At 41.6% G+C, this 576,716-nt stretch overlaps 2 protein-coding genes across 2 annotated transcripts; one reads left to right on the top strand and one right to left on the bottom strand.

Annotated features, from left to right (window-relative positions):
- The first annotated feature begins 125,925 nt into the window (after positions 1–125,925).
- On the top strand, positions 125,926–423,880 carry SPON1 (spondin 1). The gene is made up of 16 exons (XM_050759412.1): positions 125,926–126,771; positions 146,333–146,439; positions 211,591–211,724; positions 245,532–245,605; positions 250,083–250,205; positions 304,482–304,630; positions 399,496–399,560; positions 410,305–410,506; positions 411,440–411,580; positions 412,407–412,482; positions 413,500–413,682; positions 415,068–415,238; positions 415,318–415,485; positions 416,365–416,529; positions 418,510–418,773; positions 421,321–423,880. Exons 1-16 carry the CDS (start codon positions 126,153–126,155, stop codon positions 421,482–421,484), a joined length of 2,805 nt encoding a protein of 934 aa, XP_050615369.1. The 5' UTR covers positions 125,926–126,152; the 3' UTR covers positions 421,485–423,880.
- Positions 423,881–434,027: 10,147 nt separating this feature from the next.
- On the bottom strand, positions 434,028–513,281 carry RRAS2 (RAS related 2). Its single transcript, XM_050759422.1, has 6 exons — positions 512,863–513,281; positions 450,523–450,610; positions 449,514–449,616; positions 449,223–449,331; positions 437,711–437,829; positions 434,028–435,531 (listed from the first exon to the last, which is right to left on the bottom strand). The coding sequence occupies exons 1-6, from the start codon at positions 512,968–512,970 to the stop codon at positions 435,444–435,446; spliced, it is 615 nt and encodes a 204-aa protein (XP_050615379.1). The 5' UTR covers positions 512,971–513,281; the 3' UTR covers positions 434,028–435,443.
- Positions 513,282–576,716: the final 63,435 nt, after the last annotated feature.

Below are 576,716 nucleotides of genomic sequence, written 5' to 3'. Positions count from 1 at the left end.
CATGGGGCTGGTGTGAGCACCAGCTAGCTAACCAGCCAGCCATTCGCTCAACAAATCCTTACCGAGCATCCACTCTAATATTCAAGTCCTCAGGCACTGTTCTTGGCACTTGGGATGCAGCAGTGGAAAAGATAAGCACGGATCCCTGCTGTTGTGGAACATGCATGGTGCAGGGGATGGTGGTAGACAGTAAGTATAATTAATAAGTAAATTATATAGAAGATGAGAAATGCTATGAAGAAATGGAAATATTAATATGATAGGATAAGAGGAACTTGAGATGCAGGATGAAGGGCAGGATGGAGCTGTGCAGGTCCCAATGTTAAATCGGACGGTGCAGGTACACCTTTGTTGACAATGTGAGATTTAGGCCAAGACTTGAAGTTAAATTAATGACCAGGTAGGAAAGGTCCTGGTACGTTTGAGGATAAACAAGGCAGTGCATCTAGAACAGAGTTAGGAGAGGGTGTGGGAGTGGTGAGGGTCGCGTTTTCAGAGGATCACCTTTCCCTGTTAGTAAGCAAAGGAAACTAGCTAGGAGGCAGTAATAGAGGTGAGAGATGGTGGTGACCCATGGATGACAGGAAGCTGTGATAAGTGGAGGGATTCTAGACATATTCTGAAGGCAGAGCTAGCACGATTTCCCTTTGGATTGGATATGGAGTGTCAGCATGTTTGTGGGAAAGAATCAGGGTCTCCAAATGGCTATGTTTAGTTTGAGATGTCTATAGACACCAAAGTAGAAATGTCAAGAGGCAATTGTATACATGACTCTGGAGGCTGAGAGATGTTCTAGGATAAAGATATAAATTTAGGAGTCACCAAAGACTCACTAAAATACATAGCAAGTTAATTTATTGATTTATTGAGATAGTCATTTCTATTTTATTTATTCTCCACCCTCCATGACAAAAAAGGAAGCCAGGTCTTTTTTTTTTTTTTTTTTTTTCCTTTTGCCTCAGGGAGAGTTGGCAGTGGAAAGTATCCATCACTTGATGGCAAATCCTTTTTATTGCTTTTGTCTTCTAAAGCCTGAGGTTCCTGGAAAGGACTAACCCCCAGGGAGGCGTGTGTAATAGTCAGGTGGTTTGCATTAAACTCATCCTCCTTGTTATAGTTCAGGTAACCCAGGGCTTTCTCAGTCAGCATATAACCTTCCCATAACCTCAGAGATTGGGTCGGGGCGGCTCAATTTGTTAGAAGCTCAAGACATTTGCTGGGAATTTTGATATATCTGTGCATTCTCACTTCATGGACAATGTGGTATATGTTTGTTGGACCTGAAACTAATACAACCATTTCACCCCAGTGAGGGAAGTATGCTTGAAGACTAAGCTGACATGAAATGGGGGCATAACAGAAAATGATAGCAGAAATGGGACTTATTAATCATCTATCGCTAAATATGTTATCCCAACGCTAAGTGGTTTAAAACAACAGACAGGTCTTATTTCCCACAGTCTCTTTGGATGAGGAACTTGGGTGTGGTTCTGACTCATGCTTTCTCAGAGGTTCAGGCCAGATGTCCAATGGGGCTGCAGTTATCTGGAAGGCTTGCCTGCAGCTGGAGGGTCTTGTGTGAAGGTGGCATATTCAGAGATGGCAGGTCTGTGATGGGTATCGATGGGAGGCCTGGAGTCTTCTCCGTAGGGCTGCCTTAGTCCTTGTGACAAGGCATGGTAACTTGCATCCCCCAGAGTAAATGATCTGAAACAGAGGAAGAAAGAAACTTCAATGCCTTTTATGTTCTAGTCTCCAAAGCCACAGACTGTAACTTCTTCACATTCTGTTCGTTAGAAGGAAGCCGCTAAGTCCCTCCCACAATCAAGGGGAGAGAGGAGGAAATTAGGCTCTGTTTTCTAAAACCATCATTCAAGAGGTTAGAGCTCTTATATAACCATGTCTGAAACCTTTCCTGCCAGGAGGAGAGCCAATAACTTCCTTTTATTTTTAAAGTCAATTTGAGTTTTTTGTTTGTTTTACTACCTATAGTAGAAAGCATTCTAATTGCTACGGACAGGTATAAGTTGAAGTAGCTGATCTGAGGCAGGAAAAAAGTCTCTAAAGCTGGGAAGGTGATGATTTCTTGGAAAATGATAAGCTCTGAAAGAGGAAGGAGGAAATGGCAACGCCTAGGGAGACGAGACCTTCTACAGTGGGGCCCCCAGCCTCCCCAAAGATCTGCGGCCCAACCCCAGCGCTGTATTAACCAAGCCTTTTATTATTTATATTCTGATGCTCTGACATCTGGGGCCTTGCTGACTCTGGAGGGACCGTACCTCCCATGCTTAGTCAATTTCTAGAGATACTAAACATCTTATTCACGAGAGAGCTTTTCAAATACAAGCCAATCAGTCCAGAGCCCAGACTCCAACACTTTGAGTCTTATTACTCAAAAAAATTATACAGATATTTTTTATAAGCTTTAATCATGATTTCACTTCATTGGTTATTTCTATTTTACCTTTCTGCCAACCTACTGATTTCTCTAAAACCTGAATTTATACCATGTCTACCTAGTAGATTTATCTAGTAGATAAAAGGCTTTCATTTTGCACTTCCTTTGTTGGGCTTCACCCTCCGGGCCACTCTCCCTCCTCTTGCCGGAATCACCCCAGGGCAGGTGCCAAACAACTAGGGATAGCCCCTATGCCCCAGAGCCCACGTTATTCGAATTAGCCAATCCTAAGTCTGCTTATCCTGCCTTACCCATTCCTCCCTGCAGAAATAACAATAGAGGCTCTTGCCCAGAATTTCCCTTCTCCCTCAGTCTCCCCACCATCCTCGGTGCACCCCAGGTGGCCCTGTGGCATGGTGTGCCCCCTCCTCTTAGAAACAGTATGTCATAAACTGTATTTTCAATGGTAATCATCTCCTCATCTGTAGGCCTTCTTATACCTCAAATTTTCTATTAATAAACTATAAGTCAGGCACACAATCCATGGAACTTCCCACTTTCAAGGAACCGTGCAGATAACCACAAGTGGCATATAAGCTATGACCAGTATTGTTCCTTCCAGAATGTTCTGAACTATGTAAGACCCTAGAGTAAGGGAAAGAGGGGCTGGCTAGTGGAGAAAGAGTCAGATTTAGAATAAATTTAACAAAAAAAAAATAACATGATGCTTCTTTTTCTGAGTGTGGTGATTACAAACTACTACCATCTACATGTAAGTTTTGGTTTTTGAGGAATCTGTGATAATCCAAATAAGCAGTTATTCCTATTTGCTGCTTTAAATTTTTGAAGTAATTTGCAAAGATTTATTTTTAATCATCTCTAGCCCCTACCATCTCCCTCTTTGACCTCGTGATACATTTAAACATTGGGATGTGTGAAAGCATTTGCTGACAATTTATTTTACACAGATGGTACATGCCTCACCTCATCTACAAAATTTGCCAAGCATGTTGAGTCTTACTACTTAAAAAAAAAAATCACGCAACTATTTTTGTAAATTTAATCATGAATTCACTTAACTGGTTATTCCATTTTCACCTTTCTGGCAACCTGGTTTCTCTAAAATCTGAATTTAACACCATGTCTATCTCATAGGTGAAAAGTTTTCATTTACTCTTTTGGATCTATTTCTTTCTTTGTGGGTAGAAAGGTGATCCTCCTTCACAGAAGCATCTTTCAGTAACCTTTGGTTAAGACTGACATTCCCAGAAAAGCTCTCTCCTTTGCAGTTATTCTTAGACCTTTCTTGTAATGTTTTTCCCAGCCCCCTTTGCTATCTGGGTCTTTATCTTCAAGCTGCCCCATCATCATTCTCAATAAATGATTATACATCTTTCATCTCAGATGAGATAAGAGCTGATTTATATGAGGGAGTTCCCTTATTCACCCTCAGGTTCCAAATTCTCTTTATCTCTGTGTTAAATTCTTTCATTTTCCTTTAGATTTCAGAGGAAGAGGTTGTAGGAAGTCACTCTTCTTTTAAGCTAAGCTGTTCCTTTTGTCCCCTTGCGGGAAAAGGATTCCTATATTCATCACCATGCATGCATTCATTCATCTTGTCAATCATTCCCCCAACAATTAATTAGTGAGCACCTCCTGTTTTGGGGAATCAGAGATGTTTAAGACACTGCCCTTGCTTTTAAGAACGTTGGAATAAGGCTAACTAACGAGCAAACCAACAATTGTAAAAGTCTGTACAAAAGCACCTAAATAGCACAGAGGAGGTGATGACTTACTATGGCATAGGGTGGTGCTTCGGTTGTCTGTTCCTAGGTAACAAGCCACCCCAAAACTTCATGGCTTAAAACAACAATAATTCATGATTTCCTAGGATTCTGTAACCTCAGCTTGGCTTAGCTGGGAGACTCTCCTACTTTATGTGTTGCCTGCTGAAGCAGAAAGTCCAAGATAGCTTCTTTAGTTGCACAGCTGTTGATTTTTCTGTTGATTTCACTGGAAGAGCTGGACACTGGCCAGGCAGCTCTCGCCCTCCATGTGGTATCTCCACCCGGCTTGCTTGACCTTCCTCATAGTACAGCTCTCTTGGGGTTGTCAGACTTCTTTTGGCAGATGGCTTCTAAGAGCTGCTAGTTCTCCTAAGGCCTGTGCTTGAAATCCCAGAGTATCACTTTAACCACATCCTATTGTCAAAGCAGGTCATAAGTCCAGACTAGATTCAGGAGAGGAGACATAGATTTCACTTCTTGATGAGTGGAGTGTCATGGGTGTATGTGGAGGGAATTCATGGCAGACATCTTTGGAGACTACCACAGGAGGGAAGGTTAGGGAAAACATCATAGAGAAGTGACTGAATTGGCCAAGGAAAAACTGTCCAAGCGTGAACTCACCATAATGTACTGAATGTTTGTTTTCCCCTGACATTCATATATTGAAATCCTAACCTGCACTGTGATGGTATTAGGACATGCGGCTTTGGGAAGTAATTGGGTTGTGAGGGTACAGCCTTCATGCATGGGATTAGTACCTCTATGAAAGGGACCCCAGAAAGCTCTCTCACCCTTTTCCCACATGTGAAGACACAGAAGAGGTTAGCAGTCAGCAACCCGGAAGAACCTCACCAGAACCTGACCATGCTGGCCTCTCCATTCCCCAGAAGTGTGAGAAATAAGTTGCTACTGTTTATAAGCCACCAAGTCTATGGCACTTTGTTATAGTGGCTCAAACTAAAACACTCACTTAATCTTTTGGTTATGAATAAGGACTTTCCTTCCCCATCAACTTTTACCACTCCTCACCCCTGCTGCCCAGAGAACCAAACATGGCTCACTTCTGGCATAAAGATAGGACATGGAGAGTAGCTATTTGAGATGTGTTCAAGAGTCTATTGTCCATACTATGCCCTCTTTGGGTGAGCCTGATCCACGATTGGCCTCTCCACATTCCTGGAATCTCTTTGTTTCCCTGTGTGGCACACCCCAGTCAATGACAAACGTTTCAATAACCTGGAGCAGAGGCCTTGTTTTCCCATCCTGCCAGATCCCTGCACTTTTCCAGAGTGCTTACAGCTCTGCCTGAGTGACCCTCCACCTGGGAGCTGCCTGCCCCATTATCACCATCTGAAACAATCCCTTCTAAGTCAGAGAGCCAAGTATCTGGGAATGCACTGTAGCTCCAGAATCCAGATGCCACCTTATCTAGTCTAAAGACAAATGGAATAGCACAGTTAGCTGCCCTTCATAAAACAGAGGTTAACTCAGAAATTAACAGCATAGGCTATGAACCCCGCAGGACGCCTTCCTCTCAGGGGTCTCAGCTGGGCAGGACATTGCTGTTGTTCTTGGAATAGGCTGTTCAGAGAAGAGACAGGACCAAGTAGACTCTCTATAGCTAGGGAGTCCAAATGCTTTAAAAAGGTATTTTTCCCCCCTAAATGTATTTTGAGAACTAAAACTTTCTGAACATTTTTGATATCAAGGCAAAGAGAAAAAAGGAAAAATATCACATTTTTTTTAACTTTTATTTTAGATTCAGGGGTACACATGCAGTTTTGTTATATAGGTAAACTTGTGTCATGGGGGTTTGTTGTACACATTGTTTTATCACCCAAGTACTAAGCCTAGTACCCAATAGTTATTTTTTTTTTTTGCTCTTCTGCCTCCTCCCATCCTCTACCCTCAAGTAGGCCCAAGTGTCTGTTGTTCCCTTCTTTGTGTTCATGAGTTCTCATCATTTAGCTCCCACTTATAAATGAGAACATGCAGTATTTGGTTTTTCTTAAGGATAACGGCCTCCAGCTCCATCCATGTTCCTGCAAAGGACGTTATATCATTATTTTTCATGGCTGCATAGTATTCTATGGTATAAATGTATTACATATTCTTTTTTTTTTTTTTTTTTTTTTTTTTTTTTTTTTGAGACGGAGTCTCGATCTGTCGCCCAGGCTGGAGTGCAGTGGCGCGATCTCGGCTCACTGCAAGCTCCGCCTCCCGGGCCGACGCCATTCTCCTGCCTCAGCCTCCCGAGTAGCTGGGACCACAGGCGCCCGCCTCCGCGCCCGGCTAATTTTTTGTATTTTTAGTAGAGACGGGGTTTCACCGTTTTAGCCAGGATGGTCTCAATCTCCTGACCTTGTGATCCACCCGCCTCAGCCTCCCAAAGTGCTGGGATTACAGACGTGAGCCACTGCGCCCGGCCGTATTACATATTCTTTAACCAGTCTACCACTGATAGGCATTTAGGCTGATTCCATGTCTTTGCTATTGTGAATAGTGCTGCAATGAACAAGGAATCACCACAAATCAAGAGGTCAGAATTCCTATCACATCCATTTTACAAAGCACAGGTAGATGAAGACACTGGCTCATGTTACACAGCCAAAAATAACAGAGATCTGAATGCAGGACTCCTTGCCCTAGGTAACTCCCCTTCGCTGATTATATCCTGCCAGCTGGGTAACATGTCAGGAACTGTGGGCCTTTCCACTGCTCTGCCCCAGAGTGTTTTCTCAGGCCTGGCCAGCCTCTACCCTCTCCTTTTCCTTTTCCTGACACAAACTCAGTGACTTACCCACTTTTCTTTCCTATGAAGATTCCATCACCCCCTCCAGCCCTGGTCTTCTCCCTGCTAGTCTTGGATGCATTATGGGCCACAGTTTTCCTAATTCCCTTCTTTCCCTCTGCTCTCAAACAAGAACTCACACGTTTTGTGTTTTAAGGATTTCACTGCAGGTGTCTCTAGGGACCAGGAGAGGGGAAGAGGACAGAAGCAAAAGCCCTGCAGGTCTTTATCATCCTGGTCTCGGGTCTAGAGTCTCTGGCCACCTCATAGATAGCTGAGGAAAGCCCTGGTAACCATCAAACATCCATTTTTATTTTAGAAGGTGGAGCTACTATACCTGCCCTCTGTCCCCACTGTCCTCAGCTTAGGGATGAACATGAGGATGCTTCTCTCCCTGAGAAAGTCTGCTCCCTGCCCAAAGACTCCAGCTGAGGGAAGCCCTTGTGATTTTTGGTCTCACCTCGGCAGTTTGCCTCTCTGAAGTCTTCCGAGAGGGAATCACTGAGTTTCCTGGCTTCTGCCGTTCCCACCTTGTCCTCTGGGGACACTGTCTTATGACTTGGCCCCAATCCTTTCAGACCACCAGGACCCTGGCTAAGGGAATGGGCCGCTGTCCCCGACTGATCAGGTTGCTGGCCTCAGAAGGCGTAACAGGACACTGCAACTTGAAGTAGGTCCCATCAGCCAGAGCACTTACCAACAGACACACATCTCCCCAAGATTTAAAGCATTCAATTTCTGACTGCCTAAGAAAAATTCCATAAGGGAATTTGAGTTATGAACCAAGAGGGAGACAGCTGTGGATTTATTTTCCCTTTTTCTTTCTATTTTTTTTTTCCCCAGTGGAGAGCTGATACAATTAGGTTAGAATAGAATAGTCATTGTCTCAGCAGGTGATTCTTAGGGGAAGGCAGAGATGGTGTGGCTTGAAAATCATTTGGCATCAGCCACAGCCATAGAGTAGGAGGGAGAGTCAGCATTCTCAGCAGGCTGTGAAAGCCAGTTATTCATTACCACCGACACTTGACAGTACACTGAACACCCAACATTATATTTATGCTACATAAAATAACGTGATACAATTTGTATGACCCAATTTAAACCAGTAGAGGGTATCGGTTTAATAAAGACAAAGACAATAGAATTATCTATAGAGCTACATAACAAAAAGCTAGTAAAAAGGGAACTGCACTCATTTGACAGGAAATAGATTGTATTGTCATAAAATTTGTAAAATGGAGAGAAAGTGCCTCATTCTGGATTTGTGTGAGTTAAGTTGACAGGTGCTGAGACCCGCAAAAGGAAAAAAGCAAGAACCACACGGCAGTGTTTTCTGAATTCCCAGGCCAAGCACAAGTTTCATTCCCTTATTTATCCCTCTGACAACAAAACAGACAATCTGCTGTGAAAAACTTAAACATTTTAACAACTATGCAACAAACAAGCCAGTTTTCTCGGGATGTATAAGATTTTTCAAAGTAGAATTTCACTCCATGTTGATACTTTGCTTTACCTTCTAGATATCCATGGCAACTGACTGGAAATGGCTAATATAAATATAGAAATATCGGCTCTAGCTGCTCCCTGGACTGGTGAGAGCAGTGGGCTCAGAGCTGAGTGTGACTTCACTAAGAAAGGAAAATGTGCATGATATATGGTGGATTTCAATTTTGTGCCACCCACCAGGTGTTTATTCTCCTAAGGGTCCACCTCCACCTCAGAACTGGGTTTGGGGGGGCACAGAAAAGTCTGATCTTGTCTCTGTCCTCCACAAGCTCACAGTCCTTAGGGGATGCAAATTACTCTGATGTGTTGGCATTTCTTTTAAGGGTTTGGGGTGGAAGGTAAATCCTAATGAGCTTTGTTCATTCTGCCTATAGAATTTTCTCACCCATGCTCCTAGTACCAAGGTCATGGTGGTGTCAGCCCCTTAAATCTTTTTCCTCTGTTCATCAGTCAACTCCCTTGAACCACTCACCTTCCCTTCCATCTGGAGCCCAGCCCTGGCTCAGTCTAACCACTGGCTTCCATTACCACTCCTTGGGGTACAGAGATGGACCTGGGTACATCAAGTATCTAACCCTTGTCAGACTGTTGTCAAACCCTGGACTGTTTAGTCTCTAGAGTGGTGTGCTAGTTAATTTATGTGTTATTTTGGCTAGACCATAGTACCCAGATGTTTGGTCAATATAACCAAATATTGACTAACAAAAATACCTTCTATGCAGGTATTTTTAGAGGACGTTAACACTGTATCAGCAGACTTTGAATAAAGCAGATTGTGCTCCATGATGTGGGTAGGCCTCATTCAATGAATTAAAAGCCTTCATAGAAAAAGACTGACCTCCCCTATAAGAAGAGGGAATTCTGCCAGAAGACAGCCTTTGGACTCAAACTGCAGCTCTTCCCTATGTCTCCAGCTGCTGGACTACCCTGAAGATTTTGGACTTGCCAAGCCTCCATGACTGTATGAGCCAATTCCTTAAAAAGAATCTTTCTCTCGCTCTTTAGTTTGGTTTCTCTGAAAAACCCATCTAAGACAAGTGGCATTCAGTCTCTGCACCTCAGAGCTCCAGGGCTTCTCTGAGGAGCTTCGGGGAGTCCTGCAGGGAGGGAGGAGAAAGGAGGAGACAGGAGGCTAAGCAGGCTGGGTCAGGCCTTTTCCCTGCTACAGAGTAGCTCCACTTCCATCTGTTTTATATATTAATGCTACATAAACACTATCAAATCCATCTAAGTCTCAGGAAGGATGGCGGCTGAGAAGTGATCATTCAATTTGACCACTGGATGATCTCTAGTGACCTTTGCTTGGTTTCAGAAAAAGGCTGGGGGCAGAATCAGCTTGAATGTGGTGAGAGAGGTGAGGAAGTGAAGGTGGTTAATATAAACTTATTTTTTTCTAGAATGGAGGTAAGGAAGTAGCTTGGGGGGTGGGGAGGGGATACAGTTTAGAAAGTGTTTCCTTTGAGAATTCATAAGTTTGAGGGAAGAGAGGAAGCTGCCCACAAGTTGAGAAGGAGTCACTGAAAGTACATGTGGGAAGGGCAGTTGGTGGCACAGCATCTCTGGGAAATGGACAGGGAGGGAACCAAGAGCCCCACCTGGCTGTATGAACTCAGACAAGTTACTTGCCCTCTGGAACCTCCATGCCTTCGTTTGTAAACTGGCGATCACAGTGCCCATTTCATTGGCTTGTAAAGATTAAATGAAATGCAGTGTGTAAAAGCAGATAACGTAGGGCCTGGTATACAAAGGGGCAGTCAAGCTTTCCTTCTTTCTCAGCTTCCTGATACCACTGCGCACTGTCTCCTGGCTTCCACATCTCTGTTTGTACCTGTGATTGGAATCAGGAAGATCAGGGTTTAAGCCAGCGCTGTCCCACATAGTGACTGACTGTAGGCAGGTTATCTAATCTACCCAATCCTCAGTAATGGTGTGTGAAGAATGGGATTATATTTCTACTTTAGGGTTCTTTGTAAAGGTTAAATGAGATAGTATATATAAAGCACCCACTGAACTGCCTAACTTACAGAAGATGCAGGCAAGGAAAAAATAGTTTAAGTGACTCAACAGAGGTCAAAGGCTTTATGAGCTGATGTGAGTCAGGCAGCACCTGAATCAAAGCACAATTGTAGTTTTATGGGGTGAAGAGAAGAGAGAGGCCCATGTCCTTGTGGTTTGGCTTAGGTAGCCGTTTCTTCACTTCACTGCAGTGAACTTGAGCTTGGAACTGTGCCTCTTGTTCAGGATCACCGGTGCAACCCCAGAACAATTCTTTTAAGAGCCTTTTTCTTTCTTTTTAACTTTGCAGCTTTTCTGCTAGTTACGTTACAGAGGAGGAGAAGGCAACAAAAAGAAAAAAGAGAGAGAAGGGGGAAAAAGGAGAGGGGAGACAAGGGGTAATGCAAAAATACGTGGGGGCCTCAATCATGTCTGTTTTAATTATCTTACAAAATTGAGTAAATGTGCTGAATGAATTAACAAATGCATATCTGGCCTAGGAGCTATCTTAGTACACTTAACTGAGATGCAGAGTTGTTCAAATAACTCTGGGTAAGAGTCCATGCTTGTTTTTTAAAATAAGACACTAAAAATATACATAACCCAGGTTTCCCCAATCTCTCTACCTTACAGTCACACTTTCTTTAAATTCCCAATCAAAATGGTTTAAGATTCCCTCCTTGCTGATTGCAGAAATTCTGGCCTATCATGGGGGTTTTCTTCAGAAACATTTTTGAGATTTCCCCAAGATGATTTTTGTTAGCCAGAAATGGGTCCTGACTATTGTGTCATCTTACTCCAAAAGGCTGCCCTCTGACTTCTGGATCATCATTTGCCATCTTCTAACCCTTCTCCAGGTTATCTCTCTTCTCTGTCAGCATAGGTCCTTTTCTAAGATCAAGTTATCAATTTCAACAAAACTTAATGAAAGGTTTAGTGGTAACCTTTAGCTTCAACATATAGAAAGTCAGTCTTAAATGAGGACCTGGGCATCTCAACCTCTAGCACCATAAGACCTGGCTCCTGCAGAGGCCTGCCCCCACCCTTGGCTTCCTGTTGCTGCCCATTACATGCCCATCTGGCTACCTTCCCACACAAACAAGAATTCCCACAGGCATCCCCTCTGTCCAAATTCAGGCCTCCAACATCCTTTGAGGCCCACCAGGAGAGGGAGTAGGAAAGCCTTTACCTGCCTCACCTCCATTTCCTCCCTGTCCTCATCACCACCCCCACCCCTCACTGGGACAGCTATTGCCCAGATAAACAATAGCTTGCCTCCTCCATGTGTCCACATTCAAACACAGCAGAAGAGGCTTTATCTTTGCCGAACCAAACTGCTGCCTTGAAGTGTTTCCCTCTCCCAAAGTAAAAATTAGTCTTGCTTCAAAGATGATGTATTAGTTTCCTACAACTTCTGTAACAAATGGTCACAAACTTGGTGACAAACTTGGATAACCAAAGCTTATCACTTAACAATTCTAGAGGTCACACGTCTTAAATGCACCTCACTGGAGTGCAATTAAGGTGTTCCTTTTGGAGGCTTGAAGAGGGAATTTGTTTCCTTGCCTTTTGCAGCTTCTAAAGGCCTCCTGCATTCCTTGGTCTCCTTGTGTCTTCAAAACCAGCAGCGGCCAGTTGAGGTTCTCTCACTTCTGACTCTGACTTTCCTGCCTTCCTCTTTCTCTTGTAAAGACTCTTGTGATGATATTGGACCCACTTGAAAAATTCAGGATGCTCTCCCCATCTCAAGATTTTGAGAATGTCTGCAAAGTTGCTTTCGCTATGTAAGGTAGCATAGTCACAGATTTGGGGGATTAGGACTTGGACCTCCTGTGTTTGTGGGGGAAATTATTCTGCCTACCACAGATGAGTTCTCCTTTACCACTTGAGAAATAGGAAAAACATTTTGAACTTTAAAATAACTTTTTTTAAAAGAGTGGTTTGGGCTGGGCACGGTGGCACACGCCTGTAATCCCAGCAGTCTGGGAGGCCAAGGTGGGCGGATCACCTGAGGTCAGGAGTTCAAGACCAGCCTGGTCAACATGGCAAAACCCCATCTCTACTAAAAAATAAAAACTCAGCTGGGTATGGTGGCAGGCACCTGTAATCCCAGCTACTCGGGAGGGTAAGGCAGTGAGAATTGCTTGAACCCAGGAGGCGGAGGTCATAGTGAGTCGAGATCATGCCACTGCACTTCAGCCTGGGTGACAGAGTGAGACTCAGTCTCAAAAGAAAAAAAAAGAAAAAAGAGTGATTTGTTCTGAGCACATGTATAAATAATTTGTAATAAGATGGAGATATTTTTGTTGCTGTAATTCTTCATGGAAAGAGACCTGTATTTCTTTGGAAGAAATAAGGCAATATGGGATGTGGAGGAACGAGAGGGGTGGGATGGGAGATAGGGAACTGAATCCCTTATGACATTTTAACATAACAAAAGATGGTCACTAGAGTGTGTTCTGCAGATAGTGAAGCCTATGGAGGACCCTTTGTTTACAGAAGAGGGTAATAGTCAATATGTAAGCTTGAGAGTGGGAACAGGGGTTGAGTTACTTAACAGGGGAGATAGAAAATTGAGATTCTCAAAGGAAAATTTAAGATGAAAGGATGCAAGAACTGAGTACTGCTAGGAAAGGGGGAGGGAAAGAAATAATATAACCAAACTAAACCAGACAAAAAAATTAAACTTATGGCCAGAATGGGCAATGGGCATGTGAGATGTGGGGACACCCTCATTCATTTTTGGGGGTCTTCATTCAAGTTCACCTTGCTCACTAATGTCATAGGGGAGAATGAGGTAGGAGGAGATGAAAAAATGCAGAGTTCTACCCTGGGGCAGTACATGGTAAAAGCAGTGGTACTTGTAGGGTTCAGGGCAAGAGACAAACTGCATTTGGGTTGCAATTGACATAGGAGTTAACTGTGGTTCCTCCCATTATACATAGCAACAAACTCCTTGTCTGGTCTGTGTGAGTGGTCTTGCATCATCTGGCTGCTGCCATCTCTCTGGCGCCCTTCTAAGCACTCTTTCCCCTCACTACATCCACCCACTGTCTCCTCTAAAGTCCCTGAAGGGCCCAACATGGTCCTAATTTTCACTTGTTTATTTGTTTTTACATCCCTCTCTACAACTAATCTGTAAACTCAACAAACTCGTGCATACTTTTTTAAATCAAAACATAGTCAGCTCCTAACCTTGAACCTGGAACATAGAAAAGTGCATGGGATTTTGTTGAATGAATAAGTCATCGTCTTTGGCTTATTCTCCTTAATTTCATTTTTTCAGCTTATCTCTAAGTCCCGGTTGGTTTTTCCTCTCTCATTTCAGATGTCTCTTCCTGTCCATATCACTTTCTTCTGCCTAAAATGGGTGCAGAAGATAATGAGACAGATTAGACTGCGGTGAACAGACAGGCACACAGGGTGGAGCGGGCCTTGGTGACAAGCCCCAAATCAAGTGAGAGGAAGCATGAGGAGCCAGATTGGAAGATGGAGTCCAGTGCCCAGAGCTCATGGTCCAGGCAGGCAGTGTGGCCATGTGCTGCTGTACAAGAGGGAACCAGAGCATTTTCTGACAGGTGTTGGGATCAATGAGATAATGGAAGGATAATGGAAGGAAGCGGGGGACTGGAGGTTTAGGACTGAAACCAGAGCATGACTGTCTGTGTGTGGATATATGTATGCTGGTTTGGGGGCATCCTGCCTAACCTCCCAGAGCCTTCCTTTATACATCAGTCAACTGGGAATGACAATATCTGTTTGGTAGGGTTGCTGGGATGATTAACTGTCATGTTGCGTGCCAATGTCTGGCACATAGTTGGCACTCAAAACTATTGGTGTCCCATTCTTCAAACTTAGCTGACATCTCTTTCAGGCACCCCTCAACCATATGTGATCTTGGCTCTCCTAAACACCCACATATACTTGTTGGTACCTCTCTCTAATGGCATTTGCATTTTCTGCATTTTATTAAGAGTGTCATTTCCCTTGTTCTATCTCCCCATTTAGATTTTAAGCTCTTGAAGGCAAAGCCTAAATTGTCTTTATCTTAGCAGCCTCCACAGAAGGTGCGACAGAACTGGCACAGTGACTTGCAGCTGTGCTCAAAGTATTTAATAAGCATTTGTTGGATGTAATTGAAATGTCGAAAACAATCTGATCCCATTGTCATTCTGAGAAATATCAGTCTTAAGAGCCTGGCTATCATGCATTATTCATGACAAAGTCACCCTCAACACTCTTGTTTCCTGGTCTACCATTAGAGGAGGAGGCAGGTCAGTGGTGTGGGCTGGACACATTAACATTTCAGAAGATCTGATCTCTCTCCCCATTAGCTCACCCCAGGCCCAGTGAGGTTAGCTTGGCATTGCCAGTCGCAGAACCAGAGTCCTTGCAGTTCTCTCTCACAGAGGCTGTGATGGGAATATTGGTCTTTTAATACAATGCCAGCTTCAAATATATAATTTTTCACATTTTTAGTTGTTTTAAAAAAGTAAAACTCCAACACTCAGTGCAGTCCCAGAGGAGAGAAATTGTTTAGTGAAAGAAGGCATACCTTTGGCATTAAAACAAATGTTTGGGGAAAGGAGGTACAGAAAATCTGGATATGACAGTAGTTGGATTATCCATGAGATGGCACACACAGAGCCTTCCTTTATTTTTATTTCCTAACTTGGTGAGAAGTTTGAGGTTTTATGCTGTCATAGAGTGGGTGGGCCTCTGATATTTATGTGGTTGATTTCATGTACTTTGACAGTTGCATCCCAATTCTGACAGTTGAAAAACCATCTCCCACCTGTCAGCACACTGGGATGTTGATGTTGTGTTGGTGTGTTCTGGGAGCATCCTGAAGCTACACTTAGAGAACCAAGGATTTTCAGTCATCTTAGAATTTAAAACATACTTAGTTAGAATCAATTCACTCACAAAATTACATGTTTCTGGAAGGACTGAACAATCAACTAGAGATAATTTTGAGTTGAGTTGTAGGAAAACCCACAGTCTCTTTGCTCACACATTATTTTTGCTACGTTTCCAGCAGACCCTCGCCAATCAAGGCACCTTATCTTTGCAGATGCCACTCCTTCTCCTTGGGATGTTTCCCATCCCATGTGCTTATGGGGGATAAGGTCATCCTTAGCTAAGATCAAATGTCATATTCCCCAATCCCAGCCAGAGTGAATTGCTCCCTCTTTTCATTCTCGCGTAATTGTATACACCTCTCTCTGGTGCTGCTTTTTATATTGCTGCAATTATTTGTTTAAATGCCTGTCTCCTTTTGTAGATTGTGAATCCTTTAGTGACAGAGATTATTTTCTTTCCTGAGACCATTTTCCTGCTTCTCTTTGTATCCCATGACCTGCATGAAAATGAAAACAAAACTCGCAGGCCAGTCTCAAGGAATTGACAGTTATGAAAACGAACAGAACAGTTTAAAATCCTGCTCTACAATGATTAGAATCATAGAACACTATAAAAAAGTAAAATGGGTACTGTAGAAGATTATAATGGTGAAACACAAGACACATACAATCAAAATACACATAATATTTGAAAACAAGGTGTACCTAAGAGATGGCAGGAATGCTTCCTGCCCCCACCATTTCCTGCTGAACTTAATGTAAATAAGAAGCAAGCTTCTATAGTGTTAAATCACTTCTTATCCTTCTACTCCTGTATTACTTATTCTCTGTTCTCTTAGCAACCACTCTTTTCCACACTTAGGTTATTTTTATTTATCTTCAAAATAGGTAGTTGAAACAGTGGTTATATTTCATGCAGCATAGCTTCACTGCTCATTATTTATGTATTTCTGTAGCCAAAATTTCTCCTTTTAACATTCTTTGTCATTCTAGATAATGCCCTCCAATGACTTGAATAAAATAACTATTTGGGTTGTAAGGTTTCTGAAGAATTTCACACCTTATTACCTTCATGAAAAAAAATAGTAGCTTGAATGGATACAGCCATTTCCTATCACTCTTTTTCTTTAAAAATTCTGAAAATAAAATTCATTGTCTTCTGACACTATAAGTTAAAGTAGAGAAAGGTGAAACTATCTGATGTGGGCCCATTGGAATTTTTTCTAGATAATACATCTTGAAGAGATTAATACATGGCTAGAGGGGTGGGAGATAGATCTCTGAAATGTGTATGTCCCCAATCCTATTCACCATCTTCCTGGTTCCCACGTCCCTCTCACCACAGGTAATAATTATTACTCTATATAGCTAGTAGATACAACCATTGGAAGAAGTTTCTTATGCGTCAACAAGTAAACATTAATATATATTACTATTCCCCATCCTTATAAAACAGGAGAGGAAAAAGTGAAGATAATTATTTTAATTTGGTTGGAATGAAAGCAGAATACAGAAGGAATAAAAGAAGTAGATTAGCTCTCTGATTAAGCTAATGATTAATGAGAAAGCACAAAGGAAGAAAATCCAAAAAGGTCCTAACTCCTTATCGGCCATAAAAGGAACTCTAGGTTATGCTAGAATAGACAAATATAAATTGATGGTTACAGGACATGGGCTATTTATGCAAGTTCTGAAGTTAATGATGAGTAATGTGAAAACTGAGTATTTACCTTTTAAATCATACTAGAATAAAAAAGGAAACTAATGTTGCTCATATATCAAAAAGCTATAATAGAAAAGGGGCCTCAAGGAGAAATAATGTTTAAAAGCATAAACTAGGATGACACATCTAGTATTGCAATGATCATCATGCTATCAACATTGAAATAGTGGTTTGATAAAGTTTATTGGCCCTTTGGAAGGTGATGAAGATAAAGAAAATAATCTTTTTAAGGACTGGGTGATGAGCAAAAGCATTTAAGATGTGAAGGTAAGTGAAAAGCTGATACGTTCATTGGGATCAATGTTCAAAATTAGCTGGGCATGGCGGTGTGTGACTGCAGTCCCAGGTCTTTGGGAGGCTGAGGTTGGAGAATCACTTGAGCCTGGGAGGTCGAGGCTACAGCTGTAAAACATGTCTGTGGACAGGTGAGGGGTCATGTGGCAGGGTGAGGTGGTGAGATGACAGGATTTTTGTTACTATTTTTCTTAATTAAAATGTTCCAAAGTTTTGTTTTTGTGTTGCCTTTCTTTTATTACATTAAAAATGATAGTATCAATGATTATGGTCAATGAAATCATCCTAAAATATGTTTTTAGAGGTTTAAAAACCTCATTCAAGTGCCCTCCTTTCCAATCCTCCTGAGATGATTAACATTGACAACCTGCCATGTATGTTGCCACAATTTCCTTTATGCTCAAACACACAAATACATTTAGGACGTTTTTTAGCAGGTGTTTGTGTTTGTTTTCATAGAAATGGAACTGTACTATAATGGTAACTCTACTTTTCTCATATAACAGTATATCATGGGCAATAAAGATAGCTCTATTTCCATATCTTCACAGTTGTGTAATAGTTTACAGTATGGAGCCATCACAATTAAGTCAAGAACATTTCTTCTTGCTGGACATTGAAGTTCTTCCCAGGTTTTTGGTTTTATAAACAATGATACCATAAATATCCTGGTACATATATCCTCATGTATAACAGCTTTCATTTCTACTAGATTTCCCAGGGTGAGATTTCTGGACAGTGGTTTGTAATGCCTACTGAAAAAGAACTTGGGTGAAAGAGTGAGATTTTTATAAATTCATGCATATTTACTTTTTGCCCAAAGTTTAAGTTGACTTCTAGGCCCCATGCTGGTACATTCTGGATGAATTCTGGGTTTGGAAGAAGGGGGACTCATACATTTTGAGGAAATAAGAAGGATAATAGGAGTCAGTGAAGAAGTGAAGATGTAAGAGTACCACACAATGAATTCTTCTGTGTCTACTTTTAGGAAAAAAAATTCATTTCTCCTGATAAACTACATTTCCTCTTATTTATGAGAATTATATCAGCATCCCTAGAAACCCTTGTCCCTTGCTCTCCTCTTTGCCTTGACTGCCAGGGGCTTCCGAGCTGTGTTCAAGTAAAAAACTGATCTTTACCTGGATGGTTTGGTACAGTTCTTCCTCCGGGGGTCTAGCTTGTGAAGCAGGGATGCATTAGGCATGGGGTCTGTGTTGGAAGATCTAGACAACTTAGACAGCCCGGGTGGCTGAAGGTACCAAAGCTTCTCTTACTGTGGTCAAGACAATTTGGGATATTTTATAAATGGAAAAGACCCATCAAAAATGCTATGAGAGCAGAAGTATAGAGTAAGGGAGGGAGGGAATGTGTGTATAGGGGAATGTGTGTTTGTTTTTGCCTATTTTACCAGTAGTCACATAACAGCAAAATCCAGCGACACCTTCAGAATCATTCAGTGATAGTTGGACAGTCTTAATGTAGAAAATTACATAGATAAGAGCCTGGTTCCTCTCAAGATAAGACTGTTTATCACACAACATCAGAGTTTTAGAAATTGTGGGCCACACGTTTTTAGTGGATTGTGAAATTGAATTAGAGCATTTTGACCACAGTTTACAAAAATAAAATGGGGCAGAAAACACCAGAATGCATTCCATGTCATAAATGTAGATTTGGTTTTTTCATTTGTTTCTTTTGTTTTGGTTTTTAGAGATGGGGTCTCCCTCTGTTGTCTAGGCTAGAGTACAGTGGCACAAATACAGCTCACTGTAGCCTCGACCTCCCAGGCTCAAGTGATTCTCCAACCTCAGCCTCCCAAAGACCTGGGACTGCAGTCACACACCGCCATGCCCAGCTAATTTTGAAAAAACATTTTTTGTAGAGACGGGATCTCCCTACGCTGCCCAGGCTGGTCTTGAAGTCCTGGGCTCAAGTGATCCTCCCACCTGGGCCTTCCAAAGTAGTTTTGTTGTTGTTGTTGTTGTTTTTTAATGACACCTTTTTTTTTTTCTGTGTGTGTGTGTGTGTGTGTGTGTGTGTGTGTGTGTGTGTGTGTATGTGTATGTGTGTGTGTGTGTGTGTATGTGTGTGTGTGTATGTGTGTGTGTGTGTGTGTGTGTGTGTGTGTGTGTGTGTGTGTGTGTGTGTGTGTGTGTGTGTGTGTGTGTGTGTGTGTGTGTGTATGTGTGTGTGTGTGTGTGTCCTGGGCTGTGATCAGGAACGTGTTCTTATTGTGGGCTCTGGGGGGAAAAAAGAACACCATGACTCTAGAGCCAGTGGGGAGTGTGAACACAGGGATAGACTGGCACCCTGTAGAGACCAAAACCGGGTGAGACCACAAGATAGGCAAAAACTAGGTATTGCTGAGGAGAGAGCACTTTATGAAGCTAAAGCCGATGGTAGGGCCACTGATTCTGAGTGAAGTGGAGCTGTGCGAGCATGCAGACAATAGGGACCAGTTTAAACAAGTGTTCAGCCTTGGCATGGCTGAACATAGTTTGTTAGAGTCAATAAATGTTTAAATTGGTATACCATGTCAGTAGCAATTTGTATTAAATCTCTCTCCTTGATCTTGGATCAATTTCCTCCAGCTTAATAAACCAGAGGGATAATCTGAGAGACAAACTGAAGGTCAAAATCAAAGCAGTGATGCCGAACAGAAGAGCCGGAGGTGTGATGAGTACAATGTGAACACGAAGGAAAATAGTGAGTTCAGAAACCTGGAGATTCAGAAGCAGGTCAGGCGCTGGGGCTCAGGGCAAAGACCCTGTACACTGTGAAGGTGTTGGAGACCTACCTGTTTTGAGGTGGTCTTTGAGGTGGCACTGCGGCTCAGTGTGAGTGCATACCTGAGAGATTAAAGTGTCCACGAAAGGCCAAATACCTTTCCCTTCATGACATGACTTCACTCTGTGAGTTTATTTTAGGGCAATTAATGTCTTTGAATCTTTCATTAAAAGCCACTTCAAATCCTTTTCCTAAACCAGTAGTGTACAAGTGATAAGTAAATGGAGATTGGTAAGACTGTAGCTCGTTTTATTTCATGTCATATCCTCTTGTTTATGCTACCCTTTGGTGAGTTTATAGGCTGTGGGTTTTTTCCCCCCTATTAATAGAAGCTTGGAGGGCATCCAACACTAAAAGTGATCCTATACTTGGTATACACAGATACTTTAAACTGCAACAATAGTTTCTCTTCCATCTTCATCTTCTATATCCTTTAAATTTTCCTTGCAGGCATAATAATTATCTGACCTCTGAAAACTGTTAGCTACAGAACCAGAGTTATGAGAGTATAGATTTTTTTTCTCTCCATTTTCAACACCTTGGCTGTGCTTGGCATGCTGCAAATACCATATCGTCATCCAGACTAAAATTGTAATTCTGGGTGTGTACAATGTCACTGCGGTTAAATTGCTGATATAGAAGAATTCTGTTCAGGTTATTGTCAGTGATAGAGAGCAAAGCATGTGGTTGTTTGAACATTCATCTTTTTCTCTTTGTTTTCAGGAACATTATAAGAATGAAAAGATCTTCATTGGGATAGTAGCATATTCTATTTAACCTAACACTGTTTAATAAATAGAAACACATTTAAGGGAAGATATAACATAGAACAAGATTTCTTGTTTTTTTAATATAGAGATTTTTTTTTTAGAGCAGTTTAGGTTCACAACAAAACTTAGCAGTAGAATGTTTAAAAAAAAACCATAAATCTTTACTACAATTATTAAGTTTTGTCACGATGGCAATTGCCCTTGGCTAGTACTTAACCACACTTTTGTTTTTATTTCTTTTTCTTTTCTTTTTTTTTTTGAGACAGAGTCTCTCTCTGTCACCCAGGCTGGAGTGCAGTGGCGCAATCTTGGCTCACTGCAACTTCTGCCTCCCAGGTTCAAGCGATTCTCCTGCCTCAGCCTCCTGAGTAGCTGGGATTACAGGCATGTGCCACCATGCCCAGCCTTTTTATTTCATTATTTCATTATTTATTTATTTATTTATTTATTTATTTACTATTTGCAGAGAAAACTGGCCTGTAAAGCTCTGCCCATTGACCCGTCCAGTCTCTAATGATCTGACTCCCACTTCTAGCTCCAGTTTGCATCACGATCACTGGTCTTAAGCAGACTTGGCTCTAATTCTAAAACTCCAATGTTTCCCGCTATACCACATTGCTAACTTCTTAAAGGACTCAGGCTCTCGATTGCCTTAAGAACCTATAGAAAACTGCCTTAAAACCTATAGAAAAAAATCAAAAGAAGATAAATTTTAAAATCTAGATTAAAAAAAAAAAAAAACAAGATCTCAGGTGCTACTTTTCCTTCTTAGTAAACATTCAAATGTCTACTTTGATAAAAAAACATACAAAAATATTTAAGAAAAAAAGAACCTGTATGCCCCTCCAGCCATCCATGTCCCTGCCCCCTTTCCTCCCCAGAAAAGCAAACATAATTTTTTCTACAGGAAGGTTTGGTTTGTATTTGTGGGTAGCAGAAGTGAATTCTGAGGATAACATGGTTTACATGCGGGCTGGGATTTCCACTCACCCCTTCTTTGGCTGGCTTGAAAAATTAAACAGGCGTGTCCTGTGTAAAACCAGATGTGCATGACTCCTCATTGCTTTGAACAGTTCCAGATCCTTAGTAATTTGAGTTTATCTCAAAAATTACTGAACTGCACGGCAAGAAATTAAACTAAAAATTATGTTCATCCATCACCTTTTATGAACCATGAAAAACTACATGGAGAATAAATCTTTGCAAGCAAGACAGTTTTGTTATAAGTGGTTCTTCTGCACTTCAAATGCATTAATATTCAAAACCATAACCTGTCGCGTGCTCAGCTTTGCATGAGAAGGGGAACAAATCAATCCCCTCCTTCTGTTTACTGTGTTGATTAAGACTGTTCTTGTTTTTGCCTGGGATACAGGAGGTGTTGTTGCCTTTCCCTTAAAGGAGCAGGTGCTCAGGAAGCCCAAAACAGAAAGAGGGAATCGGCATTTTTTATGAGACTGCTGTGGACCATGCTGAATTCTCCCAGCATACCAATACATTTATTAATATTATTCCTACATTGCTGTGGAGAATAATACAGCTCAGAGAGCCTATGAAACTCTGACGAGCTGACACGGCTAGTAAGTATGAGCCAGGGTGAATCCCACTCAGTCTAACTCCAAACACTTCTTGGATTCCTCCATGGCACCCCTCACAAAGCAATCAAAGGAAGTAAGAAAATGCATGCCTCAAGCAACAAGAGCCCTTCAAGTGTCTGCAGAGAGGAGAATGGAGCATTCTGCCCATCTCCAGTTCTTAAGAGCTCCTTCACTCTGCTCACAATTTACCGAGAAGTCACAGCGTGCTGTTCACTCTCTGTGTGTGATGGCTTTAGTTGTGAGTGGGAAGCTGTCATGAGTGACTCATGTCATGTGCCCCCACACAGCCCTCACGAGGGTATGGAATGCTCCCACCTCAACGTGTTCTGAAGCAATTCATTCCTGTCTGCATGGTGTAGTTGTTCCCTAGACATCTGGCAGTAGGTCCCCCCTCCTAACCTCCAAATAATTACCAAAGTCAGAATCAATGTCTTTTAAGCAGAAACCCACTCCCTCTACTCTTTGCAGAAAGGCAAATTGCAGCCTCCTTGGCTGATAACTGATGTCAGGAACTGTGGCCTTGTGAGCTCTTTCCTGCTCTCTGCTTGGACCCGTGGCATTGGTGGGTGCTTATAGGAAAAAAGCCAGAGAGTGCTTCCTCCTCCCAGCTGTCTCCCTCCCAGCTGTCATGGTTGTTTAAGCAGCAGCCTCAGTTGGTACTCACATCTTTCATGGCAGAGAAAAATCTTGAGTTTTTCTGAAATCAAGATGTGCTTTTTGTAAACAACCAAAATTGAAACTGTTTTCCTGGCCCATCACAGAGGGGCTGGGATGTCTGGACACCTACTGCTCCAGCAGTCCCCATCTTGTGACACCCTGTGAAGATTGAAGAAAGTGTAGTATGGTGAACAACATTCTTATCTCCATCCACAGCCTGACACCCACTGCTGGGCTTATCCTCCTCTGTGATCTCCCTCAAATCCCCTGTGTCCTCAGCCCCTTGTGTGTTCACTGTACCCACCCTGCCAATCAGTTTTCTAGACACTGCCCATCAGCAGCTAAGCCTTGCAGGAGAAAAAATTCACATAACCAGGCTAAATGGTGCCATAACTGTCATAGTCAAGCTTTAGCAGGGCTCTTGACATTGCTGGGCAGTGCTCTGAGTCATCTCCAAGTGATCTTCCATCACATCTACATCCCTCAGGGACTGGCCTGAAGCTCTTTCACTGCCCCTGGGATTACAACTCACTCCCATTCTCTCAACTTCCAATTCTTGCAGAAAACTTCTAGGGTAATGATTCTGAGTCCCTCAAAGATAAGAGCCACACTTTTTTCATATTTGTGGCAATAATGAGCTGGACAAATGATCGAAATGAACAAACAGAATAAAACTCTTTGAGTTCCCCCAAATTTAGTCCTCTTCCCCATGAATCTGAATCAAGAGGAAGGGAAAGAGCCTAATTTAAATTAAGCACTAAATCATTTTTTAAGCACTTTCTCATATATTATCTCATGTAATCCTCACCCAAGCCTGTGAGGTAGGTAATGTTATTTCCATTTTATGCATACAGAACAGTAATTGGTCCAGATTTGTCTAATTCCGAAGCTCATGCACTTTTCCCTGCATTTGCTATCTGACTTCCCACCTGCTTTTCCATCTTTATCTCTTCTAATTCTCTAATAGCCAAGGGAGTTTATTAATAGTTGGCATTCAAGGAAGCAGAGTGTGAGCTGGCTTCTGCAGATAGTAAGAGGGAGAGGTCCCCCAAACTGTAGTATTCACTGGTAATACTTGGCAAAGAAGGCAGAAAGGGGCTGAGACTGTATATTAGTTTGAATATGATTGATTGATTTTTATTGCAAGCAACAAATCCTCAACTTAAAATAGAGGAAAAAGGGAGAATTGAATCAGGTACCTAGAAAATCCTAGGCACATTTGTTGAGTGTTTAGATATCAGGCTCCAACAATGCATCAGCCTGGTGTCACTCTCTGTCTGGGCTTTGCTCTCTGCTGTGCTGGCTTTATCATAAAATAGGGTGCCTCTACATGGCAGCCAAGTGGCCCACTGTTCTCTCTAGGCTCACCCTGTCCTCTCTAGGCTCATCCTGTCCTCCTGACATTTGCTATACTGTGGCCCCTTCTGCCACCCTCCAGTCTCCTGTCTGACCGAGCTCCTTCAGAGTAAAGTCTGCACCTTCATCTATATCCCCAGGGCCTGGCCTGCTTGGTGATGACTTACTAAATAGATGAATGAATACAACCTGCTGTTCCTCCTCTAATCTAAAGTAGCCAAGTTCACTGTGAGGGTTGGGGGAGAGTCAGAGCACATCTGGGACAAAGTTTTTCTTTGTACATCTTCCCACTTAGTTTTTAATTCTAGCCCTGTTTGCCTCTGTTCTCCAGTGATTTTTTTTAACAGATCTTTTCCTTCCTTAATGTCCAATCAAGACTTAGAGGGTGGGGGGAGGAGGAAAACAGGGAATGACTGCTAATGGGTACAGGGTTTCTAGTAGAGGGGAAGAAAATGTTCTAAAATTAGATTGTGGTAATGACTGCACGACTCTATGGATACACTAAAAAGCATTGGCTTTTACACTCTAAGTGGGTAAATTGTGTGGTATGTGAATTATATTTCAAAGAAGTGGTTTGCACAAAGATTTAAAGAAAAAAATCCAAAAAAGGATATCCTTACAACATAGAGTAAACAAGAAAGTCCACTGTATATTGCTTTTCCCTATATTTACAGCTACTATACAATAATAACAGAATAGCTACATAGTTTTCATATGTTGCTGGAACTATGATGAATAGAAAAAGCAGGGGTCTGGGTGCAGTGGCTCTTGCCTGTTATCTCAACACTTTAAGAGGCTATGGCTGGAGTATCACTTGAGGTCAAGAGTTTGAGATTAGCCTGGTCAACATAGCAATACCCTGTCTCTACAACAAAACAAAACAAAACACATTTTAAATTAGCTTGGCATGGTGGCTAGGTCCTCAATCCCAGTTACTTGGGACATTGAGGTGGGAGGATTGCTTGAGGCCAGGAGTTTGAGACCAGCCTGGGGAACATGGACAGACTTCGTCTCTAAAAAAATTTTTTTTTAATTAGCTTGGTGTGGTGGCATGCACCTGCAATACCAGCTATTTGGGAAGCTGAGGTGGGAGGACTGCTTGAGCCTAGGAGGTTGAGGCTGCAGTGAGCTATGATTGCACCACTGCACTCCAGCCTGAGTGACAGAGAAAGACCCTGTCTCTGAAAAAGAAAAAAAAAAAGGAAAGGATTTACGTGTGTCTGTTTCTACATGGCAATATCTTCAGTGCCTAGAACAATGCCTGACACCCAGTAGGTATGGTAATTGCAGGAAATGGGTACAAATCCCTTGTAGTTCCTCCCATCAAAGGGTCAAATCTGTTTCTCCTCCCCTTGAATCTGAGCTTGGCCACATGATTTGGCCAAAGCAACATTAGCAAACGTGATGCAAGTAAGGCTTTGAAAGCTGTGAGCACTGAAGCTTACCCTCACGTGCAGCTGGAAACCCTCCCATGACCATGTGAGGAATCCCAGATTGGCCTACTGGAGGATGAGAGACCCAGTGGAGCACAGATAAGGCGTCCCAGTGAAGGTCCCCTAGAACAGCCAAGCTGCCAACTGCTGGACGTGTGAATGAGCCCATGCTAGACCACACGGTCTCAGCCGTGCCACCAGCTGACCACAGAGATTCCATCCCTCACACTCCCCCAAAACCCTTAACAGACCAGAAGAATTGCCCAGTTGACTCACTGAATCATGAGCCAATACACTGATGGTTGCCTCAAACTACTAATTTTGGGGTAGTTTGTTGCAGAGTAATGGGTAACTGAAACAGTAGGCAGTTCATACATATAGAATGAGCAGACACAAAGGTATCTGCAGATTGGCTGAGGAGGAAAGCATGCCATGGAGGCTGGAAGTGTAAAGGATGATTCCAGCTGAGGGCACAATGAGAGGTAGAAGGCAGTCAGGAGAGACACATGGGCAGCAAGCAGAGAAGCAAAACTCACTCTCCTCCCTGTTAGGGAATCTTGTCTCTTCTACAACGTTTACCTGACTCTTTAAACACACTGTCCTCTTACCCTATTCCCCTGGTACTTGGCCACACAAGCCAGCTGCAGACAGTAATGTTCCCCAGACCTCTCCTAGCTGCTTTGGCTCTCAAACTTCAGATTTTGACCCTTTGGCCCTCAAAGTCCATAATTATACTTTGCTCTTAGCTATTTCTGGTCCTTTTGGTTATGCAAACATCGGGGACTCTCCTCCTTAGCTTTTTGGCCTCAATAGTCTATTCTAAGCTTTGTTTGCTTCTTGGTTTCTGGATTCCCAGCAGTTTAAGGCTGCTTCTAGAGGAAATCCTCTGGCCAGGGATAAAGACTTTAGTCATCTTGTTTGGAACTCATGATTCCCAAGGCCTCCTGCCATCCTGGGCAGAGTGTGATGGGGGAGGCTCTCCTACCTCTGCCACTGGAGAGTGCAGAGCACTGGTGCAAACCCAAACCATGGGGCTCTCTGACAACTACTATAGACTGTATCGTCCCCAGATTCACATGTTGAAATCCTAATTCCAAATGTAAGGGTATCTGGGGGTGCGATCTTTGGGAAGCAATTAGATGATTAGGGGAAAGCTCTCATGAATGAGATTAGTGCCCTTTTCAAAGAGGCCCCAAAGAGATTTCCTGCCTTTTCCACCATGTGACGTTACAGTGAAATAACAGTCATCTGTGAACCAAAAAACAGCCCTCACAGGACACCAAATCTGCCAGCACTTTGATGTTGAACTTCCCAGCCTCCAATACTGTAAGAAATAAACTTCTGGTGTTTATAAGACACCCGATCTATGGCATTTTGTTATAGCAGCCCAAAGGAACTAAGACAACAATTCTTCCCATTCCACTGGAGAAAAGAGCATGCAGCTGTTGCCCTGTACTCCCTGGTGACATAAAGTAAGCACCCACTCCTGCCACTGCTTTTCCTGAGAGACCTGGAGAGGTAGGGTTAAGTGGTGGGACTGGAGAGAACACCTGACTGCCCTGGAATACAATGTGGTAAGGTGCCATAGGCATTTCTGGAGAAACCTCAGGACTACCCATCTACAAGAAAAGGACAGGAGGCAAACAGAGATGTCTGCCCCATATCTGCCCCCTTAACTTACCTGACTCTTTAAACACACTGCTCTTTTAAGGCTGACCCACCATGTGTCAAGCTACAGCTCACAAATAAAGTCCACTTGTCCTAAGTAATTGTGCTGGACCACAATGAACCTTTTCAACCCTGTGTTCTCGCATTCACTCTCCTGATCTGAGCATCCTGCCTCTGTGCTGCGGCTTCTGGCTGCTGCTTGACTTAGTTTAGATGAACCATTTGGACGCCTTCTTTGGCTTGTAGGACTCATCTTTCCACTCAGTGTTTGAATCCATTCTTTCTTAGAATCTTGATGTCCTCACCAAATCTCATGGGGCCAGAGGGTGACCAACTCATCCTGATTTCCCCAGTTTTAAAACTGAAAGTCCTGAGTCTCAGGAGACCGCCTCAGTCCTGTACAAACGAGGATGGTTGGTCACTCTGGGTAGGAGTTCCCCAGAAAGCCTAGATGGCCAAGTTAATCCCCTCTCCCCGACATGCAGCTGGGGAAGCCCCATCCATTGATGCAGCATCTCGTCTATCAGATGAGGGATAACAGTATGTGCCACATAGAGTGGTTGTGAGAATTAAATGAGACAGAACATGCAAAGCACTTACTGGCATGTCATTAAGTTACCAGTAAACATGTCTTATTGTCATCATTGTTGTTGCTGTTATTTTATTATTTCAAATCATCCTAGAAGAGGTGAATTTGTATAACACTGTCTAAGAGTCTATGGTATTGTAGATTCAGTGAAAACTAATGTTACACTAGATAAAATGAGTAAGATCAATAACTCTGGGCCCATTGAGATGCCTACTCTCTATAGCAATAACTATACTAATATCATTTGATGTGAATTAGACACTGTTCATTTAACTTCAGGGTCTCTGGGGGTTCACACACAAGCAGGGCTCCAAAAGCCTCTACCCTGAGGTAGCATGGGCAAACATCTCCCTTTCTTTTCTCCGCCTCCCCACTAACTTCCATGCCTCGTTCAGGTTGCCCTTGTCAGATTCAGATTCATTCATTATTTCTAAAAACAGGTCCATCCCATATTTAAAATATTCCCAGGAGTACTGGGAATAAGATATTCCCGGGAAAGGAGGTTGATGCCAGCTGGACCCTATTACGTGAGATAAACTATTGAATGCCAACTGACTCAGAATCTCTAAGAGTGGACCCCAGAAATCCACACTTTTAATGCATTCCCCAGGTGACTCTTAGGCACACTAAGGTGCAAGAACCCCCACAGTAGACCTGGGCTCCTGGTAGAAGGTATTTGTGCCTTGTTCACTGCAATACCACCATCCCCTAGGATGGGACATGTGCTCAGTAGGCACATCCTGAATGGGTGTTTATTTATCAGTTCGTCCTTTTGTTTCCGATGCTAAAGATTTGGTGTGCCCAGAAAGTATTTCTCCAGAATGAGACAACAACACATGTTCTAGTCACTGAGGCATTTGTTTACACCAGTTTTTCACCCTGGTGGTAATGATCAGGACTGAAAACACTTTGAAAATTAACAAATTTCATGAGGAAAGGAGCAAATTAAGTCTGTGCCGGCAAGAGGCTTCGATTAGATGGAAACAGCACTATAAAAACAATCGCCTGGTCTGCCAAGCAAGGTACACTCGCTCCTCTCAAATTAATGCCATCTGGTTACCCACTTCGAGACAAAGGCCCCTCCCCAGGAACACCACGCACCGGAATGAGGACAAGTAATCTAATTCTCCACGACACCTCCATCTCCATTTTAATATGGAAAATCTCGATGAAATGGATTCTGTAAGAACAGATTTTCATTATTGAAAAGCCATGTCAGAATAAATTAGCATGAAGAAGAAGCAGGAAAATACTGGATTGGATTATTCAGAACAATTTGATTATCCACCTATTGGCAAAGTTGTTTCATATGCATTTAGTAGGCGTTGAAGACACTGAGTATTGTTCTTTCTACTAGTGAAAAGGTTGAATTATCTGCCTGGATTTCTGAATTGATAATTTGCATGTTTCCCTGCTATTTGCATGTCATTTGGTTATTTTGCATCTTGGGTCAGTAATGATAGTAGCAGAGCAGTGGCTGGAAAAGAGACCTACTATTTGTAGGTTTGGCTGAGGCATTGTATTATATGAGGTCTCATAACTGAGCTTATACCTAGCAGGAATCTACCTGGAAAACATTGTCAGACGAGAGGGAAGAGCAAACCAGATGCAGACTGCCAGATTCGCAGGTTGTGGGGCAATACTCGAGCTGCCCTTTTTGTGGCTGAGCCAAGGAGGCGGCCCCAGGGACCTGTGCTGCTGGGGTCCTTGGGAGATAGCCGGGGGTATGAAAGATGGCTCACAGCTGATGCCAGTGTGGCCGGGGGCTCACAGACAAGCAGGGCTCCAAAAGCCTCCACCCTCAGGCAGCATGGGCAAACGTCTCCCTTCCTTTCTCCCTCCGCCTCACTAACTTCTGTGCCTTCCTCAGGTTGACCCTGTCAGATGCAGATTCATCCGCTATTTCCAAAATGCCTGCTCTGTTTCAGGCTCTGCATTAGTCTCCTTTCTGATCATTCTCCACAGATAATCAGGTATTAGAAAACACACATACAAAGCAGGAACAGCTGTCAAGCATCTCCTCTTGGCTCTATGACCTTGTGTTTCTGTGCCTACCTTCCTAGCTAGATTGTGAGACCCTGGAGGGTGTGGACTATGTCTGTTTATCCGGCAGCGATCACAGTGTTTGTCACTTGGCACACACATAATAAATGTCCAGTGAACAAGTAAACAAATCATTACTCTGTAGCATTGGTCTGATCTCATTTTATAGAGGGAGAAATTGAAATAGCATTTAAATGATGTGCCTTGGTTCACACAGGTAGTATGTGGGTCGCAGAGCCTGGCCCCACATTTGTTTGTTCTTGGCTGAACACTATGATGGGTGGGATTGAAGACCAAGTCTTCCTTCCTTCCCCTTCTGTACTGTAAGTCTATGGATCTCATACCTCTCTATAGGGGATAGTGCTCAGGGAAATATCTGACTTCTTCCTTTACCAAGGAAACTTAAATTTGGCCCCTTCCTGTGCTGATAAGTGGCATTTCTTAAATGACAACTAGGGCTGGGTCTCATCTTTGCCCAGTAACTCTTCTCTTCTGATGTTTTTTTCTGGTCTAGAGGCCTCGCAGAGCTCTGACTGAACATGGGTCAAGCACATTGCCACCACTGGGCTACTATCGCCAGCACTGTGTTGCTCCTCCTGGTGGGCTCTGCAGCACCAAGCACCTAGGCCTCCAGGATCTACAGTGTGCTGCCCAGGCCTCTGTCCTGGCCCAAAAGGAGCAGAGCTCCAAGGGTCTCTGCCACAGACTTCCTGTCTGCCCAAGACTGTGTCCAGGAAATCATGACTGATGTGTAAAGTGGGAAACAGGGGTTGGGTGGAACATAGTGCTAGAGAAGCTAATGGGACCACATCGTCAAGAATCTTATGTATCGTGTTATTCATACTACCTCTGAAGGCAACTAGCTCATTGGCTATCACCTTCAAATGTCCTAATTCACTGTATTAGGCCATTCTTTCATTGCCATAAAGGAATAACTGAGACTGGGTCATTTATAAATAAAAGAGGTTTAATTAGCTCACAGTTCTCCAGGCTGTACAGGAAGCATGGTGCCAGCATCTGCTCAGCTTCTGGGGAGGCCTCAGGGAGCTTTTACTTCTAATAGAAGGCAAAGTGGGAGCAGGCATGTTACACGGCCAGAGCAGAAGCAAGGAAGGGGGTGGGGATGCTACACACTTAACCAGATCTTGCGAGAACTCACTATCACAAGGACAACACCAAGCCTCGCGGGATCTGCCCACATGATCCAGTCACTCCCACCAGGCCCCACCTCCAACATTGGGGATTACAGTTCAACATGAGATTTGGTAGGGACACAGATGCAAACCATATCACTCACCCTCTGCAGGATGGAGGTAAATTTTCTCTCCAATCTGGATCATGCTACATAATTACTAATCAATAGCAGAAACTTTTCTTCCCCAGAGCTTACACAAAGGACTGAAATTCTTCTCAGTACAGTCTTCCAGGCAGCCACTACCAATGGGCTGGATTGGCATATGAGATGAAATCTATTTGCCATCCTGATTCTAGGCATGCCCTCCATTTGGATAAGTGGAGGAAAATCTTGTCATCCCGGTAATCTCAATAGATTTTTCTTCCTCACTTCCCCCTTCTGCTCCAGGGATCCATAAACAAATAATGCTCCAAGGGATAGTCATGAACTCCCTCTCCCATTCCTCAGTCTTACCCCAAAGAGTGAACCTCCCCACTCATTCCCTAGAGCAACAGCATCTGTGGCTTTTGCAGAGTCCCTATGCAATGGGTCAGAGATTGTTTTTCTGCTAAAACTAATACATACAATATATTATTAGTGAAACTCAGACTTTCATTAATCAGGGGTCTAGTTTTGCTCCGTCCATCAATACCACATGGTGGTACCCATTTTCTAAACTTGCATCAAGGCAGCATAACTCGATGGGCATTATGCAGCCATTAACCAGAAAAGCCTGCCATTAGATGAAAGCTTCTGATTCTGCCCAAAAGTTCTGTCTGGGCTCCCATGTAATTTAAGCTTTCTTTGTCAGGCCAGGCCTCTTGGCTTGGAGCTTCTCCCAGGGCGGCGCAGAGCCGAGCAGCTGAATGACTGACAGCTCTGAAAGGCAATGTGGGGGTCCCCATCGCTGCCCTCTCTCTAGGGCACCGGGCTGCTGGACTAGGATTCTGTTACAACTCATAGCAAATGCAGACTGTTGTCACCCATGAGCAGAGACTGATGTGTGGGGAATTTCAAAGTGGAGTTTATTCAGCCCCAATTAAATCCTATTTTACAAATTCCATCCTACTCCTCAACACAACGCTCATTAATTTTTGTCACACTAAGCGGACTAGGTGGCAGTGCTGGGCCGGACTGGTTGGGCTCAGGCTCTCGAGGAAGACTGTCAGAGCAGAGTTCTGTGGTTTCTTAGAAATGGCAAAAGGATTTATGTGGTATAACTAAGTACCAGAAAGACAAGGTTATTTCTAAGCAGGTATCAGAAAATAAAACGATGGGCATGAAATGGGAAAAATAATCTTTGAAGAGAAGCATTTGAGCAACCCAGGGCTCACAAATCAAAAGAGAAAAGGTTTCTTTTTCTTTGTCTTCGCTTCTTTAAATAAGGCCAATTCTATCCAGTCAGGGATATCCAGTGAGCATTACGGGTTTTATAATGGCTTGTGATTGAAGCAATTTTTAAAAGAGTGTCACAGATAAAGCTTCCTGGGCTGTCTTTTAGCTAGTGAATGGGTCACCAGAGGATTAGCCTATCATTCAATCAACAGAGGTCCAGAAACTGGAAATCATCAGAATTTCATAGCATTAGGATTTCCTCCCTCCATCCCCAGTCACCTTTTTATCTTCTTAGATACCTGGACAGTCCAAATTAGGGGACATAAAACCAAATTCTCTCTCTTTATTCCTAACTTGGAGTTGGCCTCAAGTCCGCCCACTGCTGCCACCTTGCTTTTCACCTGTTAAGTGTGGCTATGCATCACCAAAATGGTCAGGGCCCTTTGCACCCCCATTAAGGCCTAGGGCTGCTTTCAATCCAAGAAGCCAGCTCCTTCTCTTCTTCCTTGGGCCTTGCTTGACTTCCTCAGCTCTCCAGAGCCAAAGGGACCTCCCATGCACTAGGCATCCCCAGAGCCAAGTCTGGCCATGGGCACTGCACCCTAAGGATGAGGGAGAGGATGAGCACAATGGGAGTTGGGGAGAGACCATTATCGTCTCCTCTTTGCACCTGAGGTTTGTCTATCTCACATCTCTGGGAGTCACAGAGGAAGAACTCAGAGGATAAAAGATGAAGGTTGACCATCTGCTCTCTCGCTCCCTCCCTTCTTTCCTTTTTCTTTCCTTCCTTTTGGCTTACTTTAAAAAGCCTAATTAGGTAAGAGTAAAATAAATGAAAGAGCCAGGGCTTCCACCTTACTTCAGAACAACCTTGCTTTGATGAGTCATTCAGTTCTCGTAGATTCACTATTGGCAGAAGGACACTTTAATTATGAAGAAAGGAAATACAGAAAACCTGCCTTTTCTGCAATGTTTCCTTTGGAACCAACAAAATCCTGTGTAGAACTCTGGGAGAGGCAAACGAGAACAGAGTGTAGCAGCCTTTCATCCTTACGCAGATTTAAAAGACGAGGGGATGAAAAGCGCATCTATTAGAGGAAAGCTGAACACCTGTCTTCTTCACTTTTATTTTTTGTGCTCAAACAGGAAATCTGGGGCTCCATGTGGCAGATCTCCCCAGTGACCCTCCAGCGCAGGTGTTTCAACACAGGAAGTCTAAGCAGGACTGAGCCAGCAAGACTGAGTCTGAGGGCAAGGCCTAGGATGCCTGGACGCCAGGAGCTGGCCCAGGTTGAGGCAGGCAGGGACAATCATGCGAGGGTCAATGACAGAAATAAATTATCCAAGGGAAGAACTCAAGTCAGGGAGCTGTCAGAAGGGGAAGGTAGGTGTTGGCATTGGTAGACCTACAGAGTGAGGTTACACAGTGAAATGCCTGCCAAGGTTTAGCTGATAACTGAAATGAGGGTGGAGGGTTGGGTGTAAAACAATAGGGAGTGGTGGGAACTGTGTCAAACTGGAAGTCAAGTGCCCCTGTCTAACAGAGACCAACCCTCCTGGAATCCAGTAGGTTGTGGCTATGAAGGAATGCAAGCCCGGGATTAACCAGATCTTCCCATTTTTAAAGAAAAGCCTAAAATCTGGATTTCTATTTGAAACATGCCAGTTCTAAAATGATGAGGAAGTCAACAAAATACAGGTGGGGGTGCTGACATGACACAAATCTGCATCATGACCTGTGTAAAATTTAACAGAGGAGAGAGGCAGGCACAAGGCTGAAGGAGAGCAGAAGGGATTCCAGGAAGCGGTGAGGTTGGAAGGGACAGAAGCAACTCTATGGAAGGCAGACAGGGCATGACCACACCAAGTCTTTCTTTTCTTTTCTTTTCTTTTTTTTTTTTTTAAGTTTGGTCAGGGTCTCACTTTGTTACCCAGGTTGGAGTGCAGTGGTGTGATCAACTCACTGTAACCTGAAACTCCTGGGTTCAAACCATCCTCTCACCTCAGCCTCTTAAGTAGCTGGGACTACAGGTATGCACCACCACACCCGACTAAGTTTTTTTATTTTTTTGTGAAGATGAGGTCCCACTATGGTGCCCAGGCTGGTCTCAATCTCCAGGCCTCGAGCAATTCTTCCACTTCAACCTCCCAAAGCACTGGGGGCATTACAGGCATGAGCCACCACGCCCGGCCCACATCAAGTCTCTTGACACAACCTTGCTGTGCTATCACCGAGCTACACGCCTTCAGCTTCCTCTCTACTTTATTCTTTGAAGACTAAACTTTGGAAAATTGCAGAGAAAGAAGTAGACTGATTCTGAAACTAGGAAACATGGCTGGTGTCATGAAAATAGGTGTGGATCTGCATGGATAAGGGAACATGACAGAGATAGGAATGACAAAGAATGGGGTTTTGGACCCAAACTGGAAAAAGCCCATTTCCTGGATTCTCAGACACCTCCCATTACACAATACCACTAACTTAGAAATGGCTTTCAGGGAAAACAAACATGCATTAAAGAACAGTTTTTAGTTATTACTCATCTTTGTATAATTATATACTACTTTCTTTTCTTAATAATTTCAAGTCTTGAGCCTAAGCTTTTTCAGACAATGAATTCGAATGTTTTCTGAATGTTTTTGGTGAATAGCAACTATGCTTACCATCATATGATATACTGATTTTCACAAATAGTGCCTTTGACTTCTTTATTACCTTTAGGATATTGGCAATGTAATTTATGAGTTGTATTAAATAAAACCCTTGTCTGCATTTCCTATTTGGCAACTGTAATTCCCCTCGCTAGAACTGTAGAACTGTAATTCTACTCAATTACTAGAAATTAAACTGGTACTGTTGAATAGAGAGACTTAAACCAGCTGCACAAAAAAAGCATTTTTCTTTTACAATTTTTAAAAAGCATTTTTTAAAAAAACTGTGTAGCCAAAATATAGTTTAAAATAAGCACCATCAAGGTATGAGAAGTATCTGAAAAACCCTTTCCTGGGTGGGTATGTGGGATACCACCAAGAGATGCTTAACACATGCATTTTTCTTTATTCAACACAAAGCAGGATATTAAAAATCTAATTTCTACAAGCCGCTCTACTGTACCCTTTATTCCAGAGCAGAAAGGAATTACAGTGCACCTGCTGTGTGCCAGGCATTGGGTGGCATCTTCTAACCACCAATTTTATTTACTCTTCACAATGATTCTGAAAGCTATTATTATACTTATTCTGTAGTTGGGGAAATGGAGGGTCAAGAAGTTATATAATTTGTTTGAAGTCACAGAGAGTTCAAACATGGATTTCACTGATTCTGAAGTCCATGAGGTCCAAAAAAGTCTCCAGTTGTGCTTATCTTCCTCTGCAATCAAATGAAGAATGGGCACCTGGGAACTCTCACAATTAGAACCATGTCATTTACCACCTTTCTATATTCCTTGGCCCCATCTACTCTTAGCCGTTTTAGTCAGTTCATCCCATCCAGTGCCCTGACACAGGAATCCAATGCTTCTTCCCTACACAGTTTTTTTTTGGTATAAATTTAAAGGGTACAAGTGCAATTTTGTCACATAGATATATTGGGCAGTGGTGAAGTCTTGGCTTTTAGTGTATCCATCACCCAAATAATGTACATCATACCCATTAAGTAATTTCTCATTGAGATTCTCCTGCCTCCAATCCCAACCCTACCCAAGCCTCCTGGAGGCTATTATCTTAAGTGAAAAAACCTACACCCTTTTGTGGCCTTAGGTGCATAGTTTCTGTCCTTTAAAGCAGGGCTCCCTAGCACCCAGTTGCAGACTGGTACTGGTCCACGGCCTATTAGGAACTGGGCCACACAGCAGGGGGTGAGCCTTGGACGAGTGAGCATCACCGCCTGAACTCTGTCTCCTGACAGATCAGCAGCAGCATTAGATTCTCATAGTAGCTCGAACTCTATTGTGAGCTGCACATGTGAAGGACCTAGGTTGCATGCTCCTTGTGAGAGTCTAATGTCCAATGATCTGAGGTGGAACAGTTTCATCCCCAATCCATTCACCCATGTCCCCCATGTCCATGGAAAAATTATCTTCCATGAAACTGGAATTTGGTGTCAAAAAGGTTGGGCACCACTGCTTCAAAGTCCTTGAAACCTTTTCTGATTTTACCCTTCCCCCAGTCATTTGTTATTTCTTTCTTCTTTACAATCATATATATTATTGATCCTTTCTTATGAAGCTTATATTCTATCTTACATTATGTAATTGTCTTATTTTCTTTCCATAGCTTAGTGGGAGACTGTGAGACCAGCATCTAAGGTTTTGTACAGAGTACCAGCAGCATGACAGTTCTCCTCAGACATTGCAGCATTCAAGTCGCCTGAGCCTCATCCTTCCATAGAGGTTGTGGCTTGTAAATCGGTGTACTCAAAGTCCTCTGATACTCCAGTCAATAGACAGAAGATCTATGGGCCATTCAAAACATTTTTTAAAAGAAATCTTTTGGCGTAACAAAAAATAATACAAGTCATATTTTATATATATGCTGTTACTTATATTTTATAATACCTGGCTGGTGCTTAGCCTTACCTCTCTGAAAATCTTGGTTCTAGAAGTACATGAAAGGAAAGAGAGAGGATCTTTTAAAAATTTTCTTTTATTATTATTGTTATTATTTTTAAGAGACAGGGTCTTACTCTGTCACCCAGGCTGAAGTGCAGTGGTGTGATTATAGCTCACTGCAACCTCAAACTACTGGGCTCAAGTGATCCTCCTGCCTCAACCTTCCAAAGCACTGGGATTACAGGAGTGAGCCACAATGCCCAAGAGGATCTTTTCTACCTAAATTTATGCTAGTCAACAGTATAAGCAGTAATAAACTTTAAACCAAATAGAATGCAAAAAAACAAACAAACAAACAAAAACAAAACTCCAGAGCTTAGATAAAGAAATTCTTATCTAAGTGGGTTGGCTTAGCTAGAACGAATTCTGCCTAAAATCCCAACGCTTGCCACATTTCCACCTTAAGTACTGTAGCCTGTGCCCTCAGGGTAACAGATAATCAAAGCTGTGTTTTCACTGTTCACTTTCTCTCCTCTGTGTGTATTGACTCATCTTTTACCACTTCCACAACCCCACTACTCATCCCTGATGCTTTAATATATCAAAGCCAAGTTTATAATCAAAGAATCATACAACTACCATTGACATCATGACCCACGTTAGTATCTGTTTTCTAGGAAGTGTTGAGATCAAAGGAGTAGATATGTTTGGTCACCTCCCAGCTCAGGAAAATCTCCAAATTCACGGAAACGCTGTGGTAGAAGAGCCTGTTTAAGTTAATTTAATGCCTACATGACCAGACTTATTTTGACAGAATACCACCCTCTTCCACACCCACCCAGCTTTTGTTGCTTTTTTTCTAGTTAAGGGACACTAGCCTTCTTTGGAACACAATTTGGAAAATGTGACCGTCCCCTATCTGGTACATAGCTCTATCTCTTCTACATTCTTGGTTTTCTAAGAAAAGTTACCCAGGATCACTTACCTTACGGTACTCCCCTAAAATTTTTCTATTTTAGGAAATACAGTGTTATAACAAAAACAGTCAGAACATGAACTGTGATGATCTTTGCCAAATACAGAGTAATCTCATTAAACCTCAGAGGCAGTGCCTCAGTAGGGCCTGAGAATGTGGCACTGTAAAATTTTCACTTAACATTAAAACACCCAGAAACTATCTGGGGCAAGAGCAGGTGTCTTTTTGTTTTGTGCAATAGCTTATATGGAAACCTACGTATACGTGGACCATTGTTTGCGATATTTAAATAAATTTATTTTGGGGGGCACTACCTTTTAATTTACTCTCTTTCATAAGCTACATTTGGTCTTCTGGAAATGCTGTAAAACATTGAAAATAATTTACATCCAGGAAAAATGTCTTGTGTGAAGAGCCTGGAGTGACTTCTCGTATCAAAATATATCAAGTTGTTTTTTCTTAAAGGCTCAAAGGAATCTGACCATGTGTATTAGTCCATTTTCATACCAAAATGGTCAGGGCCCTTTGCACCCCCTATGAAGAAATACCCAGGACTAGGTAATGTATAAAAAAAAAAAAAAGAGGTTTAATGGACTCACAGTTCCACATGGCTGGGGAGGCCTCACAATCATGGCAGAAGGTGAAGGAGGAACAAAGTCACATCTTACGTGGCGGCAGGCAAGAAAGCATGTACAGAGGAACTGTCTTTTATAAAACCATCAGATCTTGTGAGACTTATTCACTATCATGGTAACAGCATGGGAAAAACTTGCCCCCGGGATTCAATTACCTCCCACCAGGTCCCTCCCACAACACTTGGTGATTATGGGAGCTACAATTCAAGATGAAATTTGGGTGGGGACACAGCCAAACCATATCACCATGGCTCTATTCAGAGCCTACAGAGGAGGTCTGAACTTTAAATATTCATTTATGCAGTCCGTTATTCAGTTGGTAAATCTTTATGGGACACCTACTTTGTGCCAGACTCTGTTCCAGATGCTGGAGATAACATGGCAAAGAAAGAAGAAGACCTATGACCTCTGCTGGAAAGAAACAGGGCATACCCAAGTGAGAGCATGTCAGAGCGCAATAAATACTATGAAGGAAAGAAAAAGGGCAAAGAGAAAGAGGGTAACTTGTGGAGGCAGAAGAAGGGCCTCTCTGGAGAGGTGACATTTGAATGAATTGAAGGAGCCAGCCATGGGGGAGAAAAAGATCACAGACAGAAGGAGAAGCTGATGACAAAGCCCTGAGGTGGGAGCAAGCTTGGGATTTTCCAGGTTTAGAAAGAATGCTGTGTGCTTCTATGTGGCATGGGGGACAAGAGCCTGGGGACAGAGTTAGGAGGTCAGGGACCAGACCATGTGGGGTCTTGAAGGCCAGAGTAAGGAGCTGCAATTTATTCCAGGGACAATGGGAAGCCACTGGAGAGTTGCATCAGGGGAGTGATATTGTCTGATTTGTATATTACCAGTCTACACCAGCACTGAAAAGACGTTTTGCAGCATTTTAATTTTGAGCCTTGATACTACCTATTCCCACCCACATCCCTATCAACCTTGGTGGAACCTCCAAGCTCAAGTGCCTGCATCCCAATCCTCTTATGGGCCCTTGTCTCCCCATATTCCATTCTTTTTTTTCAAAATGTTTCCACCCTGCCTCCTAGAACTCCACATTCCAGAATAATTGCCCCCCTTTCTCCTCAACATCTTCACTATCTACTCTTTTCACCTTCTTGTGTTAACTGGAAGCTTGTCCTCCCTTTTGGGTGCCTCCTGGCTTTGTTCTTCCTTCAAGTTACCTATTTGTTCTCCTAAGAGCATGAGGTGGAAGGTGGACACTCTCCCTCCCCCACCCAGCTGCTTCCGTGCACTTCTGCCTCCCTCTTGCCCTCTGTGATGATGTTCCATTTTTGTTTACAGCACATCCCTCTGATAGTTCCTTCCAAGTCATCTCTGCTAGTTCATTTTCCTCTGCTCTGCCCCTTAAATTTTGAGATGGTAAAACTGTTTTCTGGACTCCCTTTCCTTCTTACTTTACACACCTTTCCTTGGTTATCAGTTCCTCCCCGAGTCCCATGAATTCAATCTTCATCTATAACCTGAAGGTGTTGGAATCCATATTTCCAGTTCAGACTTCTTTCTCAAGTTGCAGACTCTTTTTGTTTGTGTGTTTTTGGAGATAGAGTCTCGCTCTGTTGCCCAGGCTGGAATGCAGTGGTGTGTTCTTGGCTCACTGCAACCTCTACCTCTGGGTTAAAACAATTCTCATGCCTCAGCCTCCCAAGAAGCTGAGATTACAGGCATGTGCCACCAAACCCAGCTAATTTTTGTATTTTTTGTAGAGATAGGGTTTTGCCATATTGGCCAAGCTGGTCTTGAACTCCTGGTCTCACGCAATCCGCCTGCCTCACCCTCCCAAAGTGCTGGGATTATAGGCGTGAGCCACTGCTCCCATCCAATGTTACATACATTTATAGGTAGTATATCACAAGCTCATTGGAAGAGGGACAATATTCTACTCTTATTTGTAGCACTCGTAGCATGCATTGGGCTTCATATATAGTAAGCACTTAGTAAATATTTGTTGGGAAAAATGGATGGAGAAAACGTATGTCACCTGCTACCTCTCCTTGTTATCATCCACTGATCTCTGTGTCTCTTCATCATTCACTGAGGGCTTAAGCTCTCCACACCAGTCCTGACATTAGTAATAATTTTGTTAATATCAACATCTGTGAAGAAGATGCAGCCAACAACTGGTCTCAGGTTTTCAGCTCCTCCCTCCCATGACGAATTTCTCTACCGTGCTTCAGTTTCCAACTCCTATGGGATGCCTTTGTCTAGACTGTGTCATCACAAATAGGTACACCTCCTTCTAAAATCTCAGTTCCACGCCCCCCTCCCATCACCTCCTGGCAACTTCCTAAAGCCCAGGCTGTCACCATCCCTCATCCTCACTTGGACCTTCAATCTATAGGTTCTTTATTACCCCTCATGTCCTCCTGTTCCTCCCTATCCACCTTACAATCCATTATCATTCATCCCTTTCAGTTTCGATGATGGCCCAGGCAAGTGCCAGGTGCTGAAAATCGGGCAGGGAAGAAAAGGCAACCTGGCTGTGCACTCCCAGAATTTATAGTATAGTTGGGGGATAGATATTAGAAACATGAAGAAACATATAGATGTATGATTAAAAATTATGAGAAGAGCTTTGAAGGGAAAGCACAGGAGGCAATGAGTTTACATAATAGGCTTATCCCATTCAGTCTCAGGAGATGGAGAAGTCTTCCCTGAAGAATATTAAAAGAAACTCCTTGAAAAAAAAAAAAAAAAAGGAAAAGCATTTCTGTAGTTTAAATGTTACTTTTTAATTATTTCAAAAAATCTGCTCAACTTTTACCTAGGAAAAGCACTAACAATGATTTCTAAAGATCTCAATACTCTGATCTTTCCCACACCCTCCTGGGCATATTGCTTCTTACACGTTTCCCATTGTCTGTATTTTCTGTCTGCCTCTCCTGCCTCGGGGTGCTTCTGGGGCTTCTAGAGCCAAATGATCAAAATAGATAAGTTTATGGAAAACCCTGGAAACAATTGTTACTTTTCCTACCATGTGCAACACAGAGACATTATGTCCCACATTTGCTAAATAAAATAAAAGTCAACACTTTGAATGTTGCTATTAAAAGCTGCGCATTGGCTTGCTGGCCCTCTCCCCGTGTCTCTCTGGGGCTGACTGTCCTATTTGTCCTTCACCAGTAGGCAGCTTGAGCCTGCCCCAGAATCTGGGAACCTGGCCCTATGCAAGGGCGATCTTCACCTGACCTGTCTCCAGTCACAATCTGACAGTTTAATGTCTGAGTCACTTAGTTTTCCTTCCTGTCCAGCAAGGGCATGCTGGGTTTATTACACAGTGCTATTGTTCCTGTTTTATGCCTGTGAAGCCCATCCCACTGCACCAGGGAATAAATCATCCCCTTGTCGTTGGCCCAAATGAATTAAAACTGCTCTCTGGGGGCCAGGGCAGACCCCTGCTGAGGTCCAGCTCTGCAAGAAAAGAAGCACCCGAGCCCTCTGAGATGCTATGTCCTTCTTCCCACTCACTGACCATAGGTGTTTGTATCTTGCCTTGCGCTGCCCTCTGGGCACCTGACTCCTCTGAACACAGGAGCAAAGTGACCAGAACAGATAAAGAGGCTGTTGGAAGAACAAGATAAAATTATTAACTTTCCTAGAATTCAGATCTTAAAGAATAGAGAAGGTCTTTGAACCATTTACTCCCCGTACTTGAATAAGGATCCTTTAGAAGGCATTTAGATCAGTTAACAAGGTAAATAAATGTGTGTGTGTGTGTGTGTGTGTGTGTGTGTGTGTGTGTGTGTGTGAGAGAGAGAGAGAGAGAGAGGAAGAGAGAGATAGAGAGAGAGAAAGAGAACAGTGCAGGGAGCAAGGAAACTGGAGAACTATCTTGAATTTCAGCCACTGGGAGACCAAGGAGTTATGATTTGCCTGGAGCCATCCAGACAGCTCTTTCACTATTTGAAGAGCTCTTCCTCTCTGTGCCGAGGCTCTTGGAGCATCTACTCTTTTTTTGTTTGTTTTGTTTTGTTTTTAACGCATTAGAAGAACCAGCTTGTAGAAACTAAATGAGCCAGAATTCAAACTTTTGGGTTTCTTAAATTGATACATTATAGTTGTACATATTTTGGGCATCCACGAAATACATGTATACCATGAGACATGTGTAATAATCAAGTCAGGATCATTAGGATATCCATCACCTCAGTCATTTATCTCTTCTTTGTGTTGGGAACATTACAAATTTTCTCTTCTAGCTCTTTTGAACTCCCCAAAAAATTGTTAATTATAACTTTTCTACTGTATTATCAAATATTAGAACTTACTCCTTTGATCTAACTGTATTTGTATTTTTATAACCATTAACCAACTTCTCTCTATCTGCTACCTCTCTTCACTTCCCAGCCTCTGGTAATTACCATTTTACTCTCTATTTCCATGAAAACCTCAAATTCTTTCAAGAATAATATTATTTATTTATTTAGAGATAGGGTCTCACTATGTTGCCCAGGCTGGGTTGATCTCCTGGGCCCAAGTGATCCTCCTGCCTCAGCCTCCTAAGTAGCTGGGATTACTGGGGTTCTCACTTATGACATAGCACTCCTGGGATTACTCTGGTGATGGGTGTGGTGGGTGGATGTCAAGCTGCTTGAGAAGAGGACAGATAGTCCTGTTAGAAGGATTTTGTACTCACCAAAGTGACCACAAACTGAGACAAAGGCTATGAAGTGAAGCCTGTGGATTTAAAAGATCTTGAGAAGGAACTGAATGGATTTGTAAAGTACCTATGTCTGGAGGGAAATGGAAAAGAAGTTCATGATAAGATCTAGGTTTCTCACTTTAGCAGTGGGAATGGGGCAGATGGAGGTGGACAGTAGTTGGTCCTGAGAGGGGTCTAGGGAAGGGAAAGAGCCTGACAGCCATTAGGATGCATGTGGAAGGGGATTAGGGCAGGGATGGCAGAGAGGGGTGTACCTTCTGACAGTCCCAACCCTTCACAACCAGACCTAGGACAGATATTACTAATCAATTGTACCAATCTTTCCCACTGAGCTTGAACCCAGTGTCAGAACATTTTGTAATATAATAAATCCTGGCAGCCATTATCAATTAATGAAATTTAGTTCTGAAGATGAAAGGTGATTGCTTCCTTTTATCGTTCTAGAGGTTTAGAAGCAGAGCTTACAGGTAGGAAGGCTGGGCCTTGCTCAGTGCCTGCTTGGCAAATTTATTCCCTCCCAGGCCAGCTTCCCATGCTCACCTCAAGCCTCTGCCTTTTCTCTCACCTCTGAGGCCTCAGGGGCAAGTCTCAGCAGCCTCAATCTAAAGGTGAGCATTGCACCCCTGACCTAGATTCTCTACCTGTCCATAGTCTTCATGCAAGTCAAACAGCACCGAGATTCCCCCAATCAATGTGTGTCCTTTTGTCCTTCCTCCTTTACAAAATTATGTGGACACTGGTCCTGGCCTGTCCTGAAATTGAGAGCCCAAATCTTGGGAGACTGAGTGACAAGCATTACCCGTCAAGGGAGACAATGGCAGTATTGACCTGCTGACGGGAAGCAGGCCTGTCCGCGTGCTCCAAGGACAGCTTGCAGACAGGCTTTTCTTCCCACACAATTGCTGGCTGTTTCCCATGTTCCACAAGAAAAGGGGCGTACATTCCAGACAAGGAGACTATTTATTTTCCCACCAAAGGTGACACGTGGCATCCAGAGGTCAGGCTCAGGCCAGGGCCATGTTTGCTGGGCTAAGTTTAGCCTTTTCTCAGAAGCCTGGATTGTTCTGACAACCTCCCAAGCTGTGTCCCTGGGCTGGGAATGTTTCCTCAACTGCTCTGTACAAACACCCATACTGGCTACTCCATCTTCTGGGTTTGTTTATAGACCAAAGTCAAAGGCGTGAGCACCCAGGCTCCAGACAGAGCTTTGATGGAAATAGATGGGTGAGGGGCAAGGGTGGGACCCTTAGTTTGCTCTTTCTCCACACAGTCTGAGCAAGAAAGGCAGAATTTCTACTATTAAAAGGTCTTCAAATACAATTTGATCCCTTGAAAAGAAACTGCATGACTGTGACCCTGTCTAGCAAGAAAGAGGAAGTTAGAGTGGCTTTTCTTTCTACGTACCTGTTCCAATGGTACCAAAATTCTGCAACACTCCCTCAAACAGCTGGGATTTTTTTTGAGACACCAATAACAATAATGATGAATTTTTTCTGAAAAGCGCCTTGCACTTTAATAGACACTGTTAGAAATATTATTTTATTAAATTCTCAGTATAACCCAGGGAGATCGGTATAAATAACATCACGTGTTCAAAGCATGTGCTGGGTTGGGCACAGTGCAGGATCAGAGGGTAAGGGGTATGTGGAGCTGAATAAGAGTCCTGAGCCACAGGGACTCACTGTTATGTGTGTGAATGAAGACGAGGAAGGCAGCAAGGCCTTTTGATCCTGTCTCCAGGCTCTTAGGGCCTCTCAAATTTTGGCTGCCCTCCAGGGGAAAATTTGTCCAGAAGACTAGCATAGCACTTTAGCAAAAATATTGATCCTAACCAAAATCCACTAGTCCTGGGTAGTGGCCAAACCTGAATAGGTTGCCTCAAAAGCTGCCTATACCTCACTTGAAGGAACTGCTCAGGGTTATGCATAAATAGCAACCAGGCTGTATCTCGAGGGGCTGTTCTGGCGGGAATCTCAGCTGTGCTATTGTACTAGCTGAGCAACCTCAGGCAAGTTGCTCAAACACTTGGGCAAGTGTGTATTGGCTTCTTTATCTCTAAAGTGAGGTTACTATTATTATCTCATTTGTTGGTACTAAGGGTTGAATAAGTTAATGTATGTTATGCGCTTTGAATTGCAACTGTCACATAATGCATGATTAATACATGCTAGTCATTATTCCAGCAACCACATGGATGGTGAGTAGAAGCAACAATACAATTTCAAGCACTGGTGAAAAAGTGCAGTGTAGCGTTAAGACAGCCTAACTTAACCCCTTTCATCTTTCCTTTTCTCTCTTCTTCCTCCTTCCCTGCCACCTGCCCTTATTCCTTCCCTCTTTCCCTTTCTCAGTGGAAGGAGTGTGAATAGTAAATGGGAAGAATTAAGGCAGATTGAGTGACCTTTGGTTGAAACTAGGGCAGGGTCAGACTCCAGGCTTTGGGAGGAACCAAAAGGCCCAAAACCATAAGGGAGGATCTGCAAGTCAACACCAGGAAACCAAACATAAAATCTACATGCAAAAGGCAGAGGCAGCTGGGTACAGTGGCTCACACCTGTAATCCCAGCACTTTGGCAACCTGAGGCGGATCGATCACTTGAAGTCAGGAGTTCAAGACCAGCCTGGCCAACATGGTGAAACCCCATCTCTACTAAAAATACAAAAATTAGCCAGGTGTGGTGGCGGGTTCCTATAATCCCAGCTACTAGGGAGGCCGAGGCAGGAAATTGCTTGAACCCGGGAGGTGGAGGTTGCAGTGAGCCAAGATCATGCCACTTCACTCCAGCCTGTGTGACAGAGCAAGATCCTGTCTAAAAAGAAAAAAAAAGAAAAAAAAAAAACAGAGGCAATATTGGAATAAAAATGTTGAATATAGAGACCAGAGACCAGAGACCATAATGGGGGGAATGGAGTCAGGGTGTGAGCAGGGTGGAAATAATTGGGAAAGTCCCCAGGAATTACCACTAACAGGCCTGGGAGGTTTGGGTGGCTGTGTTGGATGGTCTTAAAGGGTCAGAGACTAGAAGGGTACAATCACTCACCACTACCACCTCCAACAATAATGACCAACATCTGTTGAGCACTTACTCTGTTATGGCAGCTTGCTAATTCCTTTATGTGCATTTCTCATATAATCCTCACACTATACTGAGTGAATGCTATTGTTTTCCTCATTTTGGAAGCTAAAGTTCAGAAAGGCAAGCTTCTGCTCAAGGTCACACAGCTGGATGTGATGGAGAATTGGACCCAGGACTATTTGATGTGGAGCCCATTCTCTACGCTCTGCCATCATCCTTTACTCAAAAAATAGCAACTGAATGTCTGTAGTGACCTAGTCTCAGGGTAAAGAATTCTGAAGGTAACACAGATGAGTCAGATATGGTCCCTGTTCTCCTAGCTAATGAGGTAGCAGTGAAGGCAGATAGAAGAATCAAAGTGTAATTTGTTAAGGATCATGATTGCTTGGTCCTTACAATAAATATACCTTCTGGTAGAAAGCAATCAAGGTTTTCCAAAAGCAAAACCCGGAATATGAAAGGAACTTATCTAACAGATTCTGAATTCAAGGAGGAGACCAGTAGAGGCAGCCAGTTAGCAGGGTTTTTACAGAGACACTGGAGAGAGAGAGGATCAGGGACTGGCTGGTGAACCCAGGATAGCAGAAAGAGCTTTGGAACCCAAGGGATCTGCTGCATCCTAGCCATGAGGCCTTATACAAGCAAGTCTCTTAACTTATCTAAAATGGGGATGCTGGTACCTATCTTGGAGGTTTGCGGTAAGGATTAATTAAAGTAAATTATATACAGAACTTATTACAGTGCCTGACATAGTAGAAAATACTAGTAAGTGATGAATCAATGGAGTGAGATGAGAGGGAGGAAGAAGATGGAGAAGAGAAGAAAGAGAGGACTGCCTCTGAGCAGCCACTGGAAGGGAAGCTTGCAGCTTTGAAACAGCCATGTTATCCACAGTGGTGAAGCAAGGCAGCTTCCTGGTCTCCAAATCCATGCAAAGCTATAGAGCAAGATAATCAAACTTGTGAGCTCTCAGAAACACATTGAAGGATACCCCAGTTCTCTCATGTGGCAAATTTTGCTTGTACACTTAAATGTGAGTGTGAAACTGAAGTGCACATGCTTTTTTAAGGAAAAGCCAGAGAATGTGTGTCAGGGGGAGGGAGAACAGCACAGAGTATAAGGGTTTGGCTGTTTACTGGAAACTCTTCAGTCAATAAGCAGTTATTGAGCACCTGCTAGCGTGCACCCAAACTTTGAAGGGAAGTCTGAGCCCTAACCCAAGGGGAGGACACAGGTCAGGCCCCGTGACAACAGGCCCATGAGGAGGAGGTGAAGAAAGGCGCATTCCGAGGAAAAGGAGGAAATGTGCTGCTCGGGAATTTGCAGAGCTCGAAGGCTAACTGGGAGTGGGGATGAGGGATTTTGTTACCTGGGCTTCCAGCTGCAGTTCTGCCAGGAACTGAGCTCTACTGAAGGGTCTGGAAATTCCAGCAACACAGAACTCTGCCAGGTAGAGTTCACTGAGTGTTCCATCAGCCGATGGGAGCAAAGTTAAATCCATGCTGGCTCAGCCCCAAAGACAGAAGCAGAGAAGCTGGTTGTGCATTCTTGCCCTGTCTCTCTCCAGCCCTCTCTCCTTTGGCACCTCTGGCATGTTTATCCTGGGTGGACCTTCTCTGTTCCATTTTCTTAGCTGAACCAAACATAGAGCTGTCCTCCTTTGCTTGTCTTTGATCTGAGTCTATAAACTTGCAGGCCTGGTCAGTTCTCTGGCTGGATTTCTTGGAACCTCCTTTCTACTCTATTTTGTTTTAGGCCTTTTCAGGCTGGTGCCAGTAACAGCTCCTCTCCTGCCCCCAATAGCCACAGATACCTAATTTTAAAAATTTCTTGCAGGTTTAACTTCCTTCTAGTGTTCTCGGCTTCAGACCTTCTTGTTCTGGTCAGTAATTTAATGCGGATGTCAGCTACCTGAGTATCCCCAGTCCTCCATCCTACGAGGGCATTTTCTTCCTTTAATACATATAGAAAAATGACTTAAACTCCAGCCCAGGTATGGGGAGGAACATAGCATCCTCCTGGTACCTCCTTCTCTTCTGACACCTCCTTGCTCCCTTTCATGCATAACCCCAATTTTCTTTATTTCTCTCTAGTTTACTACAAACACAAGACCTCTTACAGAGTAGACATTCCTGAGGCTTTGGGGTAACAGGTAGATTTAGCACACCACATTAGAGATTACAACCTATGGTGTCTTACTTGTTGGTGTCTCGACAGCTAATGGGCATTTTCTGTCCTGGGAAATCTCTCACTGGCCAGGTTCCTCGTTAGGCCTTGCTGTTATCTTTGCTCTCAGCCTTGAGAGTCTTCTCCCCTCCCAAGCTGCCAACTTCCCAACCTTACCACCAAAATCCTATTAACTTCATATAAAAAACACCTCACCTACCCACCCTCTACCCACAGCCCTAAACTACTTTGCATATTCAAAGTTTATTAAGGGCCTCTACTGAAATCTGCCATCTCAGGAACTTCCTCCAAGGCACCCAATGAAGCTCTGAAAGAACAGTTTTCCCTTTAACATGACAGACTCATTAGAAACAACTCCCTCCTTTGTTTGAAGACTCCCCCTTGCCCAGGGTGTAGGATTTTTGTGTCTTTCTTTCTCCATCTAGTTTCCCAGCTTCCCTCTCATTACCTTGCTGGATTCTTCTATGCCACTTAGTCCCTGGGTTGACCATTAGGCTGCCTGGATTTGATTACATTTTCTTGCCTCACTGCCCTTGACCACACACGCTGCTGCCTAGGCCAGACCCCACACTCCAGCTGGGCCCTGTGTCACACATTTGCCCCCTGGAGGGGGTCTGTGACAGTTCTTTGGAAGGCCCCTACTCACCCCGTTTCAGTCAGCTAGGCCATTTGTTCAGTGAGTAATCATGTCTCATCCTGTGCACAGGGCCCGGAGGCAGAGAATCTGGGACTACCCTCTAATGTTGGAATGTCAACATTAATGGGACACAGGGAGGACCAGGAAATCCATAGTGGGGCAGGTGGAATGGAAGGGATCTTGGCTTGGGGACTGGCTGCTTGAAGGTGACATTATTAGGAATATGAACAAAGCAGGTTAGAAAGTTCCCTTTCATGCTTGTTAAGGCTGAGGGGCCTATGGGGCAGCCCAGGGCAAAAGGTCTTCAGGTAAAGCAGCTGGGGAAATGGGTCTGCAGCCCATGAGAAGATGGGAAGGGGGAGGGGAGCCAAGGGCACAGAAAGTAGTGTGAGGGCCAGAAAAGCTGTGTACTGGATGGCTTGGCTCTACCCAAGCTCTTGGGGACCAGCAAAGGCCTGAGAGTACAGATCTCTCCCCAACAGGGGCCCAGCTGCGTCCTGCACCCTGCACCACAGTCACAGCAGCCCTCACACTTAGCCGGTGCAGGCAGGCAGATAATGCGCTCTGGTGTTCAAGGACAATCAGATTCAGCAAAGCGTGAAATCAGTTTTTTCCAACGAACTCACTGTGGGCCAAAGGAACAGTTTCTATCTTCAGAGAGAGGAGAAACCTGTCATTCCCTGCAGCGATCTACCTGTTTCAGTGGAAGCAGATGTTCTTTCAAAGAGCAGGGGGCATCTGTGCCTAACCAGGGACCACCCATGTGTACATCTGGTGGAACAGAGCACAAGCACTAAGCTGACTTTCCTCTCTGCCTCGTGTCCAAGGGCTTGGGATAATGGTGACCGCGTCGGGAAAGCAGATGTTACACATCAGCAGCCCGGGGTCACTGCGAGCCAAGAAACCGGTTTCATTTGTTTGTTCATTCCCTTGTGTTTATGAAGCACTTTCTATGCATCAGGTTCTAGGCCCCATTGTTTCATAAAAGAGACAGAAAAATCCAGTCTCCTGTTAGGTATGTGGACCATGGACTCAGACCACTTGGATTCAAGTCCCGGTTCTACCATTTACATGATGCTGACCTTGAACAACTTGCCTCCCTTTTTTGTGCCTTGATTTCCTTATTTATGAAATGGGAATGTGAAAGTTCCATCTACATCATGAGAGTATGGTAAAAACTGTTACAATACATGTAAAAGCTCTTAAAATCATGCTTCACACATTGAAATGCTTCATAAATGCTAGCAGAGGAAAAGAAAACCATTCAATGTTTGTGGTACATGCAGTGTTGAAGGAATGATGAACAGGTTCTCTGAGAGCACTGAAAAAGGAGTATCTTGTGAGACACTGATATCTGCATTGAGTCTTGAAGAATGATCAGCAAAGTGTACAATGAGTTTGCTGGAACTGGGAATGGCCCCTCATGGCTGGAGCCAAGTTCACTCAGGGAAGATCGGGGAGTGAGGGAGGAAAGGTTAACAGGGGCAGATCCCAGGATCCCAAGATCACAGAGGGCCTTGAATGTCGCACCAAGCCACTTGGGGTTAATATTAGATTAAGTGTTGTAAAGATGCTTCTGGAAGAGTTTCTGGGCACTGAAGTGCCATGCCATTATTCATTCCTAGTCAGGAAGGTGGAATTATAGTTTGTTTATTTTTAACAAAATTGATTAACAATTTAACAAAATTGATTTTTTTTAACTGCCCATCTCTTTGCCAATAAACCATTGTGCCACTGAGGCTGCTTCATAAGCTGGTGACTGTGCTAGCTGGAGTGTAATAATTGTTTATCCTCATGGGCTGACTGAAGCATTGGTCTGTGAGGCAGGAGTTCAAGTTCAAATTAGATGGCATTTGTTCCTTATTTAGGTCCACCTGTTACGAATATTTACCAAGCTGAGGGAAAAAAAAAAAAAAAAACAGTGAATAAATGGACGATTTGTGAAGGCCTTAGGTTGAGTGACTATAGCCTCCTGGGAGGAAAGAGTGGAGCTACATATGTATCTGTCATAAGAGGATGTCTCCAGGTCTAGAGCATGTCTTGAAAGAGCATTTCTAAGTGTCCTTATCAGGATATTTTCCATTTTCATCTGCCAGTGACCTCTTCCCCTTGCCTAGGAGGTGGGTCACCAAAACAATGTAATTTGGGGAGTCACGTGCAGTACATTAGCAAGTACATGGGCTTTGGTGACAAAGGACTTGGTCTTGGTACCAACTTTGAGCCTTTATTCCTTCATTCATAAAACAGGTATCAGGATGCTGCTTACCTCATGGGGTGCTGAGAGTTTGAGACTGTGTGACAGCTCTGAGAGCACAGTCAACTGTGGTACCTTCTGAGTGTGCCCACAGAGCCACAGCCACAGAATTCATGCTTGCACAAAATGTCAGCACAACACCAGGGGAAAATTCTACATTGGACCTGTGAGACCATGCTGCTATTACAGTTGAGAGATTGGGTCTGAACCTGATCCTGTGCAGTGGGGAGGGGAGAGAGGTGGTGCTTCCTCTGCTTTATGCATATAAAGTGTTTCTCTTGGTTCCTAGCAGATAGTGAATGCCCTGTAAGTGGCAGGCACTGGCGGGGCAGCAGGCATTGGAGAGTGGAGCATGGTGGTGATGGGGAGCTCATAAAGAAATGGAAGGGAAGGACTTGAGAAAAAGACAGAAGGTTCCAAAGCACAGGGAGAATGTTAGGGGGACCAGTGGGAGCCAGAGAAGGACTCACATAGTATAGGAGTGCAGAGAAAATGGGAGGCGAATAGAGAGTAAAAATAGAGTCAAACAAGCACAACAGGAGAGTGGGCCGCTGCCTTGTAACATGGGGCAAGTGCCACTGGAAAACTGGCTGGTGGCAGTCACTGTGGCCAAGGTGTGTCAGCTCCCTGAGCCTCAGGTTCCTTGTGGGTAACACAGTTGGGAAGTGGGGCAGGGAGAGGCACTGGTGCAATGCCTGGGGAGCAGCATCTAGTCTCTCATCACAGATAATGTGGCCTAATGTTCTGGCATCAGGCTTGGCATACAGGAGGCCATACTATTGATGGTTCAAATCGGCTGACTTTGTGGAGTGAAAGACAGAGCTATTCATAATTACACCAGGACAACAGGGCAAATCGGGTCTCTCCGGGGCACACTACCTCGTGTGACCTACAAACATAGTAAGCTCTTAAAGACACAGTTGCAATCCCTAGGATTCATTAATGGGAATTGCATAGTTAGAAAAGGCACTCACCTAATTCACTATTCTTCTGAGAAGAAGGTAGGTATTGTAGAAATAAATGCCTGATACCTATAAACAGAATGTGTCAATTAATAGTCAGGATGCAGTGCTGCCGGATGAAATGCAAGTTTAGTTAAGTTTGAATTTCAGATCAACAGTGAATCATTTTTAAGGTAAGTATGCAGTAGACATAGTTACCTCTCCTCTTTCCCTGTCTGATTCTTTCTCTTCTTACTGCCTAATGCCTTCCTCTGTTTAGTCACAGATTCCATATTAGTCACAGATTTCATATCATCAGAACGTTGGCCCATGCCTGGTCAGCATGGTTTCTCAGGACTTGAAGCTGCCTTCAGGATTACAGTTTCAAATACCTATTACCAAATGCCTCAGAATTTTAAAGTTCCTGGCTTAATTTTTTAACAATTTTACTGAGGTATAAAATGCACATACCATAAGATTCACCCACTTCCTAGTTTAAATTTTGCAAAAGACTCTACCTAGGCTAGCTTATGAGTCAGTATCTTGGTCAGGTGCTTATCCCTGTGTCAGGTACCTACCCCTGGTACAATAGCTATGACCCGACCACAGGTCATGACTATCCTTGGACGAGTGCTGAAAGTCTGTAGAGCAATCCAGAGGGAGAGAGTCTAGTAGGTAGTTGGATACACAATGAGGAACCTATAATAACCTTCACCAAAACTTGTTCTGAATTTCACCAATAATCCAGCCCTTGGAGAGCCTTGATGCTGAGCTATCAGACAGTGCAGCAGGAAATGAGTCCATTCCTCCAGGGATACCTGCTCAAACCTTCCTGAAGGTGAGCCCCGCCAAATTCTGCATAGTTGGTTCAGCCCAAACTCAAGCGCCTTTGTACCTTAGGAGGAAGTAGAGAGTGGCAGAAACCTGGAATGCTATATGTGGAATCTGTGCTTAGCCAGCAAGTTTAGATATTAAATGTTGAAAAGAAAAATAGAACCTGCCATAAATTCTCATTACACACACTATTGCCTAATAGTAGAAGTACAAACAGGTCCCTAAAGAATTTTCTGTTTTAGAGTCCATATTTAGTTTTAGCTTGTGATTTATTAATTTGCTCATTTTTCATGGTTGCTTATGGTAAACATTTTAGAACATATAAATACTTGTTTTAAAAAGAAAGAAAAGAAAAATTACCATAAATCCCCTGCCTAAAGATGACCACTATGAACAGTTTTAAGTATATACTTCAAGTTTTTTTCTTTTGCAAAATTAAATGTTAATTTCTATCTAGGTATACATACAGTTGCACATCAAGTAGTGCAAAGATTTCTAATAAGAGCACCTGGGTTCCATGTCACCTTCTCATGCTGTTCTACTTTTAAGACATAACATATTTCAGTGGGCTTTGTTTCTCATGGTGACATCTGTGCTGTCCAATATGCTGCTTTCTAGCCACATGTGCTTCTTTAAATTAAAATTAATTACAATTAAATAAAACTTAAAATTCAATTTCTCATTTTCACTAGCTGCATTCATGTACTCAATAGCTTCATGTGGCTAGAAGCTAACATGTTAGACAAAGCAGATATAGAACATTTCTACCGTCACAGAACATTCTATTAAATAGCACTGCTTTAAGTAAAAAGATGCTTTTGTCTTTATTTCTTTGTTTATCTTTAGGTAGTATCAGTTGCCTTTGTTCTGTTTCTATTCAGATATATCTTTAAAAACTTTTAGAAAAATTAAAATATAACATACATACAGAAAAGCATATTTGTCATATATATAAATCTTAATAACTTATTACAAAGTGAATACTCCATGTGACTGTCCCCAGAGAAATAAATGGAATATTACCAGGAACCCAAACTCCCTCTTATTCCTTACCCTTCTCCAATATCTCATCTTCTATCAACATGGGTTAGTTTTGCCTGCTTGCTGTCTTTCATAGCTGGCTTCTTTCATACAAATTATGTATGTGGGATTCCTCCATATTTTTGTGTGACAGAGAGTACATTTGCTGAAATAATATTACCAGTTGTAATGTAATTCTTGTAATTTAAGAATATTAATATTTCTGTATGAATACTAATGTAAGAGTACTAATATTTATTTATTCTACTAATTAGACATTCGAGCCGTTTCCAGTTTGAAGCTGTTATGAATAATGTAGCTGTGAACTTTCTTATACATGTATTTTGATGCATGTGAGTACACATTTCTGTAGGGTGTGAAGCTAAGCATGGAACTGCTGGGCCACAGGTCCGACTATGCTTAGCTTTCATGGAGCTTCCATTGTACCATTTCACACTTAGAGGCGTCTGACAGTATCAGCAGTTGTTCTACTGCTGTCTGATATGGTTTGTCTCTCTGTCCCCACCCAAATCTCATGTCAAATTGTAATTCCCAACATTGGGGGAGGGACATGGTGGGAGGTGATTGGATTATGGGGTGGATTTCCCCCTTGCTGTTCTCATGATAGTAAGTGTATTCTCACCAGATCTGATATTTAAAAGTCTGGCACTTCCCTCTTAGCTCTCTGTCTCTCTCTCCTGCTGCCTGTGAAGATGTACTTGCTTCCCCTTTGCCCTTCTGCTATGATTGTAAGTTTCCTGAGGCCTCCCAACTAGGCTTCCTGTACTGCCTGTGGAACTTTGAGTCAATTAGACCTCTTTTCTTCATAGATTATCCAGTCTCTGGCAGTTTTTCATAGCCATGTGAGAACTGACTAATACAGCATCTTCACCAATTCTTGATACTCTAACAGTTATATCATTATGTTTTAAATTTGCATTTCCATGATAACGAGTAAAGATTAACACCTTTTTAGACATACATTGACTATTTGAAAATTCTTTTTTTGTCATGTGTCTCAATGTCTTCCCTATTTTACTGTGAGATTTCCTGACTTTCAGAAAAATTGATTTGTTGGCACTTTGAATATTGTCTAGATATGAACCCTTTTTCAGTTATATGTGTTGCTAACATCTTCTCCCAGACTATATCTTGCCAACACCTTTTGATGAAGAAAAAGCCCATGATTTTTATATAACCCAACCTACTAATCTTTTCTTTTATGGTTAGTGCTTTTTGTGTTCTTAGAAATATTTTTGTACCCATGAATATATTCTCTTATGTAATTTTCTAGAAGGTTTATCATCTTGATTTTTTACATTTATATCTAGAAAGAAGCTGGAGTTTATTTTTATGTTTGCTGTGAGGTAGGAATCAGATTTCACTTTTTTCAATATGGCTAGGTAATTGAATCAACTGAATCTCTATTATCTATTTTAAGAACCATTCTTCTCTCATTGCTCTTTAGGGCCACCTGTGTCACAAGTCATAGCTACATGTCTATACATCTATGCCTATATCCATGTCTATAGATGTCTGTTTCTGGATTCTTTGTTACAGGGATAGGCAAACTAAATCCTGCTGCCTTGTTTAGTAAATTAAGTTTTGTTGAAACACAGCCATGCCCATTCATTTGTGTACTGTCTATGGGTACTTTCATGGCACAGCAGCACTTGAGTTGTTGTGACAGAGACCAGTTGACCTGCAAAACCTAAAGTATTCACTATCTGGCCTTTTTGAGAAAAGGTTTATGACCCTTGAATTCTGTTCCTTTTTCTTTTTAAAAAATTATACTTCCACTGATGCTATACTGTCTTCATTGCTGTAGCTTTACAATCAATCTTGATTTTTGGTAGAGTAAGCCTTTCAATATTGTTCTTCAAGATTGTCTGGGCTATTTTGGGGTCTTTGTATTTCCATACAAATTCTATTCAGATATATTTTGATTATAAATTTTTTTTTAAAATCACATAATAATTTTAGCAACTTGTTTTATAAATGACTTAATATATAGTGGAAATCTTTCCAGAACATTAAATGTCTTCTACAATATTATTTTGAATGGCTTCATAATATTCAATTATGCAGATAAACTATAATTTATTCAATCAAATAAATTGCTTGTTGTGTCTTTCCTATTTTCTTATCACCGCATTAAACTGTAAATTGCTTCTTTAGAGTGTTCATACTCTTACACTACATAATTCCATTTAAGGGAATTAAACCAAAGTAAATGATCTTAAATGGGAAAAAAGCATGAAGATGTTGATCATAGCATTGTTTATAATCATGAAAAACCAGAAATGGCAATTCACTGACACTTGGTAAATGGTTATAGTACTTTCGCTTATTGGAATATATAAAAATGTTTAAAACCATGATCAAGGAGACTAGGAAATTATTATGGAACGTTTTAGAAAAAAGATTCTGTGTACTCTTGGAAAGGCAGCTATACTCACCACTGTACCACCAATGCCACATGGTGTGTACTCTTTATTTATGAGTATTAAAATATAGCCCTTAGGAAAAGATCTAGAATGATCTAGACCAAATCCAAGTTGGTTAATACTAGGGAGTGGCATTTGTGGGGGAGGAAAAGGTACAGTACTACATTCCCTTTTGTGTCGCTTGAATATTTCATAGAACTTATGTTATCTTATAATAAAAACATTTAAAAATCACTTTCAAAAATAGACTGTATGACGCATGAAATGATAAAATAGCAATGTCCTAGGGGAAAGATAAGCCTTCTGTAAAAAGCAATCCCAGAGACTTAGTGTTAAGCAAGTCTGTAAACAGAGGCTAAGATTTAAAGCCAGACTAACATCCCAGCTTGGCAGATGAATACAGCACAAGAGCATGAAACCCACAGAGGACAACCCCAGTTTGACCAGATTTATTCCCTTAGTCACACTGGGTACCGTGATTCCCAGCTACTTAGTGAAGATGAACTGGAGACTCTGGATCCTTAGAGGCTGTTGAGTATGATCACAATAAACTACTTGTGATTCTTATTTCTGAGTGTGAGTGCAAGGTAATCCTGGAAGAGACTGAATATAATCCTTGAAAATGCGTAACGTGGGACTGTCCTGTGGACATCTTGTGGAGACCATAGAAATAAATCACAATCTGGTGGGTGGGGTGGGATTTTTCTCTGAAAAGGGTAAAAACCCCAACAGCCAATCATCTTAGATAGTGTTTATAATGTGGTCTTTGGTCCAGTGGAGAGGGGAGCACATCCCCAGCCTGGTGCAGTTGGGCCCAGATGCTGAGGGAGGTCTGAAGAAATGGTAGTGGTGGATATGACCTATCTCCAGCCATAAGGAGGCAGAGGGGATGGAACAGCAACGTGATATAGTTAGTGTCAGGAGCAGCAGCAACAGCAACAGGGCAGAAAGGCTGCTCTTATGGCAGCTGGCATCCATAGCTACAGGCAGTGTTTGCAGAACTAGGCCTCTGACCACAAAGGGCTCATGCCCCATTGCCAATGCCATTATAAAAAATACTGATGTGCAGGCCTTACTCCAAACCAGTTCAATCAGATGGTTAGGAGTACAGCCCAGGCACCCATTTATTTCCAAACTCTCCAGGTGAGAACCACTGTTTTAGGATCAACACTTCCCCAACACCCCTGGGTGTCAGACTCTCATAATTGCATCCAATTTGGATTGTGCTGCCCTTCAGATGAACAGTGGGTAAGAGTTTCATTCTTCAACAAGCCACAGTCCTACAAAACAACTTCATTAGCCCTGGCGAGCTGCCAGCCCTTCTCTTCCCTCTTTGCCAGAAAATTAATGAGACCATTTATTTGAAGGAAGAAAACTAACTACTCCATTTTGTAGTGTCATGGGTCAAACTGTACACATTCTGCTATACTTATGCTTCCATCAGGAAGGAGTAAAGGGGAAGGACTCTGCTTATGTGCCAGGCACACTTTCTCTTAATCTTCACAAAACACCCTGAAGAGTAGGTGATACCATTAGTTTCTTTTGACAAAAACACTGAGATATAAAATGGCTAAGAAATGTGGCCCAAATTACGTAGGTACTATAAATGGTAGAGTGGGGATTTGAACAAGCTTTATCTGACTCTAGAATTCATCTTTTGTCTTTCTCTTTATTATAACCCTTTCCCTCCTTCAGTTCATTGCTACACATAAATTATTTAAAATAATGTCTGGCAAATTGCAAGTGCTCGATAAATATTAGCAATTCCTCCTGAGAGTTTACTGTGAGAAGGAGGGGAGGCATGCAATCTGACCCTAAATTGCAGTAATTAAACTTTGTTGGCAAAAAATATATAGGCTAGAAGTTGGGGCTGGGTGAAGAAAATTTCCCAGGCTTTGGCTGAAATCCTTAATCCCAGGATGCAATCTTAACCAACTCATTTATACAAAATAAAAGATTGAGATTCAACTTTGCTAAAACAGAATGCATGTGCTGGGTTAAGTTCTTTAAAAATGCAAAGCAGGTTCTAGAAATTATTGAACTCTTCTCAAGCAAATTCTTTATCCAGCAAAGGGCAGGAAGGTCCGTGAGTTTCAGGTGTCTTGGTGATTTCCACGGATGGTGCCTTCTTGGCAGTCATGTGGGCTCCTTTGCAGTGAAGGGGCAGAAACAGCAGGTGAGGGCTGGTCTGAACCATGGCAGAGAATCAGAAGTCTACAGAAGAATCATCTCAGAACTGGGCCCTTGTTAAAACAAAGCACAGCCCCTCCTAGGGTGGAGTAGAGTGGCTCTCTGGTGAGTGAGTGCCTCTCTATCCCTCCTGAATTCTCCTTCCCTTCAGCAACCTCCCACTTAAATCCAGCTGTCACTGCTATCTAATCTCCTGTGGATGCTACACACTGTCTTTGAAGACTAGCCTTGCAGAAATGGAAATATGTTTTGAGACAGTCTAACTTCCCAAAGAGACTTTACTAAATGAGAATTAAAAAGAGAGAAATTCTAGAAAGTATAAGCAGCATAAAGGACATTCAAAATAATGTTTTATATTTGTTTCTTTTATTCCACCATAAGTGGCTTCTGTCCCCAAAGTGTGGTTTCACATCATGGGTCCTTCCTCCCCGCTTCACACTTGCCAGGTTATTTGTATCACACAGGAACCTGTCTCCTAGACATCCCTGACCCTTCAGGAAAACGACCAACTTCCCTTCCAGCATTCTCTTTCAGTCTAGTCTGTGGTCCCAGGGGCACGCCGTGCTCTCTTCCTAAGCTAAGAAAAGGCCCCCGGTGGTTGATAGACACACACAAAAGAAACTTATTCTTCAGATAAGAATTCTGCTTTCTACTCACAAAGGTAGGTGTTGTCCATTTGGATTCCAATGGAATAATATCTCAAGCACTAAACAATACCTCCTCTATTAGACACACAATAACAGAAATATGATTTTTTAAAATAGAGGAATCATGAGCATAGCAAAGACTTTTTCCTGATTCAATTCCTGGTGGTGTATGACAAAAAGGTCCCAGTCCCCTTGCCAATAGGCCTTGTTATAACATTACTAAGTGTCAACTAATAAAATGGTGGATCTTTCATTTGTGATTTGCACATTACTTAGAAGATGCAAGTTTTCTGGAATCTTAATCAAGAATTGCAAATTCTCAAAAATGTGGTCTCTGTAAGCAAATATTATAGCAGGGGTGCAGACAGGAAGAGCTCTGTATTTGTTCATACTGCAAGCGTACATTTTCATGTGCTCTGTAAACTCAAATAGCAAAGGAACAGCCAATAAGGTCTATAAGAGAGAGCAACTGCCTAGTTTTGCGAAGTCACACTAGATGGACACCTGCTATGAGGTAATAGCCATGGCCTCTGTGATATGGTAGCATGAAGTGACAGAAGAGGATAGTCTGACTAAAATACAGTTGAAACAGATGTCAACGAAGATGACTGAGATAAGAATGAATTACAAAGAAGCTAGAAATGCAGGAGATGGATTAAAATCTTTGGAAGACTTAGAATCTGAAGAGGCGTTGCAGAAAATCAGACCAATGAGGTGGGGAACAAACTGCAGGTCTCCCAGAACTCAGAGGAAAAATAAGGAAGAGGTAAAAACAATATAAGATTACAATGTTAGCCATTAAAAGAGAGAAAAGAGGTCTAACCTAAGAATTATAGATGTTTTTGATCAAAATCATACAATTAGAACAGAAGTAATAATGAAAGATGCACTGAAAACTTTCCTAAGCTAAAAATCAAATAGGTCTGCTTTTTTTAAAAAATAAACTTTTTATTTTTGGAATAATTTTAGATTTACAGAAGAGTTGCAAGTACAGAGTTCCTGGATTCCCTTTACCCAGTTTCCTCTATTGTTCTTGGCTTACATATCCACAATGTATTTGTCAAAGGTAGGAAATTAGCACTCATACATGACAACTAACTAAACTACAGACTTTATTCCGATTTCACCAGGTTTTTTGTCCTTTTATTGCTCCAGGATGGGATCCAGGATACCATGTTGCATTTAGCTATTTAGCCTTCATATTTTTATTCTAAAATAGTCTACAATTTTAAAAATAGAATTGTAGGCTGGGCACAGTGGCTCATGTCTGTAATCCCAGCACTTCAGGAGGCCAAGATGGGAGGATTGCTTGAGCCCAGGAGTTTGAGACCAGCTGGGGCAGCCTAGCAAGACCTCATCTCTATTTTTTTATTTGTTCTCACCACAATTTTTTTTATTATATTTTAAGTTCTAGGGTACAAGTGCACAACTTACAGGTTTGTTACATGTGTACACCTGTGCCATGTTGGTGTGCTGCACCCGTTAACTCGTCATTTACATTAGGTATTTCTCCTAATATTATCCCTCCCTGCTCCCCTCACCCCACGACAGGTCCCAGTGTGTGATGTTCCCCACCCTGTGTCCAAGTATTCTCATTGTTCAATTCCCACCTGTGAATGAGAACATGTGATGTTTTGTTTTCTGTCCTTTTGATAGTTTGCACAGCATGATGGTTTCCAGCTTCTTCCATGTCCCTACAAAGGACATGAACTTATCCTTTTTTATGACTGCATAGTATTCCATAATGTATATGTGCTACATTTTCTTAATCCAGTCTATCATTGATGGACATTTGGGTTGGTTCCAAGTCTTTCCTATTGTGAATAGTGCCACAATAAACATATGTGTGCACGTGTCTTTATAGCAACATGATTTATAATCCTTTGGGTATATACCCAGTAATGGGATGGCTGGGTCAAATGGTATTTCTAGTTCTAGATCCTTGAGGAATCACCACACTGTCTTCTACAAAGGTTAAACTAGTTTACAGTCCCACCAGTAGTATAAAAGCATTACTATTTCTCCACATCCTCTCCAGCACCTGTTGTTTCCGGACTTTTTAATGATTGCCATTCTAACTGGTGTGAGATGGTATCTCATCATGGTATTCATTTGCATTTCTCTGTTGGCTAGTGATGATGAGCATTTTTTCACGTGTCTGTTAGCTGCATAAATGTCTTCTTTTGAGAAGTGTCTGTTCCTATCCTTTGCCCACTTTTTGATGGGATTGTTTGATTTTTTTCTTGTAAATTTGTTAAGTTCTTTGTAGATTCTGGATATTAGCCCTTTGTCAGATGGGTAGATTGCAAAAATTTTCTCCCATTCTGTAGGTTGCCTGTTCACTCTGATGGTAGTTTCTTTTGCTGTGCAGAAGGTCTTTAGTTTAATTAGATCCTATTTGTCTATTTTGGCTTTTGTTGTCATTGCTTTTGGTGTTTTAGTCATGAAGTCCTCACCCATGCCTATGTCCTGAATGGAATTGTCTAGGTTTTTTCCTAGGGTTTTTATGGTTTTAGGTCTAACATTTAAGTCTTTAATCCATCTTGAAATAATTTTTGTATAAGGTAGGGATTCAGTTTCAGCTTTCTACACATGGCTAGCCAGTTTTCCCAGCACCATTTATTAAATAGGGAATCATTTCCCCCTTTCTTGTTTTTGTCAGGTTTGTCAAAGATCAGATGGTTGTAGATATGTGATATTATTTCTGAGGGCTCTGTTCTGTTCCATTGATCTATATCTCTGTTTTGGTACCAGTACCATGCAGTTTTGGTTACTGTAGCCTTGTAGTATAGTTTGAAGTCAGGTAGCGTGATGCCTCCAGCTTTGTTCTTTTGGCTTAGGATTGTCTTATCAATGTGGGCTCTTTTTTGGTTCCATATGGACTTTAAAGTAGTTTTTTCCAATTCTGCGAAGAAAGTCATTGGTAGCTTGATGGGGATGGCACTGAATCTATAAATTACCTTGGGCTATATGACCATTTTCACGATTTTGATTCTTTCTATCCATGAGCATGGAATGTTCTTCCATTTGTTTGTGTCCTCTTTTATTTCATTGAGCAGTGGTTTGTAGTTCTCCTTGAAAAGGTCCTTCACATCCCTTGCAAGTTGGATTCCTAGGTATTTTATTCTCTTGGTAGCAGTTGTGAATGGGAGTTCACTCATGATTTGGCTCTCTGTTTGTCTGTTATTGGTATATAGGAATGCTTGTGATTTTTGCACATTGATATTGTACCCTGAAACTTTGCTGAAGTTGCTTATTAGCTTAAGGAGATTTTGGGCTGAGACAATGGAGTTTTCTAAATGTACAATCATGTTATCTGCAAACAGGGACAATTTGACTTCCTCTTTTCCTAATTGAATATCCTTTATTTCTTTCTCCTGCCTGATTGCCCTGGCCAGAACTTCCAACACTATGTTGAATAGGAGTGGTGAGAGAGGGCATCCCTGTCTTGTGTCAGTTTTCAAAGGGAATGCTTCCAGTTTTTACCCATTCAGTATGACATTGGCTGTGGGTTTGTCATAAATAACTCTTATTATTTTGAGATACAGTCTATTAATACCTAGCTTATTGCCTCATCTCTATTTTTTAATTAAAGAAAAAAAGAATAGCAGTGGGAGACAAAAAATTGCTCCTTAAACCTCCTCTGCCCCACTCTCAGCTTTCCTGGTCTCTGATTTTTTCATTCCTCCTGAATTTTCTCCTTACCCTCAGCTGTGATGCACACCATGACCTCAGAACGCCTATTGATAATGACTTTATTCTTCATACACCCTGTACTGCCTCAAGGGCCTTGGGTAATGCCCATTCCATTCCCAGGACCCTCTCACCCTGTGCTGCCTCCTCAGGGGGCACCATTGCCCCAGCTTCCCCTGGCTTCTGGTCAAAAAACAGTCATCATTAATATCACCACTATGATGCATTCTGACTGAAAAGACAATTAAAGTCTAGAGAAGTCAAAAGAAAAATGAAAATCAAACACATTCCTATTCACATACAACTCAATATGTCCCTCTCTTTTTTCTTGATAAATGTTAGAGCCTTTGAGAATGTCATTATTTCAGTTTCACAAAAAAAAAAAAAAGTGTTTAATGACTGGATTTGGGGGATGGGGTGGTTCTCTGCCAGGTACTGTCCTGTGAGTTCCCTGCAGCCTGGGATCTGACCCTCAGCCTTGCAGGGTGAGGAACCTAAACCCATCAGCTTTCCAGAGGTGATCACACTTAAGGAATGCCCATGCGTACTTACAAAAATCTCTGATAAATATGAATGAATTCAAACAACAATGTATTTATAATGAGCAACACAACTGACAAATCTGGCAGATGTGTCATTGGATGGGCCTGACCAGTCAGCTCCAATAGGAGCCACATTATCAGATGGGTTCTTGGTGAATACACAAGCAGAACAAGGGAGTTACAGAATTGAAAGCTGAATGACATCAGGCCCTGAAAAATGGATGCTCCCAGTTCCCCAGTAAAAGAAGGCCTGTCCAGAGAAATAGGACCTTACACAGCCTGGCTGGGCACTTCTCCTCTGGGGATGATTTAGGCAGCACTTCTTTCCTTTGTGCTTCTAAGGCTGACCAGGCCTTTGGCTCATGCATACATTCTTTAGATGTGACCATATTTTTCTTCACTTATTGTCCAGGTCTGGGAACCATTCTGGTTCTTTAAGATGACGATGGTTCTGATCAATTATATGGGGATCTGAATTTTAACCTCCAAAGAACTCCCTTCCAAGTCCTGTGTGGGTGTGTGCATGAGCGTGTGTGTGCATGAGTGTGTGTGTGTGTATTGGGGAGGGTTACTGTCATGTATGCTGTCTACATTCACTTGAATGCAGCTGTTCCTGACTCTGCAAAGTCAGGAAGACCTAAAATAGAAGAGCAAGCACAGCAAGTGCCCATGACATGCCAGGCCTGAGCCAGGCAATAGACATACAGTAACAAACCAAACAGACCTGGTCCCTGTCCTCCTGGAGCCTGGGGTCTGGTGGAGACACTGCTGTTCATAAAATAACCACACAGATTACAGTAAGAGACTTGAATGAGTGCTGTAAAGGAAAAGGAGAGGGAATAGCCTAATAAGAAACCTGCTGCTCTAGGCCGGGCGCGGTGGCTCACGCCTGTAATCCCAGCACTTTGGGAGGCCGAGGCGGGCGGATCACAAGGTCAGGAGATCGAGACCATCCTGGCTAACACGGTGAAACCCTGTCTCTACTAAAAATAAAAAAAATTAGCTGGGCGTGGTGGCGGGCACCTGTAGTCCCAGCTACTCAGGAGTCTGAGGCAGGAGAATGGCGTGAACCCGGGAGGCAGAGCTTGCAGTGAGCTGTGATCGCGCCACTGCACTCCAGCCTGGGCGACAGAGCGAGACTCCGTCTCAAAAAAAAAAAAAAAAAAAGAAACCTGCTCTAGTGCTGGAGGGCAGGGAGAGTTTTCTTGAGAGAGTGACACTTGAGTTGATATTTAAAGCTTAAGTAAAAATTAACTAGAGAAAGTGGGGAGGACAGAGGGCTGGACATTTCCAGACCTGCTCTCTGCTTTTCTCTGTCCTGCTCTCTGGCCTTGGAGGCTGGCCACCTAGGATTGCATCGCTAGCTCCCTGCCCTCTCTGTCTCTTCGGTGGGGAGCCCCAGCTCCCTAGATATTCAAAGGGAAGGAGGACTGTAAGGGGTGTGCATTCCCTGTCTTCTTCTCTGTGGTATTGCCTCCAATTTACTGTTTTTTTGGGTTTTTTGTTGTTTTTTTGTTTTAGGAAAAGTAGCTATTCCCGCTGCCTCTCCAGCAGTGCTGCCCTTTGACCTGGGAGAGAGAGCCCCCCTGCCACCCCATAGATACCATGCCTTGGACTTCCTGTCCTCTGGCCACATTACTGCCCACGGTGTAAGAGCACCCTCCTCCCATGCCGTTCATGGTCATGCATTTTGTGTGCATCTCTCTTCCAGAATGTGGACTGCTCCTGCAGGCTCCTCTGCCTTAGGTCTGAGGGGCTGACCAAAGAGTATGAGTTTTTTTGTGTGTGGTAGGTTCTGAGGGCAGCATGGGCATGAGGCCTGGGGTGCCCCCCTGTAACTAGTAAGGCCTCCTGAAGTTGCCAGAAAACACAGGGGTGGGAAGAGAAGGTGGTAAGCTAGGAGTCCAGGATTGGGGCCCAGATATTTCCCTTCTGCCATGTTCTGGGCAATCTGAGACTTCCAAATTTCAACTTCATCTTCCAGGTTTTTATAAAGGTATATTTTCCAAGGTCAACAGCTAGGATATATTTTGTTGAGTGGTTCGTTAGTTTGAGTGATAACTTTTAAATATCTAGACATATGGTTTGGAGGATTTCCAATTGTTCTCTTGTTCTGGGCCCCACAAATGTGTGGGATGTGCTTGCCTTCCAGTAACCACTCTCTCCCTCCTCCCTTTGGGCTCGGGAGCAGGGCACCCCAGGCTACAGAATGATCCCTTACACCCACACTTTTGTAATGACCCTTTGCGAACAGACCCCCCTCAAATTGTTCTATTTTCAGTGGACCATCTGTTTCCTGGCTGGTCCCTGACTGATTCTGCAGGTGTTTCAGGCAGAGGGAACAGCGTGTGAACGTCCCCTCCCCAAACTCACACACGATTTTTTATTTTACCTTTCAGTTACTCTGTAAGCCATTAGTTGTTGGAAGCAAGATGAGGAGAGATGCTAAAAGGGGCAGGAGAACCAAGGTTACTGTGGCTATTAAGCCAGTGTGTGTGTGTTTAGCTGCAGAGGGGGTGCAGTAGCTCAGCTCCTCAGTGCTCTTTCTCTCACTCACAGACCTTCCGCCTGCCAAAAGGGAACACACCCTTAGCCCCCTTGCAGGGCCTGGTTGGCAGGAGCTCACCCCTGGTGCCTTCAAACGGACCCCAGTGGCTCTTGTTGCCAAAGCAGGGGGAAGGCAGCAACTTCCCTTAGCCTCTCAAGCCCTTCCCTCCAGGAAAACTGGATTCCTGTCCCCTCCTGACCCCCTCAGGACACGATTCCCCAGTTTTGCTCACCTCCTAAGTTCCCTGGGAAACAAGCAAATGTCCCTCCCACTAAGCAGGCTCATGAAGCCAGCTCAGATGAGGGTCATGTACACAAACCTAGCAAGCACCCTCTGTATTGCAATCAAAATACAATTTTGATTTTATCACCCACACTCCTTTTGCAATTTATTCAATAGGGACAAATTTCCCTCTGCCCTGGATGAAATTGCTAGCAAGCTCACAATTATTCTGCTCACTTTCATGTAACAGGTACTCTTTAAATGGCACATGCACTCTTAATTTATAGTAGCAATCAAAATGTTCAGTCCCAAGCTCTAATCTTAATTTAGCTTGGTGCCATCTACCTTGTTCTCAGCTTGGGCTGACTTTAGGATGGGAAATTGCAAAGGGAAGTGGGGTGGGGTGTGGCTGGTGTCCCCATGTCTGCCCCTTGGGCTCCTCCATTGTTCAACCTCCTCAATTGGGAGAGGGATGGAGTTGGGTGGATGTAGGAAAGGCCTCACCTAAAATCTGGGATCTCATCTGGCGTCAGCCTCTCTGGGCCTGGCAGATGTTGGAGCTGACATTTTCTCTTCTGGGTGCTTTCTTAGATTCTCTGGGGTTTCCTATAGGGCCCCCCTTATGTGAATTTCTGTTCACCTAGAGACAGGCATTTTTTATGGCTGGTAAACACTCGCCCTCCAGTCAGATGGTGGAACCTCAAGCTGTGTTTCTTGAGTTCCATAGGAAAATGTGTTCCATGGGAAAGTACATATTCTTGCCTGGACAATCTCTGGGCATGCAAGAAATCTAAAGGCAGCAGCACCGCCATGGCTCTGCCGGGAAAGCGGGTAGTCAGCCTCTTGGTCTTCCCGTCCTCTGATTTCCCAGGTGTGTCCTCGTGTGTGCATGCATACATGCCTATGTGCATGTGTAAGAGAGGCACATTAAGTTCTCTGGGTAGCGGCAGGGCGCGGTGGCTCAAGCCTGTAATCCCAGCACTTTGGGAGGCCGAGACGGGCTGATCACGAGGTCAGGAGATCGAGACCATCCTGGTTAACACGGTGAAACCCCGTCTCTACAAAAAAAAAAAAAAAAAAAATAAAAAAAAAAAAAAAAAAAAAAAAAAAATGCAAAAAACTAACCGAGCGAGGTGGTGGGTGCCTGTAGTCCCAGCTATTCGGGAGTCTGAGGCAGGAGAATGGCGTAAACCCAGGAGGCGGAGCTTGCAATGAGCTGAGATCCGGCCACTGCACTCCAGCCTGGGCGACAGAGCGAGACTCCACCTCAAAAAAAAAAAAAAAAGTGGCCGGGCACGGTGGCTCAAGCCTGTAATCCCAGCACTTTGGGAGGCCGAGACGGGCGGATCACAAGGTCAGGAGATCGAGACCATCCTGGCTAACACGGCGAAACCCCGTCTCTACTAAAAACACAAAAAATTAGCCGGGCGAGGTGGCGGCGCCTGTGGTCCCAGCTACTCGGGAGGCTGAGGCAGGAGAATGGCATGAACCCGGGAGGCGGAGCTTGCAGTGAGCTGAGATCTGGCCACTGCACTCCAGCCTGGGCGAGAGAGCGAGACTCCGTCTCAAAAAAAAAAAAAAAAAAAAAAAAAAAAAAAAAAAAAAAAAAAAAGTTCTCTGGGTAGCCCAGAGAAGCCCCTGCTTGCCACGTGTATGGTGAGCAGACACCCAGGCACTCGCCTCCTACTAGGGGGCAGGGTGGGAACAAAGAGCACTAACCAAACTTCCCTAAAGAGCCCTTTCTCACAAAATTGCTCCTGGAAAAGAGCAAGTAAGTTCTGGAGAGGCCAGCTATTTCTGCTGAAAATGTGCCTGTGGTGATTTAGGGTCTCACTTTGGAATTTCACATCTATTGCATCTTGGTATCTACTAATTACTTGGACTTGTTGATAATGATCAAAGTCCTTCACTCAACCGCAGTCAGCGGAGATGGGTTCTCACAAATACCCTTTTGAAACCACTCTAGGACAGCCCAGCTCTTTTCACTGTTAGCTAGATAGGAGGAAAAGGCAAATATGTGAAGGCAAGAAGGGAAGTAGCCAAAATACAAGGAAAGACTAGAAGGGTTGGGAAGAGAGGAAATCAGGAGAGAGGGAGAGAGAATGAGAGCAGACTCCCTCAAGTTTGAGAAGAAATACGCCTGATGCAGCTGCCTTGCTGGGTGGGGCTGTATTCCTTTGGTGACTCTGCTAGATCTCCATTCCAGCTCCAGGAAGGGGCCTGTACTCCCTGGTCCAAAAGAATACAACAAGAGAGGAAACTTTTATGACTTAGGTTCAAAGACCAGGATAGAATCCCAGTAATGTAAATTAAGGGGGAAAAAAGACTGAGAATAAATCTGCTCGTGGCCACAGCAATGTCCCATGATTGTGCCTGGGTCTAACAGTTCTGTTCCCTTTATGAAGCTTACTTCCAAAGGAAGAAAGCATCATTTTGGCATCAGACTTCTCATCTGTAATACCAGAAGCTAGTAGATGTGAATAACAATCTGTAGGTTGCTGAGAGAAAAGAATTGAACCCCCCAAATCCTGCACTCACTCAAGATATATCCTTGCTGACAAGCAAGGATTCAGTAAATATCTCACATCCTCCATCTGAGGAAAATATTCAAAAATCACAGCAAGGATCTCAAGATAGAGAAATGAGCAAGGACTCATAATCTGTAGTTGAATCTAAATGGATTAATTATTAATTTTACAGGTATCTATTTTGTACCTAGAGCCAGACACTATTCTACGCACTAGACGGCAAACAAGACAGACAACTGCTGTCATGGGATGTACATTCTAGTGGAGGGAGACAAAAATTGGGTAGACAAAAAGATGTATGATTTAACGTAAAGATAAGTTCAATGAGGAAAACTAAGCAGGGTAAGGGGACACGGAGGGAAGAACTAGTGGGGGTAGACTGCTATTTTAGAGAGAGTGGTTTGGCTTTTGGGGGAGGAGGAAATTGAACAGAGACCTAAATGAAGTAAAGAAATAAGCCCTGTAGGCTTTTGGCAGAGGAGAGCTCCAAACAGAGAAGCACCAATGCAAAAGCCTAGAAGAGAAACAAGCTTGGTGTAAGAACCTGAGAAACAGCGAGAATGACAAAGATTGAGGGGCACAGTGGGAGATGAGTCAGAGAGGCAGTCAGCGCACTACCAGGAACAGCCTTACAGACACTGGTAAGGGGCTTCACCATCATGCTAAAAGCAAAGCAAAGCCATTAGGAAGTTTTGATCAGAGCAGCAACATGGTGTGTTTGGGTTTTTTTAAAGAGCATTCTGGCTCCTGTATGGAGAACAGATGCAGGAATATCAGTCAGGAGGCTACTGCAGCAGTCCAAGAAAAAGAAGGTTAGTGATTTTTATAGGTGATTGATATGGGACTGGTAGAACTGGTGAGAAGTGAGTGGATTTCCATGACACTAAAGGAAGAGCCATTTGTGTTAAATTATTTACATGGACATGCATAAAAGTTGCATAAAAGGATAGATAGCATGTTATTGACGGTTAATATGCAATGAGATTTGAGGTGATTTTTTAAGTTTCCACCTGATACATTTATATATTGTTTAAAATTTTCCAATGAACATGACATCTATATAAACAAAAAATTAATAAAGCTATAGTTATTGTGGATAAAAAAAAGATGAGAAAAAAGAAATATAAGTTGAGGTACAAAGACTGCCTCCAAGATTGTCCCTGAATCCTTAGTTCTATTATCTTCATGTTTCCATCTTTTCTTTGACTGTCAAGAAGCTCAGAGCTAAATTGCCAGCTCCCCATTAGTAATTATGTAGCAGTCCTGGGTCCTGTACAAGTGTGTTTTAATTTTTCAGCTGAATCCTGTCTAAGGGAGTGTTGGAGACCAGATTCTCTGGGTCATCAGACTGTGAGATGGAGATCTGAGTGCAGAAAAGGCACTGGAGTGTACTGTCAGTGGTAAGACCTGTCGGGGAGGAAAATAAGCAGGATTGGGCAGATTTAGAAGGTAAACTCTAATGTAATCACAGTCAAAGGGCTGGGCTGATTCTTGGAGAGCTCCAAATCTTGGATGGCCCTAGAGTTTTCTGGAATAGGGTAGGGGGCTGGGCCCTACATCGATCTATCATTGAATGGGTAGTGTAATTCTTGTGAGGCAAGGGACTGAACTGTCAGCCGCTGCCACTCCCCTGTACTGACAGAATAAGTGTTTCAGTCCTGAACATGCTGGTTCTGGGCAGCACACCACAGCATCCACTACAGAGAGGAGCCTCATATCATGGTAAAGCTCTTACACTCCAGACTCTGGCTCCTGGGTTTAAGTTCTGGCTCAACTGCTTTTTGGCTGAATGACTTTTCAGCAAGTTCCCTAATTTCATTTATGAAATAGTGATAATGATCTTGTCTAGCTCAAGTTTTTTTTGCAACAACTTATTGAGTCAATCCATGTAAAGCATTTATACTAGTAGCAGACACATAGGAAACACTCAATAAATGTTAGCTATTAAAATTATGCTAGTTCCTATATTTCCTGGTGCAAACTTTAAATGTATTATTTATAGATTTTTTTTTTTTTTTTGAGACAGGATCTCACTCTATTACTCAGGCTGGAATGCAGTGGTATGATCACAGCTCACTGCAGCCTCAAACTTCCAGGCTTAAGCAATACTCCCACCTCAGCCTCCTGAGTAGCTGGGACTACAGATGCGTGCTGCCACACCTGGCTAATTTTTGTAGTTTTTGTAGAGACGGGGTTTCACTATGTTGCCCAGGCTGGTCTCAGACTCCTGGGCTCAAGTGATCTGCCCAGCTTGGCCTCCCCGTTGGGATTACAGGCGTGAGCCACTGTGCCTGACCTATATGTCTTCATTGTAGAAAATGCTCTAAGTTTCTCCAAAACGCCTGAGCAATGAGGGAGTTGATTCTAGGTCTTGGATCTGATCTTTAGTATTATAAAACATGGGGATCAGCCCAGGCACTCCACAGCAATACTCCATTCTTTGAGGCCCATCAGGTGCTGGCCTGAGATACTTAGCAGCTGCCTCACAGCTGGGCTGTGCTGGGACCTGAAACAGAGCAGAGGCTGAACATGTAGCAAAAACAAGATGAGGCTTGGCAAACGATAGTAAGTAGTAAGATACATACAAACCTTGCCTCCAAAATATGGCTTCCTAGCAAAGCCAAGGATATTATATTATCATTATATGGAGATTTTCTCTTTCCTGTGTAGAACCCTGCCAGGAGGCTAAATAACACAGAAAACATGGTAACAGCTTGCTGTGTTCCTGACCCTATTATGCAGCCAGTGAATGAAACGCGTCTCCTCTGAAAATAAACAGCTATTCATCAAGTTGTCGCTCTCTAGCATGGTATCATTATCTTCCCAAAGTTATGAAGGAAATTATAGGTTCCCAACAAAAAGAGTATGATGTAAAGATGGGTTTCGACAGCATCAGTTTGTTTCGAGGGAAAGGTGGGGCCTGTCTCTCCCTGGGCTGCTCTTGCCACTGAACACACACGTTTCAAGCTGACCCACAATGTACACGAGAGAGGAAGGGGCCCCTTGGGGAGAAGAAAGGCTTTCTGAGGTTGGTGGCAACACTTTTGTATTGCTCCACTTCAAGACTGAGTGGGTCCAACCTTAAGCCCCCACCTTTCAGGAGGTAGGAATGGGTCAAAGGGATATGAGATCAGGTAAGAGGCCAGGACTGGCCAGAGGACACAGGCATTGACCATGGAGGAGACGGAACCCGTCAGTGCGGAGCTGGCGCTGACTCTGAGTGCAGGGCCCTGCAATATGTTACTGAAAACCAGAGATCCTTCCTTTAGTCTACGTGATTATTCCTTGTTCACAGCTAAAGTCTAGAGGAGCAAAACACATCAGCTATATTCAGTAATTTCTGTCATAGGATAAATTAGTGTCTCAGAGTTTTACCTAACATGGAGCATCCTCATTCATAGCAGGTGAGGCAGCCTCCTTCTTCCTGGGGAAAATGAAGCTACTCGACTTAACCCTCTCTGTGTCGCTCCTCTCTATGGACACATCGTGCTGGATCTGTGCTTTCTTTTTCCTCACTCACCTGTACAGAGGAACTCTTGTCTTGAGTGAATCCTCTTCACCTGTTTTTTTTCTTTCAACCTGTGTTTTCAATTCCCTCCTATCCCCGTAGCACTCTTGCTCCATCAAGTATCATTTTATCATCATGCAAATAAAATGCTTGGCATGGTGCTTGATACCTAGAATTCAGCTCCAGTTGGCTACTACCACTGTCATTATTATCACCAACAAGGTGGTAGTAAGCTATTTTCACATGTAGTTAAGCCTGTGTCTTCCACTACTTATAATGGTGCAGCTACTGAGTACATGCTATGTAAGTGTTTGCTATCTTAATCATTCTTCTTGTTATTATTATTACCCACCAAGCATTGCTTAACGTGACTGCTAGAGTGGCATTTGCCCAATGAGCCAGTCAGGTCTAATTGTAAAGAAATTTAAAAATATCAATAAAATCCCTTCACAGGGCAATATGAGCTCTGATGATAGATAATTATAAAATAGTACAGGTATCAGACTTTAGGTTTTGCCACTGGTGTACTACTATTGATTGTCGTCTCTGGTAGTGGGTATGGAAAGGGCCATGAGGGAGGTGAGGTGAGCACCCTCATGTGAGTAGTGACCTACCATAATGTGACAACAGTGACAAAAGTAGTCCATCAAATCTTCAGCCACTTCCTGCTGTCCTTAACTTCACCAAAAGACAGGCTCCCATGGCTCCCATTACTCCAAACTCAGCCATTAACCCAGAATCCCCCATCAACTGGACATCGTATGGTTCTCCGCAGCACAAGCAGACTTCAGGAAAGGAGAATCTACCTTCAATTAATTCTTTCTCTTTTCAGTCTACTGGCTCCTGCTCCCACCATTCTAACCAAACTACCCTCTATTCTTAATGATTCTGTATGTACATGCAAATAGATGTGAAATAATTTTTAAAGTTGCAGTGTTAGTAGTGGGAAATAGTACAGTGATGATATGATACCAGAATTAACCAGAGATTTCCGTTTGTATAGAGCAATGGCAAAGGAAAAGTAATTATTAGGAAAACAAGAAAATTATAAAGGGAATTTCCTTTGTCATTATAAAGGAAACCAAGATGGTAGCCATGTGCTTCAGAAGGAGAGGCTGGCACCATGAAGTAACAGAGATGCTTTATTGTTCACAGTTCTGCATGCTGTAGGAATGTAGTAGAGATTGTCAAAGAACTGATAATAGAAGCGCCCCGCTAAGAAAAATTCTGCAGAGAGAAATGGAGAGACTCCCAGGATCTGAAAAGTATACTTTTCCTCCTTTTTTTCTCAGGTTCTGGGTTTATAAATATACTCCCCTTCAAATTAGAGTAGATTTATTAGCATTGATTAGACGATTTAATACCTACAATGTATTTTCTGTGTTAATTAACTCCTCTCTATGACCTTGTTCTTTGTAAAAGTGCTTACAAAGAACAGGAAAGACACAATCCAATTTCATATGACAAATATTCCCAAATCTTTTGGGAGGAAAAGAGCCACTCAAGACAACCTTTCTCAGAAGAAGTGGCCTCCAAAACTTGTGGAAGTTTTCCCACATCACACACAATTGCTGTTTCCACTCCTGGGCTGACAGCACCAACAAGCCCCAGTCAGCCTTAGAGTCTTCTTCGATTTATGGCTCTATTCTTTTCAGGTCTGGGTTATTCAAAGGTCAGTTGAACTAATGGATGAGGGCTGCTTTGCAGTCTATATTCAATTTAAAATGTGTGATGCCTGTCGACTTATTATTTTTAAAAGGAATGTCTGATTGGAGCAGAAATGCTATTTTAGAGATGATTCTGTGATTAGTTTTAGAGAATAAATCAGATATGATTCAGAAAGATAGTGTTGAAATTCACGACATGTGAAAAAAAGGGAGCAAAATTTTCCAATGTACTCCTGCTATGTACAAAAAGGTTCTCTGAAATATTTCACTCAAGTCTTTTGAGGCCATTAAGAATGTGCCCAGCCAGGACTAAAAAGTAGATTAATAGTTATTTCTACACAGCAATTGAATTATAGCTTCAATTTCTACCTAACTTGGACCACATTGAAGCAGGTTATTTTTAAAATTAGATACAAGTGTTCTGGTTTAAAAGGTGGCTGGCTAGTAACCCCTAACACAACCTCCTCAAACCTCTCAATACAATTCTATGAAGAAAGAAAATAAAACAAATGCACATTTTTAAAAACTGCAAACTAGGACTGACAAACTACTGCTAGAATCTGGGACAAATTAACAACTTCAATGCCAACAGAATTGGCCTGAGAATGCAGATTTTGTCTTACCCTTGCTCTGATATTAGAAACAGAATACGTCTGCTAGGCTGAAAACAATAATAGAAATAATAGTGTTAATAGTTGTCTTAGTCCACTTGTGTTGCTATAAAGGAATACTTGAGACTGGGTAATTTGTAAAGAAAAGAAGTTTCTTTGGCTCATGGTTCTGAAAGCTGTACAAGAAGCATGGTGCCAGTATCTGCTTCTGGTGAGGGCTTTAGGCTGCTTCCACTCGCGGTGAAAGGGGAAGGGGAGCCAGCATGTAGAGATCACATGGTGAGGCGAGAGGAGGCAAGAGAGACGGGAGGAGGTGCCCGTCTCTTTTCCACAATCAGCTCTTGTGGGAACTAAGAGTGAGAACTCCCTCAGTTCCGTGAGAATGGCACTAAGCCATTCATGAAGATCTGCCCCTGTGATCCAAATGCCTCCCACCAGGCCCTACCTTCAACATCGGGGATCAGATTTCAACATAAGGCTTTGGGGATAGGGTAGGGAAATAAACTGTAACCATACCATAGTAGTAGTTAACACTTATTGAATGCTGACTGTGTACAAGACACTGCTCTAAGCATTTTGCATGAATTGTCATTTAATTCTCTCAACAACCCTATAAAGTAGAAGTTATTATTTCCCCTACTTTACAGATGAGGAAACTGAGGCACAGAGAGGCTAAGTATCTTGCTCAGGGTTCCAAAGATAGTATGTAATAGAAGCAAGATTAAAATCCGTACACTTTACTTAGTTCCTCCTTCATTTCATAATTGCAGTCCAGAAAGACAAGGTCTTCCTATCAAAAATCTAGGCAGCCATATCTCTACAATGTCCAGTGATAATGAAGTGTATTGTCATAAAATTTTAGTGCCAAATTGCAAAGCATCAAGCCAGAAAAAGAAAAAAAAAGGGTTACAAATATAAGAAACTGATATTGTATAATTATTCGAATGACTTCTGCAGATAAATTAGGACCCCAACCCAAACCAAACCAAAACAGAAACCTGGAATTATAGAGAATTCAAGCAATACATATATGGGGTAATATATGATATTATAAACAAAAATGTACCTTCTTTCAAAATAGTTGAGAAACATTTACAAAACTGATCTTGTGTTAGACCACAAAAACAAGTTTAATAAATCCCCAAAAGTAGAGATCATACTATCTTTCTGCATAAAATGCGTGAATCTAGAAATCAAGAATAAAAGTTTAAGGAAAATCCCTCAACCTCATGGAAATAAAAAAAACACTCTCGTAAGACTAAGAGAGGAAATCAAAGGTATCATTATATATTATTTAGAAAATCACAGTGAAAATACAGTATATCAAAATTCATGAGATGTGGTCAAAGCTGTCATCATAGATAAATTCATAGTATTAAGTGGTCTCATTATTTAACAGCAGCAACAGCAAAATAAAATAATATTCCTTATTTGACTCAATAACTTAGAAAATAAACAGCAAGATAAGAGAAACAGAAACATAGTAGAATTGTTATATTTAGTGGAGACTGTAGAATTATTTTCTCCCATCCAAGTACTAATGAGGCCTGACCCTGCTTAACTTCCAAGATCAGACAAGATTGGGCACTTTCAGGGTGGTATGGCTGTAGATTAGAGAATGATTTTTTTTAATGCCAATTCCTAACTTCGTTTTCTCTAATCTTTTTTTTTCTATGGGAGCTGGAAAATTAAATAATTAATTCCCTAGAATGTCTTGTAGTTAGAAGTGGACATATAAAATAGACCTTATCACTGGGATATGAGTGGAAGGTGATTGAGGAGTCTTCTTGGAAAACTCTTGCTTTAATGTTAAAAAAGGGATACAGACAGAGCTGGTTCCATGCAGCCCACTTCACCTTCACCAACCGCATTTTCTGTTTTGAATAGTTCCTTGATATCTGAGATTGTAATAACCATCTTGGGACCATGACACCACAAACATGAAGAGGAAAGCCAATCTGAAAAGTGGAATGAATCTAGATCCCTGATGGCACTGTTGAGTAGCTAAACTGTGCTAGCAACCGTTCACCTCTGAGTTTATTATTGTGTAAGAAAAATAATGCCTACTTGTTTAACGCACTGGTAGTTTCATTTTCCGATCCATGCAGCTAAATATATTTCTAATGTATACGATTCTAATTTCTAGATTTTTAAAATAAAGACAAAACCTCTGGCAAATCTAATTTTTAAGAAGAGTGGCAAAACAAATAAAATTAAGATTTAGATCAGTATATAATAAATACAGAGAGAATTTTAAAATTTTAAGAGAAGATCCTGCTAATAAGATTGATGATCTCAAAATGGATCTTGTTTTAGAAAAAAAAAAAAAGAGAAATAATCATTGTGATTCAGGTTTTTTATTTCTTTCCAATTACTATATTCATCAGATATTGGTCAGGAAAACAAAGTACTCTGGGGATCTTAGGTAAAACCTTATTTAGGACAGGGAATCATATGCTTAAAAAACCTGAAAAAAACACACAAAATCCATTGGAGTGGCAATTTCATCATGTCTCTGCCTTTTTTTAAAAAAACTTGCTGTTTATTTTCTAACTTATTAAGTCAAATAAGCATAGATCAGGGAAGATAGCTGACAGTGCTCAGGTTCCTGCTAGCTTTCAGAGAATCAAGAAAATGCTACTCTCTCCCAAGTCAGCAACTGCAAAAAATCAGCCACTGACAATGATCACAGTTACCTGCGATACCAAGGCGGATGTCTCTGAGAGGAAAGGCCCTAAGGCCACTGCATTGCAGGAGGAGAAATAATAGCGTATGTTTTTCTTCTGCCTTCTAATCTCACAGTGAGGACCTCTCATTAATTGACTACAAATCAGAAATCTGCTGGCAAAGAAATGGCAGAAATGTAGTTCTCAGGTTTTCAGCCTCCTTGTTATGTAGAGATAACATAGAAGGGCTGGGAAGAGAGGAATTAGCTGGCTACTGAGTGCCAGCTAACTTTGTAGCACATTTATTCGTTTTATTTAGGAAAAAAATGAAAAGCTGATTAACATATATATGTCAATCCATGAAATTCCCATGCTATATAACTACACACCCTCCCGTTCTAATGGATTGTATTAAAATCCTGGAAACAGAATTATATTTAAATGGATTTCTATAGGTAATTTGATGAAGGGATTGTAGAGACGTGGTCAAAGGTTTAGGAAATTTGTATGTATTGATTTATTCAAGACTAGCCACAGTGGGAAGTCATTACCATCCCAGGTCTGAAATGGGCAAAGGCAAAGGAAGTATGATGGTTTTAAGGTATGTTCACAAATTTTGGGGTACTCTTCTCTTGAAGAGGTGGAGCTTATTTCTCCTCGGCTTGAGTGTGGGCTGGACTTAAGTGACTCCTTTTGAATGGACAGAATATGGCAGAGGTGATAGTGTATGACTTTTGAGGCTCAAAGGCATGTAGCTTCCTCCTTATTCTCTTTTGGATTGCTTGTTCTGGGGAAGGCTGGCTGCTATTTTGTAGGAGGCTCCAGCAACTCTATGGAGAGGCCCACAGGGTAAGACCTTGAGGCTTCCTGCCAGTGGTCATGTGAGTGCATTTGGAACACATCCTCCAGCTCCAGTCAAGCCTTCAGATGACCACAGCCCCACCTGACATCTTGACTACAATTTTATGAGATACCCCGAACCAGAACCACCCAGCTAAGCTACTACCACATTCCTGATGCTCAGAGATTGAATCTTATGGAGCCAACAAAAAATAATCAGAACATATTTAAAACAATCTTACAAATGGTGTTTTGATCAAGATTTGATAAGAGAAGAAGAAACACTAGGGGTTATATAAAATAAGGGATACGTTATACAGATTGGATATTATGCAATTGTGGGAGCTGATTAAATGTTTATGTACAACTGTTGTTTCTGTGTTTCAGGCTGGAACCTGAAATCAGAAAGGCAGGCAATGAGGAAAGAAAGATGGACATGAACTGGGGACAGCAAAACTGGAACCTGAAAAGACAGGTTAAAACCTACACCAGTTTCTCACTGTCCCCAAGCCTCCATAGAGTGGCATTGGTTTGAGAAATGGGTACTTTTTCTCATGTAGCTGAAGTGTGTCTAGCCCAGGAATCAGTGAAGCAGAAAATATTGGCCCCGCAGAATCTGGAGGAGCTACAGACCGAGCTGCTGTCCCATCCCAACCAGGCAAGCCAGCAGAACAACAACAGCAGGTGCCCAGCACCAATAACTTGTATGCTGCACCAGCCTTGTGAGTGTAAAGTGAATACAGCTCCTGCTTCACCTTCCTAATCTCACACAATTGTTGGTTGTGGCCCAGCTAACCCAGAACTACATAGAGAATTCTGGAAATGTAGTTCCAGCTAAATTAAGTTGATGCAATACAAATCCACCACAGAGTTGGAAAAGGACAAAATATAGTAATAACAAAATAAAATATTAAGAGAATAACCTACTGCAGCTAAATATGGTTTATTCCAGAGAAGCAAGGGTAGTTTTATGTTAGAAAAATCCGTTAATATAATGACATTAGTTCAACAACTCCAATATAAAAAATTGTATGATAATCTCAATAAATGACAAAAAGGTATTCAGAAAAATTTAACATTCATGCCTGATTTGGAAAAAAATCCTCATAGAAAACTAGAATAGGAAGATACTTCCTTTAACATATAATATTTCATATTGACAGCCTGTATCATCTTTAATGTCAAAAAAACAGAATCATTCTCATTAAATCCAGGAAGTGGCAGAGATGCTAGATATCTCCATTGTCATGTAACACTGTTCTGGAAATTCCATCTGATGCAATAAGACATGATGCAAAAATAAGAGGTAAGATTATCAGAAAAGAAGAGATACATTACTGTTATTTTCAGACAATATGATTATGTATCTTTTAAAAACTGCAAGAGAACCAGCTGAAAGCTCTTAATATTAATTCATAATAAGTAAAATGATGGTATACCAAAAAAAAGTACAAAATTCAGTAGATTTCCTCAATGCCAGAAATACCATTCAGATAATATAATGGGGAAGGGAATTCAATCACAAGAAATATCAGAAACTATTAAATGCCAGTGATGTAGACATTTTTGAAGAAAACAGATTATTTTGTTGTGTATCTCTCAGTTTGGGTTTGTCTGATGTTTCCCTATTACTAGCTTCAAGTTTTCTGTTTTTGGCAAGGATATCTCAGAAGTGATGTTGTATCCTCAGTTCATTGTATTATGAGGAACATGATGTTAATTAGTGTCATTATCAATGCTACCAACTTTGATCTCTTGGTTAACGTGGTGTCTGCCAGATTTTTCTATTATAAAATTATTTTTCTCTCTGTGGTTATTAAATGTCTTGTGGGAATTTATTTTGACACCATGGAAATATCCTGTTTCTCAGCAAACTTTCACCCATTGTCAACTATTTTAAATGACAATGCTAGCAAGGGTGTGGTGAGATGTATATTTACACACAGTGCTGGGGGTCATATAAATAGGTCACATTCTTTGAAAAGCAATTGATCAATCCTTATGAGGAACATTAAAAATTGTCAAAGTCTTTGATCTAATAATTCAACTTCTATGAATGTACTCCAAGAAGGATGAACATCAAAAGTGTGGCCAAACAGGTATCCCTTTCATTTCAGAAATCTTAGTATAGTGAAAGTTTGATAACAACATAACTGTCCAACAATGGGTAATAAATTATCATGGTTCTATATAACGAAATAATACATAACCAATTATAATATTCTTAAAGACTAATGAAAAAATAGTCACTAAGTAATGTCATTTGAAGATATGGTATTTTAAACTGTGTATACAGTATGTACTTACAGGTTTAAATTTTTTAGAAAAAAACACCAAAATTTTAATAGTATTTGTTATCAAGGGCAGTTTTTCAGGTGATTTTCATTATTTTCTTTTATATTTTCCAAATACTATACAATAATATATATTCTTTTTTATAATTGAAAAAATCTTAAAGAAACACTGTGTGCAAGTTAATTTTCCTGCACATTTTCCTTGTACAAATTTGTGGTCGATGTGTTAGCTCTGCTAGAGTCAGCAACAAAGAATCAATGAAACAGCTGACAAAGCAGGTGAAATACTTTGATATGTTTGGTAGCCATTAAAATGTAATGTGTAATACTGTACAATTACATCCATCTTCTCAGACCATTTTATTTTTTAACCTCATTGATTTAATCAGTAAATGACCCAATATTTAGACAACATTTTATAATTTACTGTGCACTTTCATACACATTTTCTCATATATTAAATGCTGACCTGTTTTAGGTCCTCTTAATCTGACCATGGAGAAAATCTTAAAAATGTCATTGAGCACTAGGGTCATCTTGCCTCTTTAGACCTCTCTTTCCTTGCTTTAAGAATACTGTGGTAGAAAGCACATATCACTTAGGCCTGTGATATGATTTGGCTCTATGTTCCCACGAAATCTCATGTTGAATTGTAATCCCCAGTGCTGGAGTTGGGGCCTGGTGGGAGGTGATTGGACCATGGGGATGGCCCTTCATGAATGGGTTAATACCAGCCCTCGGTGCTGTTCTCATGAGAGTGAGTGAGTGAATTATCCTGAGATCTGGTTGTTTAAGTGTGTAGCACCTCCTCACTCTTCCCTTTCTCCTGCTCTGGCCATGTGAGATATGTCTGCTTCCCCTTCACCTTCTGCCATAATTGCACATTTCCTGAGGCCTCTCCAGAAGCAGAAGCCACTATGGCTCCTATACAGACTGCAAAACAATGATCCCATTAAACCTCTTTTCTTTACAAATTACCCAGTCTCAGGCATTTCTTTATGGCAGTGTGAGAATGGACTAATATACATGTGGCCTGAGACTCCAAACAACAGTACTTGAGTTGTCTGTCTCCTCTTTAATAACATGTGACCCTGGGTGGGTCATTTCATGCCTTTGTGCTTCATTTTTCTCATCTTCAAAATGAAGGATTCCTAAGTTTTCACTTAGCTTTATTAGTCTATGATTCTTATTCGGTGTGTCCATTTTCTTCATGTCCAACATTTTTTCTTGACTGGTTCTTTTGAAACGTCAACAAACATCTGTGCCTTTGCAGGGTATCTTCAAATATTATCACACAAATGTGCCTTAACAAGTTCACATCAGAAAAGGACTGAATTTTCTTTTGCCCTGACAATCATAAGCATTAGGCAAATCTGGATTTTCATTTTATTTCACCAGAAACTTTGGGCATCTAGCATCTCCTTTCCTACCTTAGCCCCCTTGAATGACTATTGGCAGCACTGCAGCAAAGGGAACTTTATAATTAAGTGCACAGATACTAGGCATTATGTGAGAGGGCAAGTCAGTACTCCAAGATCAGTAAACAATGTTGCAAATCAACACTTCCCAATGAGTTAGAAGAAATAGGTAGCAAGGAGAGATCATGCCCCCAATTTCTCTCAAGGAGACCAGGTCTTAAGCAGCTGTTTACAAGAATATGCTTTTCACTTGACACTCACACTAAACCCTTGTCCCCCCAGTAAGAGCATAGCACTTTAAATAAAATGAGTTCCTTGTAGAACACAGTTTGATTAAGTCTTGAGTTTCCTCATCTGAGGTCTGCTCTGGATAAGGCTTGCTAAACTTGCCAAGTTTTTGAGACTTCCAGGAGTTTTTGTCAAACTAGGAGTTAGGAAGAGAATAATATGTATTAAGCACCAACCGTGGTATGGTTAAAGCCAATTATATCCATTCGCTCATAGCAATCTTATAAGCTAACTCACAAAATGAGAAAAATGTCTCAAAGAGGTTAAGTGAGATATCCTAGGTCATACAACTAGGCAAGTTTGCCTGATGAAATCTGTGATTTTTCTACTGCACTGTGGCTATCCAGGCCTGGGGAATTCCAAGTAAGTTTCAATCCCTCTCCATTCTGTTGCTGTAGGGTCGTACATTCATTTACCAAACATTTATTGAATGCCCCGTATGTGTCAGGAGCTATACTAGGCTCTGGGTATTCATTATTGAACAAAACAGTAAAACAGTGGAGAAGACAGATAGTAAACAAAATAAAAAGTAAAACGCCTTGTGTGTGAGCTGTGATGTGTTAAGGAGAATTGTAAGATTCATTGACAGAGGAGAGCAGTTTGAGATGTGGTATTTTTTTAAATTTTTTTTTTTTTATTTCAATAGATTTTTGGGGAACGGATGGTGTTTTGTTACATGAATAAGTTCTTTGGTGGTGATTTCTGATATTTTGGTGCACCCATCACCTGAGCGGTGTACACTGTACCCAATGTGTAATCTTTTATCTCTTACCACTCCCAAGCCTTTCCTCCAAGTCCCTAAAGTCTAACGTATCATTCTTATGCCTTTGCATCCTCATAGCTCAGCTCCCACATATGAGTGAGAACATACAATGCTTGATTTTCCATTCCTGAATTACTTCACTTAGCATATTAGTCTCCAATTTCTTCCAGGTTGCTGTGAATGCCATTATTTCATTCCTTTTTATGGCTGAGTAGTATTCCATGGGGTGTATATATACTTGTGTGTGTGTGTATATATATGTGTGTGTATATATATACGTATATATGTATATATGTAAAACGTGAGAGATATATAAAAAATGTGAGAGAGAGATATACACATATATATGTGTGTGTATATATATATATTTCTCACATTTTTTAACTACTCATTTGTTGATGGGCATTTGGGCTGGTTCCATATTTTTGCAATTGTCAATTGTGCTGCTATAAATATGTGTGTACAATTATCTTTTTCACATAATGACTTCTTTTCCTCTGGGTAGATACCTAGCAGTGGGATTGCTGGATCAAACAGTAGATTGACTTTTAGTTCTTTAAGGAATCTCCACGCTGTTTTACATAGTGGTTGTACTAGTTTACATTCCCACCAACAGTGTAAAAGTGTTCTCTTTTCACTGCATCCATGCCAACATATATTTTATTTTTTTTTGTTTGTTTGATTATGGCCATTCTTGCAGGAGTGAGGTGGTATTGCATTGTGGTTTTGATTTACATTTCCCTGATAATTAGTGATGTTGAGCATTTTTCCATGTGCTTGTTGGCCATTTGTATATCATCTTTGGAGAATTGTCTGTTCATGTCCTTAGCCCACTTTTTGATGGGATTGATTGGGTTTTTTTCTTGCTGATTTGTTTTAGTTCTTTGTAGATTCTGAATATTAGTCCTTTGTCACATGTATAGCTTGTGAAGATTTTCTCCCACTCTGTGGGTTGTCCGTTAACTCTGCTGATTATTTATTTTGCTGTGCAGAAGCTCTTTAGTTTAATTAAGTCCCATCTACTTATATCTGTTTTTGTTGCATTTGCTTTTGGGTTCTTGGTCATGAAGTCTTTGCCTAAGTCAATGTCTAGAAGGATTTTTCTGATGTTATCTTCTAGAATATTAACGGTTTCAGGTCTTAGATTTAAGTTTTTGATCCATCTAGAGTTGATTTTTGTATAAGGTGAGAGATGAGGATCCAGTTTCATTCTTCTACATGTGGCTTGCCAATTATCCCAGCACCATTTGTTGAAAAGGGTGTCCTTTCCCCATTTTATGTTTTTATTTGCTTTGTCAAAGATCAGTTGGCTGTAAGTATCTGGCTTTATTTCTGTGTTCTCTATTCTGTTCCCTTGGTCCATGGGCCTATTTTTATACCAGTACCAGGTTGTTCTGGTGACTATGGCCTTATAGTATAGTTTGAAATTGGGTAATATGATGCCTTTAGATTTGTTCTTTTTGCTTAGTCTTGCTTTGGCTATGTGGGCCCTTTTTTGGTTCCATATGAATTTTAGGATTGTTTTTTCTAGTTCTGTGAAGACTGATGGTGGCATTTTGATGGGAATTGAATTGAATTTGTAGATCACTTTTGGCAGTATGGTCATTTTCACAATATTGATTCTATGCATTCATGAACAGGGGATGTGTTTCCATTTGTGTCATCTATGATTTCTTTCAGCAGTGTTTTGCAGTTTTCCATGTAGAGGTCTTTCACATCTTTGGTTAGGTGTATTCCTAAGTATTTTATTTTTCTTGCAAGTATTGTGAAAGGGATTGAGTTCGTGATCTGATTCTCAGCTTGGTCTCTGTTGGTATACAGCAGAGCTATTGACTTGTGTTACATTAATTTGGTATCCTGAAAGCTTTGCTGAATTCATTCATCAGTTTTAGGAGGTTTTAGGTTGAGTTTTTAGGGTTTTCTAGGTATATGATTGTATCATTAGCCAACAATGTCCTTCTTGTCTTGTTCCAGTTCTCAGGGGGAATGCTTTCAACTTTTTCTGATTCAGTATAATGTTGGCTTGTCACAGATGGCTTTTATTATCTTAAGGTATGAGATGTGGCAAATTCTGAGATGTCTGTTAAGCTTCCAAATGAAGATGTCTGCAGAACAGTTGAAAATATGTGTCTGGAGTTCAAGAGAGAAGTGAATGAAAACATCTCACTGTAAAAAAGAGTCAAAGGAGAAATCCTAGGGTTTTCTCTATTTGTAATTTAATAACTCATGCTCTTGACCCTATCAGCTGCATGGCAAAGATCTGAAGATGAGAAGCAATGGCATGTTTGAGACACTAAAAGGTACTCAGTGTGGGTGAATGTGGAATGTGGGGGGAAAATGGATCAAGAGGATCATAATGAGCTTGGACTTTGTTCAGGTGAGAATAGGAGGCTATAAAAGGGCTTAAAGGAGAGAAGATGTGTGGTTTAGCAAGAGGACTCAATCTGTCAAGAAGACTAAATTGAAGAGCAAGGCTGTAGGCAGGAGTCCTGACCAGAAGCTGCTTCAGTAGCTCAGGTGAAAAAGACTGGAGGCTTTAACCAAGGCAGTAGGAAAAGGTGGAGATAAGCAAGTGGATTCCAGTTATATTTGGATTTAGAATCAGCAAGACTTAGAGAGTGATTGGAAATAACGGGTGGGCAAAGAGTGTGAAGGGAATTGAGGGTCCCAGGTTTCTGGCTTAGACACACAGGTGGCTGACAGTGCCACTTACCAAAATGGAGATGCAGGAAGAGAAGCTGATTTGGTAAGGCCAAGGGTGAGTTTAGTTTTGCATATATTGTGCTCAAGGTGACTGTGGAAAATCCAAACTATACAGTTGAGTGTGTGCATCTTAAACCCCTGGGTGAAATCTGAACTGTGCATATTTGGGATACACACACAATACATACACCCACACAAAACAAAGTGTGTGTGTGTGTGTGTATGTATGTTGTGTGTGTATCCCAAACAAGTGCAGATGAGGTCACCCAGGGCTAGCATAGAGCATGCAAAGACAAAAAGACAGAACCCCAAGGAACCTTACATTACCCATATGTACTATCTAATTTTTCTTTTTTTTTTCTCTCTTTTTTTTTTTTTTTTTTTTTGAGACGGAGTCTCACTCTGTTGCCCAGGCTGGAGTGCAGTGGCACGATCTTGGCTCACTGCAAGCTCTGCCTCTGCCTCTCGGGTTCATGCCATTCTCCTGCCTCAGCCTCCCAAGTAGCTGGGACTACAGGCACCCGCCACCACGCCCGGCTAATTTTTTGTATTTTTAGTAGAGATGGGGTTTCACCGTGTTAGCCAGGATGGTCTGGATCTCCTGACTTCGTGATCTGCCCGCCTCGGCCTCCCAAAGTGCTGGGATTACAGGCATGAGCCACCGTGCCTGGCCTAATTTATCTTTTTAACAACACCATGAGTTAAATTTTATCTTTTCTGATGCAAATCAAAGAAAATGACTGAGGTGAGTCACAATGATTTTAGAGGTTTATTTTGCCAAGGTTGAGGACATACCCAAGAAAAAGGAACACAAAACCACAGGAACATCTGTGATCTGTATTTTTTCCAAAGAGGTTTGGGAACTTTGACATTTAAAGGGGAAAGAGTGGGCAGTAGGGGAAAGAGAAGTGAAAAAAAGATGGGGAAGGCTAGATAAAAAGGGGGAAGCAGTGTCATTGTTTTGAGTCTTTGATTGGCCTTCACTGAATCCACGTTTTACACGTGAAAGGAGGGGATCAAGGAAGAGTCAATTATTCATTCATCTCATGCTCTGTGAATCCGCATTGTTACATAAGATAAAGTAAACGTAGAGTAGAGGAAGCAGTCAAACATGCATTCATCTCAGGTGAGTGGAGAGATGACTTCTGGTTCTGTCCTTGGTTCCGTATCTGTGAATGTAAGCTGTTAATTTACATTATCAGGGTGAAATTCAACAGAACTGATTTCGGGCAAAGATCTTGGGGCCCACAAGGAATTGCCTTGTGAGCAAATTGTGAGGGAGGTATGTAGCCTTTTATCTTTGTAACTATTTAAGAACAAAATGGGAGGCAGTTTGGCTTGACTCAGTCCCCAAGTTTGACTTTTCCCTTTGGCATAGTGAGTTTCAGGGTCCTGAGATTTTAATTTTCCTTTCACACTGTTTTCTCCACAGCTGAATGATGAGACAACCATAGGCATTTCCCAGTTCCCAGTCTCAGGAGGCCTATTTGTATAGCGTCTGGGACCCTTTGCCAAATCAGCTTACATGTGGGTTATACATTTATTACACGAGGCATCCCTGCTGTGTGAAAGCACATGAAGAAATCTTGAGTACTGTCATGAAGCCTCCTTAAAAATGCTAGTATGAAGTATCCTACACAGGTTAAAATGAGAACCTTCACTCCCATTTTTACAATCTTTAAAGTAAGGCTACTTGGGCTGACACTGCAGTTTCGATTGAAAGCCAAGAAATTTATCAACATGGTAAAAGTCAAGTTATAGGACCCCAGAGATCAAACAGGACATGGAGGTTTTCATACATGAAAATAGTCTTTGGTCCACAAAGGTGAGAAAAGTAATAAAATTCCCACAGGTTTCTTCTAGTAAGATAAATGGTCAGAAGAAAATATCACAAATGCAAAGTATTGTGCTATTACTTTTAGTACCTTTCTTGTAGGAAAACATAGGAAGAAATAGAATATATTCCTGTAGAATCTTTAGAGAAGCTTTCCATGTGGGCTGATCCCAAATACTAGGACAGAGTACAGGCTTTTGAAAGGAACTTTTAAAAATAATAGATATGTCTTTTTCTTTTGAAAATTGTTATGTTGTGTGGTTTTAAAACATTTAAAATCTTGAAACAGAAATCCACTGAAGTGCAATAATTTTATTGTAGAATAGACTGAAAACAATATTTAACCCAGCAACTGGGCATCAAAGTGAGAAAGATTATATGCTAGAATGGCACATGGGGCATGTTCCATGGTCTGCATTGCTGACTGCCACAGAACGCATTGGGAGCAGGCTTGAGGCTTTCTGTGTCATTGTGTAAGTACTCATAGACCACTTAGCCATGAGATACAACTTGTACATTTATATAAAGGAGAAAAGAAAGTCATTTTCCAAGTTAGTTTCCACAGCAACAATATTCCATGTTTTCTTCTTCTGTGTCTAAACATGAGCACGCCTCAACTAGTGGGTGGAATATAATTCTTGCAAAATACCAATTAAGATCAACCATGTGTGTGAAAGCTTCAGTGATCACATTCATTCAACAAGCACTGATTACAAGCCTACCCTAGACCAGGAACTGTGGGAGACCCTGGAGATGTAGAGAGGAAGAAGCCCCAAGGTCTGCCCTCTAGATCCTTGTGTGCAATGAGAAAGAGCCAGGTAGAAGGCTGAATTAATAGAATGTTATAAACTGCTATAATGGAGATACATTTGGAATATTAGGAGGGGGCAATTAACCAGCCCCTAGAAGTCATGGACATTTGACCTAGATTTTGAATTTGAAAGAGGTATTTGACCTTGATCTTGAATGATCAATAAACTTTTACAAATTGAGGAGGAGAGATGGGAAGGTGAGCAATGAAGACAAAGGCTAATGTATGTTCAAAAACATACAAACTGAACAAATAGAGGTATGGAAGAGCAAAATCATTGAGAAAGGACAGGGTGGAGGGGGTGAGAAAGAATAATATGAGGCTATGAAGTAGGCTGAGGCTGTTTGGGAAGCACAGTACATACCTAACTAAAGTGTTAGGATTTGATCTTGTAGATGATGAGAAACCACCAAACCTAATAATGCAGAGGTATGATCAGTTTTATGCTATTAGAATATTCACATGAGCTGCACAATAGACAATGAAAGTAATTGAAAGAGTTGGGAAGAATGAAGGCAGAGTGATCTCCCTAAGATCTCATAGTTTATCTCAGGGTTTGAGAACGTACTGGGATGTAAAAACATGTGCATATGCTTTGGATCCTAATAGAGTACTCAGCAAAAGTTAGTTCTCTCTTTCCCTCTTCCCCCATCTTGTTTAACCCCAGACTTGGCAGCTGAGCTACTGTTAATCCTTTGCTGAGATTTTGCGGATGAGGATTTTAGGCATTAAGAGAAAAATTTGTGGCCCAAAGTTACAGAGCTAGGAAGTGGCAGGGCTAGAATTTGAACCCAGGCATTCAGACACCAGAGGCAGGGTGAGTAATCACCACACTGTCACCTTTAGCTAAGTGAGAGATTTGTTGTAAGGATTAAGTGAGAGGATATATGTTTGTTGCTGAGATGACGATATAGTTAGCCATTTGACTGAATCCTTACTCCTCCCCCAAAGCCTGTCCTCCTGGTCTGTAACCTTAATCTGGTCAGTTCCCATTTTTCAGAGTCCCACATCAGCCCTCATAGTCCTGTACTTACCTTCATCCCAAGGTTAGAATTGCTCTCTACAGTCTTTGTTGCACTTTCCTTTCTAATTTCAGGTCCTAACACCTTCTCTCCCATGTGTTCTCATGTAATACCCCTCTCAATGGCCCTTTGTGAAACGTCTGGCCCTCTTCATATAGATCCTGGTACTCTTTCCCCCTGAAGTAAGTTTTCAAAGTGGGAATACCACAGAGCCTCTCTTGACCAGAGATCTTGTTTGTTAAATAGATATTAATCAATGTTGCTGAGATGCCACTCTCCCTAAAACTGCCCGACTCAAAATTCTGAGATTTGTGACCCAAGAGGATCCAGTCCAGTGACCAATTCAATCCTCTCTCTCTGTCTCCCTGTCGGACTTAAACTAGAGACTGAGATACTTAGTCCATCTGAGATGCTGGAACTTGCAAGTCAGGTGGAGCAGAAGCTTGGGCTCTGCTCCTGAACCTGCTGGAGTTGGACTACAGAGGGGAGGGTTGAGGGACTGTGTAGCCCCTTACCCTTGGTTCTTGGCTTTAATGGATATTGACTCTCTGTCAAGCCCTTGGGATCTGACATACATTCACTATATGTTTCCATTGAGCTTTCCTTCTGGGGTTGTGTCATTTTGAGTGGGTTTCTGTTTCTCACATTCAAATATTTCCTAACTCTGCTACAGAACTATGAGTGGTGTTGTCATATATGAGTTATGTGTGTGTTCAATTATAAACCCCATCAGAGCCAGATAAAAAGAATTTAGGGGGAGTGATGGAATCCATATTGAGACTTGGCATCCAAAGTGGGTTTCTTTTCTTTGCTCATAGCTTGTAACGATATTGTAAAAAAGGGTGCTTCTGTTGCCACCTAATTTTTTTCCTTTTAACCTCTCAGGGTAGCCTATGACAAAGGACTCTAGAAGAACAATTCTCCACTTTTATTTGGCTTAAAATATTTGGCCAGCCTTAGCCTAACAATTTTGGCCGATATGAGAGCTAATTGTGGGGACTAATTATTTGAAGTCCTAAGAACTATGGTACTAAGGAACATAGACAAAGAGTGGGGGCCACCAATAAATTTTAGGATTCAGATGCTGCATCTGTTTGTCATTGTTGTAAGCCTGTGTGTGTGCACACACACACACACCAGGATTCTACCACACGAGACAGCACCTGAGTTTTTAAAATATGTCCTTTTTTATTTTGACAGTGAGCTATGCCAGGTGGTCAATTTGAATGACCATTAATCAGTGCAATGAGGTGTCAAAGAAGGCAGAAATCATTAGGAAGGTATTGTCTCTGGAGGGTTTTGCAATTTTCCAAATTTATTTTTATCTAAAGAGACTCATGAGGCTCCACAGTGACATATGTGTCCTATTTACTTCATCAGAACCAGGGTAGCTAGGCACAGATGCACCCGATGAGGGATGAGCTATATCAGGCTGGGGGGAGCTGCATTCTCAGAGGTCAGGTCCGATTGCAGGGAAGGGTTGGCAGAAGGGCAGCAAGAGGATATCATCTCATCTAAGGGTTGAGTGTTAGGTAGGGGTGCCCGGAGAGGGATGAAGACCTTGAATACCACCAGGTCTCTGGAGACTGGTATCACGGGAGTACAATCCTGTCCTGGAAAGGGTAGCCAGAGCTCAGCAGTGGGATGGATCTGTCTGCATCCTCAACAAGGAGAGTTTCCTATATGAAAAAAAAAAAAAAACCACCCAGTTTTAAAGGGACACAGCTTGGCTTGTCACCCTCAGATCTCTGAGCATTGTGATTAAACTGTAAAACTGTCATAAAAGGAAACATGAAGATTAATAGATAATATTCTTTAGCACTTTAATTTTGTACATTTCAAAATGCAAGAAAATGAATTTCCTGGCCTCTCACCAAAGGAGATATAAATAAATAGCAATCGAGGTTCTAATTTCCTGAGAATTTTAATAAAGAGAAATATTTATGGTTTAAAATTACCCCCGAAATTATGCATCGAAGAATAGATAGTTTATGACTTCGGAGAACAAAAAGAAACTTGCAAATTCTTGATGTTGGCAGATCAATTAAGTGGTAATACATGCTACATTATAATTTTAATCACCATGAAATTAAAATATGGTAATGAATGTTAACACGACTTTATCCTTTCAAACTATGATTTAATTTATGGAACTTTTCTTGACTACTTCCTTATTTCCTTGGTTACTTTTCTTGCTCTGCATGCTACTTTAGATTATACACTTTCCAATGCACATTATTTAAGACAGCCACCAATTAAATGAGTTCTTCTTCCTTTATCAATTAAGGATCTTGTAGATAATTTTACTCTTTTTAGTCTAGTTCTTTCTGCCTCCCTGCATAAAGTATGCAGAGAATTAGAATAGTGCTCTCTTAATGTCTCTTCTTGGTTTTAAATTTTTTTATTTTTTCCAGTAACACGAAAGGCAACCCAAGTGTGAGCTTGCTCTCTTCAAGGGTCTTCTTCCTCTAACATACCTGGGGCAGGGGAAGAGCTTGTTCTTGGCATCCACATGCCAGCTACTTGGATATGGTGCTGCTCCTCCTGCCTCCCCCATTCCTTCCCTCTGCCCAGGGATGCCCCCACCCCACACGCACCTCAGCAGATGGATGGTGTTGCAAAGACCACGTTTCCCTTTGCTCCTCAAACCTCTAATTCCCAGCACCTCGCTTTCAAAGCTCCATGCTGAGATGTCTAAAAAGTATCCCCATAAGTGAAGAGAACTGTTTAATAGTACACTGAAAATGACTCAGATGGTAAGGAAGAAGAACAACAAAAAATTTTAAACCCTTCTCTGTTTTTTCCCTAACACCCAGTACGTGCTGTCTTTTCCAACACCACCAAGTCTCCAATTCCACTACACTAACTGGGTGTTCAGCAATTCAATTCAATTCTGAGACTAACTCTCCATAGTTAGTGCAGTTTCTACAGGTTAAGGGCTCAGACCCAGAAGACTGCTCCCACTTCAGATGCCAGTCACAAGGCCCAGGTTTCCATCTATATTTCTGAAGGACCTGCTATAAATTCAGTGGTTCCAACTCCCTCTTCAGGTTTGCTAATTTGCTAGAACAACTCACAGAATTCTGGGAAGCACTGTACTTACTATTACTGGTTTATTATGAAGGAATACAGTGCAAGAGCAGCCAAGCAGAAGAAATGTAAAGGGCAAGGCATGGGGGAGGAGCACGGAGCTTCCAGTTCCTCTCCACCCTCCCAGCACTTCTATGTGCTCAACACCCTGGAAGCTCTCTGAACCTCCTTGTTTAGGAGTTTTTACAACCCAGTCTTCAGACCTCCGCTTCTCCCCAGAGGTCAGGAGGGTTGGAGGGGTAGTGCTGAGAGTTCCCACCCTCTAATCGTGTATTTGGTTATTTGGGTTTTCTAAGGACCAGCCCTATGTACTGAAATTTTCTAGGGATCCCAATTCGAGTGACCTCATTAGCATTGACTCAGATGTGTTGGAAGGCGCTTGTTATGACTAACAAAGGACACTCCTGTCACTCGGGAAATTCCAAGGGTTTTAGGAGCCCTGTGCCAAGAACTGGAGACAAAGATCAAATATATTTTTATTATACCACACCTTCCCAGAGGACCCACTGTGTCTTATCCAAGGTTTTCTCCTTTCATCTTGAGGTCAACACCCCTGTTTCTCCATCTTCTTTAACTCTCTGCATGTGAAACCACACCCCATCCCCACAGGTGGGAACCCTCAGCCTCTCCCCAAAGCCCTTGATCTAACTCCAGAATTCATTCATTCCTCCCAACCAGGTAATCCCCAGGATCACAATAACCCTATTTCTCAAATGCTTTGTTTCAAAGTCTGATTTATTCAGCCAAAAATGCAGTGACATGGGTGGGGAGTAGTAGCTTGACGGTTGAGGGCTGAAGCAAGTCAGTCTTGAATAGTTTTCTGCAACAAAACCAACGTAATTTCCTGTCTCTACATTAAAAAATGCTCAAACCATGCACACTTCCTGGGCCTGTGATAAACAACATTGAGACTAAGAAAAAACAACTTAGTTGCCTGCTCCGGGAAATACCACACCTTGCAAGGTGAGGCTGTGGATCAGCTAAACAGTTAAATTATCAAAACTAAGTATACTCATTAAAACTCACATCAGCATCCTAACCTCACTGCACTCACCAATCTAAAGCCATTACGCGATAAACTGTACCCAATCCTATCCTAACTAGTTCCTTGGCTAGCAAGATTTGCCTTAAAATCACCCAGTCCAGGCCCTTGTTAGATCTTCTGATGGCTGCCCGTCAGCTGTAGGATAAAGTAAAAACTTTTATAAATTTATATGTTTACCTGAGCAGCCTTATTTCCATCACTCCAAATTTCACACTTTATTCCAGAACTCTGAAGAATTTGTAACCACCCCAGCATACACATACATGCCAAGATGTTTCGCATTTCCATGTCTTTATTAATTTTTCTCATTGTCTTAAATACCCTCCTTCTCTCCTCCTTGTTGCCTTGGATAACTCCTACTCAACTTTTATTAGTCCAAGGCCTCTCTTCAGGGATCCTTCTCTGAGCCCCAGGCTAGATCAGATGCTCTTCCTTCCTCTTTTCTCCTTGTGCGTATATCACAAGCTTCCCACTTACAGCATTGCATCGGAATGGTCAGCTTTTATGTGCTGCCCTGTCAGCAGAGCTCTAAGAACAGACATGATGTCTTACTGAGCGTTACAGCTCTCAGGACCTCATGGTTCTAGGAACCTAGGAATGCACAAGTGGTACATGTTGAACTGAACCGAACTGGATTTGGCCATCAGAGTTGTGGTGAATATTTTTCTTCGTTTATTGTTCACCTTTAATTTGGGTCATGAGGGGTTTTGACATCATTTTAATTTTTATGGAGTCAAACCTATTGACCTTCATGTGATTTCTTCTATTGGTTTTGAGCTTAAAAAGTGAAGTACTGGATTTTAAAGAGACTTCATGACTAAGCTAAGAAAATCTGCAACCTCATCCTTCTCACTGGGAATAGAAAAACAGCATAAGGCAGAAGAACAAGGAAAACACCTTACCCATCTATTCTCAGAAATTCATGGCTCTTTTTCTTTCTTCCCAGTGAGGAATGGTCTATGGGTCAAAGGCACAGCATCTATTTTGCATCTCAGCTTTTATAATTTTCATCAACGCATGAAGACAGCTATCTTAAAGCTAAGCAATTCTACTTGTCTTTAGGTCCCAAAAGATAATCTATATCTAAGTGCTTCTGGATGAAAAAAAAAAAAAAAAAAAAAAAAAAAAGCATTTGCTATTTTAGTCTTTTCTTATTTTATTTCCTAAGTAAGTACAATACACTACAGCAATTTACTCAGCTGGCTCTGCTTGCCTGGCTCTGTGCTTCACCCTTGGGCTCTCCCTCTGAATTGCTGGCCCACCTTCCAAGGGCCAGCTCAAATGTTACAGCCTTGATAAGCCTCTTCTCTGTTGAGCTCCTTCTCCTAAACCCATTTCCCATCCTGTAGATACATGCTTGTATACAACACTCCTAAAATATAAGTAACATGACACCAAAACTGATGTCTCCTTCATTTATTCATTCACCATTCAAACATTAAGCATTACAAATTCTCTGCTACACACAGGAGAAACGGTAATGAACAAGATAGGCTAGGCCCAAGCCCTGACCTCATGGAACTTGTATCTTAGCAGGGGAGACAGCAGTTTAATAGCTAATTACACATTTGCTTACAAGCCAGGAAGGTGCTATGAAAGGAAAATGTAGAAGGATACGATAATATATTTAAAAAGGGTGAGAGAAGGGGAGTTCAGGAAAAGCTTCTCTGGAAATCGATATTTTAAGTTAATATTTTAAGTTATATTTGAGTAGGTGTTAGCAAAGTAGTGGGGAGTAGGGGGAGGGCAGGGTATACCAGGCGAGGCAATAGCACGTGCAACATCCCTGGCGCATACCACCACGTGGCTGGCTGAGGACATTGCCTTGCATACAAAGGCACCTAGCACACATGGATAAAGTAAAGGAAATGATAATACTTATTTCAAACAAAATGATATTATTTTGTGTAATAATATTTTGTTTCAACATTCTAACATGTTCAACTCTTAAAGGAGAAGCATCAGGGTAAAATTAAGATTTTTGTATTTTTAGTAGAGACAGGGTTTTGCCACGTTGGCTAGGCTGGTCTCGAACTGCTGACCTCAAGTGATCTGGCCGTCTTGGCCTCCCAAAGTGCTGGGATTACAGGCTTCAGCTACCGCGCCCAGCCTGGACTACAGGAATTTAATCAGCTTGAGCACATCAGCCTGTTTTACAGCCTCCTGCCCCACAGCTTGTTTTTTTCCAAACCCCATGAAGAATGTGGTCACCTGGTTGGCTGGAACCAGTTTACGACATGTCAATTTACTGAAGAGTCAGAATATGATAATAATTAAAGTGGCTCTGGAATCAGATGGGGTTTAAATCTAAGCTCCATTTCTTACACAAGGTGGGAGACCCTGGGCAAGTTACTTAACTTCTCTGTGCCTTATTGTTTTCATCTGCAAAAGAGAATAATAATAATATTTTAAAAAATAGTACCCCACACACACACACACCTCATAGGATAGCTGCAGGGATTAGGTGAGATTTAAAAACTGTGACAAGCTAAGAGCACTCTATGAAAGTCAGCACTAATCATTTACTGAAATCAACATATCTGTAAATCTTCTCTATGTCCCTAAATAAATGAATATTTATTGGAGTTTACGTGAATAGTACTAACAGGAAAAGATAAAGTATAATTTTTATTTTTTGACTTCTACCCAAGGAATTTCCCTTGTGAGTATGTCTATATATAGCATTGCCAGTGAAAAGTAGAGCAAAAAACAAGATTTCCAAGTGATAAAATTGTATTTCCGTTTCAGTCATAATTACATACCTTCATAGCTACTCTCATGAATTACAAGCATCATTTCTCCTCTGTCTTCACTTTCAAATACCTACAGTGTTGGAATCCTTTGGCAATCTTCTATAAATTTCAAACTGGGGCAACTTAATTAGAATCCTGACTTTTCTCCCTTCCACCAGCAATTGCTTAAGTTTTTGAAAAACATCATTAAAACAAAGGATGCATTGAGTATGAGAACATCGGGCTTTATTTGTTTCTGAGACAAGATCATGGGGAGGAGAGAGACTTACAAATGATAAATAGACTTGATATTTAGACTCATCTGGCCTTGATTTCAAGCTTGGGAACCTTCATTTAATATTGAGAAAGACCAGGCTTCATCTTATATCTCACAGTTCTGCATTGGGTTGGTCAACCTACCAACATTTTATCCCATCCAATAGAGCTAGACAAAAAGCAAAATTAAAAAGAAGCAGTAGGGGCAACTGGACTTGAATAGAAGAATAACCATAAATTAATGGTCTATTCATCCCTCCTTGGGCTGCCTTGCTGAGGCTGTGTCCTGTGCAGGTGGCCAAGGCTGCCTAATTAGTGCTTGCGCAGAATGGGGAGTCTGGTGAGACTGCCAAGTGCACCAGTGTTGAGCTTCTAATTTGGAGACTTACCACTTTTTTGACTTTTTTTTCTTGGTAAAAGCCTTTTTTAGCTCACACACCATACAATTCACCCACTTAAAGTATATAATTCAAGAGTTTATCATACATCCATAGGATTGTGTGATCAGTGCCACAATCGATCTTAGAACATTTTCATCACCCTGAAAGAAACCCCATATTGGTTAGTAATCAATCCCTTCCTAAACACCCCCATGCACCTAATCCTAGGTAATGACTAATCTACTTTCTGTATCCATAGATTTACCTATTCTGAACATTTCATAAAAATAAAACCTTAAAATACGTGGCCTTTTGTAATGGGCTCTTTCACTAGGCACAATGTTTTCAAGGTTCATCCATGTTGTGGCATGTTTCAGTACTTCATTCCTTTTTATGGCCAAGTAATATTCCAATGTATGGCTATACCACACTTGGTTTATCCATTCATCAGTTGATAGACACTTGGGTTGTTTCTACCTTTTGCCTGTTATGAATAATGCTGCTATGAACAATCATGAGCAAGTTTTTGTACAAACATGTGTTTTTATTTCTCTTGTGTATACATATACACCTAGGAGTGGAATTGCTAGGTCAAATTTTCTTGGTGTTTTAACTTAAAAACAAACCTTATACCAAATTAAACTAAATGACAGCACTTTGTAAATAATAAATCACTTATAAAAATAAGGTTTCATTTTAACTGTCTTGTAGAATATTTAATCTCCTAATTTATTCTAGTAATGCTGAATCCATTTCTACTGTGGACTTTGTACTGTGCTATGTGTTGGGAGTAAAGATTCAAAGAGGACTGAGACATGGACCCTAAACTGGAGGGGATTACTGTCTATACAAATAGCCAACATACTCTAAGCCAAGCACGATACTAAATGTTTTCTATGTATCAAATCCTTGACTACTAATACTACCCTATGAGGTAGATACTATTATCATCCTCATTCTGCAGAGAACTTAAGTAACCATCCCAAGGTCACGCAGCTGGTAAGTGGCAGAGAACCATCACACTTCCTTGCTCTCCCAGGCTGCCTCTCTAGCAACAGTATAACACACAAGAGTTAACAGTGTGTCATCTGGAGTTAGATATCCTGGGTTTGAGTGCTACCTCCCCCACTTACCATGTGACCTTGGGCAAATGAATCACACTTCCTACGCTTCACATGCCTAAAGAGAGGTTAATCCAAGAACCTATTTCATAGAGTTGATATAAGGATTAAATGACATAAACATGTATTAGTTGCTTGACATGTAGTTAGTGCTCAATAAATATTAGTTGTTGTTATTATCCATAAAAACTCTATAAGCAAATCATTACAAAGGCATGTGATACATTTTAAGGGCTGCCAAATGTCGCAATTTATCTCTGCTGGGAAGGAAAAAAAAAATGTCAGGCCAAACTGCAGAAACAAGCCTGTTTGCCTCCTTTTACATGAATTCGGTCCATTGACATTAACAACCGAAGTCTTAAAAGCTGGATTCTGTGTGTCTCTTCCACTTCCATTTCTAGTGCTCTTGGGGAGCCTAATGCGAGGTGGTGATTTGTATTCTGCAAGTGTCTCTTGTCTCATCATGAAAGGGGCCCATCTGTCTGGTCTTTGGGTGGGTTTGGAACATGACACCCAGGGGATGGGGGTGGCAGCAGAGGAATCATCCCAGGCACCCACAGAGGTGTCAGCCAGGCAAGATCCATCCCTCTGCGGGCTCCTGTAAGGAGGGGAAAAGGCAATATGATTATTCAAGGGAAGATCTCACAGAGATGTGTGCTGCATTTAAACACAAATGCATTCTGTCCTCAATAATTTGGTGGAGTTGGCGCGTAGCATTGGGGTCAGCCTGACATGGTATTGAAGAGGCCCAGGGTGCAATGTGACTTGTCACACTAAGTACACTTGTCTCCCACGGCAACAAGTTACTGGGCAGCAGGAGACAGGAGGGCTGGGAAAAGCATTCAGGGGAAGGGTCAACAGGGAGCCCTTCTTTGCACATTTATCCGGTCCCAGATTTGGCTGATGGTTTCAGAATGTGTTAAGTGGTCATCAGCATTCTCAGCTGTTCTCCGGGATGCAGTTAGTCGGAATTGGCTTCCTGGTACTTATTAAAGAAAAGTCAGACATCTAGGGAACCAGGCCATGGAGAAGGCTAAGTCCAAAATAAGTATGAGCTTATGGAGATATACATATGAACACACCCCAGGATGACTCTCCTTAAGGATCTTTCAAACTCACATGTTAGATCCTAAATCAATATTGATTCCCTCTCTCCCTGCTGTCCTCGAAGAACTCAGAGATACCTAAATGTATTATAGCTACTTGCTTACTTATATCTGTTTCTGCCTACCGGCTTGTGAATTTGGAGTGAACAGGAACCATGTGTTATTCTTTCAGTAGTCCCAAGACCGTGGTACATGCTTGGAAAAAAAAAATGTGAATGAATAGACTTTAGGAGTATATACAACCTTTTGCCCTGGAATTCCAGTTAATTATCGGACAAAGTCCGTGCAGATGACTTTACTATTCTTACTTTAACTGGTATGGAAACTGAGGTTCATAGAAGTGAAGTAACCTGCCCAAGGTCATATGGTTGGTGGAACTGGAACTGAATTTCACATTGAACATCTGATGGGTGATTAATATACAAAAATCAATTAACCTTTTATCACATTAAGACACTAGGATGACTGAAAGAAAATGCCTGGAGCTTCCAGAAAGTTCAATATCATCAAAGAGGTTATATTAATTGCCCTCAGGCCCATGACACTGAGCTAAGTGCCATGAAAGGTATTCCACACAGATGGCCTGGCTCTCTAGTGGATTTCTAAAAATAAAAACCTAGGCCAGGCATGGTGGCTCATGCCTGTAATCCCAGCACTTTGGGAGGCTGATGCAGGAGAATCACTTAAGCCCAGGAGTTCAAGACTAGCCTGGGCAACATGGTGAAACCCCGTCTCTACTAAAAATACAAAGCTAACCGGGTGTAGTGGCACACGCCTGTAATCCCAGCTACTCAGGTGGCTGAGATGGAAGCAATCACCTGAGCTTGTGAGTTGGAGGCTACAGGGAGCCAAGATAGCTCCACTGCACAATGGGAGTGAGACCTGGTCTCAAAAAAAAAAAAAATAGAAAAGTAAAAAACATATGTAAAGTATAATTATATTTAAGAGGATGATTAGTGCCACAGTGAACTTGAATCAATTTGAATATGGATCAGATGAGTGAGAGCTCTCTGAGAACAAGAATTGGGTCTTTTTTTTTTTTTTTTTTTTTATCACTATTGTCCTAGGGCCCTGCACAATGCTGGTGACTAAAAAGTACTACTGAGATGGATAAAGTGTAAAGGAATAAAGGCTCTGTAATCACTGGATCTGGATATAAAATGTCAATCAATAGGATTAGATGAACAGGTTCTTCCTAGCTGGCTTCCCCACTAGACCTGCCAGACCTCCTCTGCAAGATTCATAGGGCCTTCATTTCATTGGCATATCCCTGGGGTTAGCAGCTTTGCCATAGCCATATGATAGGCGGTCCAGGTTGTGTTGTATGACCTCAGGAGTAGAGGGATGAGGGCACAGTTTGCCATGGCATTAAGACCACCTCTTCCTCTCTACCCTGGAAGCTGGCTGGAGGTGCAGAGAAATCAATAGACAGGTGAGAAGAAGATAGGGATAGAGGCCAAATTTTGTTCACAGAAGCCTGGGGGGCACATCAGAGTCCAGGGAACAGCAATGGGAAGTTGATGCTTAGCGCCAGAAGAGGGGGCTGCAGCTGGTGCAGCTGCTGCTGCAGATGACATTGTTTGTGGGTACACAATGGGAGCAGAACACTGTGGAGGGGAGACTAGAGCCCAGGCTAAGTGGAGGAGGACTGGTGCAGGGTGGCAGTTGGCCCAGGAAGAGCACGTACCTCCACAAAGGTTTGCCATGTGCTTAGGGGTGTAGACTGGAGAGAGTGTTCTGGGGAAGAAGGGCGTATATCATGGGAATATGGATAAGAATAAGCTCCAGGATTTCAGTCTACAGAGGAAAACAGACACAGACATGACCAATAGTAATTCTACATGACAAGTGGGAAAAATAAAGATGGAATGAAGTAATATAATAATTTAAAAGGGGGAACTGAAGAAGCAGGTTGTGAAAGCTAGTGGGTACCAAGAGCCAGAGAGGTTTGGATTCAGATCCTAACTTACAAGGTGTGTGACCTAGCACAAGTCATGTAGTTTTGTCTAAGCTTCAGTTGCCTTGTCTATAAAATGTGTGTAACACCTTCCTCATAAGAGTTTGTAAGGATTAAAAGGAGATATGTGTTAAGTGTTTAACCCATGGCCTGGCATAATAACACTTACTGAAAATTAGTTGCTGTTGCAACTACTACTATTTCAACTTCTATTTGCCAGGCACTGTGCTAAAGGCTTTTGCCTATACTAGTTAATCTTTACATACACTCTGCTAGTCAGGTATTTTTATCCCACCATTAATCAATGAGAAAATGGAATCCCTGCATGTTTAAATAACACAGGTAGTATATAGCAGCCCTAGGACTCACCTCCAGGCATGACAGATTTCAGACACTCCACTCTAGTCACCATCCTGCTGCTTTATTACTATAAATATAACACTTTAAAATATATTCATATTTATACTACAAATATAGTTATAGTATAAAATAGCAGGATGGTGACTAGAGTAGAGGTCTGAAACCAGTCAATTTCCAATACCTATGGAAATTGCCTAGGTTAGTGCTTAGATAATCATCATAATAATAGCAGAAGACATTATAATCATATTTATAATTATTATATTATAGCTATTATTATGTATAATAATTATAGATTACTATGATTATTGTAGTAATTGTTAGGCACTAAACTAGGTACTTTTCCTACATTGGGTCATTTAATCCTTATAATAACTTTATGAATCAGAAACTGATTATCTCCATTTTGCAGACAAGATTAAGTGACTTGTCCAAATTGTGTAACTATCGAGTGGTAGAGTTGTACTTTGAAGTGGGTAGGGGAACTTTACTCCAAACTGTGTATTTTCTGACACTCCAGCCTTCTTAGTTTTAGTGGAAGAGTTTTTCTACCTCTCTAATTTGTCCTTTTTTTCTATTTTCTCTCTCCTTTATCTCCTTCCTTTTCATCAGTGTCTCAAGGGCATTTCTCATTTTCATAATAAGGTTATAGATTCACCTGAAAGGGAATGCAAAAGGAAAGGGGAACACAAACCTGGAAAACTAGCATTTAACCTCACTAATAAGCAAATAAATGCAAATTAAAATAGAAATGATATTAATTTAGGCAACAATTTTTACATGAGCAAACCCGAGTCCACAGGGAAAGGGGTTCTCTTTTCTGTGACAAGGTAAGTTGGTGCAGCCCTTTTGGCAGGGAACTTGCACTATGTAATGACAGCCGCAAAAGGCAATTCCATTTAACAGTCATTTAACTCATTTAACACACAGCCACAGAGCTGCTTGAGAATTTTCATAATGCCATAATGGAAATTACCTTCTTCTCATGGGAATTCCATTTAAGAAGGGGTCACATGGTACTATTTACTATTCCCTTAACCTCCTGTCAGTCTGGTATCTCTCCCCTGGGGCTCAATGGGAGAAGCCAGCTCCTGCTACAGGGTCCATTAATTACCGTAGCCCTTAGGATCCTATCTACAGAGGACCCAGGTAGAGCCGGAGCTCAAGAACAGTCCCTTCCTGATGTGGGCAGGAAACTCCAGCTTCCTTATTAAGGACACCTCCCAGTTCTCCAAGGTTGAACACCCTGACTTTGTCACTGTGATTCACATTCCTCTCATCTCTTCTTGCTGACCTGGCTGTCCCATCACTCTGGTCCCAGGGGATACTGTTTTTCCTTTAACATCCTTACTTCATTCTGAGCGCTGCTTCAGAAGGAAGGGGCCCACAGCTCTCTGCCAATGATTTAATTCCAAAGACTCTTTTTTTCATCACCCCAACCTGGACCCCATCCCCTTCCCAGCAGCCTGGAGGTCCTGAGCAAATGAATTCCTGGTCATGACCTTTCCCTATAATCTCCCTGGACCTGGTCACCTCCACTCTTGATGCCCTCTGGGTCTTGGACAGCACAGTTTTAAATCTAAGTACTGTTAGCTCTTCCTGGGCCCAGGGCAGCGGGTAGGGCAGGGGGTCAGAGAGCACAGGCAGTAAGCATCCTCCTGTGCCCTTCATTACCTGGTATTGATTTTCTCCCATCCCTCACTCTTCCACTGCCCCATAAAGAAGTCAGAGTTGTAAAGCTGTCAGGACATTTTCTGACTAATTTCATGGCTAATTCCTCCCCTCAGTAAGTAGCACAACCCACAAAGGAGCTGCTGTGCTGCTTCAGTTTCCCAAGATGAGGCTGAATGCTCAGTGTAACTTAAAAGTTTCTGTACCTCCATGGATGCATCTGTCATCCAGGAGAGAGAGGAGGATGGAAGAGCTGAAGGTATTTATACCTTACAGAATCCATGCATCAAGGGAACACATTGTCCACCTTGCAGGATGTTGCAAATGTGTTTTGCTTGCTGTAACAATCTCAGGTCAAAATCCACCTCTGCCATTTACTAGCTCTATGGCATTAGGCAAGGTACACAAGCTTTCTGAGCCTCAGTTTTCTCATCCCTCAAAATGGGGCTATTTAATACCTACTTGCAGGGATGCTGTAAGTATAAAAGTAGAATCCTATAAAATAATATAATGTCTTGCACACACACATATATATATATATATAAAATAAATACTTCCTTTGTTTTTCAATCATTGGCCAGAGCCCTTAACCCAGTATCAGTGTGACTGTTAATGTTTTAACAGGGGCTTATGGATCTGTTCCAGGACTTGGTGGCTTCCTGGTTTAACAAAGCCCCTCTAATGCCTAATAATAATAATAGTAATAAAAATTAGAGGCCTGGTGCAGTGGCTCACACTTGTAATCCCGGCACTTTGGGAGGCTGAGGGGGGCAGATCGCTTGAGGCTAGGAGTTTGAGACCAGCCTGGCTAACATGGCCAAACCCAGTTATCAGCAGAACCAGCCCCTGATAATTCAACATGAGTCCTTTTCTATTTTCCATAAGTGTCGACTGGTCTGAGAAATAAAGGGAAAGAGTACAAAAGAGAGAAATTTTAAAGCTAGGTGTCCGGGGGAGACATCACATGTCAGGAGGTTCTGTGATGTCCCCCAAGTCGCAAAACCAGCAAGTTTTTATTAGTGATTTTCAAAAGGGGATGGAGTGTACGAATAGGGTGCCCCCAACTGGGAATGCATTCTTTTGCCAAGGCTGTTAATTATTAATATTCCTTACTGGGGAAAGAGTTCAGCCATATTTATCTTACATGTTTTCAGTAATAAGAGAAATATTACTCTGTCCTGCCTGACCCACAGGCAGTCAGACTTAATGGTTATCTCCCTTGTTCCCTGAACATCGCTGTTATCCTGTTCTCTTTTCAAGGTGCCCAGATTTCATATTGTTTAAACAATTTGTGCAGGTAACGCAATCTTCACAGGGTCCTGAGGCAATATACATCCTCAGTTTACAAAGATGATGGGATTAAGAGACTAAAGTAAAGGCAGGCATAGGAAATCACAAGAGTATTGATTGGGGAAGTGATAAATATCCATGAAGTCTTCACAATTTATGCTCAGAGATTGCAGTAAAGACAGGCATAAGAAATTATAAAAGTATTAATTTGGGGAACTAATAAATGTCCATGAAATCTTCACAATTTATGTTCTTCTGCCATGGCTTCAGCTGGTGCCTCCGTCCAGAGTCCCTGACTTCTCACAAGACCCAGTCTCTACTAAAAATACAAAAATTAGCCAGGCATGGTAGTGGGCACCTGTAATCCCAGCTACTCGGGAGGCTAAGGCACTCAAATTGCTGGAACAGGGAAGGTGGAGGTTGCAGTGCGCCAAGATCGCACCACTGCACTCCAGCGTGGGCAACAGAGTGAAACTCTGTCTCAAACAAACAAACAAACAAATTAGAGTAGAAGGCAGAATACCACAACAACTGAAGAAGGAGATTGATAGCCATTAGTAATGTTGACCTTAGATGAGTGACAAAATTTAGTTGCTCATCTTCACAACACAGTGTTTATGAAAGGGCTGAGCAAAGTGCCTGACCTAGAGCAAGCATGCAGCAAGTGTGTGGTAGGCAGAATTCCTGGGTAGTCCCCAAGATTCTTGCTCCCTGTTATGCTCCTCCTGTGGAATCCACATACCTGGAATGTGGGCACAGCTTGTGAATGTGCTGAGGTTTCACTCTAGTAAGTTAGATGTCAAAGGTAAAGGGATTTTTGATGTAATTAAGGTCCTAAATTTGTTGATTTTGTTGTTGTTTCTTTGAGACATGGTCTCCCTCTGTCACCCAGGCTGGAGTGCAGTGTTGCAACCACGGCTCACTGCAGCCTCGACCTCCTAGTTTCAGACAATCCTCCCACCTTAGCCTCCCCGGTAGCTGGGACTACAGGCACATACCACCATCCCTGGCTAATTTTAAAAATTGTTTTGTAGAGACAGGATCTTGCTGTGTTGCCAGGGCTGGTCTTGAACTCCTGGGCTCAAGCAATCCTCCCACCTAGGCCTCCCAAAGTGCTAGGATTACAGGCATGAGACACTGTGCCTGGCCAAATTAGTTGATTTTGAGTTAATCTAATGGGACTAATCTAATTATCCTGGGTGGGTCTCACTCAACTAAGTTAAAACCCTGAAAAGGGAGACTGGGCCCTTTCTGAAGAGAGAGATTCTCTTGCAGGCATTGAAGAAGCAAGCTACCACAAATTCTATAGCTGCAAGAAAATAAATTCTGCCAAGAACAATGTGCACTTGGACAAGAACCCTGAGACCAAAGCCCCAGCTGACATCTTGTGACACCCTGACCAGGGGACCCAGCTAAGTTGTGCTTAGACTACAGAAACCTGACCCATGCAAGCTGTGAGATAATAAACATGTATTCTCTTAAGCTGCAATATTTGTGGAAATTTGTTCTGCAGCAACAGAAAACTAATATAAACTGGTAGACCCTCTTTTAAAAATTACTTTAGTTCATTGTAAAATAATAGGACAGAATCATGCCAGATGAGACTCCACCACTCTGGCCCATGAGAAGGGTCATATAGGCAAGGCACTGGTTCATCTGAAATCAACTGACTGCTACCCAAGAAAATAAAACACCATTCTCCCAATTCCAATACATTCTCATGAGTAAATATCCACATGCAATCTGGTGAAGCACATCCTAGGAGTAGGCATTTCAAGGGGCACTGCTGGCTGGAGAAAGTGCAGGCTGATTCATCCTGTGGTTGGAAGCAGGAAACAAATACCCTGGGATAATATTTTGAAATAGGAACATATCCCTTCCCCCACCCCCAAGAGTTGATCTTCCCCTGCTCAAACTAAACAATTCTGAGTTCCTTATCTCAGGAATGGGATGAACCCCAGAAAGGGAGAAAAAAGGAGCTTTTCTGCTTTTGGTGTTCAGTAAGCCAGCCCTCAGAGGCAACAGGGAGAAATCAGGGCTTAAGCAATTGTTTGAGAAACAAGCTGATGAGTAAGAGGCAGGCTCCACCTTCCCTGGGGTGAAAGAAGGGGAAAGTCAGAAGAAAGGGTTGAGTGCATAGACTTGTGAATCTCTGAAGAAGGGGCGTTGTTTATCCTTCAGTCAGGCTGAGCTCAGGGCAAAGCAGATTCTTCAGAAAAGAGCATGGAAATGCATATCTTGTTTCCTCTGTGGAACCAAAAAAGGTAGCAAGAGCTCAGAAAAGAAGTGCATAGTATACAGAGAGGGCCTTAAACAGCTCCTCATATATTCCCACAGTCCAATGGGGCATAACAGTGGCAGAAACGTTGAGTGCACTACATTAGGACAGAAAGAGAGTGAAGAGGAGGCCAGACCACAGAGGGACCACAGGGACCCTCACTGAAGAGCCAGAACATCTCTACAAATGTCATCATGGAGAGATGATGATCCAGAGCATATAATGCTTCCATAACCCTGCAACTTTTCAATTTTTACCATCCAGCAAGAAGGGGTAGGGGGCTTTCAATGAAAATTAAACTGCAAAACTAGTTTTTAAATTTAGATTTATATTCATTGAATAAATAGTCAACTTCTGGGAAACCCAAGGAGAGGTAGGTTTCCAGGAAGAAAGGGACTGTGGTAGATCATGACAGGAATGGCCCCCAATGATATACCCTTCCCTATTCATACCCTCATTTTACCTACTTCTCATTGCTTCCATGTAATTCAGGCCAATGGAGCATTAGCAAATGGGAAGCAAGCTGAGACTTGAGCTGTCACTTGTTGATTTCCCTCTCTCTTGCTGCTTTTGGAACCTATCCACCATGGGAAGAAGCCTGGGCTATCTGTCTGGAAATATGTGGCCCAGCCAATAGCCAGCACCAACTTGTAAATGAAGCCATTTCTGACCTTCCAGTCACAGAAAGTTGCCAGATGATGTTAGCTGCACAAGCAACCCCAGGCAAAACCAGCATAAGAACCACCAACTTGAGCCCAGCCTAAGTCGCTGACCCATAGAATCATGAGTAATGAAAATAGTTGTTATAGACTGCCATATTAAGTGGTGGTTGATTATACTGCAAAAAAATAATAATATAGGGCACACAGAGAAAATATCTGAGTGAAACATGTGATATCCTGAGCTCCAATTAGGATAGCTCAATGCAAACAAATTGGCTAAATGAACCAACCTAACTGCCCATCTATTTTGAATCAGACACCTATATTTCATTTGATTTTGTACACTGACCCTGTGAAGTGAGATTTATTATGGGTAAGATAACTCAGGCCAAGTAAGTTGTGTTAAAAAGCCACAGGTTTTCTACAGAATCCAATCTGTGTTTTTATAATGTGCCCTTATCTCTTCTAGCACCCTGTAGTACTTACTGTCAGGGTAGAACCAGACACTTTGATGGGACCCAGCATGCGTTATAGTGAAGTCCCTTTTCTTTGTTGTTCTTTTTAAGACTCAATCTCAAATCTGCAACCTACCTACCATAAGCCCATTCTTCCTTCAAAACAAACAGAAGAGTTAGAGGGAAGAAGGAGGGAGGGAAAAGAGCCTTTGTAACACCACTGGGTGAGAGTTGAAAATCACCATGGAGCTCAGCGATCTCCTACAAGACAAAAGCATTTAATTTCCCGCTGTTTGGACAGCTGAGACTGGCTGCCTTCTCCCCCCAGCATGCACGCCAGCAGACCGGAGCTGAATCCTAATTCTAAGAAGAAGGGACTTCTCAGGGAAGATTTTCAACAGCAAATAAACAGACACTCTCTAATGACACAATACTGTCTCTAGGAATACTTGAGAAATTTTTGGCTCTTTTTTCTATCATTCTTGAGTTTTCTCCATCAGGCTCAGAAAGCAGAGTGACATAAAAGCTGGGTATGTGCTAAGGAGGAGGGGGAGAGAAAGTCTCCAAATAAATCATTTAATTCACAGAGTTTAAGATTGGGAGATTCTCCTGGGCCTTGTACGCTGTTAAAAAAAAAAAAAAAAAAAAAAAGCAGATCTCTGTTAAGAGGCCTTTTCTCTAAAGCAGTTCTGACTCAGCCTGTTTGCCCTTGGAAGATGCTGCAGCACCTGAGACATCCAGAGGCCATCAGTCAACACATGGTCTCCTCTCTATGGTCCTTCTAGAAATGCAGGATCTTTTGCCCCATCCTAAACTCAGAAAAAGGGGATTCATGTGCAGAACATGGTAGAGAATCCTAGGTCTCTGACTCACAAAAGGATCACCTTGGGCCTGAGCTTCCTCATCTGTGAATGGGGATGGGAATTCATGCCTTGTTGTATAGTTGCAAGGATTATATGGAGTAATAAAGGTAAGCGCCTGGCATGGTTTTTGTACATCTCAGGTGCTCCTGGTACTGGCTCTCACAACAGGTCAGTAAATGTCAGTTCCTCCTAATCTTTTCACATGCATGGTTATTGGAAAGCTGGGTGGCCAGCAGGCTATAATTTTTATTTTGTTCAAAAAGGCAGGACCTTATTTTGTTTATAGAAGGCAGGACCTCTTTGTTCCGCTTGGAAAAAAAAAAAAAAAAAACTCTCAAAAGTCTCTTTTCATCCTCTGCTAAATTGGAAAATCCAGTCAGTCCCTCTGGAGTGGAGTCAGTTGATTGCCTACCCAGCACCCATTTCTCCCCAACTCCCTACCTCCTTTTTATTTCTCCTGCTTTAAAGAACTCTAATTTCATACAGATATATTCATGTTCCTCCCTGGCCATGTGCCTCAAGAAAGGTAATCCCCACTCCAGCTCCAGGGGGTTTTCTGATTGGTCTAAGACTCGGTTTCTCAGCCTCAGAGCTATTGATATTTTGGTTGGAGATATATATATATATATATATATATTTTATTTTTTGAGACAGAATCTCGCTCTGTCGTCCAGGCTGGAGTACAGTGGCGTGATCTCAGCTCACTGCAACCTCCACCTCCTGAGTTCAAGTGATTCTCCTGCCTCAGCCTCCTGAGTAGCTGGAACTACAGGAGCATGCCACCAGGCCCAGCTAATTTTTGTATTTTTAGTAGAGACAGGGTTTCGCCATGTTGGCCACAATGGTCTCCATCTCTTGACATCGTGATCTGCCCACCTCAGCCTCTCAAAGTGCTGAGATTACAGGTGTGAGCCACCACGTCTAGCTGGATACTTCTTTTTTATAGGAGATGCTATCCAACGCATTGTAGGATGGTTTAGCAGTTTCCCTGGTCTCTAACTACTAGATGCCATTAGCATCCCCCTTCCCCAACTGTGACACTCAAATATGTCTCAAGACATTGTCAACAATGTCCTTTGCAGGAGTGAAGGACAAAGTCATCCCCAGTTGAGAACCCCAGGTCTAAGCTAATCATAGTATTCAATTTTTTCCACCAGTAATTGACTTAAATGTTGTATATGATGCATTTCTTCCAGCCAATAGGACTTAGGAGGTCTGCTGAGGCCTCTGAAAAAGTTTCCTCACTTTTAAAAAGAAGCTCAAAAAATATATAGCTCATATAGCTCCTTTTCCTTCTGTTGGACATTTTTGGGTCTGGTTATAATGAGCAGACTGTAGTAGCTATCTTGCAACCATGGAAAACTAGCGTGAAGACAAAGTCAACTCACCGAAAGATAGACAGAACCTGAATTTTTCATGATGTCAATGAACCACTGGGTTAACAAAGCCTGGGGTCATTCCCTGCTATGAGAGATCATTCACTTGTTCATTCATTCACTGGATTTTAAATGAACAAGTGAATGATCTCTGTGCACCAGCTACTGTCCTAGAAACTGGTGCTGGATTGGTAAATAAAATGGGCATATTTCATTTACTTATGACACTCACATTCTATTGAATTTAGTGCTTAAGCTACTTTGAGAGGATTTTGTATTATTTGTTGCCAATGGCAACCAAACTAATGTACCTAACAAATGCTAAAAGTTGCCAGCATCACTTGGGTCTTCAATGAAACCTAGGAGGGATTGTTTTCCCCTCCATCTGATTCCTATCTCATTCTCCATGCAGACTATTCCAAACCTTCCATGTTTTGTTAAGACCTCTGACCACCAACTCTCTTCTCTAACTTGGCCCTTACTTTTAATCTACTGGCCTTCTGTAGTCCCTGATAACACCCTATGCATACATACCAATTTCACTGCATACATCCCATCATATTGGATTGTCTGTTGATTTATCTGGGATGAATCTGAGTGCAGACATAAACTAACTCTGGGATGACTCAATAGCTGAAAGATGCAGGGAAGCCATGAGGAGACCGCTTCTGGAACAGCATTGCAGGCTGAGGGCCTGAGAGCTTTCTATTTCCTTTCCTAGGTCCTATAAGTTTTTGCTATAGCTTTACAGAAAGGACTCATTTGCTTGAACCAGTCCTAAGGATATCTTCATTTCATGGGTCAGTAAACTGTGGCCTGAGGGTCAAATTCAGCATTTTACCTTAACCTAAGAATGGTCTTTGCACTTGAAAAATATCCAAAGAAGAATAACATTTCACACCCCATGAAAATTATATTAAATTCAAACTTCAGTATCCATCAATAAATATTTTTTGGAGCACAGCTGCATTTGTTTGCCTATGTATTGCTTATGACTGCTTTTATATTACAAAGGCAGAGTTGAGTACTTGCCCCAGAGATCATATGACCCCCAGAGCCTTAGACAGGGGTGTCCAAGGGAGAGAATACAGTCATGGGATCTTAGTTTCTATTTCTGACTGGGCCAGTGAAGCCCCTTCCTCATCCCTCTTTTCTACTTATCACTGGAGACATAAACTAAAAACCATGGTTTCAGGCTAAAAGCCTAAAACAAAACAAAACAAAACAAAACAACAACAAAATAAGGTGAGTTGAACAAACTTGGACCCTAAAACATTATCACCTGAAAAATGTGCTGATCCCTTCTCTGTTTCCCACAACACAGAATCCTGCCTAAAATAAGTACCTTCTGAAATAAGAGATTGTGAGGAGCTTTAAAATAGAGAATGCTTAATACATCAGTTATTGTGTTACTGACTGGGCCAAGACTGGGTTTGATGGAATCATCCTCTGCTCCCAGAAAAACAGTTAGAAGACAAATAGAAGAGAAGGAATTTGGATTTAGCTTGGCAGAGAGGATGGCTGGACCAAGAGATAATAAATTCAGGCACTCACTTCTCTAATAGATTGTTTTCCAAGTATGTTCTGCCAAGGCTTTCCAGTATTTTTGAATAGGGAATGTTGCTACACAAATATAGTTAAGAAGTACAGTCAGCCCACACTCTACATGTAGCAGAAACAAAACATCAAGCCATGCCCGCGCTCTCTGAGCGACTGAGCATCCCCTGTTGAATTTCCATGGTTGATTGAATTCATTAGTTTATTCATATCATAGATACATTCATTCAATCTGCAAATATATATTAGGAATCGTGTACGGAAGGTTGGAGACCAAACTGAGCTGAGACGTGCAAGAAATGTCAAAATCAACAGAACAGGTTATTATCATCTGTCTGGAAAGAGAACACATATAGATCCCTGAATCTGGCTAATGGAGAGTCTGTAAGGGTGGTGCATGACAGAGAAAACAGAAGCGTTCTACTGGGCTTTTGTCTTTGTCAAGGAGAATTGTCATTGCACTGGAGAGATTGAAACCTATATTGGCACAAGAAAACTGAGTCCAAGAAAAATGATGAGAAAACAGCTGCTCCCAATGAGGCTGTGAAGCAGGTTCACTGTGTACTAATTACTGACTTGTCTTAGTCTGGTGAGACAGAATACCTACATATGCAACAAGTTTCACAAAGTGGGCTTATGACTTACAAGTAGGCAGCAAGGGACAACAGAAGCCTAGGATTCATTGAGAGCTGGGCCCTCAAGGCTCAGGAAAGCTGCCAGTGAAGACAGAGTTCTGACTGTGTGTGCCTCACTTGCACCACAGCTGAGAGACCCGAAAAGGCAGCCCTCCCTGGGTTATATATCTCTGGGGCAACATGACACACTGGGTAAAGTGTTGAAAGATATCTGATTTCTAGAGGAGGGGGTGGTGGGTCACTGGAACAGAGCCTAGGCTTTAGTGGCCAGTACCTACCCTATCTCAGGATGTGGCGTTCCCAGCACTTTCTACAGTTATTCTTGACAATTGTAAGCAAGAAATAGGGGAGAACTGAGTTCCAACCTTCTGGCAGAGGCCACATCTCCTGGACTAAATGAATTACCTACCTGGTCATGAAGATAAGTTGCCAGCAAGATCACTGGCATGTAGACAATGAAACTATGGGGAAATATAGTGGTGCCAGAGGTCAGAAAATAGTCAAATAGTATCTTGATTTCTCTATCAGAAGAAGACAGAGTCTTCCAGATTATAAAGCAGTTGGGTTGATCCTGGTCTGAATTCTAGGACAAATGAATCACATTTAGCTATTAGTAATTGAAATCCCAAAAGAGTAGCTTAATTAATTTAGAAGCTTATTATTCTCATTATATGAGGAGTCTCAAGTCAGGCATTGCTTTAACTGCTCAAAGATGTCGGGACTGAAATCTCTGAGATTCTCTTGGCCTTTCCCTCATTGTCACTTCATGGTCCCAAGATGGCTCCTCTATCACCAACCTAAGTGTCCATATTCCAGGCAGAAGGAAGATAAAGGACAAGGGCATAATTGCATGCATCAGCTGTCTCCAGCCTCCCTTTCCCTTCTGAGGGGCTTTCCCCGAGGCTCTATCCATCAACTTCCTTCTCTTATCTCACTGGTCAGAACTGAGCCAGATGGTCCACTGGTATCTGAAACAAGTGGGGAATACAGTGATTTAGCTAGGCACATTGCTCCTCTCCCTGGCCAAGATCAGGAATTTGTTAGTAAGGAAGGAAAGAATGTATATTGAGTACATAATTAGTAGTCTCTCTTACAAACAGATTTTTCAAGAAACAGTATATATGTATGTTAAAAAAAAAAAAAAAAAAAGAGTTGATTGCTAGGAACTGCCATGAGTTTGCAAAGAAATCCCAGCAGATTAACCCACTTTTCTTAAATGAAGATGTTACTAGGCTGGTAGAAGAAGGAAATATGGTGGATGTAGTAAATGCATTTATCAATTAAGAAAGCAAAGTCACTTGTGATATTCTTATAGGTAAGATGGAGAAATGTAATCAACCATGACAGTGGAGTAAGGTAGATTTATAACTGCTTGAAAGACTATCAAAAGACCGCAGATGAATAGTTAATGTCAGTTCTATAAGCAACAGTTATTATTACAACATTGAATTATTTTAATTAATATCAGACTTAGGGCAATAACAATATTTATAAGTGACAGCAGATTCAGTCCTTGTCCCAGTCGTGTTCCACATCAGTTTCTAGGATGAGGATCTAGTAGACCTTATGGACTTGAAGATGATGTAAAACTGGGTGGCAAATTCAGAATCCAAAATTATCTAGATGGGCAGGAATCATAGATCAAATAATATTAGTCAGCATTTACTGAACACCTACTAGATGCCAGATACCATGCTGCACGCTTTCCATATATAATCTCTTGTCCTCTTAATAACCTTACAAAGTAGGTATTCTTATCGGTTTCATTTTATAGATAAAACAACCAAGACTCCAAGAGGTCAAATCACGTGCCTAATACCCCATTGATGGAAGTGGAAGAACTAGGAGCCCTGCCTAGGTCTATCTACCTTCAAGACCTGTTCTCTTTTTTCTACACCTTTCTGCATTCCTCTGCTAGTAAATGTAAGGAATTCCTGTATTTCAGGAGTAGGCAGAAGATGGGAAGACGTAGGTAGAGAGAATCAGCAAAGCAAGAAAAGAACTTAAAGATTTTAATTGGCTAAAATGTCTATTAACTTACTTTGAAATGTATCAAAAAAAGAAGAATATATTGTTGCCATGCTGCTATCACCAACACAACAGCAAAATCAGCATGAGAACAGCTCTGGCAGGCAGTTTAATGTTGTGCTGATTGCTAAAAACCCAGAAAGCTTCCATCAAAATATGAAATTGGCTCCATCCTAAGTGATATTATAGTGCTAAATCTTGAGAAATATGTATCTCGTTCCTTTATGAAAAAGAAGGAATAAGGGACTGATACAGGAATAGATAAACAGATTTGTGACAAAGTGTGTTCATTGTAGAATCTAGGTAGTGGATATACGAGTGTTAATTGTAAAATTATTTTAACTCTTCTATAGGTTTGAAATTTTTCATAATTAAATGAAGGGAAAATCAATGTAAATTGACAGGATGATGTGGCAATGTTTAGTTGGGCAGGATATAGCTTCTCCCTTCTGGGATAGCGCAGTCATACCCTAAAATCTGTTTTCACTTCTCAGTGCCAGCCTTCTGCAAGGTTGGTAACAAGCTGCAATGTGCCCTTGGGAAAAAGAACAGAAAGATGCTGGGCCCAGAAACCATGCCTAACCTGGAAAAGAGAAGAAAACAGTACAACATGGTAATTCTCAGAAAATATGTAAATGGCTGTGAATTTATTGTGGTATAACAAATTATACCAAAAATTAGTAGCTTAAAACAACACATATTTATTATCTTATAGTTTCTGTAGGTCAGAAACTCACAAGTGCCTTGACTGGGTGGCTGTAGCTCAGGATCTTTATGTGGCTGCAGGCAGCATGTCGGGGCTGTAGTCATCTAAAGGGCTTGACTGAGGCTGGAGGATTCCCTTGTAAGACAGCTCATTCACATGGCAGGAGGCTGCAGTTCCTGTTACATGGGTCTCTACACAGGGTTGCATGAATCTCCTTATGACGTGGCAGCTAACATTCCCAGAGTGAGCTATCTTACAGAGCAAGGCAGAAGTCACAGTGCCTTTCATGACCGGGTCTCTGAAGTCACACATCTTAACTTCCGTATTATTCTAGTCATTAGAAGTGAGTCACTGAGTTGAGCTCACACTCAAGGGGAGGGGAATTAGGTTCTACCTCTTGAAGGGAGGAGTATCAAAAAATTTATGGACCTATTTTTAAATCGCCACAGGCTGCTTCTTGGAAGAGAGGTAAGCTTGTTCTGTAAGTACCCTAGGGAAGTGGTTTCTACTTCAATAAAAAGAAAAATTTCCCTAATAATCAGAATCATCTAAAAGAATGAGAAGGAGCTGGTGAGTTTCCCCTAACTTAAGGGATTCAAAAAGAATCTGGACAATCAATTGGAGATGTGATACTCATTCAACAAATATTTGTTGAGTATTTACTACATGCTATGCACTGTGCAAGGAGCTAAAGATGTCACAGTAAACAAGACAAATGTGGTACCTACACTCCTGGTGTTTACACTGTCCTAAGGGAGGAAGACAATAAACAAGTGGACAAGCAAATTAAATAATTACAGATCGTAATAAGTATTATGAAGGCAATAAATAAATAGGCTATTGTAATAGCAACGAAGCAGCTTTCATTTTATAGAGAGGACTCATGAAAGGGATAAAGATCTGAACCAGATAATTATTTATATTCCTTCCAATATAATAGTGGTAATTCATTCAACTGTTTACACATTCTTTCCTTCAGCAGGCACTTACTGAGCATCTACTATGTGCCAGGCACTGTGGAAGACACTTAGGGATACAAAGTAAACAGTTCCATATTGTAAAGACTCCAGAGACTTGTGAGAGATAACAAGATGTATACAGAGATGCTGATCCCCTCTGATAAATCCTACAAGGGTTACACACAGGAGCCTGATGCACACAGGAGTGACAACCCTGCCTGTGGCTGCCAGCAGAGTCTTCACAGAGTGGCCATTTCAGCTGCATTTTCAAGGATAAGGAAGGGGACTGACAATCTGCATGAGAACCTTTGTGAAAAGTCAGCATCTGAGATGCTAGGCCTTGTTAGGGAGAACGAAGGAAAAGAGACAAAAGTGAAATGCACTTTTAATGAGTTAATGGAGCCTGATGAATGAATGCACTCTGAATTCTGTCTCCTGTGCCACTGCATTAAAATGCACTGGGCTGAGAACTGAAGCTCATTGCAAATTTAAAATTTCTAGAGAGAGAAACCCCAACACTACGCGTTCATCACAGCCCTGTTCCTGCTACAACTTCCCTGTGATTTCCTGTCACAAACCTTCTGTTCCAGACTGGGTGGCCTCTCACTACCCCACCACTACTCCAGGCTCCTACAGTCTGCATGACTTAGGATGTCTTTTCCCTTCTTATCTCCAAATCCCACCTATCCATCAAATCCTACTGCTTCCCTGAAACCTTTGGGCCACTCTAGCCTGTGGGGATTTCTCCCTTTGAGGACATTGTGAGGAGTACAGAGACTATTGTCTTGACCTGTCATTGGCACTAAAGTGTCTCTTGTACAATTGCATTGGCTCTCAAATAGATTGTAACTTTGGGCAAGCAAGTAATCTAAGGTACCTATGCCTCAGTTTACTCATCTGCAAAATGGGAGTAATAAAACACTCAGCACATAGGTTGTTGTAAGGATGAGATATGTGTGAAGCATTTAGACCACTGCCTGGCCCATAGTAGGCATGATATGAACTGTCAGCTGTGATTATTGCAAGCCCTCTGTAGATGGAGGCATGCTTTCCCATCCTTCAGGGACCCAATAAAGGGCTCAGCTTTGTCAGTGTCACTGCTATCTGATGAGTGAATAAATGTCTTTTATTCTTATTCCCTCTTAAAGTTCATACCACCAACAAGCTTGGCTTAAGTTTTTCTAAGAGAAATGAGTTTTGGGCCTGAATTATGTTCTGGAGGCTTTGTTTTTTCTTTCCCCCCAAGTGCGAGCTCTTTGGGTTGTATATGTGAAATCACAATTGGATGGCACTTTATTTAAAGCCACAATCCAATTGGTAAACCTGACACTTCAGCAATTATATTTTCCAGCTGAGAGACGTGCAAAACTTGAGCCACAGTTAATTGGAAGGCATTAAAAAAGCCTTTTTATTGCATCACATGGACATTTCATTATGATAATAGGAGGACAGGATCCTCATTTCCTCTGCTTTTTCTCAGACACTCTTATGTATTTCTTTATGCACTAAATATGCTTTCTGGTCATTTCTGCCTTATTCCCCACTTCCAGTTCTGTTTGCTTTGTCTCCTTCCCTCCCTTCTGTCTCTTCCTCATCTTGTCAGGCAGAAAGGAGGCAGGTCTGTTTTCTCCTCTACTGTCTGCCCTCAGTGCCTCCCTCCAGTTCCAGCTTTATGCATGAGCAAAGGAGCGATCAGCCAACAAGCTTGGGAAGCTCCCTAGAACCATGAGTACCTTCTAGGTTACAGAGGCTAGAGTCCTACGTCTTTGGTTTACCCTGGGCTGCCGTCGTGAACATCCTCCTGTGTCACCTTGTGAACCAGGTAGGGAACTCAAGATTACTATTTCCCATTAGCATGCTAGCAAAAGTGCATCTATCATATTGGTTTATTTGTTTGGAAATCAGAGCACAAAGCTAAGAAGTAACATAGGACAGCTGAGCTTTGAGAGTATCTTAAAGGGAGTGTTGGGGCACAATGCCAACTCCCAGGTCTCTGTTTCCAGCGCTCACTCCCTTCTGAGATAGAAACCTATTGTCTTTGACAGTCCACTGTACATCCCCCTTTGAAAGACCCCTTAAGTGTAAAATATCCACAATGGAATATATATCGTCTCACACATTCCTCATTCCCACATGTCCCATGGCTTCTTTTCTTGAATTCATTGTCTTGGAAAAATATACCATTGAGGTGGTAGATATACCACCCAGTGGCCCATATGAGAACTCTCAGAGCCACTCCTGTCTCCCTTTCTATACATCACCAGGCACTCCATCCTCTTTAGTCTGCTTCCTGAACAGCCCTCCAATTCATCCCTTCCTCCTAGCCTTAGCTCGCAGCTCTCCTCTGGACTGTTGTTAAAGCCTCTTAACATGTGTCCATGCCCCTACACTCTCACCGGACAATCCATCTTCATACAGTGCCACTGAAAAGATCATTTTGCTACCCCAAGGATACACTCTGCCTTCTCTCATCTCTAAGCTTTTGCATTAGCTCTTCTCCCCTCCTATATTCTCCATCCCCTTGTCCAGTTGACAAGTCTGTCTTTCGAGGTGTTGAGTACCTTTTCAAGTGTTACTTCACCTAGACAGAATTAGTTACTCCCTTCTCTGTGCCCCCTTTAATACTTAGTACACATAATTCTTCATTTTACAAATATCTGCTTTATCCATCTCTGCAGCTTCTTGAAGGCAGGAATTATGTCTTGTTTTTCTTTGGATTACCACCTCCTAGTTAATCAATACGTGTTTGCTGAATGAATGAAAGGCTTAAATATCACAAAAACTCACTAAACACCTGCTTTATGCAGACACATTATTCTAAAATAGTGTAAAACTCAACAAGTCTATTCTCAAAGAGCAAACAATCTAGTCTAAAATAGGCCCAAACATTGTAGTTTAAAATAGGTTCAAGGAGTGCCTGGGTGCTTAGTTTTTACTTAATACTGCTGCATGTTCAGTTCACTGTCACCAGGTGGCAGTAGTGTGCCGTGGTCATGTGGTCCAAGCCCTGAAGTTCTCAGAACTTCACAAAAGTGGTTCTGCTTGGGTCGGGTTGCTAGATTAACAGCAAGAGAACCACAAGGGGAATGTAGACTGCATCTGGGTTCTATGTGTGGCTGGACTTGCAAGGGTTTGCTCTTGGGAGATGCCCACAGCTGCACCTGGCATGCTATGCTGCATTTAGACACAGTGCTCTCTGTAATCCATAAACCCAAAGCAAGGAGACTTAGAGATCTCCAGGTTAGGACAAGATCTATAGCTTACAAGACCTCCTGCTATGCAGTTCTCTTTAACTGCTCTCAGTGGTGAGCTTCTAGTCTGCCATTTTTAATTCAGACAATGGCTATGGCAATTAGGAGGTCTTAGGTGATCTCTGCTAGAACACTTTCCATAAAGAGATATGAGCTGATTCCAAGCTACACCGCGTGAAAAAAAAATGCATAAAAACTGAGGAAACAGAGTTACAAGGGAGGAGGTAGAGAGTGAGACAAGGTCAGTAAAAAGTCCAGTTTCTTGCCTAGCACTACCTCAATCCCTAGTCCAATTCCCCACCCAGGATGGGGAAGACTTAGCTATAGCTGCAGGCCAAGGACATGGACAGGAACAGAAACAGAAATATAAGAGTGAGAGAGGATAAGAACTAGATCAGTGTTCGGCAGAAGTCAGGGAATGAGGACAAGAATGCGAGTAGGGGATTAGCCTTGAAAAAATTGAAGAGTCAAACCTTTCTTCATTTGAGGCAAGAAGTGAACTCGGGTTTTGCCAGAGTTTGGTTTGTGGAAAGGGGATATGGAGATTTGAAGAAGTTCATGCCTACTGTCGCCCATGTGAGGGATAAAATAAGAGGGCAAGTAACCACCCCTCTCCATACCAAAGAGTGGGAATTAAAGAGTGATGAAGCAGGCTTGAAAAGATGGTAAGGACTAGACGAATAGGAAAAGAAACTATTAGGAATACAGTTAAGAACTATACTTAAAGAGAATTCATGCATTTGTAGTAAAATAATTGGCAGGGTTACCAGGTTTTGCGCGGCAGAACTCAGAAGTCTGGTTCCATTGTTTCGCGTGGTTGATTTACTCTACATTGGGGGTTAAAGAGGAGGAACAGAAATAAAAGAGGAGAGTTAATGAAGAATGGTGGTTAGGATATAGTTAAAATGATTGAACATGATGTCCAGGCTGGGTAGGAAAGGAATTAACAAGATGGGCTGGAAAAAAACAGAAGTGACTAAGCAGTTGTAGACCTGAATGACATAGAGGAGGTGAGAAATAGGAAAACTGGAAGTAAAATGAGGAAGTGCTATTGGGAGCTCAAGATTCCCAAAGCCAAGGGTGTTTCTGTGGGAGAGGGCTGCTGATATGGAGGGAGGCCAAGCTCATTGGAGTAGAGGAGGTTAGAGCAAAGACTAAATTGTCAGCTCAGACTTCATCAGGCTAGTCTCCAAGGCCCATAGCATGAGACAAGATAGGCAGGAAGCTAGACGGCCCACAGTGTCCACAGTGGCTGCAGGAGAGTGACCTGGAGGCTACGGATGATGGAGATAGGATGGAGTATAAATTGGATGCTGGGAGTTTTAATGTAGGAGTGACTCTTACTTTTCTCTTACTTACTAGAATGCTGATCTGGATACGGCAATGGGCAATTGATAGAGGACTGCTCCAGACAGCAGAAGGAAGGGCAAAACTGAATGGAGACCAAAAGATTGGAGAGACAGGTGATCGGAGGAGCTCATACCTTAGCTTTGGGTAGGATGGGCCCATTGTGGGATGGGCCCAATCAGTTTCAGGATTCCAAAGGTAATGTAATTATATGTAATTTGGCTGATGCCTAGAACACAGCAGGTTCTGAAGAAATATCTTTGTAATTAATTAATGTCTTTTGCTTTTAGGATTTTTTTTTTTTTTTTTTTTTACTATGTGTATTCAGCTTCCATAACTTAATCTTTATTTTTTATTTATTTATTTTGTTTGTTTGTTCGTTTGTTTTTTGAGATGGAGTCTCACTCTATTGCCCAGGCTGGAGTGCAGTGGCACGATCTAGGCTCACTGAAAGCTCTGCCTCCTGGGTTCACGCCATTCTCCTGCCTCAGTCTCCTGAGTAGCTGAGACTACAGGCACTCGCCACCTCGCCCGGCTAATTTTTTTTTTTTTTTTTTTTTTTTTTTTTTGTATTTTTTAGTAGAGACGGGATTTCACCATATTACCTAGGCTGATCTTGATCTCCTGACCTTGTGATCCGCCCACCTCGGCCTCCCAAAGTGCTGGGAATACAGGCATGAGCCACCACGCCCGGCCCATAACTTAGTCTTTAAACTTGCTAGCTCACCTGTAGACAGCTTCCAGGCCTCCTCACCACAGATTACAATAGATTATTCAGTGCAATTCAACTCCTTCATTGCCTATCTGTTTTCTTTCTCTAGAAATCCTTTTCTATAAAATGTCCAATTTAACTCTATATATAAGAGAAACAAAAACATAAAGTTTCTAGACAGTTTTCCTAAATTAATAAGAATAACAATAATAACTAGGTGGGGTTTTTTGTGACCTCGTTGCAGTTTACAAATTATCTCACTTACCCATTTATTTCTCAAAATCCCACAAGGTGGGCAAGATGGGTATTACTATGACCAATTTTGCACATAATCAGTGTAGATAGGTCCTGTGACTCTCCAAGACTGCACAGCTTCACATGGCGAAAACATAGGAGAACCAGCCTGGAACCCATGTACTTCAAGTCTGAATTACAGTCTAGGATGGTGGTTCCTTAAACTTTAGTATGAGTTTTTTCAAAGTACAGATGTAGTAGGTCTAGGATGAGGTTTCGGAATTTGCATTTGAAGCAAACATCTGAGGCTCATGTTTCAATGACCAAACTCAGAAAAACCCTAATCTAGAAAATCCTTTTCCCCCTTCTCTCTTAAAGGGGGGGGAAAAAGAGGGAGATCTTACCTCCTATGAATCAAAGGACTTTTTTCCTCTTGGAGAACTGGAGCGCCCAGCTCTTCTCTTCTGCGACCTACCCACACACACTGATAAAGTTAATTATCTGCCCTGGCTAAATGACTTTCCTTAGCAACACCGTAGCAACTAACATCAGCTCTGCCTTAGGCTACAACACTGGAAGGAGATTTCTTGAAGTCCAGTATATTTTACAAAAGAACAAAACATCTGAACAGGAAATTAAGGGGAAAGTAAACTGGATTCATTGCTAGGAGATGAGAAATAGACACAAGAAATAGTTCATGACAATTCACTGGAACACAATAGTCGAAATAGGAAACTTTTTCTCCTCAGTTCTACTGAAGTCCAGAGGAGGGGAGACTGCAGGATCTCATTCTATGGAGGAAAATTTAAACAGGCAGGAGGAGGGAGGGCATTCCAGGCCATGAGAAAGCTGTAAGCAAAGGTGCTGAGGCAATACTGAAAGTGGAGGACACAGGGAGCCCAGCTGGGTGGTGTTGGGAGCTCAGATTGGGATCTATGACAAGGCATGACCAGATGGACACAGTGAGACCAGAACATGGAGGGCCTTGGAGGCCAAGTCTTAAAATTTGGGCTGAGTCAGAAGGCACTGAGGGTAGGCTTGTTAAAAAGTTTTTATTCAGAGAAAAAATATTTATGGAGCCCCTACTATGAGCCAGGCACTATGTGTGCACGGAAAATACAGTGGTAAGCCCCACAGACATTCTGGAGCTTAGAATTTAGAATGGAGACAAAGACTGAACAAATATAAAATTTTAAAAATCAAACTTATAAACGAATAGGTCCTTATAAATCTTAATATTAAAAGAAGCCAGGTGTTCATGCTTGTAGTCCCAACACTTTGGGAGGCTGAGGCAGGAGGATTTCTTGAGCCCAAGAGTTTGAGACCAGCCTGGGCAACATAGGAAGACCCTGCCTCAAGAAGAAGAAAGGAGAAAGGAGAAGAAGAAAAAGAAGAAGAAGGAGGAGGAGAAGAAGAAGAAAAAGAAGAAGAGGCAGAAGAGAAGAAGAAGAAGAAGGAGAAGAAGAAGAAGGAGGAGGAGGAGGAGGAGGAGGAGGAGGAAGGAGATTAAAAGAAAAGGTACTCATGAGCTCCAGCAGAGTTTTAGTGGCTGGATCTCTTCTAGGAAACCAGAAAGGTCTTCTTTGAGGAGGCAGTTTTGCACTGAGATCTGAAGAGTGCATAGGAGTTGGCCAGTGGAGGGTGGTGGGTAGGAGAGACCAAAGAGCATGATAGGATTCCAGGCAGACAGAACAGCACAGACAAAGAGAAGAGCTGCATGGCTGGAGAGACAGATCAAGCAGAGCCTTGGAGACCTGGCTAAAGATTCTATCTTTATTCTGAGAGCCCTGAAAAACCACTGAGAAAAAATTTTAACCTCAGGATTGACATTCAAATCTGCATTTTTAAAAAGATCACTTGGGCTTCAGTGCAGAAGACAGATGGAAGGAGAGCACAAGTAGACAAGGGCAACCCAGTTAGGAGGATGAGAGAGGATGTCAACACGGACTGGAGTAGTGGTGGAGGAGAGCGTGAAACTGTTGATGTGGTGATGGATTGGATGAGCGGAGAAAAGAGCAGAGGTGTGAGTGACAGCCAAGCTGGTTTAGGAAAACCTGGCTCATGTACTGGGATTGGAGCTTGGTGAGCTGGTTAGAGCCTGCTATCATAGCCCAGATGGTAGGGCCAACACTGTGTACTGGAAAGTACCTCATTTAGTGTTGGGGATGCCTGTTTTAAATCCTGGCTCTTTCCCTTAATAGCCATGGAACATTATCTCAGCAGGTAATTTCATAGGCTCCTAATCTGAAAAATGGGAGTGCGGAGGTGAATTGAGGCTGCCTACTTCACATAGTTTTCCTGTCAATATCCAACGTAAAGTTAAATATTGCATTCCTGCCTACTTCATGCCCACCCATCTCCAACTTAGATTTGAACCTTTTGTAGATGAATAGAGGTTCAAGAGCACAGATTTGAGCTTTCAGACATACCATAAGCTTCGTGAAGACAGGGGTCACAATTTATTCATTTCTGTAGTTTCTTGCCCTCTGAGATAAGATCGGGTACACTTTCAAGAACCACTTATTTTACTTTGTAGCATACATCACAATTATCATTTGAAAAGTTTCATATAATTATGTATTTAATATTTGCCTTTGCCACAGGCGTGTAAAATCCTTAAAGGCAAGTAACATATCTATGTTTTTTTATCCAAGCACTGAGTACATGGAGGGTCTTTGTCATGAATGAATGGACAGATAGATGGATGCATGGATGGATGGATGGATGAATTTTTGTTCCCTCTTCTACCTACTGGTCAGCACGGAGTCTAGCTCCAAATCTACACTTAATGAAAGCTTGCTGGATGGATGGGACCGTGCAACTTGGAGTGCAGCATGAGCACTGAGCCAGTGGAGTGAAGATGCAGACAATTCCCTCAGCACTTAGACGTGGATCTGAGCCTCGCCTCAAAAAGGAGGGCCGATCAGCTGGATTAGGTGCTGCGAGGGTCGAGAAGGGCAAGGGATGAGAGGAGCATAATTGGCTTCAGCAAGGGGTTACTCTCAGGTGACCTCTGAGAGAAGGCACCCAGTTAATAGTGGCAGTGGGAATTCCAGCACAAGCACTGCTGAGTAAGTGGACAGGCAGGGAGGAAGGGCGGACCTCCCATGCAGGGGGCGCCCTGGGCCTGTTTGTAGCGTTATGAAAGAGAAAACACTGACCTGGAAAGCAAAGGAGATTGCTTGCTAATTGTAGGCACTTAAGGTGTGTTGAAGGCCCTGGGCAAAAAGAAGAGGAAACCAAAGCTTCTGAGGGCACCTGGGGAGGGATGCTTGTGTGCACTGAGAGGCAGGGGGCTTAAGGTATCCCCAAGCGGGTGAGGGAGCGGGCGCCACTAGAGACCAGCTCGAGTCTTTTATATGGGTCATATCATTCAACTCTAGCATATCCCCCCACTACCTCTAGGAAGGATGTACTGGCACCCACCCCCACTCCCTTGTTCTCCAGAGCAGGAAACAAGCTTGGAGAGTGCAGTAACTAGCCCAAGCTTCACAATGGGTGAGTGGCAGGACTGAGGTTTGATTTGGGTCTCTTCCCCGGAGAGACACTGGGAGAGATTCTTGCCCCGGGTCTTTTCCCTTCAGGCCCTCAGGCTCAGCACCTCTCTGAACATCTGTCCCTGGGGACTGATAATCTGAACTAAAATGTAAGCCAAGAAAACACAGGCTCTTCATTGAATCTTTTGAAACTCCTTTCCCGGGCAGTAGGAGGACCTTCCTGAGCCTTGGGCACTTTTGCCTTTGCTGGCTCCTTCCTCCAGGTTAAGCATATTTTATGACTGTAGAGGTGTAAATACAAATATATTAACATTATACGGTGAAACATTTTGTTTGACCTAAACTTTTTTCTTCTGATTTTTAAAGAAAACATTTTCATAGATCTCCAAAATTATCGTGGGCCCTAACCTCTGTAGCTAAGTCGTTTCTCCTTTCTCAGCCTCCAGTCTGACATGTTCCAATACGGCCTTGGGAAGAGCAATGGGCCCGGAGTCGCCGCATCTAACCCTGCAGTAACTGGTCGCAAGTCTCAGTTTGCTCATCTATAAAGTGAGTGAAAGTAATGCAATCTTTATTGGGAGTAGGGAACATGAAGGCGAGTCGATACAGTAAGTAAGCCGCCAAGCATATTGCTGGGCACAGAGCAGGTGTGCTACAAAAGTTAGTTCTCAGGCTTTCCTTCCTCTGAGCACCGTCCTCCAGAGGGTCCAGAGTGTAGCTGGGGGTTGGAGCAGCAGCCTCCTAGGCGATGGGACAGAGCCCACAGTGTCCGGTATGCCATGATTTCTTCGTCAGACCCTGGGAACCCAATGTCGCAAAATAAACACGGCCGCGTTGCTAATCGCCAGTTCGGAGGAAACAAAACAGAGCTGCGCTGGGGGATCTGGGCAAAATCAGCCCTCCCTCCTCCCGCTCCTTCGCCGCGGCCCTCCCCTCCTCGCGCTGCTCTGGTTCGCTTGACTCAGCTCAGCTCAGCGCAGCGCAGCGCAGCTCCGCGGCCGCCAAGCCGAGCCTGGCACGGTCTCCGAGTCGCCGACGCCGGCTCCGAGCTCCCTCTCTCCGCCCCGGCTCCGCCAGGTCGCGCCTTCGTCGGGACCACTTCGGGCAGGAGTCGCGTGGCCAAGGCCGGCGGCCGCGGCACAAAGTTGGGGGCCGCGAGGATGAGGCTGTCCCTGGCGCCCCTGAAGCTGAGCCGGACGCCGGCACTGCTGGCCCTGGTGCTGCCCCTGGCCGCGGCGCTGGCCTTCTCCGACGAGACCCTGGACAAAGTGCCCAAGTCAGAGGGCTACTGCAGCCGTATCCTGCGCGCCCAGGGCACGCGTCGCGAGGGCTACACCGAGTTCAGCCTCCGCGTGGAGGGCGACCCCGACTTCTATAAGCCGGGAACCAGCTACCGCGGTAAGTGGCCGCCCGGTGTGGCGTTGGGAGCGCGGGACCCGGTCCCCGGAGGGCGCCGACCTCGCGGTGCCGGAGGAGGGCGCGCGGTCTCCGGGCGCGCCGCACGGGTGCAGCCCAGCAAGGGCCCTTCTGTCCTGGCTGCCCTCGGCCCTTGCAGCTGCGAGCTCAGCGCGCATCCCAAGCCAGCGTACTGGGCCATCGCGGGGGCCGCAGCCAGAAGAGGCAGCCCGCGTCTCCGACGCGCGGTTCCCAGGCGGAGCCACGCGTCACGCCGGCCTGACTGCAAGGGAGGCTCGCTTCTCCCCCGGCCGTCTGCAGGAGGGAGGTAAACCCGCCTTTCTCCAAATCGGTCTGGAGGGGATCCAGGTTTCTCTTGGTCGGGTCCCGGGCAAGGCAGCGACCCCAGCTTTCCCCACTCTGGCCCTGAAGGAGAGGGTACCCGATTCTCAAAGACCGGCCCCGGGCGGGACGGCCACTCCGGCTTCCCTAGATAGGACTCTTCAGGAGAAGGGACTTTGGCTTCTCCCTAACCGGTCCTGGGGCGCGAGAAGGAGGGGCAGGGACAGCCTAAAGCTCCTCGAAAGGGTCCTTGGAAAGAACCCCAAATTATTCTCTCGTGGTCCCAGACGAGATGGAGGATCTTGGGTTTCCAGAACAGGTTCCCAGTGGGGACAGGGTCCTCAAAGAGCCTTGGGTAAGCTCCGAACTGAAAGGGGAATTGGATGAAGATGGAAAGAGAAGCCCCGATGCCCAAGGCCTGCTCCCTGGAGGCCGGGGAACCTTGGCTCCGGCAGCTCGGAGTCTCCGCGTCCCAGGGATGTCGCGCCTACGCTGCTTGGCTGAGAGCTGGGTTTCGGGAGCTCAGGGAGGAGGTGTCTAAGCAGGTGAGCGCCTCCTGGGCGGGACAGGCAGCTCGACTAGCACCAACCTGAAGACGCCTGACTGTATCCCCAGGCCCGCCACCTCGCTCCTCAGCAGGGTCATCTCCCAGACATCGTTTCCCCGTGCAGCAGCCGCCGCTCTCCGGGTCGGGGACAGGTAACCAGGAAGGGAAGGGAGCCTGTCTGGCCTCACCTTGGGTCCCGCCAGGGAGCGTGTCCCCTCACCCTCGCCCCTTCATACGTCAGCTCTGGTGCTAAGCAGGGAGGAGCGGGTCATTGGGGCACCTGGTGGGGCAAAAGGGCTCCCAGCTGCTGTACTTTCCTCCCCGCCTTCCCAGTTCCCCAGAGAGCCTTGGACGGAAGCGGTGGGAGCAACACAGGATAAAGTTTGGGGCAGTGTCAGCGGGCGCCAGGGCCACGCTGGAGACCAAAGCCAGGGGTCACCCTTCTTGGAGCGCTTTTCCCTCTTTCCCGGGTTTGTGTCCCCGACTTTCTCCACCCTGAGCTACCCCAAGCCGGCTCCTTGGTGCCCTTGGCACCTTGGCGTGCTGAGCACTTTGCGAGGAATAATCTGACCCTGGCGCGCAGCTCCACAAAGAAAGATTTTGGGCGGAGAACACCCCTCCCAGCCCGGGAGGGAGTGCGCGGCTTGGCACCCTGGCTGGAGCGAGCTGCGCCGACGGGCGGCGACTGCCACTCGGTGGAGCCGGGAGGCGGCCGATCCTCCCTGTGGACCGCAGGGAAGCGAGTGTGACCTCACTGGCCTTTTCAGCCCTCCCCAAAACTGAGGACCTGAGTTCACAGGGGAAACTGTCCCCGCTCCACGTAGCAGAGAAAGAAGTGGCTCTGGAGTCCAACAGACTTGGGTTTACTCGCTGTGTGACCCTGTGCAAGTCATTTAATTTCTCTGCACCAATTTCCTAGCAAAAAAAAAAAAAAAAAAAAAAAGCCAAACAGACAAACCAAAAAAGCTGTTTATCCACCCTCTCTTGGTGGTAGGGAGTAAATGAGTTTACAAAGGTGAGTGTGCCTGAGCTAAAAGAGATGCCTAATAAGCGTAGGAGTTCAATGTGAGGCCTTTATTGGTTTACTAATGGAGGTAGGTTCTTGATCAGATTTTTGTTTTTGAAGAGCATGTGTGCGTTTGAAAGCAGGTTTCCTCAGCTCTCCTCCAGTCCCATTCATCTACCAGTGAATGGTGGTTATTTGGGTCCTCATGAATTAATTGAATTAATGAATGAGGTATTTCTTCATATCAGGAGCCTTGCCTAAGACTGTTGCTAATCCAAGCCCAGGAGGATTGTTTCAGTGGCTTAGGCTAGTCTGGGGTTCAGGCCAAGTGTACCCAGTGTCTCTTTTCACACTAATCCTCCGTGTTTTAGTTGAGCATTGGCAGCTGGTGGCCCTAACACTGGGAAGGAGGTACAGCTGGTATTCACAGGGCTAAGGAGGTTTTAGAACTACCTAAAAGTCCAGGGCCAGCAGGTGGGGAACTGGATAGGGAGTGTCCTGGACTTTCACCCTTCAGGCTACTCCTGCCTAAACAGCTGTCTGGACTTTGACACCCCAACTCAGGCTATAGATTGGGCAATCATCTCTTCTCCCTTCTTATGGCTAAGAGACCTTGAAAGAGATCTTGCAGGAACCATGCTGATGTTTTCCAAGTAAATATTCTGCAATTAGCAAACCTGATTCCGCCACTCAAAGTTTGAAAGAAAAGTTGCTGGCCTAGTTTGTGACATTTTCTGCTGGCTCCTTCTTTCTTAGAATAATTATGTTAAAAGTAACTCGAACACATTCTGCTCATTGTCCTGACTTAAGGCTGCTAAGTTGGCATTCCCCTGGTGTTCTATTTGCTTTTTAATTTTTTCCTGAATTAGGATCCCTCACAATCCTTGGAATCAATGACTTGTTTTCCTGCCTCAAATCTTTGTCCACAGTATTCCAGTTCATCCCCAAGCAGCTTCTGTTCTTTGTGCCTGCTGTCTAAGTATAGTCTTTAGGTACTCTAGACCGGAATAAAATGGTCACTATTAAAAAAAGACTGAAACATGGGGTTTCTTCCCCAAAACCTGAATCCAGTTGAGATCATTATTTTGTCTTTTCCAAGTTGTTAGTATTATATTGATTTCCTTTTCTCTCCCACCACTTCTATTCTCCCTCCCTCTTCCCACAGTCCCCCCTCCCTCCAACGGCAATAATTGTGCTTTAGAAAGCTCTGAAAGGCCTGCTCTGTTTCTGACCAGGGCCTCCTTTGAAAAGGAGATTACAGTGATTAAAAATAACAAGTTGAGGATCCTCAAGGGGCTTCCCTTATATAGGAGGACAATTTGCAGGACCAGCCTTTCCCAGATCACAATTTCAAGCCAAATAGAAGAAAATCCACTGAAATGTTCAATAATTGATTGAAAATAAAAGAGGCTCTTTTGTCTTACCAGAGGTCTGTTTATTAGGAAAATAAAGTCAGACTCTGGCTAATGAGAGTGGCTTTTCCTAGATGTTTTTTAAAGGGACATTTCAAGGAACTTGATGGGAAAAGAATGTCCAGTAGAGGTTTCAAAAGCTGGTCCAACTTCAAGCATAATTGGGGGTTTTATCCTAAACTGAGAGGTTTGCAGACCTCCAAAGCTGCATGGCTCTTTCTTTGTCCCACACTGAGACACACATCGACCACAGGAGTAGACACCTCAGACTGGTGGAAAGCACACAGGCTTTGATGTTGGGTGGGTTGGTTTCAGGTCCTGCTTGGTCACATATTCACTGAAGCCACTTCACCTCTCTGAGCCAATTTCTCCATCTGTAAAATGAGGGTGTTTTGATTTTTTCCCAGCATTCCTGTGAAAATTAGAAATAATTCACATCAAAAGAAATTGTCACACAGTGGCTGCTAAAAAAATATGAGATGATTATTTTGGAAATAGAAAAATACTTAGCGGCAAAGCCCTGGATAAGATATTGTGTTAAGTTCTTCCTACTCATCTCACTTATTCCTTATAGTACTTTGAGGAAGTTTCTGATCGTTACTATTTTACGGATAAGAAGACTAAATCTCAGAGAGGTTTAGTTCCTTACCCATGGTCACACAGCTAATAATCGGCAGAATCAGGATATGATCTCAGGTCTGTCTGACTCCTAAATCTGTGCTCTTAACCAGTCTTCTGTGTTGACTCAATGAAATTAGTTGGGAATGGAATGAAATTCACTCAGCTACCCTCAGCCTTCTGGATGGTGAGCCTTCCTTCAAGGAAAACAGAACAACAAATCAAGATAGTAACTGACATCTCTCAGGAGAATTACTTTATATTACTACAAAGTAATATAAAGTGATAAATCCTTATTCACATTTGCTCTTTTATTGGCTTCAATGTTGTATTTCCCCATAAATTAGAGGATTAATTTAGAATCATGAAGAACCTTGTCAGTCTTTGGCCAATTCCTTTTGTTCGTGGGGAAACAAAAGGAAATTGGATAGGGGGGAAGCAAAAAAACCCAGAAAGAAAAGAAAAAAGAAAAAACAGATTTTACTGTTGTTTTATTTTTACATACAGATGTTATATGACCATGCCTGCAAAATTATATGTTTGGAAAGGACATATTTAGGATCTGAGAAATTTACACAGGATGAGGTCTTTTAAACTATTTCCTGGATGGTGGAGTTTTTAAAAATGTAAATGCTGCTGATGATATTATAATTAAGCCACCCCTCCTACCTCTCTTCCCTTTTTTGCACCATTCCCCGCTTTTTTATTATGTAACTATTTTTTAACCGTTACTACTTTTAATAAGTATTTAGTACAAACTGATAATAAAAATTAGAAAATGCAGCTATAGCTAATGCTTAATGGTTGTGGAGATTGTTTATTGCTCTGAGTTTTAGGAAATGAAAGAAATAAAAACATACCAAAAAGCATATCGAAATGGAATTTTTCAAGGTTTAAAACTTGAGTACTTCCCCAATCACAGGTAAGTTGTTTCATTATAGCTGACTCTTTCAATTGCATCAAGAAGCTATAATCACTGATACATTTACCACTATGGGCTGGTATATGAGGAGCTTTTCACTCTCACACTGTCCATTTGCTTGTTATACAGACTCACACATATATATAGGTCAATATCAATTTCTGTTGTGAGATGGGGGGACTCTTACCATATTATATTAGTCATAGTACAGGCTAAGCTCATGTTACTAACAGAACCCAACACACAGTGTTTTAAACAAGAGGTAAATGGGAGATCCAGCACGATGGGAGGCTTTGCTCTATAAGGCCATCCAGGAACCAGGCTCCTTTTACCTTGTTCCCCTGATATCTTCTTGCACTCTGTTGTCTAGTTCATAGCTACTTAGCCATGTGTGGCTATGAAGTGCTTGAAATGTGGCTATTCTGAATTGAGATGTGCTGTAAGTATAAAATATGCAATGATTATTGAAAATTTAGTATAAAAAGAGCAAACATCTCAATAATTTGTGTATTATTACATATTAAAATTATAATTGTATATATTAAGTAAAATACACTAGTTAAAACTAATTTTGCCTATTTTCACATATTTTAATGGATACCTGTTAACAAAATTAATTTCACCCAGCTTGAGCTTATTTCTACTAAACAGCACTGTTTTAAGTTGTTATTCTCCTCAGCACCATTACAGCCGAGGAGAACCACTGCACATCTGTATTCAGTCAGCATGCAGGGGACTGGGGGGAGAGGAAGTAGAGGACAGCAGTTTTCTTTTAATAATGTGACCCAGGAACTGCACCCAGCACTGCTAAACACACTCTGTTGGCAAAAATTAAGTCATGTGGTCATACCTAGCTGCAAGGGAGGCTGGGAAATATAGCATTTAGCTGGGTAGCCATGAGCCCAGTTAAAACTTGAAGGAGGATTTATTTTTCTAAAAGATGAAACAGAAAATAAATTTGTGAGGACCATATTAACTGTCTCTGTCACATATTTTCATGCACAGTCATGTAAAAACACAATATGTCTTATTCTCTCAGTGAAAGGTCATCTAGGTGCATGAACTTGACAACATATAAACTGATGTTCCTGCTAAGAATCAGCAGAGGAAGCCAGATGCAGTGGCTCACACCTATAACCTCAACACTTTGGGAGGCTGAGACAGGTGGATTGCTTAACCCCAGGAGTTCAAGATCAGCCTGTACAATATGGCAAAACCTCATCTCTACAAAAAAATACAAAAATTAGCTGGCTGTGGTGTCTCATGCCTGTGGACCCAGCTACTCAGGAGGCTGAGGCAGGAGGATCTCTTGAGCTGGGGAAGTTGAGGCTGCAGTGAGTAAAGATTGTGCCACTGCACCCAGTCTGGGTGACAAAGTGAGACTCTGTCTCAAAAGAAAGAAGGGAAAAAGAGCAGAGGCAGGAGTTCTGGGGTGTGTATGTGCAAGCATGTGTTGTGGTCTCTTTTGTCTCATTCTCCTTTCTCAATAAAAGAGGAAGTAGCAAAGAGGTGGTGTGGGAAGAGAAAAAGAAAAATGAAAACCCACTGGGGTATATATTCAGAATGAAAATGAAAGAAAATGTTTGAGTATGGCAGAGTTCCATTAAGATGGGACTAGAGGTCTAGATTCAAGAAGAGCCATGGAAAGCAAAAATCACATAAGTCAAAATTAATCCTTTGAAATTACACATAAGATAAAACCCAGATAGCAGCTTCAACCTAGCCTTATCTAAACACCCTACCCCCAATATTCCTGTAAGAGGAATAGAAACGAATTGGCATGTATCAAAAAGTCTAGCACCTCTAGTTTCCCTCCAGCATTGGAAGAGAGCAATGTTTCCTCAGTAGAGTAGCAGATAAACCCTTGGTTTGCTCTGATATGCAAGTACAAAATCCTCATCATATGATGGAGTGAGGGAGCTGAGAGGCTCATCTCATGCTCACTGAGCACATTCATGCATTGAATGGAGTGGCATGTGGCCCAAGTCATTTAAAGCATTACATTCTCTCTCTTTTCTCCTCCAGTAGTGTGCAATTGTGTTTGATTTTTACCAAATGCACCTCTCTTGGAGCATCTATAGTGTCAGGAAGCTTGCTATATCACACAAAAGGTTTTTTGTGATGCTTGCCAGCTCTTGCTGGTATAAAATGCCCCACTTTTACAGGATGTTTTGGCAGGGATGGAGTTGGGGTGCAGATAGGACAAGGCAAGGAGTTAAGTGAGACCACCAGAAGTCCTTTGCAAGGTCTATGTAGAGCAGGCTTCTACCTTTCACAGAATATTTATAACTTCCATGAAATCTTCAGGAAAACTTAAACAAGGGAACCACCCACATCTACTGATTTGCTTGAGGCTAGGAGACCCACAGGAAATAACTTGAACCCTCTCTACAGTTGTGGTTGAGATATTTGCAAATATGTCTCATGGACTGGGTGAGAGAAGCAGGGAAGAGTTCCAAGAACAAGTCACCATGTGTGGGGCAGGAGTGTGGGCAGATGGGCAGAGTAACAGTCACAGCAGGATGTATGAACCAAATGGTGATTCTAGGTGCTACAGGAAGCTCTCCCAACCCCTGACAACACTGTCCTTTGAATTTTCCAAATACACTAAGCTCATTCCCTCCCCAGGGCCTTCATCCTTGCTCTTCTTCATGCCTGGGATGGTTTTCCCCAGATCTTTGCATTGTTGACTGCTTATCTTTTAAGGGAATCTCTTTAAAGAGGCTTCTCTCACTACCAATTTATGTTTCCCATCACTTTTGCCTGATTTTGTTTACTTCATAGCCTTAAACACTCTCTGAAATTCTCTCATTTATTATCTGCTTCCTACAGCTAGAATACAAGCTTTATGAGAGCAAAGACTTTGTATTTCTTATTTGCCATTTTATCTTCAATTTCAGAACAGTGCCTGGGCATAGCAGGCATTAAATCATTATTTGTTGAGAAAAAAATAAAGTATCATTGAAGCCCCAAGAACCCTGGTACAAGCTCTCTAAGAGAGCTGGATGGAGGAAGGGGAAAGTGTTTCTCTCTCAGCCAGAGAGAAAGGTGAGCACCCAAAGGATGGCAGACAGGGGCAAGAAGCTCCAGGTGGTGGCGGCAGAGAGAAAGGATGCCCAATGCCACAGGGGCATTGGCCAGAGGCAGAGGGCAGATGGCCTGCATCCAGGGTGCAGACCACTAGGAGGGAGGAGAGAGTAGTTGCATGCATAGTGGAAGCAGAAACACTGTTGCTGTGGCGTGAAAAGCAGAGCAACAGCAGGCAAAAGGACAGAGGCAAGGGGCTGCCAACCTCAGAAACTGACTCTAAGAAACTGGCTCTGAGTATCTGGAGAAGTAGGGCTGAGGGGATTATTGAGCCATCAAACCTAGACACTAATTATTAAAGTGACTTTCCCTGGAACCAGCACGTGGTGGAGTCATTTGTAGTACTTTCCAAACCTAGCTATGCCTTTGGAGAGTGCAAAAACTAAACTAAAATTCAATTTAATTTTAAAACTTTCCTGGGCCCCACCCTAACAAAAGGCTGGATTCTAGGAATCTTATATTCTTTTTTCTCTCTCTCTTTTAAAGGAAAATGATAAGACGCAAAGAAAAGGTGTCCCCTTTTCTAGGAGCATGCTTCACCATCACCACCTCTCCTAGTCCCCAGCCCCAGTCTCCCACACACATTAGCACCTGGTCACATCATTACCGTATCTTGTTACTATGGGACACACTCACTTAGTGACCAGTGGAATATCCTCAAAGCCAACACGACTACAGCATTTCCTGCTTGGCAGTAGGGTGATGAGGAGAAGAGAACCATGAGTTTTCCTTAGGTAGCCACACTCACAGACTGGGGAAGCTTGAGCCAGGGCTGACTTGCTTGTACTTCTCTGCCACCAAAGTCTGCCTCCCATGTAACTTTCACACATCTGTCCAGAGTTCTGTCCTTTGGAATCAAGCAAAATGAGGTCTCCCCTGGGCCATATGTCAGCCCTTGAGATGTTTGTGAATAAAAAGCTGTTATGGCTTCTCTTCTGACTAAAATGCCCCATTTCTTTAACCATTCTTTGTGGGTTGCAGTTGCTTGCTCCCTTGTACTTTGTGCCCCAGATGTGGTCTGTTAGGGGCAGGACATAACAGAATGATTATCTCCTTGTCCTGGACATTGTGCTCGTGTGAAGCTTGCCAGGTCTTGTGTTTGCCATTTTGGCAGCTGTGCTGCAGTCTGGAATCACACTGAGCTTGCAGCCAACTCAAATTCCTGCAATTTTCTGGAAGGCCTGCTTCCCTCTTTAACCTAGACTGGTGAAAATGGTCCTTGAACATAAAATTTGACATGGTTTCTCGTTCGATTTAATCCAGCATGTTTGGATCCATCCCTGTAGCTGTCAGCCATTCGTGAATCTGTATTCGGTCACCAAGTGGCTTATTCATATAATCTAATTTTGAATTATCCACAGTGTTGATAAGAAGGTCTTGTAAGTCTTTATCAATGAAGTTGATAAGAAAATTGAGCAACTTAGAGTCTAGGATAGAGCCCTCTGACATTCCTTGGAGTCCTTCCCTAAAGCTGATATTTAGCTAGGTTTGAAGTCAACAGATCTGCTGTCATCCCAATGACATTTACATACCAACTGCCACCCCCACCATAAGCCACCTCAGTTTAGTTCTAAATACTGTTTCCTGAGCCTGCTGGTGATTCTTATAGTTTAGGCAACGTTTTCTTTCTTTGCTTCAAAATTATCACCGCAAGTGATAGGAACAAAGTCAACCTAACTAAAACAGAAAAGGGAATGCACTGATTCCCATATTTGCAAAGCCCAGGGGTGGCTCTTACTTCAGGCACAAATGGGTCTAGTGACTCAAATGGGGTCATTCCATCTCTCTCTCTCTCTGTCCCCCCCTTCCCTCCTTCGCTCTCTATCTTTTTTTGTCCCTCGCTTCCACCTTTTCTGTCTTGCTCATTCCATCCTTAATCTCTTGGCTGTGTTTTGTCCTCATTTTTTCTTACTACAGATAAACTTTCTCCAAATGACAGGGAGGATAGCTGCCAGCAACCTTCAGTGAAAATCCTCTTAGCTCATCCTGTGACTAAGAGAAAAGCCCCTTTCCTTCTAACTACAAACTGAAACATCCCAGGGAAGATTGTGATTAGTCCAGCGTGGGTCACATGCCCAGGGCAATGGCATGGAGATAGACTGGCTCTGGATCGCAGTCACTTTTGTGACTTGATCTCTGAGGAGGGAGGACGAACTGTGATTGAAAGTCCCGGTGACCACAGGGTCAGAGTAGGGGCAGCAGTGGGGGTCCCCCAGAGCTTCCTGCCCTTGTCCACATTCCCAGATACGTTCTCTTGGCTGATACATCTCTACCTCTCCATTATTCCTCCTGCTATCCACATGCTGTTCAGCTCAGGACCCATTCATCTGGCTCTGAGCTGTTCCATGTTGAGGTCACACAAGGGGGAAAGGATTAACTTTTATTGAGCTGCTGCAGTGCACTTGATTGCATTATCTCCTTGAATCCTCATGACAAATCCACGAGATGATAATTATGATCCTTATTTCACAGAGGAGACTGATTTATTTTTTAATATATTTTATTGATTTAGCAAATGTTTTTATATACTTCCTATTACCAATGCATTAATTGTCATGATGATAATAGGAGGTACATACTATTAAATATTACTGCTGTTTTATAGGTAAGGATATGTAGACAAGGAGGGCTTGAGTAACTTGCCCAAAATTACACATGATAAATGGGAAATTTGAAATAAGTCTGTTAGCTACGTCTGTTATAGAAAAAATGACCCTTACAAATTTAAGTATGCATGATCTTCAGTTTGAATGGGAGAAACTTCATCTCTGCCTGGGGATGCTGAGAGCACTGACCAAAGAAGGCCATCCAGGGGAACAGCATAATCCAACTCCACCATCCTCACCTGCTCACTTTTGGATTATCAGTCTTGCCTTCCAGTCTTCCAGGCCATCACCAGCAAATCTTTTCTTGCCTGATCCTGGCTAGGTGGCCTTAATTATTGTGCCAATTTTTTAAATAGAAATATATGAGTTGCAGTTCCTCAGAGCTCTGGAAGTTGTGCAGAGTAGAAAGGGGAGCACTGTGACTAACTTAATGCCCCAACAGTCTTTACAACTCCATGTTATAAGTTAAGGCAGAAGCTGAAGTGCATTGTGGTTGAGATGTGTAGCATGAAGACTGGGGCATTTCAGTAACACATAGCAGGTGGTTGGCAGGGGCTGGCCATAGGATGGAGCTGGGACTCAGGATCTTCTCATTGAGGTTGGGGTTCTATTAATAATTCTGAAACCCAAGAAACAGAGTGTGGAAGAAGATGGAACTGGACAAGATCCAATGAGGGTAATAGGCATAGAAGATGAATTTGGCTAATAGTTTATTAGAGTTTTTGTTAGAAGGTTGACACACCAACATTTGAAAGACACAGAAAGCTATTTGGTAATTAGGTAGGGTAAGTGTACCTGAGGATGGAAAGAACTCTGCCCTGGGTCGGGGTTTTAGGCCAGGCTCTAGTGTGAAATATCAGTCTTCATATAACTAAGGCAAGCCTTTGTTACTGATGTGGCTTTTAGGGCAAAGCTGTAATTCAATAGTTACACAGCCTCCAGTCTGATTTTTCTAAACCATAAATCTGAGTATGGAATTTCCTAGCTCAAACCCTTCAGTACTGCATCATCCCCCCACCCAGGGTGATATCCACACTTCTCATCAAGGCATTGAAGGCCTTTGATCATCTTCTCCCTGCTCATCTTCCTCACCAAGCCTTTTATCACACCCTTCCTCCCAGAATGCAACTTATGAAATACAGAATTAGTTCTGGTTTCCAGGACCAAGACTGGCCCATTACGTCTTTCTGCTTCATGGGATGCTGTTGATTCCCCTGTCCACTGGACAAACTCCTATTCCTCATTCAACTTACAACACAAATACTACCTCCCCCTTGAAGCCTCTCCAAATTCACCCAGATAGACGCAGATGTTCTCTCCTCTGCAAGCCCAGAACACATTGTTCGTACCTCCATAACACACTTTACATGTTATAAAAAAAATCTGTTGATATGTATTTTTCCTCCAGATACTAGACTGTGCTCCTAGAGAGCAGAGGCCATTTCTTTGTTACTCTGTGTCTCCAGCGATGTAGCACTGAGCTAGTGTAGACCAAATGCTCAGTAAAGATAAAAGGATGAGGGAGGTTGGCATATTGTTCAAGGTAACCCATGGGAACTTTGGGAAAGGGACCAGAATAGGAATGAGAAAACTATGCATTTAAGATAAATAAAACCTTTTTTGTTCATTCATTCAACAAGTATTTATTGAGCATTTACTATGTGTAGAGTGATATGCTAGATGCTAAAGATGCAGTGGAGTTCAAGACAGAATTTGTTTCTGCATTCATGGAGAGTACAGGTTATTAGGGGAGACAAGCATTTACCAGAGAGTTTCATAAACACATACTGAACTAACATTGGGTGAGAGGTATTCCAGAAAAGTAAAGAAGTATTGTGTGGGGGTGAAAGGGGCAGGGAGGTCCTCACAGGGCACTCTATTTTGAGTGTCATGGGCTGTAGGAAGCCTTGGTTTATTATAAGGACTTACCCAAATCTCCCCATAACCTGAACTTGTAAGAATCGTCCCCAAAGCCAATTCTCTCCATTGCAATCCCCCCAGTGGTCCTTCACTGGCACCTGCTAGAGTTTTTCTTTGGAGGTTCAATCATTGTTCCTGAGGACCAGCTCTTTGAAACACATTGTTGGGTAATCAGGCTGATGAGCATCATGATCTTTTATCATAATCACCAATTTCATCATCATCTTCATCCCCAATATCACCATCACCACTCACCACCATCACCATCACCATCATAACCACTACCACCATCATTATCATCATCATCCCTTAAAATTCTTGAACACTTTACATGTTCCAGGCACTGGGATAAATATTTATTTAATTCTACATTCCTATAAGAAAGGCAATATCATCAACCTCTTTTTTAAAAATAAGGAAACAGAGAGATTAAGTAATTTACCAGAGATCACATAAGTGGTAGCTCTGGGATTCTAATCCTAAATGTTTGCTCTTAATCAGTTCCCCATATGTACTCACAAGATGGCTCTGAATGGAATTCCTTTTTTTTTTTTTTTAACCCTTCATAAGCATTTTTCTTTAATTTCTTGGATCTCTTAATAGCCTCTCAAGGGAGGCAATTGGGAGGAGTCATTAGAGAGAAGATTCTATTATTTACTGCCAAGCAGTCATTTTAGGTTATTACTGGGACTCAGAACATACTGCACATTTGTGCCTTTCAGAAGGAAGTTGTATAATGAGGTTCTCTGGAAGGATAGAGTCTCCTCTATTCCTTCAAATTATACTGTGTAACAACATCATCACCAGTGATAATTATGGATTAAAACCCCACACTGAGTTCAGCCTCCAGAGCCTCCATCTCATGTGTTATATTTAATAGGGTAGTGTACAACCTTAGTTTTCTAGAACCTACAGGAATGCAGTATTCTGGGAAGCAGAGTTTATGATTAGCCATTTAAGCACACTGCACAGATATACAAAAGTTTGGATATTTATCATTCAGAAACATTGTTTAAGAATCTTTTAATCAAAATATAACTTACATAAGGAAAAGTTTACAAATCATGGAGTGTGGTGAATTATCACATCTTGAATATACTCATGTAACCAGAACCCAGATCAAGAAACAGACCATGACTGGCTCTTCAGCAGCATCTCTTGTGCCGCCTCCATGTTGCACTCCCTCCCTTTCCTGTACATATTACTACTGTCCTGACCTCTAGCACCATGAATTACTTTGCCAGTTTTTGAGCTTTATGTAAACATATATAAATGTAATCATACCATTTGTATTCTCTTGTGCCTGTCTTCTGTCACTCGAGATTATGTTTGTGAGAATTATCCATGTTGCATGTGGCAGTATGTGTTCATTTTCATGACTATGAGGCATTTGGTTATAAGAATATGCCACAATTTATATACCCATTCTAGGGCTGATGGGCATTTGAGTATTTCCACTTGGATGCTACTACAAATAACATTACTGTTAATATTCTTATAGGTATCTTTGGTGCACATATGTACACATTTTTGTTGATTTAAGATGGTATTGCTGGGTGATAGGGTAAGAGTATGTTCAGCTTCAGTAAACATTGCCAAAAAATTTAGCAGCAAAATTGCTAATTTTCACTTCCATCAACAGTGTGTGAAAGTTCTAGTTAACGTCACTGGATATTGTTAATTCTTTTAAATTTATCCAAACTGGTAGATATGCAGTACTATTTCATTGTAGATTTAATTTTTATTTCCCTGTTGACTAATGAGGTTGAGAGCCTTTGCATATGTTTATTGGCCATTGGGCACCTTCTTTTGTGAAGTATTAATTTGTGCATTTGTCTTTCTTTTTTTTCTTCTGTTGGGTTGTCTGTCTTTTTCTTATTGATCTGAAAGACTTTTTTATATATTTTGGATATATAAAGTCAGTTTCTGGTTATATGGTTGCAAATGTCTTCTTTGACACTGTGACTTACTTCTTCACTCCTAATGGTATCTTTTGACGAGCAAAAGTTTGATATCACTCCATTTATATATCTTCTTTATTGTCAGTGCTTTTTATTGCTCTATATAAGAAATCTCTCTTACTCCAAGGTCATTCACATTTTATTTCATGCTGCCTTCTTAAAACTTTGTTTTACTTTTCACATTTAGCTCTACAATCTATGTGGAATTTACTATGTGTATTACGTGAGTTAAGGGCCAAGATTTACCATTTTCTACACGGTCATTCAGTTGTCCTAACACAACTTACTGAAAAGATTATCTTTTCTCCATTGCTCTGATGTATTAGGCTGGTGCAAAAGTAATTGTGGTTTTTGCCATGGCAAAACCATTAATGGCCAAAACTGCAATTACTTTTGCACCAACTTAATATGTCCTTTGTCATAAATCAAGCTTCTCTATATTTGTGGAACTTTCCTGGACCCTAAACTGGTCAACTGGCCCATTTTTCTTACTTTGCTATAGTCCACTGGCTTAGTTTCTGTAGCTGCATAAGTCTTGATATCTGGAAGTATAAGCCCTTCAATTTTGTACTTCTTTCATTAAGATTGTCTTGGACAATCTTGGCCCTTTGAATTTCCATATAAATTTTAGGACCAGCTTGTCAATATCACAACGAGCATACTGGGATTTAAATTTAGATTGATGAAACCGATAGATCAATTTGAGGATCATTGACATCTTTACAATACTGGGCCAACCAGTCTATGAACACTCAAGTAAATTTAATTGCACATCAACTCTGCACTGGTCACTGTGCTGAGCTCAGATGGGTTCTTACCCTTGAAGGTCTTACAAATGTGAAAACAAACACATAAACACAAAATATAATCTAATTTGATACTCTTTTCACTGATAATAATGAGTTCATATTTACTAAGGACTTTACATATATTACTTCATTTATACCTTGCACTGATACTTTGAAGCAAGTGCTGTTACTATGCCCATTATGTAGGTATTTTTCATTCCAGTAGGGTCCAAGAGAAAGAGCACCCAAGTCTTTCTGGGGAAATCAGAGGAAACATCACACAAAGGGTGGAGATTTGGCTGATTTCTGAAGTTTGCCAGGAATGGAGTAGCTTGACCATTCAAAGGTATATGAGTAGCATGTGAAAAAATACAATAGGGCGACATGACATGGATTTTGGGAAACTTCTAGAGAGTGAATCCAAGGACTGAAATGTAGTATGGCAGGGGAATGGGAGCATGGTTAGTGAAGCTGGAGAGGCAGAGCCTGAGGGCTTCGTGGTCTGTGGAGTTTGAGCTTTTTCCTGAAGGCAGTGGCTGTGGAGCAGGGATTATCTGTCTTGCATTGGGTTCCCTGGAGGCTGACTGTATTCATTTCCTAGGACTGCTGTACAAATTACCATAAATTGGTGACTTGAAACAACATAAATTTATTCTCTCATATTTCTGGAGGGTAGACATCTGAAATCAAGGTGTCTGGTGTTTGCTTCTGGAGGGCTCTGGGAGAAAGTTGGTTCCATGCCTCTCACCTAGCTTCTGGTAGTTGTCAACAGGCCTTAGCTTTCTGCGGCTTGTAAATACATGGCTCTAATATCTGCCTCTGTCATCTTGTGGCATTCTTCCCTGTGTGTCTCTGTGTCTTTTCTTATAGGGACATAAGTCATATGGGATTTAGGGCCCACCCAAATCCACCATTACCTCATCTTAACAAACTGCATCTGCAAAGACACTATTTCCAAATGAGGTCACATTCCCAAGTATGGGTTAGAACTTCAACATATCTTAAATCATAACACAAGCCTCAGATGAGGATTTAGATGTAAGTGATTCTTTTAAGGAAGTGCTCCCAGGGGAAACTAGTAAGAGAGTGGGGGAAGCAGGATAGCAATTGGGAAGGTGTCCTGCCAGCCTGTGATCCCACGCATGGTCCCTTCAGTTTCCACCAGATCCTGCGGGGCCATTTTGGAGTGTAAAGTGCCTCTAAGAATTGTACTCACCTGATGCAAGGCAGCTGGATCTTTCATCTTGGGCAGAGTAGGCGCTGGTAACCTGAGGACCAGGGACACAACTTAAGAGCCACAGGTGCTGGCCATGGGAAGCAGAAATATATTAGTGCCAGGGTCACATTAAAATGGCAAAAAGGCATTTGAAGAAATCTGGATGGAATATCCTTACTATTTGTTGCTTTGTCCTCTGTTCCCCTTCCTCCAGAATTGTGTATAATGGCCTTGAAGACCACCCACCCTCACCCTAGAGAGTCCAAGACTGCTTTTTGGTTGTCTGTCTGTCCTTCAGAGATTCCCAGCTCTGTCCCCTGACAGCATAACCACCATTTTTTTTGCTTGACACTGAGCACCACACTTTTCTTACTCTTCTTTGCTTTATTGTGCTTTTTTCCCCTCCATTCCTTCTTTTCTTTCTTTTTTTTTTTTTTTGTGTGTGTGATAGAGTCACGCTCTGTCGCCCAGGCTGGAGTGCAGTGGTGCAGTCTCGGCTCACTGCAACCTCCGCCTCCCAGGTTCCAGCAATTCTCCTGCCTCAACCTCATGAGTAGCTGGGATTGCAGGCGTGTGCCACCACGCCTGGCTAATTTTTTGTATTTTTAGTAGAGATGGGGTTTCACCATGTTGGCCAGGCTGGTCTTGAACTCCTGGCCTCAAGTGATCCACTCACCTCAGCCTCCCAGAGTGCTGGGATTACAGGTGTGAGCTGCTGTGCCCAGCCCCTTCTTTTTTTCTATCTGATCTTTTGTAGACATCAGTAGCTCCTTTACTTTTGTAGGATGAACCGGCCAATCACAGCATGTTATTTACCTTCTTTATGTCTTAGAGTTCTTTGCTGTGTCATTCTGTTGGTGGCTCAGGGCCAGCCACTACATTATCCAAGATAGTGGTTTTATTTGTTGGAGCTTTAGGGCACTTCATTTTCGGGGCTAAAACTAGTTTAAGGAATTTGGAAGACTAAATGCTCCTCTTCGATAGGAGGCTGCATATCATATTCACAAATATTATATGTCAAATGAATTGATTTTTTAAAGTTTAAAAACTTACTAATCAGACAATATTTGTGGAAGATCTGTAACATGATGAATATATTGTGAAGCCATGGGTAGAGTGTTAAACTGGGGAGAGTGGGCCTTCAATTCTGACCCTAAGTTGCCACTGGATGATTTTATGATCTTAGGTGTGTCTGTTGACCTTTCTATGTTTTACTTTCCTATCCATGAAATTGGAGGGCTGAATTAGAAGATACTTGAGATCACTTGAAGTTCTAATAGTCTGTAATTCCATATCTAATGTCCAGAATCTTAGCACTTTTATGCAGGCCGTAAAGTAATTTAAATACCAATTTACATCAATTTAAAGAAACCTGAATTGAATGTCTATTAGATGCCAGGCTCTGTGCCAGGTTCTGGGGATAAAAAGAGAATGAAAACCCAGCCCCTCTCCTGTATTAGCACAGTCCAGTGGAGAAGGTGAACCAACAAAGAATTGCAATTTAGTACAAAAAAATACTGCAATAAAAGATTTCCATCTCAGGAGACTGGGGGTCCAATGGGAGGGAGGACCGCCATTGCCTTGTTGAGAAGGCCCTTGAGCTAGATTTTTTTTTTTTTTTTTTTTTTTTTGAGACGGAGTCTCACTCTGTCACCCAGGCTGGAGTGTAGTGGCGTAATCACGGCTCACTGGAAACTCCACCTCCTGGGTTCATGCCATTCTCCTGCCTCAGCCTCCCAGGTAGCTGGGACTACAGGCGCCCACCACTACGCCCGGCTAATTTTTTGTATTTTTAGGAGAGATGGGGGTTTCACTGTGTTAGCCAGGATGGTCTCGAACTCATGACCTTGTGATCTGCCCACCTCAGCCTCCCAAAGTGCTGGGATTACAGACGTGAGCCACGGTGCCTGGCCGAGCTAGATTTTAATGGAAAAATCGTTCCCTGGGTAGATGTAGGAAGGAAGAGTATAACAGACATAATTCCAGCTGCTGTAACAGGTGACCCTCCACAACGTAAGTTTATTTCCAGCTCATGCAAAGTATAGTATGGATGTTTCTGGCCAGTAGGTGATTTTCCATGGGTTTGTTTAAAATCCCAGTTTCCTTCCCTCTTGTGGTTCCATGGCCCTTCTGGGACATCAGAGTCTTCTGCTGGACCCTGAATTAAGCAGGCAGAGGCAAGAGAGTGAGAGTGCAGGGTCGTGTGGAAAGCTTGTACAGGTCAGGCTTGGAAGTAGAGTATGGCAGTACTCCCTTATCCGAGGTTTTCCTTTCTGTGGTTTCAGTTACCTGCAGTAAACTGTGGTCCAAAACTATTAACTGGAAAATTCCAAAAATAAACAATTCATACGTTTTACATTGCATGCTGTTTTGAGTGTTGTTATAATGATTGTGTCTTATTAGTTATTGTTGATCTCCTACTCTGCCTAATTTATAAATTAAACTTTATCATAGATACATATGTATATATGTATGTATGTATGTATATATAGGAAAACCATCGTAAGCATAGGGTTTGGTACTATCCATTATTTCAGGCATCCACTTGGGGTCTTGGCATGTGTCTTGGCCTTATCTGCAGGGGGCTACTGTATATCATGTCTGTCCATCACTTCCACTGGCAGAACTTGGTTATAAAGCTGACTTAACTGCGAAGGAGGATGGGAAATGTGGTGTAGCTGAGTTTCCACAAAAAAAAAACGAAATACGTTTTGAAGAACACACAGCAGCCTCTGCCACAAAGGTCATCCTACAGGACTTTGTGCTGTGAAGAACTAGTTTTCTCTTGGGCCAGTCTAATGGAAGTGTAATGTTAGACAATTGTCAAGATTGAGTTTCTGACCAGGGACTATCTTTATCAAATTGTGGTTGTTGGGAGAGAGCTCACCACATCCCTGGTTGATGCAAGAATCTCCAAGTAAGATAGAAGCTCAGATATTTAACAGGTTCTGAAATGTAAGAGGGAGCTGGGTGAAGAGGTTAAGAGTTCTCAAATCAATGCATGAAGGCCTCACCACTGTCCACGGCCTCTGTAACCCACAGGTCTGGGATATTGATGGAGAACTCAGGTCTATCCCATTTGACAAATAGACAATAATTGATTCTGATACTTAAAACCTGCTTTCTTTTCTCTCTGCAGTAACACTTTCAGCTACTCCTCCCTCCTACTTCAGAGGATTCACATTAATTGCCCTCAAAGAGAACAGAGAGGGTGATAAGGAAGAAGACCATGCCGGGACCTTCCAGGTAAGACCCTGCCTGGGCTTATTCAGTGGCCGTCCCTGCCCTGGGAGGTAGAGGCTGGAGAGGTACAAGTGTCTCAGGTGGCTTCCCATGCAGTCCCTTGACCTTTGGCCAGCTGGGCCAGGTCCATTTGAAAGGATCATCATGGAGCAAGCAGCAAATGCCGCACACCTATCTGAGCAAGGTTGGCCACTAGGCAGGCCTTGCTTTGTCTCAGCAGATCACAGGGCTCTTCTCTGGGCCCACAATATCCTTCAGCAGCCAAGCGTGGGGAGAGCACTTGGAGCCCTGGCTAGGCCTGGCTGTTTCGCCTGCACAGGCATTTCGTGATTGACTGGTTAATTCTCAAGTCTAAACGGAACAAGAGCTCGGGACCGCCAGGTTGGAGGGAGTTCAAAGCACAGGAGGAAGACTATTAAGGGAATGTAGAGATTGATTTATGGGGGAAGATTAAAAAGAATTAAACATGCTTTACTTGGCCAAATGAACAGGGCTGAGTTTAAGAGGTGGTAATGGTCTTTAAATGTCAGTCCTCACAGAACACGCTCCTCAAGGGGAGGCTTACATTTGACTCTGCGTGAAAGGGCACAGTAAGACAAAAGTGGGGCAAGTAAAGAAAGGGAATCGCACAGACAAGGACCCCGACTGTGAGTCATATTTCACTGTGGAATATTCTTCCAAGGAAAGTGGTAGGAACGTCATCCCCTTTCAGAGGTTTAGAAAAGAGCCAGCAAGTTGTCAGAACACATCCCAGAAGACTGGAGGGATCCGAGGAGGAGGCCTGGCCAAATTTGCTGTAATTAATTCTCATCTCAGATTTCCATTGTTCTGGAATTCATTTTTATCTTGCATTTGCAAACTAAGAAGAAAAAAACTCAAAAGGAATACTTATACCCATAGCTGGCTGCTGGCGACTCTGGTACAATTTGTGGGCTCCGTGGAGGACCCTGACGCAAATACCTCCCTTATCCAAAGACATCTTTCAATCCTTGTGGCCAGGTTGTGATTTTTAATCATGTGATTTAAATTATTTTTCTGCTCTCTGGGATTCTAGGTTTTGGGCCTAGTGAGATTTAATTCCACACTCACTGTAATGTCCTTCTATGGCAAGGAACCTCTTGGCATGTATCTGCAAGGGTGACCCAATAATAATACTAGCAACAGCCAATATTTGTTGGGTACATACCATATGCCAGACACTATGCTAAGTGGTTTACTTAATCTTAGTTTATCCTGTCTTTGTTTAATTAGTTTATCTTTGTTTAATTCTCAAAACAACCCTAGTACATATGAACTATTATCCCCATTTTTGGTCCAGGAAATTGAAACTAGAGAGATTAAATCACTTGCCTTAGCTTGTTTAGTGCTTGTTTTAGTCCATTTTGTGTTTCTATAACAAAACACCTGACACTAAGTAATTTATAAACAACAGAAGTTTATTTCGCTCACTTGACATGAGACTGGGAAGTCTCACATCAAGGTGCCTACATCTTATGAGGGCCTTTTTCCTGCATTATCCCATGGGGAAAGGCAGAAGGGTAAGAGAAGGTGAGAGCAAGAGGGGGCCGAACTCACCTTTATAACAAATCCACTCTCAAGATAACTAACCCACTCCCGTGATAACCACAATCCATTCACAAAGGTAGAGTCATCACGACTTCACCTCTTATTAGACCCTACCTCTCAACACTGTTGCACTGGGGATTAAGTTTCCAACACATAAGCTTTGGGGGACACGTTCAAACCATAGCAGCACTGTTCTGGCTAAATTCAGTAAGTCGATAGTCCTCTCTGGCTCACAGTTGTTTCTGCTCAGCTTAATCCTTGTCCTTGCAACTGATTGGTGAATACAGGGCCCTGCTCATAGTGGGCAGTGCATAAATATTTGCTCGATGAGTGGATGAACATTTGACTCTTTCTGCTAGCGTCCATACCTCAGTCCTATTTGGGACTGTTGTAGAACTCCTATCTCTGTATGCATCCTCCCTTCTTCCTCCTCTTGGAGCTTCAGACATCCTCTCTTGTTACACAACAGTGCTTCTCAGAATGCAGTCTCAGGACCAGCAGCATCAGCAACACCTGGGAACTTCTTAGAACTGCAAAATCTCAAGCCCATCCAGACTTGCTGAATCAGAAACTCTGAGGGTGGGGCCCCCACAACCTGTGTTTTAACAAGCCTTCAGGGTGAATCTGGTGCATGCTTAGATTTGGGACCCATTATTCTAATGAGACATAGACCAGCCCATCTAATGGGACGTCCTCCATCATCATGTCAACACATCTGTCTGTTCCTATCTATCATCTATCACTGTTTCCATCAGCCCTAAGAGGGATCAAAGTGGGATAAGAATATGAAAATGCCTAGCATATGATAATGACAATAGGTAACACTTAAAAAGTGCTTGTGTGCCAGATACTGTTCTGAGTGGTTTATATTTGTTAACTGAGTTTATCCTCAGAGTGACATGATGAGGTAAGCATTATTATCCTATATTCCACAGAAGAGAAACTTGTGGCAAAGAACAATTAAGTAACTTTCCTAAGATACCCAGCTCTAAGTGATAAAGCTGGGGTTCAAACTCCGGCAGTCTGTCTCTGGGTACCTGCCTGTGACCACTGTGTATGCCATCTCTCAATATATACCTGTCAAATGAAAAAATAAGGGCCCACTATGACTTTTATGACCGTCTCTGTGCCAGGTGCTTTTTATGTTAGCTTTTTTTCCCCCTTAATTCTTGTAGCAACCTTGTGTGGTCAGTATTGTTATCTTCACTTTTCAGATGATGAAACTGAGTCCCCAAAGAGTTCAGTAAGTTCACCAAGACAGTCCAGCATCACAAAGGTCAAAACATTGTGCCAGTTTCTTATTTCTCAAACATTATCTCCTCATCCCTGCCCTACCCTTGTGCCATCAAAATGCACACTCCACTTGGGTTCCAATTATCTCAGAGATTTGGGGGAAGGAATCATAGCCCATGCCCCTCATCTTACCTCTCCTGCTCCTATGATATGTGGCCCCCATGCTGTCCCTTCCAAATCTATCATGAAAGTATTTTATCTGTGTACCAAAGCTGTTATCTTTGGAGTCATTGATTTATTCAGCAGCATTCGTTGAGTGCCTGCTGGGTGCTAGGCACTGGGGATAGAGTGGTGAAGAAAACAGAGGTAGTCCTCATGAAGTCTAAAGAGGCTTCCTTGTCATCATCCCATAAACTGACCTCTGCTGCTGAAAGATGTGGCAGAAAGTCAACAAGTCATCCACTGAAACATAAGCAAACTATATATATAGAGAGAGTTATATATATAGTTTATATATATTTATAGTGATTTAACAAATAGACACAGCTTTTGTTTAACACCTTTACTGCAAATATGATGACTTTGAGGGCTTAACAACCACAAAATTCTAATACTCATTCATCGATACATAATATTTAACATATTTGTTGGATACGTGTGATATTGTTATATATATAGAATGTGTAATGATCAAGTCAAATATTTGAGGTATCCCATCACTTTGAATATTTATCATTTCTATGTGTTAAGAACAATTCAAATCCTCTCTTCTTGCTACTTTGAAATACACAATACATTGTTGTTAACTATAGTCACGCTGAATATCCTTTTCTTTTTTTAAGTTCTGGGTTACATGTGCAGAACGTGCAGTTTTGCTACGTAGGTATACATGTGCCATGGTGATTTGCTGCACCCATAAACCCGTCACCTACATTAGGTATTTCTCCTAATGTTATTCCTCCCCTAGTCCCCCACCCCCCGACAGGCCCTGGTGTGTGATGTTCCCCTCCCTATGTCCATATGTTCTCATTGTTCAACTCTCACTTATAGTGCGAACATGCGGTGTTTGGTTTACTGTTCTTGTGATAGTTTGCTGAGAATGATGGTTTCCCCCCGACTTATGGCTGCATAGTATTCCATGGTGTATATGTGCCACATTTTCTTTTTCCAGTCTATTATTGATGGACATTTGGGTTGGTTCCAAGTCTTTGCTATTGTGAATAGTGCCACAGTAAATATATGTGTGTATGTGACTTTAGAGGAGAATGATTTATAATCCTTTGGATGTATACCCAGTAACGGGATCACTGGGTCAAATGGTATTTCCAGTTCTAGATCCTTGAGGAATCACCACACTGTCTTCCACAATAGTTGAACTATTTTACCATCTCACCAACAGTGTAAAAGCGTTCCTATTTCTCTACATCCTCTCCAGCATCTGTTGTTTCCTGACTTTTTAATGATTGCCATTCTAACTGGTGTGAGATGGTATCTCATTGTGGTTTTGATTTGCATTTCTCTAATGACCAGTGATGTTCAGCATTTTTTTCATGTGTCTGTTGGCTGCATAAATGTCTTCTTTTGAGAAGTGTCTGTTCCTATCCTTTGCCCACTTTTTGATGGGGTTGTTTGTTTTTTTCTTGTAAATTTGTTTATGTTCTTTGTAGATTCCGGATATAAGCCCTTTGTCAGATGGATAGATTGCAAAAATTTTTTCCCATTCTGTAGGTTACCTGTTTACTCTGATGATAGTTTCTTTTGCTGTGCAGAAGCTCTTTAGTTTAGTGAGATCCCATTTGTCAATTTTGACTTTTGTTGCCATTGCTTTTGGTGTTTTAGACAATGAAGTCTTTGCCCATGCCTATGTCCTGAATGGTATTGCTCAGGTTTTCTTCTAGGATCTTTATGGTCCTAGGTCTTACATTTAAGTTTCTGATCCATACTCAGCTGATTTTTGTATAAGGTGTAAGGAAGAGGTCCAGTTTCAGTTTTCTGCATAGAGCTAGCCAGTTTTCCCAACAACATTTATTAAATAGGGAATCTTTTCCCCATTGCTTGTTTGTGTCAGGTTTGTCAAAGATCAGATGGTTGTAGATATGTGGTGTTATTTCCAAAGCCTCTATTCTGTTGCATTGGTCTATATATCTGTTTTGGTACCAGTATCATGCTGTTTTGGTACCAGTATCATGCTGTTTTGGTTACGGTAGCCTTGTAGTATAGTTTGAAGTCAGGTAGCATGATCCCTCCAGCTTTGTTCTCCTTGCCCAGGATTGTCTTGGCTATTGCGGGCCCTATTTTGGTTCCATATGAAGTTTAAAGTAGTTTTTTCCAATTCTGTGAACAAAGTCAGTGGTAGCTTGATGGGGATAGCATTGAATCTATAAATTACTTTGGGCAGTATGGCCATTTTCATGTTATTGATTCTTCCTATCCATGAGCATGGAATGTTTTTCCATTTGTTTGTGTCCTCTCTTTTGTCCTTGAACAGTAGTTTGTTGTTCTTGAAGAGGTCCTTCACATCCCTTATAAGTTCTATTCCTAGGTATTTTATTCTCTTACTAGTAATTGTGAATGGGAGTTCACTCATGATTTGGCATTCTGTTACTGGTGTATAGGAATGCTTGTGATTTTTACACATTGATTTTGTATCCTGAGACTTTGCTGAAGTTGCTTATCAGTTTAAGGAGATTTTTGGCTGAGACAATGGGGTTTTATAAATACACAATCATGTCATCTGCAAACAGAGACAATTTGACTTCCTCTCTTCCTATTTGAATACCCTTTATTTCTTTCTCTTTTCTGATTGCCCTGACCAGAACTTCCAATACTATGTTGAATAGGCGCGGAGAGAGAAAGCATCCTTGTCCTGTGCCAGTTTTCAAAGGGAATGCTTCCAGTTTTTGCCCATTTAGTATGATATTGGCTGTGGGTTTGTCATAAATAGCTCCTATTATTTTGAGATATGTTCCATCAGTACCTAGTTTATTGAGAGTTTTTAGCATGAAGGGGTGTTGAATTTTATTGAAGGTCTTTTCTGTATCTATTGAGATAATCTTGTGTTTTTTGTCATTGGTTCTGTTTATGTGATGGATTATATTTATTGATTTGCATATGTTGAACCAGCCTTGCATCCCAGGTATGAAGCTGACTTGATCATGGTGGATAAGCTTTTAGATGTGCTGCTGGGTTTGGTTTGCCAGTATTTTATTAAGGATTTTCACATCAATGTTCATCAGAGATGTTGGCCTGAAATGTTCTTTTTCTGTTGTGTCTCTGTCAGGTTTTGGTATCAGGATGATTCTGGCCACATAAAATGAGTTAGGGAGGATTCCTTCTTTTTCTATTGTTTGGAATAGTTTCAGAAGGAAAGGTACCAGCTCCTCTTTGTACCTCTGGTAGAATTCAGCTGTAAATCCGTCTGGTCCTGAACTTTTTTTGGTTGGTAGGCTATTACTGCCTCAATTTCAGAACTTGTTATTGGTTTATTCAGGGATTCAGCTTCCTCCTGGTTTAGACTTGGGAGGGTTTATGTGTCCAGGAATTTATCCATTTCTTCTAGATTTTCTAGCTTATTTGCATAGAGGTATTTATAGTGTTCTCTGATGATAGGTTGTATTTCTGTGGGATCAGTAGTGATTTCTCCTATATCATTTTTTATTGCGTCTATTTGATTCTACTCTCTTTTCTTTACTAGTCTGGCTAGTAGTCTATCTATTTTGTTGATCTTTTCAAAAAAACAGCTCCTGGATTTGTTGATTTTTTTAAAAATTTTTTTAATTTTAAATTTTTTTTTTTTTTATTATACTTTAAGTTCTAGGGTACATGTGCACAACGTGCAGGTTTGTTATATATGTATACTTGTGCCATGTTGGTGTGCTGCACCCATCAACTCATCAGCACCCATCAACTCGTCATTTACATCAGGAATAACTCCCAATGCCATCCTTTCCCCCTGCCCCCATAATAGGCCCCGGTGTGTGATGTTCCCCTTCCAGAGTCCAAGTGATCTCATTGTTCAATTCCCACCTATGAGTAAGAAGATATGGTGTTTGGTTTTCTGTTCTTGCGATAGTTTGCTGAGAATGATGGTTTCCAGCTGCATCCAAGTCCCTACAAAGGACTCAAACTCATCCTTTTTTATGGCTGCATAGTATTCCATGGTGTATATGTGCCACATGTTCTTAATCCAGTCTGTCACTGATGGACATTTGGGTTGATTCCAAGTCTTTGCTATTGTGAATAGTGCCACAATAAACATACGTGTGCATGTGTCTTTATAGCAGCATGATTTATAATCCTTTGGGTATATACCCAGTAATGGCATGGCTGGGTCATATGGTATTTCTAGTTCTAGATCCTTGAGGAATCGCCATACTGTTTTCCACAATGGTTGAATCAGTTTACAATCCCACCAACCGTGTAAAAGTGTTCCTATTTCTCCACATCCTCTCCAGCACCTGCTGTTTCCTGATTTTTTAATGATTGCCATTCTAACTGGTGTGAGATGGTATCTCATTGTGGTTTTGATTTGCATTTCTCTGATGGCCAGTGATGATGAACATTTTTTCATGTGCCTGTTGGCTGTATGAATGTCTTTTGAGAAATGTCTATTCATATCCTTTGCCCACTTTTTGATGCGGTTGTTTTTTTCTCATAAATTTGTTTGAGTTCTTTGTAGGTTCTGGATATTAGCCCTTTGTCAGATGAGTAGATTGCAAAAATTTTCTCCCATTCTGTAGGTTGCCTGTTCACTCTGATGGTAGTTTCTTTTGCTGTGCAGAAGCTCTTTAGTTTAATTAGATCCCATTTGTCAATTATGGCTTTTGTTGCCAGTGCTTTTGGTGTTTTAGACATGAAGTCCTTGCCCATGCCTATGTCCTGAATGGTATTACCTAGGTTTTCTTCTAGGGTTTTAATGTTTTTAGGTCTAACATTTAAGGCTCTAATCCATCTTGAATTAATTTTCATATAAGGAGTAAGGAAAGGATCCAGTTTCAGCTTTCTACTTATGGCTAGCCCATTATCCCAGCACCATTTATTAAATAGGGAATCCTTTCCCCATTTCTTGTTTTTCTCAGGTTTGTCAAAGATCAGATGGTTGTAGATGTGTGGTATTATTTCTGAGGGCTCTGTTCTGTTCCATTGGTCTATATCTCTGTTTTGGTACCAGTACCATGCTGTTTTGGTTACTGTAGCCTTGTAGTACAGTTTGAAGTCAGGTAGTGTGATGCCTCCAGCTTTGTTCTTTTGATTTAGGATTGTCTTGTCAATGCGGGATCTTTTTTGGTTCCATATGAATTTTAAAGCAGTTTTTTCCAATTCTGTGAAGAAAGTCATTGGTAGCTTAATGGGGATGGCATTGAATCTATAGATTACCTTGGGCAGTATGGTCATTTTCACGATATTGATTCTTCCTATCCATGAGCATGGTATGTTCTTCCATTTGTTTGTGTCCTCTTTTATTTCACTGAGCAGTGGTTTGTAGTTATCCTTGAAAAGGTCCTTTATATCCCTTGTGAGTTGGATTCATAGGTATTTTATTCTCTTTGAAGCAATTGTGAATGGAAGTTCATTCATGATTTGGCTCTCAGTTTGTTACTGGTGTATAAGAATGCTTGTGATTTTTGCACATTGATTTTGTCCTGAGACTTTCCTGAAGTTGCTTATCAGCTTAAGGAGATTTTGGGTGAGATGATGGGGTTTTCTAAATATACAATCATGTCATCTACAAACAGGGAAAATTTGACTTCTTCTTTTCCTAACTGAATACCCTTTATTTCTTTCTCTTGCCTGATTGCCCTGGCCAGAACTTTCAACACTATGCTGAATAGGAGTGGTGAGAGAGGGCATTCCTGTCTTGTGCCAGTTTTCAAAAGGAATGCTTCCAGTTTTTGCTCATTCAGTATGATATTGGCTGTGGGTTTGTCATAAATAGTTCTTATTATTTTGAGATACGTTCCATCAATACCAAATTTATTGAGAGTTTTTAGCATGAAGGACTGTTGAATTTTGTCAAAGGCCTTTTCTGCATCTGTTGAGATAACCATGTGGTTTTTGTTTTTGGTTCTGTTTACATGCTGGATTACGTTTATTGATTTGTGTATATTGAACCAGCCTTGCATCCCAGGGATGAAACCCACTTGGTCATAGTGGATAAGCTTTTTGATGTGCTGCTGGATTCGGTTTGCCAGTATTTTATTGAGGATTTTTGCATCAATGTTCATCAGGGATATTGGTGTAAAATTCTCTTTTTTTTGTTGTGTCTCTGCCAGGCTTTGGTATCAGGATGATGTTGGCCTCATAAAATGAGTTAGGGAGGATTCCCTCTTTATCTATTGATTGGAATACTTTCAGAAGGAATGGTACCAGCTCCTCCTTGTACCTCTGGTAGAACTTGGTTGTGAATGGATCTGGTCCTGTACTTTTTTTGGTTGGTAGGCTATTAATTATTGCCTCAATTTCAGAGCCTGCTATTGGTCTATTCAGGGATTCAACTTCTTCCTGGTTTAGTCTTGGGAGAGTGTAAATTTCCAGGAAATTATCCATTTCTTCCAGGTTTTCTAGTTTATTTGCATAGAGGTGTTTATGTATTCTCTGATGGTAGTTTGTATTTCTGTGGGGTCGGTGGTGTTATCCCCATTATCATTTTTTATTGCATCTATTTGATTCTTCTCTCTTTTCTTCTTTATTGGTCTTGCTAGTGGTCTATCAATTTTATTGATCTTTTCAAAAAACCAGCTCCTGGATTCATTGATTTTTTGGAGGGTTTTATGTGTCTCTATCTCCTTCAGTTCTGCTCTGATCTTAGTTATTTCTTGCCTTCTGCTAGCTTTTGAATGTGTTTGCTCTTGCTTCTCTAGTTCTTTTAATTGTGATGTTAGGGTGTCAATTTTAGATCTTTCCTGCTTTCTCTTGTGGGCATTTAGTGCTATAAATTTCCCTCTACACACTGCTTTAAATGTGTCCCAGAGATTCTGGTATGTTGTATCTTTGTTCTCATTGGTTTCAAAGAACATCTTTATTTCTGCCTTCATTTCATTATGTACCCAGCAGTCATTCAGGAGCAGGTTGTTCAGTTTCCATGTAGTTGAGCGGTTTTGATAGATTTTCTTAGTCCTGTGTTCTAGTTTGATTGCACTGTGGTCTGAGAGACAGTGTGTTATAATTTCTGTTCTTTTACCTTTGCTGAGGAGTGCTTTACTTCCAACTATGTGGTCAATTTTGGAATAAGTGTGATGTGGTGCTGAGAAGAATGTATATTCTGTTGATTTGGGGTGGAGAGTTCTGTAGATGTCTATTAGGTCCACTTGGTGCAAAGTTGAGTTCAATTCCTGGATATCCTTGTTAACTTTCTGTCTCGTTGATCTGTCTAATGTTGACAGTGGGGTGCTGAAGTCTCCCATTATTATTGTATGGGAGTCTAAGTCTCTTTATAAGTATCTAAGGACTTGCTTTATGAATCTGGGTGCTGCTGTATTGGGTGCATATATATTTAGGATAGTTAGCTCTTCCTGTTGAATTGATCCTTTTACCATTATGTAATGGTCTTCTTTGTCTCTTGATCTTTGATGGTTTAAAGTCTGTTTTATCAGAGACTAGGATTGCAACCCCTGCTCTTTTTTGTCCTCCATTTGCTTGGTAGATCTTCCTCCATCCCTTTATTTTGAGCCTATGTGTGTCTCTGCATGTGAGATGGGTCTCCTGAATACAGCACTCTGATGGGTCTTGACTCTTTATCCAATTTGCCAGGCTGTGTCTTTTAATTGGACCATTTAGTCCATTTACATTTAAGGTTAATATTGTTATGGGTGAACTTGATCCTGTCATTGTGATATTAGCTAGTTATTTTGCTCGTTAGTTGATGCAGTTTCTTCCTACCATCGATGGTCTTTACATTTTGGCATGTTTTTGCAATGGCTGGTACTGGTTTTTCCTTTCCATGTTTAGTGCTTCCTTCAGGATCTCTTGTAGGGCAGGCCTGGTGGTGACAAAATCTCTGAGCCTTTGCTTGTCTCTAAAGGATTTTATTTCTCCTTCACTGATGAAACTTAGTTTGGCAGGATATGAAATTCTGGGTTGAAAATTCTTTTCTTTAAGAATGTTGAATATTGGCCCCCACTCTCCTCTGGCTTGTAGAGTTTCTGCCAAGAGATCTGCTGTTAGTCTGATGGGCTTCCCTTTGTGGGTAACCCGACCTTTCTCTCTGGCTGCCCTTAACATTTTTCCCTTCATTTCAACTTTGGTGAATCTGACAATTATGTGTCTTGGAGTTGCTCTTCTCGAGGAGTATCTTTGTGGCGTTCTCTGTATTTCCTGAATTTGAATGTTGGCCTGCCTTACTAGGTTGGGGAAGTTCTCCTGGATGATATCCTGAAGAGTGTTTTCCAACTTGGTTCCATGTTCCCCCTCACTTTCAGGCACATCAGTCAGACGTAGATTTGGTCTTTTCACATAATCCCATATTTCTTGGAGGCTTTGTTCATTTCTTTTACCTTTTTTTTCTCTAGACTTCTGTTCTCACTTCATTTCATTCATTTGATCTTCAATCGTTGATACTCTTTCTTCCAGTTGATCGAGTCGGTTACTGAAGCTTGTGCATTTGTCATGTATTTCTTGTGTCATGGTTTTTATCTCTGTCAGTTCGTTTATGGCCTTCTCTGCTTTGATTATTCTAGTTATTCATTCTTCCTTTCTTTTTTCAAGATTTTTAGTTTCTTTGCGCTGGTTACGTAGTTCCTCCTTTAGCTCTGAGAAGTTTGATCGACTGAAGCCTTCTTCTCTCAACTCGTCAAAGTCATTCTCTGTCCAGCTTTGATCCGTTGCTGGTGATGAGCTGCATTCCTTTGGAGGGGGAGATGCGCTCTGATTTTTTGAACTTTTTGAATTTCCAGCTTTTCTGCCCTGCTTTTTCCCCATCTTTGTGGTTTTATCTGCCTTTGGTCTTTGATGCTGGTCATGTACTGATGGGGTTTTGGTGTGGGTGTCCTTTCTGTTTATTAGTTTTCCTTCTAACAGTCAGGACCCTCAGCTGTAGGTCTGTTGGAGATTGCTTGAGGTCTACTCCAGACCCTGTTTGCCTGGGTATCAGCAGCGGAGGCTGCAGAAGATATAATATTGCTGAACAGCGAGTGCTGCTGTCTGATTCTTGCTCTGGAAGCTTTGTCTCAGGGGTGTACCCTGCCGTGTGAGGTGTGAGGTGTCGGTCTGCACCTAGTGGGGGATGTCCCCCAGTTAGGCTAGTCAGGGGTCAGGGACCCACTTGAGCAGGCAGACTGTCTGTTCTCAGATCTCAACCTCCATGCTTGGAGATCCACTGCTCTCTTCAAAGCTGTCAGACAGGGTCATTAACATCTGCAGAGGTTTCTGCTGCTTTCTTTTTTTTTTTTTTTTTTTTTTTTTTTGCTATGCCCTGTCCCCAGAGGTGGAGTCTACAGAGACAGGCAGGCCTCCTTGAGCTGTGATGGGCTCCACACAGTTCGAGCCTCCCAAAGGCTTTGTTTACCTACTTAAGTCTCAGCAATGGTGGGCGCCCCTCCCCCAGCCTTGCTGCTGCCTTGCAGTTAGATCTCAGACTGCTGTGCTAGCAATGAGGGAGGCTCGGTTGGTGTGGGACCCTCCGGGACAGGTGTGGAATATAATCTCCTGGTGTGCCATTTGCTAAGACCCTTGGTAAAGTGCAGTATTAGGGTGGGAGTTTCCCGATTTTCCAGGTGTTGTGTGTCTCAGTTTCTAAAGGGATTCCCTTCCCCCTTGTGCTTCTCAGGTGAGGCGATGCCTCACCCTGCTTCAGCTCTCGCTGGTCAGGCTGCACCAGTTGACCAGCACCGATTGTCCGGCACTCCCCAGTGAGATGAACCCAATACCTCAGTTGAAAATGCAGAAATCACCCGTCTTCTGTGTCACTCGTGCTGGGAGCTGGAGGCTGGAGTTGTTCCTATTCGGCCATCTTGCTTGCACCCCTTGTTGATTTTCTGAAGGGTTTTTTTGTGTGTGTCTCTATCTCCAGTTCTGCTTTGATCTCAGTTATTTCTTGTCTTCTGCTAGCTTTTGAATTTGTTTGCTGTTGCTTCTCTAGTTCTTTTAATTTTGATGTTAGGGTGTCAATTTTAGATCTTTCCTGCTTTCTCTTGTGGGCATTTAGTGCTATAAATTTCCCTCTACACACTGCTTTAAATGTGTCCCAGTGATTCTGGTATATTGTGTCTTCATTCTCATTGGTTTCAAAGAACATCTCTTTTTCTGCCTTAATTTTGTTATTTACCCCATAGTCATTTAGGAATAGGTTGTTCAGTTTCTATGTAGTTGTGCGGTTTTGAGGGAGTTTCTTAATCCTGAGCTCTAGTTTGATTGCACCATGGTCTGAGAGACAGTTTGTTATAATTTCTGTTCTTTTGCATTTGTTGAGGAGTGTTTTACTTCCAATTATATAGTCAATTTTAGAGTAAGAGTGATGAGGTGCTGAAAAGAATGTATATTCTGTTGATTTGGGGTGGAGAGTTCTGTAGATGTCTATTATGTCTGCTTGGTTCAGAGCTGAGCTCAAGTCCTGAATATCCTTGTTAATTTTCTATCTTGTTGATCTGTCTAATATTGACAGTGGGGTGTTAAACTCTCCCACTGTTACTGTGTGGGAGTGTAAGTCTCTTTGTAGGTCTCTAAGAACTTGCTTTATGAATCTGGGTGTTCCTGTATTGGGTGCATGTATATTTAGGAAAGTTAGCTCTTCTTGCTGCATTGATCCCTTTACCATTATGTAATGGCCTTCTTTGTGTCTTTTGATCTTTGTTGGTTTAAAGTCTGTTTTATCAGGCATTAGGATTGCAACTCATGCTGTTTTTTTTTTTGTTTGTTTGTTTGTTTTGCTTTCCATTTGTTTGGTAAATGTTCCTCCATCTGTTTATTTTGAGCCTATGTATGTCTTTGCATGTGAGATGGGTCTCCTGAATACAGCACACTGATTGGTCTTGACCCTTTATCCAATTTGTCAGTCTGTGTCTTTTAATTGGGGCATTTAGCCCATTTACATTTAAGGTTAATATTGTTATGTGTGAATTTGATCCTGTCATTATGATGCTAGCTGGTTGTTTTGCCCATTAGTCGATGCAGTTTATTCATAGTGTCGATGTTCTTTACCATTTGGTATATTTTTGCAGTGGCTGGTACCAGTTGTTCCTTTCCATGTTTAGTGCTTCCTTGGGGAGCTCTTGTAAGGCAGGCCTAGTGGTGACAAAATCTCTCAGCATTTGCTTGTCTGTAAAGGATTTTATTTCTCTTTTGCTTATGAAGATTACTTTGGCTGGATATGAAATTCTGGGTTGAAATTCTTTTGTTTAAGAATGTTGAATATTGGCCCCCACTCTCTTCTGGCTTGTAGAGTTTCTGCAGAGAGATCTGCTATTAATCTGATGGGTTTCCGTCTGTGGGTAACCTGACCTTTCTGTCTGCCCTTAACATTTTTTCCTTCATTTCGACCTTCATGAATCTGACAATTATGTGTCTTGGGTTGCTCTTCTTGAGGAGTATCTTTATGGTGTTCTCTGTATTTCCTGAATTTCAATGTTGCCCTGTCTTGCTAGGTTGGGGAAGTTCTCCTGGATAATATCCTTAAGAGTGTTTTCCAACTTCGTTCCATTCTCCTCGTCACTTTCAGGTACACCAATCAAATGTAGATTTGGTCTTTTCACATAATCCCATATTTCTTGGAGGCTTTGTTCATTCATTTTTATTCTTTTTTTCTCTAATCTTGTCTGCTCTCTTTATTTCATTAAGTTGATCTTTAATCACGGATATCCTTTCTTCCACTTGATTGATTCGGCTATTGAAACTTGTGAATGCTTCAGGAAGTTCTTGTGCTGTGTTTTTAGTTCTCATGCTGTGTTTTTCAGCTCCATCAGGTCATTTATGTTCTTCTCTACACTGGTTATTCTAGTTACCAATTCGTCTAACCTTTTTTCAAGGTTCTTAGCTTCCTTGCATTGGGTTAGTACATGCTCCTTTAGCTCGGAGGAGTTTGTTATTACACAACTTCTGAAGCCTACTTCTGTCAATTCATCAAACTCATTCTCCGTCCAATTTTGTTCCCTTGCTGGAGAGGAGTTGTGATCCTTTGTAGGAGAAGCAGCATTCTGGTTTTTGGAATTTTCAACCTTTTCTTGCTGGTTTATCCCCATCTTTGTGGATTTATCTTTGATGTTGGTGAACTTCGGGTGGGGTCTTTGAGGTGGACGTGCTATTCCTTTCTGTTTGTTAGTTTTCCTTCTGACAGTCAGGCCCCTCTGCTGCTGGTCTGCTGGAGTTTGCTGGAGGTCCACTCCCGACACTGTTTGCCTGGGTATCACCAGTGGAGACTGCAGAATGCAAAGATTGCTGCCTGCTCATTCCTCTGGAAGCTTCATCCTAGGGGGGCACCTGCCAGATGCCAGCCAGAGCTCTCCTGTATGAGGCGTCTGTCGGCCCCTACAAGGAGGTATCTCCCAGTCAGAATACACAGGGGTCAGGACCAACTTGAGGAGGCAGTCTGACCCTTAGCAGAGCTCGAATGCTGTGCTGGGAGGTCCCCTGCTCTCTTCAGAGCCATCAGACAGGGCCATTTAAGTCTGCTGAAGCTGTGCCCATAGCTACCCCTTTCCCCAGGTGCTCTGTCCCAGGGAGATGGGGTTTTTATCTATAAGTCCCTGACTGGGGCTGCTGCCTTTTTTTCAGAGATGTCCTGCCCAGAGAAGAGAAATCTGGCAGTCTGGCCACAGCAGCCTTGCTGAGCTGCAGTGGGCTCCGCCCAGTTGGAACTTCCCAGTGGCTTTGTTTACACTGTGAGCATAAAACTGCCTACTCAAGCCTCAGCAATGGCGGATGCCCCTCCCTCCACCAAGCTCCAGCGTCCCAGATGCATCTCAGCTGGTGCTGTGCTGGCAGTCAGAATTTCAAGCTAGTGGATCTTAGTTTGCTGGGCTCCATGGGGGTGGGACCTGCCCTGCCAAGCCAGACCACTTGGTTCCTTGGCTTCAGCACCCCTTTCCAGGGGAGCGAATGGTTCTGTCTTGCTGCTGTTCCAGGCGCCACTGGGGTATGAAAGAAAATAACCCCTGCAGCTAGTTCGGCATCTGCCGAAATGGTCACCAGTTTTGTGCTTGAAACCCAGGGCCCAGGAGGGAATCTCCTGGTTTGTGGGCTGTGAAAACCACTGGGACAAGCGTAGTATCTGTGCCAGAGTTCCTCCGGCTCAGTCCCTCACAGCTTCCCTTGCATAGGGGAGAAAATTCCCTGACCCCTTGCTCTTCCTGGGTGAGGTGACACTCCACCCTGCTTCGGCTCGCCCTCTGTGGGCGTGCCCACTGTCCTGCCAGTCCCAGTGAGATGAACCAGGTACCTCAGTTGGAAATGCAGAAATCCCCTGCCTTCTGTGTGGGTCTCACTGGGAGCTGTAGACCAGAGCTGTTCCTATTCAGCCGTCTTGCCAGCCTCCCCTAAATATTCTTTAAATTTGGTTAAAGATTACATTTGTGGCTCTAAAAGTGACTTTGGGAGAGGGTTACTTTGCATCTTTATGAGTGAATCCTTATACAGAGAACACAGACTCACAAAATACAAACACAACAAAACCAAGTTTTAATGCTGTCTTTGCGCCTCCTTAGACTTAGTGGCGAGGAAGAGTAAGAGTTACAGCTCTTACCTCTCCAAAGAAGGCCAAGGAGAAGGAGGTGGGGCTACCTGCTGTGGCCCCAACAGCAGGTTCCAGCACAGCAGCATTGGCACACACTAGATATCAGAAGACACAGAGCCTCTCTTTGATGAGATAGCTGATTCGGCGAAAGTGGCAAGGAACTCAGGGACTCAACTGCCTGTACAAAAGTAACCCACCTATCCTTAAAAATTATATTACCACAAACTGCTCCCTGGAATGCTGTGGCCCAGTCAGCTGCCCAGCTCACTCTCTTGCCTCCTTCAGGTCTCTGCTCAGTGGTCCCTTTCCAGGGAGGCCTGCCCTGATCATCCTATTAGGCACTTCATTCTTCCTCCCATCCCTGAGCTAGACTCTTTCTCTCTCTCCCCAACTTAGTGTTTTTCCATTGCATTTATTGCCACCTGGCATGCTATTTTACTTATTAACTTGTGTGTTATCTGTCACCTTCCACTGAACTATACGCTCTACAGGGCAGGATTTTAATCTCTCTTCAGAGTATCCCTGGCAGCAACTATGCCCAGCACAGAGTAGGCACATGAATATTTGGGGATAGAATTTTAAGTACAGTATTTGCACTAAAATTTAAGCTGCTAATTTATAATAGTATTCATTGCCTTGTTTTATTTTTAATTTAAGGTCTTCAGGTGTCAACTAGTTTAGGTAACACTCTACCAATCGAAGGAAAAAAGTCTCAAAAGGATATTTGTCTGAGAAGAGCAGATGAACAGCATACAAACAAGTATCTTTTAATAGTCTTTTATATTCATAATCACCTGTTTTTAAACTAGTTTGTGATATCTACGTTAACAATAAATGTTTAGTGGCATTTAATGAGTTCTGAGCTGCTTTAGAACCTAAAAGGGTTTTTGACACACTTTTCTAAAAATAAAATGCTATTGCAAGCTTGTTCTCAGGAATTCTCTTTGAGCTCATAGGAAAACCTGCTCTTGTTACACTAACCTAAGCTTAATCAAGCCCCTTATAAGATGTTAGGATTTTTAAAACTGCCATTCACTATTATAAATAATGGAGTAGAAACAGTTTCTTGCGTAAAACTTTTTATCATTTGGTATCGTTCACTAGGACAGGTTCCTAGAAGTGTAATCACAAATGCAAAGGATGTGGACATTTTTAATGGTTCTAATGGGTATTGCCAAGATGATCCCCCAATCTCCCCACCCACACACACACAAAAAAACCGCTGCATTCAACAAAATGGAATATGGGCATTCCATCATGGAAGTCATGGCCACTGATGTGAAGGGAAACAGACATATGAGATCAGGACTGGGAATCACAAGATTTGAGCAGGTTAAATTGATAGATCAAATCTAGCAAGATGAAAGCTAATGGAGGAAGAGAGAAACACAGAAAACCACCTACTTGGATCCAAATAACCAATTGCACGAGTACAAGATGAGAGGTTTGGATTTATGGCAGCACAGTAAACAACCAACAATAACAAGAAAAATACTCTAGAACTTTCAGTTGCCAGTAAATAAATTAAGAATGAATCATCCATAAGATAGGACCACAGAAAACTGATGAGGTCTTAGGATGTGTAATAGGAGCATAGTGGTCAGAACACACGATTTTGATTTTCTTATGAGATTCTTATGTCATTCTGAGAGAGCCCACAATATTCCCTTTCTTTCTCTATATAGTATACCTTTCAGTGAATGAATATTGGAATATAAAATATACAGTGTTTTCCTTCTTTCATTTGTTTGTTCATTCAAGTATTTCCATATCAGAGTAGTTATTAAAATTTATAATTATTTGTAGGATTATTTGTTTAATATTATTCTATTCCACCAAACTGTAGGGCAAAACCATGTCTATTTCATTCACTGTTGTATTTCTAACAACTAGGCCGGTGTTACATATTGGACACTCAGTAAATATAGTAAGTATCTGCTGACGTGAATTAATGAATGCACTAATGACTAGCTATGTAAAATGAAACATACTAGGCTCTGTGGATATGGAGATGAATAAGTAAGACATGGTATATTATTCCATTTTCACACTGCTATAAAGATACTACCTGAGACTGGGTAATTTATAAACAAAGAGGTTTAATTGACTCACAGTTCTGCATAGCTGGGGAGGCCTCAGGAAACTTACAATCATGGTAGAAGGCAAAGGGGGAGCAGGCACCTTCTTCACAAGGTGCTGGAGAGAGAGAGCAAGACAACAAAGTGCCACACTTTAAAACAATCAGCTCTCGTGAGACCTGACTCACTTATCACAAGAACAGGGTGGAGAAAACCACCCCATGATCCAGTCACCTCCCACCGGGTCCCTCCCTCAACACATGAGGATTAAAATTTGAGATGAGATTTGGCTGGGGACACAGAGCCAAACCATATCACATGGTCCCTGGTATTAGGAGGTCAAAGTCTACAGAAGAACTTCCCAGTTCAGTATTTTATGTACACTGGTGGATCACAGATAGGTTGAAGGAGAACCCAGACATGTATTTCCTTAGATATTAGGGTGGCCTCATCTGTTGACTCTAGGGAAATACTATCCTTTTCTATATGTGACATAGAGTCAAGAGACCTGTTAGAACTATATTGCAGCCTGCTAGGTGCTAAAATTGCTGCATCTGTGCAAATAAGAAAACAGTCATTTGCAGAAAGTGGGTAGTGAGTGCTGATTTGGGAGCACAGAAAGGACATTTACAGAGACAATAACCTTTGAGCTATCTCTTACAGTGGTTGAAATTTCCACTGGACAAGGAGTGAAGAATGTGTGTGAAGACCACCGTACTGTCCCTCACATCTCTATTTTAAAATTTGCCATATTTTAGTGTTTTACTATATCTTCCTTAACAAGCACCTAGAACTTCACAAGGGCCCAGTACAAGTTTGTTTTTTTTTTTAATAAATAAATGAACCAGGGGATAAATGATATTCAGTCCCTTCCCCTTCCCTTGAGGAACTCACTTGGTGTAAAATGCCTCTGCAGAGCTATAATGCACAAACAACACATTTTAAAAGCAATGTCAATACCTCTTGCTTGACACTTAGTTTTCTTGCTTAAAATTGCCATGTGAAAAGTCATTTGTAAGAAGCACAAGAAGCTATGTGCACTGTGAGTGCCTGGGATGGACATTGGGTCCTCACGCTTCTGCAGCTTTGGTCTCCAGTGCCTGCTACCAGACAAGATGAAAAATCATTTTCCTTCCCAGCAAGAAGCCTGAGTCTGGGAACCAGAGGCATTATTAAGACTTAAGCATCACTCCTCTCAACAGAGCACACTTGTGTTTTGTGTTATAAAATACAGAAAAGGATATAGAGAAAGATAAAGAAGAAATAAAAATATGTCATTTTATAATCTAGAGATAATCATTAACATTTGGGTGTATTTCCTTCCAGATTATATATTATATAGAAAAATAAAATTGTATAATATAAATGTAGTTATCTATATATATATACACACACACACCATATATATATATATATATATATATATATATATATAAAATTTTCAAACAGAATATTGGAACCATTCTGTATATAGGGTTTTATATCCTGTTTTATTTTTATGAACATTGTGAACATATTTCAATGAAATTAAATTGTCCACATGATTTTTAATGGCTTTATAATACTCCATCATACTGTTGAATTATAATTCATTCAAAGATTCCTCTATTATTGGCAAGATAGGTGGTTCTAATTTACTTTTATATAAAACACTGCAGTAAACACCATAACACATACATCTTTGCACCTGTATTTGCTTATGATAAAAGCAAAGATTTATGCGTCTGTATTTGCTTATGATAAATTATAGGGTCAAACTAAAGTTTCTCTCTCTGTACATACACACATGCATGTATGCACACATGTATATGTATATATGAGCTCTCTTTCTGGAGGAGCCATTTGGGTTTCGACAGTGTCAATGGTGGGCACACAGGTTAGCATCACAGTAGAAAGTATTCCTATTTTCAGGCTGCTCTAACTACTCAGAAAGGACCATGCAACTAGCTTAGCTTTTCTGTTTAAAATATACAGTGAGTATATGGAAAGACTTTGGGTTTTAGAATCATTAGATCATCAGACTAGGACTCCAATTCTGCCCTACTAGCTGGGTCAAGAAGTTGCTTAATTTCTCTAAAATTGACTTAGTCCCTTCATCTACAAAATAAGCATGATCAAAATGAAATAATGTATATAAAATGCCCAACACAGTGCCTGGACATAAGGGACCCTCAATTAATACCTCCTTCTTCTGAGCCAGCAGCCTAGGGTGCACTTTCCACATCTCTGTTTACAATGAATCATAAACTCCGTTCCTCTGTAGATTTGGCATCTGTGGATCACTGAGGAGCACAGCTGAATCTTGTCAAAGGTGTAACTGACTAGCTGTCTTTCCAACTCTACAGGTGAGGAGAGAGACAGGCTTCTCTAGTTCATTCTGTCTTTATTGTAATAGGATTGGGATGGCTATAAAATAAAATGAAAAATTTATGTTACGGATACATGATACCCAAACAAAATCTGTTCAATGTGGGTGGTTGGCTGGGCTCTCAATTACTGGTTTTATGAACTACTTCCATATAGCAGCTTCACCAAAAGTGGAATTTAAATTATATCTTGGCAAAAGGCTCCACACCAGAGGTATGAATGGATAGCAGAAACCACAAATGTCACCTGTGGGTACTATTCTAGTTGCTTCGTATACTTTAACTTTCTTCCTCTTGGCTGGAAGTTCCATGAGAGCAGAGATGTCTATTTCTTTCACAACAGCACACACAGTGCTGGGTGCCATGCTGAACACACAATCAAAGCTCAGTAAATATTAGTCACATAAATAAATGTATTAATCTCCTCTTCAACTCAGATTCTACTGCCTGCCCACATACACACCCATGAAGTAGGCACTCTTATTATTATTCCCATTCACAGGAAAGTTAACACTGAGGGAATCAGAGCATTGATTGATGGCACAGAGCCAGTAAGTGGTAGTGAACAAAAACTAAGCCACCAAAGGTCTGTGTCATTTTCTCTATTCTGCATCTCTTACAGCTCCAGGGAGAGATATGTGGGAGAGACAAAGACAGAAATTGACTGCTAAACCCCTAAACTCCTTTCTGGGTTATTCCAGGGGTCATACCAGGTTTACAGTTTCACAGATCCACGAGGTCTCTTCCAGGACTTTCAAATGCCATCGCCTGTCTTTCCCGACATTCACGTCTTCCTTTCATCCCATTTAGAATCTGTGCACCCTGCCTCCTCTTTGAGATCTCAAGCACTGAGCACATCCCTTTGTTCTAGTTCTTCACTCACTGTGTTACCCTGATGAGTTAAATTCCCATTCCCCTACAAGATTCTGCAAAGAGGCAGACAACCAGGCCATGTCTGTCTCTGTATTCCTGTGGCCACCCCTGTACTCTCCTGGCCTCACCAAGGCCTGGCACCCTGGCTAGGTGACAAGTGCTTTCCAAATTGATGGATATCTGCTGCTGGAATTGCTGGCCTTACCCACTTATTTGCAAACATTAATTAGTCTTCTACTTTCTTACATGGAACTAGCATTGTTTCCACATCTATTTTCTAAAGGTCTGGAAATCATTTTCAAATACATGATAGACTTGTTTAATAGACAATACATAACTTTTATGCAAAACAACTTTTTCATATATTTATTAAGTAGTTTTTTAAAAAGCCAATCAGTTCCTGTGGCCTTGCAATCCTGTCATCTTTAAAATGAGAGTGACGAGCCTTCATTCCAGATCTAACTACTTCGTAGGATAGCTCTTAATTCTGGTTTGCAAACACTTAAAGTCGTTGTGTTTGTTTTTTAAAACAGGTAAAATCCAAAGAGTAAATGGGTCATAGTTCACTGAAACAGTATCCTGTTGTAGGATATTTAGAGGATTTTTTTAATATTATAAATAATTTAGCAGTATACATTTGTATAAAGAAAACCCTCTTATTTATGAGTATATAAATGACACTACTGTGTGCAAGGTGTGTTCTAGGCTCGGAGGATATAGCTGTGACATGACAAAAATCCCTACCCCTTTGGACATTATATTTCTATATTTTAGATCATTTCCATGAGATAGAGTCCCATGTTTCTGGATCAAAGAGTTTTTAGGCTCTTAATACACTTTGCTCTGTCACCCAGGCTGGAATGCAGTGGCATGATCTCAGGTCACTGCAACCTCCACCTCCCAGGTTCAAGCAATTCTCCTGCCTCAGCCTACCAAGTAGCTGGGACTACAGGCACCTGCCATCACACCCAGCTAATTTTTGTATATTCAGTGGAGATGGGGGTTTCGCCATGTTGGCCAAGCTGGTTTCGAACTCCTGACCTTAGGTGATCTGCCCACCTCAGCCTCCCAAAGTGCTGGGATTACAGGCGTGAGCCACCATGCCCAGCCTGCTATATCACTTTCTATCACACCTGACCAAGTAGGAGTTTGAGTAGGAATCTGACTCAGAGCTTACTTTTTTAGAGAGTATATAACCTTTGTCAAGTTACTTTGTCTTGGTTTTTCCCTTGGACACAAACTTTCTCTCCAGTTGACCCCTAGCTGGTACCTTATGTCCTATAGTCTTTCGTGTTCAGGAGGCCTGGGTGTTGGCTGGAGGAAGTAAGTTCCCATCCTTCTACCACGTGGTTACTAAACAGATCTTGCAAATCCTGTTCTCATAAAATTACCTCTTTGGAATAAAGTTCAATACCTTAGATTTTTGCCCTGACAAATGAATTATTCAACATGGTTCATCTCTCTAGCACTTCAAGGTTCTTCTATGTTAGGAATCTTTTATCCACTGTGGTTGATCACTGTTTTCACAGCATTATATCGTCTGCAGAGTGAACAGGTCTGTCCCCCCAGCCATGGATATGTGCCTCAAAAACTCTATTTCCTCATCCCTCTACCTGGGATGCTCTCAGGTAGCCACAAAGCTCCCTCCCTCACTTCTTTCCAGTTTCTGCTCAAATGTCACTTTTATCAAAGAGTCCATTTCTGACCATATTTTATAAAGCAATACCCTCATTCTAAACCCCATTTGCCCTCCTTTATTTTATTCATCTGACTTATCAGCACCAGACATGTTATATGCTTGCTTGCTTATTAGCTATTATCCCTACTGCAATGTGAACTCCACAGAGGTATTACTTTGTTCAGCACTGCATCTGTTCAGCACTATAATAGTGCCTGGCACATAATAGGTGTTTAATATGTAGCTGCCAATTTACTGGGTGTGCTTTTTTGAAATCAGCCTAAGAAGTTGTTGTTTGACCATGAAATGACACTGACTTACGGTATTGACAAGGATTCTGGCCCCTACCCTCAGCCCATTTCCCCCCCCAAAGTCAGCTGACACCCCCAGGACTTCTTCACATGGACCAATATGAAGACACATGTGCATCACATGCACAGCCACACACCTCCCAGCCTCTCCAAAACAGCTTGTACTTATGTGGCTGCTTTTCTGCGCCCTAGCATTGGATTTTACCTGAATCCCAATTTTACCATTTTAGTGGCAATATAGCCACTCCACCCCTCATTGACTATATAAGCTTGGCCACTTAGTTTTACCTTGCTGAGTTTGTTTCCTTGCCTGTCAAATTTGGAGTAATACTAAGTCAAAGAGTTAGATTAGAACTTTTTTTTTTTTTTTTTTTTTAATTTATTTATTTTTATTATACTTTAAGTTGTAGGGTACATGTGCATAACGTGCAGGTTTGTTACATATGTATACTTGTGCCATGTTGCTGTGCTGCACCCATCAACTCGTCATTTACATCAGGTATAACTCCCAATGCAATCCCTTCCCCCCTCCCCCCTCCCCATGATAGGCCCCAGTGTGTGATGTTCCCCTTCCTGAGTCCGAGTGATCTCATTGTTCAGTTCCCACCTATGAGTGAGAACATGCGGTGTTTGGTTTTCTGTTCTTGTGATAGTTTGCTAAGAATGATGGATTCCAGCTGCATCCAAGTCCCTACAAAGGACTCAAACTCATCCTTTTTTATGGCTGCATAGTATTCCATGGTGTATATGTGCCACATTTTCTTAATCCAATCTGTCACTGATGGACATTTGGGTTGATTCCAAGTCTTTGCTATTGTGAATAGTGCTGCAATAAACATACGTGTGCATGTGTCTTTATAGCAGCATAATTTATAATCCTTTGGGTATATACCCAGTAATGGGATGGCTGGGTCATATGGTACATCTAGTTCTAGATCCTTAATATCTACTGTGACGTGTGAAGAGCTTAGAAGTCATCACTCCTGTCCTCATAAGAAAAAAAGCTGAAAACCTGAAAATCAACAACTCTAATTACTTCCATCAGAGAACTGAGGAATGAGGCAAACCTTCCCCCACCTCCTTCTTCCTCTACCCCCACCACCTCAAAATGGAGAGACAAGTGAATACTGAAAATCACAGATTCTCAGGAGCTGCTGGAAACAGTAAGTGGTAGGAAGACTTAAAGGGTAGTTAATGACTAGCTAGAGGCTGAGTGTGGACTACATGGAGAGTTAAACTCCTGGGAGCCCAGTCCTAAAGGGACCCCCACACTTGCAAATTTTACTCCCAGGAGCCCCCATCAGGTTCTCACAGTGAATATCAGAGAAATCTCCTCCAGCTTGAGGCTTGGGAAGGGAAAAAGAAGGTTTTTGAAATCTGGCCAGATCCTTCCCCCTAACAAGGTCTGCCCTCAAGGAAACTTCTTTACCAGAGTCTTATCTGATCTGGAGAAAGAGCAATTAGCCAGCTCCAGCCCTGTCTAGCCTTCCTGTCTCATATAAAGGAAATAAAAAAAATGGCTGAGACACTCTTCTGAAGACCACAGCACAAAGATTCTTCCCCAATAAAATATTGAGATTTAATCAAAAGATAGACTGTTACCCTTTCCCAATATGTTACCACCACATCAACAAGGCTCAGTATAACAACAGTGGATTACAACAGAGAGGGCTGCAAGGCATAACCTCTACTTAAGAAGGAGTTTCTAGGGAAAACCAAAGATAGACAAAAATGAAAAGAGAATAAAGAATGAAAAACAAATATAATAACCAAGAACTGTGGGGAAAATCACAAAAGATGTAACATACGTATAATGGGAATATCAGAGAAAAGAATAAAAGATATTTGAAGATTAGATGAAATAATAAAAAGGCTATTATGGTAAGTAGTTGGTTCATACTAAGTGATCAATAAATGGTAGTCATAATTAGTATTATTGATAGATCAAAATATCAGGGGAGGGAAGAAGAGTTGAAGGAAAGGCAGCTGTTTAAAGAGGACTTAGTCATGATCGGGCACAGCAGGGAGGATGTCTTTCTTGAGATGGGGAAAACAAGCAAAACTGGTGAAAATATACAACAATTTGATGGTGAACAAGAAGGAAAGGGAGAGGAGATAGGATTACACAGGATGCCCTCCATATAATTCTGAATTTGATAGTAGTATCTTCCTTACAGAATTACTGAGAAAATTAAATAATGTATAACAATGGTTCTCAACTGGTAATGAACGTCAGAATCTCCTGGGTAATTGTTTGTAATTCATCTCTCTGGGCCCCAAGTCAGAGAGAATCTGATTCTGTGCACCTAAGTGGGTGAGGAACTGGGGCTGCAGACCCTGCATCTTTTGTAAGCACCTCATGTGAATCTGACACAAGTATCCCAAAGAACAACTTAGGAAACACATAAGCATGTTGATCAGTGACTGACCTGAAACACAGTCAACAAATGTTTTTCAAGTAGACAGAGGCAAGCTGATCTGCAGAGGGGAAGAACAGGGCTGAAGACTGGGGAGATGGAGCAAGTGCAGGAGGAATGTGGTAGAGAGTCCATGAGAGATGGATGGAAGGATTGCATAGCAACAGAGACCCAGTTTAGAAAACACATATTCCTAGGGGAGATGTTCAGACTGGATTTGTAACTTTCTTCATCAGCTCTCAAGAGCCTGGTGGCAGGAGCCAAGCAGACAGATGATACAGTTTTCCCAGAACTGGAAAGCCCCGAATACAGTAGAAGATGGGGGGCACAGGCATCCACCAAGGACAGAGAGAACTAGGGAACCAGAGCACTGTTGAGAAAGCTGGTCAGGGGTTCAAGTTGGCCAGGAAGGTAGTACCTCTACGATCTACCTATAATTTTAAAAAAAAAAAAAAAAACCCAAAGTCCTAGGACCCCACATCTCCTCCAACCACTACCTCATTTCTCTGCCCCACCTCAAGAGCCAAGCATTTCAAGAGAGTTGTGCCTACATGTGTTTTCCCCACTTCTCTGCTGTTGTTCACTTCTCAACCCCCACCAAAATGGCTCTTGAGTCTTGACAGTTTCTGCAATGGCCTCCGCGTTGTCTATGCACACTTCATCATCTTGCACACATTCCTCAGTATTGCAGAGGGAGCTGACCACTCCCTGATTCCTAGAATATTCTCTTCTCCTATCTTTCTGGTTTTATGTATTTTGCCCCAAAAAGTGGCAGCAGGGGAGTTCCCACACAAGGGAGTGCCACACACTATCCTGAAGTGGGGCTGGTTGGGATTCCAAAGAAAGGAGCACTAAGCACCACTGAGATCAGTCCAAAGCATTTATTAGGGGAACTTACTTACAGAGGTGCTGCAGTGATCCCTGCACCAAACAGCAAGAGAAAAGGGATGTTCTGCCCAGGCACAAATGCAGTGAGGGGGCCAGAGTATGGAGTTTTTATGAGGGTTTAAGGAGTTTGGCTCAGGGATGGGGCCAGTTTATTTCAGTGTTTTAGGCAACAATCTAGATACCTTTGTCAGTGTCTGGGAATGTTCAAGGCCCCAGTTTGGGATTAAGCCTGCTGGGAATAACCCATATTTGGTTGGGTCACAGAGTGGTCAAGGCACTCTGATTTTCTATCAAGACGCAGAAAGAAACGGGAGAGCTGAAGGGCCCTACATAAGCACTGTTGGCATTTGGGCCATATTTCAGGTTTACAACATAATGTTATGTATAGATAGTATATATGATGATATATATAGTTAGTAAAATGGTTACTGCAGTGAAGTAGGTTAACATATCCATCATTGCACATAGTTACTTTTTTGTGACAAGGGCAACTAAAATCTACTTAACCAAAATCCCTAATATAATCTTTCATCCTCATGCTATACATTAGATCTCTAGACTTGTTCACCCTACATATCTGGTATTTTGTATCCTTTGACCTACATCTTCCTATTTTTTCCTTCTCTACCCCCTTTGATAATCACTTCCATCTCTATCTCTGCATATTTGAGCTCTTTTTAAAAAAATGTTTCACATATAAGAGAGATCATGCAATATTTTTCTTTCTCTGCCTGGCTTACTTCACTTTGCATAATGTCTTCCAGGTCCACCTGTGTTGTGGAGAATGGCAAGATCTCTTGCTGTTCTAGGCTGAATAATATTCCATTACACACACAGACACACACACACGTATCCATGTTCTTTCCCCATTTATACATTTCCTACATTTTCTTTTCCCAAATGAACATGGACATTTAGGTCATTTTCATATCCTGGCTATCGTTAATAATGCTGCAGTGAACATGGGTATATAGGTATCTTTATGATGTAGTGAGTTTATCGCCTCTAGGTAAATACCCAGAAGTGGGATTGCTGTATCATATGATAGTTTATTTTTAGTTGAGGAACCTCCATACCATTTTCCACCATGGCTATACCAATCTACATTTCCAGTAACAGCACACAGGGTTTCCTTTTCTCCAGACCCTCACCAACATTTGCTATCTCTTGTCTTTTTGATAATAGCTATCCTTGTGGATGTGAGATAGTATCTCATAGTGGTTTTAATGCATTTCCCTGATGATTAACGATGTTGAACACCTTTTCGTATACCTGTTGGCCATTTTTATGTTGTCTTTGGAAAAAATGTCTGTTTAGGTTATTTGCCCATTTTTTAGTTGGGTTATTTGTTTTTCTGCTATTGAGTTGTAAGAGTTCTTTACAAATTTTAGATATTAACCCCTTATCAGATATGTGAAATGCAGTTTTTTGTTTGTTTTTTTCAGTTCATAGTTTTCCTTTTCTTTCTTTCTTTTTCCTTTGTGAGACAGGTTCTCACTCTGTCACCCAGGCTGGAGTGCAGTGGCATGATAATAGCTCACTGCAGCCCCAAACTCCTGGGCTCAAGTGATCCTCCTGCCTTGGTCTCCTGAGTAGTTGGGACTACAGGTGCATGCCACTATGTCTGATTGATCTAAAAAAAAAATTTTTTTAGAGATGGAGTCTCACTGTGTTGCCCGTGCTATGCCTTTTCATTTTGTTGGTTTTCTCCTTTGCTGTGAAGAAGGTTTTTAGTTTCATGTAGTTCCATTTATTTATTTTTGTTCTGTAGCAGGAACTGTTGGTATGATATCCAAAATAATTATTACCAAGGCCAATGTTAAGGGCGTTTTCTGCTATTTTCTCTCCTAGATTTATGATTTCTGAGCCAGATAATTCTTTGTTGTTGGCAGCTGCCCTGTGTCCTCTGGGATGGTTGGCAGCACCCCTGGCCCCTGCCCCCACCAGTTGTGATAACCAAAAATGTTTCCAGATATTGTCTGATTCTGATATCCCCCAGAAACCAAAATCACTCCCATTGAGATCTACTTCTCTAAATGATGCACTCTCCAAACTCTGTCCTGCAACCTTTTCTGTCCTTTCTCTGCACCATTAAGACTCATCCTTCCTGTGGCTTGAAGTACCATCTGCGTGATAATGACTCCCATTCATGCTCCACGTGGACATTTGTGGCCCACTTTGATGTTCTAGACCCTGGGCTAAATTAAGGTAAATTAAGCCTGGGGCTTTTCAAATTAGACAGAGGGAATGTAAGCCCCTGTTCCACTCTTGCTAACTGTGTGACTTTAACACTTTTAACCTTTGTTTCTTTGTCTGAAAAACAAATAATAAAGATGTCAATGCTGTAAAGATGATCATTAGAGTCCTTGGCACATAGTAAGTTGCTAAGTATTAATTATTATAACGTTCATAATTCTGATCTCAGTGCCTTCAGGGTATGCACAAAGGGCTTCTGGAGTTAGAGTCATTCAAAGGAATGTAATAGAGTATTGAAAGTTCAACTCTAGAGCCTGAGAGACCTGGGTTCAAATCCTGAATCTACAACTCTGCTCTATGACCTCTCTAAGGCTCGGTTGCTTCCTCCTTGGAAAAGGGGCATAATAATATTATCCACTTTGGTGGGTGAATCAAATGAGATCATTCTAGGAAAATCAATTAACATGATGTCTAACATATCAGTACTTAGTAAACATTAGTAATTATTATTAGGGTAACATTAGAGAAGCTGATCTTTAACTGAATCTCAAGGGCTACAGAAAGAGCAGTCTGGGCAGAGCATGAATAATGCGATGGGGCAAGGAAGAGTGAGCTATAATCTGGGGATGACAAGAAGTTCTGGATTGCTAGCGCAAGGTTAGGGCTTGAGATGAAACGAATGAATCATCATCTAAATGTCCTTCCACGCCAGTTGGGATGATGGTCTTTATCCTTTTAGTAACTGCAAGCAGAAATTGTTTTCTGGTTTTTTTGGCAAGGGGAGAGGGACACCTAAGAGTTTTAGATTAGGCAACTACATGATGATTAAATTTTCAATTTAGGAAGATAACTCTCATCAATATGGAAGAGCTTGGAGAAGATAAGAACAGAGGCAGGAAGGCTGGGTAAGAGATTGTGGCATGAACTCCAGTGAGAAATGAGGAAGGCTGCTCATCAGGAGATGAATTCCACAGACATCAAAGAGCTAGCAACTGATGAGTTGAATGGAGGGGGCTGAGTAGGACTCTGAGGCTTTTTGCTTGGCCACACGTGGTGGACTGGTGGTCCATTGAACCCTCTGCTGTCTCCTCATCCCACCACTGCCCTCTCCTCTCTCCTCTCCCCTCCTTAGCTAAGCTCATCATCTCAGTAACACTTCTGGCTGTTACTTTGCCTCTTGTCCTCACACCAATCTAGCAAAACTCCAGCCCTGAATGAGCACATCTTTTCTCTTCTTTGTGCTTACACCTGAGCCCTGCACCTGGGAAAAGTCACATTTCAGTGCAGATTGGCCAGTTCACATCATGCTAATTTCCTAGAGCTGCTGTAACAAATTGCCACACATTTGGTGGCTTAAAGCAACAGAAATTTAATTATCTTACAATTCTGGAGTCCAGAAGTTCAAAAAGTTCATCTCACTGGGCCAAAATTAAGGTGTCAACAGGACCACACTCCCTCTGGGGGCTCTAGGGCAGTGGTCCCCACCCTTTTTGGCACCAGGGACTGGTTTTCTGGAAAACAGTTTTTCCATGGGCTGGGGTAGTGGTAGGGGGAATGGTTTCAGGATAAAACTGTTCTACCTCAGATCATCATAAGGAGTATACAACCTAGATCCCTTGCATGTACAGTTCACCGTAGGGTTTGCACTCTTATAAGAATCGAATGCTGCCACTGATTTGACAGGAGGTGTATTAGGGTTTTCTAGACGGACAGAAGTGATATATATATATATGAATTTATTAAGAATTAACTCACACAATCACAGGGTTGCACAATCAGTTGTCTGCAAGCTGAGGAACAAGGTGAGCCAGTCCAAGTCCAAAAACTGAAGAACGTGGAGTCTGATGTTCAAGGAAAGGAAGAATCCGGCATGGGAGAAAGATGCAGGCTGGGAGTCTAGGCCAGTCTGTCCTTTTCACATTTTCTGCCTGCTTTATATTTGTTGGCAGCTGATTAGATGATGCCCACCCAGATTAAGGGTGGGTCTGCCTTCCCTAGTCCACTGACTCAAATGTTAATCTCCTTTGGCAATACCCTCACAGACACACCCAGGATCGATACTTTGCATCTTTCAATCCAATCAAGTTGACATTCAGCATTAACCATCACAGGAGGTGAAGCTCAGGCGGTAATGCTGGCTCACCCCGACCTCCTGCTGTGCGGCCCAGCTCCTAACAGGCCACAGACTGGGGGTTGGGGACCCCTACTCGAGGGACAATTTTTTCCTTGCCTCTTGCAGCTTCTGGTGGCTGTCAACAGGCTTGTGTTGTGGCTGCATCACTCTACTCTCTGCCTCCGTCCTCACATGGCCTTCTCCTTGTCTCTGTCTCAAAATTCCCTCTGCCACTCTCTTTTAAGGATACATGTGATTGCATTTAGGGCTTCCAGATAGTCTAGAATAAACATCTCCTCTCAAGATCCTTAAATAAATCATATCTTTTGCCATATAAGGTACTATTCACAATTTCTGGGGATTAGAAGTGAACATACAGTAGCCCCTTAGTATCTGCAGGTTCTGCATCCACTGATTCAGCCAAAAATACTAGAAAAATTAAAATTAAAATAATACAGATTTTTAAAATACAGTATAACAACTATTTACAAAGTACTACATTGTATTAGATATTATAAGTAATCTAGAGATGCTTTGAAGTATACAGAAGGAGTATATAGAAGGAGTAGCTGTGGATTTTGATATTCACGGGAGAATGCTGGAACCAACCCCCGACAAATACCAAGGAATGATTGTATTTTGCGGGGACATTTTTCTTCCTACCATTTACACTTATGCGGGACCACTGACCTTGGAGGACCCTCGACCTGCCTGGTAATCTGACTAAATTACTCTGGAAGGCTCGTTCTCCCACTTTCCCTGATTCCTTTCATTCCTGACCCACCTGTGGGTCACAGCACTCTTCCCACATCACTCTCAACAAGTGACGTTTTCTCTACGGGGGAAAAGAAAAAGAAAAAGAAATCCCTGGACCTGGACCAGAACTTCTTAACTTGTTGCTGAAGTTAATAAACCTACCTGCATCCTTCCTCACTTTTTCTCCTACTAAAATAATGGATCTCTCCCTCCCTGTCCTGAGAGCATCTCTACTCAGGCTCTGGATACCACTCTCTCCTGCTTCCTCAGGAACCTTAAATGGCCAATCACCCCACCTTTGTTTTGTAGAGTCAGCCTTTTCTTCTTGATAAGGTCCTTCCCTTCAGCTCAAGTTTTAAAACTCTTCCTTCAGGAATTTTCCTTCTTAAAATAATTTTAAAACCTCACAACAAACAAAATTCCACCCCTAGCCAACTCATCACTAAGTCCTGCTGATGGTACCTTGTAAATATCTTTCTAATTCACCAACTTCTCCCCTTCTCAGCCTATGAGTCCAGTCTGTCATCACATACTCCTGGACGACCATAGTAAGCTTTCTGCATCCATTTTTGGCACCTCACAGTTGCTCTGCTAAGCTGCCTTCAGTTGTGTGTGATTGGTATTTGAGCTCGATAAGGTTAGGGACTTAGTTCCATTCATGTGTTCCCTGTGTCCTCATCATCTTGAAAAGGGCCCAAAACACAGTAGATGTTCAATAAAGGTTTGTTGAAGGTATTCAAATAATTTATCACTAATTTCAGGAGGAAGACAAACTTCCTTAACAGCCCAAAAGGCCCAGAAAGGTCTGACCCCTACTCATTTCTCCACCTCATCTTGTGTCATCTTCCCTTGCTCCCTGAGCTCTAGACACATTGGTGGTCTATGAACACTCCCAGTTTTCTTCTGCCCCAGGGTATGTGTAGAGAGATGTTTCCTCATTGTTTCAAACATTCCCCTCTGCCCCAACCCACCTTTTCCTAATAAATACCACTCAGCCTTCAGATCTTAGCTCATATATAGCAAGTTGCTTCCTTGGAAAATCTTTCCTTAGCACCATTATATGCTCTCTTATGTTCTCGTTGCACATATATCTGTCATAGAAATTTCCCAGTAAGAATTGTGTTCATATTTGGTGACTATTTGATTCATGTCTGTATTAGTCCATTCAGACTGCGATAACAAAATACCTTAGACTCGATGATTTATAAACAACAGAATTTATTGCGTACAGTTCTGGAGACTGAGCAGTCTAAGATCAAGGCACCAGCAGATTTGTTGTCTGGTAAGGGCCTGTTCCCCATAGATGACACCTTCTTGCTGCATCTTCATGGGGAGGAAGGGCAAGAGAGCTCACTCAGGTCTCTTTTATAAGGACACTAATTCCATTTATGAGGGTGGAGCCCTCATCACTTAATCACTTCCCAAAGGTCCCACCTCTTAACTATCACATTGGGTATCAGATTCAACATATGAACTTGAGGGAGGGGGCTGTCAACATTCAGACTATATCAATGTCTTTCCCATCAAATGAGGTCAGGGGCCACTATAATCCCAGTGCTTAGCATACTGTCTGACACACGGAGATGCTCAGTAAGTATGAACTGCAGGAACAAATGAAGGGAGAATGGAATAATGGCAGGGCTGAGATCAGATACAGGAAGAGAAGAAGGTTTAGTGGAAGGGTCACAACTCAGTTTTGCCCATGTTGGAGGGCCCCGCAGGCAATTCAGCTGGAGAGGTACCCTCTTATTTGGGAATTTGGGCTGGGAGCTCAGGACAGAGGGCAGGCTGGATATCTAGACTTAGGTGGTTGGTTACTCCGTAGTAGACACAAAAGATGGGCGATATGAGAGGATTCATGTCTAGAGATGAGAGGGGGATGGGATTAAGGGCAGACTGGGAGCTCAGAAAGGAAGAGCCACAGATTTAAAAAAGATGAGCTAAGTGTAGAGATGTAAAGGAGGGACGAGGATGAGAGGCACGTGAAGCAGCAGGTGAGGCCAAGTGAAGGTGAAGGACAGGCTGGGGGTAAAATCAGGGATTGGGGAGAATCAGGAAGGTTTAGATTTTCTGAGAAGAAAAAAATCTCCTGCTGGCCTAGGCCTAGGCCAAGCAGGTCACCTGCATGAGATAAGTGTGTTTACCTGTGTGCATGCTTATACGTGTATTATAGGGAACACCACACCACTCTCAATGTGAATTCACTTTCAGTAGATTACCTGGCATCTTTTTACAGCAACCCAAACTCTCTGAGGCAGGTAAGGCAGGTGCAGTGATTTTTCTTTTCTAGGTGCAATATTAAGTTGGACTGATATCCTAGGCCAATGCTCTTTCCACCAAACCACACTATTTCACTGGGCTCTAGCCAGCTTGTCTGGAGCTTGAAGACATATTACTGTCTTCTTTCAGCATTTCTGTCTACTGCAGATGAAACTGGCCCCCAGCCAGGGAAAAATAAAATGCCCTTGATAAACGGCAATATAGTAGGATCATAGCTTTAGGAAATTGTGATGCTCCTTGTAACATTCCCCTCTTTTTTTCTTTCATGGGAAGTCCTTAAGAATCAATTACATTTTCTTAATTAGTGTGGGTGATCAGGACAGACCAGAACCAAAATATTATTAATGGAATGTGCCTCCATCCTGAGCAGCTGAGTTTGGGTAGCACATGTAGCATCCAGGAAAGAGCTCAGAGCTCAGCCCTCTCCACTCTGTGGATTTGAATTCAGCTGTAGAAGCTCAGAAGAAAGAGCACTGAACTCTATTGAAAACCATGTTTCTACATGAGTTTTCATTCTTCATTCAAATTTTAGCAAATTTTAGACTTTGTGACTTCTAGGCATGGCCCACTCTTATGTTGGACAATTTTTCGGGTAACCATATAATAAGGTACTATCCTTCTTATTCTTAGAATCTAAGGAAAGCTATGTACTGTGTCATAAGAAAATGAATTTCCACACACAATTTTGCTTGTATTTCAGGGATTTCTCCAACTTTCTGAGGCCTGTCCATGGCTGACTCCTTCTCTAGTTTAGGGGGCCCTCAGTCCACTCATGGATTCCTACCGCCTCCCAGTAGGTCTCTCCTCTTTGCTCTCTGACTTTCCATTCATCCACTAAATTAAAATTTTCCTATTGTTCTCAAGTCAGCCCAAATTATTCTACATGGTTTATGAGGCCCTCATGATCTGGCAACTACCTCACATTTCCCCCACTGTAGGTACATAGAGGTGGTGAGTGAGGGAGGTTTGAGGAGAATGTAAGTCGGTAAGGATCTGATGGACAAATAAGAGTTACAGAGTGAAGGAGGATGGAAGAGGAGGAGTGCTGCTTGGAGAGGCCTGGAGGTGAGAGGAACCCTAAAGAACAAGAAAGGAACATGATGTGGGCTTTGGAATACGACATCTCAGATTTGATTCCAGGCTCTCCCACTTGTTAACCAGGTGACCTTGGGCAATTCTTCAAGCCTCAGTTTCCCCGTGTCTAAAATGGCAGTAATAGTAGTCTCCTCAAAGGAAGGCTGTGAGGGCTGCAACACATAATGTGCGGAAAGTGCTTAGCAGAGTCTGGCAGGTAAACAGTGGGTTGGTGGGCTGCAGTGAGGTACCAGCTCATGCGATGGGGTGCCTAGCCGTGAAGGCCGTGTGGGTCATAGGAGGGAGTTTGTTGACACTTTGCCTCCTCTTTACCAGTTGGGACTTGCTGGCCAGCCTTCTGGAGGTCTAACACTGAATGCTGCCAGCCTCTCCCGCTGGCTGCATGGCCTCCTTGTGCCAACAGTGATTGCAGCTCCAGACAACGGAGCCCCACTGACAGACACTTCCCATCCTAACACCCACCCTAACCTTTCACCAAAGGCCACAGGACCAAGATGGGAAGGCTGAGACTGTGCCACAGCAGGGCTTCCTGTGACCCCAAATGCAGGTCAGCTTTTGACTCTGGTGAGATACATTGGAGAACCAGATTAACACCAGATTCCTCATAGACCAACTTAGTTATGCCAAGAATTTTCTCAGTGGTGACGTGCAAACTGCATTTATCCTTTGTGATAGGGAATGAGACTTTTCTCCATAAAGCCATCATCACATACTGCAGCCTTCTAAGTGTTAACCATTTTGTTCACCGGTCTGGCAAAAACAGAATCCTCTTTCAAGATTCAGCTCAAAGTCACTTCCTTTGTGAAGCCACTCCTGTGCCTCCTCCCCCATCCCAACTCCTAGTAGAAGCCAAGCACTCCTGAGGCTTCTGCTGTCTGCCATTGGGAAGAACTTCCCTTTTATTTCTACCTCTTTGTCTCCCTCTGCTAGACTGCAAGTCCTTTGAGGGCAAGGCATGTTTTAATCATCTTGGACTCCCCACGGCCCAGGACAAAAATTGACTCTTGGTAGTTAATTAATAAGTGTTTGTTGAACAAAAGGATGGCTACATTTTATGCCCTTCTCCTTAGTTATTAAATATTAAATATTCCTATTTACATATTCTGCCTTACTGAAGAGGTGTTGCTGGTCCCTGCACAAAATGGTCCCTGATGACTGTACTCTGATATTTCTTACATTCTTTTCCTGTGGGTCTGTTTCTAACGGCAACCTCATCTTCTAAATGTAATTTCACACATGTTACTAAATCATTTTGCTTCAGCCTGAACCTAGGATCTTGCTTCTCCTTCAGAATAAGATGCCAGCTGGGAATATAGATCCAGGCAGTCCCAGAAGCCCCATGCTAACAACTTCTGCTAATTCTTAGGCTGATTATGTAGATTATTGAATAGATTGTCTTTCTGCTTTTTATCCTTTAAACTCTCTCTGCTTGGCCTTGTCTGTTTCATCAGTAAAGGTGGGCATGGGGAACACAGAGACTGTGAAATCTAAACCTACCCTACTTCACTTCCATTTGGTCAGATTTTGAAATAAAAAATCTACTCTATTAGTAAAGAATGATAGTCATTTTAGAGCCATTCTCTGAGTAAAACTGTCAATTAATACAACTTGGCCACTCTGTTTGGGGAATAAAAGAAAGGAGGAGGGAGTTAAGGAGCTTATTTCCCCCAATTCTAACTCACGAATGGGTTTGTGGCTGCAGCTGCCTGAAGTCCCATTGACTGTGTTGCCTGCCTATTGAGTAGGCTCTTCTGGGGTACATAGAACTTAAATGTAGTTTTGAAAGTTGCTTGACTTTTTCTCGGGTCATATTGCTAATATTGAATACATTGCCAATTGAGTAATCAGTTTACCAACTAGAGGAAATCTGGCTCACTAGATTTACTGAGCACCCACTGTATACCAGGCTCTAGACTGGGTACCCTGTCTCCTTGACCTCTAATCTTCACAAGCAATCCAGGAAAAGTGTTATGAACATTTTAGAGATGGAAGGAGGAGACTCAGAGAGGTTATTTACTTCTTGCTCAAGCCTGTACAGCAATGATTTCCCAAACCTGTTGGGTGTTTCTTCCTTGAGTGTTTTGTATTGGGGAGAAAGAAAGTCAAAGCCTGTTTCCATTATCATGGATTTCAGGGAAAGGGGAGCATTAAACAGTAATTAGAGAAGGCTGGTTCTTCTGAAGCTTCTGACTATCATCAAATTGGAAGTTAATGCTGGGGGAGAAGCTCTGTGTGAAGGACCCACATGCTCCCGTCCCTGGCCCAGCCCAAACTGCCTTGGCTTACCTGAGGCTGCCAGTGACTTCTGGCTCCTAGATCTTCACCTTGCAGCTAAGTGGACAAGGTGGGTGCAGCCCAGTGCCTATGTCTGTGCTGTAGCTTCTTAACAGCAAGTGAGATGGAAGCAGGCATGGAAGGCCATCAGTGGGAAGGGAAAGGAGGAGTTGCCGTAGACCAAGGAGGGTGACCACAGCATTCCACAGATTCAAAAATACCCATTTTTAACATTGTAGCATTTTAGAAGTCAGAATGCACCTTACAATTGATATGTACATGACATATAGGATTCCTTCTCCTCTAGATAAACTGTTAGTGCATCACTGGTACCTCTTATACTCAATGGCATCCATCCTGGATTCAAAGAACTATGGCAGGTTTCATCTTATGTGTCAATTCTGAGCAGTGGTGGAGACTGTCTGGAGTTTGGGAGGAGAAAGGTCTGGTGCTGTGTCCATGGCAGTGGGGAACAACAGTAAACTGAGTGGGGCGTCACTGTGCATGAGAGATGGCATAGAATCCTACTGTCAGGCATTGCACCTTCATCCAATATCTTCGGTATTAAATAGAGGAACACCTGCCATATCTTCAATTGTAAACTAAAGGACACAAAACACAGGAAGCATTTCCAAGGGACCAGGTCAGAGGCCTGCCTCTTTCATGCAGATTTGTGACTTTGGCCTTTTTAAATACTTTTTTAAAGTATTAATTTAATTATAAAAGTAGTACCTGCATGCTATAATACAAAGATACAGAAGTACATGACATTTTAAATGTCTCATTGTATAGATGTTACTATTACTGGCCTTATAGATTGTTTTTACCCTTCTACTGTAAACAAATGTGTCTTTGTGTATGTGTGTGCACATGCACACACACTTCTCTGTCTATAGAGAAAATCTTAGCAGAATTCTGGGCAGGCCTCATTTATAATGGGCACAACATAGTCCACTTAACCTGTCCCCACTGAGGTTTGGCTCAAAGATTATTTCTTGTTTCTTATGAGTGTAAATACTCAGAAAAACATGTTTGACCACTGTCATAATCCATTCATGCTGCCATAACAAAATACCACAGATTGGGTTATTTATAAAGACTAGAAATGTATTTCCCACAGTCTGGAAGCTGAGAAGTACAAGATCTAGGTGCCAGCAAGTTTAGTGTCTGGTGAGGGCCATTTTCTGCTTCCAAATGGTGCCTGTTGCATGCTCTGGAGGGAACAAGCACCGTGTCCTCACATGGTAGAAGGGATAATACAAGCAGTTTCATCCCTTAAGACCTTTATAAGGTCACTAATCCCATTTATGAGGGCTCTGCCCTGGTGACTTAATCACCTCCTAAAGGCTCCACCTCTTAATAGTGTCATATTGATTATTACATTTCAACATATGAATTTTAGGGGACATTCGGACCATAGCCACGAGGAAAGCTTTACTTATGTTTTAAATTAGTTTATTAAGATGGTTTCCCAGAAACATAAACATGCTTAAGGTTTCTGATAGTTTCTGAATTGATGTGACAAAGACATGGTTGATTGACACTTGTTAACTATGGATGAATTTAAACTCAGTAATAAAGGCTTTGTGTTTCCATTACCAAAGAACAAGAAACTATTGGAGGTAATTCATTGCACATTTATATTGTCTGTTTGGCGATGTCCTTGTTAGGAATGGAGTGAGTCATGCTGCCTGAATGTAGTGTGTCAGAGGCTCAGGGTCTTAGGGACAATATCCAGGCTCTAGGTCACCTTTGACTTTACCTGCCTTATCTGACATGCTCATAGCAGGCTGGGGTAAGTTCATGTTGCCACGACTCTAGGAGGGATCTCTGAAGTGTCGAGTACTGCCTTTTCTTCTTGTGGTTCAAGTGCAGATGGCCGCAGAGGGCAGGGTAGTTGATGACTTATTCTCTGGGGTCATCCAATCTTGGGATTAATTATTTTGTATTCATTTGCTGGGAAGGGAAAGGAAGAAAAGGGGAAGAAGCTCTGATGGCAGTTCCCTCTTCCTAGACCCCCTACTGGTGGTGCCTCAGGAATTTCCTTTCTTTTGTGGGTATAACTTCCTTTCTTTCCTTCCTTTCTCAGTGTTTATTATTTGTGGGAGCACGTACTAGGTGCTAAGCGCTTTACACATGTGATCTCATTTAGCTCAATCCATTTAACTGAACTGCCAGGAGGCTAAGTGGCTTATAAAACCAGTAAGGATGTTCTACGATCTTTGCCTTTTTACTTGTGGAAACGTGTGAGAAGGTGTGACTGGTGAAACATCTGTCAGGTGAAGACTGATGTGCTTTCTATGTGTCAGCAAGAAGGCAGAAGTACATGCATCTAAGTATCCATTTATATCAAAATAATTTATTTGGACCCATGTAACTGTAGCATTGATTATTTTCTAAATTTGATTAGCTGTCAACTGAACATACTATTCATTTATCGCTAATGGGTACTTTAAAACAAGTTCTCAGAGTAAGGGGGTTTTCTTCTGTTATATTTTTATACACTCACATTAACAAAATATATACCTAATCTTGTTCAAAAAGACTTTAAGATAGCTCATATCTGGTCTAATCTAAAATTAATACTTTCAAAATGGAATTTTAAAATGATCATTTTAGTAGTGTTTTGGAGACTTAAATTGGGAAAGTCAAGAAGCTGGCTGTTGACTCACACTATTGGTTTCACATTGCGAAAGATAATGTGCCATTTTTTCATTTCAATTTAGGCAACGCATCCTGATCACCTACTAAGTACTGATCAGTACGTGTGGCCAGTAGGACCTCCATGTGTTGCACAGTAGCTGACAGCAGATCAGCAGCCTTTTGCTGCCAGGATGGACACAGGGCACTCTAACTTTGAAAGCAACCTTTAGGGCCTCTTTTCAGGCACCCAGAGATTGCTATGGTGTAAGGGAAACTTTTGTATGTTCCAGGGCTGATGTCAGGCCCATTTTCATTGGCAATGACCCTCCTGGCATATGCTGCATTTTCCTATGTTGGTGAGAAATTTAATTTTACTCTCCAGAGGTATTAGGGAAAATATTACAAACCACTTTTCAAGTTGAGTCTGAACAAATGACCAGGTATAACTGGTTCAGGACCCCAAAATAATGTCATTGTTTCTTTAAGCATTGTCATTGAGTTGAAAGTCATGGAGGTCACAAATAAAAAGAGTTAGGCTCATATTCTAAAGATCCCCAGCTCTTTAATGTAAAAAAATCAGTGTCAAAATGTTTTGTTTTAATTACATCATTATTTTCAGACTATGCTTTAAAGAATTTTAAAATTAGCTTAGTTTTTTAGTAATCTGTGAATAAAGCTTCTGTTCTCTTGTGCCTGCCTTAGAGATAGGCTGACTCTTTTGCAAAATGCAGCTTATATTCTTAGATAACTTAGTAGTGCTTAAATCGTGTCCATATTCATCCTGTCATTTGAGCTCTGTGACAGACTTGTGATGGAGACAGAACTGGATTCTTACCCAGATTTTACAGATGAAAAGTTAGAGATTGAACAACTTGCCTAAGGCCACCTGGCCTAAAGTAGGAGGGCTATTTGAGCCCTAGTTCAGGCATATTTCATTGGGCACACTGTCTTTCCAAATATTTGCAAAATTAGGCACTTGAATAGAAGACCTTCACCAAAACTCTGCTTATTATTTGGCTATTTCAAAAGTTAATTGTTAGATTTGCTGCAACTACCTAAGTATCTTGAAAAATACATGCATTCTGATAATGGATGCAGTACATCAACTAAGTATTTTTAGGCCCCTTGTGTTTTTACACTTGTTACATCTTTGTAATATATTGATCAAACTAATAAGTCAGACTATTTGGAATGAGCAGCTCAGTATTAGTTAATGCTGCATTTCTTATATTTTATTGATCACTTGCCTGATTGATTAACTTATACTATACTTGGTTTTAAGAAGACTTTGCTGGTGCTACTGAACCATCCTTTAGCTCACTTTTCTTATGAAATAACCTTGGAACAAGGTACTATTTAGAGTCCTTGGGTCTCGTTGCTAATTTGTAGGTAGAAAATGTAAGATATATTTCAATACATGGATATAATCCATTTACAAGTAGCCAGAGGGCCTCTGTTCAAATTTGACCATCTTTCAGACAATGAGCTTCACCTCTGAACTCTGCAGGAAGCCCTTAGTAGGTCCCAAATGGAAATGAGATCTACTCTATCATAACCATCAAGCCTGAGACCTTAAGGCATTCAGGTAGTCACTTAGGAATGAAGAAGCAAAGATAGATTCAAACAACATTTCAGAGGTAGAAATTGGCTTGTTCGGTTTAGAAATGACATGGAAATTTCTAGTTTAATGATGCCAGTAATTGAGAGACCAACAGAGGGGCAGGGGCTGAAGGAAGGGGCTGGATTGAGTTTGAAATATTGTATCCTTCTCCTGAGGAGGTTATAACTTGGTTTGAGAATGTGGAGTTGACAGAGGTGAGAAAAGATAAGTAAACAAATGACTCAGCTGCAGTGTGATAAGGCCAGAGATGGAGATCTGAAGAGCATGCTGGGAGAACAATTTGTGGAGGTTAGGAAGTGAGAGAAAGCCTCCTAGTGGGCATGACACATGGGCTAAATTGTAGAATTAGTTAGGGAGAGTGTAGCACAGGGCATTCAATGCAGTAAGGGCAGTCTATACAAAGGATCCAACGGTACAACAAGAGCCAGTAGACCAGGCAAGTTCAGTGGGCTGGAGGGTTTAGGATGGTTGAAAGATTAGACAAGAAGCCCCAGCTCAGTCATGAAAAGCCTGGTAATAGCAGCCAGCATTTGTAAGCATTCACTGCAAGCCAGGCATCGCAGAATAGTTCAGAATATGTTTTGAAGGTACATTGTCAGTATGTGGTGACCAGTTGGACATGGGGTAGAAAAGAGAAGTACAAGTCCAAGGAGACTCCTGAGTTTCTGCCTTGACCAAGACGGAGTTTGAATGAAGAGCCTATTTATGAAGGAGAAGGTTGATGAGCTCCATTTGGGACCTGTACAATTCAAGGTCCCTTTAGTCATCCATAGGATTTGGATGTATGGACTCTGAGGCCAGACTGCCCTGGTTTGAATCCTAGCTCAGCCACTTAGGAGATTTATGACCATGGGTAAATTACTTAATCCTTCTGTGCCTCAGTTCAGTTTCCTCACTAATAAAATGGGAGTAGTGGCACTTAACCTTATAGAGTAGTTGTGATATTTAAATTTTACATAAAATTATATATAATATATATGTAATTTTATAATATGTATAATTATATAAACATATAATTTATATAAAATCATATATAATTATATATATAATTTAGGTTCTAGATCATAACAGGAACTTGATAACTTATTCATTGTTATTAATTATTATTATTATTATCATATAGTTCTGAGACTCAAGAGAAGGACCTGGGTTGACACCATCAAGCTAGAGTATTATATATGATCATTATGTATGATCATGATGTATCTGTTAGGAGGTATTTGGCTATAAGAAACGGAAAATCCAATCAAGCCTTTTATCATGGGTTCTTTTATTGTTTAGCAATGAGTTTGGAGATAAATGGCTTCCACATTATTTTAGCAGCTCAGTGACATCAGGTCCCTGAACCAGTAGCTCTGTGATTCACTCAGCCTTTCTCTTCTATTCCATAAAATGGCCACACTAGCTCAAAGCATGTCACCCTCACCAACAGTGTTCTAAATAGGAGAGAATGAGGATAGTGGGGGAAAACACTCTCCTCATAGGCCACTGCCCCTTTTGTCAGAGAGGAAAACCCCAGAAGCCTCCTGGCTGATGTTCCTGTACTTCTCTTTAGCCAAAAGCAGGTCACATGGTCACCTGAAGCTCAAGGAGGGGAACAGGATAGGCATAATTGGTTTAGACCAGTCATGATTCAATATCTGGGGTCACTGTAAACCCTAAACAAATAGGGTCTTTTAGCAAGAGACAAGGAGGGAATGGCTGTTGGGCCAGTTATTAAGAAAGTCCACCTCTCTAGGGAGGGAGGACGTTTAGAGACGAGGACAAGAGGAGAACCCAGGACTCCATGACATTCATAAGTCTTATACGGAACAGGGGCCAGGGAAGAAATTTCAAATGCCAATGAAATAGGACGCGAAGAAATCCAGAGAAGTACACCACAAGGAAGAGTTGGGGGAAGAGGCATGTCTACAGGGGTACATCTGGCAGAACTTTGAGCAGAATGAGGCTGTAAAAAGCTGTCAGAGTTGGCAGTGAGGAGGTCAGAGTGACCATTGCCAGAGCAGATTTGGTGATGCCAAGGGTTAAGAAGAGAATGGTGATCTCTATCATATGCAATGGGTAGGGGTGCAAATTAATCCAAAATTTGTATTAGTTTGGCACTGCGTGCCAAAATTTAAAATGCTCATACCCTTTAACTCTGAAATTTCACTTCTAGAAATTAATTCAACTGGCCAATTTAGACAAGTGGAGGCTGATATAAGTATGAGGATGTTGATTGCAGCCTTGTTTGCTATAGCAAAACAAAAAAAAGAGGGGTGATTGATCTGATCTGAAAGCCCATTATATAGGATTAATTATAATAAATGATAGCACGTGTTGGCAATGGAATATCAGGCACAGTAGAAAAGAGCTGAAGTTCTGGAGTCCCACAGCCAGAGTTTAAATTCCGGTTCTGCCATTTACCAGCAGTGTGACCTTGGCTCTCTGGGAACATTTCTGACACTCCATTTCTTTAGCTGTAAAATGGGATAATTATAGTACTAACTCATAGAGCTATGGTGAGGATTAAGGATGCTGATATAAGTGAAATACATTGAATATTTCTGGCACAGATTATTATGCAGTAATTTTAAAAGATTCGGCAGATTTACATGTATGGAAATAGCCGTTTATAAAATGTTAAGAGAAAGAAATGAGGTTACAGAATATCATGATATAATGATCCAACAGGTGGTTTTATGTGGGAGGTAAAATCCTGGGCACAATTCACTTTCTACTTTATACTTATTTGTATCTTTTACCTTTAAAACAAAGCATTTAATGTCTTATTCACCTGGCCAACTATAAGCCACAGGAGGGAAGCTACCGTTTCTGCTTTGTTCATTACAGTATATCATCATACCTGGCATATTACAAGCAGATGATAAATATGTGTTGAATGAATGTATGAAAAAATAGTAATTTGTGTTTAGAAGGAAATTCCATAGGCCAAGAGTTCAAAGATGCAACAGTTCTGCACCAACAACTCCCAGGGTAGACCTCAGGGACGAGGCTGCAGAAATGAAGCAGAAGTCAGGGCTGAGGGTTGTATATTGGTCTCCAGTATGGATGCCTCAGCTTCCGAAACATGCAAAAGCCTGAGGAAGAGGAGGGAAAACAAGCCCCAAAGCCCCGGGATCCAGTCCCTGGTTCTGTTCAGCACTTCCCAAACAGGCTGAATCCGAGAGCCAAATCACATTTTAGAATTGCGGGGCATTTTGGTGCCATTGAGTCATTTTAACATCAGAAAACCCAAGGCCCTGGAAGGAAGAGTTCTCCAAGTTCCCACAGGACCTGAGATGACCCTGCCCTGTGTTTCCCAATTCCTGCTCTAGTCTGGCTCCTTCTTCCAAGGACTGAACATTGTAGATTTCTGATATAAATGAAGTTGTTTTCAGAGGATGTTCATTCATTTGACTCCTAAGAAACCCAGCTCTCTTAAGCACAATTCAATGGCTTGCGTCTCTAAAGTTCACTGATCACCCATCGCTCTTGCTCTTTATTTGTAAAGAACAAAGGGACTAGGGATGTAATTAACTCACCCACATTTCCCATTGTCCTTAAGTCTTTTGTGCAAGCATTGATTGTTGTTTTTATTGTTGAAAGCAGAATTGTTCTCCTGGCAACACACATCCAGAAAGAGAGCCCAGGGAGGGACTCAGCAGGTGATGCTGTTGAAGTTTGACCTTACGGTTTGGAAGGATACAAGAAAAAGCCAAAAAAAAAGCACTAATTGAGCAGAGGGTTATTATAAAATGGTTACTATTCTATACTATTAAATGCTTTGGGAGAAAAGACATTTGGTTATTTTTAAGTGCATTTAGGAATTCAGAATATCAGCCAGCTGAGCTCCCAAGTACAGGTCCCTCAGGGGATTCAATTTAATGAATATTTAAGAACAACCTGTTGTTAACATATTATAATTAGCACAGGTAAATGGAGGATTAAAATGTGCTTCGGCAAATAATCTGTTCTCACTTTTACATCTTAATCATTTTTACTCATAAGTTGATGTTTCCTCTGAGGTTGTTTTGCTGGGAAGAAAGAATACACTTAGCAAAGTAAGATGATATGGCAAAAGAGAGCTTGAGATTTGGATCAAATGTGACCGGGTGGAATCTTGACTGTGTTCATTAGTACAGTTGTGTGGTCCTCAGGAAATTGCTGAAATCCCCTGAATCTGTTTCCTCCTCTGTAAAATGGGGATTATAACACCTGTTTCAGAATGGTTGTTCAGCTGATTCAACTAAATCATGTTAAAAGGGCTGCTGCATGGCTCAATAAACTTGAGCTTCTTTCCCTGAAAGTTAAGCTTTTCTTCCCCTGAAAGTTAAGCTTTTCTTCCCCTGAATGTTAAGCTTTTCTTCCCCTGAAAGTTAAGCTTTTCTTCCCTGTTCATCTAAAAAATCAAGCAATGAATTACTGAAACCTTTTCATAGGGAAGAGGAGGCAATGTTTTGGGTTCTTTACCTACATTTTGCACATACATTCGACTTTATCCAAAGAACGCTTTGAGTTGCTGCAACTACCTTCACGCTGAGAAAACAAAGGTGAGGAGTAGGGTTAAAAGCAGGTTCATGTAGGTTCAGCTGGAAAACCAGCTGCCATGGAAGCCTCAGGCATATCTAAATTTGTTCCTCCCTCTTTTCCTTCCTAACGCCTTAAGGTTTGTGGGCGGGATCATGTAGGATGACGACAGCCAAAGGGAACCATCCAAGGCTCTGAGGTGGAGGGAGCTCTGCTTGTTTAAGGAACTGGAGCTTGGTGGGTGAGACAAACGGTGGCAGGAGATGTTGTCTGAGAAGTTGGCAGGGGCCAGATTAGGCGGGGAATTGCAAGCTGGCATTATAAAGTTTGGATTTTAAGTGCAATGGAAAGCCACTGGAAGTCTTTAAACAGGGAAGTGACATGATTTATTATTTTAAATGTGCACTCTGACTTCTGTGGGAAGATTGGATTGTAGGGGCTAAGTATGGAAGCAGACAGGTAAGTTAGAAGGTTGTTGCAGTGGTTTATTGAGTTTGGGCGCTTTAGGGTGCTGAAGAGAAATATTTTGAAGGTAAAACTGACAGGCAGTCAAAGGTGAGGCTTAAATGAGATAACAAATGAAGTGCCAAGTGTGTAGTAGACATTTAGCAACACAAGTTCCCTCTCTTTGTGCTACACCTATATCAACAAAGTGATGCTTTTCTCTGGAATTGGATCTAGGGAGATGATAAATTAATAACCACATTTTCTCAGCTATGGATTTGCTCTTTGGAGGGGCCTGACTGGAGATGGAGGTCAGCTTTTGCAGATCACAGCCTGTCAACTGGGAACACTTATGAAAGGAAGAAATAATACAGAGAAGCAGGAAGCAGGAAAGGAGGGAAGAGCAGTATGGAAAAAAGACTGGGCTAGGTACGGTGGCTCATGCCTGTAATTCCAGCACTTTGGGAGGCCAAGATGGGTGGATCACGAGATCAGGAGTTCAAGACCAGCCTGACCAACATGGTGAGACCCTGTCTCTACTAAGAAAACAAAAATTAGCTGGGCATGGTGGCGGGCACCTGTAATCCAAGCTACTCGGGAGGCTGAGGCAGGAAAAACACTTGAACCCGGGAAGCCGAGGTTGGAGTGAGCCAAGATGGCGCCACTGCACTCCAGCCTGGGTGACAGTGCAAAACTCCATCTCAGAAAAAGACTGGAAGGAGAGATTCAGGGACCTTATCCCCCTCACAGGGCATGTGTCAGGGGTGTGGCTTGGCTTCTTCAGTGCCCCATTACTCAAACCCCTAGCGGGAACATGCAGATGGACAGGTGCAGAGGTCGCGGGGAGTACTTTTGGGCTCCAAGCCCATGGCAGCATCTTGGGGTGAGTGCTTATAACTCTTGAAGCCCCAGTGGGTGTGTGTTACAGTGTGCTCTTTCAGCTTTGCCGTCTGCAGGTGGCTTGTGTTAATCAGCGCAATTAGACCCTCTGCCTTATCGCAAGAGCAGAGGGCTTTGCGTCTCCTGAGTTCTCGCCCCGTGTACCAGAAAAATTCGATCACAGGTGGGCTTGGAGGGTGAGTGCAAGGTTTTGTTGAGTGGTGGAGGTGGTGCTCAGCAAGATGGATGGGGGGCCACCAGGGGCATGGGGTGGGAAGGTGGTCTTCCCTTGGAGTCGGGCTACCCAGTGGCAGACTCTCCTCTGACTGCCCCTGGCTGAACTCCCCTCAGAGTCCACATCGTTCCGCCATTGCTGGTCTGCTGGTGTCTGCTGGTGTGTTCCTCTGCTCCTCTTGACGTCCAGCCGCTTGTGTGTGCGCCCGCTAAGGTCTCTTGGATTAATATGGGCACAGGATGGGGGGCGTGGCAGGCCAGAGTGGTCTTGGAAAATGCAACATTTGGGCACAAAAACAAGAGTGCCTGTTCTCACTTAGGTCCATGGGCACAGCCCCGAGGGTGGCGCCCTTGCCAGGGACCCCACTCTTCTCTACCCAGGGCTTCCCTGCCCTACTTTCATATCACTGAGAAATGTGAGGATATTGTTGTGTGTGGAAGGTGCTGGCATAACAGCTGGATTTGCATCCTTCAAAGTGACAGTATAGGTGTATCAGGGCAGTCCGCTATGATGAGAACTGAAAAAATCTGGAGGCCGTATCATCTGAATTCCTCATTTTAGGAAACTGAGCTCTAGAGAGGAAAAGTGACTTGGGCAAAGCCATGCAAATAATGGCAGAGGCAGGGCTGCTAGCAAACTACAGTAGGAAGAGATTGAGTCTTAAAGTAAAAGACGGGGGGTGCAGTCATTTATTCAGCAAACATGTACCCAGTTCCTGTTCCATGTCAGACCCAAGTCTAGGCACGGGAAACAGAGTTAAATAAATCAGACAAGGTTTCTGCCCGCATGGAGCTTACGTTCTCATTCCTCCTCTTATAGCCACTCTACCACGGCAGTCCACCTAGTTTGCCTTCATGAATCGATTTCCTCTTCTCTAAAAAGGGATTAGTAATACCTCTTTAATTTTAATTAATCCATTTATTCATTCTACAAATATTCATCAAGTATATATGATGTGCCAGGCACAGTGCAAGGTGCTGGTGACCCAAAAGGAAGCAAGGTAGAACCAGCCCCTGCTTTCAGATATGACGAATTAGAGGCAAGATGGTTGTCATCTTAAATGTCCATCAAAATCACCAGAAGGCCGTAGGCAGTCACTGCTGCCCTGGCCCCATGCCCAGAGCTGTCAATTCCACTGCTCTGGGGTGGGGCTAGGCATCACTACTTTCACAAACCTTCCAGGAGGTTCTCATAGGGGTGGGGTGAAGAAGTGCCGGAGAGGCAAAGATAAAGGGTCTTGTGGGTGGTGGCTCGGCAGGTAGAGGGTGCAGCCTATCATACCTGGGCTTTTGGGGCTGGAAAATGCTTCCCAGAGGAAGTGACTCCTCAGGTGAGACCGTGAGTAGGATTAGTCCAGGAACAAGAAGTGGGAGCAGTTTCTTGGAAGGCCAGAGCCCCCAGAGATTGCTCTGAGGGTAAAAGGGGTAACAGAGGTGGACCACAGTCCATAGACAAGATCTATGTCATTGTTCCTCTGCCTGTTTCTCTCACTTTGTTCTTTCCAACCCCACTCCCTTCCTGTTATGTTCTTTCTTCTACAATACACCATACTGACAGCACAAGAGCTGATTCTCCAGCTTCTAATAATTATCTGAAAGAGCTTCCTCCTGTCATCCATCTCATGTCCACTGCTTCTCTGCAAGACAGGAGCGAGCCTCCGGCTCCCTTCCCACAGCTCCCAGCTCAATTGCCTCCCTACAGCAGAGGGAAATGCTCTCTTTGCTGCATGATTTGATCAGTGTATTCCCCCCCAATCCTCCACCTTCAGGTGCACAAAGACAAAATGCATTCTTTTCAGATATTTGATTTGTTTGCAAGTAAGTGCTCAGTACCCACCAGCTGATAACCACATTGGATGTGTTTGACCAATTGTCATTTAGTGTTACCATAAATCTATATCTTGATGAGAGATTCTTATTGTTAAAATAAATTAGATCAAAGTTTGGTATTTCCCAAGGGTGTAAGGAAATTCATGGATGTGTACCATAGTCAGTAAGATATACGTCTATGCATGACGTCTGCCATGTCACTCTAAAACAAAAGGGAAATCTGACATGCTTTTATGTCCTAAAGAAGGAAGATATTCACTGACTTGTTTAAGCCTCTTCTGAAATAACCCTCAGCAGACCCTGAGCATATTCTCAAGGCAAGGGGGTGGGGGAAACGGGATACACAAACAGTTTTGATCCGGTGCCAATGTCTGCTGACTTAAGCAGAGAGTACAACAAGCTTCAGGGTTAAGGAAAGGATGACAGGGAGGTTGAGAAAGAAAAATCAGTCTGCTGGAAATGTCATTGCCTTAAGCGAGGGTGGAGGAGAGTTGGAGAGTCCTCTTCTATGTATATTCTTCTAAATGCATTGTAAAATGTTTTGAAAGGATATTATTTCTCCTGCCTGTGAGGTTATCCCACCTTGTCTCCTCCTCTCTCCCCATTTTTCTCATTTTTGGCTCTTTTGACATATAAGTGAGACCAGAAACAAAGGTTGTCATCTCATCCAGGCAGCCATTTGTCCATACTTGCCAGTAAACTGAATTTGCCAAGAGCTCCCACTCTGCGGTCTCTGGGAGAGGCAAGATGATAACCTTGTGCCTCTGATAAAGCCTGCAGCCTGGGATGATCTGGGCTGAGTGGGGAGGCTGAATCCATGGGAAACTGCATCCCTTGAGGAGACTCGTCTTGACTCCTCTCTGCCTGGAGGCACTGACTTTGTAAGAAATGAAGGAATGGGGTCGGGGGTGGGGAGCATCCACAACTCAGATGTTTAAAGAGCCAGAGCTGCAAACAAAACCTGGCTAGGAACAGTTTTCTTCTCCGACTGACCTCACTAGATGCCTCTTTCCAAAATTCCAAGCCCTCTTGGGGCACACAGGGTCTTTCTGGAGGTTGGTGATGTCGTGGAAAGGTCACTAGGTTTGGATCCAAACTGCCTAGTGTGAGTTTACTATGAGCTTCAATAATCTGATCAAGTTCCAACATTTCTCTGAGTTTCAGTTTCTTCTGTGAGATGGAAAACACCATCCCTTCTCAGGACTGTTAGGGACTTTAAATAAGCTGACATAGTTAATACAAATAAACCGCCAGCATAGTGACTGGGACACAGAAGGACCTCAGCAAACTGAGTTTTCGCTCCTTTTTCCTTTGCTAAACGAAATCAAACCATTGCAAGCCCCATTAGCGTATAAGAGACATTCATTTGTCCATCCCTGAAGGTGTAAGCACGATATAAAAAGGCTTCCCGAACTACTCAGGCGGAGCAGGATAGAGAGATGTATGTTTTGCTGAGCTGATCATAAATCTGAATGGAGTAATTATGTAAAGTATTCAAGAACAATTCAGTAAGAAGATGCCTCATCTGCCTTGATGGGCTTTTCAATTACTCATTTTTAGTACTGCATTATGCTGTTCTCTGGCAATAATTATTAAACATTTCAACCGTACTGCTATATAAAACTTAAAAGGCTGATTTATTTCCTAGGCATGAGACTACATAGAATAAAATTCCCCAATTACATGGTTCTGTTTTGTAAAACCTGTTTATTGGTGATTTTCTAGTATTGAGTTGAAACTGACACCAGGTCCTCATGTGAAAAATAAGGGGACAGTGTGTTAGGTCCAGCGGTTATTAGCTTTGGGGTCATGGAGGATATTAATACAGACCCCCTACGTGCTAGTGCCGGTTTCTGAATCTGTAAAATGGGGATAATTCCCACTCACAGGATTATTATTTGAAATAATGGATACAAAGTGTTAGCAAGAATATAGAGTCTGCGCCAGGTTTGTTGACTCACGCCTGTAATCTCAGCTCTTTGGGAGGCTGAGGCAGGACGATTGCTTGAACCCAGGAGTTTGAGACCAACCTGGTCAACATAGACCTCATCTCTACAAACTATAAAAAATAAAAACTATTACCTGGGCGTGGTGGCATGTGCCTGTGATCCTAGCTACTAGTAGAGAGGATCGCTTGAGTCCAGGAGTTCAAGGTTATAGTGAGCTATGATCTTGCCACTTCACCGTAGCCTGGGCACAGAGTGAGACCCTGTCTCAAAAATGAATTACAATTTTAAAAAGAATATAGGGTATGTACTTATTAAACTCTAGATATCCTGAGATTTTCCCTGGCTTTTACATACAGCCAATGAGAATCTTCCCACTTATTCAGTGTATACGCATCAATCACCCACAAGGCTCTAGGCACTCAAGATGCCACCAGGGTCCATTCTCTGATTGTCACTTCAGTAACTCAAAGAAAGTCACGGTCATCAAGCATCTAGCAGCTCCAGGTCCCCTTTCTGGGCTCTGTACACAGGAAATCTTTCATCATCGATGCGTAGCCATTTTTCACGTAAGGATGTGTCCTCACAGAGAGTTGGGTGACTTTACTCAAGGTCATTAAGTAGCTGAGGCAGAAATCAGACCTGGGTCTGCTGGCTCCAAAGTCCACATGTTCTCTCTCCACTACCCCGTGCTACCTCTCAGGATTCCAGGAGGCACATTTCACCTGGTGTGAAGGATAATTTCTCCTCCTCTTCCTGGTTTTTCTAGAGGAGATAGCTCTTTTCTTATTGAGGATTACCTACTCCTGGTAAATTACCACTTCCTCTAAGTCTGTGTCTACTTTTCTCAGCATCTTCCAATTCTCACATGGAAGATAAGGCTTTCTATTTTAACTGAGGACTACACCATGATTCAGGCAGTGACCCCTATACACACACACACACACACACACACACACACACACACACTGTGTGTGCCCAGGTCTACTGGACTGGAGCCTGTCCATTGTATTTGAGGCTCCCAAGCCAGACTGGATTTAGGTGCAGGCCAACTGGGCTGGTGCCCTGGATACCAGTCTGTAAAGTGCACTAAAATGCTGCTGGAAACGTAATGCAGTGGAGAAAATGGTCTTTACCAGAATGGTTGAGAGCAAGCAGGACATGAGAATGATAATAATAATATTTATCAATGCACAGTGGTTATAATATACACAGTGATAGTTTTGTTGATAAACTTTCTCCTTAGTTCAGCTAAAACCGGGCTCTTGTCACATGACCAGGAAAGATTAGGCTTGTGGACACACAGAATGGTGAGGAAAACAGACTTTATTGGGTAAAAAGGAAAAATAACTCTCAGCAAAGTGAGAGAGAGTCCTCCTAGCAGGATTCCCGCCTCACACATTGAATCCCAGGTCACCATACAGGAATGGGAGAGGCCAGGCTCCTCCCCACTGAACTTCCTGAGGCTCTACCCCATCCTCCCAGTGCTCAGGTGGGCATTATTCAGAAAGAATCAGGAAAGGGTGGCTTCATCCAGGAAGAGTAGTCTGGTTTTTCAACCTTCAGGCTGTTTTAGGCTTAAAGATGGGGTTTTGCTGGGGACCCTTGGCTGCCTCCTGTCTCTATTGGTTTTGTGCCAGAAGCTTCTCTAACAACTTTGTATATGAATTCATATAAACACTTCTGGCCCATTGAAGTAGATGCTATTATCAGTCCCCATTTTACAGATAAGGAGAATCAGTCCAGAAAAGTTAAGGAACTTGCCAGAGTCACACCAGTAATAAATAGGCTGTTGGACTCTCCCAGGCCTTTGTATTGCCTCCTGGTAGGGGGAAAACCCCCAGGAGCACTTAAGTGACAAGAGCTGGTATCTCAGAGACCTTCCAGGCCTCTTAGTTGCTGGGTGAGGTATGCAGGTTTAGGGCAGCAGTTGAACTGCTCAGGGTAATAGAGTGAGCAGTGCTGAGCCAGCAGTCTGCCTGCCTTCCTTCTCCCACGCAGCACTCAGCCTCTCCTCCAAATGAATGTTGGGCAAATATTTAGAGAATATTGTTTTGAAAGGGGGCCAGGTTATTAGCCTGCCCAGGGGGCCTACGCGTCTTGGCCCAGCCTTGCTCCCAAGCCTGGCCTGCTGTTTTTGCTCCTAATATGTGAAACAACCCACATAGCACGGAGGATTAATCTGCTTTTGGAGGAGAAATGCAATCTGGTGGTTCTCGGGACTAAACTTCTGTGGATTGGATGCCACATGCCCAGTGCCAGAGGGTCCGCCAATGGTGTTCATGGCCACATCTCCCACGTGCTTCTCCAGTCTGGGAAGCACAGGGTACACTCCCAGGAAGAGAAAATAAAGCAAGTGAGATTTTAAAAGATGAATAAGATGAAGGTAAGAATCTGTTTGAAGAGCTGCTAGTGCAAAAAGGATGCTAGTTCACAGAAATGCAAATCAAAACTACAATGAGGCACCACCTATCAGCAGTCAGAATGGCTATTGTTAAAAAGACAAAAAATAACAGATGCTAGCAAGGCTGCGGAGAAAAGGGAACACTTATACACTGTTGGTGGAAATGTAAGTTAGTTTGGCCACTGTGGAAAGCAGTTTGGAGATTTCTCCAAGAACTAAAAACAGAACTACCATTTGATCCAGCAATCCCATTACTGGGTATATATGCAAAGGAAAATAAATTGTTCTACAAAAAAGACATGAGCATTCATATGTTCATTACAGTACTATTCACAATCTCAAAGACATGGAATCAACGTAGGTATTTGTCAGTGGTGAATTGGATAAAGAAAATTTGGTACATATATACCATGGAATACTACACAGCTATAAAAAGAATAAAGTCTGTCCTTTGCAGCAATATGGTTGCAGCTGGAGGCCATCATCCAAAGCAAATTAACTCAGGATGAGAAAACCAATACCACATGTTCTCACTTGTAAGTGGGAGCAAAACATTGGATTCATATGGACATAAAGATGGAAACAATAGACACTAGGGGCTACTGGAGCGGGGAGAGATTGATGGGGAAACGTCTGAAAAGCTACCTTTTGTGTACTGTTACCTGGTTGATGGGATCATTCGTAACAAACCTGCACATGTACGCCCTGAAGTTGAAATTATATTTTTTTAAAAGGATGCTAGTAACTTGTGGAAGTTAGGCTGGAAGATGTGGGTATTTTTAGGGAAAAGGGACAGGATTTAAGCCTAAATCTTTACAGCTTAGAAGAGAGGCCACTGACAAAAAGTACACTGAATAACGCAGCCAATACAGCCATTCAAATTATGTTTCTGATAAGTTCAGAAAAACCTGGAAAAATATTGAGGGTCCTAGGACAAACAGGGGAAAAAAAAAGACACGTTTATATAAACAAAATCAGCACCACTATTAACAAATTTTAAAGAATACATGGAGAGAAGGCTAGAAGGAAACAAACCAAAATTATTCAAACAGTGGAGGATTTTTTTTTTTCTTTACTTTTCTATCCTGGTTAACTTTTCTATGATAAACTTTTTAAAGCAATAAGGGCAAAATCTTAATTTTAAAAAATCTATATTGAAAGCCCTTTCATAAAAGACAAAAGCAACTATGTTTCCTTCCATGGCTTTCAGATTGAAAAAAAATACACATAGGAAACTACTAAGAGGTTATTTAATGACTCAGATTATTTTCTTTGGATTCTCTCTCAGGTTTTACTGAAATAGTTAGAAAGCCCTTCCTGGGCAGATTCAGCAATAATAAACTGCATTAATTTCACTTCCAGAAAAAACTTAAGATGTCAAATTTAGCTAAATGGGATCATAATAGCCCCAAATTATAAACAACAAAATGTTCAACACACTGAGGTTTGTTAGGTAAAATGTGGATCAAACATAAGATGAACTATTATGCTGCCATTAAAAATTTTATTGGGATTGTATGTTAAATGGAAGAGAAATATGTTCATGATATGTTGTGAAATGAAAAGACGAGTTACAACATAAGAAGTATACTTTAATCCTGTCTTTTAGAATTGCATTTTTGTATGTGTATGTATGCATAATCTAAAATGATATACACCAAAATATTAATAACTGTCTTGGGGTGGTGTAATGATCAGGAATGTTTGTTTCATATTTTTTGCTCCCTATGTTTTCTGATTTTCTACAATGAACAAATATCTATATGGAGTAATTATAAGCTTATTTCTGCTTCCCCTCTTAGGAGTGTCTTCCTCCCATGTTAGCCAGCCTGTGGTGTTAATGCTTCCCTCTGGGGATGTGGGCCACGACCGGTTAGGAGAGGGGTGCATGGCATACAAGGGGAACCATGACATACCAAGGGCCTGTTAACAGCTGCTGGCTGCTTCATCAATACTATCTCATCTGTTGCTTCTGTCCACCGAGCAAGATGGATATTGTCATCCTCATTTTGCAGATGGGAAAACAGATCTAGAGAAGTCAAGTAGCTTGGTGTGGTCAAAGTCATCTACTTAGAAAGTTGCAGAGCCATGATTTAGTCCAAATCTACCTGCCTCAAACATTCATCTACTTTTTACTCTACCACGCTACTGTTCACGATACCTCTAGAGAAGAAATATTTACAAGGTGGTATCATAGCACATATCTTCCCTCATTCCTCACCCTGGTCCCTAACTTCAGTGTCCCCTATACTCCCTGACTCAACAGTTTATATTTGGATGTCCCAGTGCCCTGTTCTTCAGACCCAGCCCACCCAGTACCCACATACCCAGACCAGAAGCTGCTGTTCTCAATTGGGGGTTATCACACTACTATCCCTGATAGGAATCCTTGGTCGTGGTGCCTAAGCATTGACCACTGAGTCCCCTGAGTTGTTCCCTTAATCACATCTCACATCCGCCACAGAAGATGTCCCTTCTTATCCCAAGGCTCAGTTTCTAAGACTAGCCTCTCCTGCTTACTCTGCTCCAAGCCCATGTTCATGGGACCAGTTTCCTGCTATGGATGCTGTTCCAAGTTCCTGTTCTATTCTGACTTCTCCTTGATTCTCATGTGGGAACTGGAGCCCTGACCTGACCACTAGTCCTAACCTCTGTGTCTGGGGCTCTGCTTCCTGAAGACAAATGTCCCAGATACCACTTACGTGGACTTTGGAATAGTATTCTCCTGGATGTCTCACTGCCATGGCCCACCCACATGGTAGAACGCTTGCAACTTCATCTGGGACTTTGATGTTGTTCAGGTTCATCTCTTGAGGCTTGTGTCTGTTGGACCAGAAAGTGTGAGGAGGTGACATATCAAGGAAGACAATCCAGATCAGATTTGAGGAGGGGAGTCAAGATTAGATTTAGGGAAGAAGGGTGTGTGTTCAGATCTGAAAAAGAAAAGCCCATAAATAGGCTGAGGGATGAGTAGGAACCCTCAGAGTAAAGATGGGTCCTGATACAGATTTCAAAATGGGTATGGCATGTGATTTAGGACTGTGTTCACTGAAAAGTTTTAGAAGCCTAGAAAAATCATTCTATTAGCTTAAAACGCCCCTGATATTTGAAAAGGCATATTCACGACCAGATACTCAACCAGTTGCTTTAACTGTAGGCTGACAAGTATTGGGGAATCAAACCTTGTCTACCTGTCTAAACTTGGTGGATATCTGGGTGGTCTCACCTGGCTGGATGGGAACCAGTCATAGATTAAGATTTGTCCCTCTCTCTCAGGGAGCCAAGCAGCTGCCTTACCAGCAAATCTCTCCCAAAGTGACTTTAAACTTAAGAAGGTTTATTTAAACCTATATATAAAATAGAAATGTTATCACTGGAATGTTGTAATTAGGTCCTTTAAAAATATTAAGCTGGGTGTGGTGGCATATGCCTATCATCCAAGCTACTCAGGAGGCTGAAGCCAGAGGATTACTTGAGCCCAGGAGTTCACAGCCAGCCTGGGCAACACAGTAAGATCCCATTTATAAAAAGAAAAATTTATAACCTCTTCATCTAAAGTAATACATCATCACTGTTGAAAATTTAGAAAACACAAAAATTATACAAAGGAAATAAAAATCACCCATAATGTTATTACTAGACAAAACCACTCCATTGTAATATGTTTTAACTTTCTGTCTTAGGTAAAAAGAAACCACAGATTGAAATGAATGACTGTCATTTAGTTGGTAGCTAACGTGGTAGGATCCTGAGACCCACTCTAGATGACAATGAGTGTGGAGACATTTGGGATTGCGAGGAGGTTTGAGAGCAGGTTCTGATAGGCACAAGGCTTTTAGAAGAAGCTGATATTTTCTGAGAAGCAAACAATGTTTGGAGGATTCTCTGGATCCAGGGAAATAACTCCTTCTGTTCAATGCTTAATTACCATCTGGCAACTGAGGTTGTGGATAAACATCCGTGTTTACCTGAGGTAGCTTCTATGGATTGGAGAACATTCTTTTTTGTTTCAGTTCTGGGCCAAGGGTCTTAGTCTTATGTCCCCATGGGACCTTGGTCAGAGTTCACCTGAAATAGCATGAATTTCAGACAGCGCTGGGTCTGAATCCAGACAGATCACTCTGAGCTCCAGCTCCTCATCTGTAAAATCTTCTATTCCTGTCAAAGGTCCAATGATATGACCATACTAAGTGCCTGGCAGATAATAAATGTTAACTAAATATGAGTTTAACTCTTTTGGCTTTCCCAGTGTAGTCACCCAGAACCTTCCCAAGGATTTTAAAGACTTAGGATTAAAAATTCCTGCCAAAGTTCTCTGCAACCATGAGCAAACAGCGTCCTCACTGGACTCACTATTCTGCAAGTCCAAGAAAATCACATTATTTGGAAACCTACCCTCACATCAACAAAGCTGCAGAAGGGAGTCTAGGAACCTGTTAAGAAAATATGAAGCAAAAGTACTATTCACTTTTATCAAGTACTTGTGTGTATGTTGGAGTGGAGTGGGGTCTTTTGTTGTGGGTTGGTCCAGTGTATGTAGTTTCATGGGACTAGGATTGGCTAGAGAGAAATTTCCTGCCTATCATAAAGAAAATGGCACAATTAAGAGGGACTGTAGCATAGGGGAAAGAGCACGGACATTATGGCCAAGTAGGGCTGACCTCAAGTCCCAGCTCTGCCATTCTGGGACTTCGGACAGGTTGTTGAACCTGTCTGCATGACAGTAGTTTCCTAAGGGGTGGGTTTAATAATGCTTATTTTTCAGTGTTCGAGGGAATTGAAATAATATATGTAAAGGTCTTCATCAAGAGAAAGTGCTCAAAAATGCTAACTATTATTATTATCATCAAAGCTATTAATAACCATCTAGGGAAACAGTCCAAATTCAGAATGAAGTCCAGGGAATTATCTAATTAAAGGAGCTGAGACACATGTTGTTGCCAAGTCATACAGACAGGAACCTCACAACCAAAGGGAGGAGGCAAGTACACTTAGTTTTTTTTTTTTTGTTTTTTTTTCTTGTTTTTTTTTTTTAAGACAGGGCCTCACTCCATCACCCAGACTGGAGTGCATTGGCACAATCACAGCTCACTCTAGCCTCAACTTCCTGAGTTTAAGCAGTCCTTCTACCTCAGCCTCCCAAGTACCTGAGACTACAAGTGTGCACTATCACAGCTGGCTAACTTTTTATTTTTTTATAGAGATGGGACTTCACTACGTTACCCAGGCTGATCTTGAACTCCTAAGCTCAAGCAGTCCTCCTGCCTTGGCCCCCCAAAGTGCTGGGGTTACAGGCGTGAGCCACCATGCCCAACCTACTACACTTCATTCTTACAGTGCACACTTACATGTACCAGCTACCTTGCAAAGTGATGATGAAATGATGACTATTTTTAAAAAGGCTTTGGGAATAGGAATTGACCAGGCTTTGGCAGGAGAAGACACATGACCAGTGTAGACAGTGCAGGAAGCAAAGAGGGAGATGGCACAATGTGAGGCTAGAGGCAGGAACTAGCCTCTGTGTAGGATTTCAGTCTTGATTCTAAAAGCAATGAAAAACTGCTGAAATATTTTGAGGAAAGAGATATTATATTGTAATGATATTTGTGCTTTTAAAAGGCCACTGTGGCTTGGAGTATAGGTAACAAATTGGAGAAAGACGAGAGAGTATATAAAGATAGTTAGAATGATTTTACATTAGTTCAGAGAACAAATGATGTAGCTTAGCCCAGGGTAATAATAAGAATGGTGGTAGACGTTCAGGAGATATTTGGAAGGTGAAATGGACAACATTTAAATATGTAAGATGAAGGCAAGGAAGAGCCAAGGGTGACCTCCAGTGTTTCTGACTTGCACAATTGGAGTAGGACCAGGTTAGAGGGAAGATGGTTAATGGTTAGGTTAGTTAATAACAGGGTAGATTTGAGATGTTTCTGATATATCCAAAGGTAAGTGCAAGTAAAAGATAAAGTTGGAGATACATGGACTCAGAGAAGCAGCCAACACTAGAAATATAAACGAATGAATCATCTATACAGAGGTAGTAATTAAAGCCATGAGTTGGATGAGATCACCTACAGAGAAAGAATCAAGTCAGAACAGGAGAGGGTTTATGCCTGAGCCTTGAGCAATTTCAAATTTAAAGGCCAGTAGTGGAAGATGAGCAGCCAAAGAAAGTAGAGAGAGTGGATGGGGGAAGTTAAGGGAGGGCACCAAGAAGGAGCTATGGCACAGAAGGCAAGGGAGGAGAGCCAGTTGAGAAGAAGGACTATATAGGATCCATTGGATTAAGCATTGCAGAAGCTTAGCTAGAGTTATTTTTGTAGTGCAATGTGGCCTGAAAATATACAGAACTGGGTTGAGGAATAAGTGGGAGGTGAAGTGAAGACAGTAAGTATAGGTACCTTTTTCAAGTAATTTGATTGTGATGAAGAGAGAGAGATAAGACGATAACTAGAGGAGGATGAAGGGTTAAGTAAGGTCTCAGCTTTTTAATGGGAGAGATTTGAAAGTGCTTAAAAGACGAATGAGAACAATTCAGTTGAAGCATAAATTGAATCTGGAGAAGAATAAGGAGATAATTGTTAGAGTTGGGAAGAAGGGATGGGACCAAGACAGTGTGGTATTAGCAAAAAAAAAAAAAAAAAAAAAAAAAAAAAAAAAAAAAAAAAAACTAACACAGCAATGGAATGTAATAAAAAGCCCAGAAATAGACCCACACAAATATAGTCAACTGATCTTTGACAAAGGAGCAAAGGTAATATAATAGAGCAAAAATAGTCTTTTCAACAAATGGTGCTGAAACAACTGCATATCCACATGTAGGAAAAAAAAGAAAATCGAGACACAGACCTTACACCCCTGACAAAAATTAACTCAAAATGGATTACAGACCTAAATGTAAAATGCAGAACTATAAAACTCCTAGAAGACAACACAGAATAAAACCTAGATGACATTGGATATGGCAGTGATTTTTTAAGTACACCACCAAAAGCATTATCCATGAAAGAAATAATTGATAAGTTAGACTTCATTAAAATTTAAAACTTTTGCTCTGTGAAAGACACTGTCAAGAGAATGAGAAGACAAGCCACAGATTTGAAGAAAGTATTTGCAAAACACAAGTCTGATAAAGAACTGCTATCCAAAATATGCAAAAAACCTCTTAAAACTCAACATTAAGTGCCAGGTGTAGTGGCTCATGCCTGTAATTCCAGCACTTTGGGAGGCCAAGGCAGGCGGATCACTTGAGGTCAGGAGTTCAAGACCATCCTGGCCAACATGGTGAAACCCTGTCTCTACTAAAAATACAAAAATTAGCCGGGTGTAGTGGCACACGCCTGTAATCCCAGCTACTTGGGAGGCTGAGGCAGGAGAATCACTTGAACCCGGGAGGTAGGGGTTGCAGTGAGCTGAGATTGTGCCACTGCACTCTAGCCTGGGCGACAGAGTGAGACTCTGTCTCAAAAAATAAAATAAAATAAAATAAAAAATAATGGCTGGGTGTGGCAGCTCACGCCTTTAATCCTAGCACTTTGGGAGGCCAGGGTGGGTGGACCACTTGAGGTCAGGAGTTCAAAACCAGCCTGGCCAACATGGTGAAACCCCATCTCTACTAAAAATACAAAAAAATTAGACATGGTGGCGGGCACCTGTAATCCCAGCTACTTGAAAGGCTGAGGCAGGAGAATTGCTTGAACCTGGGAGGTAGAGGTTGTAGTGAGCTGAGATGGTGCCACTGCACTCCAGCCTGGACAATAGAATGAGACTTCATCTCAAAAACAAAACAAAACAAAACAAAACCTCAACATTAAGAAAGTGAACAACCCAAATAAAAAATGGTAAAAGACCCAAACAGAAACCTCACCGAAAAAAATATACAGACAGCAAGTAAGCATATAAAAATATGTTCAACATCATACCTCATTAGGGTGTTACAAATTAATAATGAGATACCACTATACATCTATTAGAATGGCCAAAATCCAACTCAGTGACAACACCAAATCCTGTGGAGGATGTGGAACAACAGGAACTCTAATTGTTGCTGGTGGAAATGCAAAATGGTAAAGCTACTTTGGAAGACAGTTTGGCAGTTAAGTCTAAATATACTACTACCATATGATCCAGCAATTGTGCTCCTTGGTATTTACCCAAATGAACTAAAAATTTTATGTCCACACAAAAACTTGCACATGGATGTTTATAGCAGCTTTATTCATAATTGCCAAAACTCAGAAGTAACCAAGATATCCTTCCGTAGGTGAGTGGATAAACTGTGGTACTTTCAGACAATCAGATGTTATTCAGTGCTAAAAAAGAAATGAGCTATTAAGTCATGAAAACACAGAGAGGAAACTTAAATGCATATTACTAAGTGAAAGAAGCCAATCTGGAAAAGCTACATACATACTGTATGATTCCAATTCTATAACATTCAGGAAAAGGCAAAACTGTGGAGATAGAAAAGATTAGTGGTTGGGAAGAACAAGGGATGAATAAGAAGAGCACAGAGGATTTCTGGGCCAGTGAAACTATTGTGTATGATACTACAATGGTGGATACATCTCATTATACATTTGTCAAAACCCATAAAATGTACAATACCAGGAGAGCAGCATAATGTAAATTATGGATTTTGAGGGATAATGATATGTTAATATAGGCTCATTGATTGTAACAAACGTATCATTCTGATATAGGATGTTGATAGTGAGGAAGAGTGTGTGTGTGTGTGTGTGTGTGTGTGTGTGTGTGTGTGTAGGGGTGAAGGGACAGGGAATATGTGAGATAACCCTGTACTTTCCACTCCATTTTGCTGTGAACCTAAAACTGCTCTAAGAAAATAAAATTTATTAATGTTTTTTTAAAAAATGAAGTTAGATCCCTACTCTATCATATTAAAATAAATAAATAAATAAACTCCAAATGGATGGAAGACCTAAATGTGAAAGGGAAAAGTATAAAGCTAATGAAAGAAAATATTGAAGAATACCTATGTGATCTCAGTTTCTTTAGGCAAGATCATAAAAGTGCTAGCCATAGGAGATAAGTTGATGAATTTGACTAGATGAAAGTTATTTCTGTTAAATGAGGAATTCCAAAGGTAACAGTAACCTCTGGATGCCAGAAAGGAAGAGATATGTGTAAATGATGAGGTATTCATATCTAGAAAATCCCCAAAACAGCAAGAAAAAGACAATAAAATCCACTGGCAAATATTTTGAGTAGACAATTTGCAGAAAGGCAGACCTGATAAATTTGTGAAGATGATCAAGTGTGCTAATATTAAGATACGACATTATAAGCATCAGATTGGAAACAATTAGAAAGTCCGGTAATAACAAGTACTGGTGAGGATATGGGGGAAATTAGGAACATTAGTACATAGCTGATAGAATAAAAGGTATAGCTATTCTGCAGTACTTAGTGAAATTACTATGACTATACCCACAACTTAGCAATCCTACTACATTGTCAATCTTGCTGAGAAACTGATCACAAGTACAGCAGCATGAAATTCTTCATTACATCAATATTTGTGGAGACAAGGAACTAGAAGTCAGCTAAGTGCCTCTCACTGGAAGAATGGTTATGTAAAATGTGATCAATGCATACAATGGCATACTAGGCAACAGTCATAAACAAATTACATTTACATGTAGTAACACTGACATAGCTCAAAAAAGCATAAAGTTGAATGAAAGAACCATTAAAACACAAAACAATTCTAAATAATACACACTGAGAACAACACACATTAAATACTTAGGAGTGAGTGCTAAGTAGAGGAAAAAAAGTAGGGTAAAGAGTATAAAGATAAAAAGTAATAGAAAGAAAAAAAAAAAAAAGTAATAGAAAATGGTCTTTGCTTTGTCCAGTGATAAAATTACATGATAAGCTATGGAGTTTGAGTGACTTCATTCCTTTTGTCTGTTGTCCTAAAAAGGAATTTTTTTAAGTAAAATAAATACAATATAGTTATAATAATTTAATAAGATTGTGTTTTGAAGATTAATTCAGATAAAGCACTTAGTGCCTAGCACATATTAAACACTCAATTAATATTATCTATTAATGCTATCAACACTATTCATGATCCAGCTACTACCAATCCATTGGAGTTGGCACTTAAAACCAATTGGATTTAGATTATTTTCCCCCAAAAGATCCTTTCAGGTCTAATATACTATAGTTCTGCAAGAGGGATAGGCAAGTACCACAGGAGGCCCAGAAGCAACAGGCAGGAGAAAAGCTGGAACATCCTTGGGGAATGGGAAAGGCTACCATCTTGTTTGTAGCATCATAGGAAACTTTGATGGTTAATTTGGGAGAATACTGATTAGTAAATGAAATGCACAGATTAAAGAAGTAGGAACTGCGCTACTAAAAAGTGCTATGAAGCTGGGAGACTTTATATACTTTGCTATACTTCCTCTAAAAGGGTGTTTTAACATTTTAAGTTACAAAATTGTAGCTGAGTTACAAAGTTTTGCTATATAGTGTTTGATTTGGAGTACCCCTTCCCCATCCTCCTCCTTCCCCAAAGTGGGACACAGGTTGTTCTATTGAAATAAGCAAGATCATCACCTAGTGGTTAATTCCTCAAAGTGCTGACACAAGATTTGGTCCCAGAGAGCAAAGAAGTGCCCAATCCATGTCCTCATACAATGTTAATTCATTCAACAAACATTGACTGGGACTTTATGCCAAGCACTATTCTGGTGCCTGGGGATACAGAGTTGCTAACACAAAATGACAAGTTTAAAAATAAAATTAAGGAAGTACCAACTTAGAAGCTTAAGCGCCCTCTCAAAATGATGTTGCATGTATTTATTTCCCACTGGTTTTCCGTAGATCATAGACGAAGAAGAAACACAATTTATGAGCAATTGCCCCGTTGCAGTCACTGAAAGCACTCCACGGAGGAGGACGCGGATCCAGGTGTTTTGGATAGCGCCACCAGCAGGAACAGGCTGCGTGATTCTGAAGTAAGTAACCATGGAATCCTTCCCTGCAGTTTATCAAAGACTTTGTGATGTGATTGCAGGGAAAAAAAAAAAAAAAAAAAAAAAAAAAATTCGTTACTGAGGATCGGAAAGTTGCATCATCCCTCTGCCCTCCCTTATCTGAATTCTCAATAGCACCATAGACTATCATTGGCTTCATAAAGATTCATTTGCTGGAATCTATGTTCATCAAATAGGATGATTCTCCTGGCCACCCTGTCCTACTAGAGATAATTATATTAGGGCTGGTTAAGAAAAATTACAAACCAGATAAAGATAATCTTTTGACTTTTTCCACCTGGAATTTAACACTTTTTCTTTTCTCAGAGCATACAGCACCTAGAATCCTTAAACTATGCTTAGGCTACCCTGAGACCCACATGTGACCTCCATTAGCCCTGAGCTCTGCTTTATGATGCTACCTTCTTCCTTGCCCATCAAAATGGCCCTCTGGTGCCACTTCCTATCTTGCCTCTTGACCCTCCTTTCAGTGAATTATAATAGGTGATAAAAGGTATTAACCAGCCAAAACAGTTTTCCTCTGAAAGGTAGTGTTGTCTCAACCTATTATCTCCAAACTTACATGCCACAAAATGATGGTTTGGGAAATGGAAATAGATGGGCAGGAAAACAATTTCCGTGGTCAAATGTTTGCAAAATGCTATGTACTAAATACGCTTCTTACAGATTCACAACACTAGCATAATGAAGGTTTTGCAAAGTCCTGGCAAAAAATAAAAATCTGCTTAATTTGGTTTCACCCAGTATTTTCCAAACTTACTTGATTGTAAAGCTCCTTTTTTATGGTGACATCTATTAACATTCACAGTTTGGTGAAACACAGCCATAATTTATTTTAAATAGGTTTGAAATCCTATAGAGAATGATGCTTAGAATGTTAGGATTTCATACCAGCAAATTAGTCATGGATAGATGGACATGGTTCCAGTCCTAGCATCCAAGAAGTCACTGTTTTTTTTTTTTTTTAAAGGAAGTAGGCACTGAGACCTTCCCAACAGTCTCTTTTTTAAATCCTCGAAGGTCTTATTTATGTATTTGGTTCATTTGTCAAATATAGTCATTTTGACACACTTACAACTGTGGTTAACTCCAGCCCACCCCTGAGGAGATGGTGATAAGAAAGCCCACCTAGGCATTGCAGTCCCTGTAGTTCCTAGACTTCCACTGTGCTTGACTTATGGGAAAAACCCCACAGAGTCTCTGAAGCATCTGTCCATTGTCCAGACTCAGCCCTGTCGTCGTCTGGCCTCCCTTTGCGCCATCTGTCTGGACATTATTTGTTTCTTTCATAGTTTAATGCAAGCTGAGCATCTTTCCTCAGTTTCCTTGAGCAGTTTGGCTCTTGGAATTAATCTACACTGGTCATTAAGAAAAAATCAGTAGAATTTTAAAACATGAAATCGTGTCTATAAATGTCAATATATAACATGTCTATAGTATCTAGTTAAAATGTGGGAGATGGCCTTGTGGAAATGAACAAAGACCCCTGAAATGAGAACAGAGACTGTGTGTTCAGAGCCTGTTGTATAACAAGGGAGTCAGCTGCCATTACTAGCATTTGGCAGAGTCTCAAAGGCAGGCAGAGGACTGGGAAAGCCTTCTAGTGAAAACAAGAGAAGACTGATTGGAGGTTCCTTGGCATGAGGAAGCTGGAGGCAGGCTAACTACAAGTGGAGCATCTTATGCGATTGGTTTGGAGGGCATATTTGGCTTTCTCTGGTTAGTTCTGAGTTGAAAGTGAGGGAGGTGGTGAAGGCAAAAAATAGAGCAGTTGACAGTTCTTTGGACAAATCCTGATATTCTGTGTCGATTGCTGGGGCCCAGAGACTGGAGGTCAGAGTATTATGGTCATTGGGATAAATAGCCTTGCTATTGTCTGTTAGTATATTCACTCTTAGCCCAGAGACTGGGTTCCCAGCTTGGCCCTCAGTGCCCATCCCACTACCCATGACAGCCCAGTGGCTCCACAGAGCCTGGAGCTCTAAAGAAAATGGGTTGAAAATGTCAGATCTATGTGAAGAGTCTTCCTGCTCTAAAAGCTCTTATCCCTCTGGCCCAGATCTCTAGTTTTCTTTGATTTATTGTTCTTACAACCCAGAAGCATTAGATCTTTTTGGTGGAAGCCAGAAGGGCATCTATTGTTTACCCATTAACAATCAATGTATGTGTACATATGTTTATCCATTAACAACATGTATGGCTTGTTCATTCACTCATTCTTCCAACAAATGCAACTGAGCTTCTCTTAGCCCAGGCATCCACGATATACACAATGGAGGTATGTTCTTGACCCTGGAGGTTCTTACAAGTCAGATAAGGGAGAGAGAAAAAGTCAACCAATGCTTTCTGTGTACCAAGAACTCAGCGCACATCTAGCAGGCTTTGTCTAATTTGATCTTCACAGAAAACTACTCCCATTTTACAGAGGAGGAGACAGGCCCTGGGGAAATTAGGCAAGTTTTTTAAAGTCATGAATCCATTTAACATTAAACTCCATGTTCTGCCTTTCTTTTATTTATTTTTTCTCTGAAGGAGTCCTATATAAGCTACAACTATTTATTAAAGAAATAGTAATTGTATGGGTAAGACATAAATGCATTCACATTGTAAAATTTCAAACAATACAAAAAGTAGTGAAATACGGAAAAATACAGAATAAAGAAAAAGTTAAAAATCCATGGCATCTTAGCTGGGCTTAGTGGCTCATGCCTGTAATCCCAGCACTTTGGGAGGCTGATGCAAACAGATCACTTGAGGTAAGGAGTTCGAGACCAGCCTGGCCAACATGGCAAAACCCCATCTTTACTAAAAGTGCAAAAATTAGCTGGGCATGGTGGTGCGCACCTGTAGTCCCAGATACTCAGGAGGCTGAGGCAGGAGAGTAACTTGAATCTGAGAGGTGGCAGTTGCAGTGAGCTGGGATTGTGCCACTGCACTCCAGCCTAAGTGACAGAGTGAAACTCCATCTCAAATAAATAAATAAAATCCATGGCATCTCTCTCAATTCCAGTTTTCTACACAAAGGCAACAATAGAATCAATTTGGTTTGTATGCTTTAGACTTATCTCTGCTTTTACATTTACGAAGGTAATCATAAAAGTACATAGTTTCATTCCTGTGGGAATTTGAGTTTAAACAAATGGTATCATGTTATGCGTAATGCCCTGAACTTGAATGGTTTTTCACTAAATAAGATATATTAGAGATATGTCTGGGTCAGTACATACAAAGCTACCTCCTTTTGTTTTTTAACTGTTGTATGTCTATGGTATGGATGTTAATTATTCCAAAGTTAATGGACATTTAGATTGTTTCTGGTGTCTTACTGTGACAAATAATGCTATGATGAATATCCTGATACTTGCCTATTGAGCAAATTTCCAAGTTTTTATCCACAGTAGATGCCAAGAAATGGGATCATAAGGGATGCACATTTGTAATTTTATTAGATGCTGCCAGATTTTTCTCCAGAAAGCTTGCCAACTTAAACACTCTCCGTGACAGTGAACAAGAGAGCCTAAATCTTTACTTGCTCAATGGCACTTGGTATTATCAATCTTTAAGATTCATAAAGATTGTGTGCATGGCCCATTCATATTCTTGTCCATTTTTTAATAATCTGTCTTTTAAAAATTGATTTATATGGCCAGGCATGGTGGCTCTTGCCTGTAATCCCAGCACTTTGGGAGGCCGAGGTGGGCAGATCACCTAAGGTCAGGAGTTCGAGACCAGCCTAACCAACATGGTGAAACCCCATTTCTTCTAAAAATACAAAAATTAGCCAGGTATGGTGGCAGGCGCCTGTAATCCCAGCTATTCAGGAGGCCGAGGCAGGAGAATCACTTGAACCCAGGAGACAGACAGAGGTTGCAGTGAGCTGATATCCTGACACTGCCATTCAGTCTGGGGGACAGAGTGAGACTCCATCTAAAAAATAATAATAATAAAAATTGAATTATATATATAATTTTGTTTTAATATATACAAACATTATATTTAAAATATAGCTTATAAAATGTTTTTATATATAAAATATTTAAATATATAAATATTTTATTTAAATACATTAAATAAATATATAAATATTTTATTTAAATACATTAAATATATAAAATCAAATACATATAAAATAATTTGATTTATTTAGAATATATTTATGTTTAAAATTGATCTTTAGGTAGTACAGATAATGACACTTAGTTGCAAATTTCAACTATTTCTCTCCACCTTTCTTTTAACTTTGCTTATGGGTGTCTAATTAGTCAAAAGTTTGAAATTTTAAGTAGTATCCATCCTTTCCTTTATGAATTTTGATGTTGTCTTGTTCAAAAATAATTTTCCTATGCCTAAGGCTATAAATATATTCCCATATTTTATAGATTTTAAGTAAGTGTAGGTATTTAATCTTCCTGGAATTTAATGTTGTGAATGATATGATATTAATAAGCCACCACAGAAAATAGATGGCATGCTCAAAATGAGGTGCCAGAGGAAAGTTTAATAAGGGTCTGGTGGGGGCAAAATAATGGTGAAGGAGGGCTATACAATCCAGGCCTGAAGAAGCAAAAGGAAAAGGCAGAGAGGATGGGGTAGAGAGGACCACCCCTTTACAGGAGCTAAGACCTTTGGTTAAGGGAAGCAACTAGCCTCAGGTACCCCAACCCTACTCCTTTCTCTAATTCCTTGTGGGCTCTCCCTTTGGTGTGGCTCCAACTACAGGAACATAGAGCCCATATATATAATCTTTACGGAGTATTCTCAGTCTTTAACTAGGAGGCAGAAGAGTAGAGCAGGTATCTAGAGGAACAAATCAAAGATACCCACCACAGATGGGAAATTGAAATCTACCTATTTTTCCCCAGATGGGTAGTTGTCCCCCATCCATTTATCAAATAGTTTATTCTTTCCTTGGTGGGCTGAGATGCTACTTCATTAAATGCAAAATTTTTATACAGGTCTGGTCTGTTCTGTTGATCTATTTATGTATTCTTCCATGAAACCCACACCATTTTATAGCATAAAATGGTTTGAAATGGTTATGTTTTGATGGCAAGTTATCGCTCGTTAATCTTCTCATTCAAACTGTTCCTGGTCATCCAAGCAGATTTCTAATTCCTGACAAATCATAGAATAAGTTTGTTGTGTTTGATAAAAAATCGTTTTGGAATTTTGAATGGCTTTGCACTGAAATAATAGTTTCCCAGAATACATAAGATGCATTCACAGTCAAAAACATGGAATGTTCCATATTTATTTTGGTCTTTTGTATCCTTCTTAAAATTTTGTAATTTTCCTTCATTTAGATTGCATATTCTTGAGAGGCTTTTTCCTCACATAGGTAATTTATAGTTTTATTTCTTTTGTGAATGGGATCTTTGTCTTGTGCTTTCTAATCATTGATCCCTTGTGTTTAGAAAAGCTATCGATTTTTGTACCTTAAGTTTGAATTTGGATACTGCTGCACTGTCTTGGTAGTTCTAATGGCTTATTCTTTCATTCTTTTGGGATTGTTGATGTAAATGATCATATCTTAAAATAATGAATATATATACATATACACACATATATACATATACCTGTTGTTTCTTTCTTATATTTTAGTTTATTATCTAGCACCTCTAGTACAGTATTACATAGTAGTATTCATGCTTATTCCAGATTTTAATGGGAACACTATTTTACTTTTAATTGTAATATTCAGTATTACAGGTTTCGAATCAGTGCCTTTAATCAAGTTGAAGAAGACCCTTTATTTAGCTGAGAAACTTCCCTTCTTTATCAGGTTGAAGGTGCTATTTGGGAAACCAACCAATCAGTATGCCATGTGCACCTACCATGCACCCAGAGTATAGCAGGCATTGAGGAAGATTCAGGGTATAAACAATGATCCTGACTTTCAAAACGCTTTCAGTCTAGTTGTGATATAAATTAAAATATTTATGCAAAAGCTAGCAAACCCAAGACAGACATTAATGGGGGACAAATTAAACATGGTAAGAGTTCAGAAAGGAGATGAATGAGGAATGGAAAAATCAGAGCCTCTTGGAAAGGTTAGCAGTTACATCTTGAAGACAGTGTTAGGGTTTGGATAAAAGGACAGAAGGGAAGAGATTATTCCACGTAAAAGGGGTGGATAAAGTGAAAACTGAAGTGAGAGAAAACATGGCAGCCCTGGAAGACAGTAGACAAACTTTTCAAGATTAAAAAGCCTTTGGGGGCCAAAATTCATTGCTAAATCGTAGAGTCCCTCCAATACCAACAGGAAGAGATTGAACTTGATTCTAGCGGAGTTGAGGGAGCCATTAGTAGTTGTTAAACAGTGGACTGACACACTGGGAGGAATGTTCATTAAAAAGTTAGTAACGATGGGCCAGGTGTGGTGTTCATGCCTGTAATCCCAGCATTTTGGGAGGCTGAGGCAGGCAGATCACCCGAGGTCAGGAGTTCGAGACCAGCCTGGCCAACATGGTGAAACCCTCTCTCTACTACAAGTACAAAATTAGCCAGGCATGGTGGTGCATGCCTGTGATCCCAGCCACTTGGAAGGCTGAGGCAGGAGGAAACGCTTGAACCCAGGAGGTGGAGGTTGCAATGAGCGGAGATCATGCCATTGTACTCCAGCCTGGGCAACAAGCACGAAACTCCATCTCAAAACAAACAGGTTAGTGAGGATGCTTAAATCTGGCAGCAAAGTTCAGGACAGATAAAAAGGGGGTACCAACTGTGCTGCAGAGCCCTCACTTGTCAAAAGGAGCATTTGTGTTGTATTTGAGTAATATTCCTGGGAGAAGGCAGCCTAGTAGATAAGCTGCACAGACTGATGAATGTCTGTAGATGACAGCTCTGAAGCCCACGTGGCTGGTTGTGTTCCTTTGCCCAGGAGTGCTGGGAAGGAAAATACATAGCAATTATGACTTTCCTTTTGGCACAAACCTGACACCATTTCCATTTTCCATTTGGATGCAAAGCTTTGTACATTTCTAAATTACAGACTTTCCAGGCAGCCCTCCTTATAGCCTTCTCCCTACAAAGTGACCCAGCACTTAAAGTTTCCCTGGCATGTTACAATGCTGCAAGAACGCTGCAAACCGTCACAGGCAAGTAGCAATTGATTAAAAGAAAAAGCCCCCATGAGTAGAATAAATGTTTACAGACCTCACCAGAAGGGAGTTCTGTATCCTTGAGTCTGACAAAAGTTTTATCTCGTGACGTGATCCTCTGTTTCCATGGATTTGTTACCTTTGGGTGGATTTCTAACACTTACTTGTCCCTTCCTGGAAGGGTCTGAGATGTAGATCATCCTTCTCCTGAGAACACATTCATCTGGTGAACCATCAGGAAATTCACTCTTAGGAAACAGTGGTTGGTTAAAGGCAGTCGTAAGAGCCAAGAGCCAGGCACTGTTCTGGGTGCACTACAAATACTTCTTTCATCCTCATAGCAACCCTATGAAGTAGATATGAAGGAGGAAGCTGAGGCACAGAGAGGTTCAGTAATGTGCCCAAGGTCCCAGGGTAAGTGACAGAGTTGGGATTGGAACGCTCCCAAGTCTGCGATCTTCACACTGTACTCTGCCATCTCGGCCTGCTGCTGCAGGGTCAGGCTGGACTCTGACTCTTCTCTCCCTCCAGCATCATTAGAGCCAGATCTTGGCTCTTTTTTATCGCTTGCTCTACATTCGTTGCCTAATTCATAGACACTTCTTGCCTTACGCTTGTAGAAACCTCCTAAGTGATCACTCCAGTTTCTTACCCTCTGATCCTCCTCACGCTGATATAAGACTTGCTGTCCTTGGGCCCAGCTGAGTCACACCACTTACCTAACACTTGAACAGGGCTCCCCAGCACTTCCAGATAAAGTTCAAATCCTGATCAGAGCACATAAGGGTACCTATGACCTTCACCAGGTCCCTAACCAGCCTTCCTCTCCATCTCTTTCTGAACTCTGAATCCTCCCCAGCCTTTCTTGTCTGTCCATTCCCTTGGTAGCGCTTACCGAACACCTCCTGCATGTGCGTACTAAGGACACAGAGGCTGCCTTTGAGGTTGGCACAGTCTAGGGAAAATCATGAACATACAAATTGGGTCCACAGCCCTGCATCTGCAAACTGAAATCCAGAAAGCTCTAAAATCCAAAAGATTTTTCATAACTCATTTAGGGCCAAAACCTGCCCTAAACTGCTTCAAAGTTACGTATGGTCTTTTTGTATACATCTTAATGTGTTTGATGGTGAGATGCTGTCCCAGGCCCTGATGGGGGCATTACAAGATATAAGGAATATGTACTATATTATTCAAAATATTCTTAATTTCAAAACGTATCTGGCCTCAGGTCTATCAGAGAAAGGACCTTGGCCCTGTTGATGCAATCCAGGGTGGGAAATTCAGTAATGGAAGCACCACTCAGGGTGCTTAGGCAACCCTCTGGCAGGATTGGGTTTCGTGTAAATGTTAAAAAGAAGCAATTCATTTCTTGCTAGTGAAATAACCTATTCCCAGTTGCAGCTGCTACAAGATACGAGAATTCATTCAATGTTTCTTACCACCAAAGAATAAAGTCAATATTCCTTAGCATGGTGTCCAACTCTATATGATGTTTCTAGCCACCTTTACAGCCTTATTTGTAGGAACTCTTCCCCACACAGGACTCTGAGTTTCATGAAGGCATGGATCAATTTCACTCTTCTTTGTGGTTGTAATGTAGGTCAGAAAATCACAGCCCATGGGCCAAAACTGGTCCACTGCCTGTTTTTGTAACTAACGTTTTATTGGAACACAGTCACGTTAATTCATTTATGTATTGTTTAGAGCTCTTTCAAGCTGTAGCAGCAGAACTTAAAAGTTGCAATGGAGACCATATGGCCTGCAAAGCCTAAAATATTCATCTGGCCCTTTATAGAAAAAGTTTACTGGTTTCTGTTCTAATGTACACTCCAGCATCAGGAACTCAATAATTACTGATTCCTGTCCTAGATTCTTCTAAAAGCCCAGCTGAGACCAAAGTTTACAAGCAGGTACTTTATTTGGGAAGTGATCCCAGGGAGCAAGAGTGAAGGGTAGGGGTGGTGATTTGGTCAAGTTTTACTGACTTGGCCACCACTGCAGGCCACTGGTGTTTGATCCCACTTGTGGCCTTTGGAGAAGGCTTATGACATGTGTCTCAGAACAGTGCACCCAGGGTAAACTGGGGAAGCCACTCTCCATTGGTCTCCATCCTTCATTAATTAAAGGTGGCCCCACAAGCATTAGCTCCCCTCCACTTCTGAGATGCATATATGTGAGTATTCTTAAGATTCTGAACACTTGCTGCAGCATCAGAGAAGCTCTGGAACAGGAATCAAGTGGTACACCATGCAGGCAAGATGTGCATCATCCCATTGCAGTGGGGCAGAGATGGTCAAGGTCTGTACATAGTTGGTCACTACAGCAGTGGTTGGAGTCAGAGTTGTGCTGAGAGGATGTGAAGATGTGTGTAGAGTTGCCTATTATGGTCTGAATGTTTTGTGTCCACCCCAAAATCTGTATGTTGACGTTTAATCCCCATTGTGATGGTATTAGGAGATGGGACTTTTGGGCTATAATTAGATCAAGAGGATGAAGCCCTCAAAAATGGGATTAGTGCCCTTATAAAAAGACATACAGGGACAGATGTGGAGGCTCATGCCTGTAGTCCCAACACTTTGAGAAGCCAAGGTGGGAGGATCGTTTGAGTCCAGGACTTCGAGACCAGCCTGGGAAACATAGTGAGACCTTGTCTCTACAAAAAATAAACAAAATTAGCCTGGTGTGCTGGTGAGAGCCTATAGTCCCAGCTACAGAAAGCTAAAGTGGAGGATTGCTGGAGCCCAGGAGATTGAGGCTTCAATGAGCTGAGATGGCACCACTGCACTCTAATCTGGGAGACATAGTGAGACCCTGTCTCAAAAAAAAAAAAAAAAAAAAAGACAAGGCTTGCTTTCTCTGAAACTCTGTCATTCACTATGTGAGGACAGGAGGAGATGGCCGTTTTTAAACCATGAAGAGGGCCTTTACAGGGCACCAAATATGCTGGCACCTTGATCTTAGACTTTCCAGCCCCCAGGACTGTGAGAAATACATTCTGTTGTTTATAAGCTAGTCAGTTGATGATACTGTATTTTGTTATCACAGCCTGAACAGACTGAGACAGTGCCCAACACGTTGATTAATCAAATAACAGTATAAGTAGCTTATATTTATTGCTAAGCACTATGCTAAATGCAATGCAGGTCTTATCTATGTCTTACATAATTCTCATAAAAGCCCTATCGAATTTTCACTGTATCATTCCCATTTTGTTCATAAGAAAGCTGACATTTAGAAAGTTGATACTTGGGCCAGTAAAGCAGTAAAGTAATGGGGTCTGGGACTTCAACTCACTTCTGCCTGACTCGAAAGCCCTGATCACCACTAAGCCACACTGACTCAGCTTGACTCCCCTCCCCGCCACTCCTGCCCACCTTCTGCCTTAGTAGGTCTGTGAGGAGTAGGACAGAGCCCTTCTTATAACCAGGGGTTGGAGGACTACCTGTGGGGTGAGATATTGTTCCCCAAGTAAGGAAACTAAATGTCACTTAGAAAATGGAAAACAAGCCCAGGGAAACTGGCAAGAGAAAGACTTGTTAGTGGGAAGAGAGGATGAGTATTAAGAAGCAATTAGCTAGCATTCATAACACTTTGTAATGTCATAGGGCTCACTAACTCCTTTTATCTTCAAAGTAACAGAAAACCACATGCAATGACTCTGTGTGTGATTTAGCGGAAAATGGCAGGGTTAGGAGGATCTGATGTGGCTGGGGTAAAGCTTACCCCACAATTTTTCTGGCATTAGGTAGCAAGAGGAACTACAGTTTCCTTTGTGGTAAGTCAGGGTGGCTTCACGTCAGGCAGCCTAGGACCTCAGCAACCCTGACCAGGGAGGAATCAAGGAGTCAACAGAAAAGGGACTGGGAAACTCCTGAACCAGCTAAAGTAGCAGATTCTTGCGAGAGCAGTTGAAAAGACCAACGCCATGGCTAAATGGAAACATGTGCCTGGTTAGGAAGACTCAGTTGCCCCAGAATCTGCCATCCAACAGGTGGAATCCAGATGTCAGAGGTTCCTGGGATGCCAGCGGGAGCATGGCTCCAGGGGATCAGTCCAATGGCAGCAGAGTTTCATTCAACAGCTGAGATCCCAGGTGCAGGATCCAGCTCCCAGGGGAGAAAACTGGCAAGAATTAAATAGGAAGTACAGGCTGCCGAGGAACAGGCCCTAGACAGATCTCTAGGCACAGCAGTAAACTGAAGCTTGGTGGGAAGACTAAAGCACTGACAGACTGCACCAACATTGTGGGGATCCTGGGAGTGACTACAACTTGGTGGGCATGCAAGAACATATGGCCTACCCTATTTGTGCACTAGCACCAGGTCTATGGCAGCAAGACTAGTTCCATGGGGCAAGAAAAACACTGTAATAGAAAAATAAAACTCACCACCTAAAAAAAAAAAAAAAAAAAAAAAAAACAGACTAATTCCAATTCTCTTCCACTGATGGAGTGGGAGTTGCCAATATATTCCCTGCCCTGGTCAAGTTAGGATCAAAACAGAATGTTTCAACCCTGTGAACTTTTTTATAATTGAGGTTAAATTCACGTAACATAAAATCAACCATTTTAAAGTGATCAATTCAGTGACATCTGGTACATTTATAATGTGCAACCACCATCTCTACCTAGTTCTAAAACATTTCCATCACTTCAAAGTAAAACCCCTTATTCATTGAGCAGTTTCTCCCCATTCTCCTCTCCCTGCCCCAGCCCCTGGCAATCACCAATCTATATTCTGGCTCTATGGACTTAACTATTCTTGATATTTCATATAAATGGAAGCATACAATGTGTGACCTTTTGTGTCTAGTTTTTTTCACCTAGAATAATGTTTTTGAGGTTCATGCATATTGTAACTTGTATCACTATACTTTATTCCTTTATATAGCTGAATAATACCCATTTGTATAGATATACCACAATCTGTTTATCCCTATGAACATTTTTAACATGAGATGATCAAAGGATAAAAATGAGAACTTTGGGCAACAGTGAAAAAGTATCATGGTATTATTCCTACATTGACTTCAGTCCATATTTTTTTAACCAGGAGATACACACAATTGGCATGTTGCCTTACACCTGAGTCCCACACCATCCATAGGAAGGACAGTAATGACTCTGAACAAGAGTAGAAAAGGAGAAAGAAGTGGTTCTACACCTACTTTGTCTTTCAGGGTCACAAAGTATGAAACAGCCTGTCCCAAAAATAGATTGATTAGATCTTTGGACACTCAGTGTGTGACCACAGTGCAACAAAGTCATATACTGGGGGATTTGTTCCTTCATCTGGAAGAAGCGAGGGTGGAAGCTGCCTGAAGGTCCTCAGTGCTGTGGAAGATGGCATTCCTCTATAGATGCTCTCCTACTCTACCACTGTTCATTCCCAATTACTAATCAAATAAGTGTGCCTGAATTATTTACCTTCCTGCAGGCCTGCTCACAACAAAGAATACCCAACCTAAAGTCAGTGAACAATAAGATTACATAAGAAGAAAGAATGTACCACACTCCCTCCATAATTAATTATTGTGGGCTGATTTCAGCTATATTTTTCCTTGGGTATTTTCCTAACAGTTCACATTTAACAGTCCCTGGAAGCCAGGAAAACAGAGGAGAAAAAGCTCCTTTATGTCTTAGTTCTATGCTATTCATAAATGAAAATCATTGTTAATTTAGAGTTTGACAGCTGTGGTGCATTTGTAAGTCCAGAGCAGCTGTCATCAGCACTCCAGCTTATTTTTCAAGCAGATGTTTAATTTGACTTTAGCGCTATTGCCAGCTCTTAAGGAGAAAGAGGGGGAAGCAGAAACAGAAATAATCATTATATTCATCATTTGGTTTCCTTTCAAAACGTAAATCGGCATGATTAACAATGACATCAGAATTGCTCTAATTGCAGTTTTGGGTGCAGAACTAGTTAGCCATCATCTCCTACATGGTCCAAAGTCTAGGTTTCTTTTCTTTTTTCTTTCCTCTTAAAGTCAGAGGGTGTTTTGTGGTAATTACACCCAGACTCTGAACAACAGTCCCAGATCCATAGAAAAGCCTTCCAAAGTGCAGAAGAAAATCAAAAATCAAGGAATAGGGAATGATGGGGGTGACTGGGCCACAACCCCAGATGAAAGCCACAGGCTGAGTCTTGTCTTGTGGCTCTGGAATCAGGAAACCAGCAAGAGCAATCAGAGCCCTTGGAACAGCAGCCAGGATCTCCCGCTCTTACATATCTACCATGCTTCTGCGGCCAGGCAGCTGGCTTTGTGCAGGCTCACAGTGTGCAAATTGGTCTCAAAGTATAAAATTAAACACATCTGTGGCTCCACGTAGAAATCTGATGAGTCAGTACGTACTTGATCGGGCCCACTGTTCCAGTCCACGTTGCTTGGAGGAATCTTCCTTCGCACCAGCTGTGTTGCTAGCTAAACCCACTTCCTGGATCTTTCTTCACCCTCATTTTTATATGTGTGGCTTCCGGAGGTCTCACTTGGCCTTTATTTTTTGCCATCTATCATCTGTCCAATCTTAATGTCCCAAAGAACCTCTTTGACATTGCCTTTGTAGTGGGGACACTAGATGCAATAACACACTCCTATCTTTCTATTTGTTTCTTTGTACATTGAGATGAAAGACTGCCTTGCCTTCTTCATCAGTCAACAACTCGATATGTGCTATGCTAAAAAAGATCCCATCCAAAGGAAAAGTTTGGCAAATGTCCTGGACCCCAGCTCTGAAATTAAAGTTTGATAGAGGAACAGTCTACAACCTCACCCTTCTAGTGCCAGAGGATCCTCTAGACAGAACTAAAGATGTAGACCCTGAGGGGCAAGTCTGACTCTTAAAAGGGTAGTCTTCCATCTTTTTAAATGGAAAGTATTATTTGTAGATTATGAGTTAAGAACTAATTCTTCCTTAATGATAGACCAGGCTTCTGCCAGGTTAATGTCCCAAGAATTTGTGAGAATCCTTAGGGAATTATAAACATGTACCTAAAACTACTGACCGTTGCTTGTTGCTTGCCACCTTGGCCATCCACTTGGGGCTAGGCTCTGGATCTGTTCCATGGGCAGCTCCTCTCCCTGCCTTTGCCTCAAGCTTGGACTCCAGGCTGTCCATTAGTACCCACATTATGGTTAGGGCCAAACAGCAATGGTTGATAAGATGTTGAGGACTTGGGGAGTGCCCCAAAGTCCCCACAGAGAACCTACATAACTGGACTAAGGGTTGGCTGCTCTTAGGCCCACAAGCCCAAGCTCATCCTTAGAGGTTCCCTGCTGTCAGCTCCTGGCCTGTCTCACACAAGGTGGGCACCAGGCTGCCTGCCTAACCCCAGTGGCCTCTTTCCTTCTCCTTAAGGGAATACCCCTGTACAAGTCCCAGTTGCCCCAGTTTCCAGACCTAACTCCCCTCCACACTAGTTTTCTTAGCATTGTAGTTAAGAAGGTGGACTTCCAGGTCAAGTGATCTGAGACTGAAGTCTGGCATTACCACTTGCTAATGATGTTAGGCAAGTCATTTTAGACACCCAGTGCCATCAGGTGCCTCCCCCATAACATGGGGGTGGTAATATTAATAGTATGTACCTACCTCATAGAGTTGCTGAGAAGACTAAATGAGTTAGTGCATGTGAAGTGCTTAGAACACTTTCTGGCACAGAATAAGCTCTAAACAAAGATATATTATTAATGTTGCTGTTATTACTATTGCTTTACCTTTGCAATAAAATGAAGATCATCATGTAGATGTTTCCTAAGACAAAGAAGTGGTCCCTCCAAGAAGTGAATTTCATTTTCTGGTACTTAGGACAAAAGCTGTACATTTTAAAGCGGTTTTTCAAGCTTAAAAAACTGTTTAGTCACACTGGATCTCCATTTATTTTACTTGCTTGCTCCTTGCCACTTCCCATAAAGAATATGAAGTGGCATTAAGAAAAATATAAAACAAAGTGGTCGTGTTAAAAAAAAATCAAGACCAGGGAAAATAAACCTTAAAATATAACGTCAGCGGGGTGCAGTGGCTCCTGCCTGTAATCCCAGCACTTTGAGAGGCCCATGTGGGTGGATCACGAGGTCAGGAGATCGAGACCATCCTGGCAAACATGGTGAAATCCCGTCTCTACTAAAAAATAAAAAAAATTAGCTGGGCATGGTCACAGGCGCCTGTAGTCCCAGCTACTTGGGAGGCTGAGGCAGGAGAATGGTGTGAACCTGGGAGGTGACACTTGCAGTGAGCGGAGATCGCGCCACTGCACTCCAGCCTGGGAGACAGAATGAGACTCCATCTCAAAAAAATAAATTTAAAAAATAAAATATAACATCAAGACAGGAGGAAGATCTAAAGCATGCTAACGGCTCTAAATTCTCATACACTTACAGGAGCACTGGATTACAACACATTAAATAAAACGGAAAACCATGGGTTGTCTAATATAAATAAACACATATACCAGTTAAACAAGTGGATTAATAATTGGAAAGTTTGATAAGGAACAGTGTGTTTCTATAATCTCAAAGTATTTGCCTTGAAATACTTAATCACTAAAAAGGGAGAAAAGCAAGAACTTTAGAATGGAGAAATCTGGCAGTCACCTATAATGTGTGCCACCTGATAGGATGCAATGAGAAGAAAACAATATAGTGTCAGTTCTGTGATATTCCTGCTAGAGATGCATAACCTGAATCTAATTATGAGGAAACATCAGACAAGCTCAAACATTTTACAGAATAAATGACATGTAATCTTCAAGTTTCAAAGTCAAAGACTGAGGAAGATTCTAGATTGAAGGAAACTAAAGTGACATGAAATCTAAATGCAACACTGTGATTCTAAACTAGATATATTATCTGCAAAAGAACAGTTGTTGAAATGTGAATAGGGTTTGCAGATTAGATATATCAGTGTTATCTAATCTGATGCTTGTATTGTGGTTAAATGGAAGAATATCTTTGCAGGAATTACACAAAAAAAAGTGCTTGAGCTGATCAGGCATCATGTCAACCACTTACTTTCAAATGCTTCAGGGTAAAAAAAGTTTTTTATACTGCTCTTGTAAGTTTTCTTTAAGGTTGCAATGGTTTCAAATTAAAAAGACTCAGGGTTGCCAGACACAGTGACTCATCTGTAATCCCAACACTTTGGAAAGCTGAGGCAGGAAGATTGCTTGAACCCAGGAGTTCAAGACCAGCCTGGGAAACATAGTGAGACCATGTCTCTACAAAAAAAAAAAAAAAAAACTTAAAATAAAATTAGCTGGGCATGGATGGTGATGCATGCCTGTGGTCCCAGCTACTCAGTAGGCTGAGGTAAGAGGATCGCTGGAACCAGGAAGATTGAGGCTGCAGTGAGCCATGATCATGCCACTGCACTCCAGTCTGGGGGACAGAGTGAGACCCTGTCTCAAAAACAAACAAAAAAAGGACTCAGGGCAAAATCCAGGGTGGAGGGGAAAAAAAGAGCTGTATTTACATCTTTCCTTCCTTCCTTATTTCTTTTCTCCCTGACTTTTTTCTCTCAGAAGGTTGGGCCAAGATTTTGATGAGAAGACACTGGGTTCATTCAGGAAGGCAGGCAGAGACTTGCCAGACCTGAGGGGCTGGGCTGAGTTGGTTCGTTCAGTGATCCTTCCTGTAGTGTATATATACTAAGCACCTTCATCCCATCCCAAGCACCATACCAGACAGCAAGGATACAGAGCTGAGCAGGATGCAGCTGGTGTGACCGGAGACTCGTAGAGTGGTGGGAAATGAGCCAGTCAACAGGCAGCAACCGCGTGATATGAAAGGGCCTCCCCGAGAGAAGCACAGGGCGGAGTTGTGCAGGCACCCATCCTTGTTGAGGGTGGTGAGGAAGGTCCAGAGAGCAGTGGCAAAAAGGCAACAGGTGAGGGGAAGCAGAGGGAACAGTGTGGGATTTTCACTAGACCAAAGAAGGCAAGGAACATTAGGGGACCTGCAAGCAGGTGGAGTAGGGAGGACTGTGGTTGGGGAGAAGGTGAGGCCATGCTAAGGAGTGGGTGCTCAATGAATGTTCCTCTTTTTCTATACTTTCCTTCTCTTCTTTATTGCTTCCTTTGCTAAAATATTGCTTCCTTTGCCAAAATATCCCTTCTTTGAGCATTCAGCTGGGTATTTTTCTAATTTTTTAATGACGGTAACAATAATCGCTAAAATACGTGCCCACAATCCTATAATGCAGATACTATTATTTCCTCCATTTTACAAAGAAGAAAATTGAAGATTGCTTAACATCATATAGCTCATAAGTAGCAGAGCTGAGATTTGAACCCTGGACAGTCTAACTCTGTAGCGCAAGCTTTTGATCTACCACAGTGCAAGAGTACATCTTTAACAAGGCTGAATTCTCAGGGGGATTATGTCTTTCATAAAGTGTCTTGAGAGCCTCAATAGTTCTATAATCAGAGGTGTAAAGGGAGTGGGGATCTTACAACCTGTGTCTATTGGGGCATCTTACCCATTCCAGCCACCTCCCCTCATCCCACTCACTGCCTTTTTGTGCCTGCCCTGTCATCAGTTGTGAGACCTGCTATGGGTCCAGGGACACCTGCAGCCTGGGCTGGACCAGTGAGAGTTTTACCCAGGGTGGTTGCAGAGCCAGCGCAGCTCATAGTGGAGGAGGGAAGCAAAGGGTCAAATCAAGGATCAGGTCCAAAGGGCCCTCAGGGGGAAAGGCTGTGCCCAGCAAGAAACTGGGCACAAAGTTGAGTCAAGGTGAGCTGTTCGGGATGGAAACTGAATAAGACAAAGTCAAAATGTAAAAGGTGAAAAAGGTTCTTTTGCATGTGGTCTTGGGCAGGAGGGAATGGGAAACATACTTTCCACCACTGTAGGGCCCCCACTACCCCCTCAGGACTCAATTATTTATTGGACAAACATTTAGTGAGCACCTACTATATGCCAGGCTTGTGCTAGGATTGGGGGAAGAAAGGAGAGAAAACAAGGCAGAATGACTAGAGGGACTGGCACATGAATATTCATCTGAGAACCTGAAATGCCAAGCTTTCTTTGGAACCAGGCTGCATTTCCATTTTCCCTTTAGCCCCTGGAACAAAGCCAGGAAGTGACAGAGTTACTGGCTGGGGAAGAGTGTGGGAGGGAGGGAAGAGCAAGTTCCCCCCAGCAGCCGCTTCCACAATCATTTCTAAAACAGGTTTTTACAGAGAAACCTGGTTATTCCATTATTCCTCCGCAACCAGGAAAAATCCCCCTTTCCATACCTGCCTAGTGATCAGTACACATGCTTCTGCTAATTGTGTTGTCAAGAAGGTCCTTGACTGGTTCTAAACATTCTGTTAGGCAAAGATTTCCCCCTTGCAGGTAGGTTTTAGGGTCAGGCAGGTCAAGGGTGGAATCCTGGCTCTACACGGTCTGAGCCTGTTTTCCTCCTTGTAAAATGGGAATCGGGAGCAAAGGCACAGGAAGTACCCCTTTACATTTTTAAAAGTAATTTAGGGTTTGCAGAGCACCTTCCACTCTACCCCTCAACTACTCTTGCTAGGTCAACATCATATTGTGAGAAATTGAAGCTCAGAGAAGTAATGTGATTTGAATTGGATCACACAGACCCTGAGTATAAACATCAAGATAGAAACCTGGCCTTCACTTTTAAAATAGAACTGATTTGCTGGGCTTTTGCACATTTTCTTTTGTGATGGTCAAAATCAACTGCCTAATACCAAGGATACCTACATACTATCTAACACCCAGTAGTTTTAGCTGGGAATTTCCTTGCCAAATGGAAGGCAGGAGAGCCCAGTGGAGAAGGGTATGGGTTGTGAACTCAAAGTCATTGGACTTCTAATGCTGGACTACCTCTTAACAGCTGAACTTAAGCAAAATACTTGATCCCTCTGTACCTCAGCTTCATTTATTTGCAAAAGGAGTACTACCTACCTCATAGGTGGGAGAATCAAACAAGATCTCCAGGGATTCTTGGCCCTGGCTACATATTGGAATCACCTGAGCAGCTTTTCAAACCCACCTGTGCTTTGGTCCCACCTCTGGAAATTCTGATCTCATCTGTCGGATGGAATTAGGGCACCCAAATGATTCTAATGAGCAACCGGGGCTGCAAACCTTTGAACTAAATAAAATGTCTACTACAGAGTGCCTAGCACATAGTAAGCACTCAGTAGATGCTAGTTATCACTGTCATACTGGTTGGTGATAAAGCCAAGGCACGTGGGCCAAGACTGATCCATTGGTACCAACATCCAGTAGGTCCCAGTTACTGTGCTGTATACTGTGGGTAGGTACAACGGTGAACAAGAGAGAGTCCCTACCTTGTAAGGGTTCCATTAATTCTCTAGATTGGTAGAAAAGGCATAAATGTATGAGAAGTTATAATAAATAGTAACACAAGGTTTAAAGGAGAAGGAAGAAGGAAAGATAACATTTTCCAAGCTCCTACCTCATGCTAGGCACTTTCTACACCAACGTAGTTCATTAATGCACACAGGACCCCCATAAAGTAGGTTTTAAGCCCAACTTGTGGGACAGAAAACTGAGGCTCAGGGAAGAAATTCACCTACACACAAAACAGCTAGATCCAGAATCAAATTTTATCTGCCTGACCACAGAGATCTTTCTATTGTACCATGTCTTTAGCACGCTGATTTCATGGTGATTATAAGGACAAGTAATAAGCTGGTAAGAATTAGAATTTAGAAGGTTCAAGTCCTTATGTGTGTACGAGTGTACATATCTATCATATATCTGTCATTCTATGTATCTATCATTCTATCCAATCATCCATCCATCCATCTATCCAGTCATCTGTTATCCATCATCGGTTGTAAAATTAGATTTTCAGCTTAATCAAATATTTCAGTTAATAGGTCAAGCTTTTAAATTACTCTTAATTAATTCTCCATTTTCCTGCATAAAATTAAAATATTAGCATTAAGCCAAACAATATATCACTTCCAGTAAATCATGGAGGAATAGTATTGCTGATATTATTCTTTAAACCGTGCTAATGGTATCAGACTATTTAATGTAGATTAACTACGAGCCCTAAACAGTAATACAGATAGAGGAAAACAAAATTAACATGATTAAATACACTTGGAGGCTATTTAGTCAACAGTCAGATTGCAGAGATTTGCAGCTGCAGCTCTGAAAGCTGGTTCTCTGCTCAGCTGTCACTAATTAATGCGATTTTCCTAATAACAGTTTTCTGATAGCAGACAGACAGCATCAAATCAAAACAACTTCATTTTTATGCTGATGAGGCCTAACCACTACAACAAGAGCCCAACGGGTGCAAATGGCAGTGTTGCTAACTGCAGGCTTGCATGTGGTCTTCCTCACACACAAGTTGACCATCAGTGCTGGAAGTTTATTGCACAAATACATGGGATGTGGGATAGCTTGGCTAGTTACATCATCACATCAGCCTTGGTAGTACTGGGTCACCATCGATATACCACAGTTCTAGGAGAAAAGTGCTCTGGACAATTGTCCATTGCTCTGGACCTACGCCTGTATAAGTGACTCATCTTCTCTTAATTTGACATTTATTTTTCCCAAAAGACAGAATTTAAGCAGGTCAGTTCACATCATTCAGTATTCAGAACCCTTACTGGGCAGGGTCAGCAGGAGGGCAACCCCAAAATGGCCAGCATCCAAGTCTAATATGGGTGACTTTGGCTCATGCGTTGATCCCTAGTGTAATCATTTGCAGTTAATTGTTTCTCCAAAACATGTTACATAAATCATAAACATTTATAGATCAAAAAACTGGTTTACATCTCCTAAGAAGGGTACTAGACACATGGAAAGCTAGGATTTACTACCTTTTCTACTGACAATCCAGTACAATAGCATCGCAAACTGGGCCAATCAGTGGCATTTGACCTCTGACCATGAGGGACTTCTGGTCATCTCTAGGGGAGCTTGAATAGAGAAGAATCCAAATTGGTAGGAGAGTGAATTATAGATTTTCAAGACTATCTGTGTCAGCCCAGAGAAACACTGTACATACTGATGCCTTTGGATGGAGAGGCATTAAATACAGTACAAAATGTTATTACCAAAAGATAGTTGCCAAATATCCTCCGAGGATAAGAATTCTGCTAGTTGACTTTCTTGAAATGCACCTCACTTTGTAGTAGAAACATCCTTCGAATGGAGACATCCAGAAAGCTAGGGAAATGTACATCTTAATCTCATGGCCCAGACTCATCCATTTACAAACAAAGCAGTGACCAGGACAAAGACCCTAGAAAAAGTTTGGGCCCACCACACCACGAGAGTCCAGCTTCAGGGATGTCTGTTGTGCTGCACCATGGAGGTGGCAACTATCTGGTTTTGCTCTTGTTCCCTTACAGAGATGAGGAGATAAAGGCTTCCCCGTCCTTCCCTCTTTTTTTTCTCTCTCCTCTGTGACTTCTACCTACCCTGCTTTGTAAAGGTTTTAAGTGTTTACAAGGGGCACATTCTCTGAAGTTCAACTCCCTCATGTCTCCCAGATGTGCAAAAGGAAATGTACATGTTACATTGTCAACTTTAGGATATATATTTTTTATTTATTTATTGGATTTTAATTTATTCCTTGCCAACTTGAAAACAATTTGCAGTACCTTGTTTAACACAGAAGCTCCAGAATCATTCCCAAGTCTCCCAGTGTAAACACGAGTGGTTTACCATTAAAATAAAATTTTAAAAAAAACGGTCATTTACATTCTGCTCTGCATTAAAATGGGATCACATTAATTTCTCTTCCACATTTTTCACTAAGAAAACTAGAGTTCTTAGTTTCCTTCCTTCCCTCCCTTCCTGCCTTCCTTTTTTCTTCCCTTCTCCCGCTCTTCCTTTCTTCCTTCCTTCCTTCCTTTTTTGTAGCTGAAAATACTTCTATGAGAAAGATTAGGAAACAGGACAGATCATGCCCAGATTTTGTAGCTTACATATGGTCTCATGCTGTTGCCCCAGAACTCTGTGAGGGTCCAAGATGATCGTGACTTACCTCTGATGAGTTTATGCCACATAAGGATGAGGTCAGATGCTATAATAGGGGCACAGACATTGAAAAGAAGAAACGTGGGGCAACTCAATGGATGAGCAAAGTCGAATGCATTGTGCAATCAGCAAGTGAAGTGTCTTTTTAATAAGAAAGCTCTGTGCTTGGTTTCACCTCCTGCTGCTGGACATACCATCATCCTGCTGATTCCCAACATTGTGAAGGGATTTTGAGTTCAGCCTTTGTGGTTCCTTTTGAGAACAATGGTTGCCATCAGCCAAACTGCCTAGCTTGGTCAAAACACAGAAGGCATAAACAGCCTTTATGCAGTGGGAAATGTTTCATGATTCAGACCAGTCACTGTTTGCTGATCACACAGCACTCTGGGTGGCACTGCTAATACAGAGGAGTTCATGCTTCTTGCCAGATTGTGGACATATGGTAGACACTCAAAATTATGTGTTGAATATAAAAGAGTTGAATTATGGGGAAAGTCAGTGTATTTAAAATGCATCACATCAGCACACCTGCAATGTTTCCTGTATGAAAGCTCAGTGCCAAATGTTGGAGGGTCCACAGTGGAGTAACAAGGTTCCTACCCTCAAAAAGCTCGGAATTCAGGCAGAAATGCAAAATATAAACATGCAATAAGTCAAGGGATAATACAAGATATTAAATAAAGTTCAAGCAAACATCAACAGCACCCAATGCCTGAATGCCAAATGAACAGTAACAACAAACTGTGTTCTAGAAGTCTGGTGGAGGGACAGGTCACTTCTGATGGTCCTGGTCAATGCACCTCTGAGGAGGAAGTGAGACAGTGACAGATGATTGGGATCTGATTAGGCAGAGAGGAAGGTAAAAGTGAAGAGGAGACATGTGACACATCCACACAGTAAAGCTGAGTTCAGGTACTTGGGGAGGGGAGTATCAGACCTGAAAGGTCATTTGTACCCCAGTGTTCAGGATTGTGGATGTTTAGCCAAGACTTTGGACTATAACCTGTAAGTGAGAGAGGAGTCTGTGTTCAGAGAGGACCTACTGTGCATCAGACCCTGTGCTGGAGTGTGGTAGGTGGGGGGTAGGATAATTAGGATGTGGTGCTATCATTGCTAACAATGTGTGAAAGAAAGTGATAAAGAAGAGGTGATGATCAGTCCCCTGGCAGAGCATAGGTAAATGGGATGGGTTGGCAAGGACAGGAGACCATTAGGAGGTTGCTGCAGTAATTAACCAGAAAATCCTTCATTTAATCTCTGTGTGTCCTTCCTTAGGGTGGGGTAGAGGGGAGTCAGGTTGGTACTAGCAGGCATGAAAATCATGGCTTCTACTTTAGAGAGCTGCTCTTATAGAATCTCTCCCCAAAGCAATGCACATGCTTACAATTTTGCATATACTTTCCATACAATTTTTTCAGGGGTTCAAAGATCCTTTGGAACCCAATCATGGACTATGAGTTCCTTGCTGAGAACAGTAACCCCCTCCCACACCTCCAACCCCACCTAAAGGAGCAAGCATCTCCCAACAGCCAGTTCTACTACTCTACAGGACGCTCCCATTTCCACAGCAGAAAACCTGAGTGAGAGGAAACAGAAAGAAGGGCAGGTGGCCTGCCCTCAAGGACCTTGCTCTGTCACCTGGATTATTTCCTTATACCTGAGAGGACAGTGCTCTAGCAGCCAGCCCTAGTTTGCAGGAACCCACAGAAGCGGGAGGAGGCTGAAGCTAAGGCAAAGTGGGACGAACTGCAGAGAGTAATGACTTGCATGAACCCAGCCAAGAGGGAGCTTGCAATGTGGCAGCATTTCCTGTTCCTTAGAGGCTGGGGCGATTATGTGATTACACCCACGCCCAGCCGCGGAGCAGCAAGGACTCTGCACAGAACACCGGAGAAACCTAAGAGCAACACTTCACTTTCTATTTCTTGTTTTCCAGCTGAGACAGGTTCTATTTTGGATCAGAGCATAGTCTGGAGAGAAAGCAGTTGAAGTCTTGGGTGCTTGGAATAAAAATTTGACCTTAATCTTTAGGAAAAAAGTATATATCTTAGTTGAAATGTTTTATTAAATGGAATGACATTCATGCCATTCTGCATATCTACTCCTGTATGTTTCAGACCTAATGGTGACTCTTAAGCTTTCTGGGGTCAGGAACACCTTTGAGAAGCTGATGAAAGCTATGAATTCTTACTCAGAAAAAAATGCACTTGTGCACAACAAGCAAAATTTCATCATCCTACAACCTGTATGCAAACCCTATGTTAAGAACCCCAGGTTTGATAAGCCTTGGCCAGATCCTCTGTTACGACCCAGGAATGCAATGATGAGTAAGACACAGTCCCTGGACCCAAGGGGCTCTGAGTTTAAGGAAGTGTTTATAGATGTGAAGAAGTTAGTAGGGAGAGCTGGGTAGGTCACCAACTAGCAAGTGAACTGTAAGAGGCATTAATAATCACCAGCTAAACAATGTCATACAGCCTGCCAGTTGTCCCTTGACTAGTAATAACCCAGGTACCACTAATCAATTGCAAAATGCTAAGTAATGTGCTAAGGCTGATTGAAAAATAAAAGTAATTTTTCAGTAACATCAAACCTCTTGTTCATGTGTTATTAAGAGAAAAGATTTTTTGACTTAATGATGTGTGTAAGCCTTCATCCCAGGCTCAGGGATTAGACAAATACCTCTTTGCAAGAAATACCATGGATAATTTAAACCAGAGGAAGGAAACCATTAAGGTTCAAAAGACACTGGAAAAAAATTGATAGTTTGGTTTAAAACAATTATAGAAAATGAGAAATAGTCCTGTTGACTATCTAGAATTACCTGCCTGTCAGAGCTTCCACAACCGGGACTACCTCCTGCAGCCTATTTATTTCATTCATATGAGCTGAAGAGTTTTCCAACAGCTGACAAATTTCCAGCCGGTGATCCAGCAGGTACCCCTAAGGATTTCCACCCTTTCCTCAGCTTCACCTTACAGGCATGTGAAAGCTTCCTCCAGAGAGGAAAAGAGTATTTCCCTTGCTTGTGTTTTCCTGTGAAATTCCTACTCACAACCCCCACCCCACCTTTCCTTTATAGTCACATCTCTGGGGTGTAAACTTGAAGGCCTGACCCAGCACAGGGACCCTCTAGTTCCCAAATCCAAGGCCTTCTTATAAGGCCTTGTCCACAGCTGTCCTTCTTCTCAGAGTCTCTTCTGGTCAAGAGCATCCCTGCCCCTCACTCCCACCAAAAACCTACAGTCTGGGAGCGATAGCTCACGCCTGTAATCCCAGCACTTTGAGGGGCCTAGCCAAGTGGATCACTTGCCAGGAATTCGAGACCAGCCCAGACAGCATAGCAAGACCCCATCTCTACAAAAAATGTAAAAAGCAGCCAAGCATAGTGGCAGGCACCAGTTGTCCCAGCTACTCAGGAAGCTGAGGCCAGAGGATCACTTGAGTCCAGGAGGTTGAGGCTACAGTAAGCTGTGTTCATGCCACTGCATTCCAGCCTGGGCAACACAGTGAGACTCTGTCTCAAACAAAACAACAACAAAAGACCTTCAACGGCTCCCCAGTGGTGCAACCATGTGGTCTACATATGGGTCCAGACAGAGCCTGGCTCTTCCTTTCCTCTGAACTGCCCTTCCTTTTTCCCACCATGCCTTTTTCCATCAGTTAGGCATGCATTTAAGAGCAGCATTCATTAGAAAACTTGGCTGATGATGGCTTCAACAAATAGAGGTTTATTTTTCCCATACCACAAGAAGCCCCAGGGTAAGTGACTGCTGGTATTCTTTCAGCAACTAACTGATGTCAGGGCCAGTGTCTCTGTGATTCTTCTTGGCCTTTCTTCATGGTAGCAAAATGGCTGCCTTGCTCCACACATTGTGTTTGTAAGGGAAAGGCCATGGTGGGTCATTTATTTTTCTTGCCTGGAAAGCAAAGCTTCCTCAGAAGGGTCTCTTTTAGGTGTGCAGCTCTACTGCAAAGTTCCCGTGCCTGGTTTTGCAGACTTAGTCTCTTCCATCTTGCAAACTTCTCGTTATGTTACTGAGGCCACATGTGGGTCACGTGTCCTGCCACTAGCAGCAAGGAAGGCTGGGAAAGCAGGAACAGGACTATCATGACTGGCACGTCTGATATTACCCCAAACAAAATGACAGCTCTGCAAGTGGGGAAGATGGAGGGAATGGATGCTGGGTAGATGCCAGGACTTGCTGTGCAGTGTTTTGATTCAACAGATTACATCACTCTCCTGTCAGGCTGGCAACTATTTGGTATCAAACAAACAATAGTTTATTCATCTTTGTATCTCTGAGTCCTAACACAGCTTTGTGGCACTTACTCTGTTAGACAAACTCATGAGTAAATGAATGTCTGTCTGGTTTTAATACCTCTTACATCTAAATTAGTTCTTTTAAAACACAATCCAGTTTTATTCTTTTCTTTTTACATCTCTTATATGAAAATCTATTCCTCATTAGTTTTCCATTGGATTTGGGGAGAAAGGTAAGTTTTAAAGTGCTAGAGTAATGGTATTGACCAGGTATATGGTAAAGATGAGGTCTGAAGTTGAACAATATGAGAGAAAATGGGATCATGGTAACCTTGTTATCCCTAGGCCAGTCTAAATTTTGAAGAGGAAATAAACTGAGCACTAAAACTAGCTTTCCTTACATTTTTATTGAAATCAGAACCAGGGCTTTGTAGTATAACTTTATGCACTGCAAATCAAGAGCTTGAGAAATCCAATGACCATACAAGTTTGGGAATGGATTGTGGTCTTGTTGAGAGCCTAACTGACCTCTTAGCCAACTTCTGGAAATAAACAAAGCTGCACATGGGTATGCAGCCCTGTGTGGAGCTGATACCTCTGATTCAGGTCGAGATGTCTGCTCAGAGCAGAGAACGTTGTTTCCAAGGACCACGGATAGTGGGCCTGCCAAGGGTCTCTCTTAGTTGTGCAGCTGTACTGCAAAGTTCCTGTCCCTGGTTTTGCAGACTTAGTCTCTAGAACTCCAAGTCCAACTCCTGTGCCATTTTTCCAAGAAGTCACACCTGGTCAACCCCATTTCTACCAACACTTCCCCCAACTCCACCTTTATCCCCACCTCATCCCAGCCAGAAATGGCCACCCTCCGCTGAGTTACCACAGCCCTTGTAAATGATTCTTTGATTGGGATTCTATCAGATTCGTGTTGTGAGAGTCATTGGGGTATGTTCTGTCATAGAAAGTGCCAGAATTTCTTTAGAATGGCATGATCTGGCTTTCATCTAACCTCATTTCACCATTTTGTACCCAGACTCAAGCCCAATGAATTATACCAACATCAATATCATGGTTGTACAATTATACTTAAGTTTTGCAAAGTGTCACCATTGGGAGAAACCAGGCAGAGTACAATCACTTTATATTCTTTTTTACAACCACATATGAATCTACAATATCTCAATACAAATTTTAAAAATAATAATAAAAAGTCTTTCTAATCTCCCTGGCTTTTGTGTCAATCCTAGCATGACTATGTCTCCCTCTAGTCACTGGGGTTCGTACCTAGGGAGTCAGTTCACTTACCTCCCTCTATCTCAGTTTTCTCATCTGTTAAATAGGAATAATAGTAATGCCTACCTCTTGGTTGGGGGGATTAAATGAGTTAATATTTGTCAAGCACATAGGAAAGTGCTTAACTGTTAAATAAACAATAAATAAATAAAATATCTTATGCTTAACTTTCTCTTTCTGCCTTAGATCCAATATGTTACTAAGTCCTGATGAATTTTCCTACCATGTGTCTCACAGAGTCTCTATTTCCCATGCACCTCTCTCAATTCAGACCTTCGGAGCTGCCATTGTCTCTTCCTCTTGAAGCCTTGCCATTGTGAAGTTACCCGCTTCACCTCTGCCTCCCATGGCTCCTCCATTAACATGTTCCACATTGATTTCCAATTTCCTTTTTCTGTTTCTCTCTTTTCACCTGCTGGAATAGGAGCTGCTTACTGGAAGGCATCGTTTCTTATTCCTTTTTGAAGTTTCAGCTCCTAACATAGTGCCTGGCACAAAATGAGTGCTCGACATATGTTTTATGAGTGAATGATAATTAATTAGGAATAATCTCATGGTAGCTACTGGAATTGCTTTTTTGCCATCATGGTAGATGCCCTCTGAATCTATAGCTTTGTGACCCCAAGCAGAGACTGCAGCCTTATCCTTGGACAGTCATGGAGTTCTTGAGAGTCTTGTAGATAGAGTCCTGCAGATAAGTTTTCACTTTTCCTCTCCCATGGGCACACTGTCATGGGCTTCCTGGATACTTGTTAACTCTTGGACATACCTCCATTTCTTGAGACCCACCTAAAACCATATACAAGATTGGTGAGTGTGCATCCTGGCATGCATACAGCCTTTGGATAAATATGCGGCCATCATTCAGTTAGCCCTTGGCATCCTTGTGAAGTAAAATAAGGGAGATGGCCTCAGCATCTGATATTATCATTGCAATGACTTCAATATTTGATTCCTGGGTCATCCCACAGTTAATTTTTTCATTGGTAGATGGGAATAAATATTGCTGGTTATAAACTGGACCAACCCTATGGAAAACATTACTGAGATCATAGGGAAATTTTATAAAGTATTTCAAGAAATGTTCAGTAATAAGGATTTTACTGGAATTGGGAAGAAGCCTGGCAAAAATAGTCTAGAGACCACAAACCCAACCTTCATTTTGACAATGTATTGTCTCTGTCAGCAGCAGCTGACCAAGGTAATACTCTCACTCCTCCTTCCACAAGCAAAGAAACTGACCTGACATCAATCATAAAAATAACTACTGTTTATTAAGTACTTATTATGTGCCAGGTACTTTTTGTTAGGAGCTGGTGACTCAGCAGCAATGATAATGACCACCACATACTGGATATTTACTGTATACAACACATCGCAGTAGGAACTTACATGAATTGTCTCTGCATGGCTGTGACCCATTCCCTGAGGATCCAGGTATATTTTTTAAGTCATTTCATGACCTGATTTCTCCTGAGTACTTCAGTTTCTGAGATCTCTCTCTCCCTGGGAGCAGGGATCCCACCCCTTTCAGCACTAGACAGCAAACCCACAACTTAACAAACTCTAACTTCACCCCAACAGGCAAATTCCCTCAGGAAAAAGAGTGGGAAATGAATAAACCCTCCAAACAGAAAAGGGCTGAGCACCTAAGAGATTCAGGATGGCATTTTTGGAAATGTTCACTTCAGGTTGAAAAGAAAACTTTTGAAATGATTAGTGAGTTATTTAGAACCTCAATATTCTAAAGTCTGAGAAGCTAACATACTGAGAAATTTAATTTACATTTCCTTAACATGCTCTCTTACGATAAGAGAGCATTCAGTGTATAAATGCTATGCAACAGTACTGCCAAATTGCAACACAGAATGGGAGAAATTTGTCATTTTGAAATGCTAAGGGAGTTCTTACTAACAGCTTTCTCATCTTGTAAAGCTATTATTTTTCTGAACGATAATATGATTTATAAACCTCAGCTGAGTTTTATAGTTTTGATGGGAATAGACTCAAAATGCATTTTCTCAGAATATAAAATTCTCTCAGGAGTTGGCCAAATGAGGAATAAAAAGAAACTTCTGCAACCAAGTGTACCAAAGTCTTGGTCTCCGGTAGCATCTGTGTAGGTGAATGTTGGTCTTCCTCAGGGTTCTGGGCTCAGTTTGACTCTCACTCTCAACTCTGCACACTTTCCCTGGGTGATATCAGCCACTCCAAATCCTTTGACTCTTACCCAGGCCAGCAGCTCCCACGTCCACACTCCCATTCCCTCCCAGCTCTCCAGAGTTATAATGCCCTATGTCTAACGACCCACTAGAGTGCCCACCATCACATCCTAAGCCACATTCACCTCAGATTCTCTCCTGTCCCCAAACCCTGTTCCTTCTCCTAGAACATTGGTAGCAGAATGATACTAACATTTGGAGAAATAAGGTGCAAATCTTGGAATCTAGCACAGGAGACCGAAACGTGAATAGGTAGTAACAGTACTCTTAGGGAGCATAAATGAAATTCATACATAATCTAACTTTTCGGGGGGGACGGAGTCTCCCTCTGTCGTCCAGGCTGGAGTGCAGTGGCACAATCTCAGCTCACTGCAACCTCCACCTCCTGGGTTCAAGCGATTCTCCTGCCTCAGTCTCCCAAGCAGCATGGGCCACCTCACCCAGCTAAGTTTTGTATTTTTAGTAGAGATGAGGTTTTACCATGTTGGCCAGACTGGTCTCAAACTCCTGACCTCAAGTGATCCACTTATTTCAGCCTCCCAAAGTGCTGGGATTACCGGTGTGAGCCACAGCACCTGGCCCCATAATCTAACATTTTACTGCAGAACATTGATGTGTTTGATTATAGAGGTATTAATGGTATATATACAATCTTAACTTTCTGATATCTAAAAATTTCTGAATTCAAAAACACATCCAGACCAAGGGTTTTGGGTGAAGAATTTGAGGACCTGCCATATATAAAGCATAAGTTATATAAGGTAATAATGTATATTAAGTGCCTCCTTAGTGCAGGCTCAGAAATGACAACAATTATTAAAAAGAGGAAATGGGTTGCTTTCGACTTTATAGAATATTGAGGAAGCTGATACATCTTATAGGAAATACATGTTTTTCATCTCTAGTTCCCCCAAATTTTTATAATCATGTATTTCAAAAATTTGAGGGCAATTACTTTTCTATGCACGATCATGCTTTTAAATGATAGGCTTTGCCATTGTCGCCCCTGTTTACAGTAGCAGGAAGAAGATTGAAAGTATTTATTACAGAGGCAAGCAAAGGCAGGCATGGGTGATTCTGGGAGAGGAGGCAACACAGGCAGAGGTCTGGTCGAATTGAAGAGGTGTTCACACAAGAATAAACGTCGAAAGTCTGCAAGCCAGGAAGCTTGGCACCAAGTGATGACAGCTGAAGCCGGGACATGTTTGGGGAAAATTCTAAAGACCCTTGAGTATTATAAGTGTGTATTTTATCCTGTAGATGACTGATTTTTAAGTGTTTTTAACAAGAGAGCTTTATGGAAACAAAACTTGATTTGCATGGGAGCTCTGTCCACTGCAGCTCCCATGCAGTCCAAACCAACTGGTTTTTACTATGTCCTAGTACTCCCTTAAAAGAGCAGATCTGATCACTCAGTCCTCCGGGCACACTCTCCAAAGATACCTCATTAAACTTGGAGTGAAATGCCATCTCGCTGCAGGCTCTGGGTAATGTGGCCCTACCCATCTTCCCAGCTCATCTCATACAGGTTGAGTATTCCTTATCTGAAATGATTGGGACCAGAAATGTTTTAGATTTGTGATTTTTTTCAGATTTTAGAATATTTGCATATACACTATGAGGTATCTTGGGATGGGACCCAAGTCTATACACACAATTCATGCACATTTCAAACATATACATGAATAGGCCCTTATATATATAGCCTGAAAGTAATGTTAAACATTATTCTTAATAATTTTGTGCCTAAAACAAGTTTGTGTTTTACACAAACATTGAGCCATCAGAGAGCAAAGGTAACACCACCGCAGCCTGCCATGTGGACAGTTTGTGGTGGTTTGGCGTCACCATCGTTCCTAACCCTAAATGTGTGTGCTGCCAATAAATGTTTTAACTGTGACCTGATACATGAGGTCAGGCATGGAATTTTCCATTATAGTGTCATGTCAGCACCCAGAAAGTTTTGGATTTCAGAGCATTTCAGATCTTAGATTTTCAGATTAGGCGTGTATAATCTATACTACCTACCTGACTTTCCCCTCATAGGTCCTCCCATGAGCCCATGTTCCTCCCCTCCTGAAGAACTTTATAAGGGATGCCCTTTCCCTGTCTCCTCCCTTCCACTTGCCTAGTTAGCTCCTAGTTTGCTCTTTCAAACCTCAGCTCTGCCACTCTTTTTTGGGGGAGCCTTTCCCAGCATGGTTAGGACTCCCTATTCTATGCTCTCCTGCACTCTGTGGACTCCCTTGTAACCTTTAATCAAGGTTGTGTTAAATGATCAGCTGCAGGTTTCGTTATTTGATACTTTCTCCTACTGTGCTGTAAACTTTGAGGATGGGTAGTGTGGCCCCATCTGGCTTGTTTATGACAGTGTCCTGAAACCTCCCTCAGGCCCCGAAGCAGACCCCACAACATTTGTTGAAAATACACCAGTAAATATAATGGGAAGACGAATGGGGTAGGAGGCTGTTGTGGTTGAAATTAGGATGGAGCCTTTGGTTGAAGCCGGAATGTGGGGCCTAGGATACTTCCCAGTAAGCCTGCCCCTTCCCCTCCACAGGGGTCCTGGAGGCACAGAGTGGAAAACTCTGAAAAGCACTGTTGGAGATGATGGGATGCTCTGACTAATAAAAGGCTTTGTTATTTGGCTTTGGAGTAGAGAAGACTGTTATTCTCTTGGCCCAAGGAAACTTTCTTTTGCTTCATAAGAATGATCAAAGTAACTTTACGTAGACAGGAAGCATATTTCATTCATTTATTTCAACATCTTGTCTTTCTTGGGTAAGGAATGACTGTAAAAGACATCTGCAGGATGGTCAGAATTGTGTTATTTTGTGCAAGACTAGATGTAGAGTAGACATTTCTTTGGAAAGTCATCCTGGCCTAGGCCCAGACCATCAGGAAAATTGCCTCCATACTCTGTGGATCCATGTACACATGGCCCCATTCCTGGGTCTGGAATCATGTGACACAGTGCAGATCATGTGACTCATACTCCTTCAGTGTGGTCAGCTATAATAGAGTCAAGGAATCGCTATATTTGTTAAATAGGGTGAATGGAAGTGAAAATTACCTTTTGACTGAGTAGCATTGCTGAGGAAAATCAATAGAAGTGGCCCAAGATCCTTTCACATTGTCTCCGTTTTAAATGTTGTAAACTTTCAAATTACTGAAACTCTGGGTTTCAGTATCCAACCCCTTCAAGGCTAGCTGAAAATCAACAACAGAGTGGGTTAAAATAAAAGAAGCATGTCTGTGCAATCCCAAATTAAAGCGAAAATATGTGCTGGCCGAAAGTAAGTCATTTTTCAACCTCAAAGTATTTTTTCCAAATTCTAAGATCCTGCATTTGACATGTTTAAGAGGGAGATATAACAGCTGAAGTTGTCTTTGTTCAGAATGTAGGAGACAGTTTTGTCTAGACTTTCAGGAAAGATATAGAATGACATTTTCAGAACAAATCAAAATATATTTTTAAATTCCTTTTTCCCCTTCACAAAGAGGATCTGACATGTTTCTGTGATTTGAATTTGGTTGCTCTATAAATGGCCTCAATAGTTTCACATGAAAAGTAGATTAAAATGAACCATTGAGAAAAGTTATTAAAATACTGTTAGTTCACTCTCTTACCTTCCCAATAACCTTACCACCAAAAACAATTTAGTAACTAATATTGAGTGGAGTGGTTTCTAGGTATGTGTTAATCTCTTGACATATATTTTCCAACTTAGTTCTCACCACAACCCCATAAAGCAGATATTGCTGTTATGTTAATTTTCTCATGAAGAAACGGAGACACAGACAGTTGGGGTGACTCACTCAAAGCCACAAAGCCAAGCAGGGACTGTCTGACTGATCCCCCAAACCTGCCTTCCTGCCCTCCTCACCACTGTGCTTCTGTCTTCTTTCTCCACAGGGCCAGCATCGTACAAAAACGCATTATTTATTTTCAAGATGAGGGCTCTCTGACCAAGAAACTTTGTGAACAAGGTAAGACCCTGTGGGGCGGGGTAGGGGTGGGGTGGGGGCTGGGCAGAGACATGGAAGGCAGCTCCTCCTGCACAAGCCTCCTGCTGCAGGAATTAAGGCCCCTGGGCTTCATGAGTTCCTCTGGGTTCTGCTTCCTCACGTAGCTCCGATTTTTAATCTGACTGTGTGCTGTGGATAATTGGATCCGCCTTAAGCTCTAATTACTCAGCTTGATTCCCTGGGTAGGAGATAATGTACCTTATATTGGTGTCGTCGTCTTATTTTTGTGAAACAGTGATTATTCTGAAGAGGTTCCTTGGAATAATTCACAGGACTTAATTAAGGAATGCACAATTGTGTGCCTTTAAAAAGTCTATAATGGTTCTTTGGGAAAAAAAATCACCAGCAAGATCTTGTGTGGCACCAGGACAATATGGGAGGATTTTCTCCAGAGAAGACCAGCAGGGGATGGGGATGCCAAGGGAGCGTTGACCTTGTGATATCACCACATTCAAGGATCTAGTCCTTACATTTGCAAACTCATCAACCTCCTCTCCTTAGGTTGAAGGTATTCTAACAAAGCTCATGGAGACTAACTAGACTCGGGGGATAAAGCAGAGGCCTGAGTTTAGATCAGTCAGGCCCCGGTTTGAATCTGCCTCTGCCCCTTCTAGCCATGTGACTTAAATAGATAAAATAGTACAGTACCTTCTTGACACATAGTAAATGTTATCTATAGAATAGATAGCTCTTGTTATCTATATCTGAAAGCTTATTCATTAATCTGCAAAACAAATTCATTTTAAACATCTGAATGTTTTTAAAAGTTATTAAACTAAATAAAAATAAAAAATGTTCCACATTTATACAGCATAACTGTCTCATTTCTATTTATTTTTGCAGAATTTTTATTTGCATTTAGAGCAATTAGTCTTTTGAGAAGAAATAATCCTCTCCAACTATAGCAAAGTATAAGCTACTAAGAAAAAGAAAGGTTGATAAAGGTCTTCTGGGAAAACAATAATAATAGCTAATATGTTTGGGGTGCTTTGCTACATGCCAAAAACTATTTTAAGCACTTCATATGCATTAATTTTGTAATCTACACAACACCCCTATATGGTAAAGATTATTATTATATTTTTATGGACGAGGAACCTGACACAAAAAAAATAAATAACTTTCTCAGCATCATATAGTCATGGTGGAAGGCAGGGTTTGAAGTCAGGAGCCGGTGGTGCCCTTAACCATTGCTTTCTATCAAAGCAACTTCTTCCCAGTTCAGTAGTTCTTATCATTGCCTTTGACAGATCAATGCATTGTCCCCCTGTGGATGAGCTGAGCAGAAACTAGGTCCCCTGTTTGGGATTGCTTGGAGAACATGGCAATAGCAAAGGCGAGAGAGTCGGATACCTTACATGAGGGTCATACCTCCCAGAAGGGCTGAAGAGCTGGAATCTGCAGTCCAGAGGGCCCTGGCCAGTTTCCAGATGGGCACCACCACATGTATATTCAACTGCCTGCAGGTTCACTCAGCCTTTCTCTAAACAGGGAGCATCTCCACTTATTAAGCTCTCGGTTCCTCAATGACAATCCCATCCCTTCTGTACCTCCCTGTGATGAGATCCAGGTGCTGTGGTGGACTTGTGGGTGTTTGGGATCACACCTTTACAAGACACCTCTTGTAAATGCCTTAAGACAAGGCTTCACATAACATCAGTATTGAGACTTTGGGAAGTGCATGTTAGTTAATGATTGATGTCAGTACATGAGGGTGTCAGTGAAGTATCTCCTAAGAACCCTCAGCTCCTGAAAAAAAGGCTGTCCTCCCACAGTCAAACTAACAAAACCACACCACAGTGCCTGTGGGAGAAGACCTAGAGCTGCACAGATGACAAGCAAAGGCAATCAATACTTTTAAAAAGCAAGAGAAACAATAGATTACTTCCAATTAAGAACAGAGAAACAAAATATTCAAAAAAGTGACCTATAACAAACATATGCATACACATACTTTATTTTTTATTTTTTAATTTTTTTGAGACAGAGTTTCACTCTGTCACCCAGGCTGGAGTGCAGTGGCACAGTCTCAGCTCACTGCAACCTACCCCTCCCGGGTTCAGGCGATTCTCCTGCTTCAGCCTCCCGAGTAGTTGGGATTACAGGAACGCACCACCATGCCCATTTTTGTAATTTTAGTAGAGATGGGGTTTCATCTCTGCTAAAGATGAAAAGATCTCTGTCTCACAAGTAAGAACTAAATAGAGATTTGCCATGTTGGCCAGGCTGGTCTCGAATTCCTGACCTCAAGTGATCCGCTTATCTCTGCCTCCCAAAGTGTGGAATTACAGGCATGAGCTACTGTGCCCAACCCTGCATACACATACTTTAATACCATGTCACAAACAATTAAAGGAAAGAGACAAAAAAAAAAAAGGCAAAATAAAGGGAAACACAGAAAAAAGAGGAAAATGTCAACAGAAAGGGGATAATGAGAAAAGGAAGAAAAAGAGAAGAAGAACAAAGAATTCGGGAAGAGAGTTGCAAAGGATTTAGAGTAGAAATGGAGAGAGAGGGCAGCTCTGGAGATGCTCTATAGCCTGAAATTACCCATGGTTGGCAGGCCCTGCTGTGGTTAGAAGAGGAGTAAGTGGACGATTCTTATCACTGCCCTTTGAAAGCCTGATTCATTTTCAGTAGGCTTTTCCTCAGTAGGAAAACAGTATATCTGTTTTTATTTTCAAACTTAAAAATTTATTTTTCAAATGGAAGCTTAAAAATGTATTTTTCAAATGGAAGCTTATTTTCCTTTGAAAATCCAAAAGGTTTATTATGCATCCCTTTGAACCCTCAGAAATATCTTTAAGCTAACCACCTATATCTGAAAACCCTTTTGATAAGGCAAAGCTACCAGTTGGCCTTCTTTTGGTTTTTGTAGAGACTATTGCTGCCTCATTTAATAGCCCCTAGTAGTTACAATTGAAACCTCAGCATGTATCTCTGATTTAGAAATCCTAGAGCTATGTAGGGAGGCTTTTTTTTTTTTTTTTTTTTAAGTGCATCTTTCTTCATTTGGAAAAAGCAACACAGAAACAATAAAAAGGTTTTCTCCCTTTGCTATCTATGCGGACCTATCCAGATGAGGTCTTTCCTGGAGTAATGTAGTGCAGAGATCAAGGGCATGAGCTCTGGACCCAAAAAGACCTGGCCTCCAGTTCTGCCTGCCGTGTTCACTAACCCTGTGACCTTGAACAGGTTACCTAATCGGCCTCAATTTACTCTTCTGTAAAATGGGGATAGAAAAAGTACTTACCTCCTAGCATTGTTAGGATTAAATGAGACAATATATGGAAAGAAAACAGCACGTAAAAGGACTCAGTATTTTGTAGTTATTGTTATGATGTCTCATCCTTTCATATCCACCCTAGAACCTAAAATTCACTTCTATCCATCATGGATTTTATATATTTAAACCAAATCAACCCAGTAAATTCCAAAAGGAAGTCTTATAAAATGCTCTTCCTAACACTCACAATGATTTTAACATTCTTTGTCACTACTCTTTGTATAATATTTAAGAATAAATGTCCAACTGCAAAGAAAAAAACCCATTTATGTTAATACTACTAGAGGAAGTGAAAAAAAGCAACTGAAGCAAGTTACATCTGTAGTCATTGTTTTCATCTTGCAGGAAGCAGAACAGACTAAAAGCAACAATGTGCAGCTAGAGATGTGGGTTTGACAATCGGAAATACTGAATTTATTCATGTAATCTCTCTTTCCCCACTTATCAGCTATTCACAGCTAAAAATGAGGGCCGAGAGGGAATCTTAAGTTTTTCCTGGCTGCTTCTATACCCAGAAGTACAGTAAACCTGAGCTTATGAACACATTTCCACCTCCCACCCCTCCCAGTGAAGTCTCTGAAAGCGTGATAAGAAGTGACGTGATTATATATGCATGCCTTCCCCCCCCCTCCACACCCCTTCAGTAGTTCTTTATATCTCTCCATTTATTTTCACCGCTCTGCTTCAAAGTCACTCCTTCTGGTCCTGTCATTTTGGTCCCAGAGAATATTTCCTAAAGAAAGCACACATGTGTATTCCTCCTAAAATTTGTTAGAGAAATCCTGTTGTGAGAGGGGTGGGGAAGGAGAACAGGATCCGGAAAGGATGATTGAGTAAATTTTACCCCTGACTTTTCAACATAGCCCCCATCTTAAATATTCTCGAATAACCTGTGGGTTATTGTTCCCACAGATCTTCTTAAGTTATTAGGGAAAAAGCACTGATTTTTTTTTTTTTTCAAAATATTACCATACTTAAAGGCATACAAAATCCTTTATTGCCCAAGTACTGATCTGGCTCTAAGTCTTATTAACTAATGAAAACTGCATCTTCTTTTCCTAAGGGTTAAGGATAAAATGAGATCACGATAGCACCACCTTATGTACAACCCACATTTGCTTTCTAACTTGGTGACTCTTCTGACTGTTTCAGATTCCACATTTGATGGGGTGACTGACAAACCCATCTTAGACTGCTGTGCCTGCGGAACTGCCAAGTACAGACTCACATTTTATGGGAATTGGTCTGAGAAGACACACCCAAAGGATTACCCTCGTGAGTAGAGTGGCTACTCTGTGGTTTGAGGAAAAGCACATGGTCAAAGTTCTGTCTGGTTGTGGGGCACGCTAGCTACAGCATGTCAGATCTGCTCCCTAGTGTCAGCTGGTTCATGAAATGCACATTCCAAGTACGTATATTCATCAAGACAGGCAGACATTATACGGGTATGCTTTCAGCTTCTTTGCATAGTGTTGTCCTTTTTTTTTTTTTTTTTTTTTGAGACGGAGTCTCACTCTGTTGCCAAGGGTGGAGTACAACGGCACAGTCTCGGCTCACTGCAACATCTGCCTCCCAGGTTCAAGTGATTCTTGTGCCTCAGCCTCCTGAGTAGCTGGGATTACAGATATGCACCACTGCGCCCAGCTAATTTTTGTATTTTTAGTAGAGATGGGGTTTCGCCATGTTGGCCAGGCTGGTCTTGAACACCTGACCTCAGGTGATCCACCCACCTTGGCCTCCCAAAATGCTGGAATTACAGGCATGAGCCACCGTGCCCAGCCCCAGCATTGTGCTTTCTTATCTGTGATTTTTAAAAATATTCCTGAAGTCATGCTGCTTATCTTCAGGTCAGGCATTTGGTAACCTCAATGACCCTGCCATGACCCTGTCCATGAATTCCATGACAGACCTGCTGGAAATACCTGGCAAAAGGAACCTGCTCTTGACTCTACAGGTCAAGGTCAACAAATACTCTACTATCATAGCTGTTGGTAATTAGTCAGCATGCCCTTTTTCTACTGACTTCAGATGCCACCTTGAAATCCCTTCATGAGGGGCCAGGCACGGTGGCTCAAGCTTGTACTCCCAGTGCTTTGGAAGGCTGATGTGGGAGGATCCTTTGAGGCTAGGAATTAGAGACCTGCCTAAGCAACACAGCAACATTTTAAAATTAACTGGGCATGGTGGCACATGCCTGTAGTCCTGTAGTCTTGCCTGTAGTCCTAGCTACTCAGGAGGCTAAGACAGGAGGATCTTAAGCCCAGGAGTTCAAGGCTGCAGTGAGCCATGATCACGCCAGTACACTCCAGCCTGGGCAGCAGAGTGAGACTCTGACTCAAAAAATAAAAATAAATAAAAATAAATCCTTTCATAACATTGTTATCAAGATAGCCAAAACAAAGCCATGAGAATTGTCAGGAGACCCAAAGCTGACTATTTTTTAAGTCGATCCTACTAATTCCACTTTATCACATAACTGTCTCAACAAATACCTAACATGTACCAGGCACTGTGCTCAGCTCTAGAGTTATCATATGGAACAACAAAAAAAAAAGATGCACCCCATATTCTCAAGCCACTCAACGGCTAGTGGAGAGATAGACACTAACCAAATAGTCATGCAGAAAGATGTGAAGACTAAGAAAAGTGGACTTACTGTGAACCAAGCATTTCGAAATATGTTCTAGTGTTTAATCCTCAAAGTAATGTGTTTTTGTGGATATGTTTACTGGGGAGCAGAGAGATGTCATTATTTGCCCACATTGAGATGTAAGTAATGGATCCAAATCCAAAGGGGTTTGTCAGGCTCCTAGGCCTGCCTTTTGTTTGGGTTGCATGTTGCCCATTCTCTCTGTGGGTGGCAGGATGTCCGTGTGTGGCACTGAGCCTGTTTTTTCTGCTCATTGTCTGTTTTGTTCTTGTGCATTTTGCTTTGGAGTTGCCACAGTTCAGGAAGAACAGTAGGAATGGGAGAGAAAGATTAAAAAGAGGGATTTGGCTCAGGTCCCAAAGGAAAGGGGGAGAAAAAGGCACATGATTGGGACTTAAGACTCAGACCAGATCAGAACCTCCATGATCCCCACACAGCCCACCCAGAGGGGACTCCGACATTTGTTGGCAAATCAAGAGCTCTATTGTTTAATGTTACCCACATGCAATCAAGGCTTGGGATCTTAGAAGCCTCTTTCTAGTTCATTCTTCTGACTCTGAGATTCAGCCTGATCTGCATCAGCTGTGTGGGAGACCAGTGCGAAGAAACTTGGTCTGCCTGGGGGAAAGAAAACACTTGGAACGAGCGTGATGGAAAAAATTTCCTCCAGCCTCTCTTATCCACTAACCAGAGGAAATAAAATGTTAGGGGCCCATTACTCATCTTTTGTGATCCTAAGAAGTTTCTTGACCTTTTCTATTCTGCCACTGTCATTTCCCAGAATTTAGGGAGGAGGTGAAAAAAAAATTGTTTTTGGGTCTTTGGGCCAAATCAAGTACAAATCTATACAGAATTTCTGTGGAGTTGAGAGTTTCTTAGTAATTATAGGAGACGTGTGTTCCAGATCTTCTAGGACTGTCCCATTTCTGGCATTATGTCTGATAGAAATTGTCTATCAGATTGTGTCCTAATTTTTGGTTGGGAAAATTTGGTCACTTGTACAGAATAACACTTAACATATCATACTGCAATTATTTTTTTAAAACTATTTCTTTCCCACTAAACTGAGAAGTCCTCCAGGACAAAAGTGATGCTGTGCTTATCTTTGATTCTTAGTGCCTGTTGCCTTCCCAAGCACTATGTACTGATTGTTGAACTCAGAGTGGCATTCATTATGACCTGGAAGGCAGATATCTAGCCTTCACCTAGTCATGATGGGCAGTACTGAGGAGAGTGTGAGCCAAACCTTCCATGGAGGAAAAGGAGTGAACACTCAGGGAGACTGGAGCCATTTAAAAGGGCATGGGGGAGGATCTAATCAGGACCTTGAAAATTTAAGGCTCTCAAAAGTTATTTCTATCAGACTTAAGTAATAGATGAATTTCCTTTTGCCACTGCAAAGATGATGCTGTCTTGATAACCAATCTCTATCATCATGCCCAGAGAAGCTTCCCACAACAGTGCAAATTGACAGTTGCCAAGCCCCCCGTCCTTTATTAGTCATCCAAAACGCTGCTTTCTCTACAGCGATCTTAGGACAGTAGTTCTCAAGCTTTTAAATCTCAGGACCCCTTTTACATGCTTCAAAAATCTTTGAGGATCCCAACATAAGTGGTTTATATGGGTTATAGCCATCAATCTTCCATATATCAAAAATTAAAACTGAGAAATTTAAAAATATTATTTATTTTTAAAATAAACCTAGTAAATTAAAAATAATAAACTCATTACAGGTTAATATAAAGAACATATTTTGTGAAAATACCTATATTGTTCAAAACAAAAGAAATGTGACAAGAGGATCAATGTTTTAAGTTTTTGGAACTGTCGTTTCTTCTGGCTTAATAGAAGACACCTGGATTCCCATTTGCCTTTGTTTCTGCATTCAACTTAGATTCAAAGTAGATTCACATAGATTTTTAAAAATCTGTTTTTTGGTTGAAGTATGTGAAGAAAATTCTGTCTCATATCACTATGTAATTGGAAAGGGGAAGAGTATTTTAATAACCTTTTCCGATAATTATAGATAATCTTTGATCCTACACCAGAACTCTGCAAATTGTTGTTTTTTAAAAGGTTAATTACAATGTGGAATATGAAACTATATCAGTGAACTTATACTCCTACAGTAAAAGTCATTGCTTTACCTTCTACTTTAAATGGATCTTTTACAAATGCATGGTTTTGTAACATCTTATGTTGATCATTTGGAAAATATTGGTTTACTGAGTTATGCAGATTGTCCAAGTGTTGACACAGTTCATTAAACAATGTGAAAAGCCATATCCATTAATATCACTACCAACCTCATCAGAAAAGTATTTAATATCAGAAAGCTATCAAGTTCATAATAATGAATACAGGTTTTCTAAAATTCTGGGTTTTGCTTGAAAGCTCAAATTTTATCACTGGCAACAAATACTGTCAGTTGTTTTCCTTGAAGTGACAGGCTCACTTTATTTTTTAGAAAATGTGGGCCAGATTCCCAAGTCTGAATAACCATAATTTGTCTGTCATTTGTCCTTTCAAGTGAAAATGATGTTTTATGAACGTAAAAAGTGGCTAGTCCAGCTTGCACCTCAAAGAGTCGCATAAGTGCTTTTATTCAAGACAATCACAGTACTTCAGTATATCGCAGAAGTGCTTCTGCATAGTTCCCAATTAGTCACACAGAATAATAAAAAGGTGTATACTCAAAGGCAGAGATCTAATGAAATTAATCATTTTTATTGTTTTTTCAAGGACTTTCTTTTTTTTTTAAACTTTAAGTTCTGGGATATGTGTACAGAATGTGCAGGTTTTTTACATAGGTATACATGTGCCATGGTGGTTTTGCTGCACCTATCAACCCATCATCTAGATTTTAAGTCCCGTGTGCATTAGGTATTTGTCCTAATGCTCTCCCTCCCCTTGCCCCACACCTCCAGACAGGCCCTGGTGTGTGATGTTCCCCTCCCTGTGTCCATGTGTTCTCATTGTTCAACTCCCACTTACAAGTGAGAACATGCTGTTTGGTTTTCTGTTCCTGGGTTACTTTGCTCAGGATGATGATTTCCAACTTCATCCATATCCCTGCAAAGAACATGAACTCATTCTTTTTTATGGCTGCATAGTATTCCATGGTGTATGTGTGCCACATTTTCTTTATCCAGTCTATCATTGACGGGCATTTGGGTTGGTTCCAAGTCTTAGCTGTTGTAAACAGTGCTGCAATAAACATACGTGTGCATGTGTATTTATAGTAGGATGATTTTTAATCCTTTGGGTATATACCCAGTAATGGGATCGCTAGGTCAAATGGTATTTCTGATTCCAGACCCTTGAGGATTGCCACATTGTGTTCCACAATGGTTGAACTAATTTACACTCCTACCAACAGTGTAAAAGCATTCCTATTTCTCCATATCCTCTCCAGCGTCTGTTGTTTCCTCACTTTTTAATGATCGCCATTCTAACTGGCGTGAGATGGTATCTCATTGTGGTTTTGATTTGCATTTCCCTAATGACCAGTGATGATGAACTTTTTCATATGTTTGTTGGCCGCATAAATGTCCTCTTTTGAGAAATGTCTGTTCATATCCTTTGCCCACTTTTTGATGGGGTTGTTTATTTTTATCTTGTAAATTTGTTTAAGTTCCTTGTAGATTCTGGATATTAGTCATTTGTCAGATGGATAGATTGCAAAAAATTTTCTCCCATTCTGTAGGTTGCCTATTCACTCTGACGCTAGTTTCTTTTGCTGTGCTGAAGCTCTTTAGTTTAGTAAGATCCCATTTGTCAATTTTGGCTTTTGTTGCCATTGCTTTTGGTGTTTTAGTCATGAAGTTTTGCCCATGCCTATGTTCTGAATGATATTGCCTAGATTTTCTTCTAGAGTTTTTATGCTTTTAGGTTTTACATTTAAGTCTTTAATCTATCTTGAGTTAATTTTTGTATAAGATATAAGGAAGGGGTCCAGTTTCTGTTTTATGCATGTGGCTAGGCAGTTTTCCCAGCACCGTTTATTAAACAGAGAATCCTTTCCCCATTGCTTTTGTCAGGTTTGTCAAAGATTAGAGGGTTGTAGATGTGTGGTGTTATTTCTGAGGTCTCTGTTCTGTTCCATTGGTCTATATATCTGTTTTGGTACCAGTACCATGCTGCTTCGGTTACTGTAGCCTTGTAGTATAGTTTGAAGTCAGGTAGCATGATGCCTCCAGCTTTGTTCTTTTTGCTTAGGATTGTCTTGCCTATACGGGTTCTTTTTTAGTTCCATATGAAATTTAAAGTAGTTTTTTCTAGTTCTGTGAAGAAACTCAGTGGTAGCTTGATGGGAATAACATTGAATCTATAAATTACTTTGGGCAGTATGGCCATTTTCACAATATTAATTCTTCCTATCCATGAGCATGGAATCTTTTTCCATTTGTTTGTGTCCTCTCTTGTTTCCTTGAGCAGTGGTTTGTAGTTTTCCTTGAAGAGGTCCTTCATGTCCCTTGTAAGTTGTATTCCTAGGTATTTTATTCTCTTTGTAGCAATTGTGAATGGGAGTTCACTCATGATTTGGCTCTCTCCTTGCCTATTATTGGTGTATAGGAATGTTTGTGATTTTTGCACACTGATTTTGTATCCTGAGACTTTGCTGAAGTTGCTTATCAGCTTGAGATTTTGGGCTGAGATGATGGGGTTTTCTGAATATACAATCATGTCATCTGCAAACAGAGACGATTTGACCTCCTCTCTTCCTATTTGAATACCCTTTATTTCTTTCTCTTGCCTGACTGCCCTGGCCAGAACTTCCAGTACTATGTTAAATAGGAGTGGTGAGAGAGGGCATCCTTGTCTTGTGCTGGTTTTCAAGGGAAATGCTTCCAGCTTTTGCCCATTCAATATGATACTGGTTATGGGTTTGTCTTAAATAGCTCTTACTATTTTGAGATATGTTCTATCAATACCTAGTTTATTGAGAGTTTTTAGCATGAAGGGCCGTTGAATTTTACCAAAGGCTTTTTCTGCATCCTTGTCAGGGTCTGCTGCACTCTTCAGAGCCTGCGGGCCGGAATGTTTAAATCCGCTGAAGGTGGGCCCACAGCCGCCGCTTCCCCAGGTGATCTGTCTCCAGAGAGGGGAGTTTTATCTACAAGCCCCTGACTGGGCCTGCCGCCTTTCTTTCAGAGATGCCCTGCCCTGTGAGGAGGAGTTTAGAGAGGCAGTCTGGCCACAGTTGTTTCGCCATGCTGTGTTGAGTTCCGCCCAGTCTGAACTTCCCAGCCTCCTTAGCACGGTCAGGGGAAAACTGACTACTCAAGCCTCAGTAATAGTGGATGCCCCTCCCCGCACCAACCTCAATCATCCTGGGTCAACTTCAGACTGCTGTGCTGGCAGTAAGAATTTCCAGCCAGCGGTTCTTAGACTGCTGGGTTCCATGGGAGTGGGACCCGCTGGGCAGGACCACTTGGTTCACTGGCTTCAGCCCCATTTCCAGGGGAGTGAATGGTTCTGTCTTGCTGGAGTTCCAGGTGCCACTGGGGTATGGGAAAAAAAAAAACAAAAACAAAACCTGCAGCTAGCTTGGCGTCTGCCCAAAAGCCGCCCAGTTTTGTAATTGAAACCCAGGACCCTGGTGGTGTAGGCACACGAGGGAATCCCTTGGTCTGCGGATTGCAATAACTATGGGAAATGTGTAGTATCTGGGCCGGATAGCACAGTCCTTCACGGCTTCCCTTTGCTGGGGGAGGGAGGCCCCCAGCTGCTTGCACTTCCTGGGCCAGGCTATACCCCACCTTGTTTCTGCTCATCCTCTGTGGGCTGCGTCCACTGCCTAACCAGTCCCAATGAGATGAACAGGGTACTTCAGTTGGAAATGCAGAAATCACCCACCTTCTGCGTTGGTCTCACTGTGAGCTGCAGACCAGAGCTGTTTCTATTCGGCCATCTTGCCAATACCCTCCAAGGACATTCTTAAGTGAAACGGACCCCTTTTGTTTTTTACTGTTGGTATGTGGCAGTGAAAAATACATCAGCTACTAATATGGTTTGGGGCCATTGCCTTGATCCATGCTCAGTGCCAGAGTTAATGTCAATACATTACAAAGGGAAGTAATGTCTTAGCATTATTATAAAAATAGTTTTCACCTTCTAGACCCCCTGAAAGGGTCTCGGGGTTCCCAGGGGTCTGTGATCCATGCTTTGAGAACCTCTGCAATAGGTAAGATAGCAGCCTAAGGTGTCTGACTTTCAGTAGTCTTTGGGTAACTTGCCCTTCGGAATTTATGTTAGACACTCTAGGAGGGATAGGGCAACACTCAGTCTCTGCAGGTGGGCCACATCTGCAGAGGCTCTTCTTAACCATTATACAAAATGGTTTGTTCCAAGTGCTGTTTCTGGGCTTCCCTCCATCAGAGCACAGAGTTCTCTCTAGGAGGGGCTAGATGTGGTTAGATAAGAAGGGAGGCAAGGGATTCACCTAAATGACCTCTGGCATTCCCTATCTATTGTAATGCCGTAGATCTCTGCTTGTCATCTGGAAATAGTGAAATCCTTTTAAAACACTTCTAATCTAGTAGTTCTAGAAATCCATTTTAACTTATAATGTAAGTTTTACCTCCTAATTTTATAAGTGAAAAATTCCTGAAGCACAAAGAAGTTACCGACTCAGATGACATAGCCAGAGAGTGTCCAAAACAAAATCAAAGCTTAGGTCTCCTGATTCCTTTATGCCTTCCTCTCTAGGCTATCAGGAGGCAATCAATCTTCTGTCCTCTGCAGGAAAATTAGTATCTTATACACAAAGCATCTTTTAATAAGGCCCTGCTTTACTAACATGAACTCAACTGGTACCAAATTTGGTGCCATACTGAACAGCTTTGCCCCACTCTACAAAAACCTGTGTTGCAGAGATCCTAACTTAGAAGTCAGAAAGAGAAGGTCTGGCTGGATTCACTGAGCCTGAGTGGAGTTCATGGACCCTAAAGTGTCAGAAGAACTGCCAGCTCCTGCAATGTCTGTTCTAGGCACTGTGAGTCTGTAGCTCCCAACTATAGCTCAGAAGCAGTTGCTTCACAGAAACAAGATGACTGGGCAGTGTTACCACATAAGGGTGTCCTGGAGGCTGGAGACATGCCCAGTCTTTGCCAAGGGATTGGGAGTTACCTAAAAGATGCTGAGTCTCTTTACTCTGTAGCTCTGAATACAGCTCTTGGGTTTTTGACAAGTGCTCCTATCCCATAGAGACCCTTTCATCACCCTTGACAATGTAAGCTGCATAGCTTCCCCCATTTTTGTTATGACATCGGTTTTAATGCTGCTTAACAGATATGCATTGATGAAAAGAACATTTTTTCCAGAAGCCAATTACGTTTTTCATTTGCCAATACATTGCCTAAAATATAAATACAGCAATTGGAAAATATACTCTATATAATCAAAGTTCATTTTACAATGTAATTCAGCCATCTTTTCTATTGGGTCACTGGATTTAGGAAATTATTATTAAGTCTAATCACATGAAAAACCACCACTCTAACACTTAGCAACTACTTTTGTTTCTTCATATATTCGTCTGTATACAGAGTATCTATATCACATTTGAACCCACTGTGTTCTACTTTTTGCATTTGATTTTGTCTTCATACTCATATCAGCTTCTTCTAGGCAACTTATCTATTGTTTTATTGATCATTTAAGTAATGTCAGGTCTTTTGCTAACGTAGAAAGCACTGCAATAAAATACTTTGAACTTAGGCCGGGCATGGTGGTCACGCCTATAATCCCAGCACTTTGGGAGGCCAAGGCAGGTGGATCACTTGAGGTCAGGAGTTTGAGACCAGCCTAGCCAACATGGTGAAACCCCATCTCTACTAAAAATACAAAAGCTCACCAGGCATGCTGGTGTGTGCCTGTAATTCCAACTACTCAGGAGGCTGAGGCACGACAATCGCTTGAACCCGGAAGGCAGAGGTTGCAGTGAGCCAAGATTGTACCACTGCACTCTAGCCTGAGTGACAGAGTGAGACTCTGTGTCAAAAAAAAAAAAAAAAAAAACCCACCACAACACTTTGTACTTAAAGTCTTCCTCAATCCTTCTCCTTTCTTTGAAATTATTTCCTTAAATAATTTCCCAAGATTAAAACTGCTGGATCAAAGAATATGGATTTTTCTTGTGGCCCTTGCGACGTCTTGCCAGATTCTTCTCCAAAACATTTGTAACAATTCAGTTTATTACCAATAATGAATAAATGTGTCTGTTTCTCCTAGCCTCCTCAGCATTCAATTAAAATTTTCATTAAAATTTTATTTATTATTTATTCAAAATTAATCTTATTTTAAATCGGCATTGGTTTAATTACCAACACACTTGAATCTTTTTTCATGTTTATTGTCCTTTGCCTTTAAAACCACTAGGGTGTTGGCATGAATCAAGTCTGATTTTGCTCCTTGTCTCCCCAGGGAGTCAGTCATTGTCTGGCACATTGAAAGTTCTGAATAAATAGTGTGGAATGAATGGATGAATGAATGAGAAGCAGTGACAAAATGAGTAAGGAAGAGAGTGGAGGGAGATGAGCAATGAGAAGCTGCTGAAGAGGTTAGGCCAGAAGAAAGATAAGGCCATATGTGGATGCTGGGTGGACAGCAGCTTGGATGGGGCCAGTGATGTGTGGGAGGATGGTCTAGGAGGACACCGCAGTCGGTTAGCAGGCAATGGTGTGGCTCGGACTGCGGCAGTGAAAGTGGTAATGGAGAAAATTGGTGTATTTGACATCTCTTTTAACAGTACATTCTGTCACGGACTGGATGCGGAGGAGTAAGAGAGAGAAGCATCATAGCTGACAAGCTAGGTTTCTGGCTTGGAAATGGAGGTGCTCTTTCTTTTGAAAATATTCCTCAATGGCCGGGCGCGATGGCTCAAGCCTGTAATCCCAGCACTTTGGGAGGCCGAGACGGGCGGATCACGAGGTCAGGAGATCGAGACCATCCTGGCTAACACGGTGAAACCCCGTCTCTACTAAAAATACAAAAAACTAGCCGGGCGCGGTGGCGGGCGCCTGTAGTCCCAGCTACTCGGGAGGCTGAGGCAGGAGAATGGCGTAAACCCGGGAGGCGGAGCTTGCAGTGAGCTGAGATCCGGCCACTGCACTCCAGCCTGGGTGACAGAGCAAGACTCCGTCTCAAAAAAAAAAAAAAAAAAAAAAAAAAAAAAAAAGAAAATATTCCTCAATATTATTATCTTTCTCTTTTTACAAATGTCTTTGAAATCATTTCATCAAGCTCTGGAAAGGAGCCTGTCAGAATTTTAAGTGGGATTGCACTAAATCTCAAAATTACCTTGAGAGGAATTGTTAACTTCATAATGTTGAGCTTGTCTAGTTTTTTCCCATTGATGAATAAAACCAAACCATGCCTTGAACGGTGATACCATATGGACCATAGCCCTTCTTTCTCAATCTAACTGCAGAAACAAAATTAAACATTATATTACAGTTCTCCAGAGAAACAGACCAGTAGGAGATAGATAAATGAGAGATTAGATAGACAGATAGATAGATAGATAATTTTTTTTATGAGGAATTGGTTCACATGATTATGGGGGCTGAGAAGTTCCACAATCTGCCATCTGCAAACCAGAGACCCAGGAGAGCCAGCGGTGTGGTTCTAGTTGAAGTCCAAAGCCTGAGAACAAAGGGAGCCAATGGTGTAAATCCCAGTCCCAGGGCAGGAGAAGGCCAATGTTCCTGGTCAAGCAGGCAGGCAGGATGTAAAGAAATGGATTTCTTCTTCCTCTGCATATTGTTCTGTTTGGCCCTTGATTGATTGGATGAGGTCCACACACATTGGGGAGGGAAGTCTCCTTTGTTGAGTTACCTGATTCAAATGTGAATCACATCTGGAAATCCTCACAGATGCACCCAGAAATAAATTGGGCACCCAATGGTGCAGTTGACACATAAAATGAACCACCACAAGCATACAATGAACAATAATCCCACTGCTTCCTTCTTCCATCACTGTGAAATCCCTCCCAAAACTGAGAAGTCTGCCCATCAAAGCCTCCCAGCTGTGCCACTGCCAGTGCTATGATGGGACAGGAGACACTGCTGCTGCTACCAGGCTGAGTCACAAATACAGAATTTCACCAGGAAATAGAATTTGGCACCCAACACATGTGTTGTCATACACAGTTTCAATGAAAGAAAGGGCAAAAGAGAAAAGATTAAGTATCTTCTGTACCCTTTTTCTCTTGCCTTCCTTCTGCCTCTCTGGAAAGGAAGTCTTAGGACAACCATTCACCCGTGTATGGGTTGCGAGTGGAGAAGGAAAGTCCATGATCACATTTTCCAGTTAAACAGGGAAGGCTGAACACATAAATCTCTGTTGTTTCCCCAAATCCCACAAAGATAACACTATATGAATAAAGCAGATTCAGTCCCAGAGGATTTCTCTTACTTTTTCCAGTAGTTTTAGGTAATTTGCACAGGAGTGTTTTTTAGGGATTTCATTCTAACCCCCAGATCCACACTTTTCTCCTCTCCATCCTGCTTTGGGAGGGTGACCTCGAGGGAGCTCATCAAGTAGCTCTCTCACCCTGTGCATTCCAGCTGAATTTGGTCAGTGGGAAGCCAAGGACAGAGAAGAGTGAGGTCAGGGTCTCTACCTACCCACCCACTGCTCCCTGTCAGTGGATGCTGCAGATGGGCAGTCCTCTTCCAGCAGCTACAGCTTCTGCCCAGCCATCCTGTCTTCCAGCTTCAGCTCTCCCTCCTGGTTCCTGAAACTGCTTCTCCTCAGGTTTAGGGGTAGTCACAACTCCCTGGGAGCTTCACCTTTCCTTATTGTACTCCCTTGACTCTGCCAGGCCCTTATAAACTGTCCCTTCATCAGACTCACTTCTCTTGCCCCACTTGAGTATGCCCTCTGTTCCCTGTGGGACCAAGACTGGTATTGCCACTCTTTCAGAAATTGATTCTTAGACTCTGTACATGTACTATTTTGATAAAATAAAAAGAAAAGCTAGCAAATACGGTAAAGTCAGCTATTGCTATAGGATTTTATGTTGCTATAGGATTTTATAAAGGATTGTACATCCCCACTATACTGAGGCTGCCTTTGATCCACTCAGAATTGCCTTCCTCTCCCCCACCCCACTCAAATGCTGCTTCCTTCCATTGCTCACCTAGGACCTAAAAACACCCAAATGAGAATGTCTTTTCTCTGGGTCTGTGGCTAAACTCAGATGCCAATCTAGTTTCTATTCCCATATCTTCTAACTCCTTCTCACTTTGCCAACACTAGGCTGTCATCTAACCCAAAACATATTCGAAGGAGCAATATTATAAAGTAGATTATTAGATAAGGGGTTTCTGGAATTTTGGCTAAGAGGACACCCTTTAATAATAGTGCATTTTCACAGATCATGTTTCCTGGTTTAAAAATATATTTACTTTCCATAAAAACTGAGACTTGAACAAATTTTAATTTTTTTTTTTTTTTTTTTTTTTTTTTTTGAGACGGAGTCTCGCTCTGTCGCCCAGGCTGGAGTGCAGTGGCGCGATCTCGGCTCACTGCAAGCTCCGCCTCCCGGGTTCACGCCATTCTCCTGCCTCAGCCTCCTGAGTAGCTGGGACTACAGGCGCCCACAACCGCGCCCGGCTAATTTTTTGTATTTTTTTTTTAGTAGAGACGGGGTTTCACCGTGGTCTCGATCTCCTGACCTTGTGATCCGCCCGCCTCGGCCTCCCAAAGTGCTGGGATTACAGGCGTGAGCCACCGCGCCCGGCCTAAATTTTAATTTTTTCTAAATGATGTTTGTTTTCCTAAGAAGGCTTTGCAGTTTCATTCTTATGTATGCTTCATCAACTTAATTTCTAGGATTATTTTATGTTTTGGTTATTATGAATGAGATTTCCAGTTTTCATTACGCTTTCTACCAGGTTATAATTAGTGTACAAAAATGCTCTCATTATTCCCATTTATTGTACCTGTATGCTTTTTTCTAATAGTTTTACCTAATATTCCTTGGGCTACATAAGTAATCAATAGCTATTTGCCTAGCTGGGCACGGTGGTGCATGTCTGTAGTCCCAACTACTTGGAAGGCTGAGGCAGGAGAATGGCTTGAACCCATCCTTGAACCCATGGTTAAGGCCAATGAGCCATGATTATACCACTGCCACTGCACTCTAGCCCAGGCAACAGAGTGAGACCTCATTTCTAAGAAGATAAATAAGCAAAATAAAAAAAATAATTTGCCTGTAAAATACAACATGTTTTTCTCTCTCTTTTTTTTTTTTTCTGATTAGTCTTCCATGATTTCTGTGGTCCCCCTCTTGTTCACTGACAATGTACAGTGTTGACTCTTGGATCCAGGATGTTTAAGGATGTTAAATATAGATGTACACCTTTAATTTTTTTAATGGATATTGGATTTTTCTAATGCCATTTCAGCACTTATTGACATGAACAAATAATTGTTACTATTCAATCTCTTTTTGTGGAGTATTATAATTCCTAGTTTTCAATTTGCTAGACTATTCTTCCATTCTCTGATAAGCCTAATTTAATCGTGGTTTATTTTTCTTCCTTTAGTATGCATGCATAATTATAAACTATTCACAAAGCATTATATTTTTGTATACATTTTCTCAATAATTCTCACCTTAGTCTCATAGGATGAATATTATCCTCCTGATTTATGGAAGAGAAATTTGGGTCTCAGAGAGGCTAGAGTTGGCCCAATTCATAGAGCAAATCTGTGGTCGAGCTGGTGTGTGATACGAGAGGCAGAGACAGAGAGGAGTGGGAAGAGAGAGACAGAAAAGGAGGGGAAGACAGACAGAGGGAGAGAGAGAGAGGGAACCAGAGAATGATGCACTGGCTGTGCCACAGGTTTCCGCTATGAGATGCATCTGGCTTTGAATCTGGGTGCATCTGACCCTAGAGTCCTTTCTACCATGCCTCTCCTTTAAAGTGGTAATCCATTAGTATTGTCATTAAATTCTTCAGATCTACATGTAAGAGTGACAGTGGTACACAATTTCTGATTTTTAAATCAACTCTTTATCTGACTGCAGTCTCAAGACCATGCTAGCTTTGAGGAGGAAATTGGTTAGTTCCTACCTACCAGTTTCTATTCGTAATTGAGACTTTAAAAGAATTATCCACACACACTGAATACTTTCCCCTATCCTCATCCCCAAGTTATCATCCAATTTCTTCATCAGTTATTGGTGTATTCAGGCTCTTTCTTTTATTTTTTTATTTTTATTTTTTATTATACTTTAAGTTCTAGGGTACATGTGCATAACGTGCAGGTTTGTTACATATGTATACAAGTGCCATGTTGGTGTGCACCCATTAACTCATCATTTACATTATGTATATCTCCTAATGCTATCCCTCCCCACTCCCCCCACCCCAAAACAGGCCCCAGTATGTGATGTTCCCCACCCTGTGTCCAAGTGTTCTCATTGTTCAATTCCCACCTATGAGTGAGAACATGCAGTGTTTGGCTTTTTGTCCTTGTGACAGTTTTCTGAGAATGATGGTTTCCAGCTTCATCCATGTCCCTACAAAGGACATGAACTCATCCTTTTTTATGGCTGCATAGTATTCCATGGTGTGTATGTGCCACATGTTCTTAATCCAGTCTGTCATTGATGGACATTTGGGTTGGTTCCAAGTCCTTGCTATTGTGAATAGTGCTGCAATAAACATATGTGTGTATGTGTCTTTATAGCAGCATGATTTAGAATCCTTTGGGTATATACCCAGTAATGGGATGGCTGGGTCAAACTGTATTTCTAGTTCTAGATACTTGAGGAATCACCACACTGTCTTCCACAATGGTTGAACTAGTTTACAGTCCCACCAACAGTGTAAAAGTGTTCCTATTTCTCCACATCCTCTCCAGCACCTGTTGTTTCCTGACTTTTTAATGATTGCCATTCTAACTGGTGTGAGATAGTATTTCATTGTGGTTTTGATTTGCATTTCTCTGATGGTGAGTGATGATGGTCATTTTTTCATGTGTCTGTTGGCTGCATAAATGTCTTCTTTTGAGAAGTGTCTGTTCATATCCTTCACCCACTTTTTGATGGGGTTGTTTTTTTCTTGTAAGTTTGTTTGAGTTCTTTGTAGATTCTGGATATTAGCCCTTTGTCAGACGGGTAGATTGTAAAAATTTTCTCCCGTTCTGTAGGTTGCCTGTTCACTCTGATGGTAGTTTCTTTTGCTGTGCAGAAACTCTTCATTTAATTAGATCCCGTTTGTCAATTTTGGCTTTTGTTGCCATTGCTTTTGGTGTTTTAGACATGAAGTCCTTGCCCATGCCTATGTCCTTAATGGTATTGCCTAGGTTTTCTTCTAGGGGTTTTATGGTTTTATGTCTGACATTTCAGTCTCTAATCCATCTTGAATTAATTTTTGTGTAAGGTATAGGGAAGGGATTCAGTTTCATCTTTCTACATATGACTAGCCAGTTTTCCCAGCACCATTTATTAAATAAGGAATCCTTTCCCCATTTCTTGTTTTTGTCAGGTTTGTCGAAGATCAGATGGTTATAGATGTGTGGTATTATTTCTGAGGGCTCTGTTCTGTTCCATTGGTCTATATCTCTGTTTTGGTACCAGTACCATGCTGTTTTGGTTACTGTAGCCTTGTAGTATAGTTTGAAGTCGGGTAGCGTGATGCCTCCAACTTTGTTCTTTTGGCTTAGGATTGTCTTGTCAATGTGGGCTCTTTTTTGTTTCCATATGAACTTTAAAGTAGTTTTTTCCAATTCTGTGAAGAAAGTCATTGGTAGCTTGATGGGGATGGCATTGAATCTATAAATTACCTTGGGCAGTATGGCCATTTTCACAATATTGATTCTTCCTATGCATGAGCATGGAATGTTCTTCCATTTGTTTGTGTCCTCTTTTATTTCCTTGAGCAGTGGTTTGTAGTTCTCCTTGAAAAGGTCCTTCACATCCCTTGTAAGTTGGATTTCTAGGTATTTTATTCTCTTTGAAGCAATTGTGAATGGGTGTTCACTCATGATTTGACTCTGTCTGTTATTAGTGTATAAGAATGCTTGTGATTTTTGCACATTAATTTTGTATCCTGAGACTTTGCTGAAGTTGCTTATCAGCTTAAGGAGATTTTGGGCTGAAATGATAGGGTTTTCTAAATATACAATCATGTCATCTGCAAACAGGGACAATTTGACTACCTCTTTTCCTAATTGAATACCCTTTATTTCTTTCTCCTGCATGATTGCCCTGGCCAGAACTTCCAACAGTATGTTGAATAGGAGTGGTGAGAGAGGGCATTCCTGTCTTGTGCCAGTTTTCAAAGGGAATGCTTCCAGTTTTTGCCCATTCATATTGGCTGTGGGTTTGTCATAAATAGCTCTTATTATTTTGAGATATGTCCCATCAATACCGAATTTATTGAGAGTTTTTAGCCTGAAGGGCTGTTGAATTTTGTCAAAAGCCTTTTCTGCATCTATTGAGATAATCATGTGGTTTTTGTCTTTGTTTTGTTTATAGGCTGGATTACATATATTGATTTGCATATGTTGAACCAGCCTTGCATCCCAGGGATGAAGCCCACTTGATCATGGTGGATAAGCTTTTTGATGTGCTGCTGGATTCGGTTTGCCAATATTTTATTGAGGACTTTTGCATCGATGTTCATCAGGGATATTGGTCTCAAATTCTCTTTTTTTGTTGTGTTTCTGCCAGTCTTTGGTATCAGGATGATGCTGGCCTCATAAAATGAGTTAGGGAGGATTCCCTCTTTTTCTATTGATTGGAATAGTTTCAGAAGGAATGGTACCAGCTCCTCCTTGTACCTCTGGTAGAATGTGGCTGTGAATCCATCAGGTCCTGGACTTCTTTTGGTTGGTAGGCGATTAATTATTGCCTCAATTTCAGAGCCTGTTATTGGTCTATTCAGGGATTCAACTTCTTCCTGGTTTAGTCTTGGGAGGGTGTATGTGTCCAGGAATTTATCCATTTCTTCTAAGTTTTCTAGTTTATTTGCGTAGAGGTGTTTATAGTATTCTCTGACAGTAGTTTGTATTTCTGTGGGATCGGTGGTGATATCCCCTTTATCATTTTTTATTGCATCTATTTGATTCTTCTCTCTTTTCTTCTTTGTTAGTTTTGCTAGTGGTCTATCAATTTTGTTGATCTTTTCAAAAAACCAGCTCCTGGATTCATTGATTTTTTGAAGTGTTTTATGTGTCTCTGTCTTCTTCAGTTCTGCTCTGATCTTAGTTATTTCTTGCCTTCTGCTAGCTTTTGCATGTGTTTGCTCCTGCTTCTCTAGTTCTTTTAATTGTAATGTTAGGGTGTCGATTTTAGATCTTTCCTGCTTTCTCTTATGGGAATTTAGTGCTATAAATTTCCCTCTACACACTGCTTTAAATGTGTCCCAGAGATTCTGATATTTTGTGTCTTTGTTCTCATTAGTTTCAAGGAACATCTTTATTTCTGCCTTCATTTCATTAAGTACCCAGTAGTCATTCAGGAGCAGGTTGTTCAGTTTCCATGTAGTTGAGCGGTTTTGAGTGAGTTTCTTAATCCTGAGTTCTAGTTTGATTGCACTGTGGTCTGAGAGACAGTTTGTTATAACTTCAGTTCTTTTACATTTGCTGAGGAGTGCTTTACTTCCAACTATGTGCTCAATCTTGGAATAAATGTGATGTGGTGCTAAGAAGAATGTATATTCTGTTGATTTGGGGTGGAGAGTTCTGTAGATGTCTATTAGGTCCATTCGCTTGGTGCAGAGCTGATTTCAATTCCTGGATATCCTTGTTAACTTTCTGTCTTGTTGATTTGTCTAATGTTGACAGTGGAGTGTTAAAGTCTCCCACTAATATTGTGTGGGAGTCTAAGTCTCTTTGTAGGTGTCTAAGGACTTGCTTTATGAATCTAGATGCTGCTGTATTGGGTGCATATATATTTAGGATAAGTAGCTCTTCCTGATGAATTGATCCCTTTACCATTATGTAATGGCCTTTTTTGTCTCTTTTGATCTTTGTTGGTTTAAAGTATGTTTTATCAGAGACTAGGATCTCAACCCCTGCCTTTTTTGTTTTCCATTTGCTTAGTAGATCTTCCTCCATCCCTTTATTTTGAGCCTATGTGTGTCTCTGCATGAGATGAGTCTCCTGAATACAGCACTCTGATGGGTTTTGACTCTTTATCCAATTTGCCGGTATGTGTCTTTTAATTGGATCATTTAGCCCATGTACACTTAGGGTTAATATGTTATGTGTGAATTTGATCCTGTCATTATGATGTTAGCTGGTTATTTTGCTCGTTGGTTGATGCAGTTTCTTCCTAGCATTGATGGTCTTTACAATTTGGCACGTTTTTGCAGTGGCTGATACCGGTTGTTCCTTTCCATGTTTAGTGCTTCCTTCAGGATCTCTTGTAGGGCAGGCCTTGTGGTGACAAAGCTGGATGGAGAATGACTTTGACTAGTTGAGAGAAGAAGGCTTCATACGATCAGAATTCTCCGAGCTAAAGGAGGAAGTTCAAACCCATCACAAAGAAACTCAAAACCTTGAAAAAAGATTAGATGAATGGCTAACTAGAATAACCAGTGTACAGAAGTCCTTAAATGACCTGATGGAGTTGAAAACCATGGCACAAGAACTATGTGACGAATGCACAAGCTTCAGTAGCCGATTCAATCAACTAGAAGAAAGGGTATCAGTGATTGAAGATCAAGTGAATGAAATGAAGTGAGAAGAGAAGTTTAGAGAAAAAAGAGCAAAAAGAAACGAACTAAGCCTCCAAGAAATATGAGACTATGTGAAAATACCAAATCTACCTTTGATTGGTATACCTGAAAGTGACGAAGAGAATAGACCCAAGTTGGAAAACACTCTGCAGGATATTATCCAGGAGAACTTCCCCAACCTAGCAAGGCAGGCCAACTTTCAAATTCAGGAAATACAGAGAATGCCACGAAGATACTCCTCGAGAAGAGCAACTCCAAGACACATAATTGTCAGATTCACCAAAGTTGAAATGAAGGAAAAAATGTTAAGGGCAGCCAGAGAGAAAGGTCAAGTTACCCACAAAGGGAAGCCCATCAGACTAACAGCAGATCTCTCTGCAGAAACTCTACAAGCCGGAGGAGAGTGGGGGCCAATATTCAACATTCTTAAAGAAAAGAATTTTCAACCCAGAATTTCATATCCAGCCCAACTAAGTTTCATAAGTGAAGGAGAAATAAAATCCTTTACAGACAAGCAAATGCTGAGAGCTTTTGTCAGGCTCTTTCTTTTATGTCAGTTTTCGAATTTTACTTTTTCCTTAAAAAATTATCCATTTTATTTAGAATTTCATAGTTCCTAGCATACAACTATAGAGTGCAGTAAGATCATTCTCTATTTCCTGGCTAAATTTACCCACGTTAGCTTTATCTAATAAGCTTTGTAGCTTATTAGATAATGCTACTGTTATCCTATTGGTAATTTACATACATCCACTTTTTTATATATTGTTCTCTTCTCCTATTTCTTTTGGGTTGCCCTTTTGTTACTTTGGTGAATTTTTATATTGATTACTTAGTATGCTAATTTTCCCATTTTGCTTTATGGTTTTATTATTAATAAATGCACTTACGGCTGTGAATTTTCTTAGTTTAGCTCTGAGCCCTTCCCAGGGTATTTAATTTGTAGTTCTCATTTTCATTGTTTTCTTAATACAGTGCTTTTGTGCACTTTGTCTTCTTGATGTACTTGTTAATTAGCAGAGTATTTCAAAATTTCTAAGTAGTCAGAGAGTTTTGATTTATATCTTTGTTCCTAATTTTGTTTATTTTGTTTTGGTTAGTGTGTTAGTCCATTTTTGTGTCACTATAAAGAAATACCTGTGAATGGGTAATTTATAAAGAAAAGAGGTTTAATTGGCTGCAGGCTGTACAAGCAGGACTCCAGCATCTGTTTCTGGTGAGGGCCTCAGGAGGCTACAATCAGGGCTGAGGGCCAAGCAGAAGCAATTGATGTCATACAGTGAGAGAGGGAGTGAGGGACAGAGGGAAAAGGTGCCACACTCTTCCAAACAACCAGATCTCCTGTGAACTACCAGAGTGAGAATTCACTCATCACCAAGGGAAGAGAGCTAAGCCACTCATGAGGGTTCTCCCTGCTTGATCCAGTCACCTCCCACCAGTCCCCGCCTCCAACACTGGAGGTTACATTTCAATATGAGATTTGGAGGGGACAAACGTCCAAACCATATCAGTAAAATAGTATGTTATATATAATTTCTGCTTTTTTGTACTTACTTAGTTGTTGTTGGTTTTTTTTAATAACCTAGCTTATGTTGACTTTCAAAAGCCTGTTTTCTTATTCTTCGTTGGGTGCCAAGCTATGTGTTACCTAGTGACACACAAGTATCATTAGTCCATGAAAGGCCGCTCTGGGCCCTGTTGTTTGTTTGATTCCATTTACCCCATGTTTATTGTGATTGCTGTCCTACTATAATTTTTCTACCCTGTTATTTTACATTTTCTGATTGTACTTTCTCGTTGTTTCTTTTTTTAAAAACACCTTCTTTTCTTTCCATTCCCTAAGTTATTTTCTTCTGCTGGATTAAAAGTGATTTGATCCATTTTTTGTTGTTCTTATGGTGGTTGCCTTTAATGTAAGACACATACTTATGTTTATCTCTGTTGAATTCATAAACAAAACAAGTACTTGAGCATACTTTATGATTCCTTTGGTCTCTACTATCACTGTACCCAAATACACACTGTATGTTGGTTATTTTCTAGAATTTTATTTCTGGATTGTGTGGATAATTTCTTTTTTGTTTTTCTTTAGTCTTTGCTTTTTTACACAACCATAAACATTACTAAAGTGTTGTTCACCCATTGCTCTTTAGTGTTTTTCTTATTTCACTACTTTCTACAAGAGTATTTTTATAATACACTTTTGCAAGGCAAACCCCCTAAGGCCTTATATGCCTGAGAATTTATTATGCTCTCACATTTAAATGACTGATGGCTGATATAAGACCTGAGTTCAGAAACACTTTCTTTTCCATTGTCCGTTGTGTGCTTCTATCCAGCTGCTTAGAAGTCCAATCTCAGTCTGAATCTGATTGCTTCCTAGGTGATCTACTCTCTCTCTCTGCTTTGCTTTTCCTTTCTTTTCTTTTTTTTTTTTTTTTTTTAGCTGTCTCTTTGATGTTCTTAATTTTCACTGTTAATGCGACTTGATGTAGTGTTTTTCTTTTTAAAACCTGGTTTTCAGCTGGGCGCAGTGGCTCACACCTGTAATCCCCGTGCTTTGGGAGGCTGAGGCGGGTGGATCACCTGAGGTCGGGAGTTTGGGACCAGCCTGACCAACATGGTGAAACCCCATCTCTACTAAAATACAAAACTTAGCCAGGAGTGGTGGTGTATGTCTGTAATCCCAGCTACTCAGGAGGCTGAGGCAGGAGAATTGCTTGAACCTGGGAGGCAGAGGTTGCAATGAGCGGAGATCATGCCGTTGCACTCCAACCTGCTTGACAGAGCAAGACTCCATCTCAAAAAATAATAATAATTTAAAAATAGAAATAAATTAATAAAACCTAGTTTTCTACTCTATGGATCCTTTAAATATGAGGCCTTTCCTCTTCCTCTAATTCTGGGAGATTTATTTTTTGTCAAATATTTCCCCTCCTCCTTTTTTCTCTTTCTGAGCCTCTAGTGACTCAGATGTTGTCACTTCTTCTCATTTCCTTCATATCATCTGGGTTTTATTTTATGTGTTTTTTCCCTTCCTACCTCACTGCTGCCTTTAAAACAGCTTAGAACATCTAAAAATTGTAAAAAACAAACTCAAAAACACTAAAAAGATATATTAATTAAAGACAAGAAAAAGCAAGTAAGAAGTTCCTCAATTTTATCCCTAGGCCGCTCATTTCTTTCTTTAGTGCTAACCATCCTGCTTTTACCCCAACTACTGTGTTGTTTATTTCAACTGTTGTGGGGGTTTTATTATAAACCTTTATGTTGAAATAGCTTCAAAGTTATATAAAAGTTGCAAGAATGGCACACAAAACTTCTGATTACCTGTCACCAGATTCCACAATTGTTAACATTTTACATTTCCTTTATCATTCTCTCACCATATAGATACCCATTATTTTTTGTGAATTTCTTATAAGTAGCAGACATCATGCCTGACCTTTTACCCCTAAATACTTCAGTGTGTATTTCCTGAATGTTTTTGTAATATTTTGTAAGAGAACAAGGATGCTCTTACAAAATTACAATGCACTTATCATTAACATTGATAAAATACTATAATCTACATATCTTGTTCAAATTATACTCATTATACCTCTAATGTTCTCTAAAGCAATACTGTTTCATATCACTATAATGTAAACCACAAATATGAGCCACCTGTGTAATTTGAAGTGTTCTAATAGCCTCATTAAAAAAATTAAACAGAAGCAAGTGCAATTAATTTTAATGTTCTATTTTATTTAAGTCAGTATATCCAAAGTAGTATCATTTTAACATGCAATTAATATAAAAATTTATTATTGAGACATTTTGCATTCTCCTTTTCATAATATGATCCATTGTATTTTTCACTTACAGCACATCTCAATTCAGACTAGCCACATTTCAATCACACAGTAGCTACATGTAGCTGGTGGCAACCATATCATACAGCAGAGTTTTGTAGCAAATCAAAAATAAAAATTCTGGTTCAAGATCCAGTCTAAGATTATATACTGCATTTACTTGTCAGGTCTCTTCAGTCTTGTTCAATCTGGAATGGTTCTTAGTCCTTCTTGACTTTCATGACACTGATGCCTTTGAAGAGTACCAGAGAGTTACTGTGTAGACTCTCCTTCAGTCTGGGGCTGTCTGATGCTTCCTCATGATTAGATTCAGGTTGTGCATCTTTGGCAGGGATACCACAGCCATTACGGATATTTGTATAACACCTAATTTACATTTTGTTCTTTTTCTCTATTTCTTGTTCTTGCTTCATATTGCTAACATCCTCCCTATCTTTGAGGATATGTATTGTGCTTCTGTTAAAGTTTTGGTCCATCTGTTGCAATAAGCTGCTTCATGTTCAGCTTGCATTCTCTTTCGCTAGTTGTACTCCTTGGGATCTAGTTACTGTGGCAGGTGGCCTTCTGTTTCTGTGGTGATATAAATGTTATGCCTGGAAGTGTATGATGGGGAAAGGCCAAATCCTAGGTGGTGCCCCTTCTGGTGTGTATAAGGAAAAGGAAGGAGACGAGGCCCAGGCATCATGTCGCTGCTATCAACTCTTCTATTTGCATTCTTCTACTGGGTAATAAGATTCATCCTGACACTCTTAGAACAAAGCAGGAATAGGAGGAAGTGATCTCCTTAGGTTGTAATCCCCAGCCCTGCAAGTTTGGAAACACAAGGGATGAAGAAGTGTATACCCAGTGAAGGCTGGGCTTCATTTATCCCCTTCTCTCCTGAGAGGGCTTTATGCTGCTGCCCTGAGATTACTCTGGCTGGGAATGGGAATAGGAATAGAACTGACCTAGTCCTGCAGACATCTGGGTTGCAGGACAGGCAAGGACCCTCCCTTGGTGACATAAAGGAGGGGAAATAAAAGAGAACTCCAACAGTCCTCACAAATCCATCCTCCCACCACTGGGCTAGGGGAAAGAGGAGGATTCATCACTCCATCTATCCTCTTTTTCCTGGATCAGAATAGCCTTTGATCTCCTCTTTATTTCAGTGTCTCTGTTAGTTCCTTGGATCTGTGCTTCCCTCTGCTTCTGAAGTTTCCCTGGGTTGAATTTAGAGGATGAGGAGTACATGTTAATTAACCATCTAATCAGGAAACAGCAATAACATTTCAGGGTTTTTTGTTTGTTTGTTTGTTTGTTTGTTGTTCAATCTATTAAATTGTTGGCAGTACCTACCCTTTCTGCTGTATAATGGTATGTTTAATTATGTTTCTCAGTCTATTATCATTTTCTTATTAGTTTATCATATTCTGGTAATAGGGTATTAATACCTTGTTCTAAAATTGTATACTTACTAATTTCCCTTTGATTTTTATAAGTGATTTGTGGCTATGTTCTTTGGGCCTTATAGACATAATATCATTATGCTGTCATTATTAAGGCTGACTTTTGTCACATAATTAACATAGTTAGCTTGCTTTATTAACTTTTACCATAATTCCACCTTGTCTGAAATCTCATTTGCTTTTTCTTCCCTTTAATTAGTATACCTTTTTAGTGATTTTTTAAATTTACTTTTTAGTATTTTTAGCCTTTTTCTAAGCCTTTTTAAAGATTTCCCAGTAAATTATTGCATTATTCCAGTTGGAAGCATTCTTTTTGTTTTTGTGTTTTATTTTGTTTTACTTCCCCCAAATTGTTTGAGCTTACACTTATTTTAACCTTAGTCCTCTTAGGTTTTTTTTTTTTTTTCATTTTACTTTTTATCTCTCAATTTTTATAGTTAATTTGGGTTTTTTTACCCTAGATGTTATTTGGTATTGTATACACAATTAATTTGTTTGGTTTGGGTTTTGCTTATTTTAATTTCCTTTAGCAACTGTCTTCTTTTTAATTTGATTAGCTGTCAATTTAAGATAAACCACAAAGATTTCATTATCAAAATAGTATCTTTGATTCTCTTTTGTGGGAAATTTTTGTGTGTTTTTTTGTATTGCCCTACTCTATTACTGCTTCCATTTTTCATTGATTTAACTTGTTACTCAGTTTATTTATTTTAATCTATTTTTATTCTAACAATTTTCCTAATGCCCAACTCCTATCACAAACAATTCTTTCTATTGTTTTTGTTTACTTATCTCTTCAATAGATACATACTAATTCAGGATTTCATACTATTTTTAATAGTATCATCTTTTTTTCAGGTCTATCTTTTAAGATCAGATTTCTTTTTGAAGTAACTTTTGAAGTCAATGCTGATCCATTAGTGGGTGACCAAATTTCTTCAGACTGAAAATTCATTAACATCTTTGCATTTGGATAAAAACTTGACTGTATAAAGACAGAAATTATACAGCTTTTTTACTCTATGATATGTACATGGTTTTTCATTACAGTGAAGTCCTTATCTACTTATGACTATATTTTTTACATGAAATATGTAACCTAGCTCCTTGCAGAATGCTTTCTTTTCCTTTGGTAATTAAAATATTTGATGATAAATGTTGATTTCAATTATTTTTAATGGATCTTAAATAGGGCTCTGTTTGTACCTTCAACTTTTTTATTAATGGTTACATTTTTCTTCTAGTGGATCTTTTCTTTTTCTAATCTTCAATGTTTTATTCTTTGTTTGCTCATTCATTCCATAAATCTATTCAAAGCATCTATTTCATGCAAGCAGTGTGTTCAGTTCATTCCTTCTCTTTCTTTAGGAACTCCTATCTCTCCCAGAGCACTCCATTCTCCAGATCTTCTTTTGCATATTTGTATATCTCTTTTCATGCTTGGCATATTTTTTTCCTAGTTCATTTTCTCTTTCTCTGTTAGTTACCTGTAGCATCCAATTCTACATTTTACCTGTACTACCATTGTTTACGCCTTCCTGCCCCTTCCTGCTGTAATGAGCTCTTCTGAAATAGTTATAATGTCTTTCTTCAACATTTAAGAAATAGGTTACAACTATTTTCTAAATCCTGTTTTGATTCTTGTTTCATTTCATGGTATACTGATTTTGTACTTCCCATCCCCACCCCATCCTGCACCCAGGTTCTTAATTCATCTTTCTTCTGTCATACCTGACAAACATTTTCAATGGTTCCAGTCATTTATTCCCCTTTACTCATTCTTCCTTGAGTTTCTTATGATGATATGGCTGCTATTTCTGAAACCTTTGGTTCAGACTGTTTTACTTACATTTAAATAGGCCTTGAAATTGGAAGGTTCACAGGCTCTCACTCTGACTTCCTCCTGGAGGTCCAAAAACTGTATTTCTTGAACACATCATGTCCTAAATAACACATACCTGTATTGGATTAACCATTCAGAATTATATATTACATTAAATATTACTTTCCTTATGTCTATCAAGGTAAAGTCCCATTACCACTGAGAGGGATAAGTTCATTTATTGATAACTTGCTTGCCATTTACTCCTGCTGGTTGGCAGCTTAAAGAGCACATGCTTCCTGCATCGCATTTATGTAGCTTAAATAGTCACCTGTTTTGAACTGATCTGAGAGGGAAGAAAGACTGGATTCATTGGCAAGTCATGGATCAATTATTATGTAAGCTCTAATGCTACCAGTCTCCTAGCAAAATTGATGTGATTAACATTTAAGCATGATGCCAACCCATGCATTTTTCATTTACTATTTCCTTCAAACCTATTTGCCAGTTCCTGTGTTGTGATTCCAAGAAATGCATACTTTAATAATAAAGATTTAATTTTCCCTTTGTATGAAAATATTATAAACACCAAACAGCCTTATGAAATTATAGGAGGGGGAATATCAAAGTCCATTAACAGCTTTATGTATGGTCACCCGGGAATTTGCACACACAATTCTGCTAAAGCTAATGGCATTTATGTACTTAAGTTTTCCAAACAACGAGTTGAAAAATATGCCCTCAAGAATTGTTTACGCCAAGAAGGGCCAACTATTTATAATCACAAGTGGAGTTTCTGCAAAGGTCTCTGCCAGCCACTACAGTCCTGGTATACATCCCTCCCAATTTGCAAAAACTCTTCTGTTTGGGGTTAAAGTGAAGCATGAGTCCAAAGAAATATTTGCAGCTTTTTCCTAGACTCAGTTAAATTCAGAGTGAAAGAACATAGAAGAGGACAAAGGGTATAGGAAATGACAGCATAGGCAGCCCTGCCTTATTTTTAGTGAAAAGGATTAGTACAGGTAGCCCTGCAGTAAAGCTGATCGCCTGTGATCAGGGAATATGATAGTTGTAATCCCTTTATTATACCAATGAGTTGATTGATTAAATTGAAAGTTATGAGTCAAATGCCCCCAGACCATCTTCCTGAGTCTGTGCGTATTCATATGGTCCTAATGGCCTTCGACTGGAAGGAAAAAGTGTGCGCTGCCTGCAGGGAACACATGAAGAAACGCTTGGGAGGAAGCAAAACTTTTTCACAACCACCAGCAAGAGTTTAATTAAACTCTCTCTAACATTATAAGCTTGCCTCAATTTAAGAGCAAAATGTGCCAGGTTTTTCCTGAACATTGAGCCTCCCAGGGTCTTGCAGCTCAAGTGGAAAGAACAATGAAAAGCAGAAGGCTTTCTTTTTACATCTGGCTCCTTGAAATGGGGCTAAGAGGCTTTCTGGAGGGTTTTGCTGGCTGGGACAGTTAGTGTTTACAGATGTGAGTGGCTTTCAGTCATTGAATGTAAATTGCATTTGCTTTGTTGTGCACACCCTGGGAAAACCAAGAGGAAGAAGAGAAATAATGTTCCTTTATCCGCCCACACACATTGACATTCAAGGCACAGTCTTTTCAGGTTTATTGGGTCCCTAAGCAACCTTTGAAGAGATCTCTACATCTGTCCGGCTGTCCCTACTCCAGCGGACGTGGATTCCTTTGCTTTGCTTTTCAAGTTTCTGGTTCCATCTTTGGTCCGTTGACTGAATTTTTTGGTAAACATTTCTTGCATTCAGACTTGAGTGGCCGGCCACCCAGCTCCTGGGCTAATTCTGCTTCTCTCTTAAAATTTGATCTGTATTCTGAAGGCGAGTTCATCAGAAAAAAAAAAAAAAAAATGAAGGAGAGCTAGCTTTTAATGTGGAAGCTAAAAGCCTAAGAAGTAAACTAAAATAGGAAGGTGGGAGAGAGCAAGTTCTTGTTGAAATACTGAATCCCCAAACCAGATCAGAGTAATGTGAGAGTGGAAAGAAAGCCTTTCTAAAGTGAGAGAAACTGTAATCTAGGTTTCTTTTGTACCTCGCAGCTCCCCAGAAAAGAATAGCCAATGGTCAGCACTCCACTGAGGCAATACGTATTGTATATAGTCTGAACAATAGTGAACTATCATGAGTCAGATCCATCTAGGAGTGTTGAATCTGAGACATACTAGAGGGCCTTATGGAAGTTACTTAACGTGTCTGTGTCTCAGTTTTCTCATCTGTAAAGCAGGGATAATCAAAGCACCTATCTCATGAAGCAGTTTTAAAGATGACCTAGGTTCAAAGCTAATCTCCACCATTTACTAGCTGTAGCACCTTGCAAAAAACACTGACTAACTTATCTGACCTCCGATCTCCTCTCAGTAAAATCACAGTCTACATCATTGTATTGTTGTAGAGTTGGATGAGTTAATATTCTTAGAATAGACTTAGAATATGATGAAAGCTCACAAAGTGTTAGTCATTATTATTTTAAAATGAGACAATGTATAAATGGTTCTTAGCTCAGAACAAGACCAACATCAAGGACTGTGTTAGCTGTGGCTATAATGTGCTTATTTCTAGCCTTGTCCTGCTACCCACCCAAATTCTCAACCTCTAAATAAGGAATTAGCTCTGATCTCATGCTGATATCTTGGATAAGTCTTCTCATCTGATTGGCTTCCATCACCTGGTGAGAATTTGCTGAGATTCCAACCTGACTCCTGAATTTCTTCCATGTCCCAAGTGGAGAGAGGGCTAAGTTCCAGGTATATTTTATCATCCCTAACTTCACAAATATCACTGGAAGTAAATGGCCCCAAGTTTACAATTGACAGATACTTTATAAAAGATCTTATACTACAAGGCCTAACCAGCAATGAGGAAATAGAGTTTTCATTTGTGACTTTTTCCCCTATCAGAAAGGAATTTAATAACAAATAAAATATATCCATTTCAGCAGTCGAACAGACAAACACATGGAACTAATCAGCTAATTTTAAGTTAGTATTTGATGACCTTTTTTTTGTAAATAAGAGAAGTCAGTGGAGTTTGGAATTTATGTGTTCTGTGATTTCTGTGGGCCAAGGTCAGTTTTACTTGATTTCTCTTCCCCTCTTTGCCCACCACCCAACCCCCAGAAGCACATAAGCAATTACTAGGTGAGATCTGTCTCTATGTATCCTAGGGGCTGAGCAACAAGCAGTTAAAGAAGAAGCAAAGCCGAGAGAAGGTAAAGAAACCACTTACTTGTTGAGCTGAGTCCTGGGCAGCTCCTTCTCTCTCTGCCTAGCACGGTCTTACTTGGTCTTCATATTTCAGCCTAAATCATCACTTCTTCAAGGAAGCACTCCCTGATTCCCCACACTGGACTGGTTCTAGTTCTTAAGCACTCTTTACAACCCTTTGTACCCTTCCAACTATTTATTGTTCTGTTTATCATTCTGCACTTGAACTCCTGGTCTCAATCGATCCTCCTGCCTCAGTCTCCTAAGAAGCTGGGACTACAGGTGCATACCACGATAGATAGAGCACCAAGTCCTATTTATTGTTTAGTGTAGCTGCTCCAGGTTTCCCTAGGGTTATGTTCTTCAGGATATTCCATATAATTTAAAGCTTATAGAATTCAAGATTAATCCTGAAAAAGGATTAAGACTGCATTTTTAAACCAGCTATAAAGTGGTACAGCTGTGCACCAATAACATAAGCACAGCTTAAAATTCATTCAGTCACCAGCTTTGAAATTATGATTCTTACAATTTTTTAATTTGGGGAAAGAGAGCATTGTTTTACACATTTTGTGCACAGAGTGACTTTACTAATATTTTAAAATATTTTTATATGTCTTTGTTAATATTTTTATGTTTCTATGCCTTATGACATGTCCATATAAGTCCAAATCAGACTGCTCTGTAATTATTTGTTTAATCAAATTAACTGGCTTCCCCCAATAAAGGATAAGTTCCAGGCACTGTAACTACCCTTTGTTCATTTCATTCCACCCAGTGACTAGCAAAATGGTATGTGGTAGACACACAAGAAACCTGGAAGGGATTTAGAAGGGTAGAAACTGACACCTTCTAAGAATAAAGGAGGAAAACTTTTTTCTTCTCTGTGGACAGGAAGGACAGCATGTTTTCCATCTCAAAGACAGGAAAGAGTTACCTCTTCCTCTGGGCTCCATCAGCATCCTGCCTACTCCTACATCACGCACAGATCCTAACTGACAAAATTATTGATCTCTCTTCCACTGAAATAGTCACATCAGATGGATTCCTTTCTGACTGAAACTGTTCTGCTGTGAAAGACTAAGAACAAAGCAGATACTCCTTCATGCCAGGCCAGTTCTATCAGTCATCCTACTGGCCATCCAGGGAAGAAGGAAGACTAAAGCCTTCTAACACCTGACATCCCCCAATCCAGGAGAGAAGAAGAGGAAGTTCCCAGTTACTGAGAAGTGAATCGCAGTTCCCCTTTTTGAGTCTCTAATACCATAACCACCCCATCTCCTTATGGAACCAGAAACCCATAATCTCTTATTTTATCTCTTCCTTTATAAGAATTATTGAGTAATTGCTATGCTACCTGTACTGTGTCAGTTGCATATCAATTAAACAATTGCCTGTTGGACTATACATTCTATACCCTACTCCTGGTACCAAAATCTGTGTTAGAGTTCTCCAGAGGGACAAAACCAATAGGATATATGTATATAAAAGGGAGTTTATTGGAGAGAATTAGCTCGTACAATTACAAGATGATGTCCTATGATAGGCTGCTTACAAACTGGGAAAAGAGAGAAGCTGGTAGCCTGGCTCAGTTCAAGTCTAAAACCCTCAAAACCAGGGAATCTGATAGTGCAGCCCTCAGTCTGAGGTCAAAGGCCCAAGAGCCCCTGAAAGGCCACTGGTGCAAGTTGCAGAGCCCAAAGACTGAAGAACCTGAGGTCTAATGTCCAAGGGCAGGAGGAGAGGACGGGTCTTCCTCTCCCAGTGCACTGACTCTAATGTCAGTTTCCTCTGGCAACACCCTCACAGACACATCCAGAAACAATATTTTATCAGCTATCTAGGCATTCTTCAATCCAGTCAAGTTGACATCTAATATTCACTATCACACTTGCCCTAGGCTATTGTTTCCCTGAGGGCAGAGACTATGTTTTGTTCATGACTGCCTCACTATCTCCCAGCCTATGCAAAACAAAATAGACAGCTGGAAGTATCGAATGAATGATGGATAACAGAATGGATAGATGAACTGGGATTCTGGGGTTCACTCCATCTCTTGTAATAATATCAAGGAAATGTCATAAAAGACAGACTCCAAATCTTCTTTAAAATCTGTATCAGTTAAATGCATCATGCTTCCTTTAATCTATAAGGGCTGGAAAAATCATATTACCCTCAACCCTGGGGCAGCAATCATAATTAGTATCTTCAAGATACCACATATATTAGAAAAAACACTGGACAAACTCTCTATATGATGAACACATCCTTTTCCTTACCTTTCATTTTCTGTGTCCTCTTTGCTTTTTCCCTGCATTCTATGATTTTATGGAAGACTCTCAAGAAAGACATTAGAGTTGGTTGGGACCATTACTATATCCCCAGCTCCAGCACCATATCTGATAGAGAGTTAGTGCTGAATACATGTTACTCAATGAACTTGCTGCAAGAAGTCTTCACTTTTAAGAGAATATTTCAGTTACTTGAAATGATCATAGGAAGAATATGTATGTACTAACAATCTAATAAGATTACTCAGAATTGTACACACAAAACTCTGCTGAAGCTAACAGCATTTATATGCTTAAGTTTTCCAAACAATGAGTTGAAAATATACCCTGAAGAATTGTTTATGCCAAATAAGGCTGACTATTCATGATCATGACTGGAATCGCTGCGTGTTTTGTGCCAGCCACTTCATTCCTGCCAAACATCCAATTTGCAAGGATTCTTGGGTTTCACTTTGAAAATAAAGCAGTAAAATGCTGCTTAAGCTCAACTTACGTGGGTCTTATTCTTCATTACTACTTACTTAGGCTATACTGATTAGAGTAACATCTTAACTCTGTTTTGAAATGCTTATTTTGATTGACAAAGTGACGTGGAATTTTAAAGTGACAAATTGACCAAGGAGCACAGAAACGAGTCAACAGAATTGTGATGTTAACTTGAGTTCTGAACACTCAACACTTGAAAAGTGGCTCATACCACCTTTTGTGCAGGGACACCAAGAACCTGAAAGGCTGTCAGTCAGATATTTCTGTTAGCAGAGGCAAGAAAACAGTTCCTTATCCTGGTGGCTCCTAGGTCAAAATTTGCAGGAAAAAAAAAAAAAAAAGAGAGAAAAAAGCTGGCAGACCAAAACCTTACATTGACCAGGGTCTTAAACACGGCAGCTAGAGATTATGTGCTTGGAAAATAATCCATAACAAATAGTGCTTAAAGGCAAAAGAACTCCTGAAAAGTGAGGCTGCTGAAGACCCTTCAGACTCAGTCCAGATCTAGGTTCTAAACCAGTGAGTTTCCTTATTTGGAAGAATTGCACAAGAGTTTAGCAACCCAGCATTGTACCAGTTCTAACAAGGCCATTACATCTAAAGCTTTATTAAGCACATAGACTCTGCAGTCAGCATAAATCCTGCCTTCACCACTCACTACCTGCAAGAGTCTAGGCAAGACATTTAACCCCTCTGTGCCTTGGTTTTCTCATATATTAAATAGGGATAATAATAATACTAACTTCATAGGACTAATGTGAGCATGAAGTTAATTTATGTGAAGCTCTCAGAAGAGTGCCTAGCATATATTCAGAGTTATATACTTGGTAGCTATTATTATAACCCTTTTTCATGATCTATTTATTACCTTGGACCCCAGTTCTCATAACTGGGTCTTAATTTTCATGCATGTGTCAGTTCCATAGATAGTTAGGGACTACCTACTATCCAGCTGACTTTGTCCTTTATAAAATGGCCTTTTTCCCCAGCAAGACCCATGTAGGAGTCCTGGCTTTGGCCTTCCAGGGATGAAGTCCCTTCCTTGCTCCTTCTAATTCTTCCAAGCGCTAGAATTCTGCCTTTTATTGCTGCCAGACCTGCCTGATGCCCAGTGTCTCTCTATCACTGTCTGCTCCTAATCCCTGATCTTGCCTAACACCAGGGGCTTTCTGGCCTGTCTGCTCATCCCAATACCGATCTTTCTGTCTAGTCTTTAAGCTCAGCTGCCTGGTCTGGTCTTGATTCTGACAGCACCCTTGAAATTTGTTCAAGCAATGAATAAGTTATGCAAATCCTTTATTTCCCTGCAAGGGAGAACTAGGAAGCCAGACCTTATAAAGCCAAAAGAATTCCTGCTGCCCCCTTACTGCAATAATTTAATCTCTAAGAAACTCAAAAAAGCACTAAGGAAATAACCCTCTAATCATAAACAATCCCTCTCCATCAAGAGAAAACAGACCTCTCCTGCCTGGAATTGCTTAAACAGGAGTCTTCCGTTTCACCAGAGCTCCAGGGACAAACCAGCCACCAGCCACCACCATGGGCTGCAGATTTCAGAAACTTGGAAAGGGGAATTTTTCATCCTAATTATTGCCTTTGCAGTGTTCTCAGATGCGAGGATGTGATGATGGTGGGCGTGGGTATGAGCCTGCTTTTGTGTTCTTAAATAAGGCTAAGAGGCTGTTCTCCTTAGCTTCTTAGCCCTAGACACTCATCAATCAACCAGATTTCCTGAGTGTACCTACTATGTGCAGGTCTTTGGAAAGCAAGTCACCTCCTATGTACTTTTTTAAATTTCTATTTAAATGTTTCTGAGTACAGAGTTGGTTTATATGTGTATGGGGTACATGAGATGATTTGATACAGGCATACAATGTGAAATAAGTACTTCATGGGGAATGGTGTACCCATCCCCTCAAGCATTTATCCTTTGAGTTACAAACAATCCAATTAGACTTTTTAAGTTATTAAATATTTTTAAATATACAATTGTTGACCATAGTCACCCTATTGTGCTGTAAAATACTAGGTCTTATTAATTCTTTCTAATTTTTTTGTACCCACTAACCATTCCCACTTCCCTTCCATCCCCCTACTATCCTTCCCAGCCTCTGGTAACCATCCTTCAACCCTGTGTCTATGAGTTCAATTGTTTTGATTTTTAGTCCTTATGTACTTTTAAAAGTATTAGAGGGAAGCTAATATTCAAGGTAATACAAATAAAGTTCTGATGCTGCCAAAGCAGAAGGGACTTTCCCAAGGTCACAGAGTTCAAAAGGAGCAGATCCAGGATTTAATTACATCACCCTGTGTTAAAATACAGATTGTTTGACACATCTCACTCAGTTCACTGGAACTTGACCTGTTCCAGCTTAATCTCATGCCCTCTGCACATCATACTCTTGGCTTCACGTCTGTCCAGGTTCCTAGAGAGCAGCCTGCTCATTCTGATCTCCAGGCCTTTGCACAGGCTGTTTCCTGCAATTGCCACCCTCCATCCAGCCTCCATTTCTTCACCTGACTGTTTGCTTGCCACCCTTTCATTCTCTGCATTAACCCCACTGCCCTGCCTCAGAAAGCCATTTCCAATTCCCCAGTCTGTATTGGTGGCCCTCCTCATTTCTGCTTTGTGGCTATCCTATCACGACACTTTATCCACACTGCACTGTAATTGCCTGTCCTCACATTTAATCCCCTAATATGCTGAGAGACCCTCAAGGGCAGGACCCTTTTCTGGTTTCTCTCTGAATCCCCAGGACCATATGTAGGATTTAGAGCACAACACGTGACGGTGAATTTTTGTTAAAGAAAGGTGGACCAAACTCTCTCTTTACCAGGCTGCCTCCCTGACAGGTCAAATCCCAGACTAAAAATAACAGCGTTGCAACTCCTGGTTAATGGCTCCAGGCAGGCACTCCTGGCCCAGAGCTCCTGACCTCCGATCTGTAAAATGTTCTGGGGTAACATGTGTCCTCCCACCTTTGCCTCTTACAGGCTCACTGATCATCACTGTCATTTCCCTGTTACCACCCCCATTAGGAGGTGTATCAAACTTTCGGTTTTCATCCAACGCAGCTCAAGCATAGGGTAGGCCAGAGTGAGCCTGGAGAGACAAGGCAAGAAAAGTAACTCTGCTTCTTCCATCACTTGGTTAGTTTTTCTTTATTGAAAGGGAACTTTTTATTGAAGCATAACATACACACAGAAAAGTGGGTAAATTGTAAGTCTATAGCTCAAAGCTTCACATTCATGTGAACACATTCATTTCACCAGCACAAAAATCTTAAAATGACTAGGACTTCAGAAGCCTCTGTTTTGTCCCCGTCCAGTCACTACTGCCTGCAAAAGGCAACCATCTCGACTTCTATCATAGATTAATTTGGCCTGTTTTAAAACTTTTTAAGAAGGAAATTTTACAATATGTACTCATTTGTTTCTGGCTTCTTTTGTTTATAGTTTATCATTAACTTTATAGTTGGTGAGATTCATCCATGTGGTTGCATATTATTTTGGTGTATGTTCTCTCTTATAGCTGTATAATATTCCATTGCATGAATCTACCACTTTTCATTTATCCTGTTATGAATGAACATTTGGGTAGTTTACAGTTTGGGGCTATAATGAACAGTGCTGCTATATCCATTCATGTCTATGTCTTTTGATAAGTATACTTGTGCCTTTCTGTTGGTTAGATACTAGATGTGAAATTGCTGAGTTGTAACACAAGTGGCTTAGCTTTAATAAATACAGCTAAACAATTTTCCATACCAAAAGAGATCTAATTAATCTACATCCTTGCCCATACTTGATATTGTTGATATGGTTTTGTTTTGTTTTTCTACTTTAACTACTGGATGTAGTAGTGATATCAAATTGAGATTTTGATTTGCACTTCTTTGAATTTTGCCTAGTGTGTTGTCGTTGACCACTTGGATAACCTGAAGTATTTGTTCAGATGTTTTGATCATTCTTTCTTTTTCTGTTATATTCTCTGCCTTTTTCTTACTGACTTGTAGTAATTCTTTATATAGTTAAGATAAAAGTCCTTTGTCAATTATATGTATTGCAAACATCTTCTCCCATTCTATGGCTTGCCTTTTCACTTTTCTAATCTTTTGGTAAATAGAGGATTTAATTTAAATGTGGTCCACATTATCTGTTTTTGTTCATGATTAGCACCTTTTGTGCCCCATTTAAGAAGTTTTTGCCTACCTGAAAGTCATGAAGATGTTCTCTTGTATTTCCTTCTAAAGCTTTATAGTTTTTACCTTTCATATCTAGATATTGAAATGATCTGTAATTGAATTTGTGTATGGTGTAAGGTAGGAGTCAATAGTCTTTCTGAATTTTTTTCTACAGGACCATTGATTGAAATGCCCATCTTTTTCCTACTTCATTACCGCATTACCTTTGTCATACATCAAGTGACCTTATATCTGTGGGTCTATTTCAGGACTCTTCTGTTATTCTGTTCCATTGCTGTTTGTCTGCCCTGCCAATAATACACTGTCTTTATTATGATTCCTTTATAAAAAGCTTTGATATCTGGGACTGTTCTCTAATTTTTTTCTTCTTCAAGATTATTTGGCTATTCTTGGTCTTTTGCATTTCTGCATAAATGTTAGAATCGTGATCAATTTATATTTTTTTAAAAACCTGTTATTGAGACTGTTTTTGAACTCACAGAAAAACGTGGGGAGATTTGACAACTTTACATTATCAAATCTTTCAATCAATGACCATATCATTCCATTTATTTAGTTTTACTCTAAGTTCTGTCAATAATGTTTTATAGCTTTCTGTAGAGAAGAGGTCTTGTTCAGTTTTTCATGAGATTTATTCCTATATGTTTTATGCTATTGTGAATAATAACTTTTTAAAATTTCATTTTCCAGTTGTTTGTCCCTGGTATATAGGACTTAAATTGACTTTTGTATTTTGAATTAATTTTCAGAGACTTTGCTAAATTCACTTATTGCTTCGATTACTTTGTATATAGATTATTTTGGAATTTACATACACAATAAGTTATGCCAATAATTCCCTTCTAGTTTTATAGTTCTCTTTTTCCTTCTTGCCTTATTGCACTGGCTGTTACCTCTAATACGTTGTTAAATAGAAGTGGTAATAATGGGCATTCTTGACTTGTTCCCAATCTTGTGGGGAAAGCTTTTAATATCCATCATTAAGTAAGATTATTGCTATGGCTTTTTTGTAAATATTTTTGTCACATTAGGAAAGTTTCCTTCTATTATTAGTTTGCTGAAATGTCTTCTTATTGTGAATGTGTATCAAATATAATCAGATACTTTTTCTGTGGTCTATGAACATATTCATGTAATTTTTTCTGTTAATCTGATGAATTGTATTGATTAAATTTTGAATGTTAGACTACCCTTGTATTCTTGGAATAAACCCCACATTGTTATTATATAGAATACTTTTTCTAATTAACTGGATATAGTTTGCTAATATTTTGGGGTTTCTACATCTATGGCAATGAAAGAGATTGGGCTTCCATCTTCACTTTTACCTTCAATTTTGAGATGCATTTTTTCTACCTGGGCTGACCCCTCTTTTGTCCTATATATAGACTTAGTTAAATAGACTTTGCTTCTATTATTAGCTTAACAAACTTCCCCCAGATCCTCTAGTTTATTTCTTATTGACAGAACGAAAAGCTTTCCCAATGACAAACTAGTCATGAGCCATGTCATGGTCCAACCACTCCCTGGCAGTGTGTCCACTGTCACATTATAGATCCTCTCTGAGCCTGTTTCCTCATCAATGAAATAGCATTGAGAAGAAAGTTAGACAATGCATAATAAAGCATCTGGTACAGGCAGGTGCTCAGTAATTCCTGTTTCTCACTACCTTTTCTCTTCTGCTTAAAAACTTTTCAAATACGGAAGACCATTGGCTTACTTATTTACAGGGCTTAGCCGTCAGAATTAAGATTCAAATCTGAAGAAAATGAACTAATGGGAGTGGGAGATGTCCATTCTTTTTGTTATACTCTAAAAAACAAAGCAAAGTTGTTTACTGCTCCTGCTAAGCTTTTTAAATACAAGCTTCTAGATTTTTTAAATTAGATAAACATTGCTAGAATTTATCATCCATAGTGCTACAGTTCCTTCCCTGGGGCTTCAAACTCAAGTGTTAATGGAGTATTAAACATTTGGAAGTTGTCCAGGAATACAGCCTCTCTCCCATATTTAACAGTGTTTATGTGGAAAAGTCAGCTTGGAAGGACACCTTTAAATAATATTCTTTCTAGATATATAATTGTAGTGTTGTCAGTGCATAATAAACCATCAACCAGCCTTTATTGTACCAATGGGAATGAGAGTTTGGGGGTGCCCTGAAATTATGTTCTTTGTGTCTGGGATGAGAATCAGGTGATTAGCTAGGCTTTATTTATAGATATCCAAATAAATCAAGAGTCAGAAGTTCAGAAAGATTGGGCTGGGAAGGCTGAGGTCAAAGAAGGATGAAGTCTATGAACACCAAGAGTTAATACCCCTAATGCTATCAAGGACACTGGATAGGTCCCATCGTATGTCTCCCCATTATCTCCACCCCAAGAACTAATTCTGGTGACAGGCATGAGTGACATCAGAATGACCTTCTGACTAAATCTGAACTTGGCTCAAGCTGTGGATCCCCAGTGTAGTAGAAAGGGCAAGGCCTTAAGTTTGGCAGGTCAGTGCAAATCTCAGCCCTGCCACCTACTTGCAACTCAGTTGCCTCACCATAACATGGGGATGGTAACTGACCTTCCTAGTAAGACAACTGTGAGAATGGAAGGATACCCCTGTAAAGGACATGATGCAGGGAACATGCTCAATAATAAATGGTAGTGATTGTGATGATAATGATATTGATGATGAGACAATGACAATGAAGACAACATCCCTAGCTTTGGATAGAGGAGTGATAGAGGATTACCTATATTCTGCTTGTGGAAACAGGAGGAGCACCCCTAACTGCCTCTTTTCTAATCCCCACAATTATTTTAGGGATCTCTGGGCCCAGACACATGATCTTAGTTGGACAAGCCATTTCTCAATTTGGGTTCTCCTAAAAGCAGAATCTGAGGCAAGGCCTGCAGGTATTTTGTGTAGAAGGTATTAGAGGAAGCAGAAGTGAAGGAATAGGGAGAGAGTAACAAGGAAGGAGGAAGGGTCAAGGTAAGAGTGCATTATTCAGGTCACTGGCATCAGTGTACTTCTGAAAGGTGTAAAGATTGTGTCCAGAATTGTCCACTTTCCAGAATTTTCTACTAGCACCCACCCCCTATAGACCAAGGGTTGTCTGCAGTAGCATGAACTTCCCCACACTCCCAGGCACTTGCTTGCTGGCCAAATGGACTCTCAAAGCTTCAGAGAAGGCCACGAGTTAGTAAACAGGAAGAGGCCCTTGAGGTAGACACTCACTGACAGCATTAGCAAGTGCTCACCCCTGCCTGCCATAGTTGTGGCTGAAATCGGAGGTGGATGGAGAGTGTGATGCAGGGCACCAATTGTAGCTGCCACAGGCCAAGTCTTAGTTCAAGTGCAGACTCCTCCTGCAAACTGTCTACTTGCCACATGTGATCCACAATTGTGAGAGACCCCAGTCATCAATAGAGTCTTTCCTCTCCCATCCCCTTGTGCCAGAAAGGACTACCTGCACAATTGGTTCTTATATTTAGCAGTACACAAACATATGCCCAATTCTAGAGCTGTACTGTCCAGGAGGGTAGCTACTCGATACATTAAAATTGATTAGATTTAAATTAGTTTTTTGAAATTAAATAAAATTTAAAATTTATCTCCTCAGTCACACTGACCACATTTAAGTGCTCAGTAGCCACATATGAGAAGTGGCTACCATATTGGACAGTGAAGTATAGTATACTTCCATCTTCATGGAAAGTTCAACTGGACAGTGCCACTCTTGAGAGAGTCAGTCTGGATCCTAATCCTGGCTCTGCCATATACTAGATGGGTAGTCCTGGGTACATCATTTAATCTGTCTATGCTTTAATTTGCTAATCTGTAAAATAAGTTTATTTCCATGATTAAATAATAATATGTAAGCATATACTAAAGTCTCACTACATGTTTATGATTCTTATTTCCTAGTTCCCAAGGTAATATTTATGTGAGGCAGGAAGTACTTAAAGAGCCTCCAGCCCTGATTCAGGCCCTGGGTCCCTTGAGGCTACTCTCTGGGGTTCTAAACTATCTCTATGCTCAAGATGACCATGCCCATATCTTCGAGTCTCCAAACAGAGATGTTGCTTTAGCCCTCACTCCTTTTTCAGCTTCTTGTCAGTTCCCCACCCTAAGTTCAGAGGCTGGAGCTGGAACAGTAGCCCCCAGCTTATGTCAGCAGCCTTACTGCCTGCTTCTGGGAACTTCTGTCTGTGTGCCTGACTCATTCTGCCACTATTTTCCCACCACTTGCCCACCCTCCCAAGGGGCCTCTGCACCCCCAGTGCTGACTGTGACCTGAACTGACTACCTCACTTTAAAATGCTTGCTGTTCTCTAAGACCTTGTCCTACCCTAATGGGCAGGTCCTGTGCATGTCCTGGTTTGCTACCAATTTCTGTCTTTCCTAGAGAAATAAAATATTGATATTTAAAATAAGCATTATTGAATGTTTTCTTGTGTGCCAGGAACTGTGCTAAGTGCTGTAATATGGATTTCCTTCTGTAACCACATCACAACCCTAGAAGACAGGTACTATTATTATTTCTATTTCACAGATAAGAAAACTGGCTCTTAGAGAATTTACATAGCTTGTTCCAGATTGCACAGTGAGTATATGGTGAAAACAGGAATGTGATGATATCCTTAAGCCAGTAGGAGGTCCTTTTCTTCTTTCTAGATAATTGAGAAGAAGGAGAGACTGATACATACAACAACATGGATAAATCTTGAATGCATGATGCTAAGAAGTCAGACTCAAAAGGCTACATACTGTGGGAGACCACTTATATCTTGGAAAACTTAAAACTATAGGGACAGAAAACAAAACAGAGGTTGCCAAGGGCTGGGAGTGGTGGTGGGGTTGTTACGTGGGAATGTGGGTGGGTAATACAACTATTCATTATCTTGATTATAGTAGTTACTATATAGTTGCCTGCATTTGTCAAAACTTGCTAGACTTTACATTAAAAGGGGTGAATATTACTGAATTCAAAGCATACTTTTATTTTTAAATGAGAAATGAAGATAGAGAGTAATTTTCCTCTAAATGCCCCCAGCAATTGTTCAAATGTGGGAACAGAGGGGAGCAAACGTCAGTTTTAAAGACTTGGTGGAGAAAATAAGCTCACGTTCCAATTGCAAGGGAGATAATTCAAGGAGAGGAAATGGAAGCAGTGGGTTCAGACTGACCTTCCTGAAAAGCCTGGAGGTGCAGGAAAGGCAAAAGATGAGCTTTTGTGAGAACAAAGCATTGATGGAAGATTTTTTTTTCACCCAGAATGAGAAAACTTGAACCTCTTTACTTAAAGGCAGAAGCTCTTCAGTGAAGAGATTAAAGGTGCACCTTACCCACATATTTCCCATTTCCAGCACTCTATATTCCTTCATGTAGATCTGTATTTCCATCTGTTTTCATTTTCCTTCAGCCTAAAGAACTTCCTTTAATATTTCATATACTGCAGATGTGCTAATAATAAATTCACGCAGCTTTCATTTATTTAAAAAAAGTCTTATTTTTACCCTCATTTTTGAAGGATATCTTTGCAAGACAGAATTCTAGGATGACAGTTTTTATTTTTTTAAAAGCTTTAAAATTGTCATTTCATTGTCTTCTAGTTTGCCTTGTTTTTGAAGTAAGTCATCATTCTTGTCTTTGTTTCCCTCGTTGTGTCTTTTATTGCTTTTGGTTGCTTTGAAGATTTTCTGTTTTTCTCTCGTTATTAGATTATGCTGTGCTTAGGCATCATTCTCTTTGTTTTTATTCTGTTTGGGGTTTGTTGATCTTCTTGGATCTGTAGGTTGGTATTTGGGAGAATTTCAGGCATTGTCTCTTCAAATATTTTTCTTTTTTTTTTTTTTTTTTTTTCTTTTTTGAGACAGGGTCTCCCTCTGTTGGCCAGGCTGGAGTGCAGTGGCACGATCTTGGCTCACTGCAAGCTCCACCTCCTGGGTTCACACCATTCTCCTGCCTCAGCCTCCCAAGTAACTGGGACTACAGGCACCCACCACCACACCTAGCTACTTTTTTGTATTTTTAGTAGAGACAGGGTTTCACAGTGTTAGCCAGGATGGTTTCGATCTCCTGACCTTGTGATCCACCCACTTCGGCCTCCCAAAGTGCTGGGATTACAGATGTGAGCCACTGCACCTGGCCTGTCTCTTCAAATATTTTTCTAACTCAATCTATCTATTCTCTCCTTCTGGAACTCCAATTACCCCTATGTTAAACCACTTGTTTTTATTCCACAGTTATATGTACTCTAGTTCATTTTTTTCAGCCCGTTTTTCTCTCTGCTTCATTTTGAATTGTTTTTATCACCCTATCTTTTAGTTCACTGATCTTTTCCTTTGCTGTGTTCAAACACAGATACTATATTTTTCACTCCTGAAATTTTCATTGGAGCTTTTTAAAATAGTTTTTATTTCCCTGCCAAAATTCCCTATCTGTTCACTCATTATGTCCATTTTTTCTTTAAATCCTTGAACATATTGATAATAGCTGTTTTAAAGTTCTTGTATGTTAATCCCACATGTCAATCATCTTAGGAACTCCTGCTATTGACTGTGGGGCTTTTTCCTGGTTCTGGGTTACATTTCCTGTTTCTATACTGCTCTTGTAATTTTTTTTTTTTTTTTTTTTTTTTTTTTTTTGAGACAGGACCTCCTTCTGTCACCCAGGCTGGAATGAGTGGCAACCATAGCTCCCTTCAACCTTGAATTCCTGCACTCAAGTGATCCTCCCACCTCAGCCTCTGGAGTATCTGTGACTACAGGCATGTGCCACCATGCCCAGCTAGTTTTTTAAAAAATTTTGTAGAGATGAGGCCTCACTATGTTGAACAAGTTGATCTCAAACTCCTGTGCTCAAGTGATCCTCTCACCTAGGCCTCCCAAAGTGCTAGGATTACAGGCTTGAGCACCATGCCCAGCCATGTCTAGAAATTTTTTATTGCATGATGAACATTGTAAATATTATGTTGTTGAGTGTCTGGATTTTTTATCTTCCTTTAAAGAGTATGACAGATGGTTAATTTACTGATGGATCTGCCTGATTCCTTTCCCATGCCTGTTTTCTAAGCTTTGTTGGGGTAAGTCTAGAGTAGCCTTTACTCTAGGGCTAATGTAGTTTTGCCACTAAATTATAGCCTTTCTAGGGTTTCAGTTGAATGTACAGAGTGTTCATCAAGGTCTCTCTAACATGGATGGGTAGACATTTTATATCTCTGGCATTGTGTGACCTCTAGAATCTCTATTCAGCTCTTAGCTCCCCAGGGACTGTTCTCTGCCAGGCCTTGTAAAGTGTCACTCTGCACATGTGAAGCTTAGTGTTTGGTCAAAGATTTAAGGGGACTTCTGTGCATATTCTGAAGCTCCATCTCTGTGCAGCTTCCTCCTCTCTGGCATTCTAGCCCATAAATCCTATCTACTTCAATTGCCCCAAATTCTTACCTCTACCTCCTCAGCTCAGACAGTTTACCATGCTCAGTTCTACTCCACCTTCCTGCACCGTAAACAAGAAAGTGTCTGTGGCAGAAAGCCTAGGCAAACGTGGGCTCACCTCTTGTGTTTCCCTACTGTCAGTGATCATAGTCCTTTGCGGTCTGTTTTCCAACATTTGAAAACGGGTGTTTAATATATTTTGCCCATTTATAGTTATTTATGTCCAGAGGGCTAGTGCAGTGCCATTTACTTCATCAGAGTCAGAAGCAGAAGTCAAATGAGCACATACAGATCTGGGAGTAGTCTATAGACAGGACTATCTTATTCTCTTCTCTACTTCACATTGCCTTTAAGGTAAAAAGTTTCTATTAAGACAGTCATATCCCATCATGATCTGCCTGGCTGACTGATCTCAACATTGATCATCCAATCTTTATACACACACACACACACACACACACACACACACACACTCTACCATGACCTACTCGTAGTCTTACACATATCTCTGGCTTTTTCTTATGCCTCTGCTTTTGCATCTATTATTTTGTCTTCAAAAATAACCTTACCTGCCTTCCTAACTGCTACTTATCCTTCGGAATTTAGCTCACCTACCATCTCCTCCAGGACATCTCCTCTGGAACCATCTGGGTTAAGTGTCCCTTATATGTGCTCTGATATTCTGTGTTTGCCTTTATCAAAGTGGTATCACCCATGCTTTATTATAATTGCCTGTTATGACCTATCTTCCATGCCCTTCACACCCCACCCTCCAGACAGAACATCTCTAGGACAGGGATCAAGTCTGAGTCATCTCAGAGTCTCTATGACCTGGCACAGGTTTTAAAACTTTTTGTATGAAGGGCCAGATAGTAAATATTTTAGGGATTGTAGGCCAGTCATCTTCAGCTGTAACTACTCAACTCTGCCATTGTAGCATGAAAGTGGCCATAAACAATAGATAGATAATACATAAAATATAAGACTTTATTGAAATGAAAACAGGCAACTGTAGCTTACTGATCCTTGGACTAGCACATAGTATAATCCCAGTAAATGTTCATTGAATGAATTAATAAAATATTATTATTGGAGGCCTCAGAGGAAATAGAAAATAATGTAATCAGTTTTATAAGTGCAAGAGTTTTCCTGGGAATGGAAAAGTGGCACTTTCCATGAGGCCCTAGGGAAGGAAAAAAAACAGTGGAGTGAAGAAGGCAGGATAATAGAAAACTGAGGGATTTCTGGCCTAAATGACAGACTTCCCCATGCATTGCTTTTGCCAGGAGGCCATTCTGGGATGGGATCCTGAAAACCAGAATGGTTTGGTCAGAGTAAGTTCTTGAGGCAGCCAAGAACAGAGAATGCCAAAGGACAAGTACAGGCTGTGTCCTGGGCAGCACCCAGGTGCAAACCCACAGAAGGCATGTTCTGCAGCCAAATTCAAAGTGTCAGAAACCAGGCAGGTTCTGGAACTGTGCCTAGCATGAATATAACAAGGGCAAGAGGGATGTGAGATCCTAAACAACTTTTATGAATAGAACTGGCAGGTTCACAATACTTTTCTGTTGGTCACTGGCCACATTGTGCATGGATGAGTCTGTAGATGGGTTAACCTTGGTCTTCTCAGAAGAGTTAAGTGACCAGGTCATCTACTAAGAAATAAAAGGAGGAGGGGAGCCTAGAACTTAGAGGCTGGAGGAGCTCTGTCATGTATAACAACTATAGCAAATTCCATAAGGGCCCAATCAAGGGCGCAAAACAAAGATTTGCTGAAAGCAATATGGGTGAGGCTGAGGTTAGATAATAGAAGGTTGCGGCAATCTAATCACTAAGGTTGTAGAACATTCTGTGGAGAACCATTATGAATGGGTATCAAGGAAATGAATAGGTGGCTTGCTGCAGAATTGGGATTGGCAGGGGAATGCAGCCACTGGCCAGGAAATCCAGATAGTCACTGAACACCTGTTGTATTAGGGTTCACCTAAGAAATAAAATCAACAGGGTGTGTTGGGGGGCAGGGCGGTGGTGAAGAGATTTACAAGGATGTGGCTTTCCTGAGTACAGAGGCCGAGAAGTCCCAAGACATGCAGTTAGCAAGCTGGAGTCCTAGGGGAACCAACTGTGTAGTTCCAGTCTGAGTGTGAAGGCCTGGGAACCAGGGTTGTTGATGATTCAGTTCCAGTCCTAAGGCCAGTAGGCTGAAGACCCAGGAAGAGCCACTATTTTAGTTTAAGTCCAAAGGCAGGGGAAAAAAAGCAAGGTTCCAGCTTAAAGGCAATTAGGCAGAAGGCATTTCCTCTTCCTCCAGGGAGAGTCAGTCTTTACGTTCTATTCAGGTCTTCAACTGACTAGATAGGGCCCACCCACAATAGGGAGGGCAGTCTGTTTTATCTATCTATCAATTCAAATATTCATCCAGAACACCCTCATAGACATAACCAGTTTGATCAAATGTCCGCCCTCCCCATAGTCCAGTCAGGTTGACATATAAAATTAACCATCACACTGCCATGTGCAGAACACCTCAGAGAATCTATCTACCATGCACCCTGTCTCCTTCAACACTAGACAAAATGTCAAACAGAGTTATTTGATTAGCACTTGGTGTTTCAAGCATCATTGTGAACACTGGTAATTTAGTACCAATGATGACAGCAGAAAGGATGTTAGGAAGAAGGTTGCTACACATATACTCAAAATTATCTCCCTGGAGTAGCTTTTTAGACAAATGCACCTGGTTGGCCATCAGTATCTTAAACTTACATGTCTAATTATTTCTTCCTCCCAGCTTCCCCCCACCTCTGGACCTCATCTAAGCTATTGGGAATAAATATCCAAACCCAGATAGGCCACTTGAACTCTGCTGGAACCAGTGAGGGACATGCAAAATCAAAAAGCCATGTCCTTACCTGAAAGTAAAAAAGGATAGTGATAGTCTGCTTCTCTGCTACTTCTCCCTAGGTCTGAGTCCCCAGTGTTTCACCAAAGACTCCAGAGACTCTGAGTTTTCCTTTAAGGCCACAAGATTTAACCTCATCTCCTTCTTCGCAGCCCTCCTGATACCTGAGTCTTTTCTCTCTCCTCCTCTATTTACTAGAGGATGCGGGGCCCAAGCATAAACTTTCCTGTGTCGCAGCTAACAGAGATCTGCTTAACCACCTCATTCTGCAGACCCCAGATCATGGAATCCCATTTAAATGATTCCTTGACTCCGTTTTTCAGATTCAGATACTTGCATGTGACATTCCTGTCATCTCCACACCCCCAATCACCCAATTAGATTCTCTTTGGTTACCATACCTTACAGAAATATGTGTGTGTTTTCCCTGCTCTACTTAGATTTAATTTTACTAGCTAATATTTATTGACCCCATTTTATGTGCCAACCACTAGTCACTATTTCATGAACTTCAGCCTCAGAACAATACTAGGAGGCTGATTTTATTACTATCCCTATTTTACAAATGAAGAAACTGAGACTGAGAGTGACTAACTGATGTGTTTAATGTAGAAAGTTTCAGAACCAAGACTAGAATATACATAGATCTGACCTCCAAAAAAAAAAAAAAAAAAACCAAACAAACCAGTTTTAACTACTTTACCAAAATGCCTCCCAAGGACTGTTCAGTCTTCTGTCTTATTGTCTCACACTCCTGGCCCCTTGTCCCCATTCCCCCTACCACTGCCCTAAGTCAGACCCTGCATGATTCATGAAGGGAATGTCAAAGGGCCTCCTATTTGGTCTCCTCACCTTCAGACCCTCTCCCTTCCTATCCCTGGGTATGTCCTATCAAAGGTATGGTACCATGCAGCAAAGAAGAGCTGGTCTTTGGCTCTTTGACTCAACTTTGAATCTCAGTGTCATCACTTGCCTGCCTCTGCATTCTTGGGTTAACTGAATGAGAATAGCATCTGTATTAAGAATTTTCTTTTTGAGTGTTTAATGAGATAACATAAGTCAAGACCTTCCCATTGTGTCTGACACATAGTAAAGGCTCATGTATTAGTCTGTTTTTACACTGACATAAAGAACTAACTGAGACTATAATTTAAAAAGAGATGTAATTGACTCACAGTTCCGCATGGCTGGGGAGGCCGCAGGAAACTTACAATTATGGCACAAGGTGAAAGACAAACAAGCACCTTCTTCACAAGGTGGCAGGAGAGAGCAAGAGTGAAAGGGAACTGCCACAAACTTTTAAACTATCATATCTAATAAGAACTCACTGTCATGAGAACAGCATAAGGGATATCACCCCCATGATCCAATCACCTGTCACCAGGTCCCTCCCTCGACATGTGGGAATTACAACTTGAGATGATATTTGAGGGGAGACAGAGCCAAACCATATCATTCTGCCCCTGGACCCTCCCAAATCTCATGTCTTTCTCACATTTCAAAATACACTCCCAAATCTCATGTCTTTCTCACATTTCAAAACACAATCATGCCTTCCCAACAGTCCCCCAAAGTCTTAACTCATTCCAGCACTAACTCAAAAGTCCAAGTCCAAAGTCTCATCTGAGACAAGGGAAGTCCCTTCTGCCTATGAGCCTGTAAAACCAAAAGCAAATTAGTTACTTCCAAGATAAAATGAGGATACAGGCATTGGGTAGATGCTCCCATTCCAAATGGGAGAAATTGGCCAAAACAAAGGGATCACAGGCCCCAGTCTAATCCAAAACCCAAGGCAGTCATTAAATCTTAAAGCTCTAAAATAATCTCCTTTGACTCTGTGTCTCATATCCAGGCCACATCAATGTAAGAGGTGGGCTCCCAAGGCCTTGGGCAGCTCCACCCCTGTGGCTCTCCAGGGTACAGCCCCCGAGGCTGCTTTCACAAACTGGTGTTGACTGCCCATAGCTTTTCCAGGTGCACAGTGCAAGCTGTCAGTGGATCTACCATTTAGGGGTCTGAAGGATGATGACCCTCTTCTCACAGCTCCACTAGGCAGTGTCCCAGTGGGGACTCTGTGTGGTGAGTCTTCAGCCCCACATTTTCCCTCTGCATGGCCCTAGTAGAGGTTCTCCATAAGGGCTCTGCCCCGCAGCAGGCTTCTGCCTGGACATCCAGGCATTTCCATACATCCTCTGAAATCTAGGCAGAGGTTCCCAAACCTCAATTCTTGCCATCTGTTTACCCACAGATCCCCAACACCACATAGAAGCAGCCAAGGCTTGGGGCTTACACCCTCTAAAGCAATGGCCCAAACTGCACCTTGGTCCCTTTTAGCCACGGCTGGAGCTTGAGCAGCTGGGACAAAAGGCGCCATGTCCTGCGTCTGCACAGACCAGCAGGGCCCTGGGCCTGGCCCAGAAAACCATTTTTCCTCCTTGGTCTCCCAGCCTGTGATAGCAGGGGCTGCTGTGAAGATCTCTGAAATGCCCTTGGAGACATTTTCCCCATTATCATGACTATTAACATTTTGATTTTTACTTATGCAGATTTCTGCTTGAAATTCTCCCCAGAAAATGTTTTTTTTTTTTTTCACTACCACATAGGTTGCAAATTTTCCAAACTTTTATGCTCTGCTCCCCATTTAAACATAAGTTCCAATTTCAGACCATCTCTCTGTGAATGCATATGACTATATGCTTTTAGAATCAACCAGGTCAAATCTTAAATGCTTTGCTACTTAGAAATTTCTGCTACTAGATATCCTAAATCCTCTCTTTCAAGTTGAAAGTTCCACAGATCTCTAGAGCAGAAGAAAAATGCTGCCAGTCCCTTTGCCAAAGTGTAGCAAGTGTAACGTTTACTTCCAGTTCCCAATAAGTTTCTTATTTTTATCTGAGACCACTTCAACATCAACTTCATCGTCCATATCACTATCAGCATTTTGGTGAAATTCACTCAATAAGTCTCTAGGAAGTTTCAAACTTTCCCACATCTTCCTGTCTTCTTGTGAGCCCTCCAAACTGTTCTGACCTCTGCCTGTTACCCGCTTCCAAAGTTGCTTCCACATTTTCAGGTATCTTTATAGCAGTGCCCCACTTTGGGTACCAATTTTCTGTATTAGTCCATTTTCACACTGCTATAAAGAACTACCTGAGACTTGGTAATTTACAAATAAAAGAAGTTTAATTGACTAACAGTTCAGCATGGCTGGGGAGGCCTCAGGAAACTTATAATCATGGCAGAAGGTGAAGGAGAAGCAGGCACCTTCTCCACAAGGCAGCAGGAGACAGCAAGAATGAAGGGGGTACTGCCACACACTTTCAAACCATCAGATCTCATGAGAACTCACTCACTATCATGAGAACAGCATAAGGGAAACTGCTTCCATTATCCAGTCTCCTCCCACCAGGTCTCTCCCTCGACACATGGGAATTATAACTTGAGATGAAATTCAGGTAGGGACACAGAGCCAATCCATATGAGTTTAATACATGTTAACTATTGTTATGTCATTCTTCGCAGGATAAATCTTCGATCATGTTTCCCCCTTTCCCAATGCCATTTACCACCATGGGTACTCAGCACCCACCACAACCTAGCCCTGAAATTCTTTTTCATCTAATTTCTTTGTTTCTACAGTCCATCCAATCATCTCTTCTGTGTCCTGACCTCACAGTGGGATGTAGGGAGATGAACATGTGTTCTGGAGTCAGGTAGACCTGGGCTTGAACCTCAGTTTTACCCCTTCCTTGCTCTGTGAGTTTGGGCTGATTCCTTAAGCCCTCTGGGCCTCAGTTTCTTCATATGTAACAAGAGGATAAGGTTATAGTGAGGATTACACATAGGAGAGCATCATCCTAACACCTACTAGGTGTTTGTGCCTAGCATCTATATTGTTCATTAAATCCCTGCTCCAACTAGCCTGCCAGTCCTGTGCCCAGCACACTATCCTCTTTTCTACCTATTTCTTTACATCACTAGGCGCCCTTCTTCCAACTGGAAAGTTTCCTTGCTCGCCCACCTTCTTTTGGATTGGTGCTTCATATCTGTAATAATACCAAGAGCTTTGTTTTGCACAATTCTTTCCAAAACTGTCTCAATTAATTTGTACAACTCTGGGCGATACTCCAGTTTGGTAACTATTATTTCTATTTTTTAAAGGGAAACCGAGGCTCTGAGAGATTGAATGACTGATTTATGGTTATAAATGGGGCCTGGAGGCTGGTCACCATGCCTTTCTTCCCTGCACCATTTTGCACCTGAGTGACTGCTGCTCACCTGACATCAATACCCTTTGTAATGTTGCAAATTGTTTTTCCACAGGTGCCTGTCTTGTCACCCCAGGGCAGGGACATAGTCTTATTCCTTTCCCCTGGCCAAGTGCCTTTCAAATATCTGTTATTTGGTTGATGTCATTAAACGTGTTAAAATTTGAATTAGTATGTTATGTTGCAAGACCATTGCAGGAAACTAACAGCTGTATTGGCTATGATGTTGAAGTGGTGTAATTAAATTTTATTTAAGAATGAAAATCATAAAGATAGGTCCCACGCTTGAGGTGCCTGCTTCTCTGCACTCATGCCTTTGGACTTCGATTCCTTGGATCTGGGAAATTTGGAGTTAGCTGCTCCATCCTCTGTGCTCTGCATTCTTGTGCTATAAATAACCCTGACCACAGTGTATTGTAATTAATCCGCTTATCCATCTGTTTCCCCCACCCCCAGACTGTGAGTCCCTTCAGGGCAACACCATATCCAGTCCTCCTCAGAGTCCAGGGCCCGCCACTGTGCTTGGCACATAATGGAAGTTATATGAATAAGCCAGAAAGATCCATCTGGGTCCCTCCCCTAATCCCCTAGGATTGTACATGTTCCCATTATCTTACTTATAGTACATATTTCTTATCTCTTATACTGAATTAAAGGCAGGTTTCATGTTTTACTCAGTTTTGTAGCCTCCCTAACAACCATGAAAGGAAGAAACTATAATTATTGACTGTCTATTGTGTGCCAGTAGTGATTTTAATATATTGTCTCACTTTTAAATAATTTAATTTAATTCTCATAATAGGTTGATAAGGTCGACATTATCATCCCTGAATTACAAATGAGGGAACTGAGACTCAGGGAAATAAAGTAATTGAATTTAACCAAGTTTACAAAGCCAGTAAGTGTCTATGCCAGCATTTCAATCCCTGTCTGCTGGCTCTAAGACCAATGCCTTTCTTTTTTGTTGTTGCTCTTTGTTTTTTAACAGCACATAGGATACTGCCTTAGCTTAGCAGGTGTCAACTCTGCTGAACTTATCAACTCTGCTGAACTAAGGCTTGAATTTAATCACAGTGAATCAAATCTGTGCAAGCTTGTTCCCAACTATGTCAAGTGCATATACTGCTGCCCTCCCATTTGATTGTCTGGATGAAATGCTTCTGGAAACATATACTGAGCACTAACAACACACTAGGCACAGCACTAGGTATTGGGCTGAAGGCAGGCTCCTTCAAGAAACGTTCAGCCTAGTGAAATAACAGACTGTAACAGTGATAATAAATGTGATTTGTGCTATGGCAAGACAGAAGACAAAAGCTTAGGTTGGCCTGCAGTGGTCTTGAGGAACTTCTGAGTATTTTATAAAGGAGGAATGGGAGTTGGCTAAGCCAAACAAGAAGAGAGTACAGAGCAAAGAGCATATGGTAATTCTGCACTAAGGTACAGAATTTCAGGCAGGACAGGCCTGAAACAAGTAGTATTTTGGTGGAGAAGGGCAGGGAGAGCAAGAGATTCTGAAGCTGGTCACTCTGTCCACATGAACCTAAGGCCGTTACTGGCTACCAGCCATTGCCCCTACACAAGCGTACTTTGGCTTAGACGACAGCTAGGACTCTCTTCACCCAAGAAATGAGTTAGAGAAACAGCTGGCAGCATCTCTATCCGTCTACTCTAGGGATATGAGAGATGAGGGATAAACATGGGATCTGCATTTTCCTGATGTGTAGGAAATAATGAACAAGCAATTGGGCAAACCCACATGGTCCTCTGCCTGGAGTGGGCCATGGCTGCCCTCAGCAGGCCAGGAAGGTACAGCCTGGCTTTACACCTATGTTCTTGATGTGCCCCTGGAGCAAAGGGCCATAGGGAAGTGATGTGAGCTGTAAACAGAACCAGGCCATGTTCAGAAGCACTTTCTTAGGTGCTGGGCTGAAGAGTTCTGCCACTCTGGGCCACCAGGTGGGAAACTGAAAATGTCAGTTGGGTTCACCCAGTTCAAGTTTTCCTCTTTGCTATGCCTGAAAATGTTATTTAACTCGAGACTTTGTTTAAGCAACCAAAGAATGGCTGAGAATTGAGCCAACCCTGTGATGAACTAACTATATGTAACTTAGTAAATAATAAATTTTTATGCATCTATATTCATCACATGCAAAAACAAATCCAGTAGGGTACTGATACTATCAGTTCCTTCTTCCTCCCTTCCTTGGGGACTTAAATAAAATCCTCAAGTCAAGTTCTGTCTTGGTCCAGCCCAGATCTTACTCTGTTTTCCCATGCTATTGTGTTGTGCATTAATTCCCTCCCACATCCTGCTGCAGCTGCCATCCCATGTGATCTTCACCAAATCACTGTGGACTGGTCACTTCCACATATTCAAACTGTCTATCCCATCCTTTAAATTTAGTTAATTGCCCCTTGTACTGAAATGTACATGAAACTCAGCTGAAATCAACCATGTTTACTTCTAAGGCTGGTCCGCACACATTTCTTCTATCTTTTGCTCCTTGCTGACCTCTCCAGCTCTCCACTCCAACTGTGCTCCCTCCAATGCATTCTTCACACTGCTGTCTGGATGATTTATCTAAAATTCAAATGCAATTATATCACTCCTCTGCCAGAACCCTTCAGTGGTTTTCAGATCCTTTCAAATGACATCCAAACTCCTGAAGCATTTAGAGCAAGGCCATTCATGAGCCAGCTTCTTCCTACCTCCCTGGCATCATCCCCTAACTTTCCCCTTGACAGTTTGTGACACAGCAATGCTGAATTAGTTATGACTCTCCAAACACACAATGTTATTTAATGTTTCTGAGTCTGGATATGGCTATACCACCCTGAATACACCCAATCTTGTCTGATCTTGGAAGCTAAGCAGGGTCGGGCCCGGTTAGCACTTGGATGGGAGTCTGCCAGAACAGTCCTTTCTACTCTCTTTTGCCTTACAAATATGATCAGCTTTTAACATTCTCTCAACTATCCCCTTCTCTGAGACCTTCCTAGACAGAACGCATCTCTGGGCTGCCTCTCTCTTGTTCAACATCTGCTATTACCTGTCTATACATTCCCAAGACCTATTTGCTTATAGGAACTCTCTCTTATCACTGAATAGCACAGGGCCTAAGACAGAACAGGTGCTTAGTCAGTGCTCTTTGAATCATTGTCCAATTACGCATCCTCACCATCATTTAAGGGACTCATGTTTCAGCCACAGCCACACTGATAACTGCATCCTGATTGACTTTCCCAGGTCGGGCCAATCACTGGTCTGCAATCATTGGAGGATCCCACTCCAAGAATTATGTACTGTGGGAATATGGAGGATATGCCAGCGAAGGTGTCAAACAAGTTGCAGAATTGGGCTCACCCGTGAAAATGGAGGAAGAAATTCGACAACAGGTAAGACAAAATATCACAGAATGACCAAATAACAGAAATGCAATCAAAGCACTCCTTAGATATTGTTCCCAGAGGCTTGAAATTTGCAGTACAGTGTGCTAGAAGAAAATCTATTTGCTGAGTTTGGGGTTTTATGTTAAGTAGAGGACAGACAGAGGCACAAATATCCATTTTGTTGTCTCAGATTGTCCCTGACTGCATTCATGTTTTCTTCAGCCTGTGCTAAATGCTGCTGCTGTGGCCACATTGTTGGGATGCCTTGTCTCTAGTCTCCTGAGAGTCAAAGCCATGAATTAAGGTTTTCTTACTGTGATCTTTGAGAGGGTCAGAGAAGTAATAGTCAAGCTGTCCAGCCAAATCCCCAAAATAAATGTTTGTGTGTTGGCACGTGCATTTTGCAACTATGTCTTGAGGTACTTGATAAATTAGTCGTTAGTTCATCATAATCATTATGGACTAAGGCGTCTTCTTTGTCCTATGTTGTGTGGGCCCAGGAGCAGTCCCATTATCTAGGCCCTCACTGATGCCTCTGCGAGATAAGGGAGAAAAAGCCCATAATTCTTGTCAATTCATTTGGCTGACAATGCCATCGTCCTTCATCAAAAGCCTGATCAGGTTGACACCAGAGAGGAGGCTAATGAGAGAACCTTGGAAGAAGAGCCGCGTGGCTCAGTGGTGGTTTACTGCAAGACGTGGCAGGGCAGCTTTAGCCATCACTACCCACAAAAGCCCGTCTAGCCTGAGAGAGCACATGGGAGCATGTCCCACTGCCCACCAAGTGCTCTGGAGGAAGTAAGGAAAGAGGAAAGCATGCTTGGGATGTGATCATTTTACAACACAGGTCACTAAGAGGCTGTTGGCCTCCCTGTGCTCCTGTCTCACATCTCCTGAGACGATGCAGGAGGCTAAGGAAACACCAGGGACCCCATCTCCCAGTATGCATGTGCCCAGAGGCCTGAGCCGCACAGCAGGGCAAGCACAGCTGAGGCCTGCAGTGCTCCCTACCATCTGGACTCCAAGCTGCCCACAAACCCTAAATCGGATGCAACAAAGGTCACTCTGACTCCTGCTATAAATCCCCTGAGGAATCAGAAAAATGCCCTAGAATGAGCTTATGTTTCTTATTAATTTGATTTGAAGTCTTTCCTCCTTTCTTGGAAAAAAAGATGTTTGACCAGATGTTTTAAGAGCGCATGCTATTCATCCAAGATGAGCTATCTGACTATGCTCTGTTTCTCTGACTCTGGCTCCGTGCCTCACAATTGGCATCACTCCTTCAGACTATGGCAGAGTTATGCAGGGCACCATATTGGCACTAGTCTGTCTGGCCTATCATGGGGGAACCCTTGTTTGGGATCCTGGGGGTCCACATTCCCAGTTCTCAAGTATGGAATTATGCCTCCCTGATTTGTCAAGCTCCATAGTGTGGAATCTTGAAAACCTTTTGTTACAAATAGTAGTTGAAATATTAAAGTTTGCCAGTTAATTACATCAGGGTCAGGGGCATCTTCACGATAACATCAGTCTCACTTGTTGGCTTACTTGAGAGGTTTCTGGAAAAAGAAGCCTGCAGGAATCATATGTAACTGGAACTATACTGTGCTGGTGAACATTATGTGACATGTATCATAGCAATAAAAAGATTGAAAACTCATGGGTGGGACCCCCCACCACCACCACTGCCAGTCTCAGAATGTCCCTCTTAGGAAAAGGTTCTTTGGTATGTTCCTAATCAGCATGCCTGTGATTGGCTTGTATTACCACACAGGCAACATCTGTCTGCCTATCCCAGCTGGCTAGTGTTTCAGACATACAGTCGTAATAATGAGTTTAATTATGGGTACCGCACATGGGAATGAGCATATCTCAGAGCCCATCACCACCTTTCAGGCCCCCTGGGTGCTGGATATCTACTTTTAGCTCCCCTCACATCTAGGCTGAGAGGATGCTATTATTATCCCAGTTTTACAGATAAGGAAACCAAGGCAAGTTCAACAGCAGAGAATACCAGGACTTAAACCCAACTCTGTCTGGCTCCAAAGCCCAGACAGTACTAGATGTATAATCTGCTCTGTGTAAACCTGGGGCCACTTGTTCAAAACTTGTTGAGAATCTCAAGATGGTAATACCGTGAATTTCATAGCACGGGGTCCTGTGAGATTGCACAGGTCACCTGCCCATGAAGCCAGGCCTACTTGTATACCTTCCCTGTCCCACACAGCTGCCCCACAGAGAAATTCCTCTTGCAAACCTCTCAATCTGGCCTCTGCTCTCAGTGCCTCGGGTTCCCCAGCTCCTGGGAAAGTCAGTAGGATAGGGTGATTTCAGGATTCCAAATAATTCATCTTTCTAAATATTGTTCCCCGCAAGCACACAATTAATTATATTTTTTTGTAAGTCGGGTAAGAAACAACAGTAAAAGAAGCAAGAATATGAATCCTCCTAGAATATGAAAGTGTCCTCTGAATAACCAGAAACTTGCTTGAAAACATCAACAAACGGCCGGGCGTGGTGGCTCAAGCCTGTAATCCCAGCACTTTGGGAGGCCGAGACGGGCGGATCACTGGGTCAGGAGATCGAGACTATCCTGGCTAACATGGTGAAACCCCGTCTCTACTAAAAAATACAAAAAACTAGCCGGGCGAGGTGGTGGGTGCCTATAGCCCCAGCTACTCGGGAGGCTGAGGCAGGAGAATGACGTGAACCTGGGAGGCGGAACTTGCAGTGAGCTGAGATCCGGCCACTGCACTCCAGCCTGGGGGACAGAGCGAGACTCCGTCTCAAAAAAAAAAAAAAAAAAAGAAAAAAAAAAAAAGAAAACATCAACAAACTAACACAGTGCTCTCAGCCTTTAATACTTTTTATCCTACCAATCACTCTGTCAAAGAACCTGAGTCCAGCCATGATGAAAATAAAAAGCCCTCTTTTCTCAAGAAAGACATTTATATGCTTACCAGCACTCTCTTATTATAAACTTACTGCTCACTGCAAGTTTCAAGGGCATGAAGAATCACAATAGCTATTGTTGGAGGTAAATTTTATGCTAATGACTTTCAAGCACAAATGAACAAAAATACTAATCCCATTAATAGTGGAAAGTTATAATAATACTGTTGAGTATAAATTTTAATGTTACTATAACTGCAAAACACCAAGAAAATTAATGAAAAATTAGAGCAAAATTATTGGCAGTAGTGGCACTAGTAGCTGGGGCTGGGGAAGGCCACAATGCTCACTCCTTCGTGGGAGGACAAAGGCAAGTGGGTCCTGGTGGCCAGGACACCTGGGGACTGGAAATTAGAAATACTGAGCTATGGCTAGTCTGGCAGGTCACAAATGGGTAATCCAAGGCAGGCGGGGGCTGTAGGAAATGGTAGATCACACTTGTAGGTTGGTGTGGGAGTGGAAAGTGTGCTTATGAATACTCGTTATGAAAACACTTCATCCCACTAAGACCATTTCTACTTCAGTAAGCCCATATTTCTGGCATGTTTACTAAGTGTCTGCTTCTCTGCTGGATGCTGGCCCAAAGATGATGCCCCTTTCACTCAGTTATTCAGGCTGGAATCCCTGATCTCTCCACACCAAAACTCATGCCTTCTCTTTTAAATTCATCCAGTTCAATCTGCCCTCATCACTACCTCCCTCCACTCATCTCTTGCCTAAATTGCTGCACTAGCCTCCTGATGTCCCTGCCTCTGATTCTGCTCCTATTACCCACGCTGCCCCAGGGCCATCTTTATAAAAAATAAATCAGATCATGCCACTCCCCCACTTAAAATGTTTAATGGCTTCTCCTTTACCCCAAGATAAAGTCCGAATTCCTTATCATAGCCTGAATACCCTCTATGTCCTGGCCTTGTCTTACCTCTCCAATTTTATTTCTTGCTCCAACTCTAAATTTTGGGCATACAGAACCTCTTTCAGTCTGCACAAGAGGGCCATGCCCATCTTGTCTCTGGACCTTCTCTCAGCCAGGACATCTTCCAGCAGCCTTGTAATTGGTGAACTCCTATTCATCCCTCAGGACTTAGCTTAGATGTTGCTTCTTCCAGGAGGCTTTCCCTGATTCTGTACTAAACTGATCTTCCCAAGCGCTCTCCCAGCACTTTGTACTTCTCCTATTGTTAGCATCATCACACTTACATATTTGTTTGATGTCTCTCCCTCACTAAACAACAACGTTTAAAGCTGCCCTTCCCACTATTGTATCCCCTGAGCTTGGCATAGTATTGGATGCTTCCTAAATGTTTCTTGAATAGTTTGTTCCTTCAATAACTTTATAAATACTTATTGAACTTTTTATTCATTTGGTAATTTTACTGAAAACCTACTATATGCTAGGCATTGCAGATGCAGCAGTAATCAAGAGAACTCCTTTCCTTCATGAGCCTACATCCTAACGGTGGAGAAAAGGAAAACAAGTAAAATATATATATTTAAGTGAAAAGAAACCAACAAGGGTGGTGGTGACATAAAGAGGATTAGGAGTAGGGAGGGGCCTGTTTTAGATAAACTGGTCAGGGAAAGTCTCCCTAACAAGTGACCATGAAGCAGAAACCCAAAAGACAAGTGTAGGGGAAAATCATTTTAGATGCTAGCAACAGCACATGCAAAGGGCCTATGGGAGAACATACCTTATTGTGCATAGAACTAAAAAAAGACTAGTGTGGCACAAGGATAGTGAGGGGATTGTGGCACAAAAGGAGGCTGGAAAGTTGAATGCAGGACCACTTTGTCTCTACTCAGACGAAATTCACAGACAAAATGGGAGAGGCACATACATGATTATTTCCATATGAGGAACTTTTTTCCTTAGAGGAATCTGTGCATCCGTTGGGGAAATGTGGGCACAAATGTGGGCACGGCCTTGTTGGGTTTCCTCTCTGCTGGAGTCTCCTTTTCCAGTCCACATTTGCTTCTTTCCACTATTCTAATCCTTCATTAGGGCTACTTTTATCTCTTCAATAATTTTAAATATGTCTAATTGTCTCTTTCAGATTATTCTATTTTCTCATAATCTTAGAGAGTACTTTTCCTTTTCATTGAACTTGCTCTCTCGGTGTCATTAGTTTGTTCTTTGGTTTTAAATTGTTTGATCATCTTCAGTGGTATTTGTTTTGCTGTTTTGAGATGGAGTTTCGCTCTTGTCACCCAGGCTGGAGTGCAGTGGTGCGATCTCAGCTCACTGCAACCTTCGCCTCCTGGGTTCAAGCAATTCTCCTGCCTCAGCCTCCTGAGTAGCTGGGATTACAGGCACCCACCATCATGCCCAGCTAATTTTTGTATTTTTAGTAGAGACGGGGTTTTATGTTGGTCAGGCTGGTCTCGAACTCCTGACCTCAGGTGATCCACCCACCTTGGCCTTCCAAAGTGCTGGGATTACAGGCATGAGCCACCATACTGAGCCTCAGTAGTTTTTTTTTTTTTTTTCTTTTTCTTTTTTTTCCTGTTGGAGGAAAAAAGGTTCAAGTGATAGTGTCTTTACAGTGACTTTGTATTTTCTTCTCCTGGTCCCACCCAAGTTTTTGTGTCATTTCTCAGATTGGAATTGCCCACTGCACAGCTAGTATACACCTGGACCCTGCATTTACGCGTGAGAGAGATTGGGAGTTCCATTTCTTGGAGGTGCCTCGGGCAGAAGCAAGCTTCCTTGCCATGTTCCCAAATGCTTGATGGAGGGTTTTCTCATGCCCTATTCACAAACACGGCAGCCCTTTAAAACATCCAACTGTACGCAGGCGTGCCCTCCCATGCCCCACTTCTCACTGGCTCAAGATTTCCCCTTCTTTCCACGTATGGGCTGCTAAACCCCCGCCTCCAACTCCTGGGGCCCGTATCCCAGTCCAGGGCCCCAACAGCTCACCACGCACTAGCTCCTGCTTACTGTTTTGAGTTATACTTTCTTCCCCATTTCTGGCATCTGGGCGGTTTTTCTAAACTCATTTACATATTTCTGTAATGTGTTTTGTTATATTTGTCCAGCATTTCTATCTGTTTGTAGAAGGAAAGAGAACTTTTTGTCAGTTCAGTTTTCCACATTTTCAGGTATCCAACTAATACCTGTAACACCTAACAAATATCTGAATTGATTGACAAGCAAGCCATGAATGGTTCTTGCATAAAACTCTGAGCTTTGAAGAGCCACCCATTTATTAAAAATCCATTAGAAAAATCACTCCAGCTTTTATATTCCTCTGAATTCAAGGCTTTCCTGACCATAAAAGGTCAGATAATGGTGGCCCCTAACACAGGCATTGATTATTTCACCTTCAGGAGACCTTGCTTTAGAGGATGACTTGAACCAGCCCACAGGATTATCACACCACATGGCCCCAAATGGCAGCCATAGGATCTTCCTCCTTGGCTTCTCACAGCTAGATGAGCAGTTTTGGTGACTCTTAGTTGAAGCACCAGAAAGACAGTTTGATCACTGGATAGCTTGGGCAATGGTGCCCCCTGCATCAGTTGTTACCCAACCTTATTTGGGTTACATTGATGACACACACTTCCTTTGTTCTCCCCCACCTCATTCAAGGCCTAATTCCATGTAGTATGGGTAAGTGGGCACTTGTGGTTGATAGAAATAAAATGATGCTCAGAGTGGTGATAGGCTAAGGAGTCAAATAAAGATTCTGTCACAGATACTTGATATAGAAATTAAAACATTGTTTGAAAGGTATGATTTAAGACATATGAAACCTCTTACTTGCTTTCAGTTGAGTCTTCAAACAAATCCAAATCACAGAAGGACAAGCTGCCAGAGTGATTTGGTGATGCCTGTTCTTTAATAAAACTGGCACAGGCTGCCTTTGCTGGAAGGGTGTAGAGCTGGCCTCTTAGCACTGCTTCTTAACCTCTGCAGTTTTATAAGACAGCGTCATGATCCCTGGGAATTTTTCTGAGAATCTCTGTATAAAGGAAATGTGGGACAGTCTTATTCAAGACTTACAGAATATTTGACTCACTGAAATATCTATTTTTACAGTAACTGAGCCAAAATATTGCAAATAGAAGGCAAATTTAAGTGAGGGATCATTAATATATTACCTTAAGATTTAGAAGACAATTTAGCAATATCTATCAAAATTATACATTTTCTTCTTTCTATTATAGTAAAAGAAAACATAATATTTACCATCTGAACCATTTTTAAGTGCACAGTTCAGGAGTGTTAGGTATATACACATTGTTGTATGTATATTTTCCTTATACGTCAACATAATAAAATAATTCTATATCTACGAATATATCTTTCTGAAATAGTCTTGCACAAAGGTATATGAGGAAGAATATTGATTACAGTATTTTGTTTTTAAGAGATGGAACAAGCAAACTTTCATCAATAGGGGATGTATTAGAAACTCTGGATGCATTTAACAGGTCAAATACCATGCAGCTATTAAAAAGAATGAGGCAGATTTGTGTGTACTGATACAGAATGCTCCCTGGTGTATATCGTTAGATGGGAAAAAAGCAGAACAGTGTGTACAGCTTGATTCCATATATGAAAAATGGCAGTTTAGAGTGAAATGATTATATGCATGTATAGGATTATATATGCATAGAATATCTCTATGAACATACACCAGAAACTCCTTGCCTCTAGAGCACACAGGGAGAGTAAGGGGCAGAACTGAAAGATTCATTCACATTTTGTCATATGGCCTCTTGTATTGCTTGAATTTCACCATGAACACAAATTACTGTACTTTTTTTTTTTTTTTTTTTTTTTTTTTTTTTTTGAGACAGAGTCTCTCTCTGTTGCCCAGGCTGGAGTGCAGTGGCACCGTGTTGGCTCACTGCAACCTCCATCTCCCAGGTTCAAGAAATTCTCCTGCCTCAGCTTCCTGAGTAGCTGGGATTACAGGTGCCCACCACCATGCTCAGCTAATTTTTATATTTTTAGTAGAGATGGGGATTTGCCATGTTGGCCAGGCTAGTCTCAAACTCTTGACCTCAGGTGATCCGCCCGCCTTGGCTTCCCAAAGTGCTAGGATTACAGGTGTGAGCCACCACACCTGGCCTACTGTACCTTTTCAAAAGAATAATATTTAAATGAACAAAGAAAACTTTGATAAGAAACTAAATATTTTCCCCCCCAAAAAATTCCATAACTTAATTTGTAGATTCAATGTGCCCCCTCAAAAATCTCAGATAATTTTTAAAAAATTACACAGGCTGGTTCTATAGAAATGGAAAACTGAACAGTCAACAATAGCAAGAAAATGTTTGAAAAAGAATAATAATGAAGGGGAGACTGGCTAAACCAGATATAAAAACAGTATAAAACAACGTTAACTAAAACTATGTGAAACTAGAGAGTGAATACACATATCAATAGAAGCTAATAGAAAGTCCAGAAATAGGCACAAATTCATTTGTAAGTTAAGTATATGAAAAGTGTATAATTTCATATCAGTTGGAAAAACACTAGATCCTTCAATAAGTGGTAATGGCACAACTGGAAGTCATCTGGAAAAAATATTTTTCTTCATACCTTAATCCTGGAACCAATACAAGCTCCAAATACATCAAAAATTTAAATATTTTTGAGTGAAGACATAAAAACATTAGAAGAAAACATGAAAGAACCTTTTTTTTTTTTTTTGAGATGTAGTCTTGCTCTGTCACCCAGGCTGGAATGCAGTGTTGCTATCTTGGCTCACTGCAACCTCCGCCTCCCAGGTTCAAGCAATTCTCTTGTCTCAGCCTCCCAAGTAGCTGGGACTACAGGCACCTGCCACCATGCCTGGCTAATTTTTGTTATTTTTTTTAGTAGAGACAGGGTTTAACCTTGTTGGCCAGGCTTGTCTCAAACTCCTGACCTCAGGTAATCCACCTGCCTCGGCCTCCCAAAGTGCTGGGATTACAGGCATGAGCCACTGTGCCCAGCCAGAACCATTTTTATAATCTAGAGCAAAGTTTTTTCCAAGCACATCACAAAACCCAGAGATCATAAAAGGTTAATGGAGTAAACTAAAAACATTTCTTTTTTTGAGATGGAGTCTCGCTTTATTGCCCAGGCTAGAGTGCAGTGGCGCAAACTTGGCTCACTGCAACCTCTGCCTCCAAGGTTCAAGAGATTCTCCTGCTTCAGCCTCCTAAGTAACTCAGATTACAGGTGCCCACCACTAGCCTGGCTAATTTTAAATTTTTAGTAGAGACGGGCTTTCACCATGTTGGCCAGGCTGGTCTTGAACTCCTGAATTCAAGTGATCTGCCTGCCTCAACCTCCCAAAGTGCTGGTATTATAGGCACAAGCCACCACGCCTAGCCAAAAACATTTTTGAAATAGTGGAAAATACTAATACTTATTTTTTTTTTTTGAGACAGAGTCTCGCTAAACAGAGGGCTAATTTTTTTATATATATAAAGAGCTTCTTATGGTCAGTTTTTAAAAGACCAGCAAACCAATAGATCAAAACACATGGACAGGTCTCAGAAAAGGAAAATCAGATGGCTTTTAGATATTATAAAAGATGTTCAACCTCATTTACAATCATAGAAATACAAATTAGTTTCACAGAGCTATAATTTTTGATCTGTTAGACTTTTGATAACTATATTGTCAGAGGTGTAGGGAAACAACTTTCTATACTGGAGACTCAGCAGTTCATAGTCAGAAATTCATATACGCAGATATGCTCACATTTAGGCACATTCTATTTATTGAACATTGTAACACAAGAGTGGAACAAATTAAGTATCCATGAATAGGGGACCAGTTAAATAAAAATGAGATTTTGATATTAAACATTTCCAAGACAAATTGTTTCATTAAAAAAGAAAATACAGCAGGGTACTCACGGTTGGTCCCATTTGTGCTATCTTTTTAAAGATGTGTACTTACGTCTCTTGAAGGGTATATAAGAATATTAATAGCGGTTGCTTCTGGGGTGGAGAGTTAAGAGATTGCGGAAAATGAAGAGGAGGGACCTTTCACTGCATTCCCTTTGGTGCCTTTGGAATGTGGTGCCGTGTTTTTGTGTTATCTATTTAAAAAGTAATTATTTTATCATTGAAATAAAAAAAAGTAAGCCAATCAGCCAACAAACACCCAAGCTTAGGAACACTTAAACGATGCTGTGTCTGAAAGCACATTGTGGGGTCTTCCTGGATCATTCTCCTCCTGGTGACCAACAGAGCTACAGTTCACCTATTATTTTAGGTGAGAAAACTGAGGAAAATACACTTCACATGTCCGAATGCTAATGGCAACGCGGACTTTTGACTTCCATCCTGGTACTTTTTTCTGTCTCTGCTAAAAAAGAAGAGACCTAGGCAGCCCCGAAAACGTCACTCTGGTATATGTACTCATCCAGTGTACTGAAACATTTACTTTTCACCAGATTGTGTCTCTGAGACAGTTTAGAACTGGACTTTAATGAATACTTGCCATCTAGTGGTAAAAAAAAGATGTGTGCACCTAACACAGACTGCCCTCATTCATTCATTCCTGCATCAAACACCATACAGTCATGCACTGCATAACATTTCAATCAACGACAGGCTGCATCCATGACAGTGGTCCCTTAAGATTATAATGGAGCTGAAAAATTCCCATTGCCTAGTATTCACTATACTATAATTTGTTTCATTATTTTAGAGTGTACTCCTACTCATTTTTTTTAAGTTAGCTATAAAACAGCCTCAGGCAAGTCCTTCGCAGGTATTTCAGAGGAAGGCATTGTTTTCCTAGAACAGGAGAGTTGTGAGTTACTGCCCCTGAGGACCTTCCTGTGGGACAAGATGTGGAAGTGAAAGTCAATGATGTTGATGATCCTGACCCTCTATAGGCTTAAGCACATTTTTTAAAATGTGTGTGTTTACATCTTAGTTTTTAACAAAAAAGTTTAAAAAGCTGAAAAAAGAATTAAAAGAAAAAGTCCTGTAGAATAAGGATATAAAGAATGAAAACATTCTTGTACAACATGCACTGTGTTGTTGTTTTAAGGTAAGTATTATTACAATCATTAAAAAGGTTAAAAAAAAAAAGTGTATACAGTGAAAAGTTACAATAAACTAAGGTTAATTTATTATTAAAGAAAAATGTTTTTATAAATTTAGTGTAGCCTAAGTGTACAGTGTTTATTAAGTCTACAGTAGTGTGCAGTAATGTCCTAGGCCTTCACATTCACTCACCACTCACTCACTGACTGACACAGAGTAACTTCCAGTCCTGCAAGCTCCATACAGGTGTACCATTTGTTATCTTTTATACCTTATTTTAATGGTACCTTGATATGTTTAAATATACAAATACCATTGCGTTACAGTTGCCTATGGTATTCAGTACAGTCACATGATGTACAGGTTTGTAGCCTAAGAACAACAGGCTGTACCATATAGCCTAGGTGTGTAGTAGGCTAGACCCTCCAAGTCTGTGTATGTACCCTCTATGATGTTTGCACAATGAAGAAATTGCCTAATGACACATTTCTCAGACCATATCCCCATTGTTAAGTGAGGCATGACTATATTTGGGAAATCACTTGTCCTTAAGGCACTCCTAGTCTCTTGGGAAAGACTGACAGAAAAGCAGGTGATTCACCAGTATGTTGAAGAGACCACTGCACTCCCATGTTTATTGTGGCATTATGCACAATAGCTAAGATATGGAATCAATATAAGTGTCCATCAACAAATCAATGAATAAAGAAAAAGTGGTGTATATACACAATAGAATAGCCATAAAAAAGAATGAAATGCCATCATTTGAGGCAATGTAGATGAGCTTGGTTAACATTTTGTTAAGTGATAATAAGCCAGGCATGGAAAGATAAATATCACATGCTCTCATTCATATGTGGGAGCTGCAAAAGTTGATCTCATAGAAGTGGCATATGGAATAGTGGTTACTGGAGACTGGGAGTCAGGGGATGGTGAGAGGTTAGTTAACGGATGCAAAATTACAACTAGATAGAAGGAATAAGTTCCAATGTCACTGTAGCATGACTGTAATTAAAAACAATCTACTGTATGTTTTCAAATATAGCTAGAAGAGCAGATTTTGAATGTTCTCAACACAAACAATAAATGAGGTGATATGCATGCAAATTACCCTTTGATTATTATACATTGTATACATGTATCAAAATATCACACTATACCCTGTAAATATGTACAAAATTATGTGTCAACTAAAAATAATAATAAAAGAAAAAAGAAGAGAAAAATGGAGAACAAAAAGACCCATGGTGAGCGTGAACTTAAAAAAATAGAATAGAAAATGACTCATTAATGTTTTCATTATATTGATTAACTGCTGAAATGGTAATCATTTGTGAAAAAGAAAAATAGGTGGCTCCACTACAGTGCAACTAAAGCTAGGAAAGTCAAGTACAGAACACGGGGAGCACAGTGTAGGGTTTAACTTTGCCTTGGGAAATTGCAGGTATCATGAGCAACATTGAACTCAATTTTCTGGATTCTCAGTAGATGCTAAAATTACCTCCTTTCTTGTCTTCCTCTTGCTGGACCCCATCAGGATTGGGATAGCAGTTTTTGTTGTTACCTTCTCTGTGTCTGAGGATGGACTCATTAACTGATCATGTTAGGAAGGCAGCCAGTGTATGCCCTTTGGCTACATGGAGTAGCTGTTCCAAGAGCTGAATCCATGCCACTGTTGCATCTGGTCTGCAGATCTGTTTTCCAAAGAGCCATATGCGAATGCATTGTTCATTTCCCACCTCTGGTCAGAACATCTGTGGAATGTCCCTCCTGCCCATGTAGTTCTTCAGCTGTGTTATCCTGAAGCTCTCTTGAAGGTTAGCCTTTCATTCTCCAAGCAAACAAGTTCCTGTAGCCCATAGAAGATGCCCTCCATAGAAACAAAAGCAGTCCACGCAGCTTGCCTAGAATGAAAGGTGCGTAAATTGGTAGGGGGTGGACCTGCAAAGAGAGGTGGGGCCCTTTCATAAATGAACTTAAACACCAGGCTGGTGAGATGCTGAGATTACAAGTAGACCTAAAGTATTTGGGGAGCCAGTGAGAGTTTCTGAGCAGGGAAGTGACCAGAGACCAACGTATTTGTTCATTCAACAAATAATTGTCAACATCTACTGTGTGCAAAGCTCTGAGTGAGACCCTGTGCTACGGACCCCAGCACAGAGATGAATAAGACCCAGGGTGGGAGACATGTCATCCTCCTGGGTTATAATGCCTTCTACCCCCACGCAACAGCTTAAATTTTTTGTCTCAGAGAAGGAAAGAAACATCAGAGCATAAGAAATTAGCAACAGAAATTATAAACTATAAATCACAGTTCTAATTGTTCTATAATCATATAAGCATAGCAATTTTTCTTTAACATAGAAATATACAAGTCAAAGATAAAACAGGAGCCCAATCTCATGGAGAGATAGTCTGCTGCCTCTACCCAGATATTATACCATGTCCTTTTGACACTGTGGACCCAATAAGGCTTCCATCCCTAGAAGACCTTTCTCTCCCGATCTGTATCCATCAGAATTCCACTCAACCTTCCATACCCTCCTTGCCAGAACACCTTTCCTTCTCCTTCCAAATGTATGTCATTTCTGCCTCCTTGGATCTTCCAGACCATCTTGTAACCCCGTTTGTCCCAGTTCCTGCCTTGTATTATGGATGTCTGCTCCTAAAACAAAAGTAGGAGTCAGTATGAGCTGGGATGTACTCTGGAATCACCCCTCCATCTCCCTAGTGAGGCTTCGCATATGGTTCATGGTACATTGAGAAGTGTCTGTTGAATTGAATGCTTTAGAACTTGGTTCACTGACAGAAGGACTCCTTTAGCAAAGTTAGCCATTTTACCTCCTTCGTCTCCATAGCTGCTACCAGTTCTCCAAATTACAACCTATTTCCCAACAGACTCCAGTTACAGTACTTCTTAATTTATCTTCCTATTAAAAGGCAAAACTACTGCTTCATTAATCAATGGGTAAGGAAAATCAAAAGCTTATTAACTAGCAAGCCAATGCTATTCTGAAGGGCATTGATTCATGTATGTTATGGGCAGCCTCTTCATTGATAGCTACAGCTCTTGGAGGGCAGCTGTCTGGAGTAGCACTGGGGAAACTGAAATCTTTTTTGAAATAGCTTTTAAATGCATGGAAACACATCTGATTCTTATTGGGAATTTCTTGATAGGGAATACAGAAGGGGAGACTATTTGCTTGTCAGCAATATGATATAGAGACACATCATTTCATAGGATTTCATAAGTGCATACATGTAACCAAGAAACACAGATACTTTCATATTATCTTGAGCAAAATAAATTTATTCTTTAAAATGCAATGAGTGCCCTGCATAATGTATTCAAGAATCAATGCAAATATAAAGGATGTGCTTATTGGCTTGTGATCTGTATTCATGACTGCAAGTATGGTTGGATCTTTTGAGATGGGGGTTTCCTCTGTTTCAGTGGCCAAGGGATATTCTTTCTCAAATGGACATGGTGATAATTTGAAACTTATCCCATGCATAGTGACCCCAAATTTGAGTAAATATATATCAAGTACATATGATACACAAATAAGTGAGTCTGAAGTTAACCTCCAAGCACTCCAAATTAGGGCCCTAAGACAACTGCAGAATTTGTTGCAGGGCAGGTGTATGGCCTGGTTTAGAGCTTTATTATTTTGACCTCCATTCGCATGTTAGTTTTACTTATTCTTCTATCTTCATTCTTTAACAACATACATCCTTTACTTATTAGATCCTAATATATTAGCATCTAATATACTTTTACTATTTTTTGGACAATGCAAAAAACCTTAGAACAGTGTAATTCCCTTTAGCCCGTGTATTAGTCTGTTCTCACATTGCTATAAAGAACTACCTGAGACTCGGTAATTTATAAAGAAAATAGGTTTAATTGACTCATGGTTCTACAGGCCGTAAAGGAAACATGGCTGTGCAGACCTCAGGAAGCTTATAATCATGGCAGAAGGTGAAGGGGAAGCCAGCATGTCCTGTAAGTCTGGAGCAGGAGGAATAGAGTGGGGAGGGCCATACACTTTTAAACAACTAAATCTCTGAGCACTCACTCACTATCACAAGGAGTCCACCCAATGATTCAATCACCTCCCATGAGACCCCTCCTCCAACACTGAGGATTACAATTCAACATGAGATTCATCTGGGGACACAGAGCCAAACCATATCATTCTGCCCCTGGCCCCTTCCAAATCTCATGTCCTTCTCGCATTTCAAAACACAGTCATGCCTTCCCAACAGTTCCCCAAAGTCTTAACTCATTTCAGATTAACTCAAATAAACTCAAGTCCCAAGTCTCATCTGAGACAAGGCAAGTCCATTCTGCCTATGAGCATGTAAAATAAAAAACAACTTAGCTACTTCCAAGATACAATGAGGGAAAGGCATTGGGTAAATGCTCCTGTTCCAAAAGGGATAAATTGGCAAAAAAAATAAAGGGGTTACAGGCCCTATGCAAGTTCAAAGCCCAACAGGGCAGTCATTAAATCTCAAAGCTCCAAAATAATCTCCTTTGACTCCATGTCTCACATCCAGGCCACACTGATGCAAATGATGGGCTTTCAAAGCCTTGGGCAGCTCCGCTCCTGTGGCTAAGCAGGGTGCAGCCCCTGCAGCTGCTTTCACAGACTGGCATCGAGTGCCTGCAGCTTTTCCAGGCACAGGGTGCAAACTGTTGGTAGATACCATTCTGGGGTCTGGAGGATGGTGACCCTCTCCTCACAGCTCCACTAGACAGTGCCCCAGTAAGGATACTGTGTGGGGGCTCCAACCCCACATTTCCCCCCCTGCACTGTCATAGTAAAGGTTCTCCATGAGGACTCCATTCCTGCAGCAGACTTCTGCCAGGACATACAGGTGTTTCCATACATCCTCTGGAATATATGTCAGCCTCAACTCTTGCCAACTACACACTCACAGGCCTAACACCATGTGGAAGCCTTGGCAGCCTCCAGCTTGCATCCTTTGGAGCTCTGACCTGAGACATATCTTGGCCCCTCTTAGCCATGGTTGGAGCTAGAGAGGCTAGGACACAGAGTGTCATGTTCCAGGGCTGCACAGAGCAGTGGGACCCTGTGCCTGGCCCACAAAACCATTTTTCCCTCCTGGGACTCTGGGCCTGTGATGGGATGGGCTACTGTAAAGGTCTCTGAAATGCCTTTCAGGCATTTTTCCCATTGTCTTGGCTATTAACATTTGGCTTCTTTACTTATGCAAATTTCTGCAGCAGGCTTGAATTCCTCCCCAGAAAATGGGATTTTCTTTTCTACCACATGGCCAGGCTGCAAATTTTCCAAACTTTTATGCTCTGCTTCCCTTTTAAATATAAGTTTTAGCATCAAGTCATTTCTTTGTTTATGCAGGTTAGTTAGTGTAGGCTTTTAGAAGCAGCCAGGCCACATCCTGAATGCTTTGCTACTTAGAAATTTCTTCCACCAGATACCCTAAATCATCACTCTCAAGTTCAAAGTTCCACAGATCTCTAGAGCAGGGACACAATGCTGCCAGTCTCTTTGCTAAGGTATAGCAAGAGTGACCTTTACTCCAGTTCCCAGTAAGTTCCTCATCTCCATCTGAGACCTCAGCCTGGGCTTCACTGTCCATATCACTTCAGCATTTTAGTCACAACAATTTGACGAGTCTCTGGAAAGTTCTAAACTTTCCCTCATCTTCCTATCTTCTTCTAAGCCCTCCAAATTGTTCCAAAGTCACTTCCACATTTTCAGGTATCTTTGTAGCAATGCCCCACTCCATGTACCAATTTTCTGTATAAGTCCATTCTCACATTGCTATAAAGAACTACCTGAGACTGGATAATTTATAAAGAAAAGGGGTTTCATTGGCCCACAGTTCCACAGGCTATACAGGAAGTATGGCTGGGGAGGCCTCAGGAAATTTACAATCATGGCGGCAGGTGAAGGGGAAAGTGACATGTCCTACATGGCTGGAGCAGGAGGAAGCAGGGAGAGGTGCCACACACTTTTAAACAACCAAATCTCTGAGCACTCACTCACTACTATGAGAACAGCAAGGGGAAGTCTGCCCCCATGATTTGATCACCTCCGACCAGATCCCTTCTCCAATATTGAGAATTACAATTCAACATGAGATTTGGTTGAGGACAGAATGCCAAACTATATCAACCCACTACCACCTTAAGTATTATTGTTACAAAATAATTAAATTTCATATATATTTTAACCTTACAACACATTTATTAGTATTGCTTTGCCCAGTCAAAATTCATTTGGTTTTACCCAAATATTTACTCTTTCTGTTGTTCTTCACTTTTTTATGTCCATTTTCCTTCTGGGATGATTTTCCTTCTACCTGAAAAACTCCTTCAGCATCTTTTAGTGAGAATTTGCAGGCAAAGAATTCTCAGTTTTTGTTTATTTGAAAATGTCTTTATTTTGTCTTTATTTTTGAAGAATAGTTTTAAATAAGTTGCCACTTATTTTCATTCAGTATTTTTAAGGCATCACTTGTCTGTCTGTGGCTTTTATGATTTCTATTGAGAAGTCCTTTGTCAGTCTTATAGTTGCTTGTTAGAAAGTAACATGTCTTTTTCCATAGCTGCTTTTAAGATTTTGTCTTTATCTCTGATTTTCAGTAGTTTTACTACATAGGTAGGCATGACTTTATTTATATTTATTGTTTTTGAGATTTGTAGCACTTCATGCATCCATGTCTTGGTATCTTTTGTCAGTTTTGGAAAATTCTGGCCCTTATTTCTTCAAACATTGGTTCTATCCCAATATTCTTTCTCCTCTCCTTCCAGAATGTTAATTATATATATGTTCAACTTTATCATCATTTTCCATATGTTTCTTATGCTTTTTTCTATATTCTTTATCATTTTCCCTCCATACTTTAGTTTGGATATTTCCTAATCCTCTCCTCTGCTAGTTTGAAATGCTATTAAACTTGTTCTTAATTCTAGTTATCATATTTATTAATATTAGTTCTAGAATTTTCATTTGATTCTTTTTTTAGAAATTCCAGTTTGTTGCTAAAATTCTCCATCAGATTTCTATTTCCTTGAACATATTAATTACAGTTTTTAAGTCCAAGTCTGATAACTATAATATCCAGATCATTTGTAGGTCTATTTCTATTGTTTGTTTTTCCTTTGTTTCAGTTTCCTGGTATGTCTCATCATTTTCTATTGAATACCAGACATACGTATGAAAACCTATAGGGGGTCTGGATGACATTATCTTCCTTCACAAAGATTTGCTTCTTCTAGCAGGCAGTTAAGAGTATGGAAGATCACCTTAATCAGGCCTTGGGTTGGGCTGTTTTTAAGCTGGATTCAGTCTTTGTGAGAGCTCTTTTACTTATGGTTCACTCTTATTCCATGGGTGTAGCTCTTCAGGGGTTCCTCACTTAAAGCCTAGGGTGCTTACCAGTGTGTCTCTTCCTTATGGTTTCCAATTTCCAATTTTAATCTTCCTCAAAGGAAGATTTTTGAGGCTGCCAAAAGCTCTGTTTAATCTCTTAGCCACTAATTTCTACACAGAGTTGCAAACTTCCTTCATCATGACTCTTACAAATTAGCAACTGCCTCAGAAGAAACAGCAGTGCCAAACATCAGGCTTACTTCTCTGTCCCTTTCTCTTCAGGATCCTAGCTCAAGTCATTTTCTCTCCCCAGTCCTGTGAGACTGATGAAAGCTGTACTCAGCTTCTCAGCCTCTTAGCCTTGTGTGGCTGATGAAAAAGCCAGAACCTGAAGGGAAAAAAGCAGTTTGGAATATCTGACTCACCTCCATGCATTTCCCTTCTCTCCAGGATCTTGACCTTCAAGTCCTGGCTGCATTGAAGCCTTTCCAATACTTTAAACCAAGTTACTTTGTTTTGTTTTATTCATTTTTTGTAATTGTTCTTGGGAGGTTGTTGGTCTGATATAAGCTAGTTCATCAGTGCTGGAGGTGAAACTAGTACCTCTTCTTTAAGTACTTGGGTTCTGTCTCTCCTGCATGCAAGTCTTTCTCTTGCATCATTCTTATTTGTCTCTCAAATCTCACTTTCTGGTATCAGTTCTAATATGCTAGGTGTGGAGGACTGTACGTCTGTCTACAATTGTTCAAATCTTTCCTCTTAAGTAACATCTCTTACTATTTGTTTCTATTCTTAATTGGTATTGGGAAATATAATATTACATCAAGTGTGACTTCCTTCAATGTGAGTACCTTGGTAAAATTCTGCAACTCTTAAGACTGAAGAAAAAAACCTCTATGGATTTAACATAATTAATTACTTTATAGTAATGTAGGACTCTAATTGATTCTTACCTCTAAGATGTCATGAATTGATGCCACTTTTTTTCTGTTTTTTGAGCTATTAAATGTGAAAGAGTCATTATTAAAGATTTTTTTGATGTCTTTGAAAAGGAATTACAGAAAAGGTGCTCAACATCATGATCATCAGAGAAATGCAAATCAAAACTATAATAAGCTATTATCTCACCCCAGTTAAAATGGCTTATATCCAAAACATCAGGGAATAAAAAATACTGGTGAGGATGTGGAGAAAAGGGAACCCTCATACACTGTTGGTGGGAAGGTAAATTACTACAAGCACTATGGAGAATAGTTTGGAGGTTCCTTAAAAAACTGAAAATAGGGCTACTATATGATCCAGCAATCCCACTGCTGGGTATATATCCAAAAGAAAGGAAATCAGTATATCAAAGAGATATCTGCACTCCCATGTGTGTTGCAGCACTGTTCACAATATTGGAAGCAACCTAAGTGTCCATCGGCAGATGAATGGATACAGAAAATATGGTGTGTGCCGGTCGCGGTGGCTCACGCCTGTAATCCCAGCACTTTGGGAGGCCGAGGCGGCGGATCACAAGGTCAGGAGATTGAGACCACGGTGAAACCCCGTCTCTACTAAAAATACAAAAAAAAAATTAGCCGGGCGCGGTTGTGGGCGCCTGTAGTCCCAGCTACTCGGGAGGCTGAGGCAGGAGAATGGCGTGAACCCGGGAGGCGGAGCTTGCAGTGAGCCGAGATCGCGCCACTGCACTCCAGCCTGGGCGACAGAGCGAGACTCCGTCTCAAAAAAAAAAAAAAAAAAAAAGAAAATATGGTGTGTATATATACACACTGGAGTACTATTCAGCCATAAGAAGAATGAGATGCAGTCATTTGCAACAACATGGGTAGAACTGGAGATCATTATGTTAAGTGAAATAAGTCAGGCACAGAAAGACAAACATCACATGTTCTCACTTATTTATGAAATCTAAAAATCAAAATAATTGAACTCCTGGACTTAGAGATTAGAAGGACAACTTCCAGAGACTGGGAAGGGTAATGGGGGTGTGTGGATGGGGATGGTTAACAGGTACAAAAAAATAGTGAGAATGAATAAGACCTATTTGATAGCATAATGGGTGAATATAGTCAATAATAACTTAATTGTACATTTTTAAATAACTTAAAGAGTATAATTGGATTGTTTGTAACTCAAAGGATAAATGCTTGAGGGAATGGATACCCCAATCCCCATAATGTGCTTATTTCACATTGCATCCCTGTCCCAAATCATCTCATGTACCTCATAAATATATACACCTACTACATACCCACAAAAAAAATTTTTAAATTTGTTTTAAAAAGAAAAGAACTATAGATACTCCTTGACTTACAGTGAGGTTACATCCTGATAAACTCAGGATATTTTATCAGTTACAACTGAAAAACATTGAAAATAACATTAAGTCAAAAATACACTTAATATACCTAAGCTACTGAACATTATAGCTCAGCCTAACCTACCATATATGTGCTCAGAACAGTTACATATTATTTATATATATATATGTGTGTGTGTGTGTGTGTATGTGTGTGTGTATATATATATATGATGGAGTCTTGCTCTGTCACTCAGGCTGGAATGCAGTGGTGTAATCTTGGCCCACTGCAACCTCCACCTCCGAGGTTCAAGCGATTCTCTTGCCTCAGCCTCCCCAGTTGCTGGGACTGCAGGTGCATGCCATCATACACAGCTAACTTTTATATTTTTAGTAGAGACAGGCTTTCCGCATGTTGTCCAGGCTGGTCTCAAACTCCTGACCTCAGGTGATCCACCCACCTCAGCCTTCCAATGTGCTGGGATTACAGGCATGAGCCACTGCATCCAGCTAGAATACTTACATTAACCCACAGTTGGGCAAAATTATCAAACACAAAGCCTATTTTGAAATAACTGTTGAATATCTCATATAGTTTATTTAATATTATATTGAAAGTAAAAAATAGAGTGGTTGTATGTGTGCTGAAAGTACAGTTTCCACTGAATGGGTATTGCTTTTATACCATCATAAAGTCAAAAATTATAAGCTGAATCATCATAAGATGGGGACTGTCTGTATATTAAAATAATGAAGGTTTTTCACACCAGGTGGTGGCTCATGGCTCACGCCTATAATCCCAGCATTTTGGGAGGCCAAGGTGCGGCAGATCACTTGAGGTCAGGAGTTCGAGACCAGCCTGGCTAACATGGCAAAACCCCATCTCTACTAAAAATACACACAAAAGAAATGGCTGGGCATGGTGGCAAGCACCTGTAATCCCAGCTACTCGGGAGGCTGAGGCATGAGAATCACTTGAACCCGGGAGGCGGAGGTTGCAGTGAGCTGAGATAGTGCCACTGCACTGCAGCCAGGGCAAAAGAGCGAGACTCTGTCTCAGAAAATAAATAAATAAATAAATAAATAAGGTTTTCTTAAAAATATAAAATGTATGAACACTAAGCAATGTATATTACATGTATATATAGAGAGAGAGAGGGAAAACACTAACCAATGTATATATAGGAATGTCTAGTTTGGTAGATGCCCTCCATTCCAATTCAAATGAGAGCAATAGTTGATTACTATAACCTAAAGAAGAATGTGTTAAAGCAGGGAATTATAAAAATTAATACATGGATATGTCAAATAGTTTAACTTAAATCAGATAAGTATACCTTCAATCAGAAATATAAATCATGCCAATAATGTATCACCCCTGATTTCCAATTTAGGCTTCTTGAAAATGAATCTAGTACTTAAAGATACTTACAGAGCCATCTGAGTATAGAACTCCTGATTTTTACAACTTTTCCCAGTCTTTTACAGTTATCTTGCTCTCACCTAATTATACATTATTTTCAGCCACTTGCCTCTGTTGAGTCCTTTCAGAGCAATCATACAAAAAAAAAAAAAAAAACTTTCCTTTTCTCACTCATATCTCATCAGTTTCAAAAGATTTAACTAAATTATGTAAGCACAATGTCAGAATAACTGGTATAAGGAGGTTTGAGAATAAACACAACTTACTCTTGATAAACATGCAAGTTTATTGCAGAAGCAGAAGCATGCTGCCACAGTGGAGAGTGGGCACCCAACTGAATCATCCGCATGCCCTAACTCTGTCAGTATTTATGATACTACAGAGGGAATGGCAAGCACTGGCTGGTCATGAAAGGAGGTTAAGTGTTGGCTAGTCAAGAGAGCTTCTGCAATACAGTTATTTTGAATATAGTTATTTTGCTTAATCTTGGGTTGAATCTACATATTTTTGAAGTCATCTTCCTTGTCACCACTCATCTTATCCTCGCACTCATTGGCATGATTTCAGAATAATTGGAGATAGCTTCTTCCAATCTAAGTATCACAGATTGCCTGTTTACTAATAACAGTGCACTTTTTGTGTGTTACCAACTACCAGACTTGTAAACACTTTACATGAATCTCATTGAATCCTCAGAACCCTATGAAGTGGGGCTATTATTATCCACATTTTATACTTGAGGAAATGGAGGCTCAGAGGAGTGAAATGACTTGCACATAGGAAGTAACGATAGGTGCACAATTCAAGTCCAGGTCGTGAGCATCTACAACTTACATGTGTACCATACACTAAGTGCATCCCTTGTCATAGAACTTGGGCACTGGTGGTGCGCTCCCGCCTCTCAGGCTGGGGCCAGCTCCCCACCCTGCCATTCTCCTTTTATTTCTCCAGTCAGCCTCCCTAAACTCAGCCCACTTTGCCTTCATTCAGGAAGTGATTACTTCTAGCCCCCCAAATTCTCCCCCCTCACCTGTCAAAGGGCTGAGTTCACGCATCCTCTGTTCCCTTTCACTGACTCTGACGATATTTGTGTGAGCTCCTTGTGATTTCAGAATTTTACTGTCACGGAGATATGGGGTGAGAGAAATACACATGCAGAAAAATGACAAAGGCTTCAGAAACTTACTACATTCTTGGATTCTGGTTCCTGAGCTACCATTCTTCATGCCCATGCTGTGGTGGGAACCAAATGCTCCCCTGGACTGCTGTCCTCCATATTGATTCCTGAGAGAAAGGCTCTCCAATTCCCTAGCAAGAGCCCTGGTTACCCCCAGACCCATAAAGGCTCCTTTTCCTAGCACAGATGTCCCATTGTTTATAGTGGAGGCTTGTGCTCTAAAGCCCTTCAAACTTGGAAGCATACAATTCTGGCCCCCACATACAACAGCAGTAATGGCCCCTCTGGGCATTACCTGATGGTCACTATTTAGAACTAAGTATCGTGACTTCTGGAAAAACTGTTAAAATGCCAAGTATTTTTGCCTGGCACAAATGAGGTTGAGTGGACAAGGCAAAAGAGCCATAGCTTCAGCCACCGTTAACCATTAAAGGTGAAAAGAAATTCGTTTATCCAAATAGCCTATATCCAAGATGGATTTCCTGGCTGTGCTGAAATGGCAGAAACTCAGGGGAAGTCCGTGGATAAATTTAAGTTTATCAAGTGCATCTAACATGTATCCCAGTATCAATACTCCCACTCCTTTTAACATCAGAATGCCACTGTCAGCTGGATACATGGCCACCCAGAAAAATACGTTTCCCAGCTTCTCTCGAGATAGCCATAGCCATGAAACTAAGTTCTGACCAATAAGGTGTAAGAAAAATCATGTGTGCAATTTCCTGAAAGAGTACTTAACCAGAGGGAGCATGTCGCTCTTTGTCCTCTGGACTGTCCACCTACAAACTTTTTTACATGAGATACAAATAAACCTTTTGTAAGCTATGATGTTTGAGGTTTCTCAGTTATATGCAATCAAACCTAATCCTATCTGGTGTAACCACCCAAGGAGTTCATCTTGCCTGCTGCCTAGAGAGCCGATTCATCAAGACAGGGGAACTGCAATAGAGAAAGAGTAATTCATGCAGAGTTGGCCGTGCTGGAGATGGGAGTTTTATTATCACTCAAATCAGTCTCCCCTACCAGTCAGGAAGCAGAGTTTTTAAGGATAACTTGGTGGGTAGGGGGAAGCTAGTGAGCCAGGAGTGCTGATTGGTCAGAGATGAAATCACAGGGAGGCAGAGCTGTCTTCTTGTGCTGAGTCAGTTCCTGGGTGGGGGCCACAAGATCAATGAGCCAGTTTATTGATCTGGGTGGGGTCAGCTGGTCCATCAAGTGCAGGGTCTGCAAAATATCTCAAGCACTGATCTTTGGAGCAGTTTAGGGAGGGTCAGAAACTTGTAGCCTCCAGCTGCATGACTCCTAACCCATAATTGCTAATCTTGTGGCTAATGTTAGTCCCACAAAGGCAATCTGGTCCCCAGGCAAGAAGGAGACCTGCTTTGAGAAAGGGCTGTTACCTTCTTCCTTTAAACTATAAACTAAGTTTCTCCCAATGTTAGTTCAGCCTACACCCAGGAATGAACAAGGACAGCTTGGAGGTTAGAAGCAAAATGGAGTCAGTTAAGTTAGATCTGTTTCACTGTCTCAGTCATGATTTTGCAAAGGTGACTTCAATCCCTCCTTTTGGGTTTTTATAACACCTTGTTCTTAAGGTGTAGGCTATGAGGATGGGAAAAGGCCATCCATCACTCTGGCTTCTTCCTGCTGACAGGAGACATAGTGGGAATGGGAGTAATCCCCAAGGTGAGAAGAATAGAACCGTTTTGCAACTGTCTGAGTGTACTCATGCAGGCCTGGCTGGGCTTTCAAGGCTTGCATGGCAAAAACATTGGTACTCTCATCTATAGTTTTACTACAGTGTTTAAGTGACCAGCCTACTATAAGGTAAATAACGAGTCCAAGGATGAGGAGTACAATTCCCAATTTTAAAAGCAAAGATTTCAAAGCATTAGTTTGGGGACTTCTAACCCACAAAGAATTTAAAATTTTGTCTAAACTGCAGAAAAAACCTCAAGAACAGCTAACAACAGTGTACTATAGTTTTTCTTTTGAAGCATAATTTTTCTCTCTCTAGTCCCCATTTTTATTAAAAACAAATCATGAGAGAACTGATTTGTTTACAAAATAAACTTTACTCTTACTGTACTTGGCCTGATTATTGGCAAAAAGTGCAGTAAGAATAATTATTTTTCACTTAGGCTTTTTTAATTGGCTTTGATAGAACTCTGCTCCATGAACACTCTCAGATAAGACTTTTTAAAAGGTGAGCCCAGGCATGAGTTTGTACCCTCAAATACCTATGAGTTGGGTAAATTCCTCTTCTCTTGAGGTCCCAAGATAACCTGGGGTTCCTGGGCCTGTTAGAAAGTAGCATTCTTTAACTTTCCACAGGTCAGGAACCTTGTACAGGGACTCTGTGTAGACAAGGTATGAGGCCAGATTCCCCAATGGGCTTTAATTGGATCTCTAAGTCAACTTGGATTCTTTAAAGGAAGCATGCCATTCCAGTCAAAGCTTTGGTAAAAAAACCAATTTATCCAATTGTGCCCTGTTAGAAAAGAAAATAGATTCTTACTGTGCTTATACAATTAACTATACTATAATGCCATAAATTGAGAATATTCACAAATAGTTTCCAAATTCTGGAGAAATCAGGTAGAGAAGAACAAATATCCAAATTTTGTTCACAAGAGTATATTTTACTCACTTGTTGAAAGTTGCAAATAGCTTAAAGAAATTTGTCCTCTTGTCTCTGAGAAAAAAGGTTTAGGAATGCTTAACACATTAGCTCTCCATGAGAGTCCTAGAAGTTTGGTTTTTTCATGTACTCCAATAGCGCAATTTTTAAAGTTATCTGAGACCTGCACTTAGAGTCCTATATCTGATTATGAACTGCCTTTTGAAAAGGACCAAAGCAAGACAAAATAAAATGTCTGTGGATTACAAAAGTCTATAGCCACTATTAAAGCTACAATTGACTAGGAATTTTGGTTACTTCTGTGGCATGCAACAATTTTATATAACATTTATAATTAACAATGTACACTAAATTATATTAACATTATAGAAGTTTCCCATAATTTTGGAACACATACTAATAACATTTATGCAAATGCAGTCCAAAGTAAACCAAACAGCATTTACTCTTCTATTTGAAACTTTTTCTTCTATTCTAATGTCATAATCTCCAGCGTTATTCATCAGAATCCTGCATTTAAGAGCATCTGTTAAATTTTATAGCTGATTGTAAAACCATCTTTTAAAGAGGACCAAAACAAGACAAATGTCTGTAGATGACAAAAATATTTTAGGGCAGCCACAGTTAAAGACACAATTGACAAGGAAATTTGTTACCTCCATGGCACACAGTCTGTTAACATAATAATTATAATGCTGATAACATATATTAAGTCATATTAGAATTATAGGAGTTTTACATAATTTTGGAAATATACCAATAACAGATTTACACAAATATAGACCAAAGAAAGCCAAACACCATTTCGTATTTGATGATGCTTCCTGTATAATTTTTTGTACCAAATAAGCCAAAGGTCATTATTGGACTTCAGAGGACCTAACAGCTAAAATATTAAGCTAGAAAGAGACATACTTTATAATTTCATTTTGGAAAGTTTGTCAAATATCAAAGGTTTAAAACACTGGATATCATAAAATAGAATCCCAGGTCATCATAAGTTATTCACTTGGCCAAAATGATAACTCTAAAATCTTAAAAGAAAAACCTTTACTCTGATAGGAAACTTAGCCAATAAAGATAGCATGAGGCCAACTGAATTTGTCTCTTCTCTCTCCTCCCCTTTTTTCCCCTGCCATTTACCCAAAGGAGAAGACAAAACCCTTTCATTATCTTTTAACATTATGTAAAAATTGTCTTCAAAAAAGAAAACCAAATTTCATGTTTACATTAGTGCATCTTTAATGTTAAAGCTAGTTATTTAAATAAAATTTTATATTTCTATCTGGTTTTAATTAGTTTGACCATAAAGTAAGATGTTCATTAACTTTTTAGAACCCTTTACAACTTTCCATCAAACAGCAGATTAATTTTCTGAGAAAACCCTGTTACTTGGACACATGGGCCCAGATTCTGGTCCCACATCGGTATGATTTTAATGTTTTAACCTATGGAAAAAACCTAAATAATTTCTCTTAAATCTTAGCCACCTTGTTTATACCCACAGAATTTTTTAATAAGATTAACCCTTTACAAACCCTTTTCACTTTGCTTAAGACTTCAGTTTTGTCCCATTACTCTTTTAGGTTAAGACAATCTTTAAAATCCTCTGAACTAGACAAAGTTATATTCCCTTTAACAAAAGCCATATTCCTATGCCTTCTTATAATCTGTTACCAAAAACACATTCCCTATACACCCTGTATGTAAAACTGTTTCTCCAGTGGTCTCAACTACATATTATAGTATTAACTCTTACTCCTTTTAGCATAGCTAGTAGGCATGGCTCTCCATATGTTCCCAGGCCTTATCTATAATCTAATGCTTCAAAGTAGGTAAATTGAACAATTTTCGAAAGTCAAACAGTTTGACCTTAAAGCATTTAGCAAATCTGATATCTGACCTTAATTGAGAACAAATGTCTACATTTTCAAGACATTTTATTTTACCAATAATCCTTAAAACTGTCTTTATTTCCAAAAGATTACTAAAGTCATGTGAACAAAAAGGCATTAAAGGTTCTATTTTTCTGACAAAATAATTAATCAGAGCTCTTTTATAGATAAACATACAACACATATAATACACAGACAGAAGATTCAACACTTGTAAAATTTTTCAATTGCCAGTTTCTTAATTGGATTAGTGGCTTCAGGGTGGAGCCCTTGGAGGAACAGGGCCAGGAAAGCATGCATTTCTAGGGCTGAATAAAGACCAAATAAGCAGCTGAAGGCAAAGATAGATCCCCAAAATTAAGGGTGCCATTTTATACTGGATCCTGGATCCCCAAAAGGAGGGAAATATGGGAGAAGACAGTGCAATGCTTCTACCCTGCATTTCAGCATTTCATTGCAAGGCAACTCAAAGCCAATCCGCCCATTTTGTAATCAGCCCATCTCTCATGAGGGAATCTCATCTCCCATTTGGGGGTGAAGATGTTTCCTTATGTTCCAGGTGGCCAAGAGCATGTTTCTCTGATCCAAGTGTGCAAAGAGTCAAGTATCCCTTCCTAACTATTAGCCATCCCTTAAAGTGTATTTCCTACCTAGTTATCATAATGTGAAGTAATTTGATACCCCCAAAACTCAAAAGCGTCAGATAACACAATGCAAAACAGAACAGAGCCTTTGGTTTTGAGAGGGATTTATCTGCTTTTAATTCCTGGGGTTTCATGAGGAAAACAGAGGGATTTTTTCCCAAAACGGGGCCTGTGGCACCTCCTCTGTTTTCCCAGTGAGTCCCAGGCTACCAGAAGTTATCTTAGGGTCTCTCATGTGTGCATTAAGAGTGACAAGAAAAAAAAAAAGGAGAAAAATAATTCAGTCAATTGAGAAGAAAAAACTTTTTTCCAGAAAAACAAATTCCAAGAAGAGAAAAACATAAAGGTCTTTTAAATATATCTGTAGCCTGTTTATCCACTTTTAATTAAGCTGACTTTTAATCATAGAGCTCTTTTAAAAAGAAATCCTTTCAAATCTCTTATTACCTGACTTTATCCATGCCAAGTGGCCAATATTTCTAGCTTCTGAACTTTACCAAAGGTGACCTCCCAGGTGCTTCAAAGACATGGTGAGCAGTTTCCTTTTTTGTAGGAGTTAGAATCTCCACAAGGTAGTTCAGAGAAAGGAAAATTCCAGAGAGGAAATCAGAAGCTAACTATGGGAGGAAAAAAACACAATAAATGGCAAAGTTACACAAACAACAAACCAGAAAGGAATCATTCCAGAAGCCAACAATTGAACCCAGGCCACCATTGTCAAAAGATAAAGCCTTAGCTACTGAGTAGACAGCACTGAGCAGTTTCTATTGCATTTCCCAGAAGGAGCCTAGAGAAGCCAGTTTCAAGCTTGCAAGGCTTTAACTGCTTAAGAAAAATTTGTAGGACTAACTATGACATGAACCTCCAAATTCCTGTCCTGTGGATGGTGGAAACCAAAAGAAAGTATTCCCACATGGTCACTAAGTTAAGCTCTTAAGGACACAAAACAAGACAGAGAAATTTCATACAGTATTGGTTTCAGGGACCCGTAGCAAAGTTTGTAACTGACCAGCCTGCCAAGCTGGCTTGAAAAGCAGGCTTATATTGATGCTAAGCCCACATTCTATCCTGTGATACCCCTCTCTCCATTACAGAACACAGAAAGACAAATTCTTAGTACAAAGTATACCAGATTTGCTACAGCCTAAGACTAGTCTCATAAATCCTTTTTTCTATTAATCAAACCCTTACAGAGGGGACCAGTAGCTTACTGTTTTACCCAAACAGAGAGAGAGAGAGCGACCAGAAACTTGGCTGGTAAGAATTTCTTCCCTTTTTGCTGGCATACCAGGTTTCTGGGTTCCCTTTCTCTGCAGTTTCCAGAAGAACGGAGTGGCTTCTGGTGACTCTGCTCACTTGTGCTATAGCTGGGGCTTCAAGCCACTTTACAAGAGAAAATCACCCTTTACTGTCTTACAGAACCAATAGGCAAGATGCTTAATTTGCAAGATGCTGCCCAACGGGCTGCATGGGAAACTGAATTAACATTTTCCATCCCAGCAAAACACACATAACAAAACAGACATTAGTCACCTTGTTCAGCACCCACTATCAGCCTGGCAAAGCCCAAACTTTTTCCCATTGGTCCCTGTCGTCTTTGATCTACTCTACAAGGGGACGGACAACCTCTGAAGGGTAATTCATATTGGGGTCTCTGGGAAAGGCAAAGAGCAGACAGGCACCCCGAGACAGGCCTGTTGAGCCTTCTTTAGGGCTCATCCAATGTGACCAGACGAATAAGAAGGGTTCTCTGAGTTAGGCCTGCTGGACTTCCAGCAGCAACCCCTCTGAGATCCCTTCCACATATAAAAACACGCACAAAGATAAGACAGACAGAAGGCCTTCCAAATCAGATCCCTAACCAAGAGCTCCAAGAATATCCCTTCTTCCAAACTATCCTCCTATTCTCCGTCTGAGAAACCTCCTTAAAATCTGCCTGATTGAGAAGTCTCCAAAGTCAGGACTATCCCTACTGGTTAGAGCCAACCGAGACCCCCCAGGAGCCAGACAGACACCCCACAATGTGGCTACAGGTACCCCATGGTGGAGCTACAAAGAGACACCCCACAATGGGGCTGCAGACACCCTATCATAGGGCTACAGACACCCCACCATAGGGCTACAGAACCAGTCGGGAGAAGGAAGGAGGCCTTGGCAGCAATACTCACCAATCCAGACACCCCTCAATGGGGCTACAGACAGATACCCTGTGATAGGGTACAGTTAAGGGACATCTCCCCAGGACTTTTTCTCCATTGCAATTAAATTCATGCACATTGGGGGTAGTGCCCCGCCAGTAGAGAGAGTACCAGAGTCAGTCCCCAGGCCAAGAGAACTAGGCGACCACTTGGGTTGGCTTTGGGATCCATCCCTAAAGGGGGTTCCACTGAACCACAGGCAGGTAGCCACCAGGGCAATCCCAGACAAGCCCTTAAATTTGTAACCACCCAAGGGGTTCACCTTGCACACTGTCTAGTCAGAGCCGATTATTCAAGACAGGGGAATTGCAACAGAGAAAGAGAAATTCATGCAGAGCCAGCTGCACAGGAGACTGGAGTTTTATTATTACTCAAATCAGTCTCCCCGAGCATTCGGGGAGCAGAGTTTTTTGTTGTTGTTGTTGTTGTTTGTGTGTTTGTTTTGAGACAGTCTCGCTCTGTTTCCCAGGCTGGAGTACAGTAATGTGATCTCAGCTCACTGCGAGCTCCGCCTCCTGGGTTCACACCATTCTCCTGCCTCAGCCTCCTGAGTACCTGGGACTACAGGCACCTGCCACCACACTCAGCTAATTTTTTGTATTTTTAGTGGAGACGGGGTTTCACCTTGTTAGCCAGGATGGTCCCGATCTCCTGACCTCGTGATCCACCCACCTCAGCCTCCCAAAGTGCTGTGATTACTGGCATGAACCACTGCACCCAGCCCAGAGTTTTTAAGGATAACTTGATGGGTGGAGGGAAACCAGTGAGCCAGGAGTGCTGATTGGTCAGGGATGAAATCACAGGGAGGCAGAGCTGTCTTCTTGTGCTGAGTCAGTGCCTGGGTGGGGGCCACAAGATCAATGAGCCAGTTTACTGATCTGGGTGGGGTCAGCTGGTCCATCAAGTGCAGGGTCTGCAAAATATCTCAAGCACTGATCTTAGGAGCAGTTTAGGGAGGGTCAGAAACTTGTAGCCTCCAGCTGCATGACTCCTAACCCATAATTGCTAATCTTGTGGCTAATGTTAGTCCCACAAAGGCAATCTGGTCCCCAGGCAAGAAGGAGACCTGCTTTGAGAAAGGGCTGTTAACTGCCTTTGTTCAAACTATGGACTATAAACTAAGTTTCTTCCAAAGTTAGTTCAGCCTACTCCCAGGAATAAACAAGGACAGCTTGGAGATTAGAAGCGAGATGGAGGCAGTTAAACTAGATCTGTTTCACTGTCTCAGTCATAATTTTGCAAAGGCGATTTCCCTGACACAGGTAAGAATTCCAAAAGTATTTCAGAGATTGAAAGACTTGTTTCTTATTCCTGTTCAAAGTAGTTGTCACATGAAGTATATTAAATCCAAGATTCTCTGATTCTCTCACTGTTGTAAAACACACACATACACACACGCGCGCACGCGCTTTGGTTCCAGTGACTGGGGAAGAGTCATTTGCTCTCACAGATTATTGTATTCTACACACAATTGTTCAATTAAATGAATGTTTAGAAATCACAAACAACACAGAATCCTACACAAACTTGGTCTCAGTATTCAACCGATCCCTACCCCCACTTGCCAGATGAGAAAACAAAAGAAATCAGCCTGCCTTTTTTTATTCCTCGGGCTAAATTGTTACATACTTTGCAAGGAAATGAGAATAGATATTTCCGAGACTAAACCATCATACACAAGCAGTCAGTAATAAATATGATAAATGCCTAAATAAATTATGGCTAGAGTTGGTAAAGTAATTTTTCACCATCAGATGATTCCTGTAAAAAGCACTAAAGTGTCAATCTACGTGAAGCCCCCAGCCCTGTTTCAAGTTATCTATTAATTACACTTCCCTCATTTATCCAGTGCCTCTGCTATTGTGGTAAGTGTCGGATTCATTTTATCCCATTGCTCAATAGATTTTAATTGCAGCTGCTGCAGCAGACACCTTGAGATACATTTCCTATTGAGACCGTGGCAGCCTGCTAGACTGGCCCAATGATGATTAATTTCAATGAGTTGAATCGCTGAGAAGGAGGGAAGCCACTTCCATTTTAATTACATCTATAAGAGTGCAGCACTTTTGTACCAGTTCATTGTCTTAAACAAAAGAATACCTGAAAGGAAAACAAAATTCAGGGTGTGGTGGTCTCTATTTGCATTGATCTCCTTTTTTCAGTTCATTGCACCACAACTCAGTCAGCTCTGTATTGGGAAATATTGACAAGCCATTGGGATTTGCACACAGATTGGAAACCATGAAGAAAGCATCGTTCAGTTTATTTTTGTTTATCTTACTTGGGCAATTAAAATCCATCGAGCGGGTTAAGATATGACACAGCATTTCACCATCATCGCAGATGTTCCACATAAAAGGGTCAAGAATAATTAACTCTGACATGTGTATGTATTTATTTATTCCAGGGAGACAGAGCCAAAGACATTCTTGGGATTTTCCAGAACACTCCATACTCATTTATGCCCTTGGATGCTGGCACATGCTATTCCCTTCTCTCCCCCATCCATTTGGATAAAATCCTCCAGCAAAGGCCAGCTCAATTGCCATTTCCTCTGTCCTGCCTTGAGATAGGGGTGGAGTGAGGGTGGGGGTTGAAAGAGCAGAGGCCTTGGATGACACATATTTGACTGGGACTGCTAGTGCTGTGTGACCTTGGGCAAGTTACTTAGGCTCTCTGAGCCACAGTTTCCTCATCTAAATGAAGGAAAATTAACATTCTCCTATGTTATTATCATGTGGATTAAATGAGATACTTTATAGAAAGCACCCAGATTGATGCCTGGTCATAAACGGGTGTGATAGGTTTAAGTCTACTTCCCTCTTCTGCACTTCCGGCAGTAGCACTTTTTAAAAAAAAAAATCTCCTTTATGATGCTAATTGATCAGCAAGCCAGAAAACAGGAATTTAGACTCTATCCTTTCCTCCTTCCCCTCCCCAAGTAAAAAGGTGATGAAATGTATTTGTCTCTACTTCCTATTTCAGATTCATTCTCTTCTCTTCGTCCTCACTGCTAACTACCTTGATTCGCACATGGTTTCTTCATCCCTCACCGGAATTAATGGGGAAGGCTCTTTGCAGATCCCCACACCTCCCATCTGACCCCTCCATTGCATCTTCCATGAGGCTCACACAGTGATCTTCCCTGCCCCTCACCATAGGTGACCAACCATCCCAGTTTGTCCAGGACAGCAAGGGTTCCCAGGATGTGGGACTTTTCAGTTTTAAAATCAGGACATTCCCAGGCAAATCAAGATGAGTTAGTCACCCTACATCCCTTACTTAAAATCTCTCAACAGTGTCTCAAAGATTCCAAGATAAACTTAAATTTGTCAATGTAATACAAAAAACGCTTTGTAATCTAGCCCTTCCTCTCTACCTTCATCGTCATCATGCCTCTCTATTTCCTGCACAAACACACACACCCTTTGCTTTGGCAGTACTGGGCTCCTAGAAATTCCTCCGCAGATATTTCATGCCCTTTCTTGACGCCTTCTTTGTCTTTGCCCTTGCAGTTCCTTCCACTTGCAATGCCCATTACCCTACTCCTTTCATCCGGTTAGCTCCTTCAGATCCTGAAGCATCACCTCCACTAAGAAGTCTCCCCTGAGAGTCTAACGTAGAAGCTCCTCAATTGTGACTTCTGTAGCACCCTGTGTTTACCTCTGACCTGACATCTCTTATGCTTCACTGTGATTATGATCTGCCTGCTGTAATAGACTGAGCAGTTCCTGAGGACAGGGACTATGCCTTCTTTAAGTCAAGGAGCTGACACATGGTCCATGCTCATTATTGGATGGATGAACAAATAAGTTGTATACATTTGCCTTCTCACCTCCACTACTAAGTGACCTCCTCAAAGGCAGAAAGGACACATCTTGATTTTCTTTGATCTCTTGATTTTCTCCCCCAGCACCTGATCCACAGCAGGGCTTAATTAAATGTTTTGAATATATGAATGAATGAATACATCTTTCTTTAGATTTGAGCCTAGCTTTCCTGGTGAAATAAACTTCCCTTCAGTTTGTTCACCACCCCTGCCCCAGCTGGCTGTGTGCCCTAGACAAGGAACTAGTTGTCAGAACTAAACATGGCTCCACACTGTCCCTCAAGTGGCCATCAGCCCGAAGACACTGGGGTCAGGACCTCTCCTATAGGCTTGAACTCCAGAAGGAAAAAGGTATCTGTCCAAAGGCTGATTTCAGTCAGATCTAAGAACATTTTCAACTAGATTCCTTACACAATTGAATATAAAGGCCACTAGCACATGGGGAGGAAAGCTACACCAGATGGCTTTCCCACTACAAAGAGATGAAATATATGTCATTTCCACTTCTATAGTGGTTTAGTCTTTTTGGAGCTCAGCATTAAACAGCTGGGAGCCCTTTCTGACAGTGCAGATTCCACTGCTGATGGCAGGAAGTCAGTGGCAGGCAGCGTCCATCCATTTTCTCCAACTACCTTTCCAGCCAACCACCTATGACTTTCTCCCCTACAAAAGTCTTATGACAAGTTAAGTAGAAAGCCTAGCAATGAATAAGGCCTCAAGGGGTTTGGCAGGATGGAGAAAATGAAGAAAGTTTAGAATAACAGTGATTGTTCCTGGGAATAAATGTAAAGTAGAAAAAGGTCCAAGGGTATTGTGGTCACACAGACCAGAGATCAAAGCCTCACTCTTCTGTGTAGAAGCCACCTGACCCCAGTTCAGTGGGTCTGGGCCTCAGTTTTCTAATCTCAACAGGGAGAAGAATGACAAGACCTAGCTGGCACAGAGTATGTTCAGTACATTTTAGCTCTCTTCCCCTCTCTTGACTCCTTTTTGTATTTGCTAAAATGATACTTCTGGTCTGACAATGGATTTTTTTCTTTTCCTCATCTGTGGGTTTTGTTTTGTTTTGTTTTTGTTTTTTTTAGTAATGATAACTCTCATAAAGATTGTTTTAAATGAAATCAAATTTAGATATGCATTTTTAAATTACTTACTTTTGAATAGAAGGACAAGACTATGCCAAACAGAATAAAATTAGAATTGTCAAGGGGTACCTGGGAAATGTGACAGCTCTATCCATGAGGCAACCATGACAGCTAAAAAAATGGGTGACTTGTAATTTGCTCTGGGTCTCCAGAAAGTTCTGGAAACACTATATTCTGCTTTGAGTCTCACATTTGCTCTCCTATGTCTCCCAAATGGAGAGGGGTCTCTAACACTCTTAAGCTCTCTGATATACCCATTGATACCTGTCCCTGAGACTACTTGTTTCCATATACTATTGTTCCTGATATTCATTCACCTCTAAGTCTGCTCATCTTTTAAAATCACATTTGAATAGGCATGTGTGAGAGAGGCTAACACACCTGTAAGCCAAAATCCCATGGGGCGCTGTAGAAGACATCCCAGTAAGGCTAAATGAGCAAGGGTTTCAGAATCAGAGGCCTAAATTCTAACCTTGGCCACTTCATCTTTGTGCAAGAGCAGCGCTTATGTCTGTGGGCCGTTGTATAAAATCTACAAATCTCGGTCATTCAGTCCAATTTCCCATTCAGTGAGAAGCCCCTTTCATCACATTCCTAGCAGATAGTCACCCCATCTCTACTTCAGTTCCTCCAGTGACAGGGACCTCCTTTTTCTGAACTGCCATATAAGTTTGTGGAATTTGGGTATTACACAAAAGCACCAAGCTGAAGAGGCAAATGGGAGCTGAAATCGAGTCCCCATTCTGCATGTAAAGCTTGTTGCCTAAAAAGGATGCCTTTTTCTTATTTGACGGTCCATAAAAGGCTCCTTTTTCTAACTTTCACAAAGGCATCATATAGACTAGCACTGACCCTGTCAGGTCAACACACTCCAGTGCTCACTGAAAAATAGAAGGAACTTCAACCTCTGCCATGAAGGATGTTGTTTCAGATGCCAAGTGGACAGTGAGACTGTGTCCTTTGGCTCCTCTTAGCAAGGGCCGTGACCCCAAATGAGCCCAGGTGTTGAGAGACCAGCAATTAGTCGCCATCCAAGCTAGTGTCTCTGCAAGAGAAGAATATAACAAAATAAATAAAGACCTGCAGCAGCACACCATGCTTGATCATTTATCAAATTGCAAAATCTTATCCATGACTGTGAAATGGCTTTATGGTTACGAAAATGTACTAATAATGTTATTAGGCAGCAATTAAACTTAAATTCCTTTTAACTGTATTTGATGTCATTCTTTTTCTGGGCCCATTAGAGTAACATTAAGGTGTTTGTGCAGATAGCTCAGTCATTTCAAATTACTTTCCTGTCTAATGTGGGAGCCTTTAATAGCATACTCTTAGGTTGAATTCAATTTTGGAGACACCAGGCATGCTAATTAGATTGTCTGAGTGTTCCTTGCAGAAGAAGCCAAAGAAGAGCTCTTTTTCCCCCTCTTCTGCTTAGCAGTGTTCATGGAACACAACTTCCTGTGCAATTAGAGGTATAGACCCTTTACTACACAAAATCTCACTTGAACCATAAGTATTCCTAGCAGACACAACATCTGGTGAATATGCCACCATCGTTGAAATGTTTTTAAGTTCTCATTAGAGCCAGTAAGTTTTCTCCCCTATTATTCTGAGTATCATAGCTAGTGTTTGTTCTGTCTCAGCATATTAGAGTTGGAAGAGAGGGAGCAGTGAGGGAACATTTATTAGGCATCTACCATCTGCCAAGTTCTGGGTGAGATGTTTAATGCCTCCAACAGCCCTGTGAGCTGCGGGTCATTATCTCCATTTACAGATGGGGAAACTTTAACTCAGAGAGGGTAGGTAAAGTACCCAAGGTCACACAGCTGGCAGATGGAGTTGGGATTTAAATAGATGTGACTCTAGAGCATATGGTCTTCACCTTCTCTTAGCTCTTCTGCTTACTGGTTTGGAAACTTGGAAAGTCACTTTAACATCCTGATCATCAAGATCACATCTATAAAATAGGGATGATAATAATATTGACTCCCTCACAGTACATTGTATTTATCAAATATAGTAATAAATGTAAATGGCCCTTGGAGAAAGTGAAATGCTATACATATGTTGATGGATTTGCAACTCTTGAGGCACCTTAGTTTCCCCATCTGTAAATAGGGGGCATGCAAGCTGATATATGGATCAAATGGGATAGTATTTTGTCAAGCATCCAGCCCATGGTCCAGAACTCAAACATTCAACCGAACAATAATTTCATCATCATTTCAACCAGCCTTAGTCCCTGGCAGCCTTCCAACTATGTAATCTCTGCTCACTTACAGATTCCCTTTTCTAAGTCTCCTTTTTCATTGATCTATTAACATAAATTCTTTCTTCAAATAGTCATTGCACTTGGCATCGATCTACTAACTTGCAGCTATTACAATCATGATTGCAATTACCATTTGGCTCCCTGCAATGCTATCATCATTTTCTCTTGGTTGCCATGATAAATCTTACTAATAACTCCTGCCTCAGATCCTTTGTGGAATGAGGCAAGAGATTAATTTATTAATTGATGGATTAATGACTCATAACAGTTACAATCATCATTAATTGCTATTACCTCCGAAGCATCAGATGGTTGCGGGGGGGATAAGAGTGAGGCTAAGTGGAGTGTTTCTTCCTCTCAGAAGGCCAGCCTGGTAGAAAAGGTGAGAGCTGTCTCCAGCCAGGCAGAGAAGGTAAATGTCACCTTGTGAGTATGAGTGTATTAAAACTGTCATGGCACAAACCACCACTGTTCCAACCCATTCCTTTGTCTTCCCTGGCTCTTACTTGGCTTTGAGACCAGTGTGGCCAACATGCTGAAACCCCGTCTCTACTAAAAATACAAAAATTGGCCAGGCGCAGTGGCCTGTGGGCTATTATATAAAATCTACAAATACCGGTCATTCAGTCCAATTTCCCATTCAGTGAGAAGCCCCTTTCATCACATTCCTAGCAGATAGTCACCCCATCTCTGCTTCAGTTCCTCCAGTGACAGGGACCTCCTTTTTCTGAACTGCCGTATAAGTTTGTGGAATTTGGGTATTACACAAAAGCACCATAACTACTGTGATTCTTTCAACATTAGACACCCAGCTCTGAGCTGCAGGCCCTTCCCTCATCCCAACGTCATTCTCCACCCAGGAATTCCTGAGAGCAGCCAGCCAGGCAAGATAAGAAAACAATAGGCCTATTTGCCCCTCCAGCCTCCAGGATCCTTGCAAGCTCTGGTGAGTGCAGCAAGTAGCTACAAACTTGTCACCCTGTCTTTGAGAGATCACTCATCCTTGAGCACTCAGATTCCATGGAACCCATGGAAGACCAGAGCTCGAAGTCAGAAGAAGGGTACAGCATGAAGAACCCAAACTTTTCATCAGTCCACTCTGCACCATTTCCATTCATACCCAGCTCTCCTGTGTGAGAAAGGTAACCCTTCCAGAGCCACATAAATCTCTTGTGCAACCCTCTTAGCCATGTAGCATTTCTGCTTAGATACAAGAGTAGTGCGAATGTAACGCACATGCTTCTACCAAATTATTCCCATCAAGGAAACAGTATTATATGTTCTGCTTATCACAGGGTCTACCTGTAGTGACCTCCCACCATCAGCAAAGCCAATCATTTTCCCTTAAATATTATAGCTATTGTTCATTGCTATTGGCTATAGAGTTTAGTTTGAAGGTTTGCCCATAGCATATCCCCCGTCATTTACCATCCAAGATTTAGATGTATGAACTGTTTTTCCTCTATTTACTATCAACTTTGAATGTCTGTGCCCCACACCCCTTTCTCCTAGAGAGCCTTTCTCATATAGACCTGACCTCTGTCATAACTCATCTATAGAATCTTGCAACCATTTTCCTGAAAAAACAATGGAAACAGACCAAGGGTTTGGTTCAGTGAAAATGTTAGTTAAACCTGAGTCTACGTGGTAAAATGAATTACATATAGTTTACCAAGCAGATGAAATGTAATCACAGCTACCCCAAATAGCATACAGGCATCACTGTAGCATAAAGTTGGGTTAACGGTCAATCCCTCCAAAACAGGGCATTAGGAAAGCCCTTGGCCTAGGCCAGTTGAATGGATTTTTCTTGGACTTCTCCAGACTTCTTCTGTCTCTGTGATGGTTCTGTAGTTTCTGCTGATTGACCTCTGGACCAAGATAAGCAGCACCGCTTCTCATCAGACTGGCCACTTCCTTGTATCAGAACTGATCAGAACATTGCAAAGAGTTACTTAATATGTCGGTCTAACTGATCTGACAAAGTGGGAGGAAGACTGGGCAACCTTTCAATGCCGAACTTTGCATTTGATCTCATAGTCAGTAAAGACTATTGAGCTGAGGAGTACATCCTGGTAATAACAATATGCATCTCCCTGAGTTGTCTGAGGATCAAACGAAATAATATATGCAAAATGAATTTGAAACCCATATAGGCCTGATGATTGTTATTATTTCTTTCTGAAGGAGTTCTTCCCCATTAGTGATTCCTGGCTTGTCTTTGGACTCCTCTTTCAGAAAAGCAAGCCAGACACATGTGACAAGTTAAACAGGCATAGAAGATATTTTTATCTGCTCAAGCCAACAACAGTAAATGCATCCAAGACAGTGTGTGATTAATTGCCAAGTGAATTGTGAAAAGAATAATTGCCAGAAGAGTTTGAACAAGGAAGGGCTCAGCTCTAACCAGTGGGGAAGGGAAGAAGGAGGATCAGGAGAGGCTGTATAGAAGAAGAGAGATTTTGTTTTTGGTCTTGTGGGCCAGATACAATTTGGATTGGCAGGGAAAGGACGTTCCAGGGAAGATAAGCTATGTATGGTTGGGTGGACTTGCTAGGGATTGGAGTATTCAGGGAGCTGGGAGTCGGGGAGATGCATTTGATGTAGTGGGAAATTGTGAATGGTATTTTCTCTGACTCTGTACCTTTAATCAAGCCCTACATACCTGTGCCACCCACTCCAACCAGCCTCTCCAATCTTGGCTGTCCCACTTACCCAACACTCGCTCCTGCTTATGCTGTACTCACCCTTTGCCATCCTGGCTCATCTCCACGCCTAATCTTGACTACATTTCCTATTTATATCCTTGTGCAGGACCCTGTGAACTTGATTCTAATTTTTGACCTCAGAGGTTTCTTCCTCAATTCCCACTCAAGCCTACAGAAGTAAAGCTAACACTCAGCCACACCTTCATGTGAGATCTTGAAATCTACTACCTCTTTAAAGTAACCCTGTGAAACGGAATTTCTTTTACCCCCATTTTGCAGGAGAGGAAACTGAGGCTTGAGATGTTAAGTGTGAGCAATGTGTATTATTAGTCCATTTTGCATTGCCATAAAGGAATAACTGAGACTGAGTAATTTATAAAGAAAATATATTTATTTGGCTCATGGCTCTGTAGGCTATACAAGCACAGCACTGGCATCTGCTTGGCTTCTGGTGAGGTCACAGGAAGCTTTTACTCATGGCGGAAGGCAAGAGGGAGCAGACATGTCACAAGATGAGAGAAGGGGCAAGAGAGATGCCAGGCTCTTGTAAACAACCAGCTGTCCTGTGAACTAATAAGGTGAGAACTCACTCATTACCTCAGGGAAGGCACTAAGCCATTTATGAGGGATCTGCCCACATGACCCAAACACCTCCCACTAGACCCACCTCTAACATTTAGGGTCACATTTCAACATGAAATTTGGAGGGGACAAATATCCAAACCATATCAGGGTGAGATTTGAACCCCAACCTGTCTGACCCCATAGCCTAACTCCCACCACTAGGCAGATGACACAGCCTCTTATTGCCTTGGCCCACCATATTAGTGTTTTTCATCGTTGGTACCCATGGATAGGATATTTTACTCTAGGCAACCCTTGGAACTTAGACCCTGCCTCATATTGCCATCCTGCTGCAAATCCTAGGGTACCAAGGACATGTCATAGGTAGGAATTCTCGGTGCAGCAGTTAGTTTGGGGTCCTAAAAGACTTTCTTTCCTTTTCTTCATTTTTTTTTTGAGATGGAGTCTCGATCTGTTGCCCAGGCTGGAGTGCAGTGGCACAATCTTGGCACTCTGCAAACTCCACCTCCCAGGTTCAAGCGATTCTCCTGCCTCAGCCTCCTGAGTAGCTGAGATTACAGGCATGTGCCACCATGCCCAGCTAATTTTTTTTTTTTTTTTTGAGACAGAGTTTCACTCTTGTTGCCCAGGCTAGAGTACAGTGACGCACTCTCAGCTCACCACAACCTCCACCTTCTGGGTTCAACCGATTCTCCTGCCTCAGCCTCCCGAATAACTGGGATTACAGGCATTTGCCACCACGCCTGGCTAATTTTGTACTTTTAGTAGAGACGGGGTTTTGCCATGTTGGTCAGGCTAGTCTTGAACTCCCAAACTCAGGTAGTCCCCCTTCCTCAGCCTCCCAAAGTGCCAGGATTACAGGCCACTGCGCCTGGCCAATTTTTGTATTTTTAGTAGAGATGGGGTTTCAGCATGTTGGCCATACTGGTCTCAAACTCCTGACCTCAGGCGACCCACCCACCTCAGTATCCCAAAGTGCTGGGATTACAGGCATGAGCCACTGCGCCCGGCCCCTAAAAGACTTTCAACGCCAACATTTACATTTGATTCCATTGACCCTGCAAGCCAGTGAAAGTTTTAAGATGGTTGTAAACATGAGGATAACATGATCAAATGCCATATTTTCAGAAGATAAATCCTGGACGCAGTCCAGGACTATCCTGCCTCTTCCCTCCTATGCAATCGAGGTGGCAGGAAGACACAATTTGCACCCTATTTTGTGGTTTAAGTTAAGGTAATAAGAGTCTGAATTCAGTAGTGGTGGTAGAAATGGACAGAATATGATAATAAGTAATTGACTCATTTTACTCTGAAATAAATGTATTTCTTCTGAAAATAAACTTTCTCACCAATAGCATCATCTGGAAAGAATAAGCTCATAGCTTCATAACTCTCAGGGACTCGGGATGTATCTCAGGTGTATCATTGTTCCTTGGTTCATATTCTTGAAACTTTTGACGGCAGCAAGATGTGGAGGGAAGCTTAGGGGATTGAAGTCAGACCTGCTTTCTAGTAGTGACCTGCCGCTCACCTAACTATGTAACCTTGAGAAAGTCCTTAATCTCTCTGAGCCTTTCTCCTCATCTGTAAAACGGGGCTAATGATGTCTGTCACGCAGGGTTGTTGTGAGGCTTAAATACAACAGAAGATAGAAAAGCTACAATAAGCACAGAATAAATGTCAGTTTTTGTACTATCATTTCTTAGCCAAACATCTCATTAAAGCCCTGAGTAATCACCCTTAAAATCATATTTGAAAGAAGTGATTGGGTTTAACCAACCTTTTAGAAAGAAATTTGGCTTTCCAAAAGCTTTCCACTGTGTATTAAGACACATAAAAATGTTCCTATCTTTTGACCCAGTTGTTCCACTTCTCAGAATCTATTGTCAGGAAATTGTCCTCAATACAGAAAGAGTGGAACGCACAAAGAGGTTCAATGCACAGATCGCTACAATAGTGAAAAATCAGAAGCAACCTGCATGTCCAGAAGCCAATGATTGCCGAGTCCCACTGCAGTCTGCCGATACTTTAAACATGCTTTAAATCAGTATCAAATACACAGCTCAAAACAGTATGAAAATGGGCAAAGTAAATCAAGGATCAAACATTCTTTTCTTCAGTTCATCACCTCCCACCTCTGATGTCCAACCCCACTCTCTGCAGAGCTTCCCTGTGTGGCCCATATACCAACAATTCTCTTTTTCTGCCATCTGGGTACTGCCAGAGCTCATCTGCACAGCGTTAAGCTTCCCACCCAGCCACCTATGCCCCCTCGGAAGCAAATCTCAGCTGTTTCCCCTGCAGACACAGAAGTTCTCTCCAAGGCTGGCAGTTTTTTGGCACAGCTCTCTGTCTGTCTCCCAAGGCTTCCTTGCTCTGGCCCCACTCCACATCCCTATTACCTTCCCACTTCCAACTTCTTTCCCGATTATCTCCAACATAATTTGCTGTGTCCTTCTAAGTTAGAGAAAGTATTCTCTCAGGTGTCCAAAATTTGTTCATCTACATAAACTTAAGGAAGAGAGAAAAAAGATGGACTTTGATGTCAAAGTTTATTTAGAAGCCTGTTTACACTTAGTCTCCAAGTCTTTCAGTCGTGACTGCTTTGTGGAATCCCTCAAGAGAAGACTAAAATGTTATTAAACTACATCATTTCAAAGCTGGCATTCATGAAGTTAGAAACACAGACAGTTAGCTGATCAAAAATAAAAATAAAAATCACATAAAGTCATGTGGTGCTACCTGTATTTTGTAAGCTGGCACTTCCTCTTTTGATAACTCCTTGGGAAGAGCATTTGGTTTCTCTTGAGTTTGTATAATTACATGCATTGTGCAATTTCTTAGCTTTGGCAGGCACTGGGTAGCATTTGGCTTCAGCACTTTCAGCTCTAAGGACAATTTCACAATGGGGCTTTTCCTTTCAGCTCCAACATCTGGACCCAGGGGAGACTGGGTCCACCATGTGATGAAACCCTATGTGAACTTCCTCAGCCAAGCAAGAACAAGCTGTACAGGGGCAGGTCCTCCCCTCCCTCCAGGAGCCTCAGAGCAGGCCTTTCATGATGTCTGCCAGGTTATGGCCACTTTTTAAAAGAAAATAAACTGATCATTTTTAAAAATGTTGCTTTACTGGTTGAACAATAATCACTATTTCAAATTAATATTTATTCAGCACCTACTGCATGCCATGAGTTCCACACTGTGTGCTATAGAGGTAGCTCCTGCTAATCCATCCTACCTCTTCTTCTGTCTTCCTTCTTCTTTCCTCCTCCTTCCTTCCATCCCTTTTTCCTTCCTTCCTTCTTCTTTACTTCCTTCCTTGTTTAGTTCCTTTCTTCCATCCTTCTTCCTTCCTTGCTTCTTTTCTTTTCTTTTTTTTTTTTTTGAGACGGAGTCTTGCTCTGTCACCCAGGCTAAAGTGCAGTGGCACGTTCTTGGCTCACTGCAACCTCCACCTCCCGAGTTCCAGTGATTCTCCTGCCTCAGCCTCCTGAGTAGCTAGGATTACAGGTGCCCACTGCCATGCTCGGCTAATTTTTGTATTTTTAGTAGAGATGGGGTTTCACCATCTTGGCCAGGCTGGTCTGCCTTCGTGATACCCACCTTGGCCTCCAAAAGTGCTGGGATTACAGGTGTGAGCCACTGCACCTGGCCTCTTTTCTTAAGTGTTGTTTAAATAATGCTGAAAACAAAAAAGAAAAGAGCGCTTACAATCCCGTCACTTGGTATATAAATAATAAAAAGAGCATCATTCTAAAGTTTATTTAGAAGCCCATTTACACTTAGATCTCAAGTCTTTTAGCCTTGAATACTTTGTGAAGTTCCTCAAAAGAAGAATGAAATGTTATTAAGCCACATCATTTAAAAGATACATTGCTCATCCTCCCCTCCTGAGTCCTCTGATGCCTCTGGTGACCTGGGGCAGGGAATCCAGTGGCTGCCCCAACTGGCCCTGACAGTGATGGAACCTGGACCAGTGAGAATCAGTCTCTGCCTAGGAAACGCTCACAGCTTATGTTATATACAAAGGATGATGCCTTCACAGTTTAAACTCTCCCCTTAATTTATGACCTTGGGCTGAGCTTTCTGCCTCTCCTCCAGATCTTCCAGTCCCACCTCCTCTCAAGTAGAACTCCTTAAATGTAGAGTTATTTCCTTCTTCCTTCCCCACACATTTAAAACAGGCAGGCACATTTTGTTCTTCGTGAACGTTCAGGACCCACACACACTGTGAAACAACGTGTGAAAGGAGGAGACGGCATGGACTCTGACTTCCTGGCTCTAGAAAATTCCTTCCAGAGTAAGTTTGCATTCAGTTCGCTGTTGCACATAGTCCTGGGACAAAGGATCCCAGATGAAAGTAAAAACCCATCAAGAGAATTCTGATTTAGAAGTTAAGAAAACAGCCTGTCTGTATTTTTAGAACAGCCCAGAAAAGAATACATCTGTGACTTGAAACAGCTGGAAATCTACTTTCTGCCAAAATTATGCTGATTGTGAAAGCTGTAATGGTCAGACAAGAGACGTTCAAAATCCAAGCAGTCCTGTATTTTCATGTATTCAACTTTCAAATAATCTTTACTTTCATACATTAAACATTGATCCCTCTACACTGCCTTTCAAACACCAAATGCCAGCCAGCCATGAAGTTTGTGCAGCCATGTTTGTATAATTGAGGATTTTATTGTATCGGTTTAATAGTAAGAATGGTCAACCAAAAGAACAAAAGTAATCAGAAGCGTGGGTCTTATAAACTCATAATATACTTGAGAAAATAAAGGAAATTATGAGGCATCCTGAAAACAGAGTAACATTAGCCCTGGATAGTCATTGGGTTACGGCAGTCAACCATGTGTTCAATTCTGAAGGAAAACAACAACATTTTAAAATGTGCGAAATGTTAAAAATATTGGTAACAAATTGTGGCCAAAAGACAAGGTATCATTAGGGAGATATATATATATATATAACTGAAAATGAAGTCTTCTCCTACTTAGGACCCTGCTAGGGCATGTCTCTCATTCAACGTTATGTCCTCAGTGCCTTGTACATAATAGATGCTCCATAAATATTTGTTGAGTAAAGAAATAATGTAAGTCATTTGTAGCTTCGTAGCTTCAATGTTTTAAAGAATTTATTGCACATCAAGTAGAGATATATTTGCCTGTCTCTCAATATAGAAAGAGAAGTAGAAGAGAAAGGGTTTCTGAAGTTGCCCCATCAATGTGCATAGAGATGGATCAATCTCTTATAGGGGCACGAGAGGTGAATTTAAGCAGAAAGGGTGACAGTGAGCTGTTTGTCAGACTGTTGTCTAAACATCCTCCCTCACAGTACACCCTCCTCCAAGCCACACATACATCTGACTGAAATCAGGCAAAAAATAGACCTGGTAAGGCCAGGACAAAGACAGGGCTTAGGAGTGAGGTGCCCACCACCACCCCCCACCCCATCACAGGATGCAAGGTCTGGAAAGAGGTGAGACAGGAAGTTGTGCCCTGGGGAGAACATCAAATTCAAGTCCAGTATAGTCCAAACTGAGGAATAAAATGAAAATGTACAGCCAAGGTAAAGAACCAAACCAGAGAGGCTGGTGAATGAAGAGCATTCAAATGGACATTTCTAGAGGAATTCTCAAAGTAGAGTGCAGGCATCCAAACTGGTGTTTCCAACCAACTTGCTGTGTGCATTTGAAGAAATCAGAGCAGAAGGCATGCAGCTCCTATGCAAAAGATGGATAAATTACAACACAAAAAAGAAAGTCTAAACTCGTGCACCGGCAGAGCAAGTCTCTGGTGTATTTGCTCCTAAATATAAATGATTAAGCCAAATATTGGACACAGTTGAGATCAGGCACTGGAAAAGTATTTCAGTGGTGCCAAGGCCACAAGCATGGAGGAAAAGCAGTGTCAGCAGCAAGTGTGGTGAGAAACAGGGTAAGAGCAGGATGGCCCTGAGATTCCAAGATCAGAACCAGGAAGTGTTGGAAGGAAGGCCTGGGAAATGATCAGAACAGTTCTGCCTCCACAGAGGACCCTAGCCTCACTCCCACTGCCACACCACCCAAATCTTAAAGGTACCCCATGCTGAATTTCATCACTGACAGCTTGTGAAGGTGTATAAGGCCCAGGAGGAGTTGTGGTAAAAATATGCACACATAATATAAATATCATCCTGCTCCAAGGTTTTTGAGGATGGTGAGCTCTGCTTGTCACAAAGATAGTAGGGGTGGTCATTGGTTTCACTTTATGTGACCTTAAAGTACATTTGAAGTGAACTCACATTCAATGTCACTTTGTGGGATGCTTGGGGAGGAGGGTCTCCTTTAGTGTCCAGCCTTCTGAGGCTCTGCCTTCTCCCTCCCTGGCCTTCCTCAAGCAAGCAGAGCTGAGACTCTGCCTTCGAATCTTAGCTATTGCCTGGAATCCCTGAGGAATTGCTAGCTGGGGAATCCAGTCACCTAGCACATGACTCTCAGAGAGTCTGTACTCCCTCCTCTGACATCCAGGAGGGCCCATCACAGGGCCACACTGTGAGACCTTGCCCATCACACAGCCCTTACAGGGGATTCCCACAGAGCCTTTTGACAGTGGTGACCACGCATGGCTTTCAGGGTATGCTGCTTCCCTGAGGAGCTCACCAAGGGCTGTGATACTCTCAGAAGTGCCTCTGAAAGGCAGCAGTTTACAGAAGAACCCCTGTTGAGCCCCTGGTGAAGCTGAGCCACTGCACAGTTTGCCCAAGGAACACCTTTCAGAAATACCTTCAGATCCACTGGGACTGCCAGAGGCTCCTCATCCTGTGCCCAGCACAGGCCAATGGTTCTAGCCCTTTTGGTTCAGGATAAAACTTCACCCTTCCTAAGTTTTAGTCTTTCCACTCATCCTTCACTGGTGAGGCAAAATACGCCTATTAAATCTTCTCACTGGTGTGCGAGAGTCGATTTCTAGGGTATTTGACAAGAGTTCTAGATTCCTCTTCCTCTGAGTCCTTACAAAGCATATACCTATGGGCATGGAATTGAATAATCTGCCAGTCCTCCGTTTCCTTCAGCTCCCTAAGCAGCAAATACAAACTAAACTTCATTAGCAACTCCAACTTGAATGGCAAATGCCAGCCACTGGGTCAGCTCAAAGCTCAAGGATAAATTTCAGTGGTGAAACATCCACAGCAAACCCTCAAGTGGGAGAATGCTCAGAAACAGTGGGAAATGGGAATCTAGGCCTACTTCTCACACACACACACACACACACACACACACACACACACACACACGGCCTGCCTGCATGGCTGGTACAATAAAAGTGTGTGTTTACTCACTCATCTATTTCATTACAAGGGACCAATCACAAAGACATTTATTTTGTCTTCTTTCCCGCTCTGGTAAGCTAATTACAAAGTAATTAAATTAGCTACAGAATAAATTAGTTGTTATCAAATTGCAAGTAAAGGGATTCTTCTAAAAATTATTTAGAGTAAAACACTGGCTTGCACAATTCTTCCAGGGTAGGAAACATTTTTAAAATTTATTTTTTTTATGTGTTTATTATTGTAGGAGGAAATCCTAAATTTAAAGGTAAGTCTAAAGTAAATATTTATTCTATCTTTAATGAATGACAAGGAAAGGAAAGCATGGGTAAATTCTTGAAAATACTAGAGGGGGTGGTCTACGTGAAATGTTTTTGTGATCATCTTTGTTGGTTGAGCTCACTGAAATATTGAAATGTCTTTAGTGGTGAACAAGTGGGGTAGAATGGTGCTTACTCTACATAATATTGATTTAGCACCCTTACCACATGTAATTACTAAGTAGCCAGAAAGAATGCCTTTTTCAAAAGTACATACTCTGCCCTCTTAAAAATCTCAAAAATAGCATCTTTTGTTTTCAACTTCCAAATTACACTTCTATTAAATGCCATGCAGAGTTCAGAAAATGGCTGCCTGTGATCAATCTGGTGTGCAAAGCCCTTCATGAAGTCACATCTGTTTGATCATAAATAAGCTCAAAGATACCTTACGATAAAAGTATCAGGCTTTCGGCTCTCTGGCAAAGTAAAAGGAGGATGTGGGATATTAATGGCAAAGACAAAAATGATTGGAAAAGGCCTGGAATCAAAGGACAAAAGCTGGAATTATTAAACACAATGCAACATAATGCCACAATCAGAAACACTGCAATACCATGGAATTCTTACAGTGCAGGTCAAATTATGCCCCTGAGCATAATACTTGATACTTGAGGGTGAAATGTCAGGTCCTACACTTGGGCCTGGAAGCAACAGCACAATTACAAGATCAAGTAACAGTATTGGGAATAAAAATAGTTTGCAGGTTTTAGAGGGCAGTGAATTCAGAGTTCATGGCATGCAGAGGCTGCAGAAAGGCCAATGTGAATATGGACAGCCCTAGAAGGCATAATCTGGAAGTAGGGTTCTTAACTGGAACTCTGTTGGTGGGGAGTGGATTTAGGAGTCACAGCCTCTATTGTCAGACATTTATTTCACAGTTTTCCATATTAGCAACATTGTCATGATTAGCTATGTATATATAACTTTGCAGCCATCCTTAATGAATACCTAAGGATAATCCTAAAAGTGAAATTTATAGGTCTGAGGGTATATACATTCTTAGGGCTTTTAATACATACTACCATGTGCCGCTTGAAAAAGTGTACATTCTCTGTTTCTAATAAGAGCATTTGAAAGTTCCCCTTCCCCAGCAATCCACCATTTGCCACATGATTTTCTCTAGGACTAAATTTTAAAGTAGAGTCTTTAAAGTAGAAGGGAGTCTGAATTCCATCCCTTTCATTTATAGGAGAAAAAAATAGAAGCCCACAAAGGATAGGCAATGTGTCCTCTAATACCAGAGCTTCTCAGGGGGAGAGAAGATGGGGGTGGCTGTAGCTCCCTTCTCCTGGCTTTAGGCCTGATACAGAGCAGGTGCATGGAAATGTCTGGCATAGGGAAATCTATAGAAACAGGAAATAGATTAGTGGTTGCCTAGGCTTATGGATGGGAGGGAAGATGGGGAGTGACAACTAACGAGTATGGGTGTTTGGGTGGGGGCATTGAAAATGTTCTAAATCAATTGTGGTGATGTTTACACAACACTATGATGATACTAAAAATTATTGAATTACACACTTTAAAGAGGTAAATTATATGTTATATAAAATATATCCCAGTAAAGCTGCTATTTAAAAAAAAAAATCTGCTCAGTAAACATTTGTAGAAGGACAGAATAGAGGGAGGAAAACAGATCAAACATCCTTGTTCCTTGATTTCCAACCAGTGGTCTTTCCACTTTCTCACTTTCACTGAAGTAGAGCATGTCTAAAATTGTCCCCAGTATCAGTGTTGGGTTTCCCCTAGGTGTTTCCCTGTTGTTTCAGGAATATGTGTGTATGTGTGTGTGTGTGTGTGTGTGTGTGTGTGTGTGTGTTTTAGTAAACACTAACCTGCCTCTTCCAGAACTTTTGAGTAGAGAATTTTTAAAATCTGAGCTTCAGGCCAGGTGTGGTGGCTCACGCCTGTAATCCCAGCACTTTGGGAGTCCAAGGCGAGTGGACCACTTGAGGTCAGGAGTTTGAGACCAGACTGGCCAACATGGCGAAACCCCATCTCTACTAACAAAAATTAGCCAGGTGTGGGAGTGCATGGCTTTAGTCCCAGCTACTTGGGAGGTTGAGGCAGGAGAATCTCTTGAACCCGGGAGGCTGGGGTTGCAGTGAACGGAGATGGCACCACTGCACTCTAGTCTGGGTAACAGAGTGAGGCTCTGTCTCATAAATAAAATGTGAGTTTCAGCCTTTTATATTTTCCTGGGAATCTAGCTCAGGGCTCGTCACAAAATAGGTACTTGATAAATGCTTATTTACTGAAATACCGAACTGTATGTACATTAAATATTAAGTAATAAGGCCATAATCTAGTATTATTTTCTAATATTGATGCTTAAGTTCTCCAGCTGTCAGTTCAGGCTCTGTCAATTCAGTCGACAGTTAGCACTCTGGTATTTCAGAGATTCTGATCTCCCCGCTTACATTTCACTGTGCATAGTGAGTTGTTATGGGCCCCACTTTGCCCTCAGTGCCCAAAAGCAAGGGACTAAACTTAAGGCTCAAAAGTACTGACTGCAGCATCTGGGGGGCAAATCCAGAATCCATGAAACTTATTCACTTTGGAAGGAGGAAAGCTCCCCTTTAAAAAAAAAAAAATGCCAGGTGTGCTGGTTCTCACCTGTAATCCCAGCACTTTGGGGGGCCAAGGCGGGCTGATCACCTGAGGTCAGGCGATCGAGACCATTCTGGCTAATGCAGTGAAACCCCGCCTCTACTAAAAATACAGAAAAAAAAATTAGCCAGGCATGGTGGCACGCACCTGTAGTCCCAGCTACTTGGGAGGCTGAGACAGGAGAATCGCTTGAACCCAGAGGCAGAGGTTGCAGTGAGGTGAGATCACGCCACTGCACTCCAGCCTGGGCGACAGAGTGAGACTTCTATCTCAATCAGTCAGTCAATAAATAATAAAAATAAAATAAAAACACAAAATTATAAATGCTAAGTACAACCCCTTGGAAGGGGCCTGACCAAGGAAGCTTCGTCAGCTTCCTGCTAAGTCTGCCTGTGGCTTTGTTCATTTCTCTGCTCCTTTTAATTGGATTTAATTTTGTTTTTATGTTTAAAAGTCCATTGTTAGTAGCAATTTAGCATCATAAGCCTCCTAATTCTTCTTAAAAATACAGTGAGTTTAAGTAATTGTGTAATTAACTCCCCACACCAGCTAAACGATAACTAGAATGACAGGGCATCCCATCTTGAGTGGAGTTGGGCTTTCAAATCGGTGCCTAATGTGAAAATCACACATAGTCCTAATTGTCTTTAAAATCCCTTAAATTGCCTGTTAAGTACAGAATGTGTGGTTTTATGTGTCTGACCTTGTCAGTAGTTCTTAGACACACTCAAGTTTGAAAATCACTAAGCCAGACCAAAGGAAGGAAAATCCAAATGCAGGTGCCTGGAGGTAAGAACCTCTTTGCCTTATGACCGCTCTCAAATCTCTAGCTTGAACAAAGGTAGGTGCTCACCTGGGATGCTGACTGCCTCTTGTTTGATATTGAGCCCTTATAAACTTAATAAATGTTAACAGCTTGGTTTGTTGCTATGGAATTTGAAAAGATGATATATTTGGAAGTTGATAGACTGGGGCTTGGCACAATAGATGCTCTGTGAATGTCAGTTGAATTTAAATCTAAGTCTCATTTGATCAGGTCTCCATATACACTGCTCTGATAAAGATGATGTCTTCCAAGCTGGTGTTTCTGGTTGTGGCCTCAGGACATAACCATCACATTCATTCAGGGCGTGGGCCCTGGGCTCAGAACCTCTTTTGGGGTAAGGGTTTCCTTTTACCTGAGGGAGGGTTCTCAAGTCTCCCATTTGAAAACATTTCTTCGTGACGTCTACATGATGTAACTTTGTAAAGTTACATCAAATAAACAAAAGTTATTTGAAATGAACTTAATAATTTACTTGCTACGTTTGCTTTTTTACTTCTTTGTAAAGCTTAAGCTTAGAAAAGGTGCTTCTGGTGTATTTGCATTTTTTTAAACTGACTCGAGTAAGGCAATAAATGAGGTTTCCAAAAGATGACCAGAAATAAATCTAGCTAAAATCGGTCTCAGGACTTGAGTTAGTTTTGTTCCTACCCTTATATGTATTTCACTGACATAAGTAATAGTGTTTCCTACTATCTACTACTTTGGAGGAAAAAAAGAGAGTCCCTTTGGTACAGAGTTACTAGGTACCTAAATATCAGCCCTGTTTGCTGGGCATGTGGGATTCAGAAATGAATAAATAGTACACAGCCTTGACTTGAAGGTAACATATGTCTGAAGATATTTAGTCCCCTAGATACTTTCTTAAGGAGATGTAAAGGACCTAGCTTTCAATATACCTTTCAGGGGAGTAGAATAACTGTATTCCTCCAATGTCTTCATAGTTACATTGCTTTATACAAAAACTCTCTTCATAATAGCACCAACATCCACGTAGGTGTTCAATCCAGACACCATGAGTCACCCAGACCACTCCTTTCCTTCACCCCCACAACAGTTGACCACCAAGAGATAGTAGTTCTAAGTCCCAAAATACCTCTTGAATCCATTTCTCCCTCTTACTCCTCTATCTCTTTCCTGGTTCAGGCCTCATCACCCCTTGCCTTGACTATCACTAGTTCCTAAACTTCTCTCCCTGTCTCCCATTCCCACTCCCTGACTCTTCCCAATCCCCCTGCCCTACCCAGCCCATGTTCCATACTATAGCTAGAAAGGGCTTTTAAAACACAAAGCTGACAATGGCACCCTCCTGCTTAAATTCCTCTGTGCTTCCCCGTTACTCTCAGCTGTGGTCCTCCACCTTTTTCTCCTGCTACTGTGCATGCTCATATGTATGTGCATTCAGAGGTTCATTCACTTATGCATGGTTCTGAGCATGCCAGCTATAATCTCGCCCCACCACTCTGGAGGGTGCAAGCCCTCAGTGGGGAACCCCTGCCTTAGAGCATGAAGCTCAAGTTCCTTGGCCTTGCCTACAAGGTTCTTTCTGATCTGACCTATTCACATCTGCAACCTCATTTCCTCCCAGCCACGCATATGTGCCCTGTGCATCAGCCTATTCCAAACCACTTACCGTACCCTCAAGAGACCATGCCCAATGTGTTTTTACACATTGCTCTCTTTTCCTTGAATACTTTCCCCCACCCTTCATCCACCCAGTTAGCAACTACTAACCCTCCGAGACACAACTTAAGAACCACCACCTCCAGGAAGCCTTCCATGCTCCATTTATGTCCCTATTCTCTATGTTATATGTCCCTCCCCTATAAGATCATTTATGGCTTCATGCTTATCTGTAATTAATAGAGTGTTCAAGTTTATAGCTTGTCTTGTGTGCTAGCGGATAAGCTCCTTGAGACCAAGAACTTTGGGTTATCAATTGTTAAGATCTCAGTTCTTTGCACAGTGCTTTGCATCCTAGGAATTTGCTAACATTTGATATTTGTGGGAGGAAGGAAAGAAGTAAGAGAAGGTGGAACTTTGGAGCTATGATCATTTTCTTTCCATCAAAGCCATAGAAAAAAGAACAATATTTTTAACATCCATTTAATTAACTTCTATAAAGATTTGTTGTTGACTTCATGAATCTTAAAATTCTTTATTAAAAGATCTCTTTCTTCATTCTCACTTTTGAGGATTTGTCCTAAAGTTACATAAAGGATTCATAGGAGAGAGGCAGAGGTGGGCAGATTACTTGAGGCCAGGAGTTTGAGACCAGCCTGGCCAACATGGGGAAACCCCATCTGTACTGAAAATACAAAAAATTAGGTGGGCATGGTGGCACATGCCTGTAATCCCAGCTACTTGGGAGACTGAAGCACAAGAATTGCTTGAACCTGGGAGGCGGAGGTTGCAGATGTTGCAGTGAGCCGAGATCATGCCACTGCAATCCAGCCTGGGTGACCGAGCAAGACCCTGTCTAAAAAAAAAAAAAAAAAAATTTATGGGAACAAACATGCAGTGGTCCCAGGTTTCAAAAAAAAAAAAAAAAAAAAAAAACTCTGTAGCTCTACAGGATGGTGGCTGGAAGTTGGGCTTTGAAGTGAAACAGACCTGTATTTGAATCCCTCTTGGCCACGTAGTATCTGCATGGCTTTGGCAAGTTACCTACCTACCTCTCTGAGCCTCAGTTTCCATACCTATAAAATGAGGATAATAAAACTACCAACTCCTGGCTGGGCACGGTGGCTCACACCTGTAATCCCAGCACTTTGGACGGCCAAGGTGGGCGGATCATGAGGTCAGGAGATCGAGACCATCCTGGCTAACACGGTGAAACCCTGTCTCTACTAAAAATACAAAAAAGTAGCCGGACGTGGTGGCGGGTGCCTGTAATCCCAGCTGCTTGGGAGGCTGAGGCAGGAGAATGCCGTGAACCCAGGAGGCAGAGCTTGCAGTGAGCCGAGATCGTGCCACTGCACTCCAGCCTGGGTGACAGAGCAAGACTCCATCTCAAAAAAAAAAAAAAAAAAAAAAAAAAAAAAAAAAAAAAAAAAAAAACTACCAACTCCATAGCATTCGTTTGATTTTTTTTTTTTCTTCTTGAGACAAAGTCTTGCTCTGTCACCCAGGCTGGAGTGCAGTGGCACAGTCTCAGCTCACTGCAGCCTTGACCTCCCAGACTCAATCCTCCCACCTCAGCCTCCAAGTAGGTGAGACCACAGGCCTGTGCCACTACACCTGGCTGTTTTCTTATTTTTTGAAGAAATCTCACTCTGTTGCCCAGTCTGGTCTCAAACTACTGGACTCAAGTGATCCTCCCTCCTCAGCCTCCCAAAGTGTTGATGTTACAGGTATGAGCCACCTCGCTCAGTCTAGTTTGAAATTTAAATGATAAAAATACATACAATTGAGTATACACACATAAGTGTTTAATGGATGATGATGATTATTATTATAAGGACAAAATCTAGTGCATCTGATCTTAAACTATGGTTTCATAGCAGGTGACTGTAAAGTGGTCGGGGGATTCCTTGAAAGGAGAAACAAAAAATTCAGTGGGAACTTAGATAAAGAGATGATGGAGAAATCATTTTTTTTCCTAATCTGTTTAGCTCATTCTCTTATAATTAAACTGCAAGATTATTCCTTCACCTACAAAATGGATAAATTCTTTATTATATTGACTTGTTTTAAAAGATATCATAGTTTAAAATGGAATGAATTTATCTTTAATATGATTTTCTGGCAAGATTAGATTCTAATGTGGATTAATATCCTAAATTGAGAACTCTAATTGAACACTGTGGGAACCAAGGATGAGTCAAAGACATCATCCCTTTACAAGTGTCAGTCACTGAGGAAACGTTCACTTGTATGTCAGAGGGACGCCTAACATCAACAAGAGTCACGGTAGCTCAGGCTGAATGAAGCCTTGCTGTGTTGGGTACACATGTCAAGGGAGATGCAGGATGCTATTTGCCTCACGTCTATTCTTCAGGAAGCCCTCTCCCTCATCCTCCAGTAATCACCATCCTTTGCCTTGGTGGAGTTTTTAGTGTATGCAGCTTCTGTGAACACAAGGACCTCCCCATCATGTCCATTGCACCCCCTCTATGCCTAGCATAAGTGCATGATCCGGAGTAGTGCTCAATGAATGTGTGTCAGGACAGTGGGGAAGGGAAGAGGACGATACCCTCTGGCCCAGATTCAGTCAGACTCCACCAAAGTCAGTCTCCAGGACTCTGTTTTCCAAGTTTGTTCAGCCCTTCCCCCTCAGCTAACCTATTCGTCCCTTTGAGCCAAACTCACTGACTAGCATTCAGCTTCTTTCACTTTCAGTCTTGCCAGACCTGGTGCTTCATGCTTAACCCTTAGGGAAACATCCTGTCTTTTACCACGATTTCTGCAGGTGGCTAATATCATCGATTATCTTATTCATTCAACTCTCAGAGGGTAATCCCTTCTTTAATTCAAGTTTCAAGGCCATCTCACTGTGGGCTCCTATACATCACCGATTACACCGGGCAGAGTCAAGCAGAGGTGCTGGCCCCGTTCTTTATAGATTCATCTGGAAACTATGGTGCTGTTAATCTCCTCTGTGTTCATGCTAATAGTGTCTGTCTGTAATCAACCTCAATCTACCCTTCACCATGCCAAAAAGATAAATGCCAGACTTCAGAAAATGAATTAAAGGCAGCCCTCAAGCCCCAGAAAATCTCCCGTCCACCCCTGCCAGGGCGCAAGATGTCCTGATTTAGGAGGTTGATCCCTCCTCTAATTCCTCCTTGGAATGTATTTCAAAATCAAAAGCCAATAGTTACATTTCTAAGCAATGGAGCAGACCAAAAATGTTTTGTTTGACACAGAAGCAATAGAAGCAAGACCATTTTATGAAACCTCTGAGGGTAATTCATTGAAATCTTGACATTTAATATCACCCAATCACCTCTCTACAAGCTATTTTCTTTGGCTCCATTAACCCCACACATACAGACGGGGCTGCTGGCACTTACTGGGTCTTGTCGTTAGGTGGGCTGCTTTTAATACCCGGGGCAGGATTTGGCAAGAAGAAGTGGCACCTGCTTTATTGAAAGGCATCTTCATATTTTATCCTCTGAAAGAGAAATGTGCAACATAAATGTCCTTAAGAGATGATTATCATACATCAAGATGTCCATTCCAAAAGGCATTGTACCAGATGCCCAATCACACACAGTCACCCAGAATGGACGTGACAGATGGAGACTTTGAGCTTTTAAAGAAAACAAATGTGCAAACTCCAAAGTGTCTGTGTGCTCCTGGCCAGCACATGCCCAGGTAATTTGAGTTGTGCCCATTGGCTGAAAGATAAGATTCACGCCTCAGAGAGGGTTGAGGGAGAGGATGTATACAGGTTTCTTGCCCAGAGTCTCCAAATCAATACACACAGGATACACCACCTCGGCCCGGAGATGTTTAAGCACTGAGTTAAAAGAAAGGATTGAGCATGCAACGTCAGTTGACACATTAATGTTGGTTCTCGGGCATCAGGGGAGACATTAGCATAGAGATCTTTTCTTCTCCAATGTTCAAACATGGGAAGAATCATTCCAGCAGGGAGAGCAGGGAAGTCCAAAATCCATAATACTCAGGTACAAAGAAGTGAAACCAGAAATCCAGGGTATTTTTGCTATTACTACCAAGGGCCTATCTTCGGTGTAATGGCAATCTTCTAAATCTCTGCATAGTTTGACACCTGCAAGTCTGATTGAGTCTGATTGAACCATTTGCTGTCTAAAATCCTTGGGAGGCCCGTATAACCTACAGCTGTAGCTTTCAAATTGCTCCATGGGCTCAGGTCAAGGCTTCCACAGGGACTGAGGGAGGAAAGGTACAGCTCTCAGGCACATCCCTTTGGCACCAGTCAGAAAAGTTCTTTCCTCTGTTTTACAAATCGAGCTTCCAAGTAAGATTTTCTTCTTTTCTCTTTTTATGTGTCTCTGAAGTTGGGTACAGTGGCGTGATCACAGCTAACTGCAGTCTTGACCTCCCTGCTTCAAGTGATCCTCCAACATCAGCCTCCCAAATAGCTAGGACCACAGGTGTGCATCACCTGTGGTCTAATGTTTTATTTTTTAATTTTTTGTAGGGATGAGGTCTCACTATGTTGCCCAGACTGGTCTCAAACTCCTGGGCTCAAGTTATCCTTCCGCCTCAGCTTCTCTAAGGGCTGGGATTACAGGTGTGAGCCACCATGCCCAGCTCCAAGTAAGATTTTCAACAAAGAGTCTTGAGGCTTAAAAACAAAGTTTGTTTGAAAAGAAGGGGTCTGCAGGATTAAATTCAGATAAGATCCTCCCTGTTCTTTATCCTGTCTTCCTCTTAGACGTTCCCCAGCACACCCAGATAATCCAGTCATGTCCAATGACTTCCTTCTCGTTATATCAAAATTTCCTTCCATTTCATTTGCCTGGAATGTTCTCCCTTCTCTCTCCTCTGCATGGTAAATCTGTATTCTTGTTTTAAGATTCAGTTCAATTTTTGCCTTCGGAGTACTCCCATTCCTGCCTTAGCAGCAGTTATCCACATTCCCACTGCATTTGTGCATGTGTTGACGCATATTGCATTATTACATGTATCTGAATCTTGGACCAGTCTGTACACTCATAGAATATAGAGTCTCTGTCTTATTCTGTCCTCCTCCATCTTCCTCCAGGGCCTGGCATGTGGTGGGTACTCAATAAATATTTGATGGATGGATGTGTAGCTATTTAATTCACACTAGATAGCAATTTGGCATTTTTCCAAACCCCTTTATTCAGAAGGAATTCAAAGAAATAGGCCCACATTCTCATAACCAACTCAAGCAGCTCTATGTTAGCAAAGAACATGATTACTTCTAACTACTTCTGTTTAGGTCTGAGTTTTATTTTTTTTATAAAACTTATGATTGCAACAACATTAAAAGAAATGTTGTGTAGCGGTCACATGCTGAAAGCCCATGGACAATAGCAGTCTTTTAAATTGGCATGGTTTGACCCTACCGATCTGATTGGGTCATTTCTTCACTTAAAATTCTCATGAGACTTCCTGTTGTTCATGGAGTTCAGAGGTTCCTGGGACACCTCTATTGCTAAGGCCTCCACATGGAGGTCTAGGTGGAAGGGAAGTGGCTCAGGGTCCCACACTTTTTGCTGCAGTCAAAGAGGTTTACAGAATCAAAGTCTTTTGTGTCTTTATTTCTTTTTATTTGAATGGCTATGGCTGAGCCTGACTCTCCAGGTTTCCATAGTTCCCAACACTTGTTACTTTCCCTGTCGGTCTTTACCTGCCTGATTCCTGGTATTCAAGTTTGCAACTCAAAACTCATCCCTAACCCCAGCCCTCTAAAACTGTTTTCATTTTTATGAACCTCTTTCCAGGCCCAGAGCATGATGCCTATTTTTATATATACTTGTAATTGTATTGCATGTACAATTTTATATTCTGTTTTCTTCACTTAACACTGTATCATAAATATTTTTCCATTATGTGAGATGTGAGACACAGCCTTTCATGGTTACTTTTTTTTTTTTTTTTTTTTTGAGACTGAGTCGTTCTCTGTCACCCAGGCTAGAGTGCAGTGGCACGATCTCGGCTCACTGCAACCTCCATCTCCTGGGTTCAAGCGATTCTTCTGCCTCAGCCTCCTGAATAGCTGGGACTACAGGTTCATGCTACCATGCCTGGCTAATTTTTGTATTTTTAGTAGAGATGGGGTGTCACCATATTGGCCAGGCTGATCTCGAACTCCTGACCTCATGATCCGCCCACCTCGGCCTCCCATGGTTACCTTTTTAAATGACAAGTTTTTAAGTTGGTTGGCTCTAATTTATTTAGGTCTTCTGTTATTGTTGTATCAATTTTTTATTTTTTTTGCTCTTAGAAGTAATATTGTGTTGAAAATCTTCATACATATGACTTTTTCTAATAATAAAAGTGTTCTTCATATTTCCATTCACAATTGCCACAAAAAAAGTAAAATAAAATACCTAGGAATACAGCTAACTATGGAGATGAAGAATCTCTACAAAGATAACTACAGAACACTATTCAAAGAAATCACAGATGACACAAACAAATGGAAAAACATTCCATGCCCGTGGATAGGAAGAGTCATTATTGTGAAAATAGCCACACTGCCCAAAGCAATGTATAGATTCAATGCAATTCCTATTAAACTACCATTGAGATTCTTCACAGAACTAGGAAAAACTATTTTAAAATTCGTATGAAACCAAAAACGAGCCCAAATAGCAAAGGCAATTCTAAGCAAAAAGAGCAAAGCTGGAGGCATCATGCTACCTGACTTCAAACTATACTACAGGGCTACAGAAACCAAAACAACATGATACTGATACAAAAACAGGCACATAGACCAATGGAAGAGAATAGAGAATTCAGAAATAAGACCACATGCCTACAACCATCTGATCTTCAACAACAATGACAAAAACAAGCAATGGGGAAAGGATTCCCTATTCAATAACTGGTGCTGGGATAACTGGATAGCCATATGCAGAAGATTGAAACTAGACCTCTTCCTTACACCATATACAAAAATTTACTCAAAATGGATTAAAGATTTAAATGTAGAGCCCAAAACCAACCTAGGCAATACCATTTAGGACATTGCCTGAGATATCCTGATGCAACTTTGTTATTGACAGCTCACAGAATGGAGCAAGATTTTTGAGGCCCAAAGCTTATATGAGTGAGAGGAGATTTCTTTAAGAAAAATATTTTTTTTATTATGCTTTAAGCTCTGGGATACATGTGCAGAATGTTCAGGTTTGTTACATAGGTATACATGTGCCATGGTGGTTTGCTGCACTCATCAACCCATCACCTACATTAGGTATTTCTCCTAATGCTATCCCTCCCCTAGGCCCCCACACCCTGACAGGCCCCGGTGTGCGATGCTCCCCTCCCTGTGTCCATGTGTTCTCATTGTTCAACTCCCAGTTATGAGTGAGAACATGCAGTTTGCTGAGAATAACGGTTTCCAGCTTCATTCATGTCCCTGCAAAGGACAAGAACTCATCCTTTTTTATGGCTGCATAGTATTCCATGGTGTATATGTGCCACATTTTCTTCATCCAGTCTATCATTGATGGGTATTTGGGTTGGTTCCAAGTCTTTGCTATCATAAATAGTGCTGCAATAAACATATGTGTGCATGTGTCTTTATGGTAGAATGATTTATAATCCTTTGGATATATTCCCAGTAATGGGATTGCTGGGTCAAATGGTATTTCTAGTTCTAGATCCTTGAGGAATTGCCACACTGTCTTCCACAATGGTTGAACTAATTTATACTCCCACCAACAGTGTAAAAGTGTTCCTATTTCTCCACATCCTCTCCAGCATCTGTTGTTTCCTGACTTTTTAATGATCACCATTCTAACTGGCGTGAGATGGTGTCTCATTGTGGTTTTAATTTGCATTTCTCTAATGACCAGCGATGATGAGCTTTTTTTCATATGTTTGTTGGCCATGTAAATGTCTTCTTTTGAGAAGTGTCTGTTCATATTCTTTGCCCAGTTTTTAATGGATTGTTTGTACTTTTCTTGTAAATTTGTTTAAGTTCCTTGTAGATTCTGGATATTAGACCTTTGTCAGATAAATAGATTGCAAAAATTTTCTCCCATTCTGTAGGTTTCCTGTTCACTCTGATGATAGTTTCTTTTGCTGTGCAGAAGCTCTTTAGTTTAATTAGATCTCATTTGTCAGTTTTGACTTTTGTTGCCATTGCTTTTGCTGTTTTTGTCATGAAGTCTTTGCCCATGCCTATGTCCTGAATGGTATTGCCTAGGTTTTCTTTTTCCTTTTTTTTTTTTTTTGTTTTTTGTTTTTTGGTTTTTGGTTTTTGGTTTTGTTTGTTTGTTTGTTTTTGATGAAATCTCACTCTGTTGCCCAAGCTGGAGTGCAGTGGCACAATCTCAGCTCATTGCAACCTCCACCACCTGGGTTCAAGCAATTCTCCTGCCTCAGCCTCCCGAGTAGCTGGGACTACAGGCACAAGCCACTATGCCTGGTTAATTTTTATATTTTTAGTAGAGATAAGGTTTCACTATGTTGACTGGCTGGCCTCAGTCTCCTGACCTCATGATCCGCCCACCTTGGCCTCCCAAAGTGCTGGGGTTACAGGCATGAGCCACCACACCCGGGCGCCTAGGTTTTCTTCTAGGGTTTTTATGGTTTTAGGTCTTATGTTTGAGTCTTTGATCCATCTTGAGTTAGTTTTTGTATAAGGTGTAAGGAAGGGGCCCAGTTTCAGTTTTCTGCATATGGCTAGCCAGTTTTCCCAGCACCATTTATTAAGTAGCAAATCCTTTCCCCATTGCTTGTTTTTGTCAGGTTTGTCAAAGATCAGATGGTTGTAGATGTATGGCATTATTTCTGAGGTCGCTGTTCTGTTTCATTGGCCTATATATCTGTTTTGGTACCAGTACCATGCTGTTTTGGTTACTGTAGCCTTGTAGTATAGTTTGAAGTTAGGTAGTGTGATGCCTCCAGCTTTGTTCTTTTTCCTTAGGATTGTCTTGGCTATCCGGGCTCTTTTTAGGTTCCATATGAAATTTAAAGAAGTTCTGGCCAGGGCAATCAGGCAAGAGAAAGAAATAAAGGGTATTCAGTTAGGAAAAGAGGAAGTCAAATTGTCTCTGTTTGCAGATGACATGATTGTGTATTTAGAAAACCCCATCGCCTCAGCCCAAAATCTCCTTAAGCTGATGAACAACTTTAGCAAAGTCTCAGGATACAAAATCAGTGTGTAAAAATCACAAGCATTCCTATACACCAATAATAGACAAACAGAGAGCCAAATCATGAGCAAACTCCCATTCACAATGGCTACAAAGAGAATAAAATACCTAGGAATACAACTTACAAGGGACTTGAAGGACCTCTTCAAGAAGAACTACAAACCACTGCTCAAGGACATAAAAGGACACAAACAAATGGAAAAACATTCCATGCTCATGGATAGGAAGAATCAATATTGTGAAAATGGCCATACTGCCCAAAGTAATTTGTAGATTCAGTGCTATCCCCATCAAGCTACCATTGACTTTCTTCACAGAATTAGCATCTTATATTCTTATATTATTATACATGTATGTTTTCTAAGGATTTACTGATTGTGTATAATAATGTATATAGTAATGTAGTATATATGAAAATATGGTGTATAGTAATATATTAGGCATAGTAATGCTACTGACCTTTGAATCTTAATACCAAATGACATGTCCTCTTTCTAAACTGGTTGGTTTAGTTCCAACCGTACAGCAAATTCTTTGTAAATATTATTTTCTTCTTTCCCAGTAATTATTGTCCTTTAAGTCTTTTGCAGTTTGTCTAAAGCAATATTATGTTATAATAATAGCTATATTATTTTCAAGGGCCAATTTTTGAAAACAAAGCTTTTAATCTTAATCCATTAATGGTTCATTATTTAAAATAGGTATCTTTATCAAGTTAAGGTAGTAAATAATATCACTCCAAGTAAAAGTTTTATCAATTTTTCTTTTGATATATATTGAAATAGATTGTCATCTAATGTTAATATAATGTTAGTCTTTTATTGATTTTTTTTTTTGCATTTCTTGAGTGACCTTCATTAAGATCAAATTTGTCACATAGAATAATTAGATGGAGTCCAGCCTTGTCTGTGCTTTGATGCAGTCAACATAGCTTGGGAATTATCTGTTCCTTGTGAGCTTGAAGGAATCCGTTAGATCTGTATGGCTTGCTTTTTGGGGATATTCTGAATTTTTAAAAAATTTCTACCTCCATTACTGGTTTAATAGGGTTTCCTACCTCATTGTTTCATTTTTAAATATGAGTGAATTAAAATCATATCTGTTTATTAAAACATATCATCCATTTGTTCAGGTTTTTAGTCAGTTAGCATGTAATTAGACATAGTATTCCATGTCAGTGGCTTAATTCCTTTTGCTACTTAGTATATGGAGTCAGACCTGAATTCTCATCCAGGTTCCACCACTGACTGATGTGACTTTAACCAAGTCACTTGACTTTTAACATCATTTCCCTATAAATAGGGGTCATATTACTTAGAGTATAGGGTTGCTGTGAGGATTACAGATGATGTATGTGAAGTTCTTAGCACAGTGCCTGTCCTCAGTAAGTCGAAGATATTACACTGTTCTCTTTCCTAACGCTGTTTGTCTCCTTTTTCATTGTTCTTTAATTATATTTGCATGGGTTGTCTATTTTTCATAGTCTTTTCAGTATTTTCAGAAGCAACATATAAGCAATGGGGAGCCACTGAAGGAAAGAGTACCAACTCTGATAATTGAGTGTCTGAGCTTCATTTGTGGGTGGATCATCAAAAGATGGGTCTATGCTGTGAGAAATGACAGAATTGACAAAGGGCCATCTAGACTCTTCTTGCCAAGCAAAATGTGGAAGTGTGGTCCTTATATTCATAGTCAGTAAACACAGGCTCCAGAGCTTGGGAGAGACTCTTTCAAGGGCTTCTGAGAGTGGGAAATTGACGAGGCCCCCAATTGTCCTGCGCCTGCATCCAAGCCTTCAGGGCCTGGAAACAGAGATGCTGACAAACACCGTGACCCAGACTGAACCCAGCTTTTCAATGGGACAACAAAATCAGCTTTGTTCATCCTTTTGAAATGGAGCCCAATTATGTTTGATTAATAAATGAAACTCTGTGTCCAAAGAGGAGAGGCACTGTAGAAAAAAAATCGTCAGAAAACACTTTGTGTAAGAAAAGGCTGATGAAGTTTTCATCAGAGGGCTTTCATTTGCCTGGAGCTAGTCTAAGACAGAGAGAAATGTTCAGTTTCCAAATCCTTCTCTTGTTTCCCATTCCCTTTCTTTTTTTTTTTTCTTAAATATGTTTAACTCTCCTGCTTAAGATTTGTTTGGCTCCTTAGTGATGGATTTGTGCTTATTGTGTCATTTAAAGAAAAATGCACTATTAAAAACACTCCTAATCCATTTATAAATGTCAACCGAAAAACAAGTCAAAGGTTGACAATAGTAATTAATCAAACGATATTTATTGAGCACTTTCTATGTACAAAGCTATATGCTATGGAGTAAGAATAGGAAACCGTCTCCAGCCTCAAAAGTCCTTCAGTTGAGCTGAGGAAATAGCCAAATAATTGACTAGCTATAATACAAGGGAAATGGAAATAAATATTAAAGTCAAGACATAAACCACGCTGTATTGAAGTACCTATCCTGGGGATGGATTAGCAAGGACTTAATGAGCAATTTGGGGTCATGAAGCAATTCAACTTCATGTTGCATTTGGGTTGCATCTTGAAATGTAAGTAGGCTTTTTTATAAGGATGTGTTCCCTTAGATTTTTAGGTCAGCCAGCCAATACACCTATGTATTATGCCCCAGATGTCAGCAAACACAAGCACCTATTCTAAGCTAGTCCACCAGACCCATGTGTGCACACAAGCACACAATCATGTTGTTCCCAGGTCACCTACTTTCCTGTTCCTCATTGCATTTGTCCAATCCAAATGCTTACTCCCAGACATGCCTCTGAACCTCTTCAATTTGATAACCTCCAAAGCTTAGCTTTTTAAATTTGGTCCTTTCTACATGGTTTTTGGTTTTGCTCCCTTCCTTAAGTTTTAGCCTTTCACTCCATGTTGTCCTGGAGGAAGAACTCTCAGCTCAGGTCCTCTACCCATATGGCCCCCATCCCTAATCAGACCAAATCTTGGAATGAGGAAGCCATTGGAAGAATTCCCTGTGTTATCCACCCAGGAGTTGTGTAGGTAATACAAGTTCTCCTCTACTCCCTGGCCCCAGGTAAGATGATGCTTCCGAATAAAAACATGCCCTTGCATAGATAGGTGGTTCCCTTCACAGCTGGCTCATTACCAGAATGGAGAACAGTCCTACTAGCATGGGGTTCAGAGGCTTCCTGTATGTGCATCTTTCCAAAGATATTAAGAGGAAAAAAATATCCAAGTGAATTTCCAGGTTTCTCCAACACTTGAAACTATACATTTGATATTCTTAACCACCTTGATGAACATGTTGGCCTGTCTCTTCCACACACCGAGCAGGTAAAGAGAAGTCAAGTGAGATGATGTGCCATGGAATTCCACCTGCTATGTCAATCATCAGGCTAGAAAAATGGGAGGCTGTGCATTAATTCCAAGAGAACCTCAGAGAGCTGCCTCAGGATCAATCAGCCAAGGTGATTGGAACATTGTACCATTTCTGACTGGCAAATTTATTAATGAAGTAAGAGTACAGTCTCAAGCCAAATCCTCTTGCCTCTGTAACAAACTCCTCCTGTGAGAGAGGATGAAGGGGATGTGTTTGTTAGAATACTTAGAGGCCATAAGTAACACAAAGCCTAACCAAGAGTGCTTTAAATTTTGTGGACTTTACTATTTCATTAAACATAAAGTTTGGAGATGGGTAATTCCAAGGTTAGTAGAGTGGCTCATTCATGTTATCAGGGACTAAGACACTTCCATCTTTCCACTCTGCCTTTTTTGTTTGTTTCTGTTTTTGTTTTTTTTTTTTAAGACATGAGAGTCTCACTATGTTATTCAGGCTGCAGTAGCTATTCCCAGGCAGGATTATAGCATACTACAGCCAAGAACTCTTGAGCTCAAGCAATCCTCCCACCTCAGCCTCCCAAGTAGCTGGGACTACAGGTGTGTACCACACCCAGCCCACTCTGCCATTTGTAATGTGTCATCAGTGGCTCCCTTTATGGTCACAAGATCAGTATTAGCATAGTAGTTCCACACATTGCCTCCTTAGGTGAGCCGGGTGATTTCTTCTTCTCAGAGTGCTGTCGGCCAGGTTACTTGTGGTATTCAAAAACAAATGGGCTACTGTAAAGGGTCTGTGACAGTATTATTCCTATGACTGGAAACTTCAAGGGGTGTCTTGAAGGCAGCGACTGGCAACTGAAGTGTCTGCATGGCTCTTCGGCATGGCGGTCTCAGAGCGTCAGACTTTCTACATGATGGCTTGGGATCCCCAAAGGCAGTAATACAAAAGGCAGAAAGTGGAAGCTGCCAGTGTCTTAAGGCCTGGGCCCAGAAACTGGCCAAAGCAGTCGCAAAGCCCCCGACATTCAAAGGGAGATAACATAGATCCCCGCCTCCTAATGAGAGGAGTGTCCGAGAATTGAGTTATCTTTGGGTCATATGTAGGTTATAAGTCAAGCTATTGTAATAAAGAGACCAAAAATATACTGACTTAAACAAGATAAAAGTGTATTTCCCCTTATACATCACAGTTTAGAGGTGAGCAACACAAGGCTGGTGGTCTATTTCAGCCATACAGCTCCCATATCTGGATCCAACATGCTTTGGCTGCCACTTCTTCTCAAGTGGTGGGAAAGGGAAAATGAGAATTGCGGACAAATAGCTTTCTTGTAAAAGATGATTGATCCAAAAGTTACACACATCCCTTCTGTTTGCATCACATTGGCTAAATATTAGTCACATGGCCACACCTGTCTGTAAGTTATTGCCAAATAGAAGATAGGGAAAATGGGTACTGGAGACAATTGCTTCTTGGTTTCTCTTCACAGCCCAAAAAGAAATAGGCAGTGTTGGATGAGATTCAACTCTAGACAATGAAGTTGGCATCTGTGGCGGTTTATGAATCAACCTTGTACATGCAAAGGGTTTTCACATCTGGGGCTGGGTAGTAAATCACAGGGTGCTCTGAACACATATTTAAGTATTGGGCTATTCACCAAACAGAGAAGCATATAATGTGCAGATGCCAAGCTCCATGAGGAGTAGCTGCCTATTTGAATCTCTCACTGGATGGTAATGGAAATGATCAGTTGGGTTCGCTTGGTAGGGTACTCCTTAGAAATAGCTAATGAGGTTCCTTATTGTCTTAGTCTGTTTTCTGTTGCTATAACAGAATACCACAGTTGGCCTCATAGTTCTGAAGGCTGGGAATACCAAGAGCATGGGGCCAATATCTGAGGAAGGTCATCCCATGGCAGAAGGCAGAATGGATTGATTACAGGAAACATAGAGGCACCAGGGGCTGAACTTACTCTACAACAATGCACTCTTCAAATAACTAGCCCACTCCTACAATAACAAAATTAATCCATTCACAACCCAAATTACCTGTTATTGGACCCTACCTCCCAACAAAGTTGCATTGGAAATTAAGTTTCCAGCACATGAATTTTGGGGGACACTTTCAAACCATAACATTTACTCTGAACTTCACAAAGACCACAAAAGAATTAGTTGATAAAGAATGAACTAAACAGGTGACTAAATTGTTTAGCAATCATAAATATAAAGCAGCCTAACTAGAGTGTTAAAAACATTACTGTGAGGCAGATATAGCAACAGCATCAGCCTGATCTAACCAAACAACCCCATCTCAGTAGGATACTGGTGAAGCCATTCCCTAGGAGAAGGTGGCATGCGTCATGGGTGTTTGCTGGACTTTCTTCTGCCTTATTCCTGGTTCAGAGAAACTCAGTGATCCATTTTTGCATCCCACTCCAAAGCAGATCAGATGGTTGTCTTGCTTGTATCACAGCTAATGCTTTCGTGAGGAGAGCTCTCTGTTTCTGCCTACAAGTGCTCACAGTTCGGTTGTTTCAGCCAGCACCAACATTTGTTTCTTAGATCTAAAAGTAGCCCTATTCCTGTCTGCTTTATATATTGGAGTTCTGAGTATACTTTTGTTTAACAAAATGTGTTCCATTACGTAAAAAAAAAAAAAAAAAAAAAAAAAAAAAAAAAAAATTGATAGCCTTTAGCTTAGGAGGCTTCTAGAGCTCAGTGCACAGCCAGCCCTTGCTCTCTCATATATTTTTACAAATATCTTCAAGAAACAAATGGCCTTTCCACGGTTCCTGAGGGATAATGTTAATAATATATTTGCAGAAATATCTGAAATGGAATAAGGATATTATGACTGTAGACTTCACTTATTTACTGCTGAATCTTGTAGCTTCTGTATTAAAAAGGAAGAAAAAACACTTTTTTATTGAAGACACAGTATGTCAGAAAAAACATGGATTTTTTTTACTCAAAAATACTTGTGTTTAAATATAATTTGTGCCACTTATTAGCTCTGTGATCTTGGGCAAAATATTGAGATCTCTGAGTCTCCATTTTTTCATGTATAAAATAAAAACAATAACAATTCCTGTAATATACTGCTATTATAAGGATAGTTAGCTAATTTATGTAAAGTGCCAAGCACAGGGCCGAATAGTATTTGTAACTACTATTTATTGAACCCTTACTATGTGGCAGACACTGTCTAGGTCAATGGTTCTCCCTTGCGGACTTGTTAGAACTGCAAATTCTTCATCAGGCCCCAGCCTAGACCTACTGAATCAGAAACTCTGGGGATAGGGCTCAGCCATCTGTTTTATAAGCCCTCCTGGTGATTCTGATACACACTAAAGTTTGCAAACCACTGTTCTGAGTGTCCAAGAAATGGAATGTATGATTATCATATTCATATTACACTACAGCTAATAATTTGTGCTGAAACAAATACAGATACACCCTCTTCTATTTTGTTTGATGACAGCCCCAGATTTTTCCCACCTTAGTCATATCTGTGACCATTCCTTACAAGGAGATAGGCGACTTGGAAAACCCAAATATCTTACCTCCTTCTCCCTCCCGAGTCCTCTCTTCCTCCCCTGGAGGGTCTGCATCCTGTCTGTGTCAGGCAGTTTATGAAATACCTGGTGAGAACTCAGCCACTCCAGAGAGAATGAATAGCTCCTCCAGCTCCAGCACCTGGCGTCAATATCTCCCTGACTTGTCAGTATGTGTTCCCATTGGTCCCTCTGGTAAAATATGATCTCCCCGAGGGCAGGAACAACATCTTAATGATTTCTGTGTCCCCAGCACCCAGTACCCATAATAGACGCCTAATAAATGAGTGGTGAATGAATGAAGTGTCAGCCCCAAATCAGAGGGGCATTTGTTCCTGGGGCATTCAGGTGTTAGGCATACCCTAGCAGCCAGTATATTTCTGGTTGTGGTGACAAGTAGGCAATGCGATTGCCTAGAGACCCATGAAATGTTACCTGAGCCATGTCTTCTTTCATCCATAGGCTCAGTTCTGTGCCACAGGGAAAGCTGTGTGACAGTCTCATGGCAGATCAGACCCACATTAGGAACAGCCTAGAAAAGCAAACTGCAAATATCCATTTCTTTTCTCTGTCATAATTTGTTTTCCCAGTTGCTGGCGAGGTTGAAATTAGCTCTGTCTGTTGACAATTTGGATAGAATAACCTTTCTGTTTCATGAATTCTGAACAGTGAAGGACTGAATTCTGCTCTGGGCTGTGGAAAAATAACAAAGCACTCAGTGGGATAGGTGGGAATGGAGCACAGACTTAACTGACGAAGAATTTGGCCCTGGTCTGGGGCTATCTCTGAATTTATTATTCCTGCCTTCCATGTCTTTTCATGCTGGGTGGGTGTAGAAAGCCATCCTGCTCACCACTTTGTCCCCCACCCACTGCCACCTATGCTGTGAGCCATTCATCTAACCCACTTAGAAGAACCAGAATGAATATAGATTTCTTCTTTCACACATTAATTTATGGAACCTTCCTATTTCTTCTCATTGCACTGTTCCTACCTGCTGCAATCACATTCAGTTTTATTGAAAAGCAGCAGGGAATTCATCCTTTGCTGGAAAACTTTGACAATTAAATTCAAACTATAAGGAAAAAGTTATCCTAGTTTCAGTCTCTCTCTAAATCAAAGTGTAGACAGTATGTAGTGGGCGATGGTGAGAGGCCCCCATAATGAGGAGAGCAGTTACCCTCTAAGAGTTGAAGGGGAAAAATTGATGCAGATGGTATGAGTTAAACCACATACAGAAGTGACCCTGAGATCTGGCTTTTAAGTGGATGATAGCCAAATTCCAATCACAACTAGTATGAATCCTCTAAAGTTGAATGTTTGTCATAAAACTGCCACCTATTTGTGTCATATTGTAACCTTGTTGAAGAAAGATCTAACTAGGAGAGAGTGGTCTGCATGACCTCTAGAAAGACAGGAGTTTGTGGGGGTCTTCTTTGCAGTCCAAGAAGATAGCATGACCAGATGACATGATGTGTTTATCTGCAAGCCAGGTTTGTTCCCATAATGGGAGGTAAATGCATTTGACTTAGATAGTTCCATGAGGTCCATAAAAACTATTCAGCTAAACACCTTTGCTTCAACTCTGTGCTTCCCAGGCAATATTCTGTTAAGATTATGGCTTCTCATGAAGTCTTTCCTCCAGCCTGGGCAACATGGCGAGACCCCATCTCTACAAAAAGTACAAATGTTAGCTGGGCATGATGGTGTGCCTCTGTAGTCCCAGCTACTCAGGAGGCTGAGGTGGGAGGATTGCTTGAGCCCAAGAGGTGGAGGTTTCTGTGAGCCAAGATTATACCACTGCACTCCAGCCTGGGCAACAGAGTAAGAACTTGTGCCAAAAAAAAAAAAAAAAAAAAAATCCTTTCCTACATGTGGAGGCTGTGTTGCCCCACGCCCGCCCATAAGTTTACATAGAGTCCACTTGGCATTCCTGTTTCTCACTGTTGGGCTTGTCTTCTACATCTTGAAAGTTTGAGTAGTGTGAGCCAGTTCCTCTGCTTGAACCCTTCTGCACGTACCATCAAATTCAAGATCTGGACCGGGAAATAATAGGACCATACTCCGGACATGGTTCAGCCAACATCCTAGATGACAAAACTCTTTAATTCAACTGTGAGAAGGTGATTTTTCTTCCCTATCTCTGTCTTCAGGAGACCAGTGTTAAAGCTGAGTGATAATCAGCCTTTTTTTTTTTTAATTCTTACTAAGGTGACATTGTTAGGCTGTTTTGAGCAATCCTTTGAAGTGGTTTTTCCTCCCAATTTTTCTAATTTTTGTTCATTATATATTTGAAAAGAAATTCAAATTGCCTGATAATAGAAAATGAAAACATTACAAGCTATAAACTTTGACCTTAAAAGCGTCTCTAATATAGCATCATAAAATATAATTAGAAATCCATTTTAACATCACATTACAGATCTATGACTTAAAGGTAATTTCTGTCATTTAAATATAAGGGTGAGATGATGACTGAATTGGATTCTTAGGAGAAAAACAATTTCTTCTGCATTAGGAGTTATTAGTTTAATTGAATAATATCTGGATCATACTGGTGGTAATGTTAATGTTATTACCCATTATCCTGGTGATGGTCACACCACTGTTTCCAGGAAAAATATAGCCCATTAAATGAACAGAAGGATTAAAATAGAAACAAAGTGGCAGCTTTTCATGGCTCATTATGCCAGGGTCAGGACAAAGGAATGGCCCTGACCTTGAAATGGGACAGAGGACCCAGCCTGAGCTAAATGCCTCAAAGAATTCCAAGGGAAGTCCTTTCAGGCATGACAGAGTGCATTTGGTTTCCTCAGCATGTCGTTCTGAACATTTCTACTCATTAATTTATTCATTTATTCACTTACCCATTCATTCATTCAACCCATTCATTTATTCAACCAACATATTTTGTGCATCCTCCTGAAACCATGAACAGTGATAGATCGTGGAGAGACAAAGATGACTTAGTCAAGGAGAGAGGGTCAAGGCTTATTGAGAACCTGCTATATCTCAGACATTGTAGTGGGAGATTTCAGACAATATCTGTTTTATTCTTCTCGAGAATTCAGAAGGTAGGTAGAGTTGTTATACCCATTTAATACATGAAGAAACTAAGGTTCAGACAGGTAAAATGACTTGTCCAAGGCCTAGAAAGGGAAGGAATCAGAATTCAAACCTAGGCCTGTCTTAAGTCAAGGCCTAGGCTATTTCTACTACACCTGGAATTTGGACTTAGAACATAAACACATTTTTAAAACATTATAATACAGTGTGATGAATGGGATACACAGTCATATAAATCAAGCCAACTGCCATGGCGAAAGTCAGATTTCCATTCTAAGTGGACTCACCCGACAATTTTAGGTAATAGGAAATGTCTACATGACCCTAATGTGTCCTCCAAATCTCTTCTTCATCCTCAGCCCCACACCCAGCTCTCCCTCAATCTCCTTCTTATCAAAAACCTGTTCTCTGCTCCCCCCATCCTTGCAAGTGAAGGGCATTTGTTCTTCCACACCCCACGTGATGCAGGGCAAGAGGAAAGGTCAGGCTCCACCTCATTCTCATCACCTCCTCACCTCTCATTAGAACCCTGATCCTGCGAGCCTCCTAATGCCCAGCCGTTAACTAGCATCTGTCCTCCTGGTCTCTGCTACCTACCAGCCTTCTGGTCACTCCCAGCCATCAGTGAAGATATTGGCCCAGGGATCACTGTCTTATCCAACCCAAGTTACCACCTCTTCCTGGGACTAGGACCACATTCAGCTGCTGTGAGTACTAGAGGCACCATGAGATATTTTATCATCCTGTGAACTCATTTGGGAACTCAATGACAGGTGATACAATGGCCTAAGCCCATTTCAAAGAGTATTTCTGACAAAGCTTTGTATAAGTACAAAAATATTTTCAGACCATGCTTTTTCCCATTATAACATTTCATAATCTCTTCCTTGTTTTGTCCCTGCACCACCACCTCCATTAACCAGGTCTCATCAAGTTGTGACATAATGCAGATCTCATCAAGTTGTGACAGGTGACAGAGGCATCACATGACAGGGGACCTGATTAGGAAATCCATATCCTCATAGGATGCACTTTAACATCTTCTTGAACTGTCTTGATATTTTGAGACGTATGGCAAAGATTTCCATATACTGTTCCAGTGACCAGTGACCTTGAGAACATATTAAAAACTATAGATTTCTGTGCCCCACCCAGAGATCCCAATTCAGTAGCGCTGAGGTGGGACCTGAACATGAGTAGACTTAGAAAGCCTCTAGCTGATTCTGAAGCACAGCTAGTTTGGGGAGCACTGACATATAGCTGCTGCCCATGAACCTGGATGTTCCCAAATCTTGATACCAATTGAGTGGCTGAGTCCTCCCTCATCTGTACGTATACCATCATTAGGTCAGAAAAATACCTCCAGCTTCCAGCTTAAGGTTTCCCTCTCCTTTCTCACCACCAGTAACATACTAATAAGCATTTAACAACAGGCTCTCAGAAAGATAAATAATTAAGCCCCGATTTATGTTTGCCAGTTTCCATGGTGTAAATACTCCCACCAGGGCCAATTTCCAGCTACCAATGTGATGCCACTGAATGTAGAGTTGGGAAAAGATGCATGTAATTAATGCTTCTTAGACAGAAGTCAGCTCTAGTACCTCACTGTCCCACCCACCCACTTACTGATTCCCAAAGATCAAACAAACTGCACCCAAGAAACAGACGGGTCTCTCTCAGATCCTACAGCACAGCCAGAGCCTCTCAGAAGTAAGGTTGTCTCCATTTTTTAAAAAGCTCTGGCACATTAAAAAGCGGAAAAAGTGGGCCGAGCATGGTGGCTCATGCCTATTATCCCAACACTTTGGGAGGCTGAGGCGGGTAGATCACTTGAGGTTAGGAGTTCAAGACCAGCCTGCCCAACATGGTGAAACCCCTTCTCTACTAAAAATACAAAAATTAGCCAGTGTAGTGGCACATGCCTGTGATCCCAGCTACTTGGGAGGCTGAAGTAGGAGAACTGCTTGAACCCAGAAGGCAGAGGTTGCAGTGAGCCAAGATCACGCCACTGCACTCCAGCCTGGGTGACAGAGGAAAACCCTGTCTCATAAATAAATAAATAAATAGTGGAAAAAGTGCTACTACAAGATTGGCAAAATTGGGGTAAGGCTTTAACAACAAAATACAATGTAATAAAATTGTATTGATCTCAAGATTATAAGAATTATAAAAATATTCACTTATACTTCACCATAAATGGGGTTGATTGGTAGCAGGACATATGGAAAGCTGTAAGATGAAAGTCATTCGGTTCTGTTGGTGTATCTCTGTGACTCTGGAGAAAATGCCAGATCTTATCTGAGGCTTTTGTGAGTGTGAAAACTGGGGCACACCCCCTCACCACCCCAAATTCTGTCTCCTCCCTTCTACCTCCCACCCTCACACCCTCCCTTTCAATCTATGAGAGACCCTGGACTTAGTTTTCTCCCCTCTACCTTCTGTTCTTTGCCTCTCAGTAATTTCCAAAGCTAGGTGCCCTGCCACTGGGTCTTATCTGGGTCACAAAATAGCCAAGTGACAAGAATTAAATGTAACAAGAAAACACTGGGGAGTCCAGGTCCCTTCTGCACCACTGAGGACATGCAGTTAGTTACTAATGACAGACTCTTTTATCTGGCTCCAGTCTGGCAAGAGATCTGCCAGAGAATTCTTTCTGGCTTTCATTTTCCTTATTTCTCTGAGCCATTTCTGGCAGAAACATTATAAGCAAATCAAATTTTGATCAGTTGAAGACTATTTGAAGGCTCTAGGAGCTGCTGCTGATTCATTCATTTATTAAACAAACATTTATTTAATACCTCCCTCATGCCAAATCCTGTACTAGACAGTGGGGAAGAGGGATATAGAGAGGAGATGAATAACAGTTCCTCCCCTTGAAGCACAGAGAGTGGAGGAAGCGGATACATGATATGTAAGGGGGTAACTGCAGTCCCTGAGGCAGATCCCATGACAGGGTGCAACATAGGTTACCTTGGAAGCACAGAGGAAGGGTAGCTACGCTAAACCAAGCCATCAGGAAAGCCTTGAACTTTATTTTCAAGGACAAGTAGGCATTACCTAGGTGAGAAAGGGCTAAAAGGATTAAAAGGGAGATGGTAGTTTATGCAAAGAAGCTTAAAAAAACAAAAGCTATGTCGTTCAGGAAACTGCAAGTAGAATATCTTTGATATCAGAGGACCCTGGGTTCAGAGGCTGGTTCCTTTGCTTATTAGCTACATGAATGCGAGTGAATTTAGCTTCTCTAAGCTACAGTTTCCTCAGCAGGAAACCCCACCTTAAAGGACTGTTAGTGTGCAGATGAGATAATGCATGTAGCACTCTCATATCTAGCATAGAGGCCAGACCCAGTACTTGCCAGCTGGTTTGGTGATGAGGATGAAGATGAGGATGGTGGTGACTGGCATAAAGGATACACATAAGGATGAAAGACTGAGGGAGATATGAGGCCGGAAGTAGGCGGGGCCAAAGGGTGAGCCCCTGGGCTCCATGCTGAACAAAATTGGACTTTACCCCTAAATCCAAAGGAAGAATTTCAAGAGTGGAGTAGCCTGATCAAGTGTCTGTTTTAGAAAGTTCCCTCTGATGGACTGGATGCAGGGAGACGGGAGGCAGGAACTGATTTTGAAGGCTCTTGCGCTAATGTAAAGACATGGTGAAGGCAATAGATGTGGCAGGGATGGAGTGACGGAGGCCTCTCCAGGGTGTGGCTGAGGACATCAGTCCTTATGATTTCTCAGGCTATGGATGTGAATTTTCCTAAGCCAGGTCTGCTGACTCACAGCAGGGCCCAACTGCATGGAGGAATATAGAATCCAGGCTATTATCATTAGAATTAAGCTGCTTCGTTGAGTCCATAAATGTCACACTCAGGCACACCAACGTGTCTTTTTTTCTGGTTTACGATGTAAAAAGTAACAATGGTTATCAGTGGGTAGTGGGATTATGAATTGTTTTTATATTATTCCTTTTGCCTATGTCTATTTTCTAAGTGTTCTACAAAGAACATATTTTGAATAAGGAAAAATCTATTATAAAAATGTTTTTTAAGAGAACAAAACTATACATAGTTTCGATCCAGACAGCATCCTCTCTCCTTACTGCCTGAGTAAGGAAATGCTTGATTGAATTAGAAATGGGAGGGGAGGTTGTTGATAGGATCCAACTTCAAACTTCTAAGCTATTTATTTTCTTCCTTTTGCTTTGGAGATTGTGCTGTGCCAATGAAGATAGACTGAAGACATGTCTTGAGTTTGAAAAATAATAGTCATTTTTATTGTTACAGCTTCAAGCATGGATTATTTCCATGATTTATATTTCAGGAAACCCCAAGTGTGGGAAAATTGCGCAGTAGTTAGAGAAGATTGGATTATTGATACTGTCTTTTTAAAGAAAATAAAATATCTTGTCAGAGAGAAGTCCAAGTGACAATAATATCACCATATGTCTACAGGGTTGCAAAAATAAGGAGTTGAAAGTAAGCTCTGGTTTAAGTATGTGATGTTTAAGAGAACTGCAGACAGGGGTGTACTGCTGAGATTTTTCAGCATCATGTTCTAAAGCACTTTCTTGCTGGGCCTAAATCAAATGTTTGTCTATATAATGTCTTAGATGTTGTATGCATCATCGGGCCATCTTCCTAAAAGGTGGAATTTTGATTACGGTCTTCAATTTGGATTTTAAAAATTTTGTAATACTAATAATGACAAATAGTGCACATAGTGGTATGGTTCGTAAAGTGTTCTAACATTTAATCTTTACAGCTTTAAGTATTTGAGTTCACTTTAGTCCATTTTAGAGATGAAGAAGGTAAGGCTGAGAGAAGCTTACTGACTGGCCTGAGATCACACAGCTAGGAAGTAGAGAGACAGGATTCAGATCAAGCTCTTCGGACTTGAATAGCAATGCCCCTTACAATGCTCCCTTCTAATGACAGGTTTTAGTTACAGATGCCTCTTTACCCATCATGGGGTTACTTCCCAATGAACCCATTGGAAGCTGAAAATATCCTAAGTGGAAAATTGGCATTTTTTTTTAAACATAATTGGATGCGAAAACACAAAACACAATATCCAGAAAATGCTGGCAACACAGTACACTGTAGAGTATCGGTTGTTTACCCTTGTGACTGAGTGGTTGACTGGGAGCTGTGGTTCACCGTTGCTGTCCAGCACCACAAGAGTATCATATCGCAAATTGCTAGCCCCAGAAAAGATCAAAATTCAACATACAATTTTTATTGACTGCATAAAGCTTTCACATCATCATAAAGTCAAAAAATTGTTAAATCAAACTATTTTAAGTCAGGGACTGTCTGCATTCTATTTTCATTAGACTCACTAATCAAAAAGGCAAGTACGGCCCATAGGAATTATATCCATTCCTGTTGCTGTTGTAACAAATTACTCACAAATCTGGTGCCTTGGGGTAACACAAATTGGTTCTCTTATAATTCTGGAGGTTAGAAGTCCAAAATGAGTCTTACAGGGCTGAAGTCAAGATACAAGCAGAGCTGGTTCCTTCAGGAGGCTCCAGTACACAGTCAGTGGCTGCCAGTCTTCCTTGGCTTGTGGCCACATCATTCCAATTTCTGCTTCCATCATCACATTGCCATCCCCTCTCCTTTGATCAAATCTCCCTGTGCCTCCCTCTGGTAAAGACACTTATATTTAGGGCCCACCCTGATAATCCAGGACAATCTCCCCATCTCAAGATCATTAACAATATCTGCAAGGTCTTTTTGGACATATAATGAAGCATTCACAGGATCCAGGGATTAGGATGTAGATATTTTGGGGGACCATTACTTAGCTTACCATGGCAATATTCATTTCATTCATTTATTTAGTTATTTTTGTAGAGATGGAGTCTCACTGTGTTTCCCAGGCTGGTCTCAATCTCCTGGCCTTAAGTGATCCATCTACTCAGCCACCCAAATAGTGGGGACTTCAGGCACAAGCCACCACTCCCAGCTTTATTTCATTTATTAAGTGGTCCCTGAATATAAGATCCCCTGAACTTAAATTTAGGCCACAGCTCTTCATAGTTTTCTATTTTAACCTTTCACTTTTGTGTGCCTTGAGGCCTTACTATTTGTTTGCTTGCTTGCTTGCTTGCTTGCTTTTAAGCAAATTTAACTCTGACTTTCTGTTGAAAGTAACTCCCCCAAAACCCCTCCTTCTACTCTCTGTCAGGGATGGATACAGGCCACTGACTTTTTCCAGGCCAGGCTTAGGAAGGGCTTACAGAGAGGTGCATTCTTTATTGTTCAGCCTCTCCTAACTACTGCCATGTATTGTGCACTTAATATGTCAGAAGCTTTGAAAGCATTCTACATTTATTTACAGCTCATTTGTATCTTGGAACAGGCCTGGAAGGTAGATTATTATCCCCATTTTACCGATGAGAAAATCAAGGCTCAAAGAGTTAAGTAACATACCCAAGGTTACTAAGCCACAGAGCCTCCAAAACCCAGCCTCTTAATACCATGCTCTTGCAAAATTAAATAATTCCCAAACCCAAGTGATGTATAGATCTCTTTTAAAGGGCAAATACAAGCTCACAAATGCCCAAAGTTGAGATATAAGGATTTTCATAATCATATTATTTAAATATGTACAAAGATAACCAGATATGAACTCCTTATGCTTATAGCTCTCATAACACTATAAAAACAAAATAGTGATACTAATAATAACACAAATAAAACTGCAAACACTTTAAATGCTAATTAAGAACATTGCTTTAATGTGATGGGTGATGCTGTTTTGCTGAAATTAAATGACTGCTCACAATCTCGATGCAGTGCTGACCTTCGTAGCCTGGGTCCTTCCGAGTTTGGTATGCATACACCAGGCCCCTTTGGGCTAACTCAGTTCTCTCACTATTCTTCCAAACACTGACAACACATTGTTCAGGCAGCAGCACACATATCCTTTGGGCTTTACCTAGTCAAAATGTCTTTGATTTGTTAACTCTGCCTTCTTTTCATTCCACTCTCTTTAGCAGCTGGGTTCTCTGGGAAGGAGACCTGCATCAAGATTAGAGTGCAGGAAGTTACCAAGCAATGTTCTTGGGAACCACAGCTGTGGGAGTGAGGGGGAGGAAGCAGGATGTGCAGAGGGAGAAGTTGAGCTGTGTCACAGGCCCAGCAAAGACCTCTGCCAACCAACTCACTGGGCTGGGTGGCTCTTCAGAGTTGTCCTACCTTGGGGACAAGAGCACTGACCTTTGTGCACCTGGAGGATCACTGGATGAGGTTCACCCTGGAAGGAAGTGTGACCTCACATTAGGCTGTGGTATCTGGCCAATGCCAAAGAACTGACAGCTAAGAGCCACCTTTTACCATCATCCCTGCAGCTAGGAAGTAAGTCCTTCACTCCTGAAGAGAGATCTGGGCAGAGCACCGCATTGTCTTCCACACTAACGCACAATAAAGTTGTATAGGGCAACAGTGAGATGTGAAAACAAATGCATCCCAGCCACTGAACTGCCTGGTGATGTTTGACTAGATCTTTGAGATGATCCTTAATATGTATGCAATCTATTTCTTTATCCTCACAAAAATATAAATATAAATGTTTAATTCCCACAGAGAACTAAGAAGACTGTAACAACATATTTACAGGCCCCTAGAGGTCTTCAGAACCTACTCCAAGAAAGATGAAGGTTAGAAAGCTTCCACCCCAGTTACCTCTGCTGGAAATTGCTGCATATACCTGTGATATCCCCATGGTGTGACAATCACAAAGTTTTACGAATACTTCTTTGGGTGGCAGTAATCATGATGGACAGATCCTCTCACAATTCACATGTTATATTTGGGAATAAAAACTTGATTGAACATTCATTCAACATATTTGATCAGGCACTTACTATGACATGGGTACTTTGCTAGACACCTGGTGGGGAAGATACCTTTATATGAGTGAACAAATACGGACAAAGAGGATCTGAGAGTCTCGGGTCATCAGTAAGCTTTTTCAGAAGAGGAGTGGCTTGAGGGGACAAGGGCAGGAGCATTCCAGACAGAAGGATCCAGTGCAAAAGCACGAGCCTTGAGGTGCCTGGGCATGACAGGTGATGTAGGAGATTTGGCCAAAAGGTGTGTCAGGCAGTAGTGTGAGGTTGCACCGACAGAAGAGGGGTGGAGAGCCTGCCAGTATGACTAAGTCATCAGAGGCACCCCCTTCATTACTATTCTCCTGGCCCTGACTGACACCTCATTTAACTTTCATGCACTGTGATTAACCCACCAGGGAACAAGCTCCACAGGGCAGTCTGGTCTACTGCCCTGTGCCGAGAGCCCAGCACAGTGTCTGACCCAGAAAGGAGCTCGTTAACATGTGTTTTACAGACAAAGAGTCAGGATCAGAAAGGATAGCACTTTCCCCAAACTTGCACAGCATGTAAGAGACCAAGCCAAGAGCTGAACCCTCGGTCTGCCTATTCCATCACACCGCTCTTCAACTCCTGCTCCATGATGCCACGAAAATAACTAAAAGAGGGTTTTCACGGTCAGAGAAACTTCTGTTACCATGGGAAACCTGGAAGAGAGGACAGCCTCTGTGTGTGTGTGTGTGTGTGTGTGTGTGTGTGTGTGTGTGTGTGTGTGTGTTCTCAAATTCCTAGAACGGACACCCTTTAGTGTCAGCCGCAACACAAAATTTCTCCTGTGATCTCCCGAGTCTCTCCCCAAACCTCAAATATGTGGGGTACTCGAGAATGAAAAGGGTTAAGCTTTCACAGCTTAGGAGAGCTGTTACTTTGCATTTAAATAGCAGCATTTAAGAAAGCAGCATTCCCAGGATCCTTATTTGATACTAATGTGCTGAGCACCTTAAGGCACACTTACTTCTCCCCCATTCAGGTCACTTGGAGCTTCATTACTTAATAATTTGAAAGCTTTTTATGGAAATCAGTTGATAAAGGGAGATGATGAAGTGAAATGTTACTACATTTAAGGACCCAGCAAACTAAGCTGCCAGAATCACACCTGGGTCAGACACTTCTAAGTAAAGAAAGAGAAGGAGAAGGAGATCTTGGTGTCTGGATGAATCCTCATTTCTTTTGAAACTGCCGTTACTTTAAAGATACTCCTTGCCTAACAAAGCTTTAACAGTCTTTAAAATTGTCAAGTGAAGAACCCATCAGCTATCTTATGAATTCTACCCCTGCCATGGCGATCTGTCTCTCTGCCCACCTTCCCAGCCGCTGCCTTGGCTCCAAGCCCATCGGGTCTAGACGTCCGCCCTACTCTCCTCCACAGGCAGGGTCAGCCTCACACAATGCCCACCTCAAAAGCCTTCATGACTAACCAGTTGAGAAAACCCTGAGAAACAGGCTTGGATGCGACCTTTCCTTTTCACTTTCCATTTTTCTTACTCTCTCTCTTCCTCTCTCTTTCTTTCTCTTTCTTTCTTAATTCTTTTCTCTTGCTTTCTCTTTCTCTCTCTATCTCTTTTTCTTTCTTTCTTCTTTTCTCTTTCTTTCTCTTTCTCTCTTTCTCTCTCTCTCTTTCGTTCGTTCGTTCGTTCATGGTGTTGAGACAGGGTCTCACTCTGTCACCCAGACTAGGGTGCAGTGGCACAATCACAGCTCTATGCAGCCTTGATTTCCTGGGCTCAAGCAATCCTCCCACCTCAGCCTCCTGTGTAGCTGGGACTACAGGTGTGTGCCACCACACCCAGCTAATTTATTTTTTATGTTTCATTTTTATTATTTGTAGAGACGAAGTCTCACTCTGTTGCCCAGGCTGGTCTTGAATTCCTGGACTCAAGCAATCTTCTTGCCTTAGCCTCCCAAAGTGCTGGAATTACAGGCATGAGCCACTACGCCCAGCTGCCTTTTTTTGGAGACACAGTCTCGCTCTGTCACCTAGGCTGGAGTGCAGTGGCACGATCTCAGCTCACTGCAGCCTCCACCTCCCAGGTTCAAGCAATTCTCCTGCCTCAGCCTCCCGAGTAGCTGGGGCTACAGGTCCCTGCCACCACGTTTGGCTAATTTTTTGTATTTTTAGTAGAGACAGGGTTTTACCGTGGTAGCCTGGATGGTCTTGATCTCCTGACCTCGTGATCCACCTGCCTCGACCTCCCAAAGTGCTGGGATTACAGGCGTGAGCCACCCTACCTGGCCCCAGCCTCCATTTTTTTAATGGTAATATATTCACATGGTTTGAAAGTCAAAAGATATATAAGGTTACACAGTGATAAGCCTTTTCCTTGCTCTTTGGTTACCTAGTTCCCTTCCCCTGAGACAGCTGATTTTTGTAATGTTCTTATATATCCTTCAAGAGATACTTTATGCAACTAGAAATATATACCCACACAATTTCCTTTATCCTTACCACCCCCTCCACAAAAGTAAATAGATTATACAAATAGATTACTATACAAACTGTACTATAGTTTCCTTTTAACATTTAGTATATCTTAGAGATACTCTCATTTGTAACACGACTTTTTTTAATGGTGAATCCAAAGACTATATAGCAATATGTTAAAAAAAAAAAAAAGATACAAAAGTATATACGTGTGTGTGTGTGTGTGTGTGTTTTGTGCATAAGTTATGATGTCAACTATGACAAAGCAAATGAATATTGCAATTGATGAAAGCTACCGGGTAAGGATGGTGGGATTATAGGGTCATTCTTTTTGCTTCTCTCTGCCCCGACCCTATGTGTGTATGCGTGTGTGTGTGCGTGAGTGTGTGTGTGTGGCCAAAACATGGTTATGTTTTTAAATTCTAAAGACCTCATTTCAGTATGTGAGGTATATTTTCATTTTGGTAGAGTTCTTTCCTGGCCCTTTCATGTGCATCAGCATCTGTTTCTTAAAATACTTGAGTTACTTTATTGGGGAAGCTTTCTTCCACCACTCTATTTAAAATTACAGCATAACTCTCTCGCCCTCTCCTGGCCCTCCCCCTCACCCTTCCTGGCTGTATTTTCCCCAGAGAGCCAATCATCACTGGACACACCGTGTAGCTGTTATGTCTGCCTCCTCCTCCGGAATGTAAGCTCCTTGAGGACAAGGATGGGTGTGTCTTCTGTTCAGGGCTCTCTCTCCAGCATGTGGAATAGGCCTGGAATGGACTAGGGGCTCCATCTATCATTGCTGGATGAATGAGTCCTCACCATCAGCCCCAGTAACCCAACCCACATGCTCTCTGGCTCATGCCTGTCACCACTAACCAGAGCACCTGCAGTTAACCAGTAACCGGAGCATCTGCAGCTCTGTCCTCGGCCTCCTTCTTCCCTCCCCACTCTGGCAATGCTGGAAGACCACTCCTCCCTCCCAGGTCTGGATCTCACCTTAGGGTTCCATTCCTGCAACTGCACCCTCCCTCTCTCCTGCAATATGAATTTATCTTCTGTATTGGATTATACACTTGGACATACAAACTTGCCCTCATATTACACATCTTTTAAAAAATAATCACATGTCCTTCCTGCTACTGCCATTTTTCTCAGCTCCACAGCAAACTTCTCAAAAAGTACTGTCTGGGCTTGCTGGCTCCGCTAGCTCACCCCCATCTTTCCTGAACCTGCTTCCCTTGTATTTTCAGTAGTGGCCAGTGGGGCAGTGGCAGCAGCAGTGAGCACGTGGCAGGGGGGCAGTAGGGCAGCAGTAAACAGGGGCCACAGAGGTAGCAATGGGGGCAGCATGGGGTTTCTGAAGAGGCCCTGGGCAGGTCCTGGTGTCCTCCTATCTCTCTGGCCATTGCACCTTAGTCTGCTTGGCTCTCCCCCATCCTCTCCTCTGCCTCCCTTCACTCCCCAGGAAATCTATTCTGTGGCTTTAACTACCAGTCTCTATGCTGATGACTTGGAGTTTACATCTCTAGCCTGGACTCCATTGAGATCCAGCCTTATATATCTAGCTTCCTACATGACACCTCCTTTTGGAGTCATCCTTGATCCCTTTTTGTTTTACACCTCACATCCAATTCGTCAGTAGATAATGCCCAGCCGACCTGTAAAATATGTCTGCATACCATGCCTTGCCACCTCTCCCATTGCTCTTCCCTGGTCCTATGTCACCAGATACATCAATGGCCTCCTGCCTGGGGTCCCTGCTCTCCACCTTGCCCCATTCCAGTTACTTTCCCATAGCAGCCAGCAGGATCCTTTAAAAATATAAATCAGGCCATACCACTCTTCTGCTCACAAACCCCTCAGCCATGTCCCAGTCCCATCACACTCCGAACAAGAGCCCCTAAACCCTCTGGGAGGGCAGCCAAGGCCAGAGGCTTCCTCTAGCTTATTATTAACTAATTGTTTAATTAATTCATTCATTATTTATCCCTTAAATATTCCCTGCATACCTCTTACAAGCCAGGCTGGTGCTGGCGATATAGAAGGGATGCAATGCGGCCCCTGCTCTAATGCTGGCTTCTGGGACAGGACCTGCCCTGGGATGGCAGTGGGGATGGGAATCACTGTTGAGGAGTGTCCAATACTGTTTCTTTTTCTTTCTTTTCGAGATGGAGTTTTGCTCTTGTCGCCCAGTCTGGAGCGCAATGGCGCAATCTCAGCTCACTGCAACCTCTGCCTCCTGAGTTCAAGCGATTCTCCTGCCTCAGCTTCCCAAGTAGCTGGAATTACAGGTGCCCGCCACCATGCCCAGCTAATTTTTGTACTTTTAGAGATGGGGTTTCACCAGGTTGGCCAGGCTGGTCTCAAACTCCTGACCTCAGGTGATCCATCCACCTTGGCCTGCCAAAGTGCTGGGATTACAGTGTGAGCCAAAACACCCAGCCACCAATGCTGTTTCTTGAAGACTACAGGAGGTGTTCCCATGGGGCAGGGTTAGGGGTGCTGAAAGGGGCACTATCCTTACAGGTTGAAGCACCTCCAGTCAGATATGGCCTGGCTCACGGGCTGGGCTTCCTCGCAGCCCCTTCTGTTTGAAGGCAGATAGCCGCTGCTTGATGTTCTCCTCCTGTTTGGATTTAGCATCACCTACATGATGTTTGAATATCTTCTGTTGTGGCCTCTTTTTCCCTTCTTTGCTCTGGACTTGGCACTAAGGTTTTTCTGACTGCTGAAGGTCGGGTAGAAGATGGGAGGCAGGTTACAAAAGAGCAGGTCCTGGAGGCTGGTGGGATGGGAGGCAGGCATGCCCCATCAGCCTCTTCTGCTCCTTTGCTCACTGATTTCACTCAGGGGAGCAGCTGACTTGCATGAGCACTAAAAAGAACATAATAAAAATGCAGAAAATGAGGTTAAACCCAGGATAGTACTCCAGTTACCAAAGGACAAGCTAAATAAATGCCGATGGCCAGTGCCAGCACACAGAAGGTAATAGGGTGATGTGAGTCCTCAGAGCTCCCACCAACCGGAGGCAGCCCTTGGGCGGAGGGGCAGTGGGGCAGGCCCAAAACAGCTCTGATGGGCCCTTCCTCTCTGGCTTCAGAAATGCCAAGCTGCTTCCACAAAACTATCTCAGGGGAAAATTGTTATCTATGGACATTATGCAATTTTCCCATCGGAATTACAAGCTGTGTTTGAAAAGAAATAAAAAGAAATTGAATTTGAAATGCTTCTGTGCAAACGCATCATCTTCTAGTGGATCTGCTAATAGGCTTCAGATACTTTCTCTGGCTCTGAAATAGCTGATCAGACAGCAGCTTGTGATGGCAGCTGCTTCCCAGGGGATGGGGCGTGGAATGAGCACTTATGAACAGCCAGCCAGCCTGCCCACCTGAGCCAGGTTCAGAACCTGTGAGCTCTGACCATGGTTCCCAAAGTGGCCCGTGTATGCTGTCCCTTCCCCTCCTCTACCTGGCAGTGCTGGCGCAGTTCTATGCTGGGGCTCTCACTGCTCCTCCAGCGCCTCGAGCTAACACCCAGGTCGATGAGTGTCACTTCACACTACTCTGGCTCCATCCTAGGTCAAGAGAGTGTTCACGAACTGGGGCTCGGAAGACACCAGCCCCTTCCTCATCACAGCCTCTCATTCATCCAAGAAGTATTAGCTGAGTGTGTTCCCAGCATAGATCTAAACACTGATAGTACAGCAGGGAGCAAAACATACAAACACCTTCACCCTCTTGGAGCTTCCATTCTAGCAGGGGTAGATAGACAATAAAAAGTAAATAAGGCAGGACACAGTGGCTCACACCTGTAATCCCAACACTTTGGGAGGCTGAAGCAAGCAGATGGCTTGAGCCCAGGAGTTTGAGACCACCCTGAGCAACAAAGCAAGACCCCATCTCTACAAATAATTTAAAAACTAACTGGGCATGGTGGCAGGCACCTGTAGTCCCAGCTATTTGGTATGCTGAGGGTAGAAGGATGGCTTGAGCCCAGGAGGTCATTCTACAGTGAGCCATGATTATGCCTCTGCACTCCAGCCTAAGCAACAGAGAAAGACCCTGCCTCAAAAAAAAAATAATAAGCAAAATGCACAGTCAACTGGATAATGGCAAATGTTATGGAGAAAAGATACTGGGATAAAGGAATAGGGATGCTGAGTCAAAAGGGGAGCAGGGACCTGCCATGGACATCAAAGGCTTCCCTGAGAAGCTGACATTTGAGCAAAGACCTGGAGGAAACAAAGGAGAGAGTGTTCTGGTGTCTGGGAGAACAGCATTCCAGGCACAGGGAACAGCAAGTGCAAAGTGTGCCTGGCATGTTTAAAGATACATAAGAAGTCCAGGATGCTGAAAGCCAGGTTGGGGAAGAGTAGTAAGAGATGACGCTCAGGAGGACAGGTAGACCATGGAGGGCATGGGGGACCAGAGCAAGGTCCTGTCTGCTGTGAGATGCAAAGCTGCTGGAGGATTTTGGCCAGAGGAATGGCATGATATGACTGCTGCATGAAGAAGAGTCTAGAGGGAGGGAGGGGAGGTAGAGAGACCTGCTAGGAAGCAACCGCACTCATCTAGCTGAGCGATGATAGTGGCTTGGATCAGGATGGAGGCAGGCAGGAGATGGAAAGTGGTTGGATCATGAAGATATTTTGGAAGTGGAATTGACAGGGTGTGCCGATGGATGAGATGCATGGTGGGAGAGAAAGAGGCATCCAGGATGGATGGAAATGGAAGTACGGCATTGCCATGCAATGGGATGGGAAGAATGAAGGAGGCTGGGCTTAGGGAGGGGAAGATCAGGAGTTTGGTTTCAGGCATGTTGCTGAGTTTGAGATGCTACTTAGATATATAGATGAAAATGCTGAGTGGCCGATATGCAAGTCTAGAATCAGAGGCCAGTTTGCAGTAGAAGATTACAGCTTAGGAATCACCAGCACACACACAGTTGGCTTTTTAAGGCAGGGGACTCAATGCAATCACCAAGGGAGTGTGGATAGAAGAGAAGAAGACCAAAGGCTTGAGCCCTGGGGCACTTCAAGCTTTAGAGGAAAGTGAAGAGGAGTCAGCGAAGGAGACTGAGAAGGAACAGCTGATGAAGTGGAAAGAAAATCAGAGGTAGCAAGTCCCAGAGCCGAGGAGAAAGCTTTTCAAGGCAGAGAGAGTGACTAGCTGTGTCAAATACTGCTGAGAGGCCATGAGAGCCGAGAGCTGGGCACTGACTTTGGCTTTGGCACAGAGAGGTCACTGGTGCCTTGAAGGGAGCAGTGAGTCTGCTGTCAGAGGAGAGGTGAGTCTCTGTTGCCTCACCTGAGAAATGGGGACACCTGCCTGCCTTCCTCAGAGGGCAGCAGTGTAGACCGTGGGCAAACTACAACGTGCCACCAAATATGAGCTGTTTTATTTATGACCTGAGAAGCCCAGAGCCTGTAGAAATGAGAGGAGGCGACTGTTGGGCACAATTGGTTTTAAAGATGCTTACAGCCCCGTGATCACCTCATAAAATGGCCCATTTCCTGCTACTCATCACCAGGACACTCACCCAGGCATGAAAAAGTTACCTTCAGAGTTAGAAGCTGTCAGGATGGATATTTTTTGTGCATGGCAACTGGGAAAGGGAAAAAGCAAATAATGGGCCAAATAGTGCTCACCAGGATCCCTATGCAAGGTTCCAGACGCTTATCTCCCAGAGGGAACCCCAGTGAGCCTGTACCTCAAAGCAAGGGCTCCTTGGAGAAAGCCACCAACCAGGGTCAGCTGTGCTCTGGCTGCAAAATGAGCAACATGGGGGAGGGAGCAGAGAAGGATGGAGAGGAAGGACAGTCAGGGAAAGTGGAAAGAATGTGAGTTTTGGAGTCAGGTACACCTGCGTTGGAATCGTGGTTCCTGTGTGGTCAGCAAGTGACCTGACTTCTCTGAGCCTCAGCTTCCTCACCTGCAGTGGAGAGCATGATAGCTATTTCCAAGGCTTTCTGTAAGAAACAAGCTGTTGAATGGGGGAATGCACACTGTGTGTACAGCTGTGTATCACTGCATTTGCAATTAGTGGCACTGGATTTTCCCCTGTTTAGTAGCAGACAGTTTTTCTTCAGCCCAAGGAGCCCGGCTTCATCAAAACTTGTTGTCAGAACAGCATTAACGTTCAGCATTGTGAACATAGTCTGATAGTCTTCCATGTGTGGCTGTGATACGCAGAACTGAAAGTAGGCTAGGACATGCCCTTAAGAGCAGCAGAAGTAGGAGGGGTGGGCCTGGTTCTCCTGGGCCACAGTGTGTACTTTCAGTCCGCCTCTGCCTGGGTTCACGGTGGCAACGAGTGTGGCCTCTAGAATCAGACTGAGGTCTAAACTCTAGCTCAGTCGGCTGACTGTGAAACTAATTTGGCCGAATTAAATGTGTTTCTGAGGATTAAAAAGTATATACCCACCTTGCAAATGTGTTATAAGGATTAAATCAGATGCTATCCATTAGGCAATTTATAAGGTTAGCAAGATGCTTAGCACATAAAAAATAAATAATTGTTTTATTATTGTCGCTATGTCCACCTGTTTCTATTCCTTTCCCACCATGATCATGGATTGCATCCCATTTCTCTTCCTGGGAGGAGAGATGGTAGGGGCATCAGGGAAGTTGGCCAGGCTGACTCCATACTGAGGTCTGAGCCTCAGTGCTACCAGGGGCAAAGGAATGTTTAGGATGAGGAAATGGCTTGTGGTTCGGGACTGGAAGACAAAGTCAAAAAGTTAGCAAGAAAGGGACAGGGGGAGGTGACAGACTCTGGCCTTCTGCTATGGGCACAGTTGAGATGCTCAGAGCTCTCCCTCATTGGGTGCTGGCTCTGGAGTGCGGAGGAGGGACGGCGTGGGGTAAGACCGGTTCAGACACCAGCCCTGACCCTAGACTCACAGCCTTACTGTCTGTTCTGCTCAGACCACCCTGTTTACCTCCTGGTACTGATGTAATTGCTGCCTCCAGAACAGATCTGTTCCAGATCTGTTTTCATTCCACATGAACCCACTTCCTCCAGACCTGACCTCAGCCCATGGCCTGTTAGGGGATGTGCTGTTCCCATTTGGTACCAGTAACTGTGAGGTACAAGTACAGCTGTTATAGCCCCACAGTATGCTTACAAAAGCAAAATGGAAGATGACTATGAGTGGCCTGTAGTATCTTTGGGTTTTTTCCTATTTTAATTGGCATCATCCTAACGAAGCATGAACTGTGGATGCCCTGAAACACTTTGTTTGAAAAGGGTCCTGTGGGAGCTGAGAGGGGCTCTAAGGATTCTTGAAAGTTCCTGTCTGTGCCTTAGAGACTTGTTAAAATAAGCTTTTCATTTAAGTCTGAAGTGTGGGTTGCTTACTCTGAATTTAAGTCCTTCGTTCTTCAGAATATGAAATGCCCAGGGCCCCAGTGCCCCCATCCAAGCTACATAAGCCTTCCATCATATGCTCCCTGAGACGCAGAGCTTGGCTTTCAATGGAGGGAAGTTCTCCTGAGGCTTTGTGGGTTTGTACCTGCAACTGTGTGCTCCAGTCTCTGTACTCAGGCAGCACAAGTCAATTCTGATACCAACTTGGCCTGAATGTAAGTAAGAATCAGAATGATGAGTAATATTGATGGAGTACCTGCTATGTGCCAGGCACTTCACTGGCACATTACATGAGTTGTCATTTAGTCCCCCTAACAACCCCATGCAGAAGATCCTCTTTTTACCCTATTTCACAGATGAGAAAACTAAGAGAGTCACGAGACTTGCCAAAAAACACAGAGCTTGGCAGGTCACGGTGGCTCACACCTATAGTCCTAGCGCTTTGGGAGGCCTAGGCAGGCAGATCACTCGAGCTCAGGAGTTCAAGACCAACCTGGGCAATGTGGTGAAACTCCATCTCTACAAAAATACAAAAATTAGCCATGGGTGGTGGTGCACACCTGCAGTCCTAGCTACTCAGGAGGCTGAGGTGGGAGGATTGCTTGAGCCCAGGAGCCTGAGCCTGCAGTGAGCTGATATCGTGCCACTGTACTACAACCTGGGTGACAAAATGAGACCCTGTCTCAAAAACAAAACAAAAACACAGAGCTAGTAAATGGTACCATCAGCATATGACCTCAGGTATGATTCAAGAGCTTATGCTTCTCAACTACGCTACTTTCCTGCCTGCTGGATTCATAAGCATTAAAAATGATGAAGAGTATCTTGTGTGCCCTAAATTGAGAACATGGGCACATACACATCCTTGCTGGGAGTAGAAATTGGTACAGACATTTGGACAGCAATTTGGTAGGGTCGACTACAATTTTAAATTTGCTTCATGTTTTGATCACTCCTTTGACTCAATGACACAGGAATCCTTGGATGTATGAGCAAATAAATATGTACATGAGTCTTCATCACAGCATCATTTATGAAAACAACTAAATATTTACTAATGGTGCCAGTGGAATAAGTTAGAGAATATCCCCTGCTACATAACTGTCTGCATACATCAAAGAGAATGGTGTGACTTTGCTTTTTCAACAATCTACTGAGCAGCCGTGGGCATGGAGATATGGCCATAAATGAGGAAGATTCTCTCTGATCCTGTAGAAGTTAAGTTCTACCAGATAACTTGCTGCTTCAACAAAAATATGTAGCTTTTTAAATAAGTGTGGTAGAATGCTCCTGCTTTCTATTTCATTTAACTCAAATGATCGCCAAAAAAGAGAACAATAAGCTGTTGACCATGCAGATGTTGTGTAACCACTAGATGAAAAGATTCACAGCAGGAAGCTGTCATGCCCACACACATGGACCCACCATCCTTGGAGCCTCCATAGATCTAAATGGAGTTTCATCACCATAAATAAATGGTAATGTAGGGTCCCAACTGTATTTGTGGAGTTGTACATTTGATCTTGGCCAAAAGGCCAAGAAGCAATAGTGTGTGTGTGTGTGTGTGTGTGTGTGTGTGTGTGTGTGTGTGTGTGTGTGTGTGTGTAGAGTTATATACTACAAAAGCAAAATCACTATGTTAGCTGGGACCTGTAAACCAAAATTTAACTGTAAAGCAAGGTGAATCTGCAGGGCCAGCTAACTTGGCAGCCACCTTCACTCCACCCACATTGATTTTATTTTCTAGTGAAATATTTCTTCAAGAGCAAAGGGATTGTCATCAGACAGTATCTCCGATTCCCTTTTTATAAGTCTTGACCTGGCTTGCCATAATTTGAAGATATCTAACACTTTAAAAATCAAAAAAGAGAGATAAGACACATAGTATATATAGTATATAGTATATACTGATGGAGAGTTTCCTGTGATATGACATTAAGGAAATATTTTAAAGTCATGGTACAGAACAAGATATTCAGTATGACACAAATTTGGCGGGAAAGCTAAATATAATGCATGCACACACACACACATCCTTACATGTGCATCGTAGAAGATTTGGAAAGATAACACACCACGCTGTAATATTCTGGAAAGGGAGAAGGAGACAGAAGGCAGGGTCGCTGTTGAAGTAGACTGTGTTCAACATTTACTTCGTGAGTTTCTGTGATGCTAAAGTTTTCCACAATGTGTGTATTATTCTGGAATTAAAAATCAAAGAAAAAAAGTAGAGCAGAACTAGATGATGAGGACCACGTAAGCAAAACTCAGGAAGTAAGAAATTGTCATGGAAATTACCAGGAGCCTTTGAAGGGTTTTGGCAGGAGACAGATATGGTCAGATTTGCAGCAAGTAGAGGATGAACTGGGGGAAGCAAGAAGATACTGGAGACAGTGTGGCCAGAGGGGAGACTGTGGAAGGAGGTGAACACTGGAGGCCTCAACCTGACTGGTGTCGGGGGTGAAGGGAGCTGGTGGTGTTTGGCGTGCCTGAGCTGTGCCTTCAACCCAGGCCGGGCTGCTGGAGGAGGAGCAGGACTCTGAGGTCAGAGGAAGGGCTCAGCCATGAGGCATATGAGATGACTGGAGGAAAACCAGGTCTGGGGAGATACAGAGCTGGCACTCAGGAGACAGATAAGTTGTGTTCTATATGTGACTTCAGGATAAACAACTTCTCGGTCATTCAACAGGTATTTCTTAGGAGGGAAGAAGGGATACACTGTAAACAAATAAATATATTCTGCATGAGAAACGTAACTGCTCTGTTGGGAAATGCTTTGCCTGCAGACGTATGAATGTTGGGGTGTCTGTGCATCCGAAGATATTTTTCATCTAATGCAAAGAGGGCACCCCAGAGAGCCTGAGCCTAGGTGGAGGCTGCAAGCTTCCTGGGTGGCTCACCGCTGCTGGCCTGTCTTTGTGGGCCCTTCTCCTCGCCCAGGACTGTCTGTAGGAGCCCAGACCACACTGGGTCTGGCTAAGCCGCCTTCCTCTGCACCACCACCACCCAACAGCCCCTTTCCTGCATGGTAAATGGGAAGCGCTGGACCAGAAAGCATTTTATAACCTCTGGGCCTGAGCCTCAGAGACGGCACTGTCCTCCTTCCTTCCAGTCTCCATGGGGCTGTGGGATTTTCTGAGCAAGGTACCCAACCAGGGAGAAGGTCACAATGCATCCTAACTATATTCTAGGCACCTGCTGCCAGGCACGACTCTAAGGACTATAGCCTTGTCACCATGAGCCAGCCAAGCAAGTCTCTTCCCCTGGAACTCAGGGATCTGTTCAGTTGGCAACAAAGCCCTTCCTTCCCCAGCTGGTGACATTCTGGAGTTTTCCACACACAATGGACTATTGTGTCTGAGCACTGCTGGGCCCGGGCCAGGGTAAGGGGTAATACAGGGCCAGCTGACTCTACTCTGGGGAAAGCTCCCCACCAAAGCTGAACTTCGGCCTGTGGAGGCCTCCAGCCTTGCAAAGATCATGGCACCCCTCACCCGCAGTGTGTAATTGAAAACAAAATCCCAACCAAACCTCAAAGTTAAGCAAGATCAACAAAGTTCTGATTTTTGCCCTATGATGACCATTCAATGCTTTTCTTCAAAATGTTAATTATCAAATTATTCCTCAAAAAATTACTTTGAGTTTCCCAGTTATCCCTAAAATAACTTTATCATGCTTTATTCATCATCCAAAGCAAAACAGAGCCAGAGAACCTGAGGAGCACCACGGGTGTGGGGCCTCAGCTTTGTGCTGGCCTCCTCGTCCAAGGGAGTCTGATCCAGCCATGGGTCTCACCAGCAGGACAGGCCTTGGGGGGACAGTCCTCGGGGCCAGGTGTTAGCCACATTGCAGCTTCTGCTGACCCAGCTGGCCTGGAGCAGGCCCCACTCAGTGTCTGGACACAGAGCATGGCTCTGCCCTCTGGAATGGACATGACATGGGAGTCTGGCCAACCACAGCAGAATCCAGGCCAGATCTCTGCTCTAGTGGGGAAGGGATGGGCTGAGCTGGAAACCAAAGGTGTGACTCAGTGGCCCTTCAGTGTCCAGGACATACCTAGACACTCAGTCCCCTCTCCTGGTATCACTGAGGCCCCAGGATTCCCCCATCCCAGAGAAAGGTGGCTCTAAACCCAGGCAGGAAGAGTTCCAACAGCAGGTGAGGGAGTGGGGTGAACGGTGTCACCAGCTCAAAGCCCTGTTGTTCCCATGAGCCCTGCTCTGTTCACTAAATATTTGTGGTCCTTTTTTGCAGAGTGATGAGGTCCTCACCGTCATCAAAGCCAAAGCCCAGTGGCCAGCCTGGCAGCCTCTCAACGTGTAAGTAACAAGTCCCTCGCCTGGCCTGTCTTATCCTAGCCCCTTCTCAAGGCCACCTACCTAATGGCCACCACATACCAGCTATGCTGTTAAAATTAGCAATACTTCTCCGTTAACAAGCAGGCAAGATGCTTTCTAGGTGCAGAGCATCACACCTGCCCTATCTTCTCAAGGATGCAGGCTCAGGCTCTGTTTTCCCCCAATGGCCTTGATGCCACAGTGGACCCAACTCAGATGTGAGGATTAACGGTTCCATGTTCACCAATGTTCTCAGCCACAACAGACCGAACATGCCCTCACCCTCAGAGCATACAGGTTATACTCACGCTTAGCCAGTCTGACGTGTGGAAAGTCAGATTTACCCTGGCTTCCATTCTCAGTCCCATTTCTTTTCTGTCTCCTCTATCCCATAGAGATTTTATCTGCCCTTGAGTCAGGTGACTAGGCGTATGCTGACAGTCTCCAAAACTACCTCCTGCCAAATGGATGGATAGATAGATACAGTGGTATATCCATCAGGTTTTTGGACACCTCTCCATGAATGGTCCACCTGGACCTTAAACTCATCATGTCCCAAATGGGTCCCATCACCTTCAACAAACCTGCTGTTCTCCATGTGGAGAAATATTGAAAGTACAGTGAGTCTCAAAGCCCTGTGGATTCTGCCTTCTGAGCAGCTCACAAATCAGTCCTTACTTGGCTGTTCTCCTCCCATTCCTTCCAGCCATCACCCTTTCTCACCTGCACCACGTCACCTCTTTCCTTTGCTGTAGTCTCCCTCAGTCCAATTCCTCATCCACAGTTACTAGAGCGATCTTTTAAGAATCCAAATCTTGGCCGGGTGCAGTGGCTCACGCTGTAATCCCAGCATTTTAGGAAGCCAAGGCGGGCGGATCTCGAGGTCAGGAGATTGAGACCATCCTGGCCAACATGGTGAAACCCCATCTCTACTAAAAATATAAAAATTAGCTGGGTATGGTGGCGCATGTCTGTAATCCCAGCTACTCGGGAGGCTGAGGCAGGAGAATCACTTGAACCAGGGAATCGGAGGTTGCAGCGAACCAAGATTGCACCACTGCACTCCAGCCTGGTGACAGCGTGAGAATTTGTCTCAAAAAAAAAAAAAAAAAAAAAAAAAATCCAAATCCTCCGGCCAGCCTGGGTAACATGGCAAAACCCTGCTTCTACTAAAAATATAAAAAACTAGCTGGGCATGGTGGCACATGCCCTATAGTCCCACCTACTCAGGAGGCTGAAGTAGGAGCATCACCTGGGCCCAGGGAGTCAAGCAGCAGGGAGCCGTGATCGCGCCACTGTACTCCAGCCTAGGTGATGGGAGTAAGACTCTGTCTCAACAACAACAAAAAATTATCCAAATCTGTTGTGTCCTCTCCTTCTTCATCCCTCTGTGACCTCGCTTAGTGTCAAGATCAAGTCCACACTCCTTAGTTTAGTGTGCACAGGTGGGCGAAACACACGTCAGGGTTCATCTCCTGGCCTCCCCATACTGCACCTCATGCAGGCCACCCTGAATCCTGGGCAGATCCTTGAACAAGACTTGATTCTGCTTATCCTTTAAAGATGCAAGGCCTGGAGGAGAAGAAGCTCCTGACTGACCCCAAGAAGATGGTTTATGAAGAAGCTTTGGCCAGCCCCTCTAGGGAGTAGTCTACATCCATTAACACCGATATTGAAGACAGCAACAACATGAGCAATGTGGGAGACACTGCTCAGTGGGAGAAAAGGCAAAATCCACAGGAGAGGAAGGGAGGAAAGTGCTGGACATTCAAAAGGAAGATGCCCCAGGATAGGGCAGCGGGGGTGAGGGAGGAGGAGTGCTCATAGCTGACTGGCTGGGAACACAGAAACTATGGTGAGGCACCTGAAACCTGCACATTTAACCATTCGGCAAACTAACGGCCCATCCCCTACTGTGCGCCAGCCCTGCACACGCAGTCCTAGCTCTCTGGAACACTCAGCCCGAGGGGAGACAGACAACAGACAAAGTTGTGCCACTCCAGGTCTTCCCTTTGCACAAGTCCAGGCAGCACCATATAACCTGAATATATAAAATATAACGTCATCATGGCAGCCTTGTAAACTCCAAGGGGATAAATGTTAGAGTGAGGAGTGGCTCTGGAGCCCCAGAGCAGGGGCAGATCCCCCTCCTGCTGTGTGCAGGAGGGACATGGGGCTACGCCTGAAAGGTGTTCCTTGCGCTGGTCAGGACTGGCCCAGGTTTGGGTGGAGCTGAGGCTCTGAGTGGAGGCCTGAGGAGGGAAAAAGAGACCAACACTCAGACAGCTGGCCCAGGGCAGCCCAGCTGGCTGCATGGAGGCCTTTTCTAGCCTGCTGTGAGCTCTAAGCCTTGCTCTGGATCCTCCCTAAGGAAGCTCACACCAGGGCAGGAAAAAACCCACCCAGCCCAGGAAATGCCTTGCCCTCCAAGAGAAGCAACACGAGGGAGGGCCTGCCCAAGGCGCTCTCCTGGCAGATGCACCTTTGCCCATCTCATACCTGTCCTACCAAAAAACAACGATGTGAATTCACAAAAGCCCTCAGTGCCCTTTGCATAATTAACGTCAGTTACCAGTCGGGTCACCCTGAATATCCTTACTATGCTGTCTCCTCAGATTCTCCCAGTTCCTCGGCTCCCAGAACCTGTGTGTAAAGAACCCCTCACTTCTGGTCCTCTAAGTGGGGAGGGGATCAAAGGAAGGTAGGGGTGGGGAGAGTTTGTGGGTACCAATTTTTGTACCGTTAAGGAATCTTTCTGCCGGTTTTCTCTTGAGGAGCCTGGGCTTAGGAAGATGTAAACTACAAATCAAAGCACATTCAGGAAAGAGATAGGAAGGGAGGGAGAGAGGAAAGAGAGAGCAGTCCTTTTACTTTCAGCATCTCCTTGGGTCCAAGTAGGCACTGACCTTTATTATCCCTTTTAATCCTAATAACCATGAGGTAGGTATTGCAATGTCCATTTTACCAATGACCAAACTACTGAGACTCAGAGGTCATATGACAGCAAGGGTGGATATAGAATGCCAACAGTACCCGGCTGATTCTAATGCCTGTGCTTTTCACTATAACAAGATCCTTCCAATTAAGTAACAATTCATTCATATTCCTATGTTTAAATTAATGAAGACATATATACCTGCTAATGAGCCTTCTGATTGGCATGAAATTAACAATGTGACCACACCGAATGGTCTCACACCTACCCCAAAACAAACAAAATCTGACTTTCACTTACCCTGTATCCTATCAAGGAAGATTGAAACATCCTTGATAGGAGAGTCCCCCAAAAAAAGTCCTGTGAAAGGTGCTTAGGGACACTGTGGTAAGCACAGCACAGTTCCTTATGGAGATTACAATTCAGTGGGGAGAGATATTTACTAAATGATCACACAAATAAATGTGACACGTCTATGAAGGAAAGACATAAAGTGCCATGAGAGTGCCTGGGGGTTAGAGATAGCTCCCCCCTAAAAAGGCAATGAAGCTAAGATCTAAGGAAGCAGTAGGCGTTAACTAAGCAAAGAAGAAAAGGGGAGAACATTCTAGAAAATCTGGAGAGACCATCATGTGCAAAGGCCCTGTATGAGGAGGGAGTAGAGTATGTCTAAGGCACTGAAAGGCTTTGGTCTAACTAGATCCAGAAATCAAAGATGAGTTTGGTGTGAGGCCATGCCATGTAACATTTGAAATTTTTTATTTGAATTTTTGCATTAAAAGTAATGAGTAAGACCAGGGGCAGTGGCTCACACCTGTAATCTTAACACTTTGGGAGGTGGAGGCAGGAGGCTAACTCGAGCCCAGGAGTTTGAGAACAGCCTGGGCAACAAAGCAAGACCCCCATCCATAAAAAGTTTAAAAAATTTGCCAGGCATAGTGGCATGTGCCTGTGGTCTCAGCTACCTGGGAGGCTGAGGCAGGAGATCACTTTAGCCGAGGAGGTTGAGGCTGCAATGAGCCATGCACTCCAGTCTGGGTGACAGAGCGAGACCCTCTCTCAAATAATAATAATGGTAAATCATTGAAGGGTTTTAAGCACAAGGACGACATGATCATATTTGCACTAAAAACTAAAAAGCAATAGCAACACTGGCGCCTGTGTGAAAGGGTAGATGTGGCGAGCCCAGTGAAGGGGGCTACTACAGAAAACCAGAGAGAATTAACTGTGACTTCACTAGGATGGTGGTGGTGGCGGAAAAGGAGAGAGGTACAGAGATGTGCGAGACGCGTAGGAGGTAAAATCGACGGGCTGTGGCAATAGGTGGAATAAGGAGGCGGAGAAAGAGCAGTCAAGATGTTTCCCATGTGTCTGGCTGGCATAACAAAGGAGTTGGTGAAGCCACTTATAAGGCTGAAAACGTTAGATGAAGTTCGGTGGGAAAGATCATGGGATCAGTTCTAAATGTATGTTGTTAAGATGTATTCAAGATTTCCAATTAGAGGTGTTAAGTATACGGTTGCCTAGATAGCTCTGGAACTCACGGCAAGAATTCTGCACTGAGATCTAAAATTGGGAGTCCTCAAGGAATGGGAGACAATCAATGCCAAGGGCATAAGAATAGGAATCAAGGGCTTAGGACTGAGTTCCAAAGATCTCTACTATTGAACGTTGAGGAATCTTGCCTGCAAAGGACGCATCAAAGGAGCAGCAAAGAAATCGATAAGGAAGCTTGGTATGGAGAAATCCAGGGGAAAGAAGAAAGTGTTTGAGGCGGGTGGTCGACTGTGCCCAGTGCAGCCGAGAAAACAAGAAAGATCAGGGCTGCAGGAAGCCCTTTGGGTTTATCGACAGGAAGGTCATCAGTGACTTTTGGAGAATCCTTTCTGCTGAGTGATGAGGGGGAAAAACAGCCCAGAGCGGGTGAACTGTGAACAGAGCATGAGGTTACGGAGTCAGCAAGTACAGACGACCCTTCTGTGAAGTTTGCTATGAAAGAAGAGAACCTGGCTCCAAGGGGATGAAAGAGTCAAAGAGCATTTTATTTTTCTTTTTTAAGATGGGAGAGACTTTCTGAAAAACTGAAATGAATATTTTGGGACAGCTTCCCACATTTCACCTACCCCTCAGACTTCCTGAGGCCCCAGTAGAACAAAATTAATTGATGGCAAACACTTAGACCTCCCAAACACCTAAAACCTCTGCACTCAATGCTACCGGCTTGTTAAGGGAAAGGAATTTTCCTTTGATTTTCCCATACCCCAGTCCCCCCTTTCCTCTTCCAAATCTCATTAGGAAGTCAAATTAGGAAGCCTACATGCAGCCAAGTTTTGTTTTGCAGAAACAGCCCTGCCCCTCTTTGCTGAGCCTGCCTGATTGAGGTTAATGGGATTCCAGCCTCCCTCGGCCCAGTGGAAAGCCAGGGTGACCTACTTTGCAAGGTCCTGCCCGTTGAAACTGACTTGTTTTTCAATGATCTGCATCTTTATCCCCAGGACCACTTCATCCCCAGGACCACTTCTCAAAGGACGGCCATGAATGAGCAAATTAGCTGCTGACTTGTTTAGCTCAATAAATCAAGCTGTGGCTCCGACAGCCCAGGGTGCAGGTAGAGACAGGAAGGGCAAACTCGGAACAAAACCCACATCCTTCCCTAGTTCCTCTGGCGCCTAAGTAGAAAATGCCCAGATTTCCTACAAATCAATTCTGAATGTCCATCATTCGGTTCCTGCAATTGCATCTTGAATACTAAGAATCACTGGAACTTTTACAAATAACTTTTCTTTCCTTTCTTATAATGAATCCTGCAAACCACTGTCATCACCTTAAATTATTTCCAGGCACTCTGCCAGATTAACATTGATTAGACAAAGGTCGTGTCTGTGAGGCCAGTGGAGTAGAGACATGGTCGCCTTCTCCAGAAATCCAAAGCCACCTTCCCCCGGGAGGCCAGAGACAGCTTTCACTTAAATCAGGGCTGGAAGATCAGGGCTCTCCCTGCCTCCTGCAACAGCTGCACAGGTCCATCGATGTCCTCGGGATGCTAAGGGAAGATGGGCCTTGGACAGAGGAGCAGGTGGTAGATCTAAGCGTCCAGATGGACCTGGAGTCCTAGATGCCTCCTGGTTATAAACACAGCGTTTTCCAACGCTACAGGAACCTCCCTCAAACCTTTCTCCACACACACCCCTGCAGGACTTCAGCCTAGAGAATGACTTGGGCGCCCTCTCGTGGCCAGATTGAGTTTTTGCAACTCTGAAAATTCAGATTTTTGAAAACACAGGTTGAGAGACAGAACACAGCATGAGTGGTTTAGGAAACCCTCCTGAGTCTCATTGGTGTAGATCTGTAATTTAGGAGGGGATTGTAAGTCTCTGGAAGCAGTTTCAAAATCCTTTCTTACCTCTTTTCTTTTATGGTGTTTTGGAACATTTTGTTCGGAAAAGTTGAATGAGAAGGAAATCAACCTCTACCAAGCCCTGTTATGTGTCCCTCACAATGATAAGCAATTTTCTCACAATAAAACCTTGGGGCAGGATGATGATGCTCCCATTTGGCAGTGTAGTAACTGCAAAGAAAGGTGAGGTGGAGGCCCCCATCACATAGCTATGAAATAAACAGCTGATTCGAATCCAGCTCTGACTGTCACCAGTGCCCTGGGTTCTTCCCTCCACACCATACTGCCTCTCCAAATGTAGAAAGAGGAAACATTTCTCTGGGTCTTCATATCTAATGTGAATTGTCTGTTCATAACTTTATCTAGTGGGATCTTTTTCTACATATTTGGATTAGCTCTGTACATAGTATAGATATTAACACTTTGTCAGTCACACTCAGTGGAGACATTTTTTGCCATCATGTCATTTTTCTCTCCAATTCAGTACTGCCGTTTTCATTTTACAGATGTTTTTCATTGATGGATAATTCCTTTCTTTATTATTGCTTGTATTGTTTCAAAGTTGAAAAAATTAATATTTCTCTAATAGATCTGAAAGCTTTATTTTTTTCCATGATCTGGTTATTTTCTATCTGACTCTGAGTCTGGTTTTTTTTGTTTTTTTCTTGTGTGGTATACTAAATGTGAATCCAGTATTTTTTTTGCTACAGTTAACTTATCCCAACCCCACTTGTTGCACAATCTTTTCTTGACCCCTAATTTGAAAAGCCTGTTCTGTATAGTCCTTATATGTAGTTTCTGGGATCCCCTATCTGTGTTGCTGATTTATATTTCTATCTTATCTGAATATTACGCTATTTTGTCTATCATGCTTTATCATATACTCTGGGATATGGTATAGCTAGATCAACTCTCTTTGCTAGAGCACGGATACAAGTCTGAGTCCCAGATAGGAAGATGAAACCAGATTAACAAAATGTCATGTATTGGAAGACATGGCATATACAAAAGCATAAATACGAATTTTTATGACAGTTTGAACAAATTAAAGCACTTCAGTCCTATCTAGCATTTTCTAAGGAAAACTCATACAGATTCTTATTCATTTCATTTTTATTTTAGAATAAATACTTTGAAGTGATGTTTAATTAAATTTGAAGGTCAAAGGAAATACAAGAGCTCCATGTTCATTTCTTAGATTAATTCATTTACTTCAACAAACATTTGAAGAGAATCCACGGCATGCCAAGTTCTAAGCCGGACATTAGGATATAGCTATGAACAGGACAGAAATGGTTTTCACTCTTTTGGAACCTGATGGGGAGATGTTAACAAGAAATTCCAAAGCAAGAGTGAGTTCAGCATGCTATGGGGAGGTAGAATAGGAGTTCTAAGCAATTTGGGGAGAGGTCAGGAAATACCTCCTCCAGGAAGTGTTACATAAACGGGGTCGGGGGGGATTCTCCAGCTGCAGGGCATATCTGAAGATGCTAGAAAATTGTTCTCAGGCCCTTATAGATTCAAATTTACTCTGTCACTGTGTGATCAGCCATGTGACCTCACGGTCAGGAATTGGCTGCTCCATGTTTCCCACATCTTGAAACATTTACCAGGGTCTAGAGGGTACCTCGCTTTGGCTACAGACTTGGATACAACAGATTGGGCCAAAATGCCTTTGCTGAGAATGATTTCCACAAGGCCTTGGTCCCAGATGGTTACACTCATTGGCTGAGCAGGTTTCAGGGCAGTATGTTAGGGTGGCAGTTGGTTTAGTTTCTACAGCTCTGGATTAGAACTGCTTTTGTCCCCTTAGATTACCATTGTGAATAGAGTCACTCAGGGGTACAGGACATGAATGATTAATCTGGCCTCAAATCACATACTTAGGAAGACAGGAAGGCAATAGATGGAGCGGTCAGTCTCTGTAACAATGGAAGAGGAAACCTGCCTCCCAGGGGACAGCTGGATGCCCCCAGAGGGCAGCCGCACCCAGGTGCCAGTGCTGTCTGCTCCGCAGTTACTAGAAGGCAGACAAGAACCCTGTCCTGTGAGTCCCTACATGAGGTAATGCCATACCTCCATAGACTGCAATCCTTGTGTGAACCAGGTCTTTAAAGAAGCTGTTGAAATCACTGACCTACATGCCAGAAAATGCACACGTGGGAAAAGGAAATTAAACCCCCTGATTGTGCCTAAGTAGCTGATGATGTCATTGCAATACTTTAGCAGTTTATAAAGGCTTCCTAATAAAGCATCTCATTTGATCCTGACAGCAACACTGCAGGTATATATTGCTAGATGAAGATATTGAGATTTGAAGAGGGTGAGCCACTTGCCCAAGATCTAAAGCTAGGAGGTGGAGGAGCTCAAGTCATCATATGCATATTTGTTCAGTCGGCCCACTGGACACCTAGGTCCTGGGATGCAGCTGTAAAACACAGAGTTCCTTCAAGGAACTCCTGGTCTAAGTTGGGGAGAGGAAACAGTGAGGAAGTGATTGCATTCCTGGGGTCTGGCATAGAGACCTGCACAGAATGTGGGAAATTCAGCGCTATGTACTTGCCTCAGCTGAAGGCAAGACCTGTGCAGAGTGTGGGAATCTGGCGCTGTATACTTGCCTCAGCCGAAGGCAGGCAGGAAGGCCGCTCGAAGGGGTGACATGATCTGAGGCTTGAAAGATGAGTGGACCCAGCATTCTCAAGCTTGAGGTATATTAAAATCTGGAGGGATTATTAAATTGCTGGGTCCTGCCCCAAGTCTCTAATTCAGCAAATCTAGGGTGGGACTCAAGAATCTGTATTTCCTTCAAGTTCCTAGAGGTTGCTGATGCTGCTGGTCCAAGGACCACACTTTTCCAATCACTGAAGAGCTTGCCCAATAGATGCAAGTACAAGTGGAACCCGCAGCTAACTTGCAGCTAGGCTTGCCTGTCAGGGCCCAGGGAGCTTCTTAGGTAGCATGTAGGGTGGGATAAGGGAGGGGGTGCATGGGAGGCAGCAAGAGGACCTTGTCAGTCGACAGATGCCAAAGCCAGGGCTCAGGCCAGGTTCTTCTCCACTCCTGTGCCAGAACCGAGACTGGCATCAGGCTAAAATGGAAAGTCCACTCAGGAAGTCTTTTCTTCCCACCTGTCCCCTTTCTGATCTCCATACGGCCCTATGGTGCTTCTCTCAATAACACTAATGGTGATAAGAGTTCTAGGGCCAGGCACTGGGCTAAGTACTGTCTGCAACCTAGCTCATTTGAAATTCACAGGAACCCTTTGGAGTAGACATATGCGATCATCATTTTAAAGATTTGGACACTGAGACACAGAAAGGTTTGGTAATCTGCCCAAGGACACACAGCTGTAAGAGGTGATACCAGAGCCCGGGGGGGCCAGTTCCCCAGGCCCCAGTCGGGTCTGCAGTCATTGCTTTCTGGAACCAGGTGAGGGCAGCCAGAAGCAGCTGGTCCCAACAGAGGCACAGGGACTTCTAGACAGCTGAGGCAGAGCAGCTGCCAGCTGGACTGAACAGAACAGTTGGTCTCTGGCCAAGGATTCCCCATGATTAGCAGCCTGGGGGTGCAGAGTCAGGCCAAGCTGCCTTCAAGCCTCAGCCACCTCCTAGCTGTGTCTCTTAGTTCATTAACCACTTACTCACTTTCATGGCCTCTCTACGAGACAGGATAATAATTCTAACCCCACAGGATTGTCATGAGGGGAAAATGAAATAATATGGGACTGCCACCCACTGTGTGCCCTGGGAATGTGACTCTTTCCTGCCCAGCCACTCTGAGTGGTTGCTGCCATGTATGTCACATGGTCCCAGCCATTCCTGAGAATCTGAGTGACACAAAGAGATAGAGGTTGAAGAGCAGCCTCCGATAGCTTAGACTCAGGATGTTACTCCCAGCAACCGGGGGTGTCGGCCAAAGGTCTCTGACTCTACAGCTGGTCCCTGCTTCCCAGCTGTGAGCCGATGGGTACAGTCTGGAGCTGGACAGTGCCTGCCTTCTGAGGGCAATGGAAACAGGAAGTTGGGGGAGATGACCCCTCTGATGCGAGGTTGAGTTGCAAGGATCACTTGAGCCCAGAAGTTTGAGGCGGCAGTGAGCCATGATCACATCACTGCACTCCAGCCTGGGTGACAGAGCAAGACTCTGTCTCTGAAAGAAAAGAAATACTCGATAGGGTGGTAGTATATGGTCCTCTCCACGTTTCTTCAATGGATGGGCTCAGGACAGAGAAGGTTATAAACCCGTCGTGGCCAAAGGCAGAGTTCAGTGGGAGACCACGAATCTGAATACTCTCTGTCCCTCTCATTCTTCATCCATAATCCAGGCAGATTTCCCTCAGAGTGAGGACCAACCCCCAGAACTCTAATATAATGGTCTCTGTATTTCATTTCCAGGAGAGCAGCACCTTCAGCTGAATTTTCTGTGGACAGAACTCGCCATTTAATGTCCTTCCTGACCATGATGGGCCCCAGTCCCGACTGGAACGTAGGCTTATCTGCAGAAGATCTGTGCACCAAGGAATGTGGCTGGGTCCAGAAGGTGGTGCAAGACCTGATTCCTTGGGATGCTGGCACTGACAGCGGGGTGACCTATGAGGTGTGTGTGTGCCTGGAGTGGTGAGTGGCAAACTTCCCTAGCACCTTCTCCTTGCCCAGCCCCATCCTGAGGGACACAGAGGAGATCTGACCCAGGCTCTGTCCTAGGTGAACTTTCAGTCTGGCTGGGGAGGCCAGCATGGTCTCATCATCACATGTGGTGTGATGTGGGCTCTGGGAAGTGTCTGTGCAGTGGCCAGGAGAGCATGGAGAGGGAAGTGCTAAAGAGTAGTTCCCAAGTGAGCAGGGGACAGCATTCCAAAACCACGATGGCAAGAGCGAAGGTTTCTGGACAGCTGGGCTAAGGAGTTTGCATTCTGTCCTGAATGTCGTATTTCTCTGATATGATCAATTGCATTGAAATCTGGAGCCATCAGAAAACCAATGGGAGAACAATCTAGAAGAACAGACATCTGCAAACTATGGTTTGGAAGACAAATCTGCCCTACCATGTGATTTGTCAATAAAGGTTTCAAAGCCAGCTACACTCCTCCAAATACATATTATCTGCGGCTGTTTTCCCACTACCACGGCTGAGTTGAGTATTGGCAACAGACACAATATGGTTCACAAAGCCTAAAATATGTAGCATCTGACCCTCTACAGAAAAAAGTTTTCCAATGCCTGGTCTATTAGAAAAACTTTGGGATTCAGGCCAACCTGGCTCAGCCATTTCCTAGCTTGGATAGCCTCTCTGAAACTTGGCTTCTTCATCTGAGCACAATCCTACCATGTATATGGAAGAATTTTAAAATACAGTTCTAGAAATTTCCCAGCACAGTAATATGGCATGAACACAATTCCATAAACATAAATAGTAGTTACACTTGTCAAATTCCTATCAAGGACTTTGCTCTGATCCATGTAACAAATGGCTTTTGTGGGTTTTCCCAATTTTATTTCTTACTCTCTACCTCTGTATGTTTTCTTGCAGTCACCCAACAAGCCCACCATTCCCCAGGAGAAAATCCGGCCCCTGACCAGCCTGGACCATCCTCAGAGTCCTTTCTACGACCCAGAGGGTGGGTCCATCACTCAAGTAGCCAGAGTTGTCATCGAGAGAATCGCACGGAAGGTACGGGGTTAGAGCCCACTCTGGCATCGACCCTTCCCGGCAGGAGTGCCAGGGAGATTGCACACCTTTCTGCTCTAGAATCATGGAGTCCCTGGCAGAAAGCACCTCAGGATATGGAACTCCTGGGCCTCCCCGGGTTTCTAACATGCAAATTATTTCATAAGATGAAAATAAGCAGGCCAGGTGCGTTGGCTTATGCCTGTAATCCCAGCCCTTTGGGAGGCCGAGGTGGGCAGATCACCTGAGGTCAGGAATTCAAGACCAGCCTGGCCAACATGGTGAAACCACATCTCTACTAAAAATACAAAAATTGACTGGGCCTGGTGGCAGGCGCCTGTAATTCCAGCTACTCGGGAGGCTGAGGCAGGAGAATCGCTTGAACCCTGGAGGTGGAGGTTACAGTGAGCCGAGATTGTGCCATTGCACTCCAGCCTGGGTGATAAGAGCAAAACTCCATCTCAAAAAAAGAAAAAAAAAAAAGAAAATGAGCAAAATGAACTCAGCAGTGAGGCCCAGTGCTCAAATGAACAATTTGATCTAGGCAAATTGGTTTCATTGTGAGTTCTGTAATTGATTACTAATGTCTCCCATGGGCCAGGAACTGGGGAGTGCTGGTACCCAAGTTATGTATTTATCATCCCTGGTTAGCCATTTCTGCTTTCTTGGCATTTCTTTCTCAGGCAGATTGTAAATGTTGGCCCAGAACTTTGCCATGGCATACGATTTGTATACAGAATGGGCATTAGATTTTAGTCCTCTTTCATCTTCACACTATACATTCCCTTCTTTCGCTATGTGAGCCCTCCAAGTAAAATTCCTTTTGCAGGGGGAACAATGCAATATTGTACCTGACAATGTCGATGATATTGTAGCTGACCTGGCTCCAGAGGAGAAAGATGAAGGTACGTTATTTTCTTTTGTTGCAGGTGGCAACATAAATTGACACAACCCTTTGAGAAAGCAATTTGCTAACCTGTTTTAAGAACCATAAACCATGTGCTTTGACTTGGTAATCCTATCTCTGAGGATTTCTCCTCAAGAAATAATCAAAAACAAGGCCAAGGTTAGGCATAAAGCATAAGGGAATTGGTGAAGATATGACATCAGAATATATACTCAACAACATCAGGCCTTTAAAACAATCATGTAAATCTCGTTTGAATGGGCTTCGCAGGATTCAGACTACTCTCTGCTTCGATTCTCAGGCCAGTCTATAAGGCCGGTGTGGATACATTCACTTTCCCAGCAAGCAAAGAAAGGCCCAGATCTTACAGTCAGGAGGGAGCACAGAGTAATGGTTCAAGCTCAAGTTTTCTTATGGGATCTGGAGCCAGACAACCTGCACTCTCAGTAGACATGTGATCTTGGGCAAGAAGCTAACCTTTCTGTCTCAGTTTCCTTGACAGTCAAATGGGGATGATAAAAGAACCTGCTTCATGCACTTGTGAGAATTAAATGAGATTAAACATGTAAGGCTCTTAGAATGGTGCTAGTACATGATAAGTACTCAATGAATAGCGGCTGCTTTTATTCTTACCATGACAACTGTGTATGGGATCATTGGGAAGATGAAGCCATGGCATGAAAACAAGCCTTGAGCTTTTCAAAATGGCCTACAATGAGCCTGCATGTGTGTGGAAACAATGCCAAGATGAGGGACTGAAAATGAGAAGAAGTTCATGTGTTGAGAGGAAGGGATAATAAGAATCATTCTGCTCATTTAGATATTTATTAGCAAGATGTTAAACTGTCATCTTTAAAGGGAAGTGAATGGCCGCTTCCATCCCAGGAGCACGCAGGCTCACCGAGGCCAGTCTGGCAGCATGGCTTTTGTTGTTCCCAGATGAGCCAGTATGGGGAGAGCGCCAGTGGCAGCTCCCATAGGCTCCCAGGGAAAACATGTCAAACACTCTTTCCAGATGACACCCCTGAAACCTGCATCTACTCCAACTGGTCCCCATGGTCCGCCTGCAGCTCCTCCACCTGCGACAAAGGCAAGAGGATGCGACAGCGCATGCTGAAGGCACAGCTGGACCTCAGCGTCCCCTGCCCCGACACCCAGGACTTCCAGCCCTGCATGGGCCCTGGCTGCAGTGACGAAGGTGAGGAGATAACCCAGACCAGCCAGGGGCTTGCAGGAGTTCAGGAAGGGAGGGTCTGCCCAGCTGTCAGACAGTGTCCCTGGTGAGGGCACAAGGACCCTGACAGTAGATGTCAGTGGGGTCCACCTTGGGCAGACTCCTATCTGCAACAGTATCTTGAGGGCTCTGAACACAGAACCTCTCTTATGACATCAAAGGAATTCTTGAGATTGACTGACCACCCCCCCTTCTTTTACTGAAGAGCTTACAAACATAGATACATCTTATGACAAGTTACAGACAACACATAGCCTGCTTCTGGGACTTAACTCCAATCTCTTCTTAAGGAGACTGTTAACAGATCAGCCCAGATTGAATCTAGATCCATTGCCCTAATTCTGTCATTTACGGCCCCTCATCTGTGTTCTACCTCAGCGTGAGTCAGAGCACTCTCACTTCTTCGTGTCAGGACCTTCGGGCTGATTGCAGAAATTCTCAGTCTCTCTATTTGCAACAGCGCAAAGGTCAGGCTTTAAGTATAATCTTGCAACACCTATATCATGATGGCTCAAGCTGCAAGATTGCACTAAGCTGATTGCTGTGCAAAGGTCGGCTATCTGCTTCCCAAGCCATGACCCCTTTCTCTGCCTGATAGATCTACGCTACTCATGCCCTGATCTTACAGATGCAATAAGGCAATGGGAAGGTATGTATAGGCTGGACTGGTGTATGGCAGGGAAAAAAACCACTTCCAAGCTGAGGATAGAGAAAGCAAGCGTATCCCTTGCAGGTCATTAATTCCTTGGTTCTGCCTAGAGGGAGGCTCTTAAATACCTCTCCCAGCGCTGCACTTTCAGGGTGGTTTATTGCTAGCTCGTTTTGCCCACAATAAGCACTTTGAGGAGGAGTAAACCCTCCCATAGACAAGTCATTCCTACAAACAGGCGGGAGGAAAGCTGGGACTGGCCTGTCAACATTGAAGGCTCTCTTGGGGCTGGGAATGGGAAGCTGTCTAAGCTGAGGAGCTGAGGTCCTTAACCTCCCCCTCCACAGGGAAGGATTGTTCCTCATACAAATGGATTATGATTTATCTTAAATTATATGTGGATCAAATTATATCTTATCTTAGATATATGTGTGTGTTTACATTTTTTAAACACCCTCCTTTCCATACAAGCATCTTTCAAAAGTATTTTCATGAGATAAGGAGTAATTCTGAGTGTCCCATGCACCTGGAAAAGAGGCATTTCCTCTTAGAGAACTTTGCTGGTTTAAGGATTTAGACCTCTTAGGCATGCTGACATCCTCAACTGCCTAACTCTTGATTCCCACTGGCGGGAAGTTCCCGCCCCGCGGCCTGGCGGGTGCCCCCGCCACTGCTGCAGCGTGCACTCGGTATGTTGCAGACGGCTCCACCTGCACCATGTCCGAGTGGATCACCTGGTCGCCCTGCAGTATCTCCTGCGGGACCGGCATGAGGTCCCGGGAGAGGTACGTGAAGCAGTTCCCAGAGGACGGCTCCGTGTGCACGCTGCCCACTGAGGAAACGGAGAAGTGCACAGTCAACGAGGAGTGCTGTGAGTGGGGGCCCCGGGCGGGCGGGCAAGCAGGTCGGGGAGGCAGCAGGTGCGACTCCAATGCTGCCGGCCTCCCCAGCTCCCAGCAGCTGCCTGATGACCGAGTGGGGCGAGTGGGACGAATGCAGCGCCACCTGCGGCATGGGCATGAAGAAGCGGCACCGCATGATCAAGATGAGCCCCGCAGATGGCTCCATGTGCAAGGCCGAGACGTCCCAGGCAGAGAAGTGCATGATGCCCGAGTGCCGTGAGTGGGAGCGGGGGTGGGCTTGGAGGAGGCCACCGGGGACAGGCGTGGAGGGCCATAGCATCTACTATTACCACCATGAAGGTCGGAGGCTGAGCAGGAGGAAAGCATGGCCCAGGTCCTTGCCGGGCACTGCTGGGAGCCAGATGAGAGCCATAGGTGTGTGGACATCAACCAGAACCAGAGAGTAACCTCCATTGGGGGACATTCTAAGCAATGCTGGGGTGGCAAACGGGAGGCCTCTGGATAGAATTCACCTGCAGCCGTGTTTTATAGGAGTGTCTTTCTTGCTGTGGTGGGGAGGAGAGGCAACACATTTAGGCGGGACATACACTACCCAGGTCCAGCCCACTCCTGTTGTACATTGGACTTGGTTGATCCCATAAAGCATGACCCCCCCTACTCTGTACACAAACGCATATGGGCCCACCCACACATCAGTACACAGATGTATACAGGCACACAAGTACATACACACTCTAGGGAATTCAGGACCACAATGTCCAAAAATGCAGCCCTGAGCCTCTTCTTTAGTGCCTGATTCTTAGTGAATGTGGGATGTTTCTGTCTCTAGGAAGACCCTACTAAATCTTCAGTGGCATTTCCAGTGGGGACTTATGTAGTCATATTGCAACCCTCATGTCATAACCACCGGGGCGGGGCGGAGGAGGGGGTAGATGAAAGAGAGTGACAAGAAGAGCAGTAGGCTGCTGAGCCACCTCTTGCTCCATAGAATTCACTCTTATTTGAACCCATGGGCCAATTCCACTTTATTCCAGGGGCCAAAGCAGGAGACTGGGTGTGGGACATTGTGGGGCCAGGGAGATCAAAGAAAACAAAAGAACCTGTTCTCAGTGGCAAACCCGGTTCTTGATCTAGATACCATCCCATGCTTGCTGTCCCCATGGTCCGAGTGGAGTGACTGCAGCGTGACCTGTGGGAAGGGCATGCGAACCCGACAGCGGATGCTCAAGTCTCTGGCAGAACTTGGAGACTGCAATGAGGATCTGGAGCAGGTGGAGAAGTGCATGCTCCCTGAATGCCGTAAGTCCTGGAGCTCCCCAAAGCCTATCACTTCTATGTTCCTGAGTCCAGGGAGCCCTGAACCAGCCAGTGCTAATACTGCTAGATCCTAGAATAAAACGGTTTGCTGGGGAGGAGTTTGGGGTTTGGCTTTCAGTGTTTGCAGTTACTTAAAACACTGCAGTCAATTTCATTAGTAAAGTCAGAATCCCACTACCGTCTACATAACACCCAAAGTTCAAGTTGCTGTGAAGTGTAAATGAGAGACACATATGAAAAACAGCACAAGGCTCAATAAACCTTAGTTCTTTCCCTCCTTTCCCCCAACAATTATGGGCTTGCGTGACCCATGGATTTTCCAAGCTTTTTAATTCTATTCTTCTCCCTGTGACCATTTTATTTCCCCATGACCAGAAGCTGGACATTAAATCAATGACTCCTGCAGACTGGTAAGAAAACCAGCAAGAAAACAAGCCAAGTTCTCAAAAGCTCACCCCACCCCACTCCACTCCCAGTCCTGTTTTCCAAAATATCTGCGATCAGCTGTTTGTATTATATGGGACTAATCTCCAAGCCGAGCAAGCCAGTTTCCTTGGCTGGTCTTCCAAGAGCTGCTCTTTTGGGTGGTGAAAGGGCAGGCACACTGGCTGTGGCTCTGGTCCCCTCCAGCATGCACTTGTAGTCCTTCATCCTCCCTCCCCTAGCTAGTAACCTTCAGCCAATGACTCAGCACCTCTGTTCCTCAGTTTCCCCATCTGTAAAGTAGCAGGAAATACTTCCTAGGTTGCTCTGAGGATGAAACCAAGTAATTGGTCCAAAGTGTGAGCACTGGACATGGCAAGGATAGGCCTTAATCCCTACCCCACGCTCCAGTTCCTGGGCTGTTTTAGGAGACTCAGCCACAGGTGGAGGTAACTTGGACCATCCACTAGAGAAAGCCTGGGATTTTCAGTAACTAAGACTGGCCCATGGTTCAGGCCAGCTCACCAGAGTTAGGGCCCCATAGCCTTCTGACTGAGAGTACCTGACTTGAAAGTTTTATATCCAAAGGGTCCACTGAAGGAAGGAAGAAAACAAAAATTTATGAAGCACTTGCAGGGCTGGGAGCATCTCATTTAATCTTTACAACCTAATGAGAAAAATACCATGATCCCCATTTTGCAGATAAGAAAGCTGCCTGAGCTTCCACAGGGGGGATAAAAGAACTGAAACTTGAACAAAATGAGGACATCTAGGTCCACCCTGACTTTGGCCTTGCAAGGCCAACAGAGAGCTTGGAATAATTTGCCTCCCTGGGACACATCCTGACAGTCAAACTGATGTGTTATTTTCCCTTCACATTTATGAGATGCTGGCTTAGTAAGAATTTACTGGATCTCGTACTGTGATAAACCATGAAGCACCCTTGCTCCTGACCCTCTTCTCTACTGAATGTCCCATTTCTGGCTCCTGTGTTTTTTGCATAGACCACCATAGATAGAACACAGGATGATGTTGGGAATGAAAAGCTGCCAGGCTGTGTGAGAACCAAAATGTCCCTGGCATTGGTCCACAAGGGTCAGCCACCTTTAGCTTATTGACTTGTTCTCTCCAAAGAGCAGCAGGGGGGGCTTGTTGGCCTTGCTCTGAAAAATATCACCAGTGAGTCTGGGACTGTGGGAGGCTATTCTGTACTTGAGGCTGATCTGACAATATTCTAGGAGTTCACAAAGCAGGGCAAGAGGCTCTGAACACATCTTGAAAGTCCTCCAAAGCCTTCTTGAGTCATAGAGGGAGCACAGAAGTTGATGACCTGGCACCAATCCTGCCTCTGCTGCTTACCAACCACAGGGGCTGGATGAAGTCAGCCTGCCTCTTTGGAGCTTCAGTTTCTTCTGTAAAATGGCATGACACAGCACCTGCTTTGCATTCCTCATAGGCTTGTTGAGATGTTCAAAGGAGTGTGTGACCATATCTTGTTTCAGACATGTGATACACTCATGCCCATCTGTGTCTTGCCAGCCATTGACTGTGAGCTCACCGAGTGGTCCCAGTGGTCGGAATGTAACAAGTCATGTGGGAAAGGCCACGTGATTCGAACCCGGATGATCCAAATGGAGCCTCAGTTTGGAGGTGCACCCTGCCCAGAGACTGTGCAGCGAAAAAAGTGCCGCATCCGGAAATGCCTTCGAAATCCATCCATCCAGAAGCTACGCTGGAGGGAGGCCCGAGAGAGCCGGCGGAGTGAGCAGCTGAAGGAAGAGTCTGAAGGGGAGCAGTTCCCAGGTATGGCTCCCAAGTGTGGGCCTGGGCTGGTGTCCAGGACAGGCAGGGCTCTGCACTGGGCTAAGTCTTGGACCTGTTTAAAAGGAGTCGGGGAGAGTCTGCATTTTCTGGAGTCTTCAGACCACATTTTGATTCTTCAGATCCAAGTTTGTTCCCAAATATTGAGCAAACGTAATTTATAAAGGAGATTGGCGGTGGGAGGGTCCTTTATCAAAGAACATTTAGACAACCTAATTACCTGACAAAAATAAATTTTCAAGCAAAGAATCTTTAGGAATTACAGTTTCTTCTTTTTTACACACATATAAAACCAATGTGTCCAACTTTGCTCAAAGTCAGTTATGACTTAGCAACCCCATTCACTCCTTGCAAAGGGGGAACATGATACAGATGTGTCAAAGGAATCTTGTTTGCCATTTAGGGAATGTTACTGAGAATCTCCCAGAACACATCTTCCATTTTAAGGGTTTGGCTCAGACAAGGCAGCCATGGCCTGAGACTTTGATTTTCTTTGCAAGGCTAACCAGAAATTTAGCAGCAATATCATGTCAGCCTTGAGTTTTATTTCCCCAAATAATATTGATCCAAGCTGCCAAATAACTAATAGAACAATGCACCAAGTGCTCAGGGAGCTGAGGAATGAGCATCTTACATTGACTGGAGTTCAGGGAGATGTTAAAGCAGGGAAAACTAGAGTGGGTCTTGAAAAACCTGGATGAGTTTGCCACTTAGAAAAGTGTATTCCAGGCTGGGTGTGGTGGCTCATGGCTGTAATCCCAGCACTTTGGGAGGCCCAAGGTGGGCTGATCACCTGAGGTCAGAAGTTTGAGACCAGCCTGGCCAACATGGTGAAACCCCATCTCTACTAAAAATACAAAAATTAGCCGGGCATGGTGGCACACACCTGTAATCCCAGTTGCTTGGGAGGCTGAAGCAGGAGAATCGCTCAAACTGGGGAGGCAGAGGTTGCAGTGAGCCAAGAGCACACCATTGCACTCCAGCCTGGGCAACAACAGTGAAACCCCATCTCAAAAAAAAAAAAAAAAAAAAAAAAAAAAAAGTACATTCCAGGCCGCAAGAATAGTCATTACAAAGGCACAGAGATGCCAAAGACCATGATAGGTCCAAGTGATAAATGGGATGCAGATGAAGCACAAACGACAAGGCAGGCAGGAAACCAGGTTGGGAAGGTGGGGACCAGACCACAAAAGGCCAGTGGCCCACCAAGCATTTGGGACTTGACTCTGTAGGTGGTTTTAATCAAAAGGGTGACTGTATCAGACCTGTTTTGAGTGATCTGGAGGTGGCAAAAACACACACAGAGGCCAGATAGGTTTTATTTGTAACCCAAGAAAAAGATTGTAGGTCCCCAAACTCCAGCTTAACTTCAGAGATTTCCAGGACTTTAAAAATCAGAAAACTTGATGTACACATTAACCTTCACTTTTTTACATGGGCATCTTTCTTCAGCACTGAAGCCCCTGGTAGGCATTTTCTTTTTCTTTTAAAGTCCCATTCTTTTTTTTAAAGATGTTCCACCTCCACCTAGGATGATGAGAAATGGAAAAAGTATGAGGAGCTACTTGACCGTTCAGGATCCTTATGATTAGGGAGCTGTTTGCGTATCAGTGTTTCTGTTCTACATGGTAGTTAGCCAATCAACAAACGTTCATTAAAGTCAACTATGTGCCAGGTACATAGTTGTACCATACATTCCTCCATGACTCTTAGCTGTCGTGTGGTTAGCAAATCTCTCATGTGTAACCATAAATGTGATGGGTTCTATAAGAGAGCAATCTAGAGTGCTATGGAAGCAGTAATCAAAAAATCTAATTAATCTCTGGGGGTCAAGAAAGTTTTCTTGGAGAGCAGCATGTTTATGCTGAGTAGGAAGAACAAAAATTGTACTTCTCTATACTTAGCATTTGGGAGCCAAGTACTTGGGGAATAAGGCATAAGAGAAAGCAGTTTAGTGTTCCTTGCATGGCTGCTGCGTAAGTCACCCCAAAACAATCTTTTTAAACAACCACTTAGCATGATTCTGTGGATCAGTGATGTGAACTGGGTCTACTGGATGGTTCTTCTTGGGTCTAGTTTGGACTCATTCATGTGGTTATTACTAGCTGGTGGCACAATTGGGCCAGACCAGCCTCACCTGCATATCTGGGGCCTCATGAGATGGCTGAGGCCTGTCTGCACATGGTCTCTCCAGTGGTCTAGCCAGGCTTGTTTACATGGTAGAAGCTTTTAGGCCTGTTTTTGCTCATGTCCCATTGGCCATAGCAAATCATGTCATCAAGCCCAGATTCAAGAGGTGGAGAAACAGAGTCTGCCTTTTGATGAGAAGATTCGTGAAGCATTTGTGGCCATTTTTTGCAATCAGTCACATATGACCTAACTGTCCTTAATAAGGACTCTAACCAAATCATTACATACTTGAACAGAGGAGGAGACCAGACAACCACATTTCACAGTTCTACTAGAGTTTAGCATTCCTGTTCCGTCCCCAGTTTCCGTAGGCCTAACAAGGCATTCTCATGCTTTCAGGTTGTAGGATGCGCCCATGGACAGCCTGGTCAGAATGCACCAAACTGTGCGGAGGTGGAATTCAGGAACGTTACATGACTGTAAAGAAGAGATTCAAAAGCTCCCAGTTTACCAGCTGCAAAGACAAGAAGGAGATCAGAGCATGCAACGTTCATCCTTGTTAGCAAGGGTACGAGTTCCCCAGGGCTGCACTCTAGATTCCAGAATCACCAATGGCTGGATTTGCTTAAGACAATTTAAATTGTGTACACTAGTTTTCATTTTTGCAGTGTGGTTCGCCCAGTAGTCTTGTGGATGCCAGGGACATCCTTTCTGAATACTTCTTGATGGGTACAGGCTGAGTGGGGCACCCTCACCACCAGCCAGCCCTCTTCCTGCACGGGAGTAGTGTCAGCCACCTTGTACTAAACTGAAACATGTCCCCCTGGAGCTTCCACCTGGCCAGGCAGGACGGAGACCTTGACCTCCTCCACATGGAGAGGCAACCATGTCCGGAAGTGACTCTATGCCTGAGTCCCAGGGTGTGGCAGGTAGGAAACATTCTCAATCAGATGAAGAGAGCAGATTCCCCTCATTCTCATCTTTGGCCTGTTCACTGAAACCACTGTTTGCCCATCTCTTCTTAGTGGAACTTGAGGTCTCTGTTCAAGTCTCCTCAGTCATCAATAGTTCCTGGGGAAAACAGAGCCGGTAGACTTCAAGAGGAGAACTGATGTTGGGTGGCTTTTATTCTTCCACTGAGAAATTCGGAATACATTTATCTTACCCCTGATACTGGCTCCTGATGCCCCCCACAAAAAAATAAATTATGGCTGCTTTATTTAAATGTAAGGTAACTAGTTTTTACACCTGAGATAAAGAATAAGTTTAGAGTGTATTTTTCCCTTGCTTTTAGGGTTTGGGAGGAGTATGCACAATTCCTCTAGGAAGCCAACCTTCTGAACTTTTAGGTACTAAATCCTTACTGGAACCAAGACCAAGGAAGCAAAATTGGTCTCTTTAGCAGTCCCATGCCTGAATTTTAAAATCTTCCTATACACATCTAGACTTTCAAGTTTGCAAATCAGTTTTTAGCAAGAAAACTTTTATTATACAAGCATTTTGCTAAGTCTGCCCAAAGCCTCCCCGCAAGGCGTTCCTTCAACAAAATACAATCTCTCTCTGTACTTTAAAAGTTATTTTAGTCATGAAATTTTGTATGTAGAGAGAAAAGGTTATCAAGACAGAAAATAAATCTAAGGGAAAGGAATATTATAAGATTAAGCTAAGCAACCAATTCTGGTGGAAAGCCAAATCTGTCAGTGCTCCACACCAGGGCTGTGGTCCTCCCAAACATGCATAGGAATGGCCACAGGTTTACACTGCCTTCCCAGCAATTATAAGCACACCAGATTCAGGGAGACTGACCACTGAGGGATAGTGTAAAAGGACATTTTCTCAGTTGGGTCCATCAGCAGTTTTTCCTCCTGCATTTATTGTTGAAAACTATTGTTTGTTTCATTTCTTTTATAGGTCTTATTACTGCTTAATCCAAATGTGTGCCATTGGTGAGACACATACAATGCTCTGAATACACTAAGAATTTGTATTAAACAACACATTAGGATATTTCCAAATACAACATATGTTCTTTAACACAAGAGAGACTGTTCCATAAAAATTCACTGGGTCTTTCATGTCTTTAAGCTAAGTAAGTGTTCAGAAGGTTCTTTATATTGTCCTCCTCCATTTTCAATAAAAGATAGATAGGGCTTTTGTTCCCTTGTTCTTGGAGGGACCATTATTACATCTCGGAACTACTTGTCTCCAACATGTTTTAAATCCTTAAATGAATTGCCTTCTCCCCAAAAAAGCATAAAGAAACGCAAGATTTAATTTTCTACTCGGGGGGGAAAAAAAGTCTTCATATAGAAGTGCCCACTTTTGCAATGTTTTTCTAAGCTATCTAAATAACTCTCAACCCATGATACAGTTCCTTAAAACGGTGATTCCTAATTCAAGGACAAGCCACCCAGTGTCTCATGTTCTTATTTGATCCCAGTTGGGTACGTGTAAAATCCTGATTTGGGAGACTTGACTTAAAACCAGGTTAATGGTTAAGAATGGGTAACATGACTCTTGTTACATTGTTATTTTTTGTTTGCAATGGGGAATTTATAAGAAGCATCAAGTCTCTTTCTTACCAAAGTCTTGTTAGGTGGTTTATAGTTCTTCTGGCTAACAAATCATTTTGGAAATAAAGACTTTTTACTACAAAAATGAAATCTGTTTGGACTTCCACTTGAGATAGTAAAGACAGTATCAGACACCCAGTAAAAACTGCCATTTAAAGAAGTTGTAATTGTTTGTTGTGTATATATTTTTTTCAATGCCAAACCAGCTGTGATCCAATTTACATCCACATTTTAGGTTCAACAGCAAGAAGTTCAGAGACAGATTTCCCAACCAGACATTGGGTCACTCACTGGTCACCTTGCCAGTGCATTTTATTTGAAGGGAATCTGTTGTAGCAAATGGGAATAAACCTGGGCTTCTATAGACCCAGAACTGAAAAAATAAACATTTGTGCTGTTTTTAATTTGAACTTTGCGTACTGAACACATTTTAGGGATACTCAAAGTCTATGTACTCCCTCCAGGAAGTAAGGGTACATTATACATTCTCACATGACTATAGCTCTCCAGAAATAGGTCAAGTGCATGGCTAAAATGTACTATGGCTTGAGTTTATTCCCACAAAAACTCATATTTGAAATTTGATGCCCAAGGTGGCTGCGTTGGGAGGTGGGCCTAGTGGGAAGGCTTTGGGTCATGCAGGCATCTCCCTCATGAATGGCTTGGTACCACTATAGTGAAGGAGTTCTAACTCTCTCTAGACTGAATTAGTTCTCACAGAATTGTTCCCATGGGAGTAGGTTGTTACGAAGCTAGGATGCCCCTTGGTTTTGCCTCTTCAAACACGTCCATGTCCCTTTTGACCTTCCCCGCTATGTTATGGCACACCATGAAAAGCCCTCAATAGAAACGGAAGAGACGCTGGCAACATGCTTCTGGTACCTCCTAGCCTGAAGGACCATAAGCTAAATAAACCTCTTTTCTTTATAAATTACCCAGCCTAAGGTACTGTTATAGCAACATTAAAAGGACTAAGATGAATATCAATACACAAAAACTCTCAAATTATTTCTGTGACTTCTGTTTAACCCACATTTCAGACGACAGTTAAAAAATAAAAATTTTTTGTGAGATGGAGTTTTGCTCTTGTTGCCCAGGCTGGAGTACAATGGCGCAATCTCGGTTCACTGCAACCTCTGCCTCCCCAGTTCAAGCAATTCTCCAGCCTCAGCCTCCTGAGAAGCTGAGACTACAGGCATGTGCCACCACGCCTGGCTAATTTTTTGTATTTTTAGTAGAGACAGGGTTTCTCCAGTGTTGGTCAGTCTGGTCTCAAATTCCCGACCTCAGGTGATTCGTCTGCCTTGGCCTCCCAAAGTGCTGGGATTACAGGCTTGAGCTACCGCGCCCAGCCAAAAAAATAATTTTTTTAAATAAAAGAAAAATTATTTTTTTAAATAAAAGGCAACCTGGCAAAACCCTGTCTATATAAAAAATACAAAAATTGTCTGGGCGCAGTGGCTCACGCCTGTAATCCCAGCAGGCTTTGGGAGGCAGGGGCAGTGGATCACCTGAGGTCAGGAGTTTGAGACTAGCCTGGCCAACGTGGTGAAACCCCGTCTCTACAAAAAATACAAAAATCAGCTGAGCATGGTGGTGTGTGCCTGTAGTCCCAGCTACTCGGGAGGCTGTGGCAAGTGAATCACTTGAACCAGGGAGGCGGAAGTTGCAGTGAGCCGAGGTCGCGCCACCGCACTCAAGCCTGGGCAACAGAGCAAGACCCAGTCTCAAAAATAAATAAATAAATAAATAAATAAATAAATAAATAAATAAATAAATAAATAAATAGGCGTGGTGGTGCGTGCCTATAGTCCCAGCTACACTGGAAGCTGAGGTGAATCACCTGAACCCAGGAGGCAGTCTGCTGTGGGCCATGTTCGTAACATTGCACTCCAGCCTGAATGACATAGCAAGACTCTGTCTCAAAAAAAATCAGAAAGCTCAAAGACCTGTAGAAAGGTCTCTCATCAGTTTATAATGGAATCTGACCATTAAAAGAGCTCAGCTTTGGAAGTTCAGCTACAAAGGAGCTAAATATTTATTCCCTAACGATATAGACTCTGTTGTTTAAAAAAAAAAAAAAAAAAAAAAAAACACCCTAAACATTAATGTTTAATCCCTAATTATAGCATAGACTCAAGGAAGACACAGTCATTTCCTCTATTTTGTTATGTGGTGCCATCAGTTTTAATAAGAGAATGATTCATTTTGTTTTTCATATTGCCCAACATAGGGAGAATAAAAATAAATCCCTTTTGAAAATGAGATGCAGTAACAAATTATAAATAGCAGCTGAATGCTAATTAGCATGAAGCTAATTCTTCAATTTACATCCTTTGAAATCTGAAAGCAAAAGATCCACACTAAAATGTCAAATTTAAATAATGACATCCTGCTTTAGAAACCCGGTTGGTTCAGAAGGCTTCACACGCTCTGTAGGGTGGAGAGCAGAGGTTGTGTCATGGTTCAGCACCGGGGACCTGGGTTCAAACCACTGCTGCACCTGAGTACCTGTGAGGGTTGGGGCCAGTTGTTTTACCTTTTCTGGCCTTAGGCTTCGACACAAGCTCTCTCATACTAGCAGACGCCTCTACTCCACCTCCACAATTTAGACAATTCTTACACATGGGTCTTGATGGTATCCTGTTGTAGGACTCATTGAAAGCCAACTGCATTCCACCCAACCCTCACTTCAAAAATGAGTAAATGCATGCACTGTGTGAAGCTGGTTTGGGTTGCACTTCTGTCACTTATAACTGAAAATGTCATGACAAATAAAATATGCATGCATAATTTTACAGTTATCAGAGCAAAATGAAATTTGTCTTCACTTAACATTCATAATATTCATAACGTCTTAACACTAGATAGCATTCATTAACATTTTCTCATACTGTTCTAAATACTCGTCTTTATAACTGATTGGTAATAATTCTCATATTTTAAGCAGTTGCATGTTTATGCAATTTTTCTTTACCTCAAATAATTTGTAAGTATTCACAGAAAAGGGTGAAAACATCTTATTCAAGTCTATTGACTCCTTCACAACACCTGGAATTGGTATAAGCATCGTTCCTCTTTTTCTAGTGTTGGAATGCAACTGTTCCTCAGTGGTCCTAATCTGGAATCACTAGCCTACAGAAGAAGTCAAAAGAGCCACCTGTGAAAAACACTTGACTCTCCTGCTCCCTTCCCCACTCACTACACTAGTGCTGCCCAAATCAAGACCTGCAGCCTGATAACATCCACAAATGATAAAGAAACTGAAAGCAAGTGTTCAGAAACTTTTAATTTGACACTGCCATGATATATAGGAGAATGATTATTTTCCAAATAATTCACTTTTTACAACATTTAGCAAAGTATCAGTCCACAACACTGGAGACTAACAACCTTTTAACCTGGCCCTACAATGCAGATAGTCTTGAGAAGCTGCACTGCGCCATTCTCCCCCATCAGAAAGGCATATGCTCACCTGCGAACTAGGTTTCTAAATCTCTCAGACGCTAAAGGTGTTAATATCTAGTTCCAGATCTGTATACCTCCATATCTGTGACTAAGTAACTTGCAGTGGCTTATTCTTATTCCTCTAACCTCCTACCCCATAAAACAAGATAACTTCCCCATCTTGCCCTGCTTTTGCCACAGAATTTCTCAAAAGAGCCCACACTTACTTCCTCCACATCCTTAGCCTCCAATCACACCTCAACTCACTGTCATCTGGTTTCTACAACCAGAAGACTGAAATAAATATAAGGAAATCATCAGCAACCCGCACAAGACCAGTGCAGCCTCTCACTCCCCCATCCTCTGCACAGCACTCAATGCTTTCCACCACCTCCGTGGCTCCCTTCACAAAACAGCCTCACGGTTCTCTCCAGTTTCTGGCTACTTCTCTTGGCTTTTTGCTGCCTCTTAATCTTCTACCTCCCATGTTTGTTTTCCCCAAAGTTTTACTCTTGGACCCTCTCCTCGGACACACTCTTCCTGGAGGATATTACCCATTCTTATCTCCTCAATCACTAAGCTCAAAAGAGACAAATTCTAAATCTGCATTCCTAGTCCTAGCCTCCTCTTTTGGCCTCCAATTCCCATACCCCATTCCCAAATGCCTCCTGGACTAACCCTGTATGGGACTGTCACATAAGTTTCTATCACTACAGAGTTGCCTATACTTCTTATTTTAATAGCACCACCACCTTCCTGGTCACCCAGACAGTATTTTGAAGACTCCAACACCACTTGGATATCCTTCCAGTGTTCAGTCTCCTCCTCCCCATGTCACTGCAGTTCAGGTTTTCATCGTCTCTTTCTGAAATCATCCATTCATCAAATGGCTTTTCAGCACATGCCAGGCAATATAAACACAACAGACATGATTCTGCCCTCACTGCGTTTATAATACTAAGAGGACAGATTCCATGATTCCAACAACCTCTAAAGGACCGCCAAATTTGCACTTCTCTGCCATTATGCTACCACTAGATTAGATCCAGGCACCTCCTGTTCAGAATCCTTGGCAGTTTCCCATTATATACAGAAGGGTCATCCTATTTAAAGCCCTCTACAAGCTGATCCCAGTCTACTTTATCATATTTTTTTCCCATTGCACGTAGAATCTTTTTAGGCCAACGTTCCAGTCCAGAATACACCCTGCATTCCGCCAACTCTGAGCCTTTCCCATCTTTCCACCCTCACTCTTCTCTCCTCTCCATCTCAATCCTACCAATCCATCAAGCTCCAGCTTAAACACCAATTCTAATTAAGAAGTTCCCTCAGATTTTCCAGGAGGAATATATGCTACAATTCCTTCTGCAGGACTTGACAACACTTTTTGAATGCTTTTCCTACTCTGCCTTGAAAGTGGGTCCCAGCATTTGTTTGCATCACTCTAAAACTTCCTGCACTGGACTCTGAGTAATTTGAAAAAAAGGAAAATCTCCACATTTATCCATTTCCCCAGAATGCCTATTACTGCCGTGCACAAAAAAAAACAAAAACAAAAAACACACACAAAAAACTATATGCTCAGTCAAGTATTTTTAATTAAAATACCTTTTGCTAAAAATCACTTTGAAATTTTAGAAGCAGTCACTGGTTAAATACCCTTAAGTGATTAAGTGATGCGTTTGAAACAGACCACTTGATTATCATCTCCTTCTATTTACCAGCCAGTTATCTATTTACCTGCCAGTTATTCAGGATGGTCTCAATCTCTTGATCTCACGATCCGCCAGCACTTTGGAAGGCCTGAGGCGGGTGGATCACCTGAGATCAGGAGTTCAAGACCAACTTGGCCAACATGGCGAAACCTCATCTCTCCTAAAAATAGAAAAATTAGCCAGCTGTGGTGGCACATGCCTGTAATCCCGGCTACTCAAGAGTCTGACGCAAGATAATCACTTGAACCCAGGAGGCGGAGGCTGCAGTGAGCCAAGATTGCGCCACTCCACTCCAGTCTGGACAACAGAGCGAAACTCCATCTAAAAATAAAAAATAAATAAATAAATAAATAAAGAGATGGGGTCTCACTATAAGGCTGATCATCGGATCATAGCTCTACTGCTGCCTCAAACTTCCTGGGCTAAAATGCTCCTCCCACCTCAGTCCCCAGAGTAGCTGAGACTACAGGCATATGCCACCATACCCCAGCTAATTTCTATTTTTACTATTTTTACTTTTTTTATAGAGACAGGATCTGGCTATGTTGCCTGGGCTGGTCTTGAACTCTTGGTCTCAAGCAATCCACGTGTCTTGTTGTCTCAAAGTGCTGGGATTACAGGCATGAGATATTATGCTTGGCTCCCACTTACCTGTTAAATGGAATCATTACATATAGCGTACAGCTATGGGAAAAGAAATAAAATGAATTAAAACAAGTGGTGATAAACAGAAGAGGAGCAAGCTAGACTTTAAGTATATACAACCCTGTTACATCAAATTTTAAAAGTCAAATGATAACATAATAAGGGCATAATGTATGTCAATAAAGGCATAATGTCCAACTCTGAGATACTGTAAATCTCTAAACAAACAATATAGGAAGAAAACACCTAGAACAGAAATTCATGACGATCCATTCAGGAAATGCTGTCTGAAAGAACTTCCACATAAAGAGACTTAAGAGATTCTAAAGAATCACTCAAATGCTAAATGTGCTATAAAGCAGGGCTGGCAAACCATGGCCTGTCGGTCAAATCCATCCCACCATCTGTTTTTGTACAGAATGGTTTTCATAATTGCAAAACGAGAGTCGTATTTCATGACATATGACAATGACATGAAACACAAACATCAGTATACACAGTTTTATTGGAACACACCCACATTCATTCGCTTAGACATTGCTTATGGCTGCTTCAGTGCTATAACGGCAGGCTAGAGTAGCTGGGACAGAGATACAGCCTGCAAAGCCCAAAATGACTAACAATCCGGCCCTTTATGAAAAAACTTGCCAACGCCCAATTATAGAGAAAAAATGGCCACACAGACAAGGACTATTCATTCCATGAGACTGGCCACTCTTTGTAAGAAAAGTTTCAAGTGAGAGATTTAAAAAGCTACAAGGCAAATGGGAAAGACTTCCACTTCCAATCACGATGGAGTAACAAGAACCACATTTACCCTCCTATCTTAGACAATTTAAAAACTGGACTAGGCCGGGCACAGTGGCTCACACCTGTAATCCCAGCACTTTGGAAGGCTGAGGCAGGCAGATTACGAGGTCAGGAGTTTGAAATCAGTCTGGCCAACATGGTGAAACCCCGTCTCTACTAAAAATACAAAAATTACCTGGGCGTGGTGGTGCGAGCCTGTAATCCCACTTACTCAGGAGGCTGAGGCAGGAGAATTGCTTGAACTTGGGAGTCAGAGGTTGCAGTGAGCCAAGATTGCACCACTGCACTCCAGCCTGGGCAACAGAACACGACTTCGACTCAGGAAAAAAAAAAAAAAAAAAAAAAAAAAAAAAACTGGACGAGCCTGGTGCGGTGGTTCACGCCTGTAATCCCAGCACTTTGGGAGGCCGAGGCGGGCGGATCACCTGAGGTCAGGAGTTCAAGACCAGAGTGGCCAACATGATGAAGCCCTGTCTCTAGTAAAAATACAAAAATTAGCCAGGCGTGGTGGCGCATGCCTGTAATCCCAGCTATTTGGGAGGCTGAGACAGGAGAATCGCTTGAACCCAGGAGGCAGAGGTTGCAGTGAGCCGAGATCGCACCACTGCACTCCAGCCTGGGCAACAGAGCAAGACTCTGTCTCAAAAAAAAAAAAAAAAAAAAAAATCTGGACTAAATACATTAAACAACTGTTTTCAGACATTGTACACCAGGCAGCAAAGGACTACAATCCTCATGGAAAGGAAAGAAGTAGGGTAAGCCTCAACACTGCACTGGCCATCTGCCTGGAGGCACACTCCAGACTGTAGAGGGGATGGGGGATTCCATGTAGGACACAAATGTTTCTCTGAGCTGAAAGGAGACATTAAAGAACAGGAAGTCTGAAGCAACTAGAAGTCACAGAACAAAGTTGTGGTGAGAAGACAGCTACACATAAAAAGAGATCCAAAAACATGCATAGAGTCTATGAGTCTTTGCTGAATATCAAGATACATATGTCTAGGATGAAAACTCCAGGAGGTTAGGCAAAGAATGACCCAGGAGCTGTGAATAGAATGGTTCCATAGAGCTCACATGGGGCTGGGAATTCTTCAGGTTCCCACAAGCCAAATTGATAGTTCAGGGCATTCAGCAGAGAGACCCCAAAAGAGTCATACTTTAGTAGTGGAGCTAAACTAGCCTGGGAAAAAGGCTACTTGAGGCTGCATTAGCTTTCAAAGAAGTCTTGAAAGGATCAAACTGAAGTGCAGCTAGTAAATTAACTATCAGAACGAAACCCGACAAAGACAACAAAATCTAGACACCCAACAACATAAAATACACAATGTCCTTCATCCAACCAAACTTACTTGGCATGTGAAAAAACAGAAAAAATGCGACCTGTAACTAGAGAAAAATCGGTCGAAACAAATCCAAAAATTATACAAACAATAGAATCAGCAAAGACATTAAAACAGCTGTTATAACCACATTCAAATATTCAAAGCAGTCTTTCTCAATCACAGTTCTGTGAGAGAACTGAGCCCCACAGAAAGTTATCTGAGTGACTATTTTCTTGATTTTCCCAAGAATGGTACATGGCTGTACCATTCTAGAGGCAAAGGTACAATGCAAATTATCTAGATGCAACTTGAGCCCTAATGCCGTATCTGTTGTGCGTTAATTCAGGGCTCAATGTTGTGCAAAACCAGTTGAGAGGGGCTGGTTAAGAGGAATACATGAACACAATGAGGAGAGAAGCAGAATATATATAAAAAAGACCCAAATATAATTTTTCAAGGGGGAAAAAAAATTTTGAAAAAAAGTTTTCAAAATGAAAATTCACTGGATAGGATTCATAGCAGATTAAACAACAGCAGAAGAAATGGTTATGGAGATTGGGTGCAGTGCCTCATGCCTATAATCCAAACCCTTTGGGAGGCTGAGGCAGGCAAACAGCTTGAGTCCAGGAGTTTGAGACCAGCTTAGGCAACAGGGCAAGACCTTGTCTCTACACAAAGTACAAAAAGTACTTTAGCCAGGTGTGGTGGCATGCGCTTCTGTACTCCCACCTACTCAAGAGGCTTAAGTGGAAGGATGACTTTGAACCTGAGGCAGGTTGCAGTGAGCCAAGATGGCGCCACTGCACTCCAACCTGGGCAACAGAGCAAGACCTGGTCTCTACTAAAGGAGGGGAAGAGGAGGGGGGGAGGGGGACGGGAGGTGGAAGGTAGAGGATGGGGAGGGGAGAGGGGGAGAAGGAGCGGAAGGGGAGGGGGTGGAGGGGAAGGGGAGGGGAAAGGGAGTTGGGGGGGAAGTCAGGGAGGGAGAGGGGAGGGGGAGGGGGAAGGCAGAGGAGGGGAGGGGGGAGGGGGAAGGCAGAGAAGAGGGGGGGGGGGGGGGGAGGGAGAAGGCAGGGGAGGGGGAAGGTGGGGGAGGGGGAAGGCAGGGGAGGGGGAGGGGGGAAGGCAGGGAAGAGGAGGGGAAGGGGAGGGGGGAGGGAAGGCAGGGAAGAGGAAGAGGGGAGGGGGAGGGGAAGAGGGGAGGGGGAGGGAGGCAAGGAAGAGGAGGGGAAGGGGAGTGAGGAGGGGGAGGGGAGGAGGAAGGCAGGTAAGAGGAGGGGAAGGGGGGGAGAGAGAGAGACAGACAGACAGACAGACAGACAGACAGGGAGGGAGGGAGATGGGACTTGAAGATGTAGTAACAAAAATAATCTGGCCGGGCACGGTGGCTCACGCCTGTAATCTCAGCACTTTGGGAGGCCAAGGTGGTGGATCACAAGGTCAGGAGTTCAAGACCAGCCTGGCCAAGATGGTAAAACCCCATCTCTACTAACAATACAAAAATTAGCCAGACATGGTGGCAGGCGCCTGTAATCCCAGCTACTCAAGAGGCTGAGGCAGAGAACTGCTTGAACCCAGTAGGCAGAGGCTGCAGTGAGAAAAGATCATGCCACTGCACTCCAGCCTGGGCGACAGAGCGAGACTCCGTCTCAAAAAAATAGTAACAATAATCCAAAGTAAAGCATAAAGAGGAAAAAAGGTGAAGTGAGATAATAAAAGTAGATGGGTTTCTCATTAAATCTGGATATTATGTAAGCAATCTTTTGTTATCTGAAGTTAACTAAAACAAACTTTGCCAACTGAAAGTACTACCGAGGATACATGATAGTGCTACAGTAACAAAGGCCACAGGATAAACATGGTATCTTCCTGGGCAGTAATTGTACTAGAAGACCTGGAAAATAATTCCGTATCGACATAATTATACTATCAAGTACAGCGTATAATTATATAATTTTTTTTTTTTTTTGGAGACAGAGTCTCAATCTGTCACCCAGGCTGGAGAGCAATGGCACAATCTCGGCTCACTGCAAACTCCGCTTCCTGAATTCAAGCGATTCTCCTGTCTCAGCCTCCCAAGTAGCTGGAATTACAAGCACCCACCACCATGCCCGGCTAATTTTTGTATTTTTAGTAGACATGGGATTTCACCATGTTGGTCAGGCTGGTCTCAAACTCCTGAACTCAGGTGATCCACCTGCCTCAGCTGGGATTACAGGTATGCACCACCATGCCCGGCCAATTATATTATTTTTACTGGTCTTCAAATAAATGTGTGTGTGGCTTTAGCTGTTTTCAGTTTCATCTTCAGAGGGGTATCTATGTAGGTATTCACCTGCCTCTACAGTTGGATTTCTCTATCAGGAACACTTCATAGAAAAGGTTTAAGAAACATGGACTTAAGTAAATATTCAAAAAGTCAAAGAACATCAAATGTTTCACATCCACTCCACCTGCTGAATGACCAATGCTGACTTTTAGATTCAAACCCTAAGACACTGGAGAAAAGGCATAGAGCTACTAAAGTAAGTTTCGCTAACACTTGTTCCCTTAAGAAACCACTAAATTAACACAATGAGTAATCAAGCATCATCTTGTGATAACAGATCAATTTTAATTCTAGCACCTGAAGCTATACAAGGGTATGCTCTATAAACTTCATGGGACTGTTGTACACACTTGATAAAGTGACAACTGTGCAATACCACTTAGCATCTCAAAATCAGGAACATACTATTGAATTGCTTAAACACAATCCACAGAATTAAAAACAAAATCAGATGCCATCCACAGTTATACTAATTATCCATTAAAAGCTTACACTTAATACTTCATATAACAATCAATATCTAGCAGGGAATATTAAAACTGATTTCAGAGTCTCATCCTGTTGTACTCTATTGGGAAGTTTTCTTGAGTAGATATGTGACTGGCCAAAGATGGGTAAAACCAAGACCAGACCAGCAAGTAAAAGTTCTACCACAGTTTCTGTAGTTTCCACTTGTTTTTCTTTGTCAGTTAAAAGTGAACAGTGAGAATTAAATACTTATCTTTACATATACACAAGGTATGCTGCGAAAGCATATCTGCATACAAACATATAAAAATACTTGTTAACTAGTTTGATAAGAAAATAATGTATAAAAGTATATAGCAAAAACATTAATCATCTCTGACCCTGGAAAGATCAATTCCATATTTTATATTACATCAAACAAAAACAGTTTTAGTTTTTTGAATCCCTTATCCAGAAATACTCGAAAAGGAAGACAAACAGAAATTATTCATTTTTACCCTTAGCATGGCTGTGAAAAAGAGTTAAATTAAAAAATCAAGTACACTGAAATGTCTAAGTCCTGAATGAGTCCAAATATTTGACCACGTAGAATATTGTCATCTTCAAGAGTAGGAGTAATAACACAGGTTTTTATGAGCAGTTTTTAATCCATAAATACAATAAGCATTTTGGTATTTTGGCCACCAGAAAACAAAAGTTGTAGTATCAGTAAAGGTCTGAGATGGTTCACTTTTGTAGATTCAATTCAGTGTATTTAAGATTAACAAAGGCTGACAATGAAATGTTTAAAGATAGGCAAAAATTCACATTAAAAAAATCCCTATATTTCTATTTAGAGTAACAGTAGGCAGTATGATTCCAAAAGTTAAAAATTTCACAACCTGTGGCTTCAGCTTGGCAAACAGCTTAGATTCCAAAACTGATTCATCTCTATTAAAATGTAAGCACTTAAAAAAAGAGCATGTCTGTGTCTATAGACATATATTTTAAAGGAATCAGATAATCTTGGAAGCAGCCTTAGTGTTTCCTTTAAATTTGTCTGGAAATGACCATTGTATTAGCTTCACAGAAAGAACTAGCCAGCTTCTTGGTCTAAGGCTAACATGGTGATCATTTGTCTAAGGCTAGAAAGGTACCGACAAGATGTAAACCGAGGAGAGGAGGAGGAGATGAGGGCTTTTCCTGGCAGTTGGTAGCTAAAACTGAAGGGATTCTAGAAAATGACACAATGGCAGCCTTTCTTGTCTTTTTCTTTCCGTGTTGGTTCTGGTGAAGGAGGACATTCCTGCTCTTGAAATTTCCTGTAAGATAAAAAATTCTAAAATATAATTGCCTTCTTGGTAATCTACTATTACAAACACAGGTTATTTTTTCCACAAGTTCACTTTAAGGGCATATGCTTTTCAATGTTAAACTTCAACGAGGGAACAAAGCATATTATTTCTCTCTTTCCTACCCCCACCAAAAAAGGGCACAAATGCGTCAACACCAGCATAAGCAGAGCTGTGAAGTTGCTTTAATGGATGAGTCCTGAATCAGATGAGATACCAGATTCAGTAATCTCTTAAGTTCCCATCCCAATTTGAAATTCCATGACTCTAAGGTATACTTAAGAATAAAGATTCATCATTAGAGTGCAATATAAAATTAACCTTACGAGGTATGCAGGTCTTATCTGTGTTCTGCCATTTATTAAATTCAGTATTAGACAAAGTTAGTTAACCTAGTCTGAGCCTCAGTTTTTTAGAGGGGAATAATGGAAACCTACCTTTCACAGCTGTTGTGAGGATTAAAGATCTTGTGATATTAAAATATATCTAATAGTTCCTGGCATTAAAAACAAAACAAACAAAAAACCTCCTTTACTTCCCCCCTCATTCCTGAATTACCGATGGATAAGGAGACAGCCGAAGAACCAAAACCAAGGACAACATTTCAAAAAGGCAGTCACAATTATTTTAAGAAGGCACTGCCCCATCAGTTGCTTAACACTAAAATGGAACTGGAATGGGAAAAGGGGGCAAAATACATATAACATAAAATTTTCCGTCTTAACCATTTTTAAGTATACAATTTGATGGTATTAAGTATATGCATGTTGTTGTGCAACCATCATCACCATCCATCTCCAGATCTCTTTTTCATCTTATAAAACTGAGACTCTGTACCCATTAAAAAATAATGGGACTGGGATTTTTAACAAACTACTAAAAAAGAAAAAGCTATAACCTTCACTTTTTTTTCCTTCACAGAAAGATAATGCCTGGGCAAGGAGTTAATAAGTAGAAGATCATTGCTCAGGTCTCAATTTACCTTAGATACAAAATAAATATGAAGCCCAGGCACGGTGGCTCACGCTGTAATCCCAGTACTTTGGGAGGCCAAGGCGGGTGGAACACGAGGTCAGGAGTTGGAGACCAGCCTGGCCAATATGGTGAAACTCTGTCTCTACCAAAAATACAAAAATTAGCTGGGTGTGGTGGCAGGCACCTGTAATCCCAGCTACTCGGGAGGCTGAGGCAGAGAACTGCTTGAACCCAGGAGGTGGAGGTTGTAATGAGCTGAGATCACACCACTGCACTCCAGCCTGGGAGACAGAGAGAAACTCACTCTCAAAAAAAAAAAAAAAAAAAAAAAAAAAAAAAAAAAGGCAGCCCACTTCACATTCCTATCAAACTGTCTAACTAGCAGAGATTCCCAGATCTACAGAGCAAAGTATGAAACAGGGGCCAGGCACCAAGACCCAAAATAATAAATCAAATCCTACTCACTAAAGCAACTTCATTTTTCTCACCCACAAACATATCTAGTAATTCTATCAGACTTCACCCAACACCTTCAGCCTCTTGGAACCCGTTAACACTTTTTAAGCCAACGGGGCCCCCTACGGCATCTAACAGAAAAATTATTTGTTGTGTGGGACATTATACTTCACATCTTGCAGGATTATTGAATCTCTACTACCTGGCTTACTCTCAGCCTGGGATGAGGTGGGAGCACCGGCTCTGGAATCAGAGTTTTGAATTAAAGCCCCAGTTCTGCCATTTAATACCTAAACTTTGAACAAGCTATTTAACTTCTTTCTCTGTACTCCTGTTTTCTCCTCTGAAAGTGAGGATAAAACAGTGTTTAATTTATTGGGCTATGGTGAGGATTACATATAATAATACATGTAAAACATTTAGCACAGAAGCTGGCAGAGATTACCATGCAAAAGTTAGCTGCTGTCATCACTATCTTCACACTATCACCCCCTTTGGAAGCAGCATTTATTCTTTTCAAAATCCTATGTGTACTTTATACTTCATAATTAAATTGGATTTTATATTCTAGAAGTGCCTAGAATATGTACTTAAAAATTTTAATGCACCATGTGCATTAATTCCTAAAAAGAATCACTTCTATATAAAATATCCTTTCTTGCTAAAAACATTTAATATTAATTTATTAAAACATGCTTCTAGAATGTGTTTTGCTTACCTGATAACCCGGACAAGTTCATGGAAAGCTTGATCTACATTCATCCTAATTTTTGCTGATGCCTCCATGTATGTTACCTTAAGTTGCCGTGCTAACTGCTGTCCTTCTTCCTGTGTTACCTGAAATTCCAAGTTATGTTTATGGTACATTATTAACAACTGGATTTGCTCCATCTAATCGCGGCCCCAGATTGTGCTAATAATTCAGCCAGAGGCCAGGTTGTTTTATCATAAGATGAACCAACAGACTTAACAGCTCAAGATAAACTAAAGCCCACCTCTGCAGAACAATGCAGAATATACCTGTGATGGAAATACTAGCCTACAACAATATTTCCAACTAGAGATGACACAAAAAGTATTAAATACAACAGTGATACATTCTGGGAATGGCAAGTGTAAGGTGCTATTAAAGTATACAACTCTGTCAGGGGATCAGGGAAAGTTTCCCTGAGGAAGTGACATTTAAGCCAAGAAGATAACAGAGTATGGATTTCAGGGGCGGAGGGTGGGGGTGTGAAGAAGTATCCCTGACAAGAATGTGTGAGGCATGAGAGTGAATGGGCTTTCCAAGAACTAACAGAAGTGTCATATAGCTGGAATACAATAAGCAAAGAGAGAAAATGGCAAGAGATGAGGATGGTGAAAAGTGTAAGCTTCAGAGGCCATAAGGTCTTCTCATCATTTGCATTCCCCAGTACTGGTACACAGGTGACACTCATCAGTACGCGGGGAGAAATGAATTATGAATGCAATTACAGGCCCTCACAATGCCTTAAATTTTGGAGATCAAGGAAAGGTGGCATTAGCTGATTGATGTATAAAATGGCAGGTCAGAATAAGAAAACATAAATGAATGTAAGTTCCTACATGTTTTAAACGTAAGGATTTGAATAGTGACGTTTACCAAAAATTATTAAATTCTATTATATTTACATTTATATAGTGGGGCTTAAAATTATATTTCTGAAAACAATACCCTTTATTGCTGTTATTATCACAAAACTAAACACTTGATGAAAAAATTAGAAAAGCCAAATTGGGGGGGAAAAAAAAAATCAAAGAAAATTTAGGAACCTATCAACCACAGAGAACCATGTTCTTTTGGTCATTTTTCAATGAGGCATAATTTTTACGCCACAAAAATAGGATCATAATTTTTGTATATATCATACTCTGGAAGCATTCTGAACTCATTTATCTAGGAGTTCTTTTGTAAATCCCACAGGCCTTTCTATATAACCATGTCATTTGCTAATAAAGACAGTTTTATTTCTTGCTTTTTGATGTGGGTATCTTCTATTTCCTTTTCCAGCATTAGTGCACTACCTAGAACCTCCAGTACAATGACATAAGTGGTGAGGGGAATACTCTTGACCTATTTTGGATCTTAGAAACAAAGCTAGTTTTTCACCGTTAAGTATGCTGTCAGTTATAGAATTTTTTTGTAGATGTCCTTTCTCAGGTTAACAAAGTTCTCCACTACTCCCTTTGTATAAGGTGTTCATCAGGAATGGATGGTGGATTTGCCAAATGTTTTTTCCTCCATCTACTGAGATAATTATATGATTTCTCCTTTTCAGTCTGCTAATATGATTAATTATATTGACTCACTTTCAAATATCAAACCAACAACCCATTCCAGGAATAACTTCTCCTTGAGTGATATATTGCCTTTTTTATATATTGTTAAATTCTATTTAATATTTTATTAAGAATCTTTATATCTGTGTTCATGAGAGAGATTGGACTGTGGATTTCTTATGTTTTCCTCTGGTTTGGGTTTCTGAGTGCTATGCTGGCTTCACGTAAGTTGGAAAGAATTTTCTCTCCTCTTCAATGTTCTGGAACACTTTGTTTCAGAACAAGTAATATGTCCATTTCATTTAACTGAATTTATTGGCATAAAGTTGTTTATAGTATTATCTTTCAAACATCTGAAGGATCTAAAGTGAAGATACTGCTCTCATTCCTGATATTGTGTCTTTTCTCTTTTTTATCTGATCATTCTGGCAAGAATCTTGTCAATTTGATTGATCTTCCAAAAAGCCAGTTTGGGGTTTTTATTTATTTGTTTTTTTTGGTAGAGGTGGGGTCTCACTACGTTACCCAGGATGGTCTTGAACTGCTCTTCTGGGCTCAAGCAATCCTCCCGCCTCAGCTTCCCAAAGTTGGCATTACAGGAATAGCCACCACGCTCCGCCAGTTTTTCTTTCCTTTATGGTTTTACTATTTTCCATTTCATTGGTTTTCATTCTCTTATTATTTCCCTTCTACTTACTATGGGTTTTAATTTTCTCTTTCTTCTAATTTCTTAAGAAAGAACCTAAAGGTCACTCAGACCTTTGTTCTAATACAAATATTTAGTGCTACAAATTTCTCTATATATACTTCTTTAGTAGCATGCCACAAATTTTGATTTTGTGTTCTAATTTTCATTCAGTTCATAATACTCTGTAATTTCCCTTTTCATTTTTTTCTTTGACCCAAGGGTTAGTTGGAATATGTTAATTTCCCAATATTTGGAGATTTCCTAGATACCTGTTATGAATTTCCAAGTGAATTCTACTGTGGTCAGGAACTACACACTGTCTAAAATCCTTTTAAATTTATTGAGGCTTTATGATCCATTCTTATTTCAAAATAAGGTGCATTCTACTGTTGTTGGATAAAGTGTACACTTAATGTCAATTAGGATATGCTGTTTGATATTGCTGCTGAAGTCAACTGTATCCTTATTGATTTTCTTTCTACCTTCCTATCAGTTGAGAGGGGTATTGAAGTCTCTGACTTTAAGTGTGAATTTGTCCATTTCTCCTTGTAGTTCTCAACATCTTGCTTCAAGATTATTGAAGCTATTAGATCACGAATGTTTGGAACTGTTATGTCCTCTTGATGAATTAATCTCTTTATCATTATGAAACACTCTTCTTTATTCCTAGTAAAGTCTTGGCTCTGAAATCTTTGTCTGATATTTATATAGCTACTTTTTATCTTCATGATTGCTAGTCAGGCAATCATGAAGATAACTAAAGTAGCTATATAAATACCTTACTCCATTCTTTTACTTTAACCTTTGTGTCTTCGTATTTAAAGTAGATTTCCTGTAGCATCCTGTTTTTTTATTCAATCTAACATATCTGCCTTTTAACTGAGACATTTGAAACAAACAATGTTTCTCCCTCCTGTTCTTTTTTGTTATTAACTTTTACCTCACAATGTGTTTATTATTTTTGCTTTAAATATTCAGTTATGGTAAGAGTAATTTACATTTATCCACATAATTACCATCTCTGGTACTCTGTATTCATTTGTAGATTCATATTCAGATTTCCATTTGGTATCATTTCCCTTCTGCCTAAAGACATCTTTTCACATTTCTTATAATGCAGGTCTGCTGATGATGAATTATCCCGCTTTTTATATGTCTGGGAAAAGTCTTTATTTCATCTTCATTTCTGAAATAAATTTTTGGTGGGTATTGAATTCTAGTTGACAGTTTTTGCTATCAGTACTTAAAAGATTCTGCACCACTATCTTCTGGCTTCACTGTTTCCAATGAGATACAACGATTGACTCCTGCCATCCTTCTATTTGTTCTTCCATATGTAATGTGCTCTTTTCCCCCTCTGTCTGGCTATGTTTCAGATTTTTTTCTTTATCACTGATTTCAAGCAATTTCATTATAATATATCTTATGATTTTCTTCACATTTCTTGTGCTCTGGGTTTGTTAAGCTTCTTGGATGTGTGTCTATATTTTTCATCAAACGTGGAAATTTTCATCAATTACTTCTGCTGTTAATCCCATCCAGTGCATTTTTCATGTCAGACATAATAGTTTTACTTCTGAAAGTTTAATTTGGATCTTTTTACATCTTTCATGTCTCTAACATGTTTTCTCTAGCTTCTTGATTGTATAAAAAACAGTCAAAACTGTTTTAATGTCTCTGTCCACTAATTCTATTATCTTTGTCATTTCTGGATCTGTTTCTATTAAATATTTGTTTTCTAATTGTGTGTCATATTTTTCTTGCTTCTTTATATGCCTGGGAATTTCTGAGTAGAATGCTGGAAATTTTACCTACCGGGTATGAGATATTTTGTATTCCTAAACACATTCCTGGTTCTTCCAGGATGTAGGTATTTGGAAACATGTTATCCTTTCAGGTCATGTTCTAGGTTTTGTTATAGGGTACCAGAAAGGCATTTAGTTTGGCTAATTTTGCCCCATTACTGGGACAAAACCCTTCTGAGTTATACTATCCAATACTCCAAGAAATATAAGGTTTTCTACTTTGACTGGTTAGAATATGAATTATTCCTGACCCTGTTGAGCTCAAGGTATTGTTCCTTCTAAACTTTTTAGGTAGTTTGTTCTCCCAGTTTAATATTCTATTCCAAAAATTTAGCAGCCTAAATACAGTATCATTAGTTTATTACACCAATATACATATATCCAACACTTCATAACAATTTGTGCCCTGTTGCATTCCAACAGGATAACATGTAGGTTCTACATAGCACTGGTATATCTAAGTTTATCTAACTTTTAAATTTACCTTGTCTCTCTTCAAAATAACGTATGTACCACAAGGCCTATGCATTTGAAATATAAACTGATCAAGTTACCCGAACAATTAACAATAAGGAAGGAAGCCGCGTAAACAGAGAAAGCTTCACAGACGCACCAATTTTAGACAGGACAATTTCTATTTGAGGAAAATTTGACATGGGAAATTCCTTCCTATAAAATACCCCTATGCTGCCACAAATTCTGTTCCATCTTCCCAGATGTCATCCCTTCTCTCTCAACTCTACACTCTCAAATTCTTCCTCACTAACCTTTCAAGACCTGAGCAATGAAACTTGCCCCTAAGTGTTGGTACTGTTTTGGAAGCACCTTCTCAGAGCTCCCATCATACCCTCTGGTTACCACTGACAATTCTCTAACAACACCACAGTAACATTTTTCGTTTGGTTTTCTTGTTCTTTCACCACGTCATCATGTCCTCTGAGGCTAGGAAGTTAAGACAGGCTTCTCTTTATACATCCAAAACTTAGAAGTGTGCTTAGCAGCTAAATAAATAAACACGTTAAGTAAATGGTGTACGACTAATCAAATAGGTACATTCTTAAGTTAAAAAAAAATATATATATATATATATATACACACACACACAAAGCAAAAGAAATCTCAATAAATTACTTACTTTATTGGGGTAAATATGATTGGGTGAAGGAAATATATGTACTTAGAATTTTTCCACTAGTTTTTCTGCTCAAAAAGATACCTTGTCCTACCCATCATGCATAATGTAATTCAACCCTGCTAGGGTTATGTGCTTCACTTGTTTTTGTTTTATTTGGTTTTGTTTTGAGACAGGGTCTCACTCTGTCACCCAGGTTGGAGTGCAATGGCATGGTCACAGCTCACTGAAGCCTCAACCTCCCAGGCTCATGTGACCTTCCCACCTCAGTCTCTTGAGTAGTTGGGACTACAGGCACGTGCCTTTTTTTATTATTATTATTTTTAGTAGAGACAGGGTTCTGCCATGTTGCCCAGGCTGGTCTTGAACTTCTGGGCTCAAGGGATCTGCCTTGAGCCTCCCAAAGTGCTGCGATCACAGGTGTGTGTCACCACGTGCAGCGATTTATTTGTTTTTAAAGCATGGTTTCACATCACTGTCTTCCAGGAAACAAAGCCAGCAAATTCATACATACATTTCTGGTGAAGAAATCTCTAACCACATGCTTGTGAGCTCACTGACTCCGCATACTTTTGACTAAGTAGAAATAGCATTGCCATCACCAAAGCAAACAATAAAAGATAAAAAGGAGCCATAGCACTGTGGAATTTAGAAATCAAAAGAAAACTGAAGAAAGCTACACAAGTAAGTATTTCCTAGAGGTTCCTCGACTCAGATAATTTCACAAAGACACCAAATATTAAGCCTCATCTCCTGGATATTCTGATTTGGTAGATTTAAGCACTTTCCAGACATGTTTTGTTTTAAATAACCAGTGCAAATCTGATGCAACAAATTCACAGAACTACATTTGGGAGCTTCCAGTAAGACTCAGTTCAAAAACACAATTAAGTATCAGCAGCAGTTCACAATAATATGTATGAGCTCATCTAGTACTACATATTTCCAAACTGAATAAACTACATTTGCAGCACTCAGAGTTATGTCAAGTTAATGAAGTTTACAGAAGCAAAACTTGTTCTCACAAATATTTATTATGTAAAAAGAATCATCATATTAACATCACGTCTTAACTCACTGGCACCCAGATTCATCTACTCAACAAATATTTATTTAGTGCATATCTCTGTTCTATATGCTAACAATAAAGCCTGAACAAAATTGACCTGTCAAAACCGAGAAGCCCTCATAGTGCCTACACCTACATTCACCATCTAAATTTGCCCTTCTAGATGCATGTAAGGCACAGATAAGGCCATATGTGGTTAAGACCCTCTATTATTTGAGAAGGAGGGGTTCTTTTTCCTAGGAGGCTGTAGGGGGCACAGTGTGGTCAAAAGTACTGACAGATGGGAGTCTGGATTGATATATTTAGCTATCATTTTAAGTTTAATGAGTTATTTTCTCAAATTAACAGTTACGATTAATAATTAAGCAACTAAAAAGCAGGGGAAAAAGAGGGAACAACCAAGGTAAACCAGGAGAAAGATGGTAAAGACAAAAAAGCAAAAACAGTTGATCTCTATACAGGGTTGAGTTGAGGACAAGGAACTTGAAATCAGATATATCATGAAATTCCACTGTCTAAGCCAAAATACTGTGGTATTAAATTTCAGGTTCAAGTGTTGCTACATTTACCTACTTTCATATTTCAGCAAAGGTAAGCAAATCATTTACCTATGTTTTCTTCCTACACCTTTAGCAGAACAAACAAAATGACTGGCATATCTTAAGGGACCAGATGGCTGTTAACACTAAAAAACCATACAAATTCTACAGATCTCTTTTTATTTCACGTAAACCTCAGTGACTATTCTGTCTACTGCTTCATCATCACTGCCTAGAAAAGGTGTTCAATAAATATTGGATGAATGGATAGAAGGATGAAAGAAGCAACCCAGTCCACAGATACAGAGGCCACAAGCAAGCAAGCAAAGCCTCTTCTGGATGATCTCCCCTCCCTGGTGGGGTTCAGAATCTCAGGAGCCAGTGGTAGAAATGGCCAGTACTGACCCACAAATTCAAAGAACAAGGAGAACTGGCATTTATTTTCTACAAGAAAATATGCTAGAAGGTAAAGAAACTACAAAGGATCATGTCTAAGACAAAGGTATAAGAAAACAAGCTGCGTCGGCAACAGAGAGCAAGCCAGACAGGTTACTAAGAACCTAGATATGACAAAAAACTAAACATCTCTGAACAGGGGGAAAGAAGCTTTTACAGCGTCCCTGTGGCCTGTCCAAGTTGACTTGGTAGAACACGTAAGTGTGTCAAGACATAGACCAACACCTTTAATTGTGAAGAGACTTTAAAAAGGTAAAAACCGGCCGGGCGCAGTGGCTCACGCCTGTAATCCCATCACTTTGGGAGGCCAAGGCGGTGGATCACAAGATCAGGAGTTTGAGACCAGCCTGGCCAACATGGTGAAACCCCATCTCTACTAAAAATATAAAAAATTAGCTGGGCATGGTGGCCCGTGCCTGTAAGCCCAGCTACTCAGGAGGCTGAGGCAGGAGAATCGCTTGAATCCGGGAGGTGGAGGTTGCAGTGAGCCGAGATTGTGCCTGGGCGACAGAGCAAGACCTGTTTCAGGAAAAAAAAAAAAAAAAAGGTAAAAACCTCTTACTATAGCATCTCAATTTCAACAGCATGCCCCTCAAGGGTAGGAGATAAGGTATGTTTGCCTTTGCACATTCAGAGCCCAAGACACTTTAGAGAGACAAGGAGACAAAGTAGTACCAACAAAGGACATTGGGGAGGCTGGAGGAGCAGGAAATACTATCTCAGAGCCAAGTAAAGTGCTTCAAAAAGGAGGGAGTGATCAACCATGTCAAACGTCACTGACATTTGCCCAATTAGTGATACTGACAGTGGCACTGAATCCCTGATGTCAGTACAATCAAGAACGGCAGGAGAAAAAGTAGAGAAAGTTGAAGTTTTAGGAGTTTTGCTATTAAAGAGGGGCAGAAAAAACATACTCAGAGGGGAATGTGAGATTAAAAGTTTGTGCTATAGTCTTTTTGTTTTAAAGATAAAAGACATTGTAGCATGTTGTATGCTGATGGGAATGATCATGTAGGAATGTTCATCTAAAATAGAACAACTGCTGGGGTAAAGTCCATGAGCTGGTGAGAAGGAACAGGATCCAGTGTCTGGTAGAGAAGTTGTTCATAGACAGATGAACAGTTTATCCATGTAAGTGGAGGGAAGTGAACCTCATGGGGTACCTGAGCACTCAGGTTAGTAGATATGGAGGTAAGGACATGTACAAATTTCTCACAGAAACAGGAAAACATACGCATTATCAGCCAAGAGTGAGGAAAGAGAAGAAAGTGTTACAGGTTGAAGAAAATGAGAAAGTATGTAAAAATTATCCAAACAAATGGGAAATAAGTGGACTAGGGAAATGTAGGATTTCCAGTCAGCACTAAAGGCCCATAAAGATCAGTGGTCATGACATTAAACTGAGAGTAGTCAACATGCCTGAGTACAGGTGCAAAGGAAAAAAAAAGCATAAGGAAGAATAAAACTTTTCTTTGTGTCTATCCTTCAGAGAGTAGACGCCATATAAATGAGCAGAAAACTAAGCAATTGGATTTTAGGCACTTGCTTTTCTCCCTTGGATATATATACATCTAAGCTTTTCAGGATATACATAATTTATGACTATTTATATGGTTTAGATGGAAAAATAAATACAAAATACAAAATAACTTACTCCAAAAGCTAACACTACGTATCTTTAGGGTGACCGAAATAAGGAAATCATTTCCTGTATGTTCTCCCACTTTTTTACTCTGAGAATCTATTACTTTTACAAAAAGTAAAAAAAATTCCATGAAAAAAATTATAATCCAATGACATACAAACAAAGCCAGTGCCACAATATGTTGACTGTCTGCAGACAGATGGGAATTGCATACCACATTCTGGCAATCTCCAATACAGGTTGAATATCCCTTATCTAAAATGCATGGGACCAGAAGTGTTTGGGATTTTGGAATATTTTGATTTTAGAATACAGTATTTGCATATACATAATGATGTTTCTTGGGGATGGGACCCAAGTCTAAACACAAAATTCATTTACTTTTCATATATACTTTATACACATAGCTTGACGATAATTTTATACAATATTTTAAGTAATTTTGTGCATGAAACAAAGTTTTGACTGTGTTTTGACTGTGACATCACATGAGGTCAGGTGTGAAATTTTCCACTTGTGGAATCATGTTGGCTCTCAAAAAGTTTCAGATTTTGGAGCATTTCAGATTTCAGATTTTTGGGCTAGGGATCCTCAATCTGGTATATAGACAACTTAAAAATAACTCATATAGACCCAGCTGATAATGGCAGGGCTTCTTTGGGTTCTAGTGGGTATACACCCTCCTTCCCTCCCTAATCTGCTACTGCCTACCCTACAGGAGATCTCCACCTATCCTAGGTCTCCTACCTATCCCTTTACTGGAGCTACCACCATGAGAAGGTTTGAGAAAGATCCTATTTCTATATTCAGGGCAGGAAGCATATAGGGGTGAGGCAGAAGTCAGCGAGAGATAGGGAAAAGAACTCCTTCAATGCACGTCTACTTTGCCATTATTTCCCAGATGCAATGACATATAGAGTTTCTAGTACTAGAAAGAACTGAGAAGAGCCACAGGCAGGGTCCACTGGGCAACATCAATAAATATAATCCGGTTTAGAAACCTCAAGGAAATGGTCTAAAAAAAAACAAAATTAAATCTAAAAAAAATAGATGAACTGTCTATGCTAGGTTTATAATGCAAGCAATGCCATATTCTGAATTATTTCAAATGGTTTATATTCATTTGAAATGAAGAAGAAATGTTTTCACCCTAACTTTATAACTCAGATTTGCACAAGACCTAGCAAGAAAATTTATTCTATACCAAGTTTCATCAGTGAACATTTCCAAATCTTAGCATTAGGATAATGTATCATTTTCCCTTAAGTCAGTGTTTGAAATCTGGTATGCCAATAAAATTTTATGTACACAGCTAAAATCAGACAGTTACAAAATAGAAGGCTGCCCTCAAAGCTGTTTATCAACCAATTTTTCCTGATGTTTGCACTTTTCCAACAAAATCCTAAGAATCTGTAAACACAACATAATATAAAAACAAGAATACTTAAATACCAGCAAAAGAAACAATTTAAAAAATACAGTTCAGATGTGGGATAGAGACGAAAGACCTTAAAAATATATATATATATATATATATATATATATATATATATATAAAAAACATTGATATTGTTTGGCTGTGTCCCCATCCAAATCTCATCTTTAACTGTAGTTCCCATAATCCCCACGTGTCGTGGGAGGGACCAGGTGGAGATAATTGAATCATCGGTAGTTTCGCCAATCCTGTTCTCGTGGTAGTGAATAAGTCTCACAAGATCTGATGGTTTTAAAAAGGGTGGTTTCCCTACACACACACTCTTGCCTGCCGCCTTTGCTCCTCCTTTGCCTTCCGCCATGATTGTGAAGTCTCCCCAGAGATATGAAACTGCGAATCCATTAAACCTCTTTTCCTTTATAAATTACCCAGTCTTGGGTATTTGGCAGCATGAGAACGGACTAATACAAATGAACAGCCTACATTAATATACAACTGACCTTGTTCCCCTCCTCCACAAAAAAGGTGAATGTACAATGTCACCAAAACATTGTTTTAACTAATAAAATTTCAGTAAGTGGGTAAAGAAACAAGTGAGAATAAATTAGCCTGCAAACTAAATACTAAAAATATTATTTTATTAAATGTTACCAAAGTGTTAGAGCTAGCCAATGTAAAGAATTAATAGAAAATTCAGTCATTAAAGTGACTTAGAAAAAATCCAAATATTGTAATATAAATGAAAGCCATTCTCTACATGAAGTTAATTTAGTATTAACACTGAATAACTTAGGTCTTTAGTGGTAACTTTGAAATTATTCAACTAAGTTAGAGTTTTGGATGTAATCCAAGAAATTATTACATGTGAATGAAGCTAGTTCAAACATTTGCAGGCTTATAAAGTCTTACAAAATTTTATGAAAAACTATTTGAAAATAAGAAATTTTAATTTCCCCAAATCTAAGTCCTTTCTATTTTTTTTACCCGCTGTGACTTCTGTAAATACACTGTGCCAGACTCAGCTATAAACACTTAAGTGGCATGGAGCACAGTATTTTTTTTTTTTTTTTTTACCAGACTTTCAATTATTTCCTTAAATCTATCAGTTCACTTACATGATTACAAACAATTGGTTTCCCAACAGTGAAATTCCTTCTCACCTGTCTTTGATGATCCAGATCTGCTTTATTACCAATTAAAATCATTGGGAACTCATCACGATCCTTTACTCTGAGAATCTGTCTTTGAAACTTATAGATTTCTTCAAAACTTAAAAAAAAAAAAAATCAAAAACAAATTAATCAATTTGGTCAAGTATCAGAATTCAGCAAGTCTCATGCCCCATTTAGTACTTTATTTTTCCTTTTTCTATAAAAACAAAAAGTCCAAATTCAATAAAGTCTAGTGATCTTGACAAAAACAGTGGATCTACATTCTAATATGGTACAAACCTGCCTCTATCTGTGACTGAAAAGACCAACAGGAAGCCCTCGCCAGTCCTCATATACTGTTCTCTCATGGCTCCAAACTCTTCTTGTCCTGCTGTATCCAAAACTACAGAAAAAACAACAAATGTAATTATACTTGTGCTTTCATTTTATAAACTGCTTCCCCACAAGGGCAAGACCAATTAATATGGGTCCTCTAGAGAGCCTCATACTTGGTATAATATAGAAATGGCATTCCTTTCTTAGTACTTTATTCTTAATACTAAAGACAAATATATTCTAATGGCAGACAGTTACAGAGTTTATCTTCATCAGTACTGGTTGACTTTGTGGTTAGAATATATTAGCATACTAACTAGAAGCTTAAAAATATAAATACATTTAATCAGATAGAGTCAAGTAGCCTCTAAAATCACTTGAATGTTTTATCCCCTCCATGGAAAAAACTGAAAAAGATACGTGTAAATTCAATAAAGAAATCTGAGTTATAACCACCATCCCCCAATACCATACTTAGTGCAGGTGCTAATGTAATTTTTGATCTCTGCAAATAAAAGAATCACACATATTAGAAGAATAGGGCTTTCCTTGTGGAGAGGTGGGATGTTTAGACACAAACAGTATTTGTTAAAGCCTCTGTGCTATAAATTCTAAGTGACAAATATCAAACCTTTTCTATATTCACTTCATCCATTTTAACCTTTGCCAAAAGGTAGGAAGTTTGAGACCTGGCAGGTTTTTTCCAGTTGCCTCAATAAAATCAACTTCAACAAACTGTAATGAGACTAGTTTCACTAGAACAAGATCAGTACAAATATTGTTTTACTTTTCATTTACTGAAGAATATTTAAATTACCCATTTTGCGGACTCTTCAATCAAAACTTACAAATGACATGGGCTAATATTCCAGATCATCTAATATTTCAAATATATTTAACATAGCAAAACATCAGAGCTTACTTTTTTAAAATATATGATATGGAAATTTTCAAAAAAAGGAAGTTTACTTACTATCTAGCCGGGCTGCTCTGTCATCTATCACACACTGCTTTGTGTAAGAATCTTCAATGGTTGGATCATAATCTGTTACAAAATAGGACTGCAAGAAAAGAAAAAACCTTATTTTAAAATTTATGGCCAGGCATGGTATCTCACACCTGTAAATCTAGTGCTTTGGGAGGCTGAGGGAGGAGGATCACGTGAGGCCAGGAGTTTGAGACCAGCCTGGGCAACACAGCAAGACTCTATCTCTAAAAAAAAAAAAAAAAAAAAAAAAAAAAAATTAAAAAATTAAAACATTAGCTGACGTGGTGTGTCCCTGTATTGTCTGCTACTTGGGAGGCTGATATGGGAGGATCACTTGAGCCCAGGTGGTAGGGGCTGCAATGAACCATGACTGTGCCACTGTATTCCGCCTGGGAGACAGGATAAGACCCTGTCTCAAAAATAAAAACAAATAAAATAAATAGAATAAAAAATAAAATTTATGATTACCTGCCTACCAATGTTACTTTGCTTAACAAATTCCACTTACCCAGAACTAATCAAAACATTTTCAAGGTACTAGAGTTTACCCTATATGTCAATTCCCCACCAAATGTTCTTATGAGCACTTTCACGTGAAGAAAAGGTACTAGGTATCTCTAAATGTTCATATCTGAAATATGCAAGATTGCAAAAGATCTACAACTTTTTTTGTAATTATTTAAGGTTAAGAATCTAGATCTCAAACTCTAGAAAAATTAGAAAACACAGTAAGTTATAATTCAGACCTATTTGAATTAGCAACCTGATTATAATCATCAGTCCTAAGAAGACAAGTAGCTGGAAAGAAATGGAGACAACACAAAGAAGCCTGGAACATTTCGTCTTATACCTTTCTTTTCTCACACTTTGTCTTATTCCTCTTTCAACTCTTATGTACTATAAGAAAATATCATTTTGAAATTTTTTCATCTGTAGGAACCTCAAACTTATTCTTTCAGTGACACCTTTTTTTGCTTTTTTTAAAATCTTATATTCTATTCCTCTCTTCTTTGATCAAACCCTCCCAACTATTGAAAAAAAAAGAGGGGCGGACAAAGTATCCAAGTAAGAAGGGAAGAATCTCAGCCTACATACCAGTTTTCTTTAAAAGGGTTTTAAAAAGTCAGCTACTCAGGAGGCTGAGGTGAAAGGATCACCTGAGCCCAGAAGGTCAAGGCTACAGTGAGCCATGATCATATCACTCTGCACTCTAGCCTTGGTGACAGGATGAGACTCTGTTTCCAAAAAAGAAAAAGGATTAAAAAAGAAAACAACAATAATCTGAGAAAGTACCTTTCCCTCTTTTTACAGAAGGGCACTAACTAGGACACCAACATTATCCTCCTTTTGTTCTGAGTATCTCCTTTGATCTACTTTGGACAGACTTCCTCAAAGCCCATTTTTCCCACTGGCTCATTACAAAATCTGAAGGAATGATTTGGAAGGAGACAGCTTAATGCTAGGAACCAGCACCAAGGGTGTTTAGCCTTCTTCAGGCAAGGGTTCCTGGCTCTTGTGACCCAACAGTTGTGGTGACCCATGCAAACACCAGAGAGCTACTCAGAAATAAGCACTCGGAACAGGAGAGAAAAGAACCCCCTGGTTTTGGGAGGAGATATACTAATCTGCCTGATACCATGACTTTACATATTTTTTTTGAAGGACGCTTTCCACATTTTATTTAAGTCTTAAGAATAACTTTAAAGCCAGGCATGCTGGCTCATGCCTGTAATCCTAACACTTTGTGAAAATCACTTGAGCCCAGGAGTTCCAGACTAGCCTGGGCAACAAGGTGAGACCGCATCTCTACAAAAAATGTAAGACTTAGCCAGATGTGGTGGTGTACACCTGTAGTCCTAGTTACTCTGGAGGCTGAGACAGAAGAATTGCTTGAGGCTAGGAGTTCGAGGTTGCAGTGAGGTATGCTCATGTCACACTACACTCTAGCCTGGGAGACAGAATAACACCCTCTTAAAAATATTTTTAAGTTAAAATTAAAATGTTTAATCACAGAATTCCTATATTCTGTGATTATAGAATATCAATAATCCTATTTCTTTTCTGATATTTCACTTAAATGCATGCTTTACTGAACAAAATTTGTAAAAGAAATGTTTACCAATAGCAGTAACTTTTAGTAGGAAGCCATCTCCTCCACTACTCCATCACCATTTAAAAATAAACAAGTATCAATTCACTTAACTAGCCTAAAAAAATAAATAAATAAGCAGGTATCAAAACAATCATGATCTTACTTTTTGGCACCCATGCCACTTCAAAAAGTAAACAAATTTTACTGGCAACAATATTCTCTATATCCACTATTCTAAACAGGAATCAGCAGTCTTTCACAAGCAAATTGGATAAAGCATGCTCTGTACTTTTTAAGATTCGTCTTGAAACATGTTTCCCCATATGCCATGCTTTTATATCTTGTAAAACCTGAATTTCACTGACTATTCCCAGTTGATGCCTAAAAGTGCTACACTGTCCCTACCAATTTGGCCTAAAATATAATAAACAAATGTTAAATACATTTTTTACAAATGTCTAAGCCATGCACAGTAACTAGAATTCTTTAAATGTGACAGTTCTTGGCATTGTGAGATTAAATTAAGATATAAGCATGTACAAAAGATTGTTGGTTTGATTGTTGTATAAAAGACTGTTACAACTTTGAAGTCCAGTATAAGAAACTGTTTTACCTCTACTAGCTATGAACATTTCTTTGGATGTCTTAACTCTTGAAACACAATCTTAGTATTACAAGAATTTTGCCATACTGCTACATGCATTTATTCCACTCATACTAATTTTTAAGACAAATTAATTGCTGGGATTTTTGGATATTTAGGTTCACATCGAATCTCTGCTGTGTCCTATCTTCAAACTGTCTACAGAGACCATCATCTAACTTGCTATACGTAAATTGTGGAGCCATCCACATTGGAAGATTCCTCCTCCAACGAAACATCACTCTGGGAACTATCATAGAATCAAAAACCTCTTTCCCTCTCAAAATTCTAACAAGACAGGTCAGAATATCCCTAAGAAGAGCATTCACTGTGTGCAGGTAACAAATACAAGCATCATCTCCCACCAAAAAGGCAACATTTTTGTTAAACTTGGGTACCAGATATTTGAGGCAACAGATCACCAACAAGTAATCAGTCCCAGTGATGAACAGTCCTGGGTTTAATTCTAACTCTGCTACTCTCTAGCTGTGGGACCTAAGGCAAATCACTTTACATGTCTAACCTTTAGCATCTATAAAACAGAGATAGAAACAAAATCCTGTGAAGCAGGTAAAATGAAGTAATGCATATGAAGTACCAAGGCATGCTGATTAATAAATGTCAACCATAATAATAACTTATTTTTGTCATGCAGTTAAACGGTCTGAATTAGTGTTTTTTACTCAAGTATAAAGATTTGCTAAGCTCAGGAGTAGCTGTAATAATTCCAGTCCTAGTTACACTTCAGACCAACTACATGACCTCTGGGACTTGATATCCAAACACTGTGAATCAAGATGAAAGCTGGGGTTCTGGAAATAGTCTCTGGATTTGAGGAGCAACTACACCGGTAATTTACGTAAGTAAAAACCCATTAAGCTGTACATTTAAGATCTGTACACTTTTTTGTACATATATGAATACCTCTAGAGAATATATAAATTAAATGGCTCCCTGCTGCTTACAGGATTCCATCGTTTCTTTACGTAGTATGCAAAGCCCTCCAGTCTTTACGTAGTATGCAAAGCCCTTCAGTTTGATCTGTGTTGTTCACCATGCAAAGCCCCATTTCCCACTACTTGAAACCCTTCGGCCAATTGTCCTTGCTCTCTTGATTGCACTCACTCATTTGTTCAGTGATCATGTATGCAGCACCTACTAAGAACTCCATAAAGCCAAGGTCTCTACCTTCAGAGCCCAGTGCCTTTTATACAACAATCAGTAGTTGAGCTATTACTGGGGGCAAGAGGGATTGGGGCATTTTAAATCTATACCCAAGACAAAGAACAGAAACAGCACGAAGTGCCAATACCATGCTTGTTCAGAAGGCAAGATAAGTTAGGAACGTTATGTACAGAACTATGTGTGCGTTCACTTATAAACACAGAGCCTCAGCAATTTGCCAGAAAAGAAAACAGTCTCTCTCCTGAAGTTATAAAAAGTTACCAACTACATCCCAGAAAGGATGTTCTGTAGCAGAAAGAGAAAAAAAAAAAAAAAAAACAGCACAGTATTGCACTGAGCTAGACAGTAAAGGTTCAGGCAAAGATAGGGAAAGAGGGTGGACCCAAGGGCTCAAGAGTACAATGAGGGGAAAGGAAGGGTGGAGGATGGAGAGAGCACATGTTTCCCGATAGACATGAAAGGGTGTGTGCAGAAGGATCCTAGTCAAAAGACAAGGAATACCCCCATTCAAAGGGCAGAATGCCTTCCTGGTAGTATAGAAGGGCAAATGAACTTCAGTTTCTTTAAAGTTGTCAGGAGATACGGAGAAACATTTAGGATTAGGGACGCTATCACATTCAGACAGAGATAAAATCTGGTCTGGCAAGCCTGGGCAACATAGCAAGAACGCCATCTCTACAAAACATAAATTACCCAGGTGTGGTGGCACACGCCTATAGTCCCAGCTACTCAGGAGGCTGAGGTAGGAGACTGAGGTAGGAGAACTGCTTGCGCTCAGAAAGATGAGGCTGCAGTGAGCCATGACGGCACCACTGCACTCCAGCCTGAGCAACGAAGCAAGACCCTGTTTCAACGCCACCCCCTCCAAAAAAAATTGATCTGGGTAAGTTTGTCAGAAGCCCCTAATAATGCCAAAGTATAATATTATGCTGGGATAAGCAGGATAATCCTGCTTACATGCCACTAGATTATGTAACAGAAGCTTGGGCTGGCCTCCTAAGGAGAACTGCCAACTCAGTATCTCCCCATTCAAAGAAGCTACATTAGGGAGGAAAAGAAGGAAGGAAGGAGAGGAAAGGGGATGAGTTGCCCTTCAGCATTCAGTGGTAAGGAGTGACAACTCACTTTCTCCTGACACCAAGCTATTGGTGAAAGTGTAGTTCCCAAACACTGCCACATAGTGGTGCCTGGTCTACACACTGGGACTGGTAATTTACTGGAAATTCTAGGAAACTCAGTGAATCCAGCACACTCGTTAAGTCTACCACCCTTGCATAGAAAAAGGATAGGCTAGATCTAAGGTACCACTGGGGAGCTGTAAACAAATGCAGGGCAGTTCTGAGCACAGCATCATTCTCAGGAAAGTCGTAGGAGTTCTCTAAAACCATAGGGTACAGAAAGGGGGAGGGAAAAGGAGGGGAGAGGACAGAAACAGACAAAACAAGTGTAGGAAACCCCTGAAAAATACTGAATCTGGGCACTGTGTATATGGTTGTAGGTTCTCTGAACTTTTGTATATATTTGATAATTTTCATATTAAAATTAATTTTTTCTAAATCTGGTGGTAGCACATAAGGAAAGAGACAGTGATCTTTTTTTAACCCTGAGCTTTCACCTTACTCAAGACTACATCATGTAGAAGGCTGACAGCTTTTCTTGCTCAGAATATATTCCAGGTTTTTTTTTCTCTTTTCCCCATCCCTCTTTTCTCCCTCCCTCCTTTTCTCTCAAAACCACATATATCTTATCTACTTTATCTTTTATTTTTTACTTTTATTGTCCATTTCTTCCCCCACCCAACTAGAAACTCCATGAGGACAGGGACTTTGTCAGAGAAGTAAAGTGACCTGCTTAGTGCTTAAACATCAAATCATGTTGCTAATCTGCCTCTCTGAAAGTAAAACACACTCACACTCATCTTCCATTCCTGCTTCCACTGATCCCATTGAAAGTGGCATATCCATAGGCCAGGCACCATGGCTCATGCCTATAATCCCAGTATTTTGGGAGGCCAAGGCGAGTGGATCACCTGAGATCAGGAGTTCGAGACCAGCCTGGCCAACATGGTGAAACCCCATCTCTACTAAAAATAAAAAAATTAGCAGGGCATGGTGGCAGGCACCTGTAGTCCCAGCTATTCGGGAGGCTGAGGCAGAAGAATCGCTTGAACCCGGGTGGCAGAGGTTGCAGTAAGCCAAGATCTCGCCACTGCACTCCACTCCAGAGCGAGACTCTGTTTCAAAAATAAAAATAAATAAATAAAATGCATAAAATTTCAAATTTCTCATTCCCTTATTGGCCTATAAAGGAGTAACTGTACCCTCCCACCCACCTCCAAAAAAAAAAAAAAAAAAAAAAAAAAAGACTAACAAATTTACTTTCTTTTCTTCTCCTTCTTGGGCTCCTGCTCAGCTCACCCCTTACCCCCATACTACACACAGATATCAGGTCATGAAACATTCTAGAGGCAAAATTCTGTGATTCTCTGCTCCCCTCCAGTTTAAGACAGCATTTCCCTATTATTACATCTATCCATAAAACACGTACTATGTTTTTTAAATTATGATAAACTAAAACACGAGATTTCATTAACTTGCTTCCTATTAATAGGTGCATTTATATCTTTACTGGTGACAACATGATAAAGAAGAAAACACAAGGGCTCTGGAGTCAGACAGCCTGAAATCCAAATCCAGAAGCCATCCCTACTTGCTAGTTGTTTGAGTCCTTGGGTAAACTGACTAACACATCTCTAACTCCATTTCCTCAACAGAAAAGGGCAAGAACGGCTAGTTTAGGGAAGGCATATTCCAATGCCCACTTCAGATGTGGCACCGAAAAAATTATAAGGGAAAAGGAAAAACTTCCCAGGGAGCTGCTCCCACTCCCAGTGGGCAAGGGGAAGCTCACAAAGTTGCCCCTCAGGATCTAAGGGCCACAGGTCCCCAGTGACTGCTATGTAGCCTCCATTCTCCTCTTCCAGGACAGAAGCGCTGGCTAAGTTATCCTATCCCTAGTTCCACCACTGTATCTCTGGTGTGTGGGGCTGCCTAGGGAGGCAGCAGAATTGAGGGAGTCTGAGGTGTAAGTCAAACAGACCCGGACACAGTTCTATCAGTTTGCCAGCTGTGAGAAACTAGAGCAGCTCACTTAACCTGTTTGAACCTCAGTTTCCTTGTCTATGAAATGAAAATCACACCAACTTTGCAGGATTGTTGTGAAAAGTTAAAAAATACTCTATGTCTATGTGGAGTACAAAGCACAACAGATGCCCTTAATAAATTATAGCTAATAAAGCCCAAATCACATCTTGCTTTCTATACAATGCCTTCAACACTCCAACCAGAAAATAATCTCAATATTCTCTTACTCTTAAAGTGACAACAGTTTGGATTTTTCTCAACTTCTGTCTTATTAGTAATAAGTTGTGATTTAGAAAATACATATACCAAGCTCAATGTATACTATATAATTGATACTTACAATTTCCTTTTACAATTGCTTATCTTTTCATGTATGTGTGTAAGTGAATGTATGAATAACTGATACATTGAGTTAAATTCAAAGTGTATAAGCATAAGACTTTCCCTCCAAGCCCTTCCTTGGGAAAGTTTTTCCTTATTCCTGAGTGAAATCTAAGGCAAGTCTCATCTTTTTTTAAAATCATTCTTTGACTATAAATATATTTAGGCCAAACGCAATGGTTCATGCCTATAATCCCAGCACTTTGGGAGGCAGAGGCAGGAAGATTGCTTGAGCCCAGGAGTTTGAGACCAGCCTCAGTGACAGAGAGAGACCCCATCTCCACAAAAAGGAAAAAACAAAAGTTTAAATATCCTTCAGCCTCAAGAATACCACAGTTTCAACAACTGCCTTAACTGCAGTAATCAATACTCATCTAAATTAAAGCTTCTCCCCTTCCTTGATGGAGCTGAGAAGTCTAGTTGGGCTGGGGGATGTGGGGGATCCTGTCATCATCTCTCTCTCACTGCTCTCTGCATCTCTTCTACCCACAACAAGGCCATCTCTGGCTCCTTCAGGGTGGGAACTGAAGGAGTGGGAAAAACTATGGGGGTGTCAAAAGGCCACGCCAATTAAGTGTGACGTTCATATCAACTTTTTCATGAGGGCCCTCCATACTCAATTCCCAGAACTTAAGTGAGACCTGGCCATTTACAACCCCAACCCTCGATCTCTGGGGTTTCCATGGGTACACCTCCCTTCTGGTTCACGTCACCTTCTAGGTGGCCAAGCACAGTGTCACTTTCTAGATGGCTTTAAGCTGGTTTCACCCAGCAGCTAAAGGAAACACTAATGTCTTTCCAAGTACAGAGAGCTAACATACAGTCTTCTCTGTGCTCTGCTGCCTCAGGGCTACTGATCCATAGATTTGCATACTAAACCTTTCATTCCCCAAATTCCAGGGGATACATGTCAAATTCTCATAATGACTCCATTAGAGCCTCCCTCATCATTTGGCTTAAATCAAAGGGGCTTAAGGAGAAGCATCTTTCTCCTCTCCTCCACTATGTGTGGAAGCAGGAAGGGACACCGAACACAAGATATTAATAGCTCTTTCCAAAAACATTGTCTTAGAACTCTTAATAATCTCAACGCTTTTATTCCCTAGAGGTAGGTATGGGCTACATGTGCAAAACCAGCTTAAGGTTACCCACTATGCAAGTTCTTGGAATATGAGGATAACTTGGCACCTACTGTTTTATTCTGTCTTTTGGGTTTCAACAGAAGCTAAAATGAATTACAGTTCCAGTTAAAATTGTGTTCTATGTCCCAGGACATATAAAACTAGATTTACATGCTCAAGGTTTTTAAAACTTTCCTGAAGCTAAGTAATATACTTGCACATAGATCTCAAAGTATCAGCTATTGGAAAACACAGTAATTGTGAGGACTGCAGTGGGGAGAGAATTAATTTCCCCAAGCACAATAAGTACCTAGTTAGCCATTGGTAGCCTCCATTTTCTAAAACAAGAGCAGAGCAAATTCCTCTGGTAACACTAGAGAAGACTGCAGCAACTTCAGGCAGCTGTAAGCCAGAGCTGGGCTCCTCCTTGTGTCACTTTTTAGCAGCAGCTGTCATGTCACAGAGAACCTTTGTTCCCTGCAACATCCTCCCTTAATTTTTTGTCAAATGTTTCCAATATGCTTGATATTCCTTCACTGAAGTACAGTTTTTTTTTGACTGAAATTAGTATTTCATTTAATCTAACATGTACAATTATATGTGTCTATAATTTAAACCCCAGAACTCTAATGCGGAATAACAAAAGCTACACTAAATCCAGTAATCCTTTTAGTTTCTTTTTAACAAAATTTAGTGAGGTCTTCAGTGTTGCCAATTGTCTCAGACTGCCTAAAGCAACCATGTGCCTTCTATTTGCCTTCCATACATTTTCAGCTAATATATGTGTATCACCTCACACATAGTATTTAGTTGCAAATGAATGGGCCTGGTATGTGCCAGCAGAAAGTACAGTACAAAATCAGCTTACAAACTGGTTCTATCACAAAAGTCTGTTTATAAGTTATTCGGTGTTTCTTCCTAAATTGCAGGTATATTCACAGGCCAAACCACAAAAGCTACTACTGGATGTGGCCCTGCCAGTATCAGCCCCAAGTTCTAACCTCTGAAGCAGGGTAATTTTTTCTAAGAATAAATGGGAAGAGAATTTCTTTTCCTTTTCCAGAGGGCAGAGTCAGGCCTAAACAAAACTTATATAGAGGGAAAGCTTGTCTTTGGGGTACCACTTGTATACCCCAGCCTTCTCAGCCTGCCCTAACTCCCCACTCGAATAGCCTTCCTTGGGTTTAGCCTTCTTCTGAAAACATTCTAAGTACAAAAACACTGTATGTCTCTTCCCACTGTCCCAAAATTAAAACCCTCAGGAGATATTCCCTGAATTCCCAAACTAAAACCCGCAGGCACATTCCCACTAGCAGGGAATTCCCACTAGTGTTTGGGGGTTCCAATTTTTCAATATCCTCATCTAGACCTGTTATTAAACATCAGTCTTGACCATGCGTCGTGGCTCACACCTGTAATCCTAACACTTTGGAAGGCTAAGCCGAGAGGATCACTGGAGCCCAGGAGTTCCAGACCAGCTGGGCAACACAGTGAGACCCCCATCTCTACGAAATATTTAAATATTAGTCAGATGTGGTGGTGCGTAACTGTAGTCCCAGCTATGTGAGAATCTGAGGTAGGAGGATCACTTGAGCCCAGATGTTAGAGGCTGCAGTGAGCAGTAACCGCACCACTGCATTCCAACCTGGGCTACAGAGTGAGCTCCTATCGCCAACCCCCACCCCACCCAAAAAAAAGGAATAATTTTTTTTACAACAGACACCCTATGGGTGTAAAATAGTCTCTCACTGCAGTTTTAATGTGCATTTCCCTAGCGGGATGTTGAGTACTTTTTTGTGTGCTTATTGGCCATTTGTATATCTTCTTTACAGAAATGGCTACTCAAATCGTTGCCCCTTACTCAATTTTATCTTATCACTGAACGTAAGAGTAGTTTATATATTCTGGATATAAAGCCCTTATCAGAAACATGATTTACAAATATTTTTAAATGGTTTTCATTCATTCCTTCATTTATAGAAATGGGATCCCACTATGTTGTCCAGACTGGTGTCAAACTCCTAGGCTTAAGGGATCCTGCCTTCTCAGTCTCCTGAGTAGCTGGGACTACAGGCATGCATCACTGTGCCCAGATGATCTGCAAATACTTTCTCTCATAGCCCCCTTCTTATAAAGCCTTCCTGCCATAAATGAGTACATAGTTCCTAAATCTCAACTGTGGGGCTAAGTCTTATTACCCACCAACAACTCTCCACAATTCCAATTCCACATACCCAAGATTTTGGGTAATACCTGCTCCTGCGCCATCAATGGGTTATACTAGCCTCCCACTAGGTGGCTGTTCTACTGGGCTAACTGCTGATCTAGAACGAAACTTCCCTCACTATAACTATCCCTCTAATACCCCATTCACCCCACTCCCTACCCTGAGCTTTTCCTACCACACTGAACTTCAGCCTATACCATGCGCTAGTATAGTTCATTTGTCCCAGAATGTGAATTTACCCTTTTTCATCAAATCTAAGATGCCACTGATTTTAAGACCATCATTATTTTATGTGCCAAGATTAAAAAAAAAAAAAAAAAAAAAAAAAAAAGGCTGGGCGCAGTGGTTCACACCTATAATCCTAGTACTTTAGAAGGCCAAGGTGGGTGGATCACTTGAGGTCAGGAGTTCAAGACCAGCCTGGGAAACATGGTGAAACTCAGTCTCTACCAAAAATACAAAAATTAGCTGGGCATGATGGCACATGCCTGTGGTTCTAGCTATGCGGGAAGTTGAACTGGGAGGATCACAGGAGCTCGGGAAGTCAAGGCTGCAGTGAGCCGTGATTGTGCCACTACACTCCAGCCTGGGTGACAGAGGAGACCCTACCCCTACCCCCAACCAAAAAAAAAAGAAAGAAAAAGAGAAAAAAAATGCTACCAATACACTCATGACATGCCTTTGATTATAAGGCATCTCAATTTCAGATATACTAAAATGTATGGGGGGAGAATGTGATGAAATACAATAGTTCTAGACAACCGTACTGGTAAAGCTAGTTTTTGAGACGGAATATCTTACTTTGTCGCCCAGGCTGGAGAGCAGTGCTGCAATCTCGGCTCACTGCAACCTCCGTCTCCCTGGTTCAAGTGATTCTCCTACCTCACAGCCTCCCAAGTAGCTGGAATTACAGGCACCCACCATTTTACAGATGAGACCATTGAGGCTCAGCAGTTAAATAACCTGCCAAAGGTCACAAAGTGGAACTGGGATTCAAATCAGGTCTAACTCCAATGCAATACTCCTTCCATTACACTTTCTTTAACCTGCCATACTAACACAGCACATAGCCTGCGACATTTTAAAAAAAAAACATCCTGGTACCCCTTAAAATAAGTGATTTGTTATTTTTTTAAATTATAAACTGCTACTGCCAGATAGAAAAGTAAAGTCGTTTCATTAAAAATGGAAACACCCCGTTTGTAAGTTATGAGTAAATGTATAAGTAGGTCATTTTTAAAAATACACAAAGATACTCTTTGATCCAGCAATTTCAATTCCAGAAACTTATCCTGCTGATAGGTCTGCATATATAAGAAATGACATGTGCAAGGTTGTTCATAGTGAAATGTCTTTAAAAGACTGGAAACACAATATGCTTCAGCAAGGACAATATCATTCAGCAAATGGCTGGTTAAATTATAAAAGGTTCATTCAATATAAATATAACCATTAAGAAAAGGACTTCATCCATTAATATACAGTAATCTGCAAGATACGTTGTTAAATACCCACAGTTTATGTATTTGCTTTATGTGCACAAAATATCTCTGGAAAGATACACAAGAAACTAACTTTATCTTCGGGTTTAACTGGGCTGCTGGGAGATATGGATGGAAGGAAAAACAATTCTTGTAGCTTTCAAATCTGAAATATGTGAATGAAAGAAGGAACACAAGAGTTTTGAAAGACCTAGACGGATTAAACATAAACTCTTTAGTAATAAAAGCTAGATTCTAGTCCCAGCTATACAAACAACTAGCTGAGTGCTCCTACATGAGTAAACCTCTTTCCTGGCTCTCAGCTATAAATGAGGAGTTTGCTCTTCATGACCTCTTTAAGACTATTTCCAGGTATATAATTTTATTGTGACATGTTTAGCTCCTACAATATGCCAAATACAATTTATAGGTGCTATCCGGGACTTCCTTGTTTTAAATTTGTGGAATACAGAAAAATATCAGATTTTAAATGAGGAAGATTTGCTTGAAGACCTACCTCTGCTACTTTATAGCTGTAGGATTTGCAGCAAGTCACTTCTCACTGACACCAAATTTAATTACTTGCAAAGCTGAGAGCTACTTTCAAAAGTTTGTTATAAGGAGTGAAAATTTTCTGTACTTTTCAGCTCCACATGAAATGTGAACTACTGCACACAGACTCCCCCTTCAGGTGCTATGAAGTAAAGAGCATGTATTTTGGAGGCAGTCAGACCCACATGCCCCGCTTAATTGCTGTATCATCTTGGGAAGGTTATTTAATCTCTTAAGTCTCAATTTCCTCAGCTAAAAGATGAACATAATTATTCTGACTTGAAAGGGCTATTGTGAAGATTAAATGATATTGTTAAGTACTCAGTACCACTGCTTAACTAAAAACGGCATTCAAAAATTGGCTCTTTTCCTTTCCAAACTTAGAAATGGAAGGCTGCCCCATAAACAGGTAGGTAACCAACTTTTGCTTCCCAGAGTCTGGACTGTTACTTCCATTTTTACTTCCTCTCCCTTCTAGCCCTTGTTACCTACCAATATCCTAAACCCCGATTTCATTTCTCACCTCTTCTAGAGCAGAGAATGGTCTGTAGAAGCAAAACTAGAATTCAAGGGAGTGATTTCCACAGCCCATGTTCTATTACTAAGCTGCTAAAACTGCCACAAGAATCTTCCCTAGGTTCACTCACCAGACCACTTAATCTACAAATACTAACTGAGCACCTACAATGTGCCAAGCATTGTGTCAGGAGCTGAGAATCTAATCCCAGGCTCTCAGAGGGCTGGCAATTTCTTGAAGTATTGACCATCAACAAATAAGCAAACATAATACATCAGAGGTGATACGAACTCTGAAGGAAAATGAAGGGGGCTGGCAACAGCAGGAGTTGGAGGGGAGGATATAATACTGTATAAGACAGTCAGAGAAGGTTCCATGCACAATGTGACACTGGAAAAGGGAATCCTGGATGAACTGAGGGAGTGAGTCATGCTGTCATCTAGAAGCTCATTCCAGGCAGACGGAACATTAAATTAAAGGCAGTGCGGTGAGAGTACTGTAACATATCTGAGAAACAGCAAGACAGCCAGTGTAGCTACAACAACAAACAAGAGAGAGTGGGTTAGAGTTCAGAAAATTAACAGGGAGGCAGGCGGAGCCTTGCAGGCCACAGTGAGGACTTTGGATTTTATTCAAAGTGAAATGAAAACCACTAGAGGGTTTGAGGCAGGTAAGTAAAATGTTCTGACTTTCATATGAAAAGTAATACTGGCTGCAGTCGGAAGACTGGATTACAGGCCAAGGGTGAAATCAAAGAGACTACTTAAGAAGCTATTACAATAAATCATGAAAAGAAAATGGCAGCTTGAAGGGGGGTGACTGGAGTGGAACTGTAAAGTGGCCAGATCCATGTTTACTTCCAAAGGAGGGCCAATAGGATTTGCAGATAAACTGGATGTAGATATAGAGTCTGTCAGAATGGACTCAAAGATGATGCCCAGTTTTTCTGCCTAATTAACTGTAAGAATGGTGGTACCATTTATTGGGCTGCAACAGGCTGGTGGGGTAGAGAATGGGCGCAAGAACACAGAGTGGTTTTGTACATGTTCTGTTAAGACACTTATTAGACACCTACTACAGAAATGAGTCTGGGATTCACTGAAAGGTGGGGCTGAAGACAAATTTGGGAGTCAGGAGATAGATGGTATTGTCACAAGATGAATCAGACAGAGAAAACAAAAGGGACTGGGACCTGGGGTACTCCACTGTTGGGAGGTTACGAAAATGAGAAAGATCTAGGCAAGGAAATTGAGAAGGAGCAGCTAAAAGTAGGGAGAGAACAAAGAATATGGTAGCCAGGAGGACAAGAGAAGAAAATAATTTAAGAAGTGAAAGATAAGGGTTGCTGATAAAGTAACCATAATAACAACAGTGACAGCAAACACTTATGTGGCATTTACTATACACCAGACACTGCTCTTTCTCTACAGACAAGGAAAAAAAAGAACTGAAAGATTAAGTAGGGTGACCATATAAGTTATTGATAAACGAGGACTCAAAGAGGATGCTAATAATAATTACATCAGGACAACGGGCATAAACCAGGACTTTCCTAGGCAAATAGACATGGTCACCCTAAGGTTATGCATCTCTCTCAGGCATGGAAGGAATTCTTCCTTGTTTCTTATTCGGCGTTCTAATCATAACCTATCGTGTGGCTACTGCTTTCCTTCCCAGCCTTGCATGCAATGGACAGACAGGTTCTGATACCTCCTTTCAAAGGGATTAGCCAAGAACCATCCCACAGAGGAAATCAAAACAGTGTGTGCATACACATTGCTTCTGATACTTTTTTCAAAAACTCTGTGGCAAAGGATTTTCACTGATTCAAGAAGAAACAAATTTAAAAGTATTTTAGGCCAGAAGCAGTGGCTCATGCCTGTAATCCCAACACTTTGGGAGGTCAAGGTGAGAGGATCGTTTGAAGCTCGGAGTTTGAGACCAGCCTGGGAAACATAGCAAGACCCATAAAAAATAACTTAAAAGTTAACCCAGTGTGGTAGGGTACACCTATAGTCCCAGCTACTCTGGAGGCTGAGGTGGGAGGACCGCTTGAGCCCAGGAGTTTCAGGTTACAGTGAGCTAGCATCAGACCACTGCATTCCAGCTTGGGCAACACAGCGAGAATCTATCTCTAAAAAATAAAAATAATATAAAAAATAAAAGTACTTTATTTTATTTTGAGACAGAGTCTCACTCTGTTGCCCAGGCTGGAGTGCAATGGCGCAATCTCGGCTCACTGCAACCTCTGCCTCCCGGGTTCAAGCAATTTTCCTGCCTCAGCCTCCCGAGTAGCTGCGATTAAAGGCACATGCCAACACGCCAAGCTAATTTTTATATTTTCATTAGAGACAGGGTTTCACCATGTTGGCCAGGCTAATCTTGAACTCCTGACCTCGGGTGATCCACCCACCTCGGCCTCCCAGTGTTGGGATAACAGGCACGAGCCACTGTGCCTGGCAACATAAAAGTACATTTTCCTAAAATGTATTTAGGAAAACATAGGTCAGTTATACCAGAAAATTATTTCAATAGTATATTTTTCAATGTACTTGTTTCACAAGAACATAGCCATTAATGAAGGAAATTAACACTGCAAACTAACAAAGTTACATAAACATACACACACAAACAAGATATGTCATGATAGCTTTGTTACTAGGAAACACTTTTTTTTTTCTTGAGATAGTGTCTCGCTCTGTTGCCCATGCTAGAGTGCAGTGGCTCAGTCCCGGCTCACTGCAACCTCTGCCTCCCAGGTTCAAGCAATTCTCCTGCTTCAGCCTGCCGAGTAGCTGGGATTACAGGCACCCGCCACCACACGTGGCTAATTTTTGTATTTTTAGTAGAGACAGGGTTTCACCATGTTGGCCAGGCTGGTCTCAAACTCCTGACCTCAAGTGATTCGCCCACCTCGGCCTCCCAAAGTGCTGGGATTATAGGTGTGAGCCACTGTGCCCAGCCTGAAAAACTCTTAATAGCCTAAATATCCCTAATGGGAGAACACAGGACTAGTTAAATGAATTATGGCATATCTATCACAGAATAGCAATCAGCCATTGAAAAGAATAAGACACATCTTGAAATGCTACATAGATTTCAAGAGCATCTATGATATACTATTCATTTGACAAATACTTGTTGTGTACGTACTACCTACAAGCTAGGATATGGTTCTGAATAAGAATAAAACAAGCATAGTTCAGGTACTTGATTTTGTTTGTTTGTTGTTATTTTTAGAGACAGAATCTTGCTCTATTGCCCAGGGTGGAGTGCAGTGGCCCGATCATTGCTTACTGCTGGCTCGAACTCCTGGGCTCAAGTGCTCCTCCCACCTCAGCCTCCAGAGTACCTGGGACTACAGGTGCATGCCACCACGCCTGGCTAATTTTTTCATTTTTTTGTAGAGATGAGGTCTCGCTATGTTCCCCAGGCTGGTCACCAACTCCTGGCCTCAAGCGATCCTACCACCCAGGACTCCCAAAGTGTTGGGATTACAGGCGTGAGCCACTGCACAAGTGTCAGTCAGTTCTGACATTTGTGGAGCTATGCTTTAGTGAAGATATATAGGTCTATGGCACAGTAAAATTAAAAAAAAAAATCTTACACCTGTATCACTGTAGTTTTACTTTCCTAATAACATGAAGAACTAAATTCCTCATCAAGTTCATCTCAAAATGGGAAAGAAGTAGCAGCAAATGCTCTCAACCAGAGTTTCCCTCCAAACCACATGCCTGGAGGCTGGGCCAACACTTCTCTGCAGGTGGCTGTCTATACATACCAAGGATGACCCATCTTATTTTTGATTACTTAACCTCATTCTACCAGCAATTCTCAGTTTTTATAAAATCTCTTCTTATGGCACACAAATTTAAATCAGACTAGATCGCTAGGGATAATTTTAAACTTTTATGTGGAGACAAACATGATTCATATGAAAAGGAACCATATATATACTCATAAAAATACCCAAGTATGAAGGTTAAAAAAGTTAAGAGCTAAACAGCACATGTTTACAGAATTTAAGACCCTGCTCACACCATTTAGAGACACAAATTATAGCTTGTCTATATGTGCTCAGCCTAATTTCATAGTAAAAAAAAATGCCACATCAATTGTAAACCACATGAAAAGAAAGTAAACATGTAACTAAACTGTGAATCATATTTATATGCATATAATATAGGTCAGATTCTATAGCTATTATTCCATTTAGCAAAAGCACTTTCATAGTGCTTATCTGCAAATGCAGGAAGAGGCTTGCTCACTGTAGCAGCTTGAATGGTGGCATCCGAAAAAGATATATCCAACTCCTAATACCTGGTACCTATGAATATTACCTTCTCTGGAAATAGGGTCTTTACAGGTATAATTAAGGTGAGATGGCCCTGGACCTAAATCCAACCACTGTTTTCCTTATAAGATAAAGGAGGGTGAGATGCAAAACACAGAAAATAACCCAGAAAGGAAGGACACATGAAGGCAGAAGCAGAGACTGGAGGGATGCATCCACAAGCAAGCCAAGGAGCACAAAGGGCTGCCGATAAGCACCAGAAGCCAGGACAGAGGCATGAAAATGACTCTACCTCAGACTCCAGAATCAACCAGCACGACAACAACTTGATTTTGGAGTTCTGACCTATGAAAAAATAAATTTCCTTTGTTTACACCACTAAGTTTGAGGTGGTTTGTTACAGCAGACCTAGGAAATTAATATACACATCTAAAATAATCATTTGTTTATAATGTAGTAAGTCTCAAGAGTAACTAGTAAAGAAAAAAGAACTTAACAAGTATTTTTAATTTATTATGTTATAAAACATCTTCATTGTAGAAAATCTGGAAAATCATTAGAAAAAACTATAAAATTCACCTTTAGAATCAAAGCCCGTCTTCACAATCTCTCAACTTAAAATGTGAAACTAGACATGTATTTTCTAGCATTCCGTGAGCTAAATAACCTGATCTTAAATTGTTCAAATAATGCCCATCATTAAATGCCTTTGTTTACAAGTAGGTTTATATGGCACTTACACAACTATGAAATTGAGAGTCTATGATGGAAATTCTGATCTAATTTTAACATAAGCCTTATAATTGAAACGTACAAATGGGAACTACAAGGAGAGTTTTATTGTCATGGGGGTTTCCAGCAAGGTGCTTTCCCTTGATCATTTTGGGTCCTAAACTGTTCTGGTCTCTAATCATAATTTACATATCAACCAAATCCTCAATTTTAGAAATAATATATGCAGAAATAAGAAGTGCAGAAAAGCAATAGATGCAGAACAAAATATTAACAAATTTTATTCAAGAGCTCTTGACTAATGGTCTTCCACATTTCCATCACATTTTTTTCAAAAAATGATTATCAATTAGATGCCACAAAATAAAGAGGAACATCTAACAGCTGCCATGTAATAGCAAACGTTGAAATACTGAGAATGAAAAATAGCTTGAAAATTATTGCCAAACCAAATCTTTGAATGCAGGCACATGGTTTTTTTGTAGTTTTTGTTTTTTTGAGATGGAGTCTCACTCTGTCGCCCACGCTGGAGTGCAGTGGTGCGATCTCGGCTCACTGCAACCTCCGCCTCCAGGTTCAAGTGATTCTCCTGCCTCAGCCTCCTGAGTAGCTGGGACTAAAGGCATGCGCCACTATGCCTGGCTAATTTTTGTGTTTTTAGTAGACCAGGTTTCACCATGTTGGCCAGGCTGATCTCAAACTCTTGGCCTCAAGTGATCCGCCCTCCTCAGCCTCCGAAAGTCCTGGGATTACAGGCATGAGCCACCACACCCAGCCGAATGCAAGCACATGTTTTAATATTTCATTTAAATAGCGAGGGTTTTTGTTATAATAAGTGAAAGTCTCACTAACTCCAGGTAAATTTTTAAACTAAACCTCTACTATTTAAATGTTTATTCACAATTACACAGCATCCTCATTCCTTAAGTGTGGGCTGCACATAATGACTTCCTCCCAAAGAATACAATATGGAAAAGGGTTGGGGCAGGGAGTAACTTTATAGGAGAGAAACCAGACAAACATGACCTCAGCCAGATGATTAGGGTCAGCATCAACAGTTACAAATCACGCTGACAGCATGTACTCTTGATATAATGTGACGAAAACAGTACTTCACCTCTGTGGTCTTCCTCCCAAAAACCCATAACCCTACACCCCTCATGAGAAGAACACCAGACACATTCCAACAGAGGGGCACTCTACAAAATACTTAATGAGTACTCTTCAAAATAGGTGAGTCATCAAAAACAAGGAAAGTCAGCCAAGAGGAGCCTAAGAAGGCATAACAACTAAATGTAATGTGTTATCTTGATGGGATCCTGGATCAGAAAAAGGACATTAGGTAAAAACTATAGAAACCTGAATAATGTATAGATTTTAGCTAATAATAATGTATCCACATTGGTTCATTAATTCTAACAAATGTACCATACATGTTAACAATAGAGGAATTGAGTGACAGATACATGGAGACTTCGTATACTATCTTCTCAGGTTTTCTGTAAATCTAAAGTTCTTAAAGTCTACTAAAAAAACTATATGGCAGTCATTTCTAAAAAAATGCCAATTGAAGTTCTGGATAAGACTTTTCTAATCACCCACATGTAAAAGCTTAAATTTAATTAAGGAAAACAACTAGAACCACTAAACAGTTTCGAGCACTAATATTAAATCCACATTTTAGGGTACTCAGAGGCAAGATAAAGGGAGACCAGATCAACTCCACCTTTTTAAGCAAACATTTACTGTGATAAGAATGTAAAAATTCAGTCTCAAAACCACAGTTATTAAAAAATATTAATTTTAAACTAATAAAAAGAACAAAAAAAACTGTAGTTCAGAAGAGAATTCTTTTAAAGCAGAAAGCCCAGATCAGAAACCCATAACAGGAAGTTTGGTCCTTCTTCCACCATCTTGGACTAAAATTTTACGTCTCTGAACACATTTGACTATTTCCTCATTTACATAATGGAAAGTGACAATCGCACAGTGTAATATCCAAAAGATGCTCAAAAAATAGCCTGTCATAAATAAAAATATAAAATTCTTAGTCTTTTTACTTCAGTCGCATCTGCTAAAACCAGTGCTTTCTTGGTGAGGTATGCATCAGTCCTAAGAGAATCAACCAAAAGAGACAGAAGGGATACATAGGAGGGAAAAGTAGGAATAGCATTTAACTGTTTATATCAGCATTTTCCAAGCCCTCCTTTTACATTTTTTACATCTCCCCCTGCAAAAGTATACTGATGAGGCCTGGTACGGCAATCCATGGCTATAATCCCAGAACTTGGGGAGGCTAAGGCAGGAAGATTGCTTGAGCCCAGGAGTTCAAGACTGGCCTAGGCAACATAGCAAGATCCTGTCTCTACTTACTAAATAAATAAAGCCAAGCATGGTGGTACACCTCTGTAGTCCTAGCTACTTGGGAGGTTGAGGCAGGAGGATTGCTCGAGCCCAGGAGGTCAAGGCTGCAGTGAGCTATGATTACACCACTGCACTTAGCCTGGGTGACAGAATAAGACCCTGTTTCAAAACAATCCAAAAACAGTGTCCTGAGATATCCTGAAAACTGTTACATTGTAATTCACCAAACTTCGGGTTCTACTGCAAATTAGACATTGAAAATACCAAAAATAAATGACTATCAGTTCCTGCCTTCAAAGAGTCTACTCATAGTTAAGTAGGAGGCAAGACAAGAAAACAAATACCACTTCTGCTGAGGGGAGGATGCCATCAATTAGAAGATGCGCCTAATTACAGAGGTGTTAAAATAAGAAATTTTTTTAATGTGTGCCTTAGAATGAAGGAGATACTATAGTTTCTGTGTGGTAAGTGCTAGAGTAAATTCAGAAAAAGGTACTATGGAGGTAGAGATGTGAATGTACTGCCATTTAACACTACTACCCTTATAGGTGTTGGGGGGAGTTCCACAGATTCTCACTCATTCAAGTTACGGAAGAAGAGAATTCAAAATGTATACACACCTTAGCAAGAACAGACTTATCTGCAAAATGCAAAGACAGACCTGTAAAGATGCAGAATATGTGTATGAATAAAATCTTAGGCCAGGCGTGGTGGCTCACACCTGTAATCCTAGCACTTTGGGAGGCCAAGGTAAGTGGATTACCTGAGGTCAGGAGTTCAAGACCAGCCTGGCCAACATGGTGAAACCCCGTCTCTACTAAAAATACAAAAATTAGCCACGTGTGATGGCAGGTGCCCATAATCTCAGCTACTCAGGAGGCTGAGGCAGGAGAATCGCTTGAACCCAGAAGGCAGAGGTTGTAGTGAGCTGAGATTGTGCCATTGCACTCCAGACTGGGAAACAAGAGCAAAACTCCATCTCAAAATAAAATAAAATCTTAAAAGACAAGATGAATTCATACTGACATTTCACTAAATTATTTGGGAAGCAAAATTCAAAGGTAATTATTTTAAGAAATGTAGCCTCTATTAACAAGAAGCAGATGATGAGTGAACTTACTAGTTTTTCCTCTTGATCTTTCCTACAAATCACTGCAAACTCTAAATGTACAAAGGGGAGCTGAGCACAGTGGCTCACACCTGTAATCTCAGCAAGTCAGGAAGCCAAGGTGGGAGGATCGATTGAGCCCAGGAGTGCAAGGCTGCGGTGAGCTATGATTGCACCACTGCCCTCCAGCCTGGGCAACAGAGTGAGACTCTGCCCCTAAAAGAATAAATAAATGTATGAAGAGGACAACTGTAAAATAAACCACATTTCTAAAAGAGAATCAGGTCATTTTCAAAGGGAACAGGAAGAATAAAGGAATCATTTTCATGATATTTCCCCTCACTGTTAGGACTAAAGCTGTCCTTTATACAGGAAAAGAAAACCCTGTCTTCACAAAATCCTGAAGGTGTTGCTATGTATAAACCCTAGAGAAATACCTGTCAAATGAATAACTATCCTAACAAATCTTACATGGATGTTTACTTAATACTTGAGTGCAGCCGGGCATGGTGGCTCACATCTGTAATCCCAGCACTTTGGGAGGCCGAGGCGGGCGGATCACCTTGAGTCAGGGGTTCAAGACCAGCCTGGCCAACATGGAGAAGCCCCGTCTCTACCTACTAAAAGCACAAAAATTAGCCGGGCATGGTTGCGCATGCCTATAGTCCTAGCTACTTGGGAGGCTGAGGCAGGAGAATCACTTGAACCTGGGAGGCAGAGGTTGCAGTGAGCTGAGACCATGCCACTGCACTCCAGCCTGGGTGACAGGGCGAGACTCTATCTCAAAAAACGAAAAACAAAAACAAACAAACAAACAAGATAACCCAAACATGGACATTTTGTACATTCTTTCAGTCCCCACTTCGGACTATTCAAAAGTAAATATAAATCAGACTTTTAGAAAAAGTAAGTATTAAACTTCAAATTCCTTCAAGGAAACATATCTGTATACTTTGGGTCACACTTACTGACTTGGTAACAATACAGCTATCATTTACTATGTGTCAGGCACTAAGTGCTTTACCATATTAATTCACTGAAACCTCACAGTCCATGAAGTAGGTGGTCTTATTATTGTCTCCATCATACAGATGAGGAAAGACTTGCCCAAAGTAACTTGCCTAAAGTCACAAGACTAGTAAGCATGGAATAGAAATTGATTCCCCGCAGTCTGGCTCAACTCTGTGCCCCAAGCTACAACATTATAATGAGAGCTACCTTCAGAAAATAAAAATAAATGTATTGCTCCTGCTTTCTCTAGATTCATGGAGTAAAATGTCCGGATTTTCTCAAATCCATCTCCCCATACACCTCCGTCAATCCTGACATTTGGCAATAATGCCAAGCAGGAAAAGAATCTTTTTCCAAGGTATGTAAGACCTGTACTGCAATAAAAAATATTAACTATTCAGGTTCCCTCTGTCTTCTAAGAGTACAGATAACTCCAAGTTTACCATACATGATGGAGAATTTCTCCTACTTCCCCTGTAAAATATTTTCAAAATATCTTACTCAACTGATAAAAGGTGATAAACCTACCTAAAAGACTTTTGGTGAAGAGAAGCATGTAGCAGTTTTATTTTTGAGAGTGTAGAAAAGTTGTGTGATCAAAACAACAAAAACAAGATTATAATTCCAGTTTACTGATGGACTCGAAAAACACGTACGATTATAAAACAACTAAACAACTCAACTGTAGCTATGTGACATGTTTACAATGAACTAATCATTGTAAAAATGTTTAAAGAACGGGAATGACAGCAGAAGAAAAATGTCACCATGACAGAGTATAAAGATGAGTTAAAGGTTTTCTTCCTGCAAAACTCAATTTGTTTATTTAGTTGTAGCACTGCCCACCCATTGCACCCCACAAAAAAAGCCACATTCATTTGAGGTCACTTTACCTCCTGCTATTTCCTTTGCAGTGAGTCTGCAAAGTTCTAATGCATGGTGCTGATTTTATTCATTGAACAGAAAGCAACTGAGTGAAACATACAAGCAACTAAACCTTTGGCACCCTGTGAAACCACAAGAGAGCAAGATCTTTTTTCCCAGGTTCTAACATCTTTTTAAAGCTGTTTTTTCAAACAGCAGTATACCTAGAATGACTGCTTGCTTGTCTAGAGTCACGTGCTCAGTACCAAAAGCCAGATCAATTGACTCTGAGATGGGAAATTAATCGAGACAAAAAATTGTAATGGACGTCTTAACTTAAGCAGCTCTCATTTACTTATTCTCTAATTTTAATCTATAAACAAAATAAAAGCAGTAGACAGTTTTTCCTATAGAAACTCATTCACACAGCCTTCAGAGTTAAACTTCAGATTAGCCCAGAGATTCTCCTTAATCAATTCTTTGTTGCTTTTAGAAAAGATTATGCAAAAACATTAGCTAAAACTGGTTAAAATAAAAGCACAGGAACTTTTCTGAACGATATTAAATATACTGTCAATTTATTTTAAATAGGATGGACTGGTAAAAATAAAAATATAAAAGAATTTAAGTCAAAATTCATTTTTTAATAACCTAACAACCATAAAGTCACATAAAGTAGTATGTAGTAAAATGTGGGAAAACTATAAAAATGTTAATTTTTATAGTAACTTAACAATTTAAAAAATGATTGAAAACGGCTGGGCATAGTGGCTCACACCTATTTTGGGACGCCGAGGTGGGCAGATCTCCTGAGGTCAGGAGTTAGAGACCAGCCTGGCCAACATGGTGAAACCCGGTCTCCACTAAAAATACAACAATTAGTTGGGTGTGGTGGTGTGCGCCTGTAATCCCAGCTATTTGGGAGGCTGAGGCAGCAGAATCGCTTGAACCTGGGAGGCAGAGGTTGTGGAGGCAGAGGTTGCAGTGAGCCAAGATCGGCCACTGCACCCCAGCCTAGGCGACAGACTGAGACACCGATTAAAAAAAAAAAAAAGGATTGCAAACAAGCAAACGCACGTCAATATTTTAAAATCTTATGTCTATACCATTCCTCCTTCCCCTAACATGACTAGTCAACAGCATAGGTGTTCTCAATAAATTTCCCTTGGTGAAATGGCGGTGGGACAGGGAAGGGAACTCTACAAGGATGGCACTAAAGTCCCTCATTCTTTATACTCACTTAAAAGAATGATCAAAAATTGTCAAAATTTCTGAAGTTTTTGCACAGGGGTTGGGGGGGGCACTACATTTGTTATTATTTTTGCCATGTCTTTTTTTGTGTGTTTGATCATCCAGGAGCAAATGGGAGTGGGGCGAATAGGGGAGCTGTCTACCTATTAAGACCATTTTAGCCTACCTCTGACCACTTTTAGCCAGGTTGGATGGAGTCTTCTTAATAAAGGAAATATCAGATTTAGCTCCCTTTCCACCATCCCTGGCTTGTTGCTGGCTGAAACTTCAGTCTCTAATTGAAAGTCTTACCCATTTCTGAAATTCTGCCTGTCCTGTGTTTTTATCACTAAATGCTCCCCCACTTCCATTTAAGCTCACCCTTGTTTGACTAGAGTGAGGTGAAGACAATATTTGAAAATGTGTTTGGTTCTTTTGAACCCAACAACACATTTTAAAAGTATATTTAATCCAGATCTAGTTATTAGTGGCTTCTGGTATAATTCTGAGTACTGTAATCATATGATAATGATTAGTTCATTATAATTAACTACAATTGAACTTTGTTTAGTACTTTTATAACCCTATCTACCTAGCTATAATAAATCTATTGACTATATACTATTTAACAGTTACTATGCTAGACACTGTATAAAAAACAAAGCAACACCAATGAAAGTGTTTGCCCCAAAAGAGATCGCAGTCTAACTCTCAAGACAAATATACCCAACCAAATAGGTGATAACTGCTATCAGGAAATATCAAATGTGCTGGGCACAGTGGCTCACACCTGTAATCCTAGCACTTTGGGAGGCAGAAGTAGGTGGGTCGCTTGCACTCAGGAATTTGGGACCAGCCTGAGCAACATGGTGAAACCCCATCTCTACCAAAAATACAAAAACAACGAGCCCAGCATAGTGGTGCACACCTGTAGTCCCATCTACTTGAAAGGCTAAAGTAGTAGGATCACTTGAGTGCAGAAGGTTGAGACTGCAGTGAGCCGAGACCGTGCCACTCCAGGCCTGGGTGACAAAGTGAGGAGGCTCTGTCTCAAAAAAACAAAACAAAAAAACCCAAAAAAGACAAAGAAATATCAAATGCTATCCAAACACATTCCATCTAGGAAGACATAACTAGCAACCATTTTCTGCTTCTCTTCCTTGATGTTTCTTTTTTCCCACATTTCCCATAAATAACATTTTTTCCAAATTCTTTACCTAAGAAAACCTTAATCATCCATCAAGTAATTCCTTTGTAATATGTATGTTATTGGCTAAATACAGCAATCCAGATCTGTACCTATGTGTTAAAGTAGTCGCAATCTAATTTATCTTGAACTTATTACGGAAGTACATAATATCCATTGTTAAAATTTTATCAGCCATACCCATTAAGATTCCAGATTAAATGTTAAAAATAAATGAAATCACAAACAAGTGAGCAAGAGGCTATAAAAAATGACCATCAATCCAATTAAGACAAATGTGAATTTAAAAAATAAAAAGCTAAAGAATGACCACTAAGATCTTAAGAGAAAACATACAGAACTTACGGAAATAAAAAATATAACCTAATGGTAAAAATTCAATAGATGGACTAAAAAGCATATCTCTTCAAACACTGCTAAGGAGAACTAAAGGACAAACTATAGTGAACATAACTACAGCTAGAGACATTTAAAAGAGAATTCTACGAACAACTTTACGCAATAAATATGAAGCACAGACAAAACGGACATACGCCTAGAAAAATACAAACTCAAAATTGATTCAAGAATAATTAGAAGGCTGGGTGTGGTGGCTCACACCTGTAATGCCAGCACTTTGGGAAGCTGAGATGAGAGGATCACTTAAGCCCAGAAGTTTGAGATCAACCTGGGCAACATAGTGAGACCTCATCTCTACAAAAAAAAAACAAAACAACAAAAAAAACTAGGCCAAGCATAGTGGCATGAGCCTGTAGTCTCAACTACTTGGAAGGCTAAGGTAGGAGGGTTGCTTGAGCGTGGGAGGTGGATGTTGCAGTGAAGTGAGATCACACCACTGCACTCCAGCCTGGGTGACAGAGCAAGACCCTGTCTCAAAAAAAAAAAAAAGAAGAAAAAGAAAAAGATAATTAGAAAGCCTGAACAGCCCTATGACTAATAAAGGAAGAAAAAAATAAAATAAACTTCCCCCTCTTCCCCTCACCGGCACACACACAAACTAGGTTTAAAAGTTGTAAAAGCAAGGTCTACCAAACTTTCAGTAAACAAGTAAATCCAGTATCACACAAATTCTTCCAGAGAATAGAAAAGGAGGAAATACTCCCCCAACTCATTTTATGAGGCCAATATAATCTGGTTACCAAAACCAGAAAAGAACATTCTTAAAAAATGAAAAGTACAGGCCAATTTCACTAATAAACATACATGAAAAGAGTCCATATGCAAAATATTAACAGAATCCAGAATCCAACAGTATATAAACAAAAATATACATTATGACCAATATATCCCAGGAATCCAGGAACAGAATATACAGACTTTTTAAAAATTACAAATATAATTCACCATATGAACAGACTAAAGAAAAACACTGAGATACGGAAAAAGGATAAGAAAATGTCACATTTGTCTTAAAAAAAAAAAAAACCTATAGCAAACAACACTTTTTACAGTGAAACTCATTAAAATCAAGAACAAGTATGTATGTCTACTATTACCATATTTATTCAACATTACATTGGAGGTCCTAGTTAATTTAATAAGAAAAGAAAGTGGTATACAAATTTTTTAAGAATATATTTTATATGATTATCTGCACAGGAAACGATATACATAGTGATGATTGGAATTAGAATTCAGCAAGGTATTTGGATATAAAAGTCTACATAGTCCCCTCAACCTGTCCAAAAAATAAACAACAACAACAAAAAATACCACTTCCATATAAAGCTATTAGAAAGCTTAAGTCTAATAAAAGACAACATTTACAACAGCAACAGCAACTATATGATATACAGGACTAACTCTAGTAAAAATATATTCTAGACCTTTAGGGAAAGAAATAATTAAGCTTTAAACAAAGGCCCCCCCCCCCCCCAAAAAAAAAAAAAAAGGAAAATGTATATGAGTACAAAAGCATTTTCTTCATGGATAGAATTGTGAAGATATCAGTACTCCCTTAACTGACCCAATTTAAATTTGTTTTAACGTTATTGGGTTTTTCATAGAATTTGATAAGCTGATCCTAAAATTTATAAGCAAGAAAATAGCCAAGAGATGGTTTATGAGTGTAAGATTCAAGAGAATTTTTTTGTTTTGCTCAATGCCATCTTCCCAGCATCTAAAAAGTTCCTGGCACATAGCAGTTGCCTCCAACATATGTGCTGAATGAATTTCTGAATGAAAACAGCAGGGAAACTTATCTTACCCTCTACGAAATTTAGAATGGAAATGACACAAGAATAGGCAAAAAAGACTAATGGAACAAAACAGAAGGCCTAAAAACAAATCCACATGAATGAAATTTGATATATAAATAGAAGAGTAGATCATAGGGGAAAGATAGAACACTACTCAATAAATGATGCTGGGACAACTGTTTAGGCATGTGGAAAAAAGCGAGATTGAGGGGAGGGATTATCAAGGGTTCATAAATCTCTAAGCACAGTCTGTATTATCTCTAGATTCTTCCTAGCGAAGCCTCACAAGTTTTACATTAAGATGTATTCTAATTGAGAAAATATACAGTACCTCACCTGGAATGGTAATGCACAATAATATAAATGCTTACTACATGTTAGCTATCATCATATCTGAGCCCTCAAACTTACCCTGATATGAAGTCTTGCTTCACCGCTTCCTAGCTTTGTAACATTGGAGAAGTTACTTGAATTCGCTTTGTCTTACTACAAAATGAGCCTGCATTACCACTTACCTCAGCAAGAGTAACTTATTGGTGGGGGTTTCTTTTAATCCTTTTAGTATTTTTATTTTAGAATGGCATTAAGTTTGTAGATTAACTATTAGAATTGACACTGTTAAGATTCTGAATCTTCAGATCTAAAAATATAGTATGTTTTTCCATTTATTTATTTAAGTCTTTGTCTTAAAAAAAATTAATGTTTGCTTTAAAATTTTGTATGGAAGACTGTAAAAACATTTAAAACACATTTTTTAAGTGTGTAGAAGTACAGTCTTTTTGTTTGCTATTCTAAAAAGGGTATCTTCTTCCATTGATCTGTAAAAATTCTAAGTATTACATAAAATACTGTCCAATTGTGGAACAGAGTGGAGGCTGGGGAATGAGCAGCTACTGATAGCATTTTGAAGGAGGATGAAGTCTGGAATCTCACTATGCTTCTCTCATCTCCTTCCTTGAATTTGAGATGTTCTCTAAGAATATTACAGAAAAGCATTCAGCAAAACATGGACATGTACTAGAATCCCTTTGAGAGAACTTGGTTTTCTTTCCTTGAATAGTGCTGAAAAGTGACCTCATTATCCCACAGCATGGAATCCAAAAATAGTAAAGAAGGCTTCCATAGAATATGTGCAAATCTGAAAATCTCAGGGTATGTACCTAATGCTGTATTTATTTTTCACAAAACCGGAAACAGTGACAGCTTAAAACAACAAGTAACTAGACTGTTACATAGCTTTTAAAATGCTGCTGCTATTGTGTAATTTTTAGCATTTTGTATATTGAATTTCTATGCCAGGAAGTATGCCACTGTTAACTATTTTACATGGTGCCTAAATTTTATTTTAAATAAAAAGTTATCACACATATCAGATTAAACTCAACTACATAAATTGTTATACTAAAACATTTCAGGGAATATGTACTTTCTAATGCTAATGAAGTTTTAGAAAAGACTGTAAATATACAAACATAAAATTATCATCAAGTATCACCAATTCTGAAATTTGTTTAATAAGTAAAATAATTTTAAGGGGTAAAAGTTCTATATCTTTATTCCAGCTGACGTGACAAAATTAAGAGTTCCAGTAAGAGCAAAATGTTGTCCTCTATTTGGGAGGGGGAGGGGACAGGGCACTGAGCAATCAAGCAGTTAAAACTCCTATGTCATATCTTAAATCATTTATAACATCAAAAAGAAAGTAAACATTTCAATCCTATTAAGAATATGATTTTGCTATTCTGTTCTGCTGTGGAAAACTAAGTAGTCACTTGTTTAAAAACGAAGATGAAGCAGACATAGCATAAACCAATTAAACAAAATTAAATCAAAACAACAGAGTTTTAAGACATAATATGCATGCATGAATTTCATTTCATTACAGATTATTACAGTTAAAATACCATTGAGTGTACTCACTTCAAGTGGTGTGTAAAAACAAAAATAGCTGAAGAGAGGATGGTCAAACCTCAAAACAAGTACTATAACCACCACCCAAAAATGCAAAATAAAGGAAGTTGTCTTCTTCAGAGTTAAGAGGAGGGGAAAAATCTTACTATTTACACACTGGGAGGAAGTGGGGATGGAGAGAAAGAAAAACAATTCCATGCCCTTCCTAAATGTTTAAGAACAAATGCAATTTGCCATTACTAACACTAAAAAAGTAAAGTATTATGTTACCTTCAGCATTTTATCAGTATCCACAAAATTGCCTTTTAATTTGTCCCAGTAAACTAAACTTACATTGCCTAAGCGTCTTTCTCTACCCCCCTTTCTCTTCACTTGATTTCATGCGAAAGTCAAATTATTTGTATGACTGCTACCAGGATTTTAATAAAAATTTACACAACCCAAACAATATAAATTTTCCCCTATTTAGCCAGCCTCTAAATGTTTTAGGGAAAAAGAAACACGTGCGGTACATTATTTAATTAGGTTCCAAAGCTCTTCACAGATTCATATATACTTCTCATCTGTAACAACTCAATAGAGAAACAAAATTCAAGGATGAAAAGGGTTTATTTACTTCTTTCCATACTGCAGGTAATGCGAATGGATGTTGTCTCTTACAAGTCACAGGTCAAATATAGTATGGAGGAAAAAAACACAAAGAAGCCAAACTTAGACCAAATGTAGCTGTGACAAAGTTAAATGGCTTTATTAGAGAAAAAAAAGTCTTAACAGGATTTTTAAAAAATAAAATCTATCACTGTAGTGCTTACAAAGTACATAAGGCTAACAGTAAAGAGTGAGAAAAATGGCCAGGCTCATGCCTGTAATCCTCGCACTTTGGGAGACCAAGGCAGGTGGATCACCTGAGGTCAGGAGTTCAAGACCAGCCTGACCAACATGGGGAAACCCGTCTCTACTAAAAATACAAAATTAGTCAGGCGTGGTGGCGCATGCTTGTAATCCCAGCTACTCGGGAGGCTGAGGCAGGAGAATCACTTGAACCCAGGAGGCGGAGGTTGCAGTGAGCCAAGATTGTGCCACTGCACTCCAGCCTGGGCAAGAAGAGCAAAACTCCATCTCAAAAAAAAAAAAACAGTGAGAAAAAACATTGTAGCAAATTTAGTCAAGCCAGGAAGACAAGTGTAAAAACAATATCAAACATGGTAAAATGTATTTGGCAAGAGCTATAGTAAAATTTTAAGGTGCCATTAGGCAATAGTAAAAATAATATTTAGGCAACAAAAAAGTATAAATCAATGTAAAAGCTCAGAAACACTAGAAAACATTTATAGTATGTAAAGTAGTAAAATATATATATATGACACAAAGTAATGACTAAAATTAATGCAGATGCAATACACATACAGCAAATTTTTTTTTTTTTGAGATGGAGTTTCACTCGTTGCCCAGGCTGGAGTGCAATGGCACAACCTCTGCTCACCACAACCTCTGCCTCCTGGGTTCAAGCAATTCTCCTGTCTCAGCCTCCCGAATAGCTGGGATTAGAGGCATGCGACACTATGCCTGGCTAATTTTGTATTTTTAGTAGACAGGGTTTCTCCATGTTGGTCAGGCTGGTCTCGAACTCCCGACCTCAGGTGATCTACCTGCCTCGGCCTCTCAAAGTGCTAGGATTACAGGCGTGAGCAACTGAGCCCAGCACATACACCAAATTTCATATATATGTGTGTATATATACACACACACACACATGTATATACACACACATATACATATATACACACATATACACGTATACACATATATACACACATACATACACATATATCTACACATACATACACACATATATACATACACACATACATACACACATATACATATACACATACACATGTATGCACATATATACACATACATATATACACATATATCTACACACATACATACATACACACATATACATGCATACATATACACACATACATATACATACATACACACATACATATATAGGCACACACATACACATATATACACACCCATACATACATATATACACACATATATACATATATACACACGCACACATATATACATACACACACACACACACACACACATATATACACACATACATTTTTTTTTTTTGAGACGGAGTTTCACTCTTGTTGTCCAGGCTGGAGTCCAACAGCGCGATCTCAGCTCACTGCAACCTCCCTTCACCTCCCAGGTTCAAGCGATTCTCTTGCCTCAGCCTCCCAAGTAGCTGGGATTATAGGCATGCGCCACCACACCCAGCTAATTTTGTATTTTTAGTAAAGACGGGTTTTCACCATGTCGGTCAGGCTGGTCTCAAACTCCTGACCTCAAGTGATCCACCCGCCTCGGCCTCCCAAAGTGCTAAGATTACAGGCATGAGCCACTGCGTCTGGCCAAAATTATATATTTTAAAGCAGAGATAGATCGAACACAAAATGCATCAAGTTAGGCTTTTAGACCCCTCGCATACACAGATGCCTTTTCTTATTCTAAACAAATATTCACATGTGCATAATCTTGTATTTTCTTTCCTAAAGAGGGTCCTCAAAATGATATAAGCTTTAGGCCCCCTCAACACCTGGATCTGATTCCTGTAGCAAATAGCAAAAACATACCTTTTCTAATGTCTAAAACTTGCAAATTTCTGGTCATGATACCAAAAGTAAAATAGAACAAAAAAGCAGAAATCAACAAAGACTTAAATTTTAAATATATACTAAAAATTCGCATGATGAAAGGACACATTTTAAATTAGGAAATTAAAAACAGGGCCAGGCACAGTGGCTCATGCCTGTAATCCCCGCACTTCAGGAGGCCAAGGTGAGACAGTCACCTGAGCCAAGGAGTTTGAGGTCAGCCTGAGCAACATAGTGAGACTTCATCTCTATAAATAAAAATAAAAATAAATTAGCCAGGTATGGTGACACATGCTTGTAGTCCTAGCTGTTCAAGGGGCTGAAGCAGATGGATTGCTTCAGCTCAAGAGTTCGAGCCTATAGTAAGCTATGATTGTGCCACTGCACCCCAGCCTGGGTCACAGAGTAAGACCCTATCTCTTAAGAGAGAAACAAACAAAAAGAAAATTAACAAATATCCAAATGACTAATGTAGTATTCACGGTGAAATGTGAATGTGTTCATTAAAAGATGGAAAAACACAGCAATGAATTATAAGATTTTAGAAAACAAACCCAAAGGAAAAGAGAACAAAATAATTTAAGGAAAAATACAAGGATCTATTCATTGGTAGTCCTGATAATTTAAGAACTGCTTCCTGGCCAGGCTCAGCGGCTTACATCTTGTAATTCCAGCACTTTGGGAGGCCCAGTCTATACAAAAAATTTTAAAATTAGCCAGGCATGGTGGCACACGCCTGTAGTCCCAGCTACTCAGGAGGCTGAGGTGGGAAGATCGCTTCAGCCTGGGAGGTCAAGGCTGCAGTGAGCCATGATTGTGCTACTGTACTCCAGCCTGGAGGACAGAGCAAGACCCTGTTTCAATTAAAAAACAACTGGTTCCTTGAGGTTGGGGGAACACCATTCTCAGAAACTTAAATGAGTACCACTGATGAGGGATGTCTTAATCATTTCAGATTCCCTGAAAAAGCAGAGGCATTATGATGACATGTAGTTAACACACACACACACAAAAAAAAAATTCAGATGATATAAATATTCAAGGGAAAAAGGCTGTAATAAAAATAAGTACAAAAAATATGTACTTTTAACCACAGCTATACGTCGAGAAACTTAATTAGGGCAATGTTTTCACACCCTCAAATTTTTAAGAAGAAAAACATATTTACACATAAAGCTTACATTTCAGGAGACAGAAAACTGAATCAACAGGATGAAATAGACAAAATTGTTTTATCAACAATAGGAGTAACTGTAGTTAATAACTAGTAAATTTCATTTGTTTTTTGTTTGTTTTAGAGACAGTTCACTCTGTTGCTCAGGGTGGTGTGCATTGGCGTGATCTTAGTTCACTGCAGCCTCCAACTGCTGGGCTCAAGCAATCCTGCTGCCTCAGCCTTCTAAAGTGCTGGGACTACAGGCATGAGCCACTGCGCTTGGCCCTAAATCCAGATTTTTAAAGAACATAAAATTGAAAGCCCTGGGAGAATATGAAGATGACCATACTACCCAATTCATCCTTCAAGTCAAATATATTCTTGGTCACAAGTTTCTGTGAACCCAGAAACTGGAAACAAGAAACACAGCACCCATACAACATAATAAAATAAACAAGAAACTGGGGTAAAATAATAGTGTATAAAATCCCTCAATGTACTAAGCAAATATATTCTAATGATTCAACATACCACAGTAATGGCTTAATAAAAACAAACAGGGATCCATTTCTACAGATGTCAAAACAGCATCTGGTAAAATTACATTGCTAATAACATCAAAGGAAAACACTAATAGGATACGTACATAACTTATCCAAAAAATCTTAAAACCATTGTACATGATGTAGAAAAAAAAAATTAACAAAACAAGGTTATCTACTGTGTTCATTTTGTTTGAAGTATTTTGTTATAAGGTTCTGCCCTGGGCATGGTGATGCACACCTGTAGTCCCAGCTACTCAGGAGACTGGCAGGAGGATCACTTGAGCCCAGAAGTTCAAGTCCAGCCTAGGCAACATAGGGAGATCCTCAACTCTTTAAAAAAAAAAAAAAAAAAAAAAGTTCTGGCAAGTAAACTACAGAAAGAGGATGTAAGTATTAAAAGGGAAGGAACAAATGAAAAGGCAACCTATGGACTGGAAGAAACTACCCGCAATACACAGCTGACAAAGCATTTGTGTTCCAAATATATTAAGAAACTTTACAACTCGGTAACACAAAGCAATCCAATTTTTAAAAGAGACAAAAGACATACAGACACAAAAGCAGTTATACAAATGGCCAAAAGGCACATAAAAAGATGCTGAATATCATTAGTCATCAAGGAAAAGCTATTTAAAACCACAGTGAGATAACCACAGTGCAGCCACTAGATTGGCAAAAATACCCAGTATTGGTAAGGACCCAGAGTAACTGGAATTTCCATACCCAGTTGCTGGGAATGTAACATGGTACAACCATTTTATAAGAAACTACCTGTCTCCCAAAGTTACACTTATCATACGACTCAATAATCACAATTTGGTATTTATCTAAGAGAAATGAAAATGTAAGTCCAAACAATGATTTGTACATCAATGTCTGGTGCAGCCTTATTTACAGTTCCTGAACATTGGAAACAATCCAAATGTTCTATCAATAAGCAGACAAATAAACTGTGGTATATCATACAACGAAATACTACCAAACAATAAAAAAGAACAAACTACTAGCCAGGCGTGGTGGCATGTGCCTGTAGTCCCAGCTACTTGGGAGGCTGAGGCAGAAGGACCACTTGAGCCTGGGGAGGTTGAGGCTATAGTGAGCCATGATGGCACACTGCACTCAAGCCTCAGCAACAGAGTGAGACCTTGTCTCAAAAATAGTAGTAATAATAAAATAAAGAACTATAGAAACAAGCAATATCATAGGTGAATGTTAAAATCATCATGCCAAGCAAAAACATCCCAGACACAAAAGAGTACATACTGTATATTTCTATTATATAAAGTCTAGAAACAGGCAAAACTGAACAATGGGAATAAAAAGTCAGCAGGAAGGGAGACAAGGGACCTTCTTGGAGAGATAGAAATGTCCTATATGTGCTTGTAATGATGGTTACACAACTGTGTACATTTTTCAAAATTCACATGACAATATACTAAAAAGGGTACACTTTAACATATGTGGTTACTACTGATAAGAATGTAAATAAGAATGGGAAGTAAACAGGAAGCTTTTACTTTTTAATTGACAAGCTTTTGTATTGCTTGCATCTTTACATATCATAAGGTTAAAATGTTACATTTTTAACGACTCACAAATATTTCAGTTTTTCAACCAATTGAAAAAAATCACACACACATTATCATTGGAGCAAAACAGAAAGCCATGAAAGAGACTCATTATAAAAGAAGATACAATACATAAGAAAATCTGAAAATAGAAAATAAAAGAATTACAAATCAGATATTTTAAAAAATGATCTTTTTCTAAGCTTTGAGTGACAGAGAAAATCTTGATTTGTACTCTACTGTATGTGTTTCACCACACAATAGAGAAACTAACTGAAGTACATATAAAACATCCAGAGGTTTTCCCAGGTAAGCTAACAGATAATGGCAAAGACATGAAAAAAATCATACAAGGAAAAAAATGCAACAGTAAAAATAAGAATCAGACTTCCCTGGAAACCATAACAATACAAACCAAAAAATGTTTAAATATCATTTTATATCAATTAGTAAATTAATTTACAAATTTTTTATTATAAAATAATTAGACCATTGTAAAAACTTTATGAAAGTATAAAGAAAAAGATAACATTTGGGTCAATTTCTATTTCTTCCCATTGTTTTATCTGTTAAAGATAAAAAAAAGCACAAGAAGTATTTTTTCTTCAGGTAAATCACAGTATAAGCAACTTCTTACATCATCATATATATTTCTAAAATAATTTTATAAGCTACACTGATCTGCTTTAAGTCCACTAGAAAAAAGAGTTATATTTAACCATTGGTCTATGTAAGACAATTCTAGTGTATCACTATTATAAGTCATGTCATGATAAATACCACTGTAGATAGATATTTATGGTTCTTATCCCTGGAGGTGTATTTATCAAGTCAAAGGAAAAGGCGAGGCTATTGATACATAACACTAGAAAGCTACACCAATTGTATTCCCTTAAGATTAAAAACTCAAGTTTTAAAAATTCTTTTTCCTTATAAAACATATTGCATGTTCAATAAAGAAAATCCAGACACAGAAAAGAAAAAAACAAAAATAATGAAAATCATCCATAATTCTACCATCCAGGAATGCCCACTTTTAGTTTGTGTCCTATTTTCCTATGCATATATAATTAAATCTATGCTGTACTGTGAATTTCATTTTATAGTCTTTTCCCCATCCCCACCCTGCCCTTTTTTTTTTTTTTGGAGACAGGGTCTCACTCTGTTGCCCAGGCTGGAGTGCAGTGGCAGCCATCACAGCTCACTGCAACCTCGACTTCCCTGGGCCCAGGTGATCCTTTCACCTCTGTTTCCCAAGTAGCTGCAACCACAGGCACGTGCCAGCACGCCTGGCTAAATTTTTTAGAGACGGTTTTTCACCATGTTGCCCAGGCTGGTCTCAAACCCTGGACTCAAGAAATCCACCTGCCTCCACAAAGTGCTGGAATTACAGGCGTGAGCCACCTCACACAGCCCCACCCTTACTTTTAATGAGCTTTTCCTGCTTACCAGTCTTTTAAAAGTAATTTTAATGACATGGACTATTATTTAATCCATCTTCATTACTGACCACATAGGCGATTTCTAATTTTTTTATATTAAGTAACAGTCAAATCTTTGCACATATAGCAAATTACTTCATCAGAAAAAGTTACCTGGAAAATAACTACTGAGTCAAAACTTATGAAATTTAAGATTTAATTCAGCTTGTCGATTTACAATCTCAGCAGCATGAGAGTGCCCATTCCCCATCACTTTACCTATACAGGTAGTCTTTTATTAATCTTTGTCAATTTGATAATTTAAAAATGGTTTATTGTTTTACTTTGTCCTGGTTTTTTTCCTACTCAGTGAGGGCTAACAATTTGAAGTGTTTATTCTTTTTTGAACTGCTCACCTCGCTGTCATTTTAAGATATAAAAATCATTTGTATCATCAGCAAATTTATTTTAAAAATGTAATTCTTGTTGTTGTTCACATCCATTAAGTTATATATACAATTCTGATATATCCATAATGTAACCTATTCAATTACTGATGGAGGGTAACACTTTTTTGAAAAGCATCCATACATACACACATACATAACACACACAATGGATTAGTCTGTCTCCTATATCAAAGAAAATTATCCAGCTGGGACTCCCATCAAGTTCTTCCTTGTTTCTAAAAACTCTCCTGCATCCATAAACATAGCCATATAAATATCCTTCCCACCCTTCTAGCGAGTGTAAAAAAAAAAAAAAAGTATATTATTCTGCCCATCTTTTATCCTTCAGTTAGAAATCAAATCTCCTCCAACCTTCTCAAAGGTCCTTGCCATCGACAACTGTCCCTCCTCCAACATCTTCCCTATTGTACTAGCTTTTTCCTCAGCATATAAACAAGACACCTTTTTCTAAAAACACTCACATGTACCACTGCACTACCACCACTCCAGCCCCAACCTCTGCTCTCAGCTTTTTTCTCCTCCATCAACATTTTCCTTGACTGCCCATCCAGCGGTCTGGCTTCTAGTCCCATCGTTGCACTAATACTGCTCTCTGTGAACTGTTCATTGCTGAATCCAAACTTACAATTTTTCTCTTTTTTTTTTTTGAGACGGAGTCTAGCTCTGTCGCCCAGGCTGGAGTGCAGTGGCGCGATCTCGGCTCACTGTAAGCTCCGCCTCCCAGGTTCACGCCATTCTCCCACCTCAGCCTCGCAAGTTGCTGGGACTACAGGCGCACGCCGCAACGCCCGGCTAATTTTTTTTTCTATTTTTAGTAGAGACAGGGTTTCATCATGATAGTCAGGATGGTCTCGATCTCCTGACCTCGTGATCCGCCCATCTGGGCCTCCCAAAGTGCTGGGATTACAGGTGTGAGTCACCGCGCTCAGTCAAACTTAAAATTGTCACCGTCAGATTATTTACCATTCTAAGACATGTGACTCTGCTGAACACTCAAAGCCATTCCTGAAACTGTCTTCTCTTGGTTTCTGTAATACCTAACATGATTTGTGTCTCTAGTTCTCCAGTGGGTTCTGTTCAGTCATCTTGTTCCTTTTCTTCTTCCAGACTCCCTTTCAATGGCAGTCATCCAGAGTCCCACCTTGAGCCGGCAGACCTCCATAACATGGGTGATCCTCATCTACACCAACTAGCTTCAAAAATCCCTACTTTACATTCCCAAATCTACCTCTGCACCTAGATCTCTTACCTACACTTCTCTTCTGATTATAAAAAGGGATATATACCTTCATATGGCAGCCCCTGAAGCATCTCAAACTCAAGAGGTTCAGAACTGAACTCATCATCAATTAAGCTGAATGACAAAATGACTTGCAATTTGAATGAGGCATAAAAATATCCATTTTTTTTGCTAGCAGAGAAATAATAGCAACAAAATCAAAACTTTAGAAGAAAACATCAATTACAACATTACTTAATAAACCAAAATGCCCTTAAAATAAATTCTTCTTATGAAAAGATAGAGTAGACATACTTTTCCCTATTTCTCCTGCTAAAAACTAAAAATCCTTGACAAATACAAGACTCTGAAAGTTGGAGGGAAGACATATAGACCAACACTTTGGAATCCAAGAAACAACACTGTGGTGAGTTTCCTGGGTTTTCTTTTTGCAACATATATCCTGGAGTTGGAGGTGAGAAAGCCAGCAACGTGGAAATGCCAACAGGCACACACACAAAAAAAGCCCTAACAAAAGAAAGCTCTCTCTAGCTAAAGGACCAGGAACAGGATGTCCCAGCAAGACAGAAAACTTTTAGATGACAACTGCTCTACTCCCACCAGACACCAAAGAAAAAACCGCTGCCCACACCAGGGAAGGTCAAGTGGGGATCCTAGAATCCCACACTCAAAAGGCTGTAAAGAGGCACCCCAACACCCCACTGCAATGCTGTCAGAAAAGACCAAGTGGGGAGCTAAGACTTTCATCCCAACTGGCCAGTATGATCCCAGCAGTGTCCATGGACTTCCATCCCCACCAGGCAGTAACAAGGAGTGTCCCCACACTTTGGACTTAATGGAAGCTGAGTAGGGAATCTAGATACCTGCCTCCACCTCACAGTAACAAGGCAGCACTTCCCTTTCTCCTGCCACAGTGGTATCCAAAAAAGCCAGCTAACCCAGTCTAAAGAAGATACAGAGTCACACAACAAAATATAAAAATGTGCAGATTTCAAAAGAAAAACCCAAGGAACAGGAAGATCCCAAACCAAATGACAAAAAGACAATCAACAGACACCAATATTGAGATAACAAAGATGTCAGAATTATCTGGCAAACATATTAAGGCAGTCTCCATCAAAATGTTCCAACAGCTTGAAACAAACGAAAAAAAAAGTCTCAGCAAAGAAATGAAAGTCTCAGTAAAGACACAGAAGTATAAAGAAACAAGTGGGAGCTTAAAACTAAAAAATACAATAATCAAAATAAAGAGCTCAATGGATAGTCTTAACAGCAAAATGGAAGGGACAGAAGAATCAATAAACTAGAATGCACAACAGTAGAAACTACCAAATCTGAAAAACAGAAAATACACTGAAGAAAAGAAAATAATGAACACAGCCTCAAGAGCCTTTGGGAATGTTACAAAAGATCTAACCTCCACGTTATCAGAGGATCCCAATGAGAAGACAAGGAGAATAGAGCTGAAAAAGTACATGAAATAATTGCCGGAAACTTCCCAAATTTGCTAATACATAAACCTACACATTCAAGAAGCTGAATAAACCCCAAAGAGGAAAAACCCAATGAAATCCACACCAAGACACATCATAATTAAACTTCTAAAAACAAAAGACAAATATTGAAAGCAGCCTGGGAAAAACATCTTATCTACAGGAGAAAAACAGCAGATTTCTCATCAGAAACCATGGGGATCAGAAGAAGTGGCACAGTATCTTTCAGGTGCTGATCAAAGGAAATTACAGTACCTTGCTTATCCCCAGTTTCACTTTCCTTGGTTTCAGTTACCCACAGTCAACCACAGTTCAAAAATATTAAATGGAAAATTTCAGAAATAAAATTTTAAATTGTGTACCATTCTGAGTAGCCTGATGAAATCTCACACCATCTCACTGAGGACAATGAATCATCCCTTTGTCCAGAGAATCCACACTGTATATGCTACTCACCCGTTAGTCATCAACACTGTTTGCTCTGAACATTCAACTATTGACATCATCATGCCTCAACGATCCAGGATCATCCAAAGCAGATGATTCTGACCATACATCAGAAGGTCAATAGTAACAATGCAACATCACAATGCCTACGTCATTTACCTCACTACATCTCATCAAGTAGGCATTATCTCACATCATCGTAATAAGAATATAGAACAAAAAGATATTTTGAGAAAGACCATGTTCAGATATCTTCTATTGTAGCATATGGTTGTAATTTTTCTATTTTATTAATAATCTAATCTCTTACTGTGCCTAATTTATAAATTAAACTTTATTGCAGGTATCTATCTTCTTATTGGAAAAACAGGATATGTAGGGTTCAGTACTATCCAGTTTCAGGCATCTGGGGGGGTTGAAATATATAGCCTTGCAGATAAGGGGGGACTACTGTATTAACTCAGAATCTTATGTACAGTAAATTTTTTTAAAATTGTTCTGGGATGAAGGAGAAATCAAGATATTCTCAGATAAGGAAAACCAAAGAGAATGTATTGCCAGCAGGGTCACCCTAAAAGAATGACTAAAGAAAGTTCCTTAAACAATAAAAGGAACCTTGAAACATCAGAAAGGAAAAAAGAACATGGTTAGCAAAAATATGGACAAACTCCATAGCTTTCCTTCTCGAGTTTTCTGTAGTACGCTTGACAGTTCAAAAAAAAAATGTTAATACTGAACTTCTGCACTAGGCCCGACAGACCAAACCAAAATGAAGTTACCCATGGTAAATGAAGTTCTACCCCACCAAGCCATTTATCTGACCTTCTATAAATCTGGAGAATGAGAGATAACAGCCAAATCCCCAAACAGGCCAGTTTTAGCTGGCACAATAAGGAAGTCCCATCCGCTTTAACCTTTACAAGGAAAATAACTTTAAAAAGATCAATGGGCCCCCGGTTCAGTGGCTGAAGCCGAGCTGGGAAAAATCACTTGAGGCCAGTAGTTCAAGACCAGCCTGGGCAAAACAATGAGACTCTGTCTCTACCAAAAAAAAAGGAAAAGAAAAAAATCAATAATAAAAAGTAAAAAGACCAATCCATTTTTTGTTTTGTTTTTGCTTTCTTCAGCCCTTTTCTGCCTGTAAAGCCAAACTTCTGTGCTCAGTTCATCAGAATAGTCATTCTATTTTATAAAATGAGATGTTGCCAGATTCTGGGATCAAAAAGTCAATTAGATCTTTCAACTAAATTTGTTATAATCTTGTTTTCTGATACCTCCAACTGAAACTTAGCACTTCCTTCATAAAGCACTCTAGCAATACCTGCTGACTGTCAACAACAGATATCAGACATTTTGATGTAATAGCCATTGCAGGTAAGTCAGAATAGCATTTATACTACTAAAGTTAGAAAGAAAGAAAATAGAAAGTTAAAGTTAAAAAAGAAAGTTATTAAACCTAAAAAGAATTTTTTAAAAAGTTAAAGAATTTTGCTTCTAACATTTTCATATTTGAATTTAAATGTATTAGTTCCCCCTTATAATCATACACATTTTATTTTATACATTTAAAAATAGTATTCTGGTTAGGAGCAGTGGCTCATGCCTGTAATCCCACTGACCTTGGGAGGCTGAGGTGGGCAGATGGCTTAAGCTCAGGAGTTCGACACCAGCCTGGGCAACATGGAGAGACTCCATCTCTACTAAAAACACCAAAAAAAAAAAAAAAATAGCCAGGCGTGGTGGCGCAGGCCAGGGGTCCCAGTTATTCGGGAGGCTGAGGTGGGAGGTTTGCTTGAGCCAGAGTTGGGGGTTGTGGGGCAGGCTGCAGTGAGCCGAGATCGCGCCACTACACTTCAGCCTGGGCAACAGGGCAACAGAGTCTGTCCCTCTGTCACCCAGGCTGGAGTGTAGTGGCACAATCTCAGCTCACTGCAACCTTCACCTCCAAGGTTCAAGTGATTTCTGCCTCAGCCTCCTGAGTAGCTGGGATTACAGGCACACCCCACAAAGCTCAGCTAATTTTTTGTACTTTTTTTTTTTTTAGTAGAAACGGGGTTTTGCCATGTAGGCCAGGGTGGTCTCGAACTCCTGACCTCAAGTGATCCAGCTGCCTTGGCCTCCCAAAGTGCTGGAATTACAGGTGTGAGCCACCACACCCAGCCAAAAAGTATTCTGAGAATCCCACAGGCTTTACCAAACTACCAAGAGCCCTTTACACAAAAAAGTTTAAGAATCCCTACATTAAGAACCATTTCCAATTTATTAAAAAGTCTTAATGGACCACAACTTCTATTTGTCACTGGAATGAGAAGAATAGCTCTGCTAGAAGACACCAAAAGAAAATTACCTATAAAACTAAACCATGCTAGAAGCAAATGCTTTTTCAAGTTCTCAAAAATCAATACCCCAAGAGTCAGACCCTTAGTTCGGTAAAAATCTATTCACAGTCATCAAAGGATCCCCAATTTACACCATGAGTTAATTCCTAGGTAATTCCCAAAAAGAATATAATCCAAACCTCTAAACAAGAACAAGAGCACTTATTCCACCTTCCCCAATCTTCCACCTCTTACCTACCCCTAACCATTTCCTCTTAAACATTATAATCTATAAATCTAAAGATGAAGAGTTCCTTTCTTAAGGAAATTAGCAACATTCAAATGTATATACTTTCACATTCTTGTTCCAAGAACACAGAATTCCTTTTCTCTCTCCCATCCCACCTCTCTCAAAAGCGTAAGTACCCAAATTGGGCGAAGCCTTTAAGATGAACAATGACCACAGCATTTTTTCTAATCCCATGATGAAAATAAGATTCCTGTCATACACAAGGCCACCAAAAGAGTGGCAGCACATTTTTAAAATAAATAATCCTACCCCTCCCACTAAAAATTCAACTCTTGATGAAAATCTTCTCAGTCCAAAAGTAATCCATTTTCTAAAGGAATAAATTTCATGAGCAAAAAAAGTCAACAGCACAGCACAGAGCACAGGTCTAGTATGATACTACAGGTTTTCTTTCAATCGTTAAACCTACCTCAAACTACATTATGTGGGCATTTTTTTTGTATACCTACAAATAGTGTTATGAATTCGGTGCTGAGAAAAGTTAAAGGCATTTATTTATACAGGAAACTAAAGGCAAAATTAATCATCAGTTCCTGTAACTACCAAGACAAAATCAGATACTGTGCTTTGGCGAAATCTTCAGAAACCATGTATAGTAATTTTTAAAGCAAATCATAACACACACATTCACATACAAGTTTTATCCACAAATTCAAATATGAATATCTTACTGTAATAAGAATGTACTCAAGTTTTATTTGGTTGAGAGGATGAGGACCAAAAAAATAAAAATAAAAATAGTTTCCTACTCTGAAGAAAACCCCTGAAGAACACACTTGTGTCTCGTCAAACAAGTCATGATACCTTTAACACCAAATTAACAGCTAAAAATTTCCATTTGACTACACAGTTAAGTCAGAGTACATTCTCTGTTCTTAACTATAAAATATCTCAGAAAATGTTATGAAAAAATACAAATATGCATACTCACCTCCCAACTTAGGAAACAAAACATTTGTAATATGATTGAAGACTCTTGCATGCCTCCTCAATAATATTCCCCTCTCTCCTCCCCTAACACCAAGAGGTAATCAATATCGTGAATTTGGTATCCATCATTCTCATGCATTTATACAACATTAATAATCATATAATAGTATTCCTAAACTACGTTTTGGAGAGGACACCACTGCAAATCCTCAGCTCCATACTAGCTTTTATCAGTACCCATCATTTGCAGTTTTAATAGAAATACAAATACATCAAGTGTGCTTTTGGGTGAAATTACCCCACTGCTCCTGCCAGATTCAAATTGTTAACATAGTCACATGACCAAGAACTTCATTCAGAAAGAGTATCTATCATTCTTTTCAGCTCCCCTCTAGTAAGTGTTGGCATTTTTATTCCAACTTTACATTAACAGTTTTGTAGTAAGAAGAGGATCATATTTAGAAATACAAAACCAACTTAAATCCCAACTTTGCTTTTTACTTGCTACAGGACCTTGGGCAAATCCCTTCTTCCCAAGCTTGCATTTCCTCATCTGTAGAATGGAAATAATGACCATGAGGATGCCGTGCTGACTTCCGATCATAAAGGGTTGTAACTGGTAGAAAATGAAATAATTAGTCATAATTACTTCAATATATTTTTTATAGGTACCTGCTCCTAATTAAAAAACGAAACTTGAAACACTTAGTAATACAATTCAGTTACTGCATTGGATAGGAAAATGAAGTCCCACCAACCAATCAGCTTATCAAAAATACAAACCAAATTTCATCAATATAGGCTCTATACAAGCTATAGAACACGGTATTATAGCTTTTCATTTAATTATTCTATTGAAATTAATGCAAACTCAAGGTTAATATTAAGAAAACAGGGCCGGGCACGGTGGCTCATGCCTGTAATCCCAGCACTTTGGGAGGCCGAGACGGGAGGATCACAAGGTCAGGAGATCGAGACCACCCTGGCTAACACGGCGAAACCCCGTCTCTACTAAAAAAATACAAAAAAACTAGCCGGGCGAGGTGGCGGGCGCCTGGAGTCCCAGCCACTCGGGAGGCTGAGGCAGGAGAATGGCGTGAACCCGGGAGGCGGAGCTTGCAGTGAGCTAAGATCCGGCCACTGCACTCCAGCCTGGGCGACAGAGTGAGACTCCGTCTCAAAAAAAAAAAAAAAAAAAAAAAACCAGAAGATGTCTAGTTTCATTATCTAGATACTAGCTACTTATCTGGGGGACATGATTAATGTATGGTGCCTTTTTCAATGTTAATCACTTAACTTGTCTCATATACATATTTCACAACTGCAACTTTAATTTTTTAAAAATTAAAAATATGACAAGCCTGAAATCTATTACACATAATTCATTTTGGCATTACTCTAAGTAAACAGCTATTGATCAGAGTAAAAATGAAGAAAAGTCATTACTAGATCCATTTTAAGTAATAAAGTATAGAATATTACAAGAGGTTCTGTTTTTAAAAGAAAAGGAATGTGGGGTATTTTGTGACAGGCCAGTAAGACAGCTGGAACAAAGCTGTTTGAGCAACAGCTGTGTACCATGTACTGTTCATCTAAAACCACAAACTAAAGTAACTCATGTCAGACAACTTCATTGGATAATCAGCTCAGCCAATGGCTTTTCTGAAACTCTCACTACAAAGAAATATACACTAAATACGTACTTTGCAATGATTTGAGGAAGGAGACAAAATAAACACAATTGTCTGTCTCTAAATATAAAATTAAAAACTAAAAATTACAAATAGTGAAACAGAAGTTTTCCATACTATTTTCACACCTCTCAGGCTTCATAATAGTAAGGAAATAACCCAAAGACTCAAAACTTAAATTCGAATTACCAATATGCAACCTCGCCATTCCTACTCCATTCTCAATTAACTTTCAAATGAACGAAAGTGCTTTGTCATAAAACACCTCGCAGTGGTTATCAGAAATTTCTGACATTAAGTCACTTGATAATTTTAAGGTAGTTCCCTATAGGCCAGGCGCAGTGGCTCACGCCTGTAATTCCAGCACTTTGGGAGGCCCAGGCAGGTGGGCGGATCACTTGAGCTCGGCCTGAGTTTGAGAACAGCCCGGGCAGCATGGCGAAACCGTCTCTACCAAAAAAATACAACAATTAGTGGGGCATGATGGTGCGTGCCTGTAGTCCCAGCTACTTCCGGGGCTGAGGTGGAGGATTGCCTCTACCCAAAGACGGAGGTAGCAGTGAGCTGAGATCGCGCCCCTGCACTCCAGCCTGGGTGACAGAGTGAGACTCTGTCTCAAACATAACATAACATAACATAACATAACATAACATAACATAACATAACATAACACAACATAACATAACATAACATAACATAACATAACATAACATAACATAACATAACATTTAAAAAAATAAAGTAGTTCCCTGTAATCCCAGCACTTTGGGAGGCCAAGGTGGGCAGATCACTTGAGTCCAGGAGTTCGAGACCAGCCTGGGCAACACGGCGAAATCACATCCTTACAAAACCATACAAAAATTAACCGGGCATGGTGGTGCACGCCTGTACTCCCAGTTACTCGAGAGGCTGAGGTAGGAGAATCGCTTAAGCCAGGGACGTCAAGGCTGCAATGAGCCGTGATTGTGCCGTTGCACTCTAGCCTGGGAGACCCTGTCTCAAACAAAATAATTAAAAAAAAAAAAAATTATTAAGTAGTTAACTGAAACCAACTTATTGGCATGGAAATTCCATGCCATTATCTGAAAATAATAATTCATATAGTACTCAAGCTACTACAATCATTAATTTAAACATCTGCAACTTGTCATTAAATTATCAGACTTAACTTTTGTTTCACATTTCCACTTTTTTATTCCAAAAACCCACAAACCTCTCTCTAACCTTAAATTCACTCCTTCCTCAAGTTAAGTAAAATGTATGCCTCTGTGTACCTGCACACAAGCCTACTTGCATGGGGCAAATTTCCCTTAGTTGACACATCTTAATTTTAGAGGCAAAAAGGACAAAATTACAAATAGCCACATATCTTTTCCATGTGATTTCTGAAACCTAAACATTAAATCTATTACAAATCTTCCTTTGCAGTTTGACTTGACTACCTGCTTACCTTTCCTTTCAGCTCACATCTTTTGACTACTGAAATGTCAACCACATCATCATTAACTAAAAACAGCATTAGGAGAAAATTCATCAGGAAATAAGACAAAAGTTACAACTTTTAAGACCTTACTCTCAGACTGTTGTACACTTGCCAAGTCAGAATTGGCAGAGAGAAATTAAGAGAGGACTATCTTCTCCAAAGACTATTTTGGCTAAAACTGAATGTTACGGATCAACTTCTAATACTCAATATTCAAAGTGTATATGCCACATATGATCTCTGAAATCCAAAATAATAGCCAGCTCTTTTTCTTTAGTAACTAGATGCTATGGAACCATAATAGATACAATTCACCTTTCCAAAGGCCTCTTTTTTCCACTATTTATTTCCTGTGTCCTATTCAAGACTTTCTTTTTTTTTTTTTTTGAGACAGTCCCACTGTTGCCCAGACTGGGGTGCAGTGGCATGATCTCGACTCACTGCAACCTCCGCTCCTGGGTTCAAGTGACTCTCCTGCCTTAGCTTCCCAAGTAGCTGGGATTATAGGAGCGTGCCACTACACCTGGCTAATTTTTTTTTGTATTTTCAGTAGAGATGGGATTTCACCATGTCAGCCAGGCTGGTCTGGAACTCCTGACCTCAAGTGATCTGCCCTCCTCAGCCTCCCAAAGTGCTGGGATTACAAGTGTGAGCCACCGCACCTGGCCTCCACTCAAAACTTGACACTAGGAAATACCAACAAATATTTTGTTATGTGCTTAGTTCTGTGTAACAAAGGTATTCCTAGTCTGCGATTCTGAAAATGCAAATATGAATAAAATGTACAAACAAATATAACTAAGAGACATAGATTCAGACAAAACATAACAAATATATAAAGTCCTCTACTAAAATACTTATAGTCTAGGGCTTACAGGGTTTAAAATAACGTCAAGGTGAACCAGACACAGATTGTTGTTCAAGGTCTGAAGAACAAAAGAAGGAAAAAAGGATCGTTTTCTAATCCAAAACCTTCTTTTAAGAATACACACACTTCCACTTGCCTCGGTGCAGAAAGCTGAGGTATGAAGGATTTAAAAACTTGAAAACTATCCCTTTTAAACATCTCTAATTCTACAAAAATATACCTCTCAGCCAAAAGCCCATATTTGGAGATTAAGATTTGGAGGATTTAATAAAATTTCGTATTTGTTGAAATTCTGCTACTGATATTCTCCAAGAAATTGAAGCTCCCCAATGTCAACTTGCTGTTCAGCACCAAAACAAATCAGAAATCTCAGTACCCCAAGGCAATTCTGAGATGACCAGCTCTTAACTTCCTAAACCAAGAATAGCTATGAGCAACTCTTCATGAATAAACAAGAAGAAAAACAAATATATTCTTCCACACAAAGAAAAATCACTTCCCTGGAAGTTGTTTCATTAAATAGTATCAAGCTTTACAAAAATACCAGTTTTGTGGCCTTCAGAAAAGAGAACATTACCGTTGTTTAATATCAGACCGAGAAATCAAGGGCACTAAATATGTTTTGGGGACAGTAATTATGTGTGACATCCAGAAAATTTCATCAAGTATGGAGATGACAAATTTGATAAATCTTCCCAGAATAGAGAGGATCTTATCCTTTTCATTAGCTAACTTAAAACAATGTACTATAAAAGTCAACAGAAAATCAATGCATAAATAATAGGTATTTCAGAAGGTAATTGAAAAAAATGAATACAAAAATGGAGAAGAAAGTCTTCCCAGACCTGAGAGTGTTTCATCATTTCCCCAGGAATACTAGTGACAGAGAAAAACTTCTAGTCATATCCTAATAAATGTGTCCATTTCCAATGATAAGAAAATGCTGCAAGCATACACCTAGAAAAGTTATTTCTACAGTACAGAAACTTGAGGCCAGAGAGATAAAGATGACAAATAAAGCAGAAAGCTGGGACCCAATAATTTTATACCCAGCCAAATCATCATTTATCATGCAAAATAAATTTAATCTTAGATATGTTTTCAGTAAAAAGTACTTGGAAATGTTCTTTAAATCACAATTCAAATTAAATTTGAATTAAAAAGTATCTCTACAACACAGTAACTATAGTTAATAACAATATATTGTACTCTTGAAAAATGCTGAATGAATTTAAGTGTTCTCACCACAAAAATGACAACTATGTGACATAATACATATGTTAGCTATATTTAGTCATTCCACAATGTATATATACTTCAAAATACCATGTTGTACATAATAAATACATACAATTTTATCTGTCAATTTAAAAATAAAAAGGCCAGGCCTACAATCCCAGCCCTGTGTGAGGCCAAGGTGGGAGGACTGCTTGAGGCCAGGAATTTAAGACTAGCCTGGGCAACAAAATGAGACCCCATCTCTAAAAAATAAAAATTAAAAAAGTTTGCTGGACATGGTGGCATATGCCTGCAGTCCTAGCTACTCAGAGGGCTAAGACAGGAGGAAGGTTACTTATGCCTAGGAGTTCAAGGTTGCAGTAAGCTATGATCATGCCGCTAGACTCCAGCTTGGACAACCGAGCAAGACCCTGTCTCTAAATAAATAAAGACAATTTTAAAAACAATTAATTAAAACTAGCTGTTCATGAGGATTGTTTGTAAACATTAAAACCAGACAGAATGACAGAAATGGCAAATAAAAGCAATAACCCTTAATGACAAAGGGATTAATGCCAATAGGTATTATTAACTATTGTAATTATAGCAATAACAGAATGCATAAGATTTTTTAAATCTTTTAAAAATACTGAATCTCATACAATTTTGGTTGTTGTAAATAAGGACAAAAAATGTACGAAAGGAGTGGGTAGAAACAGGGTACACAAAACTGCTTAATTCCCATTTTCCGTAACTGGGAATAAGACACTATTATTCTGATTCCCTAATTAAGTATGTTTAAAAATATAAATCATTTTATACAGAGCCAGATAGCTCACACCTGTAATCCCAGCGCTTTGGGAGGCCAAGGCAGGAGGATCACTTGAGGCCAGAAGTTCAAGACCAGCCTGGGCAACACAGCGAGACCTCGTCGCTACAAAACATCAAAAACGTAGGTACAGTGGCTCACACCTGTAATGCCCGCACTTTGGCAGGCCGAGGTAGGAAGACCATTTCAGCCCAAGAGTTCCGAGGCTGCAGTGACCTGTGATCACACCACTACACTACAGCCTGACCTGGGCACCAGAGCAAGACCTTGTCTTTAAAATTTTTTTGAAGAATATAAACAATTTTTAAGATAAATTCCAGTAGAAAAAAAATCTACTTTCCAAAAACCAACCACATAACACAGAAAAAAACAAAAACAGTTGTACAGCAAAAGACACACTTGGTGCAAAGGGAGGAAGTTATTATGCTAAATAAAGATTAGAGTTCATGGCCAAAACCTTACTGACCTAAATTTATCAACCTTTCCTTCCCAAGACATCTGGCTACAAAATTAAGAAGATATATTTTTTAAACAGAGAAAAAGTTGGTCCCCTTTATGCTCTGCTTGGTTCCTTTAGGCTTAATTTCATTAAATGCCTAGCTGAACTAATTATAAAGATCTCGTTAGCATAACTAAGTAAAACAAACTCTGCTCATTATTATTACCTAGAATAACATCAAAGATACTGCCTTGAATCACATGGGCAAGTTGGTGTCAGGTTTCCCCCTGTAAAGTTGTTATTTTCCCCCTGTAAAATTAACAGTAACTTATGAGAACATACTTTGAGACTATGTTAACATCTACTACTCTCAAACTTTCACATACCAGTTTTAACATTCATTTTTACCCACTAGCTTAAGATCCATTTATGGTTCTTACTTAAATCAATTGTTATAATTGCCAAAAGGCAACTTACTAATTCCATCTTTTCCTTTATGTTCATTCATTAGTCAGAATTCTACATTAAGGACTTCTAGATCATTTATTTATCATAGATCCTTACTCTATTTATGGGTAATAAACAAGTACTGTCTTATTTATTTCAATGATTAAATTGCCCTATAGTCAGTCAATGGGAGTTTTGCCAGGCTGGCTCCTGTATCTCTTTCAAATATCCCCATCATTTTACTTTTTTGAGCACTCCCTTATGTTATGAGACTACAAGATGCTCTAAGCATATTTTGCATTTTTTCTTCCCCTATTCTAGAATACGCCATTTCTCTAAGGTTCCTTCCAGTAGAGAACAGTATTAATGGTATTTAGAAACCAAGATCTAGTGCTAGGTGATCTCATTGCTAAAGGGGTATCACTGCTTCCTGGCCATCTTAGCAGACAGACGTGGAAAAAGATGTACAGATGTATGCATGTGTATCCATAATAAGATCTATTTCTATATCTACATACTTTTTTGATTTTTGGTTTTGAGACAGAGTCTCGCTCTGCCGCCCAGGCTGGAGTGCAGTGGCATGATCTCGGTTCACTGCAAGCTCTGCCTCCCAGGTTCATGCCATTCTCTTGCCTCAGCTCCCAAGTAGCTGGGACTACAGGCGTACGCCACCATGCCCGGCTAATTTTTTGTATTTTTTTTGTATTTTTTTTGGGGGGGACGGAGTCTTGCTCTGTCGCCCAGGCTGGAGTGCAGTGGCACGACTAGGCTCACTGCAACCTCTGCCTCCCAGGTTCATACCATTCTCCTGCCTCAGCCTCCCAAGTACCTGGGACTATAGGCGCCCACTACCATGCCGAGCTAATTTTTTTTTTTTTTTTTTTTGTATTTTTAGTAGAGATGGGGTTTCACCATGTTAGCCAGGATGGTCTCAATCTGCTGACCTCATGATCCGCACACCTCGGTGTCCCAAAGTGCTGGGATTACAGGTGTGAGCTGCAGCACCCGGCCTATATGTACATACTGCTAAAACCATGAATTTATGCCACTATCTTAAATTCCAATCAAACATCAGAGTTCATTTTAACCTTCACCCTTTTCACCTTTGTAACTCCCTTCTCCAACAGTGAGAAACTGGCTCCCATTTTCCAAAATATATTTACTTATTTGCTTATAATAGTATAGACAATTGCTTCAAAATTGCAAACCATGCCTCTATGACAACAAAAACCAAAAATTCTAGTTAACTCTATTAACTAGAGTTCAATGTTTGTTTCAATCTTTTCGTCTTTATCCTGAGGACAGAGTTCAAATACTAGGATCAAAAGTTACCTAAATTAGTTGTTTTTCACTCCTTCAGTGTAGTGAAGTTACTCATTTGAAATACAGTTCAGTTCATTTGTTTCTGTTTGTACTCCCCCTTAAGGTGTTTTTTTTTTTTTTAATCACTTGATTTGGTTGGTGTGTTTATTGCTTATATACTCAGTATGTGAAACATTAACATAGTTCCAAAAGTCAGACAGGTATCCTCAGAAGGGTCCCTGCCCCCATTCCCTGTATCCTTTCCACCGCATACCTTTTTACCCATCCTCTAGGAAATCAATCTTATCAACCTCCAATTTATCTTTGTGTTTTGTTTCTGCCCCAATGAACAAATACATATGTATTTTCTTATTTCTCCTTCTTTCTTACACAAAAGGTAGTATGCTATACACAAAGTAGTAGATACTTTTGCACTTTACTTTTTTCACTGATTCTGTAAGTTTGGTTTGTGTGATCCCTCCAAATCTCATATTGAATACTGATCCCCAAAGTTGGAGGTGGGCCTTAATGGGAGGTGTTTGGGTCATGGGGGTGAATCCCTCATGAATAGATTAATGCCCTCCCTGGGACTGGGGTGTGAGTGAGCTCTTACTTATGTTCCACTACAGCTGGTTGTTAAAAAGAGCCTGGTGCCTCCCCATTGGCTCGCTTCTCTCACCATGTGATGTCTGCACACGCCACTCCCCTTCCCCTTCTGTCACGAATGGAAGCTTCCTCACACCCTCATCAGAAGTAGATGCTAGTACCGTGCTTCTTGTACAGCCTGCAAAACTCCGAGCCAACAAAACCTCTTTTCTTTATAAATTATCCAGCCTCAGGTATTCCTTTAGGGCAGGGGTGTTCAACTTTTGATTTCCCTGAGCCACACTGGAAGAACTGTCTTGGGCCACACACAAAATACACTAAACGATAGGTGATGAGGTTAAAAAAAATTGCAAAAAAAAAAAAAATCTCATAATGTTTTAAGAAACTTTATGAATTTGTCTTGGGCCACATTCAAAGCTGTCCTGGGCTGCATGCCACTCACAGCCTGAGTGTTGGACAAGCTTGCTTGAAAGCAAGACAAACCAAGACAACTGAACAACACATCCAAGAAAGCACTCCATATCAGTTAGTCATGCCCTTTCCCACTCTTGTTCACAGGTGCATAATGCTCCACTGGATTTTCCTATCACGTAGGTTGCTTGTAATTTTTGTAATTAAGAAATGCTGCAACCTTATACATGTGTATTTTCATACTGTGGGAAGTGCGTCTTCTGGGTAAACTCTGAGATTTGGGATTGCTGAGTCAAAAGGCATGTATGTGGTCAAATAAATACATCTTATGTCGCTTAATAACACATAATTTCTGTATTATTTCTGCCCCCCAAAAAATGCATAACCTGAATCTAATCACGAAGAAACATCAGCCAAACCCAAATTGAGGGAACTCTACAAGTAACTAATTTGTACTCTTTAAAAATGTCAATGTCATAAAACAGAGACTAAAGAACTGTTCCAAAGTAAATAAGACATGGAAATAATGAATTGGATAATCAGCTTTTCTTTTGCTATAAAGGGCATAACTGGGACAACTGGCAAATTTCAAACAAATTCTACACATCAGGTAATAATATAACAACAAGTCAAGATTAATTTCTGAGTTAGGTCAGTATATTTTATTCATGAAAGCAAATGCAGCCAGGCACAGTGGCTCATACCTGTAATCCTAACATTTTGGGAGGCCAAGACGGGTAGATCACATGAGGTCAGGAGTTCAAGAACAGCATGGCCAACATGGTGAAACTCCGTCTCTACTAAAAATACAATAATTAGTAGCCAGGCATGGTGGCAGGCACCTGTAATGCCAGCTACTCAGAAGACTGAGGCAGGAGAATGACTTGAACCCAGGAGGTGGAGGCTGCTGTGAGCTGAGATCACACCACTACACTCCAGTCTGGGCAACAAAAGTGAAACTCCATCTCAAAAAAAAAAAATTATCCGGGTGTGGTGGTGGGTGCCTGTAATCCCAACTACTCGGGAGACTGAGGCAGGAGAATACCTTGAACCCAGGAGGTGGAGGTTGCAATGAGACAAGATCGCACCACTGCACTCCAGCCTAGGCGGGGCGACAGAGTGAGACTCCGTCTCAAAAAAAAAAAAAAAAGAAGAAAGCAAATGCCCTGGTTTTTCAGGCAAAGAGATATTTAAGGATAAGGGTGGCATCATGTCTTCAACTTACACTCAAATGTTTTTAAAAACTATATATTGCAGGGAATAAAGCAATATGGTAAAATGTTGCCATTTGGGAAATCTGGTTAAAGTCAAAAAAGAAAGCAACATCAGATGTCTTTTTAACACTTATATTCTTATTTCTACTGCTGAATTTTACTTACATGGATAAAGAGCTTTCTCCCAGAAAAAAAAAAAAAAAAAAAAAAATTCATCGTATAAGGTGACAGTAAGTTAAAGACGGCAGTATTAAACTGTTAGTACATACCAACAATAAATTGACTATAATATTTTTAATTAAACTGTAATTTAAAGCTGTTTAGTACTATGCAACAAAAAATCACATGGCCTTTATAAAACACTAAAAATGAAATATAATTTATAAGACATCAAGGAGCTCAGTCCAATTATTCTCAAGTACAATTTAAGACAATTTATATTTCTTTGCATCTTTGAAATACATTTTTCTTTGCAAAAAGATATAAATCTAAGGCCTACCAACTATAATAGTTGTAAGTTTCAATCTCAAACAGGCTCAGTAGCTCTGCCCAAAGTAATTCAAGATCAAGGCCTTTCAACAAAATTCATGACTATTAACCCCATGCTGTCTACACGCAGAGTGAAAATCCTTTACTCATTATCACTTTTCATTAAGGAAGGTACAGTGGAAGTAACATCCTAAAGACCATTTTCCCCATCAGAAAAAAAGGTGTTCAAGTGGCATCACAAAATGTTTCAATTGTATCAGACCAAGTTTAATTTGAAAAAGAAACCTTTAAAATATATGTGTGTGTGTGTGTGTGTGTGTATTTTTTTTTCTTTTTTTGAGATGGAGTCTTGCTGTGCTGCCCAGGCTGGAGTGCGGTGGCATGATCTCCACCCACTACAACCCTCCGACTCCCAGGTTCAAGCAGTTCTCCTGCCTCAGCTCCTGAGTAGTAGTAGCTGGGGTTGCAGGCACCCGCCACTACACCCGGCTAATTTTTGTATTTTTAGTAGAGACAGGGTTTCACCATGTTGGCCAGGCTGGTCTCAAACTCCTGACTTCAAATGATCCGCCAACCTCGGCCTCCCAAAGTGTTGGGATTACAGGTGTGAACCACCGTGCCCAGCTAAAATATTTTTTTTAATAGTTTTAAGAAAGTCTCTTCCCACTCTCCTCCCCCAATTTAAAGTTATCAATTTATTTTCCTAACTGAATGGAACAGACTATTTTCATTCAAAGCTTAGGAAAGACTATATTTGAGCAATCAGATAAAATAAAATCCCATCCCAGTGAGCAGTAGCCTGTCATCTACCAAGGGAAAGCAGTATTCTCGACCGACTCAACAAAAGTGCTCCCACTCGGCCAGGCGCGGTGGAGGCCCAGGCAGGTGGATCACCTGAGGTCAGGAGTTCGTGACCACCCTGGCCAACATGGTGAAACTCCATCTCTACTAGAAATACAAAATTAGCCGAATGTGGTGGTGCATGCCTGTCTGTAATCCCAGCTACTTGGGAGGCTGAGGCTGGAGAATCACTTGAACCCAGGATGTGGAGGTTGCAGTTAGCAAAGATCACGCCATTGCACTCTAGCCTGAACAAGAGTGAAACTTCGTCTCAAAAAAAGAAGTGTCCCCACTCAACTCCTACAACTTCCTTATCCCAAAACAGGCGCACGCATGCTCACAAACACACACACACAGAGACAGACACAAAGAGAAAGAGAACAAACAAAACACTTAAGAATAAGATGCAAGTTAAGAAACTGCATGTTAAAATTTCCTTCTTCTCCAAAGGCAGTCATCCTCCATAAGAAAATGTTCTTCCCTGAGTGTACAGAAATTTTATCTAGGAATTGCCTGCAGGACCATTTCAGCTGTTCCCCAAACAAGAAAACCTTTAGTATGGTATCACTTTGGGGGCAGGTGTCTTATTTTTCAATGCTAACAATTTATTTGTACATTAATGTAAAAAAAAGTTCACACACTAAAAATGTCTAGAGTTTCAAAATCATAGATAAAAGTTAACAGTTTAAGTAGTTTCTAATTGCAGGAAAAATCTTCAAGATGTAGCAATGGAACAGCAAATTGGGAATTTAAACTCACAACCTTCACATGTGGATCAATTAACTATTAACACAAATCTCCTGAAATCTCTTCTCAGCTCTCTGCCCCAGGAAAAAGCAATGAAAAAGCATTCAGCAAAAGACAAACTTTTAAAAAGCAATGCTGGGTCCAGACTAACAGGTCATAGGACTGACTGAAATTCAAGATGTGAGAAATCAGCTAACCCCTACCTCCCTCAAAATCTGGCAAATTGTTGAATAAAAAGTTAACATGTTTAAAAAAAAAAAAAAAAAAAATAGAAACTGGGATACTTCGCCCTATAAATTTTTAAAAAATATATGGTCTTTTCTCAGAGTTACCAGATAAAGCACTAACACCAAAATTAAATGCTTACATCATTATTTCTTAAAATCAAATCCAAACTTACAAAAAGAAATTTCTCCAACTCAAAATGGAATCCACACATTCATCACCTGAATACCACACAGAAGGAGGGGAGTATAGGGTTGAGCCAGGAAGGAGAGGGCAATGAAGACTTAAAGTAATAGACCAGATTATGTGTCAAAGAAAAATGAATACATTACAAATTTTGTTTTGCAGGAACACCAAGATACAGAACTAACAGCAGCAAATAAAACCAAGTAACAATTTTTTTTTTTTTTTTTTTTTTGAAACAGAGTCTCGCTCTGTTGCCCAGGATGGAGTGCAGTGGCGTCCGCCCCCCAGGTTCAAGTGATTCTCTTGACTCAGCCTCCCGAGTAACTGGGATTACAAGCACACACCAACACGCCCAGCTAATTTTTGTATTTTTAGTAGAGGTGGGGTTTCACCATGTTGGCCAGGCTGGTCTCAAATTCCTGATCTCAACTGATCCACCCACCTCGGCCTCCCAAAATGCTGGGATTACAGGCATGAGCCACTGTGCCCAGCCAACAATTCTTATTTATTTACTCTGTAGATGGCACTGTGCTGGATGATTTACCTGCATTATTTTATTTACTCCAAAAACCTAAGGGTACTATTATTTAATATTATTCTCCCTTCCCAAGTGGTGAAACTTGGGTTTAGAGAACCTAAGAAACTTGACTAAAGACACAGCTAGTTAAACGAGAAAAAAAAAAAAAAAAAAAAAACCACCCTAGAATTTCAAAGGTGTAGAAATTTGTTCAACCAAACCCAACATTTCATGAAGAAACAGAAGCTCAGTCAAGATAAAGGCCGATTAAGAAACTACTCAAAGTCACCTGGGTAGAGAGAGACCTAGCCCCTACATACCCAGTGGTCTCTCCTAACCACTCTGTACCATCTTGAAGTCATTTCCTACCTAGAGTTTACTCATCATTTAGGTGTTCTACCTACCAACAGAACTTCACACATTTTTCAAAGAATGATGAGCAACAGAAAGGAGGAGGTCATGTACACACACGTACTCATTAAATAACATAATACTTTATGTTTTATCATGGCTACTTTATGATATTTATTTTTAAAAAGGAAAAGGTATCTCAATTTAACTTCCTTAGTTTCCTAATTTTGCAACTCTTCATATGAACAGAGGGTAACAACTAAATCTAAGTCAAAGAAAGTTAAGTTTACCTTAAATCAGGCATTGTTTTTAAATTCTCCGTTCCCAATTTTATATATTTTTTCTGCTCAAAATTACATAGTAGAAAATATATATACTGAAAATTGTAAAAACAGTCCGGTGTTTCAGGAGTCTCAAAAAAATAATTAAGACCCCATCCTGGCTAACATGGTGAAACCCCGTCTCTACTAAAAATACAAAAAACTAGCCGGACGAGGTGGCGGGCGCCTGTAGTCCCAGCTACTCCGGAGGCTGAGGCAGGAGAATGGCGTGAACCCGGGAGGCGGAGCTTGCAGTGAGCTGAGACCCGGCCACTGCACTCCAGCCTGGGCGACAGAGCGAGACTCCGTCTCAAAAAAAAAAAAAAAAAAAAAAAAATTAAGACCAATTTGTGCAATTCTAATCTCCTACCAAGAGAACTGACTTCTGCTTATTAAAATGATTCGTCTGCTGTGTTCTCTCCCTCCAGTTACTACTGCTAAACAATCATAGTGGAATGAATTTTAACATCCCAGGAGTCAGGCAATGAATAGCTACCCTATTAAGTGTAAATATAAAAAAATCACTTTAGTTCCATAATCTAAAATTAATATAATAATGTATGCAGCTTTACTATATACTGTATTAGACATTGTTCTAAGCCCTTGACATGTTAACTCATTTAATTTCACGGCTGTATGTGGTCCACCATATTTCCCCAGTTTACAGATGGGGAAAACTAATATACAGAGAAGTTAAGTAACCTGCCTAAAATTACACATGCAGCAAGTGGTAGAGCTGAGGTTGCATCCAGGTGGTCGGGTTCCTGTTCTCTCCAAAAAGTCTCCTTTTTGCAGAGACCAGATCACAGGTCCCAAATCAACTATCAGTCCCACTTCTGCACTTGCCACCTCCTCTCTCCCAGCTAGCATATGACTCCCACATATAACATTTCCATTCTCCCCACCACCAAGCCTACATAGTGCTTTCATCAATTTGTTCCAGACTTTTCTGAGTCTGAATTCCCTTTGCATTTAAACATGTTAAAGAACTGTATGCATAAACACTGATAACACCTACCATTACTGAGCACACACAACATGCTAGATACAATGCTACAAACTTTGTCGTAATTTAAAAGTTATAAAGAATGTGTAATCACACCCATTTTACTGGTGAGAAAACTGAGGCTCAGAGAGGCTATTTTGGCCATGTTCTCACAGTCGATAAGTGACAGCTTTAAAAGACACACATGCTCAAGTCTGTAAGACTCAAAGTTCATACTCTTGATGTACAAATGTCTTCCTCATACATACCTGCTTCCTTCTTTAATATCATCTAGAGCATCTAGGTACTATACTATTCATAGTGGAGGTATTGCTTCAACAAATGATTCTATAAATTATTAGGAAAACAGCAATTAATTTGTTTTGTTTTTGAGGCAGAGTCTCGCTATGTTGCCCAGGCACAATCTCGGCTCACTAAAATCTCCGCCTCCCGGGTTCAAGCGATTCTACTGCCTTGGTCTCCCGAGTAGCGGGGACTACAGGCGCGCGCCACCATGCCCGGCAAATTTTTGTATTTTTGGTAGAGACGGGGTTTCACTATATTGGCCAGACTGGTTTGATGCCTCCCAAAGTGATGGGATTACATAGAGCCACGACGCCAGGTCCAATTACTGCTTTCTTAATGGTTTAATACCATTACTTCCCCAAAAACAAAAGGGCCCAATACCTTAATTAATTAACATGGGCTCAAATAATTCAGGTGGCCCCTTCCTCAAAAAAACTTAAATATTTGTGATTCAAATCTTTTAAGTAACACTACTAATACTGGAACCCAAGATTATTCTCCCACTCCTAGACTTCTCCTCCACTCACCCTCCCCACCGCCCCCCACCCCACCCCACTCCCGGCCATCACACTAGTCCCCAAAGAAAGGGTTAGCTATAAATTGTTTTGCTTTGCCATTAGATAGGTACAATCTCTCTGCGCCCTAGGGAAATAGCAACCTGACAACACCCCTGAATCTGTAGCCTGCTAAACTTAAACCAATCTCACCCCTTACTCAGTGATTTTTTTTAACCCACTAATAAGCATACTGTAAATGCTCATTACATAAAACATCCTTTCTTCCTGGATACAAAGGTTTTAGCAGTAGTAATCCCAGGGAATATTATAGCAGCAATTATTGCTCATTTACTCAATGTGAAAAGTGACAATCACATTTGTTACCGTACAATATTTTAATGTCACTATAAACACTAAGTGAAATAAGCTATTCGGGTATCTGACAAATGGGTGAAAAGGAAACCAGAAAAAAATATTTCACCGTACATACTCTAGATACTGTGAAGAATATCCTTGTTACCTGTTATAGCAGGGTACCTTCGTTCTCTCCCAGCATATGCCACACCTTTTAGGTTGACAAAAGCAGAAAGACATCGGGGCTTTGTGTTTTAAAAATCGCAAAAGAGACTACTCAAACCTCTCCCCAAGAGCAAATTCTAAGAAGGAAGAATTCCACCTCCCTTTTCTTTACCACAAACCCCTGACTTTCCGCCTCTAGCAACCAGGGAGGGCTGGGGGTGGGGGAGAGGGTGGTTAGAAAACAGAACGCACGACTCGGTCATATTCCAGCCCGGCCCATCCCAAACTTCACCTAGGCACGGCGAGAAGCAGGGCGGCATCAGGAATTCCTAGGAAAAGGTCTCACCCCATCAGAGAACATTTTTAACTTCCTCGAAGCCACCATTTCCCCGGGGCATTATCACACACTCCCACCCGGACACATTACCTAAGAGAGTACTTATAAGAAAAGCATAACAACACAAAGAAATACACAGTGCTTGAAGCGGGTAGCTCCGGCTCAGGCGGCGCTGGGAAGCCCGGAGACCACGCGGAGCCGCCGCCAAGTTGCCACTGCGATCGCCCCGACGGTGCAGGCGCGGCCGCAGGCGGCTGGAAAAGCAGCGCGCGGGGCTCCACTTCCAGCCCCACGCCCGGACCCTCGGAGCAGGAAGCCGGGCTCGGTGGCCCAGCCTCTCCCGGAGGTCTCCGGCCTCGGCCAGAGCGGTAAGGTGGATCGGTGCTTCCCACCCTACCAGCTCCGCCCTCCCGACCACATTCCTGAGAAGCCCTACTCCCGCGACGCCGCGCCCGGGAGGAGGCAAGAGCGCGACGCTGCGGCCGCAGGGCAGGAGCGTAGTCGGCCCCGCGCCCTCCCGCCCCCGGCCCCGGCCCCGGCCCCGGCCCGGGCCCGCGAGGCGCCTCCGGAGCGAGGTCGCGGCGGCCGCCCCGCCACAGGTAGCGCCAGCTCCCGCCCGCCGCCGCCCCGGCGCCCCGGGCAGGCCCGCTCCAGGTACCTGGATGAACTGGATGGTGAGCGCCGACTTGCCCACGCCACCCCCGCCGACCACCACGAGCCGGTACTTCTCCTGGCCGGAGCCGTCCCGCCAGCCGGCCGCGGCCATGGGGACGCCGCAGAGCCCAGCCTGACCGCGCCGAGCCGCCGCCGCCGCCCGCCCTAGGCCCGGCTGGGGACGTGTGCGGCCGGCTGGCTGCGGGCGAGCGGCCGCGCTGGGGTCCCGGGTACCGGGAGGTGTCGGGAGGGCCGGTCAGCGCGGTAGCGCGGCGCTGGGGGCTGGCTTGGTACCGCCCGAGGCGCGGAGAAGCGGGGTGACGGCACCGGCCAGGGTCGGCAGCGGCCGGGGGGCGCGCTCCTCTACGCGTCTCCGCAGCGCCTGCCGAACGCAGCCTCCAGCGCCGCCACAAATGGCCGTCTGGGGGCCGGGCTGCCAGGCTGAGGTGCTGCATATGCATGAGGGGGCGGGGAGGGGCGGGGCCGCGCCGCTTGGGGCTGAGGTTCGGGAGGTGACCCGGGCTTCAGACCTCCACGGACACATCGATCCAATCCCTAGCTAGTGAGCGAGTGCGTGAGAGTGTGGGAGTAGGTGTCAGTTGGGAGTGGCACGAAGGCAGTAACAGTGTGTGACCCTAATTGTGTATGTCAGGGATTGTATGGATGAAAAATACAATATGTGACAGCGTGTGTGAAAAATGGGCTGTTGGCATATTAACTCAATTTTATAGGAGAGTAAATACCCTGCTTTAAGAGTACAGATGGTGACCATATTTGTGTGAAAAACAGTATGTGACAGTGATTGAGGATTAGAGCTGTGTCACAGTAATTGAGTGTGTGATGGGCTGGTGGTTGTGACAGTATGAAAAATTGGACAGTGGCTGAGCATGGAGAATAAGTCACAGTGATTGAGCTTGCATGGGCAAGACGGAATGTGACAGATTTTGTATGTGTCAGTACAGTGTCATAGCGGCTATGTTTATGTGTGACAAATGTGCAGTAATGAGGAGTGTGAGTGTGAAGGGTTGAACTCCTGGCCTCAAGCGAGCCTCCCGCCTCGGCCTCCCAAAGTGCTGGGATTATAGGTGTGAGTCACTGTGCCCGCCCTCATGGGGTTTTTAATAAGAATTAAATGATCACATAAAACAGTGCTGGTACACAGGAAGCATTTACAGCAATCTTGGAACATGACTGCAAGTTCTTGGACTTGGTAACTCATTTGGAACCAGTAGAATGCAGCAGAAGAGATGCTGCCTGATTTACCAGGCTAGATCAGAAGAGGCCATGCAGCTGTTCTCTTGGTATTCTCACTCTGGGAGAAACAAAGTAAGAAGTTTGACTACCATAAGACTGCCATGCTAAAGAGGCTACATGTAGGCATGCCAATCAGAAGTCTCATTGATGGCCAGGAGCAACATGTCATTTAAAAAAAAACAGAAAAAAGTCCCACTGAGCTCCCACCAGATCACCAGCATCACTTGCCAGCCATCTAAGTGAGACATCTTGGACACTCAGCCTAATCAAGCCTTCCAATGATGGCATCCCCTGTTAGCATCTGACTGCAACTGCGTGAGAGACCCCAAGCAAGAACAACCCACCCAGCCCAGCCCGTCCTGAATTCTTTTTTTTTTTAATCTTTTATTTTTTTATTTTTTGAGAGACAAGATCCCTTTGTCACCCAGGCTGAAGTGCAGTGGCACAATCATGGCTCACTGCAGCCTCCAACTTCTGGACTCAAGTGATGCTTCCGCCTCAGCCTCCCTAGCAGCTGGGACTACAGGCACATGCCATCAAGCTCAGGTAATTTTTTTTTTTTTTAAGAGACTAGGTCTCCCTATGTTGCCCAGGCTAGTCTCAAACTCCCAAAGTGCTGGGATGGCTGAGCACGATGGCTCACGCCTGTAATCCCAACACTTTGGGAGGCCGAGGTGGGTGGATGCTTGAGCCCAGGAGTTCCAGACCAACCTGGCCAACATGGCTAAACGCATCTCTACTGAAAATACAAAAGGTAGTCCAGAGCGGTGGCGTGCACTTGTAGTCCCAGCCACTTCGGAGGCTGAGGTGGGAGGATCACTTGAGCCTGGGACGCGGAAGTTGCAGTGAGCCAAGTTCGCGCCACTGCACTCTCGGCTGCACGACAATGTGGGCTCAAAAAAAAAAAAAAAAAAAAAAAAAAAAGTGCTGGGATTACAGGCATGAACCATCAATCCAAGCCCTTCTTGAATACTTGACCCACAAAATCATGAGCAAAATAAAATTGTAGTGGCTCACGCCTGTAATCCCAACACTTTGAGGTGCCGACGCAGGCGGATCGCTTGAGCCCAGGGGTTGGAGATCAGCCTGACCAACATGCTAAAACCCGTCTCTACATAAAATTACAAAAATTAACTGGGCGTGGTGCACACCTATAGTCCCAGCTACTCTGGATGCTGAGGCGGAAGAATAGCTTGAACCCAGGAAGCGGAAGTTACAGTGAGCCAAGATCGCGAGATCACAAGACTGCACCACTGCTCTCCCGCCTGGGCGACAGAGCCGTCTCAAAAAAAAAAAAAGCACTGGGCTTACAGGCATGAGCCATCACTCCCGACCCTTCTTGAATACTTGACCCACAAAATCATAAGCAAAACAAAATTGTAGCCGCTCATGTCTGTATTCCCTGCACTTTGGGAGGCCCAGGCAGGAGGATTGCTGAACCTGGCAGGCGGAGGTTTCAGTGAGCCGAGCTCTGGGCCACCGCACTCCAGCCTAGGCAACAGAGCAAGACCCTGTCTCAAAAAAAAGGAAAAAAAAAAAAAAGTACATCGAAATACTGCTTCACACACGAGGATGACTAAAATTAAAAGACAGGTAAGTGTTGACAAAGATGTGAAGAAACTGGAGCCCTCATACACAGCTGGTAGGTGTGTTAAATGATGCCGCTGCTTTGGAATACTTTGTGTCAGTTCCTCAAAAGATTAAATGTAGAGTTACCATACAACCTGACAATTACACCCCTATTTATCTATAACTGAGAGAAATTAAGACATATATTCACATGAAAACTTGTTTGTGAATGTTCATAGCATTGTTATATATAATAGCCAAAAAATGGAAACATCTCAGTTGTCCCTCAGATGATGAGTGGATAAACAAAAAAATATTGTATAGCCATGCAATAGAATATTATTTGGCAATATAAAGGAATGAAGTCCTGATACATGCTACAACATGGATAAACTTTGAAAACATTATGCTAAATGAAAGAAGACAGACACAAAAGACCACATATTGTATAATTCCATTTATATACAAGGTCCAGAATAGGCAAGTCTATAGATACAGAAAGCAGATTTGTGGTTGCCAGAACTATAGCAACCAATAGCAGGTATGGGGTTTCTTTTTGAGGAGTTGAAAATGTTTTGAAATTAGATAGTGGTGTTGATTGCACAACTCTGTAAATATACTAAAAACATTGGATTGTATGCTTTATATAGATGAATTTTATTGTGTGTGTATTATATCTCAGTGAAGCTACAAGGAAAAAAGAATGAATTGCAAGGTTTTATTTGAACAGTGAAGTTCAAGGAAGTGGCTTTATACTTCAGAATGTTCCCCATATTAACTCTATTCCTTTTTTTTTTTATTTGATTCAAACGTAGTATTCAGCAAATGAGAAGTCCATATGCTCAACCCCACCCACACTTTCTATTCCAAAATGAGCTCTTTCCCTTAGAAAATACCTGCAAAAGCATACAGTAGAAAGGAACTTCCATGCAAACACAAATCATTGAAGACACAGGAGAATATGGGAGAGGAAGAACTAGTTGTTACTCAAGCCAATTAAAGGTGAATTTTCAACTTAATCTGAAAAGTTTCCTTTTCAAGTAGCTGACAGATAATAAGTACATATATTTTCATGAAAAAGAATGATCTAGAACCTTGGAAAGAACAATAAAGGTCATCCCCCTTACTTTATAGAAAGAAATCCTGTAACAAGGGAGAGAATTTCTTTCCCAATGTCACCTACCAAGTTGTTAGCAGGGATTAGGAAACAGGTCTCCTGACTCCCCTCTCAGAGCACTTTGCCCCATGCCAAGCTGGGTGTTATCCAGAACCCCAGAGAGCCTCACATTGCAGAAGCAATGTGATGCTGCCAGTCAAGAGAGCTGTTGACTGCATCATTTTGACTTAAATCAAGCTTTTGTTTGGCTAAAGTGTTGTCAAGAGATTTCAACAGGCAGATTCAGAGCCAGATCTAGCCAGCGCATATGTTTTGGCCTACAATTCAATTTTTTTGTTTAAATTTTGAATTGGTTGCTGATATTTAAAAATAGGGAATGTCACAAATAAATCAGGATTTCTAACTCTTCTTGAAAAGATTAAGTGGAATATCTAGCAACACTGGACTGGCGTTATCTGGCAACAACTAGCTAAAGCTAAATACTGACTGCGTTTTAGAAAACTTAAGATCTTCCTGTTCATCAGAGTCGCCAGCACTCTTCTGTCACACACCACCCGTTTGTTACCTGCCTGGCTTTAGTGGGCTTTAAGAGCTTGCAAATCCTACTACTATGACAGTGTTCTCCACGAAGATTGTGCTTCCAAATCCCCTGTAGTGTATTTTATTTATTTATTTATTTATTTTTGCTACTCAAACATAAAAGGCAGCCTGTAGTGTCTTTTAAAATGAAGAAAGTGGGCTCCTCCCCAGACCTCCTAATGAGAACCTCTGAGGACGCAGACTTAGAATCTGAATTTGTATATTAAATATCTAAAGTGATGGCCGAGTGCAGTGGCTCATGCCTGTAATCCCAGCACTTTGGGAGGCCGAGGCAGGTGGATCACCTGAAGTCAGGAGTTCAAGCCCAGCCTGGCCAACATGGCAAAACCCCATTCTACTAAAGTACAAAAAAATTAGCTGGGCACGGTAGTGTGTGCCTGTAATCCCAGCTACTTGGGAGGCTGAGGCAGAAGAATCATTTGAACTGGGGAGGCGGAGGTTGCAGTGAGCAGAGATCGTGCCACTGCACTCCAGTCTGGGCAACAGAGCAGGACTCCGTCTCAATAAAGTAAAATAGGCCGGGCGTGGTGGCTCATGCCTGTAATCCCAGTACTTTTTGGGAGGCCAAGGCGGGTGGGTCACCTGAGGTTGGGAGTTCGAGACCAGCCTGACCAACATGGGGAAACCCCATCTCTACTAAAAATACAAAATTAGCTGGGTGTGATGGCACATGCCTGTAATCCCAGCTACTCGGGAGGCTGAGGCAATAGAATTGCTTGAACCTGGGAGGTGGAGGTTGCAGTGAGTCGAGATCACACCATTGCACTCTAGCCTGGGCAACAAGAGCGAAACTCTGTCTAAAAATAAAATAAAGTGACTCTGAGACACCACCACAGCAAGAACTCTTAGAGGAGGGTACTCATCCCTGTCCACTCTTTATTTCAGGACAAACAGTGACCATCTCATCTGGACTGTTGGTTACTCATCATCTTTACAAACCAATATTGACCAAACAGCATCCCTGGCCCATCCCGGAGACAGGATCTGAGGGTAGAGTGGAGAGGGAGATGCTGAAATCAAGATTCCCCTGACCTCATCTGTAGCTACAACAGACAGAGCCAAGACCTAGTGGCCAAAGAAGGCCAAACCCCCAGATCACAGCCTGCAATACTTATCATGGGTGATGAAGGAGCATCATACACTTATTTCCTTAATGAGCCATTGCCTTTAATGTGAATGAATGGCTGGCAGAGAATGAAACAGCCCAGCAGGAGCTGCATGCATCTGAGATGAGACAGAAGCACAAATCTATTCCTTGTTTAAAGATCATGTTGCTAAGAATAGAAATTGAAACACACACTCAAGCGTGTGCACACACACACAGCCCTGAGGAAGGCCATAATGGAGCTGGAGAAATCCACAGCTTAGTAGAGGATGATCTAAGAATCACTGAGCCTTAGAACAGAAAAGGCATCTTGAGTTCATTCCCTCTAAAGCTCTCCTTTCACACATGGGGAAACAAAGGCCCACAGAAAGAAGAGGAGTCCCCAGCATCACCTGGAAAGAGAGCAGAAGCATGACTGGAACTCAGATTTCTGTTTCCCACCTTGAGATCCATCTCAATGTAGCACACTGTCTTAGGAACCCAAGAGCCCAGAAGGCAGAGCAGAGCGAAAAATCATACCTCTCTTCTTCTGCATGGCTAACAGAAAGAATCAAAGATATCCACCATTGCTTTTTTTTTTTTTTTTTTTGAGACAGAGTCTCACTCTGTCACCCAGGCTGGAGTGCAGTGGCGCGATCTTGGCTCACTGCAACCTCTACCTCCCTGGTTGAAGTGATTCTCGTGCCTCAGCCTCCAGAACAGCTGGGACTACAGGTGCGCCCCACCATGCCCACGTAACTTTTGTATTTTTAGTAGAGACAGGGTTTCGCCATGTCGACCAGGCTAGTCTCAAACTCCTGACCTCAGGTTATCCGCCCGCCTTGACCTCCCAAACTGCTGGGATTGCATTGTGAGCCACCACACCCAGTCTCACCATAGCATTTTTTAAATAATGAAAAATTGAAAAATCCCTAAATATTCAACAACAGGGACTTGGTTAAATCAATGATGCAATGGCTACTATGTGGCCATTAAAAATAATTTTTACTTATATAGGAAAATGAGAAGGGTATGTGCTATGGTCTAATCCCCCCCACCAAACTTCATATGTTAAAACTCAATTCTAAACGTAATAACATTAAAAGATGGGACCTTTAGGAGGTTGACAGGGCTCTGCCCTCATGAATGGGATTAGTGCCTCTATTAGGCTTCTCTAGAGGGACAGAATTAATGAAATATAATATATATAAAGGAGAGTTTATTAAATATTAACTCACACGATCACAAGGTCCCACAATAGGCCGCCTGCAGGCTGAGGAGCAAGGAGAGCCCGTCCGAGTTCCAAAACTGAAGAACTTAAGAGTCTGATGTTCAAGGGCAGGAACCATCCAGCAAGGGAGAAAGATGTAGGCTGGAAGGCTAGGCCAGTCTCTCTTTTCACATTTTTCTGCCTGCTTATATTCTAGCCTCGCTGGCAGCTGATTTGATTGTGCCTATCTAGATTAAGGGTGAGTCTGCCTTTCCCAGCCCACTGACTCAGAATGTTAATCTCCCTTGGCAACACCCTCACAGACACACCCAGGATCAATACTTTGTATCCTTCAATCCAATCAAGCTGACAGTCAGTATTAACCATCACAGTACCCTTATAAAAGAGGCTTGAGGAAGCCTGTTTGCCTCTTGTACCACGTAGGGACCCATAAAAGGCACCATCTGTAAAGCAGAGAGCCCTCACCAAACATGAAACCTGCTAGCATTTTGGTCTGGACTTCCCAGCCTCCAGAACTGTGAGAAATACATTTATGTTGCTTATCTATTACTCAGTCTAAGATACATATATTTTTATCCACTGGCCAGTTACTAGAAATAAGGTATTTTGGGCCGGGCGTGGTGTCCCATGCCTGTAATCCCAGCACTTTGGGAGGCCGAGGCAGGCAGATCACCTGAGGTCAGGAGTTCAAGACCTGCCTGGCCAACATGGTGAAACCCCATCTCTACAAAAATACAAAAATTAGCCAGGCATGATGGCGGGTGCCTGTAATCCCAGCTACTCGGGAGGCTGAGACAGGAGAATTGCTTGAACCCAGGAAGCAGAGGTTGCATGCGGTGAGCTGAGATCACACCATTGCACTCCAGCCTGGGCAATAGAGTGAGACTCCATCGCAAAAAAAAAAAGAAAGAAAGAAAGAAATAAGGAAATAAGATATTTTGTTATAACCACCCAAATGGAAAATACAGTAGGATACAAAACAGTATATCCAGTATAGGCCAGGAGTGGTGGCTCGCGCCTGTAATCCCAGCACTTTGGGAGGCCGAGACCGGCAGATCGCCTGAGGTCGGGAGTTCGAGACCATCGTGGCCAACATGGAGAAACCCTGTCTCTACTAAAAATATAAAATTAGCAGGATGTGGTGGCACATGCCTGTAATCCCAGCTACTTGGGAGGCTGAGGCAGGAGAATCCCTTGAACTCAGGGGGTGGAGGTTGCAGTGAGCCGAGGTCACGCCATTGCACTCCACCCTGGGCAACAAGAGTGAAACTCCATCTCAAAACAAACAAACAAACAAACAAACCAGTATATCCAGTGTAATTACAATTACAAAGATAGATAGATACTGATATATATTAATACATAAACTCTCCTTTATTGAGCACTTACTAGGAACCCAGCATTGTGCTAACCATTCAAAACATTATCCAGTTTAATCCATCAACCATCTGAGTGGGTTCAGTTATTATTTGTATCATACAAAAAAGCTGCAGCACAGAGATGTCCTATAGCTACTAAATGACAGAGTGCATACTGAACCCAGGAAGTCCAAGCTTTTACTTAGTCACTCTGCATAGATTTTTTTTAAAAGATAAAGACTGGCAGGATACTCAGTTATCCTAGAGAGTGAGATCACAGATGAGTTTTATTTTCTACTTTTTGTATTTTGCATCTTTTTTTAAAGTAATTCCCCATTCTCTTCTACCTCCAGCCCCTGGAAAGCTCTAATCTACTTTCTGTCTCTATGAGTTTTCCTATTCTAGACATTACATATAACTAGAATCATACGATATTTGTCTTTTGGTGTCTGGTTTATTTTGTTTAGCATAATGTTTCAAAGTTTATCCATGTTGTAGCACATATTCATACTTCATTCCTTGTTATGGCTGGATAATATTCCTTTGTATAGATATGACACTATTTATTCATTTAACTGTTGAAGAACATTTGGGTTTTTTCTATTTTTTGGCTTTTAAGAATAAATGCCGCTATGAACACAAGTACCTGTTTGAATTCTTGTTGTCAAGTATATGCCTAATCGTGGAATTGCTGGATCATATGGTAATTCTATATTTAATTTTTTGAGGAACTGACACGCTGTTTTCCACAGCAGCTGCATCATTTTACATTCCCACTAGCAATGTATGAAGGTTTTAATTTCTTCACATCCTTGTCAACACTTGTTATTTTTCATTTTTTTATTATAGCCGTCCTAGTAGGTGTGAAGTGATATATCACTGTAATTTTGACTCGCAGTTCCCTAATGACTAATGATGTTGAACATCTTTTCACAGGTTTATTTGCCATTTGCATATCTTCTTCGGAAAAATGTCTATTCAAGTCCTTTGCCTAGTTTTTAATCAGATTGTTTGTCTTTTTGTTGTTGAGTTGTAGGAGTTATTTATATATTCTAGATATTAAACCTTTATCAGATATGTGATTTGCAAACATATTCTCCCATCCTATGGCTTGTCTTTTTACTCTCTTGATAATGTTCTTGGATGTGCATCTTTTTAATTTTAATGAAATGCAATCTCATCTCTTTCTCTCTCTCTCTCTCTCTTTCCCCCGCCCCCTTTCTTTCTCTTTTTGACAGAGTCTCACTCTGTTGCCCAGGCTGGAGTGTAGTGGTGTAATCATGGCTCACTGCATTGAACTCCTGGGTTTAAGCCATCCTCCCACCGCAGCCTCCCAAGTAGCTGGGACTACAGGCATGTGACACTTTATCTGGCTAATTTTTAAATTTTTTTGTAGAGACAGGGACTTGCTATGTTGCCCAGCTGCTCAAACTCCTCAAGTGATCTTCCCGCCTTGGCCCCCCAAAGTACTGGGATTACAGTCATGAGCCACCATGCCTGACCTTTTATTTCTTTTTAATGAGAAAAATATAAAATTATATTTGTGAATATTTGTTAATTATATGGACAAAGTGGGAGCCAGATTATACACATATGATCTATTTATGTAAAAAGGTATGGGAGTTAGATCATCTGAAAGGAAGAATTAACTATTCCAGGAAAGCTGAAAATGAGGGTTAATATACAAAAAAAACTATGTAACCTTCTGTCACTGAGGAGAATTGTGATGGCTGTTTTTCCCTTTCTTCTCTATAGCAGCTTTCCAAAGAGAGGCATACCTACTGCTCGGAGGGGACTAAGCTCTGAAAATCGAGTTCCCGGTAGCACCCAGGCCTGGTTTTTGGAGCTCCAAACAGGTCTTTCTTTAATCCACACTTTTTACCAGGACCATGACTATCACTCTTTTAAAGATTCATGAAGGGCCGGGCGCAGTGGCTCATGCTTGTAATCCCAGCAATTTGGGAGGCCGAAGCGGGTGGATCACTTGAGGTCAGGAGTTAGAGACCAGCTTAGCCAATATAGTGAAACCCCGTCTCTACTAAAAATACAATTAGCTGGGCGTGGTGGCGGGCATCTGTAATCCCAGCTACTTCAGAGGCTGAGGCAGGAGAATCGCCTGAACCCAGGAGGCAGAGGTTGCAGTGAGCCAAGATTGTGCCACTACATTGCAGCCTGAGCGACAGTGAGACTTGGTCTCAAAAAAAAAGATTCATGAAGAACTTAGGAAAGAACAACATAGTGGAAAGGGGAAGAGGGAAGTCCTATTTTTTTCAAACACAGGCTAAGACATTTCTAACCTCCAGAACAATCGGCATAGCTTCAAGAGTAGCCATATAGATTTAGGTTAGACAGCTGGCAGAACCTGATAATTAGAGAAGGTAGACAGCTCTTAGGAAGCTTTTTAAAATGCAGTGGGGCAGCCCCGTTCCTGACTCACAGAATTACACTGTTTCAGGAGAGAACAGAAAGGAAATGCTTTGTGATTGCAATCTTCCCTCCTGTGCCCATGGGGCAAGGGATACTTCTGACTCCCACAGATGCAACATCAGTGATCTGGTGAGAACAAACAAGGTTTTCTTCACCAGAGCATTCAGGATCCCCGTAGAGAGGGTGGGACATGGCATCCTAGAATATTAGAAGGGGAAGGGACTGAGAGATTGCTTGTATTAGTCAGGCACTAGGGGCTCACTGAATAACAACTCTCTTTTCACTCAAGTTCTGAACCAACTGAGAAACAGGGCACAGAAAACCAACAGATGGGGATCAATATGTCAGCTTTATGACTGATAAGAGCTAGACTGGAAGATATGGTTTCGATGTGACGTCAAATGGGCTTGCTTACACTGTTCCCAGAATAAACTTCCCACCTAATTACAGGCAGTGCTGGAAAGACTGCAGGCCTCATCTTATGGGGATCTGCCTCTGTGTGGCACATAGAGGAACAGAATAACTGTCCCCTTTAATGAGGCTGGCTCCCAAAGAGAAAAAAGAGAAGGCATTAAACTCACCATTGCCAGACTTACTAATTAGATAATTCGTGTCTTCTTCAGGGAGAAGAATGAATAAGGGGCAGAAAGAGAGGCCAGGAATTCTGCTCTAGTGATCTTCAAATTTTAGTAAGCATCAGAGTCACCTGGTGAGCTTGTTATACCACAGATTGCTGGCGTCCACTCCCAGAACCCTGATTCAGTAAGTATGCAGTAGGGCCTGATAAACTGTGTTTTTAAACAGGTTCCCACATGAGATGGTTATCTAGGGACCACACTTTGAGAACCACTGCGCAAAGAAAATCTCTCCACTTGGAAACATTAGGAGAATAAGTGTTGCTCTTGACAGCCAGATCTTGTTTGGTTGCCAGTGACAAAGCCAACTCAAACTGAAATGCAGGCTGAGTATTCCTAATCTGAAAATCCAAAATCTGAAATGCTTCAAAATCTGAAATTTTTGGGACACCAACATGATGTTCAAAGGAAATGCTCATTGGAGCATTTCAGATTTCAGATTTTCCAATTAGGGATGCTCAGCCGGTAAATAGAATGCAAATACTCCAGAAACTGAAAACATCTGAAATCTGAAACACTTCTGGTTCCAGTCATTTTGGGTAAGGGATACTCAACCTGTTAAAAAAAGAAAAGGTTATTGGTTCATATAGCTAAATGATATAACAGTCAATTTAAGTTCAAGCACTACTAGACTCAGAGACTCAAATGATATCTTCAGGACTCTGTATCTCTCAGCTGTGTTCTGCATGGCTCTAGTTATAAGCGGGGGTTTCCTCTGGTATTGGCAAGATGACTCCACTTACATTCTTTTCCCTAACACAGTGTTTCTCAAAGAGCATGATTCAGAATCACCTGGAGGCCTTGTTAAAGCACAGATTGCTGGGCCCCACCCCTGGAGTCCCTAATTCAGCAGGACTTAGGTAACAACTGAGAATTTTCATTTCTAGCAAATTCCCAAGGGCCACATTTTGAGAACCACTTCTCTAAGCAGTTTCTGAAGAAAACAAAGAGATTTTCTCTCTCCTGGTTTTTTCCACACCATTCAAAAAACAAATAAAATAAGACCTGGAATTGATTCTCATTGCTCCAACTGAACGGATTTGAGCTGAATGCCCATGTCCCTGAGCCAACAACTGTTGTGATGTTCTCATCAGCCAGGCTTGGGTCAGAAGTTTCCATAAGTACTCCAGAGGTACCTGGAGATGCAGGTGAGGTTAACTCCACATGAGCTATCCAGACTGAAAATGGGTGAGGGATACATAAAGGTGCTTTTAGAAAATGGCAAATGAATGCTGGTGGACACTAACAATAGAGGTTCTCTACCCTTTGTTTCATAGATTAAGAAACAGGTTAAGTGGCTGTTATGTTTTATCCCACTTGGAATAGAAAAGTTTTTTGAAAGGGTAGCTTGGCATAACAGAGTATGCATGGGTTTTAAAGTAATAAAATCCATCCCCACCACAGACAAATTGACTAGTTTGGGGTAGATCACTAAACCCCTTTAGTATTTCATTCCTCTCTTTAGTTTTTTAAAAGGAAAATAACAATAACACCTACTCACAGGGTGGGATGAGAGTATGACGATTTTCTAGAACATGTAACACTTCTTTATTAGGAAAGTATTAAATATGAGTTTAATTTTTTTTTTTTTTTTGAGACGGAGTCTCGCTTTGTTGCCCATGCTGGAGTGCAGTGGCATGCTCTCAACCTCCGTCTTCCAGGTTCAAGCATTTCTCCTGCCTCAGCCTCCCAAGTAGCTGGGATTACAGGAGTATGCCATGAAGCCCAGTTAATTTTTTTATTTTTAGTAGAGATGGGGTTTCACCATGTTGGCTAGGCTGGTTTTGAACTCCTGACCTCAGGTGATCTGCCCACCTTGGCCTCCCAAAGTGCTAGGATTATAGGCGTGAGCCACCGCACCCGGCTTAAATAATTTTAAAAGTTGATGTGAATTGTAATGTATGAAAATTGAAACTATCTGGAGTTACTACTTTTTGTTTTATAAGTACTTTTTTCCCCCTACAAAATTGGCAAGATGAAATATTTGGTAACACTGTTGAGTGAAAGTCTGGGGAAAGACACTTTCATTTATTGCTGATTGAGCTCAGCCCATATCCTAGGACCTTTCATTTTCCTCAGTGGCCCAGTGCCTCATGGAATTTTCTCTGTTTACCTGTGGGTTTTTTCCTGAACTGTAGAAGTCCATGCTAGGCACCAGCAGGCCAGGCCAGGGTATTATCCCAATTCACACCTCCACATCCCAGAGCAGCTTTCATCCTATGAGTCCTGGGAGTTTCACCTGCTTCACCTTTGATTAGGAAAACCCTGAAGTAAGTATTTTGCACCGTTTCTCAGAATTACTCACTGTAGTATCTGGCTTAATAACACATCCCTTTAATGGAGGCCTTCCCATCCCTGCGTCATTCCCTCTCCCGCAGCTTTCTGGTGTTCCCTGCACCTCCCAAATATACTACCTGCACTAGAATCATTGTCACAGAGATATGTTTTTCTGGAGGAATCTCAATCAAGATATAAATAGTCCCTGGGAATGGGCAATGTCTAGCAGCGTTACAAATTCACATGCCCTTTGACCCGGCAAATCTAATTCTAGTAACAATTTTAACAAGTATATTCACACGTGTGCAAAATAACATATAAGATTATTCACTGAATCACTATTTGTGATAGCAAGAGACTGACACAATTTAAATCCCATTAATAGGGAACTGGTTAAATAAATCCAAGTTCATTGATACAATGAGATACTATGTAGAAAAAAAAAATGCCTACTAACTTAGAACAATCTTCAAGATTTATTTAAATGAAAAAACAAGATACCAAACAGCATGTGTGATACACTACCATTTGTGGAAAGGGGGGAGCATAAACAAACATGTATTTGATTGTAATCGCAGATTTTCTTTCTGGAAGAATAAACAAGAAACTAGGAAACACTCCTTTTTTTTTTTTTTGGAGACGGAGTCTTGCTCTGTCACCCAGGCTGGAGTGCAGTGGCATAATCTCAGCTCACTGGAAGCTCCGCCTCCTGGGTTCACGCCATTCTTCTGCCTCAGCCTCCCTAGTAGCTGGGACTACAGGCACCCGTCACCATGCCTGGCTAATTTTTTGTATTTTTAGTAGAGACGGGGTTTCACTGTGTTAGCCAGGATGGTCTCGATCTCCTGACCTCGTGATCCACCCGCCTCTGCCTCCCAAAGTGCTGGGAATACAAGCGTGAGCCACCGCGCCTGGCCGGGAAACTTTTCTTATATAAACCCTTTGGTGCCTTTTGAATTGTGAGCTATGTGAGTCAATTAACCTATTCAGAAAAAATGACTTAATTGAAACTTAAAAAATGAATGTGGAAAAAAGATTTTATATTCAGAAAGTTATTTTGAGTCATTTCAGAAACATTTATTTGTGTAAAGTTAGATGTAACTACGAACCGCAAAACTACAAATTGCGATATGTCCAACAAATGTGTACCAACAGTCACCTAGAGCTTTAAAAGGTTTAGATAATGTGTTAATTAATCAGAGAGGTAGAAAGAATAAAAGACAGGTAAGTTGTTGAAGAGCCCAAAGTCACAGTTGGGGACTTGGAAGCTCTCATTATAAATAACATCTTACCTATCCTATGAACTTGCTATGAGATTAGTATGTACATGTTATAGGTGAGGAGACTAAGGCTGGAGAGCTGAAGGGACTGGCTGAAGGTCACTTAGGCAGAACATAAATTCCAGGTCTATCTGACCCCAAGGCAAGATATGTACCAACATCCCCTCAGTGCTATCTATTAAAGATTCAGACCTTGGTAAGAGGTGATAAGAGCATTGAATAAGGGGTCATCGCCCAGGGTCCAGGCCTGAAAGTACTCTAGTAAGCAGGAAGGATAGCCATTTGGTCTTTGTCCCCTTTGTACAGATTTTCATGCCAGAGCCAGAGCATAGGGTCCACATCTTTCTGTGACTGCAGCATGACAATGCCATATTACAGGGAGGGAATCTATCAAAACTGGTTTGGAAAATATTTTTGACAAACATCTAGTAAACACATTGTATGTGCACTAAGCTGAAAGTTCTTGAAAGTACAGATTATTTTGCCTTTGTAGCCCCTGGCTCAGTGCCTGGCACATAGAGGTTTCTCAGAAAATATTTGGTGAGTGAATGAATGAGCCAACAGGTGGCCGCATAGTGCCAGGCAATGCAGGAAGTCCAAAGAAGTGAAATACACAGTGCTAGGTTATAACTCAGTTGAGGAGACAAGACAAAAATACCATGATATTTAGGTAAGCATAGGAGACAGGCTATAAATAAGGTCCCCGTGTCAAATGAAGCCTCAGCTACAGGCAATCAGAAGTAGAAGAATAGCCCTGTACAGTAGAGTGATGGGAATATGTCATCTAGATAGGCAGAGATCAAGAGGAAGGCATTCTGGGGAAGACAATTTCTAGTGGAGATGTTTTATAAGCCTAACAGCCTGACGCAGGGTATAAGATTTGGAATTAGGCCCAAGGTTTGAATCCCAGATCTACCCTTTATTGATGGGCACAATTAACCCCTCTGATAAGGATAACAGCTCATAAGGCCATTGTGAGAATTAAGCTAGTTAATTATATTGAGAACCTAATCCAGTGCCTCACTTATGGTAGGTGTTCAATAAATGATTTTTCATCTTCATACATGAAATTCAAAAGTCTTCAGCTAATGGCTACAGGTAACAGTGAAGAAAGGGTGCTGGCTGGAACACTGGGAGAGATTTAGGGGGCTAAGCTCCAAGAAACAGACTGGGATGGAAGTAATGTGGGGTGGGAGAATGGGGCTTCAGAGCTAGGCTGAGATAGTTGGACTCTACAGCCCCACCTATGGCCATTTCAGATGACTGGTATTAAGGATCTTGTCCTTCCTAGAATGCCGGGCTGAAGACAAACTGGAAAGAAGGAGGACTAAGGAGAGGGCAGAGGAAAGATATTTTTCTCCGAGCCTTGAGATCCTCCAGACCTTGAGCCAGCTGGAGAATAATGGGGAAACTGCAGTCCCCCAATGGTATATGGGGTCTCTCCAGATCCAGGGACAGTCTAAAACTGGATTCGGGCAGTGGGGCCAAGAGAGATCCTCCACTGCTGCCCCTAAACATCACCTCAGCCTCAGTCCCACAGCCTCAGTGGTCAGCAATCCAAGTTCCAAGCCTCGACACAAAGCCCTCTCCTCTAGATCTTGGTCTCCCTCCCTTGGCTTGTTGCTCTTTGATCCTTCACTTCTCTTTGTTTCTATTTTAGTCTCTATCTCAGCTTTTCTGTCTCTGTTCCAATTGTTCTCTCTTTCTGTCTTTGTTTCTATCTAAAAGTTTCTTTTTCCATTTTACTCACATTTCTCTGAATAACAAGGCATGGCTCCCTGGGAAATTTTCTTTGCATTACAAGAACCCAAAACAAAGCCAAACAAAAACACCCAATAAGCCTGGGTGTTTCGGTATTCACAAAAGCATATGAATCTAAAAGCCAGTAATAATTTAGATTCATACCTCTATACCATAAACAAAAATATATCTTAGACATATTAAAGAGTTAAACATAGAAAAGCCAAATCACAGAAAAACTGCAGGAAATTGAATTTACTATTTATCAGATCTTTGAAGGAATGATAACTTTTAAAGCATTAAAGCAAAGAAGAAATCATGAAGGAAAAGATTTTTATTATAGTGGTACATGCTTGTAATCCCAACTACTGGGTGGCAGGGACAGGAGATTGATGGGGGGCAGTGGTGAGGTGGGAGGATTGCTTGAGCCTAGAATTTCTAGACCAGCCTGGGCAACATAGTGAGACCTCATCTCTCTCTCTCTCTTTTTTTTCTGAGATGGAGTTTTGCTTTTGTTGCCCAGGCTGGAGTGCAGTGGCATGGTCTCTGCTCACTGCAACCTCCGCCTCCTGGGTTCAAGTGATTGTCCTGTCTCAGTCTCCCAAATTGCTGGGATTACAGGCGCCTGCCACCAGGCCTGGCTAATTTTTGTATTTTTAATAGAGATGGGGTTTCACCATGTTGGCCAGGCTAGTCTCGAACTCCAGATCTTAGGTGATCCACCCACCTTGGCCTCCCAAAGTGCTGGGATTACAGGTGTGAGCCACCATGCCCGACCTGGTCTAAAAAAAAAAAGCGAAGCTTCTGAACAAAAAAAAAGTACAAGATAAAAATTTAAAAATTGCAGTAAAGCAAAGAATAAATATTTATATCGTATAAAGTTCATATCATAAAAAGAAGAATTAAAGCCTGAGTAAACATATTTTCCATAAGCTGAAAAATGTCAACATAAGGAAAAATGCTTAGCTTCTTATTTTCAGACATATGCAATTAAAACATTAATAAGAACCTTTTCCCTGCCATTATTCTAGCAAAAAGTAAAACAATGATAATACCCAATGCTTGTGGTTAGGTAAATTTGTACAACACTTTTGGACCAGTATTTGGCAATAATTATCAAGAAACTTTAAACTATTTGTACCTTTGTTCCTTAATTCCATTCCAAGAGATTTATCCCAAGACAGCAGATTTTAAACTATGCTTCTGGCAAGCTGAGAAGTGCTACAGAATTGTCTGTGGAACTGATAGTAGGAATATGCATTAACCAAGGTTTGGGGCTATAAGCAAGAAAAACTAACCCTGATTACCTTAAGCAAAAGGGCAATCCACAGGGAAAACTTGGACACTCACAGAATCCATGGGAAGCTACAAAACCAGGTTCTGAAAATAGGCAGGAAACAAAAGAATTCCAGAGGGCTAGGCAGCTGGAACCACACTACAGGTCACAGAGCAAGAACAGTTAGGTGCATGTGGCACTGCTGCTGGAGGAAAATGACCTTCAATCACCCCCAAACCTTCATATGCCCATGATTCATAAGAAAGGATGTCTGACTGACTGAACCTAAATCACATGCCTCAGGCTTTTCAAGGAAGCAGGAGATGAGGGTGAAGACTCTGGGTCTCTGGTTTCCTAATGGGTGATGGGAACTGCCTCTCAAGTCTACAGACATATGGGGAACCCTCAAGCAGAAGACTTGGGTACTAGTTGCAGGACGATATGGATGCTGGACAGCTGAAAAGCAGGAAATATTTATCAACTACTGGGTGATATTCAGGGATGCCAACCACATAAAGCTCTCAGCTTCCTACCCCCACTTCAACCAGAGCAACTCTACTTTCATCACCTTTTCCAAATAGGCTTCCAGGCAAGATTTTGTTTGCTGAAAGGTTTCTGCAGCTTCAACACATTTAAGAAGCCCTTGTGGATCGCCAAGAAGGCTGGCTTAATATACCTTACCAACTGTTTTCTCCTTTGCTGCCTTCCAGGGACGAGACTGGAACAATGTTTATTTTCCTAGTCTCCCTTACAAGTAGAGGTGGCCATGTAGCACAATTCTAGTCAAATGAGACATTAAGTCTGTATCCACTGGAGGTGATTTGAGGATGATAAAAACAAAAAGGTAGACCTGACTGGCATTATCTCTACCTCTTTCTGCCATGAATGCTGATGTTACAACTGCAACTTCAGCAGCCACTTTGAGAACATAAACATGAGAAAATGGTTAAGAGAACCAAAGCCAACATCCACCCACCTCTGAATCTCTTGTTATATGAGAAAAATAACCTTTTATTTTAAAAGCAATTTTAAGAAGTTTTCTTTCCTTGCAGCTTATATAATTATTTATTGATATATTTATTGATATATCCCTAAGAGAAAAATCTAGAAGTAAATATATATACATATATATGTGCGTGTGTGTTATATATATATATATATATATAGAGAGAGAGAGAGAGAGAGAGAGAGAAAGTTATTACAGAATTTTCCAAACTGGTTTAAAGAAATAACTAAATCTAAATGTCTATGTATAGGAGATTGCTTAAATAAATTACAGTCTATCCACTAGGTGAACTACTATGCCACTATGCCTGTAGTGACATAAATAATTATGAAGCTATTATATGTTTATGACATAATAGTAATTAAAACCCTAGAATGAGTAATTGTATCTGTTATGTACTATGCATACAAACTCAGCTATCTGCAATGGCCACTGTCACCTTTAAAGAACTGAATCACCCACTGCACCTGATGAGCAGAGCAGCTGTAAACATGTTCTGTGCTGTGTGGCTCAATGACCACCTCCACTCCACACAGCTGATTGGCTCAGGGGTGGACATCTGATCCAGAGTACCCAACATCCTTTGCAATGCTTATTGCCAAACTCTTTGCTCAAACAGGGGTGAATTGGGCCAGTAAGATTCTCATCCTTTAGAATCAGAATTGGTAGCATACCAAAAGAATCAGGCAAATCGCATCAGGAGCTGAAGTTTAAAGAATACACAGAACGGTCAGGCATAGTGGCTCATCCCTGTAATCCCAGCACTTTGGGAGGCTGTGGCAGGAGGATCTTTTGAGGCCAGGAGTTGGAGACCAGCCTGGACAACATAACGAAACCTCGTCTTCACAATAAATAAATAAATTAGCTGGGCATGGTGGCATGCACCTGTAGTCCCAGCTACTCTGAAGGTTGAGGTAGGAGGATCGCTTGAGCCCAAAAGTTTGAGGCTGCAGTGTGGCATGATTGTGCCACTGCACTTCAGTTTGGGAGATAGCAAAACCTTGTCTCAAAAAAAAAAAAAAAAAAAAAAAAAATAGAGAACTACTGGGCACAGTGGCTCACATCTTTAATCCCAGTACTTTGGGAGGTTGAGATGGGACGATTGCTTGAGACCAGGAGTTCCAGACCAGCCTGGGCAATATAATGACACCCCATCTCTATAAAATAAAAAATAAAAATTAGGCTGGACACGGTGGCTCACATCTGTAATCCCAGCATTCTGGGAGGCCGAAGTAGGTGGATCACCTGATGTCAGGAGTTCGAGACCAGCCTGGCCAACATGGTGAAACCCCATCTCAACTAAAAATACAAAAATTACCTAGGAGTGGTGGTGGGTGCCTGTAATCCCAGCTACTCAGGAGGCTGAGGAATGAGAATCACTTGAACCCAGGAGGCAGAGGTTGCAGTGAGCTGAGATCGCACCAATGCACTCCAGCCTGGGTGACAGAGTGAGACTCCATCTCAAAAAAATAGATAAAATAAAACAAAATAAAAATTGGCTATAATCATGTCACTGCTTACCAGCAGCCTGGGCAACAGAGTGAGACCCTGTGTCTTAAAACAAAAACAAAATGTAGACTATGTCATCAAGCAAGGGCCATGAGAGGCTATGAACTCATGTGTTATAAGGAACCAGAAAGTATTATGCTGAGAAAAGATACAGAGTACAGCATGAAGAAGTCAGCCAGGTGAACGGAGAGACAGAGGTAGACGCAGAAAGAAAGGAAAGCCCAAAGAGTTGCTAACTTAGGTAAATAGCAGTGTTAAAGTGAGGATCAAGAATTCTGGAGAGCAGCCTTAGATTCAGAATGCTTTCTAGGTCCAGTCCTACAGGCTTCCCTGGACTCCAGCCTCTTTTGGCTAAATGGTTTCAATCAGACCCTGTAGCCAGTGTGAGTAGGCATTCCTGGGAACCATAATAGTCTAGCATAACTGTAAAAATTATCTTTGCCTATAGACAGGGACAGGAACATGAACAAATAAAAACCATCAATTTGTTAGAGAAGGATTTTGTGGATATTTCTTTTGAAGAATTCATTATTGTTGCTGTAATGTTGTTTTTATATTAAATAACAATTTTGTTTTGTGGAACTCCTGGGATAAAGCGTTAAGTACGTGTGTATTACTGACTCTGCAATACTGGTGTCCAAGTATTCATTTTAAGAATATAATCAGAGATAAGGCACAAAAATGTACATTCTTGAATCCTTATTATAGCATTGTTGTAGTAGAAAAAAATGGAAACTACTTAAATGTCAAACAACAGAATATTGGTTAAATAAATAATGATATATCCATAGAATGGGATGCTGTACAACCATTGAAAAATCATATTGTAGACCGGGTACAGTAGCTCACGCCTGTAATCTTAGCACTTTGAGAGGCTGAGGCGGGCAGATCACTTGAGGCTAGGAGTTCAAGACCAGCCTGGCCAACATGGTGAAACCATGTCTCTACTAAAAATACAAAAATTAGCTGGGCTTCATGGAACGCACCTGTAATCCCAGCTACTCAGGAGGCTGAGGCAGGAGAATCGCTTCAACCTGGGAGGCAGAGGTTGCAGTGAGCCAAGATCACGCCACTGCACTGCAGCCTGGGCGACAGAGCAAGACGCGGTCGCAAAAAACAAAACAAACAAAAAAATCGTATTGTAAAAGAATATTGGTTGATACAGAAAATGTTCATGATTTACTGCTAAGAAAAAGAAATAGTAACTACAACGTGACACCCTTTCTTTTGTACAGAGAATAAAGCATACTATCATAGGCGTAAAATACTGAAGGGACAGATACTAACATGGTAACAACAGTTGCTCTTGGGTTGCAAAGCAGGGATAGTTACAAGAAATTTTTGTATTTTTCCTTTATACTATTCTGCTTTATTCGTGTTTTCCTACCTTGAGTACCTTGTTTGCCTAATTAAAGAGGTGGGGAGAGGAGGAGATTTCCTCCCCTGCTTTTATTTATTTTATTTTATTTTTTTAAGAAAATCACACTGTGTGCCTAGGAAACTATTGCCAGAATTCCCAAAATCTGCCACAGCCCCGTGCTTGGGGAAATCAGAACTAAGTGAAAGACTTTCGCTCTGAGAGCAAAGTGCGCAGGTGACAGTCAGGAGAGAAGGGCAGAGGAAAGAAACGGGTTGGACCAATTCGAGGACGGGCAGGCTGGCGTGCGGACGGGCGCCAGCAGACAGCCCTCTCCCTAGCGGAGCGCTCGCCCCAGCCTCTGCCCAGCAGGCCCGGGGCGACGCGCTCGGATGCGTGGCTCTGGAAGGGCACTGAGCTGGAACATGCCGGGGCACCGCGCGGGCACCCGGGTGCCGCCGGCGCCGCTGACGAGGGGTGCTAGCAGGCTATGCTCGCGGAGCTAGGAAGCTGTAAACCTGTGAAAAGTCAAGCCAACCAGGCGGAAGCTGCTGCTCTGCAACAGCTAGCCCCGACCGGGGCCTGCCCAGAGCTGCGTTGACCGCTGGAGCCCGCGTGCCGCTGCAGCGGAGCCATCATGAAGTGGCTCCCTGGCCAGGCGGTCCTGGCAGCCCGCCCGCTGGGGAGCAGTGCCAGGGGAACCAGGGCAGGCGGGGATCACGTGCTCCGCGCTCAGGAGCCCTTGGCATTCCTCGCGGGCGGCAGCTCTCCCCTCCATTTCCACCCAGGGGGGCTATCGATCTTACTCTAAAAAGACAAAAACACAAATTACGGTGACGCAAAAGAAATATAAAAACAGGAGTCAGCGGACCTAAATTTGATTGTCAACCCATGTGACCATGAGCAGGTCACATTCATGCCTCCGCTTCCCCATCTGTGACATGGATATAATGATCCTATTTGTCCCCAGAGGTAGCCGTGAGTCTTATTAATGAAGATACAAATGATATAAGAAAGAGTAATGAAAACTGCTTTGGAAATTATGACGGATAAGCTGATGCCAGTCCCTGTTCGCTAGATGTATACATTTTAGGACTTAATAGTTCTTAAATTTTGAATGTTATTTGTGTGTATTGGTAAACCATCACTTTCCACTTTCCACAGCTTAAAATGGAAGACTATAGTGCAGTGATAGCTTAGAACTGGGAAAGAAATCAGATCCAAAGCAAAGGAGAGCACACACCTGCCAATATAAAGATCAATAACAGTGGCTCACGCCTGTAATCCCTGCACTTTGGGAGGCAAAGGCGGGCGGATCACGAGGTCAGGAGATCGAGACCATCCTGGCTAACACGGTGAAACCCCCTCTCTACTAGCCGAGCGTGGTGGCGGGCGTCTGTAGTTCCAGCTACTCAGGAGGCTGAGGCAGGAGAATGGCATGAACCCAGGAAGCGGAACTTGCAGTGAGCCCAGATCGTGCCACTGCGCTCCAGCCTGGGCGACAGAGCGAGACTCCATCTCAAAATAATAATAATAACAATAATAATAATAATAATAATAAAGATCAATAACATTTCTGACATTGGGTTTGGAATTGAGTTCTGAGTTTCAAAGCAGTCAAAGTGTAAAAGGAACCACGATCAGATAATGTTGTACTCATTATCGGAAAAGATTAGTACAGAGGAGAAGATTAAGCCCTCAGGAAAAAATGGGATATTCTCTAAATCTTCATTCCCCAAGTATCAGTCGTTTACATACCATCTTCATGTATTTTGCTGTATTTATATGCCACATGTACATTTAGTTATTGAATATTTTTTTCTTTAAAACAGTCTAACAAAAAATATTTCCTGATTAAAAAAAAATATATTACTCCCTTAAGTGTTTGTTCTATATTTTCCTTGATATAATGTACTTTATTAAGAAATACATAACCATTAAAGTAGAAAATGTTCATTCTCTAACCACCTAATGTCATCTTATATGCCATGTGTATTAGTCCGTTTTCACACTGTTATAAAGAATACCGGAGACTGGGTAAGTTATAAAGAAAAGAGGTTTAATTGACTCACAGTTCCGAATGGCTGGGGAGTCCTCAGGAAACTTACAATCATGGCAGAAGGCAAAGGGGAAGCAAGGACCTTCTTCACATTGTGACAGGAGGAGGCAGGGGGAAAGTGCTGTACTTCAAAACCATCAGCTCTTGTGAGAACTCACTATCACGAGAACAGCATGAGGGAACAACTCCCATGATCCACTCACCTCCCACCAGTTCCCTCCCTCAACACGTGGGGATTACAATTCTAAATGAGATTTGGGTGGGGACACAGATCCAAACCATATCACCACATAAGATGTCTGAGTACATAATATGTGCAGGCTATGTATAGCACACTTTGGGAAACTCTCTTCTTCTTGTTTGATGAGCCCCTTACAGAGCCCATCATGGCATGTCCACACTGACAGAGATCCTAGATATCACTAGGGCCAATTCCCTTTGCAGACTCTGCTAGCAGAGAGAGACCTGGCAAAATGACCAGACCTGCCCAGGATCACCCATCATGAGAGGAACAGGCTGATGCCTCCTAACCTCCAGTCCTATGTCCTTGGCTCCCTTTACACACTACCTCTTCCTAAGTCCCTCCACTCCCCCTACCTCCCGCCATCATGTTGACCCCTCAGTCAGGGCTTATGCCCATGAGAGCCTAATAATGTGCCTCTGTCTGAGTCTAAGAGAAGGTAAGTTGATACAATTTGGACGGTTCCCCAGAACCACCTTGGATTCTCTCGTGGTCTCTTTCCTTAGATTATGAACTCCAGGAGGGGAAGAGCCATGATTTAGGAGGTTGGTGTGAGATAGTAGGTGTACAGACAGAGTTATATAGAGCTCATCTTCCTAAGTAGGTCCTGAATAGGCTTTGGACAAATTGCACGGGATAAAGAGAAGTAGCCAGAAGAGTTGTAGAATTTCCAGGGCTCAGAACTACTATCAGGCACAGCTTCTGGTGGGGTGGGTTGTACTCCGAAGGAAAGCACCTGCAGAGGAGGCAACTCAGGATCACCTACCTGAGGCTGAGGCAGCAGGCAGAGGGGAGGCTGTTTTAACCGGGCTCCCAGAGGAGCTGCCTTTCACAATTTGTTCACCTGAGGGGTACCTGCTTATAATATGCTGTCAGGTGCCATATGAGCTAGCAGAGCCTACATGGATTCCAAAGAAAGTTATGGCAGTCAAGGACTATGAGGTAATAATATGAAACTCAAATGGGTCCTCTGGGGCCCAACAGGGATATATCTTCCTCACCTAAAGGCACCTGCAGAGCTGATGAGCAGTACAGCCTTGGACCAGTGAGGATAACCTGCAGAGCTCATCAGAGCTAAGCACTAATAAGATTCAGGTTGGGAGGTTGGAGTACAGAGACCCCACAAAGTCTAGCAATAATGCTGCCAACACTCAAGGTAGACAGAAGAACAATCTTTTCAGTTCTGCTTAGCTTCTGCCAGGTGTTGCTACTGGGAAGGCTGTGGGATGAAGGAACAAGCCCTGGATTAGGAGCCAGAAGGCTAGAGTTCTCACTCTGGCTCTGTGTGATGTTGGGCAAGTTGACTTGCCATTCTGGGCTTCAGTTTCCTCATCTACACATTTTTCTAATTCTTGTTCTGCTGTAAGAATTAGGAAATTGAACAGGTGCGGTGGCTCACACCTATGATCCCAGCTCTTTGGGTGGTGGAGGCGGGTGGATCACTTGAGGTCAGGAGTTCGAGATCAACCTGGCTAACATGGTGAAACCCGTCTCTACTAAAAACACAAAAGTTAGCTGGTCGTGGTGGTGTGTACCTGTAATCCCAGCTACTTGGGAGGCTGAGGCAGGAGAATCACTTGAACCCGGGAGGCAGAGGTTGCACTGAGCCGAGATTGTGGCACTGCACTCCAGCCTGGGCAACAGAGTGAAACTCCATCTCAAAAACAAAAACAAAAAAAGATTAGGAAATTTAGGTTCTGAAGTCAGACAGACTTGGTTTCTAGCCCAGTTCTTCCCAAAGGAACTCAGAGGTCAGCTAAGGACACAGATACATAAACAAAGATTTACAAAAGAGATTGGCACAAAAGCAATGATCTTGCTTCTTGATCAAGGCAGCACAGTGAGTGGCAGAGAGAGGACTAGAATACAGGGCCCGGACCTTGATGTAGAGACATAATAATCATATAAATGATTAATGAAGTGGCTAATCATAAATGTGAGAGTTGCCACAAAGGAAAGGTAGAGGACTCTATGCAAATACACAACAGATCGTAACATGATATATAAGCTGTGGGAAAGATTCTGGATGTACATGGCTGAATAGGAACAGCTCTGGCCTCTAGCTCCCAGCATGAGTGACATACAAGACGGGTGATTTCTGCATTTTCAACTGAGGTACCAGGTTCATCTCACTGGGGCGTGTCAGGCAGTTGATGCTGGTCCACACGTGCAGCCCGACCAGTGAGAGCTGAAGCAGGGTGAGGCATCACCTCACCTGGGAAGCGCTAGGGGGAAGGGAATTCCTTTTCTTAGCCAAGGGAAATTGAGACACACAACACCTGGAAAATGTGGTAACTCCCACCCTAATACTGCACTTTACCAAGGGTCTTAGCAAACGGCACACCAGGGGATTATATCACACATCTGGCCTGGAGGGTCCCACGCCCAGGGAGCCTCCCTCATTGCTAGCACAGCAGTCTGAGATCTAACTGCAAGGTGGCACGAGGCTGGGGGAGGGGTGCCCGCCATTGCTGAGACTTAAGTAGGTGAACAAAGCCATTGGGAAGCTCGAATTGGGTGTAGCCCACCGCAGCTCAAGGAGGCCTGCCTGCCTCTGTAGACTCCACCTCTGGGGACAGGGAATAGCTAAACAAAAAGCAGCAGAAACCTCTGCAGATGTAAAAGTCCCTGTCTGACAGCTTTGAATACAGCAGTGATTCTCCCAGCAAGGAGGTTGATATCTGAGAACGGACAGACTGCCTGCTCAAGTGGGTCCTGACCCCTGAGTAGCCTAACTGAGAGACATCCCCCACTTGGTGCAGACTGACACCTCACACGGCTGGGTACACCCCTGAGATGAAGCTTCCTGAGCAAGAATCAGATAGCAACACTCGCTGTTCAGCAATATTCTATCTTCTGCAGCCTCCGCTGCTGATACCCAGGCAAACAGGGTCCAGAGTGGACCTCAAGCAAACTCCAACAGACCTAAACCTGAGGGTCCTGACTGTTAGAAGGAAAACTAACAAACAGAAAGGACACCCACACCAAAACCCCATCAGTACGTCACCATCATCAAAGACCAAAGGCAGAGAAAACCACAAAGATGGGGAAAAAGCAGTGCAGAAAAGCTGGAAATTCAAAAAATCAGAGCGCATCTCCCCCTCCAAAGGAACTCAGCTCATCACCAGCAACAGAACAAAGCTGGACGGAGAATGACTTTGATGAGTTGAGAGAAGAAGGCTTCAGTTGATCAAATTTCTCAGAGCTAAAGGAGGAACTATGTAACCAGCACAAAGAAACTAAAAACCTTGCAAAAAGAATGGATGAATGGATAACTAGAATAATCAATGCAGAGAAGACCTTAAAAGAACTGATAGAGATGAAAACCATAACACGAGAACTACATGACAAACGCACAAGCTTCAGTAACCGACTTGATCAATTGGAAGAAAGAGTATTAGTGTATCGCTTCTCGGCCTTTTGGCTAAGATCAAGTGTAGAAAGAGTATTAGTGATTGAAGATCAAATGAATGAAATGAAGTGAGAAGAGAAGTGTAGAGAAAAAAGAGTAAAAGAAATGAGCAAAGCCTCCAAGAAATATGGGATTATGTGAAAAGACCAAATCTATGTCTGATTGATGTGCCTGAAAGTGACGGGCAGAATGGAACCAAGTTGTAAAACACTCTGCAGGATATCATCCAGGAGAATTTCCCCAAGCTAGTAAGGCAGGCCAACATTCAAATTCAGGAAATACAGAGAACACCACAAAGATACTCCTCGAGAAGAAAACTCTAAGACCCATAGTTGTCAGGTTCACCAAAGATGAAATGAAGGAAAAAATGTTAAGGGCAGCAAGAGAGAAAGGTTGGGTTACCCACAAAGGGAAGCCCATCAGACTAACAGCAGATCTCTTGGCAAAAACTCTACAAGCCAGAAGACAGTAGGGGCCAATATTCAACGTTCTTAAAGAAAAGAATTGTCAACCCAGAATTGCATATCCAGCCAAACTAAGCTTCGTAAGTGAAGGAGAAATAAAATCCTTCACAGACAAGCAAATGCTTAGAGATTTTGTCACCACCAGGCTTGCCCTACAAGAGATCCTGAAAGAAGCACTAAACATGGAAAGGAATGACAGGTACCAGCCATTGCAAAAACATGTCAAAATGTAAAGTCCATCGATGCTAGGAAGAAACTGCATCGATTAACGAACAAAACAACCAGCTAATATCATAATGACAGGATCAAGTTCACACATAACAATATTAACCTTAAATGTAAATGGACTAAATGGTCCAATTAGAAGACACAGACTGGCAAATTGGATAAAGAGTCAAGACCCATCAGTTTGCTGTATTCAGGAGACCCATCTCACATGCAGAGACACACATAGGCTCAAAATAAAGGGATGGAGGAAGATCTACCAAGCAAATGAAAAAAAAAAAGCAGGAGTTGCAATCTTAGTCTCTGATAAAACAGACTTTAAACCATCAAAGATCAAAAGAGACAAAGAAGGCCATTACATAATGATAAAGGGATCAATTCATCAGGAAGAGCTAACTATCCTAAATATATATGTACCCAATACAGGAGCACCCAGATTCATAAAGCAAGTCCTTAGAGACTTACAAAGAGACTTAGACTCCCATACAATACTAATGGGAGACTTTAACACCCCACTGTTGACATTAGACAGATCAACGAGACAGAAAGTTAACAAGGATATCCAGGAATTGAACTCAACTCTGCACCAAGCAGACCTAATAGACATCTACAGAACTCTCCACCCCAAATCAACAGAATATATATTCTTCTCAGCACCACATCCCACTTATTCCAAAACTGACCACATAGTTGGAAGTAAAGCACTCCTCAGCAAATGTAAAAGAACAGAAATTATAACAAACTGTCTCTCAGACCACAGTGCAATCAAACTAGAACTCAGGACTAAGAAACTCAATCAAAACCGCTCAACTACATGGAAACTGAACAACCTTCTCCTGAATGACTACTGGGTACATAATGAAATGAAGGCAGAAATAAAGATGTTCCTTGAAACCAATGAGAAAAAAGATACAACATACCAGAATCTCTGGGTCACATTTAAAGCAGTGTGTAGAGGGAAATTTATAGCACTAAATGCCCACAAAAGAAAGCAGGAAAGATCTAAAATTGACACCCTAACATCACAATTAAAAGAACTAGAGAAGCAAGAGCAAACACATTCAAAAGCTAGAAGAAGGCAAGAAATAACTAAGATTGGAGCAGAACTGAAGGACACAGAGACACAAAAAACCCTCAAAAAATCAACGAATCCAGGAGCTGGTTTTTTGAACAGATCAACAAAATTGAAAGACCACTAGCAAGACTAATAAAGAAGAAAAGAGAAAACAATCAAATAGATGCAATAAACAATGCTAAAGGGGATATCACCAACTATCCCATAGAAACACAAAGCACCATCAGAGAATACTATAAACACCTCTACGCAAATAAACTAGAAAGCCTAGAAGAAATGGATAACTTCCTGGACACTTACACTCTCCCAAGACTAAACCAGGAAGAAGTTGAATCCCTGAATAGACCAATAGCAGGCTCTGAAATTGAGGCAATAATTAATAGCCTACCAACCAAAAAAATTCCAGGACCAGATCCATTCACAGCCAAATTCTATCAGAGGTACAAAGAGGAGCTGGTACCATTCCTTCTGAAACTGTTCCGATCAACAGAAAAAGAGGGAATCCTCCCTCACTCATTTTATGAGGCCAACATCATCCTGATACCAAAGCCTGGCAGAGACACAACAAAAAAAGAGAATTTTAGACCAATATGCCTGATGAACATTGATGCAAAAATCCTGAATAAAATACTGGCAAACTGAATCCAGCAGCACATCAAAAAGCTTATCCACCATGACCAAGTGGGCTTCATCCCTAGGATGCAAGACTGGTTCAACATATGCAAATCAATAAATGTAATCCAGCATATAAACAGAACCAAAGTCAAAAACCACATGATTATCTCAATAGATGCAGAAAAGGCCTTTGACAAAATTCAACAGCCCTTCATGCTAAAAACTCTCAATAAATTTGGTATTGATGGAACATATCTCAAAATAATAATAACTATTTATGACAAACCCACAGCCAATATCATACTGAATGGGCAAAAACTGGAAGCATTCCCTCTGAAAACTGGCACAAGACAGGGATGCCCTCTCCCACCACTCCTATTCAACATAGTGTTGGAAGTTCTGGCTAGGGCAATCACGCAAGAGAAAGAAATAAAGGGTGTTCAGTTAGGAAAAGAAGAAGTCAAATTGTCCCTGTTTGCAGAAGACATGATTGTATATTTAGAAAACCCCATCATCTCAGCCCAAAATTTCCTAAAGCTGATAAGCAACTTCAGCAAAGTCTCAGGATACAAAATCAATATGCAAAAATCACAAGCATTCTTATACACCAGTAACAGACAAACAGAGAGCCAAATCATGAATGAACTCCCGTTCACAGTAGCTACAAAGAGAATAAAATACCTAGGAATCCAACTTACAAGGGATGTGAAGGACCTTTTCAAGGAGAACTACCTACCACTGCTCAGTGAAATAATAGAGGACACAAACAAATGGAAGAACATACCATGCTCATGGATAGGAAGAATCAATATTGTGAAAATGGCTATACTGCCCAAGGTAATTTATAGATTCAATGCGATCCCCATTAAGCTACCAATGACTTTCTTCACAGAATTGGAAAAAACTGCTTTAAAGTTCATATGGAACCAAAAAAGAGTCTGCATTGCCAAGACAATCCTAAGCCAAAAGAACAAAGCCGGAGGCATCATGCTACCTGACTTCAAACTATACTACAAGGCTACAGTAACCAAAACAGCATGGTACAGGTACCAAAACAGAGATATAGACCAATGGAACAGAACAGAGCCCTCAGAAATAATACCACACTTCTACAGCCATCTGATCTTTGACAAACCTGACAAAAACAAGAAATGGGGAAAGGATTCCCTATTTAATAAATGGTGCTGGGAAAATTGGCTAGCTGTAAGTAGAAAGCTGAAACTGGATCCTTTCCTTACTCCTTATACAAAAATTAATTCAAGATGGATTAGAGACTTAAATGTTAGACCTAAAACCATAAAAACCCTAGAAGAAAACCTAGGTAATACCATTCAGGACATAGGCATGGGCAAGGACTTCATGTCTAAAACAATGAAAGCAACAGCAACAAAAGCCAGAATTGGCAAATGGGATCTAATTAAACTAAAGAGCTTCTGCACAGAAAAAGAAACTACCATCAGAGTGAACAGGCAACCTACAGAATGGGAGAAAATTTTTGCAATCTACTCATCTGACAAAGGGCTAATATCCAGAACCTACAAAGAACTCAAATTTACAAGAAAAAAGCAAACAACCCCATCAAAAAGTGGGCAAAGGATATGAACAGACACTTCTCAAAAGAAGACATTCATACAGCCAACAGACACATGAAAAAATGCTCATCATCACTTGCCATCAGAGAAATGCAAATCAAAACCACAATGAGATACCATCTCACACCAGTTAGAATGGCAATCATCAAAAAATCAGGAAACAACAGGTGCTGGAGAGGATGTGGAGAAATAGGAACACTTTTACACTGTTGGTGGGACTGTAAACTAGTTCAACCATTGTGGAAAACCCTGTGGTGATTCCTCAAGGATCTAGAACTAGAAATACCATTTGACCCATTACTGGGTATATACCCAAAGGATTATAAATCATGCTGCTATAAAGACACAAGCACACGTATGTTTATTGCGGCACTATTCACAATATCAAAGACTTGGAATCAACCCAAATGTCCATCAGTGACAGACTGGATTAAGAAAATGTGGCACATATACACCATGGAATATTATGCAGCCATAAAAAAGGATGAGCTCGTGTCCTTTGTAGGGACATGAATACAGCTGGAAACCACCATTCTCAGCAAACTATTTCAAGAACAGAAAACCAAACACTGCATGTTCTCACTCATAGGTGGGAATTGAACAATGAGATCACTTGGACACAGGAAGGGGAACATCACACACCGGGGTCTATTGTGGGGAGGCACGAGGGGGGAGGGATAGCATTAGGAGATATACCTAATGTAAATGAGGAGTTAATGGGTGCAGCACACCAACATGGCACATGTATACATATGTAACAAACCTGCACGTTGTGCACATGTACCCTAGAACTTAAAGTATAAAAAAAAAAAAAAAGACTTTGAGAAAATCTCAAGAAAGACACACACACACACACACACACAAAAGATTCTGGATGTTCTCCAAAGAGTAATAGGAAATCATCTAAGCAAAATGGTGATATTGAGGCTGCTGCAATGAAGACCAGATCGGAAGGATGCAAGAGTGGAGGCATGGAGGCCTGCTAGGTGACTCTTGCAATAATTCAGACAAGAGATGTTAATGACATGGATTAGGGAAGTGGGGTGACTAGACCAATGAGGCATAAAACTATCGGGACTCAATGACTGATTCCATGTCACAAGAGAAAGGGAGAAGGCCATGTTAAAGGTGACACTCATGTTACTGATAGAGACAGAAGACAGCAAAGGGTCCCCATCAAAACCCCAGTTTCAAGCCTAAAAATGCCTGAAGTCTGAAAAACCAGACTGCTGGTCCCAGATGAAGCCCACACTTTCCCAACTAGTTCTCTCTGAATAATGCCCACCTGCACAGTGGGGAAGGGGGTGGAGCCTTGGGAAGTTTGTGCCTTAGGCAGCAGAGGAGCCTGCTCTCTTCAGTTCAAGTGGTGACCTGGGAATCAATCTGTGAGGTGGAGGGCCTATTAGCAGGACTCCATCTCACTTGCTGAGTTGTTTTTTTTTTCTATTTTTCCTTTTTGTTCAATAAAGTCCTGCTTTACTTGCCCTTCAATACATCCACATGCCTAAATTTCCCTGGTATGTGACAAGAACCCAAGTTTTAGCTGAACTAAGGAATAAAGTTCTACAACATTACTGGAATGAAAAACAGGGTAAATGATGGTGCCATTTACTGAGATCAGAGTACTAGGGGGGAGCATGTTTTAGGGTGATCTTTAGTTCAACTTTAGACACATTGGGTTTTCTAGTTGTGGTGGTTGTGTTTTAATTCGGTTTCATCTGAGAATGCCGAGTATGCCTATGGAATTGAGAAAGTAGTTGGGTATGGAGGTCCCTTGATTAATGAGAGGATTGGGTTTTGGAGTCAACCCATTGGCAACTGAAAGCACAGTGGACGGAGAGAGGCAACCTGCCTATCCCTGAAGCATAGTGGAGAATAGATGGTACACAGGCTTTGGAATGGCACTCATTGGTTTTTGGTTCCCTTTTAACCACCAGCCATGTGACCCTGGTCAATTTGCTTAATTACTCTGAGCATAAGGCTCCTTATTATTTGGAAATAATGATTCCTACATCACTGAATTATCATGAGAATTATACTATATTACAATTAACAGTTCAAAAGACTCTTATCTACGTACTGTATATAAGGATATTTCAGACAAACACTATATCTTATAAGCTTGGTGTGAAATTGCTATGATCTGAATGTTTGTGTCCCCTTAAAAGTTACATACTGAAATCCTAACCCCTGAGGTGATGATGGTATTGGGAGGTGGGGCCTTTGGGAGATGATTAAGTCATGAGGGCAAAGCCCTTATGAATGGGACTAGTGCCCTTATAAAAGAAACCCCAGAGAGATCCCTCACCCCTTCCACATGTGAGGTTGCAGTGAGAAGGCAACTGTCTATGAGGAAACTGGCCCTCACTGGAACCCAACCATGCTCGCACCTTGATCTTGGACTTCCCAGCCTCCAGAACTGTAAGCAATATAGTTCTGCTGTTTATAGCCACTCAGTCTATAGTATTTTGTTATAGTAGCCCAAATGGACTAAGACAGAAGTCTAATATCAAAATAATTTATCTGAACAAAATAAATCCAAAGCACTTATCATAGCAAAGAGACAGTATAGCATAGGTTTATGCAGACATTTTAGGCATAGACAACCCTGGGTTCAAGCCTGGGCTTATCACTTCCTGGCTGCATGACTTTGGAAAATTATTTACTGGGTTTCCTTTTCTGAAAAACTGAGAGAGTAATAGAATTCATCCCATGGGATGGTTGTATGGATTAAATAAAATGTGGAAAATACCTTGACTTAAAAGTTTCAAAAATGCTAGTTATTGTTATTGTACAAAATATAGCGTCGGGCACACAGTGAGCATTCATTACATGTTTGTTTCCCTACCTCCTCCTCACCACTCCTCCAACCTCCCCAGATTCATCTGCACACATTTTTAGGTGCACAGGCCTTACTCAGGGGCTGTTCATAAAGGAACTAGAGCTCTCTAAGTTCTAATTCATTACAACACTTTCAGCTCAGCCCCCTCCACAGCGATCTATTCTCCCCCTTCATTCAACAAACCCAACAGACAATATAGGACATTGTCATGTTGTAAGCAAGTACCAACTCCTCTCCCTCGCTGGGAATGGAAGAGACAGAGGCTCTAGGCCATATGCTCACAGCATCAGCTGTGTTTCCATGACGACAAGCCCAGCACAACTAGATGTTTCAGCAGACAGGAGCTGTGACACCCTGCTCTCCGCAGAATGTAGCTGACTAGCTATTGTTATTTCCTTGCACTTATCTAAGCACTAAAGCAGGCTGGATGTGGCTCTGAGGGGTGGGGAAGTTTGTGTTTGCAAGAGTAGGAAATTGAATTTGGGAATGCAGTTGGCTGTTCATTGTAGCAGTTAACTGTTTTGGCTATAATAAGTTAAAAGAAGCCCAAAAACAAAACAAAAATTCCATTCTAAGTGCCACAACAGAGGAAAATACTTATTGCTATGTGAACAATAGGAGGATTTGGACCTAATGCTTCCTAAGGGAGTGATAGAAGACTTCATCTTTATAAAATCTTGGTATTTTCTCTATCTTTAAAGAGAAACATCCTACAAATGTGTTAATTAGGGTACCTTCAGCTCCAAGTAACCGGAAACCCAACTAAAGCAACTTAAATAATTAGAACAGTGACTATCTCATGCTCCAGAAAATCTGGAGGTGAGCCATTCTGGGGCTGGCTAATTCAGTGGCTTAGGGATAGCAGCAGGACCCAAATATTTTCTATCTTTCTGCTCTTTTGTCCTTGTTATGTCTGCAGTGTCTTTCCTCATAGTTAAGAGATGGTCAAAGCACTTCCAGGTGTTACAAGCAGACGTTTCATCTCCAAAGAAGAAAGGCATTTGCTCCTGTGCATTGCTTTTTAGTAGTGAGGAAAACCTCTCCCAATTACCCACCTGCAGACTTTCTATCAGGTCCCATTGATCACAGCGAGGGCCCAGGGTCATGCCTTCATAGTGGATTCAGGATCAAGCATTTGGGTTTTCTCCTGAGGGAAATGGAGAGTCATTAGAGGATTTTCAACCAGGTGATAGAGTCACACCTTTTTAGTGGTTGTCTGTTTTGTAGAGACAATGTCTCACTACGTTGCCCAGGCTGGTCTCAAACTCCTGGGATAAAGCAATTCTGTTACCTTGGCCTCCCAAAGTTCTGGGATATACAAGTGTGAGCCACCTCACCCAGCTTAGATTTCTGTTTTCGATAGATCACTTAGAGAGTAATACGGAAGATGGACTAGAGGGAGGGAAAGATGAGAAGCAGGAAAACCTGTTAGCAAACTGTTGCAAAATCCATATGAGAAATGATGAGACCTGAACCAAAGTAATGATGATGGGAATTTGGCGTAGGAATTAGGAAAGACAGAGCTAATCGGAGATGATAAATTTGCATTGGCAGTAGATGCAGAGATTGTCTAGAAGTCTTGCCACCAACTGAACTGAAGAACATCACAGGATCGAATTTGAAGGAGCTGATGATTAGCTCAATTGTGTAAATATTGAATTTGGAGACCATGGTGTTTCCAGGTGGTAGGACAAGATAAAGGCTGGAATTGAGAAAGGGATATGGAGCTGAGAGTTGTCTGCATGGGAGGGATTGGTTAAAGCCAAAGCAATGGATGAGGTCACCCAAAGCAAGAAGGGAAGGGTGCCAAGAACAGAACTCTGGGTGCACAGCATTTAAGGAATGGGCTGTGGATGAGAATTCCATGAAAAAGATGAACTCAGAGGAATCAGAAAGATAGAAAGAGAACCAGGAGGGGGTTGTATTACAGAAGCCAAAGGACAAAGATTTCCAAAGAGTGTTAAATACCACAGAAGGGCAAGGGAGACAAGCATTGACTTCAGCTTTAATGACTTTGATGTGAGCAGTAAAGGCAGCAGATGCAGACAACTCTTTCTAGAAGTCTGGCTGTGACGGGGAGTAGAGAGATGATATGATAACTGAGGCGGGTGAGGGACAATTTTATAATGTAGAATGAAGCTTGGACATGTTTGCAGGCTGAAGGAAGGAGCCCAGGGCCTGGGAGATGCCATAGTCCTGTCTGACCTATAGACATAGGCCAGTTTTGAAGCAAAACTCCACAAGTTGAGTTCTCTCCTCCCTGTGGGCCACTCCAGAGGATCCCTTGGGCTGGCTCCTCAACAGGGGGTCACCAGGTGTCCCTCAGCCTCTGCTGTTATGATGACACACTCATCCACATGCCCTTATTATTCTTAGAAAACACAAGGGAATCAATCCTAGTCTCCATTTAGTACTGGCTTTCTGGAAATTATGAAAAATACTGGCTGTCTCCCAGATCACTTATTAGTGCCTTGGGGTGGTAATTTCATGGAAATGACTGTGAGGCACAGATGAGCCGTCTAGCAGACAGCCATTTACATTCCAGGGGTCTGTCTTCTATATCTTCCCTATCCCCTTTGGGGCTGGTCCCACTGTCCCCAGGTCAGGTTCTCAGGGAGCTGTACCCTCACCTTCCCTACTTCCTTCAGACTCAGAGCTTCCTTTGCCCAGCCAGCCACTCACTGTCCATCTCTTGGTGGCATAATTGTAACCAGAAGCAGAGTAGGGTATGCACCTTGGTGAGGTCAGGGATGTGTAACTTGAAGGAGATCCAGGAAAAGCTGTCAATATGGCACAGATCCCAACAGGCAGCCCTAGGACAGGCAGCCCTTACCCACAGAGCCCTGGTAGGACACATATTGAGGTGTGTGTGTATGTGTATATGTGTGTGTGTGTGTGTGTGTGTGTGTGTGTGTGTGTGTGTGTATTTGAGACAAGGTCTCACTTTCTCTGTCAGGATGGAGTGCAGTGGCATGATCTCAGCACACTGCAACCTCCGCTTCCCGGGTTCAAGCAATTCTCCCACGTCAGCCTCCAGAGTAGCTGGGACAACAGGTGCTCGCCACGATGCCCAGCTAATTTTTGTATTATTTTTGGTAGAGATGGGGGTTCACGATGTTGATGTTGGCCAGGCTGGTCTCAAACTCCTGACCTTGTGATCCACCCACCTCAGCCTCCCAAAGTGCTGGGATTACAGGCATGAGCCACTGTGCCCGGCTGCGGTATGTTTTCTAAGGGAAACCTTTACAGAAACTGCCTGCCTCACCCCCAAAGTTTACTCCCAGAAGCCATGCTTCTGCTGCATCTTCCTATTCCTCATCCCCATCTTGGGCTATGAGGTCCAGGGTAGACATTCCATGGCTTCAATCACTTAGCATAATGTTTTAAGATTCGTTCATGTTGTAGTATGTATTCATACTTCATTCCTTTTGATTGACAAATAACATTCTTATGTATGGATGTGCCATATCGATTCATGGACATTTGGATTGTTTCAATATTTTGGCTTTTGTGAATAATGTTGCTATGAATATTTGTGTACAAGGTGAATGTATTTTGCTATGAATATTTGTGTACAACATTTTGTGTGAATGTATGTTTTCATTTTTGGGGGGATGGAATTGCTAGGTTATATAAGTATGTATATTGTGTAATTGTTTAAACATGACGTTTAATTGTTAACTGCCAGACTGTTTTCCAAAGCAACAGCACCAGTTTACATTCCCACCAGCAGTGTATGGGAGTTTCTCTACATCCTTCGCAACACTTATTGTTTGTCTTTTTCATTAGAACCATACTGGGGGGTATGAAGTGAAATCTCATTGTGGTTTTGATTTCCATTTTTCTAATGGCTAATAATGTTGAGCATTTGTTTGCGTGTTTACTGGCCATTTGTATATCTTCACTGGGGAAATGTCTATTTGTATCCTTAGCTCATTTTTAAATTAGGTTGTCTTTTAATTATTGATTTCTAAGAGTTCTTTGTATATTTTGGGTACAAGTCCCTTATCAGATATATGATTTGCAAAACTCATTCTGTGGGTTGTCTTTTCACATCCCTGATGATAGCCTTTGAAGCACAAAAGTTTTAAGTTTAGATAAAATCCAGTCTATTTTTTCTTTCACTCATGCTTTTTTTTTTTTTTTTTGACACAGGCTCTCACTCTGTCATCCAGGCTAGAGTGCAGTGGTGTCATCTCAGCTCTTTGCAACCTCCACCTCCCGGGTTCAAGCAATTCCTGTGCCTCAGCCTCCTGAATAACTGGGACTACAGGTGTGCAACACCACACCTAGCTAATTTTTGTATTTTTAGTAGAGAAGGGGTTTCACCATGTTGGCCAGACGGGCCTCATGGGGATCTGCCTGCCTCTGCCTCCCAAAGCGCTGGGGTTACAGGCGTAAGCCACTGCACCGAGCCTCATACTTTTTTTGTATCCAAGGAGGCTTTGTCTAACCCAAAGTTGTTTTTTGTTTGTTTGTTTTTGTTTTTGTTTTGTTTTGTTTGAGATGGAGTCTTGCTCTGTTGCTTAGGCTGGATCACAGTGGTGTGATCTTGGCTCACTGCAAATTCCGCCTCCCAGGTTCAAGAAATTCTCCTGCCTCATCCTCCCAAGTAGCTGAGATTACAGGCGCGTGCCATCACACCCGGCTAATTTTTGTATTTTTAGTAGAGGCGGGGTTTCACCGTGTTGGCAGGCTGGTCTGGAACTCCTGGCCTCAAGTGATCCACCTGCCTCGGCCTCCCAAGGTGCTGAGATTACAGGTGTGAGCCACTGTGCCTGGCCTTAACCCAAAGTCTTGAAGCTTTACACCTGTGTTCTTTTCCAAGCGCTTTTTAGTTGCAACTCTTACACTTCATTGATGATCCGTTTGGAATTAAAACTTAAATTCAGTATAAATCTGACCCTCATCATATACACACCACTCCTCATCCCAGGTTTAGGTTTCACCCTGATTGCTTAGAGCAGAAGTAGAGGAATAAAATGTAGCAGTAAGCCATCCCCTGTCCTTAATAGGGGGAAGGCTTCTCCCTCACCATTATGTTTCCTTTCAAATAAGAGAGCTCAATTATCGTGACACTTTCCATTAACTTACCCTGTCCACGACAAGTAGAGTGACTTACTTGATTCATAAAAGTGAGAGTAAGCTGGGCATGGTTGATTCAGTGCCTCCTTTTAAATTTCTTTTCTAGCCCAGCACAGTGGCTTATACCTGTAATCCCAGCACTTTGGGAGGCTGAGGTGGGTAGATCACTTGAGGCCAGGAATTTGAGACCAGCCTGGCCAACACAGCGAAACCCCATCTCTACTAAAAATACAAAGAATTAGCTGGGTGTGGTGGCATGCGCCTGTAATCCCAGCTACTGGGGAGGCTGAGGCACGAGAATTGCTTGAACCTGGGAGGTGGAGGCTACAGTAAGCAGAGACTGTGCCACTGCACTCCAGACAGGGCAACAGAGTGAGACTCTGCCTCAAAAAATTAGAATAATAAGAAATAAATTTCTTTTCTTTTGTGTTCTTAGGCTAGAGCCTGCCTGCAGGGAGAAGGAGTTCTCTTCTGCTCCTTGTTTTAAGTCTCATCTGGGCAGGGCCCCATGTCTGGAGGCTGCTGGGGACCATGCTACTTCCACTGGATGGTGAGTCTGCCTAATTCAGGGATTCATTAGCTCACTTATTTGGCTCCCCTCTAAACTATATGCCTCAATTTGGCCTTTATTACCAAAAAGGTGAGTTTTTGTCACCATCTATCTGGCTTTGTCACCATCTCTATCTGGTTTCTCAATTTGTTTAGAACCCAGGCAGATGAGAACAGCACTCTGAGTGGGCCACATCAGAGACTCTAACACCTTCTTTCCTGACTTAAAGGAAAGGAACTATTCCTAGTTCCTCTAGTATATGGGGGTGGGGAAGAAGGAAAGGGCCATTTCCCTCAAATTTTCTTCTCTCTTGCTCAGTTAGACCCTGGAGATAGTTCAGTAATCTATTGCCTAACCAGATATCCACATGGGAAATAGAATTGCAGTGTCATCTTCTTGCAGGCAACTCTAATCCCTACAAATGCTTCCTTTGGGGCCCAGTATGGTGGCTCACACCTGTAATCCAGGTGGTTTGGGAGGCTGAGACGGGAGAATCACTTGAGGCCAGGAATTCAACACCATCCTGGGCCAACATAGTGAGACCCTGTCTCCACAAAATAAATAAATAAATAAATACATACATACATACATACATACAGAGTCAGCCAAGCATTTCGGCGTATGCCTATAGTCCTAGCCACTTGAGAGACTGAGGTGGGAGCATTGCCAGAGCCCAGGAGTTTGAGGTTACTATGATCACACCACTGCGCTTCAGCCTGGACAACAGAGAGAGATCCTGTCTCTTAAAAAATTAAAAAAAAAAAAAGGTCTGGGTGCAGTGGCTCACGCCTGTAATCCCAGCACTTTGGGAGGCCAAGGTGGGTGGATCATGAGGTCAGGAGTTTGAGACCAGCCTGACCAACATGGTGAAACCCTGTCTCTACTAAAAATACAAAAAATTAGCTGGGCTTGGTGACACACACCTGTAATCCCAAATACTCAGGAGGCTGAGGCAGGACAATCACTTGAACCCAGGAGGCGGAGGTTACAGTGAGCCGAGATCGCACCACTGCACTCCAGCCTGGACAACAGAGCAAGACTCCATTTCAAAAAATTACATAAACAAATAATAATACTAGTAATAGCAATTCCTTTGGAGCCCCTCCCTCCTTTCCCCATACGAGGCTTCAGTTAGAGAAGAAAACATCCACTTACCATGAACAAACGCTGCAGTCTCCACAAGTCCCACTACCCTCAAGAAGTCTCCCCTGCCTTCCCTTTTCTATATCTTAATATAATTCAGAAGGTAGGGGGTGACGGTGGAGGGGTGGTGGTTGATGGGAGCAGAACCAATTGTGCATCCTGTTTGTAAGCCCAGGGGAAGATTAAAGGGCGAAGGGTTCTACACTTCAAATGTAAGCTGTTCTCTTTAGAAGGTGAGATATTTTGTTTTTGTTTTTGTTTTTGTTTTTTGTGGCCATGGGCTTTAGTGTCAATTGTAGGGCAACAGGAAAAGAGCCACCAACATCCTGTTAAAAAGTAACCCCCCATGCTGGGTGCGGAGGCTCATGCCTGTAATCCTAGTACTTTGGGAGGCTGAGGCGGGTGGGCCGCTTGAATCCAGGAGTTCGAGACCAGCTTGGCCAACATGACAAAACCTCATCTCTACTAAAAATACAAAAATTGGCTGGGCATGGTAGTGCATGCCTGTAGTCCTAGCTACTCAGGGGGGTGAGGCAAGAGGATCGCTTGAGCCCAGGAGGTGAAGGCTGTAGTGAACCCCGATCGTTCCACTGCACTCTAGCCTGGGTGACAGAGTGAGAACCTGTCTCAAAAAAAAAAAAAAAAAAAGTTACCCCTGCTCTTGACCAAAAATTTAAAAATATTATAAATATAGATGTAATAGAGGAATTGCAAAGCCCCCATAACCCCACTTCCCTGGATAAAAGGGAACAGTGTTAGCAGTTGGATATATATTCCTCCAGACTTTTTTTTTCAATGCATGTATTAACTTTAAGAAAAGGATGAGTTCATAATGTATATGCAATTTTGTAACTTCCTTTTTTCAATAAAAAATATCCTAGGCATCCATAAGATTTCTTGCTATCAGAGAATGGAGAGAAAAATATGGGAAGGAAGATAACTAGGATGAACCTTCTGGAGTTGGATTACAAACTGAATATTGGTGGAAACATTTTCTTCAATATATATAGATAGATTTAGAAAGAAATATATATATATGCACTTGAATCTCTCAAGTCGCCTGCTTGGCCCTCTTCCAAGTGTACTAAATAAAAAAAAATATACATATAAATGTCTATATGTGAGAGTATATACACATAACACACACACTCCACATGGATATACATAGATGTATTTCCTAGCTTTGCCCATTCTTAGAGTCCAGAAACAGTGATATCCCAAACACAATGAACATACCTAGCACTCAGTTCTTGATTTTTAAAAACCATCCTTCAGTCGGGCGCTGTAATCCCAGCATTTTGGGAGTCTGAGGTGCATGGATCACTTGAGCCCAGGAGTTCAAGACCAGCCTGGGTAACATGGTGAAACCCTGTCTCTAAAATATATATATATATATATATACACACACACACACACACACACACACACACAAACACACACACACAATATGTGTATATATACACAATACATATATACACACATATATATATAGTGTGTAAATCTAGCTGGGCTCGGTGGCTCGTGCCTGTAGTCCCAGCTACATGAAAGGCTGAGGTGGGAGAATCACTTGAGCCCGGGAGGCAGGCAGAGGTTGCAGTGAGCCAAGATCACACCACTGCACTCTAGCCTGGGTTGACAGAGCTACACCCCATCTCAATAAATAAATAAATAAATAAATATATATATATATATATATAAAAATAAATAATAAAAACATCCTTCACTAAAAGGAACCAGGGCTCCTTAGAGAAATGGCTTCCAGGGCTGAATCACAGACAGTGCAAGATGAGTCTGGTTTGACATCTTTCTGTGCCAGAATGTAAAGAAATGCCAAAAAGTTGATGGAGACATGTCAAAAATTCAAAATTTAGCCAGGTGTGGTGGAAGGCACCTGTAATCCCAGCTACTCAGGAGGCTGAGGCACGAGAATCGCTTGAACCAGGAGGTGGAGGTTGCAGTCAGCCAAGACTGTGCCACTGCACTCTAGCCTGGGCGACATAGTGAGGCTCCATCTCAAAAAAAAAAAAAATAGCCAGGCATGGTGGTGAGCACCTGTGGTCCCAGATATTCAGAAGGCTGAGGTGGGAGGATCACTTGAGCCCAGGAAGTGGAGGTTGCAGTGAGTGGAGACAGCGCCACTGTACTCCAGCCTGGGCAACAGAGTGAGACCCTGTCTCAAAAAATAAAATAAAAACAAATCATATATATTATGATTATTTTACATATATAGGTTTACTATTTTCATATGTTATACATTTTAATGTTATATACATTATAATATTTTTTTACATATATGTGTGTATATATATGATATATATGTCTTATTGGTTCTGCTTCTCTGGAGAATCCAGACATACACCACTGAATAAAATAGGACCATGAGCACATACTGATATAAATAGATAGATAAGTTAAAGTTTGATAAAGAACAGTATATCTGCATAGTTTCAAAACATCTACCCACATTTCTTCTAATTAGGGAGAGCAAAAACAAAAACAACAAATTCTGCCCACAAAATGCTTATTACAAAGGGAAAGAGAATATGTTTTCAGTGAAGAAAGCTGGAAGACACCGCCTTCGTCAAGTGATCAAAGTGAACATCATCAGTAATGGGACAAACGGAAACAATAGACCCACTGGTAAGATGCAATAAGAGCATAATATTATTCCTGTGATGTGTAACCTGAATGTAATCATTGAGAAAACATCAGCCATACCTAAATTGAGGGACACTCTACAAAATACCTAAATTGAGGGACACTCTACAAAATAATCTTCAAATACGTTAAGGTTATGAATGTCAAGAAAAGACTGAAGTACTGTGTCTAATTCAAAAGGAGAATAAAGAGGCATGACAACCAAATGCAACATGTAATGCTGAATCGGCTCCTTTGCTGAAAAAGACCTCCTTGGGATAACTGGTAAAATTTTCATGAGGCCTGAAGATTGGATGGTTGTAATGTGTTAATATCAATTTCCTGATTTTGATGGCTGTATTGTGGCTGTATAGGCAAATGTCCTTGTGTTTAGGAAATATACACTGAAGTACTCAGTGGTGATGGGTTATCATGTCAGTGACTTACTCTCAAACAAGGTGAAGAAAATTCTTTGTACTAATCTTGCAACTTTTCCATGGATTTGAGACTGTTTTGAAAAATTAATGATCTAGAGGAAGAGAAGAGTATGGCACTGGAAGGCTGATTGCAATCGTGTGTGGGCAGGACTTGTTGCCCACAGGGCTTCTTTGTACCTTGCTAAGGCAGAGGGTTGGCTTTTCCCCTGGACACCTCACTCTTGCTTTCCAAGGCATCTGGTGCCTCTAATTTCTGAATCTTTCTAGGGTACTGCAGGGACACTGACTTGCTTCTTGTCAGTGTCTCCTTTGCAAGTACCCTCTGACCTCGTTTGGTTTTCTTGAAAGTCAAGTCTGAGATAAGAACTTGGGTGGAGGTAGTTTATTTGAGAGATGATCCCAGGAAGCAAGTGTGAAGAAGCAGAGAAAAGCTGATCAAAGGAAGAAGGAAAAGCCAATAGAAGAGTACATTATTAAGGTCATCTTTGAGGCAGTTAGGGGCTGGGAAAGGTACAGTGTGCCTCTCCAAACTGTGCCCAAGGCACTGGACATTGAAGTATGCATCCTTTCTCTCTGTGGGTCCCCCTTTGGTTGAGGACTGCCCCCCACTGGCATTAATTTGGGAAGTCCTACTCCCCAAGTGCCTTTTCTCTTGCACATGAGCCAAGCAGCTTTCATAATATCGAAGAAGCTCCAGGGCAAAGAGAAAAAATTTGGGTTGTTGAGGCACAATGCTATCAGCACAGGTGAGTTTGAGCTGTGGCTGAAGTCACAGGCAGGCTGAGAAGATATGAATGAGGTAGCAGCTTTGCCTTCCTCCAATTTCTTTTTCTTTTTCTTAAGACAATTTCTCCACCTGCTTTCTCTATTTCAGATTTCTCCCTCTGTCGCCAAGGATGGAGTTTGTGTTTTTGTTTACTAGTCTCTTTGTTGGCAATGGGCTGATGTCTGAGTAAAGTACAGGGAAAGGACTTTGCTATCTTGTCATCAGAAGTCAACCAATTGATAACTAATATAACACTTGCTTTTAATGTATCCAATACGTGATTACATTACTGTGAGTGATTCCCAAACCCTGTCCCCAGCTCTTCTAGTTGTCTCATTTCTCAGGATTTCTTTGGCATTGCTGGTTAATGAAGTGAGATTTGCTCATCCTAGGCAAATCACAGGTTGGACTCCTCCCATCCAAGAGGGAATGCAATTCATGCTCCACAATTTTCACAGAAGCTTGTCAGCTTCAGTATCTATTGGTCTTATACATATTTTTCTCTTTCTCTCTTTCCCTCTTTCTAGCACCTATTGGTCTTGGAGTTGTTTTTTCTCTCTCTCTCTCTTTTTCAGATGGGGTCTCACTATCTTGGCCAGACTGGTGTTGAACTCCTGGCCTCAAGTGATTGTCCCACCTTGGCCTCTCAAAGAGCTGGGATTACAAATGTGGGCCACTTCACCTGGCTCTTGTCTTATAGTTAAAGCCTGTCTGTGGTCACCAAATCGATGCCAGAAGCCCTTGTCAAGAAGCAAAACTAAGACTTAAAGTGTAAACTACCTTCTTATAAGAAGCACAGTTGGAATTTAAAAGTCCAATTAGAAAGAGACTGAGAAGGGAACATGCCACTCTCAGACAAGATCAGATCCTATCTTATGCACTGTATTCTTTTAGCACTTTATACTATTATGATTAAATAATTCATTGTGAAATCAATTGTTTAATGTCTAGCCCTCCTCCACTACAAGATAAGTTCCATGCGAGTAGATATGTGTTATGTAAAATTCCTTCTGGCCGGGCACGGTGGCTCACACCTATAATCTCAGCACTCTGGGAGGCCTAGGCGGGTGCATCATCTGAACTCAGGAGTTTGAGACCAGCCTGGGCAATTTGGTGAAACCCCGTCTCTACCAAAAATACAAAAAATTAGCCAGGCATGGCGGCATGTGCCTGTAGTCCCAGCTACTTGGGAGGCTGAGGTAGGAGGATCACTTGAGTCTAGAAGGTGGAGGTTGCAGTGAGCCAAGATTGTGCCACTGCACTCCAGCCTGGACGACAGAGTGAGACCCTGTCTTTAAAAATAAATAAATAACTAAAAATCATGCAGTGTATGTTTTCAGATACAAGTGACAGAACCTCCAACTGAAATTTGCTTTAAAATTAGAAAATACGTTATTGTACATAAGAAATTTAGAGGTAGGGTAGGTTCCCAGGTTGGTTGATTCAGCAGCTCAACAATGTCATCAAGAATATGGGTTCAGCTTGGGCATGGTGGCTCACACCCATAATCCCAGTGCTTTGGGAGGTCAAGGCGGGCAAATCACCTGAGGTCGGCAGTTTGAGACCAGCCTGATCAACATGGAGAAACCCCATCTCTACTAAAAATACAAAATTAGACAGGCATGGTGGCTGGTAATCCCAGCTACTCAGGAGACTGAGGCAGGAGAATCACTTGAACCCGAGAGGCAGAGGTTGCAATGAGCCAAGATCGTGCCATAGAAATCCAGCCTGGGCAACAAGAGCAAAACTCCATATCAAAAAAAAAAAAAGAAAAGAAAAGAAAAATAAAAAAAGAATATGGGTTCCAATGAGAACACATGGACACAGGGAGGGGAACATCACACACTGGGGCCTGTCAGGGAATGGGGGACAAGAGTAGGGAGAGCATTAAGACAAATACCTAATGCATGCGGGGCTTAAAACCTAGATGACAGGTTGATAGGTGCAGCAAACCACCATGGCATATGTATACCTATCTAACAAACCTGCACGTTCTGGGCATGTATCCCAGCACTTAAAATAAAATAAAATAAAACGAAAAATACGGGTTCTTTCCATCTCCCTACATGCCATCTTTGGCGTTGACTTCACCCTCAAGCTGCAAGATGGCTGTAAGAGTTCCAATCATCATACAAAATCAAGGCATAAACTCTGGAGGAAGAAGAAAGAACATCTCTCCTGGCTCTTTTTTTGAAACAAAGAAACTTTTCTTGGAATCCTCTTACACAGTTCTCAACACGCATTGGTCAGAATCAAGTCATATGCATATTTCTAGGCTAATCTGGGCAAGGGGATAAGATTGCCTTTAGACCAGTCAGTCAGGCCTAGCTCTTGGAACTGGGCCTGGAGTCTTCTTCCCTTGATACTCATGGCTGCATGAGAGAGAAATGGATACCTGAACAAAATGAAGATTCTGTTAAAATGGAAGCTGGAGGCAACACAGAGTGTCCACTAACTCTCCGCACAGCACATGGCTATTCAAATCTGCTAGCCCAGGCTGGACGACAATCTCTATGAAAGCCACTGGCTGTCCTCACTACCCTCCATTCCAATGTGGACACCTCCCCAAAACATTTCCCCTCTTTCTTTCTTGTTAATCAGCTCCCCATCGAGTTCTGGAATTAGCTAACCCCAGGCACAGCTGTGTTTTACCTTGAGGTTTTTGCTACATTACCACAGAAGACGCTGTTTATGCTCTTGTTCAATATCCTTTATATAAGAATGTGTGATGAATGTCTCTTTCAATTACACATTTGTATCTATAGACAAATACCCTCTCACCAAACGAGGACAATTACACAATCCATAATCATTCTTTCCTGCAACAGTGAACTTAGAGCTATCTACAGTGCTCAATAGCTGTCATGATCTCATCCCAGACTCTTGGTACCATTACGTTTCTCCTTTCTCTAATATTGTGTCTAATATCTGGTTGTTGTTTTTTCTTCATGTAATAAGTTGATGTTGGGAAAGACTGGAACCCAGGATTTTGAGCTGTTAATGGGGAGAGACCAACAATACAAGAAACTAGACTTAGTTTGGCACAGTTCCTCCATGGGCCAGAAACTGACTTCCCAGATTACATATCTTAATTTGAGTTTAATTTGATATCTAAAAGCTGACTGACCAGACATTGAAAGGTATTTATATCAGATTATTGGAATTGCCTTTTGAGGACTGTAAGGCCAAAATATACTCTGGTGGTCTTTTAGGAAATACATTCTCAAGGGAATGGTTAGTACCATCGTTAATCATCCTGGCTAGAGTTCAATCCTGTGGCTGGAAATGAGGTCTGGGGAGCAAACCTATAGAATGGGGTGAGACGAAACTTCCTCCTTTCTCTGATGCCTAGGGCCAGTTTGGCCTGGACTCTAAGGTCAGAATATTCCTGGAGAATTCCTGGTGGTCATAAATATTGTCTCCTGCTGTCATGAGGCCAGGCCTGGAACACAGCAGGAAGATGGATAGTGGGGGTCCCGAGGAAGGATCTGAGTTTTTGCAGTCATTGGAAATTCTCATCTTTTGTTAATTTGCCTTTCCTTTTTCTTGAATCATCAGTCGCTTCCCTTGAAATATTATGGGCTGGTCTCTGCTGGGATATGTGAAATTGAAAGGAAGGTCTTGTCTCACACATCGGCCATAGAAACCAAGTTCTGCCTACTTGAACCCCAAACGGTGTCAGCAGTAGTTGTTAGCAGAGGATAGCTGGGTCTGTGGAGCAGAGACCTCAGGGGTCCCTGTGGCAGAGGCAGCAGTGTCGATATATGGTGAGGAGGCCAGAGAGAAAGTATAGGAAGGATTCTCCCTCCCTTCTTCCTTTATTTTTTTCCTTCCTTCCCTTCTCTCCCTTCCTCTTCTTCCTTGTTCTCTTTCTTCTCTCCCATCATTTCCTTTCCTTCTCCTCCTCCTCCTCCTCCTCCTCATCCTCCTTCTTTTTTTTTTTTTTTTTTTTTTTTTTTTTTGATAGTCTCTTGCTCTGTCACCCAGGCTGGAGTGCAGTGGCTTGGTCTCAGCTCACTGCAACTTCCACCTCCCAGGTTGGAGCGATTCTCCTGCCTCAACCTCCAGAGTAGCTGGGATTACAGGCATCTGCCACCATGCCCAGCTAACTTTTGTATTTTTAGTAGAGACAGAGTTTTGCCATGTTGGCCAGCCAGGCTGGTCTCAAACTCCTGACCTCAGGTCATCCGCCCACCTTGACCTCCCAAAGTGTTGGGATTACAGGCGTGAGCCACTGCACCCAGGCCATCTTTTTTTTTTTTTTTTTTTTTTGGAGACTGGGTCTTACTCTGTCAAATAGACTGAGTGCAGTGGCACAATCGTAGCTCACTGTAACCATGAACTCCTGGGCTCAAGTGATCCCCCTGCCTCCGCCTCCCAAGTAGCTGGGACTACAGGCACATGCCACTACATCGGCTAATTTTTTTTTTTTTTTTAGAGATGGGGTCTTGCTATGTTGCCCAGGCTCATCTCAAACTCCATGCGTCAAGTGATCCTCCTGCCTCGGCCTCCCAAAGCTCTGGAATATTACCGGGCTGAGCCACCACACCTGGCCCTTCTTTTTATTTAATTTAAATTTTTTTTTTTTTTTGATACAGCGTTTCTCTCTTGTTGCCCAGGCTGGAGTGCAACAGCATGATCTCAGCTTACTGCAACCTCCACCTCCCAAGGAAAAGCGATTTTCCTGCCCCAGCCTCCCAAGTAGCGGGGATTCCAGGCACCCGCCACCACGCCTGGCTAATTTTGTATTTTTAATAGAGATGGCATTGGGGCTTCACCATGCTGATCAGGCTGGTCTCAAACTCCTGACCTCAGGCTATTCACCCGCCTTGGCCTCCCAAAGTACCGAGATTACAGGTGTGAGCCACCTTGCCCTGCCCTCTTCTTTTTAAATAGGTAACATATTCACATGGTCCTAAATGAAAAAGTACAAAAAGCATATACCCCAGACATCCAGTCACCCAGTCCCTTCCCCTTCTCACCCTGTTACTAGTTTCCTTTGAATTCTTCCCGGGAAACTTATGAATATACAAACAAGTATATATATTTATATTTATATATGTTTATTTTAAAGATATATTTATATAAATATGTTTATTTTAAAGATATATTCATCAAAATATATTTAGATTTATTCATGTGCTACATAACATTTCAGCCAATGAAGGACTACATATAGGATGGAGGTCCCATATTTTAAGAGAGCTGAAAAATTTCTGTCTAGTGATTTTGTAGCCATCTTAACGTCATAGCGCAAAGCACCACTCACATGTTTGCGGTGATGCTGATGTAAACAACCTACTGTGCTGCCAGTTGTATAAAAAGTATAGCACATACAATTATGTACAGTATATAATATTTGATAATGATAATAAATGACTAGGGGACTGGTTTATGTGTTGACTATACTATACTTTTTTTTTTTTTTTTTTGTGAGACATCTCACTCTGTCGCCCAGGCTGGAGTGCAGTGGCATGATCTTGGCTCACTGCAACCTCTGCCTCCTGGATTCAAGTGGTTCTCCTGCCTCAGCCTCCCGAGTAGCTGGGATTACACGCGTGTGCTACCATGCCTGGCTAATTTTTGTGTTTTCGATAGAGACGGGGTTTCACCATGTTGGCAGGGTGGTCTCGAACTCCTGACCTCAAGTGATCTGCCTGCCTCGGCCTCCCAAAGTGCTAGGATTACAGGTGTAAGCCACTGTGCCCAGCTGACTATACTATACTTTTTAATTGTTATTTTAGTGTGTACGCCTACTTATTAAAAAAAAAAAAGATGTCAGGCACAGTGGCTCGAGACCATCCTGGCTAACATGGTGAAACCCCGTCTCTACTAAAAATACAAAAATTAGCTGGGTGTGGTGGCAGGCACCTGTAATCCCAGCTACTTGGGAGGCTGAGGCAGGAGAATTGCTTGAACCTGGGAGGCAGAATTTGCAGTGAGCCGAGATCGTACCACTGCATTCCAGCCTGGGCGACAGAGTGAGACTGCATCTCAAAAAAAAAAAAAAAAAGGGTAAACTGTAAATTAGCCTCAGGCAGATCCTTCAGGAGATATTTCAGAAGAAGGCATTGGTATCATAAGATGAAAGCCCCATTCACGTTATTGACCCTGAAGACCTTCCAGTGGGACAAGATGTGGAGGTGATATTGATGATGCTGACCCTGTGTAGGCCTAGGCTAATGTGTGTGTTTGTGCCTTAGTTTTATTTTTTGAAAAAATCTAAAAAATAAAAAGTAAAACAAACTCCCATGACACAAGTTCACCTATGTAACAAACCCTAACATGTACCTCCGATCTCAAAATAAAAATTAAGAAAAAAGCAAAAAGCTTACAAAATAAAGATATAAAGAAAGAAAAATTTTTTTCTATTTAAAAACTCTTCATTTTAAAATTTTATTTATTTATTTATTTATTTTAGAAGGGTCTCGCCCTGTCACTCAGACTGGAGTGCAGTGGCACAATCATAGCTCACTGCTGCCTCAAACTCCTGGACTCAAGTGATCCTTCTACCTTGGCCTCCCAAGTAGCTAGGACTACAGGCACACACCACCACACCTGGCTAATTTTAAATTTTTGGTAGAGATGGGGTCTCACTGTGTTGTCCAGGCTGGTCTCAAACTCCTGGCCTCAAGTGATTCTCCCTCCTTGGCCTCCCAAGTAGCTGGGACTACAGGCACATACCACCATGTTGGGCTGCATTTATAAATTTAGTGCAGCCTAAGCGTACAGTATTTATAAAGTCTACAGTAGTGTACAGTAATGTCCTAGGCCTTCATATTCCCTCACTACTCACTCACTGAGCAATTTCACTCACTGAGCAATTTCACTCACCCAGAGCAATTTCCAGTCCGGCAAGTTCCGTTCATAAGTGCCATTTCATAAGGCATACCATTTTACATATTTTATACCACATTTTTACTGTGTATTTTCTATGTTTAGATGCACAAATACCATTGTGTTACAATTTACTACAGTAATCAGTACAGTAACATGCTGTACGGGTTTGTAGAGATGGAGTTTTGGAGTTTTGCCATGTTGCCCAAGCGAGCCACCCGCCTTGGCCTCCCAAAGTGCTGGGATTACATGTGTAAGCCACTGCACCTGGACTGGGACATTATATATTTGTAAATATTTTCCTTTTATGAACAGTGTGTATTTAATTTCCCATGTGGGTAAATATATCTATTGGAGAAATTCTTACAGGTAGACTTGCTGATATGAGCATCTGTAATTTGGGCATATCTTGCTACACTGAGGACGGACCTGTTCTTGAATACATACGGAATAGCGCCCTGAAACAGTTTCAGAAAGAGCCGGGAGAATCCATGAAGACAACTTTTTTTCTGGCAATTAATTGGTGGAACTTAGTGGTTTGGGCATAATAATTCGGGTTACGTTTAGATCTCCTGAGTGATGGTTACTTCTTATAAGACTTCTCATGACAGACACTCCCAGTTGTCTCCCTAAATACATTCACTTCTTCTTTCATAGGAATAGAGGTTAAGCTGGGCAAAGGGCCATTCATTTCCTGGTCAGTTTGCAAGTAGAGTGACCTTGGAATTAACCTATGACCAATGGACTATGAGTGGAAGTGAAGGATGCAACTTTGCCTCACTTGTTTTTGTTTTTGTTTAAATCACTCACCCTGGACTTCTACTCTCTCCCCTTCTTACAAGCTGAAACGTGTTTGGGTCTATGGCCCATCTTTGACCATGCAGATTGTGATGGTTAATACTGAGTGTCAACTTGATTGAAGGATGCAAAATATTGATCCTGGGTGTGTCTGTGAGGGTGTTGCCAAAGGAAGTTAACATTTGAGTCAGTGGACTGGGGAAGGCAGACCCACCCTTAATCTGGAGGGCACCATTTAATCAGCTGCCAGCAAATATAAAGCAGGCAGAAAATGTGAAAAGGTGAGACTGGCCCAGCTTCCCAGCCTGCATCTTTCTCCCGTGCTGGATGCTTCCTGCCCTCGAACATCAGACTCCAAGTTCTTCAGTTTCGAGACTCAGACTGGCTCTCCTTGTTCCTCAAGCTTGCAGACAGCCTATTGTGAGACCTTGTGATTGTATAATTAATACTTAATAAATATATATATATATATATATATCTCCTATTAGTCTGTCCCTCTAGAGAACCCTAATACACAGATGAAGACAATGGCATTGGGGATGACAAAACAGTAAGATGGAAGGAACTTGGAACCCTTAATGACTGTGTGGATCAGAGAGGCTTTGCTGTTCTGGCCTGCTTACCTTGGGGTGCTTTTGTTAGAGAGAAATAAACTTGTATTTTCTGAAGTCATTGTATTCTGGAACCTTTTTAAAGCTGCTAAAAGCAACTTAGCCTTTACCCTAACATCCATTCAATATTTTTTTGGAAATAGGCTATCTCTTAGAGCACTGCCCTCAGTGTTTAAGCAAAATAATTTATATATGCATATATTTTCTGTCTATTTAAACAGGAATTTAAGGGGGCTAAGCACTGCTCTGCCACAGAACAGGCAAGTCATTCCTTCCTTTCACAATATGTGTTGAAGCCAGGCACAGTGGCTCACGCCTGTAATCCCAGCACTTTGGGAGGCTGAGGCGGGCAGATCACTTGAGCCCAAGAGTTCGAGACCAGTCTGAGCAACACGGCAAAACCCTGTCTCTACAAAAAATACAAAAATTAGCTGGTGGTGGCATCCACCTGTATCCCTAGCTCCTCAGGAGGCTGAGGTGGGAGGATTGCTTGAGCCCAGAGGTTGAGGCTGCAGTGAGCCAAGATCATGCAACTGCACTCCAGCCTGGGTAACAGAGCGAGACCCTATCTCAAAAACAGTATGTGTTGAGCATATATTATGTGATAGGTACATTGCTAAGTGCTAGGGATACATTGGTGAGCAAAACCAACACTGTCCCTGCCTTCATCCAGTCTGGGGGAGGAGACAGACATTATTCAAACAGTCACACAAATAAATATGTTGTCACAAAAGGAGTGAGTGTGAGGGAAGGTCATGTGAGATGGGATAGGAGAGGCAGGCAGTGTCCAGATCACGCAAGGCGGTAACAGCCATGTGAACGCTGCATGATCTGCACCTCTAAGTAGCTGCTGATAAAACGATCTTCTTGATAGCCTCACTCTGCCCACCCAACCTCACCTCATTTCATTCCTTTAACAAATATCTATAGATCACCTACTTAGCTGACAGCATAAGGAAGCCCTTCTGATCTCAGGAAGACAAAGTGCTGGGCCTTAGGAAAACCTTAGGCATCTATGCACATATTTCTCCAGAAAGAGACATTCTCCACTGAGATTGGATATTTAGCTGAAGTTAGGATGATGCCCGGGAAGGCATGAGTTTCTGCTCACTGGAGGCATTCAAGCACAAGCAGGATCAGTCAAACTAGATTTGGAATTTGGGTATGGAACAAAGGTTTGGCACCTTGAGACCAAACAATTCCTCAAGGTCAGCAAGGTGGGGCAGAGCTGGAGCAGGAAACCACAGCCTGGCACATTTCCTTCTGAATTAGCCTCCCCTTTCTGGGGTGAGGCGAGAACTGCTGCCACGTGCCCCGCCAGAGTCCCATAATGAGTTCAGGCTTCACCTGTGCTGGTACGGCCTGAGTTTGAGAAATAACTTCTCACAGCTTGCCAGAGGCTAGAATGGTCCTTCTCCTGCCTCCAGAGAGCCTGACTTAGCCTCCCCTTTCCTCAAAGATCTTCAGGAAGGCTGAGGAAGATGCTGGATTTTCCATTAATATCACTATTCAAGAAACAGCAAGATGATGGAGTAGAAAGAGGACTGGCAAAGTGCAGTGAGTTGAACCTGCAATCCAAGCTAATTGGGAGGCTGAGACAGGAGGACTGCTGGAGCCTGGGAGTTTGAGGCTGCAGTAAGCTAGGATCATACCACTGCACACCAGCCTGGGCAACAGAGAAAGGCCTAGTCTCAAATAAATAAATAAATAAATAAATAAATAAATAAATAAACGAAAGAGGACTGGATGAGAAATCTGATCACAGTCCTGGGATGCTGACAACTCACTTTCCCTCAATTTACTGATCCATAAGAAAGGATGCAGAGTGGAGGAAGGGCACTAGATGACCTCTCACACTCTACAGTGGTGGTTCTCAATGTGTGGTCCCCAGTCAAGCAGCATCAGATTTACCTGGGAACTTATTAGAGATGCATATTTTCAGAGTCCACCCTTGACCTACTGAATCAGAAACTCTGGGGTGGGGCCCAGCAGTTTGCAAACCATTGCTCTATGGCACTGTCTTTATGGCACCCAGTACCTCCTAAGCCTGCACCCTGCCCATGGCAGAGCATGTGATAGCATGTCAGGCCACTGTGCTTTGCACAGCTCTGAAGAATGTCCTTCACATTTCAGGCATTGTAGATCTATAGTTATTAAGACAATTTTCTGGTAAACAGAAGTAACATGTCTTGAAGAAGGGACACAGTTTTCTAATTGAACTGGAGGTGAGACTTGCAGGGGCCAGATTCAGGGCAGTCTGGGCTTAGCTGTGAGACCTCCCACACCTTTCCTCCTGGGCTCTGCTGCTGTGGTGCTCTTACTATATGAAAGCCTGAAAGGAGAGCTCTCACTGGAACCTGCCTCCCCTCACCAGCCCTTCTCCAGAAGGGATGTGTTTCCGGTCCAGTGATGCAGAACTAGAAGGACCCTTGGAGACTTCCTCACCCAATCACTTCACTTTACAAATGAGGAAACTGAAGCCCAGGGAGATTAAGAGACTTGCTCAATCAAGGATACAGAGAATGAGTGGCACAGTCAGGATAAGACTCGGGTCTTTTATTAGAGATATAGCCCTGCCAACATCTGCATTTAGTGCCACCCAGCCCCAATTCTGAACATGTTTCTTCTTTCAATTCCACCTCCCGCATCTACCCCCAACACACACACACACACGCTCACACACATATGCTCACACACACATGCTCTCTCACACACACACACTCACATGCACAAATTACCCTAGGGCTCTCACAGTTCCCTGCTATCTCCCTTTCCATACCCAATATGGAGGAAAGGATGTGAAATTCAGTCCTCTCTAGAGCCCATAGGATTGATGCCAACTCCAAGGACAGTCTTGGGCAGTATAGGGAGTTGCTTTTAATTGGAAACAAAGCCTCCAGGTAAGGTAAGGGTCCACTGGCTTATTTTTAGCCATTCGGAGCAGTCAGGGAAGGTGTACTGGAAATGGACAATTTCCAGGCCTCCCTCCCCTGCCACATGGCTGAGTAAAACCCATTCTGCCTGCCTAGGAGATTCACAGGACCTGTGCAGCCACAGCCCACCCCGATCCCTGCCAAATTTGGGAGGCAGCAGATTTAATTATTTAACTCAACTCTGAGTCAGAGGTGGCCCAAATGTCAGAGCCCAAGCCAATGCTGTCGGGGCAAAATTGCAAAATGATCCCCTTAGTCCCCGACCACATCATCCCTGAGTTAGTAAGACCCAAAGCAGAAAATCAGAAATTCTCCAGCAGCCTCTGCAGCAGACTTCCTCCCAAGGGACTGCACTATTTTTTATGGCTCTGACACCCACATGTCCTTTGTCCTTCCCTCCCTTGCTGAAGTGTCTCTAAATGGGGGAAGGAATAGAGGAAGTCTGGCCGGGGGCATGGAGGGAAAAGAATGTGTTTGCCCCAACCAAGCAATCATAACCATCTGGGAACTTCTGGCTATAGAGGGAGTTAATTTAGGTCACAGATCCAGGTCCTCCAAGAGCCGAAGCCTCAGGGAGAATCATAGCATCACAGATTTGGGCACCTAGCTAATGCAGACATTATAGGATGGTAGTTAACACATCAACTAACTCCACTGTTACACCCACAGCCCTTCCTAAGGGTAAACTGCTCCTTATCTCTGCAAAAGGCAGCCAAAGGAAGCCCTGTTTTTACCATGTGACCCTATCACCCTTTGGCCACAACTGACTGGACAAGTGGAAGTGGGAAGCTAAATCCAAGTGCGACAAATCCAATAGTTACATGTGGTTGGTGGTTACCATAAGGGACAGCACAGATACAGGACATTGCCATCATTTCAGAAAGTTCTATTGGACATTACTGGGAGATAGGCTCCCCCATTATCTTCTTTTGTTTTGTTTTTGTTTGTTTTGTTTGTCAGTCACCAATGATCCCATTATCTTCTATAATAGTGGTAGATAAACTTGTCCTGTAAATGGCCAGATAGTAACTATTTTAGGCTTTGAAGGCTATAAATCTCTGTTACAAGCTACTCAAACCTGCCACTGTAGCATGAAAGCAAGCATAGACAATATATAAACAAATGAGTATGTCTGTGTTCCAATAAAAGTTTATTTACAAAAAAAAGGACAGTAAGCCATATTTGACCTCTGTTTAGTTTGCTGATCCTTGCTCTACCACACCACCCTATTTGTTTCTTTCACATTGCTAAGTGTTTTATAATAACTTGTTTACTGTCTCTCTCCCCATATCAGACTGGTAGCTCCATGAGGGCAGAGCCTATGTCAATTTTGCTTGTTAGAGAGAATCCAATACTGACATGTAGTGTAGGCTTAATAAAACTTTGTTGGTTGACTGAGTGAATAATGTGCCATTTACTGGACTAGGGAATGCCAGAGAAGGAACAGTTTTTGAGAGAAGATAATGATTGTCTTTAGGGACATGCCCATGTTATTATCATTTCTTATTTTCCTCTCTCTGGAGTCCCATTCAGCTCTAACCTTCTTTAAATCTCACTAGTTTTGAGGTCAGTGATATTTTTCAGAGTAGTTGCTTTTTGGACTCACTCTCTGGGAGGCTGTAATTGGAGGTCCAGCCATGGAGGGGATTCCCTGGTACATCCACCATGAGCCAAAGCAGCAGGAAGATTTGGGCCCGGCCTGTCCCTCCCACACATTTGTCAGCATTGGCTCCAAGAACTCAGATTCCTTTCCCATTCTGTTTGGGCTCAGCTAAATTAGAAAGACCAAATCTGTGACTTAAGGAATTACTTCATGCAGAATTTTCAAAATTTCAGTCATTCATGTGCCCCCTTCACAGTTTTTACTGCATTTCCATACCACCCACACACAGGCTTACTTAATATTTTCAGCCCTTTCAACATTTTTAATGTTCAAATTAAATTGGATCACTCCTTGCTCAAAAAATCAAACAGTCTCCCACTGCAGAGTAAATTTCGGAGCTCTTACCGCAGTCCGCAAGGCCCAACATCAGCTGGCCCCTGGCTACTTCTCTGACCTCATTTCTGCCATTCATTCAGTCAGCCACACTGATCTCATATTCTTGGAACATTCCAAGCAAGCTGCTGCCTCAAAGCCTTGGCTCTACCTACCTAGAATGCTTCACTCCTCACACATCATTCCTCAGAAGGGCCTTCCCTGGCCACCCTACATAAAATATAAAATAGCAGCTGTCTTTGCTCTTCCAAATAAGTTTTAGAATCAGCTAGAAAAATTTCACACACACACACACACACTCAGAACATTGATTGGGATTGCATTAAATTTCTAGAATAATTTGGAAGAACTGACATCTTTATCATACTGAGTTTTCTTCCCATCCATGCTAGATCTTATTTGTTTAGGTTTTACTTTATAGTTTTCATTAAAATTATATAATTTTCTTGATAAAGACTAGGCGTACATCTTTTATGAAATTTGTTTCTACACAGAAACAATGTTGTTGCTTTTTAAAGGTTATCTTTTAAAAAATATATAGAAAATGCTTGCTATAATCCTGTTCTTATTTTTAATATTATTTACTTATGCCCTCTCTTCTTTTTTTCATGGTAAGTCTTACCGGTATCAGAGGGATGTTAAAGAACTACTAGCACCTAATGGAGATACACTTTTTGATATAATAAAAAGTATTGAAAAGGAATGAAAAAGGGAGTAATTAAATATTCTTTAATACTGATATTCATGTGGAAACTTTAAATTATTTTCTGTCCTACCAATGCTATGTGACTTCCACACAGGGAAACATTGATTTATTAAATGTCATAACCCCATTGAAATGCCTTTAGGGCTGTCAGTTGCTTTGGCTCACCTCTGGGCCTGTCTTTAGCTCGGGAGTAACAGATGGATCTGGGTTAGGAGACATGGGTGTGAAAGGTATCCCAGAGAAGAGGGGGATCCTAGAGTCTGGATAAGCTGGGAGGCGACCTCTCAACACCTCAGAGACATGCTGCCTCTATGAGAAGTTGTGCACACAGAGGGGTTGCCTAGGGCAAGGATTGAAGTTGGAGGGAGCAGGGAGTGGCACGGGCCTCCCTCCCTTTCCCCACCAAAGACTCAGGCTCTGGGTGTGAAGCAGGAAATGGGGTCTTCTTAGAATTGTTGAGGTTTCCTGGAAGCCTGTGAGAGCTGAGACCATCTGGCTTTCTAAAGTTCACTTTCTGGTGGAGGAGGGATCCCCCTCTGGGGACATAGGCTCACTAGTTATAGATACTGAGGCCCTGGGGGTACTGATGCTGGACTGGAGGAAGAGGCTGTTAGCCCTGGACTCTTCCAGTCTCCACTGCTGTTTACCCATGACCACAGACTCCCTGTCCTCTGGTCAGTCTTTGTAGCCTGTGCTTGTTAAATCAAACTATGTGTTCTGGGAAATATGAGCATTTTAAGGCTCCGCCTTATCTGATAAACCCTTGAACTGAAGAAGGCAGGAAGCCACAAACTCCTGGGTGGGAGCACCTACCTGGGGTTACCCCCCACCTCAGAGGGGAAGGCAGCTGTTCTGAGTCATCAAGTAAGCCTAACAACTAGCACCCACTTACATGTTCACATCATCAGAGAGGGAGGCAAAGGCCAAGTTTAATGCCTGGAATAGGGGCATTGAGAACAGCAAAGGCTTTGGGACGACAGGGCCCAGGTTCTAGTTCTGGCTCTTCCACCTCCTAGCCATATCTCTTCGACAACCTCTCTCAGTCTCTGAAAGTCAAATAACACCATGGTGTAATGCGATCCCGCTAAAAAAATTGTAGACTAGGTGCAGTGGCTCACACCTGTAATCCCAGCACTTTGGGAACTCAAGGCAGAAGGATCATGTAAGGTCAGGAGTCTGAGTCAAGCCTGGCCAACATGGTGAAACCTCATCTCTACTAAAAATACAAAAATTAGCCGGGTATAGTGGTGTACTTCCACAGTCCCAGCTACTTGGGAGGCTGAGGCGGGAGAATTGCTTGAACCAATGAGGCAGAGGTTGCAATGAGCCCAAATTGTGCCACTGCACTCCAGCCTAGGAGACAGAGCAAGACTCTGTCTCAAAAAAAAGGTAATATTTTGTAAGCTCATATTGATTTTATAATTGAGAAAAGAACAATAGTCACAGTTTATTGTAAAGTGCTAGACAAATACATGTTTTCTATTGTTATTTTTATCATTGTTCCTTTGTCCAGTCCTAGAGCCAGAAAATACCACCTAAGAAAACAATGCCTTATTACATGTCCCTTACTAGAGGCAGACAGATTTTAGGGTAGGAGTGGTATGGGAGAAAGCAGAGGCTTTTCTCTTAAAATTTAAAAATATTCATACCAAAGAGGACTTCAAAGAGGATACAAATCCAGGGCCAGGAACAGTGGCTCACATCTGTAATCCCAGCTCTTTGGGAGGCCAAGGTGGAAGGGTCACTTACGCCCAGGAGTTTTTGACTAGCCTTGGCAACACAGCAAGACTCCATCTCTACAAAAAATAAAAAATTAGCTGGGTGTGGTGGTGTGGGCCTGTAGTCCCAGCTACTCAGGAGGCTGAGGTGGGAGGATCGCTTAAGCCTGGGAGGTTGAGGCTGCAGTGAGCCATGATCACACATCTGCACTCAGCCTGGGTGACAGAGTGAGACCCTGTTTTGAAAAAAAAGAGGATACAATTCCAGGAAGTCATGGAATGGTAGATGCAGAAGCACCTACAGTAATACACTCCATATGGATTTCTCAAACACGTATGTAAAAACATAAATGAAGTTCTCAAAAAAATGAGATGTCCTGTCTTAAATCTTTGCAAGATATAAGGGTCACTCAGGTCTTTTAGCTCTATTTGAACACAAAGTATTTAATATTTTGCATGTAGAGAATAAGAGGTAGTCAGCATGAGAAGGGAGAAGAAAAAGATTTGTAATCAATGCTGTGTAGGAAGAAAGCAAAATGACAAATATGAGCCTACTCAGCAGATGGATATTAGAGAGACTGAGAGATAGACAAGGGGCAAATAGATAGAGAGACAGAGCAGAAAGAGGAGAAATGAATCTGTGAAAGCTGAGACCATTCCCAGACCCCATAGCTGGGTGACAACCTCTGAGATGATCCAAGGAGTCTAGCTCTGGTTAGAAGACTTTATTCACTCAACAAATTGTTATGTTGTGGGTCAGGGCTCTTCTAGACATTAGAAGTGCAAAACTGAACAACTCTAAACCTCTACCTTCATGGAATTTATATTCTAGAGGGAGGAGACATAATAAATAAGTAAAGCTAAAAGTATGATGTCAGGCGGGTGATAAAACTTTAGATAAAACTAATGCTGAGCGAGGGCGACAGGAAGTGCAGAGGAGAGGAATGAGGGAGAGAGGTGGAAGCCATGTGTTATTCTCTATAGCTGGTTCCATTGCCAGCCTCAGTGGGAAGGAAACATTTGAACCATGGCCTTAAAAGACCCATGTGAACTAGCATGCAAAAAAATGCAATAGGAATCATCACAAAAGATGCTGTTGATTGTCCAGCCAACATCCAGTTATTCCTTCCTTCTCTCTCACAGATCCCTTCTTCCTTTGCCAAGATGCAGCCATGTGATGAGGAGAAAGCTGGGCTCAATATCTAATCCCAGAGGGGGATCCTGTTAGATCCCAATTAGTCTAAGTCAATTATGGCTATCCAACTCCACTTACCAGTGAGTGTGTCAGGAAGCCAGGCTTAAGCCAATCAACACAGGGAATCCCCCAATCACTGTCACCAGTCCAGGAGCAGGCACATACCCTAAACTATCCTAAGCAGATTGAAAGGAAGGGTTTATATTTCTGTTTGGGGAGGAGATTTTTTTTCTCTGTTATGATGAATGTGAACAAGGAAGCATGTTGTCACAGTTGCTCAGGACACAGTGACACAGCCATCTCTGGACAATGAGGGAAGCTAGCCTGTAGACAGAGCCAATACAAAGAAGAGGGCAGAGCTGGGAGCACTACAGAGAAATGGAGTCAGAGCCCTGATTATTCCATGCCTGGGGCCTGCTCTACTTCAACACTCCCTGTTATGTGCTGTGAAGAATCTCCTTACTGTTTACCCCAGTTCGAGTTAGGTTTTCTGTTCCCTGGTCCTTAAAGGTTCTTAACAGACAATAAAAATAATAGCAGCTAACATTTCTTGAGAATTGGCTTGTGCCAGGCTCACACGTTATATTGGTAATTTTTTAGAATGTTCTAAACAATCTTACAAGGCAAATGCAACTACTGTGCTTATTTGCAAGACACAAGTGATTCTGCTCAAGGTCATATGGGTGGTTAAGTTGCAGAACGAAAATCTTTCAGAGCTCAGAGCCTGTGCTCTTAATCACTGTGGTGATTCCATCCATATGTGAGGCAGAGGAAAAGAGGAAGGAGATTGTGAAGAAGCCCCAGGAAGAAGAGGAGCTAGAGATATTATTAACTATATTAATATAATTATATAATATTGCTAGCTCAGCCTGGAATACCTCATCCCTGGGACAGCTTTTCTCTGCCTAGGAACTTCTTTTTGTTCTTTAAGAACTCGACTCAGATCTATCTTCTCCTCTAAGAAGCTTCCCCACATTCCCAACTCCTCAAATCTCCAACCTTCTGGGATCCCACAGAAATGTGTTCAGATTTCTATTATAGCTCAGGTTATTTTATAATATGTTTGTTTTCATACCTTCTCCTTTTACTAAACTCAGAACTCCTTGAGGGCAAGCACTTCGACCGGTTATTCCTTGTGGTTCCTTTGCTCAGCTTAGCTCATCGTAGGTGCTCAGGAAAAGTGGGATTGAATGAAGTGAGCATCCATCCATCAAACATCACACCTTGAGCACCCTCTGTCTTATCAGGTACTGTGCTAGGCCCTGAGGAGTTGTATGGTTAAAAAGATCAGGCTTTTGTCCTCTTTAAGTTTATAAACAAATTGAGGATGGGTTCATATCTTTAATTATACATTACAGAAACCCAACTCAAACTAGCTTAAGAAGTAAAAAAAAGAATGTGGGTAGGGGGCAGAATTAATTTGCCCCAGGCATGTGATCAGGAGAAAGCTGGGCTCAATCTCTAATCCCAGAGGTGGATCCTGTTAGATCTCAATTAGTCTAAGTCAATTATGGCTATCCAACTCCATTTACCAGTGAGTGCGTCAGGAAACCAGGCTTAAGATTACCTCCAGCTTCAGGAATCACTGAATCTAAGATCCAAGGATTTCCAACAATATTATTCTCAAAATTACATCTCTTTCTATAACTTGCTCTTGTGTAGCTGCATTCTCAGGATTTTTTTTCCATGTGAAAGTACTTACAGCTCCATGTTTGCATTCAATCACAGCAATTAGAGCTGCTTGTTCCAATCTTTCCAGCAAAAGTAATTCCCAGTGGTTCATCTGCCCTTCACAGAACCATTCACAGTGACTCTGATTGAAAAGGCCTAAGTCACATGCCTGCCTCTGGATTTTTGAGGTGGGGTTAACCCCTCCAAATCACATGGACTAAAAGAGGGAAGGTGGTCCACCAGAGGAAAATCAAGTTGCTGTTACCAAAAGTGGGAGATGATGCTGGGCAGGCAAAAACCAACATGTCCTCCACAGGGGAGATGCCCTATACATTAATAATAATGGCAAGGCTAGTAGTGATGCCTTTCTTGAGAGCTTACAGTCAAAGATTAGATAGAAGAAATGGATCACTTCAAGGACAGCTGTCCATGAATGCCTCTTAGGAGAAAGCCTATGTACTAGGTCTTCTGGATAGGTAGAATTATGGTAGGTGAAGATGAAAAAGCCTTTCAGATAATGTGGAAGGGCA

This window comes from Macaca thibetana, chromosome 14 (assembly GCF_024542745.1).
Source record: "Macaca thibetana thibetana isolate TM-01 chromosome 14, ASM2454274v1, whole genome shotgun sequence".
NCBI classification, from domain to species: domain Eukaryota; kingdom Metazoa; phylum Chordata; class Mammalia; order Primates; family Cercopithecidae; genus Macaca; species Macaca thibetana.
Note: the sequence above shows the minus strand (reverse complement) of the source record. Positions and strands in the feature narration are given on the sequence as shown.

Coding starts and splice junctions, on each gene's coding strand:
- SPON1 (XM_050759412.1), top strand. CDS start 126,153: ATGATTTCTTCGTCAGACCCTGGGAACCCAATGTCGCAAAATAAACAC. Junction 146,440..211,590: donor ACCATGCCGGGACCTTCCAG/GTAAGACCCTGC, acceptor GGTTTTCCGTAG/ATCATAGACGAAGAAGAAAC. Junction 412,483..413,499: donor TCCAGAGGAGAAAGATGAAG/GTACGTTATTTT, acceptor CACTCTTTCCAG/ATGACACCCCTGAAACCTGC.
- RRAS2 (XM_050759422.1), bottom strand. CDS start 512,970: ATGGCCGCGGCCGGCTGGCGGGACGGCTCCGGCCAGGAGAAGTACCGG. Junction 449,617..450,522: donor CAGAGCAGCCCGGCTAGATA/GTAAGTAAACTT, acceptor TTTTTTCTGTAG/TTTTGGATACAGCAGGACAA. Junction 449,332..449,513: donor TCAGTCACAGATAGAGGCAG/GTTTGTACCATA, acceptor TTTTTTTTTAAG/TTTTGAAGAAATCTATAAGT.